We start from the raw sequence: 576716 nt of genomic DNA on the forward strand, positions 1-576716 counted from the left end.
TAGTAGCCGAAGCTTTTACAGAAAATGACAAATGTCAAGCATACTTACTTAGATGTTAGTGTATATCTTTTTTCGGTATAATGAGATGGTGGACTAGTACATACAATTATTTTCTTGTCCGGAAGCTGGTGTTGGCTTGTTTCCATTCTGATGGCAAAGTCAGTATTGAAGTCATCCTCAATAATAATTATGTCAATACGTCCTGATAATCACTTTCTCATCTAAACTGTGAATCTCCTCTTTCTATCACGCACATTAAAATATTAGAATATTAATAATGAACTCGCAACCAGCTAAAGTAATCGCCACGTAACGAAATACCCCAGAAAGTAAATATCGCCGCCCGATGTTCTTCTTTTCTCTTTTTTGTAATGGCTGATCACTGCTGCCAACCTGCCTGGTTACATATTAAAATCACCAGACATAACCATAACAAACTAACCTCAATGTGAACACCGATAATGAATGTTTCCCTACCCTAGTAAATGATAAAAGTTAAGATGAAATAAATCAAGATATTCATAATTAAGTCTGTTTCCACGCTCAATGAGAAATTAAGGAAATAAACACCCTTTCTCACTCAAATTAATGTTACATATATCTGTCTTTATTTTGATAAGGGACCGTGCGCGCACGAGATTTTTAGTAGCTAGCGCCCCTAACGGAAACAGTTGCAGTCGTTTGATGGGGCACTCACGAGACCTTTTACGGTGCAGTTCATTGCAACCAGCGCAGTAAGCTTTGACTTGTGATTGTAAAATAAAGAGGTAAAGCCAGACAATAATGGCTTCGACAGTAGCAGCGACCGCTATAATTTACGTAGGGTTTCAGACAGTGCAACACTCAGATTATTTCCGGGAATCCACGCTAAAGAAAGGTGAAGATTTAAATAGTAGTAACCATGTCTTTGACGTGAAGGAAAGGTTAAGGCAAGAAATATACGACAAGTGTCTAAGGGAAACGAGTATTAATCAGCCACCATACAACCCCTTTAGTTATAAATTATTGAATCATTGCGCAGGGCCATTGCATACACTGAGTCCTATAAGAGTTGTAGCCTTCCCTGAAACACAGTTCTTTCAACTGAAAATCGCACTTCAGTGACACTGCGGTTCAAACCACGGTCACTAAAGTCAGAGGCTAGCAGTTAAGCTAACACAGGGAAAGCAAGCCAGTTTTTCTCAGTTATTCTACTTGCCTCAAGTTCCGGCGACTGCGGTTCAAATCCCGGCAGATTTTCAGTTTATAAATAATGAGTGAGGAAGAGCAATCGACCCGCAATTCATGGCGACAACTTCTTAAGTTTACTTCCCATCCGCAGGCGGGATAAGCTGTGAATGATGATGAGATGGTTCAAAGATTATAACAAAAATATTTAATTCCAAAAGGTGAAGCGATAAATAATTCCACATTATAAGTATTTTTATTTATTTTCAGATTGACAGTAACAAGAACATTGTTGATGGTAATTGTGGATGCAAAGCAGGTCAGTCGAAATACTGTAAGCACATTGCTGCTTTGTGTTCCTTTATTAACTCCGAGAGGGACTCCTCCAAAACAACCAGAGTACAACAATGGGAAAAACCGAAGTGTGCTCGTAAGGATCTATATTCGAAAGGAGAGGAGATAGCAGAACTGTTAAAACCATACGTCCACGTTGCTGAACAAACAGAATCAACCACTTTCAATAAAACGTGTTTGTACCAACGAGTAAAACGTATTGAGTGTGCCTTCACTGACATGCTTAAAGCCGAGTATGAGAGTGAAAATTACGTGGTGGCAAGTTCCAGTCTACAAAACGTTATAGATGATGCCATAGAACGAAGCGAAATTGAGAATTTGATCAAATGTCTGAACGAAGTACAAAATCAGAATACCCGTGCAGTCCATAGGTGCTATTATGTTACGAAAATGTCCCCTGTTAGATTATCAATCAAACCCGTGAATTATCTCGAGTTCTTGTTTCAAGATGTGCAACTAATTTACACTGACTGACAGAGCAAATGCAACACCAAGAAGGAGTGGTTCGAAAGGGATGAAAGTTGGGGAAAAAACAGAGACGGCACGGACGAATAATTGATGTTTATTTCAAACCGATATGCAGGTTACACAATGCGCACGGCATCGACTCAGTAGGATGTAGGACCACCGCGAGCGGCGATGTACGCAGAAACACGTCGAGGTACAGAGTCAATAAGAGTGCGGATGGTGTCCTGAGGGATGGTTCTCCATTCTCTGTCAACCATTTGCCACAGTTGGTCGTCCGTACGAGGCTGGGGCAGAGTTTGCAAACGGTGTCCAATGAGATCCCACACGTGTTCGATTGGTGAGAGATCCGGAGAGTACGCTGGCCACGGAAGCATCTGTACACCTCGTAGAGCCTGTTGGGAGATGCGAGCAGTGTGTGGGCGGGCATTATCCTGCTGAAACAGAGCATTGGGCAGCCCCTGAAGGTACGGGAGTGCCACCGGCCGCAGCACATGCTGCACATGCTGCACGTAGCGGTGGGTATTTAACGTGCCTTGAATACGCACTAGAGGTGACGTGGAATCATACGCAATAGCGCCCCAAACCATGATGCCGCGTTGTCTAGCGGTAGGGCGCTCCACAGTTACTGCCGGATTTGACCTTTCTCCACGCCGACGCCACACTCGTCTGCGGTGACTATCACTGACAGAACAGAAGCGTGACTCATCGGAGAACACGACGTTCCGCCATTCCCTCATCCAAGTCGCTCTAGCCCGGCACCATGCCAGGCGTGCACGTCTATGCTGTGGAGTCAATGGTAGTCTTCTGAGCGGACGCCGGGAGCGCAGAGTGCAGGCCTCCTTCAACCAATCGACGGGAAATTGTTCTGGTCGATATTGGAACAGCCAGGGTGTCTTGCACATGCTGAAGAATGGCGGTTGACGTGCCGTGCGGGGCTGCCACCGCTTGGCGGCGGATGCGCCGATCCTCGCGTGCTGACGTCACTCGGGCTGCGCCTGGACCCCTCGCACGTGCCACATGTCCCTGCGCCAACCATCTTCGCCACAGGCGCTGCACCGTGGACACATCCCTATGGGTATCGGCTGCGATTTGACGAAGCGACCAACCTGCCCTTCTCAGCCCGATCACCATACCTCTCGTAAAGTCGTCTGTCTGCTGGAAATGCCTCCGTTGACGGCGGCCTGGCATTCTTAGCTATACACGTGTCCTGTGGCACACGACAACACGTTCTACAATGACTGTCGGCTGAGAAATCACGGTACGAAGTGGGCCATTCGCCAACGCCGTGTCCCATTTATCGTTCGCTACGTGCGCAGCACAGCGGCGCATTTCACATCATGAGCATACCTCAGTGACGTCAGTCTACCCTGCAATTGGCATAAAGTTCTGACCACTCCTTCTTGGTGTTGCATTTGCTCTGTCAGTCAGTGTATATCGCAAACGTTACAGTTACAACAGAACAGATGTACAAAATTGCATTTGACACAAGGTTTCAATATCGCTGTGCTGCATGGTTCAAACAAAGGAAATTATGTTTGTCTGTCAGCCAGCAAGCTCATCAGATTAAGACACTAAGAAGTGGTGATTATGACCAGCTTGTAAGGTCATTTCTAATTTCCACATCCCTTAACACATCTGCAGACGGTCAGTATAAAGGAAGTATCACTGAAAATTTTATGGGATGAGCAATTCCTATCTACTGTCATTCCCTTACTGGACAGGTTTTATTTTCAGTATTATCTGCCATTAATTCGGAATATGTAAAACTATTCTTAATCGAAGAATGGTCGTTACGGGTAGCGGCACACTGTGGGGCACGTGTATGCACGTGTATGCACATTTATCTTTTTATTTTGCTCACTGACGTACTTCAAAGTTTGCAATGCAGAGAACTAACAGTAACAAAGACACATTGCATTCGCTCCCAAACGCTTTCAGGGGTTGAAGAGACAATTCTTTCTCTTTTTGGCCAATTTTACCACGCTGTAAAATCCACCTTATGCCTCATAATAAAACAGGGTGAACACAACGAGGCTAGTTCATTTTAATTTGATGGAGAAGTCCCCTTCAATACATGTTAATGTCAGTTCCTTGCTGGGAGATGAGTGAAAGTTTTGTTTGCTTTTACTCGTTCGACTCTCCATTCTTTCAGTTAACACCGACATAAACTAACTCGAGCGCTGGTCTACAGCTTACCCCATCAAACGTTTTCTGAGGTAGTCGCAAGAGCACACCACTCGCCATTCGCACGGTCCCTTGCAATTTGTTTAATAAGTCTTTGCAGTGTGATTTTTGAAAGTTCCAGACATCCAATGACTTCCCTTTCTTTTGCGCGAACATTTCCTTCTCTCTTCAATACCGGTAACCAGTAAGGAGAGAGATTGGGCATATTTTCAGCCTGCAGGCTGGTTATATCTTCACGGTTATCAGGAAACATATAAGTTAGGAATACTAATGTGTCACTTTTAATATGTTATTTACGTTCATTCCAGTTCATGTATTTTGACAGGATACAATAATGAATTAGGACTACAATCTCAAATATTTTTATGAATTACAATTTTCACTATTAATTTTTATGAGGTACTTTAGAAACATTTCTAATATAATACGGAGTTACGGTGGATATGCTGTGGCTTGTGCTTGTTTGGGTTTAAATTATGTGATAAACTCACCAACAATCCAATCATACTTACTGAGAATAACATCAGTGAGGTTATTTATTTTAAGACAAACTATATTATCTATCTGGTAGATATATTTACATTGTTGTTGTACTTTAATCTTGGATAGTGAATATCTATATTCTCACTTGTGATAAACTCCCTTGAGCCATTTCGAGGCTAATGCCTGTTAAATTTTAAATACTCATTCACTCACTCCGTAGGCTTCTGAGGGACGACGTGAAGTTCCTGTGTCGATCTCACAATCCTCTTCCATCCCTTCCAATCCTGAACCCACTCTTCTCAGTTATCAATTTGGAGGATCCGGCATACCTTGTTGATCTCCTTCCATGTGCTTCAGGGTCTTCCTGAAGGTCTTTTCCCATTAAGAGATCCCTTGTATAGATCTACTAGTGCTCTGTTATGCTGCGTCCTCGGTACATGTCCAGCCCAGCGCAGTCTGTTGGATTCTTATCACACCCATTATAGTGTGCTGTTGAAAGAGGGTGTAAATCTCATAATTAGATCTTTTCTGCCAGCTTTGGAAGATAGGATCAAACCATGGGTCAAATGTTTTTCTATAAGTTTATTCTCAAAGACTTGCAACTGCTGCTGCTCTTTCTCGGTTATACTCCATTTCTCGGAACCATACAGAAGTGATGATTGTATTGTAGATAATCATTTTTGCATTCCTTGTTAAAAACTTGGAGCCTAAAGTAGGGCTCATAGAGTACAATGCCTTATTTGCATTCTTAATTCTAGCTTGGTGTTCCTGTTGCCTTCGGTTTTGCTCATCGATTAACACACCAAGGAATTTGAATTCCTCTACTCTTTTTAGTATATATTTCCCAAACTTCAAAGGCAATCTGTCAACCTAATCATGATTCGGGAATTTATGTAATCTTTCTCCATCATATTAAATAAGCTCAGCAGGAATGCTGTCACTACCTAAAGCTTTATTGTTTTTTTAAATGTATAATACTTTGTATTACCTCTTCATATGATGGCTCTTACATACTATTTTCAGAAATTCAGTGAACAGAGGAAGTCTCACAACACTACAACACTGTGCAAAATTAAGCAGTAAACTTGTTGAATTATGTAATTATATTACTTTTGCTTAATGAATAACAGGAATTTTACTTTTTCTTTTCAAAATGGAAATACTGTCATGTCTATCCAAGGAATTGTAAATTGTAGCTTGTACCTTTGTAGACCAACAAAAAATTATAACGTGCCAGTTTTCTTTGAATGAGTGAATAAATATAAGAAAATAAAACTGACTGTTTATATCGAGCACAGTATAAATCAATTCAGAATATCTTGAAAAGGTCAGGTTATTTTTTCAAATACTTTTTTTATTTTAAATACTGCACCCCGATCAGCCTTTCATTGAGTAGTGGAGGAGAGTTTCGTAATCACAAGTGAACGTCAATGCTCCCTCCCTTCGCTGCAAAGTGTGTTCGCTCTCTCGCTTCACTGTGACGTATGCTTGTTACGTAAACCCCCCGCATTTACATCACACCAGCCCCGCCGCACTGAGCTAGCCTCAACGGGTGCCCAGCTGAGCACCTCATTCAGAATGTATATAATATCATATTACACTATATGTATTTCCACTTGTATTTAAGGTTATGTTATATGGCTGATGATGACCCAACTGTCGAATTGAAAGTAGTCCAATGTGTACAAATATATCTATGTAATACAATAGTTAGTCAAATCCTCCCCTGCAAACCATGTGATCTTGCCATGGTGGGGAGGCATGCGTGTCCCAGTGAAGCAGATAGACAAGCTGTAGGTGCAACCACATCGGATGGGATGAACAAATGGTTCATCGAAAGCGGGGTAGCAGCCTTTCAGAAGTTGCAAGAATGATTGACTGATATGGCCTTGTAATAATACTCAACATGGCTTAGCTGTGTTGATACTGCTACACGGTTGGAAGCAACGGGAAACTACAGCCATAACTAACTCCTAAGAACGTGCAGCTTTCTCTGTATGAATAATGTACAGATGATTGCTTCTTCTTGGGTAAAATATTTGGGAGGTAAAATAGTCCCCCATTCTGATCTCCAGGTGGGGACTAAACAGGATGATGGATACCGATATTCTGCAAGTCAGAGTGTGGAATGTTAGAACTTTTAATCGTTGTGGTAGGTTAGAGAATCTGAAAAGGGAGATGGATAGACTAAAGTTAAATGCAGTTGGTACAAGTGAAGTATGTTGGCAGGGAGAGTAGGATTTTTGGTCAAGTGGCTACAGAATTATCAACACAAAATCAAACAGGGGAAATGCAGGAGTTGGTTTAATAATTAAAAAGAAAATAGGGCAGCAGGCAAGCTACTATGGTTGATCCAGTGACAAGTTCAATATCAAATCGACGAGAATTTTGAATCTTTATAGACTCTTATCCTTAAAGGATATAAAACCTTTTTACCAAATCTCATTACAAAGAAACTTTCAAATTTAGTTCTTAAGATTGAATTTCACCTATTTCAAAGATGTTAAACATGCTACTTGTTTTAAGTATTTTAGAATAACTCATTCTACCACAAGTTTAATGTATATCTCCTACTAAAAGGCATGATCAAGGTTTATGTATTTTATGATATTCTAATTTAAGTTTGTGAAAAAATGTTTCAATAGTTCTGGAGTCATTGTTTTTGAACATAACCATTCTTCAAGATTCAGATCTGTTACGAGCTCCCGATCTCAACATTTTTCTTACCTTAAGCATACTTCTCCGCTCCGTTCTGCTACACATTATACTGCTCTGCTTGCTTGCTAGTCTGCATCACTACTGCTTGCGCTGTCCCTTCTCCCCACGCCACCACCTGACGTCATCTGCCTCCAGCATTTTCTAGACTTGCCTTCCCTGGCGTATATATACTCGCCGCTTTCCTTCGATTGGCAATCAGGTGTGCTTTGTGATAGGCAGTGGGAGCTCCTGCATTCCGCACGGCTGGACCGTGTGCTGTTAATCTTCTTCTTCTTCTTCTTCAGACCGGGTGAGCAGACTAGTATTTTACATTATGTTTTCAATACTTGCCTTTTCCTTGCCTTGAGAGGCTTTACTACTATTTGATTCTGAACTCTAGTCCCTTCAGGACTGTACGTCAAATACAATTATGGTGCACAAATTTTCATCCTGAGACTTCTTCTCCGAGTGTGTAAGAAGGGAGTGGTGGACTGCCAACCTTATCAGCGACTTTGAACTTTGCGTGTGGTGTAATCAAAGTCATTATTTCCAACTGGGACTTGCAGCCTGATCCCTACTTCAATTTTCATCCTCCTTGTTTCGCTTCCTAACATTTTTCTCTTTCTCGTGTTTTCCTTTGTCATTTCCCCTTTTCTTTCTTTTTACCTTTTATTATCAAGATTTTAAAACTAATCACTGTGAAATTGTGGTCTGCGAATCGAATAGTGTATTTTCTCTGGTCTTTGAAATGTTCTGTCATCTTTCTTATTTGAAGCAAGCCTGGTTGACCTTGGGGGATTAGACATTGTTTTTACTTGCACTTATATTAATTTCCGGAATGTTCCATTCTATTTGTGAAAGATTGAGTATGCCTTTTCAAAGTTTTGGTACTTTAGTGTGAATGACCCCAATTTATGTAAAAACCTGTCCAAATCTAGTCCTTGGAAATTTAACTGGATAACCATTATTATAACTATTTTCAGTACCTGTGTAACCCAAAGATCTCTATTTTTACTCGTCGTTGTATAATGCTTCTTGTTTTCATTCTGTTGTCGTTACAATATATCTGTTATTGAAACCTGTTATTTTGGGAGTTCTCATTTTTTCATTCCCTCTCATTATACTATGTGTATGTGTACTATGGAAATTCTCTGGGAAAATAGGGCCCAAAAATTATTTGCACACTACTCAGCTGAGGTCTTGCTATCTTACCTTTACTGCTTATGATTGTTCGGTCTCGATAATTCGACGCCACAGATATCTTATACCACCTTTCCCTGCGCTCTGCTTGTTGTGGGGCACTATTAACACGCTTTAGTGTATGTCATCCTTCCCCTTTTTTCGTAGGAATAGCTATTTGTTTTCCGATTAATAAACACAAAGATCGCTACAGATCTGGCTGATGATGCTCTGTAAGGGAGCGAAACATGTCCCACAAATAATTTATCAATTAATGGAGATATTTTAAATGTGACTACATTATAATGTATTGAACAGGTGGATTAGAACAAAAACTTTGTTATTACAAGCTACTATGACCAGCATAGTGAAAGGATTATTGTTGTCAAGATACACACCAAACCAATGCCCACCACAAAAGTGCAGGTTTATATGCCTACTACTTCAGCAGATGATGAAGAAAGCGAAAGAATATCTGATGAGATAGAAGATTTAATAAAATATGTAAAAAGTGACAAAAATCTAATTGTGATGGGAGACTAGAATGAAGTGGTAGGCCAAGGAAGAGAAGGTAATACAGTAGTAGTATTTGGATTGGGACAAAGGAATGAAAGAGGAAGGCGACTGGTTGAATTCAGCACCGATCATAATTTAGTCTTTGTTATTACTTGGTTCAAACAACACGAACGAAGGCTGTATACGTGGACGAGATCTGGATACACTGGAAGGTATCAAATAGACATCATTATGATCAGGCAGAGATTCAAAAACCAGGTGTTGAATTGCAAAACTTTCCCAGGAGCAGAAGCGGACTGACCACAACTTGTTGATCATGAAATGCCACCTGAAGTTGAAGAAATTGAAGAAAGGAAGGAATATAAGGAGATGGGGTCTAGACAAGTTGAAGGAAAAGAGCATGAGGGACTGTCTCAAGGAATGTATTGCACAAGGACCAAATGAAAAGGCTGAAGGAAACAATAGAGAAAGAATGTACAGTTGTGAAGAATGAGGTCTCTAGTGCTGCTGAAGAAATGCTGAAACGAAAGATCAACTAAGAATCACAAACTCAGGAGATACTAGACAAAAGTACAAGAATGCAAAAAATGCATTCATTTTTTTTGCTAGTTGCTTTACATCGCACCGACACAGATAGGTCTTATGGCGACGATGGGATAGGAAAGGCCTAGGAGTTGGAAGGAAGCGACCGTGGCCTTAATTAAGGTACAGCCCCAGCATTTGCCTGGTGTGAAAATGGGAAACCACGGAAAACCATTTTCAGGGCTGCCGATAGTGGGATTCGAACCTACTATCTCCCGGATGCAAGCTCACAGCCGCGCGCCTCTACACGCACGGCCAACTCGCCCGGAATATATAGGAATTAGAAAGATATTTTTGAAGACTTTCGTTTTGAGCGTGGCATTGTATGGAAGCAAAACATGGACGATAACTAGCTCAGAAAGAAAGAGGATAGAAGCTTTAAAAAATGTAGTGTTACAGAAGAATGCTGAAGGTAAGATAGACAGATCGAATCACAAATGAAGAGATACTGAATGGAACTGGTGAGAGGAGATCGATTTGGCTAAATTTGACCGGAAGAAGAGATAGAATGATAGGACACATCTTAAGACACCCAGGACTTGTTCAGTTGGTTTTTGAGGGAAGTGCAGGCTGTAAGAACGGTAGGGGTGGACCAAGGTATGAATATGACAAGCAAATTAGAACAGATGTAGGATACAGCAGTTACGTGGAAATGAAAAGGTTAGCAAAGGATAGGGCGGTGTGGACAGCTACATCAAACCAGTCTATGGACTGATGACTAACAACAGTTAGTAAAATAAATTGGTATTGATTAGGTGGAACGAAAACCTTTGCTATAGTCGTCTATAATGAATACGGAATATGAAATTAATCTACTTTGACATAGGAAGAAAAAATTTCTGGCAAGTAAGCACCAACCACGTGTGTTTCTTCTCCCTACTCTTCAAACATTTTAACTTCATGATTCCATACCTCAAACTGAATGAAAATGGAGCTGTACCGTAAAAACACCTTCAAATGCAAGAAACAACCAGAGACAGATGTCCTGGCAATAAATGTATGAAATTATATACAACAAATTCTGTTGTTTCCGATGCAAGAGCGGAACTACGATGGTTTGGGCACGTCTTACGGTAGCGCCTTGAACAGTTGCCAGTACATCAGATCACCTTGCCGTCGACGACCAACGACCACACAGCAGACCCAAGCAATGATGGCACGACACTATCAACGAGGACCTGAGAATCTGTGGCATTCATCCAACTGGTGCCAAGAACTGAGCGAAGTGGCAATCAAAGATTCTGAAAGTAGACCCTGCTTCTGCAGAACAACTCTAAGAATAAGATGATTATGATGCTCCCATCAACTCAGGGTGATACAGGGACTTGTACAGAGTACAGCTATTTTTGAACCAAAACAATGGTCGGTACAGTTAGAAGATTAAAACAAATTGGGTATAACACACTCTTATGAATGCATCTCATTGTCTAGCAGAAAATGGCGACGATTAGAGCCTGGATTTTTATGCAGCAATATGTTTGAATGCAAACTGATTTGGTTATTAAGAGGTGTCGTCTAGGCCACTATTCTGTAATATAATTAATGGCATGTGGGCCCCGGTGAGGCCTGGTGCAGATCTTTTTAGATTTCACGCCCGTAGGCAACACATACACCCAGTCCCCTTGCCAGTGAAATGAACCAATTATGGTTAAAATTCCCGACCCTGCCGGGAATCAAACCCGGGACCCTGTGACCAAAGGCCAGCACGCTAACCATTTAGCCATGGAGCCAGACCATAATGTAGTGAGAGTAACATAAATAAGCCGAACCCCTAGCGTTTACACAAAACGCATCGCATAACCGTTGTGCAGATTAGAGTGTACTTGTTACTCTCTTCATTAAGATTCCATTCTAACCTATAACTGCATAAAAATCTGGGCTCTAGTCATGAAAATGAATGGCATCATTTAAGTTGTGTACTTTCTTTACAATGTACAGTTGCTCAAAAAGCAGAATGAGCACATGGTATTGGACGTTCCTTGCATTTAAGATTTCTAACAGACTTAGTTTGAATTACTTTCAAATTATTATTATTATTATTATTATTATTATTATTATTATTATTAATTATTATTATTATAATTTATTTTGCTATTTGGTTTACGTTGCACCGACACAGATAGGTCTTACAGCGACGATGGGATACGAAAGGCCTAGGAATGCGAAGGAACTGGCTGTGGCCTTAATTAAGGTACAGACCCAGTGTTTGCCTGGTTTGAAAATGGGAAACCACAGAAAACCATTTTCAGGGCTGCCGACAGTGGGGTTTGAACTCACTATCTTCCAGATGCGCTCCCAACTGCACGGCCAACTCGCCCAGTTTTTTTTTTCTTCCAAAATATAATTCACCTCTCATGTAGGTACAAACCCTGTAGATACCAACAACAAACATTTGTTTGTGAGAAAAATGTACCCGAGGAACTTGCACAATATCATACGTTCATTCTTTTTCTGACTATAATTTCGTGTGGCTATTTCTAGCCATATGCAGCCCTTGTAAGGCAGACCCTCCGAAGACTGTGGGCGGCATCTGCGATGTGTAGGCAACTGCGTGTTATTGTGGTGGAGGATAGTGTTTTGTGAGGTGTGCGAGCTGCAGGGATGTTGGGGCAGCACAAACACCCAGCACCCGAGTCATTGGAATTAACCAATGAAAGTTAAAATACCCAACCGGCCGGGAATCGAACCCAGGACCCTCTGAACAGATGGCCAATACGCTGACCATTTAGCCAATGAGTCAGACTTTTTCTGACTGACTATACAACTGTGAACATTAAACTTTGAAAGAATAGAGCTATGTGATGTCTTTCATTTTGTATACGAACCTGAAGGTTCATCACTAAACAACACTATATCCGGTGTACCTGTAGCCGCCTCTACGTAAAGTTTTGGTATCCATCCAACTCCATTAACTCAATAACTTAACAGAAAACTGCATACAAAGTTATAACAACACAAAGAAAGTAAGCTTGCCTTTGTAACAGTGAACAGTAACTAGCTGTGGTATAACTGATAACCGACATGGCTTAGCCCAGTACAGGAAGCACATAGCTGCAGACAGGCCACAGAGAACACACATTTCAGCAGGAAAACTAGATTTGATAATGAGAAGATTTTAGGAAGTATGATAGGTCCACTATCCTTGTTAATGACAAACAGGCCTTTATTTATAATCCTGACCATATTGGCCAGTGATGGGTCCATATTGACTTAATCACATTAACTAGTTATGTTGGTGCATCTGCCTAGTCAATACTGTAGATTTTATATGAACACGACAAGATTAGAAACATGATCGAAGACATTATGATCCAACTTTTAATTTGTGTTATTGTACATCTTTACAGTTTTTACTTTTAAGGGGGCCCCACTTTTTCTGATAAGGTATTTACGTAAATTTTAATTTGTATAGCTGAAGAAGAGAATCCATACATTCTCAAATCAAGTACTATCTAACTCTTGAGGGTAAAATGAATTAAATCTCGACAACCTCGACAAGACTACAACAGGTGGACCTCTAGGATCGTTCACTGGAGACCATGAGAACACAAGAGAGGCATTGGAAGACCCCAGAAGAGTTGGGTCGATGACAAAGCTGTTGGCTGGAACACGTTGGTTCCAAGTGACTCAAGACCGAAGACGATGGAAGGATATGGAAGAGGCCTATATCCAGCAGTGGATTGAAATAGGCTAGAAAAGAAGACGCAGTTGATTTGGTACAATACTTACTAGGCAGATGCACCAACATAACTAGTTAAACAGGCCTTTGGTAACAGCTACTAAACTCTGTGTATGGGACAAGGATGGGCTCTTAAAATGCAGCGAGGTGCTCAACATGACACAATTTACACAGATACAGACATATGCTACAGCAGCTCAGATAATGACCAAGACAAGTAAGAGTAGGATTCCAGCAAGTAAAGTCTTGTTCCAAAGAAGCATCACACAGGAAAAAAGCAGATAAGACAAGGTAAGCAACGAAGTGCCACGAGAGTTGATATTGTGAAATTGCAGGATAGGATGAATTAGGAGCTGAAGTGGTTTGAGCAGATACCAGACATATGAGGAAAGGATTACAGGGAAGGGAGCTAGAGGCCGACCCAGAGCTAGATGGAAGGGTACAATGAGGGAGTGTGTTGAGAAAGTCAGAGGAAACAAAATTGACAGAGTATTTGAAGAGGAATGTTGGAAGGCCAGAGTGAAGTAGAAGGCACTAGTTCACTACCCTACCCAGAGATAGTCTGGAACAGGAAATGGAAGAAGATAAAAAAAATAGAACATGAATGTATTATTTGGAATTCTAATAATGATAGAGATTGGTAGTCAATGAAGATGAAAGGACATTAGTAGATGAATAACCTTAAATCATGTTTTTAAAAGTAAGAAAGATCACACTATAAAGATCAAGTTGGAATTCAACAGGACAAATCTCGGAAAATATTTCTTTTTGAATGAAGGATGTAAGGTGTAATGGAAAAATTCTTAATGAAGTAGATGCTGGGAAAGAAAAAATAAAGGAAGAAATTTTGGAGAGGATAGGAAATTGGTCCAAACTTTTATTATTGCCTATCAGACATAATATATTAGAAATTGGAACTTATCTTACATAGCAAAAATCATGATATATATATATATATATATATATATATATATATATATATATATATATATATATATATATATCATATAAATCATATTTGCCAATATTGACCTATGAATCAGAATCTTGGACTTTGTCAAGAAAAGATCTGAGTAGATTACAAGCTACAGAGATGCGCTTTCTGCGAGGGATCTTGGGTAAAACGAGGAGGGACAAGATAAGAAATGAAACAATACGAAGCACACTAGAGATCAACCTCCTAAAAATACTATGGAGAGAAATAGGCTGAAACAGTTCGGCCATGTCAAATGAATGGTAAGAAAAATTACCAAGAAGACCTCTGGAATGGACAGAATTTGAAAGAAGACCAATTGGAAGCCCACAAACAAGATGGAAGGATCAGGTGGAGGACAACATAAATTGGAGAGAACTACAATGGGAGACAGTGATGAATGATAGGCTGTGAGGAAAGAAGAGAGCATTGGAAGAGTCTCTGTGAACGATCTGCATAAGCAGAAAATGTAAGAACAAGAAGATTTCTTTATAGGAATAGGAATTAGGGATTGGAATAATTTACAAAGGGATTTTATACATTCCCATCTTATTTAAAAACAAGAAAAGAATAGGTAAACACTTGATAGGGAATCTGCCACCTGGGCAACTGCAGATCTGCAGCAATTGTTGATGGGAGAGAACTAGCAGAGAGGAAAATTCAGATGAAGACTAGAGAGTGGGTATTTTCAACTTCTTAGTACACTGTTTAATTATATGTTATGTTCTTTCTATGTTTTAGATACAAGAGGACCTCTCAAAGAAAAAGGCAAGAAAAGAAAGGAAAAAGATAAATAAATCGAGCATGTTGCTCTGGGAAAATTAGAATGAGAAGTCAATTGTCTTTCATTTAAATTTCTGGCTAACAACTGTCTAATCACATGAGTAGATAAGAAAAAGTGGGAAGAATGTCTTCTTCTGAACTCTGTAGTGGACCTGAATCGCTTGATGTGCCACTCGTTAACAAGGATAGTGCGCGAGTAATATTGGTAATACGCAGCAGCAATTCAAGGAAGGGAGAGGATTTCTGAAATAAAATACAACACACTGACATTTATATTTCTATTTACCATTCTCATCTTACATGATACATAAATTGTAACATTGGTGCCATGCAGACAAGAGGTATCGAAAATATTCATTCTGCAAGCACATAGTGCAAATATAGTGGCATCTACATGATCACTCACATAGGAACACAAGCTAACATCACCATTGCTTCGTAGGGGGAGACCAGCGTTTCCCCCTGAGCAAATCTTATACAAGAAGAATGTAGCTTAGCCACAAGGCTCTCCCCCCCATCACCACCCACCACCGCAACCCGTCAAACCACTCCGCCTCTGAAAGCTTGTATCTTTGACCAATACACACCATACATAGAAAAAACAACACAAGCATAACAAGGCACCAAATATGCTTCAAGATACCAGCCTTCATTCTTAATATTATACAATGGTGGCAGAATGCTTTGATAGAGCCCACAGAAGTTACAACAGCACTCTTGTCTAGAACAAAGACCGCCTTGTTACAGAGAAAAGGTTTGGTAGGTGCAGTCTTCACAGTGAAACTCCATTACATAACTTTTCATTAGATTACTGAAAATTTACAAATGAGTATGAATGAAATAAACTGGGTTTAAAATATCTGATGTTCTGAGACATATACATGAATATTTTAAACTTTCCTTGACTGTATCCATGATTCTTGATAAACACTTGAGAAAATAAGCTGAAATCTAGATAAGAAATGAAATTTATTTTTTAAAATAATTCCTAATGTTGTGAACATGTTCCGACTGTGTAGCAAATATGTAAAATTTCAGAAAGAAGAAAAAAAAAAAAACAACAACAACCAAAAAAAAAACACCAGTTCAGCTAACACAAACTCTCCAAGCTGTAATGTGTTTTATTTTCAAAACTCCAAAAGACAGGTTTTAATAGCTTCTTTTATACAGTTTCAGAGCACCTCAAGACAAAAATTAACATCAGAAAACACAATTACTCTTTATGGTTTTATAAAATACCAAAATAAATAGTTCCAACAAAATAAAATACAAATATTCTCAAAGATCTTTTATTTTGAAAACTCTAAAAGACATGTTTAATAGCTTTTATTAAACAGTTTCAGAGCACCTTAAGACAAAAAATAATATCAGGAAGTACAATTAATCTTTATGGTTTTATAAAATGCCAAAATAAATAATTCAAACAAAATAAAATACAAATATTCTACAAGTCAAAAGAAGACGTTAACAGTTCCACTACACAAAGATAATAAATCGTTCTTTTTCTCAGCTGCTTTTATGCTATGTTCCTTGCTCCATTTGCATACATTACATACAGTCTGATTTATAACTAAAAAAACTCTGATACACTAACAATACTATACTTTAAGTGCAATTCTGTTCAGAAATGTAGCTAAGAATTAAGTAGTAGTATTCTATATGCTGGCTACACATTTACATTGTAGAAAAGTTAGGATCGGAGAAGATGATAAGGCACACAGTACTCTTTTTCATAACTTGGGACTGTTACATTCTGATTACACAGCATCCAGTACTCAATAGGAAGGAGTGCTCACCTAATGCACATTATAAAACAAAACTGTAGCAACAGTTAAAAATACTTTCCTTTTATTTGTGAATTTCACAAAATGTATTGTAATAGTTCTAGAGAAACGTATAATTACTGTTTACATCCAAGGATCCCATGTTATTTACACTAACAAGGGAAGGGGGCATACAGGGGAATCGCCGATCTCATGTAAATTTTGTAGACGCATTAAATGAGCCACGATTCAATTTCCGAAAGAAATTTTTTGGCTATTGTGTTATTGTTGGCACATTTAACATGTATGCAAAATTTACGTACGATCCGTGACATCCCGGTTCACACCCTTCTCTCGTAAGATTTGAAGATCCTAGATAAAACCAAAAACAGCTGACCCGAATGCAAAAATAAGAATAGATAGATAGAACTCAAAACATCAAATTGTGAAAATTTGTCTTTAATCATAGGATAAAATAGAGTCTTGATTACCACCGATTTTCAACAGCAACACAGAAGAGCATTCCTTCCAAATTTGAGTCCACCAACAGCTATCATGGAGTGTTTACAACATCAAGATGAGCAGGGAGAAATAAACAGAACGTATGGCTGAAAGGTTTTGAGATCGTACTGATAAATATAGGAGGAAAATACCACGCGACCTCACACTGGTGGCAAAGGAACCTGCTTCATATACCTGGGTTTATTTTCTCACATGCATATATACAATGTCCACAAATTAAGAATAGTTGACACCTACGACAGCACATTAACGTAAACACTTCACAAAATAAAAATTGGACATGTTACAAAGATAAAAACTAAACAAAGTCATTTCCTTCACAACTCTATGAACTGTAAAAATTAAAACTTACAAGAGTGCCCTAATAAAACTATGTACATTAAAACTTTTGGACACGGTCTTCAGAAACAATGAAAGAACAAATGATCCTTTTATTTTCTATCTTCATCCAGCTAAAAACAAAACTAAAGTGTGTGCTTATAACACAGAGGTCAACACAATACACCTGGAAATAAATGTACATAAGTTGAAACCAGGCGATATGGAACTGGAAGCAGACACAGAGGGTGACAGACGATAATCAGCTGCCTCCCCATTTCCTCACTAAATATATGTACACCTTCAATGTTATAAACTAACAACAATTTTCCTCCAATATTTATCAACATAATATGATGGGCTATTTTACATGTATACATGTGCACTGGTAAATAAATAAGCTACAATTGCCTCACAGCACTGGATATTTATTGTTTGGACAACATATTTTTGGACTGCCTATACAACTCAAACAATAAGCCGAGCTCTTGCGTTAAACACATGATGGCACAAAGTACGCAACTGTAAAGAATAAAAATAGTCTAAAAATTAAATGACTGTTCTGTAGTGTGATCTGCCATTCTTCTCACTTCTACTGAGAACTCTGAATTAGGCAGAGGAATACGAAAATGGCACTACACTCGCTGGTAGGAACAACTAGAAAGGGTCACCCGCAGTACACATGCCAGAAAGGCGTAAAAAATAAAACTGAATAAAACAAGAGTTATCTGTAGTCTTGCACAGCATGTGGTAACTTAAGCATATTCCTGTAGAACTTTACACGCTAGTTTTTAGTTTCACCTCATATGCAGTTGCACACATTCAGCTGTCTAAATGGAAGTCGATTAAGATATCACTTACACAATCAAGTCACATTTCCTCTCCTAAGCACCAATTAAAATGTTTCCGCTATATCTAGTATTTAGTCACTGTATCTTGTTGGAATGCCATTTTACTGCACGTACGACTACTCTTAAGAAACTCAGTCGACACGTAGCTGCCTTTTTGGTTTGTTATATAAACCTAGAAATCTTCTAAGGCTCACATGTAGCACAAACTGGCAAAAATTAATATTAATCAAGATCCTTTAAACAGTGAAGATCCTTCTTCATAAGGAAGCAGAAGGTTGGCTGCCGATCACCTCACTTAAGTACTTCAGTGCTTTCGTCACCTGGAAAAAAGGAGAAACCACTTACAAGCCGTGCCAGTACAACAGTATAGAGTAACTGAAAAAAAAAAAAAAAACAGAATAAGAGGTTATACTATACGTCAAAATGTCAAAGAATGAAGACAGGTGGGTCATGAAATCTTATGAACTGACATATGAAATGAGACAAGCTGAAGGAAAACAATGTTTTGCAAAAATAACTTGCTCCTATTCTTCACAAATAAAGATAATAACCCACTTTATAGTCAACTGCTATATTACCTGTAGATTTAATAACATTTTGCTCCTCACACACACACACACACACACACACACACACACACACACACACACACACACACACACACACACACACACACACACACACACACACACACACACACACACACACACACACACACACACACACACACACACACACACACACACACACACACACACACACACACACACACACACACACACACACACACACACACACACACACACACACACACACACACACACACACACACACACACACACACACACACACACACACACACACACACACACAATATGTCATATCCATTATTATCAGTTGTGCTATTTCGTTGTATATTTAACTGTAGTTTTACTCTTTAATAATCATTTATGTGTGTGTACTTCATCCCCTTATGTAAGAATATTCTCACCACTGTATTGAGAATTGCTGCTTGATTACATTATCTCTTGCCTTCACTCACATTCAGTAAGAACATCATTAACCATCAGTTTTACTACTTTCTAGTATAGACTGTAGGTAACTTAAGAACACTTAAAGAATATTGTATCGTATCATATATCGTATATCATATCTGTAAGTCCTTCCTTGTAACTAGGTATCTTTTGTTCTCAATGTTGTTAATATTAAAAGAAGCGTTCAGACAGCTAGTGCAAGAGGAAGGACCTACTGTAATGCTATTGCATGGCGTCGCCACAATCCTACATTCCTTTCACCTTTCCACTCTCATGTTCGTTTGTTCAGGTTACTGAATTCTGTTGTAGCAAGCCAAACTACTTGGAGAGACTAAGACGGACTATGTCTCACGTACGATTCTCTTTAACAGAGGTGGTATCTATAGAGCAGCACTTGCACTGAACTATTCGCGACAAGATCTAACTGACAAGTGAATGTTTTGGCAACTGCAAGCAATTGCAGATAGACAGCAGACATTTTTTCATGGCGACCGCCATGGGTCCACCCGCGTTTCCATGGCAAACGCACCCGTACTCCCTTCTGCCCACCCAAGCAGGCAGTAAATGGACTCTCCCTGTGCCAGCTGTCAGAATACTTCTTTTAATATTACAATTACAGAACAGAATTTCAGCTCTTGAGAACCAATTTATTAATACAGTACTTGTTCCCTTTAAATCACCAAAGTAGCCAGAATAGTTATGTTGTTCTGCAACAGATTCATTAACAAGAATATGGCCATGGCAGTAGTCATCACAGGTAATGCAGGCACAAGCCAACTCCATTTGAATATGCTGGAAGTTCCAGAGGAACTCAACAGTGAACCATGCTAATATAGCATGTTCATTGAGATTTTGTTTCCCGTATTACAAAGAACTTGTATCGGCCTCGCCTCAATTCACTTAAGTGTTTCCATGTTTGTATCAGAGAGGGCAGCTCCCTCAGTCGTGAGCACGGGAGATCATTCTTTCGGCGAGAGAGTAGTTTTATCTCTTTGGAGCCCTTCCTTGCATTGTTACGTGTGTGAAATGTAAACATGGACCCCATGCAAATTGGAGTGGCGTTTTTGTGCCACAAATGAATCTTTAACAGATTTAAAAACTTGATCCGTACTACCTTTCTTTTTGATGTCTTGAGTATTGTTATGGCAGATACGGTAAATCTTGTATTTATATTATTACTATGCATAAATTGTGCCCTTTGCCTTTACTAATGATGGCCAGTTGATATGCATCATCGTGCTCTACTGCATGAATGGGTCGTGTGTCTGTGGTTGATGTGATTGCAATGTATTAATAACTGGGCCTCTGATTGATTATTTTCGTGCACTTCATGGTATTGTGTCTAGCCGTCAATGAATGCACACCCTGCATGTCGACGCGGAGATCCATTTGAGTCGTACGCAGCGCGTGAGATGATGGTTTTATGTGCGACAACTGAGTCTATATTATCCTGCTGGTAATTGTGCGCGCTATGGACGCTGCTCTGTCATACGCGTGAACCTGGTTTGTGACTGTGTGAGTCATACTACTTGTGATTGAGTCTGACTTATTTATGAGAGCTAATGCTCAGATTGCTTGCTGTTCCGGGATTGTCTGAATGTTTGGGAGCGTGCTTGTGAGTGAATGGGGAGAAGGGATGACATATCGATCTGGTTATTTTATATTTTAACCTTGTTTCTGTGCCTTATGTCTGTTTCCGGCACGATAATATTTGTTTTGCCTTGGTTTTTATCGCAGCCGTTGTTTGCCTAGGAGCTGCCATTTTCTTTTCTTATTCAGGGCATGCGCTTGCTTGTGATGCTCCTTGAGTTTAAATTTTACTTCCGTGGTCCAGAGATGTTTCTCTATTGTTATGTCGTGATCTCTCGCATCTTTTTCCCTGTACTTTTGCCCTCCATGCTGCGTGGAAGCTTTGATCTGTGTTGCAATTGTTGTGGATGTGGAAGTTAAATAGGCGGGTTCATAATGAATTTTATCAATCTCGCGGAAAGAATGAGCGAAATAACCCGTACGTATTGTATTTGCATTACCAGATTATGCTGTGCGATTAAGAATATAACGGCGAGCCGGTGTTATGAATAATTTGAGGTTGGTATCTGATAAGTCTGTTCACGCATTAGCATCACGACTTCAATTGAATGGACTGTGTACATGTACGTATTATTTATTTACTTTATTTAATTGCTGGCTTCATTTCTTGTTTCCTCTTGATTTTATTATTATAATAAACCCTCATTTAAATTTTCTTGGCATTTTATTGCTAGTAGCTGTAGTGTTATTCCTGTTATGATTTTGATATAAGCACCATTTCCGGTTCAAGCCTGTGTTTGGCTTTTCCTAGTCGAGGTCCATGCCTCGAATCTCCGACGTGTGCGTTTTATGCGTAGGTGTGTTGTCTATAAGGGTGGGGGTGTGGCTCAAAATGGTCAAGCTAATTTGAACCTACCAACCTCCAGGTGATCATGTGATTCCCCCTCCTGCTCGACCATCAAGATCTCTGCCTAGCTGTTGAACTGAAAATCAGAAGCCGGTTTAGCTTGATGTATTCAACCCAGCACTTAAGTTTTAAAAATATATATTTTTGAACTGTTATTGAAATTCAGGGTTTTCATTTTAGACAACAACCATGGAAATTTCAGTGGTTATCACAATTTATATATTATACTTAATGACAATGACCAGAGGTATGCATTTGTACCCTGACAGCTCATCATCACGACACTCCAAGTACCATGTGCAATATTTTACAATGAGCTGGGCTAGCTCGTATTCATGGTATCACACCACTGCTGGATCGTGCAGTAACCATGCTGCCAATCCCAATCCAGTTCGCTAATGGCAAGACAACGGAAGTGTCCTTGAAACAGCCTAACTTTTTTTAACCCATATGAGTGCTTCTCCCCAAAGAAATTTCAGCACAGCAAGACCGAAAAAAGAAGTACAGTTAGCCCTACGACCTACTAAATTGTAGTGTACAACATTTATTTTATAAGGCTATTGCACTTACTTTTATACTCATTTGTGCTGTGAATAACTGGTGTGTCCATGTGTTCTTATAAAGCTTTATGCACTGATTAGTTTTAGAGTAAAGACTGATCTAATAGGTGGCTGCCAACCTGTAACTCACGAGTTTTGTTGTGTTATGCTATAATCAAAATCACATTTTTATGTGAAATGTATTTACAGTACTAGTCAAAAAATGTAAGCATTTAACAACTATCTATAATTTTGACCATAACGACCACCAATGGTCTGTATTGACTTAAATCACTGTTATTATTTAAAGATCTGCCTTGTCAATACAATTCAAAGCCTAGTACATTTGCTAATACACCAAATACATAAATATTTATGTTAACAGTGACTTTACAACTATTCAAAAAGAAATACTTTCTCCACATCAATATGTAACACACAGTTCTGCTATGCTAATTTGTGTCATTAACATGTATGGCAACACAAAGAGTTACCATTCTAGTCATTTAATATAAATATTTCAGACTTTAGGATGGAAGACTTCAGTGATAGGAATGTGGGTATACCAGCGAGTTCTAACAGTATCGTGGACCGAGCCCTGGACAAACGCCTTTATCCTAGAAGAGCTCAAGATAAAAGACAAGCTCACGAAGGTTAGCCAGGCTTATTTGAGATTCATTTGATTTTCCTTTTTGTTTTGCATCACTTGACTACCCAACAAATTTGTCATTTGGTGATTCGATTTTACTTTTTAAAATCGAATGCAGTGTAGAATATGGTACCTTTTCCCCCCTTCAAACATCATCTCCATCATCTGTTTTGATATTCTTTCATCCTCTATCCTCTTTACATGTCCAAACTATCTCAATCTGTCTTTTCTATCATACTTCTTAGGTATTTCATTTCGCTGGCTGGAATTTTACTCTCTTGTCTACTTTTTATTGTCTAGGTCCAGTCTCAGCTGCATTAAGTCAGTATGGGTGCACAAAGTATTTTGTACATTATCTCTTTTCACTTCCTTTTTCCAGACAAGGTTTTTTACACTCTGGTAGAATGTATTGCCCTGTTGCACCCTCTTGCTAATCTCCATATCTAGCCTTGTATTCTGCACTACTTCATTAATAATTTGTTTGAGATAGCATTGTGCATTAACGGTTTTGCCATGCCTCAAGAGTTCATAATACACAATACTGCTCTGGTCCCACCAGACACAAAGCATGGTCTTCTTGCCAAAGCAATTTGGCCATTGTGTTGAAGGACTGGCATCGCCAGGCGACAGCCACGATTTTCTCCGCTTCGGGTTTTCAAAATAAATCCACTTTTCATCACCCGTCACAATTCGGTACAGAAATGATTTTCTTTCGTGGCATTGAAGCAACATTTCACAAGTAACTTTGCAGTTTTCCATTTGCCGTTCATTCAAATAGTGTAGGACCCATTTACAGAGTTTACTGATCTTTCCCATTACTGGTAAACGTCTGCTGATTGTTTCTTGTGACATATTTAATGCTTGTGCCAACTGCTGTTGAGTTTCAGTTGGATCATCATCCATGTCTGCAATTGCTCGTCTTCACACTTTTGTGGTCTACCAGAGCACGCACTGTTTTATACATAGAAATCACAACGTTTAAATTGTCGAAACCATGTCTCACATGTTCTAATCGATGGAGCGCGTTCACCATATGTTTTTACCAGCAAACGATGACTTTCCACAGCCTTTTTCTTTAGATTAAATAAGAAAAGCAATACATGCCGCAAATGTTCTTTTTCAGGCACAAACATCGACATGATCACTGAACGATACAACACAGACGCTACTGTTTGGTGGACTCAACTTGGGTGTGTTGGTAGGTTAAAGTCAGACATATAAACTGACGTACATGTCAAATTCATATGCTACGTACTGTTCGCTGGCGCCATCTCTTAGTGAAACTGGAAAAGACTTATGCATACAGCTGGTAAACATACAACAAGAAATAGTGGTTAGTCACTTGAAGCAAAACTTTAATTTAGTGATTAAGGGGCTGGCGTTTCGTCAAAATTTATTCCCTGTTAAGCCATATTTAGAGCAAAATTTCAAAAAACTGTAACGTTAACACCTTCAGGTACCAGTTGGAGCAATAAACAATTTTTACGCTTGGTTAAGTGATACATAAAACCATCCAGTTATGTCTTGATACATGTTAGAGCTTTAATACAAAAGAGCCCATGTCACAAACCCAGTGCCTGAGGGGCACAAAGGTGAGATATATTTGAGATATGCTACATACCTGAGCAGAAGTTGCTTGAAGCTCGCACCAAATGTTGGTCAGACTGCACACCCCTTCTTGATGCCGTATAGAACCTTCAGTTCGGGGAAGATCACTTTCTTAATGAGGGCATTGGTTTTTCCTGCAAGCATAGCTCGTTGAGGATCTTTCTTCAATGTCTTGATGCCTGGCTTGTGAACTAGAAATGCATTGTCCAGGATCTGGAATTCGTAGTCGAGAACACACAACACGTAGCCCTGTGGAAGTACATAATATTATTATCTTCTGCTAGTAAACAAACAGGAAACATTTATATACATTTTACAAGGTATACATTTGACAGAGGAAAAAAAAAAAAGATAAAAGAACTATGGCAACAATAAAAACGCAAGAGGAAACAATAAAAAATGTATCCCAACATAACTAGGTCTATCTTCCGAAAATATAACTGGGAAATCAGTTTCTTTACCAGGCGAGTTGGCCATGCGGTTAGGGGCATGCAGCTGTGAGCTTGCATTCGGGAGATAGTGGGTTAGAACCCCACTGTTGGCAGACCTGAACATGGTTTCCTGTGGTTTCCCATTTTCACACCAGGCAAATGCTGGGGCTGTACCTTAATTAAGGCCATGGCCGCTTTCTTCCCACTCCTAGCCCTTTCCTATCCCATCGTCACCATAAGACCTATCTGTGTCGGTGTGACGTAAAGCCAATTGTAAATAAAAATCAGGGTTTTTTTTTTTTTACCACTTATGAATACTGAGCTGAAATATTACACACCTTCCCCACTTACTTCCCAGAATAAGAGGACGTATAGTAGTCTGTATACCATATTCCCTTATGGATAGACAATCACTTAGAAAATATCCTTACCGAATTGTGAAAAAAAATTTCCTTCAACGAAAAGCTTTAGACTGCTATGTCTTCGGCATTCTAATACTTGAAGTGAATCACAAATAAAAATGACTGTGTAAAATGAAACTAACAAGCGTGGGTATGTATGTTAGTACTCGGGCATTACAATAAGTACCCTCCCTGTCTCATTGCAAGCTCATCCAGATTAGAAGCAATGTTTCATCGCTCTCTAGGGATGTAAATTTCCAAAGAATACGGATAAGGGTTGTAAAAGGTAATTTTATTTCACAGTTTTCGAACTGAGTAATGAACCTTTTGATATTTGAGTGCTCTCGTTTTTTGATAGTTGCATCGATATTCCGATATGCTGATTACCCAATGTAAATGCATAAGGAAAATGTCTTAAAAACACAAAAATTAACGTAATGAATTGCTAAAAATTACAAAATGATGCAAAATTGAAAAAAAAACCACCTAAAAGGAGAAATGTTAAAAAATGAAGAAAAGGACTTAATAAATGTTCACTTCTGTAATGATGGGACCATGTTCAGGATTTATGTACATGGTGGGCAAGATAAAACTGTCTGGAAAATATTTGTAAGACTGATGCGGAACTGACACTAGTTAATGAAAAGAACAACTACGCATCACGGAAAATGCTAGAAACCGTGATTTTGATGCACCAATAGGTTGCTGTCACATATCTACGTGTGCGCATTTCCCCAGTACGTGGCTGTATCATTAAGTGTGAGTGAGTGAGAGAGAGGAGCAGACGTGTTTAGTGACCATTTGAATGCAGCACGATTCGTGGAAAACCTGCGCGGAACTGCTTGCGAACGAGTTTAAGACTGGAAGTGTTTTGATAGAACCTCCAGCAAAGTCTGCAATCCAAAACTTAGTGGCAAAATGACGTGAAACGGGCTCTGTAGCGGATAAAACCCGGAACTATCCGAAAAGAGTTTTAACACCAGAAAACGTTGCTCGAGTGAAGGAACGCCTGAAAGGAAGTCCGACGAAATCTCAAGTGCAAGTGGGAATTAAGAGGTCGTCGTGTCGAAACATTATCGAAAAGGACCTGCATCTGTATCCTTACAAATTTACTGTTGTGCATACTGTACGTTAAGGCGTTCAGACGCGTTGACTTCTGAGTGAAATGGAGTCAGGATTTTTGGATCCTCAGTTTTCATTTCTCCAGCATCTTCTGTGACGTTCATGAACAAGGGTCAATCCCGCGGCAGTCCTATTGTAAGTATTCTCCGGACCAGCTTTATTTTGCCCACCCGGTACCAGTCAACAATATGTATGATGAACCAGTAAAAATACGAGACGTCACTAAAATTCGGGTTTTGGCCATGAACCTGAATAAGAGTAAACTAGGTCATGCTTGTCGATGCTGCAGTGGAAGCGGTGTCACTCATTCATCGCGCTCAAACAACTTTCTCTGACATTAACAAGTTGGTGAAATCAAAGAAATATCAGGTGTAATTTTTGAATTCTATATCTTAAAATATAGCGTCCCTACACCTCACACCCCTCCCGTCGCTCTCCCAGCTTGTCAACCCGCGCTCTCCTTGAATGACCTGATGAACTGTATCCCCACAGTATGTTGTGAACACGGGACTAACAGGGACCTCCTACTGACATGATTGAGGTTCGAGCCCGACTGAGGTCGGTGGCATTTGAGGATACTATGACAGGTGACTACAAGCCCACCCAGAGAATCTCTGAACTCTGAAGACTTAATGGGCGTTGTTCCTACACTCAGTCGAGGATTAAAATCATTGGACTAACCAAAAAAGGATTCCGGGCTCCTAAGGCGAGTGACTGCGCGGTTTGGGTCACGTAGCTGTCAGATTGCATTCGGGAGATAGTGGGTTCGAAACCCACTGTCAGCAGCCCTGAAGTTGGTTTTCCGTGCTTGTCCACTTTCACAACAGGCAAATGGTGGAGCTCTACCTTAATCAAGGCAGGTAGATTCTTTCCCACTCCTAGCCCTTTCCTGATCCATCGTCACTATAAGACCTAGGGCCTATGTGTGTTGGTGAGACGTATACCAAATTGTAAAAATAGCCTCCATCATCACCGGGCATTAGACTGAACGAAATAGGTTCACGGTATGAGCTGTGTCACTATAAACTTACATTCGAGAGATGATAGGTTCAAATCCCACCATCGGCAGCCCTTTCCATTTTCACATCAGCCAAACGATGAGTCTACCTGTGCCTTATATAACGTCACGGCCGCTTCCTTCCCATCTCATCTTCGTCAAAAACCTGGATCGGTTAGTGCGACATTAAATCACTACAAAGTAAATCACTTATTTTCAATTCCGCCATTCACTAACTTTCTCACATCCTCTGCAATCGGCAAATCTTTAAAAGTTGTGATTTCTTCTTGAATAGAGATTCTCTGACGTACTGATCCAAATGATCGGGGAATAGAGAGAAAAATAAAGGACGTAGGTAATATGATGAATACATTCCTGCACACATCCATAGCAAGTAAAAATGTTCAGTTGACCAGGAAATGTATTACGAGAACCACAAGATGAGTAGCATGTTAACGATCTACTTTTGTATGACATTGTGTACAGAGATTATCTGACTAGTAAAATGCAGCTGACATTAAAAAGTTCACAAGAAATCGGGAATAACATTACTAATGCTAAGTCACTTCAAGCCATACCAGTTAAATAAGCTTGGTAAACTGTAGTAATAGCAGCACTGTGATTCACTTGAACGCATGAAGTGTTTAATTCCAAGGATAAAGCATCCCAGGCCTCGAGGCTACACAAGGATACTTCAATCAGCCGTAACGAGAATTTAAATGTGCCAGGAAGTGATAGTGAAAGACTGTAACAAAGAACCCTGTAGCTATCAACGTCATGTACAACATGTTAGCATCAAATGATTAAGTTATCCATTACTGTTTCCCTACCTTCTCTTCATTATTTTACCCCTTACCATTCAGAAATGGAACTTATTATTCAAACTACAAACTGTTAATTTTTTCCTTTTGCTACGAACCACGGAATAGAAACGATCAGCGAGTCGGCGAAGTGAGAATAATAATAATAATAATAATAATAATAATAATAATAATAATAATAATAATAATAATAATAATAATAATAATAATAATATTTAAATTGAGTATAATGAACGAGGAATATTTTGTCTTTACGAGGAATTTTTAGGTCTTTAAGGGGATTTTCCTTTCATGGAACCTAGCAGCACTGGATGAATCCGTTTCTGAGAGCAAGAAGATAAAATGAAGTCATAAAGTAATCAGATAACTTACCTGCGTCATCTTATCGCTCTTTCCTTCCCAACTGAGCCGTTCGTCGTACAGCGGATCATGATGGGTGCCTATGAAGATGGGCTCCCAGTGTATATGGTAGCCCATTCGCTTCCCAATGTGGAATATGTGCAGACCTTCCGTGACGTTAGCAGCCATCCACTCCTTGGATTTGGGCACATTGTGGCACCCTGGACACAGCTTCTTGTGGAAAGGGATAGCTGTGCCGTTCTTTAGCATGTTCACCTACAAGGAAAAAAAAAAAATACTCAGTGTATTTCAACAGAAGTGTGGTATTAAAAGTCGAATAGAATTCTGTACATTCACTATCGTAAAATAGGTATAAATTGCATCATGTTTATAGTTCATAAGAATATATATTTAGAGAAACTTAACGACTTTCCAGACATTCTGGACTGCCACTGAGAAAAAAATTACTACATAAAAAATAATAATAAAATTTGAACACTAACATCATCTGACAAATAACTCGAAAAAGTTCAAAGATTAATAACACAATACATAGTCTACAGCATTAAACACTTGGAAATTCAACAACAACAAATTGAAGAACAATACATTTGTTACTACGACATAAAGGTGAATATAAAGGGAACTACTATGAATACAGATGTGATTCTAAAACAGACAAAGAGCCTCGTAAAGTTATTGGAGGAATAGACCTCCCAAGGAGATTGGGTAAACGGTGAAGAATGAACACATGAAAACAGAGTAATCAGAGTGACGGGAATATGTATGAAAGTTGTTCAAGGCATGCTTCGAAGTTACATCTACTGGAGTATATGCAAAAACTAATTTACTTCAGTTAGCTTTCTGTCAAGCAGATGAGGCAAAGTATAGGCCTACCGCTGAAGATGTAAAGAATATCCGTTTTACGTTAGTTTAACATTCGTATTCCAGGTGTGACAAAAGTCAAAATTCAAATTTTGAGTCATGATAGAAGAGACCAAATAAATATGTTTTATTAAGTAACCATTGATAGGAAATTGATAATCGAGATACGTTTTGACGTGATTGAGATTGAAACTTGCTTTTCATTTAAATTGTAATATTTTACAAAACTATTCAAAAGCGAGACCTCCTGGCCGAATTCAGAGCAGTGCAACATAAAGGAACATCGAATCAATTTCACTAGCCAGGAAGTCACATCATGTAACCGCCTGACAATGCGTCCACTTGCCCACAAAAGGCCCTCACCGTTCTGGCTCGAAACTGAAAGGAAAGGCTAGACAAGAGTGGGCCCTCCTCAGCAGAACAAACCCCAGCGACTGGCTTTTGACTATGTGGAAGAGTTTGTGGTTCCTAGAGAGGACCTCACATACCAGAGACATGACTGATGGTACCCTAGGCCTCAAACGTATTTGCACCGTGATTGAAGTAACGAAAATTTTCGAACCTTAACCAGAGTTTATAATGTCCTCTAGGCTACATAATCAGTGTTGTGTAATTTGTGAAACGTTGAAATGTTTTAACCATGCGTAACTGTTAATACATTACATTCGCGAGCACAATTTAATGTGAAAGTGTGAGCGAAGAATCAATCAGCTAGTTACTTCTCTTCCGATAGCATAGGCATTTCCTATTTCTCATTTCCTGGTAAGTCGCCGAAGAATCACGAGAAGTAGTTTCTGATAAAGAATCCCCCCCCCCACTTTCCACACTCTTCGATACTTCTTTGAGTCATCAGTCCACATACTGGTTTGACGCAGCTCACCATGCCACCCGATCCTGTGCTAATTTTCTAATTTCTACGTAACTACATCATACATCTGTTCAAACCTGGCTGTCATATTCATACCTTGGTCTACCCCTACCGTTCTTACCGCCTACACTTCCCTCAAAAACCAACTGAACAAGTCCTGGGTGTCTTAAGATGTGTCCTATCATTCTATCTCTTCTTCTCATCAAATGTAACCAATTCGTTTCAGTACCACTTCATTCATGATTCGATCTACCCATATCATCTTCGGCATTCTGTAATACCACATTTCAAAAGCTCTTTGTTTCCAAGCTAATTACTGTCCATGTTTCACTTCCATACAATGCCACGCTCTATACGAAAGCCTTCACAAACATCTTTCTAATTCCGACAATGTTTGAAGTGAGCAAATTATTTTCCTATATACAGACCTTCCCTTCTTTTGCTAGTCTACATTTGATGTCGTCCTTACTTCTGTCATCGTTAAGTCATTTTACTGCCGAAGTAACAATATTTATCTACTTCCTTTAAGACTTCAATCTAATATTTGCTGCATCACTTGACTTCGTTCGACCGCACTCCATTACTTTTGTTTTGGACTTATCTTGTACTCCTTCTCTAAGACTCTGTCCATACATCAAAAGTAAACAGTGTTGTAGAATTCTGGTTTTCTGAAATGGGCTCAAAGAAACTGAATATCCATACTTAATCTAGTTTTATCCCGGTGATTAATAAGGGTTGTCTACCTGTTCTTGATGGCAGGAGAGCTGTTATTTTCGCCAACGTTTGAACTACTTGTTGCTCTCTAACGGTCATCTTCGTAAATAGCTCATAATTGTAACAGAGAAGAGGAGTATAATTTCAGTCTGTTAAAATAAACCAAGATTTATTCACCATTTTAAAAATCGTGTTTCGTGTGTCGATAGGTTAAAAAATTAAAAGTTACACAAACGAAGAATGTTGACGACCAAGTAGACCAGGACACTCCTGATAAGGCACCCTAAGCCGAGCTTGACTCTGGCCGGGTGGTGAATGCTAGTTTTCGTACTTTTACACACTCATTTCAAATACACTTCCAGGTGTCGAAAGTTCTTTGTTTTCGTGACTTACATGCTCAGATTGGACGTTTCCAGTCAGGTATGATATTTACGTATTGTAAACTGCTCCTTTCCCATTCATATCTGGGACTGCAACCATGCCATGGGGTCTGCGTAGTCTTGGAATATTGACTAATTAGGTGGACGCATGAGAATTACCTTTTATTGCAATTTGCTTTACGTCGCACTGACACAGATAACTCTGATGGCGACAATAGGATAGGAAAGGAAAGGGCTAGGAGTAGGAAGGAAGCGACCATGGTCTTAAGGTACAGCCCCAGCAATTACCTGGTGTGAAAATGGAAAACCTCGGAAAACCAGCTTCGGAGCTGCCACACTGGGGTTCGAACCCATTATTATCCCCTAATACAAGCTGACAGATGCGTGACGCAAACCGCGCAGTCACTTGCTCTGTGGGACATGAACAAAAAAGGGCCTTAAGATGAATAGAAATATTTAAGTATTACCACATGGTCCACATACGATAATCGTGGACATACTGTGTTTCTAATGAATAGGTTCATCCAAGGATTTTTTTTTTTTTTTTTTTTTGAAAGACGGTAGGCGTAGGCCATGCAGAAGACGCGGGCTGCTGATTAAAGAACATCCAACATGACATCAACAGATCTATTCAGAACGTATGGTGGGGCTTAGTGAGGGCTCTGCATTAGATGTTTCGTATTTTATTACTAGCTGACGTAGTTTCACATATTACTAAAGTGAGAGTGTAGCGCCGGTAAATTCGTTTTTCTGTGTCGCAATTTTGAGATGGTGGTGGTAATTATTGTTTCAAGAGGAAGTATAACTAGGTAACCATCCTCTATTAAACCTAATCAGACGAAAAATGGAAGTAGTCTGATCGAGCTCGACAGCTGCAGTCGCTTAAGTACGGCCAGTATCTGGTATTCGGGAGATAGTGGGTTCGAACCCCACTGTCGGCAGCCCTGAAGATGGTTTTCCGTGGTTTCCCATTTTCACACCAGGCAAATGCTGGGGCTGTACCTTATTTAGGCCACAGCCGCTTCCTTCCCGCTCCTAGCCCTTTCTTGTCCCAACGTCGCCATAAAACCTATCTGTATCGGCTCGACGTAAAGCAACTTGTAAAAAGAAAAGGAAGTAGGCTGATACCTCGAAGAATTAAGATAACGACAAACGAAATGGAAGGTCTGAGTAGCTCAGACGGTGGAGCGCTATTCTTCTGAGTCGCAAGTTGGCACGGTCGCTCTTGGCTCAGTCCGGTGGTATCTGAAGGTGCCCAAATACGCCAGGCTCGTGTCAGTAAAAGAACTACTGCGGTACAAACTTTCGGCACCTCGGCGTCTCCGGAAACAGTAAAAGTTGATAGTTGGACGAAAAACAAATAACATTATTATTAAGTAGTGTAAAGGATAACTTTAAATTAGCGTTCGGTTAGCATTTTGTTTGTGTGTTTTTATAACAGGTGTCTCTATGGAGTTTGCACTGTGCTTTTTTAAAATTGTTGATATCTGATATCAGCTTCGACTCAGTCAATTTGTGACTTAGGTTCTTCAGTCTGCCGAGATTAATTTTGAATAAAATTTACGAACTACCTGAAAAGATAACATGTAGTAACAGTATACCTGAAAAAGAAAAAATTAAAAAAATGATAAATTTCGTTATTGAAAGACCATCATCAGACTCTATCAAATCACGCTCAAAATATTTACGTCTTTATACATTTCTAAATATTAACTGACAATGGGCTTGCGAAGGAAGCTGCCTTGGGGAGACCACAATTACCTGTTGATGACTAAGTATTTAGGGTATGATTCGAATGTATGGGATCCTCACCAGGATTACTTGATTCGAGAATTGGAGAGTACCACGATTTGTTGTGGTCGATTTCTGACAAAGAGTAGAGTTACGAAAATGTTGCAAATTTTGGACTGGAAATACTTGGGAGTAAGGAGATGAGCTGTTTGACTAAGCGGTATGTTGCGAGCTGTTAGAGGAGAGATGGCATGAAATGGCTTTAGTAGTCTAACAGGCTTTCAAAGGCGGGAAAGGTCATAATATGAACATGAAGTTAGAATTCAAGAAGAAAAATTGGGCCAAATATTCATTTGTAAGAAGTTCAGACTCACTGGCTGAATGTCCAGCATTGAAGCCTTCGGTTCAGAGGGACCCGGGTTTGATTCCCGGCCGGGTCAGGGATTTTAATCGCGTCTGATTAATTCTTCTGACTCTTGGACTGGGCATTTGTGTTTGTTCCAACACTTTCCTCTTCATATTCAGACAACACACTACGCTACCAACCACCACAGAAACAAGCAATAGTGCTTACATCCCCCCATATAGAGTTGGCGTCAGTAAGGGCATCCGGTAGTAAAACATGGCCCATCCACATGTACGACATAGTTAGCCCCGCGACCCCACACATGTGGAAAAGCGGTAGAAAAGGAAGAAAGAAAATCTTCACCCTGTTTTCCAGTCATCTGACCGGGTCAGGGATGGAATGAATGAAGCTCTATCTTGCGGCGAGGATAGGAATTGTGCCGGCTGCCGAGGCCTGTCGCACCCCTCTGGGGAAATTATAAATGACTGACAGATGAAATGAACTGAAATTGGAGAGTTTTGCTGGAATGAAAGACGACAGGGTAAACCGGAGTACTCGGAGGAAAACCTCTGCGTTATCCAGCAAATCTCGCATGGAGTGACCGGGATATGAACCACGGAACCCAGCGGTGAGAGGCCGATGCGTTGCCGCCTGAGGCACGGAGCCTCTGGTAGAAAAAGAAGATTCGTTTAAAAGAAGAGGGATTACGGATGGGAATAATTTAAGGGAAATACTGATGCATTCCCGAGTTCTTTGAAATCACTTAAGAAAGGATTAGGTAAACAACTGATAGGGAATCTGACACCTGAGCAAATGCGGTATGATTGATTGGTTGATTGATTGGCTACTCATCTACAAAAGTATGCTCTAAGCTGGAGCAAGGTATACTAACCTTCAGCTGGAGCGTGGAATTGCCTACCGCCACTGAAGTACTTCGTGACTGCAGTGCCTTTTTACTTCTTCCTGGTACCATTCATTCAGTCGTTAAGTTTGTAAACTACTTCTGATATATGACACTCCCTTCAGCTCGGCTACTAGTCCAGGCCAGTTGGATGATTGCCACTGGATCAGAGCCAGGTAACAAGACGGAAGGCAGTGATTAACTCAGTCAGTTCCCACTTGACAATCCAAATTCAGATTGTAGCTGTGTATTTCGCTCTTTCGTCATGCAGGAGATGATACAACTGAGTCGAGGTGTCTTCACACATGTTAGGCATATAAACCGACAATACTGGGTTTGGTGAGCTTCAGTTTACTGTATGTGTAAGATCTACCCTCCTTCGGCATTTGGAGAAAAATCAAGTTTTTGTAGTATCGTTATGTGCATTAGAGATGTCAGCCCTCTTGAAGCAAGAGAGCCACACTTGCAGACAAATTTCATTGTTCGCCAATTCCTGTCCCCACATTACTCACGTCCTTACACTCGCGCCATGTTTTCACCGTTCGTCCCAGACTTCATTTGTCAACTCTTGTTCTGTTCCAAACATGACGTTAATATAAGGCGTGCCAAGTGAAACGGAGACTTGAGTACGAGCGTAGTTATTCGAAGAAAGAGAACAGAGCAATTATATTGATTGTACAAGCAGATATAGCTAGAGACATAAAATGTCGATTAAGATTAAGAAGGGGAAACGGGAGCGAAAGATTGAATTTAGCATACCAACACCAGATAAATGTAGGTCCAACCTTTATCCCGTTTCTCTACGGGGTCGGGTATGAAGGGAGATGAACCTTCGTAGCAGATTTTACGACAGGATGCCCTTTCTGAGGTCAACCTCGTGAGACGAGTTAATAAGATGAAATGAATGACGTGATAGTAAGAAGGGAGAGGGTGTAATCCTGCGCTGATATGTAGCCTGCTCCTGTCGATTAGCACCAAGGGGTCTGCTCAAGGCTTAACGTCCCCATCCGACGGACGAATCACTATCAACAGCGTCATATGCTCTCACTACAAATGAACACTGAGGAGAGGTTTGGAATTTAATCCAGGCTTTTGGTAATCTAGTCATAAGAAAAAAAACCCAACACCTCTCCTATTCTGCCGGCCTACATTCTGATACCGAAATTTGTTTCGACCAACGGGACTCGATCCGGCTAAGCACGGGGTCAGACCATAAAGATCTGACGCCTTAACGATCATGGCCACCAGGCTGATTATGTAGCATACCAACACCAGATAGAACATTTAAATGATGATTACTGGATAATGAATGTTAAAAGAATGCTCGCAAGATAGGAATGGGAAACTACTGGGATGAAGAGAATCAGAACACGAGCAAGAAAGTAACGATTAGAGTGAAAGATATTGTGAATCAGATGATATGTCAGAATGTAAGACCAAAAGAACATTATATCAGAATTCTGCGAAATTTTTCAAGAAAATTCAAGAAAGAGAGAAAGAAAGAAAGAAAGAAAGAAAGAAAGAAAGAAAGAAAGAAAGAAAGGCTTACAAATGAGAAGCAAGAGGTATAGTCTGATGGCTAGTGGGGATATATGAGAACAAGGGTCAAAGAGAAAAACATGACTAAAATCGTTGTTTATTCTGTGCAGAAACAATGGAAGAGTCGCATCTATTGAGAGCATGTAGGGAGACTGACGCACATAGGGTCAAATATCTGGGTAGTGAACATAAAACAAAAATAGAGAGAAAAAGTCCATACAATTTTTAAATCATTAAATAAAGAGTGTATTACACAGGGAAGAACATTTTTCTGTATTAAAAAAATATGAGGCAAAGGGAAATTAGGGAAAATAAAATAAACACTAACGAAAATAATGAAGAATACTATTAGAATTGGAAAGTAATAGAATAACTTGTAACTATTGCATTCTTAGTCATTTTTACTGTAATCGTTACTTTTTTGCAAAATGTGATTTTTTACGTTCTAGTAACTGATGTGCATCGCATGGAGGCAGAAATGTGAAAAAATATACTGTGATGAAGAAATTTTTCAGTTATACTACAGCAGAACCAGTAGCTTCACCAGTTCTGGATGAGGTACTTTCTCACCTCTCCCGTAGGCCTACTTTGAAACACATGCCAACGACGTTCTTAAAATTAAACACGGGTATTCCTTCAAGTGACCCTGTACGGCGTCTTTTCATTAAATGCAAAGATGTACTTTCCCCGTTAAGACGTCGAGGATTAGCGATGAGAATTTTAGGAAGAAATTAATTTATCTGCAAAGCAGAGGGAAAACAATTTCAAACCCTGAAAGTATAATTTCGTGTGGCTATTTCTAGCCGATTGCAACCCTTGTAAGGCAGACCCTCCGATGTGAGTTGCAGGGAAGTTGGGGACAGCACAAACAGCCAGCCCCCGAGCCACTGGAATTAACCAATGAAGGTTAAAATCCCCGACCCGGTCGGGAATCGAACCCGAGATCTTCTGAAGCGAAGGCCAGTACGCTGACCATTCAGCCAACGAGTCGGAAACCCTGAAAGTAATTAACCAAAATAAAAATGATGGGAAAAAAGATCATTTCAAAAATTCCAAGATATCATGTTTAGTCTCGCCTAGTGATGATAGCTATTCAATACCTCCATGCTAATAATAATAATAATAATAATAATAATAATAATAATAATAATAGTATGGCCTCAGCTACCGTGTGCAGACATTTCTATTTGACGCCATCTGGCTGTCTGCTCGTCAATTTCGACGTTCCGTTTTACTCTAGGTCCGTTAGATGGCAGACAGAGTAAACCGAAACTCTCTTGGGCGTCTATGGCTGAGATTTAATTAATTTTGTCGGGTAAATACCAAATGTATCACCAGAGATCTTTTACATGCCGACATCGTACGACATGGAGTGTCGAATGGACTTTTTTTCGCCCTTCAAAAATCCGACTACCTCTGCCGAGTTTGAACCCGCTATCTTGGGATCCGGAGGCCGACACTCTACCACGGATCCACAGAGGCAGCGTCCTCCACGCTACACACACACACACACACACACACACACACACACACACACACACACACACACACACACACACACACACACTGAAGTAATATTCCTTTTCCTTGCACACTTTTGTATTATTCCAGCCTCAAGCGTAACAAAAAAGAGGATTGTTTAAGACTAGCATTCTGCAAATTAATTGTAATTGTACTGATTGCTTTTGAAAAAGTAATTTGTAATCTTCTGAAATAACTTATCGAGTCCAATTACATTTTTTCTTGCACTCTTCAAGGTATAAAATGGCAGGAAGGGATTCAGTTAGGTGGAAATGTAAGCAGTCTGGCCTACGCTGACGACTTGGTCTTAATGGCAGATTGTGCCGAAAGCCTGCAGTCTCATATCTTGGAACTTGAAAACAGGTGCAATGAGTATGGCATGAAAATTAGCTTTTCGAAGACAAAATTGATGTCAGTAGGTAAGAAATCCAACAGAAATGAATATCAGATTGGCGATACAAAGCTGGAACAGATAGATAATTCCAAGTATTTAGGATGTGTGTTCTCCCAGGCAGTATAGTGAGATTGAATCAAGGTGCAGTAAAGCTAATGCAGTAAGCTCGCAGTTGCGATCAACACTATTCTGTAAGAAGGAAGTCAGCTCCCGGACGAAACTACGGTATCTTTACAGCGGTCTGTTTACAGACCAACTGTGCTTTACGGGAGTGAAAGCTGGGTGGGCCTCAGGATATATTATTCATACCTTAGAAGTAACATACATGAAAGTAGCGAGAATGATTGCTGGTACAAACAGGTGGGAACAATGGCAGGAGGGTACTCTGAATGAGGAGATAAAGGCTAAGTTAGGAATGAACTCGATGGATGAAGCTGTACGCATAAACCGGCTTCAGTGGTGGGGTCACGTGAGGCGAATGGAGCTGGATAGGTTACCTAGGAGAATAATGGACTCTTATGGAGGGTGAGAGAAGTAGAGGGAGATCAAGACGACGATTTAAAGATAAGAGGTATAGAACTAAATGAGGCCACAACACTAGTTGCAAATAGAGGATTGTGGCGTAGTGTAGTAAACTCACAGAGGCTTGCAGACTGAACGTTGAAAGGCATGACGGTCTATAACAGGGCCTCTCAGGGTGCATGCGCGTGGTGCATGCACTGTGCACGGTGCAAAAGACGACTTGGCTTGGTTGACCAGAGTGCAGACCCCCCCACTCCTCGATTTGGAGCAATAGCGCTTACTCTCTCTTTCCTCACGCCTGTCTCGCTCGCTCCGCCTGTCTCCCTCTGCCCCACTTGCGCCGTAGCGCGCCAAATCCGGGCTGAGTTTAGCCGAGTATAGCCGAGTAGAGCCGAGCTTAGCCGAGTAGCCCAGAGACGAAGCGATGATCCGAGTCACGCCGAGCAACACCGATGCACAGTGCACTGAGCTCTTGCGCCTCGCTCTGCACGCGTGAGATTTTGGGCGTTTGAGAGGCCCTGATCTATAATGATGCATGAATGTCTTCCCATCACTGGACAGGATACATGTCCTAGAATAGGTCACATAATAATACCATCTAGTGCAAAAGAAAAAATCTGATGATGTGTAGAATGGATATAAATATGTGTATTATTAGGTTCAAGTATAATATTTAATATAGTAATAGACAAACAGTTGTAAAAAGGATAATGTAATGCATATATCCAACGGATTGCAATAAATGAATGCTTTCTCCAGGCGATCAGGAACTAGGCGATGGGAGTATTCTATTCTATTCGTTTCGTGCAATTATTTTCCCAACTTCTTGCGGATCGCCACTAGAGGAGGATTAAGCCGGATGCCCAAGGTGAAGAAATGTACTCAATACCAACGACATGAAAGATATAGACTGCTAAACATACTCGTTACAGCGCCCCTGGTTGAAGCACAGCGAACTAACTTTTGCCTGTAAATGTCATGGCGGCTGCCACTTCTTGGTCTTGACAATTAGCTTTTATCAGTTCAATGAATTGATGGGATTGTATGTTTTTGCGAATTAAAGATTTATTTAAAAATAAACACGACATTTTCAAACATGCTTAATGTTGCATTGATGTTATAATGAAATAAGCGCAGTGAATATGGTGAGCATTTGCTTGGTCATTCTGGTATAATTTTTGAATTTTGCTTCTTGGTATGTTTTTTAAATGTTTTATGCTTTTTGCTACTTATGGCTAGTTTCTAAGAACTGCTGTGCAACATGCAGCACATACGTCCGTTGGTTGCGGTGTAGAATATCTCTACGGCATCCTCTGCCTGTCGTAAGTGGCCACTAAATGGGGTAACCCCAGATTCTAAAGTTGAGATCACCGGATCCCTGGTTAAGTGTAGCATTCCTTCCACATACAGTATCCTACCAGCTTTACCACTTTAATATTTCTACCGGACCTCTCTTGGTCAAGCCTCGCCTGACTTCATTCTACTGAATTCATAGCCTACATTTATTTATTTATTTATTTATTTATTTAAATATTTATTTATTTATTTACTTATTTTAACCTTGCACGCCTTCTCAAAGACCGCACTCCATCACACAACTTCTCCAGATCCTTTCTATGAGGCACATTCAGAGGAAATAAGCATATGTTTTGCCTTCAAGTGTCATGGCTGCCAGCGGTTCAAGTAGATTCAAAGATGGCCATCAGATTAGCAGTCTATATTGTTAATGTCGTTACTCACTACTGCGTGTTTCTGTGACGGTTCATGGTGTGATGCGTTGGATGCAATACTGAAGATCTGCATTAAGATGAACACGACCAATCATACTCCGAGCAAGAGGATGCCGCTAAAATCCCAAACTAGGCCGCACCGGGCCGGGAATCGAACACGGAGTCCTCCGAACCGAAGGCAACTACGCCGACCGTTCAGCTCTTTGGCCGAATGATGTTATATATAACATGGAAAAAATACCTATAAGTAGAGGCATGAATTTTTCGCTTTAACGATAAGCGCGACAAGAAATCTTTTGAAGCGATTTTGAGACAACGAATCATATGGATCTAGTTAAGAAATTAGTCATTTTGTTTTCGCGAAGTACAGCGACAAGGTCCATTTAAAGCGAAATTTACTTATTTTGCGATAAGTGCGAAAATTCAGCAAAATTCATGGAAAATAATGAAATTGAAATGAAATTGTACTCCAATATCACGCGTGTGAAGGGAAAAGAGACAGAATATGACTTATCATTTCGACAGAAGTATTTCTTCGTATTAATATTGTACGAAATCCCTTACAAGTATGGCCATATAGGGTGAAAGCTACGGCGATGTAGGGTGAAAGGGTAATTTGTTATGAAATCTTGATCACAGCTATATTTTAGTCTTATCAAGATGACATAAGGATTAATAAATGATTATCAATATTGTTTCTTTTTATTTATCTTTCACATGAATAATTCGCAAATCTCACGAATTAAACTTTTTATGAATTATTTTAGGAAATGATTAACGCGAAATTAAAGCGATGGGGTCAGCTCTATTTCGCGAAATAACGCGAATAATAGTTTCCTTTTCGCGAAATCCAACAAAAATTAATGCGAAAAAATCATGCCCCTACCTATAAGCCACTGGACCACCGCTGTTCTAAAACTACAGCTTCTCCAGCTATTCAATGTGAATAAAGAATTTCACTATCTATCGCTTGCAGTAAAACTGCACAATTAATCAAGTTATTTATTTATTTAAACAATTTGCTTCACGTCGCACCGACTCAGATCTTATGGCGACGATAATCAAGGGATTATAGTAACAGTTACGATGTGATTTACATGGAGGCCTCTTGGTCGAAGGCCAACTCAAGGAAAGTCAAGTCACATTCCTTCGCCCGCAGTGTTGCATGCAAGTACAGTATTTTCTTCCTCTTCCTTGTTTTCCTGGGTCGGCGCTTGGTATGGATTTAGCTAAGTTTTACGGCCGGCTACTTTTTCTCAAGCCAAATTAATGTTGGGGGGGGGGGGGGAGGAGGCATTCACTATTGCGTGTTTCTGTGGAGGTTTGTAGCGTGATGTGCTGTGCGCAGATGAAGATCTGTATTGAGACAAACACTAACATCCAGTCCTCGAATCTTAAAAACCTAAAATTAGTGGGTTACATCCAGTTACAACAAACGTCCCTCAATGTGTAATGCATCACGCATATAGAAGACATTTTATGATAAAGAAGAAATCCATATTTGAATGCACCAGTTTGAAAATCTTAATTTGGTTGCACAGCAGTTTTCTACTGTGCCAGCTATTCGTTAGAAAACAATCCAAGATGCTTCTTTTGATTTGATTTGCGATTACACTTTTCAGCGTCTTGAATTGGTGCATGTTGCAGTGCGGTGGTTTTGCAGCCACGTCTTCATATACTTCTCAGGCTTAAATCGGTCAACTGGTGAGGCATTTGCACGTATGAACATAAGACTGGGGATGTAAGCAATGAACAGTGATGACTAGAGCCCGGATTATATGTAATATAAAAATGAGAAATATGTAGCTAAAATTGACAAAATATATAGTTAAATATCTAATAAATAAAAATATGTAACTGGATATCTAAGATTTGTACAAAGAGAAGGAAAGAAAACCGAAAAAAGTTAAAAGTGCAGATGTTATTCAACCTGTAAATTTCATTTGGAGGCACGATTAATTTTTTTTTCAAATTTTCTGCGGTCATCGAATCCCTTCTTTCCGTTAGGATGTTCTTATATATAGAAAAAGACCTTTCAACTTCACATGAAGTCAGTGGCGCGTATTTCAAATTGCCCGGCAAAGAAATATTTAATTGTGGACTAGCTCAAGCAAGGAAGGTCCTTATAAAGAGAAGAAATTTGATGTCATCAAACACACATATGCTTATTATAAAAATGTTTCTGAAGACTTATGTGGAGTATAGCCCTTTATGTAAGTGAACCGAAGAAAGAAAGAAAGAAAGAAAGAAAGAAAGAAAGAAAGAAAGAAAGAAAGAAAGAAAGAAAGAAAGAAAGAGAAAAAAGCACTTTTGTAATTAAACCGATGACTGGCGAAGGGATCACAAAAGAAAACAATGTGACAAAAGTTTGTGCAAGGGAAGACTGATAAAACAGCTCAAGACACCCAAGAATTGCACCGTCAACATAGCTAAATGATGCGATTCTTTGACTGAATACCTCACTATAAATTATTAAATTATGTTTTGATGTTAGACGTATAGGCTTTTAAAACCATTTTAAAGTGTTTAATTAAAAACTTAAATCGCTGTAAAACTGGTGAAAAAAAGATTGTGTTTATTTTCAATTGTGCTATATCCTTCAAAATATTTAAAATATGTAATATTAATCAAAATATTTATTATGCATCGAAATATGTAAACATATGTAACTTGAAACTCCTGGAGTAATGGTCCTTTTAGTGTGATTCGCCGACATTTCGTTTTTCTTGCAGCTACCTACATACATGGGAACAGAACATGTAATTACATATAATCCGGGCTCTAGTGATGACTGATATTGTTACTCATCAAGCTGAACCTTCGATATTCACGATTACCAGCGTAGCTGAAGAGTTAGAACTCAGTGACAGAATGTGTTAGGGCATACGGCGTATACCGTCTACTACAGCCCTGGATCCAGCCCCAACAGAAACTGAAAGCTTGATATGTGGCCCTCAGGGCACAGTAATTTGGAGACCCTTGCTATAGACTACCCTTGTTAAAGAAAAATCAACGCTTGTGCAGTGCACAGTGCGTGTCAGTGTTTCCATCAATGCACTACTGAATTAACTGTGTGCTACTAGCGATGTGTATTAGTGTAGCAAATACTACAATTCTTAAGGAAGGGTGGACTTACCAGCTGTGTCTTGTTCTCTGGTAGAGGCATGCCCTTCTCTAGCTCGAAGATGGAGAGCGGGAAGACCTTTGGTCCCGGTCGCAGCAGGGGTGGGTCCTGTCTTCTCACCATCTCCAGGAAGGCCGGGATGACCCCTGGACTGGGATACAGCTCGATGTCGGACGGCAGGATGTAATATGTGACAGCCGACTCCCTGGCTATATTCCGTCCCACGTTCACCGGGTACAAGATCCTGTTCTTGGCCTTGTACAGCGAACTAGCAGAAACGTTGAACCAAGGCGCAGGCAGCGAACAGTTGGCACGTTCGAGTACGGCACGCTCCGACCGCGGCACTTCTCGAGGCACGTGACGTGTACCGAAGAACACGTGGAACGTCACAAACTCTTCGACAAGCGGCGACAAACAATCGCGCGCATATCTTATAGCAGCCAACGTAGGCTTGAAGTCCGTCCCCGGTGCGTGCATGGCTAGAGACACTGGGCCTTGCCATCGCTCTAGAAGAGGCTTCAGGTTGTCTAGAAAGGTATAGTCTGCGTGAGTTGTATACGTTATAGTTTCAAAACACCTATATTTTCTTTTTGCAGGCACATAATTATAGAGAACCCAAAAATCACTACGCTGCGCTGTTCGAGGTTCCACTGTTTTATCGTTACACTTTATCACTTCCTCGATGCTTCTCACCTCTTGGTTATTTTCGCTTGTGGAGGGAAAGCTAGCAACAGAGTTCTCGAGCAGTGATTGAGGCGTCGAGGTGGTAGTCACTTTGGGTTTCTTAGTCGACTGCTCTGCCACTACGTCTTCTGGCACGACCCTATTGCTAACCGTCTCCGGCTGTGTGTTGCGCTGACTACTAACACTAACACTACTAGATACAGCAGGACCCGAGACAGGGCCTGAAGCAGGTCCTTCCGTGTTCGCACTCATTAAACTTGCCGACTCCGGAGCTATTTGGGCAAGGTTCCGACCGGAAGCCTGCAGCTCCTCGATAAAGTCCACTCCATTCTTGGAGGCTATGTGAGGGCCTACGTACAGTAATAACACTACCACATTCAAGAAGATGCTGAAGCGCAGTAACCACGTCTTGCGTACAAACATGGTCGCTGGAGAGACGAGGGCACTGGTGCGGGATCGAGGGCGGCTTACGGCGGCGGCGGCGGTGATGACTGAGGGCCAGCGGTCGCCTCATCCCATCCTCAGCTCATCCTCGTCACTGGAACAGAACACACCTCCTTAAGTTTGAACCCTCAGATACATAGAAATAAATACATGGTTTCATGCAGTGATTCTCAACATTTTTCAGCTGGCGCCCGACTTTTATGGAATCCGTAAATCGTACAAACAAACAAACAAACAAACAAACAAAACTCTTATTGCAAATATTCTCAGAAACACTTGCACTTGAGAACAATGTAGAATAAGTTAAGTTAGTGGGCATAAAATTCACAACAGTCCTCTAACTACAGTAAGTGTTACAAAAACTAAGATGTGTGGTAGAAAAGAAAATTAAATTGAAATACCGTACGAAAAAATTACCATGTCAACAAAGTGGCCAGAGCAGAAGTTTAAATATGTTAATTTCACTCACATTAATGTACCGAAGAATAAATAATTTGCCTTCAAGAACTGAAATTCTGCTTCAGAAGGCAAACACTTAAAGATAAAACTGGCAGATAGAGAGAATGGACAAAGGGTGATACCGAAACAAATTCTACAATATGCAAGTAATGGGAAAAGATCCATTGACGTCCTCTAAAGCAAACTCAAAGCAATCGTTTCGTTACATAATAATAATAATAATAATAATTTCGTGTGGCTATTTCTAGCCGAGTGCAGCCCTTGTAAGGCAGACCCTCCGATGAGGGTGGGCGGCATCTGCCATGCGTAGATAACTGCGTGTTATTGTGGTGGAGGATAGTGTTATGTGTAGTGTGTAAGTTGCAGGGGATGTTGGGGACAGCACAAACACCCAATCCCCGGGCCATTGGAATTAACGAATGAAGGTTAAAATCCCCGACCCAGCCGGGAATCGAACCCGGGACACTCTGAACCGAAGGCCAGTACGCTGACCATTCAGCCAACGAGTCGGACATAACAACAACAACAAATCAGTCCTTTTTTCCTGGGAGAAAAGGTGGCGGTACTCACAATGTATGTGCCCATTAGAACAATTTCCACACTTCTAAAAGATGCGTCTACACTTGTATCAGATCAGCGTATCTGTATCAAGAATTGATACGCGATCATGATACAGCCGTCTTTTGACAAGGCTGCCCAATTTGTATCACGCATCTGTATCATGTATGCGATGTGTTGGTTTTCCACACATCGGTCTTGTATCATTAGTTGGCTCTCCAGCTGATGCCAGCTCTTCTAAAGGATCAGATACACTGTTTTTTCTGCACAGTTCGATAGGTCTCCCAATGTCTTTTCGCGATTCCCTCAAATGCGTCATTCTTTTTCAACTGATTACAATGGTGCGGATCCTTTGGGTTCCACAAAACGACCTTTTGTTGATAACTTATAAACTGTTGAACTTATTCCATGGACTACTCCGAATCAATTTTTATTCAAATCGGAAGATCCCCAAGCAAATGTTCGTGCAAAACTGAACGAAGTGTGAAGGACGGGGCGCAGCACACGAGGCGATGATACGGAGTATCGAATGGGGAAACGCTCCGTCCACACTGTCCGTTTCTGTATCTCGTATCATCCCTTTGATGCGATGGCGAAAGAGCGACTCTCGGTGCGAACATCCCCGATCCGATCATTGTATCATATTTGATACACGATCTTGATACAGAACTCTTATTTCCACCACAAGACCAATCATGATACAGTTACGGTGATCTGATACAAGTGTGGAAGCAACTTAACATTCCTATATACCCTCGTCGTCATCCATTCCTTTCTCTTGCAGAAGCTTTTTTCTTTTCTTTTTGATAGTGTTCGGCGATCTGGCCAGCCATTATCAGAGTATATATCCTTCTGACGCCGTGAATCTTCAGTCTTGGTTTTGCGACCCCTTTCACCAAGTGTACCTTCGGTACCGTGCTAGTTTTGTGTCTTTATAGCATGACAAGTAAACCTCACAATTTCTACTTCTTCAGTCTTCCTATTTAGCTCATTGACTAAAAGAAACTATTTGTTTTACTAATTTTTAACAGCGTTTTGCATTGATTTAACTTAAGAGTAAATTTATTCAAAATTTACGTGAACACCTCAATGTTTCATAGCAGATATAGAACTGTTAGTCTGACAAAGGAACCAATCGGAAGTGAACACAACTTCTTGTTTTCGGCTGCATCATCAACCTATGAAGCCTGTGAAACATGTAGCCTACGCATGGTGCCAACTTGTGAAAATCAAAACTGAAAATTCAATTCGTGAATATGTATAATAGCTGTTGTGTCAAAAAATCGCAGTTTAAAAAAATTCGGAAAAGGAGGTGCCCGTGTTGGGTAGCGGGAGAAAAAAATCACTGTAATAATAATAATAATAATAATAATAATAATAATAATAATAATAATAATAATATCGCATGGGGCTTTGTGGGGTCATAGATGTGCAATACCTAGCACGCAATAGGTAGGCCTACTGTGGAAATAAAATACGTAGCCAGTATGGGTTTGAAATTTTACTGTTGACACTTTATTTCTACACATCTTCAAGACCATGAGTTCCAAATTCTTTTCCATCACTGGAGCAGCAGGTATGCTCGGCTGGGGCTTCAGTAGGGCGGACTTCTCCTCATGGCGCTAGGGCACTGTAACTTCCAGACGGCCCTAATAAGCCCTTTGATGCTCAATACTTGTGGTTTCCGGAATTCTGAGAAGTCGTCTTTCTATTCTCTCGACCATTTTGAATCTATTTTTATATTGTCCATAAGTCACGGCATTTTACATGAAGAAAGCGTTCACACGTCTTCGCACTACAGTTTCCTCAAATGTTTACTATTCGAACTGCTTTCGGTGTATACTTTAATTCACTGAGAGGAACCAAACTACTATAGCAGGGCCCACGAGAATTAAAGTCTGCCATTTAGCGCCACCGGTGTGAAAAAGTTGACTAACGCTGCTCGAAAATGGCCTGTTGCTATGGCAACAATAACAGAGATGCCACGTGGGTTGGCTTGCTCTCAGTGGCTTTTGTGATATTATTCGGAGTAGTACTGTGTTAGCTGCGTTAGTTGTCGCTGGTTGTAAGTTAATCAGTGGCTTGTTGTACAGTTATATTCTCTATTTGATATGTACATTTGTTGAGGTTATTGTCAGCTTAGTGAATATGAAATCTCGTATTTATGGGCAATGACATGTTCCGTCATAAATGCCGGAATTATTAACACGAGCTTAGGAACGGGTCAAAGTTTATTGAATTGCATTAGGCCATCCTTCCTCTTTTAAATTAAGAAATTGAACACTTGTCGCATGAGCTATCTAGAGATAATTTTGATTCGAAAGCTTTCAAGAACGGTTTCGAAACTATAAACTTATTATACATTTTAAAAAAATCTCTCGGTCACAAGTTTTAATGCCGTATGTATATTATGTATTTATCGATTTATGAAGTCACATGTTTTAAGAACAAGTACAACTGGGCGAACATCCTCTATTAATTGAAAGGGTCCAGCACTTCGAAAAATGAAGATATCTGCCTAAAAATCAGAAGGGCCACGAACAGCGTGAAAATGAAAGACTCGCTAGACCTCACAAACCTAATACCGTCGGGGTCGGAAAAGAACATGAGTTGACCACGGAAGGTCGGATAGGAAAGGCCTAGCACAAGTAAGAGGAAGCAATGCCAGGACTCAGCCAAGGGCCCCGTGATTGGTGGTGGTGGTGGTGGTGGTGGTGATTACTTTTTAAGAGGAAGTACAACTGGGCAACCAACCTCTATATAACACTAATCAGAGAGGAAAAATGGAAGGGATCAGACACTTCGAAAAATGAAGGTATCGGCCAAAGGAAGACGAGGCCCACGAAGAGCGTGAAAGGCCCAATAATTCGTCTTGCACTAACAGCAAACCAAATACTAATCTTCGTATCATAAACATCATAAGGATTTTCTGCACACCAATAGCGAGAGTTATGACAGTCTACACGACAATTAAAATTGAGTGTGATTTATTCGGTGACCGTTCAAGATCCACACTCGTACTATACGTGCACATAGCTAACTCACGTGCATATCAATGCATAACTGTAGTTTTTATTATTATTATTATTATTATTATTATTATTATTATTATTATTATTATTATTATTTTGTGTAAAACAACAGATATACTGTATATTGATATTCAAATCGGTACAACAGTACAAAGAAATGAATATGTTAAAATTCCATTCGCCGGCGGTAGCCTTCATAATGCATTGTTGTTGACAGCCTACAATATTAACAGGAGCTTCACAATTTGTAAGTTTATTACAGTGGCGGTGGTATCCGGATCGGATATTGGAATCATACCAAAAAAGTATCCATCTGCCGCATAATGTGTTCTTAATTATATAGAAGAATTATAACCGTGGCAATCTGAAACTGATTAATGCCATCATTTTCTTCGTTCCTATGGTCTTGTCATAAGCCGGACCGAACCAGTCCAGACCAATATTTTGACGCTCTGCCCTATGTTTCAACCTTGTCATTCATCTTTCGTGTTAATGTATTCCGGTGCAATGTGAGCTTGTTGGAGCCGCCACCATGTTGGATCTATAACCTATCAATCAATCAATCAATCAATCAATCAATCAATCAATCAATCAATCAATCAATCAATCAATCAATCAATCAATCAATCAATCAATCAATCAATCAATCAATCAATCAATCAATCAATCAATCAATCAATCAATCAATCAATCAATCAATCAATCAATCAATCAATCAATCAATCAATCAATCAATCAATCAATCAATCACTACTGATCTGCATTTAGGGCAGGCGCCCAGGTGGCAGATTCCCTATCTGTTGTTTCCTAGCCTTTTCTTAAATGATCGCAAAGAAATTGGAAAATTACTGAACAATTCCCTTGGTTATTCCAATCCGTAAATCCCCTTCCTATAAACGAATATTGCCCCAATTTGTCCTCTTGAATTCCAACTTTATCTTCATATTCTGACCTTTCCTACTTTCAAAGACACCACTCAAACTTATTCGTCTACTGGTGTCCTCCCACGCCATCTCTCCTCTGACAGCTCGGAACATACCATTTAATCGAGCACCTCGTCTCCTTTCTCCCAAATCTTCCCAGCCCAAACTTGGCAACATTTTTGTAACGCTACTCTTTTGTCGGAAATCACCCAGAACAAATCGAGCTGCTTTTCTTTGGATTTTTTCCAGTTCTTGAATCACGTAATCCTGGTGAGGGTCCCATACACTGGAACCATACTCTAGTTGGGGTCTTACCAGAGACTTGTATGCCCTCTCCTTTACATCCTTACTACAACCCCTAAATACCCTCATAACCATGTGCAGAGATCTGTACCCTTTATTATCACTCATATTTATGTGATTACCCCAATGAAGGTATTCTTATATTAACACCTAGGTACTTACAATGATCCCCAAAAGGAACTTTCACCGCATCAACGCAGTAATTAAAACTGAGAGGACTTTTCCTATTTGTGAAAGTCACATCCTGACTTTTAACCCCGTTTATCATCATACCATTGTCCACCGTCCATCTCACAACACTATCGAGGTCACCCTGCAGCCGCTCACAATCTTGTAACTTATTTATTACTCTGTACAGAATAACATCATCTGCAAACAGCCTTATCTCTGATTCCACTTCTTTACACATATCATTGATATATATAATCGCTGTAAACACTAGAAACCATGCCAAAAGAGAGAAAAAAATACCCCTAAAAGCATTCTGCTTGAGCAGTGAATATATAAACTAGAGAATCAACATTACACATAGAAGGAAAAACAGCATTTTGCAGAGTTTGCAGTGGTGCATATTGCTATTTTCAGTGCATATGAATCCACCCTCACCTTGTAAGGCAGCAGATATCGAGCGATTTGGACGTGTGGTAAGGGTCGCGTAGCTGTAAGCTTGCGTCCGGGAGATGGTGGGTTCGATTCCCACCGTCGACAGCTCTGAAGATGGTTTTTCACGGTTTCCCATTTTCACACCAGGTAAATGTTCTGGGACTTTACCTTAATGCCACGGGCACTATCTTACCATTCCTAGCCCTTTCCCATCCTCGCGTCGCCGAACACCTTCGATGCATTTGTGCGACGTTAAACCACTAATACAGAGGTGGGGAGAAGGAATAAAGAAAGATACAAACACAAGAAGATAGAATACTGCGCCATAGCGAAAGCCCCCTTTTCCGGCGAAGCTGCCGTTACGTTAAAGACAATCGTAACCCTGGAAACAGGCCCGTACAAAGTGCTACTAGCCGGGCCTTAACGCCCAGCAGACATACGCCTTTAACTGTTGACTGGCCATTTTTTGTTAAAACATGCAAAACTCGTGTAAATAACAAACGTAATGATTAACACAATAAAGATGTATCCAAACAAGTTTGATGGACCTATTAAAGCCCAGAATAATACATTAAATGCAAAGTGACACGGAATTTAAATATGAACGTAATTGTCACATTCAATCGGGGCAGCTTCGAGATTTCCTTTTTTCTTTTTGAGAATTCTTCAATGTCCTGAGTCAGGCTCCATGCACTGGTTAGCCTGATACAGTCATACAGGGCGGTGTGGAGAATTGCCATGCTTTTGACAGAAGAGACAGAGTGTAAATTTATTATCCAAACAGAGGTATCCAAGATTTTTTTTTTGTTTGCTAGTGGCTTTACGTCGCACCGACACAGACAGGTCTTATGGCGACGATGGGATAGGAAAGGGTTAGGAATTGGAAGGAAGTGGCCGTTGCCTTAATTAACGTACAGCCCCAGCATTTGCCTGGTGTGAAAATGGGAAACCACGGAAAACCATCTTCAGAGCTGCCGACAGTGGGATTCGAACCCACTATCTCCCGGATGCAAGCTCACAACTGCGCGCCCCTTACCGCACGGCTAATTAGCCCGGTCCAAGGGGTTTAAACACTTTGTGCGACCCGTATTTATATATATAAAGATTGACAGTTCGAAAGGTTTGCAGTAAGTTACTAGAGATCTAGCATTCCTCAGAAGATGGTAATATTTAGGTAGATGGAGACAGCCCATTCTCTTTGTCTGGAACTAGAGGACAGTTATTCCTTAAAAGTGAATGTGAGCGCCGAAAAATTAGTGAAAGCTGCTGAAATGGCGACAAGACGCGAAGCTAAGTGTTACGTAACTAGGTCACGTAACTATTACGAGTGTGACATTCAATAATGAGCTAGCTAGCTAGCTAGCTACCTAGCTAATGTCCTGTCATGTCCTAAGTGCGCTGATATTTCATTTCGGGCTTAGAATAATTAACCGTCTCAATCTTACGCAAAACACGCTGGAGGATCTTCAATGTAACATCGTGATAAAGGCTCCTCTCAGGGTTCGTCCGCACAGAAGATAATATATGGAACTTAATCTCGTACTGTTTGACGTTGCACCGACGCAGATAGGTCTTATGGCAACGATGGGGTATGGCATAATTAGAACTGGGAAGGAAGCAACCGAGGCCTTACCTAAACTTAGCATTTCCTAGTGAGAAAATGGGAAACCACACAATACTATCTGCAGAGCTGCCGAGAGAGAGGTTCAGACCGACTACTCCCGAATGCAAGCTCACAACTACGAGACACAAACCGCCTAGCCAACTCGGTCTGTTAGGAACTGCGAACTGGCCGCGCGGTTAGAGTTGCGTAGCTGTGTGTTTGCTTTCGGGAGACGGCGGATTCGAACCCCACCTTTTCTCATCCTTGTGTCCCGGAAAACTTCAGATATGTTAGTCCGACGTTAAAACTACCAGCAATAAAAATAAAATGTGTTTCCAACCCTTGTCCCAGGACTCAATTGAACACCAAATATGGGACAATAAACCATGTGTGTAAGTATAACTTGGTGAGTGGATCCAATCAAACGGATCAGATACAGAGGCTTCCATATCAATCAAATGAAATCAAATCAATCACTTCTGATCTGCATTTAGGGCAGTCACCCAGGAGGCAGATCCCCTATCTGTTGTTTTCCTAGTATTTTCTTAAACGATTGGAAAGAAATTGGAAATTTATTGAACATCTCCCTTGGTTTATTCCAATCCTTAAATCCCCTTCGTATAAATGAATATTTGCCCCAATTTGTCCTCTTGAATTCAAACTTTATTTTCATATTGTGATCTTTCCCACTTTTATAGACACCACTCAAACTTATTCGTCTACTAATGTCATTCCACGCCATCTCTCCAATGACAGCTAGGAACATACCACATAGTCGAGCAGCTCGCCTCCTTTCTCCCAAGTCTCCCAGCCCAAATTTTGCAAGTTTTTCAACGCTACTCTTTTGTCGGAAATCACCCAGAACAAATCGAGCTGCTTTTGGATTTTTTTTTCTAGTTTTTGAATCAAGTAATCCTGGCGAGGGTACTATATACTGAAACTACACTCTAGTTGGGGTCTTACCGGAGACTTAAATGCCATCTCCTTTACATCCTTATTACAACCCCTAAATACCCTCACGACCAAGTGCAGAGATTTGTACCCTTTATTTACAATCATATTTATGTGATTACCCCAATGAAGATATCTCCTTATATGAACATCTAGGTACTTACGATGATCCCCAAAAGAAACTTTCACCCCATCAACGCAGTAAATAAAACTGAGAGGACTTTCCCAATTTGTGAAACTCACAACCTGACTTAATCCCGTTTATCATCATACCATTGCCTACTGTGTATCTCACAACATTATCGAGGTCATTTTGCAGTTGCTCACATTCTTGGAACTTATTTATTACTCTGTACAGAATAACATCATCCTCATAAAGCCTTATCTCTGATTCCATTTCTTTACGCATATCATTCATATCAGTCTTCCATGATTATATATATATGAAAACAAAGGTCCAATAATACTGCCTTGAGTTGTTGTTTTTTCTTTTTTGCTAGCTGCTTTACGTCGCACCGACACAGATAGGTTTTATGGCGACGATGGGATAGGAACGGCCTAGGAGTTGGAAGGAAGCGGCCGTTGCCTTAACTAAGGTACAGCCCCAGCATTTGCCTGGTGTGAAAATGGGAAACCACGGAAAACCATCTTCAGGGCTGCCGACAGTGGGATTCGAATCCACGATCTCCCGGATGCAAGCTCACAGCCGCGCGCTCCTAACCGCACGGCCAACTCGCGGTTCTCTGAGTTCTATTTTCTGGAAATATGGCCACCCATTCAGTACTTCTGTCCAATTGCACTCATTTTTGCCAGTAGTCTCCCATGCCTTAGATAGGTCAATCGCAACGCAGTCCATTTAACATCCTTAGCGGCCAGAGCAAAAGAAAAGAAATTGAGGTAGCTTTCCAAACCACCCAGAACAAATACAACAAAGGGTGCTTTTCTCCAAATACCAAAATTCTTCATTATAACACTGTCTCCAAGCAGGTATCTCTGTGTATCACAATGCATTATCCTCTCCCAGAATTGTGCGCTCGCTAAGTTAGAGCAAAAAGAGAGAAATATGAGTGGCGACTGGTGCAGAAAATCAGTCTTTTGCTTTCCACTTAGTTTTCCACACTGAAAAAACACGCAAACAACCTCAACACAGCACATTCCTTATTAAAAAACTATAAAACTATATAATTAAGCATACAATAACACCTGCAATGGCAAAATATTCACGAACTCATAAACACTTGGTGTGAGCGAGCAAAAACAGAACTTCCCAATGTTACCAACATCATTGAAATAAAACCAGCAACGTCGTAATTCAAAATCGCATGTTATGTTCCTATAGTGATATTTATAAACTTGACATTTTTAATTACAGAAAATCACAATATTATGTCATTTTGACAACATGAAAAGTACAAATTGGTAGTATTCTATCCTCTTTGGTATGAAAAGACCTGGCGTGAACAGCTCTACAGTATTTCGTTTTCCCGTTTGCTTTGAGCGACCTCCTCTTAAATACTACCACTGAGTCAAGAGGGTGCCACCTTGCCATGTTCTCATATCGGTCGTAATGCAAGTGTGACAAGTGCTGCCTCTCTGTGGTCGAACGAAGAATCGCTGAGAAGTGATGCCTTGGCGGTCTTGGCTGTTGTTTCCACAGCCTATCGGAAAAATTGGGCACGCATGCGCAAAGGGCAGATTTTCTGGTTTCTGGCTAAAAGCTTAGAAATTCTCGCTGAGCTGTGATCGCACAGCCTAGCACAGCCACTCGGCGTGGAGCGCGCGAGTAACCTGGTTGCGAGGGGAGTTGAATAATTTCCTATTCCTTGGCTGACGTCTATTTCAATGCACCGTATTTGATTGTAGATAATATTTTAAAGTCATTTAGTTTTCAAATAGGCTGCTGCACTTCAGCACGTAAGGTACGGCCGCCCCTGAGAAAGATTCTTCACAATATTATTGGCCTAAACTACAAAAACGGGATGTACATAAGAAAATCCAGACAAGAAATCTACTCTCAGATATAAAAGATCACGGGCACAATGCTCAAAGTAAGGTTTACTTGTACGGTCACCTACGACGGATGGACGACTCTCAATGGAAAAAAAAAACCCGCCATTTTTAACAATTTTGACTCAAAACCAAAAACTGCAATTCCCTAGTACGTTAACGTGAAGAAAGACCTCGGGAAAAAAATGGACCTGCAAAGAGGCCTTTTCAGAACAAGCAAAGTGACTTTTGGGGACTTTCTGGGATGTGAAGTGGACCACTGATGCAAAGTGGTCGGATGAACGCCGTGCTGGTTCAATCATGAACTAAATAAACGCCAGAGTGTATAAATAAACTTATCTTGGTACCTAGTTGGCCGATTAGTAATAAATAAACAAATAAACAAGTAAACAAACAAATAAATAAATGTAAAAATTACCATTTTTTCTGTGCGCTTCAAGGTTTCACCTCGTAATTTTTCTTTAAAGTCTTTGATTAGATGTCGAAAGTAGTTTCAATTCATGTCTATGTTACATTACGGCAAAACAAGCTCGACAGAATTTCTCGCAACACTGTATTTAAATTCCGGGATGGCAAGGATGTGTACTAGACTATTTTAATCCATTGGTATACAGTGGCATAGCAATATTAAGGAGCCCAAAACAAAGAAGGGCAAATTTCTCCGTTAATATTATCACTAGAGCGAGTAAAAATATGAAGACATTTTTACCAAAATAAAAAATAAAATGTATTAAAAATATAAAGTTTAAAATGACGAAATATGAAATTATGTGAAGTCGTTCGTGCTAGTATTAATTTGGATACTTGAAAGTTAATTGGTAGAAATTCATTACAAATTCAATATAATAAAAGTATTAGATTGAATTTTTACTTTAAAATTATTAAATAATAAGTTTCTTTTAAGACTGTTTATTTAAAACTCCCAGTAATTTACAAAAGTAATGAAGTAAATTATAATTAATAATTATTTGCAATCAATATGTAATTTTGCTTTTCAATACGACAAAACATATAAAGCTGCTTTCACTTGTACACGAAATCATGTTATTTTCAAGTTATTACGAAATCCAGGAAAACAATGATATTGCATGAATTTTAATATGTTTGTTTCAAAAATCGGGATTAAAGCGTATTACTTTTCCAATATGCTTTAATACGCTTTCAGCTGCTGGGAACTGTATTTAAACAGTGTACGCTATTTTTAAGTATACTATGTCATAAGATTTTATATAACATGAATATTTAATTGTGATGTAAGTTTTAATATGGCATGGCATATAAAGTTTTATTGACATAAGTACGAAATTATGTTATCCGGGTTAACAGATAATAAGAATTCTTTCAATTATACATTTCGTAAATAATTAATGTCATTCGATTTAATACTGAATTTATACAAATTAACTTCGTTTTGCAATTTAGTATCTCTTTTATTGCTTATAAAACCACGAATGAAAAGGCACGCCTTTTCTGTTTCTAATTTATTTGAATAACTACTTAATGTATATTTATACAGAACTGCATAAATGCCAGAATATGAATAAATATGAAAATCTTCGTAAAATACGAAGATTTTATCAAAATATTATGAAATATGGAATGTTTTATTGGTGGACTTTTATTGCTGACTACATGAAAAAAAATTAGCGTGGAGTGTTGGTAAGGTACCTTCAGATTGGACAAAAGCAGTAATTGCACCTATCTATAAGCAAGGGAACAGGAAGGATTGCAACAACTATCGAGGTATCTCATTGATTAGTATACCATGCAAAGTATTGTGATAGTACATATATCACACCCCCGAATTATATGTAGAAGTTAGAGATATTAGTGTCAGTATTCGATTTATTATTATTATCATTATTATTATTATTATTATTATTATCAGTATTTCATTTGTATATTTTACCATAAAATATTGGTAAGCTGGAAGATATCCACATATGTAGGTATGAGTAATTTGTTTTGCACGAGTGGGAAAACATTGCTTTAATAACTCTGGTAATTTGGTTGAGTCATGTGGCTACCCCAGTGTTTGTTGTGATGTACTTGTGTCGGGATATTCAATGAGTCATGTATATATCCCAGCCTGACGAGATGAGCTTGTTGTTGTATTAGGAAAGTTTGGTGACTCATGGAATATACCCCAGAGTTTGTTTATCTCTTGGGAGAAAGGAGAAGTTCAGGGCATGTCTTGACAAGAGGTTCACTCATGATTGGCTGGCAAGCACCAATCCAGACGTATCATCTGAGAGGAAGGGGATGTTGATGTCTATAAAGGTTGATCATACGGCGGCAACCGAGGTGATTGTACGGGAACGAGAAGGAAGATCACTACAACCAGTGACACTGTATAAGAGAACTACAACTGACGCACTGTACGAGAAGGAAGTAGTGCTGATACACGGTACTGGAGTGACACGGCTGCAATGGACTGGACTTCAAACGTTCGTGGAGCGTAGTCTTGTTATGTTCGTGGAAAGTGGCTGATTGTGGAGAGTGCTTGCGCATTCAGTATTGTAGCACTTCTGGCGGCCTAGCATTATATGTTGGTGAAAGCTATCTCAGACTTTCCATAATTTATGTTGAGGATCGACAGACGTGTGTATATATCTTTACAACAAGTGTTAAAATATGTGAACACAGTAGTACAAGGTACAGTATCTGTGTGATGTGATGATAACTGCCGATTATGAGAATCGGTAAGTCGAATTGATATAGAGACAGTGAAGGGTATTTATCTTCATACATGTATGTTGTTCATCGGACTATCTACAAATGGTAGCTTAGTTCTCGCTTTCGTTTTCCCACGATTTTAATTATTGTTGTTGTTGTAAACAACATGTGTATTATATGTATAATGTTGTATGTTGATGAGGTGCTCATGCACGGAATTTGTTAAGAATATAGTTAGCTATTTTAGAATCAGTGTTATTGATGAACCTAGGTGCAGTTCCTACCTAATTAGTCGTTTTCAGGAGGTTAGGTAAGGCCTGCAGCAGATGTACCAGTACGCAGCATTATGTACACGCCTTGGGATATACAGTTTATCATGCTCTGATCTAAATTCGAGGGATCCATTCTGGTGAACTCTGGCGCCCATACTACGGACATTTCGGTTAATTATGCTTATTAATTTTATTAAGTTTTTGAGTAATTTTATTTATATATTTTTATTCATGATTATATTTATTATAATCATCAACAAGTTACAGTATTCACTGGCTTTTTGGAAGTGAGGGTGCGATCAGTCGTTGAAAGGAAGTTTGATGAAAACCAGTGTGGTTTCAGACCACAGAGAGGCTGTCACAGAGGCTGTCAGGATCAGATTTTCAGTATGCGCCAGGTAATTGAAAAATGCTACGAGAGGAATAGGCAACTGTGTTTATGTTTCGTAGATCTAGAGAAAGCATATGGCAGGGTACCGAGGGAAAAGATGTTCACTATACTGGGGGACTATGGAATTAAAGGCAGATTATTAAAATCAATCAAAGGTATTTATGTTGACAATTGGGCTTCAGTGAGAATTGATGGTAGAATGAGTTCTTGGTTCATGGTACTTACAGGGGTTAGACAAGGCTGTAATCTCTCACCTTTGCTGTTCGTAGTTTACATGGATCATCTGCTGAAAGGAATACAATGGCAGGGAGGGATTTACTTAGGTGGAAATGTAGTAAGCAGTTTGGCCTATGCTGACGACTTGGTCTTAATGGCAGACTGTGCCGAAAGCCTGCAGTCTAATATCTTGGAACTTGAAAATAGGTGCAATGAGTATGGTATGAAAATACGCTTTCGAAGACTAAATTGATGTCTGTAGGTAAGAAATTCAACAGAACTGAATGTCAGATTGGTGATACAGAGCTAGAACAGGTCAATAATTTCAAGTATTTAGGTTGTGTGTTCTCCCAGGATGGTAATATAGTAAGTGAGATTGAATCAAGGTGTAGTAAAGCTAATGCAGTGAGCTCGCAGTTGCGATCAGCAGTATTCTGTAAGAAGGAAGTCAGCTCCCGGACGAAACTACAGTATCTTTACATCGGTATGTTTTCAGACCAACTTTGCTTTACGGGAGCGAAAGCTGGGTGGACTTAGGATATCTTATTCATAGGTTAGAAGTAACAGACGTGAAAGTAGCAAGAATGATTGCTGGTACAAACAGGTGGGAACAATGGCAGGAAATAAGGAGATAAAGGCTAATTTAGGAATGAACTCTATGGATGAAGCTATACGCATAAACCGGCTTCGGTGGTGGGGTCATGTGAGGCGAATGGAGGAGGATAGGTTACCTAGGAGAATAATGGACTCCGCTATGGAGGGTAAGAGAAGTAGAGGGAGACCAAGACGACGATGGTTGGACTCTGTTTCTAACGATTTAAAGATAAAAGGTATAGAACTAAATGAGGCCAGAACACTACTTGCAAATCGAGGATTGTGGCGACGTTTAGTAAATTCGCAGAGGCTTGCAGACTGAACGCTGAAAGGCATAACAGTTTATAACGATTATGTATGTAATGTACATGAAACGTAAAAATATATCTGGTTCCACTTGAATATTCCTTATAGTTTAGAATATGACATTTCATATATTTATTCGCTCTAATTATCACAATGTAATAAAGTTGAGTCGCTTAGCTGTCGGCTAGCACTCGGGAGATAGTGGGGGTTCAAACCTAAATATGATTTTCCGTGGTGTCCCATTTTCACACTAGACAAATGCTGGGGCTGTACCTTAGTCAAGGCCACAGTCTATTCCTCCCCACTCCTAGCCCTTTCCTGTCCCGTCGTTGCCATAAAACCTATCTGTACCGGTGCGATGGAAAGCAAGTTCTAAGGATAAGATAATAATAATAATAATAATAATAATAATAATAATAATAATAACGTTATTTGCTTTACGTCCCACTAACTACTTTTACGGTTTTCGGTGACGCCGAGGTGCCGTAATTTAGTCCCGCAGGAGTTCTTTTACGTGCCAGTAAAATATACCAACACGAGGCTAACATATTTGAGCACCTTCAAATACCATCGGACTGAGCCAGGATCGAACCTGCCACGTTGGGGTCAGAAGGCTAGCGCCTCAACCGTCTTGAGCCACTCAGCCCGGCTTAAGGAGAAGAAATAAAGTTATACAAAATGTAACTCAATGTTTTTATGTTTGCGCCAAGACACAGATGAAATGATACTGAATCAGTCCAAAAGTAGCCACTGGCGATATTTTTTTATATCAGGTGAAAATGATGATGTGTTCCCTCAAAGGAAGGAATTAATTTGGCTTTCTTCTAATAAGATTGTGCTATGAAGTGTTTAATAGGAACTGGGTCTTTCGAACTGTACTTCATACACAGTTATATGCATTGGATGTTTAAGTTGAGAAATCTGAAGCAGAGTCACCACTTTAGGTTCGGCCCAGGAAGGTTACTGAATACAAAGAGAGCTTGTGTTCTCACAAGGCTCTTTCACCCCGAGAGATCAGGCGACATATCTGTTATGCCAAGCGACTTCCGACATAATGGAGTCGAGTCAAGTCGAAGGCTGAAGTTCAGTTACAGGACTGGTCAAAAGTTTACGAACAATTCAGTGATTTTTTTCTCTCTAAAATCTCCTGGATTTAAATGTATATACGCTGTCCAAAAGAATTAGCGGAACATGTTTCTGAACGTCTGGTATGTTACAGTACTTTTGACGCAATTTGTGCAAGTGGTCTTACTGTGTGTTCACAGCAGGAAACATCCCAGTCATATTGCCCCTTTAATCCTAGCCCTGCAGTGTAGAGCCAGGGGACCCGCCAAAACAACGTGAATTGACGGGCTACACTAGTGTCCAAAAGTTAAGCATAATTATTAACAAGGCCATACCGACTGATAGGAATGTCAGAAGGATTGCTGAACAAACAGAAGCTGAATCACACACCATATGTCACACAACTTGTCCAAAAAAAAAACTGTCAGAAAGGTTCTGATAGCTAAGGTCCACCTTTGACAACAACTAACAAAACTTGGCAATGTCTTCCATAACAAAGTATGCTGTTAATAGGGTGTATGGTTACCCCTAACGACCACACATGCTTCGCAGCGACGGTGCATGCTCTCTATCCGATCGTCTAAGGGCTCTTGTGGCAGTCGATCCAATTCCTCCGAAATGGCAATGCGAAGGTCTTGGAGGGTCCTTGGTGGAGGCTGACGGTATGCAATTCGCCTCCCCAATGCATCCTAGGCATGTTCTATAGGATTCAGATCCGCAAACCTCGCTGGCCAGTCCATGCGATGAATGCCTTCCCCAGCCAGAAATTCAACCACCAGAGCAGCGCGGTGCGGTCGGGCATTATCGTCCATTACGAGGAAGTCTGGACCAACCACACCTCTGAAGAGTCAAACATGTGGTCTCAGTACCTCATCGCTGTATCTCCGAGCGTTGACAGTGTTTCTCGGACCACCCATGAAAATGTGCAGGTCCGTACGGCCATTCAACATGATGCCGCCCCACACCATGACGCCACCACCACCATACTGGTCCCGTTCCACGATGTTCCTGTGGTTGTATCGGCTACCCAGTTCTCTCCAGATTAATGTGCGACGGGAATCATTCCGCAAACTGAAGCGGGATTCATCTGTGAAGAGCGAATGCCTCCAATCATTCATGGTCCAGTTTCGATGTTGACGGCTCCACAGTAAACGGGCCCATCTCTGCTGGAGTGAGCGGGACGCACACTGCTGGACGTCGGGCAAACAGCCCTGCTATTCTGAGCCTCCGGTACACAGTCTGCCGGGAAACGGCAACTCCTGAGACGGCTGCAAGCTCCGCCGACAATTGTCTTGCAGGTGCACTCCGATTTCGTCGGGCGGTTAAGGCCAGATGTCGGTCCTGCTGTGGGGTGGTTACCCTTGGTCGACCTGGTAGACTACTGGCCTACGCCTAACATCTCCTGTGTCTCGAAATCGTCTCCAAAGCCTGGAAATGAAGCTTTGTGGCACATTCAAGGATACGGCGACTTCGGTCTGTGTCTGGCCTGCTTTCAGGCGGCCGAGTATTCTACCCTCTAAAACGGGGTCCAAAAGGCGTCGTTGTGCCATTATGTTGTCACGTTCACCACGAGACTACCCTCCGCACACTATAACAGGGCAAACACGACTGAGGGAATACGGAGCGCAGGCACTGGCTGTGTTTACCTTGCGGTTACGCCGCTAGTCAAAGCAGGGAACACTCCTTTCCTATACAGAGCGAACACGTAAGGTTGGTAGGTGCATATGTCGTGCGATTTCCGGTCTATTTCCTGTTGCGCTGCTTACTCGTAACTTATGTTTAACTTTTGGACACTAGTGTACTAATGCCAGTCCACGCCACGTCACCTCTCCACTGACAGTTCGAAACATAGTAAGAAAATGAACTGCTCGACCAAGCTCTAACAAGTCTTCCCAGCCCAATGTGTTCAACATTCGTTTGTCCAAAATCACCCAGAACAAATCGTGCTTTCCTCTGGTTCTTTTCCAGTTCTCGAATCAATTAGACCGGGTGGCCTGCATTCAAACTGATTCCGTAACGTTCGAATTGATTTCTGGGTTCTAACGGAGGGTATGTCTGAACTGATTCCCAGGTTTTAAAGGGGCGGTGCCACTACATCTTACTTCCCATTTTCCGCAGACTTAGGACTGTGCGCATGTTGTAGAATGGTTAAAATGTGTTACTTTCCAGTTATCATCACTATTAATATGTAATTTTACAGCTGCCAGATAAAATAAATATAATCTTTCCCTTATTCAGGTGACAGAAAATCGTAGCAGTTCTTTCGTAAAAATTCAGTGTGTAATAGTGTAATTCGTCAGATTTTCCATTTCTTATTTCCTAAGTTCTTTTTATCACGTATATTTTTCGAAGTTCTTTCCCTTGCCAACTTGCAGCTTAACATAACTTTCACTCTGTATCGCTTTCAAAGTTTCTATCAAGTGTTTGGTTGGAGGGGGGGGGGGGCGTAAAATGGGCGTTAAATCTAATGACGGAACGTGAGGATTACGTAATAAGTTCGTATAAAAGCGACCGGCAATACGAGGTCGGAATTATGTGAAATGAGGTTTTAGACGTACGTTAATGTAGGTTGTAATATTGGCATGTTCTTAAATAACTAAGAGGTTGTTTTTTTTTTTTTTTTGCAATTTGTTTAACGTCGCACTAACACACCGAAGGTTTTCGGCGACGGAAGGGTGGGAGAATGGGAAGGTAGCAGCTGTGGCCTTCATTAAGGTACAGCCCCAGCATTTGCCTGGTGTGAAAACGGGAAACCACGGAAAACCGTCCTCAGGGCTGCTGACAGTGGGGTTCGAACCCACTATCTCCCGAATGTAAGCTCACAGCTGCGCGACCCTAACAGCACGGCCACTTGCTCGGTACTAGAGTTTTTAAATAATTGCTTGCTTCAATGCAAATCTATATATATAAAATAAGAGTTTTGTCTGTACATTGCTCAGAATTTGAAAATAATGGTATTTCTGTATCGGTCATGTCCATAGTAATAAGAAAATGCACTTTTTACTTTTCCGTAATTTCTGTCTGTCTGTCTGTCTGTCTGTCTGTCTGTCTGTCTGTCTGTCTGTCTGTCTGTCTGTACACGCACCACGAGAAAACGGTTGAGGAGAATTTAATGAAAATCGGTATGTGAAGTCGGGGGATGAGCCTCTACAATCTAGGCTATAAATCATTTTACTCACGCTGAGTGAAATGGTAGTTTAGGGGAAGGCCTAAAATTGAATTCACAACTATTTATGTTATTAGTGGTCTAATGAAAATCGGTATGTGAAGTCGGGGGATGAGCCGCTACAATCTAGGCTATAAATCATTTTACCCACGCTGAGTGAAATGGTAGTTCAGGGGAAGGCCTAAAATTGAATTCTCAACTATTTATGTTATTAGTGGTCGTATTTTAAAGAAAATGGGTATGCAAAGTTGGGGAATAAATTGCTACAATCTAGGCTGTCAATAATTGTATTCACGCTGAGAAAAATGGTAGTTTAGGGGAAGGCCTAAAATTTAATTCTCAAATATTGTTGTTATTAGTAGTCCTATCTTGATAAAAATCGGTATGCAAAGTCAGGAAATAAGTCGCTATAGTCTAGGCTGTAAATTATTTTATTCACGCTGAGTTAAATGGTAGTTTAAGGGAAGGCCTAAAATGTAATTCTCAAATATTTCTTATTAGAAGTGTAGTCGATGAATGCTAGATAACTAAGGTTATATAGTATTAAATTTCCTATTATTCATGTCTTATACATTGTTACCGTACTGGCTATGATCACAAAGATATTCATGAATTTGAATTTTTGTTACTAAGTCCATATCAGCGGCGAGTAACGAGAAAATCGGTAAACAGTATTTAATGAAAATCGGTATGTAAAGTCGGAGAATAAGAAACTACAGTTTACGGTATAAAATCTATATATATAAAATAAGAGTTTTGTCTGTACATTGCTCAGAATTTGAAAATAATGGTATTTCTGTATCGGTCATGTCCATAGTAACAAGGAAATGCACTTTTTACTTTTCCGTAATTTCTGTCTGTCTGTCTGTCTGTCTGTACACGCATCACGAGAAAACGGTTGAAGAGAATTTAATGAAAATCGGTATGTGAAGTCGGGGGATGAGCCTCTACAATCTAGGCTATAAATCATTTTACCCACGCTGAGTGAAATGGTAGTTCAGGGGAAGGCCTAAAATTGAATTCTCAACTATTTATGTTATTAGTGGTCGTATTTTAAAGAAAATGGGTATGCAAAGTTGGGGAATAAATTGCTACAATCTAGGCTGTCAATAATTGTATTCACGCTGAGAAAAATGGTAGTTTAGGGGAAGGCCTAAAATTTAATTCTCAAATATTGTTGTTATTAGTAGTCCTATCTTGATGAAAATCGGTATGCAAAGTCAGGAAATAAGTCGCTATAGTATAAGCTGTAAATTATTTTACTCACGCTGAGTGAAATGGTAGTTTAGGGGAAGGCCTAAAATGTAATTCTCAAATATTTCTTATTAGAGGTGTAATCGATGAATGCTACATAACTAATGTTATATAGTATTAAATTTCCTATTATTCATGTCTTATACATTGTTACCGTACTGGCTATGATCACAAAGATATTCATGAATTTGGATTTTTGTTACCAAGTCCATATCAGCGCCGAGTAACGAGAAAATGGGTAAACAGTATTTAATGAAAATCGGTACGTAAAGTCGGAGAATAAGAAACTACAGTTTACAGTATAAAATATTTTACAAATCACAGAGTCGAAAGAAAACTAAATCTGTAGGCCTACAATATAGAAAGCTCATAACATTGATCAACAATAACATTACATTGACCATTGTTTGTAGTGATGTGCTTTGTGTCTTCTGTTGCCCCTCATCTCCGGTAGATAGGATTACTGCTGCGTAGAGTATTTTCTTATTTGATTTACGTCACACCGACATAGATAGGTTTTATGGCGACGATGGGATAAGAAAGGGCTAGGAGTGCCTTAGGCCTTAATTAAGGTACAGGCCCAGTATTTGACTGGTGTGAAAGGGGGAAACCACGGAATACCATCTTCAGCGCTGCCGACAATGGGGTTCAAATCCACTATCTCTCGGATGCAAGTTTACAGCTACGCACCGCTAACCACACGGTCAACTCGCCCAGTCGTACAGAGTGTAACAGCCTGCCTGAATATTGATGGGAAGTAGCTGGGGAGTTAGATAACTTTCTTATTTAGCATGCCATTCCCCTGGTTTATAAATATTCTGATACTACTGGTACGTAACACACTGGATCATCATAGCATTCGGGCTATTCAATCCCTACTCTGAGGCACTGATTGGAATGAACAGTGTGCATATTTAGCGGAATAATGGCAGATGAGTGTTCATGGCAATCTGCGGCCTGGTCATCCCAGCTCTGGAACTTTGGACTATGAGATTGGCACCGCAATCTAACCGCAGCACTGTTCGTTAAGTGATAAAACGTGCGGCTTTCTATTTGATCGAGTATTTTATATGATAGCATTGCTTTCAATCGCTACATTCATACTTACGTTTTTGTAATGACCTATGTTGATCTCAGTTAGGAAAACCACAAAGTCAGTCTTTCTGAGAATCCCGTAGCGAAGCACGGGTACATCAGCTAGTTAGTAAGAAATTATTAAACAGATAATTCGAAACCAAGGTTTCTTAGTCGGTTTTTGTATATTGATTTACGGCTGATACTGTTGATTCCGATGGTTATACGACATCCAGCTAGAGATCGGCAAGGCGGGAATCAATCCAAACCAAAGCTTAAAGACAGTGCGGGTATCAACTGGGATACCAATTGATCTGCAGGGGACGCAATACAGAAATACCGTCCTGGGGAGGGTGTCTTACACTAGAACCATAACTTTAAACTGGGGTCTCACCAGCGGCTTACAAGCCTTCCCCTTTGGATCCTTACTACAACCGCTAAATACCCTCATAACGACACGATGAGACCTCGTTATTGTAATTAGCCCAAATGAAGTTCTTTGCTTATACTGTATTAAAGCTAGTTAATTAAAGTGATCCCAATGAAGTACTTTCACCTCATCAACACCGTAATTAAAACCGAGAAGACATTTCCTCTTGGTGAAACTACTTGTGATATGAACAATTGTTTCCATTATCTCGTCCATCTATCCTAACTAGTGTGATGGACGTCTGGGTGTTCGGGTCGATATTCCTCCCTCCGGTAACCTTCTACCGGATGGTTCGTCGTACTGCTGGTAGGGTGTTAGCTTTATGTACGTTAAGGTCGTCGGTGGAGTAATTTCAAATATAGAATACCTGACAATATTTCTTAAAATTAAGCAAAGATGTAGTGTGCTTGTTACGATGGCCACCATGAGATGATTAGACTGTCGAGACATGGCAGGATTATGAAGATTTCTTTTTAAAAACATCCTGGAGGTGGGAAGGGAAGGGATCAACATAAAAATATTTAAAATACGATGTGCAAATAATAAGGAACAACTACTTTCGGGCAATTTGTTTTTCTATGTAATTATTACATTATTTTCCCAACGTCGTTTCCGAATTTCTACCTTTGAATACTGTTTGGAAATTAGGATAATTATTCTCTGTTGGGAAATACTTATGAACAAGTATAAATAATGAGAATAGCTTTTCACGGTGCTGGCAATGAATTCAGTTCGGTGTATTTCCTTTCTAGGGACTGATTAGCTGAGGCAGTAAAGGGTCGCTCGTTTCACATGGAAGGATACAAGTTCGATTCCCTGACATGAAGCCGACAAATTTAGAAACGAGATTTCCAATTCTAGAGAGGCGCATGGCACTGAAATTTACTCTGCCTACACCAAAACTGAGGTTAAAAGTGGCAGGGCATAGAGCTAACTACTTGGTGTCCAGGACCCTTGCTTCCAGGGACCTTCGTGGCCATTGCGTACTACGTATATAGCTTTGCTTTGTCCTCTTTCCTGGTGTTCTGGAAATTGCTACCTTAATCCTAGAATCAAGCTCAAGGACGAAGCTGTTGCTGTTCCTTGCAACACTTGAAAAGTGACCACACAACCTTCCCGCTCGGCGACACACAGTGGTCAGACAGATCCTTTCAGGCAACCATGCGCTACGGATTCCTATCACTTAAGAAATCGTTGACAGAACCTTCTGTTTCGTATGTATTTGAGTACATTAAGTCATTCGTATGGTTATTCTTAATCTGTGGGTTGAAGGTGTGGCTTGTAGTGAAAGTAATGAAGGAAGGACAGTTTTATTTTACAATATATGATTCAGTGGTTTTTACTGGTTTTTAATTTGAACAGAAGTTCAGTCAAGACGTGGAGGAGTCAAAGTACCTCACGGGGATCACTCAGTATCTAGGTGCTAATAAAAGAAAAGATCTTCACCGAGATAATCACATTAACGAGGTTGAAAATGTTACAGATCTCTCCGTATGGGTACGAGGGCATTTAGGTGTTGTAGTAAGGACGTAAAGCCGGCCCCGTGGTGTAGGGGTAGCGTGCCTGCCTCTTACCCGGAGGCCGCGGGTTCGATTCCCGCCCAGGTCAGGGATTTTTACCTGGACATGAGGGCTGGTTCGAGGTCCACTCAGCCTAAGTGATTAGAACTGAGCAGCTATCTGACGGTGAGACAGCGCCCCGGTCTAGAAAGCCAAGAATAACGGCCGAGAGGATTCGTCGTGCTGACCACACGACACCTCGCAATCTGCAGGCCTTCGGGTTAAGAATCGCTTGGTAGGCCAAGGTCTTTAAAGGGCTGTAGTGCCATGGGGTTAGTTAGTTTAGTTAAAAAGGATGCAACGGAGAGCGCGTTTAAATTTCCGGTAAGATCCCAATTACAGTATGGTTCCGCTGTAAGGGACCTTTACCAGGATTACTTGATAATTGAACTGCAAAATATATAAATGAAAGCAGTACTACTTGTTATGTGTTATTTACGAAAATGTTTCAAACTTTGGGTTGGGAAGACTTGGAAATAAGGAGACGAGCTGCTCGACTAAGAGCCATTTTCTCCAAATCGAGTTAAGCCGGTATAAATTAAACCCGTTTAACTTTTAAACATGCGTCCATTTTCTCCACCAATTTCTGACACTCGTTTAGTTTAAACGACAGTTCGCCCGTTTAAACGAATGATAAGTCTGCGCTAGCGTTGGCCGCACTGAAAGAATAGTCGAAGGCACGGTCGATTGGAATTGGCCAATCAGAGCCAAGTAATTCAATAATGAATGTTATTTGTTTTACGTCCCACTAACTACTCTTACGGTTTTCGGAGACGCCGAGGTGCCGGAATTTAGTCCCGCAGGAGTTCTTTTACGTGCCAATAAATCTACCGACACGAGGCTGACGTATTTGAGCACCTTCAAATACCACCGACTGAGCCAGGATCGAACCTGCCAAGTTGGGGTCAGAAGGTTAGCGCCTTAACCGTCTGAGCCACTCAGTACGTCGTCCCGTTCATACTATCATATATACTGTACTTCAATTAATATTTACGGGATCAGAAAAATAATAGTGTTTCCTGCTTGCTAGTAAACTAGTAATAAAGTAAATTATATTTAAGAATGTTTCATTCTAATGCCAGCATACCAGCAATAGAAATAATTTAATTTTAGAGACAGAAGTTACTTACAGTTGTTTCCTTGAAGAGAGAAGGAAGCGGCCGTGACCTTAAGTTAGGTACCATTTGCCTGGAGAAGTGGGAAACCACGGAAAACCACTTCCAGGATGGCTGAAGTGGGAATCGAACCCACCTCTACTCAGTTGACCTCCCGAGGCTGAGTGGACCCCGTTCCAGCCCTCATACCACTTTTCAAATTTCGTCTCAGAGCCGGGAATCGAACCCGGTCCTCCAGGGGTGGCAGCTAATCACGCTAACCACTACACCACAGAGGCGGACGATTGGAATAATTTACCAAGGAAAATGGTCGGTAAATTTCCAAATTCTTTGAAATAATTAAAGAAAAGCCTAGGCAAACGATTGATAGGGAATCTGCAATCTGGGAGACATCCGTAAATGCAGATCACTGGTGATTGATCTCTTGATTGATAGATTAATTGATCGTTTAAAAGACCAAGGAAACCGCAGGCTAAGTGAATGTTTCAAGATCAGGAAGAGTTATCATTCACAACTCATACTTAATGTGTTCAATTCTTACAATACATGATGACCTGGACATTTCTATACATTTTCCCACCAATTTTGAACTACAGGCCTACTGGTAAAATTACAAGTAATTAACTTCATTCCGCTTCCGTATTGAGTTCATATATATAAGATGAAATTCTAAAAGAATTGTATAAAGTCCATCTTTTCAATTCACATTTGCACCACTGTGCGACGTTTAGTAAATTGCCATACGGTACCTTTCGCCTTAATTCTTAGCTAACTCCGATTACAGAGCAATAAAACCCAACGTGACTTATGTAAAATGTAGTGTAACACGCCGGACCGTGCTAATTCTTTTACGGGAATTATAAAAACTTATTAACGTGCAACTACAATGCTAATTGAATACAAACAAAACAAGCACAATACAGCTTCCAGTGACCTTGCAGTGAAACGAGGTTAAGTGGGAATAATAAAACATTTATAACTGGACTGCGGAGCTCGAAGTATCGGGTGACACGGGGAGATTACGGCTCATTAGAAGCATTCAAGAACAGAGACTGTAATCTCTATTGTGGTGGAAGCAAATACAGTAGAGACTCTGCTGTATTTGATGGAAGCTAATTTTCATGGCAATAAAATGAGGAGAATCTGATGCGTTCACTTTAACAAGACCCAGACAAGGAGCGCGGAGGTGAATTGATTTTTCTCCAGCTTCGTTAATGAAAAAAAACTCTCCTCGTATAAAAAAATTCACAGATCATCTAAAACTGGGGGTCGGTGGATGCAGAGTGGGTTTCGGCCCTTGGGTTTCGTTCCTTAAGAGACCACGGCTTGTCCGTGGTCCAACAGCTCTGTACTCTGACCGGCCAACCGAGCAGAGGAGCAGAGGCTCTAGCGTGGCTCTACGCCTCTGCATTCAGGAGATGGGCCTCGGGCACAGTGCTGGACTTCACGCTAGGCCCCACCCGTCGGCTGTCCTGAGAATGGTTTTCCGTGGTTTTCCATTCTCTTGCACTAAGGGGAATGCCGGGACAGTTCGTAGTGTAGGCCACGACCGCCCACCCCCACACCTTCTCCGCCCATCTCCTTCACCGTAACAAATCTCCCGGCCTGAGAGACGGCGTAACCGTCTAAGAGGCCCGCCTCCCCCTTCAGGGGAGGAATGAAAACGTTTAGTAGTAGTAGTAGTAGTAGTAGTAGTAGTAGTAGTAGTAGTCAAAACTGGGCTTGGAGATGTAGCTATACAAGTGGTTGGTAATTAGCGCAACTAATTTAATTTTAGAAACAGAAGTTACTTACAGTTGTTTCCTTGAAGATTATGGGTATTTAGGATTTTATGTGGAAGGTTACTAACCTTCTGAAACTTGGGGACTGAAAACTAATGATAAGAGCCACATCAAAGCATCTGAAATGAGATTTCTACGAGGAGTTAAGAAATGCTGGCATCTAAACAGGATTCAGAACGTGGAATCCGCCTAGAAATGCAAGATTAGGTGCGTATGCCGATTACATCAGAATTCATCATAGGTAGGATTTCATCCGCACAAATACGCAGGACGCCTGTCGGCGTCAATTTGAAAGATATGCAGCAGAGTACACTACTACTTCTTATTATTATTTGTTCAATGGGTACAAGTTGCCGAGATAACTAAATGACAGAAGACAAGTGAACAGAGAATTTTCACATTTTACGAGGGTTCCCGCTGTGTCTGAAGGGCTGGAATCGAAGAACTTGCCGAAGCATACAGAACCGTGTAATATGAAGACAACCCGAGGGAAGACATGGTTGACGTGCCAGGGATTTCTGGAAAAGCTGCTAAATTGGATTTAACACTGTAGGTTGTAAGTTATTTGTTTGCAAGTCCTCGATGAATGACACTCCAGGCGTATGAACCGGCGTCGACAGTGGAGTCATGTGATGCGATTGGAGGACGACAGGCTACCTAGGAAAATTATTGTATTCGGCCATGGACGGTAAGAGAAGCAGAGGCAGACCAAGGCGAATGATGGTTAGACGGAATGTTTAATCACCTTATTATACTTTCACGCTTAACCCATCGCGAACCGTCAGTTAAAAAATATTTCTGAAGCTGGCCTATCACTAAACAGGCATAACAGGGAGGGAGGGTATCATAAAAAGCGGCATATGAAGAAGAAAAGGTCAAGTTTTCTACTTAACAGGAGGCGAATGGTCATAAATATTGTATCCTCCCTGTGGGTGAGAGCGGTAAAATGACATCCACGGTGTCTCCCGCCTGTCGTAAGAGACGACTGGCCTCAGAGGCTCTTAAGTAAGGAGCGTCGGCAGGCGACTACGAGGTCCTTAACTGAGTCCTGACGTTGCTTCCACTTACTTGTGCCAGGCTCTTCACTTTCCATCTATCCTATCCCACCTCTCTTGGTCAACTCACGTACTTTTACGATCTCGACGGTATTCGGTTTGCGAAAACTACGGAGTCTTTCATTTTCACGCCCTTCATGATCCTCGTCTTTCTTCAGCCGATACCTTCATTTTGAAGTGTCGGACCACTTCCACTTCTCCCCCACCCCAACTCCTCAGTGTTAATAGGATTGTTGCCTTGTTGTACTTTCTCTAAAAACAATCACCTCCACCGCCAAATAAATATTGTACACAAAATCATTATTATTATTATTATTATTATTATTATTATTATTATTATTATTGTCCGGCTCCATGGCTAAATGGTTACCGTGCTGGCCTTTGGTCAGAAGGGTCCCGAGTTCGATTCCCGGCAGGGTCGGGAAATTTAACCACTATTGGTTAATTTCTCTGGCATGGGGGCTGGGTGTATGTGTCGTCTTCATCATCATTTCATCCTCATCATGAATCTCGCCTACGGGGGTCAAATCGAAAGAACTGCACCTGGCGAGCCAAACATGTCCTCGTGCACTCCCGGCAATAAAAGCCATACGCCATTTCATTTCATATTATTATTATTATTATTATTTATTCGTAGCGCGACCCGTGGCCGCGCAGCGTGCTGCCACTATAGAGCCAAGCTCTACATTCGGGAAACGAGTGGGTTCGAACTCCACCGTTGGCTGTCCTGAGAATCTTTTTCCGCGATTTCCCATTTTCAGTTCCAGTCAAATGCAGGGACGGTTCCTATTCACAGGCCACAGCCGACTCCTTTCACCTCCTTTACCAAATCCCCCTGTGGGTGGAGGCGGTAGAATGACACCCACGGTATCCCCTGCCTGTCGTCGAGGCATGTTTGACGGGGAACACTTCACTGCACAGACTGCAAGTCAACTACGCTACACCAGAGTCCGTATACTGGAGTTACCAATCACGTGGGGAGACCTGTAGCAACTATCCAATGAGTCTGAAACTTTGATCGTTTACATACCTACATGGCATCGTTCCATATCTTGAAAATCAACACAAACGACCAATGCCTTCATGGTGTTACAATTTCCATTTTCTTAAGTGTAGTAGCACTTCCTAAGTCTTTTTCAGGCCGAAGCTTTTACAGAAAATGACAAATATCAAGGATACTTACTTAGATGTTAGTTTACATCTTTTTTTTTTTTTCGGTATAATGAGATGGTGGACTAGTACATACAATTATTTTCTTGTATGTCCGGAAGCTGGTGTTGGCTTGTTTCCATTCTGATGGCAAAGTCAGTATTGAAGTAATCCTCAATAGTAATTATGTCAATACGTCCTGATAATCACTTTCTCGTCTAAACTGTGAATCTCCTCTTTCTATCACACACATTAAAATATCAGAATATTAATAACGAAATAGCAACCAGCTAAGTACAGAATGTATTGCGGGTTAGGCTAATCCTTCGCCTGCAATTATCGGAGTGATCATTTTATGATCACTCAAGGTTAGCTCGAATTTAGAGATCTATCAATGTCTCATGATTCACCGGCAGGTAATTCCGCAGAGAATAAAACAAAAAGTGAAGCAAATCGGTCCAGTAGAACGGATGGACGAATTTGCCAAAGCTGCTTTTAGTAAACTCGTAATATATAGATGGCGTTTGGCCTCCGATGAGGGCTGGTCCAGGTCTTTCCGCGACCTGTACGTCTGCGAGGAGGGGGCCCTATCTACGATTAATTCCAATGTTGAAGACGGCACAAACACCGCGACCCGGCCGCGAATCGAACCTGGGATCCCTTAGCGAACACGCTAACCATTCAGCCATGGAGCCGGACTGCGCGTACATGAAGACATTGCATAGTTTAATTTCCCCCCCCCCCCGAGAGTTTCATACTATGTATCGATGGGTGTAAAGTGCAATACATTGCTGACTTTTGAAGGTATTGCCGGCACGATTCAAAAGAGTCATTAAATTGCCGCTAATTAAGTCATTTCTTACACATAAGAGGCAGAAGGAAGTTGTTTGAAAAATCAAAGAGTAGAATTACTTACCCAAGAGTCCAAGGGCCAGTCGTTGGGACATTATAGTGCTTTTTCTAGCATTCATTGTTGATCTTGAAGTGTTCTTGCAAGGAAAATAAATACTTCATTCTGATGACATTACTGATAACAGCCGATAAGAGTATTGCAAGCAAGTACAAAACAAAAGCAAGGAAATGTTTGAGAAGTCTCTGGTGTGATTATATACGGGTAACAGAGAACAAATATATTTTCATCGAAACAATTCAGCATTGGAGGACAACAGCAACACTTCTGAGAAAGTTTCAGGAATTCATTCGGATTCTAAACTGGTGAAGGAGACGGTCGAAAAAGAGGAGAGGTTTGGCATCCATGGCCTATCCTAGGAACTGTTCCGGCATTTTCCTTTGTGCAGGAGAATTTTTTTTCAATTGGCTTCACGTCGCACCGACACGGATAGATCTTATGGCGACGATGGTATAGGAAAGGTGTAGAAGTTGGAAGGAAGCGGCCGTTGCCTTAAGGTACAGCCCCAGCATTTGCCTGGTGTGAAAACGGGAAACCACGAAAAACCATCTTCAGGGCTAAAAGGGGCCCAGGGGGCTCTGAATTTTGGAGCGTGGGTTGGTGACCACGGGGCCCTTAGCTGAGTCCTGGCATTGCTTCCACTTACTTGTGCCAGGCTCCTCACTTTCATCTATGCTATTCGACCTCTCTTGGTCAACTCGTTGTTCTTTTCCGACCCCGACGCTATTAGGTTTGCGAGGGCTAGGGAGTCTTTCATTTTCACGCCCTTCGTGGCCCTTGTCTCTCTTTGACCGATATCTTCATTTTTCGAAATGTCGGATTCCTTCCACTTTTTCCTCTGATTAGTGTTATATAGAGGATGGTTGCTTAGTTGTACTTCCTCTTAAAACAACAATCACCACCACCACCACCACCACCTGCCCTAGGAGCTCTGAACTTTGGAGCGTGGGTTGGCAACTACGAAGCCGTTAGCTGAGTTCTGGCATAGTTTCCACTTACTTGTGCCAGGCTCCTCACTTTCATCTATGCTATTCGACCTCTCTTGGTCAACTCGTTGTTCTTTTCCGACCCCGACGCTATTAGGTTTGCGAGGCCTAGGGAGTCTCATTTTCACGCCCTTCGTGGCCCTCGTCTTTCTTTGGTCGATGTCTTCAATTTTTGAAGTGTCGGATCACTTCAATTTTTTTCTCTCTGATTAATGTTACATAGAAGATGGTTGCCTAGTTGTACTTTCTCTTAAAACAATAATCACCACCACCACCACTCTTCCGAGTAGAGAGGCGTACGGCGAAGCCACCCCTTCTCTACTCTGTCGGTTGGTCGGAGTACAGAGCTGTCGGCCACTCTGCAATCACCGACCGAGAAAAAAAAGAACTACGTGGCTTTAGTCTTTAGGCTTTACGTATAACAGAAAATGGATGATAATTACATACATACATTTTCAAGCGCGGTCGATGGCCTTTGGTACCATCCTTCGAGATAATGACGGCTTAACGGTCGCTCCTCTTCCGGCAACAATTTCCGTAGATTCACCAAATTCCTGAAGAACTTATCTCTCTTACAACAGTTTCGAATTAACGTAACTGTAGTATTTGGTGGCTTCTCGGAATGTACTCTTGCGGACAGTATCCTTCACAAGTAACTACGCAACTACATCGAGCTGTGAAGTACCTTAACTAAAAATCTAGTCATGAAAGTTTGTAAAATGCGCTGATCAGACGTAATGGGGAATAAATACATCAATGCCTTCTTGACCCATCCTCCCTTCCACCGATCAAAGAGAAATATGAGCCCCTTTTCATATTTCCTAACATATAATAATAATAATAATAATAATAATAATAATAATAATAATAATAATAATAATAACAAAAACTGAGTGGAAATAGATTGCTTAGCATTCGCTGATGGTATAGCCCTGATGACAGAAAATTTAGAAAGTGCAACAGAACAGATCAATGTGTTGAAGGAAGTAGCAGAACAAACAGGTTTACAAATTTCCTTTCAAAAGACAGAAGTAATGTCGAATATCAAAGGTGATACGGCACAACTAAACACCAAATATGGAACGATAAACCGTGTTAGTAAATTTAAATACCTTGGGGAATGGATTCAGCAAAATGGACTTGACAAAGAGGCCATAGCAGCAAGAATCAAGAAAATGGAAGTCACTCTCCAAACCACCCGCAACATATACAACAAAAAGTGCTTTTCTCTGAACACAAAAATTCGTCACTACATCACTGTCATCAAACCAGTATCGCTGTATGCGTATGAATCCCTTATCCTGTCCGAGAAATGTTTGCTTGCGGATTTAGAGAGGAAAGAAAGAAATATACTACACACCATACTTGGCCCAAACTACAAAAATGGCATCTACATTAGAAAATCCAGGCAAGAAGTATACTCTAAGATAGAGAAGATCACGGACACAATGCGTAAAGGCAAAGTTCGCTTCTACGGTCATATACGACGGATGATCGACTTTCCATGGACGAAACGTATCTTCAGTATATTTGACTCAAAACCAAAAACGGTAATGCCATGGTACGTTAATTTCAAGAAAGATCTTACAAAGAACTGGGTATACAAGCAGAAAATGCACAAGACCGAAATCTTTTCAGAGCAGCCATCAAGACTTTTAGGACTTCTCGGGACTAAAAACGGGCAACTGGTGCTAAATGGACAGAAGAATGTCGTGCTAAACACAGTGAGCTAATGAAGACGATGTGGATCTAGCGAAAAATTAAGAAATGCCAGAATGTAAAGCGAGGCTTATCGTGGTCCGTAGTTGGCCGATTAGCGAAGCTATGGACCTCTGTGTACTACGTACCCTTTACCACGTCGAGTATCGGCCAAGGAAGACCGGATGTGATGGTGTCTGGTGTTGCGTAGGCATTCGCCGAATGGGCAAGATCCTAAGACGTGCGCCAATGTATCAATCTCACCGCGTCGTCTGCAGTGGTTGCCTGGTATGGCGCCCACAGGAGCTACATTCGCTGTCGTTTTGAGAGCATCTTTCCATTCGGTGCTTGCGAGTCCTTTCTGTTTTCTTATAATAGTTTTTCTTTAACAGGAGTTAGCTATGATAATTGACAGATTAAATTAAGATTTTCAGCATCATTCGACACATATACTACTGGTTTCCAGCTACATCAGAGATATCTTTTCTAAATAACTGTGGCTCATCGGGCCGGATTATTTACAGTAGCGGTGGAGATGACCACGTCACACCGTCGTACACGCGGCTCGGGTGGCTTCTTATTCCTTGCTTTTTACATAAAACTTCCCAACCCGCCTATCTCCGTGATCGCATCAAACTCCTCTTCACAGACCATAACAAAAATACCCGATCCTGCAGCACCATGTGTTTATCCCTTCCTGTACAAAGAACAACAATCTACACGAAATCATTCACCGTTACCGTAGCCTGACAATGGAATATCTGATCAGTGAACGTCAGAAGCACCTTGTAAACATGCCTGTGTCGAAATATGAAGTAAACGTGCATGAATCATATAGTTTTGACCTGGAAACACCTTCTCCTACTTCCTCATTATTATTATTATTATTATTATTATTATTATTATTATTATTATTATTATTTCCTTCTTTCATTCGCAGATCACTAATTCTTCACTTTCAACTGAAGGCGATATCTCTGCTGAAGAGTTCCTAACTCGTTAACTTACTTGAAAACATACTAATCTCAATTTAAAATTATGCATTTAAAATGGAAAATATGAAAATTAATATTCATTAAATAAAATACACAATCGTCGAACCTTGTACTCACACTTACTTTTTACCTGCTTATTTACACATACGTTATTTGAAGGGCGCCAGCTACCACTCAGTGCAGCAATAATAGTCAAGATTCTCATTCTATCTCTAGGGTGTGGGGTAATAAGCTTACTTTTGACAACATACCATATAAGTTCTGGGAAAAGGAGATTGGCGTTCGGTCTGCCCATTTAATTTGAGGTTAGTTAATTCTGTCATTGAAATAATACTATGAATTCATTTGATAGAACGAAATATATTCTTTAAATTGCATATAAAAAATAGTAAGTCTTGCTGCGATAAAGCAATTATGACATTGCAACTGAAAGAAACTAGGCATGAATTTGAATTCTTGACCGAACTTTTAACAATTTATACGAAATATATCCCTCACTGGTTCACATGACTGTACCTTCAAAACTTTGAGTGTAGTTACGACGTATTCCTTAGATCTGGTGTTTAATGTAGATGTGTCACGCCTAATTTGGTGATGTATCTATGTGACTGCTTATTCTCCACATCATATGACTACTTGGTAAGTCTATCCTTCTTTGACTTCGTGGTAAGCCTTCCCGTCCGTATCTTCAACTAAGGCCCGGTTTCACAGTATACGCTTAAGCCTTGGATCGGGCTTAAGCGGGAGCTTAAACTCTGGACGAGTTTCACAGTGGGTAGTGCAAGTGGTAAGCCGAGCTTATCTGTGACTGGCTTAAGCTGTATGAAACTGAGGTTTAAGCTAAGGATTCAGTTCAGATGGTAGAGCGCTGGCCTTCTTATAGCCCAACTTGGCAGGTTCGATCCTGTCTCAGTCCTGTGGTGAAGGTGCTCAAATTCATAGTTAGTGGGACGTAAAACCAATAACATTAACATTAAATAACTTATATTTCTGAATATATTTCGAGGCTCGTGAAATAATACAGTTTCCGTGTTCCGATATACAGTAAAAGAAACGAAAATGTCGGTCGGTCACTTGCTTTCTTGGCTTACGCTGCGTGAACCATCAACGATAGACCCCAAGTGTAAGTGTACGAATTGTAGAGCATAGAAACCTCTACAAAAAAAGTCCGCGATGGTATATACCTGTTTCCAACCGTTTGCCCTCTAGAAGCGGGTTTATGCTATACTCAGCGGTAAAAATATAACTCCTTAACATTAAATAACTATTTCGATATTATCCTCGAATTCCTCATCGAAATAAATTGTTTGACCTCCTCCAGTATTTTATAAGGATTACAATAACCTTGTCAGGACATTATTTGCATGAATGGTTCAGAAGTTATGGCCATTTTAGACTGTAGTGGTAATACGTGTCAGCAGGACGGGCGAGTGACCTTTTTTAAACTTAATTTTTGTTACTATTATTGGAATCACATTTTCCGTTCATTTTTCTAAATTATCTTGGCTGATAAACGATGTATAACCTACAAGTCAATCAATCATAGGCTACGGATGTAAACAAAGATGAGAATTGAATCATTGCGCATGCGCAAGCATTACCAACTTCGGAGATGTTCAGCTTAGTAAAGCTGCACATGGTCCCCCTACTGTGAAACTCGTAGTGTTTAAGCCAAAGAGTAAGCCTTGCTTAAGCGGTGTGCGTGGCTTACTAAAGCTTCGGCTTAAACTCAAACTGTGAAACCGGGCCTAAGAGACTGACCAACTGTAGCCTCATTCTCTCACTGAGTCCTCTCTTTCCCGTAGACTCCCGTTGACTTAATGACCGACTGAGGCCTCTGCATCTCGTTCACACTCCGGCCAACTGTCGCCTCTCCTTCCAATTGAATAATGACTGACGCTACAAGATGCAGCCACCTTTTATAGACGTTAGGTTGACGCACCTACGTAATCTCCAGAAATAACTATTATCGACTCCCACCTCGCGACAGATATTACATACAATGGTGAAATCCCCCGGGGCTTCCTAGGTATCTCAAAGACCGTGAGCGCATTGCTAAATGCTCACGATGACGTAGCAATGACGTGACAGAAACGCCAGGAGTACTGCACAATGTAGCAATGTCACATCCAACGTCTGATATACTATATAACAATTCTCACTATACATGTCTTTAGTGTTAATCTACACACACGTACATTTACCTACAATCACGCAAGCGACAAGCATTGCAGAATTGAATTGAATAAGAATGATAATATAATAATAGTAATGTCACAGATAAAATAATAATAATAATAATAATAATAATAATACGGACATTATAATATCACAGATAAAATAATAATAAAAATACAGATATCACCTTGTAACGGGATTTGAACCGTTACACTGCATGTTCTTGTAATGTATAATTATATTTTTGAAACATTCCTTTACATAGTAGGCCTATATCTAGTACTTATTAATAATATACTCTACGTACGAAGTGTATTATATAGATTATATGATTTGTTTTTTTATGCACGACACGATTGTTCCTTAATATCACCGCGTTTGATTATTTTATTAACACTATTACTGTTATTGTTAATATCGTTTTCATATTATTGTCATCAGTTGTTATTAACAGTATTCTAGGTTAAGATTGGTAAAGTGTAAGAAAGGGAGCACATCCCTAACTTTGTCAGAAAAGTTTATTATTATTATTATTATTATTATTATTATTATTATTATTATTATTATTATTATTATTATTATTATTATTATTATTATTATTATTATTATTATTATGAGGGCCATCCGGAAGGTAGTACCCGTTAGCGCCACATGAAGCGCTGACGACTCGGGTAGACGCTGGGCAAGGTCAGACCGCGTCAGTGGCTTGTCTGCCTGCTCTGTGCGAGGTTGCGTGACGCTAGCATTGCCTGTGTTGTGTCTGTGGTCGTTTAAAATGTTTAAACAAATTGAGAACCCGGCCAGTTGTGAAGTGAGGGCCGTGGTTAAATTTCTTAATGCACGAAACGTTCGACCTTGTGATATTCATCGCCAATTAACGGAGGTGTATGGAGACAATGTGATGGACGAGTCGTCTGTTCGGCGCTGGTGTCGCAACTTCAACCTGGGGAGCGGGAATACAGACGACGAGGAGCGTTCAGGAAGACCACATGTCATTACAGACCAACTGCTAAGCGCAGTAGACGAATGCGTGAGGAACGATCGGCGCATCACAACTTATAACCTCTGTGAACATTTTCCTAATATGTCTCGAACAATTGTTCATGAAATTGTCGAAGACCATCTGCATTATTCAAAACTCTGTGCAAGGAGCACAAAACCAAGCGTATGGCTGCAGCACTGACGTTTCTGGGACGTTATTCCGATGAAGGAGACTCTTTCCTGACTCGCAGCATTTAATGGGGACGAAACATGGGTTTGTTATAAATCACCTGAGAGTAAACGACAGTCAATGGAGCGGCATCATGCTCATTCACCAACCAAGTCAAAAAATTCAAGACAGTTCTGTCCACCAGGAAACTCATGACAACCGTTTTCTGGGATCGCCGAGGTGTACTGCCCATTGATTTTATGGCCCGTGGAGACAATTATGCTAATGCGCATTGTGAAACATTAAAGAAATGACGGCGGGCAATACAAAAATCGACGGCGAGGTCTATTGTCTACAGGCGTCGTTCTCCTTCACGACAATGCCGGGCCTCATGCAGCTGCGATAACACAATAACTTTTGCAGCAATTCAAGTGGGAAACCTTCGACTATCCCCCGTATAGCCCGGACTTGGCCCCTTCGGATTTTCATCTATTTACGAAGCTTAAAGACTTTCTGGCGGGAAAAAGATTTGACAGCGATGAAGAACTTAAACGAGCCGTGACGACGTATCTCAATACGCTGGCGGCGGAGGACTGTGACGCTGGAATACAAAAACCCGTCCCACGTTATGACAAATGCCTAAATTTGCTTGGAGATTATGTGGAGAAGTAGTGTAAAGTATGCTCATTCCAATAAAAATGTGTGTATCTGTTGTGTCTTTATTGCGCAAACGGGTACCACTTTCCGGATGGCCTTCGAATTATTATTATTATTATTATTATTATTATTATTATTATCATCATTATCATTATTATTATTAACAACAGTTTAACGTCGTACAAACTCTCAGGTGTTCGGCGACGTCGACGTTGGGATAGGAAAGAGCTAACTAGGACTGGGGTGGAAGTCGCTGTGGCTTTAATTAAGGTGTGAGGATGGGAAACCCATGGAAAACCATCTCCAGGACTGCTGAATTTGGGAGGTCTATCGAATCCAAACTTTATGCAGCTCGTACCGCGCAGCCAACTCGCTCATTCACAAGGATTACCCTCTCAGAGATAGAAAGCTGCCCCCTCTCTCTCCAAACTTTGGAGGTCCCGCAAAAGAGTGTTTTGATATCAGTAAGACGTAGGATTTCTTCTTAGTGGCTCCAGTCATCGCACACGACTGCCGATAGACATGCATTATTTTATTTTTCCTGATCCATTGCGTTGAGTGTAGGTAGAAGCATGATACTTCGCATTAATTTATGTGCGATTTCGCGAAAAGAAATACATTTCTCGCGTTATTTCGCGAAAAAGGTCTTCCCCATCGCTTGAATTACGCTCTATCTTTTCCCAAAATTATTCACAAAAAATTCGTGTGATTTGTGAATTAATTATGTGGAAGACATATATAAACAGATAATGTTTTATTCATGCCACTAACTCCTTTTCGCCGGTTTTCGGAGACGCAGAGTTACCGTAATTTTGTCCCGCAGGAGTTCTTTTACATTCCTGTAAATATACCGACGCAAGGCTGGCGATTCTGAGCACCTTCAAGTACCACCGGTCTGAGCCAGAATCGAACCTACCAACTTGGGGTCAGAAGGCCAGCGCCTCAACTTTCTGAGCCACTCAGCCCAGCTACATAAATATAAACGATATTGATAATCATTCATTATTCCTTATGAAATCTTGATTAGAACTATAATACAGCCCTAATCATGATTACATAATACATTACCCTTTAACCACATGTGGCAATACTATTAAGGGATTTCCTAAAAATTATAATGAACTGGTGTTTCTGTCGAGCTGAGAAACCCTTATTCTATCTTCCGTTTCTTTTCACACACGTATTATTAGAATACAATTTCAACGTCGTTATTTTTTATGAATTTCGCTGCAGTTTCGCGCAAATCGCAAAATAATTAAATTTCGCTTTGGACTGGTCTTATCGCTTTAATTCGCTGTAATTCGCAAAAACGAAGTCACAGGAAGGTAAATTTTGCTTTGAACTGGTATTATCGCTTTAATTCGCTGTAATTCGCAAAAACGAAATCACTGTTTTCTTAACCAAAATCATACGATTCGTAAATATATCTCAAAATCGCTTCGTAATATTATTTTGTCGCGCTTATCGTTAATGCGAAAAAGTCATGCCTGTCCGTATGGTTTATACTGAATAGTTTACAGATAAAGTGGAAGAAACGAGAAATGGCATGGAGAAAGTTTGAATCAATCAGAAGAAGATCTGCTATAGTGAGGGTTTTTTTTTGCTAACTGCTTTTCGTCGCACCGACCCAGAGAGGTCTTATGGCTACGATGGGACAGGAAAGGCCTAGGAATGGGAAGGAAGCGGCCGTGGCCTTAAGGTACAGCCTCAGCATTTGCCTGGTGTGAAAATGAGAAACCACGGAAAACAATCTTAAGGGCTGCGGACAGTGGGATTCGAACCCACTATCTCCCGGATGCGAGCTCACAGCTGCGCGCCTCTAACCGCACGGCTGACTCGCCCGGTGTGAGGTATTTCGAATGAAGGCTAACGAAATCAAAGGGTTCCAGGAAACACAAGATACAATAACAAAGAGCATATGGAAAGAAGAAAAGAGGAGGAACGGCGACAAAAGAAGAAAGAAATCCAGGGCTGAGAAGAAAACACTTAACCTGTAAACCAGTTGTTTCTCGTGGTTCACAGCAGGATAAATAAATAAAGTGGAAATATTATCAGCTACGATCATCACGTTAAGCCATGGCGACTTTCGGGATTCTTTGCTTCAGTCTGGCATTGAACAAGGAAGCAGTCAGTGGTTGCCTTTTCATCGCCACCATCGCATGCCAATTAGTATAAGACTACAATTTGCCTTCAGTCAGAATGATTGATAGAAATCATCAATCACAAGTTACTTCAGAACCGGTGCCTGCACAACGGAAGAAAAAAAAAAGAAAAAAAAAGCAAGGAAAGGCCACACCTAAACCGGGATCCAAACGAAGGACACGCGCGCTAACGGTTTCCAAGCGTGTAATTCACGGTTATCTGAAGCGGCCACCAGAACTAGGTCTGGTCACCCTGAATCTTGAAGGACGAGACAAATGACATGTTTTATAGGACACATTAACCAATGGCGAATAGAGCATAAAATATCTGCTCCGTTTAGTTTTCAAGTTCAAGGCTGCTTCAAAAACTCTTACCGCAAGACTCCAAGGAGTGTAATCAATCGTAACAAGATTGTGGTCAGATGCTAGGGGGGGGGGGGACTTGAATCGAAGTACAAAAACCGAAGACTGAAGAAAGAGGTGGCAAGGTCGACGTCCTCCAATATCGTTCACCCGTGTCCATATCACCAGCGACGGGTTGGATTCGGCCTGACAGAAGGAAAGAGTTCTTCCCACGATGTGTGAGATGGGAGTACTTTGTCCGACTCCTTCGGATGTTGTCTGTCTACTCAATGTTTGCGTAGTAGTCTCCTGCCTACTGATGTACAGTCTGGGTACTATTGCTTCAACTAGAAATCAAAACAAATTAGTGTTATTGTTCTTCCTGGCGATTTAATATCGCACTAACGGTGGAATGAGAAAGCGAAAAGATGGGAAAGGTAGCGGCCGTGCCCTTAATTAAGATACAGCCCCGCATTTGGCTGGAGTGAAAACGCTAAATCACGGAAAACCCATCCTCGGAACAGTCGCCAGTCGGACTCAAACCTACCATTTCCCGAATGCAAACTTTAACATTGTAAAACTCTAAATGTTTGAAAAAAATCGTTACCATGAGTCCGAATTATAGAAACCAACACAGATAATCCTAAAGCCCATTCACAAACAGAAAATGTTAAGAAAACTATACTAAAATACAATTCATAATTAAAAAAAATTAGATATAAATATAGCAAGCCAATTTAGTTCGGTGGTCTAGTATGCTTAGATGATGAAGATGATGATAATCATTTTTATTTATTTTTCGTATAGCTTATCGTGCCAGGAGTGTCCGGGGACATATGCAGGACATGGGCGACCTGCACGCCTGGGTGTGGAGTGATAATGAGGTTGGGAGAGGGTGAACAACTGTGTCGGCACATAACCTACTCCCGTAGAACACCACCAAGGGCGTCTACCCAAAGCTTTACGCTCCCATTCGACGGACTAATTGAATTCAGGCTTTAGATACGCGATCTAGTGACTAGACATTGTAATCGAGGAAGTGGCTATGAGGTCCGACTCGTTGGCTGAATGGTCAGCGTACTGTCCTTCCGTTCAGAGGGTCCCGGGTTCGATTCCCGGCTGGGTCGGGGATTTTAATCGCTTCTGATTAATTCGTCTGGCTCGGGGACTGAGTATTTGTGTCCGTCCTCTTCATATTCAGAGAACATACCATACTACCAACCACCACAGAAACACGCAATAGTGATTTCATCCCTCCATACAGAGTTGGCGCCAGGAAGGGCATCCGGCCGTAAAACAGGGCCGAATACACATTTGCGACGCAGTTCGCACTCGCGACCCCACAGGTGTGGGAAAAAGCTGTCGGCTGATTTTCCATGGTTTGCCATTTTCACACCAGGCAAATGGTGGGGTTGTAGTTATGTTATAAGTTTACGTTATTATTACTTATAGTGTTAAGCTAGTGGTAAGCTCAACCTGTAGTATTGTAGGCCGTAGTGATAATTACTGGAAATATTTAAGTTTTGTGTGAATTTGTATATGATGATGCTGGATTTAGAAAGTTAAACTAGTAGTAGACTATTTCTTGTAATATTTTCTTTCCACGGAATTGCTTGTTGCATTCTTGTTGTTTGTTTGCTTGTTTGTTTGATTGTTTGTTTGTTTGTTTGTTTGAATCTTGAAGGACGAGACAAATGACATGTTTTATAGGACACATTAACCAATGGCGAATAGAGCATAAAATATCTGCTCCGTTTAGTTTTCAAGTTCAAGTGACCACTGCCACCGGGATATTTCACATTTGTGATATATTTGTTAATAATAATAATAATAATAATAATAATAATAATAATAATAATAATAATAATAATAATAATAATAATAATAATAATAATAATAATGCCTCTGAGAACAACAAACTGCGAAGCGGATACAACTCTTATCGCCCGCTATTATGAGATCCTTTGCTTCTTTTCTTTTTCTTTTTGTTTGCTACTTGCTTTACGTCGCACCGACACAGATAGGTCTTATGGCGACGATGGGACAGGAAAGGGCTAGGAATGGGAAGGAAGCGGCCGTGGCCTTAATTAAGGTACAACACCAGCATTTGCCTGGTGTGAAGATGGGAAACCACGGAAAACCATTTTCAGGGCTGCCGACAGTGGGGTTCGAACCTGCTATCTCCCGAATACTGGATACTGATCGCACTTAAGCGACTGCAGCTACAGAGCTCGGTAGATCCTTTGCTGGTTAAAGATTTAGGAAATGAGATATTTACACATACAGTACAGTCATGGGAAAAAGTATAGACTACGTACACACCTTAAACATTAAGCAATGCTGTGGTTTGCACTTGACGCATTGTCCATAGACTGCTAGAAATTTCACTGCTTTTCTATATTTCGGTATTTCGCGAAACATGAATATGAATACGTACCGGAAATAACAAGAGTACTTCAGAAATGTTTGTTTTAACAAACGTATCATCCAATAAGTTCGAAATATAGATGCATAAAAAGTATTCGTACAGGTGGTTTATCTTCACATCGAAGTCATTGATGATATCCCTTGCAACGCAGGTAAGCAGTAACGATCACGTCTTGTACCAAGTCGGTTGTTCTTCAGTCGTTCTAAACAAGTAATACAGTCACTCAGTAAGATGGGCCGCAAAATGAAAGAAAAAACAGAAGAGAAGAATTATAATCCGGGCTCATAATTCCTGTAAATAGCTCTCGGAAATATCGAAACTTGTGAAGAGACCAAGATCTGAGAAAATCTTTCAAAAATGCACGTAGATGTGGACGTCCATGCAAACTAGACGATCGAACTAAAACACTAATCCTCAGGAAAGTTAAGAAAAATCTTAGAATCAGTGCTGCAAAACTGAGGTCTGAACTAGGAAATGAGTTCAATCGTAATAACTGTGCTAGAATTCAAAAGCTGTTATATACGAATGGGTTTGGGGATGAATGACTTTAGCTGGAGTAGATTCCTTAGAATTCACAGATGGAAAGATGGACCGTAAATACAATACTGAAATTTTCAAGAAACATCTAGCATCTAGTGTCGAAAAAAAGGGACTTCATGCAAGATCATGATTCAAAGCATATTGCCCTCGATACACGATTGATCTGGCGTGTTGGCCGTGCAGTTAGGGGCGCGCAGCTGTGAGCTTGAATCCGGGAGATAGTGGGTTCGAATCCCACTGTCGGCAGCCCTGAAGATGGTTTTCCGTGGTTTCCCATTTTCGCACCGGGCAAATGCTGGGGCTGTACCTTAATTAAGACCACGGCCACTTCCAACTCCTAGCCCATTCGTATCCCATCGTCGCCAGAAGATCTATCTGTGTCGGTACGACGTAAAGCCACTAGCAAAAAAAAAAAAACAAAAAAAAACACGATTGTGGATTTCATACAACACACCCAAATATATGGTAACACCCCTCCCCCCATCATACCCGAATCAGAATCCGATTGAACATGTGTGGGTTTATCTTAAAGAGAAATATTTCATCAAAGCCAGCTTTGAAAATGTCTCTTTTGGAAGAATGGGGCAAGATTGAGCCCACCTTCACCTCCAAGCTAGTTCATTCAATGTATAGGCGACTTGAGGCCATTGTAAAATCAAAGGGATAGCTAAAAAATACTAAGTGTGCACTAAAATCAGTGGGGAATGAAGGTAAAACCGGACTGTACGAATACTTTTTTCAGTATGAAATAATGGTATTTTCATTTATTTATGTATTAATGACAGAAATGTCTATCAATTTTGAGTTTTATGATTTCTCTATCTTTAGGCCTACATAGTGTATAGAAAGCTAACCTACTGATGTTATACAACTTACATGACGACAAGTGTACTAAATAAAGGACTTTTTTTTTTCGGTATTAAGTGTACGAATACTTCTTGCTATGATTGTAGGTACAATCATTTTCCAACTTTTGATGAAGTTGACACCAAAGAGTCGTTTTTTGATCTTAGCTCTCCCTCCTGCACGCGTCAGCAATTCACTCCATTCAACTTCTCCCTTACTGTGCGCATAAATCGTGCATCACCGTGTCTGGTGCTACGCTATGGAATAATGGCATCCAAATGAAAGAAACTGCGCATTAGCCTCTTTTAAACGAGCTTACCAGGATGCCCAATACGTAGCCAGCTTGCGTAAATGAATTAATGTGAGAATGAATTACGCAGCACTTAATTATTTCCACTAAATTCATACTTGTACACGACGCACTGTCACGTACATCATGAGTTTCCAAAATAATAATAATAATAATAATAATAATAATAAGTCTACGCGTCACACTATCTATATTTACGGTTTTTGGACACGCCGAGGAAACGGGAATGTTGCTTGACAAGGTACTGTACTATTTCAATCCAATATTTTTATAAATGCCCCCCCCCCCAAACGTTTCCTTAATTTAGCTAGGTTCAGACCTCTATCCCTACAGTCTACCACCATTTCTCTCAGCTTGAATAAGATTATTTATGGCCTAGATTGTAGCGACTTACGAATTAAGAATCTCTCTCTCTCTCTCTCTCTCTCTCTCTCTCTCTCTCTCTCTCCAGCTCTCGAGATAGAGGAATTGACTGAAAGCAGCTTCAACCCCCCGACCTAGCCGGGAATTGAACCAGCTACCTCTGAATCGAAGGCCACTAAGCTGACCATCCCGCTCAGGAACCGGACACAATTGCGGAAAATAATTCACCTATGCTTCTTTCTGCACACGAACTGGGAATTTTCTTCCTGCTCTTACATGAACGAGACACGGAGATAAGAAATAACTGTGCCACTCGAGGTGAAAGTGGAGATGGATGAGCTATGGTCGGATATTAAAACAATTACAAAAGAGGTTGCATAAACTTTCTTGTAAGGTATTACAAGAACAAGAGCAATCCTGTGGAGGTCTTACGAGCAGCTTGTAGGTTATCAGGTCGCTTGCACTTATAACGAGTAACATGGTTTAGATAATAATTAATGTCCTATAAGTAAAAGTGTTTTTCTAAGCAACAGCTCGAAAGGCTTACAAAGGCTTGTACTTTTTTTTTATTGCGGTATTTTAGTCATATTTTAACGTTGTGGTTGTTGTTTGTTATATCATCTTTGAAGATACAACCAGCGTCTGTGCTGATAAACTACTCATTTTGGCACCGCCATAGGTTTGTCCTGTTTTCCAGTCACTGGGGGTGCAAAAATGAGGCTTTCTTTAATTAATAAAAACAACTGCCTCTTTCAAGAACCCATATAATTCCAATATTTAAAAAAAATACTATTTCCACTGTCTGCACACGCCCTGGTTGGTGACAACATCCATTGTTCTAATATGTCAGGAGTGTAGCTATAGCACGAAGCCTCTCGAAGGGGTATTTCGTGTCAGAATAAGTATGTAAATACAGGAAATATATATTGAATAAAAAGTGTTCTCCAGATACCTTGCTTTCTCTTCTACATTACTTTACTGTTACAGCGAAGTTGACTTTCGGTACAATTCAATAATGTTTTGGGGTGGATGTTTGGTGGACCTTCCTGAATTTCTCTAACCATTGCGTGCAACTCGATCAGCACGTGGGCGGTAAGGACTGAATCGCTGTTACTACTATCTTGAGTTTCACTTTCATAACACATTACGTGGGACAATAATAATAATAATAATAATAATAATAATAATAATAATAATAATAATAATAATAATAATAATAATAATAATAATAATAACAACAACCGGGAGGTGCACCCCAACGCCGCGCATTCAAATTCCGCGCCTAAATGAACTCCTCTATTGGTAAAACAATGAAAATGAAACAACACCAACTTAGAAATTTACTCAGAAGATATCACCACAGAAATAAGATGTAATTTTGTTATTGTGAAGTTTCCTGAACTGACTGAATTTCTACTAGTTTTGTTCGCTATCCATCAAGAAGTTTGGGAATTTTTCCCACAGATGACACTACTAAAACTATGAACATGCACCCTGGTGCGAGGTGTAAGAACTTATGAATACAAAACGTTTTTTGAATTATAAGTTTTTTCTGATTGATGTTCATTTCTTTTTGGGTTGGCAATATTTCCTTTTTATTTCCTCCAGTTTTGAATCTAGCTAATCCCTAATTTCTGCAATTAATTTTCCACCTATCACCGGCTTCTTCTTCGATTCTGTGTGTAACTTTGAAATTAACCAATAAACTTGAGAGGGTGTGGCTAGTTTAATCTTGAATGGTCTCGAACCTTCCATGAGGGTTTATAAACTGCGGATTTTCACGTTTCTTGGCCAATTTATCGAGACCTATCTGAGTGTCTGTGTGTTAAGCAGGAGGCGGGCGGCCTTTTCGTCGGCAGCTTGAACTGCTACCAGGTATGGCCACATAATTCCATCTTTCTTGTTGTCGCTACCGCCGCAGCTAATTCCAAGGGGAAGGTCCGAATCTTTAACCATGTAACCTACGTTTATAAAATGTAACTTCTGCCGGCTAATGTAAAAAGTTTCATGAAATCTTTGACTGTAAATCGGGGATAGAGAGTGATGTACCCTCTCGAGCTCCCCTTCATCTTGGTTTGAGGTGACTACGTTTTGTAACTGTTTTTCTTCCTGTCCGTAATGCACTGATTTACCCTTATACGAGTCACCTCAGTAGTTTGGGAATGGCCTCTGTTTCATCGGCCGAGTGCCCTTTAGGTTTTAAGTGTTCAAATCTAGAAGTGCAAGTATACGCCTCCATTCATTTTGTGTTCGGGACATTAATTTAATCTGTTATTCTTATCCCACGAAGGCCCAGTAGGTTGGGTATTTAATACACCTGTAAAAATAAGTTACATTTGAAAATAGTGCCTTGAGAGGCCTGTAATTGTAAATTGAGGTTGCCTCGAGTAGGCGTGGAAAACAGAGCCGGTTCGCTCTTTTTCAAAAGTTTTGTAAGGTTTATGAATGCCTCTTGAAGGCTAGATGTTGTAATTTTGGGAGCAAGTGCTCTTTGAATTAGGGGATTTCTGCCCTTCTACAAATTTGTGCTCTTTTGTAAATTTGAGCTAGGAGCTCAGGAAAAGTAAAGCGAGGGCTTGAAGCCCAAGATCTGTTAAAACCACTAATCCTGTCTTTTCCTAGACTTGTTTTATGATTATCACTGTACCTGATGTTTCATTATTATGATGAAAATTTGTTAAGTTTGAAATTCTGATAATATATCCTTCAGTTTAAGTTTTAAATTAATTTTGATTTGGCAGTTGGACCCATTCCAGCCCGCACCTTCTTTAACCTCTTTCTGCTCCACGGGTAACCCCGTAATAATAATAATAATAATAATAATAATTCCTTTATCCGTTTACCCTGCAGGGCTGGTTTATCCCTCTGACTCAGCATGTGATCCCACCTATACCGCCTCAAGGGCAGTGTCCTGGAGGCGCGAGACTTTGGGTCGACGGGATCCACCTGGGAATAAGGACCAGTACCTCGCCCAGGCGGCCTCACCTACTATGCTGAACACGGGTCTTGTGGGGAATGGGACGATTGGAAGGGACAGGTAATGAAGAAGGGGGACGGAACTGTGGCCTCAAGTTAGGAACTAGCCCAGTATTTGCCCGGAGGAGAAGTATGAAAGCACAAAAAACCACTTCGAGGATGGCTGAGTTGGGAATCACACCCCGCTTCTCAGTTGACCTCTCGAGGATGAGTGGACCCCGTTCCAGCCCTCGTCCCACTTTTCAAATTTCGTATGAGAGCCGGGAATCAAACCCGTGCCTCCGGAAGTGGCAGCCAATCACACTAACCACTCACCACAGAGGCAGAAATAATAATAATTTATTACTATCAATTATAATTTTTATTTATTTCCGTTACGGAATATTATGGACCACGTTAAACATCATTCATTTCTGGTTCTTCTTTCGATCAGCCGGGTATTTTTTCATCCTTTCGGAATGGGCTTCTTTACGTTCTTGCAACCAGATGTTACCCGTCCGTTTTACCTATCAGTGTGATCTTTCTTGATCTCCAGATCCCGTCTATTATATACTGCATCCTAAGGCATGTTCTTTTCCTCCATGTCCTTCAATTAAGCCAATTAATTTGTCTCTTCCCGTTCTCTACGTATTCCAAAATTACCTTAGTTGCTTTCTCTGGTGGCATTATTTCGATGTGTTAGTAGAAACAGTCTTCCCTTTTTTAAATGATGTGATTTTCTCTGTCTTTCTGTACTTCCGCATATGATCGCAATCTAAATTCTTGTCCCACTTATCTAGGTCTTAGTATTTTCCTCAAGATTTTCCTCTTTTATTATTATTATTATTATTATTATTATTATTATTATTATTATTATTATTCCGGGGTTTATCGCGTATCGCAGAGGTGAAAGAAGGTGCCGGGATGAATGGGTCTAACTACAATGTCAAGAATAGAATTCAAAACAAACTGAAGGTTACATTTTTAGACACCAAAATTGACAATTTGTACAAGAAGCAAACGTTAAACAACATTGGTAAAATAACCGATATTCAGAACCTTAATACCTTGGTCTTAAAGCCCCTAACTTTACATTTCCTGAGCTACCAGCTCAAATTTACAAAAGCACAAATTTTCTTAAGGGCAGAAATTCCATAATTCAAAGAGCACTTGCTCCCAACATTACAACATCCTGCCTTCACCAGGCATTCATAATTCTTACAAAACATTGAACAAGAGCGAACAGGCTCTCAGTTTTTCCAAGCCTACTCAAGGCAACATTACATGAAAATCTAATAATCTCAGGCCGTACAAGGCGCTATTTACAAATAGAAATCTTTTTACACAGAGGTATCTCGTACCCAACCTACAGGGCCTTAGTGAAAAAAGAACAGGTTAAATAAACGGCCCGAGTACAATTTGAATGGAGTCGAAGACCGAGGTCCAAAAAAAGAAATGAGAACCTATAGGGCACTTGGCCGACGAAACAGGGGCTATTCCCAAACTACTGAGGTAGCACGCATGGACATAACTAACACATTGCAGAAACAAAAGCGTTGCACCTCAAATCAAGATGAAGGGGAGCTCGAGAGGGTACATCACTCTCTATCCCCGATTTACCGTTAAAGGTTTATGAAATTTTTACATTGGCCGAAAGAAGATTTACATTTTAGAGAAGTTGATTACATAGTTCAAGATTCGGACCTTTCCTTCGAGTTAAACTGCGGAGCTAGCAAGAAATAAGGATGTTAAGTGGCCATTACCTTATAGAAGTTCTAGCAGCTGACGAAGAGGCCTCCCGTCTCCTGCTTGACACACATACTCAGTAAGATGACGATCAATTGGCCAAGAGGCGTGAAAATCCGCAGTTTATAAACCCTCGAAGAAAGTTCAACGAGACCGTTCAAGATTAACTAGCCACACCCACTCAATTTTATTGGTTCATTTAAAAGTTACACTCAAAATCAAAGAAGAAGAAGACGAAGAATGATTCGTAGAAAATTAATTACAGAAATTAGGGATTGGCTGGATTCAAAACTGGCGGAAAGAAAAGATAAATATTGCCAACCCAAAAATAAATGAACTTCGATTAGTAAAAAACTTATGAATACAAAACTTCTTTAAATCAAAAGTTCTTTCACTTCACGCCAGGGTGCATGATCATAGCTTTTAGCAGTGATATCTATGGAAGAATATCCAAACTACTTGATGAATGACAAACAAAATAAGTAGAAATACAGTCAGTTCAGGAAACTTCACAATACAAAATTATATCATATTTTAGTGGTGACATCTTCTGAGTAAATTTATAAGTTGGTCTAGTTTCAATTGCACTGTTTCACCAGTAGAGTTCTTATAGGCGCTAGATTTAAATGCGCTGCGTTGGGGTATACCTCCCGGTACAATTATTATTATTATTATTATTATTATTATTATTATTATTATTATTATTATTGTACCGGGCGGTACACCTCTACGACGCAAGTTCAAATCTTGCGCCAATTGAAACTCCTATACAGGAGAAGCTCTGAACTTTAAAAAAGGAATCAACTCTACTGGTTATCAGAAGATGTCACTGTGTTTTTGATTTGATTTTGTTTTTCATTGATCAAGAAGTGTGGACATTCTGTAACAGATGTCTCTACCAAAAACTATGATAACGCACTCTGGTGTAAAGGAATGAACCTTCTTGGAGAAATGTTGTATTCATATGTTTTGCCTTTACTAAATTTTGTTCTGTGGTTTGTGGGTTGGCAATATTAATCCTTTCCTTCCGCCTGTTTTGAATTTAGCCAATCAGTAATTTCTGTAATTAATTTTCCTCCAATCATAGCTTTCTTCTTCGAATTTCCATGTGTAACTCTTAGTCAACCAATAAAATTGAGTGGGTGTGTCTATTCATTCCTGAAAGGTCTCGAATTTTCCACGAGGGTCTAAAACTGCTGATTTTCTTGTCTCCGGGCCACTCGTGTAACATCTAATTCAGTGTGTGAATATGTAGCAGGGGGCGGGAAGCGCCTCTTATTTCAGGCAGCAGCTCTTCAACAAGGTAATGGCCTTTTAACATCTTTATTTCTTGCTAGCTCACCAGTTTAACTCTCGGGGAAGGTTCGAAACCTTTAATATGTAAACTATTAAACATGTAAACCCTTTTCCTGGCAAACTTCAGTTTTCTTGAACTTTAATTCGGGGATAGAGAGTGCTTTACCCTCTCGAGCTCCCCTTCATTTGAAATTGAGGTGACTACGTTTTCGTGACCGTGTCTTCTCTTCCTTAATGTATTAAAGTTTCTCATACGATTCACCTCCCTAGCTTGGGATTAGCCCCTGTATATCGGCCTAGCGCACTTAGGTTTTAAAAATGTGTATTTAGGAGTGCAGGTTCACGCCTCCAGTCCTTTCTGTACTTTGGGCCAGTAATTTAACTGGATGTTTTTTTTTCTTCATGCGAAGGCCCTGTAGGTTGGGTACAAATACCCCTGTTTCTTTGTAAGTGTGCCTTGAGGGCAGTTAGAAGTAAAGTTTGTTGTGGCCTTTGATAGGCTTGTAAAATTGAGAGCAGGTCAGCTCTTTCTGGTATTTTGGAAGGTGCTTCTAGGAGGCTTGACTTTACTAAGCGGGAGCAAGAGCTCCATGTAATTAAGGGTTTTCTGCCCTTTGGTATTTTGTGGTTGTGAGCTGAGAGCTCAAGGATTGATGAATGTGGGCCCGTAGCCCAGAATTTGTAAAGACCCGTTAACTGGTGCTTTCTTTGTAAAGTTGCATTGTACCTGATTTTCTTTGTTTCACCTAGTGGAAATTGTTAATTGTTAAAATTTGTTATCAGTTGAAAATATAACCTTTATTTAAATTTTAAAATTCATCTTTCGGTCTTGTAGTTAGACCCATTCCAGCCCGCACCTTCTTTCACCTCTGCTGTTCCACAGATACCTCGGAACAATTTTTATTATTATTATTATTATTATTATTATTATTATTATTATTATTATTATTATTATTATTATTATTATCTAGATCCATTAGAGACCACGCCAAGTAACTACAATATAAGGCATTTCTAAGAGTGTTATTTTTTCAGCCCGAAAACGTTGGATTCTTCTGTCCAGCCAATGTTCTGCTTTTGATGATCGTGGAAGCCCTTAAAGTTGTTGATCACTGACTTGTATTTTGATCAGTTAGAGATTTCCTCCTGATTCAGTCCCATGCTCTTGAGGTCCTTCCTTACCTCCTTGAACCATTTATCTGAGACGTTAGGTTCGTTGTCCAATACATTGCAAATCTGCTTCCTTATTCGGGTTGCATCCATCCTGAACAGATGTCCGTAGAACTTCAGTCGTCGTTTCCTTATAGACTCCATCAGCAGTTCATTATCTCTGTATGGCTGTTTTCTTTCTCAGAGTCTATACTGTCCATCTGTTATCTTAGAACGCATTATTTTGTGAAGGACCTCGCGCTCAGATTTCTCTGCTTGTCTCAGTCCAGCCTTTCCTGTCATTCTGAGACACACACTTGCGTACAGACACTCGAGTGTGATCACAATGTTATAGTGCCTGAGTTTAGCTTTTCTTGAGATTGCCTTTTTTTTCTTGTATGGGGCATGCGTCCCACGAAAAGCTGCGGCCATCTTCTCTCGCCAGCTGTTGTTAGCTTCTTTCTCACTAGTTTTCATCTGCCCTATCTCACCAAGATATCTGAAACTATTTTTCTATTTTACCGTACTCTGTTATTAGGTTTTGAGGTGCTATTCAGATATTCCTTACGTACTTCGTCTTCTTGAAAGAATTATTATTATTATTATTATTATTATTATTATTATTATTATTATTATTATTATTATTATTATTATTATTATTATTATTATACTAAACGCAGAAAACGTAATAGAAGCCTCATGTTCGTCTTTCCGCTGGAGATCCAGGGAGCTATTGATTTGACCCAACGTGTAAACGACTAAAATGTACAGCAAGAAAACTGAAATACGGTTCGTGGATAATGATGAAGTTGGAGCAGTAACCGCACTTTGAATGCAGACGTTACGGTTGACTGCATTCCCAAGCCCTGTCTGCAGCACGTATTCTCACAATTGTAAGATACGACAGGTGCAAAGGTACTCGTACGTGACTTAAAGGAGTTCCTCGTCAACCACGTGGTTTTCCCAGATTTGGTGCCATAAACCAAAAATACCTTGGGAAGATGAACAACCGCAACCTTAATAAAAGAAGTCAAAAGATTCGAGTGTACTCTGGAGTTCAGTCAATTGCAGGAAACTTCAAAAAGAAATAGAACGGCAGTTTAAGATTCTTTTACTGATAAAAAGTATCTGGTACATGCTCGTCTAAGTTTCGTTGCTGAAATCAATGATGAAGCCCATCGTCTGTCCGCCACATGTTACAGACGGTACACTGTTAGCAAGTTTATTAAGACACACAACAATATCACATACATATAAAATAGCATGTACTGACCGATTCATCATCACCGAACCAAAACCAATGGACATAAAATAATGAAATTTTGGGAATACATTTATAGTGCAGTGTAGGTGCTAAGGAAGGATTTTTGGATATTCCGTCGCTAAGGGGGTGAAAAGGGGGGTGGGGTGCATTTTTTTGAACGAGTGTACCTGTATCACAAAAACGTAACAGTTTAAAGGCGTGAACATTGGCATTTGGAATCTCCTTTAAAAATAAATAAATAAATAAATAAATAAATAAATAAACACGCATATTTTTGATTTCGGAAAATCCACTTAAGTGGGGGGGGGGGGGGGAGGAATCGAAAAGTTGTTTAATCCTTTTAATGAGGATACTTATGTCTCTAAAACAGAAAATGTTAACAGATATGAAAATTAGTATTTGGGATTGGGGAGGGGGAGGGGAGGGGGAGGGGAGGGGGAGGGCAGTTAAACAGAAGTGAAGAAGCTGAATTCTTTATATGAGAATACTTGTCTCACACAGATGGCAGAGCGTCTGCCTCTTAGCGCTGGGTTCCGTGGTTCAAATCACGATCACTCCATGTGAGATTTGTGCTGGTCAAAGCGGAGGCGGGACAGTTTTTTCTACAGGTACTTCGGTGTTCCCCTGTCATCTTTCATTCCAGCAACACTCTCCAATACCATTTCATTTCATCTGTCAGTCATGAATTATCGCCCCAGAGGAGTGGGACAGGCTTCGGCAGCCCGCACAATTCCTATCTTCCCGCTAGATTTATTTATTTATTTATTTATTTATTTATTGACTTTAACAGTAGTAATAATAATATTGGCTTTAAGTCCCACTAACTACTTTTACGATTTTCGAAGACGCCGAGGTGCCGGAATGTAGTCCCTCAGGAGTTATTTTACGTGCCAGTATATCTACCCACCCGAGGTTGACGCATTTGATCACCTTCGAATACCACCGGATTGAGCCAGGATTGAACCTGCCGTGTGGGGGTCAGAAGGCAGCGCCTCAACCATCTTGAGCCACTCAGCCTGGCTCAAAAGCAGTTAGTAGGACATAAAACCAGTAATAACAATAATAATAATAATAATAATAATAATAATAATAATAATAATAATAATAAAAACCTGAGACATTGTGCCAACTGGAAGTTCAAATTCCGAACAAGAAAGACATGTTCCGTAAAACGGAACAACAAATGGGCCAACAAGCCAAGTTATTAAACATCGCAGTCCAATATCCTAAAAACCTAGTAAATAGGATCATTTTTGTATTTGTTCGCTTTTCTCACTCATTCAGCATTAGTTCACTTATTAAGAGATCAACCAACTACGAAATTCGTCCTCAACTACTTGTTTTTTTGTTTTGTTTTTACAATTTGTTTTACGTCACACCGACAGAGGTAGGTCTTATGTTGACGATGGGATGGGAAAGACCTAGGAGTGTGAAGGAAGCGGCCGTGGCCTTAATTAAGGCGTAGCCCCAGCATTTGCCTGGTGTGAAACCACGGAAAACCATCTTCAGGGCTGCCGACAGTGGGGTTGGAACTCACTATCTCCCGGATGCAAGCTCACAGCTGCGCGCACCTAAGCGCACGGCCAACTCGCCCTGTCAACTACTTGTAAACGTCGCTTAAATGAAAATGAATGTCTGACGAATTAATCTACAAAAACAAGAAATACAGAAGCAATCAATTTTGCGTAACTCCGAAAACCGTAAAAATAATGGGACTTAAAATCAATAACAATAACTGTGCGTAATCGAGCGAAGTATGTCACTCTCTGTTTTATATTTTCCATTTATAGCTTCATGAAATTAGTTACTGCCTAATTTATTTTATGAGTTTCATGTTTTGTAACTATGATGTAATATTATACAAAGTGTTCCACAAGTTAGACCGGACAGATTCCAATGAAACTTGGGGGAACGATTAAGTAACGTACCCGAAATTTAATGGTAATCACTTTGTCGTAAAACAACATCAGTGCTGTAATGAATTGCTGAAAAATAGCTGGATGGTTCGGAGAAGTTAAGCGATAATGACTTACAATTACCTTGCGAAAGCATTATACAAATATACCGATAATTTTATTTTTACAGTTACATAAAACACTGGTTTTGATACTTCTATGTCGTCTTTAATACACGCTAAAATATTATGTAGTATGAAATATTGGTCCTCTATAAATAAACGAGCATTTATTTATACAGGGTGTGGTTTTTTTTTTCTTGCAACTTGCTTTAGGTCACACCGACACAGATAGGACTTGCGGCGACAATGGAATAGGAAAGACCTAGGAGTGAGAAGGATGTGGCCGTAGCCTTAAGGTCTGGTGTGAAAATGGGAAACAACGAAAAACCATCTTCAGGCCGGCCGACAGTGGTATTGGAACCCACGATCATGCGAATGCAAGCTCACAGCTGCGCGCCGCTAATCGCACGGCCAACTCTCCCGGTAATAGGACACAATATTCTTCACACGTAGAAGAAAATATACGAAAATGGGGTCCGGAAACGCTTTATTTCCATGTTCGAACTAATTTTCTAAAACTCTACATAGTTCATTAATCATGGGAAACAGACAGGAACAGAACATACTAGCATACGACAAGAAACTCTTCCTTACACGAAATGTTGTAAATGCCCTCCGTTAACATTGATACATGCCATAGATGTGTTACATCCCTTATCCTCTCAACGAATAATAAGTTCATTGTTTATATTTTAATGGAAGTTATTTATATAAAAATTCAAACGCACAGTTATCGATACTCAGATGGATCGAACGAGCGTCGTTGGCTAGTGACCGTTACTAATTTCCAAACTACTCCAGAGATGGCAGCACAAGCATTGGATCTCGTTAAGTCTCTGGTAAGACCCCAACTAGAGTATGGTTGCAGTGTATATGATCCTCACCAGGATTACTTGATTCAAGAACTGAAAAAAAAATCCAAAGAAAAGCAGCTCCATTTGCTCTGGATGATTTCCGACAAAAAAGAGTAGCGTTACAAAAATGCTGCAAAGTTTGGGCTGGGAAGACTTGGGAGAAAGGAGACGAGCTCGACTAAGTCGTATGTTCCGAGATGTACTGGAGAGATGGCGTGGAATGACATTGGTAGTGGAATAAGTTTGAGTGGTGTTTTTATAAGTAGGAAAGATCAAAATATGAAGATAAAACTGGAATTCAAGAGGGCAAATTGGGGTAAGTATTCGTTTATAGGAAGGGGAGTTAGGGATTGGAATAACTTACCAACGGAGATGTTCAATACATTTCCAATTTCTTTGTAAACATTTAAGAAAAGTCTAGGAATACAACAGATAGGGAATCTGCCACCTAGGCGATTGCCTTAATCTCTTTCGTGGGGTTGGAATGCGGAACGAACACTCACATCCGTCAAAAGGGCGGTGCAAGGTGGAATCCTTTAAGGTATCATGTGTGGCCGGGATTCATTTGCTATTTCGTTCTTGCTTGTCAGTGGTTCTTTTATTTTGCTATACATGATATACCGGTATGACAAACGTGTGTTGTTATATAAATGATTCAGTTTCGTGTCCTTGTAGTGTAAATAACAAAGAAAATGCGGGAATGATGCGATTTTGAAATTACATCACACCGATCAGAGAGTAGTTCAGAAGGAATGGATGTAGGAGCGCCAGGGTCACGCGTCTCACCGCGCAATCAGAATTTCATTCTAACTATGTAATTGAACGATTATTAAGAGAACCATTTAATACAATTTTACGGAGAAAAGCAGAATTATAAATGAAGGAAGACCGCATCCAACTTAAGTCGTGTGTTCGCCATTTCAACTCTAATATTTATGAAACAGACCAATGGATTAGACTAAATAAACTTTTCTGTTGGTCTTGTTCGTTGTTTTCTTATGAAAAATGTAGATGGAATGACTGACTGTTTGCGTTGATGTTTGCAATGCTTTTCGGTTACATCTCCTAAACCAGAAGTCAGGAGTCGCCATTGATACATGCATCGCCCCGACGTCGCAGTGAATCCCGGATGCGCTGATATATCATGCCAACCTTCAGACTGGTTGTCCGTAGTTGCAGTGTTAGTTGCAGATTATAAGGGACGGTTATATTCGACCAAAAAAAAACGTAATAAATGATATTTAGACCGTGTAATACTTTTTATAGCGTCTTGTATTGCCCTTCAATGCATCCATACACCCATGATTTTATAGATTTCCTCCGTGTTTAACTGAAAAATCATACACGTGATTGACAAAAGAAATGCCTCGGTAAAATTTTAATGGCCCTAGGCATTAAAACCTTCCCGTGTACTACTTTCGGAAATACAGATTCGTTGCAGATCGTTTTTGTCCAGTTACTTGGCTCTTCATTGTTTTTACTTTTGCACATCTAGCTATTTTATTTAATGTTGCTCTTTACTTCACTGGAATAAATGTTTCCACAATACGGGATAAATTTGCAACAAAATCAGGGCAACCGAAGACATGACAGTAGCGAGGATAATTGTTGGTACATACAGGTGGGAACAATGATAGGAGGGCACTCGAAATTAGGAGATAAAGGCTAAGTTAGGAATGAACTCTATGAATGAAGCTGTACGCATACACCGGCTTCGGTGATGGGGACATGTGAGGCGAATGGAGGGGGGGTAAGTTACCTAGAAGAATGATCGACTCTGTTACGGAGGGGGGAAGTAAGTAGAAGGGGACCAAGGCGACGATGGTTGACTACGTTTCTAACGATTTAAAGATAAGAGGTATAAAACTAAACGTGACACAACTAGTTAGAAGTTTGTGGCGGCGTTCAAAGATTCAAAGACGCTTGCAGACTGAACGTTGAAAGGCGTAACAATCTATAATGAAGATGTATGTATGTAGAATATTTTCCTCTTCTAGTGCTCCGTTAATGCATTGTCCTACATAGGAGACTTACAGTACTGTCTCAACGGCGCACTAACCGTCAACGTCTTGAAAATATGTAGCAATCCAACTGATGAGCCCATTGCTACACTGGGGCAAAACGCTGGTAATTTCTCTGCTGAAAAGTCCTATAGAGCTTGAAGACTAAAAGATTCTCAATCGACGAAATTAAATTATGATTTCCTTTCGGGGAATTTAATTTTTATCCCTGTATCTGTTATGAGTTAGAATGGGCATTAAACAAACAATATTGCATTTCCAAACCGATAAATTCTTGAACACTTCAGTTTTAAAATGCTAAAATTATCAAGAAAGTTTGCCAAACTGATTAAAGAAAAAATGAAGGGCACATCTATGAATGAACATTTTGTCTTTAACGAATAAAATTTGCTTCACTCGCACAGTTTCGGATAATAAAACTTGGTATGTTAAAGAAGTGCACCTTCGGATAAGCCGAATAGTTACCTTGCCCTCTGATACTCATGATTGTCCCACTTGTGCTTTATCTGGCACGCCCTAGAAGAACACGGCCGATAAGGTGAATCAATGCTGAAACATTAACGACATTGTAAATATTTATTACTACTCGACAATGACAGTCATATTTTAAAAGTTACTCCTTTCCTATATTTATTACTCATTTTAAAATTACAAAACCTCTGCTAATGTATGTTACCATTATCAAGTTAGTTTGTTATCAGCTGATGATTGCTTCAGACATACTCCTCGACTGCTAAACACCTTCGGAGAAGCTTATTATCTGCGCACTTTTTATCGATAGATTTCCGTCCGGGGTGAGGAGCAAGGAGGGAGCTCTCGCGGTACCGGTAGTACTGCCAACTGAATGAAAATGAAATCGGAAGTGAATTGATATGATTGATCGATATGTATTTGCTACAACTTTATTCAGTTGAATTCTCAGATACATCACTCTCACAATCGTCACTGTTCTCTGCCGTACTATTAATTATAACATCGTCCAGGGCTATTTCCATGACACCGTCGTGCCTCCAGTAATCTTCTTCCCGTTCGTGCACCTGTCTGCAGTACCCTTTCCAATCTTCGGCAGATACTGAGTTGAATGCCTAGATGGTCAGTCGTCGTAGGTTTCCTGCTGACATGTCTCCCGTTATATTGTGTCCTCTGAACTCGCGTTTTATTTTTGCCCATACCGGGCGAGTTGGCCGTGCGCGTAGAGGCGCGCGGCTGTGAGCTTGCATCCGGGAGATAGTAGGTTCGAATCCCACTATCGGCAGCCCTGAACATGGTTTTCCGTGGTTTCCCATTTTCACACCAGGCAAATGCTGGGGCTGTACCTTAATTAAGGCCACGGCCGCTTCCTTCCAACTCCTAGGCCTTTCCTATTCCATCGTCGCCATAAGACCTATCTGTGTCGGTGCGACGTAAAGCCCCTAGCAAAAAAAAAAATTGCCCATGCCAATTCCATGGCGTTCAGATCACAGTTGTATGGGGGAAGACGAAGGACGACGTGACCGTGTTCAGCAGCCATGACGTCAACAGCATAACTTGTTTCAGGAGGCCTGTTTTCCTGAACTAATCTATACAGGGCCTCTTTCCTTTGATTTGTGTCGCAGACAATGCTTTTCCCCTGTAGCCACTGGACCATTGTCACTCGTGTATCATACCTCGATGGTAATTTATCCACCTGTCGAGAATGATATGGTGCATTATCCATCACTATCACAGATGCAGGAGGCAAATTAGGGAGCACGGATGTTCTGAACCATTTCTCAAAATTATGGGCATTCATTTGGCCACGGTAATCGCGTTGGGTACTTCTGGCTTCAAATATTAATTGTGCTTAGCTAATGAACCCTTTCTCAGATCCAACACTTGCAATGATTAGCCGTTTCGAAGAGGATCCCTATGCTGTAACATCCACAACATCTTGTCCTCTCTGCCAGAATTTTCCAGTTGTTATATTATTGACAATCCAGGGCTCGTCCAAGTAAAACACTTCCTTACCTTCTTCCCTAGCATGTTTAATTTGGACGAGGAATCGTGCTCGCCAATCAACGACGTCTGCCCGCTCCAGCAATAACACACGTTTGTTTTGGACCTTCTTCCACACAAAATCCATACCTTTCAACACTTTTCGGAGAGATGTTGGGCTCCACTTCCACTTAATTTCGTTCTGCAGCACAGGTGTCAGTTTCTTCAAAGTAGGCACCACTTTTTGGACGGTATAGAAGTGTTCGATGGTGTCCCTTATCACTCGTTTTTCGCGATCGTCCAGTTCTATCTTCCCGTGCGTTCTCTTCCTACGAGAAAGAGGAGAACATCATATAACACTTGCACATGACAACCGACTAGTATCCATAATGATATTAGTTTGAACAGATTAGGTAGACTGGTTAGACAGACCTACCTCTTTTTACCAGGTGTGCGTGGTGAATCGCCGGGGTGAGAGGCAGTAAATGCCATAATCCTATGAATAGTGGCCACGGATTTTCCCGTATACGCGGCAGCACGTTGGATAGACTTGTTTAGGGGTACGAGCAGCTGTTTTTTTTTTTTTTTTGGACTGAGTGGCTCAGACGGTTAAGGCGCTGGCCTTCTAACCCCAACTTGGCAGGTTCGATCCTGGCTCAGTCCGGTGGTATTTGAAGGTGCTCAAATACCACAGCCCCGTGTCGGTAGATTTACTGGCACGTAAAAGAACTCCTGAGGGACTAAATTCCGGCACCTCGGCGTCTCCTAAGACCTTAAAAAGTAGTTAGTGGGACGTAAAGCAAATAACATTTTTTTTTCCATCGCACAGCACTTTGTGACGTGTGCTATTATTTTACGTCCCTCGCTGTGTATAAGTCTTGATGGTCATTTCTGTTTAGGAGTACCTGGTGGTTCCTGTGATGTACTAGGATTATTTTCCGCACTCATGTTACCTTCTAACCTGTATGGTGGCTCTGTTATGTAAACAACACCAGTACGTAAAGTGTACGCCAGATGTCGCACGGCGATGCATACTCGATTCATAGTTTGTGTTCAAAGGTTGCCAATACGAATCTCGAAGATTGCCGAGGTCGACCTATTCAGGACTAGGGTGTAAATCTATCCAGAAAAGGTGTGCAGATAATAGGTATCCGTTCTTCCCAAGGGTTGTGGAAAGGGATGAACAACAATCTCCTATTTCTTATCTTTGCATACTTATAAACTAGAAACTGACTAAAAATATGCCTGAAGTACTGCAAAAAGCACTGTTTCGCCCTTCCTCAACAATATATTATTGTTTTTTGGGTTATCAGGTCAGACTGGTTTGCTGCAGCTCACCATGGCATTTAACTGGTGCTAACCTTTTCATTTTTACGTAACTACTATATACGTCTGTTCTAATGTGCTTGTCATATTCATACCTTAATTTACCCCTACCGTTTTTCCTACACTTCCCTCAAAACAGACTGAAAAAGTCCTGGGCGTCTTAAGATGTGTCTTCTTCAGGTTAAATTTAGCCAAATCGATCTCCTCCTCGATTCGGTATCTTTTCATTCGTCATTCAATCTATCCATCTCACCTTAAAGCATCCTTCTGTAACACCACATTTCAAAACCTTCTATTCTCTTTCTTTCTGAGCTAGTTATTTGTCCTTGTTTCACTTCCATACAATGCCACGCTTCAGATGAAAGTCTTTCTAACTCCTATATCAATGCTCGAAGTGAGAACATTTATTTTCTTAAGAAAGGCTTTCCTTGCTTGTGCTAGTCTTCATTTTATTTCCTCCTTACATCCCCCGTTGTTAGTTACACCACTACCCAATATCCATCTACTTCCTTTAAGTGTTCATTTCCTCATTTAATATTTCCTGCATCGCCTGACTTCGTTCGACTGCACTCCATTACTTCTGTTTTGGACTGATGTATTTTTATCTTGTACTCCTTCTCCAAGACTGACCATACCTTCTGCAGACTCAGATAAAACAATATCCTCTGTAAATCTCAGGGTTTTGATTTCCTCTCCTTAGACTGTAATTCCTCTTTGGTTTTCCTTACCGCCTATCCTACAGTATATAGACACTGAGAAAATGGAAAGAGGACAAACTGCACCCTATATGAATAACATCCAAGAGCAGTAGTTCTTTTATATATATAAATTTTTCTTCCATTTGTGTGATTTACGTGAAATATAGGAAAATTGTAGCTATCCTTTCCACCGCAGAACATGAGGATACTTAATACGCCGAAGACTATTCTAAGCGCAACATTACGCAACAGTCGCGTTTTTTTCCATTTTTGTTCAGGAGTGGGGGGAAGTTTTCAGTATTGTTTCTGATTCACTGTAGAATACCTCAGGCAGTTTCCCTAGAGAAGGCCATTAGAAAATTAATGTCCTGAAAGTTTTATGCATTGTCTTCTCAAGGTCAGGAACGTCATTTTGCTCATTTTCCCCTCAATAAAGGAACACTTACAAGAGCTCATTTGCTACGTAATACAACCTCGCTGGGGCACTGCCATATATTCAGGCTATATTCTGGTTAAGATAGAGTATACTGTTCCGGGGTCATGCCGAATCGGATTTCTACAAGTCTTTTCACACCCATGGATTGCTAATATAGAAGGATATGGAATCCCTGTTTTTGTCATAAGGAAACGCTTGTTGGACTCCACCACACTTTGCGGATGTCGGTGAATTACGAAACAGCGATATGGACTGCTCACTGGCCATCCTTTGGCCTCGTTTATCTGCAAATAAATAGTAATAAAAAGCAATGTTTTCTATTTTAGGCCTATACATTGTGCTCTGATGTTGAGAGATAAATTGATTGATTGATTGATTGATTGATTGATTGATTGATTGATTGATTGAGAGAGGGGGAGGGAGGTAGTTGGAAGAAAAGCCACTACTCACGATAATCGCTGTTGGCGCCGAGATTTTAACATGGAATCTCACACTGGTGTAGCTTTCCAAGTCTGTCGTCAAGTCGACAAAACAACTCTGCAATAAAAGGTGCGCTGGAAGCTTGTACTGAGGATGCCTATGACCCGGAATCGAACCATTCCACTTAGGCATCGCCGACCTTTCATGTGATCTATTTCACGAGACCATAAAATTCCTCTTACAGCATAGGGAGTCTATCCTCTGAGGTCTTCGTGGCTATGACCTAGTTCCTGAAGAGCAATAGAGTTGAGTGCCCTCGTCAAGCCACGTGTGGCCACTGTGAGGTACTCCTCCCTAATGTTGTGTTTTACGTGTATGTTCAGTCCTTGACCGTCATGTCATGAAGACGACCCAGCCAGACTCACCGAGCTAAGAAATAGGCCTACATGTAGTGGGCTGGCAAGTTTGTTTCCCCTCCTTACCAGGCCACACTACCAACCAGGGCCTAATGCTTACAGCATATTATTCTTCGATTTTGTCAAGCTTCTACGTGGGTACAAATCAAAACTTACTTATAAATTATTTATAATTTCATTTTATTTTAGAGATTTCAGCGTTTCAATTTTTAAAATTTCAGTGTCTAAGGGGTGGTAAAAATGAAATGGCGTATGGCATTTAGTGCCGAGAGTGTCCGAGGACAAGTTCGACTCGCCAGGTGCAGGTCGTTTTGATTTAACGCCCGTAGCCGACCCGCGCGACGTGATGAGGCTGGAATGATGATGAAGACACATACACCCAGTCCCAACGATGGTTAAAATTCTCGATCCTGCCGAGAATCGAACCCAGGACCCCTGTGACCAGTACGCTGACCATTTACCCATGAAACCGGACTAAGGGGCGGTGTCTAAGGCAGACACACATAGAAGTGAAGTCCGATTAGCATGTTGCATCTACCCTTCGTTAACGTGTTATCGGGCTTAACTCGTTTTTGCTCATTTTATGACGGAGATCCTTTTAGCATGAGCCGATTCAATTCATGTATGTTCCAGTGCTTCAGATACTCAAAACCTCGTATAACTAGATGATGACGTAACTTTTCTTCCCTCTTCCAAAGGATGGATACAACTACAGTAGCTCTTAGTCTACGATATAAATAAAACGATTTAAGAAGTGATGTACGTTAGTTCGGGTCTTCCATTAATTTTAGTATATTTTTAAGTTTATATTTTCACGGCTTAAAATAACGATGTTTAGCCTTCAGAGAGGAATGAGAAATAAAGTCTTCATGTGATGTTCGAACAGTTTGTTTTAAGCTGTAGGGAGGAGGTGTAATGGCTGGAGAGTTTATTGTAAGCTAGTCAAGACACTGAACATCCGCTCAGAACCTTGATCTCAATTTTACGTAGCCTGTGTTCAAACTGACTACAGCCAATTTGTCTTGCACTCAAGGACAAGAAACAGTCTACTACCTAGAAGAACAATACACAGGCAAAAGTTTGCCCAAGTTCGTAATCATACCACCACCACCACCACCACCACCACCACCATATGACTAAACAATTACGATGTAAAATGCTTATAAAAATAAACAACTACGTTAAAATAATTACATTTGTAAAACTAATCTTTTAACACTTCGTATCTCCGGGTATAAAGTCTCGAAATCAAACGAAGTAGACCCCGGACGTTTAGGCAGAGTTTCAGGTTATCGAAAATTAATAGGTTAGACTCTATACTAGAGTCAGTAAGAAGTACAATCTGCCGGGAATCGAAACCAGGACACCTGTGACCAAAGGCCGGTACGCTAACCATTTAGCCATGGAGCCGAACTAAGGGGCGGTGTCTAAGGCACACACGCATAATAGTTCTGCTGTGAGATTTGCACAAACATTAGGGGTACGACTTATCAGAACCCCTAGAAGTTATGTTACTCTCGCTACATTACGGAAGAACGGGATAGCCGATACTTATTATTATTATTATTATTATTATTTGATTATTATTTGATTCGTTATGCCCAACATAGGAGCGCGTGTGAACTTGTTTAGCACAACGTTTCTTCTTGTCTTCCCAAAATTTCTTCATCCTGTAGCTTGTCTTTTAGGTTGATCAGCAAATTTGTGTTTATGAGATTTCTGACCTTTTTTTCTGCCTTGCAAGATATCTTTATTTATGCCAATTTCCTGAAGATTTTTTTTATTATTTCTGTAAGCCAGCTGTTGTGATTTTTTAGAGATATTGCGAAAGTAATTATTTTCTTTGTTAGCCTACTTTTATCCATCCTGATCCGGAGACCATAGAATTTTAATCTTTCTCTAATAGTGTCTGATTTTTTTCTGTTACTTGATGGATTTCCTGTGGTTTCTTCTCATACAAATATCATTAAAGCCGTAAAATAACAACCAGGAAACATCTTGAAGCAACCTCTAAGGCTCAATACCTTAGTTTTATTCCTGAGGCCGACTTTGATCGATCTCCCCACTATCTTCAACTTGTTAGCATGGTGGAAATGTCTGTTGACAAAACAATTATTATTATTATTATTATTATTATTATTATTATTATTATTATTATTATTATTATTACCCCTTAGAGGAGTGGAAGGGCCGGGCTGAGTGGCTCAGACGGTTGATGCGCTGGCTTTCTGATCCCAACTTGGCAGGTTCGATCCTGGCTCAGTCCAGTGGTATTTGAAGGTGTTCAAATACGTCAGCCTCGTGTAGGTAGATTTACTGGCACGTTATAGAATTCCTGCTGTACAGAATTCCGGCACCTCGGTGTCTCCAAAAACCGTGGTTAATGGGACATAAAAAGACAATAACATTATTAGGAGTGAAGGTGGAATACTTCTACAATCCGTAAACACGGCACTAAGTGTGATGCATTGGAAGACCGCCTTCGCCTGCAGGAAATTAACCTGGTTCTAACTTTTGGTATAAACTGAGTTAAGCTCTGGGCTATGTGCCTTCCAGCAGTGGAATTCTCCATCCTAAATTTTTGGACTTTCTAACGGGGAATCAAACTCCCGTCCTTCCAGGTAAACCACCACGACTAGAAAAGACATCACAAGCACTATGTGTATGTACGAGTATACCAAGCACTATGTGTATGTATAGTGACGTTCTCATAAGGCCTTTTTGAGTATATTTTTCCAAGACTGCACTGACAGAGTCAGAGTAGCGGGAGAAGGAACGTCTAAATTCACTAGCAAATCGTCCAGGAAGGTATTAACAAACACGAACGGTAATCAGCAGCGAAAGTTCTGTTCTATTCATAACCCACAATGAAACTATATTAAAAGATTCGTACCGAGCTCGATAGCTGCAGTCGCTTAAGTGCGGCCAGTATCCAGTATTCGGGAGATAGTAGGTTCGAACCCCACTGTCGGCAGCCCTGAAGATGGTTTTCCGTGGTTTCCCATTTTCACACCAGGCAAATTAAGGCCACGGGCGCTTCCTTCCCCCTCCTAGCTCTTTCCTGTCCCATCGTCGCCGTAAGACCTGTCTGTGTCGGTGCGACGTAAAACAACTAGAAAAAAGAAAAGATTCGTACAATCACAACTTCGAATGAGCGGATCCCCAGAAGACTAATACTGCTACTTGACTCACCACCAAGCCGGCCAAGGAAGCAGCACGTCATCGGCGCCAGAATTAGCTCTCTCACCTGAAATAAAGGTAAATATTGTTAAATACACACAATTGAGCAAACGTTTTTAGATATTCTTAAAGATAAAACTGCTTTAGCTCAGAAACAGATGACAGGTATACAAAATTTCTCTTATCCCAGGGGATAACAAGATTAGTAAAAAACATGGAAGTTCTCAGGGGAAGAATTTTTTGCTTATAAAGAACACGAAATCCTTGATTCGCCAAATGTTGTCAGACCATTCTGCATTATATAAACCAGCTTTTTTAAATAATGGTTTCGTTGGAATTTGTTTAATTCCAAAATAAATGAAGTATCTGGTTTGAATCGTGCATGAAACTGGCTTGTCCTATATTGATCAAGCATTATTTTCTTATGTGGACCAGTAAAAACTAAACCGTGCAAGGACACATTTTTATATTGTTAGCTATTAAGATGCAATAGTTCTCTTTAACAGAAACAGCTGTGTAAATTCACGGCCGATAATTAATTTACTAGATAATATTGTCCACACTAACTACAGAAAATATACTACACATAAGAATCTGAATTATCTGGTTGATGCCACATTTTTTTAACAATATTCAAAATATTGACAAGATAACTCAACTTGCCTGGTTCTAAATAGTGTTTTGTATTCTTGAATAATCTATAAATAAAATCTGGCTATTTCTTCAATATTATGACGGAATGACTTATCTTGTGTCAAACCTTAGTAGGTTACTGTAAAAGAAAAAAAAAGACTGGTCTGGTTTTCCCCCGGGATGAGTTGACAACCATGTGCAGAGATCTGTATCCTTAATTTACAATCCCATTTATGTGATTACCCCAATGAAGAGCTTTCCTTATATTAACACTTACGTAGTTACAATGATCCCCATAAGGAACTTTCACCCCATGAATGCAGTAATTAAAACTGGGAAGACTTTTCCTATTTGTGAAACTCACAACCTGACTTAACCCCGTTTATCATCATACCATTGCCTATTGTTCGTCTCACAACATTATCGAGGTCATTTTGCAGTTGCTCACAATATTGTAACTTATTTATTACTCTATAGAGAATAACATCTGATATTCTTAAACACAAATTAATTTTTATTTCTGAAACAAAGCCTAGTAATTTCACTGATCTTTAGGAATGTTTACAAACACCACCCACCCTCGTCGGAGAGCTTGTTTTTTTCTTAAATGCTATTTGTTAGGGGCGTAGACCTATAGAGATCTTTTGCCCCTACTTGCAACATGTGATATGAACCTGCGTGTAACTGGAATGGAGGAAGTGTATAGTGTTGAATGTGAGGAAAGGAACGTGAAGGACGACACAAACACCCAGTCCCCAGGCCAGGGATATTAATCATTTACAATTAAAACCCCTGACCTACCCGGGAATCGAACCCGGGGCCGCCGCGTGACAGGCGGACGCGTTGTCCCCTACACCGCGGGGCTGGTCCCAAGAGAGCTTGCTTTGTACTGGCTGTGGCAATTAATAATTGCCTTCTCTCTAACTTTCAATTGAATCAACATTTTCTAAATCAACTGCAGTACGAAAATTAACACTTTTCCTCTCCGTCAGCATGACGATGTCGCCTGTATGTGCTAATTAGACTTCGGAATTGTTTGCAAATGCATATTTTGTTTGCCGATATGTAGGCTTACAAAACCGACGAGGAAGTGCATTTGAAAATTAAACTAGATGAACTATCAAGTTTAGCAGTGTATTTATATATTTCCATATACAGTAATTGAGATTAGTGCATACGTTTCGAATTTCGGATTAATTGTGCGCATTTTGAACTTTTATTACGCATATTTTAAAATGCTTTACAAGCAGTCTTCAAGAAAATGTAAAGTAATTAATGCCGTGAACTCTTTCGGCAATGAAACGGTCCAAAGAGAAGTGGCGCTTATCAAGACAATTCCAAATCATACCAGAGTCAATCAAGAAGTTAGATAAATGCGGGTTGCGTCTTTGTGATTCGTTTGACATAAGCGTGAACTGATGATGATGATGATGAAGATGATGTTTGTTGTTTAAAGGGGCCTAACATGTAGGTCATAAGCCCCTAATGGTACGAAATGAGACTAAATGCAATGACAAATTCACGGTGTTCCGAACATTATGGTGCTACTCACAAATATTGTACGTCGTAGAGGTAACGCAGACCTATGGTGTTTCTCACATAATGGCGCCACTCGTAGGGAAGCAAACCCATGGTGCATCTCACATAGGTGTACTAATCACAGGGACTCTTACTATCCAGTAGTGTTCCTCACATAGTGGGTAAAAATCACAGACAACGCAGACCCGTGGTGTGTCTCACTTAATGGTACAAATCACAGGCAACGTAAGCCTGTGACGTTCCGCATATAGCGGTACTAATCACAGGTACTGGAAACCCACAGTGAACCGCTCTCTGCTGCTACTAATCACAAACCTATTGTGTGTACCTAACATAGTGGTACATGCGAGCACAGAAATGGTGTCCCGATATAAACAAAGCATGGTATCCCCCCACCCCCTCGCTTAACGTATTGCTGCAGGTAGACAGCCCGTTACAGGACTGTTGTGATTGAAGTGGGCACAGTGATGGATGTATAGCAATACACACTGTGCCTTCAGCACTCTTCGTTCACTCTCTTTCCCCTCCTTTTCGGTAATTCATGTTAGTTTTAATACTTGACACTAAGTGTTCAGCGCCACACGCTAGAGGCTGCAAGAAAAATATCAACATGTTAACAGTATAGCCACTTGCACATCGTCTTGCTAATAAAAATAGACCCAGTTTATGAAATAAATTGCAATATAGAAGAATATATTTTATTTTCGAATTTCGGAATGTATAAAGTTTTTCGAGCAGTTCATTGATGGCACGTGTAGAATGTTTTCCGATAGCAACAGAAAAAAAATTAGGTTGCCTAGTATGAACACAGAGTTAAGCGCGAAGTAAAATGATTATTTATTTGGTTGTCTGCGATGGTGGTATATCCTGACTTTTGGTAATGTTCCTCTTGGATTATAGGTGTAGGTTTCGCGAGTTCTCTGGCATTCTTCATTAATATAAGGTGTGTTATACCTTGTGACGAATATTTTCTCTCGTTTGTCGTTGATGTACATACACTCAGTAATAGAGTGAAACTATAAAACTTCATCGACGGTAAAATACCAGTTAAATTTTGCTGATTTAAGTTTAGGTTAGGCTTTTAAAGTTAAAAACAAATGGTTCCAGTGTATTTTTGTGAAAACCATGACTGTACTATCACGAAAATTCACCGGGTGAAACTGTAAATACATTGTTTAAGCTATGATGGTGTCGTCACTGCCGTGAATATCAGTATCTTTCTCAGGTAGACCTTACCACGAAAAATGCAGCCTTATATATAACTGTAATGTTTACTTTACAGAGTGTAGTGGAGGCTACGATTGCTTACATTTGAAAAAACATTTTTTCAGCTGCGGTAATGAATGCGTTCACCGCACGCCACTGGTTGCTGGATTGTTTGTACTATTGGAACAGCCGCAGCTGTATTAGTGTGATTGTTTTGTTTTTTATTCAGTTGCTTATTCGTGATAATGATTTTATATATTGATGTCTTGTGAATCGCGTGAATCTAGTTTTCATTTCATACGAGTATTTAATAGCATTAAAGTAAGTGCATATTTCACCGCTTTCTGCAGCATAACTGCACGCTTATATTGGCGATTTATAGAAGAATACCCACAACCTATTTTCCAGTCACTGACCGGGTCAGGGATGGAATGAATGAAGGCCACATCTTGCGGCGAGGATAGGAATTGTGACGGGTGCCGAAGTCTGGCGCACTCCTCTGGGGCAATTATTAATGACGGACAGATGAAATGAAATGATATGATATTGGAGAGTGTTGCTGGAATGAAATATGGCAGGGAAAACCGGAGTACCCGGAGGAAAACCTGCCCTACCTCCGCTTCGTCCAGCACAAATCTCACATTGAGTGACCGTGATTTGAACCACGGAACCCAGCGGTGAGAGGCCGACCCACTGCCGTCTGAGCCACGGAGGCTTCCTTCGGCGATTTATACATAATATAAATCCGATCTCCAGTGTTGCCAACTTGTATTTTCAAGATCCGCTAAAATTCCGCCAAGAAATCGGATCTCAATGAGCAAAAAATGAGCAATAATAATAATAATAATAATAATAATAATAAAAGTAAATGTCTGCACTCACCTGATCTGTGAGTTTCACTGGGATTAACCCCCTGTACGGAAGCCGGCGAGCTAAAACGTGTAGGCGTTCTAGTGTCGGGTGCAAACTAGGTGAATCGCCTACCTCAAGGGCCACTCACAAAACAGGCCAGTTAAACGGTCTTCCTTCATAGCATAAATAGAAATGCTACTTCCTCACAGTTTCATTGTCGCCATTCGTCAACTAAGAGATAAGTACCCTTTCCCCACTCATTACAATTTTATGATACCGTGATCTCATAACATCAAATCCAAACAACACGTTTTCCTCATGTGATTACTAGCTCCTGATAAGAAATACGGAATAGCTCGGAGACAGGCTGGAGTACAATTTTTTTTAAACGTAAAATTGTTAAACACTAAATTCCGCTATAATAAATCTAGAATTGCGCCAAAAAATCCTCTGTCCGCTAAATGATATTTTTCTCCGCCAACAATCTTCTAATTCCTCCAAATTTAGCGGAAAATCCGCTAAGTTGGCAACACTGCCGATCTCTAATGATAAGTTATCACCTGGTGTTAAAGGAGATAACAGTGACGCGGTCGATGCGTAACTCTGTCAGGTTTATCTGGTCTCCGAATGGGGTCGATAAGTTAGAACACAGCTGCAACTCTTCTGTTTCATATTCCAAGTTTGAACTCATTGACCAACTCCTAATCTTTTGCGTTATACGAGGTTCGCATGTCCAGGGAGTTATTCATACCACAGTCCAATATATATTTAGATAATCGAATTAAAAAATCGAATAAAATACTCAAATAACTTTCAGATATTACGTTGTATCGCATAGAATATTCGGATGAGTCAAGAATCAATTTTTCGGTTTAAGTGTGTCGGATGGATAACTGATTGAAATAACCGAATAGATGAACTCTTATGAAAATTATATGTTGAAACTAAATAAGTGAACTGACTGTCTTAACATTAATTTTCATTCGATGATTTCGAAAGCATTCACTATTCAGTTGCCTCATTCATTCGAATGAATAATCGAAAAGTAATCGAATGGGAAATATAATCAAATAATCGATTATGATGATGCTTATTGTTTAAAAGGGCCTAACATCGAGGTCATCGGCCCCTAGTGGTACGAAATGAAATAACAAAAAAATTCAAATTCATCCATGACCAAAATAAAATAAAAAATGTCATGAAGAATGAATGGATTGACAGGAACCCTACAAAAAACAAAAACAAACAAAAACAGTGGATCGGACTCGAAAAGAAGGTAGTTAATTATAGTATTACTGACCAAGGGACCATTTATAAAGCACAATGATGCTTGATGTCTGAAGGGGTGCTAAATTCACGTCTAAGGTCCCACAGAATGGTACATGTCGCGAGTAAAGTAGAACCATGGTATTTGTCATTTTGCGGTACTGATCAAAAGTAGCGAAGACTCACGGTGGTCCACACAAGATGGTACTACTCACAAGTATTGCAATTCGTACAGGGAACGCAGACCTATGGTGTTTCTCACACAATGGCGCCACTCATAGCCAACGCAAACCGGTAAGGTTCCTCACCTAGGTGTACTAGTCACGGGCGCTGGTATTCCCGTGGTGTTCCTCACATAGTGGGTACCAACCACAGGCAACGCTGACCCACGGTGCCGCTCATATAGCGGTACAACTCACAGCCTACGCCCAGAGCCGCGGTGTTGCCCACATGGATACAACGCACGGGTACTGGAATCCACCAGGCCAGGCGTTTTATTGCAACTAATCACAAACCTATTTCGTACCAATTTAGTGATACTACTCGCAAGTACATGCAACCCATAGTGTTCCCCGCATGATGGTACGAATCAAGAGTAGTTTCATGGTTCTAATTCAATCATCCCTTGATCGCCCCTTGTAGTCACCTCTTACGACAGGCAGGGGATACCGCGGGTGTATTCTACATGTGCGTCCCCCACCCGCCGGGGGTAGTGTGTTCGGTCCGCGAGAGGTATTTTATTTCCTTCAAGTCCGCCGGCAAGCCGGTTAGGACCCCCCTATCCGCCACCTGGGACGCGCCACGTTGGAGTATCACCTCTCCCCCTGCTACGCCTGCGTAGCAGGTTCGTGGAGAATCTATTATTTTGTATTCGATTATCCCATCACTAGTACTGACAGAGCTTGGTTCCAACGGAGTTCACTTAACGGTAGACATCTAGGGGCACAACCATGAGAATATCGCTAAATAAATAACGTTCTCCGCGATTAACAAACATATAGTTTAATACGTCAATTAAAATATAAATGAGACACTTTATTCTTTAGTAACATAAATACACGGCGCTGCCGAGGATGATGAGAGCAGCGCGGTTTTATTACTTGGTAGCAATGCTATTAGGGTTTAATAACGAGCGCCTATAATGGCCACGTGTTTCTTTACTGTGAGTCATCAACAATTATTATTTTATGTAAACCATAAAAATAGTTTGATTCGCCGTCGTCGTGGTATGATTTGAAACGTGCTTTCTTGCTACGTATAGTAGGAGTAACCAGTGAAAGTCTGACTTCAAAACTTAGCTTAGACGCACTTGTCGCAGTTCTGATCTCTAGAATGAAAGTGTTGGACTCGCCAGCTCTGTGTTCATAGCTCCCCATGTGACGTAGATTTACACCACATAATTTTAGAATGTTGAAAATACGGTTGAGCACAAGACATATTACATGCCAACAACCGAGCGAGTGGTTGCGTGGTTTGGTCACGTAGCTGTCAACTTGCATTCGGGAGACAGTGGGTTCGAATTCCAACTGTCGGCTGCTCTGAATATGATTTTCCGTAGTTTCCCATTTTCACAGCAGAAAAATGCCAGGGCCGTGCCTTAATTAAAGCCACGTAAGATCGAAATAATAAACTTTTACGTCACACTAACTACTTTCGACGGGTTTTGGAGACGCTGAGGCGCCGGCATTTTGTCCTGCAGGAGTTCTTTTACGTCCCAGTAAATCTACAGTTACGGGTCTGACGTATTTCAGCACCTTCTAATTCCACCGGACTGAGCTAGGATCGAACCTGCAATTTGGAATCAGAAGGCCAGCGCTTCGACCGTCTGAGCCACTCAGCCTGGCGCCATAAGACATAACTGTGCAGGTGCAACGTAAAAAAAAATGCGCAACTCATTCAGTTATGAACGAGATTACCAACAAGTTTGTACATGCTACTAACGCCTATCAACCAAAAATTTACTTAATAGTTAAACAGTTTCTACAGGCCTCAGACATAAAAATATATAAGTTCCCAGAGATCAGATCCTATACAAAACAATACAAAATAATATACATATAGTATGAGACAGGCCCAGCTTCCTTACAAACAGCTTGCTTGCTCATTTAGACTACTGGTGTATATATCTACAGTAGTTACATTTCCCTGTACGAAGATTAATCAGTGCCATACTGGTTAATGTTGTACAGTGTGTTATGAGCTGGCTGTGTGGTCGACTGGGCAAAAGCCAAACGTGATTTTTTAAAAGTCCGCACTCAAGACGTGGAGAATAGGTTTCACATAAACCTTAAGTAAACATGCCAAACGAATTTCCCTCACATGCCCTAGGCCTCCTCTTCTACGAAGCACAGCCCGTACTATCAAACCAAGCAAATCTAGTCTTTTGCATCAGTGTGGCCACAATGGCACAGTGACCTAAGCTCAATGTGTTGTCCCAGTTGAATTTAAAAATGTAGGCCTACACCTCACCATCATCTGACGAAGAATTTACATTAGTAAAAAGATTAAATTCTGAATTCATCCACTGAACCAAAAACGGAAAAGACATTAGCGCAGCCCTTTCCAAACAGCGCTCCGGTCACGCTCATACCTTGCGCACAGAGCGCAGTGTTTGCGTGACAGGAGGAGGATGAGGGATACGTTAGCAGAGTAATCGCGCGACAGCAGCACAGTCGTCTGGCCAGCCAGTAGAGAATTTTGTAAGTATAATGATGTATGACTACATACAGATTCTTCTGATTGCATGAGAATGAAAACTGATATATTTGATTGCATCTTAGACAAAATTTATTAATTATTATTGAACACTTGAAAAAGTGTTTTGCCAAGCTCTCAAAAGCACCTGCCAAAAAAGCCAATTTCGTAACATTTTACAGATAACTCTACGCTCATTAAAATACGAACATTATTTCATAATAATAATAATAATAATAATAATAATAATAATAATAACAATAATAATTATTAGAGTATTCAGCCCGAAGGTTGGTTTGATTCTTAACAGCTCCACCAAAACCTGTCATAGATGGCCAAAGCGTCACTGAAATGAGGAGTGGGATAGTTCCAAGTTGCTTTCCTCACCAAGCCAGAAGTTGCTATTGCATATCAGTCTGGCAAGCATACTGGAATAAACACACCAATCGACCCTATGAGGGACATTTTCATACCACTCATAACAGGGATAGGGATGGATAAGGAATGGCGTTACTAGAATTTTCATACTGTCTAAGCCAAGGATGTGACAGACAGATCTATGGAGAGTAACATTTGATCCAGCCCACACCAGAACAGTGCACTGTAAACACATCTCGCCAGTAAATATACAGTCTAAAAATATTTTAATTTGCTTTACGTCGCACCGACGGGTCTTATGGCGATGACGGAATAGGAAAGGGCTAGGAGTGGAAAGGCCAGCATCGTGTGAAAATGGGATACCACGGAAAATGCTCATCAGGGCTACCGACAGTGAGATTCGAACCCACTATCTCCCAAATTCAAGCTGGTAGCTACGTCACCCAAAAAGTGCAGCCGCTTGCTCGGTCTCTCTCCCCCCAAAAATCAGTCTACCTCTGTCAGGTGTGAAACAGCGACCTCAGAGTCCGAAGGCAATTAAACCACTGATCCACAGCTAGAGCAACATTATTTCACGAAGATAACGAAGTACATTCTGTTGTATGAGTAGCGTACCTTCATCTTGCTCGGAGGATAAGGGTGCGATTCCCGGCCAGGTCAGGAACTTTTACCTGGGCATGAAGGCTGTTTCGAAGTCCACTCAGCCTACGTGATTACAATTGAGGAGCTCTCTGATAGTGAAGTAGCGGACCCGGTCTAGATATTCAAGAAACGCGGTCGAGATGTTTCGTCTTGCAAACCACACGACACCTCGTAATGTGTAGGTCTTCGAGCTGAGCTGTGGTCACTTGGTAGTCTGTTGCACCATGGGGTTTCGTTTGATTCGATTTGATTGTTTTAATCTCTCGGCAACAAACATTTGTGTATCATTTATTTGACCCTCCAAGAAATTCATCCTATTCTTATAATTTCCGCCTGCCTTCAGTTATTTAAACATGAAATGACAAATTTCAACAGTCCTTTCTATGCAACACGCTTGCCTCATGTCGTCATCTGCTAACGCAAAAATTATGAGCAACTAGAAGAAAACGTGGGTGCACCAAGAAATTAGAAAGTTCGTTTCCCAAATCGACAATATCCGCTCATTATGTCAACTGAAGCGGCGTGCTTCAAGTAAATGCCAAATGATTCAGTAGTTGCACACAGGTAAATACCATATACAAAATTGTACCTTGGCCCATGCCTTGCGTTACACCTCCCTAAATGTCAACACATGCAATCACCTACTCGAAGCGGCTCCCAGCAGTGCAATTCTTGGGTAGAGTTATTACAGCTTCGAGTAAGGGGCTTGGGAGACCAGTTAGTAGCCCCGCGTACCGTGAGGATTGGAAATTAATCAGAGATTGGGTTAAGGACGGTCGTATGAGGTGGCATTTGGTATGCAATCGGAGTCAAAGTGCTTCTGTTATAGATTTCTTCAGTCCGATTATGCACATCCCTACATCCTTCTTGTTCTCGACCCTGGAAGCACAGCGATATATTATTATTATTATTATTATTATTATTATTATTATTATTATTATTATTGTGTCTTAACATGGCAAATTACCGAGCGTGTTGATAGTGCTGTTAGGGGCCACGCAACTGAGAGTAGCATTCGGGAGATTGTGGGTTCGAACCCCACCGTCAGCAGCCGTGAAGATTGTTTTTCGTGGTTTTCCATTTTCATAGCAAGCGAATGCTGGAGTTGTACCTCAATTAAGGCCACGGCCACTTCCTTCCAACTTCTAGCCCATCCTATCCCGTCGTCGCCATAAGACCTATCTGTGTCGGTGCGACGGAAAGCAGACAGTAAACAAAAAATATTGAAATTAGTGCGAAGGAGGCGAACAGAAGGGCTCGCACCCCCAGTCCTACCATTACACATTTCAGAGCTCTGATTATACGGAACAAACCCTGCGAAGTAGCATTCTCCTTTACTCCCAGAAGGTCGAGGGAGCTAACCCCGTCCGTGGTACCAGCAAGCTATTCTGAGCCTGTAAACTTGAACTAGTTCGCAGAGTCCAATTTTAGCTGCTCATTTCGTTCTCGGTACAGCTGCACTGCGACACAAGTTGGGCTTCCTGCTGCTTTGCTTGGTAATGACCTCGGAATAAATGCTAAATGCATTATTATTAGGTAGCCATAGGATATAGCAGAAGTAAAATGCAGAAAGTAATTTCTTGTAACTACCTCTTGATCTATAACTAAATGCAATCCAGCTAAGAAGTGTCGAGGCTCAGATATCATATCTTGCTATTTTACTCCATTTTAAGCCATAGAAGTAAATATTACTGAACAAGTTGATGTTTCTGAAATATTAAGTTTTACTAAATTTATTACCATTGTGAAAATATTCCATGTGTATTCTAATTATTATTTAAATTATCTTACATGGGTTATTCAGCTAATTCCACAGAAACTGAAGTTGAACTTCACTGCGCTTTATCCCTGCGAGAGGAGAATGTCTGATCAATTAATTACGTCCTCTCAACATCTTGTAAGCTGATAAGGGTTGTAAATTGTGCAGTGGGTTTCTTTGGTGGAAACATCACGAAATTTCAATACTTATCATGCTGACTGTGTCTGGAAGACGTGAGTACTTCTATAATATTTATTACTACCTTCAAGCAGTAATATTTTCACTGTTATTGGCAATGAATTCCCCAAGTACTGTGGAAACAGCCTATTACACTTACAATGAAGTGAATTAACTGCAAAAGTGAATTATAATAACCGTTTAACATGTACTTTCTTAGGCTTATTCCACCTGGTGGCCATTATCGACAAGGTGTTAAGTGTATATAGCCCGACACCATGGTTAGCCGGTTCGAGACCCGTTCGTCGAAAAATGTTCACCATTGGAATGTTGGCCGTCAGTGTATGAGAGGTAGTGGTATACAATTTCTAATCACTACAGTGGGTTCCAAAAGCCTAGATTCAATTCCAAACCTCTCTGCGGTGTTCACATGGAGTGAGGGCATATGAAGCCATTGATGGCGATTCGTCCGGCGGATGGAGATGTTATGCCCGTAGAAGACCCCTTGGTACTATTCGTCAGGAGTAGGCTATGTGCCGGCACCGAGTTTCATCCTCTGTCTTCGTGATATACTATATCACATCATTCATTTAATCTTATTAACTCCTCTGATGAGGTTAACGTCACGAAAGGCATCCAATCTTAAAAGAACGAATATTCGTCTCACTTCATACACGAAACGGTAGAGAAACGGGTAACGGTTGTACATACATACATACATACATACATACATACATACATACATACATACATACATACATACATACATAAGCTTATATACGTTGATACTGGGGTCGCTGGAGTCACCCACGCTTATTTTGGTTTTGGGCGGGGGTTTAAGGCCGGACGCCATGGAATTTTTGAGATCAAAATCTCAACCCAGGATGGATAGAAATTCGATTCGGGGCTGGATGTCTGTGCTGTCTCCAGCATTCATGCAACTCATACGGTACGCAATAGTCCCCTCCGCAATAACAACTCGCAGTTTTTCATACATGGCAGATGCTAGCCACCCTCATCGGAGAGTCTGCCTTACAAGAACTGCCAGCAGGCTAGAAATCGTCACACGAAAATAAAAAGAAATAAGCACACTGACAGATCATGAGCTAGAACGGAGAAGATCCCCGAGAAGAGGGTTTGTATCTCGTCATTCATTCTCCCGAGCCAAGTTCCGAGATGCCTTGAAGCATTTCTGTTCCACATATCACCAAGGAACTCCACAAAGGTAACTTCACTCACCCTCCTGCGCGAGAAACAATATCTAAGTTACGGTGAACGCCGTATGAGTACAGGTTGTTTTTCCTCAAGTCGGTCACAACCGGTGAAATTTAAAGAGTATAACCATAAGGAGTTAGAATGAGTCTCATACTTTCCTCACTCCAGTATTCCCGCCCACTTCACTGCGTCTGTTCTCGTTCTCGACATCGAAACTGTTAAAATACGGCAAGTGGTTTTCATAACCGGTCCTTTAAAACTAAGAATTCAATGAATCAAAAGTAATTTCTCATGCTAAACTTGTTGACCTTTTAAATGAATTAGAAAAACTTTTAATTCGAATTTCTTCCAAGACAGCTCTTACTGTGACTTCCTTATCGCAATGAGGTCGGCGCTATCGCGTTTTATGTCCGGATGCCTGTCCTTACGTCAATGCTATGTGAAGGCATGTATTCATAATAATGTTATTGTTTTCACGTCCCACTAACTACTTTTGATGGTTTTTGTAGACGCCGGGGCGCCAGAATATACCGACACCTTCAAATACCACCGGACTGAGCCAGAATCCTACCTGCTAAGTTGGGGTCAGAAGGCCAGCGCCTCAACCGTCTGAGGAACTCAGCCCCGCGGCATGTATTCACTACTGCGTGTTTCGGTAGAGTGATGTGTTCTATTTAAGTGAAGTGAATGAAGACTTTCACAATTACACAGTCCCCACTCTAGAGCAACTAACAACATACGGACAAAACCCCGACCCATCCGGAAAGCGAACCCGGTGCCGTCTGAACCGAACGCCATTCCGTTGAGCATTCAGTCAAGCAGCCGGACAAACACAATCAGTTTTAATTTGCCTTCGTGACACAAAGTCCAATGCTAATACCAGTTATTCTGTAACTCTCAATTATCCCCTTCAACCTCTTCTACCTATATTGTTACCTAGTGATGCCACAGGCCTTGTTCTAGCCCCCATCGGTATTTCCTCGAATGGATGAATGAGTCAGGCTGGGGGCCTCCTTGCCAGCTTGAGGGCATATTTTCGTCTGGTGTCTGTGGATTTTCTGAAATTTGAAACTAGAACGCTCCTATTCTGGCCACAACCCGAAGATACCAGAACTTCATCACCGGGTATATAAAAACAGGCTCTCCACGAACAGGCGGACGTAGTTGAGTTGGTGCTTTTGTTGTGGTGAGAGTTGACTAGTGAGTTACAAGTCGTGAGCCGAGAGTTCAGTGTGTGGATCGGTCATGAGAGTTGCGTGCGGAAATTATCGGTCTTGTCTGAAGTCGAGCCACGAGTACAACAGCCATGCTTTGTTACAGCCAACGGGCGTGGGTTCAAACCTCATGGGACTGTGTGCGAAGTGGATGGACCGAAGCCAAGTGAAAGATGATATCTGCCAGGCAAGATTAGGAAGGATTGCCGTTCCAGGTAAGGACTGCCAGCCGAAGACCCACTGTGAGGACAAGAGAATTTTGTAAATAGCCAGTAATTAGTGTTGATCGTCGAATGTAATTGTATGTGTGTGCTAACTGGGTCATCCTCTAATAAATTACTTCAATAACACAGCCAATGCTTTATTCATAATACTGTTGTAACCAAGGTTGAAGTTTACAGAACACAACTTTTATTTGCTTCACTTTATGATATTTACACAAATAACTGAAATTTATTTTGAAGCAAAAAGGAATATTGAATCTTGAGAAAAGTCTGTCTTTATACAATATGTACAGGTTTACAGTCTTTATATACACTTCTATCTTGAAAAGATAGTCTTTGTGAATTGACACGTTGATAGTCGAAAACTATCTGGCACACTAACATAAATGTCTTTGAGAGTCCTTGTTGGTTGAAGTGCCTGAATTCCTAAAAAGCAAGTTCAATTGATTGAAGAAATTCCACCTAGCGAAACTAAGGGAGCTTGCGTAAATTAGGGAATGAAAATGGCTTGTAAAAGAATTACGGAACATAGGCAGCGGAAACAGGTAAGGGAGCGGTGACCAGAGGTGAAACCTCGTACTGCCAGAAATTCAGTCCACCTGGTCGAAGCACATTTTCAAGAGGAGTAGCCTCCGTGCTCGACGTAGGGTGTATTCTGGAGCTGGACACCAGGGCAAGTGGGCAATTGAGCAGGCAGGGAGCTCCTATTTATAGTACACTCGATGGTCAGGCACGCGCACTGAGGGCTGCGCGTCGAAGCAAGCAGAATGATACACAGGCGCGCGTGCAGCTGGCTGACGGAGCGAGAAAGGGAGCGCCGGACATACAACAAATACCTTTCACAAATCTCACCCCTAGTCTGGGTACGTATCACAGCCACAACATTCCCAGTTCTAGCACTTTTGTATTCCATCGTTCCTGAATACCTATCGTATCTGAGTTGGGGTGACGTTAAGCCATATCCTCTCACACTAGCAGCATTTCCTGTTTATGGAAGGGTGTATATTACTTTTGAAAATATAAAATAAGGGTGGACGGTGTGTCGATGTCCATGGACTTATCACTGGAACTTACATCGATGTCTTCACTCAATGGCGAATCACTGTGTGCAATGCTTGCACTGGTACGAGGCCGGGCGGCGTCTTGGTTTTTGCGTTTCGGCATTGGCAAGTGGCACCCTTTTGCTTTGTATTCTGTCAATATCCGGAATTCCGCTAGTAAAAATTCGCTATATGGCTCGAAATTGTCAAATATGTGCATACTTTTCGTAGTTTTGTGTCAGTTAATACACTGTACCAGAGTTATAACTCTAAACGTGTTTTATGTAGCTCACTATATTCTGAACAATATCATGTAACACTTTACTAACGAGAGGTGCATCCTTTAGTAATGAGAAAAACATGTAATATGTGAAACGATGAATAGTAGAACGGAGTGATCCTTCCTACATGCTTGCCAGGATGCATCGACCCGTCCCTAGAAGCATTCTAACTTATACAGGTCAATTAAAACAGTAACTATGTAAATTAGCGAAATACAGCCATTTTTCTGTGATTATACCAGCTATATTGGCAAGCACGTTGGTTAGCCTGTGAGCAGTTCCCTATTGTCACCAATATAGCTCAGATCATGCCTGATCAGAGGGCTGTCGCATTCTGTGAAAATAACATATTTTATATGTTTGTATGTTTTACTGAAAATATGTTTAAATTATTCTTAATTTAGTCATGACAATATTGGTTTTTTTAAATGTTATATATTCTTTTGTACATATAGGTACCATTTATATATTGAATGTATTTTGTACTATGCATTGTAATTGGGGATATACCCTGTTATGGATGTATTAATAAATAATGAAAACGCGAAGTTTGAAAGTCTCATGGCATGTGCCGGATGCGAGTGCAGTATTCCCGACGTACTCAAGTTTTGTCTACTGTCGAACGTAGAATGCGCTGATATCCCAGGTGAAACTTAATTAATTCAAGTTTTGTCCACTGTCGAGCGTAGAATGCGCTGCTGTCGCACAGAATTGCGTTTGTGATTGTGGGATCGCACCACAAAGCCCGCGGCTTGAAGATGGTAGGCAATCCCTAAAAATGTGATTTCACAATCTCCGGAACTTTCCTCTTGGTTGAGGAAGACATTTTAGTGACTAGTAAATTATAGTAGTAGGTAATTGATAGGTCTGCACTTTCTGTTTGGCTAATCAAAATGAACTCGCGTCTTCTTAGAATTTAGTTTCAATCCGAAATCTGCACTTGCAGTGCTCACTCCGTCCACCAATAATATTAATGTAAAAATAAAGACTAATATTTCAAAACATCACACAATCGCAGTCCGCATCTAGTACAAATACAACTGTTCGTTCTGATTTAGAGCGTTATGAAAGATTGGCTGATACTATCAGTGTGTCAAGACAGTGATACATTTCCTACAGAAGATGAAAGTTACGATCACTGAGTCAGCGGACCAGGTCTGTCACAAAGGTCTTGATAGCAAGGACAAGTCACGAACTTGGAATGGCACAATCAGCTGACGTGACACCCACACAGATACGGACCACTTTTAGCTTCACAGTAGATCGTGCATACAGAATTTCTCTCGTCATTAACTAGCTTTAAGCAATCTTGCCGTCTCTCAGAGTCAAGTGGGAAACACCAGATGACCTTAAACACGAATAATACCTCTAATAATAATAATAATAATAATAATAATAATAATAATAATAATAATAATAATAATAATAATAATCATAATCATAATAATAATAATTAGTCCCGACTCATCGGATGAATGGTCAGCGTTGAGGCCTTCGGTTCAAAGGGTCCCGGGTTCGATTCCCGGCCGGGTTGGGGATTTTATTCGCCTCTGATTAATTATTCTGGCCTGGGGACTGGGTGTTTGTGTTTGTCCCAACACTTTCCTCTTCATATTCACACAACATACTACGCTACCAACCACCACAGGAACACGCAATAGTGATTACATCCCTCCATATAGGGTTCGCGTCAGGAAGGGCATCCGGCCGCAAAACATGGCCAAATCCGCATGTGCAGCACAGTTCGCACCCGCAACTCTACAGGTATGGGAAAAGTATAATAATAATAATAATAATATCAGATAAGGAAGATCATGTGTAGAACCATCTTACAAATATGTACAACCAGACAAACTGTAACGGTATTTGTAGATTTCAAAAAAGCGTACGATTACTTAGACAAATACGATGTGCTGGAAGAATTCAGAATAGATTAAAAAAAAACAATAAATTTGATCAGACGCTGACTGATACTATCCGGAACAGGGGTTTCCAATTTGTAAGGGCTCGAGGGCCCCTTCAAAAAAACTTAGGCATGATCGCGGGGCACACAAGTAACCAAGTTTCGTAAAATTCTGTCAGAACAGAGGTACCATTATGAGATAATATAAAAGCAAAGTCATCTCCGTACAGGCCATGAAGGCCCTTGGAGGGGTGGAAGGTAAAGGCTTCCACTATCCGTAACCACGGCAAGTGATGGGGTAGAGTGGTTAGCTCTACGCCCGGCCGCCTTTTTGCCCCCCTGGTACTCATTTTTGGTGTAGGCTCAGCGAACCTCAGGGCCATGTGCACCTCCGGAAATGGAAATCTCGTTTCTTAAAATTTACCACATCCTGACGGGGATTCGAACCCACGTCCTTCCGAGCGAACCGAGCATGCCTTTACCGCCTTGGCCAGGCAGCCCCTATGAAATAATATGTATAGTTCAATTGAAAAGAAGGTTTAATAATTTTGACTGCTTAAAACACTATTATACTCAGGACAATTGAAAGAAGAGCACCCAACAATGTCGGTTTATTTGAAGTAATATTTGGCAAATGACAAAAAGGGCAACAACAAAAAAATCCTGAAGACAAACTGAAGTTAATAATGTAGTTAAAACAAAACTCAAAAGGACAATTTAATGGGTGTAGTGTGAAAAGAACAATGATATAGAGGTTTTCTTTTTGTTTTACGTCGCACCGACACAGGTAGGTCTTATGGCGACGATGGGATAGGAAAAGCCTAGGAATGGGAAGAAAGCGTCCGTGGCCTTAATCAAGGTACAGCCGCAGAATTTGCCTGCTGTGAAAATGAGAAACGACGGAAACCCATCTTGAGGACTGCTGAGAGTGGGGGTTCGAACCCACTATCTCCCGGATGCAAGCTCACAGCTGCGCGCCCCTAACCGCACGGCCAACTCGCCCGGTAATACACAGTTGTAAGAGCCTAAAATCCCTGAAAATCTCTTAAGAGTGTGAAACACAGTGTTCCAGCTAGTACTGCCAATGAGAGAGGAACGATGAACTGAAACCGCTTCTTACACCGATGGCAATTAAAGCATTTCTTGGTATTCATTGCACGCTACGTTGAATGAAATGTCCACAGTGAGGTTGGCTTGGATCCCATAGCCATTTTTTTTAATAATGGTTAAGACCTAGCACTGACATTAGTTCGGGCTCATTATCCGCCGAAGTTCGGGTTAAAAAAAATCAAATATACATTCAGACCAAGTGAATACTTAAAAACCGGAAATAATATTAAAGAATAAATTAGTTCTGACTAGGGTCCATAACGGGTATAAAATTCAATACATTTCTGAACGAGATATGCATTTTCGTGCGTGTACATTTTCTTCACATTTTGTAAAATATTTTGTTTAAAAGCCGCAAACTGTGACTTCGCGGGCCGGCATTTGAAATCCCCTGACCTAGAAAGTTAAGTTCTTAGGTGAAATTTATGAACCTTTTGATTTTAAGACAGGGGTCAGAAAAGGAGATGGCTTATGTCCGTTATTGTTCAATCTTCTGCTAGAGAAAGTAGTCCGGACGTGGAAAAGGAAACAAAAGGAATTAATATCGGCAAGTTAGTTAATGATAAAATTCATATCGACTGTTTGAATTTCGCATAATAAGATTTGGTAATTCTATCCGGCAAAAGACAAGAAGCAATTCGGTCCCTGGAAAAACTTCATGAAATTTCATCTAAAACTGAGTTCCAAATCGCTAATGAGAAAACCCGATACGTGGAAGGATCTCCTCGATACTTAAACAACCTCTGCTAACTCAGGTTGGCAAAATCCTTCAGGTAAATGATTTCAAATTCTCAGGGGAAATCATACAACCATCCAGATTAAATCGTGAAGCAAACAAAAAGAGAATTTCTAAATTGTAAAAAGCCTACAGAACCGGGCGAGTTGACCGTGCGGTTAGGGGCGCGCAGCTGTGAGTTTGCATCCGGGAGATATTGGGTTCGAACCCCCACTCTCAGCAGTCCTCAAGGTGGTTTTCTGTGGTTTCCCATTTCCACACCTGGAAAATGCTGGGGCTGACCTCTATTATGGCTATGGCCACTTCCTTCCCACTCCTATTCCATCGTCGCCATGTCGGTCGACATAAAGCAAATTGTAAAAAATTAAAGTATAGTCCATCAATCACTACTGATTTGATGTCTCACAAATATACTGTGTGACTCTGGGCTGGAGCAAAGCTTTTGACCAGGTGTCACATCGAAGACTTCTGTTAAAACTTAGCAACTACGGCATTCAGGGTAAACTGCTGTCATGGTTGAGGTCATTTTTGGTGGGTCGAACGCAATGTGTTGTGTACGGAGGAGCCAAATCAGACCAAACCACAATTACTTCTGGAGTAATTCAGGGCAGTGTGATAGGGCCCCTCCTGAACACGATTTATCCTCTCGACTTACCGGATTGTGTAAATTCGACCATGGCGCAGTATGCCAATGACACAGTCATTTACAGACCCATGAAAAACAGTGATGTATTGTAAAATTCCAGACGGATCTCGATAGTATAGCTCTGTGGTGTGAGGTAAATAGAATGTATATAAATATTAAGAAGTGTAAATATATAAGACTAAGCAGAGCTAAACAACCACTCCAGAACCAACCTACTCTATGTGGAATCCAACTGCCGACTTGTAACTCCATCAGACTGCTTGGTATTCACATTACGGACAATCTGAAATGGAATAAACACGTGGAGGAAGTGAGGTTTCGTCCGTAGACGTGTCTCGGGAGGAAGAAGTAAAGCCCTACGAACGGCTTATATTTCCCTAGTGCGGCCCATACTATTATATGGCCTTCCTTCCTGGCATCCAACTACAACGGAAAATATGAGGAAACTAGAGGGTATCCAGCGACGAGCAGAACAACCCCTTAAACACAGCCAGGCCATTGCCAAGAGTGAACTCGTTATGCACACAAATAGATGTAGCCTTCCTTAGGAAATCCCTGACATAACACACACCTCTCCCCTTTCCACCGCCTGCAGCTCAATTACCGCTCTGTTAAAAGTGGCCAAGGAGTTACTCTTGCCCCTCCCTTCGCTAGAACAACCTCATATTTAAATGGGTTTTAAGCAAGGGCTGCTCGTACCTGGAACCTTCTGCCATCAGAGGTAAAGATGCTTCCTCCTCCTCACTTCCTCTGCGAAGTAAAGAAAATGTATATATAAATAGAAACCCATATGCGATGTATATAACTTGTATAAATTAGAATTGCAAGAAGGATGGGTGCAAGTACAGGTGTATGTGGACGAATGTGTGTGCGTACGCGTGTGGGAGTGGTTGTGAATGAGTGTGTATACAGGGGTCTGAGTGAGAGTATAAATGGCTGGGTGTTCTTACTCTAATATTTTCAGAATAAATCAAGACAATTATCATTCTAAGGGTACGGTGTTTGTAGTGTAAGTATGTAAATTTAGAATTGTCTACATAAGTTTATATGTAAATATTCAGTAGAGTTTATGTACACATGTGGAGATGGAGGCACTTCCGTGTATGTGAGGCTTGCCCTTTCTCCATCTACCACCCATAAACTGTACATGTACAATTTAAGGAAAATAAATAATAATAATAATAATAATAATAATAATAATAATAATAATAATAATTCTGCATAAGAATTCGCCTAGTTGTTGTGTCGTACAAGATACATCTGACTACAGAAATTATGCGAGTTAACCCGTTACTATTTAATTTATTTAAGAAGATTTGAGTACAGTAATATGCGTAACTTTCAAACTCATTTGTACAAGTTATTTTATTCTCACAGGCTCATTAAGCTGGCCGTCTTCATAAATAGAACACAATTTGCCAAAACGTATGTTGTTCAAAACAGGCTATGCGATGTTAAATGCATGATTTGAAGCCTAAATTATAGAACTGCTAAAACAGTCAAATGATCAAGAAATATAATAATTCTTGCTACTGAAGTTGCTATTATCTGGATCGTAAGCGCATAGAGTGGTTTGATGCACCTTCTATATGATTCAACACTGCCCTGATCTTTTCATTTCTACGGAACTACTATACCCTAGATTTACTTTAATCCGTTAGCACATTCATGTCTTGGTCTAACCCCGCTGTTGTCATCGCATATACTGCCCTGAAAGAATTATTTGAACAAGTCCTCAGTGTCTTACGACAAGTCTTATCAATCTCTCTCTTCTGGTCAAATTTCGCGAAATCGTTCTCTTCTCACCAAGTCGATTCAGTCTCTCTCCATTTGTGATCCGATCTACCAATTTGAATTTTAGAATTCTTCTATAACACCACATTTCAACAGCTCCTATTCTTCTTTCTGCACTAGCTAATGTCCATGTTTCACATCCATAAAATGCCATTCCACACCAAAGTCTTCACAAGCCTTTCAAATATCCATATCTTATGTTTGATGTGAGCAAACTGATTTATTCTTTATTTCTTTAAGAAAGGCCTTCCTTTCTTGTGCTTATTCTATATGCCCTATTTAATTTTGCTGTAGTTAGTAAATCTACTACCGAAGTAACAATATTCATTCACTTCATTCCTTAGCCAATGTTTCCTTCATCATCTGACTTTATTGGGCCGCATTCCATTGGACTTATTTTCATCTTGTATTGTTCCTCCAAAGTTGTGTACGTACCATTCAGAAGTTTCTTCAGATCTTCTGGAGACTCGAGTAAAATGATAATTTCATCAGCAAAACTCGGGGTTACGTATATCTGTCCTTGAACTGTAAATCCCTTCCAAAATTCCTCTTAGATTTCTTTGCTTACCTTTACCGCATGTCCTACAAAAACAATGAGAAAACCGGAGGCAAAATTGCAACAATATTATCACTGTTTTTTGAATAGCTGCTTCCCTTTCATTAGCTCTATTCTTATTACTGCAGGGCAAAAAACAAACATTAACACAAAGAGGATAATCCAAAGCTTAGTGTTACCAGTCATTTCGTTGAGAAACAGAAAGAGTGGACGCATTAATATAACAACTGGAACATGGCCTTAATGAAAGGGAGATCTACGTAAGGTGATGTAAGCGAAGTTATAGAACTACGATGCTGTTAGGGTTTAGTCCTAAACCGAATAAATTACTCTGACAAAGTTAGTCGTCTCATTCCGACAGCAAGGAAGTAAAAGCTTTGTTAACTCCTATATTAGTATGAAACCACGCCTACGCCGCGGTTCTGCGGTTTGCATAAAAGCCCCCAAATATGAAAGGTGCTCGGGCAGACGAGACCAAGGCTTGAGTTGGAGAACTCTCGCCTTTATATTGAGGCATGAAGCCAACTGAACTTGTTCTCGATTTATCTACATTCCACGAAAGGAAATAACATATAGCTCAAGCGGCAGCAAACTACACCTATCTCATCTGTTATTTACGTAGTGTACTAAACAGGAACACTGCAGGAGAGGTAACTTTACGAAGAATATTATTAGACCTACACCTACTCTCCCTGTCCTCAGCAACATCATCCCACCTGACCTACGCAAGAAATTTTCCCTGATCCGCGAATATAAAAAATTCTTGAGAAATCTGGATCTTCCTATTCATTGCGACAGCCTTGATTTAAATAGGAACCAGCTGATATATAGACATCCACCAATAAAATGTGCTGGACTCGCATGGAAACCATTGAGAATAAATATCAACCTTCAAGTTTAGAGTGACTGTATAGAGCCCTGCACCCGGTTTTGATCTGCCAAGAACATGCGCTGCCCTCAGTAGGATTCAGACTAACCACGGGATTTGTGCTGAATCACTATTTTCTATTTTGAGGTTTTTGTCCTAGATCTGGCAAGATATTTAAAAAACATTTGTAGCTGATCATTATACGGATTCATAGTTTCTAACAATGCGTTTTGAAAATAAAGTCTATTTGAGCCAAAAATAATTTTATCTCCTTTTATATAGCTATTCTAACTATATGAACACGATTCAGAGCAAGTTGGTTTTGTATAATCGATATATTTGATGTCACGGGATAGTTGATTCAATGTTTGCGCTGACATTTCGTACCTACAGAGGGCATAATATACAATCCATAGATGTGGATGTTTGAGGAACAGCATACTGCAGAGCTAGAGTCTATAGCATTCCAAAGATGATTGTGGTGAACGGAGATTAATCGTCCTATATCCAGAACATTATGATCGAAAGGGTTACATGGGGTAAAATTCCTTATCCGCTGTCTGAAGTGCTCTCTCACAGTCAGTTCACTACATTGCATTTGAATGTGATAGAAGTGCATATGACCGAGCAATTTGGCCGTGCAGTTAGGGGCACGCAGCTGTGAGCTTGCATTCGGGAGACAGAGGGTTCAAACCTCACTGTCGGCAGCTCTGAAGATGGTTTTCCGTGGTTTCCCCACTTTCGCACTAGAAAACTGCTGGGGTTGTACCTTAATATAAAGCCATGGCCTCTTCCTTCCCACTCCTAGCCTTTTCCTACCCGATCGTCACCTTCGGTGCGACGTAAAGCACGTTGTAAAAAGGAAGAGCATATCAGGGAAATCGGTTCGATATCCTATTGACAATACCTACAGAAATAGAATGGATAGGAAATTTAGACTTAAAGATATAAGCCCGCCTTGTCATGTGCCCTTGTAAATCTGTAAATAGTAATATAAAATTATATTATTATTATTATTATTATTATTATTTTAAAAGCAATGGCTGCCACCACATCTATCAACTACCGAGCTCGATAGCTGCAGACGGTTAAGTGCGGCCAGTATCCAGTAATCGGGAGATAGTGGGTTCGAGCCCCACTGTCGGCAGCCCTGAAGATGGTTTTCCGTGGTTTCCCATTTTCATACCACGAAAATGCCGGGGCTATACCTTAAGGCCACGACCGCTTCCTTCCAATTCCTAGGCCTTTCCTATCCCATCGTCGCCGTAAGACATATGTGTGTCGGTGCGACGTAAAGCAAATAGCATCTATCAACTGCCATGTCAGAAAGATTGGGATAAGGCTCGTGACAACAACAAAGGATAAAGGTTCACCTCTCGCTAACTGATGGTTTGTCACAAAGTATTTAACTGTTCGCTGTAACAACCCCAGCTGCTGCTGGCGGTACACTCGTGATCGGCTCCATCGACGACGTTTTGCAGCAGGTGACTGAAGCATAAACTGGTGATATGGTACAAAGAGCGCGCCACACTAACACTCGTTCGTGTGTACACTAGATGAATAACAGAACTGTGTAGAACTTTTCTTTTGAAATGAGAACTATTTTTCAGTTAAGATCTACGAAATCTTCTCTCTTTTTTACAATTGGCTTTACGTCGCAGCGGCACAGACAGTTCTTACGGTAACGATGGTCTAGGAGTGGGAAGGAAGCGGCCGTGGCCTGCATTAGCGCACAGTCCCAACATTTGCCTGGTGTGAAAATGGGAAACCACGAAAACCTATCTTCAGGGCTGCCGACAGTGGAGTTCGAACCCACTATCTCCCGAATGCAAGATCACAGTTGCGCACCCATGACCGCACTCTTAACTCGCTCGGTGAAGGATTTTAAAATAATAAATAAAGTTTTAAAATCGACTGTGATAGGTAAAGAAGTATTGATATTCGGGAAGTATAATTATAGAAAACAACAGATTGATGATGCAACTGAAGAGAAGAACAGCCCTTGCAAATCAGGGTGATAAAGAAAAATATGTTTAGCATTAAGCATATTAATACAGAGGATATCTTCCACAAAATCATTTGTATGGAGTACACTGCTTTATGGAAGTGAAAGCTGGACATTAGAAAAACAGAAGAGCTGCTTTGAAGCAGCAGAAGTGTGGCTATGGCGCAAGATAAATAGAACGAGCTGAAATGTTAGAAAAACAAATCGAGAAGAACTAACAGAAGTAGAGGACAGAATATTGTTGAAATAATGGAAAGAAGGAAAATTAAATTTACTAAACATATCATTAGGTCTTTTTCGCAACAGCCCAGGTGATTAGGCATTAATAGGCTAGACTGCAAACTTACTATAGCGAGTGACAAGTATTCCCTAGCCTGCACAACAGTTCGGCAGTGGGATTTGAATAAACATTATGGTCCCGGCCCTTTGAGAATGTTACTCTCTCTACTTTACGGAAGAGCGGGCTAGACGACGGTTCCTACTGCTATGAGATTTGAATGTACATTAGGAGCACGGCCTATTAGAACCCCTACAAATTATGCTACTCTCTACATTACGGAAGAACGGGTTAGACGACGGTTCCTACTGCTATGAGGTTTGAACGTATATTAGCGGCACGGCCTATTACAACCCCTTGAAATTATGCTACTCTCTCTACACTTCCTACTGAACAAATAATTTTGCATTCTAACTTACTACAGCCTAATCATCTCGGCTCTATATATCACTAATATTTTAGGCAAGAAGGGACAGGTCGAACAAGAAGGTATCTGGTGGATCTCAGAATGGAAATAGTCGCAGCGAAAGACGAAGTGCTGATGTGCGAACAAGGCGTAGCCTTTTGAAAATGGATGAAGGCTATTAATACCAAATGAAACTAAACAAATATGTATTTAAAAATTATGAACATAAGTAATATTTCATTCTCAGGAGGAAAGTTCGCGATGTGTCTGACAAACCGGTAATACTGAAGACGACCGACCAAGTGGCTTAATGGTAGCCCAAATTGATGGGTTCGATCCCTGCTCAGTCCAGTGATATTTCAAGGTGGTCAAATAAGCTAGATTAATCGGCACGTAAACAATCCCTGCAGGAAAAACATTCCGGAATCTTCCAGTTACACGTATAATGTGGAGCACACTCCGACCCTGCAAAACGTAATTTCTTCATAAACGAAGTAATTATTATCTTCCTGTCGCCAAAACAAGAGTGAATCTCATATGAAAACACAAATTATTTACATTGTTCGCATACACTGTGCAGTCATGTTGCTTTTAACCCTGAAAGTACAACACAAATCAAGCCAAAGAACCGCACTAAATATTTCACAGTTCATAAGTGGATACAACAAGCAATGAATTAACAAACAAGTCTTTGAGATATTATGTTAACATTCATTTTCCTGCCAGAGCTGCATTTATCTTACCAAACATTAAATAATAAACATGAACTGGCAAGCTTTCCAACAGTCTCTGTAGATATATTGTTGCTCTTAATTTTATAGCTGCACTTTGGTAAGACCATCGTCCCGTTACCAACTTTTCAAACGCCTGGTAAGTTAAAAGCGTAAGGAAGCCGACTAGAAGTGGTTCGATTTGCAGTCGGGCATCTGTAGGTGAACTTCAAAAGGCCATTGACAGGCCGTCTGGCGAGCCTCAATATGAACACAGCCAGTAAAAGAACTATAAACTAGCTTCTTTTTTAAAAATAACATATATATTATATTCTTCTCTCCTTACCAAAAGGTATTGAGAGATCTTGAAATGAAACTCGTAAGACTGTTTATGTTGTTAAAGTAGTATCCAATAAAAAGTTTTATACTGGCCAATAACCAGAACGTGCATTATAACTTCTTTCAATAAAAAGTTTCCACAAACTTATCTTTTATTGTACACAAGTCTCTGGGAGTCTCCAGTCAATAAAGATAGAGATTAACTCATGAACCGGTGACAAAACACATAAAAATAATAAGCAATGCTGTATTAAGTCCGGATGAATGAACTTCGTGAGATTTCGTGCTTAATAGCAAATTATCTGAACCCGACTGGAGATTGTCTTCTTGTTATTGTTTATGTTGATGAAAACCCTTTCGACTAATTATGGCATGCTCATTATATTTATGTTTCGACATCAATTCAGTGTGGTGAGTAGGTAAATTAACATAGGATGTATAGGCAACAAATAGGCAATTGCAGTGGGAACCATGAACACACTGTGTAATAAAGACTCTAGGTGAAATAATTGAAATAATCCATACGACGTGTTTCCAGAACATAACTTACCATCTATCTCACCAATATCCTTATATACCACCCCATTTCAAAGTATTCTATTGTCTTTCTTTCTGCATCAATTATTGCTCATGCTTTTGTTCCTTACCATACCACTCTCCACGCACGAAGTCTGAGAGATTTTTTCATGCTGAATATGGTAAAATACTGTGACAGGGCCCGTCATGTTGTACGGAAGGTTTTGGGAAGGGACAAACTAGGTTGCTTCAATCGCGAGCGACAACACCGAGTTTCGGCCTCGCTTCTCGTTACTACAGGCACCAATAAGAGTCACGCGCGCATTGGCCAGCCCTGCTGCCACTAATGCCTTTGGCTGTTACGTCACCTAGAGGCTTCCTGGCAGTGTACAAACAACAAGGATTCGGCTTCCAAAACGTTCCCAAGGGCTTCCACTCTCGTCAAGCAACTAGAAGGGCCGGGCTTCCATATAAAAGACAGGCTGGACTAGCACAAGACTGTTCAGTTTGGGCTCACAGAGAGATTAGTTCTGTTCTGTGAGCAACAGCGCTGTGGAGTGAGTGTTTCGGAGCACTGTAATACTGTCGTCAATGAACTCAATACGAATAGTGCAGCTGAGAGACGTGGGACATTGGTAGAAGACTGTGCGAGTGTGAACCTGATACCAAGTACAGACTTGTGACACTGTTTGCGCGCGCATGATCTGTGAAGTGTGCGGCCGCGAACATTGTACAGTGAACTAATAGCAAACTGCCTAGGGCACAAGTGAGTTACAGGACAGTGTGTAGTGTAATTGTTTTGGCTCATATAAGATTTAGATCGAATAGCTAGTGTGACTGAACAGTGAGAACAGAGAGAGCGCGCTAGCTGGAGTGACAGTGTGATTGTAAAGCTATTAGTGATAACTAATAAATCTTAAATGCACGACTGATAGCGTTTACTCTTCTACGTGCTACCCACATACACGTTACAAAACTCTAAGATTCATCACGTCAGGTTTTCTTGCAAAGTTGTGTTTTATGTGTACTGAATTTATAATGGAACAAAAATATTCTACGAGCTATACCCGATTTTAAATTTTTATTGAAATTGATTTCTAAAACGAAAATGAGTACAAAAAGAGGGAAGGTGAACAAGTCGGGCGACTACTGCAGGATGCTGATGCTGGAAAATGGAAATATCGGAAAACACCTCCCCAGGATAAGTTTTTTTTTTTTTTTTTTTTTTTACAATTTGGTTTACGTCACACCGACACAGATAGGTCTTATGGCGACGATGGGACAGGAAAGGGATAGAACTGAGCAGGAAGCGGGCGTGACCTTATTTACGTACAGCCCCAGCATTTGCCTGGTGTGAAAATGGGAAACCATCTTCAGGGCTGCCGACAGTGGGGTTCGAACCCACGATCTCCTGAATACCGGATACTTTCCGCACTTAAGCGACTGCAGCTACCGAGCTCAGAAAAAGAGATTAGAAGCTGTTGAAATGTGGTGTTATAGAAGAATGCTTAAGGTGTGTGGGTGAATCGAATCACGGATGAAGAGGTACTGAATCAAATTGGTGAGAGGAGAACTATTAGGGGATAATTTGACGAGAATCGGAGATAGATTTATAGGACTCATCATAAGACATCCAAGAATTGTTCCGTTGGTTTTCGAGGGAAGTGTAGGAGGTCAAAACGGCAGGGGTAGACCAAGGTAAGAATACGACAAGCAGATTAGAGCAGATGTAGGATGCAGTCGTTACGTAGAAATGAAAAGGTCAAGTTCAGCACAGGATAGGGTGGCACGTAGGGTTGCATCAAACCAGTATATGGACTGATGACCCAAACAATATTATATATCTTCACGCGTGTTGCCATTTTTTGATGAATGCAGTACTTTTGTATCTGTCTCTTGGCACAGGCCGGAACTAAGTGTAGCATCCACCAAAATCTCAGTCTCATTCATGGCTGTGACCATATGGAAGCTGCTGGGTAATGACATTCGGAGCACGACTAGTGCGTCTTGGGTGTTATGAAAAGCTCAAAGGGCTGGTCGTGCTACAATAGGACTTTTTGGCCTAGTGAGGAAAGCAATGGGAAACCACCTCAATCCTTATCCTGCTTAGTATGCCTCATTTTCGTGCCGCCATCGGTTATTGTGGTTTCTTTATAGCCACATAATCATGGGTGGTTCTATTTGAGGATCCAACCAGCCTTCGGGCTGATGACGTAACAGATTTATTTTTTATTTACTTATTTTCGTCTTTTACCTTTTCTCCGAGACTCTCCATACCATTTCTCCAAATTATCTGCTGTCTCACATGATGATTATAATCGTATGGTAGTCAGCTACCGTGTGCAAGCATTTTACTTTTACACTTTCTGGCTGCCTGCTCGTCAATTTAGACGTTCCGCTTTACTCTCAGCCTACTAGAAGACAGAGTAAACTGGTAAGACAATTCCATAGACTAATTCTAAAGGGTTTGCATTTCCTCTCTTCTCACTTCTCCCGTCTCGTACATCGCACAAGAAGAGTTCTGTCATGTCAGCAATGTATAGCCAACTCCCTGTATGACTTATGCTCATTTGGTGCAGACTTTTAAAAGTTTTTACTTCCTAATGAGTTTGCTACGTTTATTCCGTTTGCAATGTTCACGATTTATGTTCTCAGTGATTTTTTCCTGCTTTGTTTCCATTTCTCGCCAATTTCTAGTGATTCAGGAGAACCCAAAACTTCCCACATTTCAAGGATGACAAACTGACAGCTTGCTTCTGAGTTACAGAGCTAAAAGAACGTTTTTTTTCTATCCAAGTAATCTCCTTTACCTATTACACCACCGAGGTAGCAAGTAGCGGAAGAGAGCACAGGACTTAAGTCACCTGAACTAATCACAGTGCAGGGAAAAAAAAAACTTTCACCAGGGGCAAGATTATCACATGGCACAGAACGGCTGACTGCATCCAAATAACAGTTGTAACATTCTTGACCCAATTTGTATCCTCGCAGCAGTCACGAAGCGCGAGAGCGAAATTTCTGCAAACGGTTGCTTCAAGAAAGAAGTTTTTCTAGCACGCCAAGGGGAATGTTTAAAAGTAATAATGGGAGGAGATCCGATCTGCGCTGACCAGTTCTTAATTGCATTCCTTGCGAAGTGGACTAATCTCTCATATATGTTGATGGTGATTGTGCCGATAATGCCGATGATGATTACCCTCAGGAGCCCGACTGCAAGATTAGCGATAGTTTCATGTAACCATTTTCCTTCAAGTTAATTGTTTACATTACTTCATCCGGCTCCATGCCTAATTGGTTACTGTGCCGGCCTTTGGTCACAGGGGTACCGGGTTCGTTTCCCGGCAGGTTCGGGAATTGTAACCATTTTTGGTTAATTTCGCTGGCACGGGGGCTGGGTGTATGTGTTGTCTTCATCATCATCATCATCATCTCATCCTAACTGTGACGCACGGGTCGCCTACAGGCGTCAAATCAAAACTGCACCTGGCGAGCCGAACATGTCCTCGGACACTCGCGGCACTAAAAGCCATACGCCATTTCAGTTCATATCATCACTTCAATAGCCAACTCGGTGATCAGCAAACATGGCGACATTATTATTATTATTATTATTATTATTATTATTATTATTACGGGGTTACCCGTGGAGCAGAAAGAGGTGAAAGAAGGTGCTGGGGTGAATGGGTCTATCTACAATATCAAAGTTAATTTAAAACTTTATCAAAAGTTATATTTCTTTAGAATTTCAAAAATCAACAAATAACAACGTAACAGGTACAATTAGCAATTTAGAAACAAGTCAATGAAAATACAATAGAGTGGATTCGACAAGTCCTGGGCTTCAAGCCCCTCGCTTTACGATTTTTGAGCTCTCAGCTCAAATTTACAAAGAGCACAAATTCACACAAGGGCAGAAATCCCCTAATTTAAAGAGCACTTGCTCCCAAAATTACAACATCTAGCCTTCAAGAAGCATTCATTAATCCTACAAAACTTTCAAAAAGAGCTAACAGACTCTCAGTTTTCAAAGCCTAGTCAAGGCAACATCAACTTACAATTTCTGGCCCCTCAACGCCCAACTTACATTTGGAAAATGATTATACAGGGATATTTAATACCCAACCTGCTGGGCCTTCATGGAAAAGGAATAACGGTTAAATAAATGGCCCGAACACAAAATGAATGGAGGCGAATACTTGCACTCCTAGATATGAACACTTAAAACATAAAGGGCACTAGGCCGATGAAACAGGGGCTATTCCCAGACTATTGAGGTGACTCGTATAAGGGTAAATTAATGCATTACGGAAAGGAAGAAATACAGTTACAAAACGTAGTCACCTCAAACAAAGATGAAGGGGAGCTCGAGAGGGTACATCACTCTCTATCCCCGATTTACAATAAAATATTTTATGAAGTTTTTACATTAGCCGGCAGAAAGTTACATTTTTAGAAAAGTAGTTAACGATTCGGACCTTTCCCTCGGGTTAAACTGCGGAGTTAGCAAGAAAGAAAGATGTGTGGCCATTACCTTGTAAAAGTACTGCTGACCGATGAAAGAGGCCGCCCGCCTCCTGCTTTGACACACACACTTAGTAAGATGACGATCAATTGACCAAGAAAGGTGAAAATCCGCAGTTTATAAACCCTCAGGGAAGATTCGAGATCATTCAAGAATAAACCAACCACACCCTCTCAATTTAATTGGTCAAATTCAAAGTTACACTTCAGGATCGAACAAGAAGACTGTGATAGGTTAAAAATTAAATACAGAAATTAGGGATTGGCTAGATTCAAAACTGGCGGAAAGGAAAAGAAAATATTGCCAACCCAAAAATAAATGAACATCAATCAGTAAAAAAACTTATGAACATCAAACTTCTTCAAATCATAAGTTCTTTCACTTCGCACCAGGGTGCAAGATCATAGTTTTTAGTAGTGTCATCTGTGGAAAGATGTCCAAACTTCTTGATGGATGGCAAGCAAAACAAGGAGAAATTCACTCAGGTTAGGCAACTACATAATAACAAAATTACATAATATTTTAGTGGTGACATCTTCTGATTAAATTTCTAAGTTGGTGTGGTTTCAGTTTCACTGTTTTACCAATAGAGGAGTTCATTTAGGCAGAGAATTTGAATGCGCGACGTTGGGGTGTACCTCCCGGTACAATTATTATTATTATTAACAACAACAACACCGGGATGGGCCGGAGGTCGAAGCCTCCAACTTAGTGTGACCAACTCATGACTCTGGCTAAAGAAGTTCAATTTCGAATTAATAAAATCTTGGCACTCCATGCCATTGCAGATAACATACTAAAGACTTCTAGTGGCATCACGCGTCGAAATTATCTGCTATCGAAGTCGAGAAAGGACAATGTTGAAATGAAATTGCGTATGGCTTTCAGTACCGGGAGTGTCCGAGGACAAGTTCAGGACAATGTTGTTGATATCGCACGCAATGTCTGATACGAATGCGGAATATCGGCTTCTAATGGAAAACTCTGTCCATAGTGAACCTTTAGGTGGGTTAGTGAACATCTGCCCAGGAACACGACGATCTTCTTCCTCCATACTTTGTAGTCGCCGGTTCGAACAGTGCCGCAAATGGTGTATTTTTATAACACGTTTTAAAGAGGCCTTTCCCTCCTTTTGCCGATGACTACATCCTTTGAAGGGTCGAATCTTTCTTTCTTTCTTTTCCACTCTGATTGGTGTCAACTGGGGATGGTCATCACACCATGACTCTCTGTTAAGTGATCTGTGCAGAGGCTGGTTGGATCCTCAAATAACACTGCCAAAGGTTATGGAATTGTAGAGAAACGACAAAGGTGAGGAGTACCAGGGAAGTTGAGGAGTGAGGTAAGGTAGCCACTCCCTTCCTCAATACGCCAGAAAGTGTTGATCGTTTTATTTTAATTTCTTTACTAGTTGCTTTACCGACACAGATGGGTCTTATGGTGACGATGGGATAGGAAAGGCCTAGGAATTGGAAGGAAGCGGCCGTGGTCTTAATTACGGTACAGACCCAGCTTTTGCCTGGTGTGAAAATGGGACACCACGGAAAACCATCTTCACAGCTGCCGACAGTGGGGATGCAAGCTCACAGCTGCGCGCCCCTAACCGCACGGCCAACTCGCTCGGTAACATTATCTTAATGAAGTCCTATCTTGTTCCCAGATTTCAAGTTCCTAAGTATTTAAACAGACATAAACGTACATTTTTATACATTCTTATATATCCGACTGTGATTTGACAGAATCTGATTATGTTATTTCAGGAACGAAAAATGTCATTCTAATTTATTTGTCCCTTTTTCAAGTATAATACTGTTACCATATATTTTCTTTTTCAGTTAGTTTATAAATTTATTACTCAAAAGTAGTTGCAGACTGAAGAACCTAACATTTATAAATTAACTGAGTCGAAAATGAAGAGAGACTGCTTCAGGTATTACAAAAAAAAAAGTCTCAATGAGGTACAACATGATAATTCCATCTTCAGTTTCATGTTTGTCTGTTTGGGGAAGTACGATTATCGCATCATTTGAACAAGAGTAATTGGTATGAAAGTATTTGAGAGGAAAGAAAACTAGACTGCAAGCCAGAGAGTAGGCGTAACCTACTAGGTGGCCCGCCCCTCAGTTTCAGGGAGTGGAATGAAAGCTTGTAATGTAGACTGCAGATTATTAAAATACTTTTAATCCGAGGGGATGGAGCGTTTAGGAGGAGGATCTACTGTGTTTTTATTCATGTATTTCAACAACGGTTAATATGTCAAAAACAAGTGCTTTTAATAAAAGGAGGTACCAATTCTGATGTTTATGACACTGAAAAATGTAAATAAATAAATAAATAAATAAATAAATAAATAAATAAATAAATAAATAAATAAATCTTCTACTCTCTTCAGTTCTCGATAATACAAGATGCATGTTGGATACTCAGCCCGAAGGCTGGTTTGATCCTCCACAGCTCCGCCAACAGCTAACATAGATAGCCAAGTTATGACTGAAGAGGCATACTAGAGAAATGAGGGGTGAGATGGTTTCCTGTTGCTTTCCTCACTGAGCTAGAAGTTGCTATTACATATCAGTCTGCCAATCCCACTAAAATGCATGCACCAACCGACCCCATGAGCGATATTTTCACACCATTCATAACGGGGACTAGCTGCACAAGGAATAGTATTTCATGTTCAGGGGCACCCGACCAAATCCTAGCGCTAACAATTACATAACAATTGGTTATCAGACAGGTTTTGACACAGATGGAGGGGAGGGGGTGAGGGAGGTGTGTGATTGACTAGAATGTCCTATACTCCTAAAACTAATCAACAGTTATTAAATGAGCTGCGCTATGTCTCTTCTGATAGCATTACACTTCAACTTTACATAAACTTGATTACAAGCCAAGAAAAACTTTATTACAGGCAGGTTGTTAGAGACAGTTCCCCGACAAATCTTATACAGACATTTAATGTTGCCAATAGTTCGTGAACAATGGGCAACGGCTGAGTGGCCTAGTAAGTGGTCCTAAGAGTCGGGATACCAGTTGCCATGGAACAGGAGTGAGTATCTCGGACATATTCTGATCAATGGTCCTATGTGAGGTCAGACGGCTAGAACTAAACAATCCATCGGTGATCCCTGTTCCGTTATAGAAGAGATCCTCACTGGGGCTATGTGTAGGTAGATTACAATCCTACTTCACAGAATTTACCGAGCTCAGAACATTTTATGCAAGCCTCGGCCCTATGGGAGTAACTGAGCTCCACTTCCATTTGGAGATGTGTTCCCTGGAAAACACATGTTAATATTATGTTGTCTCTCCCGCGCTAAACATTTTTCCCGCAGCAGAGAATGTAGAGAGAGAAATGCGATCAGCATTTCTACTCTTAACGGTCCCAAATCGACGTAAGCACGAGGAAGAAGTAGTAGTAATGAGATTTAAGGTTCATGGAGCTGTGCCTTGAAGTCAAGGTTCCAGGTGTCACTGTTCAGAATTAATCTTCATCACAACGCTATTGGTGGTCTGGCATGCTGCTACAGCCAGGTGACCTCGCGAGAGAGAGAACTGTACACATACATTGCATATCATATCTCACGCACCATCAGTGGGCTAGAAAACGACTCCAAGCAAGATCTCGTCCTGAGGCTGTCATGATTATTATTTAAATAGCCGAGCGGGTTTGCTTGGCAGTTTGGGGCGAGTAGGTGTTACATAGGAGAAGGAGATTTGGAATACCACCATCAGCAGCCCCGAAGTTTGTTTTCCATGATCTCATTTGTCTACACCAGGCAAATGCGGATCTTGATTAACTTTATAAATACTATGGTCGATCCCGTATGTTCGCTACCACATGGCTTAACAGAATGGAAGATGCACGATCCCTTCTGGTGACATCTGTCCTTCAACTTCTGAATTATGCCCCGAATTGGTGTTATTCCATACAGACAATATTTTGTATCACTAAGGCTGTGCCTGTGACTAATCTTAAGTATCGTGTTTTGTTAACAATAATGGCGGGGTAAAGTCGTTCCCTGAATAATGAAGAAATATTAGGAGTTATTAGTGTCAGTCAGATATGGATGAAGATGACAGAAGCATATTAGAGAATGTCTTTGTCAGCAAACAGTAGTGGAAAATCAAATTTGTCTCTTTTGCAGAATACAGATATTGAGGTCAAATAAACTGCAAGATGCTTGGCATACAGAAATGAGTTTCACAAAAGGCGAAAAAGATGTCAAGGGAGAGGCCAATTCCTGATGTTCCAAAAGTAATTCTTAAATGGTTCAGACCATCGTCGCTTCCTTCTCCGTCCGAGCCCTTTCCTATTCCACTGTTGCAAAAAAAAAAAAAAAAAAAAAAAAAAAAACTGTCTCAGTGGTGTGACGTTAAGATACCAACAAAAAAATGAAGTCAAAAAAGGTATTAGTTTTTCGTACGCAGTGAATGGCTGCTGCCATTTAATTGTAAGTGTAATGTACACATACGTAACGTACCATAATTCGCGCACCATCACTTAGCTACGAAATCGCTCAAGCCGAGCTCTCGTCATGGGGCTGTTATTGCTGGAGGCCAATATTAACTTCTAGATCGAAGTAAACTGCATCACAACGGAGCGAGATAGGTACCCGGTTCGAGTCACGTAGCTGTGAACTGCATTCGGGAAATGATTGGTTCGAATCCGACCGTCCGTTTCCCATGGTTTCTAATTTCCTCTCAAGGTAAATACTAGGAGTGTGTCTGAAGTAAGGCCACGGCCGCTACCTTCCGAATCCTAGACCGTTTCCATCCTAACGTTGCCGAAAACCTATGTGTTAAAGCGACGTTAAACCACTAGCAAAAAGACTCGCCACCAAAATAATGGTATTTCGCAAGCTGCCAATGAATTGTATGTTAAGTTTTCCTGTATGAAGACATAAGCGCTTTATACACGTAACTTATGTATCATAACTCACGCACCATCAAGTGGGCTAGAAAACCGTTCAAATGGGCTGGAGTCCAGTAATGACTTTCACATGGGAGTAAATTACACGGCCATTTTTTTCACAAGCTCTGACTGGCTGCGCCAGTTAACTGTTGTAAATAAAGTGTTTCTTTATGAAAACAGAAACTGCCACGTCGAATACATAACCTTGCACTCGGGAGGACACAAACAGGTCAGTAATTTAGTGGCCAGCAACGTTCTGACAGGCTGTCTATCGACTGGGTTACACTTCATTTGCGTGCAATAGTTGCAACAGTCTGTCAACTGCACAAAGCAGTGACTGACACGGTTAGAAATGGCCATCTATTGTACGCTACGAGAGCTGGCTGACGCCCAAACAGTCTTCTTTATTCTCGAATGAGCAGAAGATGACAGAGTAACGAACACTCCTTAATCTTCTGGGGAGACAAAACTCCTTGTTATGCACACTTATTTCGGAGATGATCTCATTTTGTTTCTACAGCTCATACACTCGCACTGAAGTTGTAGGAACCACATTCAGTAAATAGGAATAGACTTATTTTGTGGACTACCGCTCATGAATCAGACACCAATACGGTAGGGGAATATCATGCATTTTAACCAATCACACATCTCTATCGTCACAATTTTATGGTTTTTCGTTTCATCATTTCCTTGTTATCGTACTTGCGTGCACGAGTGTTTATGAAAAACATGAATCGGAACAGCGCACTGAACATCTTTATAGCGTACATCTGACCACAGAACGTAAACCGAGCAAGTGGTCGCGCGGTTTGGGTCACATACCTATCAGTTTGTATTCGGGAAATAGTAGGTACTAGTGCACACAGTCAGAGAACAAAACCTTCTTAAATCTATTTTCCCCTATGAAATCTTTCGGCAGGAAACTGCTAATATGTCGGCTGTTGGCTTATCTGAATAACATGGTTACGTCCTTTTTTTAAATAATAATGTAATGTTATTGGCTTTACGTCCCACTAACTACATTTTTTTCGGTTTTCGGAGACGTCGAGATGCCGGAAGTTTGTCTCGCAGGAGTTCTTTTATGTGCCAGTAAACCGACCGACACGAGGCTGACGTATTTGAGCATCTTCAAATACCACCGGAATGAGCCAAGATCGAACCTGCCAAGCTGGAGTCAGAAGGCCAGCGCCTCAACCGTCTGAGTCACTCAGCCCGGCCCATTTTTGTAAGTCGCACAGACACAGATAGGTCTTATGGCGACGATAGGATAGGAAAGGACCAGCACTTCAAAGGAAGCGACCGTGGTCTTAAGGTACAACACCAGCATTTGTCTGGTGTGAAAATGGGAAACCGCGGAAAACAATCTTCAGAGCTGTCGACAGTGGGGTTCGAACCCACTATCTCCCAAGCGCAAACTCACAGCTGTTGTGGGTATTCACAGGGTTTGTATCTATTGTATTTCTTGTAATATTTCATTTCCATGGAATTGCTTGTTGTACTGTTGTTGTTGCTGTTGTTGTTGTATAATTATGTTTTAACTTTACTTTATCATCACACTACTGAAAGTGATCATTGTCATCGAGATATTTCCCAATTGCGATGTATTTGTTAATAATAATAATAATAATAATAATAATAATAATAATAATAATAATAATAATAATAACAAAATGCATGGGGAGGGAATTATATTTTGATAAATGAAATGAATTAAGAAAATGATGCTAGAAATTAGCGCAATATCATGTTCAAAAATATTTTCGAATTGCAATTCAACACGCTTTATTGGCCCGATACGTGACTTTGAAAAACAATTGTGTCATAAGCGCCAGTTATTACGCATAAATTGTATGAGAGAGAGAGAGAGAGAGAGAGAGAGATTCTTCCCATTACGACCGTTAATTCGAACCCTGGTCTGTGCAATATGCCGTCCCACTAGAGGTACAGTTGCTGCTCCGGTACAAATTAGCGAGCAGTAGACAAGGTGTGGTCTGTCCTTGGTACAACTTGTTTTTATGATCACAATTTACGAGGACGGTAATTCTGTACGGCACAGTTCTTGGAATAACGACCTCTCAAGCCATTGTAAAGAGTCGTCGGTTCAAGCACAAGCCAGAGCGCAGAGTTTTTCAAATTTCTTCGAACGGTTGTCTCATCAACGAACTGTAACAATGGAGATCACACGAACTGAAAGACTTGTACGTGACCAATAGCGCTTCTTGTTCATAAAACTCACTGAACTGATCCTACTCAGGAGTCTCAGCAAAGTGCATCTGTATAGCAACTGGCTGTCGATTGAGTCTTTATTATGTGATAATGGGAGATAGCGGGTTCGAATCCCACTGTCGGTAGCCCTGAAGATGGTTTTCCGTGGTTTCCTTTCTCACAAACATCCAGTCCCCGAGCCAGAGGAACTTGCGATCTAGCGCTAGACCGCAATTCGGTTTTGGGACCACTGTTTTTAGCTAAAAGCATTTGGTAATCATGTTAAGCTGCCATATTTAGCTGCCAGTCGAGGTTTAATTAGATTTTAAATAAATATAACGGCTGAAGTTTGAAAGAAATGTTTTTAACAATTCAGTCAGGTAAAAGAATCTGAAACTTCAGGGGACTGATCGCCCAATCCCAGACAGAAATATCATTACGCCACTGAACACACTATCTTTCTCGCTCTTTTAGGTATCAGTCGAGTAATCGACTTGTTTACGTGTTTATTTCGGAGAGCACCTTTGAAACGGGCAGGGAATTGAGGGGCGGGTGGGAAGAAAGGAGCTTGTACAAGCTAAATTTCGAGCGAGACATAATTGGTTTAAGAAGATCAACAGACGCCATAAGTGAACAAGAGTTCTCCAACAGATTAAGGATGTTATGTATAGAAAGGAAGAGGCATACAAGAGGGAAAACTTAAAGACTGTCGCAACCTTCACGCTGTCACTCTCTGAAGACAACACGTGTTCAGCAAGAAATATAGCTTAATATAAAAATAAGGTAGAAGTCTTCATTTGTAAGGGGATAAGCTAAGTTTACACCGTCGAATTATTTTTGTATTTCTAACAAGACACGAACCCAAAGATACAGGAACAAATTATCTTTATTTACAAATATTCTACGTAAAGCAAAACACTCGCAGGATTTTATTACCACGAATTTTACATACACCAAGGTAGAGGAGAAACATATTCTGCAGCCAACATTTAATTTAAAAATCGGTTCAAGTCTCATCAACTGTCCCGGTCAACGCAGTGCTATATGGCCAACTCGGTTGCTGCATCCGGAAGAAGCTGGAGCAGATCTGACCTTTAAAAGTGGAGAAAGTGCATCGTGCCCAACAGTTCACTGCTTCGTCACCTCGCGATGAGAAGAAAGCTACTAAGAGTTGCTTCAGAACAGCGGAACTCATGAGAAGGTGGTCGTTTCTCATTACGAAGGTGTCTGGCCTTTGGGAGAAAAAAAGATACCATCTTTCATACTCAGGAATGAACCCTCAAGTGGTGAAGCTCATGCCATGTTTAGTTACTACCAAGTTACACATCCCCAGATACTAGCAGTTTCCAAGGTCCTATCAGAATACTGTTTGTAATTACTACGTAATCTAATGAGCGAGTTGGCCGTGCGGTTAGCTCGCGTAGCTGTGAGCTTGTATTCGGAAGATGGTGTGTTCGAATCCCACTGTTGGCAGCCCTGAAACGATTGTTTTCCGTTGTTTCCCATTTTGACACCAGGCAAAAGCTGGGACTGTAAATTGCGGTCACGGCCCCTTGCTTCCCGGTCCTAGCTTTTTCTTATCCCATCGTCGCCATAAGACCTATCTGTGTGTGTGCGACGTAAAGCAACTTGTCAAAAATAAAAAAAAAATTAGAAAAAAAAAAAAAGCTTTCTGGCCCATTGAGGAAGGGAGTGGCTTACTACCTCACTCCCCATCTTGCCTAGTACGCCTCACTTTGGCGCCACCTTCGGTTTATTGCAGCTTCCCCATAACTATACAATCTTTAGTGGTGCTATTTGAGGATTCAATCAGCCTGTGGACTGGTAACAGTCATGGTGTGATGATCATCCTCAGTTAACTCCAGAGTAAAAAAAGAAAGATAAAGAAAGGAAGGAAGAAAGAAAGAAAGATCCGACCCTTCAAAGAATGTAACAATGAATTACACCGGAAGACCTTGCAACCTATTACGGCCGGGATCTGGTTATAAAAATAATTGATCACAAGAGGTCGAATGGGAAATATGGTTCAAGCAAGCAATGGTAGATTCAGCCAGGGGCCGCTTCCTTCCCAATCCTAACCTTTTCCCATTCTTGCGTCTTTCAATAAAATGTGTTACGCGATGTTACCTAGCAACCGTGCAGGTTGTGATGTGAAGTATTGATGGATGGCTATGACATACACATCCACGACCTGTGCAGCTCTCAGGGTACTGTTGCTAGGTAACATTAAGTCACACATTTTGTCACATGACCCTATTTCGTTACACAAAAAATGTTAATTAATAGAGACTTTTATAGTGAGACTATCAAATGTAACCGTGCTTCGCTACGGTATTCTACATTGTATACGGATCTTCTTCTTCTTCTTCTTCTTCTTCTTCTTAATCCGTTTACCCTACAGGGTCGGTTTTTCCCTCGGACTCAGCGAGGGATCCACCTCTACCGCCTCAAGGGCAGTGTCCTCGAGCTTCAAACTCTGGGTCGGGGGATACAACTGGGGAGGGTGACCAGTACCTAGTCGCGACGGCCTCACCTGCTATGCTGAACAGGGGCCTTGCGGGGGGAATGGGAAGATTGGAAGGGATAGACAAGGAAGAGGGAAAGAAGCGGTCGTGGCCTGAAGTTAGGTACCATCCCGGCATTTGCCTGGAGGAGAAGAGGGAAACCACGGGAAACCACTTCCAGGATGGCTGAGGTGGGAATCGAACCCACCTCTACTCAGTTGACCTCCCGAGGCTGAGTGGACCCCGTTCCAGCCCTCGTACCACTTTTCAAATGTCGTGGCAGAGGCGGGAATCGAACCCGGGCCTCCGGGGGTGGCAGCTAATCACACTAACCACTACACCACAGAGGCGGACTGTATACGGATATCGAAGTAAATTACTGTACATAGTGAATAAGAATTGTCAAATTATTGTATGTCTCTTGGCGTTATCCGAGAAAAAACATAGGGAGGTCCGCAGACGTTGTTTCCAATGTAAAGTGCGAGTTGCGGAGTTGTGATGATAACGACATGTCCACTTGTCTACCGCAATTCACTATGCGTAACGTCAGTCACATTTTGATGGGTAAATTTGTTTATAATCGGGGGTACCCTTGCAAGGGGGCACCTATACCTAATGATAAAGAGAATCGGGTAAAAGTGTTTTGAAAAAAAGTGCACGCTCCCTTGTCTTCTGCTAGTCAACTCGAGAAGGAAATTATTCATTACAATGGTACACATGCGTTGGTGAATGGAGAAAGGGCTTAGCCACACATGCACGAAAGTGCCTCCATTCCCACTTAAGTTAAAGTATTTAAAGAATTACAATTGTGGACTACAGGTGTACTTATATACCAATTACCGTATTTACAGAGGTGTATTATTTATTTCATGTCTTTTACAGCCGGATGCCAACCTCAGGTGAGGAGCTAATTAAGATGAAATGAACTGGGTAAGGAGGCGGAAGTAATCTGCTGTGGCCTATGAATTGGAATTGTCTTAGCAATTGCCTGGAAGTGAGAAACCATTCTCAGGGCAGCTGACGTTGGGGTTTGAACCCATGCGGCTCTCGAATGCAGAGCTTTGCTCTCCGCTCGATTTCTATCTTTAGGAGTTTATTAATATTTTTGTAAATCGATCACTTGCGGAAAAATACATCATATTCATCATTTCATATAATGAAGACTGTTGAAGAAAGAAAGAAAGAAAGAAAGAAGGAAAGAAAGAAAGAAAGAAAAGGAAGCAAGCTGATACTGTGCTAAAAAGGATATTTCCAACCACTGTCTTTTTTAAAAGAAATTACTTCAAAAATGTTTTTAAAATAGGCTGCTCACTTCACATGGAATGAATGACCCATGCAGGAAACGATCAGTAACGAGGAAGACTGTCACTAGATCATCCAATGCGGCATTCAATGCAGTTATATCGAAAGGATGACCAAATGCTATGATGGTTGAGAGAGTAAGTCAGTCCGGCTGACAAAAGAGGCGCAGACTCATCACCTTCCGGTCGATACTAGGCCATGCTATCGGCCAGCTTCCTTTCTCTATCGCAGCTCGACAAGCCTCAGACTGTCGCATGCTCGCACCATTAAATCCAGTCCAGATCCATTTCTGGTAAGACCCCAGTGTTGACTGTGCACTGTATCTTCTGGTAGAGCTAGAACTAATATGTTACTTTCAGTGAGCTGTCTCTGTTTCATCCTTAGATTTGGCAACATGAAATTGAATTAATAACAATGGCAATGATATATCTTATGCTGCCAGTCGCTGTGATGGATGGTGTGAAAATATAGCTCACAGGGTCGGTTGGTGTATGCATTTCAGTAAGCTTGGCATAGTGATATGTAATAGCGCCCTTTTACTCGGAGAGGAAAGCAACGTGAAACTATCTTACTCAGCATTCCCCTAATACTGACGCCTAGGATTTTTTCGACAGGTGGTTGTAGAGCTGTTGGGGATCCAATGAGAACGAATGTACTACTTTCAGTGACCTGTCTCTGCCGCATCCTTAGCTTTGGCAACAAGTAATTGAATGAATAATACTGTTAATGATATATCTTATGCTGTCAGTTGCTGTGATGGATGCTGTGAAAATGTCACTTATACGGTCGGTTAGTGTAGGTCTATGAATTTCAGTAGGCTTGGAATATTTATTTGTTATTGCGCATTTTACTCGATGAGGAAAGCAACGGGAACTATATCATTCATCATTCCCCTAATATTGACGCCTTGGCGTTTTACGACAAGTGATGGTAGAGTTGTTGAGGATCCAACAACTCTTCGGGCTGCGGACTCTGCCATGTATACAGCATACAAATTAAACATATAGTTTTATGTTACTTGATATAGCCACATGATCTCCAGTTTTACGCGAAATCCGAACCACAAGGGCGTGCCCTTTCGTTTCAAAAATCAAATATATACAGGCCGGGATTCGAACCGCGGTCGCCTTGATAAGCATCAAGTGATATTACCACTATCCCCTCAATTTATCGCTAAAGCAACTTCACCTAAAAGTCTCAAAATTCTAAGACGCACTTTTGTCTTTACCCAGAAAACTTAGCCTAAAATTTCCCTGCATCATATTGTCTGAAGGACCATAGGTATTTTTCTCTGTCTACAATGCACTTTTTATAAAACCATGGCATTGGACAAGCTGTCTAACGGTAAATAGTGGTAGGAGTAGTGACCAGCAAGAAGCTTTGAAGAGAAAGGAATGTTTTTTATTATTATATGAGCTATATAGCTGGGTCGCAGAGGCGAATTGTCTTAAGTGACACAATGCCATCTGTTGAGGATACGTTCGTATACAGTAGTGTAGCATTTAAATGAGAAACTGAAGAATACGCAAAAGGACATTACAATAAGAAATAACGACAAACTGGATCACCGCCTACGAGAAAATAATTCAAAAAATGCCGTATCGGCAACGCACTTTATAATAACGAAGACTGATTTTTGAAGAACCGGAAACTGATAACGGACGTGAAAATTCGGAAAACAGCATTAAACAACACATTTAATTTCTACAACTTTTATTATGTAACATTTATCGAGAAGACCAATATTAGTAGAGTTATTTGAGAAATAATTTTTAAGCTTTCCCTAAACTACAATTTCACCAAGCATGAATAAAAATACGTATAACCTAAACAGTAGTGCCTTCTCTCCTGGTCTATACCGATTTCACTCAGTTCTGTTAAGCAGTTTTCTCGTGGTGCGCGTACATACGTAACGTACGTAACTTGCGTACATGACGGAAATTTAAAACTTACACATAATGTTCAGTTCAGGCCCATAATTCAAATAGTCGAAGTAATCCATGCAGGAATCTATATTGTTACCGTGTTTTTGTGGTAGTTATGCGTGAAAGAAGGTGCGGGATGGTGAACGGGTCTCAAGCTACTAAAGTAAAATTAATTAAAATTTAACCAGGTTATATTTTCTTTTCAAAAACAAAGAAATAACAAGCATGGCAGGTACAAAGTAGCAAGTCAAAGGGTAGTTACAATATTTACAGGATTTGGGCTTCGAGCCCTGAAAACACAATGCTTGGGCAATCAGCGCAGTTTTACCTCCAAACACAAGTTTCAACAGAGGGGCAGAAAACCCCATTCATGCCTAGGAGCCCTAGCTCCAAATTACACTGAAAAGCCTCCACGAGGCATACAACACTCAATTTTCAAAAGAGCCACTCGCTCTCAAATTTAAGCCTCTCCCAGGCCACACCAACCTCCACCTTCAAGTGGTCCTCAACGGACATAAACACAGGGGTAAAATACCCAATCTACTGAGGTCTATTAAATGCAAAGGAGGTTAATTAAATGACCTCTAAAATAACAATTTGAGAGGAGGCGAACTTGCACTCCTAATACACTTTGATTAAGACCTACTTGGCACTAGGCCGTTAATACAAGGGCTAATCCCATACTAAAGAGGTGACTTAAGAAGAGAACAATTTGTTTTACGTTAACGAAGAATAGGTTGAGAAAAATAAGTTCACCTCAAAGCAATATGAGTGGGAGCTCGAGAGGGTTAGCACTCTCTATCCCAGTATGTAGCTTTAAAAGAGAATATATGAAAAGAGTAGTTACATTTAGGAAAAGGTTACATGGTGGAACGCTTCGAACCCGCCCCGAGAGTTAAACTGCTGAGCTAGCAAAGAAGGAAGTTATTAATCGGCCATTACCTTGTTGTTGACCGCTGCCGAGGAAAGAGGCGCTTCCCGCCTCCTGCTATGTACTTAATACACTGAAAGATGGAACAGAAGTGGCCCGGAGACCCTAAAATCAGCAGTTTATATCCTCTCGCGGAAGGTTCTAGGCGTTAGGGGAATGAGAACACCCTCCCACAAACTTTTTATTGGGTAGGATACAGCAACATATTCAAGTTGGGGGAAGATACCCATGATTGGTCAGAAATTAATAACAGAAATTCGGGATTGGTTAAATGCAAAACAAGGGGAAAGAGAGGGGTATACAGCCAACATAAACAATAACTGAAAAAAAATTTAGCAAAGACAAACATTTGAAATAAAAATTTCTCCAACAAAATAGTTCTTTGACTCCGCACTAGGGTGCACTATTGTTGATCTTCAGTAGTGTCCTCTAGAAGAGAAAGTTCACACTTCTTACTTCAAGCAAAACAAAAACACATCAAAATGACACAGTTCAAAAACTCAAAATTTTCCACGTGGTGACATCTTCTGAGAAGGTAGCGAATTAATAGCGTATATAAAGTTCAGACTTCCTCCAGCAGAGGAGTTTCAACTGGCGCAAATTTTAAATTAGCGGCGTGGAGGTGTACCGCCCGGTACATATATAATTGAAGAATCAGTCGACAGATATATTGACCCGCCCATATAACGCTGTGTAGCCATCTGGTAAGTGGGCCTATCTCCGTAACCCTCTTGCATGGAGTGAAAAAGGTTTATGCTGGTAGAAGACTGGTGCTGTAGAGCTCCACTTTCAAAGTTCTTTTCAAAGATATAAGCATATGATATTAGACATGGCATGAAATAAAATAACACGAGGTCTTCTTCTTCTTCTTCCCACACACTGGAGGGGTGGCGAGTGGGAACTGCGTCACAGATGTGTACCTGCCGCTGTTTTACGGCCGTATACCCTTCCTGAGGCCAACCCCATGTGGAGGGAACTAGGAATTACAACAGATACAAAGCAGAAGCATCAATGAACTACAGTCCCTCCCCCCCTAGTATTGTGTAGAATCCTTTCGCAGCGATGTGGAAGCCGCAGTTTCCTAGTAGCAGAGCTTGTTCTCTGGATGATAAGAATGGGGCGGTCTATCGCTTTGAGAACTTCGAGAACAACGAATCGAAATTACAGGGGCTTAAGTCCAGCGAGTATGGAGGATGACAGAGCACCAACGAGCGTATAAATCAGCCACCGAAAGTACGTACATGTCTTCTTGCACAACGCTAGTCGCAGGTGATATTCCAAAAATGAACAGCAATACTGGGCATTCATGGTCCGTCCTTGGGGTACGGTATGCGCTAAGATAACGCCATAACAGTCATTAACCAGACCTGCCATTATCACATTCTGACGCATTTTTTACTTCCTTTGGGACCGACCCTTCGACCGGTCTCTTACAGACGACGTTATTCTTCGCTGCATAGCGTATGCTTGGAGCGTTGGATGGATGAGTCCATGTATCGTTCTCTCAATTTCCTTGTGAACGATCGGCGACTCGAACGTTAAGCAGTTACCCGCCCTCCAGAGAGCAACAAGATTTATGACTTTCTACAGTCGCCTCTGCTGTGACCAACAGCATGCTTTCTTTGTCAGTAACAGTCCAAAAGTGTGCCGGACTTGAAACCGGCTCGCTTGTCAGGTCTCCAGTGTCGCACAGCTGCACCGAGTTCTGTCTAATCTCGTTGCCCGCTCTCAGTGACTATATAATTAAAGCGGAGAGTTAACAACGCTGTGTTGGGGGAAATCCTGATACTCCGCTGACAGGGAATGTAAACACAGCCAACCAGCTGGGCTTCAAAAGCGTGCCGGTCGTTAACGAGGAAATTGCAAGAACTATACTACAGCATGAGGTAAGTTGGGTACCATCCTAACGTGTGTATACGCGATAAATGCTGCTTCTGTTTCCTGGTGTAGATACAACTGTACTGCCACTAATAAAGAAGCAACCCTCGTGTATAAAGTGCGAAAATCTTCAAAAGGTATAAACAAGAACAAAAGATCACATCTTGATGAGTTTATTACAACAAATCTATCTCTCTTTTTCTCTCTCAAGTAACTCATCTTCATCCATTATAACAATAGTTCTTTACTGCAAATATGTTAACTCATTTCAATCTCAGTCATTCTTGTAATATTTTCAATCTATCACCTAAAAGCTATTTTTTAGAATTTTATGTACCTTAACTCAGCTAAAAACTTAAGGGTATAAGTTTGTTTTAATATTTCTAAGTTGATTAAATATAACGGTCGAAAGGATTCAATGCACTCACCACGTGTCATCCTGTAATCTGCAGGCTTTCGGGCTGAGCAGCGATCGCTTGGTAGACCAAGCATAATATGTTGTTTTATTAAGTTACTACATATTTAACTCTTAACTTTGTTCTGAAATAACTGTACAATGTATTTGATATAGACGCTACATAACGGGATTCGTTAGTCTCAGTGGCATTTTTTTCCAATTAATTAAACGTTAAATCTGCCATCCATCATGGAAGAATTTTAAGAGCATGGTCTTAAGTAGAGCTTGTTCCAGGGGCTCATAATTGGGAGCGTGGGTTGGCGACCACGGGACCATTAGCTGAGTCCTGTCATTGATTCCACTTGTTCCAGGCTCCTCACTTCCATATATCCTAGCCAACAACCTCTCTTGGTCAACTCTTATTCTTTTCTGACTCCGACTTTACCAGGTGTCGAGGCCTACGGAGTCTTTCATATTCACGCCCATCGTGGCCCTTCCCTTTCTCTGGCTGACACCTCCATATTTCGAAGAGTCTGACCCCTTCCACATTCTTCCTCTGAGTAGTGTTAATAGAAGATAGTTGTCTAGTTGTTCTTCCTCTTAAAAGAATGATCACCACCACCACCACCACCACCACCACTAAGCAGAGCTTCGCCTGATTATTCGTTGTTATGACCACAATTTGTTGGCGGTAATATTCAGAAAATATCAGCATAATGAAGAAATATAGACAGTGGAATGTTCAATTAAAAGTACTTATTTTACATTAAAGGGTTAAGTATCAGTACCTTGTAGCAGTAACTAGCAGTTCTGTTACCACTGACGAAAGACGTCCAAGAATTATTTACCTGAAAGCAACAAAAACAATCATGTTAAAACAAATTACTGGCAAACCCACCCAAAAAACATTACAATAAATAGCCTTGTAAATCCCGTAAGAGCTATGGCCTCCTGCAATGTATTATCCGCACACTTTATCTTGGTGCATTTACACCCTAGTGCTGAATCGGTCGACCTCGGCGATCTTCGAGATTCGTACTGGCAACCTTTGAAACACAAACTATGAATCGCTTAAGCATCGTTGTGCGACATCTGGCGTACACTTTACGTACTAGTACTGTTGTTGTTTACACAACAAAGCCAAAGTATAGAATTCATGCTAGGAACAAGATTCGCATCGAGAAATGTTTTATAATGTTATATAATGTGTATGTGACACAGTTGTTGGCTTAAGATGATAACGGTTTAGAAATTTCATATCGATCGATCATATTCTCGATTCAATTCAGATTTCATTTTCATTCAGTTGGCAGTACCAGGCAGCACTATCGATACCGGCACAGCTCCCTCCTTACTCCTCACCCCCGTACGCAAATGCACCAAGATAAAGTGTGCGGATAATAGGTACAATGTTCAGTTTAACTCATCAAGTGAGCAGGTCCTGAGGAACATTATTAGACAGGTTATTTCCTAGTTTGTTTCGTGAGAACGTGTTACTTCACGTTGTACACTCGTGTAGTCTAACCTCCGAGTGGATGCGATTGCGTCTTTCGAAATCAACAACGCGAAAACGTATTATTATATTATTGGCACTTTTACAGTTTTCCCCAGGGACGATTTTTTTTCCTAGTTTCTTTACGTCGCACCGACACAGATAGCTCTTATGCGACGATGGGATAGGAAAGGGCTAGGAGTGGGAAGGAAGAGGCCGTGGCGTTAAGGTACAACCCCAGCATTTGCCTGGTGTGAAAATGGGAAACGACGGAAAACCGTCTTCAGGGCTGCCGACGGTGGGATTCGAACCCACTATCTCCCGGATGCAAGCTCACAGCTGCACGCTCCTAAGCACACGGTCAATACGCCCGGTTCAGGGAGGATTGACATTCCTTCTTTGTGAAAGCTTATCCCTGCACATTTGGTTCTTGCATAGCTTCTCTTCAGAATGTTTGTAGAGGTGTCTTAAGTTCTTGAGCTCCTCTCCAATTACATACGATACACTTGCATGTCTACGTTTCACTATCTGATCCGTAATGACTTATACGGAACACTTCATGCGAACGTCATAAATGTCTTGACACCAGTCTTGCTACTTCCCTGAGTGATCAGAAGAAGATGATCATCATGATTCCCTCTTCGTGGAGACGTACTGCTAACCTGAGGATGTACTGTAACATACTTTATACTTGCGCGGCTTCTTTCCGCAGTGTGCGCGATGACGATTTTTATTACATGTAATATAATAAATATCATTTTTGGTCCGTATTGATGATGTAGATTGAAATAATAACATTAAGTTATTTATTAGACCACCTAATCAATACAAAATCGTCTTGGATGATTTACATAAATTTGTTAGCTAACAAATTTATGTAAATCATCCAAGACGATTTTGTATTGATTAGGTGGTCTAATAAATAACTTAATGTTATTATTTCAAAGACGATTTTTATGTTCAGCACTTCATTAGAACCTCTTGTATTCTTGGCACTTTTTCTGTTTTTACCCCGGAGTGATCAGGAAGGCAACTTTCAGGTTTCCCTCTTTGTGGAAGCCCTGTAGTATATTTCACCCGTGCATTATAATCGACCTAGCGAAGTAAGGTTTACAATTCTCCAAGCAACCACGATTTGTTAGAAGTAGTCTTCATATTGTTAATAACTTACTCGTTCATATTTGGCCTGTGAGTAATGATTCAATCAAGGCTTGCCTCCAAGACAAAGAACAATATACAAGACATATTCTATAAGTTCCTCGTAGATACACTTCTTAGAAACAACTGAACCCATAGATAGCACCTTTGTTACCCGGTTCCGTTTGCCGAAAAAATTTCACTGTCAGATTGTTGGCCGTCAGGGTAGGAGAGGTGGTGGTATTCAATTTCTAATCACCAGATTGAGTGCCAAAAGACTGGATTTAATTCCAAATCTCTCCGCATTGTTCATATGGAGCGAGGGCATGTAACGATTTTGATGGTGATTCATCCGCCGGGTGGCGACTAAGGCTTGGGCACACTCTTTGGTGCTATTCGACATGAGTAGGCTATATGCCGGCACGGAGTTTCACCCTCCTTCTTCCTTCCTTCCTTCTTTCCTATCATACGACACGTCAATCACTTAATCTCATTACCTCCTCTGATAAGGTCGACGACAGGAAGGGCAACTGGTCGTAAAAACTCCACGAAGCTTCATTTCACTTCATACCCGACCCCGTAGTGAAACGGGACACGGGTTGGGCATACAACAAAATAACCCACAGATATGCTCGTTGCGGGTATCCATAGTCTTTGTAGAATACCTACATTAAATCTACATTATTGACTATTTTTCTGAGTGACTATACATATACCGTTTAACTTGAGTCTGGCACATATGAAGTTCCCATAGGCAATTTGTTCACAGGTGCCTGTTTCGTACGTTTGTCTACATTGTCATTTTACATATCCTTTATTTTATTGGGGTTGAAACTATCTGAATAATGACAACTGTTTAGGCAGTAATAAGTTATAGTGCCAAATACACAATTCAAAAAAATTAGGGGAACATGTTTTTGGACGTATGTCATGCTCCACAAAACAATACCTCACACCCAGGTATATTACCGACTAAACCTTTATTCTTTACCGTTGAAGTATACAAAAGAACATTGATGGATTCGCGTTCATATTCATAACACAAACGGAAATGTCCAAATAGGGGCGAAAACAAAGTGATTACAGACCTCCACGGTGGATTTTTATCACAGTTGTATGTCCTCCACGAGCATTTATCACAGCTTGGCATCTACGTGGCATGCTCCGTATAAGTCGACGGAGGCCACGTTGCGGTATCGGGTCCCATTCTTCAATGAGAGCCTGTTCGATGTCTTGGAGATTCTGTGGTGGAATAGGACGCTCACGAACACTTCTGTCAAGCCTATCCCACACATGCTCCATGGGATTAAGGTTGGGACCCACTGCTGGCCATTCCATCTCTTGAATGTCCAGTTCTCGCAAGACAGCTCAAGTGATGCGCGCTACATGAGCACTGGCATTGTCGTGCATGAGTACGAATTCAGAGCCAACGCCGCATGCAGTAACCAACGAATGCTGTAGCAGTATCTGCTCGATGCACCCCTCAGCGTTAAGATTACCACGGACGACGACAAGATTTGTACGACCATCAATACTGATGCCACTCCACATCATCACAGAACCTTGTCCGAATCGGTCGCCTTCCTGGACAACATTTGGCATGTACTGCTCACCACGGCGCTGCGTCTCCATACTAGTGATGGGACATTCGATTCATGTTACTGAATCGATTCATTTGATTCCGTTCACGTTACTGAATCGATCCAGTGATCCGATTCACGGCTCATTGGTCACCGCTCCTACTGCATCTGTGAAGTATGTGCTGGTAAGACAGCAGCAACAGCATTCAGTGCTCGCAGCTGCCATCTGGTCTTCATACTATGAACTCCTTTCTTAGAAAAAGTGCTAGTTACTCTAATACATCGAAGGTTTCCGGCGACGCAGGGTGGGAAAGGTTAGGATTAGGAAGGTAGCAGCCATGGCCTGAATTAAGGTACAGTCCCAGCATTTCCTGGTGTGAAAATGGGGAAACTACGGAAAACCATCTTAACGGCTGCCGACGGTGGGATTCGAACCCACCATCCCCCGAATGCAAGCGCATAGCCACACTATATTAACCGCACGACAACTCGCTCAGTCGTTTTTGAAAATATGCATTTTTCTATCAGCTGAGGATTTTTTTAAATCGTCATATTTTGTCTAGGTTACCCGAAATGTACAGTAGCCCGCTGGTTTTCTGATTCAACATACTGTTATTGCGTCTGTCCACATATGATTGAAGTCTTGTGCAACGATGTGACATATGAACTGAGAAAATACTGAGCCGTTCTTCCCAATATAAAACAGGTACTTTTGAGTGGTCATGAGCATGACTCATAGTCATAGGGCAGGCTAGAGTCGAGTTTAATTGTCAAATGTCAACTAAGTTATAATACTAAGATTCATTAAACTAATAAATAGTATAACCTAATAGCCTACCTACTTACTAGCTACTTCAGAATTATGTTGTGACTACCTTTTTAACACTGCAAATAAATCCATCTATTATTTAAACCTCCCTGTAAGAAGAGGACAGTGAATGCAAATGGGTATTATTTTCAAATGAGCTGAACTCGAGAGTCCATTATAGCATACGATTCTTTCAGTGTAGCATGGCTCACTGTATGTCTCGCTGCAGTGAGCCGATAAGGAGCCGTGCGTATCTTATGTCTCACTGAGCCGGCTCGTTCTCGATTCTTTCGGTGTGCTATGGCTCACTGTATGTCTCGTTGCAGCGGAAGCTCGGCTCTCCGCGTGTCCAGTGAGCCGATAAGGAGCCGTGTGTATCATGTGTATCACTGAGCCGCGCTCGTTCACGATTCTTTCGATGTGCCATGATTCACTGTCTCGCTGCAGCGGAAGCTCGGCTCTCCGCGTGTCCAGTGAGCCGATAAGGAACCGTGTGTATCATGTGTCTCACTGAGCCGCGCTCGTTCACGATTCTTTCGATGTGCCATGATTCACTGTCTCGCTGCAGCGGAAGCTCGGCTCCCCGTCAACGTCCAGTGAGTGCGCCACTCAGCACTGTCCGCTGGGAGTAAGCTGAATTGTGTGCCGTGAGCTCGCCGTTCCTGTGAATCGATTCACTCGGACACTTGAGTGAATCGATACACTGCTCCGAATCATGCATTCTGTAGCCAACACTACTCCATACACGTTGACGTCCATCACGCTGTGTCAGTGGAAATCTGGACTCGTCTGTGAACAACACAGGTCTCCATTGGGGAAGTTGCCAAAAGGCGAGCTGCGCGATCTTGCGTTAAAAGGGGCATTCGAACAGGACGTCTGGGTCGTAAGGACAATTCTCTTAACCTGTTTCTTACTGTCTGGTCAGACACCGTGACTCCAGTGACGATCCTGAGGTATTGTTGTGGTTCTCTGGCAGTTGTTGAACGACACGACGCCGCAACGCATAGATGGTCAGATATCGGTCATCCTGTGGGCTTGTCATGCGTCCACGACCTTGTTCAACCCTCCTTGTGAACTGGCCTGTCTCATTGTAGCGATTGCACAAGCGTTGAATAACTGGCGGAGAGACATTGAGATCCCCAGCAACACGACGAAAAGTCCATCCTACCAGGATGAAAGTGACGGACCTTACGACTTGAGCCTCATTAAGGTGTCTCATGGGATATGCTGGTTGACGTACAACGTGCTCAAATGACCGCAATAGTCTGTGTACCTCACAATCACACACGGACGCACCGCTATTCACTTTGTTTTGAGGGGTCACCTGACAGTTTAATGCATGGCTACGCCTACGGACGGAGTATAACTTCGATTTGTCATACCCTGAGTAGCTAAGGTCTCAAGGTATGCTGTACGACCATTGGAACCCCATCTACCAAATTAACGTTCACATACCAGACGTTACAAAATCCCCTATTTTTTAACTGTGTACTTTATTCAAAAGAAGTGTCGGCTAGACAGCTCTTCCGTAATGTAGCGAGAGTAACAATTTCCAGGGGCTATATTATGCCGTGCCCCTAATATTTATGCAAATCTCACAGCAGAACTGTGCAATGCTGCAGTATACTTGTTACTTGCTTTAGTAAGTTTGCAGTCTAACCTATTAATGCCTAAACATCCGGTCTCCAGTGATGATTTTTGTTTTGAACGGAGATGGGGACACTTCTATGTATGTGGGGCTTGCTCTTACTCCAGCTGCCGATCACAAATTGCAGCAACAATTTTTTGGAAAACAAACAAACAAACAAACAAACAAACAAACAAACAAACAAACAAACAAACAAACAAACAAACAAACAAATAATTAAATAAATAATTAAATAAATAAATAAATAAACAAATAAATAAATAAATAAATAAATGTGTGTGTCCAACCCTTGTCCCGTTTCCCTATGGGGTCGGGTATAGGGTGAGATGAATCTGTCGTGTCGGGTTTTTATGACCGGATGCCCTTCCTGACGTCAACCTCAGAGGAGTTAATGAGATGAAATGAATGATGTGATATATGATAGTAGGGAGAGGGTGAAACCTGGTTCCGGCACGTAGCCTACTCCTGTCGAATAGCACCAAGGGGTCTGCTCAAGGCTTAACGTCCCTATCCGGAGAGGTTTTGAATTTAATCCAAGCTTTTGGCACGCAATCTAGTTATTAGAAATTGTATACCACCACCTCTCCTATCCTGCCGGCCAACATTCTGATGGTGAAATTTTTTTCGACCAACGGGACTCGAACCGGTTAACCTCGGTGTCAGCCCGTTTAGACTTCAGCGCCACCCCAGGCGGGCTAATATATAAATAATGTATTTAGTGTCACGTTAACTGACAAAGGTTTTCGGAGACTAGTCAAGGGATATAGGCTTGAGAGAGAGAGAGAGAGAGCGCTATACTAAACTACACTAACCTAAGCAATGTCAAGCTAAATGTTACAGATCGCCACGGAGGCGATTTTCATAGCTTTAGCTGGCTTCGCGCATGCGCACAATCACTTTTTTGACCGGCGTCTAGCAAACAGTCGTTTTATGTGTGTGGCTTTCGTGAATTACCTCAATACAGCAGTTGTTATATTGCTCAATTGTTTGTTAATTATCATGGAAGGCAGGTGAAAGGAAGAAAGAATGAATGACTTATTGAAGAGACAAAAAAATATACTTTTCTGTCAAAATATTAAAGATATAGCCTACAATCATGAAAAAAAACCTGTTCCCAACAAATAAATGAAAGTCGGTACGTATCTTTACATACATTATTACCCTACATCTATTATTTGAGAACTTCATATTTTTTAAAATATCATCCTCAGGAAGGCCGACAGTGGGGTAGACGAGGAGTGGAAAGGAATGGTGTCGGGACATTTCGTACCACGAACATTGCATACCACTTTATGTCAGATGAGAATTCCAGTTCTACGTTCCTACGCTCATTACCACATTAACAACAGTAGTGATAACTTTGCGCGGCTTTTAACATTTTGACATTGTAACAGAGTTGTGTACTACCACTTAAGGGCGGTCTGTGTACGCTCTTCGAGGGATACGCATATAACGTCAGGCGAAGGACGATACTGTTACTTGGTATTTGTGCACAGCAACAATCGGACAAGTGTTGTGTATTTATAAAATCAAGAGGAGATTTGCCAGTCAAAAGCCTCGATTAAGTGTGATATCTGATGTTATTGTCGCCGTATGTATTACCAGTATTAATTGGTATGTTAATTAAAATTGAAGTCGCCGGTTTCATCCATGACCATGATTGAGATAGCTAAATAAAATTCAGGAGACTCAATCGTCAAAAGGTACCAGTGTTTCGCCCCAGTGCGGCATGGACTCTTTCACATGTATAGGTTGCAGTGGTGTCGCTACGGGCGTGCTAGCCGGCCAGTGTTTTGGGAAGGTGCGGTATCCAACTGAAGAGCCCATGTCGCACTGGGGCGAAACACTGGTATTTTGACGGTTTCGTCCATGTTGAGCTCCTCATAACCAGCTATTTTTATGTTTCTTAGTGCGACGTCCAGAGGTTTTGTCATCATTTCTCAGGAGAACAATTCAAAAACGTAATCGATGTGGACCTTGCCATGCAAAATTGAACATCAGTGTCATCAGCAAGTTTCGCGAGAAAATATTTTTAGACTATGGGTGACACCAAAAGATTACAACAAACTACAAAAGTAATAGCGTTGCAGTATTTCTGTTCGTCCCCGGGAACTCGCCAGTTTTAAATTGTAGGCCCTAACCGCACTCACTACACCACTGTGGTTTACAGAACATCTTCTCGTATAAATTACTAACTTAAAATACTGTAAGCGCCTATTGAAGTAAATACGGATGTAATGCACCCGGAATAATTCCCACTCTTAAAAGGCCCGGTTTCACAGTATACGCTTAAGCCTTGGATCTGACTTAAGCGGGAGCTTAAACTCTGGACGAGTTTCACAGTGGGGAGTGCATGTGGTAAGCCGAGCTTATCTGTGACTGGCTTAAGCTGTATGAAACTGAGGTTTAAGCTAAGGATTCAGTTCAGATGGTAGAGCGCTGGCCTTCTTATAGCCCAACTTGGCAGGTTCGATCCTGTCTCAGTCCTGTGGTGAAGGTGCTCAAATTCATAGTTAGTGGGACGTAAAACCAATAATATTAACATTAAATAACTTATATTTCTGCATATATTTCGAGGCTCCTGAAATAATACAGTTTCCGTGTTCCGATATACAGTAAGAGAGACAAAAATGTCGGTCGGTCACTTGCTTTCTTGGCTTACGCTGCGTGAACCATCAACGATAGACCCCAAGTGTAAGCGTACGAATTGTAGAGCATAGAAACCTCTACAAAAAAGTCCGCGGTGGTATATACCTTTTTCCAACCGTTTGCCCTCTACAAGCGATTTTATGCTATACTCAGCGGTTAAAAAAATATAACTCCTTAACATTAAATAAATATTTCGATATTATTCTCGAATTCCTCATCGAAATAAATTGTTTGACCTCCTCCAGTATTTTATAAGGATTACAATAACCTTGTCAGGACATTATTTGCATGAATGGTTCAGAAGTTATGGCCATTTTAGACTGTAGTGGTAATACGTGTCAGCAGGACGGACGAGTGACCTTTTCTAAACTTTGTTACTATTATTGGAATCACATTTTCCGTTCATTTTTCTAAATTATCTTGGCTGATAAACGATGTATAACCTACAAGTCAATGAATCATAGGCTACGGATGTAAACAAAGATGAGAATTGAATCATTGCGCATGCGAAAGCATTACCAACTTCGGAGATGTTCAGCTTAGTAAAGCTGCACGTGGTCCCCCTACTGTGAAACTCTTAGTGTTTAAGCCAAAGAGTACGCCTTGCTTAAGCGGCGTGCGTGGCTTACTAAAGCTTCGGCTTAAACTCAAACTGTGAAACCGGACCTAAGTGATACGGAATGTCTTCTAAATATTCTGATGTTGAAAAGATTTCTTAGCAGTCACAGTAGGGGTCCCCATACTATGGAAAACGTAAAATTAAGCATTTTCCTCAATTGTGCCAAACGTTGAAGGGCTAAATAGCCCAGAAAGATTTCAAATTGTGAGCCTGGGATAGCTCTATCAAACTTAAAAAAAAAAATCGAAGTTCGAAAATCACTTCCGGCTTAAATAAAATCAGCCTAAAATCACTCGTTTCTTTACGAGTTTTCTTTGTGATTAAAATCCCAGCAAAATTAACTTATTTACATAATTATTTCAAGGGCTGCCTGGCCGAGGCGGTAAAGGCGTACTCGGTTCGCCCGGTAGGACGTAGGTTCGAATCCCCGTCAGGAAGTAGTAAAATTTAAGAAATGAGATTTGACACTTCCAGGGGTGCATATGGCCCTGAAGTTCACTCAGCCTACACCAAAAATGAGTACCAGGTTAATTCCAGGGGGCAAAGGCGGCCGAGCGTAGAGCTAACCACTCTACCCCATCAAGTGTCGAGGCTTTATCTTCCACTCCTCCCAGGGCCTTCATGGCCTGTACGGAGATGACTTTGCTTTGACTTTGCTTACATAATTATTTCTGGTAATGTGTTCATTAGATCAATACCCTCAGGCATTTTTTGATATTTTGAAAAATGTTCACATCGAATTTAGTTATGACTTGAGTGAAACTCGGGACTGACATTATCGCTCGTACTGGTAGAAAAAGGCAAACTGCTAATCTAATCGACCGGATAACGACGATTAAATTGTAATGTAATTGTAATTGTAATTTTTGGGAAGAAATAAAGAATGTATCCTCATCATCATCATCATCATCATCATCATCATCATCATCATCATCATCTGTTTACCCTCCAGGGTCGGCTTTTCCCTCGGACACAGCGAGGGATCCCACCTCTACCGCCTCAAGGGCAGTGTCCTGGAGCTTCAGACTCTTGGTTGGGGGATACAACTGGGGAGTATGACCAGTGCCTCGCCCAGGCGGCCTCACCTGCTATGCTGAACAGGGGCCTTGTGGAGGGATGGGAAGATTGGAAGGGATAGGCAAGGAAGAGGGAAGGAAGCGGCCGTGGCCATAAGTTAGGTACCATCCCGGCATTCGCCTGGAGGGGAAGTGGGAAACCACGGAAAACCACTTCCAGGATGGCTGAGGTGGGAATCGAACCCACCTCTACTCAGTTGACCTCCCGAGGCTGAGTGGACCCCGTTCCAGCCCTCGTACCACTTTTCAAATTTCGTGGCAGAGCCGGGAATCGAACCCGGGCCTCCGGGGGTGGCAGCTAATCACGCTAACCACTACACCACAGAGGCGGACATGTATCCTCATACTATACTATATTTTATTTCCCTAAAGTGTGTAGCTCATATCCCTAGGAATTTTCAACAATGAGTTGCTTGCCTGAAGGGCTAGTCCTGTGGAATTTTGACGAACACTTCGCCGATTATCAGCCGGTCAAGTGGTACGAAATGTCCGGGATACGAACGGAATTAATGACGCAAATTCTGGTTCAGATATCAGACAAGACTGACGGATTACCAACCAGTGTGCTAACGATCAGCAGGAAGTGATACTGATAAGGCACGATCTTGATTCTCGAGTAATCTGTCTCATTCACAAGATCAAAAGACGATAGGTGCTATGAAAACTATTCGAAGAAATTCCTTAGATAAACAGGCTGTTAAGAGCGCAATACGTGTTGCCTAACTTACGTCATCACTCCCATGACGACACCATTGTATCAGCGTATTGTACATGACGACGATACGTGGCCAAAAAGAACAGAGATGTCAGACACATCCGTTCAGCCCTCGCTCCTGCAAACTGTGTAGTCACCTACATAAAATGTGTCGAATCGAAACGAAGTACTCAAGTGAGTTAGGTAGTTGCGTGTTACGGGCCACGCTACTGTAAGCTTGCAACTGGGAGATTGCTGGTTTGAACCCCATCACCGGCAACCCTGAATATGACTTCCCGTGGATTCTCATTTTTACACCAGACAAATGCTGGAGCTGGACCTTAGTTCTTCCGAGTTTTAGCCCTTTCCTGTCCCATCGTCACCGAAAACCTGAATATGTACGATGTTAAAAATCACTGGCAAATCGAGCGCTACTATTCGTACATAACTTTTTATTCTTCGGAGCCGATTAACATACAGTAGATGCTGGGTTTTTTTTTTTTACGTCGCACCGACACAGGTAGGTCTTATGGCGACGATGGGACAGGAAAGGGCTAGGACTGGGAAGGAAGCGGCCGTGGCCTTAATTAAGGTACAGCCCCAGCATTTGCCTGGTGTGAAAATGGGAAACCACGGAAAACCATCTTCAGGGCTGCCGACAGTGGGAAGATGCTGGTTTTTAAACAAGGCTGGCACGGTTCAAACCCCAGCGAATATATGCGAGATTTGTTTAAACTTTGAACTGGCGGACATTTAATCCGTAGTAGCATGGATATGTTAGGCCTACAGATATTGCTGACTCTACGTATAAACTCAATCAAAAAGCATTAACATATCACATATGTCTACATATAAATACATCATTTTATTCACAAATTACAAAACATTTACGGAAAAAACTACCGTACTGAATTCTTTGAGATAATTATTTTTGTATAAACCTTTACTCTATGCTTATAAATATGCAGAGGGTATATTTAGGTAGAATAAAAGTCAGACGAAAAGAGCACGAGCACGAGCACCCACACACACCAACTTTGACTCGGCAAAACAGAGTTCATGCAACCTCTGTGTACCACATTTTCTACACTTTACTCAGAATCCGCTGGGTCACTCTTCCATTTTTGGCAGGCCCCCATATGTGTTCTAGTTTACGGTGGTTAATATCACTGGTACACCGCAAAAGGTCTCTCCTTCCTAATGAACATCCTCCAATTGAGGGGAGGTTGCACAAAACCTAACATCTACAAAATTATCAATTTTGAGATATTGGTGTATCCTTATGCTTTAGCACCAGCTGAATACCTTGGCGTAGTCGAAATTTAGCTAAACGTAACATCTGATGACGTAGAAGGTGGATGAAGTTACGGGGTTTTCACGAAACTTAACGTCTACTTGCAACGGGTGTTTACAAAAGTGAACATTTCGCTGCAGTTACTGAAACTTGATTATCTATATACTTAATTTAAAACGCAAGGCGCTTTTCCATGTAAGTTGCAAGCAATCTCCCACAGGACGGATTTTTTATGAAATGTTTTGTAGATAAAAGGCAATGAAAATGCGTCAGAACTATGTTTTTGTTTATTTCAACCATTATTAGTATCGTTTTTCGCGAAATTATTTCATTATTCAGAAGAAAAAACGTGCAAAGTGCCTAATTCTAGGTAGAGACTGGCAAATATTTTATTTTAAATCCAAGTTCAGGAAACTTTGAAGAAGCAGCTTCCATTAAAAATGGCTGGCGACCGTGTGTTGCAAAATAAGAAGAGACAGGTTTCCGTAAAAAGAACATACGCAGGGTCCAGAATTGAAGTTGAGGTTCTTAAGCCGAGAATAAGTAATGTAAAGGCCATTGATACAGCTGTGAAACTTCAATTCATAAATCACGTTAGTAAAAAAAAGAAGAGTGCTAACAGAGAAGTTACTGAATTACTTCGATGCGTCTTCACCAGAAGCGTTAATATTTTAAGAAGACGTGTGCCGGGTGTCAGAAGAATGGTGAGGATAAAGCACCGTCTGTGTATTTTTATGAATATTAGTGGATAGTGTTGTGTTTATCAGTGAAGTGCCCTTGTTATTTTTAGGACTTTATTATTGACAATATTTTCGGACAATTCATCTGAACAAAGGCATTTATTATTTATTCTTCTTCCTTTCACTGCAGAATACGCTTTAAATGTCTAAGGACAGTAGGTTTTTACTTGAAAATCTAGATGTTGACTTTTGTAAATAAAATAAAAAATAAAAAAAATGTTACAGGGAGAGTTGGCCGTGCGGTTAATGGCGCGCTAGTGTGAGCTTGCATCCGGGAGATAGTGGTTTCGAACCCCACTGTCGGCAGCCCTGAAGATGGTTTTCCGTGGTTCCCCATTTTCACACCAGGCAAATAATAATTTCGTGTGGCGATTTCTAGCCGAGTGCAGCCCTTGTAAGGCAGACCCTCCGACGAGGGTGGGCGGCATCTGCTATGTGTAGGTAACTGCGTGTTATTGTAGTGGAGGATAGTGTTATGTGTGGTGTGTGAGTTGCAGGGATGTTTGGGACAGCACAAACACCCAGCCCCCGGGCCAATGGAATTAACCAATGAAGGTTAAAACCCCCAACCCGGCCGGGAATCGAACCCGGGACCCTCTGAGCCGAAGGCCAGTACGCTGACCATCAGCCAACAAGTCGGACATCAGGCAAATTATAGGGATGTACCTTAATTAAGGCCACAGCCGCTTCCTTCCCATCCCTAGGCCATTCCTACCCTGTCGTCGCCATAACACCTATCTGTGTCGGTGCGACACGAGGAAGTACAACTAGGCAACCATCCTCTATATAACACTTAATCAGAGAGAGAAAAAAAATGGCAGGGATCCGACACTTCAAAAATCAGCCAAAGAGAGACAAGGGCCACAAATGGTGTGGAAATCAATGACTCCCTAGCCCTCGGAACCCAATAGCGTCAGGTTCGGAAAAGAACAAATGTTGACCAAGGACGATCGGATAGGATAGATGGAAGTGAGGAGCCTGGCACAAGTAACTGGAAGTAATGCTTGGACTCAGCTAAATCACCCCGTGGCCACCAACCCACAGTCCCACAGCCACAGGGGATGCTAAGTGATATTATTTCCTTATACAAATGTTCGGATTACACCAAGATATAAGGCACATTTATGTCAGACACCAGCATCAGGCGTTAGTCAGCTCGAGGGTTAAAGGAAGTCATAACCTAACAGTTCTCGAATCTAGGTTAAACTTGGGGTCCCGTGACCATGATCAAGATACTGACAGCCACGTTACCTTTTTTCCCCCTTTATATTTCACTGGAAACACAACCTTGGGTAATTTAAGCCTGTTACAAGAATTAAGTGGAGTACGCTCGAGAATCATTTTCAGTGGTTTCCAAGAAAGGAAGTCGCTGCGCACACGAAACACGGTTGAAAGATTCGCTGGCTCATATGATCCCACTTCATGGCGTCATTCGCTCACAGCCCTTGTAGCAGCGATGCCCGATAATAATAAAAACAGCTCAGAAAATAATCTAAAATAATTCACTGACAAGTAGCTACATTAACTCACCAATGTCGAGCGTGATAATATCACCGTCCTACACAGACCCCTCGTGCCAACACACTGCCTGTGAAGTTCTATTCAACCGCTTTTTATCGTCCGAGATAAGAGCTGTTTATACCGAGCGACTATGCAGTTACACCTATAATTCAACAGTCATTCATTGATAGCTCATTTATCAAGTTCACAGTCCGGCCAGAAATGTCCATACCGGGCGAGTTGGCCGTGCGCGTAGAGGCGCGCGGCTGTGAGCTTGCATCCGGGAGATAGTAGGTTCGAATCCCACTATCGGCAGCCCTGAAAATGGTTTTCCATGGTTTCCCATTTTCACACCAGGCAAATGCTGGGGCTGTACCTTAATTAAGGCCACGGCCGCTTCCTTCCAACTCCTAGGCCTTTCCTATCCCATCGTCGCCATAAGACCTATCTGTGTCGGTGCGACGTAAAGCAACTAGAAAAAAAAAAGTCCATACGTGTCTCATATTTTAAGAAATAACTGCGGGACCCGGAAATTTACTTACGAATATTTTATCGGAATTTATTTATTTATTTATTTATTTAGCGTACGATGTTAACACAAGGAAGAACAACAACTATACAGACATACATTACATACACACTACTATAAATAAAAATATTAACTAGTAATAGTAATAGTAATAATAATAATAATAATAATAATAATAATAATAATAATAATAATAACAATGCATATTATCATAATTACCACATCTCCTACCAGGCTAAACTGAAACACTACTGCGTAGTACTCAGACGGGCAAGCTTTTACGCTGCAGAAACACTAGCAAAAATGGAAGACATATCAATTGAGAAAAAGGAAATAAAATTCCTCACAAAGATTTTGGATCCTAAGAAAGTGTCCGATGGTTTTTATCTTCCACCTGCGATCAAACAAGGAACTGTATACGAGAGTCGAAAAGATCACCGTTATGGTCACCTGAAGAGGTTGAGCCCGGAGAGATTGGCGTACAAATTGCTCACTTCACAGGAAATATAGAAATATCATTCCCGCTGGCTGAAGGAGGTTTATGAAGACGTGCGGGTAAATGATGTAAGACCAGATAACATACTGGAGCGGACAAAATCTTTATGAAAAAAGTTGCGGAGTTGAAAGATGATCCAGAGAAAGAACTTGCTAAACCACGGAGCATCTTGGCGGAAGAACCTCTGAAAAGGAGCGTGAGGTTCAGTGGCGGGGGGGGGGGGGGACATGACTGTTTCTTAATTCAGTAGCTGAACAGTGAGTTTATATATTGATAAAGCTACAGCACACAACAAAGGATTATTTGTTTTACAGAGGGTTATTTCAGACTTAGGCCGTCGTAGTACAGAACTTCTTTCATCAATAGGAGTACGGTAGTTACTTCTGAAAGGATGTGGGTTTCCCAACTTGTTCGAATAACAACCATCCCTTGCTGCCATTCACAACAATCAACAAGGCTTTTGAAGTAAATAGCCAGCTCTGAGAACCCAGGAATCTGCGAAGATGCGATAACTAAGACATCCTTATCTAAACTCTAAATTCCGAAGTTTCGAGCCTGTTTATAACTCGGCTGTCAGTGTAGGTAAGTAGGCTTACGATGGATGGTTGAGTTGTAAATTAATCGGTCCTTGAAAGGAGATTATTTCTTAATATTGTGACGGTCAGCGAGTTTTAGTTACTATAATTGGAATATACATTTCTTGTGTGTGTGTGCGCGTGTTTTATATTTATTCCTGCGGAGTTAAAAACTAAATTGTGTAACATTATTATTATTATTATTATTATTATTATTATTATTATTATTATTATCATCTGTTTACCCTCCAGGTTCGGCTTTTCCCTCGGACTCAGCGAGGGATCCCACCTCTACCGCCTCAAGGGCAGTGTCCTGGAGCTTCAGACTCTTGGTCGGGGGATACAACTGGGGAGCATGACCAGTACCTCGCTCAGGCGGCCTCACCTGCTATGCTGAACAGGGGCCTTGTAGGGGGATGGGAAGATTGGAAGGGATAGGCAAGGATGAGGGAAGGAAGCGGCCGTGGCCTTAAGTTAGGTACCATCCCGGCATTCGCCTGGAGGTGAAGTGGGAAACTACGGAAAACCACTTCGAGGATGGCTGAGGTGGGAATCGAACCCACCTCTACTCAGTTGACCTCCCGAGTCTGAGTGGACCCCGTTCCAGCCCTCGTACCACTTTTTTTTCAAATTTCGTGGCAGAGCCGGAATCGAACCCGGACCTCCGGGGGTGGCAGCTAATCACGCTAACCACTACACCACAGAGGCGGCCTTATTATTATTATTATTATTATTATTATTATTATTATTATTATTATTATTATTATTATTATCGTCGTTGCTGTTCATTGTAATTATATACAACCTTGTACTACGTAATTAACTTTTAACTTTCCTTATCAGGAAACGAGGGGTCCATTTTCAATTATTGCGGGGGGGGGGGCGAGCTTCTTAGCGCGCTACTGCTTTGGTTATTATGTAAACAAAAAAGTGTAAGCCTAACAAAAAGATGCAAGTAGTTTGTGTAACCGTAGTCCACAGTTGGCCGTATCGATGTAAATAATTATACATATTAATGGAATGACAGAAGACAAAACATGGTTAGAGCCTAAAGTCTACTCAAGGATCTATGGTATAAGCACTGAAAAAGGCTCTCAAATTGCACTCGATGATGAGATGGATGGTTTGCTAAAGACATTATCAATGGGACTGATCCATCAATTATTTATTAAACATGAACTTGCAGCATATTTTGATAAACTGTGTAATATCAACTACCATGTGTACTATCATTTAATGTCTATACTGCGCATTTGTAAGATCTACTCGTACAGTTTGATTTCATGTAGGCCCTATGATAATTATTCTCTATAAACAAGCATGACATTCTAGGTTCTATCTGAGGCAAAGCGACTTATCACATGAAAAGCCGTATCTCTCCTTATAGAACAATAATGGGATATTAGATGAGCCCCACAGACATTACGTGATGAGCTTTCCGCAATTCAGTATCATCTTGCAGTTATAAGAAAGATTAAATTGGTCTGAAAGCCTCACTTCAGTGTCTATCGTGATCTGCAATTCAAAGCTGATCTGAGAACAGGAGCCGTCTAAATTAAACTAACAAGAAAAAATATCTCGATCGATCAGAAGGCAAAGTGTCTAATTCATTCTGGTTCGTTCCCGGCCGAAGTAGATGACAGGCCCTAACTGATGACGTGTGTGTCATCACTCATCACCCAGCCCATACCGTACCATAGTTACGATATAGAGCCCGGATATTTTAGGCAATGAAATGAAATGGCGCATGGCTTCTATTGCCGGAAGTGTCCGAGGACTAGTTCGGCTCGCCAGGTGCAGGTCTTTCGAATTGACTCCCGTAGGCGACCTGCACGTCGTGATGAGGATGATGAAGACGACATATACAGCCAGTCCCCGTGCAAGCGAAATTAACCATATTATGGTTAAACTTACCTACCCTGCCGGGAATCGAACCCGGGGCCCCTGTGACCAAAGGCCAGCACGCTAACCATTTAGCCCATTTAGCCATGGAGCCGGACTTTTAGGCAGTTATAGGTTAGAATGCAAACTTACTGAAGCGAGTACAAATATAGTCTATCCTCACAACGGCTATGCTACGAGTTTTGCATAAACATTAGGAGTTAGGCCACGGCCAACTCTATAGATAGTTCCGGCCTGCTACACTTAACAGTTACAAGGAATGACGTCACACTTTTAGTTTTTGGATATGGAGGTATGAGTCTTGTTTGCATGGTGATTTGGTAGCACACTGTTGTTATTTCAACATTATTAGAGGTGTTCGTTCACGTTTACAAGTGATAACTGTACGAAAAGTTATCAGTAAAAGATGTACTTTCAGCAATAGTGGACCCACGAGTTAACCACCGGTATTATAGCATTGTAATCTGAGCAGTCTGATGTTAGGAAATATTGCTAGGTTATGTGATTACGTGAACCTATTGAACTATTATGAACTGTCTAATGTAGTTTAACGTGTATTATTCAATAGTGTACCTGGTTGTACGTCTAATTACCGACAAGTAAGGGAGAGGCTATCTCAACATTTGCGTTTTCTAGAGGTAAGGAGAAGCGAGACATTTTGGGAAATTATTTTTTTTACCTGTTATTCATAAATAATTAACACTATGTACTCAAATGTAAAATAATTACATTTTAGAGACAACAGTTCACCTGGTGACCATCATACTATTTTTCAAATTGTTGTGGAGAGCTACAGATTAACTCAGACCTTTATATCTGATTGAAAGATGTATTTTTAAACAGTGGAAATCGTATGGGTGTTTCTTTTAATGTAATGAAAATGAATATATAAGAATTCGTAATTTCTGTGACAAGTGCGAGTGTGTGGTATAGAGTTAATGAGGGTTGTGTTCAAGATCTGTCATATTTCGGAAAACGCATTATTTAACAATTATTCATAAATAATTAACAACAACATCATATGCTCAAACAAGCATAAAACAATGGCATTATTTCTGATAAACTACAATTCGCCTAGTGACCATCATCGCACAATCGAGGTGAGAAACCTTCAGTCGAGCTTTTAAAATGTGATATACCTTGAGAGGATATATTTGTATATTTGTATGTAATTTCTTCTGATAGTGTTCCTTCGATGTTATGTGTGTGTAGGCTTATTATTGCATTTCTTTTGTCACAGTATGATATAAAGTATCGTATCAATAATATAGCAATTACACACCACAACGTAGACTTAGCACTAAACGTGTGATATCAAGATGGCTGTGGTTAGGCCCATCAGAACCCCTAGAATTTATGTTACTCTCACTAAATTACGGGAGAGCTAACTAGACGACACCTTAATAACCAAATCAGTTTGCATCCTAACCTATTACTGCATAAAAATCCGGTCTAGGTTACGAACTACGACCCCATTACTCACTCCCTGTAAATAAGCTGAAGAAAAAGTCTTTTTTACGATCTTCTCGTATCCGCAGTGGAAAAGAGATATGCCAACTGTGACGCTACCCTTATGAGGAAGCGTTTCTCATTGGCTAATATGATTAAAGTGAAGGCTGCAAAATGTAGGGGATTTGCAGAGTCTACCGCAATTTGTATTTCCTGTCTCTATGATCCCTTTTACCGGTCACATAGATTGGATAACAGTACAGGAAGATCTGCAAGGAAATGGATACAATGCAATGCTCTGTCGGATCAATTATTTATCACTGAAATGCGTGCACCAACCGACCCTATGAGCGACAATTTCACACCATCCATAGCAGAGACTGGCCGCATAAAGAATGGCATTACTAGCATCACTTATACCTCAGCCACTTTCATATTGTCAAAGCCAAGGGTAAGACAGGCAAGGTCAATGAAAGTAACAAATTTAGTCTAGCCCATACCAGAAGACACAGTGCACTGTAAACACTACATCTTGCCAGCAAAGGCCTACTCCAGTGCCTACTGTCTTATTTAAAATGGTACTGTATTCCTGAAAAGAGCCTCCATGGCTCAGGCGGCAGCACGCCGGTCACTCATCGCTGGGTTCCGTGGTTCAAATCCCGATCACTCCATGTGAGATTTGTGTTGGACAAAGTGGAGACGGGGCAGGTTTTTCTCCGGGTACTCCGGTTTTCCTTGTCATATTTTATTCCAGCAACACACTCCGATTTCATTTCATCTGTCAATCATTAATAACTGCCCCAGAGGAGTGCGACAGGCTTCGGCAGCCGGCACAATTCATATCCTCGCCGCTAGATAGGAGCTTCATTGAATCCATTCCCGACCCGGTTGAATGACTGGAAACAGGCTGTGGATTTTCATTTTCACTGTATTCCCGAAAGCTTTCATTTTAAACTGTGTACTTACTGGGCACATGCCACAGATTCATTGCTCTTCCTTTCAATAAAATGGATTAATAATGCGCAGAATGTGATTTTTAGTCAATATTTAATACATTGTGTACAATGTCACGTTAGAACACGTTTCAATAACAGCAATTCTATGCTTCATTTTTTACACAATAGACCAAACCAAACCAAACCAAACCAAACCACATGGCGCAACAGCCCCGAAGGGCCTTGGCCTTCCAACGTACCGCTGCTCAGCCCATAGGTCTGCAGACTACGAGGTGACGTATGTTCGGCAGGACGAATCCTTTCGGCCGTTATTCTTGGCGTTCTAGACCGGGGCCGCCATCTCGCCGTCAGATAGTTCCTCAATAGTAATCACGTAGGCTGAGTGGATCTCGAACTAGCCCTCCGGCCAGGTTAACATCCCTGACCTGGCCGGGAATCGAACGCAGGCCTCCGAATAACAGGCAGACACGCTACCCATATATCGCGGGGCCGACATTACACGATAGAGTCTTGTCCAAACACCACTTTCCTGAGTTTTGTGGCATATACCTTTTTTCCACTCTGCTCCTTACTTGTTGAAATACTGAATACCTTCGATGGGGGAAGGGGAGGTTGGGGCGGAAGGACAAAATTAACGCAACCTAACAAATCTTACAGTATAATTTCGCTACTAGATGGCAGGAAGAGCAAATCGAATTGTTATTCTTTTTTATCTGTTGTCTGTTTGTTTTCCCCACACCCTGGCGAGATCACGGATGAGAACAGTGTCGCACGTGCGGACCTGTTATTCGGCCAGATGCCCTTGCTGACGCAAACCTTCCTGAAAGGAATTTATTCAATACAACTGCGTGTTTCTGTCGTGATTTAGTTTATAGTATTGCGTGTATACTGTGTGGGGACGATTGTATTGAGACAAACATGAACAGCCAGTTCCCTAACCAAATGCGGGTAAAAATCCTCGTTCCGGCCGGGAATCGAACCTGAAACCATCTGGTCCGAAGGCCAGGAGTGAAGGTCAGCGCTCTATTATTATTATTATTATTATTATTATTATTATTATTATTATTATTATTGAAGTAGTAGTTTTACGTCCCAGCAACTACTTTTAAGATTTCCCGAGACCATGAGGTGCCGGAAACCAAAATGAGGCTGACGTACTTTGGTTCCTTCAAATACTACCCGTCTGAACCAGGATCGAACCTGCCAACCTGGGCTCAGAAAAGCAGCACTCTACTGCCTGAGCTACTCAGACCGGCAGTAAGCCCTTTATTAGAGTCATATATTCACGGTCAAAAGTGGAGACATTTGGCAGGCTGCATTTAAACAAGCCTGTCATTCTTAGAGATTACAGTGGATGTTTCTCGGTACAGACTGTCGAGGGAATATCATTTTCCACAAATATATATTTGTGTTAAAAGTGGAAGTACAAGAAAGGAAGGTGGCATGTCATGGTGTGACGCTGCCTGTCGAAGGAGGCAATGGCCCGTGTCATGGTGTACCCAGTGGTCACGTCTCGCCTCAGGCTAGAACATTCCTTGGGCTTTCTGTTCGGAAATTGGCCGTGAAGAATGGCCGAGCACTGACCTCAGTAGCGTCTTTCAGCGTCCTTTTACCTCACTTCAGAGTCAAGGCCGTGTTGTCCACATGTGTGCCTTCGTAATGTCTCATGTACACCAAAGTTTAAATTCAATAGTTCACAAGAAAAATTGTCAAATGTTGTCAAAGAGTGTTCAGCATTGCTGAACGTTGGACAAGATTTAAAAGTATTTGGCAACTGATAGCATTTCGCTTTCAAATAAGGGGAAAGGCAAGCAGCAGTTTTGGATTTTGGACTAGCAGTGGGATGTATTCTTAAAAAAGAATATAAAAGCGCAATAAATAGAGGCACCTCTAACTCGTGAAAATTTTTGCCTAATTTCGTCATTTTTAACAAGTTATTTCTGTATATTATTCACTATTATTTATTCAATTTAGTCAATCATTTGCTTCTACTTTTCAACAATGAAGCAAAATCAAAAGGTAGTTGGCAGCATATGTGTAGTAAAATTATTTTATTTCTACATATTTACAAGAAACATGACAGATACTGAAAATACATATATCGAAATAAAGATGTTTAGAGAAAAATAACCTGTTACTTTAAGAAGTAGGTCCTAGCCTACGTACATCATTTGCATACCAGTCTGAAAGAGACAGATACCGTGAGTTTCATATTACTGGAAGTCACAGCTGTTCTCTTGTCAGACATATTACAGTACGTTGAAAATGACCTCTCATTACCAACTTTACTGACCTGGTTCCAAAAAGCCTTCACTGCAGTTTCCACAAAATGCCCATATTCTGATTTCAGGGAAATACGAGTGACAATCACAACAGTATATTTACCTGCCCTACATGAACTAGCAATTAGATCCCTAAACACTGTGTATGGTTCCAGATATTCTCATGTTGAAACTTCTCGTACGATGGGAATTAGCTTTATTAGATGAGACTTCATCATTTTCTAAATCACATTTCGTTATGCTTCTTAGATCAAATAGCGATTCTAGTACATAATTTCGTTAATTATTTGGCTATTTTTCTTAAAGGTAAATAGTTTCGTGTTTTGAGCCAAGTTTGTAAAATTTCGCGATTTTGCACTTTACGAAAAACAGGTGCCTCTAGCAATAAAGCATAATCTGCATAGGGAAAAGATTAATGTGGTTGCCTTCAACATAATTTTTGCAATGTATTTACTGCCATAACGCCATTTGAATGTTTTATTACATTTACTCATACGATGGTTAGACTCGGTTTCTAACGATTTAAAGATAAGAGGTATAGAACTAAATGAGGCCACAACACTAGTTGCAAATCGAGGATTGTGGCGACGTTTAGTAAATTCTCAGGGACTTGCAGACTGAACGCTGAAAGGCATAACAGTCTATAACGATAATGTATGTATGTATGTATGTATGTATGTATGTACTCATACGGACTTAATAAAAAGTATAGCATTACCACGAAAATTCGTATCTTATTATATGAAAACATATTAAGAATACCGTATTATTATTATTAGAAGAAGAAGAAGATGATGCGAAGATCGTCATAATTCGAACATTGGTTATAGTGTTTACATATAGGTTACCGAACGGTAATACTAATTAACATAAAAGGTGCCCTCTTCCTAGAAATATTTCTCTTGCAATCTACTCGTACGCTGCCTTTTTCTTTGATTTTTTGGTGGCACTTTACGGAGCCCATTGAATATAGGCAGGGATATGCCTCCTACGTTGCTTAGCAGTAAAAAAAACACACACACACACCAATATCTCTCGAACATAAAGACAAAGTCATTGTTATTTTTATTCGCAGCATGCTTAGTGGCCTAGCGCGAACCGTTAATCCTCGAATTCCATTCATCAATTCTGTCAAAAACTTGGCAATTCTTTGATCGATTAGAACATGTTCCAATTCACTTTCAAGACTTTTGAGACTTCTCAAAACTTCTCAAGTATTGAAAATGCTTGGGAAGTCTTTAATTTCATAAAAATTACCAGTAGGAGAAACTAAGACATAATTTAATAAGCTTCTATCCCAGTCGACTACAAGGGAACCAGGGAGTGTTAAAAGGATTAAAAATAAGTTTGTTATTGCCAAAAATTTCGATTTTTTAATAAAATTGTATATATATTTTTATTATTGCAAAATATTTCTAAGCTTTTAACAAAATTATTTAAAAGGATGGGGTGTATCTAAATCGATGTTTTATCTGGACTAATGTAATTTTTATCCACAGATTTTATCTAGAGAGCATCTCGAGATGGAGTTGTATTTATTTGGCGAATAAATACAGAATTAAATAAGTTGTGATAACAAGTGTATAAATGTGAAAGAAATAAAATGCACAGATATGCATAACCAATGCAGTGAACAAAACTTTCACATCGAAATGTATATGGTTTACTCTTTGGACTGCAGTCTCCCAATATGTAGGTTGTCTATTTCATCAGAAAAAATACAGAGATACGTCCTTCTGATTGTACGCTATGTGGGCAAATGTACTATTGAAGATGTTTCAGTGCACTATTCGCACTATTATGATTAATTTATACAAATAACGGCAAGTAGTTGCGATAAAATGAAACCGATAACACGAAATCTATATAATATTGGCGATAGAAAGCTGTAAATTGGTTTAATTTCCTGATAATCATATGCAGGATTAGTCACTGGATCCATGAGCTGAGTAGTCTTTAAATCACTTATTACTCGATACTATGTTTTCGTAAATGTAGGGGGATTATTTTAGAAACTCGCGGACACAGCAACCTGAAATTTGGGCTATATATTTTAGATGTACTAATATGTGCCGATTAGTAAAATTATGTATTTAGGTGGAATAGATTCTAAGATATTAATTTTTGTTTTGAAGAAATAGGCAGGGACTTTGTAGCACATGATATTTAAATCTATTCCAGTAGGAAAGTTAAATTTTCTAGCAGACTCAAGCAAATGGTGGGAAAAGTTCACAAAATCTCAAGTCTACATTTTTAACACCTTCTCTTAAAAGACCTTTTGAATTGTTAACAGGTCATCTTAATGACAAGTGACGAGCTTTACAAGTTTCCATTATAAAAACCCGTCTGTCTGTCTGTCTGTCTGTTAGGTCATCAGCCCAGAGGCTGGTTGGATCCTCAAATAGCATCACCAAAGGCTATGCAGTTATAGGGAAACCACAAAAACCATTGCCAGTACCAAGATGAGGCGTACTAGGCAAGATGAGGAGTGAGGTAGTTTGCCATTGCTTTCCTCACTGGGCCAGACAGTGCTATTGTAGCACAACTGACCCTATGAGCGACATCTTTCGTGACATTCAGACACACTGGTTGTGCTCTGAATGTCATTAGTCAGCACCACCCATACCCCAGCAGCTTCCATATTGTCACAGCCATGGATGAGACTGGGACTTCAGTGGAAGCTACACTTTGCTCTGGCCTGTGCCAAGAGATGGATGCAAAAGTACTGTATCCATCAAGAAATGACAGCAGGCAGATAAAAACCCGTACTGACTTGAAAAATTAAGTAGCGAAATCTTTAAGTACGTAAATACTCTTATTATATTTAGCAGCCCACCTATTCAGTACATGTTATATACACTTATCTATTTTTTTCTTCCCCTAGGGGCAGATATAAAAATTACATTTTAAAATTGTAAGACACAAATTTAAATTCACTATGTTACAACAAAACATTTATAAGATGCTGCAGATCTGAGAACACTACAGGGTGTTCTAAGACCTCTTGCGGCCAAATTATGTTGAGAATACATTAAAATGGATGTCTCATTCAAGGAAACTTTTAAACAACAATGCCAATTTTTTTTGGCTATTTGTTTTACATCGCACCGACACAGATAGGTCTTATGGCGACGATGGGACAGGAAAGGGCTAGGACTGGGAAGGAAGCGGCCGTGGCCTTAATTAAGGTACAGCCCCAGCATTTGCCTTCAGGGCTGCCGACAGTGGGGTTCGAACCAACTATCTCCCGAATACTGGATACTGGCCGCACTTAAGCGACTGCAGCTATCGAGCTCGGTAATAATTTTGTTAGGTGAACACCAACTGTGTCAGCAGAGATAAGACATCGTACGATATGGAGTGTGGGAGGGCTTCGTTTTCTTTCCTGCTCTTCTAAATCTCTACTGACTGAATAATTTGAACCCGCGATCCTCAGATCCGGAGGACGGCACTATACTGCCTACCCACAGAGAGAAATACTCATAAAATGTAGACAGAACAATTTGGTAGAAATTTATGTTAATTTCTTTCAGAACGCTTAGGACTCATTTAATATGGACCAAGAAACTGAGCCGCCCTCCGATCAGGTCTTCTGAAGCTCTCGGCAGGAACCGGTCTTGGTACACGACAAGAACACCTTGCTGGATGTAGGCCAACAGAAGCATGTTTCAGAAGTAGTCACAATATTTAAAGTTGATAATTAGTGGTACACACTTCAAGGAAGTCGTCATATCAACAGCTACACATCCGGTCGAAACGATAATATTTCCTGATTTCCATTCACTGGAGATCATCGCGTTGGCTCCGTGTGTTAACATGACTTTAGAGATGGGCGTTCTGCCGTTCATTTTACTGTCAGCATACGGTATGTTTGTCCAGTTTCCTGATAGTGGGTCGGGGATGAGGAGAGAGGAAATTATACGGGATGGTGTGAACCGGGCATATCAATGTTAGGGGGCTGGTCATACTGATAAATAAAGGCACCTGTTTTTCGTACAGTGCGAAAACGCGAAATTTTTGCTAAATTTTACAAACTTGGCTCATATTATATTCACTTCCCCGATATTTTATTCTCAATCCTTCGGTTGCCCTACAAATTCTTAACAGATGCGCTTCCTCCACTTCTCCACAGAGTAGACATAGATTTTCGTTATTTCTCTCTTTCTCTGACCCTTATTTTTATAAATTCCCATAAACCACCACGCAAAATCGCGAAATAATTCACGAAATTATGTGGAATAACTCTTTGATCAAATAAGCATAACGAAATGTGATTTACAAAATGATGAAGTCTCATCTAATAAAGCGAATTCCCATCGTACGAGAAGTTTCAACATGAGGATATCTGGAACCATACACAGTGTTTAGGGATCTACTTGGTAGTTCATGTAGAGCAGGTAAAGATACTTTTGTGATTGTCATTCATATTTCCCTGAAATCAGAATATGGGCATTTTGTGGAAACTGTAGTGAAGGCTTTTTGGAACCCAGTCAATGATGTTGGTAATGAGGTCATTTTCAACGTACTGTAATATGTCGGACAAGAGAACAGCTGTGACTTCCAGTAATATGGAACGCACGGTATCTGTCTCTTTCAGACTGGTATGCAAATGATGTACGTAGGCTAGGACCTACTTGTTAAAGTAGCAGCTTATTTTTCCTCCAAACATCTATGCTTGGATATATGTATTTTCAGTAGCTCTCATGTTTCTTGTAAATATGTAGAAATAAAATAATTTTACTACACATATGCTGTCAAACTACCTTTTGGTTTCGCTTCATTGCTGAAAATCAGAAGCAAATTATTAACGAGACTGAATTTAAAAAAAGTGAATAATATACTGAAATAACTTGTTAAAACTGAGGAAATTTTCACGAGGAAGAGATGCCTCTACTGATAAATAATTTGAAAAAATAACTGGATATGTCGCACCACTGTCGTTTCATCAGGTGCTGATGATATCCAAGGAGACCGTTTCGCGGGCGAATTCAAATGGGCTTGGCGCGGCAGTGTTGCTAAATCAGCATTAAAACACAAACATACCGTTGGTTTCAAGCTTGTGTCACCGTAGCGGACTTCATATAGTGCGATCCTGTCAACTCTGAGGTCCGTGTTCAAACCCCTTTCCCAGGCGAAGTTTTATTCTTCGTCTGGTGCTCTCATGCCGGTCTTTTAAGTCCTGTGCAGATTTAACACCACCACCTCGCAAAATCCATCTGAATTCCCCAAGGAAATAATCTGAGTGACAAACTTCAGCAGCTGATAAAATGACCAAACCCTCTACCGACAATACAATACAATATAATATATCGCCTGAAACTAGGGAGAGAGCACAATTTTTATTGCAATTCATTGAAGTTTGATACATTTTCCTCTTATAATTATTTGATTAGCATTACACTAAATATAATTGTTGTCCTAGACGTTAATGTTATATTGTCTAGGACAACTGTATCATTCCTTAGCTTATTTAGTGCTTACTCTTGTGTTACAAGTCTTTTCGGATATCCTATCATTAACAACATGCCTTACTTAACGGCTGAATTATGAATAGAAGGTAATGACACGACCATACGTTACTACAAACAAAGTCAAAGTCACCTCCGTACAGGCCATAAAGGCTTCCACCATTGTTAACCGCGGCACGTGATGGGGTAGAGTGGTTAGCTCTACGCCCGGCCGCCTTTGCCCCCACGAATTAACCTGGTACTCATTTTTGGTGTAGGCTGAGTGAACCTCAGGGCCATATGCACCTTCGGAAGTGGAAATCTCGTTTCTTAAATTTTTACGACTTCCTGACTGGGATTCGAACCCACGTCCTTCCGGGCGAACCGAGCACACCTTTACCACCTCGCCCAGGCAGCTCCTATATATTACTACATTCAGCATTAATTTTAACCTACTAGTAATTATATTAATTATTCTAGGATATGCAAGCTTCTTATCCCTCTTATCCTTCATTAATCCCGGTTGTATGTCTTTTGGTGTTTTTAATTTCCTTTTTTCCACATACTTTTTAAAATATAAAAAATTGCTATTCTTCCCGGTGCATACCTGCCAACTTTCAAAAAGAGAAATTCGGAAGATCCTAAAGCGGAAATTTTGTAACAACATGCGCATGCGTCGCAAAGTCTTAAGACATAATGAAAAAGGACGGCAAGAGGGTAAATTATAAACAATACTAACACAAGTCAAATGTATGTTATGATCACCCCTGAAATTAAATACTTACGCAAAGTTACGTCTTGATGAGTGCTCATGTGTTTCCACTTAACACTGGGAACACTTTCCTCGATCGTATAAAAAAAGGAAATTAAGCAGAATATGTCTTCCTAAAAGACGGATAATATCGTTTCTTAGCTGAACTCATTACGAACACCACTAAAGATACTAAATCGCTAATAAATTCGTCACGCAATTCCACGAGTTTCAGAACTACCGCCAATGTTACTCACACCCACACATAAACGAAGGCTTTCACAGCTGCTACAAAGCACGACGCACTTACTAAAGTTGTTATATATAAATTCACAGCCTGCTAATTTTTACGGATTTCTTTTCTTAAAAAATCACAGCCTGCTACTTGTTTGGGAACATCTCAGTGAATGAAGTAGCAGTCGAGGTCGAAGAGGTGACAAAAGCACGGCGATAATCGATAAAATGTGATTATCGATACATTTACGGGTCGAACACTGCATCATGTATTACCAGCTACTATCGAAAGTCAAACAAATCCGATTTGACCACAGAAAGCAAAAACCAAGTGCGGATATTCAAAATCCGTACAAGAAAGTTGTTCATCCGTACAACTGTAAAACACGCTCAAAATCCTACATTTTACGGAAAATCGGAAACCTTGGCAGGTATGCCTGTGTAATCCAATCTAGCAATTGGACAACATTAATCGGAAAGGAACCAAACATCATGGAATAAATTCTGTGAATATTAAAATATTAAATACTGAAATTAAAGTTAAATCACCGACTCCTTTCTACTGAAATTAAATGGATAAAAATAGTTCGTATAAATGAATATAGGTGTGCCTATACAGAATGTAAAAGGATACACCGACAGGCTTAGATATATTATACGAAAACTCAACTTTTTCTCATGTTTCTTTAAAGATACAGATAAAAACTTCGTTCATGTTCAACAATCCTTGATTTTGTGATGTGAGCTTTTGTGTGCAGGGCAATGAGGGAATTTTTGAAGCTCTTTTGTAAAGTGCACTGAAGTAAGTTAACTTTTGTGGCACTGTATTTCAGAGGAAAAGCTAAATGTGTGATATGCATGATATGTTCAGTAAGCAACTCTCGTAGGGCAAAAGAGTGTTAGAAGGTTGGTTGTAGTGAAACATGATTTTTTTTTAAAGTACGGCCTACAGTATCATTTTATCACCTGCTGGAGTTAGCCAATCAGATCGTTTTACGGGCGAATTCGAATGGGCTTTGCGAGGCTGTGATGCTAAATCAAGAGAGAGAAAAACTTTGCCAAGCGAGGGATTTGAACACGGACCTCCAAGTTGATAGGATCGTGCTGTAACAAGTGCGCTACGGTGACCTCGGCTGAAACCCACGGTGTGTGTGTTTGATATCGACATGGCTCCCAAGCGCTGAAAGGTGCTATAAGTTAAAATTTTACGCTGAAGGTTGTATTCATATCTTTTACCATGGCTTTCGCGGTGGTGTGACAGGAAGTAAAACCCGTGCGACAAATGGACAACTCCTGTACTCATTTAAAAAAAACATTATTATTATTATTATTATTATTATTATTATTATTATTATTATTATTATTATTATTATTAATGTCCGACTCGTTGGCTGAATGGTCAGCGTACTCGCCTTCGGTTGAGAGGGTCCCGGGTTCGATTCCCGGCCGGGTCAGGGATTTTAACCTTCATTGGTTAATTCCAATGGCTCGGGGGCTGGGTGTTTGTGCTGTCCCCAACATCCCTGCAACTCACACACCACACATAAAACACTATCCTCCACCACAATAACACGCAGTTTCTTACACATGGCAGATGCCGCCCACCCTCATCGGAGGGTGTGCCTTAGAAGGGCTGCACTCTGCTAGAAATAGCCACACGAAATTATTATTATCATCATCATTATTATTATTGTCCGCCTCTGTGGTGTAGTGGTTAGCGTGATTAGCTGCCACCCCCGGAGGCCCGGGTTCGATTCCCGGCTCTGCCACGAAATTTGAAAAGTGGTATGAGGGCTGGAACGGGGTCCACTCAGCCTCGGGAGGTCAACTGAGTAGAGGTGGGTTCGATTCCTACCTCAGCCATCCTGGAAGTGGTTTTCCGTGGTTTCCCACTTCTCCTCCAGGCGAATGCCGGGATGGTACCTAACATAAGGCCACGGCCGCTTCCTTCCCTCTTCCTTGCCTATCCCTTCCAATCTTCCCATCCCTCCACAAGGCCCCTGTTCAGCATAGCAGGTGAGGCCGCCTGGGCGAGGTACTGGTCATTCTCCCCAGTTGTATCCCCGACCAAGAGTCTGAAGCTCCAGGACACTGCCCTTGAGGCGGTAGAGGTGGGATTAGCTTTGCTACCTCACTCCTGGTTTAGCGTTAAGCGACACCAGAGTATTTCAGAGAGTATATCGCTTCACAGATAGGTCTCAAATATATCCTTGAGGGAATATATCTGAAGAAGAGTATTGTAAATGTGATTAAATGTAAGAGAAAGCCATGCGCCCTAACTTCGCCACTTTAAATAAATAAATAAATTAATTAATAAATAAATTAATTAATTAAGAAAATAGAAAAGGAGCAATGTGTGCTCTACAGGGACTCTGAAAAGATCACGGACATAATGCGGATAAAGAGACTGAAATTTTACGGACACCTAGTAAGAATGGTGGCCGTAAGGTTAGGGGCGCGCAGCTATGAGTTTGCATCCGGGAGACAGTGAGTTCGAACCCCACTGTCGGCAGCCCTGAAGATGGTTTTCCGTGGTTTCCCATTTTCACACCAGGAAAATGCTGGGGCTGTACCTTAATTAAGGCCACGGCCGCTTCTTTCCAGCTCATAGGCCTTTCCTATCCCATCGTCGCCATAAGACATCTGTGTCGGTGGGACGTAAAGCAAATAGTAAAAAAGGTAAGAATGGATGACAAGAGACTGACCAATACGACCTTCAAATACACCTCCCAGTGAGTAGAATAGGTCAAGAGGGATGCCGAAGAAGTTGGAATTACACTAAAGATGATCCACAATGCAAGATTTCAGAGGAAGAATAGACAGTCTAAAGAAATTTCAAGAGAAACTACTAAACCCAAGGCCCGAACGGATCATTTCCAAAGAGGAGAGAACGACGAGAAGCGAAAGAATGAAAATGTTTTGAGAAGAGAAAAGAAAAGAAAAGAAAAGAAAAGAAAGGCCAAGAAGTCTTAAGTTCTGTGCAGTCCGTAGTTGGCTAAATTCGGAAAAGAATAATCACAAGGTCGAAGATATCAGCACCATCGCGCTTTATAGGATGAACAGAAAAGGTCCGACGTTATCTTTTTTTTTCAATGGGGTTCGAACCCACTATCTCCCGGATGCAATCTCACAGCTGCATTATAAACATAGATGGTACAACATAACTTACAAAGCTTACCTTCTTCGCCTTGCTTTACCTTGCACTTGTCGAGATTTGAAGAGGAACAGATCAAGCGGTGAAAGAACGTTCGAACACGCAGAGATCACAATAAAAACTTATGAAACTTGTCTTGGATTTTATAGTGTTTAGGGAAACCCGTACAAACAATACAGCAGCTTAACATTTATGTTCCCCACTTTCGCCGGCTACTCATCCATATTCAGTGTTATAAGCAAGTATCGCGAGGGAGAGAGTCACAATAACCCCGTCATAAAGCGACATTACATTAACATCGTGACGACCCAAACAGCATAACCAGTTCCAGAATTTACAAGTAGTTTATGAACTGAACAGAAACTCCAGCTGGATTAGCTAACATGGAGCTGGGGAAGTTTCTTTCTTTTGTTTATATAAGTTGCTTTACGTCGCACCGACACAGAGAGGTCTTACGGCGACGATGGGACTGGAATGGGCTAGGAGTGGGAAGCGGCCTTAATTAATGGCTGGTGTGAAAATGGGAAACAAAGGAAAAGCATTTTCAGGGCTGCCGACTGTGGGGTTCGAACCCACTATCTCCCGGATGCAAACTCTCAGCTGCACGTCCCCAAAGACACGACGAACTCTCCCGGTAGCTGGGGTAGTTAACTGGAAGGCTGTTCGGATCCTCAAACATGTCTACAGAAAGCACGTTTTATCTATGAAAATGAAAATCTACAGCCTATTTCCAGTCATTCGACCGGTTCAGGAATGGAATGAATGAAATCCCTATGTAGCGGCGTGGATAGGAATTGTATCGGCTGCCGAAGCCTGTCGCACTCCTGAGGCAATTATTAATGAATGGCAGATGAAGTGAAATGATAGTAGAGTAACCGGAGAAAAAACCTGTCCCGCCTCCGCTTTGTCCAGCACAAATCTCACATGGAGTGACCGGGACCTAAACCACGGAACCCAGCGGTGAGAGCCTGGCGCGCTGCCACCTGAGCCACGGAGGCTCTACATTTTATCTATACATTAATGAAAATCATCTTATTCCATTAACCGAGCGCAATTGCCTCGCGTTTTAATGCTCTACGGCTATGGAGCCAAGTTTTGCATTCGGGAGACGTGTAGGTTCGAATCCCACCGTCGGCTGTCCTGAGAGCCATTTTTCTATGGTTTCTAATTTTTACTTCCAGACATTTTCCTGGACAGCTCTTATTCTTAAGGCACAACAAATTCCGTCCATATCCTTATCCAACGTCATTAGCTCTACAAGTGAGGCCGGGCCGAGTATCTCAGATGTTAAAGCGCTCGCGTTCCTCGCTTACTTCCCAATTCTTGCCGAAGGCAGATTCTTGCCTGAAGCGGCTATTCACTGATGTCCAGTGTGCCAAAACTGTCCACCTATTTGCCACGAGTGTCCAGAGAACAGACTGTAAAGTAGTCTGTTTTCATCACTTGAGGAATCGAAGATAAGTCGAAAAAATGTTTCTTATTTCTGTATTTTTAGACTCTGATATGGTGTGACATTGATTTCTCAGTATAAAGTTTGGAATAACCTGTCTCTTTAAAGACTGAAATGTGTTAACATATTCACGTGGGCTATGCAATAAAGAGTTGGGAAGTAATTTAGTAAAAGTAATCTAATTACTTCCTACGATTACAATATTAGTAATTTAATTTGTAATCGTTACATTTAATAACTGATGTGGAGAAATTATGATGCAGATAACGTTTTCAGTTTTACTACAGCAGAACCATTACCTTCACCAGTGCTGGATGAGGTACTTTCTTACCTCCCCAGTACTTCCAAAGACATTCCAACAATGTTCTTAAAATTGATGATGATGATGCTTGTTTAAAGGGGCCTAACATCGAGGTCATCGGCCCCTAATTGTACGAAATGAACCGACAAAGTTAAAGTTCAAAATCATCCACTGACCAAAATAAAAATGTCCTGAAGAATGAATGAATAAACATGAATTTAAAACAATCAGTGGATCCGACTCAAAAAACTATCATAGTTAATAGTATTACTGACCAAGGGACCACTTCCAAAGCACAATCCTGAATCGAGGATGCTTGGTGTCTAAATGGGTCCAAAATACAGGTCAAAGGCCTCTCAGAATGATACTTATCGCTAGTAATGTAGAACCATGGTATCTGTCCTGTTGCGGTCCTAATCAAACGTAGCAGAGACTTGCGGTATTCCACACATTATTGTACTACTCAGAGGTTATGAAATTCGACGTATAATACAGATCTATGTTTTTCTCACTTTGCGGCGCCATTTACAGGCAACGCAAACCTATGGTGTTCATCACATAAGATTACTAACCACAGGGACCTTCCCCTATCCCGTGGTGTTCCTCATATAGTGGGTACTAATCACAGGCAAGGCAGAACCATAGTAGCTATCATCCCATGGTCCTGCTCATATGGTGGTACTAATCACAGGTACTGCAAAAGCCGACCGCACGGTGCTCCTGTGTGCTACTAATCATAAACCTATTTCGTACCTAATATAGTGGTACTACGCAGAAGTAATAGCGACCCTTCGTGTTCTCCGCGTAGGGTACTAATCACATGTAGTTTCATGGTTCGAATGCAATCATCCCTTGGTCGCCCCTTTTAGTCGCCTCTCACGACAGGCAGGGGATACCGTGGGTGTATTACTCGTCTGCCTCCCCCATCCACAGGGGGTAGTGTGTTTGGTCCCTCAAGTCCGCCGGCAAGCCGGTTAGGACTCCCCTATCCGCCACCTGGGACGAGCCACGTGGGAGTATCACCTTTCCCCCTGCTACGACAGCGTAGTAGGTTCGTGGTTCTTAAAATTAAGCACGGGTATTTCTTCAAGTGTCCCTTAAGACGTAGAGTATTAGCGAAGAGGAATTTAAGAATCAAATTATGTATTCACAAATTAGCCAACGGCCATACCATGTTGAATACACCGGTTCTCGTCCGATCACCGCAGTTAAGCAACATTGGGTGTGGCCAGTACTTGGATGGGTGACCGCTTGGGAACACCACGTGCCGTTGGCTCGATTCCCTTTGTAGCCTCCGTGGCTCAGGTGGCAGCGCACCGGCCTCTCACCACTGGGCTCCGTGGTTCAAATCCCGGTCACTCCATGTGAGATTTGTGCTAGACAAAGCGGAGGCGGAACAGGTTTTTGTCCGGGTACTCCACTATCATTTCATTTCATGTCATTCATTAATAATTGCCTCAGGAGTGCGACAGGCTTCGGCAGCTGGCACACTTCCTACCGTCGCCGCTAGATGGCGCTTCATTCATTCCATTCCTGACCCGGTCGGAAGCCTGGAAACAGGCTGTGGATTTCCATTTTTTTTCACAAAGTACATGAAAAACATTTCAAAATCATTAACTGAAATAAAAATTATGGAAAAATATCATTTTGAAAATTCTAAAGTATCATGTTTACTGATGATAGCCGGTTAATGTCTTTATGCTTATGGATACACAAAATGAAGTAATGCATTCCTTACGAACTTTTTGTGTTATTTCAGCTCCAAGCGAACAAGATCAATGATTTCCTTAAGACTAACATTGTGTAAAATAATCGGAAGTCATTTGTAACCGAGTAAAATATGTCTCAAGTAACTGTAATCGAGCGCAATTACTTTTTTATTGTACTCTTCCCAACACTGATAATAGTTTTTAAGAGTGTTTCTGAATATTTCTTTGGTCTTTTTACATACATTTAGAATATATTGGTGCTTCTTTTGACCTCACCCCACCATTTACGTAGGTACATTTCACCTCGTCATTTGAGGGTTAAAACGCACGTAAATTTTTCATTCGTCTCACGGTTGGAATTGAAGTGTAAAAATAAGATTGTTCTAAAAAAGGCAGTTTGTTTCTTCGTATCTACTACGGTTTACCGTCTTACAAATCTATTGCACATTAAAATGTGTTTCAGTGACGCCTCTCACTTCAACTTCAAACTTGCAAAATAGAATTAAACCAACCGTGCGCATATATTCTTCTCCAAATTCCTTAACACTAAGTAGAAGGCATAATGGAATGTGTACTATGGTGCGATTCACTGTATATGTGAATGTTCTGACTTGTCAACAAGCAGAAGTGAGCAATTGTCGAAAGTAATCCGCCCACTTCTGGGAAGGGTTTTCCAGCCTTATTTCTGTCTCTACCTGGGCGACTAGCTTGGTGAGTACAGCGGTTTGGGTGAGGGATGCGTTAAGGGTTTTGAATGCTCTCTATCCCATACTCCTTTGTATTCCACTTGCATTAACTGTATATGTGATTTTTAAGTGCATTTTCTGTGAACACTAGTTCACGTCCGGCAAGTTTAAGATGACTGCACAGATACAGCTGTCGTCAAACCGCCGAAATATGAACAACATATGATTTTTTTAACAAAAAATCCTAAAAATGTGATCTATTGTCAAGAAATGAAAATATTCATTTATATGATGAATAAATCGTGCATCACCTCATTTGCATTAAAATCCACACAGGCATGAAAATACACTAGATACAAAGAACAAAATAGGACTTTTTATAAACATCCGATTTTTTGGACAACGTTGTGCCCAACTAAGGCGCGCGATTGAACTTATTTAGCAGATGAATTTGTTTTCTTCTCTCGCTGTGTTTTTCTTCCGGTCTTTCGTCCATGCGGTGGTGGTCCTCATCTTGGGATTTTTCAGCAAAATGCTGTTTGTTCACCAACGTTCTAAAGCTAGGGCTGTCCCATATAATTTTACCTGTTATGCCGATTTCTTGAAAGTCTTTCTCTATTTCGATTATCCAATTATTCTCGACTTTTAGTGAGGAGGCGTAATTAAATATATTTTATTAAGTTTTTAATTGTCCATTCTCCATCTGGAGTAGCTGTTGGGTGGATTAGTAGCTCAACTGCTCTGGCCGGTTCCAAGCCCGGATAAAGGAGAGTAAAAGAGAAGCCAGAACATATCTTGTTGCACTACTACTGAGATATATTAAAATCGACCTCTCCCTTATCTTCAACTTACTAGCATGATGGCATCATTATCATTTGTTCGTATCGGCCTATTAAGGACCACGTTATTTCAGCTGTCTTTTCTGGGCTTTGACCTTTGCCCACTGTTCCTTCTTTCGTTGCCTGTGTAGCTGCTTTCCTTCCTCCGTCGACATCTTTTCCTCTTCAACTCTGGCCTTTCTTGAATACTGTGTTGGCCATTCAGTTCCCTCCTTTATGGGTTGCGTTCTCGTATATTTTCTTAAGTGATCCCTATCTCCTCTAGGTCCCTTTTCACCGCCTTGAACCAAGTTGGCTGGGTCTTCTTATTTTTAAAATAGATAAAGACCTGGTTCGATAACCGGTTTGTTTCATTCTTAGCAAGTAGTCATAAAATGCAATCCCCCTTCTCCGCATGGCATCAGAGATCTTCTGGTTATGCCGACGTCTATATTTATCTTTGTTTTTAATTGGGCCAAGAATTTTCCTTAAGACCTTTGTTTCTTTAATTTCCAATTTTTTATCAGGCCTTTCGTGTTTATAGCAAGACATTCCGCTGCATACAAAGCCTCTGGTCTTATGACAGTGCAATTATTCCTGAATTTTGAGTTTAAGGGTATGGACTTATTGTTCTAAATGTTTTTGGTCAGTTGAATAAGCCATTTCCATTTTATTTAACGTCAAAAACTTTATAACTGGTCCGTATTGAAAAATATTTACATTCAAAAATAAAGGGTAGGATTCTCCACCTGTTCAATACAACTTAAAATGTGATATAAATTGTCACATTTTATTATTTAATTTATATCAATTTTATACCATTTATTTCTGAACGTATTTCCATTTTATTCATGCGCGAAGTGAAAACTTCTTTTTCAGAGATGTTTAGTTCTACCCACTTACAAGATATTTAAACTTATCTGCCCGTTTGAATATTATTAATATGTTTTGAGTGCGGCCACATTATCAAATGAAGCAAAATAATCCGCATGTATCTCTTGTGAGATAAAACATCTTGTCTATGTGTAGAAGCACACATGGACCTGGCGGGCTGCCTAGTTCAGTCTCGCACGGCTGTGCAGGCAAAGCGCCAGGAGGATGTTCACCGCTACAGAGCCACAGGAGTTGTTCAAAGAGTGTCCTCGACTTCCGGGTTAAAGGTCGATGAAAATGACTAGCTCAATCAATCAATCAATCAATCAATCAATCAATCAATCAACACTGATCTGCACATGGATCTGTCGCCCAGTGGTAGATTCCCTATCAGTTGTTCTTCGTAGCCTTTTCTTAAACGATTTCGAAGTAATTGGAAATTTATTAAATTTCTCCCCTGATAAATTATTCCAATCCCTACTTCCTCTTTCTATAAACTAGTATTTGCCCCAATTTTTCCTCTTGAATTCCAACTTTAGCTTATATTTTATGATCTTTCCTACTGTTAAGAACTCCGCTGAAGCTTATTCGTGGACTGATGTCATTCCAAGATCTCTCTCTAATGACAGCTCGGAACATTTCTCTGAGAGTATACTAACTAATTACAAATAATGAATCTCTCCGTGTTAGAGTGCCCTCACGGGGAAATATGACAAACCTCCACCTTGTGACTAACAGTGGAGTCACCAACTGGATTTACAACACTGATTTTATCGTAGACATAAGGTGTCATGGTAGGCTATATTATACGGTATGTAAATAATGTAATATTGTGCACATCAACTCCAATCACCAATTTTTCATTTTTCTTACGTCCCACTAACTACGTTTACGGTTTTCGGAGACGCCGAGCAGCCAGGTTTTAGTCCTGCAGTTCTCTTACGTGCCAGTAAATCTACCGACACGAGACTGACGTATTTAAGCAACTTTAAATACCACCGGGCTAAGCCAGGATCGAACCTGCCAAGTTGGGGTGAGAAGGACAGCGCCTCAACCGTTTGAGCCACTCAGCCCGGCACTCCAATCATACGCTTAATAAATAATACTACTACTGGTATGTATTTAAAACAAAAGAGTATAAAAACAGCTGTAGACTACAAAACAAGTGCCGCCGTCGTAGTCAAAAGCAGTGCTCCATACTTATTTTTTGAGGCACTCGCCTTCTCCATAAATAAAACGTATGTCATACAAATATTTTTAAGAACAAATAAAATAAACTTTCCATGTCATTTAAAATGCTTAGAGAATACTGATTCAATGTCTGTCTGCCAAGAAAACAAGTTTGTAATTTTACGCGATGTTTGAAAGAACAATCATACTCACGCAACCTCCACTTTTATGTAGTGCGAACCACATGGATGCGACTTACGATTTCAACCGCGGCCGCCTTGGAGGAAAACGCCGCTAGTGTTCGTCTGCTTATCACAGGAAAACGACAGGACATACTTTCATGAAACTCTGCATAGTATTTTACATTACGTTAACTTACATGTTGAGCTAAATGACACTGCTATTTTGAAAAGATGAAGAGGGCTGAAAAAACAAGGAGTCTAAACAGTTTTTTCTTATTTTCTTGCTTTCTTTTCAGCCATCTATGAACCAAATTTGACAATGCATTATTTTTAGCCGTCTTTGCCTTCACTCTCTCACATTATCTTTTCATCATTTCTCGTACTTTCTTCTAATGTTCTTCTGTCTCTTCTCACCGGTGTCTCCCCAGCCTCATGGAAAGCGCGGGACTTTTTCACGAGTTGTCTAAACCAATTTCTGCCCGTTATATCAACCACCTTCCGCAACCTCCGTCTTAGTCAAGCCCAACCTCGCTTCTCGAAGCAATTTCAGCTCTGTCTTACTTTTCCTGAAGAATTCAAAGATTCTCTTCGTCATTCTTTTATCGTCCATCCTCAAGAAGTTCATAGAAGAGTACCCTTCTCTTCCTCATAGATTCGATCATTCTTCCTGTTATTTGATTCAATTCATGGTTAAATTTGAGTTTCCTCTCCCCTCTCTTACACTTGGGCCTAGAATTTTTCTGAGTATTTTTCTTTCCCTCTTCCGGATTTTTTGAAATCCACTTTCCCCGATCATATCCAATATTTCTGCTGCTTACAAGCACTCAGATTTTTTAGAGCCATGTAAAAAATACGAGGTAAATACCCAGAGGATGTTTTGTTACAAGTTGTTTTACGTCGCACCGACACTGACAGGTCTTATGGCGCCTCAGGGACAGGAACGAGCTAGGAGTGGGAAGGAAGTGGCCGTGGACTTAATTAAGGTACAGCCCCAGCATTTGCCTGGTGTGAAAATGGGAAACCACGGAAAACCATCTTCAGGGCTGCCGACAGTGGGGTTCGAACCCACTACCTCCCGAATACTGGATACTGGCCGCACTTAAGCGACTGCAGCTATCGAGCTCGGTCCCAGACTATGGTCGTCCTAGTCGTATAGGGCTAGTTTCGAACTCTAGAACACTGGTTCCAATATACCCACGATCATGCAACATCTGTTCTCTCCGTACTGCTGTAACCAAGGACAGGCATTAACGCCACAGTAATGTTCTATTATACTTCTCAAGGTGCGAGGTAAGAGTTCACTAGGGGCAAGAATATACCCTGGTGTTTCAAGGCCAAAGAGAAAGGGTGCTCAGTGACAACAATAGCCTGGTACTAATGGTCCAGGTCACCTTGCCGGTTTACGATCGATGTTCTACAGTACAACTGAATTAATGACAGCAGGCAGTGCACAACCGAAAGTGCACATCATGATACTTTGACAGGCGTAGCTACAGTACTGATAACAGTTATGAGGATTATTACTACTAAGTGCGTTTGCTGCGCGGCTTGAGTCACGTGGCTGTGAGCTATCTGGGAGATAAGGTCGAACCCCACTGCCAGCCCTAGCCTTGTCCCATCCCACCAACCTGTATACTTTTGATAGGTAAGATTATTAGTAAAATAAAAATCTAGAACCTTGGCTGAATTGTTAGGGCACGTCGTTCGGACCAGAGTTCGATTCCTGGCTGGACATGGGATTCAAACCGGGCATGGTTAATTTCTCTAGCTCGGGGACTGGGTTTAGTATTTGTTCCAATACACTACTCCTCAGAAGATACGACAAACCAAACTACCAATCTACCACAGAAATATGCGACAATGAGCACATCCCTCCATGAAGATTTGAATTCAGAAAGGTCATCTGGTAGTAAAACTGCCTAACCGACATACTCAGCCGACCTCAAAGAATTAGGGAGTGTCTTGCTCGAAGATACATACACAACGAGGTTTTACAATATTCTTTCTCAGGTATTATTATTATTATTATTCGTTTATTAAGAATTTAGATATAATCTTATAAGTTAAGGGCTGTCTGGCCGAGGCAGTACAGGAGTGCTTGGTTCACCCGGAAAGACGTGGGTTCGATTCCCCGTCAGGAAGTCGAAAAATTTCCACTTCCGAAGGTGCACATGGCCCTGAGGTGCACTCAGTCTTAAAAAACTACCGAAGGAATTAAATACAGATTACAGGGACGGTATACTCTAGCTAAGAACATAGAAAATAATAATACCGAACAAGGTGGTCATGCGGTTAAGGTCGCGTAGCCGTGAGCTTGCATTCGGGAGATGGTGGGTTTGAATCCTACCGACAGCACCCCTGAAGATGGTTTTCCGTGGTTTCCCATTTTCACACCAGGTAAATGCTGGAGCTGTATCGTAAGGCCACGGCCACTTCCTTTCCAATCCTAATATTTTCCCATCCTTCCTTCGCCAAAAACCTTCGATGTGTTAGTGCGACGTAAACGAATAATAATAATAATAATAATAATAATAATAATAATAATAATAATCTAGCGAGTAGGCCATACGGTTAGGGTAGCGCAGCTGTGAGCTTGCATTCGGAAGATAGCGGGTTCGAACCCCACTGAAGACCGTTTTCCATTTTCACACCAGACAAATGCTCGGGCTATATCTAATTAAAGCCACAGCCGCTTCTTTCCTACTCCTAGCCCTTTCCTATCCCACTGTGGCGATCAAAACCGATCTGTTGTGGTGCGACCTAAAATAAATAAGTAAAAATAATTCGTATGGTCTTACCGTGTACAGGCATTTTCATGTGATGCTACTTCAACTGCCTGCACGCCAGGTTCGACGTTCCGTTTTAATCTACCAGATGGCACAGTAAATCGTATCTCTCTTGGGCGATATACGGCTGAATTTTTATCAATTTTGTCTTTTACATGCCGCCGGAGTGCCCTATGGACTCATTTCCGCCATTCAGAAAGTTATCTCTTCTGGGTTTGAACCGGCGATCTCCAGGAATAAGGGACTGGTGTTAATTCCAAAGAGGAGAACACAATAATCCTACACGCCCTTGTTACCCTTCAAAAGGCGCACTACCGAGCGAGTTGACCTTGCAGTTAGGGTTGCGCAGCTGTGAACTTGCATTCGGGAGATAGCGGGTTCGAGCCCCATTGTCGGCAGCCCTGAAGATGGTTTTCAGTGGTTTCCCATTTTCGCACTAAGCAAATGTTGGGGTTGTCCATTAATTAAGGACACTGCTGCTACCTTCCCAATCCTAACACTTTCCCATCCTTCCGTCGCCGAAAATATTCAATGTGGTATTGCGACGTCCAACAAGTAGAAAAAAAAACTGCACTTTCCACAGAAAACCTAAGTAGTTATAAGTAACCTTACCGTCAAGAAAGCAGTCGACACTGGGCAGTTATGAAGGTATCTTACCTGTAACAAAAAAGAAAATTTACTATTAGCAACAAGATAGACAGTATTGTAATCTTTAACATGCTATTAGCGGAACTAGGCCTAAAGATATAATTGACTGGTACAGAAAATACAGAAATAAGCTTCATGAAAGTTGGAGTTTAAAATTAGAGGTCAAGAGTGGTAGGCTCACATTATTCTGGGAAGGTCAATTCTAGCGAACACGGCAAATACAGGATGGTTTAGTGGAGGCCGCCATAATGCCAGGACTGCGAGCTGGAAGTAGTAGTGGATCACGAGAGACTACCGACATCCCTTGGAATACTATTGGAGAAAAAAGGTAGTGTTGAGTGGATATTCAAACACAGAATTACATCTAGTCTGTTTTCAAGTGTTGGTTGTTGCAAAAATGAAATATGTTGGTGTAATTCCCTGTAACTGTAAAATTATTTTTGCCTGTGTCAGGTGAGAAATACAGATTATTCAAATTTGAAGTTTGCACAAAATTTCTATGGACATCTGCTAAATTTCCTTAATTGCTCTAAGCGACGTTTATTTACTTGCATGTATTTCATATTTCTGACTGTCCAAATATTTTTCCTCAAAAAGCCTTCGAATCCTGTGCATTTATACTGTATATTTACTGAGCGAGTTGGCCGCGCGGTTGGTATCGCGCAGCTGTGAGATTGCATTCGGGAGACAGTGGGTTCGAACTCCCACTGTCGACAGCCCTGAAGATGCCTTCCGTGGTTTCCTATGGTCACATCGGGCAAATACTGGGGCTGTACCTTAATTAAGGCATCGGCCGCTTCCTTCCTCCTTCCTCCTAGCCCTTTCCTATCACATCGTTGCCGTAACACCTACCTGTGTCTATGGAACGTGCAGCAAATTGTATACTTTAGGCTATATGTTCATTTTTCTAAATTCTTACATGCTAATGTATTCCCATGTATCTACGTCCATGTCAAATATCTGTATATGTCTTCGTTGCCTGTTACATAGCCGAGAAGCCTCATTTCAACCCCTTCCATCTTCACTAACCCACACCTCCATTTTATCCATCTCCTGAATTATTGCTCCTTCCCAACAATCTCAATCTCTCGGCCATAGAGGGGGTGTTCCCTTTGAGGTGGCCCGCCCTACCCCTTCAGGTTGAAAATGAAAATTATTAGTCAGTCCCTTGGAAGGAACATGCATTTACGAAATATTGAAAATAAATCATGTAGAAGTCGTCCCGCCCAAGTAGACTGGCTAGTATTCAGACCGGACGGCATAAATAATGGATGGTAGCCTCGCAACGTATGGATTTTGAGGACTGCCTTCAAGAAAAATCCCTTGAATAGGGAACATGAGATCTGCAAAGCTCGATAATTTATTATCCTAGAGAATTCCTCCTCTCCCCGTCCCCAATATCTAGGATCAAAGGTTCAAATGTTGAAGTGAGGGACAGTCTCACATATACAGAGCGGTTGGAAACAACGTGAACAGGGTATATGAGCGTAAGATACCGATAAATGACTTAGGAAAGAAAAACTGATACCACGCGCCGTTGTAATTTTATCAGCTGCAGAATTTAGCCAATGAGATCGTTTTGCGAGGCGGTGTTGCTAAATTTACACGAGGCTTAAGACCGACTTCAGAGCTACGTTGAGAAATCAGCATCAAACACAAAAGGATCGTGTGTTTCAGCCGGTGTCATCTCTTGCTATGGCGCGATCCTCTCAGTTTGGAGGTCTGTGTTCAAATCCCTCCACTAGCGAAGTTTCTTTTCTTCGATTAGTTCTCTCAAGTCTGTCTTAAGCTGCGTCTAGATTTAGCAACCAGGTCTCGCAAAACCTATTTCAATTCACTCGCGAAGCGATCTAAGCGGTTAATTTCAGTAGCTCATAAATGACAACGGCGCCGGATATTTTTCAGATTTATCAGAAAGACCAACGCCTTCACGCTCGTTTTACTTACTTTATGGACTTATTTTATATGGCGTGGCTCGGGCTATGAAGCCTGTTATGCCAAACCATCTTATATCGCTACATTTAAACTACAGAGTCTTAAGGTTCCTAATTACATACAATTAATTATGAAACAGAACTTAAAGAATATAAACGAAAGGTAAATTTGAGAGTTGCTATAAAGAAACATTAGAAATTATTTTCTATGTTTATGTCTATGTACCGTTTACAACATCCTATTTTCAAATACGTATCTCCCCTGTTACTATAGTCTCGAATTATAGCCCGAAAGGAATTCCAGGAGCGTATGGTTGCAGGTATGAATGAGTTGCCGTAACTTATGCGGTAAACTGGGAAGCTCAGTAGGGAAGAGGTTTCTGCAATGACGTATTCTGCGATCAAGACGTGGGCTTTTTATACCACAAGATTTACATTACTCCTTTTCGATACGGTACTTGGTTTAGTGAACGTCAAGCCTTAAGGCGGCAAATTTTTAACAACAATTGTAGCATATTTAACAATCGAATGAATATTAACTTGTTTTTCCTTTGTTAACCCTAGAATGGTAACAATACGCCTCATACACGTACACGCAAATGTAAATGCCCGCCAAAGCGAGTGATCTCGACAGGGCATCCCTAACCCTCCAGCTATGCTTCAAGCAGCCCCCCTACTTGTGTCAGTCACGTCCCAGCCGTGTTCCTGACCACGTTCAGTGAGTAATAATCCCTCTTACGTAATGTAGTGCGCCTGAGAGACGCATAGTTACCATTAATTGGTGTGATTCTTTCTACTTTATTTCATATGAATTTTTATCAAATTTGTTGTAAGTTATTTTTCTTTTACTTGAGTTACTTCTGGGGCGAGAATTTACTTTCAACAAGCTAGTAAGACTGTCTTGAGAGTCTAGTTCTTTACTAGTGTTTACTTTTTATGTACAACTTGTGCATTGTATATCGTGTGTTGGAAACAGAATAATTAATTCAAGTTTCAGAAAGAAAATGTAACTGAATTCACCTCTGTGTAGTTAATATGAAGAACGTTGGAGGAATGAAACATAGGATACAGTACAGACGTCGTTTTGCGCCGTGTACGCCTTGGAAGCGTATAGTTACCAATAAGCGTTAATTTCCTTGTTACCATTCTAGGGTTAAGCTGGGTCTCCCCCCTTAAGCGTTTTGAGCCACCGGAGTAGCCTGTTGAGTTGTCGATGCTGTTTCATAACTTACAGCGCTGGCCTTTGTCACTGCCAATTCTCAACACCTGATCAGTGGAAATGGTAGCCTCAGGTTTAGCAAATTGAAATCCGGCTTTATGGCTAAATTGGTAGAATGTTTGCCTTCGGTCCGATGGCCCCGACTCATTTCTCCGAATCAACTCCCCGTACTCTTAATTCCCCTCGCTTGGGAACTGGGTGTTTATGACGTCCTCACCTCATTAGGTCACCATCAAGTCTTTCCGGACGCTATGCACCAGTTGTATTATCATCAAATTAACATGTAGAATTTTACAGCGTTACAAGCGGTCGTACGCGTCGTTCACTGGTGTATTAGCTTCCTTGATAGATCAGTGGTGGAGTTCGACCCATGACCACGGGATCGATTCCGAACAACAAAAGGGAAACCTTAACCTGAAAGATTGCATTTCATTTTATCAGCTCTACGTTTAAAAAATGCATATTACTCTTATATCAGCAGACATTGCAGTGTCTTCCTACAAGGATGTAGAAGTAGACGGGAGTGAAATATCAGCACTCTTAACTCCATAATTAAGTCAGACGTATAAGGAGAGGAAGTATATGTGATTGTGATGTGGAATGCATGGTTGCTCTAATAATAATAATAATAATAATAATAATAATAATAATAATAATAATAATAATAATAATAATGTTAATTGTTTTACGTCCCACTAACTACTCTTTTACGGTTTTCGGAGACGCCGAGGTGCCGGAATTTAGTCCCGCAGGATTTCTTTTTACATGCCAGTAAATCTACCGACACGAGGCTGACGTATATGAGCACCTTCAAATACCACCGGACTGAGCCAGGATCGAACCTGCCAAGTTGGGGTCAGAAGGCCAGCGCCTTAACCGTCTGAGCCACTCAGCCCGGTATGGTTGTTCTCTCCCCCTGGTTAGGAGTGGCGAACTGACGGAGCGAAGCCGCGCACACCTTCTCCACTTTCGGGTATCTAGCAGCAAGCAGAGCGAGGTGAGTCGAGGGGAGAGGGACGTACCGCTTGGGCTGCAATGTCGGTGTCCGATGTCTTGCACTCAGAAATACGAGCGACGGTTTTTCTCATTGCTTTCAAGGTTCGTATATGGAACAATCTGTCAGATGCTTACATTACAATGTGCTTTAAAATTTCTATCGTTCTCGTTTGAGGTTTGGGCTTCACCGATAGCCTCGGTAGCCCTCAGTATACGCAACTGTTTTTATTTTTTGCTAGTGACTTTACGTCGCACCGACACATAGGTCTTATGGCGACAATGGGATAGGCCTAGGAGTTGGAAGGAAGCGGCCGTGACCTTATTTAAGGCACAGCCCCAGCATTTGCCTAGTGTGAAAATGGGAAAACACGGAAAACCACCTTTAGGGATGCCGACAGTGGGATTCGAGCCCACTATCTCCCGGATGCAAGCTCCTACCCGCTCGCCCCCAACCGAACGGCCAACTCTCACGGTCACTGGGTTTCTGCCCTTGTAGGTATACTGTTTGAGGATGACAAGTATTTAAGATCCGTTCTCAGATAACAGAGTGTGTCTGTACGGAGGATGTTGTGGACAAGCAAGACCGAGCGATAGTTTCTCTCAGCTGTTCAAGACAAGGTGATATACCCGGTTCATGTTTCCGACCACACTGTATAGTCTAAATTACATGTGAGGTGCGTCAATGTATAACACAGACTGCGAGCACAACAGGTGTCTGGTCGATAACACAGCTCATACAGAATAACAATAGAACATTTAACAGAGGAAAATGGTTTGTTGTTATCAAATCAATAATTATTTTGGGGGGGTGTGTAGGCCTACACAAGGTTGGACAGTAGGAGGTCATCTTCGCGTTCTTGGCAGAACTATGCATTATGCATAATTTGTCTTTTGGTTCACTTTTTTCTGTAGAGTTCGTCTTTGATGCACGCACTAAGAAAACATCTAATGGAGTAATGTTTCCGCATCATTACAGGTGTGCCAAGTTTCAGAAGTCCAAAATCAGGAGATTGTTTTACAATATATCGCGACGTACTAAGATGACATAACTTCGATCAATTTAAGAATATTTTCCACTGTATTACATCACTGTTTTCGTGATCTTTTTATATAACTACACTGTGTGATTGGTGGTGATGGAATAGCTGACATGGCCATGTTAATGTATGACTACCCCACACTCCCGTTTTCCTGATACGAGGTAGGGTATGAAGTGAGATGAAATTATATGGCACGTTTGTACGGTCGGATGTTCTTCGCGACCTCAGCCTCAGTTGAGAAGTTAATGAAGACTGACTGACTGATTTACTGTGAATAAAACTGGGAAAGGAGAAGGAAGGAATCAGCTTTAGCCTATGCATAGAAACAGTCCCGCCATTTGCCTAGAAGCGAAGATGGGAAACCATACACAACCACTCCCAGGAGAGCCAACGGTGGGATTCGAACCATCTCTCTTCCCGAATGAGGAGCTTTTGACCCTATTAAAGAACTCTTAACTAAACGTTTGCTCAAAACACTTGCTTTGCTGAACACATTTTGAGGTTAAAGTTTTTCTGCGTTTCTATCTTTGTAACTGTGCTAAACATTACAAACCGTGTCTCAATCAGCTATTTCTGCAGTGGTAACAACATGGGGCTGTAGTGTTACAACTCACTGCAGTCCAGTCAATGGTCTGGTTGTTTCAGCAGCTGAATGCTATGCTCCTGTGTGGGACACACGAAGGGCTGATGTCCGAATTAAGAGTTTTCTTCTGCTGATCTCTGGAACCCGTAAGACCACACCAAGTGAGTGGTTTTCTGTTTGAAGTTATATCCCGCCAGCACACCTTCCCAGGTACAATGCTCTGATTGAAGAGTACTGTAAGCTGCGTCTAAATCTAGCCATCCGTATTGGAGATAGTCTCTCTACTGTGTGCAGGTGGAGGATAAGTGCTGAGAACGTTGGCATAGTCCAACAATGGGCTCATGACTGGGAACTGTTTGCTCTCCCAGTATTTCGTGACATGCAATCAATCATGACAACGGTTCCAAGATTCGACCTGTCCCATTGAATAAGGTCAAGATTAAACCGTATTACGTTCAACTCTGGAATATGTGCAGACTCTTTGTGCAAGTAGAACACGTATTCTCCACAGTGCGACTGTTACGTAAACAGACAAACGGTGAACATAACCCAGGAATGTGTCAGCAGAGCCTACCGAAATGACAAGTCGAATTCCATCTTTACAACTCCTGCATTCTGTCTGTCTGCTAGATCATCAGCCCAGAGGCTGGTTGGATCCTCAAATAGCATCATCAAAGGTTATGCGGTTATAATGAAACCGCAAAGAGCAATAGCAGCACCAAAATGAGGCGTACTAGGCAAGACGAGGAGTGAGGTAGTTTGCCAATGCTTTCCTCACTGGATCAGAAAATGCTATTGCAGCACGACTGACCCTATGAGCAACAACACCTTTCATAACACTCAGATGCACTAGTCGTGCTCTGAATGTCATTACTCAGCACCACCCATACCCCAGCAGCTTCCATATTGTCACAGCCATGGATGAAACTGGGACTTCGGTGGAAGCTACACTTTACTCTGGCCTGTGCCAAGAGATGGATACAAAAGTACTGTATCCATCATGAAATGGCAGCAGGCGAAATTCCTGCATTACTTAACTTACACATTAAATATATTTTTGAACGTGTTTTTGTACCATACGCTTATAATAATAATAATAATAATAATAATAATAATAATAATAATAATAATAGTACCGGGAGGTACACCTCTACGCCGCGCGTTCAAAATGAGCGCCTAAAAGAACTCCTCGATTTACCAAATGTGAAACAACAAGTTAGAACTTTACTCTGAAGATGGGACCACTAAAATCTGATATAATTTTGTGATTGTGAAGTTTCCTGTACTGTGTGAATTTCTACTTGTTTTGTTTGCCCTTCATCAAGAAGTTTGGACATTCTTCCATAGATGTCACTGCTGATAAACTATGATCATGCACCCAGGTGCGAAGTGAATGAACTTTAGATTTAAAGAAGTTTTGTATCCATAAGTTTCTTTTTTACTAATTGATGCTCATTTATTTTTGGGTTTTCCACCAGTTTTGAATCTAGCCAATCCCAAATTTCTGTAATTAATTTTCAACCTATCACAGCCTTCTTCTTCGATTTTGAGTGTAACCTTTAAATCAACCAATAAAATGAAAGGGTGTGGCTAGTTTAATCTTGAATGGTCTCGAACTTTCCCCGAGGGTTTATAAACTGCGGATTTTCTCGTCTCTTGGCCAATTCATCGTCATCTTAGTGAGTGTGTGTCAAGCAGGAGGCGGGAGGCCTCTTCGTCAGCTGCTAGAATTTCTACCAGGTAATGGCCACTTAACATCTTTATTTCTTGCTAGCTCCGCAGTTTAACCCGAGGGAAAAGTCCGAAACTTTAACTATGTAACCAACTTCTCTAAAATGTAAATCTCCTTTCGGCTAATGTAAAAATTTAATAAAACTTTAATGGTAAATCGGAGATAGAGAGCGATATGCCCTCTCGAGTTCCCCTTCATCTTGGTTCGAGTTGCCACATTTGTTTCTGCAATGTATTAAAGTTATCTCCATCCGCGCTACCTCAGTAGTTTGGGATTAGCCCCTGTTTCGTCGGCCAACTGCCTTATAGGTCTTAAATTTTTTTGGAGCTCAATCTTCGACTCCTTTCAAGTTGTACTCGGGCCGTTTATTTAACCTGTTCTTTTCACTAAGGCCCTGTAAGTTGGGTACTAGATACCTCTCTGTAATAAGATTTCTATTTGTGAATAGTACCTTGTAAGGCCGGTAATTATTAGATTTTCATGTTGTGTTGCCTTGAGTAGGCTTGGAATACTGAGAGCACCTTAGCTCTTTTTTCAAGTGTTGTAACAGTGCCTCTGGGAAGCCTGATATTTTAGTTTAAGGAGCTAGTGCTCTCTGTATCAGGGGATTTCTGCTCTTGTGTAAATTTGTGAGCTTTGTAAATTTGAGCTAGGAGCTCAAGAACTGTAAAGCGAGAGGCGTGAAGACAAGTTTTTAAACTGTCAGTAAATTTTGAATTTTCTTGTCTTATCTAAAATTTGTCATTGTACCCGACGTTCACTTTTATGAACATTTGCTAAGGTTGGATTTGAGATAATATAACCTTCAGTTTAAGTTTTTAAATTCTATTCTTGACATAGTAGTTAGACCCATTCAATCCCGGCACCTTCTTTCACCTCTTCTGCTCCACGGGTAACTCCGTAATAATAATAATAATAATAATAATAATAATAATTGTTGTATGTCCGGCGCTCCCTTTCTCGCTCCACCAGCCAGCTGCACGCGCGCCTGTGTATCATTCTGCTAGCTTCGACGCGCAGCCCTCAGTGCGCGTGCCTGACCATCGAGTGTACTATAAATAGGAGCTCCCTGCCTGCTCACTCGCCCACTTGCCCGGTGTCCAGCTCCAGAATACACCCTACGTCGAGCACGGAGGCTACTCCTCTTGAAAATGTGCTTCGACCAGGTGGACTGAATTTCTGGCAGTACGAGGTTTCACCTCTGGTCACCGCTCCCTTTCCTGTTTCCGCTGCCTATGTTCCGTAATTCTTTTACAAGCCATTTTCATTCCCTAATTTATGCAAGCTCCCTTAGTTTCGCTAGGTGGAATTTCTTCAATCAATTGAACTTGCTTTTTAGGAATTCAGGCACTTCCACAAACAAGGACTCTCAAAGACATTTATGTTAGTGTGCCAGATAGTTCTCGACTATCAACGTGTCAATTCACAAAGACTATCTTTTCAAGATAGAAGTGTATATAAAGACTGTAAACCTGTACATATTGTATAAAGACAGACTTTTCTCAAGATTCAATATTCCTTTTTGCTTCAAAATAAATTTCAGTTATTTGTGTAAATATCATAAAGTGAAGCAATAAAAGTTGTGTTCTGTAAATTGCAACTTTGGTTACAACAATAATAATAATAATAATAATAATGCAGTGGTGGTGATGAGCGCTCTGATACCATAAGGTTTAATAAACATTGAGACAATTTTTGGCAAATATGTCAAATCCTCAAAATTACTTTTATGTCCGGAGGACCAGGTAACCTGTCTTGCCTGTTATATCACAAGCCCAAAGGCTGGTTGGATTCTCAAATGTATATATATAATGGAAAGCCACAGCCTGTTTCCAGTCACTCGATCGGGTCAAGAATGGAATGAAGCCCTTATCTAGCGGCGAGGATAGGAATCGTGCCGGCTGACGAAGCCTGTCGCAGTCCTCTGGGGCAGTGATTAATAACTGACAGGTGAAGTGAAATTACATTGGAGTGTGTTGCTGGAATGAAAGATGGCAGGGAAAACCGGATTAACCGGAGGAAAACCTGCCCCGACTCCGCTTTGTGTAGCACAAGTCTCACATTGACTGACCGGGATTTGAACCACGGAACCCAGCGGTGAGACGCCTGTGCGCTGCCGCCTGAGCCACAGAGGTTCCTCTTACATAATACACGTATTTTGCAGCTTCCATACTGTCATAGCCATGGGTGAGACAGACTTCTGTGGAAGCTGCATTTTACTCTGGCCTATGCTAAGATACAGGCGCAAAAATACTACACTCATCACGAAATTCATGAAGATATCATGAAGAAATTCCAAGCATTTAGTTAGCAGTAATTTCAGTGAAAGCTATTCAGAAATATGAAAGCTTCTAATCTCAGCCCCCACGCCCCCTGACAATTTTGCTGATGCGAGCAGTAGCGCACGGTATGGAAGGAAAGAAATGTTTATTGCTATCAACATTCACGTAACTTATTCGGGAAGTAAAAGAGCAGCGCGCTCCGCACAGCTGACCAGCAGAGCCAGGTAAGAGCTGGCGGATAAGATCGATAACAGCGCAGTAAAGTCGTGTCTTCCCTCCTACACTGTCTTCGCATGGGAGGTTACATGCAACCTCCTCACTGTAAGACATTCTATACAGATGTATTGCGAAAATCCACCATAAGAAATAAACATCAACGTCATTCAGTTAAGGAAAAATAATTCCTGGCTTCCTCGATTTTTCTGTTATTCGCGTAATGGCCGGCATCTGGGCTGAATGATTAGCGTAACAACTTGCGGTTCAGAGCACTTCAGGTTCTATTGCCGGCAGGGCGGAGATTAAAGCCGCGTCTGGCTCTTTCTTCTATCTCGAGAACTGGGCCTTGTGTTCGTCCTAACACATATGTTTATTTGTATTTAACATATCACAATGCCAAAAGTAACAGAAACACCTCTCTAAATTCATCCCTACAAATAAGTTTGGCGTCAGGAAGGACATACGGCCGTGAAACTAGGCCTAACCCCACGCGTCCCGATCCAGGATAACTGGGAAAATGCCAGGAAAATGATGAATGTCTGCTGCACTCTAAGAATAGTTGTTTGAGTCATCAGTCCATAGACTGGTTTGATGCAGCTGTCCATGCCACCCTAGCATGTGCTAACCTCTTCATTTCTACGTAACTATTGCACCCTACATCTGCTCTAATCTGCTTGTCATATTCATACCTTGGTCTACCCCTACCGTTCTTACCACCTACACTTCCTTCAGAAACCAACTGAACAAGTCCATGGTGTCTTAAGATGTGTCCTATCATTCTATCTCTTCTTCTCGTCAAATTTAGCCAAATCGATCTCTTCTCACCAATTCGATTCAGTATCTCTTCATTCGTGATTTGATCTATCCATCTCACCTTCAGCATTCTTCTGTAACACCACATTTCAAAAGCTTCTATTCTCTTTCTTTCTGAGCTAGTTATCGCCCATGTTTCACTTCCATACAATGCCAAGCTCCACACGAAAGTCTTCAAGAACATTTTTCTAATTCCGATATCAATGTTTGAAGTGAGCAAATTTCTTTTCTTAAGAAAGCTCTTCCTTGCTTGTGCTAGTCTGCATTTTATGTCCTCCTTACTTCTGCCATCGTTAGTTATTTTACTACCTAAGTAACAATATTCATCTACTTCCTTTAAGACTTCATTTCCTAAAAAATTATTATAGAGCATAGTGATGGTGCTTGTGTATGTGTTGTGCGCCGCGCATGCATGGGTGCCATTGTAAGGGCCACGGGTACAAGTGAATTATCTCGATATTCAGATTGTAGTACCGGTACACTACAAAATCGTACATTAAAATACAGACCAATAACAGTCGGTCTGCGTGGCTCAGACGGTTGAGACGCTGGCCTTCTGACCCCAACTTGGCAGGTTCGTTCCTGGCTTATCCCGATGGTATCATTTTGAGGATGCTCCAATACGTCTGTCTCGTGTCGGTAGATTTGCTGGCACATAGAAAAACTCCTGCGGGACTACGTTCCAGCAAATCGGAGTCTCCTAAAACCGTAAAAGTAGTTAGTGGGACGTAAACCAAATAACCTTAATTATTATCAGAACAAGAACTATATGACCAAGGTCAACAGTTTACAGCGAACGGTATGTTGAAATTACAATCTAATATCCAATTTTCGAGGCTTCTTATAGAATAGATGCAGGAGATCTGTTGTTTTACAATTATGTATCTGTGAATGTTAATAAAGAGCCAAGCAATTGAGTCGACTTTTTACGCGCAGGTCGCCTACGGGAGTCAAATGAAGAGACCTGCATCTGTCAAGCCGAACTTGTCCTCGGACCTCCCTGCACCAAAAGCCAAACGCCATTTACTTTCATTTCATTTCACTTTTTTATTTTCAGTTTTTCTTTTTTTAGTAAAATTGCCATGGAGGGGGGGGGGGTTCTAACACTCAGTAACACTCCGCCTACGCCCCTCCCTCCTACACTTCGTCTCCGCGTAGGTCACACCCACTTACCCACTGTGGTGATTGTAGTTTTAAGGGAAGTACAGCTAAATAACCACCCCTTCTTAATTTTAAATGAAAGAAGAACGAGGCGCTAAAAACTTTTATTATTGTTGTTGTTACTGTATTCTACTGTACATCAAAATTGCTATTAATTTGCATCTGTTATCATAGAAGACGTCGTGTTTCAGAATCCTTTGCACTTGCAATGAAACATGCGAAACTGTTAAACTACCTTTCTTTCTCCTCGCGTCGTCAACAGCAACCAAAATATGACTAAAACGGACTTGCTTCTCTGAATTTTTTTTTTTTGCTAGGGGCTTTACGTCGCACCGACACAGATAGGTCTTATGGCGACGATTCTCTGAAAATAATGAAAAAGTTATTTGTTCCTCGGCTGCACGGAAAAATATCGAATCATGGATATATTTTTAAGCTTTGAACAGGAAATAATTTTCTTTTCCTTCCGTAGTATTCAGAATTTTATGAATGTTTTCCCGTTAAAATTACTCGCCATTGGTTTGTTTATAGTTTCTCTTTATAGGTTTAATACGCCAAACACCACAATCTTTCAAAAACATGTCTTTCCGTCCACCAATATGGCGTCGTTCTTCCATCCATATGACGTACACTGGTTGCATGGTTACGGTGTCTGCTTTTGTCCACACTAATTTAACATACACGCCCATCCCAAAAACATTTCATTAACACACATACATTCAAACCTCGATATATCGAACCTCCATTACTCGAATTTTCAGTATCTCGAAGTAACTTAAATTTCCCGGCAGTTTGTCCTATTCTTCACGTTTATTTATTTCTATTACTCGAAATTCGGTTACACGAATTTCTCGAAGCAATCGTTTCCTCCCTTGAAGCAAAAGCTACTCTAACTCGAATTTTGTGCAACATTAACTGTGAAGAAGAGTTAACAAGTAAAGAAAGGTTTACAGTAATGCTGCGAGCTAACATGACGGGAACCGAAAAACTAAAACTTCTAATGATGAAAATCGGCGAAACCTCGCTGTTTCTCGGGTGCGAATTAATTACCCGTCACGTAGAAAAGCAACCCCCGAAGTCGCGGATGACAAGCTCCATTTATGAATTACGGCTGAGTGGTACTGACGAGAAGTTTCAACGTGAAGGGAGGAAAGGTTAACAGTAACAGACAGAAGGGTCTTAACGGAGGTGTGTTTCTTGTTTCACTGCTGTATGTACTGTATCCTGTCTTCTAAAAAGTTACTATAATACGGGTTATAATTAAAGTAATGCCGTAAAATAAGAGTTTGTTTGTATATTTTAAAATACTGTATAAGCCCGTAGATACACATGATTCAATTATGTGGTATACATGCTTAAAAACAGTATTCTCGATAACTCGAAGTAAAGTTTAGCTCCCGAGGTGAATCGAGATATCGAGGTTCCACTGTCTGTCTGTCTGTTAGGTCATCAGCCCAGAGGCTGGTTGGATCCTCAAATAGCATCACCAAAGGCTATGCAGTTATAGGGAAACCACAAAAACCAATGGCAATACCAACATGAGGCGTACTAGGCAAGATGAGGAGTGAGGTAGTTTGCCATTGCTTTCCTTACTGGGCCAGACAGTGCTATTGTAACACAACTGACCCTATGAGCAACACCTTTCATGACATTCAGACACACTGGTTGTGCTCTGAATGTCATTAATCAGCACCACCCATACCCCAGCAGCTTCCATATTGTCACAGCCATGGATGAGACTGGGACTTCAGTGGAAGCTATACTTTGCTCTGGCCTGTGCCAAGAGATGGATGCAAAAGTACTGTAACCATCAAGAAATGACAGCAGGCAGGGTTCCACTGCATAACATTTTATTTACTGAAGTGGAAGTGGAAGAAATACATTTGATTTTATTGATATAAGTATGTCTTAAGGATGTGGGTCATCTGAAATTAGGGATTCAAACCGTGAGATGCGACGTTACCTTGCAACCGTACAGGCTATGATGTGAGTTGTTGATGGATAGCCATGACTGAGAGACGTACAAAATGTATTTATGATAATTCGATTTTCCCAAACGGATATCTGACTTACTGAACTATCGAGGATAAAACAGACTTAGTCAGCCTGGGCTGACATCGACGCTTCCTTCTCTACCTACTTGCTCAATCTCATTGATTAAACTGCTGCACGATGAATAATTCTCTGGATATACAATTATCTCTGCATTAGACTTTACCTAACACAGCGTGCTTGTCGGACGGAGATTATATAGAACTGTTGTAGCAATCAAGAGAAGTATGCCAAAATCAATATTCTTCATCCTTTCTTCAACCAACGACCACGTCCTGGGAACACGCGTAGAGTCACAAGAATACAAATATGAGAAAAACAGTTATTTCAGAGGGGAGTGTACAATGTGAATTTTTAGCCTGGCAGGATTGAGATTTACAGTTCAGACCCTCAGACGTCTCTCAAACACGAGACAGGATTTCGGCGATGCTGGGATAGAAGCTTACAGCTAATGAATATGAGGCAGAAAATAATGAACCGACTGATATTATGTATATCTTTAGAAACTAGGAAATCATCTATCGTAAACTTGGAACGTTGGTGCAAATATTTGCAAAGAATTACACAAACAACGAAAAAATACTAGGCCTATCCGATTAAAATACGTTACGAAATGAATTCGACAAATATGCTGAACACGCATTAGTAATAAATTCGTGTATCAGGAAGGAAAATTACTTATCATATCACAGAGGAAAGTATACCCGGCGTGATCTGTTCACTAGGTTCCTTCAAATACCGTGTTGTGAGCCGACTCTGCCACATTGGAAATCGCGACATTTGTTTAGTACTCAACCATCAGAGCGATCTCTTAGAATTTGGACGCAGAACTTTTTAAGCATTTCGATAGTCCTTTTCGACACAGAGAGGTCTTATAACGACGATCGAATAAGACTATGGAGGAAGAGACTGGCTTTAATTATGGTACAATCCCAGCTTTTGCCTGGTGTGAAAACTGGAAACCACGGAAAAGAAACAGTGGGATTCGAACTCACTATCTCTCGAATTCAAACTACCAACTACATGTCTCAAACCGCGTAGCCAACTGGTTCTTTTTTCGATGGGAGTGGATATTCGTGCAACAAACTTACGTGTATTGAGAAGTAAGAAAGGAAATAATTTATTCTGAATTACAGTTTTTGTTCATGTTTCTACTATTGCAGCTTCGCTCACTCAAGTAAGACAGTTTTGTATACGTGCTGTTCCTCAAAACGTACACAAATTAATAACACTTTCATTGTCTTTTATGATTGGACAAATATCTAGACCCGTTTCTCAACTTTATTACTTTCTTCCTGGGTTGCTGTTGTCAGCCTTCGCTACATGCGCTTTACTGGATTGGACGAGTGTTTGACACACACCTATCACTTTCGTAGTTTTCTGACAAAGTCTCCGAAATAAGAAGAAATCTGAGGTCACGAATCACCCAGCTCAATTTACTTCCATAAAATGTCGATAAAAGCACTCTTAGATTTTCCGTTAAAAATAACAAGTCACATTTGTTTTAACTTTATTTGTTCATAAGCTGATATTAAGTAGAATGTTTGTATGAATTTTTCCTGCTAACAGTTTAACGTCTCTCAAACACGAGACAGGATTTCGGCGATGCTGGGATAGAAGCTTACAGCTAATGAATATGAGGCAGAAAATAATGAACCGACTGATATTATGTATATCATTAGAAACTAAGAAACCATCTATCGTAAAATATGATCTTAAATAAAATTTTGTTAAATGTAGAAAGGATAATGTAAGGTAAATTTAACTTATAATATTTGATACTGTTAAGTTTAAAACATCGTTTGATATATTTAACTACAGTAATTTAATTGAGGAAGGTGCAATCTGTAGGCCTACACTATACAAAGGTATATTAGAAAATGAATGACAACACTTCACTAATTGCTGCTATTTTTAAAAGTTTCTTGTCCTCACAGTGGGTCTCAAGCTGACAGTCTTTACCTGGAACGGGCAATCTTTAGTAATCTTGACTGACAGGTCTCATATTTCACTTCGCTGCATACGCAGCACAGTAACTTCACACAGGAGTTACACGCAGTCAGGCTCGAGAGCACGTCCGACTGCTATTACAACGCACGGCTGCTACACACTTGGCTCGACTCCAGACAAAACCGATAACTCGAACCCACGTGACCGCTCCATACACTTAAATCTCGGTTCACGACTCGTAACTGACTACTCAACACTTTCTTCGAGGCAAGCCTGCTTTCATAAACATGGTGAAGAAGTTCTGGTATCTTCGGGCTGCGGATAGGAGTGTTCTATGTTTGTCTTCCAGAAAATCTACGGAAACGCGACACTAAAGGGACATTTGAAGCAGTAGCTGCCACGTGCCCGCAGGCTGGCTGGCCGGTAGATCTCCAGTCGAACTTACCCCTTGTAGGAACTACTGAAGAAGGTTTCAATAAAGTTGACACAAGTGTTAAATTTTGATGATTTCCCTAACTCTATTTTCCTGGAATGTTGTTTTTGTCTCTTTACTGTATGTCGTTCATCTATACTGTATGGTACGAAATTATTTTAAAACTGCATGCATCAAAAGAAAAGATTACAATAAACAAAACTTTCCGTAATCCGTGGTTTCCGAAAGTATATATTACAATTTGCTTTACGTCGTACCGACAAAGATACTGTTGTCTTATAACGACGATGGGATAGTTCCGGGCTAGGAGTGGTCTTAAGGTACAGCCCCAGCATTGTGACTGGTGTGAAAATGGGAAACTACGGGAAACTATTTTCATGGCTGCTGACAGTGGGGTTGGAACCCACTATCTCCCGAATGCAAGCTCACAGCTGCACGACGCTAACAGCAAGGCCAACTCGCTCGGTAAAATTATCTCCTTTAACAGAAAAGAAAAAAAAGAGAGCCGACAGTCTCATTACCACATAATATCATTCACACGGCAATCATACCTTCATAAAATCCAGTCAACTGTGTGTAACCTGGAAGAATTGTATGATGTACAAATGGAAAGTTCACGCAGCCATTGCCAGACAAGGAAAAGGAACCTACTACCTGTCCAGTTTTACAGAATTAAAAGCACAGAGTCGAAGAAAAGGATGTTCGTGATATAGCGCTTCGTACTTCGGATTTCTTAAACACAAATGTATGCATTATGCATAGAAAAGAAGACTGGCTGAATATATTACCGAGTAACTACCTGAAGTTATGTACTCAATGAGAGCTATAAGATACGATGTCAAAACACATTTCCATCTGGTTAACACGATAAGACTCCTTTTACTTGCAGATCTTTTGAGAGAGCTTCAAGATTAATGCACATTTGAAGAGTTCCAGCCGAGGAAGTCTGTCGCATCTAACGTACAAGAAAATCTCCATTTAATAAACTATTAGGGGCTCGAGGTTGTCGAAAAATCGATGTCACTTAAATAGTGAATCTTAGAAATTGTATTGACAATAACACTTTCAGTTGTATTCATATACTTGAATGGGAACAAATTTTATATATTTGTTTTTGTTTGTTTTTTTTTTCCTTTTTTACAAATTGCCTTTCGTCGCACCGACACAGATAGGTCTTACGGCGACGATAGGATAGGGAAGGGCTAGGAGCGGGAAGGAAGCGACCATGACTTAGCATTTGCCTGGTGGGAAAATGGGAAACCACGGAAACCATCTTCAGGGCTGCCAAGAGTGGGGTTCGAACCCAATATCTCTTGAATGCAAGCCGACAGCTACATGACTCAAAGCACGCAACCAATCGGTAGGTACATACCACTTAACGGTATACAGTAATTCCCCAGATATTCGACGTAAACGGGTGGGCAGGACGTCGTTTAATTAGGAAATATACAGTGTATCTTAATAACGATATCGTTGATATTTATATTCACTGTACAATTAAAGGTTTGAGCATAAAAATATGTTGATAAGTTTGTTTTAAAATGTTTGTAATAGACTTTTTGATTGCCTGTCGACTGACTTTCTTGCTGCCATCACACGCATCCTCTGTAGAGGTACACGCATGCAAAGAAATGGTACCCCGACACAGCCCCGCCCCTGTACTGAAAAGGAGGGGATGAAGTGAAGGGGCAGTCCTAAAGACACAGCATGTGTATTGCTATAGATCCACCATTATGCCCATTTCAATCACAACAGTCTTGTAGCAGACTGTCTCGTTATGTAGCAAAGGTACGAAATTCTAAGGGTTCTGCTGTGTCGTGCCCCTAATGTTCATGCAATGCTCGTAGCATCACCGTTGTGCAAGCTATTAGCGCCTAAAAATCCGGTCTCTATATGTCGGTGTTGAAGGTTCCTTCTTGTTGCTTCACGTATTTCAATGATGCTTCAAGGGCTTTGCACATCTGCACATCCAGGAATTTGTTTTTCGAGGTCATTACTTTTCTCGGACCCGTCACTTAACGAAACTTCGGCACTTTCCCGGTGAGAAAATGGGAAACAACGGAAAACGATCTTCAGTTTAAGCGGTTCATTTTATGAACGTGGGGGATAAAACTGAACGTCGGATAAGCGAATTTCTTACGCGGGACCAGACTGTATTCGACTTGTGAAGAAACATCGTAGCTTTCCATTTCCATACCGTTTCTTGATCATTATTGATAAAAATTTCCGAAAATGTTCGTAATCGACAGTCACTTTTGGGGTTGATGAGGCATCTGTGACGAGATAACTTCGTCCATGTATCATGGGTTTCTGACACCATAGAACATCTTCAGCAGTATCGTGCTGAAAGTTTTAACAGGTCAATAATAATAATAATAATAATAATAATAATAATAATAATAATAATAATAATTATTATTATTATTATTATTATTATTATTATGTTACTTGACCGATAAAATTTGTGCGGGAGTGTGCAATGTTGGCTTACATAATTGCTTCGTGCACGTTAAGCATTCTTCCGCAGTCTATTTTAATAGTTTAAGTTTCGAAATATGAATTTACGTAAACCAGTATATTTCCCTTCTCACGCCGATGGCATCATTATGCAGCAATCTGCATACTCGAGTTTAAAAAGTCGATAAAAAACGAAGAAGTGGATCCTTCTCAAGCCCTTTCACTTCAAATTACAGTTGAATTCTCTCTGCGTTTAAGAGCGGTTAACACTTATTTTTTACATGTTCATTGCTTTAGTTATTATAATAGGAACGGGAAAAGTGCCAGTTTTCGGTCTTCAGCGGATTTCACAACTCCGTGAAGTACAAATGAGCCATCAGAACATAATAAACTCAATATCACAATCCGAAGCACCGAGCGGAGTGTTCGCGTGTACCAAGCTCTGTATTCGGGAAACGCGTAGGTTCGAACCCCACCGTCGGTTGTTCTGAGAATGGTTTTATGTAGTTTCCCATTTTCACTTCCAGGGAAATGTCGAGACAGTTCCTAATCAATGACTATAGCCGATTCATTCGATGTCCTTACTCAATTTCATTCACCATCATTTACTTCATCTTCATTAACCCCTCAACTGAGATTTAGGTCAGGAAGGGCATCCGGCCGTAAAACATACAAAACAAATTATTTTCACCTCATCTTTGACCCTGTATAAAGAAACGGGACACACATTACAAAGACCTGTTCTTAACAAGTTCTCAAAATTACTCAAAATTGCTTAAAATGTTAATTTTATGTGGAATGAGTTTCTCAGTACTGCGAAGTCAGACGAAGCTGTGCTTAATATCCTTACATCCGTAATCACATTTCTCATATTCACAGAAAAAGATTTACAGGACAAATTGGTGTCACTACCTCAACAGAGACTATCTACAGTTAGCCCAAAGTCTTCAATGACATCCTTCTTTGGAGTCCGTTACAGAGCCTCAGGAAATAACGTATAGTAATTCCTAGACCTCGGATATTTAGATGATAATATTTTTATTTTAGGTCCCTAAACTAGATTTTCAAATGTGAAAAAATAGGTTATAAAATATATTTTGGAACAGCTTTAATTTTAATAGACTTATACTTTATCAATTAATATACCATTTGTATTTCGCTAAATACTAACTCTTTAGGGAGAAAAATGAAACAAATTTCACTCACCTCTTTGCTACGAACGTCGGAGAACATAATTTTACCATCCGATGTGGGGTGGGGAATCTCCTGTAACCTTTTAATTAAAGACGACTTGGAAACTGACAATTTGTTTTCAGCAGGTCAATGGACACTCCTGCACGGACTACGGGCGATAGTTAAGGACTTCAACGGAGTGTGGTTTACAGCCTCCTGATTTTAAGATTTTGTTTGAAAAGTATTTCAAGAACATAGGCCTACTGTTCAAGATACTTAAAACGATTCGGAAAATATTTTAGCTTCTGGAATAAATTAAAAGCATTTCAATCGATTTAGGGATAAAAATAGGAATATAGGTAAATATAGGTTCTAATGTCAATTTAGGCATGTTTAGGCACTGTAGGACCACCGTTTTTAACCTTATAAATACATAAAATGTTTAAATACAACTTCAATTTAAGTTATCTCTTCAGGAACAAAATAGATTTTTGCCTAAAATATGAGGTCTAGTAATACTTGTCCTAAATTCGCAGGATGCTGGAATGAGAAGACGAAGTGAAATCACTGTTTTCTGTACATATTTCGGCGTCTGTTTCGCTTGATCAGGCCAGTACTCCACTATTTTGCTACCAGCATACTACTTCTTCCTCCAGGACAGACTTCAATTGAGACATTCTACAGTTAGGCCAAAGTATTCAATGACATCCTTGTTTGGAGTCCGTTACAGAGCCTCGGGAAGTGGACTAGCAACCTTGCCATATTGGCCTCATTCTAGAAGCGCCCTCGTGTGTGCCCGGCTGCTATTTTCTGACTCACAAGCAGAACGGACTTCACGTAAGCATACATACAGACACACCAATTACCACCACATTATTATAGCATTCTGGGACAAACAACGGACGCGTTTTCACTTTCGAAATAAAGTGACGCAACCATATTCTTTATGCAATTCGTCGTACCTTCCCTAACTGTCCACAGAACTTGAATAATAATAATAATAATAATAATAATAATAATAATAATAATAATAATAATAATGGCGTATGGCTTTTAGTGCCGGGAGTGTCCGAGGACAAGTTCAGCTCGCCAGATGCAGGTCTTTTGTTCTGACTCCCGTAGGCGACTTGCGCGTCGTGATGAGGATGAAATGATGATGAAGACGATACATACACCCAGCCCCCGTGCCTGCAAAATTAACCAATTAAGGTTACAATTCCCGACCCTGCCAGGAATCGAACCCGGGATCGCTGTGACCAAAGGCCAGCACGCTAACCATTTAGCCATAGAGCCGGAAATAATAGATTATTATTATTATTATTATTACAAAAATTAAGTCTAACAGAACATTAAATACCAGGAACACCAAATAACATGAACTCATTCTTTTATGAGCAAGTATACATAATGCACGGAACACAAAATTATTCACATTATGAACAATATTCATTTTTCTGAAGTCTCTCGGAACGTTTATATTGGTTTTTATAAAATCGTAAGTCCTTTTAGTCTAATTTGGATTTCAATGAATGAACCATCTGTTCCTGCTTCCTAACTATTTGTGATTCATCACAGAGAAAAGCAACTCAGCCAACAAACGAATTTTTGAATTTCCGCTTTCTTGTCGAATCGACGTTCAACTATCGATTAGCATACGAACGATCGATTACTCATACCAAGCCCAGAAAGTTATGAATTGAATCGGTTATCCCTACGACGTAGCCATAATTATGGTGTGCCAAATTTAAACTGCTGAACGTTAATTTTGATTTAGTTTGTCATCATAAAGGGGGAAAATTCATGAGATTTTTGTCTTTAGAGGGGTAACAGGAAACGGTGCCCTGATCATCTAAATTTCGGGAAATCTCGCCAAAATCAGGAAATCTGACTGACAACCCTATTCAGGTCATGTATGGTTGTTTGTAAGATGCACTCTTCCCCTACAGACAAACCACTCGACTAAGTTAAGAACACCACAACGCTGAGTCTCGAAGGACAGAAGGTGTAGCTTACACAACTTCATCTCTACCATTATTAATCACAATTTAGCACTTGCCTTAGGGCTGGCGTTAATGAAGCCAAGGTAGCGCCCACAGCCATCTTGCGGTATGTTCTTACAGCACTATCAGCTATCGTAATATTGCAGCTGTGCTGATTGTGCCATTATCGTACGACGCATATTGAAAGTCGACTGCAAAGGGTGCAAATGAAATGATGATGACTGTTCAAGGGGCCTAACAGCGAATGTATCCACTGGATAGAATCGAAAACGAATGCAAAACAATCAGTGGATCCAATTCACAATGCCTTATTTTCTGAAATGATGCTTATTGTCCAAAGGGGGTCCAAAATTCAAGTCAGCGGCCCCTCATAATGGTAATAATCACTGGTAAAGTAGACCCATGGTGTTCCTCACATAGTGGTACTAATCACCGTGTTTCCCATATAATGGTACTACTCACAGGTAACACAGACCCACGGTGTTCCTCACTTAGTGGCACTTATCACAGGCAACGCACAAATCCGTGGTATTCCTCACACAGTGGTACTAATCACAGGTAATGTAAAGGCATGGTGCTCCTCCCTGAATGATACTAATCACATACCGTTGGTGTACCTCACATAGTGGTACTAATCGCAGGTAACGTCGACCCACAGTATTCCTCACGTGATTGTTGACATCACCGGCAATCTCATGGTTCCAAATCCATCACCCCTTGGTCACCGCTTCTACTCGCCTCTTACGACAGACAGGGGATACCGTGGGTGTATTCGTCTACGTCCCCACCGACAGGGGATGTGCACCTGATGATGCTTGTTTAAAGGGTCCTAACATCTAGGTCATCGGCGCCTAATGGTACGAAATGAGACGAAATGTGATGACAATTTAAACGTTCAAAATCATCCACTAACCAGACCAACACGTAATGATGAAGAATGTATGGATAAATATGGATCTGACCCACAATGCCCCCACATACCCAGAAACTAGCGTAAAACAATATTATTACTGACCAAGGGACTGCTTCTTAAGCACAATCCTGAATCGATGTTGCTTGTCTAAGGAGGTCCAAAATCCAGGCGATAGGCCCCTCATAATGGTACTTATCGCTAGAAAAGTAGAACCATGGTATTTGTCATGTTGCGGTACTAATCAAAAGTAGCGTAGACTCGCGGTATTCCACACATTATGGTACTACTCAAGGGTAATACAATACGCACATACAACGCAGACGTATGGTGGTTCTCACATACGTGTACTAATCACAGGGACTCGTACTACCCCGTGGTGTTCCTCACATAGTGGGCACTAATCATAGGCAACGCACACCCACGGTGTCATTCATATAGTGGTACCAATCACAGGCAATGCTCAGACCCGTGGTGTTTCTCACATAATGGTACTAATTACAGGCAACGTAAGCCCGTGGTGTTCCGCATGTAGTGGTACTAATCTCGGGTACTGTAAAACCCACCCTGATTCACACACTGTTGCTACTAATCACAAACCTATTGTGTACCTAACATAGTGATCCTGCTCGCAAGTAAAGGCGACCCATGGTGTTCCCCGCGTTATGGTACTAATCACAAGTAGTCCTATGGCTCTAATTCGATCATACCTTGGTCGCCCGTTTTAATAGCCTCTTACGACAGGCAGGGAGTACCCGTGGGTCTGCGTCCTCCATCCACAGGGGTTGTGTGTTTGGTCCGCGAGAGCCATTTTATTTTGCTCAAGTCCACCGGCAAGCCGGTTAGGATCCCCCTACGCGCCACCTGGGACGCGCCACGTGGGAGTAACCTCTCTCCCCTTTCTACGCCAGCATAGTAAGTTTGTGGTGTGTGTGGACCTGAAATGGTCTGCAAAGAACAGAAATATAATTAGAACTAATGCACTATAGACATAAGGCTTTTGGGCTTATGCCGTGTCAAGGAAATAAGGTGAAATTATTTACGTTTCCCAGAGAACTGTGCTCTGCGTCATCAGAAGAAAATCTCGACTCTCCACGAGAAAGGCTTCTTAAACATGATTTGTTCGTAAGGGAGGATTCCACATTCATATTCATGAAACAAACAAAACCAAATTCTCGGCCGAAAGAGTACAAATCTGTCACAAGCTTTTTTAACACCTGAGTGAGTCACCGTAGCCTTTGTTGTCAAAAGCCCACGAGGGCAGCGATAATTATGCTACAGCTCATCTCCTCAGTCTCTTGATAATCAGCTTATCGTGGACCGGTTCCCTTGTGTTCCATCAAGTACAGACGTAAAGGGGAAACCTATTATCCTGTCTTTGAGAAGCTCGGTGCCGGCAGGTGGCCCACCTCACAGGAATACTAAGTAGCATTCCAAATTGAGATTGAGGTCGTCATGACAGGCCTCCATTCTCTATGCCCTCAATAACGCTAAGAGTGAAGCGTAATGTATTCACGCTTCTTATCTTTGTCTAACAGCCACAGGACAAATAATATCGTCAAAACTGTCAAAAAATAATGTTGCACATAATTGTGAACGAAAATAAATAACAGATACAGTTAACCATAAATCGAAAGGACAACAACAGAGAATAATGAATGAAAGACAGTAGAAAATGATCTTATTTCTCGGAGAAAAACAATTGGTCTTATCAATACTACACACTCAGACCAATTTCTGGTGGTATGCTGTGATAGTACACAATAACCCCGTTTATCCGGCCGTCATTAATGCGGATCTCTGGTTTATCCGGATCGAAAAACAAATTACTCGTAGGCATACAGTACTACTTTTACGGCGTCGGCTCTTCTTGAATGTCTTTTCCGCCAAGGACAGTTGGAATTGGAAGTAATTCCGCCACGGTCTATCACAGGTATCGTTCCGGCGTTTGCCTGGAAATGAGAATGGGAAACCATGAAAAACTATTCCCATGACGGCCGAGGAGGGATTCAAACTCACGCTCTTCTGAATGCAACGCACTATTCATTCACTAGTGGTTAATTCTTTTTTTCTTTTTTTTTTTTCTTTTTTTTTTGCTATTTGCTTTACGTCGCACTGACACAGATAGGTCTTATGGCGACGATGGGATAGGAAAGGCCTAGAAATGGAAGGAAGCGGCCGTGGCCTTAATTAAGGTACAGCCTCAGCATTTGCCTGGTGTGAAAATGGGAAACCACGGAAAACCATCTTCAGGGCTGCCGACAGTGGGATTCGAATCCACTATCTCCCGATTACTGGATACTGGCCGCACTTAAGCGACTGCAGCTATCGAGCTCGGTAGTGGTGAATTCGAAAACGAAACCGGTGTTCCATCAGAAGAAACAATGACTCATGGAATGGCAACAATGCAGATGGACAAACTGATGGCCTATTTAGAATCCATGACAAACCACACCGGCAGAACTGATTTTAGTAAAACGTCTTCGTGATCGTGCTGCGCGCGAACGCTATACAAATGTAAAACAGAAAAAACTCATTTAGTGCATAAAGCAGAGTCGTAAATGTACGAAACGTGTTCTTATATGTTTTTGTACAACTGAAGAAAGGTATTACTCTACAACTTATGTTAATAGATTATATAACCTGTACTGTATTTGGTTTTTAGTTTTTCCGAATTATACGGATTTTCGATAATCCGGATCAGTTCCGGTCCCACTTAAACCGGATAAACGAGGTTCTGTGTACATACATTACACGCCCACATTATATTTATTATTATTATGTCTACTATACATTGAATTATTCATTTCATGTGTTAAATGTAGAATTTGTATGTGTGCAGTATTTGAGAAATTCCGAACTATGTACAGAAGACAAACATAACATTGGAAATTTGTTGAGTCACGCCTGTAAGTAGGACTCAACCAGGAAGGTGGCATCAGGATGGCCCATAGTACCAATTCATTTATTTTTGACTTTAGCAGTGGGGAAGTTAGGGCTCGTGGCCCTCTCTTACACTTAACCACGGAAATTACAGGATAATACACACATTTTAAAAGAAAGTCCGCCTGGTGACCATGACAGTTGAAGTATAAACGGTTTGACACTGGTTAGCCGGTTCGAGTCCCACCGGTCGAAAAAAAAAATTACCATCAGAATGTTGGCCGGCAGTGTAGGGCAGGTGGTAGTATACAGTTTCTAATCATCACATTGCGTGCCGAAAACCTGGATTAAATTCAAAACCTCTCCGCAGTGTTCATATGGAGCGAGAGCATATGACGCTGTTGATGGTGATTCGTCCGTCGGATGGAGACGTTAGGCACTGAGCAGACCTCTTGGTGCTATTCGACAGGAGTAGGCTATGTGCCGGCACCGTTCACCCTCTCCCTTCCTACTTTCACACATCACATCATTCATTTCAACTAACTCCTCTGATGAGGTTGACGTCAGGAATGGCATCCTGTCATTAAAAAACCCGCCATGACAGATTCATATCACCTCATACCCGATCCCGTGGAGCAAGGGGACAAGTGTTGGACAAACACACATATTTTAAAATAAATGCACTATTATATTAAAAAATCGAAGCTAACCAAGCTAACTAACAGATTTTGAGAACAAATAATGAAGATAGAGAGCAAAGTTCAAGAAATAAAATAAAAGAAATCCGGACCATAAAAGTAAAAAGAAAGGACATCATAATGAAAAACAAGTATAAACTGCAAAATATAACAATACATAATAAAGTAACTGAAAAAAGAATGGTACTAAACAGTGATCTATGTACACGAGCTAAAAGCTAAATATCATGTACATTTACACCATAACAATAAAAATAATAATAACCACCTAATGTTAAGAGACAACAGTGCTCTTCAACTGAACAGGAAAATGGCAATGCTAGCGGCATACACACCACAATCACACGTATGTCATGGAGGGACGACTTCGCTGGTGGATTTAGCCGTCCCTGGAAAAGAAAAGCTTTATCCACGCGGTGTACGTCATAAGTTGGAGGTCCTTGCAGGGCTGGGTTTGAGGCAGTCCAGTATCTTATTCGTTTTCTGCTGTACAGTTTCAAGGGCTGTGTATGCTACAGTATCTACTGGCCACTGTCTACGTCCTAGATTCAATGCGCAGACGAGTCGTGTGACAAAAGAGAAGGTATGTGTTTTTGAAAAGTGAATAGCATGATTTATCTCCTGAGGTCGCAGAGCAAAGCCTTCACGAACAGTAAAGGATTGCAACATTTTCCCCCTCTTTGACACAACAAAAATCTAAAAGATTATCACGAGCCGTGAAAACATCATAACCTAATAATGCACAGCTCACTTCTCCCCCCCCCCCCACCTTTTTTGTTTATAAGTTGTTTTACGTCGCACCGACACACATAGGTAGTATGGCAACGATGGGACAGGAAAGGGCTAGGAGTGGGAAGGAAGCGTACGTGGCCTTAATCAAGGTGCCGATCCGGCATTTGCACGGTGAGAAAATGGGAAACCACGGAAAACCATCTTCAGGGCTGCCGACAGTGGGATTCGAATCAACTATCTCCCGAATACTGGATACTGGCAGCACTTAAGCGACTGAAGCTATCGAACTTGGTAGATGCAAAACTCAAATAACAGGTTAGTAATAATTAGTTTTCAGAAAACAGAGTAAATAATAATAATAATAATAATAATAATAATAATAATAGTAATAGTAATTGCTTTACGTCCCACTAACTACTTCAACGGGTTTTGGAGACTGCGAGGTGCCGGAATTCAGTCCCACAGGGGTTCTTTTACATGCCAGTAAATCTACCGACACGAGGCCGACGTATTTGAGCACCTTCAAATACTACCGGACTGAGCCAAGATCAAACCTGCCAAGTTGGCGTCAGAAGGCCAGCACCTCAACCGCCTGAACCGCTCAGTTCAGCGTGTGTGGAATTTCTGCTCAAGACGTTATTCATGATAATGTGTATGAAGTTGCTACAAAACTACGAGTTCACATGATGGAAAATAACAGGAATATTGAAGCTCGCCGGGCCTCTAAGGGCCGTGTTGTGCTTTAGGGGTTAATCTATTGGATTCCTCGTCTCCATCATCGTTCCAGAACGGACGATAATCAACGCGAAAGGAACCACAAAATCGGACGAGGCCGAACTACAAACCGCACAGACCCATAAAAGTTACACAAGAGGAACTAAAAGGCACCACAAGTCCAAACAAAACTCATCAGAAGCAATTACAGACCAAACAAAGCACCATAATGTTTGACCCAGATCTTTCCTTGTGGCGGCTTCTTTAGCATGCCAGCAGTCGTTAATCATAGAGGTCTAGACAGCAGCAATTACAGCGCCTAATGATATGCAGTGAGAGCGTTATTTTTATTTTACCTGTTCCATGAAATGACAGGCGCAAGAATGCAATACACAACTGCAGTAGTTGCCTTTAGTTCATCAGAGGTCGCACTCGTCTTTAGAGCGTGGTCACTTTGATCTGCCTTTATGTTGGACTTATAACAACATTTCCACTTACTTTTGAGTCACTTTATTTATGTTTGCAATTGTTCGTTGTCCTGGGCAAGAAATTTGGCCACATTTATGAACCGTACAACAACGCAGCATGAAAAATGTTTAGTCGTTTTCTTTCTTTCTTTCTTTCTTTCTTTCTTTAAACGCACAATGATACACTACGAACATTCTAATTTCACATTTGTCATCGACTTCAGAAAATATTATCTTCTATTAAACTAAATTACAATTATTGTGAACATTACAAACATTGCAAGTTCTCGGCTGTTTTCTCTACGGTTGACAGTACTTGTGACTACGATCCTTTACAGTATACATGCGACTTGCAGTGTCTAGTATGTACCTATCTGTTCTTGCCGAGAATATATTATTATGTTCCACTTCTACAAGAAATTTCGAATACATCTTGGGATACAGATTGTAACAAATACAACTACATCAAATCAAACACAAAGTAGGGATGTAACAACCGCTCATCTCCGCTCGATGATATTACTGTTTTAATTCTTCTGAAACAAAACCGTGAATGGCGGGTACAACAGGTTCACTACGGCCTGCAAGAGTTGGAGTCTGATGCTGAGTGCCAGCAGCTAGAAAAAATTGACTAACGCTGCTCGAAAATGGTCTGTGGCCATGGCGAGGATTCCAGCGATGCCACATTTTTAGGGATGCTATCGCCGAGTGGCTAGGCTTGCTCTGCGTTACTTTGATGGTAACATTACAAGTGGCACTGTGTTAGCTGTGTTATTGATCTACATGTCTGTGTTACGAATATTATATTTGTTATTAACGGCCGAGAGGATTCGTCGTACTGACCACATGACACCTCATAATGTGCAGGCCTTCGGGTTGAGCAGCTGTCGTTTGGTAGGCCATGGCCCTTTGGGGCTGTTGCGTCATGGGGTTTGGTTTTATATTTGCTATTAGAAGTTTCGGATGTTTAGGACCTAAACATAGCTCATATGTGCACTTAAAGATAGCTGGATATGACCCAAAAAGTGGAAAATATGGCCAAACATATGAACGTCCTACAAATGATCATTGGCACTATTTCTTTTATATCGAAGATTTAATCATACAATCTTAATGCACTACTTCAATGAATGTCCTTACCGAGCGAGTTGGCCGTGCGGTTAGGGGCGCGCAGCTGTGAGCTTCCATTCGGGAGATAGTGGGTTCGAACCCCACTGTCGGCAGCTCTGGAGATGACTTTCCGTGTTTCCCATTTTCACAGCAGGCAAATGACGGGGCTGTACCATAATTAAGACCACGGCCGCTTTCTTCCCACTCCTAGCCCTTTCCTATCCCATCGTCGCCATAAGACCTATCAACTTGATTCCACAAGACTATCATAAATGAATTATCAATCATTAAACTGTGGCACAGTACCATAAATATTTTTAATTAGTATCGCAGTCTTGCCCAATAGGGACAGATACCTCATAGCTGCTCCTGCAAACCAATTAAAATCGTATTAATTATCGACAGACAGACAGACAGACAGACACCGAGGCAAAAAATATTTAATTAAAGTAACATATGGAAGAGAATGCATACCTCTTACCCCCTCCCCCCCTCCCCCACATTTATCTCGGCATTTTTTTGTGTTCACCAGTTTCGCTGTGGCACTGGATATTAAAACGCATTATAACAATATTTAACTTCGCACACTTTGCAGGACAGGATTTTTTGTTCGGTAGAAAAGCATTCGTCTCCGCACACTTAAATTCAGTTTCTTGAATGAACACTTTCTATAGGTATCCATATGCCAGCTCTAACTGTACACGTAATATTGACAGATGTGTTTTGAAAGAGAGGGCTGGAGGGTGAAACATTGCACGTGTCTCGTTTCCTTCGCTCCCAGCTCACTTGTTCGTTCAGACCGCTGTGTTCTGTTGTACGTTAACTCAAAAGTAAGACGTTTAGCAGCTCCAAGCAACACGAGCCGGCGAACAGACTTATCTCTATGGCAACCATACCCCTCTACTCCCTTCTCCCCACTCGGGCAGACAATAGATGGACCTCCCTCCAAGAACTGCTAGAACGCATCTTTCAATATTACGACTATACTAATGTATGAAGCCTTGAAAATTGTCTCAGTTGCAATTTTGAACAAAAGTGAGCGGAGAAAGGTAATTTAGACGCTGCCTGAAGTGGTCACGGAGCCACAAGTGCTAAGACAGATAGGATGAAGAGTCCTCGTGGTATTTCGTTGTCTCCTAACAATGGTGACACTCCAATGAACGTAAATAACTGCACGGTAAGTCGTACTGTAAAGGAAGGTATTCTAAAAACTAGTGATATAAACTCAGACGAGATACAATAAGCGTCAACTATTCACCTTTGAGGCCCAAACTACAAGTTTCGTCACAATGCTGCAAACACATTCACACACGCAATATCGGATATCGCATTCAAAGTACAGTACATTATTCGTTCAAAACATGACCTTGCCAACAAATAAAATGAAATATGACCAAAATACAAAATAGTAAAATATGCATTTATATGCCCTATAAAATAAGTCTAAATGTGCTCGGAAAGGTCCACATCGTGCTTAACTCAAATAACCAAAACGGAAGACGGGGGAAAAATACGAAATTTCCTAAACTTTTGAACCTTACTTATTAGTTTATCTTTGTTGAAATTTTTTAGTTTTAATAACAATAATATTTCTACGTCCTACTAACCAATTCTGGAGGTTTTTTGGAGACTTCAAGGTGCCGGAAGTTTGTCCCGCATGAGTTCCTTTACGTGCCAGTAAATCTACTGACCAACTACCATCGGACTGAGCCTGGATCAAACCTGCTAAGCTGGGGTCTGAATGCCAACACGTCAACCATCTGAGCCACTCAGTCCGGCCTTCTTATGTTAGATTTATTCTTGAAGTGCACCGTTACAATCTGCGTTAAAGAATACAAATATCAATGCTAGTAGTGTTCTGTTCTGTATTATAACATTTTAATGACTGACAGACAAGTTATCGCCTGTCTGCAATTCTTTAGATGTTTTGCATTCTTTGGTGGTATCAGTAGATTTTGTTATCGATTGTAAGATCTCATATTTATCGGCAATGACGTATTGTGCCTTAAATGTTGAAATTATTATAATCCATTCCTAAGCTTGTGCTTACTTGTGCCAGGCTCATCACTTTCATCCATCCTATCCGACCTCCCTTCGTCGACATTTTCTTCTCCAACCCCGACCGTATTAGAGCACCCGAGGCCTAGGGAGTCATTTTCATCCCCGTCGTGGCCCTTGTATTTCTTTGGCCGATAACATTTTTCGAAGTGTCGGATCCCTTCCATTTACTTCCCTTTGATTAGTGTTAATTGAGGATGGTTGTCCAGTTGTACTTCCCCTTAAAACAATCACCACCACCTCCTAGGAACGGACCTTTTTTTCTTTCTTTGGAATTTGCTTTACAGCGCACCAGCAGATAGATCCTATGCGACGATGGGGTAGGAAAGGGCTATGAGTGGGAAGTAAGCGGCCGTGGCCTTAAGGTACACTCCTAGCATTTGCCTGGTGTGAAAATGGGAAACTACGGAAAACCATCTTCAGGGCTGCCGATAGTGGGATTCGAACCTGCTATCTCCCGAATGCAGGCTCACAGCTGAGGAACAGATCAAAGTTTACTGAATTGCATTTCGCGAACATGATTTATTAAACACCCTGCCTGCATTAAAGGACGGCAACGCAGCAGCGGACATCGTATTTACTGCTTTCACCGCTAAAATGTCAGACTCCAGCTCACATCGGCTCAAGTTAAAGATTTAAAGTTAATGTCAATGCTTGTTAAATGAAGAAAAAGACATCATCCTCATTTCTTTCGGCAACCTCACACTCTCAGCGTTGGTAAAGCCTCTGGAAATACTGCCTGCGATGCTCCTTTCACAACACTTGCCGATGCAAAAAGTCGTCCTTGCCAGAGAGAGAAAGAACTGGTTATTGCGACTTGCGGTAAAAGATTATCGTAAAACAACCGTAAAACTACATGGCAATTAAAACCCTATACTTACTTGCTAGCTAAGAAATTTAACAACTGATTTTTATCGCAAAGCAACACTTAAGTCCACTTATTTCCAATCTAGGACAATATGACCCGGAATAAAAAGATGATTTTCACCGGAGACATAAACACATACTATTTATAAAATATTTATTCCAACACGCTGATTATTAGTTTACTTCATCTCATTAGTTTATTAAATACAATCAATGTGCATTCCTGATTATTAATATATAAAAATATTTACATTACTATTAAGCCCAATGAAAGTAGTTTTTTAAGATGGGTTTTGTAGATTTCTTTTTTAATACAAAATTTTTATAACCAATCTTGACGTCTAAAATCTATTTTAAATAAATTGAAGACCAGCTCGGAATAAGGATGTAACTAAGAAATCTTTGAAAAGTGAGACTTCAGTGGATTTATTATTCATCGTATTGCTACAGACAATTAGGCGAATAACATTAACAATACTTTCTTTATATTAGAAATACTATACTATGATATCTAAATTGGTGGCATATGACATCAGCTGCCATCAGGAAGTCTGAAATTCCCATTATAGGACCTGGTCTTGCAGTCCTGTATAATGTGTATCAGCTCCACAGTCACATTTTGGAGATTGCAATTTATCCCACTTAAGGAGAGCATCTGCGCACCTGCCGTGCTAGGTCCGTATTCTATTTAAGGCAGACCAAATTCTACGGGCTGTTTCCTCGTGATGCAGCTTGGAGGGCAGTTTTCTTGCCAGATTTGCTTCCAGGAACTAACAAGTTTGAAGTTTGTCATAGTTGATTCCCTAGCAGTGATCACTGGTGGAAATAGGGTGCATTATCACGCCTCTATGCTGTGGTGCCACATGTAGGCTCTTTCTTCTTTCTGCCTATGTGGTTTTTCCCTGACCCTTCAATACCATACATCAACACCACCTTACCTAACACAAACTCTTGCCGTGGTAGCGAGTCTGACTCGGAAACCGGCAGATACTCCTTGTATCACTTCCCACTTCTCCCTGCTATCTCTTTCTTCTTAGAAATAATAGCATGTCGGAGGCCATGTAGATTGAGTCGATGGTCACGCGGTGGGAGTGGGCTTCGCCCCCCCCCCCGCACACACCGATAAAAAAAATTGTCCTCCGTGGTGTAAGGACGGAACATCAGTCAAGATGGCGGACAGTGCTTGCGTTGGTTCATCATTAGGTGTAACAGATCATTTTTCCTCATTTACTTATATCGCATATTTGTCACACGTGTCTTCCAGTCTTTTATCCTATTGTACTTTTCTTTATGGCAACAATTTCCTTTGTGTCCACACGTGTTCTGTAACCAAGAATCTCTTATCAATAGAACATTTCGAGTGAAGTATTCATATTCCAGTTTTCATAGATTTGAAGAAGCTTAATGACTTATGTTGAATCTGTCTTCTAATGCTACATGACGCTACAACTTCTTGAACGTGAAGAGTATGATGTATGAGTATGTAGCATTATGTTCAATATGCAATTTAAATAGCACCTTTTCCGAGCACTTACAATAATTCGAGCGGGAAGCGGCTAAAATGCATCTCTAAGCCTTCTCAAGAAATTCGAAAGTTGGAAAATGGACAATTTTCTGAATTATAAACCGTATTTTTTAAAATGAAGGTCAATGTTTTTGTGTTATGTATTGTTGCTATATGATTTTTCACGAGAGTTTAATCCTGATGTAAACAAATAGGCGGAGCACCTTGGCTTTGCACGTGTACACAGACGTAGTTGATTGGAGAATCAACCGTCGCACTCACTCGAGCTCGAAGAAAATTAGTACGTGGCATTAATTTAATTTTATCTTAGTTTATTACATTTAGATAGTCTGAAAGAGTACGTAATCAAATTAAAATATGGTTGTCATATATACCGGTGTGTATCTATATTTTTTTTTAAATAAAACAGTGATTAAATAACGAGATATGAAGGCAGAAGGCGTGGTGTAATGCAGGAAGTCTTCTCATAGCGAGGGAAAGTCCCAAGCTGTACAGTGTGGAGATAAGGTGTTGCATCTTGCAGCAGCTGTCAGTGTCAGTATTCACAGTGAGAGAAGTGGAGCAAGAGGTGCTCTAGCCTACGATAGCTTTCTTTAATATTCAGAAATGAATAAATAAATAACGTAGGCCCTAATCTTCAGCAGTAGATCTCCCTTTAGACCCTTCTGTTTAGTTTCGCACAGCTCAAAAACTGTTCCTCGTCTATTTTAGGTAATATGCGCAGCACTGTATGTCCGAACACGAGACACTGACGGGGCGGAGGTCGATACTACACGCTCAGCGAATCACAACTCTTTCTTTGGCTGAGGCGTGGACATGCCTTGTTTACATCAGGATTAAACTCTCGTGAAAAATCATATAATTGCACTTTTTTAACTAGCTACGTTATTAAGGAAAACACGAGACTGGTAATTCACGTACGATTTCAATTATTTATTTATCGTATGGCTTTTAGCCAACAGCCGTAGCCGTGTTGAAACACCGAATCCCGTGAGATCTCCGAAGTTAAGCAAAATCGGGCGTGGTCATGATTTGGATGGGTTGTCACGCGCTGTTGGAGGGGTAAGGGAATGGAGGAGGGGTAAGGAACTGGCCACTCTACCGTACGTAAACTCAGGCTCAGGCACACCTCTACGGGCAGAATACACCCTTCCCTTCCCTTCCCTTCCCTTCCCTTCCCTTCCCTTATGGCTTTTAGTCCGAGGACGTTGTTCGGCTCGCTCGGTAGAGCCCTCTTTAGGCAGATCTTCCAACAAGGGTGGGCGGCACCAGCCGTGTAAGGGAACTGCGTGTTCTTGTAGTAAAGGGTAGTGTTGTGTGTGGTGTGTTAGTTGCAGGAATGTGGAGGGCAATGAAAAATAACCAGTTAACCGGGAATAGAACCTGTGAACCGAAGGCAACTACGCTGACCGTTCAGCCAAGGAGCCGAACACAATTTCAATGACATGTTTATGTTCATGAGAGGATTTTATCACTTTCTAAATATAATATATAATGGCGTGTGGCCTCAGAAGAGGCCTCGTACAGGTCTTTCGAGTTGACGCCTCTATGAGGATGGCGCCCTAACTATGATGAATTTTAATGATGAATACGACACACACACAGCCCCCGAGACAACGGAATTAACTAATGAAGGTTAAAATCCCCGGCCCGACTGGGAATCGAACCCGGGACCCTCTGGGCCAAGGGTCAGCACGCTAATCATTTAGCCATGGAGTCGGGTACTTTTCTAAATGAGATCGAGATTCTTTGCTTAGGTAGTGACTCCTAAACATTACTATGATTAAAAAAAATGAAAATCGATGTACGCCCTTTAGGCTTAGGACGGTAGAACAACGAACTTCAAAATGTTTGGAGAGGCAACCGACAGGTCTTCCCAGCGTGGTCATGTTCCCAGGCGTCCGGCTCCATGGCTAAATGCTTAGCGTACTGACCTTTGGTCACAGGGGTTCCGGGTTCGATTCCTGGCAGGGTCGGGAATTTTAACCTTAATTGGTTAATTTCGCTGGCACGGGGGCTGGGTGTATGTGTCATCTTCATCGTCATTTCATCCTCATCACGACGCGCAGGTCGCCTACGGATGTCAAATCAAATGACCTGCATCTGGCGAGCCGAACTTGTCCTCAGAGACTCCCGGCACTGAAAGCCTTACGCCATTTCATTTCATGTTCCCAGGGTATTCGCAAGGAAATGAGTGGAGCTCTGTATTCACAACACAGGATGAATTATTATCCACACCGACCAGTTGGAATGCATTAAACAGAGTTTAAACTGTTAGCAGGAAATACGTGGCAAAAACTGAACGAGCGGAAGGCAAATAAACACATGTGCGCTGCAAATGTGTGTCATATGAGCCTCTTCTCTGCCGTCAGTGGCTACATGATCCTCGTTCATATCCTTGAGCAAGTGGGGCCATTTAATAGTTAGCGATGGACTATGGTGGTTGTTGTTATTATTATTATTATTATTATTATTATTATTATTATTATTATTATTATTATTATTATTATTGCTGTTTGAGTCACGAGTCCATAGACTGGTTTGATGCAGCTCTCCATAACATCCTATCCTGTGCTAACCTTTTCATTTCTACATTACTACTACATTCTACATCTACTCTAATTTGCTTGTCATATTCGTACTTTTGAGTAACGACGCTGGATGTTTTAAAAATGTGCTCCTCATAAAGCCAGTTCTGTTGTAACAATAGCTTCTGGCCCAGTGAGGAAAACAATGGCAAACTATGTCACTACTCTACATACATTATACGTCTTTCTCTATAACCGCATTACCTTCAGTAGGGCTGTATGAGAATCAAACCAGTGTGTGGGCTGATGACTTGACAGACAGGCAGTGTGTGTGTGTGTGTGTGTGTGTGTGTGTGTGTGTGTCAACTGTGCATGGTCCTGCCAAGCAACATTCCCCAAGTTTCTGTCAGTGAACGTAAAATAAGAATTTTCCAAGAAGGACATGTAAACTCCGACACTTTTTAAACATAAAAATCAACGTGAAGTTGACATTTAGAACTCCCTCATGGAAAATAAAAAATAAGCTGTACTTCCTAGCTTTTCAAAGGGCCAGAGATAAAGTGAAGTAAATAACTCCAAGGAAACTTTACCTCGCTGACGTCAACTTCGTCTTTTTTCGTCCACGAAATTGCTGATTTTCATAAACAGAGACGTTAACATGCCGACATCTTTCTAAAAGGCTATTCTTAGTCTGTAACAGCGCCGGCCCTCAGACAGATGAGGACATTCAAATATCACCAGACAGATACAGTATCGAACCCGGCAACTTTGTCTCCAACGTCCCACACACTTGGGCGTCGATTTCGACGTTCCATTTTACTCTACCAGTTGGCAGAGTAAGCCTCTTGGAGGTTTGTGGCTAATTGTTAATTTTGTCTATTCAACACCAAATGCATCACCAGAGATATTTTCCTTGCCAACATCATACGACATGCAGTGCGAATGGAATTTCTTCTGCCCTTGAAGAATCAAACTATCTCTGCCAGGTTTTGAACCCGCGATATTGAGAACACGAGGCAGAGATATCACTGATCCACAGAAAGACGTAGGACACTTTTTAAAAAATTTGCTTTACGTCAAACCGACGTCTCCCTTCCGTTTACTTCCCTCTGATTAGCGTTGATAGAGGCTGGTTGCCGAGTTGTACTTCCTCTTAATACAATAATCACCACCATCTCCTCCTACGAACGGACCTTTTTTTCTTTCTTTGCAATTTGCTTTACGGCGCACCAGCATATAGGTCTTCCTTGCCTAGGAGGAATGGGAAGGAAGCGGCCGTGGCCTTAAGGTGCATTTGTCTGGTATGAAAATCGGAAACCACGGAAAACCATGTTCAGGGATGCCGACAGCGGGATTCGAACCTACTATATCCCGGATAGAAGCTCACAGCTGCGTGCCCCTAACCGCACGGCCAACTCGTCCGGTGTCAGTAGTTGAGGTCATAGTTTATCATCATTATTTTTTATTTCAGTCCGCAGGTGACCGTGATCGTTACAGCGTTAAGATTATACGATCGACACCGTAGTTAGCCAGTTCGAGTCCCGTTGGTCGAAACATCAGAATGTTGGCCGGAGAGGTTGTGGTATACAATTTCTAATCACTAGATTATTTGCCAGAAGCCTGGATTCAGTTCCACACTTCTTCGTAGTGTTCATGTGGAGTGAGAGCATATGCCGACGTTGATAGTAATTCGTCCGTCGGATGGAGACGTTAAGCCTTGAGCAGATAAGTTTGTGTTATTCGACAGGAGTAGGCTATGCATCTCTCACGTCATTCATTTTACCCCTTTAGCTTCTCTGACGAAGTTTTCGTCAGGAAGCGTAGAGAAACGGGGCAAGGGTTGGACGTACATTATCATTACTTTGGAATGCCCGGCTCCATGGATAAATGGTTGGCGTGCTGGCCTTTATTCGCAGGGGTCCCGGATTCGATTCCCGCCAGAGTCGGGAATTTTAACCATCATTGGTTAATATCTCTGGCACGGAGGCTGGGTGTGTTTGTCGTCATCATCATCATCATCACCACCACCACCACCACCACCACCACCACCACCACCACCACCCCCCCCCCTTCATCCCCTTTACGACGCGCAGGTCGCCTACGGGGTCAAATCAAGACCTGCATCTGGCGAACCGGGCGCCAAATCAAAACCTGTACTTGGCGAGCCGAACATGTCTTCGGACACTCCCGGTACTAAAAGCCATACGCCATTTCACTTTTACTTTGGAATGAGCAGATGAAACTTAAGTTGGGAATGACCCCGTTAAATGAAGCTGAACGCATTAACCGGCTTCGGTGGTGGGGTCGTGTGGAAAGGGTAGGTTATATGGAAGAATAATGGACTAAACGAGACCACGCAGCTAGCTGCAAACTTCGTAACTTCTACTGTACCGGTTGCTAGGAAACTATGTGGGACACCGAGCCTGTCATCTGGTGTTACTGCCCGTCGTACTGCACTGCCACTCATTCAGATATGGGACACTGCCAAGTGAAGAAGGTGTAAATATGAACATTTCACTGTTCACACGGTTTGTGGCAATCCTGCACAATACTCCACAGTCAATGTTTCCTCTGCACAACACTGCGATGCACGCCCTGGATAATCTCATATTGGGATTTTAAAATTACTTTAATCTTATTCCGCCTTTCACTTCTAGTAAAGGGAGGGGTTTCAACTCTGTTCGCAACTCGGAAGAGGGGAGGACTGATCGTCGTCGTTAACGAAGTGATGGAAATCAATTCGACCCAGAAAGGGAAACCGTGTGCTCTTTCTGTTGGAGAAGTGTATCGTAAATTTCATCAGCGAAATGGATGGACCAGTGAGCGGCAGTAAACTGTACTGAAATATGGGAAACTACTCTGGAAAACACAAGCGAAAAATAACTCACCATGTACATTGCAATGGAAAGCGAAAACCCCGAGATGTAAATTGCGGCGGGGAAACAAGTTGATAAATTTTCCACCGATTGTTTTTATACTATTTGCTATCTGTTTTACGTCGCACCGACAAAGAGAGGTCTTACGGTGACGATGGTATACAAAAGAGCTTGGAATGGGGAAGAGGAGACCGTGTTTTTAATTACGATACAGCCGCAGAATTTGGCTGGTGTGGAAATCGAAGACACCGGAAAACCGTCTGTAGGGCAGTTGACAGCGGGTTAGAACCCAGTCTCCCGAACGCAAGCTCACAGCTACTTTGCCTAAAAGCACGTAGCTAACTCCCTCGGACTGTACTTTTACGTCGCGCGTTCAAAATATAATATCTTATTCCTCATCATTGTCTTTAAAATCGTCCATAATTAATACCTGACAAATTGCTCATCAATGAAAGTCACGCTGGATTTTCTTCCTTCAACAAGCCTTCGCAGTTCGTCCAGTATCCTCTGTATTGTCTGCCCACATACATACTGGGAGGAAAGAGGACACTTTCATCAATATAATTTTCATCCAAGTAAGAAGAAAATCCTACGTAGTGTTCTCGCTTTCAGATTGCATACGCATCAAATTATGAACAAAGCTGACTTATACGCGGTAAAATGAGAATAAAAGTATTCACATAACGCTTGGAAATAATAAACAATGCAGTTTACATCCAGTAGTGTTAGTGATGCAGTTTACATTGTCGATTACGTACCACAGTGGAATTTATAACCGCCCGGAGATGTGACTTGATATTGTAAGGAGTAGTAGTGTCGTATCTCAATGTTAAAGCTGCTACCGAGCTCGAAAGCTGCAGTCGCTTAAGTGCCACCAATATCAAATATTCGGGAGATAGTCTGTTCGAACCCCACAGTCGGTAGCCCTGAAGATGGTTTCCCGTGCTGTCCCATTTTCACACCAGCAAGGCTGTACCTTAAGGTCACGGCCACTTCCTTTCCACTCCTAGCCCTTCCCTGTCTCAACGTCGCCGTACGACCTATCTGTGTTGGTGCGACGTAAAGCAACTTGTAAATAATAATAATAATAATAATAATAATAATAATAATAATAAATGTTAAAACTGTCAAATTTATGTTCCTGTTACCAATGACAACAAAAGTACCCTGGAGGTGAAGGAAAAATACCTACGGCTACGTAAACCTCCCAGAGTAAAATAATCGATCGAGGTAATGTCGGGTCCACAGTCGGACGTTTTAACATACAGTATGTACCGCATAATACGAATACAAAGTCCAGTCATTATGGGTTTGAAATGTTGCTGTTGGCATTATATCTTAAATCTAAAAAATGTATACGAAGTGCTTAGTGTTACGAGAAGTAGCCTATGTTTAGGTAGTAAAAAGTAGAGAAAATATTTTTAGGCTCTAATTGGTTAGAATGCAGACTTTTTTTGAACAAGGCGAAAGTATCATCTAGCCGCGTACAGTAATGTAGGCGAGTTGCATAAATTTTAGGGGTTCTGATAGTTCAGATCGCTAATATTTATGTAAATCTCACTGCAGAACCGTTGTCCGGGTAGAAGACACTTGCGCCTTTGTTTAAATGTGTTTACATTCTAAACTATTAGTGCGTAAATATCATTTCCATATTAATAAGTTAGAATGCAAACTACTTTGTTCGGTAGGATGTGTTGGCTAGCCCGCTCTTCCGTAACGTAGCGAGAATAACAACTTCCAGGGCTTCTTATAGGCCATACCCCCTAATGTTTATGCAAATATCACAGCAGAACTGTTATGCAGGGTAGAATATACGAGTTACTTGTTTTAGTAAGTTTGCCAAAACATCCGGGCTTTAGTTATATTTATGTTTCGTGGAACTAGAGAAGCCATGTGCCAGTGTGCCGAGCAAAAAAGATGTTAGTCGTATTGAGGAATTAAGCGTAGATTGTTAAGATTCCCACTAACTACTTATACGGTTTTCTGAGATACCGAGGTGCCGGAATTTAGTCCCGCAGGTCTTTTACGTACTAGTAAATCTACCGAGACGAGGCTGACGTATTTGAGCACCTTCAAATACCATCGGACTGAGCCAGGATCGAACCTGCTAAGTTGGGGGTCAGAAGGCCAGCGCCTCAACCGTCCTAATAACTCAGCTCGTCAAGAGTGGTAGTATAGTACTATCTGCGCACTTTTTAGCGATAGATTTACACCTAGTGCTGAAGCGGTTGACTTCGGCAATCTTCGAGATTCGTACTGGCAATCTTTGAAACACAAACTATGAATCACTTATTCATCGCTGTGCGACGTCTAGCGTACACTTTACGTACTAGTACTGTTGTTATTTACACAGCAAAGCCAAACTATAGAACTCGCTCTAGGAATAAGATTCGCATCCAGAAATGTTATATAATGTGTGTGTGACACAGTTGTTGGCTTAAAATAACAAAGGTTTAGAATATTCATATCGATCGATCATATTATCGATTCAATTCAGATTTCATTTCCATTCAGTTGGCAGTACTAACGGAACCGAAAGTGCTCCCTCTTTACTCCTCAAACCCGTACACAAATCTATCGTTAAAAAGTGCGCAGATAGTGAGACTGAATCGAGGTGCAGTAAAGCTAACGCAGTGAGCTCGCATTTGTGATCAACAGTATTCTGTAAGAAGGAAGTCAGCTCCCGGACAAAACTATCATTACACACGCTTGTTTTCTGACCAACTTTGTTCTACGGGAGTGAATGCTAGGTGGACTTAGAATATGTTATTCAAAAGTTGAAAGTAACAGGCATGAAAGTAGCGAGAATGATCACCGGTACAAACTGGTGGGAACAATGACAGGAGGGTACCCTGAATTAGGAGATAAAGGCTATGTTAGGAAAGAACTCTGTCGATGAAGCGGTACGCACAAACCGGCTTCGGTGGTGGGGTCGAGTGAGGCGAATGGAGGAATATAGATTACCTAGGAGAATAACTAACTCTTGTGGAGAGTAAGAGAAGCAGAGCGAGACCAAGACGACGGGGGTTAGACTCAGTTCCCAATTATTTAAAGATAAGCGAAATGCAACTTTACAAGGCCACATACCTAGTTATAAGTGGAGGATTATACAGATGATTAGTAACTTCACAGAGGCTTGCTAAAAGCATAACAGTTTATAAAGAAGATTTATGTATGTCGATGTACAATGGGTCTGTGATGTGAAGTCCTGAAATGCAGCGTAGCGTACAAGATGTTTCATTGTCATTAACAGAGTATTGTTGCATATCGATGGTTTATTATGATGGGCAAGGCAACGCTGGTGAACCTCCAAAGACGACCTCTGATCAACCCGGAAGCTCGAGGAATGAAGGGACCAAATCAACGGCGAATATCGCACCGTGACATTAGAGAAAGTAAGACTCGAACCGGAAACTCAAGGCAAGCCAGTCCCGCACATCTAATGTGATCCACCATCTTGTGCTTTCTAGTGCTGACCTCTAGCATTACTTGACATTTAATAGCTCGAGACAACATCAATATCTTGTTAGAGTTTCTCCTTCAATACTTGTCTACTTGGCTTCAATCCTGCCTGAGTATTACTAGACTAACCGAATCCTACCTAAGATTTATCTTAAAAATAAGACTTCATTTATTGTTTTTGCTAGTGGCTGTACGTCGCACCGACACAGATAGGTCTTATAGCGACGATGGGATAGGAAAAGCCTAGGAGTTGGAAGGAATCGGCCGTGGCTTTAATTAAGTTACAGCATTGTGTGAAAATGGGAAACCACGGAAAACCATCCTCAGGGCTGCCGACAGTGGGATTGGAACCCACTGTCTCCCGGATGCAAGCTCACAGCCGCTAATAAGACTCCTTAAAATACGTCATCTCTACCGAAAGTTACGGGATCGAACCTCGGGTACAGTAGGCAATAACCGAGTCCTTAAATGTAAGACATTAATATTGGCAGAACTACTACTTATAGCGCCTAATGTGACAGTAAAATTCCAGCACTGCAGCTCTTAACAATTAACAGTAAAGTTACGTAGTATTCTTCACCACCACCACCTTTCGGTTGTTGAGCCCATCGTTGACGGGTTAGTTCTTGTACAGTTGCAGCGGTAATACGGAAACACCGGCTTTGTTTCTGACCCAACAACAGGAAACACCGGCTTTGTTTCTGATCCAACAATAGGGTTTGAAGGTACCAGTTCACAGCCCACGGAAGACGATTGTGAAAAGAAGGGACAATACGAACCCTGTTTCAAATACGTTGAAGGAAAGTAACATATACCCGCCGTTGTTCGGATAGGGTTCCTCTTCGGGATGTGTCACAAAATGTCGTTATTTTTTTTCCTGCGTTTTGGTATTCTTGTTTCGTTTTTGAAATATTATGCAATACACTGTCAATTGTCTATCCCCACTTATACGGCACCTGCAAAAAAAAAAGTATTCCTCGTTTGAGATAGGTGTACAACAGGGGAATTTCAGAACTGAAAATACCTACAGAGAAGTATTCCAATCCCCGGCAGAATAACCCGGACTCGTATGGGAAAGTTATTTCTTCCTATAAAAAAAAGGCGCGGATACTTGTTAACGGACACCAACTACAAAAAAACAAACTAAAATGGTGCAAACAGTGTTTTCAATGTGCAAAACAAGCAGCTTCTGAAGAATTAAGGTGTGACAGACTGATTACGAATTTCAAATGGCCTTGAACTGCACAAGGAGAAAGTAACTGCCAGTGTCCAGCAGACCAAAACTTAACAATTCTTAGCGTTTTATGGACATTATTTACTGAACTGTACATATTATTTGAACTGACGCAGAACGCCTAGTGTTATAGTGAAACTTCGCTGTTTTTGTATGTTATGAACATTTACAATAAATTAGTGTAAATACAGTTAGTGGCTGTCAGCTTGCTCTCCCATTCCTGGTGGGTCGGTGGATGCAGAGCGGGTCTCGGTCCACAAGTGGCCACGGCTGGTCCGTGGCCCAACAGCTCTGCTCTGCTCTGCTCTTCGACCGGCCAACCGAGCAGAGGCTCTACTGTGGCTCTACGTCTCAGCATTCGGGAGACGGGACAGGGCTGGTCCTCACAGCTGGCCCCAACCCTCGGCTGTCTTGAGAATGGTTTTCCGTGGTTTTCCATTCTTCTGCACTAAGGCGAATGTCAGGATAGTTCCTAGCATAGGTCACGACGGCCAACCTTCTCCGAGCATCTCCTTGACCGTAACATATCTCCCGGCCTGAGAGACTGCGTTTCCGTCTAAGAGGCTCGCCTCGCCCTTCAGAGCAGGAATGAAAACATTGTAGTAGTAGTAGTAGTAGTAGTAGTCCCCTAGTGCACCGTCAGTGCATTGTCCTATATGGGAGGCTTGTACTGGTGTTTCAACGACGCACTAGCCGCCAGCGTCTGGGAAGGTGCGGCAATTCGACTGATGATGCCACTGCTACACTGGGACGAAACGCTGGGAATTTCACTATTGAAATTAAATTGTGGTTACCTTCTGACATTCCTTCATTGACATTAAACTATTTTGGAGCAATGTTTTGTAAGCCTAAGCCCATAATAACAGGATAACTTATATTAGTTCAGACTTGATTACATTAGGCTGAGTAATAGTAAGTAATTGTTTGTAATATTACTTTGTACCACAAATAATGCTGCTGTAATCGGGATTAAAATCCTGCAGCAAGCAATTTTTATTTTTATTTTACTGGTGGTTTAAAAGCGCACTAACGCATCGAGAGTTTTCGGCGACACAAGGATATGAAAGGACTAGGATTGGGAAGGAAGCGGCCGTGGCCTTAACGAAGGTACAGCTCCAGAATTTGCCTGATGCTCACAGCTCCGCGACCCTTACCGTACCGACCAACAAATAAGTCTGACAAAAGGCGAAATCACCGACAGAAATATTACATCTATTCTGGCAAACCATACACCAACGATTCACAAACTTATTACTCTCGTAAGACTAAAACGTTGTGGATACTGAAAGTGGCAATGAAGAAGTTGTTGACCGCGCAAGTGGCTGTGCGATTTGGGTCACGGAAGCAATATCTTGCACTCGGGAGATAGTGGGTTCGAACCCCACTATCGGCAGTCCCGAAGATGGTTCTTCGTGGTTTTCCATTTTCACACCAATCAAATGCTGGGGATGTACCTTAATTAAGGCCACGGTAACTTCCTTTTTAATTCTTTCTTTCTTTCTTTCTTTCTTTATTGGGAAGATAACAGGTCACGAGTCCCAATTACAATATTCAAGACAACAGTTACTCAGACGTTAAAAAGACATAAAATAAAAACAATGATTAGTCAGAATAAAAATAATTCCAGTAACACACAAGTCACATTAATAGAAAAAACCATTAAGGACAATGTGACTAATATTCCAGTACAGTACCTAACAATTATAATTCAGATTTGGTATAATACTTAAGACGATTATTATAACAGGATTTTCACTTAGAATCCAATGATTTGGTTTACAACATTTATACTAGTTTTCTTTTTTAAATTTCTTCATAATCTCCTTAATTATATTCAGAAGTGTTACATTACGAAGTGAATGTAGCTTCTGTCATGTGAGAAATATCAGCGTAGCGATGAATTATTGTAGTCTCATTGCTCTGTTAATTGGAGTTCTTATGGATTGCAGTCTTAGCCTTTGATAGAAAGAATATATTTCTTCAGTTTTCTTTCCACTTTCTTAAGATTCAAATTCCGTCACACGCAGCACCACCGTTGCCCTACTTCCAGTTACTATAAAATATCTTGTAATTACAGGGAAGAAGTTTCCAGCGCTAGCCCATAAATGATAGGTTTTCAAAGTGTGAAATAATTATGATGCAATACGACTTACTAGTACAATAAACTACGACCTCTGTTCGCGGATAAAGTGTGTTACTTATAAACAAGCAGGGATGTATGTCAGTGAGTTAAAGTTGTCCTCCTTCAGTCATCACGACCGGAAGTGGCTACACGAGACCCTGAATGCAGCAAGGTCTGTCATGTCGTGACCTTGCCCGGCTTGGTATAGTAGCTGCGCGGGTCGTTTCCTTCCGCACAACTGGACTGTGACTCATCAACTCCCTGACCGCGTGGGATTCACTGCCGGCAGTCACACGGCGACCTGACACACAGCAGGTTCGCAAGCGTGTTTTCTACTGCAAATTGTTAGCAAATAACATGCACTACTAACCTGGAGGGGCCCAGAACGAGTTTGTTCGCGACAGCTCAAGCTGGTACATTCCTCACTTGCGTAACGGGGACGCGCTACGAGCGGCGCCGACTCCGGGGGTGCTACAGTACTCGAGCAACGCCCCAGATTTTTGTGGGGATGCCCAGCATCTCCACAAAGAGGGAGAAAAAAATAAAAAAGAGATAACAGAAGAAAAGAAATAAAAAGGGGGGATTTTTTTGTCGTAGTACAACCCTAGCAGTCCTAAGGTAGTCTTGTCCCTACATTACTAACGGGGGTGAAGGTTGGGGGCGGAGGTGAGGAACCCTCTAAGAAACTTTCGCTTACTTTATTCTCTACTGAGTTATATGGATATTTTATTAATTTTATCTGATCATCCAAAACTTCAGAAAGGGTAACAGATTCCGGAGGTAGTTAAGTTTGCTTAAAATCGCTTTAACTGTACTCGTTTTATATATACAGTACATCAGAACGTTCTTCTTTCTACCTTGAGAGGATTTAAAATTAACCTGAGCAGTACAATGTCGTAGCCTCCGTGGCTCAGACGGCAGAGCGTCGGCCTCTCACCGCTGGATACCGTGGTTCAAATCCCGGTCACTCCATGTGGGATTTGTGCTGGACAAAGCGGAGGCGGGACAGGTTTTTCTCCGGGTACTCCGGTTTTCCCTGTCATCTTTCATTCCAGCAACACTCTCCATTCTCATTTCATAGCATCTAACAGTCATTAATAAAATCACTTTGGGAGTGGCGACCTCATCGTCCTAATAGCCTATATATGATTCATTCATTTCATTCCTGACCCGGTCAATGACTGGAAAACAGGTTGTAGGTTTTCATTCAGAACAATGCCGTAAGGAAAATTGAATGAGAATGCATCATGCATGTCGATAATTTAAAAAAAAAAGTATATTGAACCTCGAAACTGTGGCGAACATTTTTATCAAACGATCAGACTGTTTGTAGGAAGACTGGGTGAGAATTACCCGAATATTTTAATATTTTGTACTAAATACTTCAGTTTGTCTTTTATTGTTATACTGATAACTGCTAAATTTGAGGCAATTTTTCTTGTTTAAACTCAATTTAGTGACATTCTGCGAGAAAACTCTACTACCGTATTATGCTTTTTTTTACCTTGAGATTTTAGAGACATAACTTGTTTTTATATAGCTTCCATCCTTCCAATACACATATATTTAAAATGTAAAGTCTCTTACTTTTTCATGATTTAAACACACCTTTACCTTTTATTTGGATATTATGCCGATTTTATGTTTCTACTTTTGTTTCTACTCATTTATTATTGTTGAAAAAGCGCCTAATGAACAATAGTTCATGGTTTCCATGAAGTACTGCCCATTCAAAAAAAAAAAAAAAAAAAAAAAAAAAATCCTAAAACTGCATTTCGTAAGGGTTAAATTTAGACATTTTCAGGGTCCTTCCCCCTTACTGGACCAAGGTTTTACACTTTTCTTTAACTCGCACCGACGCAGATAGGTCTTATTGCGATGAAATAGAAAAGGTCTAGGAGTGGGTGGGAAAGAAGCCGTCGTGGCATTAAGGTACAACCTGGTGTGAAAATGGTAAAGAATGGAAAACCATATTCAGGGTTGCCGACAGTGGAGTTAGAACTCACTGTCTCGCGAATGCAAGCTCACAGCTACGTGACCGAAACCACGCAGCCACTTTCTCGGTTGGTCTCCGAGTTAGAGCACCCCCACCAATTTTCTACACCCGGCGCCCCTACCTCCTACTACTGAAATTTAAAGGAAGCCAGCAAGTGGGATTGTAGCCCACTATCCTGCCTAACTATGTTACCCGAGGTCGACGACATTATGTACACTGACTGACAGAGCAAATGCAACACCAAGAAGGAGTGGTTCGAAAGGGATGAAAGTTGGGGAAAAAACAGAGACGGCACGGACGAATAATTGATGTTTATTTCAAACCGATATGCAGGTTACACAATGCGCACGGCATCGACTCAGTAGGATGTAGGACCACCGCGAGCGGCGACGCACGCAGAAACACGTCGAGGTACAGAGTCAATAAGAGTGCGGATGGCGTCCTGAGGGATGGTTCTCCATTCTCTGTCAACCATTTGCCACAGTTGGTCGTCCGTACGAGACTGGGGCAGAGTTTGCAAACGGCGTCCAATGAGATCCCACACGTGTTCGATAGGTGAGAGATCCGGAGAGTACGCTGGCCACGGAAGCATCTGTACACCTCGTAGAGCCTGTTGGGAGATGCGAGCAGTGTGTGGGCGGGCATTATCCTGCTGAAACAGAGCATTGGGCAGCCCCTGAAGGTACGGGAGTGCCACCGGCCGCAGCACATGCTGCACGTAGCGGTGGGCATTTAACGTGCCTTGAATACGCACTAGAGGTGACGTGGAATCATACGCAATAGCGCCCCAAACCATGATGACGCGTTGTCTAGCGGTAGGGCGCTCCACAGTTACTGCCGGATTTGACCTTTCTCCACGCCGACGCCACACTCGTCTGCGGTGACTATCACTGACAGAACAGAAGCGTGACTCATCGGAGAACACGACGTTCCGCCATTCCCTCATCCAAGTCGCTCTAGCCCGGCACCACGCCAGGCGTGCACGTCTATGCTGTGGAGTCAATGGTAGTCTTCTGAGCGGACGCCGGGAGTGCAGGCCTCCTTCAACCAATCGACGGGAAATTGTTCTGGTCGATATTGGAACAGCCAAGGTGTCTTGCACATGCTGAAGAATGGCGGTTGACGTGGCGTGCGGGGCTGCCACCGCTTGGCGGCGGATGCGCCGATCCTCGCGCGCTGACGTCACTCGGGCTACGCCTGGACCCCTCGCACGTGCCACATGTCCCTGCGCCAACCATCTTCGCCACAGGCGCTGCACCGTGGACACATCCCTATGGGTATCGGCTGCGATTTGACGAAGCGACCAACCTGCCCTTCTCAACCCGATCACCATACCCCTCGTAAAGTCGTCTGTCTGCTGGAAATGCCTCCGTTGACGGCGGCCTGGCATTCTTAGCTATACACGTGTCCTGTGGCACACGACAACACGTTCTACAATGACTGTCGGCTGAGAAATCACGGTACGAAGTGGGCCATTCGCCAACGCCGTGTCCCATTTATCGTTCGCTACGTGCGCAGCACAGCGGCGCATTTCACATCATGAGCATACCTCAGTGACGTCAGTCTACCCTGCAATTGGCATAAAGTTCAGACCACTCCTTCTTGGTGTTGCATTTGCTCTGTCAGTCAGTGTATCAGTCGTCACATACTCAGAATCGAACGGATACCAAAGGGGCAGCAAGTATGAAAGTAACCACTACATGTGTACTGCCCGACGAGCAGGTTATGTAATTAACGGAGCATTATATCGATCCTTCGCTCTCGAAGAATATCGCGCATGACTGAGCACCGTGACTCACACATGAGCTACTTCAGTTCGTAATGGACATGTTCCCCAGGTTCTCGACCTCACGTCTCTCGTATGAAGTGATCTCTCTCTTTCGGACGTTCTTCTTCGAGACGTATTTCCCTTCCCAATATTTACCTATTTGAAGCGAGACATTAGACCTGAATATTATTTAAGAAGTCTACTGTGGTCAACACATTAGCGGGAATCCACTTCCAATAAATAATAATAATAATAATAATAATAATAATAATAATTTTACGCCCCAATAACTACTTTAACGGTTTTCGGAGACACGCAGGTGCCTGAAATCAGTCCCGCAGGAGTTCTTTTACGTGCCAGTAAATCTACCGACACGAGACTGACGTATTTGAGCACCTTCAAATAACACCGAACTGAGCCAAGCGCCTCAACCGCCGGAGCCACTTAACACGACGGGAATTCTTTAGTAAAAGGCGAAATATGTACGCGATTTCAAGGGAAACCAGAGCTGGGTGAATGGCCCAGTTTTGCAGTAAGTTGACCGTATTGCTACAGTGGATAGGATGGAAAGTGTTCTCCTGACTCCCTTCTGAAAACGCGAGCGCCACGAAGTGGAAAACGTGCGCTCTAATTGAATCAGTAACCTCTTAATTAACTACTTATTATTTAAGACAACCGAGGCATGAGAGACATTCAATGGAACGCAAACACAAATGTGTGAAGCGTCACTTGAACGACGCTCTATAACAATTAATGGTGTGGAAAACAGCTGCAATTTGATAAGCTAATAACCTGCATGAATACAACGTCAAATAACTTTGATGCTCCCAAGATATGGAAGGGCCAAAGGAAAATTGGACAGAGACTTTCGCCTGCAGAACATCTTTGCTGGAATTGAACTGTTTGTAAACTCGTACCCTCATGCCGAGGTGGAGCACCTCTTTTCAGGCACACCCCCTATGGAGGTGAGCTGCATGTATCAATTGAACCGCATACCAGCCCTCCTGCCATTCTTGAATTTCTGGCAGTACCAGAAATCGAACCCAAGCTCCCGAGGACGGTAGCTAATACCAAGAGCTCTGATGTTCAGGCCTTTATTTTGTTTAAAATAGGTAGGCAAAAAACACTTAAAATTTAGGAAATGTGCAGTAAAATCATTAAAATAAGCATTTATATTGAAAAACTGGGCTCTAAAATAACGAAGATGGTTTAATGTAAGTCACTTAATGCACATCTGCATCACATTTTACTACTTAATCTTACACCATCCTGTGGGTGGGAGTTATAGAATAACATCAACGGTATCTTCTACCAGTCGTAAGAGGGGACTGAAAAGGGGGACCAGGGCCTCCCTCAACTTTGGAACGTGGGTTGGCGACCGCGGTTCCCGTAGCCGAGTCTGGCGTTGTCTCTATTTTTGTACGACCCCGACCGTATTAGGTTTTCGGACCTTAGGGAGTTTATTATCACCACGCCGTTCGTGGCCCTGTCCTTTCCTTTGCCGATAACTTCATTTTTCGACGTGTCAGACCTCTTCCATTTTCCTTCTAAAGAAAAAAAGAAGCAAAGCCATCTCCGTGCAGGCCCCATAAAGGCCCCTGGAGGTGTGGAAGGTAAAGGCTTCCACTATCCGTAACTTAGGCACTTGATGGGGTGGAGTGGTTAGCTCTACGCCCGGCTGCCTCTGCCGCCAGGAATTAACCTGGTACTCACTATTGGTGTAGGCTGAGTGAACTTCAGGGCCATGTGCGCCTCCGGAAGTGGAAATCTCGTTTCTTAAACTTTACACTTCCTGACGGGGAATTGAACCCACGTCCTTCCGGGCGAACCGAGCACCCTTTACCGCCTTGGCCAGGCAGCCCCTTCCTTTTCCTTCAGATTAGTGTTAATAGAAGATGGTTAACAAGTTGTTCTTTCTCTTAAAACAGTAGTCACCACTTAATCATACATAGCAGGAACGGGACCTGGCAAACCTCTCGACCAGTTGGCTTGTGGATTGAGTTTTGAGGAGGGATTTGTGGAGTATCGAGTCCAGCAACAAGCTGCGGAGGATTTTGAGGAAGAGATTCGAGAAGGAGCGCATTTATCAATCATCTTCTTCTTCAGACTACAGGGAGAACAGTTAAGTTCCATGTACGAGACGTAGCTTTAGGTTGTCTTCTACAAGAAGACTCCTCTGCCATACGTGGTCGAGAGGACTGACAGAGGTGTTAGGGCACGAAAGAGATGGGAAAACGGGGATTGTCCTTCTCCTTACCCCGGACGACCATCACATAACACTCCCACCATCCCTCTTGCACCTGACGTTTGACTAGGGTGGGGAGGATGTGGAAGACTGAAGTGTATATGAATGTCTTTGAACTTGCATACATGTAAATATGCTTGCCTTTTGTATTGCAGACGTGTTATACCGGGTGGACAGTATAAAACTAGCCTGAAAAATATTTACAATAGGATTGATGCTGGATTGTCCCTTGTTAATGAGCATCGCAGAAGATGCTGGAAATGGCCTCATCTGATGAAATGAAAAACGGACTATCCAAAAGGCCTGACTCCACTCAGAAACCACCGGTAGAACTAAACATGCAAAGGTTCGTCTGGACTCGTTAACGCATGCATAACAGTAAATTTTAACCCTGGAACCGGCAAACAGTTTACCTTCAAGCGGCAATCATTTAGGAGAGTTTTGCAAGCAACTTTTAAAAAAATTCATAAAAATGTTGTTCTTCAATTTATTTTTACGTATAACAAGTCATTTTATTCAGAAAAGGACGAAAAATACTATAGTAGGAAATTAAACTTACCAATTTAGTATCCTGAAGCAGTATGGACGAAGTATCCAACACACGCTAATAATCCGAAAGTTCTGGGCAACGTGTACGTAAAAAGTAATATTATATGACAATTTTACTATATACAAAATTTGCACAATTGTATGCCGATTAAAAATATGTGCAAAAGGTTTCACTACATTGAAGTATTGTAAAGTAAAATAGAACTGAAGTAACACAGGCACATGCACCAAGATGTGAGTCTACTTAGTCAGATTCATCGTCGCTACCTTCGAAGTGGCTCATCTTTCTTCCTGCTTTCATAGGCCTCCAAAAATGTTCTAATTTATGGTAGTACTGTTGATGGACATTACAATTACATCCTGGGCACAAGAAGTAGGTGCGTGACTTCTTTTGTGCAGTCGAACAGACAGGACACAACCGCAGTTTCTTTCCTGGGAGGCGTACCAGCTGACGTCCCTTTTCTCCTGAAGGACCAGGTGGAATGTTTTGAAGAGTTTCTTCATCTACAAGACCTTCGACAATACTAACCATAAATTTCTCCTGTTCAAGGGGTTTGTCGGTGTTCAAACTATAGAGTATGTAGGCATCAGAAATTACCATTACCAACAGGTTATAGAATATTTCTTTCCAGTGGAAACGTTTGAGTGACATGACTTTAGAAAAAATGGAAATTAGTTATTTGCGATTTTGAAGTGTACCACTATTTTTCAATGTTGTTATTAGGGTTCAGACCCATATTTATAACTAGAGAAATGATTTTTTTTTCATTTCTTATACTGTAACGTCAACCCGTCTTTGCAGACGTGAATACGGACCCATATTTCCGGACAATTTCCTGTGCGTATGTATTTATTAGTTTAAGTCACTAAGAGATTCCAGATAGCATTGGAGAAAAAAAAAATAGAAATGTGTTAGAGGAGGACTGCTCCTCGGAGGGCAATTTCATATACCTGCGTTTCGAAACTTGAACTTCTCTTCCACTTTTATTTCTGACTCTGGAGGATAAACTCTTGTCCACTTCGGTTCTGTTTTGTCAACTGCATTGCCGTCATTATCATTATTATCATCAGTGGCTGGTTCATTGTGTTCCACATCATCGTCAATAACAGTGTTGAAATCACTTAGCCTAGGCTCATATAACTTGCCACTATCTGACGAATTATTGTCAACATCATCGTCAATTCCTTCTAAAAGTACGTCACTATCACCTTCGCCGTCCAGATTAAACAAACAATTACGAATTTCACTACTTCCCTGACAATTCACTCATTTTGCGCCACAAAAGCTAATGCACATCGGACAACCACAGCAAGCACAACAGAATGACCGTCTCCAATGCGTTCTCGTTTTTCCACGTGTAGGCCCTATACCGCACACTCTGTCACACTGAACTACTTCAGAATTGTGGAGTAGAGTTTCCTCTTCAATATGATGCAAGATATGTCAAAGATGTTGAGTGTCAAGGCGCTATCTCGAAATTAGTCAGTGCTGGCGTAATGCATGTCGATAGCGACTCTGCCGGTTGAGTAACAGGGAAATGAGTCGCGATCGCGACCACTGCCGGTTCCAAGGTTAAAGGATGCAGATGCAGGCGCAGGTGCTTATTGATCATGCAAACATACATTGCTACAGTATGGTGCGGTAAGGTTTCATCATCGATAGATTATCGGCAACGCATGGGCGAGAAAGTGCTAGGATTGGGAAGGAAGTTGTCGTGGCATTAAGGTACAGCCCCAGCATTTACCTGCTGTGAAAATAAGAAACCACGAAAACATTATAAAAAGGACCTGTATCTGCATCCTTAAAAATTTTTACTGTTTTGCATGCGTTAAAACGACGATCTCTTAAGTCCCACTTGCACAGATAAACGGCGGTGAGATTTCGTCGGACTTCGTTCCAGACTTTCCTTCACTCGAGCAATGTTTTGTGGTGTTCGAACTCTCTTCTGATAGTTATGGTTTTTATTCTCTCAGAGCCCGTTTCACATCATTTTACCACTAAGACTTTGCTGGAGGTTTTGCCAAAACACTTTCAGTTTTAAACTCTTGCGCAAACAGTTCCGGACAGGTTTACCACGAACCCTGTTTCGCGTAACACTCGACAATGAACACGCGCTGTTTTATCGTGAGCATCATTTTGTGTTGCATTCAACTGGTCATTAAACACGTCTGCTCCTCTCACTCATTCACACGTAATGACACAGCGGCGTATTCGTAAAACATGCACAAGCAGACATATGGCAGCAACCGATTGATGCATCGAAATCACGTTTTCCAGCATTTCCTGTGATGAGCGTCAGTCTTATAAATATTTTCCCCGTCACTTTTATTTTGTTCACCCTATACGTTTTGTATGTGTTGTATAAAAGTACGAAATAATTCAACCTGTGACAAAGTACGGTGAATGAAGTCAGAACGGTCGATCCGGCAGCACTGGCGAAACGCAACGCTGTACCTGCGTAGCAGCAGGTTTTGACCACCTGCTTCCAACGTTGTTCAGTTCAGCATCGTGTGTGTGCCGTGTAAGATCTGTTTGACACAGTGCGTGTTTAGTGCGTCGGTTCTGAACTGCGAACAGGAACATGAACGACCAAAAGGTCAATGTACACGTACAGTCTTGCTTTAAGCTTAGCAAGACACCGAAAGAAACGCATGCGATGCTGGTATGTGTCCTTGCAGTGTGTGTACGAGTGGTTCGCCCGTTTTCGAGGAGGCCGGGAAAGTGTTTCTGACAACCCACGTAGCGTAAAACCGGCCACCGCAGTCAGTGAGGCCCCCCATACTCGCCAGATCTCAATCCTCCAGACTTCTTCCTATTCCCATGACTGAAACTCGCTTTGAAAGGAAACAGATTTGACGATATTCCGGACATCCAACGAAACGTGACGAGGCTTTTGAACACCATCCCAAAAGGAAGCCTTCTTGCCAAGTTTCCAGGACATGTATTCGCCGATCTCAGCAGTGGGAGGGACTATTTGGAAGGACAGTAAGGTCACTGTCGTGCATTGTTCATCTATGTTGATAGTACAGGACTATTCGGCGAACTTTACTGTCACAGGTTGTATTATGGATATTCCCTGTTACTTGTACCCTTCTCCACGGCCACATCGTAACAAGTAAGCCAGGATCGATTTCTAAGTTCCAACTGAATCCTCCAATGGAAGAGGCTATTTTATTCAATGGCGACTACACTTGGAGAGACTCGAAACACAGGAGATACATTCACACTTCATCCTTAGGATCTCAGCCTTAAACCAAAAATTTCGTGCTTTAATTGCGATGCCCCTATTCAAATGGATGTGATTTCGATGGAAAGACAAATAAAACATAACAGAAAACAGCTTGTGGAAAGAAAAAATTAACACGAGAGAATAATCTGCAGAAACCTGGCCACTCGCTATACGAGAAACAGAATGGAGGTTAGTTGAACTGGAATTTGCTTTACCTACGCATGCACATTAACGGTGTTCAGAACAACTCTCCAGGCACTATCTTAATTAGTGCGGCAGTGTTTATATTCACAGCGATCAACTGCAATATTTCAGAGTGAGAGTGAAAAAAAAACCAGGTTTGCCAACCTTGTAATCGTGCAAGTCAAATGCATTTATTTCCTCGCAGCAATCACGTCCTCACTCAATCTGAATAAACCATTCATTGATTTGACACTGATTTGCCTGTCATTGCAGATGTTGGAACAGTGTCACACTTTGTGAACCTTGCCCTTGTAATAATAATAATAATAATAATAATAATAATAATAATAATAATAATAATAATAATAATAATAATAATAATAATAATAATAATAGTATAGTCTCAGTAAGCATTTTAATTTGGCCCCACCTGGTTGCTCGCTCGCCAGTTTCGATGTTCCGTTTTACTCTAGGCCTACTAGATGTCAGAGTAAACGGAATTTCTTTTGGGCGTCTATGGCTGAGTTTTCATTAATTTTGTCGAGTGAAAACCAAAATTTGTCACCAAGATCTGTTAAATGCTGATATCGTACGACATGGAGTGTCGAGTGGACTTCCTTCCACCCTAAAAATATCAGGTTTCTTTCTGTCTTAAAGCAGAAACATTCAAGGACTGAACGACGGGAATACAAAGTGGGAACATGCGAATCATTTCATGTACAGTATATTATCTAAGGATGGTAGCACCTATAGTAGCCTACGTGAACGGAATCGGGGTGCATCAAAGCTAATGCAGCGAGCTCGCAATTGCGATCAACAGTATTCTGCCAGAAGTCAGCTCTCGGACGAAACGATCTTTACATCGATCTGCTTTCAGGTCGACTTTCCTGTACGGGAGTGAAAGACGGGTACATTCAGGATATCTTATTCATATTTAGAAGTAACAGACATAAAAGCAGCGAAAAATATTGCGTCGACAAGCAGTAAGAACAGGGTCAGGAGGGTACTCGGAATGAGGAGATGAAGGCAAAATTCGGAAAAGGAAGAAGCTGTACTGCTAAATTGTTTTCACTCCTCCCCTGAATGGGGAGGCGGGCCTCCTACACGGTGACGCCATCTCTCAGGCGAGATTTGTTACGGTGAAGGAGATGCTAGGAGAAAGTGAGGGGTTTGGAGGTCGTGGCCTATACTAGGAACTGTTCCGGCATTCGGCTTAGTGCGGAGAATGGAAAAGCACGGAAAACCATTCTCAGAGACTGCCGACGGTGGGGACCAGACTTACTCCGTCTCCCTAATACAGAGGCATAGAACCACACTACAGGCATGGCCACCCCTCTATTCGGTCGGTCGGTCGGTCGGTCGGTCGGTCGGTCGGTCGAAGGTCAGACCATTTGTAAACAGACGCTTGCCCTGGATCCGCTGACCAGCTGTACGTATAAACCAGCTTCAGCGGTGAGGTCATGAGAGGTGAGTGGAGGAGGGTATATGAGAATAATGTACTGTCATGAAGACTACGAGAAGCGGACGAAGATTGTTAAATAATGATAATTAAGAATAATAAAATTAATAATAATAAATTTAATAATAATTTCTGCCTTGCCAGACAGCTTGAAGATATTGAAATGACGTGGTCAACGTAAAGGTACACTCAGACAAATTGCTCGGCTTTCGCTGCCTCTCATATCAGACAGGTATCTAGGTTTTAAAGACGTTGTTGATGTGTGTCCCAGCCAAATCTCTGAAGCGTATTGCTCACAAAGTTGGCAGTGTGGGGGCAGGCGTTGTCATGGAGAAAGAAAATGCCGTTGGACAGCCTGTCCGGATATTTTGACTTTATGGCGCGCGTCAGTTTCTGCTGAGTGTTTTCACAGCACTGTGCACAGATTGTAGCTCCATGCTCAAGACGAAGAAAGACATTCATGGACATCGGTTTGCTGCGGTCGACGTTTAGAAGAATGGGATTGGACATCTAGTCATCCAGTGGGATGAATGCCTTGCTAGTTCTGGCGATTAGTTTTGAGGTACGAAATTCTCTCCTATACTTTTTGGCAGATGACTTTTTAATTTTACTGGCATGCCTATATTACGCATGTACAATTCGGCTGTTATCAATCAATCAATCATCAAAGATCTGCATTTAGGGCTCTCGCCCATGTGGCAGATTACCTATCATTTGTTTACCTAGATTGTTCTTGAATATTTTCAACGAACTTGGAAATTTATCGATTTCCCTTTATAATTTATTCTAATCCCGTACTCTGTGTCCTATAAATGTATATTTGCCCCAATCTGTCCTCTTGGATTCCAACTTTATCTTCATATTATGATCTTTCCTACCTTTAAAAGCTCCACTCCAGCTTATTCTTCTACTTATATCATTCCACGCCAAGTCACCACTGACAGCTCGAAACATACCACATAGTCGAGCATCTCGCCTCCTTACTTGCACAAGTCTTCCCACCCGCAAAGTTTTCAACATTTTTGTAACACTACTCTTTTGTCGTGAATAACCCAGAACAAATCTTGCTACTTTATTTGAATTTTTTCCAGTTCACGTATCCTATAATCCCGGTGTGGGTACATTGCACTAGAGTCATACACTATCTAAATCGTTTTGCAAGTAGCAGCGTACCTTGAGATTGGCCGAGACTCTTTGATAAACCAGAACAAAGGTGTCCTGCCCTGTTTGCACACAAGAGAGTGGTTGGAACACAGTATTGCCACAGAAGTACGCTAATTGTAGCTGTTTAGAAGTCTGTCAGACAGTCAATTAGAATGAACCAATAGAGCTCGCACGCGGTTCACGCCACGAGTCGAGCATTGTGTAAAGCAACAGCACTGCCTCAGTGAAAGCATGTAAAGAGCCTCACCTTGTTGAGCTGGAAATACCATTAGCAACTGTCTGCAGCGGACGTAAGAAGAAATTATTTATTCCGCACTGGAAAATATAACTTTTACCTGATGATATGTAAAGCCCGTTTCACTGTTAAAGAAGTTGGGAGGCGGAACTAAGGATATGTACTGAAAGAAGTCTATGAGCTTTGGAACAAAACTACGGCAGCATTGCACGGTGATCGAGCCGGAACCAGTGAAAGGCGCTTGAACATTCGATCTAACAAATAGAGGTCTGCTAGAACTAGAGCAGAAGGAAGGAAAGATCCTGAAGATCCCAGGACCTAGGTAAGTTGATTGGCATCAGAGACAGAGACCAAACAGATGATTATACAATTTGTTTTACGTCACATCGACACGGATAGGTCATATGGCGACGATGGTACCGGAATGGGTTAGGAGTTGGGAGGAAGCGGCCGTGGCCTTAATTAAGACAACCCTAGCATTTGCTTGGTGTGAAAATGGGAAACCACGGAAAACCATGTTCAGGGCTGCCGACAGTGGGGTTAGAACCCACTATCTCCCGAATGCAAGCACACAGATGCGCGCCCCTAACCGCACAACCAACTAGCTCGGTTCAGATGATGATATAAAGAAACTGAAGAAATTGTGGAATAGGTAAGGTAGAGAAGAGACATATTTTATACAAAACTCTTTAGGATGAACAACGAAATATTCTGAGCCACAGGAAAGGAAAAGAAGTTGCCGCCAAGAGGCTCACCATATACAGTAGATATGGAGAAAATGGTTATCAGAGGGAAATTATATCTGCTTTCAGGTGCTTCCAAGAAAAAATATAGAAGAAACCCTCCAAAGGTGGGATCTTTTCGGCAGAACAAAGAAAGGAAATAAGTGATCCAATGAAGCAGTACTAAAAAGCAAAGTCATCTCCGTACAGGCGATGAAGACCCTTGGAGAGGTGGAAGGTAAAGGCTTCCACTATTCGTAACCTCGGCACTTGATAGGGTAGAGTGGTTAGTTCTACGCCCGGCCGCCTTTTCCCCCAGAAATTAACCTGGTACTAATTTTTGGTGTAGGTTGAGTGAACCTCAGGGCCATACGCACCTCCGGAAGTGGAAATCTAGTTTCTTAAATTTTACGACTTCCTGACGGGAATTCGAACCCACGTCCTTCCTGCCTCTGCTAGGCAGCCCTTGAAGCAGTACTAGCAGAACATTAATGGTAATGGATGGAGATTAATATCTGTGCGCTGGAGTAAAGGGCACACTCACTTACCTAGAATCTGGATTTTTAGGCAGTAACAGGTTAGAATGGAAACTTACGGAAGCGAGTAACAAGTGTATGCCAGCCTGCAGGACAGTTATGCTATGAGATTTGCATGAACATTAGGAGTACAGGCTATCAGAACCCCTAGAATTTATGGATGAAACTTCTTACTAACCAAATAAGTTCGCATTCTAACCTATTAATGCCAAAAAAAATACGGACTCTTACAACACATATGCAATCAATCAATCAATCAATCAATCAATCAATCAATCAATCAATCAATCAATCAATCAATCAATCAATCACTACTGATCTGTATTTATGGCAGTCGTCCAGGTGGCAGATTCCCTATCTGTTGTTTCCTAGCCTTTTCTTAAATTTTACAGGAGAGCTAAAAGAATGCTTTTTCGTGTTTGTTTCACCCGACAACCTTGTAATGAAAGCGGGGAAGTCTTTTACATTGTAGAAGCCTACAAGTATTTTTCCACTTCTTAACAATCACTTCTCAAATTTTGATTATTTCTTTAATTTGTTTTTGAAGTATATTGGGCCTCTTGCCTTTTATCTCAAATTGGTTAGCTCAGTTATTATTGCGTGTAAAGCGTAGTATTTGCAGCCTGGAAATGACAGCAGATAGTACACTAATCATCATCATCATCATCATCATCATCATCATCATCATCATCATCATCATCGATAGCTCTGCCTTTCGGTAGGTTCAATCATGGCTGTGACGTTCTGTACTGTGCCCTTTTCCTTACTTCTGCATATCATTCATTCCTTTCCTTTTCCAGCGTTGTCTAATATCTGGTATCTCCTCCTTTCCTTTTCTACTTTGCCTTTTACCATCCCTTTCATCGCCACTTATAATAAGGAATCTTGTCGTAGATCAGATGGTATCCGAATTTGCTTTACTTAAACTAAGCATAGCCTGTGATAAACCCTGAATTTCGTAAAAAAGTGGACATAGTACCATTTAAGTCCGGTGCACAGATGTGACTGTGACTCCAGTGTATCAGGTTGTCACTGTGGTTCACAGAGGTAATAATAATAATAATAATAATAAATTCCGCCTTTGTGGTGTAGTGGGATTAGCTGCCACCCCCGCAGGCCCGGGTTCGATTCCCGGCTCTGCCACGAAACTTGAAAAGTGATGCGAGGGCTGGAAGGGAGTCCACTCAGCCTCGCGAGGTCAACTGAGTAGAGTGGGGTTCAATTCACACCCCAACCATCCTCGAAGTGGATTTCCGTGGTTTCACACTCCTCCTCCTAGCATATGCCAGGATGGTACCTAACTTCAGGCCACGGCCGCTTCCTTCCTTCTTCCTTGTATATCCCTTCCAATCTTCCAATCCCCCCCAAAAGCCCCTGTTCAGCGTAGAAAGTGAGGTCGCCTGGGTGAGATACCAGTCCTTCTCCCCAGTTGTATACCCAGATCCAAAATCTCACGCTCCAGGACACCGCCTCTAAGGTGGCAGCGGTGGGATCTCTCACTGAGTTCGAGAGGAAAACAATCCTCGACGGTAAATAGATAAAGAAAGAAGAATAATGTTATTCCATAAAGTAGTTCAGTCAAAAAGCTAGGAATGATACAGGATAGCACAGTATTTTGGACAGAACACAAAGACTACTGTCAAGAAAGCAGTCTCCAAACCAGGGGTTTTCAAATGGCGGCCCGCGAGAGCACTGTGAGAAATAATGTGAAGTAAAAATCACAAGAATATTTATTAGCTCATGCAAGAAAGTATTCATTTTTATACACCTTATAGACCCAATTCAGAACTAATTATTCTTTAATACTAGTTCCTCTTTTCAAGTATTCACTTGTTCTCAACATATTGTTTTAATTTAAAGCATTTAAAATAAAAATTTCTAGTAATATTATTATTTTTTGTCCCACTGACTACCTTGGATGGTTTTCGGAGACGCCGAGGTGTCGAAATTTTGTCCCCCAGGAATTCTTTTACGTGACAGTAAATCTACAGACACGTATTTGAGCACCTCCAAATACCACCGGACTGAGCCAGAATCGAACCTGCAAAACTGATATCAGAAGGCCAGCACCTCAACAGTCTGAGCCACTCAGCCCTGCTCCAAATTTCACTCTTTTATGCAATTTTAAAATAATGTTTTAAGCAATTAAAATGATCAAACCCTCATTTCAATTGAACTATGCATATTATTTCATAATGGTGCTTATGTACCGTTTGCAGAATTTTAGAAAAATTGGCCTATGCAAGTGCGGCCCGCGAACATAGCTAAGGTATCCAAAATGGTCCTCGAGCCCTTACCAATTGGAAACCCCTGCTCTAAACTGTTCGTTTTATTAGAGTTTCCTCTTGTCCTTACCGTGTGCCTTGTATTAAATCAGTGTTCTTGTTTGTTAAGCACTATGTGAGATTTTACAATACACTAGTTCAGTCTATCTCAAGCCCCCTTCATGATTGATTGTTATGAGCACACCACGTAGTCTATTAGCACTTTTTGTTTTGCATCCGGGACAAAGTCCACTCAGCCCGTGAATTATGTAAGTAAGGGATTTATTTATTGTATTTATTGTTGGGATGCAGGAGAAATGGGTTCCAGTAGTACACGTGGGCAGGCCATGGAACAGGAGGTAGTAGTGGTATAGAATAAGATCGATCCTAGGTGGAGGTTTTAAATCCGTAATCCAATATTTAAAAAAATGGGTGTATCATAACTATAGAAAGAAAATTAGGGATGCTCTTCGCGTTATGTTAAGAATGATGGTGTAATTGGATTGGCGGAGAAATTTTCTCGAAAAGAACAATTGAGATTACTTTGTGTCTCGCCGTATTTGCTATACCAGAGCACAAGGAACTGGTGTGCTTCAGGAAGAGAAGGGAAGGGAGGAAGTGTTAGATGGAGACATACGAGTAGATAAAGATCCACGCGAATGCATAAGTTTCCTCGTTCGAATCGCATAGGATTCTCCTCGTCTTTTACACGCTAAATCCCCAGTTCGTTTATTAAACAGCCGTAAATGCACACACAGTACAAGAGTACGCTATAATTAACACACACTTGTCAGTCAAGGAATGCATCAGATCGGTTTTGCTATCGTCTGTTGGTTGCAGTAACGTTATTTATTATCCTTTTTTTGTTAGTGGCTTTACGTCGCACCGACAAAGATAGGTCTTATGGCAACGATGGCATAGGAAAGGCGTAGGAGTAAGAAGGAAGCGGCTGTAGCCTTAATTAAGATACAGCCCCAGCATTTGGCTGGTGGGAAAATGGGAAACCACGGAAAACCATATTCAGGGCTGCCGATAGTGAGATTCGAACCCACTATCTGCCGGATCCAAGCTCACAACCATGTGTCCCTAACCGCACAGCCAACTCGCCCGGTAATTTATTATCTAACCTGTTTTAAAGATGCAACACTGCCGCCCACAATTATATATTCCTTCACTCACAACATCGTAAATGGAATGAAATACCGAACGCATGAAATAATTTGAATACAGTACATGTTCATTATGCCTCCTTTCCTACTTCGATGCACAGTTCACAACGGTGTAGTAATGACCTCTATGACTGTTCAGGATGTGCGATGTCGGCATGTGATGTGTCGTGCATTGCCTCTGTCTCCCACTTCCCACTTCCTCTCCCTTCCCTTCCCTCCTCTGACGCACAGCGGCAAGTTCTTCAATTTGAATTGCGCGCCCGGAAGTAACAATGCAACCTGATTTTCTCTAAAAGAAATATTGTCTCTGCCAATCCGATTGCACTATTCTTGTTTTTTGGTCGGTATAGTTACGATATACACTTTATAAATCAAGGTAGGCAGACTGGTCACTTTTGTGTAGAACTGACGTAAGAACAGGTGGTAACTGGTATCCCAACGACACTAATGTTTGTAGTAGACAAGTAGTGCGAGCAATGTGGCGTGGGCATTCAAGGAATGTGTGATCAAGGTCTGTATCGTACTTCCTTTTTCTTTTATTCCATTCCAGGTTGTTTTTTTCTTTGCACCTTCCATATATTATTTGAGAGTAGATTATATACACAAAAAACGGGACTACTATGTTATTCTAAAATACTGCAATCAATAATTTAAGCCAAACTTTGTTCCACGATTAGATTCGGGCATGGAAATGAACAAACATATTTTTTAACTTTACATCGCACCAACACATATGCGTCTTACGAAGACAATGGAATTGGAAAGGGCTAGGAGTGGGAAGGAAACGACCATGGTCTTACGGTCTTACTAATAAACGGTGTATAACTTTTATACAAGGTTTATACACCGTTTATGTGCAATTTGTTACTAATAAACCGCGTATAAGCCTCCTGTGTATACATCTGTTATAGTTATTCACCGAATTACTTATAGAGACCAGGACCCTTGTATAAGCGTTATAGAGCAACGGGTGACAAAAAAGAAACAAGAGTGATCAATTTATATTAGTGGTATTTACTGCATGCAGTAACATAATAGTGTTAAAATATTCGACTTGTCCATTAAATACACATTGAAGGAATGGAACATATGTTCACGATCTCCACGATATTTGTAACATAGAAGGCGTAGAAGAACATTTACAGGTTATGGAGGCTGGACATCTTCGTAAAATAAAACACTAAGAGACGGAGCGACCCATTTCTCCCAGATGACAAAGGTTTAAAAATGATATATATATTTACGAAAGAGTATGCTCGAATTGTCATTACCACAGACAGATAGAAATGAATGAATGATCTAAGAGTTGGGTCTATATCGTGCGAACTTCATGTTCTCACAGCACTACTAGGTGAGAATAATATACCGCTTAAATATGTATATTAATGTTGTGTTCTTGCTTATTTGAGCATTTTATTCGTGCTTCCACGCGGCTTCTTGAAAGGTTCTGCGCCTAGATAACTAGCAAAAGAGATCGTAAAAGCGGTGAACGTGAAAAAATATACCAGTGAACTGAAGGAAAGAGATTACTACGGCTTGGAACGAGTATATGCGTGCAGTATAGCAGTACAATGCGTATACCACGTTTATTAGTAAAAAAAAAAATGCAACGCTTATACGAGGTTTATTCCATGTATAACTATACAGCTGTTAAACAAATATATAATAATTTTTTATTAGTAAGAGGCTAATGTACAGCCCCAGCATTTGCCTGGTGTGAAAATGGGAAACCACGGAAAACCCTCTTCAGGGCTGTCGACAGTGGGATTCGAACCCACTGTCTCCCGAATACAAGCTGACAGCTACGTGTGCCAAAGCAAGCGATCACTCGCTCGGTGAGCGTTTTCTATCTACGCTAAGCGCCGGTCATTTCTTTCCGCGGACGAATTGGGGTGGGCGGAGTCCAAATCCGACAAACCAGCTCAAAAATGGCTGACGCAGGTAGAACTGTCTGATCTAATTTATTAACTTTTGTCGTAGTGGTTAGCGTCTTACAAAGCCGTTGCGCTGAATTAGCAGACCGTTTCTGTGGTAATTATCCACCAGTGTTATCTCCTTATCTCCCAGCTGATTGGGTGCCCGCACTGGTTTAAAACCATAAGCGGCTCAGAGAAAACGCGCCCCTTGATCGCCTCTACCCGCAGCCAAATTGATTAGCCTACGTTTGTGGACGCAGCAAAGCCCACTTCATTCGCAAAGCGTTTTTACAGTGAGCGCTCCTCCTGGTCTTCAAGCCACAAGGGGACTCTGCAGTTTTGTAAGCCAATTTCAATTTTTCTGCGAAACGTAAGATAATGAAAAAATACAGCTGCCACGAAGAGGAAAGGTCTCATCCGCAACGAAGCAACACACAACACCCTTCCCCTTGCCATCGATCGAAGCACTAGTCCTTGGCGCCAATGTGGCCACAATGAAGCTATGACCTACTTCCGCATGTGTTTCCTCAGATGAATTTCGGTAGCCAAGGTGTGCACTTCATCGTCGACTGACGAATATTTCATATTACTTAATTTCAGTTTGAGTACAACGTAATTTGCTGGTAAAAATAATACATCTGGCCCCACGGTTTACAAGTAACTAGCCTTCTTACAAGGAGGCTCCAGGTTCGATTCCCAATCAGGTCATGGCTTTTTACCTGGATCTGAGGGCTGGTTCGTGCCCACTCAGCCTACGTGATTACAAATGAGGAGCTATCTGACAGGGAGGTAGCGGGCCCGGTCTAGAAAGCCAAGAATAAAGACCGAGAGGATTCACCGCGCTGACCACGCGATTCTGCAGGTCTTCGGGCAGAGCAGTCGTCGCTTGGAACGCAAAGACCCACCATGCTGTCTGATTTGGTTTTGAAGATACATTTTAATCCAAAACCTATTGCGACAATTTTATCAAATTATTTATGATTTTAGAGAACATCCAGACATATTTATCTTTGGCTGAATGACAACGATATTACGTAACTACATCACCAGAGGCGAGACGTCTACGTTGTCAGTGTTGCCGCTGGCATTGGGGCTACACAGTTTGTATATTTACAATATAAATCCATCAGATTCCCGTTTCAGAAAAGATATGAGCGTCACCTAGCGCTTAAGAACTGAACTGATACATACACAAAAAGTATTCAGTGTTCCCGATTTACGGCACATGTTGCTTGCAGCATTTCAACGGCAAACTCGCCCAGGCTGGGGTGCCAGTAACCTTCAGTGCCATGGCGAGTGTGTGTCGCACTTTGTATCCTGCATTATTTGACAGTTATACACAAAATTCTGGGGATGGACGATGCTTTCTCAGTCTTCGGCAAGTACATTAAGATGGGACGAAGAAGACTGATGTTAACTACCGGAGCTTCGCTGCAGTGAATAGCTCATTGTCAGACACTTTCCATTCCATTATTACAGCTGCCAAGCTTTCTCCATTCTCAAATAGTTGGAGTATTTGGGACAGATTTCATAGGCAGCTGGCAAATTACAATGTTAGCATTGTTCTTGTGTACAAGGACATAAATTACTACTATAAGGAGCTGTTTGAATTTGTCCCTATATTAACAACATTTCCACACTCAATTTGAACATACAGAACTGGCTGTAACTTGTTATGTAAACGAATACACGTATTAGCGGCCTTCACCGTGGCCCACCGCACAGTAGAGAAACTCGCCATGGGGCGCGAAGTGTTAGAATCCCACCTTCGCCTTAATGTTTCCAGTGAGCTGCCTGATTGGTCCTTCGGACTGAATGCCACCTGGAAGAATATAAAATACAAATAAAAAAGGAAACTGGCAACGTAATGTCCTTACTAAACTGATGGAACTGCGAAATCACGTTAATAGATAGTTAAAAAGTGCATGTGCAGAATTTTATTCAGTGTAATATAATCGAGTATTCTCCCAAACACCGTAAAAGTAGTTAGTGGGATGTAAAACAATAACATTTTTAATCGAGTATTTTATTAATTGTTTATTTACATGAAAATTACACCATGAAACACCCGTAAAATATCAGAACAATACAAAGGATGGTGCAGGTGAATCTGCCACAGAGACAGTGGCCCCCAGGGCTCCGGTCGGAGAGGCAACTTTCTCTCTAATGTCATTAATTCTAGTTTTGTCTCCTCTCGAACACAGAATGCGCTGCTGTCGCTTAATGGGCATGCCTTGTATAGTGTCCTACGAAGTCGTCCAAACCGTGCCATGTTGGATTTCATAGTTTAACGAATATTACAGCATATTAGAGCAATTTCACATATCACAAAATTAAAAAAAAAAGACTCCGTGGCTCAGGCGGCTGCGCGCCTGCCTCTCACCGCTGGGTTCCGTAGTTCATGTCCCGGTCACTACATGTGAGATTTGTGCCGGACAAAGCGGAGTTGGGACAGGTTTTTCTCCAGGTACTCCGGTTTTCCCCTGTCATCTTTCATTCCAGCAACACACTCCAATATCATTTCACTTTACTTGTCAGTCATTAATCATTGAACCAGAGGAGTGCGAGAGGATTCGGCAGCCGGCACAATTCCTATCCCCGCCACTAGATGGGGGCTTCATTCATTCCATTCCTGATCCGGTCGAATGACTGGAAACAGGCTATAGATTTTGATGTTCACAAAATTTTAACTTTGAACACCGTTATGTCCTAGTTTCTTTGTACTAATTTCTCAGCCCACCTGTTGGCTATGCTCGATGAATCATCAAGTCTATATGGTCCGACAATCCGGTTAGCCAGTTGAAATCCGGTTGGTAGAAAAATTACCATCGAAATACTAGGCGGCGAGATAGATGTGGTGGTATAAAATTCCTAATCACTAGACTACGTGCCAGCAACCTTCATTCAATTCCAAATATCTCCGCAGTGTTCACACGATTCGTCCGTCGGATGGAGATGTTAAGCCTTTAAAAGGTTCCTCGTGTTATTCGACAGTAGTGTGCTACGTGCCGTCACCGGGTTTCTCCAAATAAATAAATAAATAAATAAATAAATAAATAAATAAATAAATAAATAAATAAATAAATAAATAAATAAATAAATAAATAAATAAATAAATAAATAAATAAATAAATAAATAAATAAATAAATAAATAAATAAATAAATAAATAAATAAATAAATAAATAAATAAATAAATAAATAAATAAATAAATAAATAAATAAATAAATAAATAAATAAATAAATAAATAAATAAATAAATAAATAAATAAATAAATAAATAAATAAATAAATAAATAAATAAATAAATAAATAAATAAATAAATAAATAAATAAATAAATAAATAAATAAATAAATAAATAAATAAATAAATAAATAAATAAATAAATAAATAAATAAATAAATAAATAAATAAATAAATAAATAAATAAATAAATAAATAAATAAATAAATAAATAAATAAATAAATAAATAAATAAATAAATAAATAAATAAATAAATAAATAAATAAATAAATAAATAAATAAATAAATAAATAAATAAATAAATAAATAAATAAATAAATAAATAAATAAATAAATAAATAAATAAATAAATAAATAAATAAATAAATAAATAAATAAATAAATAAATAAATAAATAAATAAATAAATAAATAAATAAATAAATAAATAAATAAATAAATAAATAAATAAATAAATAAATAAATAAATAAATAAATAAATAAATAAATAAATAAATAAATAAATAAATAAATAAATAAATAAATAAATAAATAAATAAATAAATAAATAAATAAATAAATAAATAAATAAATAAATAAATAAATAAATAAATAAATAAATAAATAAATAAATAAATAAATAAATAAATAAATAAATAAATAAATAAATAAATAAATAAATAAATAAATAAATAAATAAATAAATAAATAAATAAATAAATAAATAAATAAATAAATAAATAAATAACTAAATAACTAAATAACTAAATAAATAAATAAATAAATAAATAAATAAATAAATAAATAAATAAATAATCTGGCTTCCTCCTTTCATTAATTTGTTCTCTTTTCCTGCAGCCTCTGTTTTGGTTCCGCCCATAAATGCTCTGTGGTACAGGCGTCAAAGCCTGCCCGCCGTAAGCACAGTGCTCGTGCTAGAAATGCTTCTGTACTTAGGAACAAAACATGACGCCCTCGCCTCACACCACTACTCTCCAGTGACAGCCCGGTGTCTATTAGCGGCTTATAGGATTTACTACGTATACTGTAGCCGGTGTTACCAAATTGTCTGCTGCACTCAATATGAAGAAAGGGTAAAGACTGAAGAGAGAGTGGAAGAAAGTGGTTTGGCAACCTCTCCACACCAAACAAGGATCACTTGGAAGTCTTTAACTCAGCAGGGTGCAGGGTGTGATTGACACCTGGCTTCCAGTTCGCTTCCAGGAACTGAGGCCATGTTTTGTCCCCAAGTATACCGGGCAAGTTGGCCGTGCAGTGAAGGGCGCGCAGCTGTGAGCTTTCTTCTGGGAGATAGTGGGTTCGAACACCACTGTAGGCAGCCCAAAAGATGGTTTTCCGTTGTTTCCCATTTTCACACCAGGCAAATGCTGGGGCTGTACTTTAATTAAGGCCACGGCCTCTTCCTTCCCACTGCTAGCCCTTTCCTGTCCCATCGTCGCCATAAAACCTATCTGTGTCACTGCGACGTAACGCAAAATGAAACAAAAAGCGTGCACGAGGGCACAAGTCTCTTCCTCTCATTCTGCTTGTACTTCTCCACGTTGCTAACTCAGGGCTGTGCACGCCCCCGGTATTAGATTCCAGTACCTGTTTTGGTCTACAAGTAATGGTGGAAACATGTAATGGCATAACGATTAACACAGCAATTTGTTAGTGCACTTCTGTATCAACATGGTTGCTTGAAGTGATGCTACGTTTATCACAGCCTATTTTATTTTGTTTAAGTTTATAAACAGCATGACGTTTTGTTACAGAAGCGATATGATACCGGCATAGTATTCGGTATTATTCTGCTTCATAAATGTTCATAGGAGAGTTGAGCATGTTAAGCTCTTTCTTATTATGTACTTTATTGCTTATGTACTTTATTGCTTATGTACTTTATTGCTTATGGCAACCCTTAAAGTGATTATTCATTTTTCTGCAATACGATGATGAAGCATGTTGTTCGGCACATTTTATACACACGCCGTGCTGAACACATTTAATTATGCACGTCCTCATATGAAAGAATATTAAGTTACATATATTGTACGAAGTTCCGTAGTTAAGAAAGTGTAATTTACACCCCTCTAGGCTTGCGTTATGTGATAAGGTCCTGGGCTGGCGCTCGTGACAGCTGTTTCTCGTGCATGCATCAGTCAGCTAGTTATTGTTGGGAGATCACAAGAATGCACATGCCCGGTGAGGCACGGGGCGAAGGGGTTTTCACCAGCAGAGTCAGTGACGCAATGGTTACCATAGCAACTCCGCTACTACGCAGGCGACTTTGTATTATCTTCTACTGGCAGCTCCTCGCTCTTGTCAGTTGTGATCCAGCGAACTGCAAAGTGTGAGTCAATATTTTCGTGTAGCAGATAAGAGTCGATCTGTCTGGGCAGAACAGGAGTTCGTGCTTGCAGGCTATATTCCTCATTCTTTCATTCTTCTTATCTCTACACAGTACCTTGACATGCCTACTCTCTGGGGTTTAAATCTGGTGACTGACGTGGTGTTTGCAGCACATAATGCATATCGACCCAGGCGGTAGGTTTCGGGTCATCGTCTTGCGGGATGTATTGGTCACCAGCAGTACCTATTTTTTCGACACTGGAATTCAGATATCCAATACACCACCCTATTCATTATTGAAGGTATTATGCACAGTAGAAGTTGCCTACATCAACCTTTAACATACACTCCTAGGTCATGTTGGATCCAACCCCCACGTTTAATTGCAGGCTGAAGGTTTTTGCTGTGGATTTCCTCGTTCTTCTTTCTACACACACGACGCATTGCGAACGTATAAAACAAGCTGAACTGACATTCATCCGTAAATAATACGTTTCCAGGGTGTGCGTGGCTTCCAACATTGTTTTGCAAACTCCAATACGTTCCGTCTGTTTACCTTATTTATCCAGGGTTTCTTTTTTGCTTATATGGCCTTTCGTACCAGCTGTGTAATACTTGTCTTAAAGTATCGGTGCTTAATTTTCTTCCCACTTCACGATTCTATGTCTGCTCACAGCAGAGTACCAGAAACATGCGGACTTCGAGGCACAGTGCGTTTGATGCGTGTCTCTTCACGTCGTGTGAGCTTCCTAGGACGTCCTATTTTTAAATTATCACAATGGAAGTGGTTTTGAACCTGTAAATAATACCTTCTATTGGTGATCGTGGTAACGTTTTGCTGTCTTCAACAATTTTTCGTTGCGAATGTCTTATAGAGTTCAATTCACTCCCGTTCAACGAGTGTTTACCCTCATCTTACCCATTCTAGCTCTGAACGTGACTTCTGCGTATTGCACCTTCAGCACGTACTGCTCACAAAAGCCCTGACTCATGTATTTCCCCATGTTATGATTTTAGACATCACAGGGAATATAGGAGCGGACGAAAACTCTTGCGTTACCGTTTATTACTCTACGTTCGTACATCAATGGATTGGTAACAGAAACGGAGGTAGGCCTATAAATAATATTAATATACACTGACTGACAGAGCAAATGCAACACCAAGAACGAGTGGTCAGAACTTTATGCCAATTGCGGGGTAGACTGACGTCACTGAGGTATGCTCATGATGTGAAATGCGCCGCTGTGCTGCGCACGTAGCGAACGATAAATGGGACACGGCGTTGGCGAATGGCCCACTTCGTACCGTGATTTCTCAGCCGACAGTCATTGTAGAACGTGTTGTCGTGTGCCACAGGACACGTGTATAGCTAAGAATGCCAGGCCGCCGTCAACGGACGCATTTCCAGCAGACAGACGACTTTACGAGGGGTATGGTGATCGGGCTGAGAAGGGCAGGTTGGTCGCTTCGTCAAATCGCAGCCGATACCCATAGGGATGTGTCCACGGTGCAGCGCCTGTGGCGAAGATGGTTGGCGCAGGGACATGTGGCACGTGCGAGGGGTCCAGGCGCAGCCCGAGTGACGTCAGCACGCGAGGATCGGCGCATCCGCCGCCAAGCGGTGGCAGCCCCGCACGCCACGTCAACCGCCATTCTTCAGCATGTGCAAGACACCCTGGCTCTTCCAATATCGACCAGAACAATTTCCCGTCGATTGGTTGAAGGAGGCCTGCACTCTCGGCGTCCGCTCAGAAGACTACCATTGACTCCACAGCATAGACGTGCACGCCTGGCATGGTGCCGGGCTAGAGCGACTTGCATGAGGGAATGGCGGAACGTCGTGTTCTCCGATGAGTCACGCTTCTGTTCTGTCAGTGATAGTCACCGCAGACGAGTGTGGCGTCGGCGTGGAGAAAGGTCAAATCCGGCAGTAACTGTGGAGCGCCCTACCGCTAGACAACGCGGCATCATGGTTTGGGGCGCTATTGCGTATGATTCCACGTCAGCTCTAGTGCGTATTCAAGGCACGTTAAATGCCCACCGCTACGTGCAGCATGTGCTGCGGCCGGTGGCACTCCCGTACCTTCAGGGGCTACCCAATGCTCTGTTTCAGCAGGATAATGCCCGCCCACACACTGCTCGCATCTCCCAACAGGCTCTACGAGGTGTACAGATGCTTCCGTGGCCAGCGTACTCTCCGGATCTCTCACCAATCGAACACGTGTGGGATCTCATTGGATGCCGTTTGCAAACTCTGCCCCAGCCTCGTACGGACGACGAACTGTGGCAAATGGTTGACAGAGAATGGAGAACCATCCCTCAGGACACCATTCGCACTCTTATTGACTCTGTACCTCGACGTGTTTCTGCGTGCATCGCCGCTCGCGGTGGTCCTACATCCTACTGAGTCGATGCCGTGCGCATTGTGTAACCTGGATATCGGTTTGAAATAAACATCAATTATTCGTCCGTGCCGTCTCTGTTTTTTCCCCAACTTTCATGCCTTTCGAACCACTCCTTCTTGGTGTTGCATTTGCTCTGTCAGTCAGTGTATTATATAATTACATTCCACATTAATGTTACTTTGCTAGGGCTTCAGGGCTTCGTAAAGGCACTTGGATATCATTTAGTTCTTCTTCCGGGTTGAACCGTGTTGAGATATGTACATTCCGTACAGTTTGCAGACGTTTCTAATACAATGCAGCATTCTTTGTCAAGGTGACTGAAATACTTCTACTCGATCCGAGGCAATCACTCTCCCAGGCAGCAATCACACTAAGGGCATTTGGATACCCTTTTATCAAAGGGTTTATCACACCAGCTGGTGGATGGATACTTTTGTGACTATCTGTATTTGTATACAATGTACACGGTATCGAGGGAGGACGGTCAACTACATCGCAGGAGGTGGATATTAACTCTGGTACTAGTACTTGCGTGTGAACAGTTCAGAGCCTCTACCGTCTACTCGCCATAAGCCTCTTCGTCTGTTTTCAGACAAAATCACTAACGTGATGGAGTGGAAGGAGGTTCAAATGCTAACTCCAATTTCAGGTTCAACACGTCCATGTCGAAAGGTATTTTGGTCTCGAGAGGCTACATAGTAGCAGCTTTGTTGGACCAGTGTACGTAGTCGCGTTATCCCATCTTCTTAAAGCACTGAATTTACCGCACGACATTGTCCGCGGAATATCACTTGCGCCAGACTAAAATAGTTTTACATAAAAACGATTGCAATGGAAATAGCTTTCCATTTGAGACGGATTATCGACTTTTACTAATTATGCCATTGTTCAACACATTACCTCGAGATAACACTTGCCTCCAAACGAAATCCAAGTGAGCAAACGCCACTAATGTCGTGTCTACGAGTGTTTATAAGAATGGATGGACTAATGTTACTTCTCTCATAACCTTAAGACACTGCACGTGAAAACCAGGACTCGAGTTCTCGTTTGAATCCATTGCCACTATGGAAAGTTACAAATTGTTGAGAAACAATATTAAACACTTCTCGTATTTTGAGAGCGAGCTGACACTTGTTAATTATTCCATTCAGCTTTCGCCGAAGAGGAAAAATGGAGAAGCCAAAGAAAGAACAAATCATTTCTGCTAATTAATTCATACAACTGAGATGGGATGCTTTGTTTCTCCCGACAACATCAGCCGATTGATTTGACACAGCCAACAGAACTTGATGTCATACAACTCATTGCGAAATGTAATTAGCTGTTTTCCAATAAATAGTACACGGTTCATGTTACCTGGTAAACGGAGGGATATTTATACACGCAATGACTGACTAGTAGCCTGAGGTGAGGAAGTTATTCACTCCACAAAGCCGAGAAAAACGTAATTAATGAAAGCAACAAATCAAAGTTCTGATAGGCTCCACGAAGCATACTACAAAGTCATGTCAAATTTTTAGAAGTCTAGGACGAAGGTAGGTAAGTCGGACAGACACGCCAGCGGGATTCTGCCGTTCGGAATGTAATGAAAAGGTTCTGGAGCTATCGAAATGGCATCGCGTTTTTCTGTAACTACTACTACTACTACAATATGGGTTAGAGCCTCAGACATTTAAGCCTCTTAAATTCATTGCTGCCTAGCGCTAAAATATAATAGAAATTAGACGTCACTAAATAAAAACAACAAACTGAAGGATATTTGTTCCTTGAATCTGCCCAAATATCGGAGGGTGAGAAAATTTGGTGTGCGCGGATGAAGACTGGAGTACGGAACATCTGGGGACCACCAACTGCAGATCTCAGGGGATAAAACTGTTTTGGCCGCACCAGCAGGTAGGGTGACTGGTCGTGAGAGTAAATGATAAATCAACCCCAGATTTCTATGCAGTAGCCTAATATGTTGGAATGCAAACTAATTTGGTTACTAGGAGGCGTCGACTAGGCCGCTCTTCTGTAATGTAGTGACAGTAACAAATTCTATGAGTTCTGATGGGCCAAGCTCCTATGGTTTATGCAAAGCGCATTGCATAACCATTGTGCATATGCATTATATACTCGCTTCATTAAGAGTGCACTGTAACCTATTACTGCATAAAAATTCCGGCTCGAAGAATACGGAAAGAGAGAGAATAGCAGCATCCTGGCTATTCACCTGACTTAGCCCCCACTGTGATTTTTATCTCTTTCTAAACACGAAAAGACAGTGAAGAGACTTTTTACATAATCAGGAAATGTCATAAAAGCAGCATCGCAGGAGGCATCACGCCAAGGTGGTTGCGGTGTTTTGAAGTAGGTTATTTACGGTACGAAACTTTTGGATTTTACCCCGCGTAACTAATTAAATTTATTTTAGATGCAATTATGTATTAATACACTCCGTAACCTATGCAACGGTACCCGAACGACGAAGGATGAATATCGCTGCTCTATACTGATCGCAATGGCCTGCCTCTTTCTGGGAGACCCCGAGTTCAATTCGCGGCAATGTGGGGCATTTTTTACTGGATTTGAGGTCTGGTTCTAGGTCTTCTGAGAACAACGGAGGTGCTATACGAGGGTGAGATAGTGGCCCCATTTAGAAAGCCAAAAATAACAGTCAAGAGCTTTCGTTACTATGACCACGCGTGACGTCATTAATTGGCATATATTCGGGCTGAGCAGTGATCGCTTACAAGCCCAAGGGCCATCAGGATTGAAGAACATTAGGGTTTGGTTTATACTGATCCCATAGAGTGGTCTTAGCCCTACGAAAGTCAATTCAGATGCCAATTAGAGCTATTTAAATATGTGACCCGTTGCGCGGAAAGGGAGCAAAAGTCGGAAATGGAAATTTTACACCAGAGCTGAACTAAAGTGTCTGGGGTGTAAAGATCGTATTTCTAAGTTTTGACTTCATGCGCTACCTATGGGTCATCTTAACAAACTAAGCTTCGCAGCAGTTCGAATATTCGACATTTGATGTCATCAAAACTGTGCAATTTGTAAGAATAATAAATTAATGTTATTGTTTTTACGTCTCACTAACTAATTTTATGGGTTTCGGAGACTCCGAGGTGTCAGAATGTAGTCCCTCAGAAGTTTTTACGTGCCAGTAAATCTACCAACACGAGACAGACTTATTTGAGCACCTTCAAATAGCACGGACTGAGCCAAGATCGAACCTGCCAATTTGGGGTCAGAAGGCCAGCACGTGAGTCACTCAGTCCGGCCAACTGGTAAGAAAATTAGTGAAGGCTGTAACGGAGTTTTTCTCACAATGCCGTTTTCATAATAGCAGCTGTCAATAAATAATTAATATCTTCTGAAATATTGCACCTAGAAGCTTTAACTCTTTAAAAATGCCCAGTAACTTACGAAAATTTTAGAACCGCAAAAACATCAGAAATGAATAATTTGACTTTATATATTTTCTGCTCACCGTTTCACATATAATAAAGGCGTGAAAACTCCTGTGAGGTCTGAAGATTTACCAAAGCTGGCAAAAATGTATACTACTGTAGGAGATAACTCTAAAGGTGGTAGAGACGTTTTAAAATGACGTTTTTATTTAGTGTCTTTTAATTCGTGTTCAATCTAATTACGATTGTAATATGTTGCTAAGCAGAAGCGCCAACCGGAGACCAACTATTTCACTTAATTCTTTTTAATACTTCCCGACAAATCAAACTTTAAATCGAAATACAGACCACATATTATGGAAATAAACTGTTCAAACAGCAGAGCAATGAATGTGGAAAAATTCCCGAGAAGAAACAGTTACTGAGACTTGAGTGTAGGAATATTAGTATCATTCAAACCAGATTTCACCTGCGGGCGGTCCCGTTCAGTAAACTTGCGTAACGCTTTCCGTTAGTGTGTGGGCCCACATTCCAGTCCGCCCAAAGCGTCCCAAAACACAAGAATGTTCTTTTACAAGAGCTGTTTGACAATGAAATAGTGTGCCGGAAAGTTAACCGTTTATCAAGTCCTCGTAAGGTCAATAGAGTTAAGAAAGGACAGAAATGGGGACGGCTTACTGTATACCTGTGTCTTCGGTAAGGAAATGCGAATGACCATTATATGGAGACTATAGGTACACCATCATCTTCATCTTCTTCCGAATGAAATATTTTCATAACAATATCTTTTATTGGAAATCATCCTAAAGAAATCGTGCTGCTGTCCTTTGGATTTTTTCCAGTTCCTGGCAAGGGTCCCATACTCTTGTCACATAGCACTCCACTCTATCTTTCTCTAGGTTGTTGTTGTTGTTGTTATTGCTGCTGCTGTTACAACCGGCTTTACGTCACACCGGCTCAGATAGGTCTTATGGAGACGATGGGATAGGAAAAGGATTAAGGTACAAACCCACATTTACCTGGAGTGAAAATGGGGAAACTACGGAAAACCACCTTCTGGGCTACCGACAATGGGGTTTGAACCCACTATCTCCCGGAAGCGAAGCTCACAGTTTAGTGCCCCTAACCACACGTCCAACTCGTTGGGTTTTTCCTAGTTCATTTAGCGGCATTCTTATTCTGTGTTGAATATCTGACTCAACACTTTTAAATATGGGCCTATCATGTTCAAGAATGCCTTCACGGGATAACTTATAGTAGGTAGGTAAGGGTTATTCTGCCCGAAGGCAGGTCCGAACCTCCGCAGAGGTGTTCCTGAGCCGGAGTTTACGTGCGGTAGGGTGGCCAGTTTCTTTCCGCTCCTCCATTCCCTTACCCCCCACCAACAGCGCGTGGCAACCCATCCAACTCCTGACCACGCCCAATGTTGCTTAACTTCGGAGATCTCACGGGATCCGGTGTTTCAACACGGCTACGGCCGTTGGCTAACTCATAGTAAGAGACTTTAAATATTCGTCAAAAAGTTCTCAGACAAAAAAATTATAATGTTGGGTAACTGGATTTCTGATGATTTTGTGAGCACTACTACTAGTCTTATTAAGGTTACCGACATTGGCATAGTTGTCTATTTTAGTTATAGCGATTAGTTATGCGCCGACGATTGATTTATTATTTATTTATTATTTATTGTTAGTAGTTTAATGCCGCACTAACACATCGAAAGTTTTCGGCGACGCATGGATGGGAAAATCTAAGAATGGGAAGGTAGCGTCCGAGGTCTTAAAGGTACAGCCCCAGCATTTGCCTGGTATGAAAATGGAAAACCACGGAAAACCATATTCAGGGCTGCGGACGATGGGATTCTAGCCCACTATCTCCCGAATTCAAGCTCACAGCTTCGCGCCCCTAACCGCACAGTCAACTCGTTTTCCATCTTCACTTCTATGGATTTATCGGGACAGTGTCCGACTCGTTGGCTGAACGGTCATCGTACTGGCCTTCGGTTCAGAGGGTCCTGGGTTCGATTCCCGGCCGGGTCGGGGATTTTAAACTTAATTGGTTAATTCCTACGGCACGGGGGCTGGGTATATGTGTTGTCTTCATCATCATTTCATTCTCATCAGGACGTGCAGGTCGCCTACGGGAGTCAATTAGAAAGACCTGCACCTGGCGAGCCGAACCCGTCCTGGGATATCCCGGCACTAAAAGCCATACGACATTTCATTTCATCGGCACAGTACCTTTTCATAGGCCAGATCTCATTCCTTCTACCTCCTTACTAAAATTCATTCACGACCGTTCATTTCTTCTTCTTTAGCTCTTCAACTGAAGTTGGTGTTAGGAATGGCATCCAGCCGTAGAAACATCCCATAAAATTCCTCCCACCTTATGCCCGACCCCGTACCAAGAAACGGGACAGGGGGTAGAAAAACATTCCTTATAAATACTGTAACTGAATCCGTTGTCAGTCACATTTTTTTATTGAATCTTCTTCACAACGCCTTTCAGAGTCTATGCGCTACCGTGAAATGACGAAATGATGACATTCAATTGTTGCTTTATCCGATTCACAACTAAACAAAAAAGGGTTATGTTTAACATATCATCATCATCATCATCATCATCATCATCATCATCATCATCATCTCTGCCAGTAAAATAACGTTCCTCCGTGCGAGATCTTGCTACATTATACTTTGAAGCGCCTTTGTACAATTTGTATATTGTAGATTTACAAGACGATTGAAATGTCAAAATTTCGTCCCCCTTAGAAATATTTTCACAAGTCAGAGTGCAGCGACAAGGTGTTACCATATTTAAATCCCCCACCCGACCCCCCTCTAATATGACAGATCGGGAACAGGAGGACACCGCTATACATTACAGAAACATTTACTGTACATTTCAAAAAGAAAGGTAATTATTCACATATGGTACCTTACAACGAACTTCCCATAAATATTGAAATATAAAGGTTGGAACTGAAGAAAAAAAAAAAGGATGCCGAAGTTAGGCCTACTGTACAAAACTGTAAATTTCATAACTGCCAACCCTGACTTTTTTGCCTCTTGAGCTTTCACTTGCCGCGCTTTAACGCAAGGACAAATGTAATATTTCGGAATAGAAAGTCAGAACAACCGCTCACAAAAATTCCCCATTCTTTAGGCCATGTAATGTCTACAACAATCCAGTTCAGAAGAATAATTCTTTAGACTTCTTTGTACCCCTAGACCTGTTTTTAGAACAATTCACCATCTCGGCGAAAACTCCCTAAATAATTTGTCTCTTATCAGACACACGTAGCCTACGCCCTGAATTACTTCCCCAGATGTTTCGTTTGTATTCTTATTGTGATTCGATCTGCCCATCAAACTTTTAGCATTCTATTGTAAGATGTGTTTACTTCGAATTTGTAAAAAAAAGTATTAATGTACTGTAAATTCCGACTGCTACTTCCTTCTTAATAAAGTGGTGTTATTTTTATTTTTAGACATTTAGATTTTAGATATTTAGGTTATTTCTAATATGTGCTACTTTTAATAATTAATGTTTACTGACTAAGCCACATCTCTGTTGGCGGAATGAAATAAATGAAATCAATATCCTGACATGTAATCCAGACAAGTCTTGACACAGAGTACATCTTAGCATGGACGTTATTTTGGCTGATGAGGTCAACGTACAGGAAGTCATATTCGTCACCGAATGCGAAAACAGTAGTTTTTTTCTGGAAGCTTTAGCTGCATTAGTAGTGTAAACTGATATCAAATAAAAAGCCCCATGTTGTATCTACGAGAGCACTGTAAAAAACGGAGATACGCTATGTGCACTAGGTAAATATGTTGCGATAAATATTATCAACCGCGAACATTTAGAATGGTAATTCTGTGGCATGCGCTGAAGATAAACCTGTTACAAGTGACGCACCATAAATCCTGAAAAAGCAACAGAATTAACATACATTGTGACACTCATTCCACGTAAAGTTGAGAAAAGTACAGTCATACATTCATGTTATTTGAAAATAAGTATGTGGTTCTATTACAAAGCAAGGTAGAGACAGCGTATATTCGTGATCAAAACTTCGATATTTTTATTTTTAAATATTTCACAACCGCCACTGTGGTGTATTGGTTAGTGTGATTTACTGCCATCCCTGGAATCCCGGGTCCGATTTCCGGCTCTGCCACGAAATTTGAAATGTGGTACGAGGGCTGGAAAGGGGTCCACTCAGCCTCGGGAGGTCAACTGAGTAGAGGGGCGGGGGGGGGGAGGGTCAATTCCCACTTCAGCCATCCTCGAAGTGGTTTTCCGTGGTTTCCCCACTTCTTCTCCAGGCAAATGCCGGATGGTACTTAAGGCCACGGACAATTCCTGTTCTCTTCCTTGACTATCTTCCAATCCCTCCCGCAAGGCCCCTATCCAGCATAACAGGCGAGGCCGCCAGGGCGAGGCACTAGTCATCCGCCCCAGTTGTATCCTCACCGACCCAAGACTTACGCTCCAGGACACTGCACTTGAGGTGGTAGAGGTGGGATCCCTCACTGAGTCCTAGGGAAAAAGAAACCCTGGATGTTAAACGGATTAAGAAAATAAAAGAAATTAAAAGAAAAGAAAAAAGAAAAGAAAACAAATTTCACTTATGGCTCCCAGTCATGACCACCCATCAACGACTGCCATAAGACATAGCCTGCACGGCTGCTAAGTAACATTGTCTTGACCATCCATCCATACCTTACATCACTGCCTGCACGGTTGCTATGGTTACACTTCCGTCACACACTTTGTTGCGTTACGTTACACAAATTTTCGGATCGGATGAGCCCCAGCCATAGGACATATTTACGTATAAAAACAGCTTGCACTCAGACTGATGTTCTGCAACTCATTCTGCCTAAGTCTTGGACATGAAAGTAGTGTTTGTTAGAAATAATTGTCATTTTATGAACTAGCGGAACATTAAGAAATCTGAAAACGTACACTTATTACCTACGCAAAAGGAAAAATATATTTTGTTTCGCGCTGTTAACAATTGACCAGGTGTACTTAACCTAAGTGGTGGTTCTACTCACCGGTAACGCAAGCACATATTTCGTAAGCTCGTATATAATATTCCATTAAAGAGGCTGATTAACTGATAAGAAGCTCTGTATTGTGTCGAAATGATAACGAAATAAGTTCGCCTGCATTTCTAGTTACCTTCCAATACTTGGAGTTGCACTATACGACCTTGTATCTACATTGAAGGAACTAAACCTCACCAGCTCACGACCCAAAACCGTACTTGCTACAATGTTTAATATGCAGCGGTTTGAGGTATAGCGTGACAATTCTTACTATTTTGCAGATGTAAGAGTAAATTATTATTCGGCTAACAGAGCCATAAGGAAAGGAGATCACACACAGATGAATAACAATCACAACTGTGTGCTTAACAATCCAAACGGAGCCCACAAAGATATTTGAAAATGTACAAAGTTGTAACGTTCCAGACGTTACAGTGTAATTATGTTAATTTTATTATGTGTAATTAATTCAGGAATTTAACGTCATGATATTTATCTTGGTATGTAATTGTATTATAATTCATGTTTAATCATTTGCTCACTATCATTTCATTACTTTGTAACTACGACTTGTAAACGAGGGCTGAATATCCTAATATTCACTTAGATTCTTGCGACATTAGTTTAAAATTAACATGCAGTAGATTTCCTCTATCTTGCCACATCACCGAGGAAGAAGGAAGGACAAATTTAGACATCAAGTTCTGGGAAAAGCGAGCACGTGTTCACGCGTCCTAACGTAAGCTACCGTATTTCGACCAGAATTATTCAAACTGCTGACCGCCTATATTTTCAAAGGAGCGTCATGTTACCATGGATACTGAGTGAAAGGACTAATAGAAGAACAGTTGATATCAGGGTTAAGACCCGTCAACTCTAATATCTGGAGTGGGGAGAGACGTGTCATCTGATTGGACCACGTGTTGCGACCTGTAATTAGTGCAAGAGAAGGTTATAAAAGGGCGTGTTGGAGCTCTTGGCTGGATCTCTTCTACTTGATTCTTCGGATTCTTCGTTTGATTCTGCATTGGTATTCTACAGTAATTACTTCATTTACCACGACGTGGTACTTAGAAATTCTGGATGAGGGGTGTCTAGCCACTCTCATCAGGAAGTACGTACAGCTCAGCTACGAGACAGGTTTGAACCAGTCTAAGTCAATAGGTAGTATTAATCTAGATAGAAATGAAACTTCAGAGAACATTTTCAGTAAAGTTGGAAGGATTCTTAATTGAGTATCCTCTCCATATAACCCAAGGTGGTTCTTCTAACTATGACTTAGGGCTTATCTCCAATATATGGGATAGAGCATAATAGGGAGTGTTAGTTTTGAAGCCATCTTCCAATTAGTGGGAGGTGCAATTTGCAAGGCAGGAATGGTACTTAGCTGCAGATGAAGAGATCTCAAAGACGACCGATGATGTTCCCGCTACAAGGATGGAAGCTTTCCAAGGACCAGCAGAACAAGACTACATGGTGAGCAAGCGAGTTAAAGATATTGCAAGTTTTCGCGAAGTAGAGTCATTCAATTTTTTTGTTAAATTCATTTTCTATTTTAAATTCAGTTCTCGTTAAACCGTCGTCATTTATATTAAATATAATAAATAGTATTTTTCTAGTTCACTTTAATCAATCTGCCTTAATTAGCCTTTTGATTTCTAATTCTCCTGCTTAATGATTAGTGCACTATCACCCCACCCCTGTGATAAGAGTCCGTCCAAGCTTGATTATAAATTTTTATCTTTAAGTCCTCAACTTAAAGATTGGCGCCCTTAGCTTGAATGGTTGCATTTCTCGTTCGATGATTGTTCTCCGAGAGGGGAAGTCACAAAGTTTCCCGAGCGTAAGTATATTTACTAATATACAGCATATTCCATAAATAATTCTTTGGCGTGTCTTTAATTAATGATTAGATAAATATTAGATAAACTTCAGATACTTTTTAGACTGTAAGTAGGTCATACTATAGCATACCTCCGCATGCATCTTCTGTTTCCATCTTCTTTACATTTCTTTTCCCACATTCCTCATTTCTTTTTTAGAATTTCTTTACGTCCTACCGACATAGATAGGTCTTATGGTGAGGATGAGATAGGAAAGGGGTACGATGAAAAATAGGAAACTACGGATAACCATATTCAGGGCTGCCAATAGCAGCCTATGGTTTCGAAACTACTATCACCCAAATGCAAGCTGCCAGCTACGTGACACAAACTGGGCAGCCACTCGCTCGTTGGCTGTCCTTTTGATACAGCGTTACATTCTACCTGTGCACCAGACTATCTTTACACAGGGTGGTCGGAAACAAAGGGAACCGGGTATGAATTTTAGAGGGGTGGTCACACTGAAAATTTTTAAAATAATTCGATATCTCGTGCTGTTGTCATTTTATTAGCTGCTCAAGTTAACCATTGAGATCGCTACGTGGGCGAATTTAAATCTGCACGTAGCTTAACACCGGTTTGAAAACACCAATCGGACAAAAACTACGTTGCCACGGACCTCCGAGTTCAAACGATCGCAACATAGCAAGTGGGCTACAATGACACCGGCTGAAGCCTACACTTGATGCCAGCTACGTGACACAAACTGGGCTCATTTGATGCTCATTTCTTAATTCGCTACAGATTTAGCAGCACCGCTTCGCAAAGACCATTCGAATTCACCCGCGATGCGATCTGATCGACTAACTTCAGCAGCTGATAAAATTATAACTGGGAGAGATATGAATTATTTTTTCAAATTATTTATCAGTGTGACCAAACCTTTAACGTTCATATGCCCGATTCACGTTGTTTGCGACCACCCTGTATATCCTAGAACTTCCCTGAAACGGGTAAGATAGCTCTAGAATTCACTAGAAATAAAACAGCTAAATCCTTTGTTTATTAATTTGTTCATAGAACGTGTTCTTATTGTGCGCGGCTCTGAGGGTGAGTTTCAGGGCATAAGAAGAGGCCCAGCTCTGCAATTCTATGCCTTAGTAACATGTCTGATCTCTTCTTAACAGCAACGCTTACTTAGAGAAGTTTCACCGCGGAACGATCAATACAACACGAAAGTTTTACTTGTGATCGCGAGAGCTCTAAATTAACGTTCTCTGCGGAGTACAGTTAACAATCACCCTTCTTTGAACCTGTGGCCGCTGCATTTTGGGAATTGCGATATAAATTATTACAATTCTTGAACCAACCATGTTGTGCCTTTCGACATCAACACCGCAACATTTAAATCCGGAAGTACGCGAGAAAACATTATTATTATTATTATTATTATTATTATTATTATTATTATTATTAAGAACTGTGCGCGTAAATGCAGTGTAAGTTTTTAGCATCTCTAGGGTAATCAGAGCCTTGCATGACCGAGTATCATCATCATCATCATCATCATCATCATCATCATCATCATCATCATCAACCACTTCCCCTGGGGTCGCAGGTGCGATAAGTCGCACGTTTGGATTTGGTCCTGTTTTACAACCGGATGCCCTGCCTGACGACAAACCTATGTGGAGGGATGTAATCATTAGTGTGTGTTTCTGTGGTGGATGGTAGTGTGGTGTGTTGTCTTGAGTATGAAGAGGAGAGTGTTGGGACAAACAGTAACATCCAGTCCCCAAGTAAATAGAATTAATCAAACGAGATTAAAATCACAGACCCTTCCAGGAATCGAACCCGGGGAACCTCTTAACCGAAGGACTCAACGCTGACCATTCAGCCAATGGTCCTGCATGACCAAATATATGAATACCACATTATAAATGAAGTGGCGTGACCCCCGACTGGACAGGCAAACCGCCAAGCGCTCCCGTGAAGCAGTATTGTATACCCTGATGAGCAATACTGAAGTCGAGATAACTTGGCTAATAGCGTATAGCGCCCCCTTTCGCCCAGACTATCCAAGGACGTGGCGTGACATGGACTCCAAAAAGGTAAAATATCCAGAAAGGGAATATACAGAAAAACTAGAATGAGAGAAAGAATTCTACACAATTGTAAATTATTGAATAAAGAATGGATTGCACCAGGGAGAACAGGAAAAACAGTTTGTATTTTTAAAAGCATAAAATGTTTTGAGCTCTGTAAATTCATGAAGCAGGATGCTAACCTACTTACACATAGTCCAAGTGAGGATCTCTCCTCTAACGGGATAGGGTCCACCGGTAGATTGTATAGCCCTAGCCGCCTGAGCACAAGGAAGACCATGACTCAGAATATGTCCGAGATGCCTACTCCCATTCCGTAGAAACTGGTATCCCGACTCTCAGAATCACTTACTAGGCCACTCTACCGTTGCCTATGGTTCAGGGCCGATGACCTTCGATGTTATGCCCCTTAAAACAACAAGCAAGCAAGCAAACCTATGGTTCACTAACTAGGACGTGACTACAGTAACCCACTCCATGAACCATTAAGCTGTAAGCATAAACCTGGGAGGGGAATGAAAACCTTTCCTAGTAGCGACTTAGCTGCTCGCCTGCCACCTCTGTGACCGTGGTTTGATTCCTGGTGCTACTGGGATGGGATTTTCAGTGTCAGGAAGGGCATGCGACCTTAAATCCCGAACCACAACTCTTCCATGCCTCAATGCGTGTAGGAACCCTTAGCAAGCGGGATAAGCTGCGATGATGGTGATGATGATTACAGTTAGTATTATTTGGCATCCAGCAACAATCATTCGTTATTTCTCCTATAATCGCAATATATTCTTACTTCGGGGGTACAAAGGTTAGAAAAATTCATTTTGGGGGAACGCCAACCACAAAGTTTGAATATCACTGTCCTAGACTGTATAACACTGTTACCGTACAGGACAAAAATATTTTTTTAAACTACAATTTAGAAATTGGGTGGATTTAGTCTATTCTATTCACTGACACACTACCACAGATTCATACAGGGAGATGAGCTGCGGAGATGTTCCGAAGCTGATTCTCAGCTGAAGTCGAGCACTACGTATGAGTAGGCTATGTCTGTTATTATGAGTTACGTTTCCAAATACAAACTATCTCTGTCTTCATGTTTCATCACCACTTGGTTGATCAACCACTGCTTAGTACAATATCACTGCCACGCCTCGTTGTGGATATTGAACAACTGTTAGTTACACAACCAGACCCTCCTATTGGAACACAGTCATTACACGGTCATAAACTGCAATATGAGCTAGCGATCTTAGGGTACACTGTACCGCCGTGATTGGGAGATTCCATCCGCCAGTATCATCAGGACATTCAACCAACTGGAAGAGCTCTCCAGCAGGAAGAACCGAATAGTCGTGACGAAAGTCAACATCGATTAAAAACTATTATAGCAAAGTAGATATTCCTGGAGGTTAGCTCCTAACCAAGGAAAGGGAAGACCAGGAAGTATACGCCCCTTCCAGGAGATGCAGATTATTATTATTATTATTATTATTATTATTATTATATTATTATTATTATTATTATTATTATTACTATTATTATTATTTAACCCGTTTACAGCCCAGCGTAGGTTTTTCCGCGGACTCAGCGAAGGTCCCTACCTCCACCGTCTCAAAGGCAGTGTCCTGGAGCGTGAAAGATTTGGCCGGGGATACAACTGGGGTGGAGGACCAGTGCCTCGCCCAGGCGGCCTCATCTGCCATGCTGAACAGGGGCCTTGTTGGGGATGGCAACGTTGGAAGGGATAGGCAAGGACGAGGGAAGGAAACGGTCATGGACTCAAGTTAGGTACCATTCTGGCATTTTCCTGGTTAAGAAGCGGGGAAACCACGAAAACTTCGAGGATGGCTGAGATGGGAATTGAACCCCTTCTACTCAGTTGACCTCCCGGGGCTGATAGGACCTTGTTCCAGTCCTCGTACCACTTTTCAATTTTGTGGCTGAGCCGGGAATCTAACTCGGGCCTCCGGGGGGGGGGGCAGCTGATCACAGTAACCACTACCCCAAGAGAGGCGGATGATCTTCTTCTTCCCCCCTCATCTGTTGGGTCGTGGGATCGAAATGTGTTGAACATGTGGATCTGACCCTGTTTTATGGCCGGATGTCCTGCCCTTTTTTGTACTGTAGTGTAGTGTGTCAAATGTCATAATTCCACTAAGGAAACAAATCCTTGCTATTCATTCTCTAAAATTTAAAACATAAATCAAAAATTTTATTACTTCTTTGTTCATCGAGTTCCTGAAATTAAAATTTAAAAATTATCTTCAAAGAGCATTTTTTGTTTTGCAGTGGCGTTCTACATTACAATTTTTCAACATAACACACTTCCCACATAGTAAGCATTTTACACAATCCCCTATTCACACACACACACACACACACACACACACACACACACACACACACACACACACACACAAGGCGTCTGATTTGCAGACCTTGACGATCAGTGATGTCACAATAACGTCACTGTGACTGAGGCGCACACACAGATCACCCACCCGTCCGCAACATGGGAGGGTGCTGCTAACTTTGATCCAATGGCCGTAGCAACTATATTATGAGACACATGGCTATTAAATGCTGACGGATAATGTCAGTGTTCGTATCCCTAACCTTACACATAACCGTCACAACAGGCCATCCATATATCAAAATTTTGTGCCGTTTTCATTATTTGCGAACTACAAAAAACACGACCCCCTGTTCGACACCACCGTGCAATATTGAGCGGTACAGATCGTGTTTGTTGTGAGTCATGGAACAAGCAGGCGGGTGATTAATATGGAGGATCAGTGGAATGGGGGAGGTGGTTTGAAATGAAATATACAGAAAGAGTCCCGATGACGTCACAGAGAATGAATTAACATTGTTCTGCTTCGCTAACCACAAATTACACTGATTCTTGTTTCAGAGGAAGTCGCTTTCAATTTTGTTGTAAGACTGCTTTTAGAGCGATTATTTAACTTTACCAACACTGGGCTGTGTGACTCAGTGCTTGCCTTCCGAGTCAGACGGTGCACGTTCAATCCCGGCCAAGTTCGGTGGTTTTTAAATGTGTTCAAATACGCCAGACTCTTGTCCGTAGATTTAATGGCACGAAAAATAACTCTTAGTTGACAACATTTTGGGCTTTTGGAGTCTCGGAAAAACGTCTAAGTTAACGTAAATGATAATTATGTAATTGTTTAATTAATTCTTTAATTATTATTTTATTATTATTATTATTATTATTATTATTATTATTATTATTATTATTATTTACCTATTAATAATGAACTAAAACCACTATTCATACGTATCATTAGTACATAGAGTACAAATGACTCAACAGCTAGCTCTGGGAACAGGTTTGTGATTTAGATCAAATTCTCGTTTATGTTGCGAAGTGGTTCAGCTGTAATATCTTTCGAGTGGACATGCAGAGTGCATTTCAATGAAAACGGAACCTTTAAGCATTCTACAGTAAGTGGCAGTTAGAGCCCTGAAGCGGACATATTAACATGACTGTTGAGGCAGAAATTATGCCTACAATATATACAGCCCAATATACAGAGACAAGTATGGTATACAGACTGCTGACGGGCCAGAGGACGGATAACTACCACCATACGGATGAGAATATTGTAATCGTGGATCATTTTGGCACATCATAACAAGATAGGTGTCACCGCTAAATCAAATTGTCAGTGTGGTTTTTCAAGCTTTGTAAGTTTCTTCATCAGCCTGTTATGTTCTGTATAAGTGTCCGTACAATTTTAATAAACGCCTTTTCGAACTGTATCTTGGTTTTTCATGTGGCTTCTCGTTCATCCAAATTCCATTTTCATATTTTGATCGATGGAATTTTCTGTTTTTCGATGTACTTTATTTATGATCTGGTGCCAGTTATGATTTCGGATGAATGATATTTTTATATATTTTTTCCTCCTTCATTTCGGCCGTTTATGAACCACGTTTGACAATCTTCGCCTTAATTTTAGTCTTGCCTGCCTTCACTTTCTACCACTATCTTTGCACTCTTTCTCCTGCTTCTTTCATTTCTTCTGTATAACATCTCCCTTGTCTCACTAGCGTTTCCCCCATCTCCTGGAAACAACGGACTTTTTGTCCAAATCGATTTCTGTCCATGATGTAATCTTCCGTATACCCAACCTTAGTCATGTCCATTGTCCAACCTCGCTTCTCGAAACAATTTCAGCGCTGTGTTCCTCTTCCGCCAACGACCGTAGCCGTGTTGAAACACCGGATCCCGTGAGATCTCTGAAGTTAAGCCACACTGGGCGTGGTCAAGATTTGGATGGGTTGCCGCGCGCTGTTGGTGGGGGTAAGGGAATGGAGGAGCGGAAAGGAACTGGCCACCCTACCGTACGTAAACTCCGGCTCAGGCATACCTCTGCGGAAGTTCGGACCTGCCTTCGGGCAGAATACACCCTTACCTTACCTTCCTCTTCCTGAAGAATTTAAGGATTCTCTTCATTAGTCTGTTACTGTCCATCCGCAAACAAGTGTCCAAAGAACTGTACTCATCTCTTCGTCATCAATTCAACCACTCCTCCTGTTCTTTGATGCAATTCTTTGTTAGATTTGAATCTCCTCTTTCCATCCTTAGCTTTTTCTGTTTCCTTTCCGGATATCTTCAAGCTCATCTTTTCCAATCATATCGCCGGGATGAGTGGCTCAGACGGTTGAGGCGCTGGCCTTCTGACCCCAACTTGGCAGGTTCGATCCTGGCTCAGTCCGGTGATATCTGAAGGTGCTCGAACACGTCGACCTCGTGTCGGTAGATTTACTGGCACGTAAAGAATTCCTACGGAACTAAATTCCGGCAACTCGGCGTCTCCGAAAACCGTATAAAAAGTAGTTAGTGGGACGTACAGCAAGTAACATAATTATTTATTCCAATCGTATCCAATGTTTGCGCTGCATAGGGGCACTCTGGTTTAATAACTGTCTACATGCCTCAATTTAGCCGCATAAGAGAGAACCTTTTTTTGTTGTAGGTTTTCCTCCGCGAATTGAAATGTCATTTCCATCTACATTTTAAAATCAAGACGACACAATTATGTGGATTTTAAGATTTTAATTTTGAGTTGAAGTAGTTTAATGTGTGCTGATCAAGACTGTTTTTGATTTTAAGAAATGTATTTTCATTTTTCTCGCCCGTTCCTTAATGACATTCTTTTCCGACCCATTTTCTTGTAATGTTTCTCCCAAATATTATTTTTATTATTTCTTTTTCTTTGCGTTTAGACCATCTGCGGACCACTGTGCTTGTGTTCTAGCTGTGTTTTTGTCGTCGTATGCCCCTTTTGGCGTACTGGATTGTGTTCTTAGCGGCCTCTTGAGCCTTCCTGTTGGCCCAGTATTCCTTCATTTTCTCGCTAAATTCTTTCCTGCGCTCCTCTGACCAATTCCCGGCTCCTTTGTGGCTATCCGATGTAAGGGATATTATTATTATTATTATTATTATTATTATTATTATTTGCACTGAACATCGCCAACAAATAAGCTCCATCTCGGAAGCACAGTGATCTAGAAATAGTTCACGTGGAGAAAGGAGAATGTGAGCTCTGACGTATGTTCTTTCACCACTAAGCAAGTGTTAATTAACTCATTCCTTTAGCGTCAGCCCAGATGTGACTTAAATAACCTCACTCGCTGGCCTCGGTCTATGTACCTGTCGAACTCTTTCGCAACCAAACAACAAAATGCTTCCACAGCAACTCAATTGACCATACACAGATGTGTATGAGAATCTTTGTATACTTCACTGAGGAATGTATCAGAAACGCAGGACTTGGCACTCTGTTCTCAATCAGAAAGTGTCACGAAATAAGCGGTCACTGGAGGCTACTCTGGTAATTGTTTCATGCGCACTTGAAAATAGCGATTACTGAAGGCTGCTTTGTAAAGGGCTGTTTTAACCCTCATTCCTTCAAGATTTAGCTGCGTCCTCGTGTACATTCCTTCAACTAAAAGAAATGACTGCATATCCTGGCTCTCAGGCCCCACGCGATTTCGTGTCTTTCGTACATAGTGTCGAACTTCGATATCTCTTAGTGCCTGCGGAGGCTGAAACTACTTCCAGTTATATAAAATTCAAGGTATAAAAAACATTCTACTACGGCTCCACAAAAAAAAAAAAAAAAATCAGATGTACTCTTATTTACTTCCAAATTTGACACCGTTAATCTTTTTCAACATAAAAATCTTTAAATATCTGTCAATTTTACCTTTAAGAAATCTACAAAATTTCGCTTCGCACATAATTAACAGGCAATAAAGTACCCAAAAGTAAACAATACAGGGGCTGCCTGGCCGAGGCGGTAAAGGCGTGCTCGGTTCGCCCGGAAGGACGTGGGTTCGAATCCCCGTCAGGAAGTCGTAAAATGTAAGAAACGAGATTTCCATTTCCGGAGGTGCATATGGCCCTGAGGTTCACTCAGCCTACACCAAAATGAGTACCAGGTTAATTTCTGGGGGCAAAGGCGGCCGGGCGTAGAGCTAACCACTCTACCCCATCACGTAACGAGGTTAACAATGATGGAAGCCTTTACCTTCCACTCCTCCAAGGGCCTTCATGGCCTGTACGGAGGTGACTTTGCTTTTTATTAGGAATCCATCAGCTATCACCACAATATTATCATTTTCGTATTATCACGTTCACCTATGTGCACTTTTTCGTTCATAAATTCATTAGATTAACACACTCAAATATCTTTATAGCTTCTTTCCTCTAATATCATGCTTCAGTTCTCTCCAGTACCCAATACATTTAGGTAACAGTGCTATTCTGATGAAGCCGACGGCCGATATATTTGTAGCCTGCGGTACAAAGAGTTTAAATGCAAAGATAAAACTATGTACTTCCGCGTTGAAAGTTGATTTTCTGCACAGGCTATGAACAGCTATGTACTGTATATGATTTACTTGAACTATTTACATTTTTTGAAATCCAGCCAGAAGAAACGGTTGTTCATCAATGCAGAAAATATCAACGGTTAAATTTGTTCCTGAAGTTGAAGCCAGGAAATGAATCGGTGGTGGTTGAGCATTAATAAGTTCAATGATGAGTTTTAGGACGCTGCAACACACACACACAAAACGGCAGGGGTAGACTAAGGTATAAATATGACAGTTTAGAGTAGATATAAGATGTAGTAGTTACGTAGAAATGAAAAGGTTAGCACAGGATAGGGTGGCATGGAGAGCTGCATCAAACCAGTCTATGGACTGATGGCCAAACAAAATTTACTTTTTCCTGTACATTTATTACTACAAGCCGGATAATTACGGAGTAATAAGGTGGAATGCAAACTGCTGTACTTTGTTCAGTAGGGAGCATATTATGTCAGCCCGCTCTTCCATTACGTATCGGGAGTAACATAACTTTTAGGGGTTCTAACATGCCGTACTCCTAACAGTTATGAAACTCGAATAGCAGACCTGTTGTGCAGGCTAGTGCATACTTGCTAATCGCTTTAGTAAGTTTGCAGACTAACCTATTAGCACCTAAGCATCGGCTCTATGTGCATATTATTTAATTTATTAGTTATTCGCTAAATATACTATAAACTCCAGAAGCTCAGTGGCTGAGACTTAAGGCGTAGCTTTCTGAGCCCAAGTTGGTAGGTTCGATCCTGCCTCAGTCCGGTGGTATTTGACTATGCTCAGATAAGTCATCACGCTGCCAGCAGATTTATCTACACGTAAAAGATGTTCCGCGGGACAATATTCCGACACCTCAGCGTCTCCTAAAACCGTAAATGTAGTTAGTGGGAAGTAAAACCAATAATATTTTACATTCAATTCTGGAGCTCTTGTTATCTTACAACGGATAATATTCTTCCTTTCGGTCGTGCTTGCGCTCTGACTTAAAAAATCCAAGCAACTCATGTTGAAAACATCCTAGGGATAAGAGATTCGAATGTTAGGTAAATATAATAAAGTACGAGAATGTATTCTTTATGTACTGTATTCCTAAAATTTACAATCCTTTTCTTAATCATAGTCACCCGGTTAGTAGTTTGCCTTTTTCTACGACTACGAGCGCAAATGTGAGGTAATGCAGAGTTTCATCTAAGCCTTTATAACTACATTCGGTGTGGACATATTTTAAAACTAACAAAAATGCTCGAGGGTACTGAACAAAGGGATTCATTATAGAAATAATTATGTAATAAGTTAATTTGGCTAAAAATTTGAATAAAAAAGAAAACTAGTAAAGAATCAAGCGATTTTATACTGAAAATGAAATTAAATGTCGTATGGCTTTTAGTGCCGGGATATCCCAGGACGGGTTCGGCTCGCCAGGTGCATGTCTTTCTATTTGACTCCCGTAGGCGACCTGCGCGTCGTGATGAGGATGAAATGATGAAGACAACACATACACCGTGCCATTGGAATTAACCAATTAAGGTTAAAATCCCCGACCCGGCCGTGAATCGAACCCGGGACCCTCTGAACCGAAGGCCAGTACGCTGACCGTTCAGCCAACGAGTCTGACGATTTTATACTATTTTTCCGGAACTGCATTTAGGCCAAAAGTGATTTCCGATTTTTTATATTTTTTATTTTTTTCGAAGTTTGATAGAGCTATCAGACTCGTAATTTGAAACCTTTGCGGGATCTTTAGCCCTTCAACTTTCGTCAAAATTTAGGAAATTGCTTAATTTTACGATTTTCGTATAAACTTATTGGGGAGCCCTACTTTGCCTGCTAAGAATTTTTTTCAAAATTAACATTTCAGCAGATTGCTCACTACGTCAGGAAGTGTATTTTTAATTTTAACTTAAGTTGACGCCATATACAATAATAATAATGTTATTAGCCTTACGTCCCACTAACTACTTTTAAGGTTTTCGGAGACGCTGAGGTGCCGGAATTTTGTCCCGAAGGAGTTCTTTTACGTGCCAGTAAATCTGCCGACATGAGGCTGGCGTGTTTGAGCACCTTCAAATACCACCGGACTGAGCCAGGATCGAAGCTGCTAATTTGGGGTCAGAAGGCCAGCGCCTCAACCGTCTTAACCACTCAGCCTGGCAACCCCATATACACTTCGATATCAATTTCGTTTTACCAATTTTGCGGCTGAGAATTACAGACATACCTTCGTTCGGGGACAGGTACGTAGTGGTACTCAATCCCCCATTCCACCACACGAGGAACAGGAGCAGTGTGAGATGTGCTGTACTGTTGCTAATTAACCTGTCTCACCATTGCTGATGTCCTTGTAATTTTATTATCGAGGTTGGAGCGATGAGCAGAACACAGTGGTCCCGCCAATCATTCTTGCGCTCGACAAACTAGTTTAGGTCAGAAATGAAAGTAGGTCCTGGCCAGACCAGTGGTCACTTAGCCTCCTTCCACGTGTCTGAGAACTTGCTTTAAGTAACACTACAGTCAAGTATATCTCTTTCCGGTTCTAGCTCCTGCACGTCCGTGATGCAATGAAGTGTGCAGCAGAACATTGCAAGATCAACTACAAACTTATCTCCTACCAACCGTACATACCACCTTTAATTTGAATACCAATTGTAATTAGAGCATGGGAGTTAGGCAAGTGTCCTTTTTACTAGGGTGAATATATCAAAGTGTCAAAAAGAGATAAACATGTTTCGGTACATTATTTGGGAACGGTAGGAACAGTTACTATTTTGCCTTTCGCCTAATTTAGCTTCCGTTGCTCATTTGAATGTATAATGCCTTTTTTTCCCCGCCTTTGATTTCTTATGGATATTTTCTGCTATTACTGACATATTAAAATAAATACCTGAAAATAGAATAGAATCCCGATATACTGTATGAATAATAAAACGATTTAATTTAATAGATGAAAAAACATTTGCACAAATGATAATTTAATTTTCCACCAATCTCTGCAGAAGATCACACTCCAAAAACCAAATGGTCGAGAGGGTTGCCGGATCTCAAATCTGCTAAGCAAGATCAAGTATACAATGTGATGCGCAAATATGTAATGTAGGTTACGTTCAACTACTACTCCTTCACGTTGTGGTCTGTTAGAGGAACTGAAATTGCCACGTGGTCCCTGTTCTGATGTTTCCACTTCCCTTCTTACCAATACGCCCCCCCCCCCCCCCACCCTTTCGCTGTGTTTGTTTACTAACTTTCTTTTGCCTTGGAATTCTTCCATATTTAACCCCTTGTCTTTAAAAGTGCCTCTATCTTTAATTTCTTTTTCTCTTACCGCCCCAAATCTTTGACATCTTGAATCCAGGTTGTTGCTGACCGTTTTTCTCCCAAAGGTATTTGACTTTTTTTAAAATCGTATTTTCATCCATCCTAAAGATAGGCACAAAAACAGTCTCCTATTTCTTTTTGCTTCCGCTGCGTTTTCTATATTCTGATAAATTTCCTTATTACTTCTTGATTTCCACAATGATGCATTTTCATTGACCCAGGATTCTTCTTTCTAAAATTTCAAGCTCACTTACTGGGCATTCAATCGCGTATAGACATTTCAGTCTCACCACTGCATTACAGTGTCTTATTTTAAGACTTTTCGATTAGCACATTTTAATGGAAAAAAATCAGTGTAAAAATCATAATGTAAAAATCATAGTAATACCATATGGGCATCCTTTCTTCTGTAGCAGACGTTTCTATAACATTTTATTGAATTATCCCCCCCCCCCCAGATATTTGAATTTCTTCACTTTCTCTCTTATATCAAAATCTGTCATTAAAAATTTAGAAGCAGTTTTTGCATTCCGCAATGAATTTTGTTTTCTGACTACTTTCATAATCTTACGGCCTATTTCCTAAATTTTACGTGCTTATTTGCCTGCCCATTTTAGCTATATTAAATGCCTGAATTTCCGAGCTCTATTACATTCATTTATTCACGTAGTGGCTCTTTAGCAGGACGGTTAAGTTCTAAATTTGTGTATTTTATAAACTAAGAATATTTTACAATACTGTTGAAACAATGCTACGATACCACTGCCCTTCTGAAAAACTAAATGGAAACGTTAAAACCGTTTTGGAATTCTACCATAAAGTTAAGTGACCCTTCTTAAACATTTTAAGGTCCGTGGAAGAAATTTTTACTGATCTCTACTAACAAACACGATGACAAAGAACTCACTTTGACGTGACTGAGTGAGTTGGCCGTACGGTTAGGGGTGCGGAGCTGTGAGCTTTCTTTCGGAAGACAGTGGGTTCGAACCCCACTGTCGGCAGCCCTGAAGATGATGCTTCTTAGTTTTCCACTTCCACACCAGACAAATGCCTCAAATAAGGTACAGCCCCAGCAATAGCCGCTTCCCTCTCACTCCTATCCCTTTCCTATCCCATCGTCGCCACAAGAACCTTCGAACTGACGTCGATCTTACCCTACCTCAATTATTCCATTCCCATAACATTTTGTTCTATGGCCTACTCACATGTACCAATAAGTCATAAAGGGTCTTATGAAAAAATGAAAATGAATTAAATCACATAATTCACTAGCTGGTTGGCCTTTTTCCAGATGAAAAAGAAACGTTCCTTCACGTGGCCGTCATTTCCATTTATCTATGTCAGTAGTTCTTAATCTGAGGTGGATGAACCCCTTAAGGGTCCATGGATGGGCTTCATGGTGTCCATGAGAGTCAAATAAAAATTTAAGCTTTATGAAAATGAAAATCCGCAGCCCGTTTCCGGTCATTCGACCGGGTCAGGGATGGAATGAATTAAGCCCCCAACAAGCGACGAGGACAAGAATTATGCCGGCTGCCGAAGCCTGTCTCACTCCTCTGGGGCAATGATTAATGACTGACACATAAGATGAAATGACACTGGAGAGTGTTGATGGAATGAACGATGACAGAGAAAGACGGAATACGCGGAGAAAAACCTGTCCCACCTCCACTTTGTCCAGCACAAATCTCGCATGGAGTGACCGGGATTTGAACCGCGGAACTCTGCAGTGAGAGGCCGGCGTGCCACCGCCTGAGCAACGGAAGCTCTTAAAACTTATATTCGCTATAATTTTAAGGTGAACAGCAGAAGGATATCAGGGAAATGTTATTTTCAGCTATTTCAGTTTTATTTTGCATGTGACCTTCAGTGCCAGGAGACTCCGAGGACTTGCTCGCCTCGCCTGGTGCAAGCCTTTCTAACTGACGCCCACGGGTGAAATGTGCGCCTGAGTGCGAGTTGATTACAATGACAAACGGAGGGGTGAAATCCGGTGTCTATACAAAGGGATCTGCTTAACGTCACCATCCGACGGACGAATCGCCATCAAAAGCGTCATATGCCCTCACTCCATATGGACACTGCGGAGAGGTTTCTAACTGAATCCATGATAATCCGGTCATAAGAGAGTCTATATCACCACCTCTCCTACGCTGCCGGCCAATGTTCTGACTGATTTTTTCCATTAACGGGACTCGAAACGGCTAACACGATGTCGATCATATAGACCTAAACATAACGGCTTAACAACCATGGTCACCAGTGCACAGTAATAATAATGACAGATCACAGATCAATAGTTAGCATTCGTGTCTGGTTTTATTGCGATCGAGTTTTAAATACTCGAATTCGTAACCTGCTGACCGCTGTTTACAAATGCGTGATCTGTGAATTCGACAAACTAGGAACGCGTGCTGCAATGAAGGGCGAAATCAATTGGATGCCAAAGGTTACATTCGTGTTGCTTTCTCAAGAGTTTCAGTGAAAATAACTTTAATGTTTAGTTAAAGATTTTTTTGTTTAATTTCCACTTTACAATTGCATTTAATTCTTGTATTTTGTGGCCATTAATTCTTCCAAGAAAAAGACTGAAAAACGTAATTTTTTGTTAAGATAGTTTATTTCATTAATTATTTGCGAATTTCATTCACTGCATGAGGCATGCCATTTGCCAAAAAAATATATAGCCTATATGCAAAGTTGTAGAATAGAATAATCCCATCCCCTAGTTTCGAATCGCCAGGAACTGGGGTGAGAGTAATCATTTATTACTATCGAAATTATTTTTTATGCATTGATGGTTTTGTTACAGTTAATATCTCTATTACTAAAATGTTACAGTTACGTCTACTCACTATTTGCAACCGATCTCTAAATTGTAGTTTCTACGATTTTTTTAAAATTTATTGTCCTAGACGTTAACACTGTTATGTACAGGATCTCTTATAAACCCAGACCGTCCAGCGGCGTTTCTACTCTCCGAGACTTAAGCAGCTGTACCGGAGACGCGCGCACAGTTCTTGGTCTTGTAAGGAGCGTGAACGTGTTCGATCTACAGCTCATTCCACGTTAAAAAACAGTATTGCTCTTATGGACCTACAAGGAGTGAACACACGCCCTCTTAGACATTCATACTTCTCGTGATTAAGGATTATTATAGTGTACTTTATGTTGTATTATGAAAGAAAGGAAATGTATAGGGCACGTTTTTGCCCATGAGTTATTAATATAACTACTGAAGCTTTTCTATTTCATAAATACATTCGCAGGGAGGAATTACAATGGCGGGAACAGCCATCGCTTTGTTGCCTTTCTTCATTTTCTTTGAGTTATTCTGGTACATGTAACGCGTAATCCGTTACGCTGTGAATCACCGGGAGGTTATCACTGCTGAAGAGGAGTCATCTATTTGTGTGTGTGTGTTCTAATATTTTTTTACTGTACAACAGTTGTTACTGAAGATTTTGATGCTGTGGTGTGCACCGATACATCACGGCATCACTTGTACCGATACAGAAATTTGCTATGATTTTTGTCTGTGCTTGGTTTTGTTATTTAGCTTTTGTTTCTTAAGCGTATTTTATTTTTGCCACATTTTTACCACTTTTCACAATTGTTACCATTATTTTCATGGGGCGATATGACGGCAGTAGTACCCCGAGTTGCCTGGACAAATTTATTAAATGCAGTGAACTGCATCCCCCACCACGAGCCTAAAAAAATCGGTTGCATATTTTCTCCCAGTTTGCCTTGAACCTCAATACTAACGTTTTGTAATCTGCGGAAATTTACCCATCTTAGTTTTCTTGCGATGCTGTTGAGCAAAGCCGTTCGATATGGCAACCCTGTTGTCGTATGAGGAATACTGTTTTCTTAACATGGAATGAACTATAGCATCAGTAGCCAGTCTGAATCTCATCTGTTAACATGGCGAGACAGTTATCATTGCAATACAGCATCTTCGTATGTGAAAGTTAGTTTAAGTACGAGTCGGCTCGACAACGGGTACGCGATGCATTTGTTCAGCAATTTCCTGGTAAAGTGCCACCTTGATGAGCACAGATTCACGTAGTTGTAAATAAATTCGAAATTACCGAGTCAGTACTGAATAAAAAGCATGCGCGCACACGAACAGTTTCAACAGAGGAAAAGCTGGATACCATTGGTGCGAATCTTGAACGGTCACCGAATAAATGACTCACTAAATTAACACAAGTATGGTTTTCGGTTTCTTCTCCACACAGAGCTAAACAAAACTGTTACACATCAAACCGCACTGGTTTACACTGGCCCATTGTTTAAAATCCGCTGATCCAGCCACAAGAGTGAGATATTGTGAGTGGTATCTTGCATCACTGAATGATCGTTTACTCGACCCACAGCTTGTGTTCTTTGCGGATGACGCCTGGTTTCATCTTAATGGTCGTGTGAACTGTCGCTATTGGTGTGCAGAAAATCCGCGTGGTATTTATTTGTGTGACGAGTGTGAACAGTGTTATCCTTAGCTTATAATAGACATTATGGACCGATTAACTTACTTACTTACTTGCCTTATTGCATTCATGCATGAATGGATGAACACTCCTTTCTCCCAATCACGGATAACCACCAACCGGGGTGAGCTACAAATTTGTACTTGTTAATTTTCACAACGGGAGTCCATAGGTGTCCCGAGACTTTAAAAACGGTTCAAAGCAAAGATGTCTTCTACTAGTCAGAAGATATTTTTCAGTGAAAAACGTAGGTGGGTCACCTTGTGTAACACACAGAAACATGCTAGAACAAAACGTTATTACATCCCATTCGGAAATGTCGTGTACTTACCTGGACACGCAGTACAAGGTAAATACCGCAGAGATACATTGAAAGACAAGTTTTATTAACATGAATTAAACAATCTGCGTATTTTCATGATCATCATCTTAAGGGACTGTTTATGGATTCAGACAAAGGACTATAAAATTATCTTAATGAAAACGAACGTATTCCGAAAATCGTAAAATTAGTTAGTGGGACGTAAAACAAATAATGGCAAAACGACTGTATCCTTCTTACAGCAGTAGAATATAATCTTTACTAACAATACATAAGTCAAGTTTTACTGGTAATAATCTCTGATTTTCTCTCTCTCTCTCTCTCTCTCTCTCTCTCTCTCTCTCTCTCTCTCTCTCTCTCTCTGCCCACCCCACTTCCCGCTAGTGAATGTCTGCTATATGAACTAAAAGAACAAAAACACCGAGGCTTTTCGAAAGTTTCTCCTGTGGAAAGATTTATACAGTATTTTTATCTGTCTACAACTTTGATTTTTAGTACGGCACCTCACTTTATCACAGATTAGGCAAGATCAAGTACTAATTAGCTTCAGTAATATTTTATGTTACGTGATTACACGAGAACAGGCTGAACAACACTTCCCAAATCTTAATATTTGCGTTGAAGGGAAAAAACATTGGGACCTTCCGTTTAAATTATAGCTAGTTGGAATGATGGTTTAGAGAAGGATCTCAAAATGAATTCTCAAATATTACATCCATATTTTCCGTGTTGTGTATTCAATTCGAAGGCTGATTTGATACTCAATAGCTCCATTTGTGCGTCACCGACTAGGAAAATGCGGAGTTATGTAGTTTCCCCGTTGCTTTCCGCGTCGAGTCGGAAGTTGCTACCCTACCAAGCCCACTGAAATGCACGCAACAACCGACCCCAAGAAAGACATTTTCACAGCACTCATACCAGGGACTGGCTGCATAAGGAAACATTACTAGAATCACTTACACCTCAGCCACTTTCATAGCGTCAAAGGTAAGGACGAGAGACACAGGTCAATGAAAATAAAACATATGTTCTAACCCAGTGATATTCAAAGGGGGGTACGCGAGTTCGTCTCAAGGCATACGCAGATTTATCGTAGCTCCTAACTCATTTTCAATACAATCTGTTTCTACTGTTATTTTTGTCTACCACTACACCGAGTCCCCTTTCTGAACTTATTAATTGACTCATTCAAAAACATATCTTATAAAATAATATGCAAATCGCACTGAAAAAGCTTAAGTTGAAGAACGGAAACTGAGTGTGCTTTCTCTGTAGATTCACTTTTATTTTTTTCAACCTTTCTTGAAGAGAGGCATTTCACTCTCAAGGAGTATTCTGCACGGTAATTACTAAAGATTAATTGCAGTGCAATTCTATTACTCAATCAGCTCAGTAATCCAGCTGTGAGCCATGAACCAGTTCTGGTCAATAAAGTAAAAAAATACAGTGTGTTTCGCTTCGAGGATGGAGAAATAAGTGATAGTTCAAAGTGTTTAACATATTTTATTTATATAACTTGATGTAGGAACTTGTCAAATTGAGGAGAATGGATTTGGTGTAGGGCGTGTACCTTGAAGCCTCCGAGGCTCAGGCAGCAGCGCGCGGGCCTCTCACCGCTGGGTTCCGTGGTTCAAATCCCGGTCACTCCATGTGAGATTTGTGCTGGACATTGCGCAGGCGGGACAGTTTTTTCTCCGGGTACTCCGGTTTTCCTTGTCATCTTTCATTCCAGCAACACACTCCAATATCATGTCATTTCATCTGCCATTCATTGATCTTTGCCCCAGAGGAGTGCGACAAAATTCCCATCCTCGCTGCTAGAAGGAGGCTTCATTCATTCCATTCCTGACCCGGTTGAATGAAAACAGGCTGTGGACTTTCATATGTGCCTCTAGTTGTCTTGCAGATATCTAAACAGTATTAGACCTCCAATCACGTGTTCTGTAGCGTTTGTGGAGTGACTAGCGCAGCTGCCGTAGGTCTAAGTGAAGAATCTCTCTTGGTACACAACTCCTTTCATGGCGGTTCAGGTGGGGTGATCTGGGTGGCCAGCGATCACCCATCCATCTATCGAGAAAGGATTCGTTCAATACGTACTCCATAGTAATTAAATGGAGCCTCATCTCGCTGAAAAACGAAACCTGAATGGACTTGGCCAGCAATATCTGAAACATGTCCAGACACATACTGCCAGGCTGTTCCCACATTAAATGTTACTGCACATGCGAAAAAGCACCACTGTTGTATACGCGATGATAGTTTCTACTTCTTACAAGACAATTCATAATATCCTCTCTTGTATTTAAATGGTGAGCATTTATTTCTTGATCCCTCTAGGCGGAACACTGTATTCTTGTCTACCTTTCACAACTAGATTACTGAATTGGCTTGAGTAATTGTACATACACTTTATCATCTTTCTTCTCAAGAAAAGGGTGACACTAAAGTTTTGAATTCTTGATAAGAAGTGCTGACAATTGTTTGAAATTGAAGCAATTGACTGACAGGAACGAATCCCGATCTCGCCAACGTTAACTCGTTAGCCACGGTTACGGCAACTTGTTTACTTTAAATACAAGCATGGTTTTGTCATCATTATCGAAAGCTTTCACTTCAGTGTCTCACAGCTTTTCTGCTTTGTCATATGCTATTTCTTTCTTCTAATTGCCAATAGCTTTGCCTCTCATTCTGTTTGAAACCTCTAACACCACCACCACCACCACCACCACCACCACCACTTTCCCAACTCCAAACAGATGATGGTGCTGAAGGCACTTATCTACTTTCCTCTTCCCCCACTGTATCCCAATCTAGGTTCCTTCCTATTAACCAACTACCTTAGTCTAGGTCTACCTCTTGTTCACCTACCGTCAATTTTAGCCTTCTCCATCATCCACTTCGTTATCTTTCGCTCTTCCATCGTCTTACCATGCCATGTCGTACGATGTCGGCATGTAAAAGATCTCTGGTGACACATTTGGTGTTTACCCGACAAAATTAATTAAATCTCAGCCATAGACGCCCAAGAGAGTTTCGGTTTACTCGGTCTGCCATGTAGTGGGGGCCTAGAGTAAAACGGAACGTCGAAATTGACGAGCAGACAGCCAGATGGCGTCAAATTGAAATGTCTGCACACGGTAGCTGAGGCCATACGATTATTATTATTATTATTATTATTATTATTATTATTATTACCATGCCTAAACGATCTCAGTTTATTTCTCCCCGCTCATTCTGTCTGAAAGTTTTTCCTAAAAAATTTCTTCACATGCTCATTTCTTATCCTATCCTCTCTTATTTTTCCTATCACATTATTTTTTTAAAATTATTTCACTGGCCTTAATTTTACTCTCATGTCCACATCTCTCAGTATGGGGCTATAACATCTTATGAATCATCTCTCTACACTTTCTTAGCACTCCCTTCTTCCAGATAAGAGTTCCCCATACTGTGATAAAACGCATTCCTCTGTTGTATCCTTTAATTGATCTCCATAATCCTGCTTCCTAGAAAGTCAAATAAGTGAACGAGTACTCCGTCAATTGTGTGTCAATCAATCACCGTTCATCTGCATTTAGAGCCAATGCCCATATGGCAGTTTCACTATCATTATCACCATCACTGGTCTTTTATGATTTGAAAGAAGATGGAAATGTATTGATCATTTCTCTTTTTTAATTTACTGTATTCCAATGCCCAAATCCTTCCTATAAACGAATATTTGCCTAAATTTATCCTCCTGAATTTCAACTTGTATCTTCCTATTGTGATCTTCCCTATTTTAAGAACTCCATTCAAGTTCATTCGTCTACTAATGTCATTCCATGCTGACAGATCGGAACATATTGTTAAGTCTAGCATCTCGTCTCCTTACTCCTAAGTCTTACCTGCCCAAAGATGGCAATATTTCCGTAACACTACTCTTTTGTCGGCCAGAACAAATTGTGCTGCTTTACTTCGGATCTTTTCCAGTTCTCGAATCAGTCGCTAGAAGCCTTTCAAAGCCGATAATTATTGGAATTTCGAAAACGTTAGCAGCAATGAGAGCGGAGAATGAGTAAGACATTGATTAATCCACAAGCTAACGCACCCACGCGAAGAGAGTTCCGCTTTCTTCCTTCCCCCATGCAGAAGTTTCATTACTTCAGCACGCAATGTTTGTTTAATGGTCTTGTACCACTCTGCAAACGAGGGATATTTCAAGACGTAAAATAAAGTTGTATTAGTTTGAAGGAGTTCTGAAAAGACTGACGGCCAGGTAAGAAATACGAGGTTGGCACAGGTAAAAAGGGATTATTTATCTACCTTTCTGCATCATTTGAACAAACATTTTTTCTTCTCCTTTCTGGGCTTTTCCCAAATACATGGGATCAGCACTTTGTACGGTAACAACAGACCCCATGTTCGCGACAACAATGCTCTCACGGGACCATTCAAGACAGAGGCTAGCGTCAGACAAGGGTGCATCCTCTCGCCTCTGCTCTACATCTACTCGGAGCACGTTATGAGGGTGGTGTTAGAAGACTGAGAAGGAGGCATTCGAGTAGAAGGAAAGACGATCAGGAACTTGAAGTATGAAGACTATATCCTCATCATAGCGTCGAGCGCCAGGAAGATGAAGATTATCATGGACCGGCTCACAAGAGGGGTGTGTGGAATGGAGATCAACGTTGGCAAGATTGCGAATTGGAAAAATAACTTGCCACACCTGAGAAATAGGAGGGTTTGATGTGGTGAGCAGATTCGTTTATCTCGGTACCCTGATAACGAGCAATGGGGGCTGCTCCAAGAAGATCAGGAGGCGCCTAGCAATAGAACGCCATGTGACGGCGAAGATAACGAAGATCTGGAAAGACAGAGCCAACACTATAAACACCAACTCAGCCTGGTAAATGCTGAGGTTTTTCCCCCCATCGCCACATAAGCAGCTGAAATCCTTCAGGAAAGCAACTCAATGTTGAAAACATCCTAAGGATATGACCTACGAATATTAGGTAAATAAAATATAATAAGATATAAGAATATATTCAAGGTCCCGAAAAGTTACAATCCTTAATCATCGTTATCCGGTCAATTAGATTAACAGTTTGCCTCTTTCTACCACTACAAAGCGCTAATGCGAGTCAATGCACAGTTTCACTTGAGCCCTTATAACTACATTAGGTGTGCACATTTTTCAAAAATCAAGAAACGCCTGAGGGTATTGAACCAAGGAATACATTATAGAAAAAATATGTAAATAAGTTAATTTGGAATAATAATAATAATCGTATGGCCTCAGCTACCGTGTGCAGACATTTCAATTTGACGCCATCTGGCTGTCTGCTCGTCAATTTCGACGTTCCGTTTTACTCTAGGCCCCCACTAGATGGCAGACCGAGTAAACCGAAACTCTCTTGGGCGTCTATGGCTGAGATTTAATTAATTTTGTCGGGTAAACACCAAATGTGTCACCAGAGATCTTTTACATGCCGACATCGTACGGCATGGAGTGTCGAATGGACTTTTTTCCGCCCTTCAAAAATCCGACTACCTCTGCCGGGTTTGAACCCGCTATCTTGGGATCCGGAGGCCGATAGGATTTGAATACAACAAGAAAACGAGCAAAGAAACTAACGATTATAGGATGTTTCTTGTGGAACTGCATTTAGGTCGGATGAGATTTTTGCTAAGAAATGATTTCAAAGCCGACAGGAGGAAGATTGAAGCAGTGGAAATGTGGGTGTACCAGCGAGTTTTGAGAGTATCCTGGACCGAGCACCGTCCGAAAAGCACAAGACTGAATGGAGTGGAGCCAACTGTTAGAAGCTGCAGGGAAGACCTCAGGTCAATGGGACGCGATGTTACCTAGCAACAGTACCTTGAGAGTTGGACAGACCATGGATCTGCATATCATGGTCATGCATCAATTCACATCATGGCCTGCACGACAACATCGCATCACACATTTTACTGAAAGACACACATTCGGTGTTTACCCGACAAAATTCATTAAAAAACTCAGCCATAGACGCCGCCGAAGACAGATTCGGTTTACTCTGTTATCTAGCAGGCCTATAAGTAAAACGGACCGTCGAAACTGACGAGCGAGCCGCCAGATAGCGTCGAGTTAATGCTTGTACACGATAGCCGAGATCATATTATTATTATTATTATTATTGATCAATTAGGTCCTCCAAAAATACATTCGACGTTAATCATTTTTACGACAGAGAATAACAAAGAGATGAGTAGATTCTGAATAAATACACAGTATTAGCTTTCTCGGCAAATTCCAGTTTATGAAGACATAATAATTAACTAGTTCTCATGTTTGAACACCTGCTCCTTGGTTGGTTAGTTACTGGTAACCGAGGAGAAACCCATTCTGAGGGAAATCGAGAGAGAAAGTCAGGAGGTAAAAGAAAAGTTTAATGCAAGTAAGTATTCTACAGAAATGCAAGTACTGACAAGTCATTGTCTGTACTTAGCTCACAGACACACCGGGTGGATTCCAGAACGAATCTCAAATCTCACTGTTTCGTGTAGCAGATCATCTGGTGAGAATGCAGACAATTCGATGTACTATTTTTTTGGAGAAGCATTAAGTAAAATTAGTTTAATATGTGTGGATGAAATTACAACGTAAGAGCTGATGGAAGAATGTTTGTCCTGAAAAGTACAATTATTTATTCAGTTCTATCACTGTTTTCATTTTAGGCATTACACTCTCGTAAGATTTTTCATTACTGCAATCGAAGCAGCAATGGGCAAAGTAAAACTAACCCGGAAAATATTTCTAATACTGGCAGCTTTCCACGAATCGTGCTGCGCATGACACTCGGCAATGAACACTCGCTTTTTATCGTGAACATCATTTTGTGTTGCATTCAACTGGTCACTACCCACGACTGCTCTCACTCATTCACATGTACTGACACAGCGACGTATTCGGGACGCACGCGCAGACATGTCACAGCAACCGATTGGTGCATCGAAATCAGGGTTTCCAGCATTTTCTCTGATGGATAGTTCTCCTGTTTACTAACAACGGTCATATCCGAGTCAGTCTCAAATATTTCCTGAGCCAGCTTTATTTTCCCCACCCAGTATAAGGAAAAATACACTATTAACGAGGAAACAAAATCGACTTTTGAGATTTAAATGGAATAAGAAGCACGGAGTATTTTATATACAATAAATATGAATTAAAGATTGGTTCCTTGGCTGAATGGTCGGCGTGATGGCCTTGCGGTTAGAAGACCTAGGGTTCAGTTCCTGACAGCGCTAGGGAATTTTCAGGTCCATGAAGTTCGTTTCTCTGGCCCGGGAACTGAGAGTTCATGTTTGTCTTTATATACATCTCATCTGCAAATAACACACCACTAAACCAATAAGCACGCCGTAGTGAATACATCCCTCCACATTGCGTTGGCATCAGGAAGGTCATCCAACCATAAAACTGGGCTATATTGACATAAACCCCAACAAAAGCAGAAGAATAAATACGAATAAGACTGAACGATATCTTTCTTACCACTAATAAAATAATACGTAGCTCAATTGAAAACTGGCTATGCGACCGCAGTCGGCAAAATACTACTGTCTTAAACAATGCACAAGTTTAATTTTCTTTTCAATACACCGAACTGAAAATAAATGTACCATGCAAACAACGACAAGACTGAACAATTGAAGAGAGTGTGGCGAGTACGCTAGAAGAGAGCTATATCTGCCGGGATTTTGATTTTCAGAATACCAGAGGCCATGGTAGGACAGGAACCGAAGTGCTACGTTCTTAGATTAATCTAGCACGGCTGAGTGGCTCAGACGCTTGAGACGCTAGCTTTCTTACTTCAACTTGGCAGGTTCGAACCTGACTCAGTCCGGTGGTATCTGGGATGCTCAAATACGTCTGCCTCGTGTCCGTAGATTTACTATCATGTAAAAGAACTCCTGAGAGACTAAATTCCGGCACCTTAGCGTCTCCGAAAACCGCACAAGTAGTTAGTGGGATGTAAAGCCAATATTATTATTATTATTATTATTATTATTATTATTATTATTAACTGACAAACTCTATCGTCTTGCAGGGATAGCACCACCCGGTGTGCGAAGAGAAGTAGCTGCAAATAAGGAAAGGACAAGGGTTAAGCACGAAAGTACTCATCTACTGCATGGACATAAAGCTTCCAGTACAGAGACTGAAATCTAGGAAGAGCTTCCTACGAACATCTCAGGAACTTATAGTACCAGCTGAGAAGGCAAGGATACAGCTACAGAAGACGAAGATCCCCCAAGGCTCTGAGCAGATGTCGGTTGAGGAACGTTTGCCACCCGGTTGCAATGAGAGCTGGACAATCTGGAAATCTCTCAATAGGTTGAGATCAGGAGTGGGAAGGTCCAAAGTTAATTTGGCAAGATGGGGCTTCATCAATGGCGACAACACCAAGTGTGACTGCGGAGAAGATTAAACCATCCAGCATATGCTTCAGTGTCCGCTGTGTCCATCTTTGTGCACGCAAGATGACCTGCATCGAGCTACGAAGAGAGGACTCGAAGTAGCGTTGTATTGGTCCAAGATTATTTAAATGTTACTTGAAATTATTGTAACTGTTTTCTTTTTTTTGATGTATCTGATACGAGAATAATAATAATTAGATTAATCGAACCGCGCATGATCTGTTGGCAAAGAGAGACTATTGTAGACAATCAGAGGGAAGAAATATTGTATATTGCACTGATTTTCACGTTTCTTTTATAATGAAATACGTACGCGTTACTTTGCTTACAGGCGGTGCAGTAGGTAAGGACGAAGCAAAACTAACAAAGTAAAATATAATCTCTATTTAATCCCACTAGATCGTAAGTGGGCAATGAGAGAGAGCCCCACTCCTACAGCTTACGGCATGAGCGCGATAAGATCCGGGAACAGCTGACTTCTAATAGTTCGTAATGTAAAGACTAGATGGCGATATGCGCAGTCAAGGCGTAAGCAAAGCCACAGCAATGTACCTAGTTGAGTATATTATGTTTACGCAGTTCGCTTGTCGTTCATTGTTCATGTTGTATTCCTAAACAAGCTTTTATGTTGGCCTACAGGTTATCACATGTCAAAATAATGGAGCCTCCGTAGCTCAGGTGGCAGCGCGCCGGCCTCTCACTGCTGGGTTCCGTGGCTCAAATCCCGGTCACTCCATGTGAGATTTGTGCTGGACAAAGCGGAGGCAGCACAGGTTTTTCTCCAGATACTCCGGTTTCCCTGTCATCTTTCATTCCAGCAACACTCTCCAATATCATTTCATTTCATTAATCATTGCCCTAGAGGAGTGCGACAGGCCTCGGCAGCCGGCACAATTCCCATCCTCGCCGCTAGAGGGGGCTTCATTCATTCCATTCCTGACCCGGTCAAATGACTGGAAACAGGCTGTGGATTTTCATTTCATGTTAAAATAATGAATTTTGTTTCCTACGCATAACTGAATGAAATGAATAAAAACAAACGTATTTGCTTAGCACAAGGTGTTCGTTCCTCACCAATATCTAATGCACCGAATAGAACGAGAGATTACGTGCAATAAAACTGTTAAAAGTTTTAAGCTCAGATACGCGCCCCTTCTCTAGTTGTAACTGAGAGCCGTGCAAGCAGCTGCTAGGCTGTACTTTCCATCAGAGCGCATACTCCGCTCCTTTATCTGCTTGAGCTGAAGCGGTGCTCGTTGAGCCGAATTGTGCCCGCATCAAACATTATCAGAATACAAATGTATTACTTTTCCTTACAGTACAGTTCTGTGCTTGACATTCTCCAACAGTCAGAGTTTTCTGAATTCCGACCAAAACTTTAAACCGTAAAAATACATCAAACATATTCGGATAATCCGGTCATAGGGGAAATTCCTGTAGCTTCTATCAATCGTTTCTTCCTCGAACACAATGTGGTCATTTTTCTCCTACTCCCCCCCCCCCACGTGAGAACTACCGTACCTCAGGTGGGGAATTCCAAAGATGAAGAGTACAGCACTGTGGTTTAGTTGGACAAACCGGCCCCGATGTTATAGTTAGATCCCAGCCGGGTCGGGGATTTTAACCTTAATTGGTCAAATCGTCTGGATTCCGGATTTCTTCAATACTTCTTAGGTAGGGCCTCGCATTCCCCGTGATGTAGGGGTAGTGTTCTTGCCTCTTACCCGGAGGCCCCGGGTTCGATTCCCGGCCAGGTCAGGGATTTTTACCTGGACCTGAGGGCTGTTTCGAGGTCCACTCAGCCTACGTGATTAGAACTAAGGAGCTATCTGACGGTGAGATAGCGGCCCCGGTCTAGAAAGCCAAGAATAACGACACCTCGTAATCTGCAGGCCTTCGGGCTGAGCAGCGGTCGCTTGGTAGGCCAAGGCCCTTCAAGGGCTGTAGTGGGGTTTGTGTTGTTTGGTTAGGGCCTCGCCTTACAGACATACAGGTTACCTAATAGGACGTTTCCTAGTAGACGTGAACTAGGCCTCTCCGGAGGCCATACGCCTTTAGTATTTTTATTTTTATTATTATTATTTTTATTTTTATTATATTATTATTATTATTATTATTATTATTATTATCATCATCATCATCTGGAGGAAAGAAATACCGAGTAGTTAATCCCCAAAGCAAAGGGGCTGGGAAAGAGAGAATGCATTGTACCTGTCCTTACAACACAGACTATGTACAATATATAGAATGGCAAAAATATTAGTTAAGGAATTACTTTAAAGGATTGGAAATTTTCCGTTTAAGGCCATTTTTTTTCGTTTCCGCATTTGACAGTTTCCGCTTATGACAGAGTGGCTTACATTACATTTTACGCGCAAGTCAAGGGATGGAATATTTGTACGTTAAAAACAAGGTTTCGCTTAATGGAGGGTTTGTTTAAGGCAGGTTTTACTGCACTGTAAGGAATAAGTTCCCATCTACGGTATATCGAGAGTTGAAATGCTTCAATTAGAAGACCACGCACCAGACAGGGACACGGGGAAGGAAACCCGAGCCTTGAGCTTGGTACAGGACGTCAAAGGTTATCCACTCGGGCGTTAAGTACGAGCACTGAAGCGCGAACACAATGTATTTATTGGACCTTTTAAACGAAAGAAGAAAACAGCGTGACCTTCCTCTCTATCTACTGTGTAAGGATAAGTACACCAAGCCGGGAAACTAATCAATATGGTGTCTAAACTGACGAGGACATCTGTAAATAACAGCAGCTGGAACTAGAGGAAATGCCCAAGCCTCACTGGAAGATGCTAGAGGTTTCTTTAAATGAAGAAACAATGGGGCGTTAGGAATGAGTGTTGGTCACCTCAGTTTCCTGATTGTGCAGGAAAGCGCACAGGTGAAAGTGTGCAGCCGAGCACATTGACTTCAAGATTAATAGACATTAAATTTAGTCAGCTTATCCCAGCTATTTCCGGGGTTGCTGGTACCACCTTAATTTTGGATTTTTTTTTTAATGCTGGAACATCTCCTAGAAGACAAAATATGGGTGGCCCATGCTAAGAAAAACGTAAATTTAGACAATTTCCTCAATTGTGCTGTAAGTTGAACGGCTAAAGGACTCGGAAATATTTCAAATTGTATTAGATGGCTCTATCAAAGTAAAGGAACAAATTTCGAAAAATCACTCCCGGCCTAAATGCAGTTCCGGAGAGCCAGGCTAAAATAGCTTGTTTCTTTACTGGTTTTCCTTTTTCTTCAAATCCTATACTGCTAATAATAAGAGTTGGTGTCTGACATTTCTTAGAGGGAGGTCCGTTTACTGCCTGCCGAGGCGGGATAAAGGGAGTGGCTGTGTGGTTGCCAAGGAAACGAGGGCGGGGCGACTGCGGTTGACATGGAGATAAAACTTCAGGGCAGCTCGTCTTGCTGGGAGTTGTCAAACCTGTCACTGTCACTGATAAGAACCTGATTGTTTGTATAAGAGTGATCGCAAATGGGACGACGACACCGCCTGGCCAGGTAGTCTACAACAGATCACAGCGGTCAGAATGAAGGAGGGAACAAGTGAGCCGGAAGCGAGGGGTGAGAGTACGTAGAAAGGAATGCTGGAATGTGGCAACATCATGAAATAGCACGTGCAGTGCTCCTCCCTCTAACCTTACCTGTCAGATGCCAACTTTAGTTAAGTCTAGTATAGTCAAATTAACGAATATACATAATTATTTCTGTACTGTGTTCCTTTGATCAATAGCCTCCCCCCCCCCCCCTGCTCCTCAGGCATTTTGTGATTTTTTTTAAATGTCCACAGTGAATGTAGTTATAAGGGCTTAAGTGAAACAATGCATTAACTCACATTAGCGCTTTTAGTGGCAGAAAAGGCAACCTGCTAATCTAATCGGCCTGATAACGATGATTAAGAAGGATTGAAATTTTTAGGAATAAAGAATATATTCTCGTACTTTGTTATATGTTATTTACCTAAGATTCCCTAGGATGTTTTCAACATTGAGTTGTTTGCCTGAAGGGTTAGGACTGTGGATGATTTTACAATTGGCTTTACGTACCACAGACACAGGTAGGTCTTATGGCGACGATGAGACAGGAAAGGACTAGGATAATGATGATGATGCTTGTTGTTTAAAGCGGCTTAACACCTAGGTCATCAGCCCCTAATGATATGAAATGTTATGACAATTTTAAAATCCATAATCCTCCATTGACCAGAATTCGAAAAGGTGAGGACGAAGAATCAATGGATGGATATGTTAAAACAATCAGTGGATCTGACCCGCAATGCCCGACATTCCCAGAACTAGCGTTAAACAATAGTATTACTGATCAAGGGACTGCTTATAAAGCACAATACTGACTCGATGATGCTTGCAGTCGAAACGGGTCCAAAATCCGGGTCATCAGCCCCTCATAAACTTATCGCTAGGAAAATAGAACCATGCTATTTTTCATGCTGCGGTACTAATCAAAAGTAGCGCAGACTCGCGGTACTCCGCACGTTATGGTACTACTCACACGTAATAAAATTGGCACATGAAACACAGACCTATGGTGTTTCGCACACTGCGACGCAATTTACAGGCAACGCAAACCTATAGCGTTCCTCACATGAGTGGACTAACCACAGGGACTCTCACTATCCCGTGGTGTTTCACACATAGTGGGTACTAAGTATAGGCTAGGCAGAACCACGGTGTCGTTCATCTCATGGTGTTGCTCATAAAGGGATACGAATCACAGGTACTGTAAAATTCATCTTGAGCTACACAATGTCGCTACTAATCACAAACCTATTTTGTACCTAACTTAGTGTTACTACGCGCAAGTAAAACGACCCATGTTGTTCCCTGCGTGATGGTACTAATTACAAGTAATCTGATGGTTTTAATTTGATCATCCTTTGGTCACCACTTTTTAGTCGCCTCTTACGACAGGCAGGGGATAAAGTGGGTGTACTCTTCGGCTGCGTCTCCCACCCACAGGGGGTAGACTAGGCATGGGAAGGAAGCGGCCGTGGCGTTAAGGCACAGCTTTGTGTGAAAATGGGAAACCACGGAAAACCATCTTCAGGGCTGCCGATAGTGGGGCTCGAACCCCCTATCTCCCGAATGCAAGCTCACAACTGCGCGCCTCTAACCGCACGGCCAACCCGCTCTGTAATTTTGGGCTTTGATCTGAGATTTACGGCCGGATGCCCTTTCCGATACCCACGTGATTTTTCAGGTGAAAATTCCAACTCGGGATCGACGAAGTATCGAACCTCTGATGTCCGCGGGGAAAGTCAGCAGCTAAGCCACTACAAAAATTGCTCCTTCCAAAGATTTACGTTCCGATATTAAGAATGCAGAATCCCCAAGGTTCATATTTTGTGCTCCATAGAGCAGAGAAGGAACAAGTTCCCTTTCTTTCCCTTCTCACACACTACCGTAATTGTGACTGAAGACTATCTCCATTATCAGGTTAATAGATTATAGGCTATTAGTAGAGTTGTTGTAATAAAATTAAGTGCTCTTTTATTTTGTGGACAGTGAATGTACTTTCATTTCTATAAAATGAAACGCTGTTATGCAATGTGTCAACACTGTACTTGTCACTTCCTGCATTTACAAAACGAGTGAGTGACAACAGAATGCGATACACAATGTTGATTCATATCACAAATCGGCTTTTTCACAAAAATTCGATCATCTTCATCTGCCAAATTTCCCAAACCTGTGAGGTTGCGGGTGTGAACTGTGTCGCACATGTGATATACCTGGCCCTGTTTTACAACCGGATAACCCTGCCTGATGTCAATCCTATGTGGAGGAATGTACATATGTAATCACTATTGTGCGTTTGTGTGTTGGCTGGTAGTGTGGAATATTCACTGTATACGAAGAGGTGAGTGTTGGGAAAAGCGCAAACACCCAGTCCCTGAGCCAGAAGAACTAATAAGACGCGATTAAAATCCCCGATTCAGCCGGGAATCGAACCCGGGATCTTCAGAACCAAAAGCCTCAACGCTGACCACTCACCCAAGGAGTCGGACCAGCTTCAAACAAGTTGACCAGTCAATCCTCTTTCCTGTATTACGTTATGGACTAACCAGTCCTCATCAAATTCCTTTGCTCTATCATTTTAGGGGCCTGGTTTATTGTAGTAGTCACAATGTTTTTGTACATTCCACTATACCTTGATGGTCTTCGGCTGCAGCAGACAATAGGGGAAATTCGTGAGATTTTTCTTTCTTTGAAAAACCATAGAATGGAAGTAGAGCGTAGGATTGAACACTAATCAGTGAATACAAAGTAGGCCAAGTTGTTATCAAAAAGGTATTTCTCGTATTTCAAGACATACTTTGAGCACTTTTCGGAACATCGTAGCATTTGAAGAACGCATTTTATTGCAGTTTTTAGTGCAAAAAATCCTAGTATTAGTGGTAATTAGGGGCCGGATGTTTTTGATATGTCGTCTTTTTATTGAGTGGTCAGGTGCAATATATAAAAAATTATCTTCATGGCACCTCGATTACAAATAGGCCTATATCCTTTATATGAAAATAAAGTTGGAATTCAACAGAAGAAATTGGGAAAATATTCGTTTATAGGTAGGGGAGTTACAGATTGGAATAACTTACCAAGGGAGATGTTCACTAAGTTTCCAAATTCTTTACAATAATAGAAGAAAAGGCTGGTAAAAACAAATAGGGAATCTGCCACCTGGGCGACTGCCCAAAATGCAGATAAATGTTGACTGTCATTATTTGCATTTTTAAGAGCATGTTCTTTGATTTTGGAGATGCTTGTGTCTTTGGGTCATTTAGTTCCTTTTGTCATGTTACCATATTGTTTTATGAAAGTGCATATGAAAGTCTTAACTAGTAGTTATACAAATATTGACATAAAACTTTTCAGTGCCGGGCTGAGTGGCTCAGACGGTTGAGGCGCCGGTTTTCAGACCTCAACTTGGCAAGTTCGACCCTGGCTCAGTCTGGTGGTATTTGAAGGTGTTCATATACGTCAGCCTGGTGTCGGTAATTTACTGGTACGTAAACGAACTCCTGCGAGACGAAATTCCGGCAATTCGGCGTCTTCGAAAACCTTGAAAGTAGTTAGCGGGACGTAAAGCAAATAATATGATTATTAAAACATTTCAGTATAATATTAAGTTGTCGAGTTCGTTCGAGTCTTTCTCAATCATGTTTATAAATTAATTTCTCAAGGTGTTTCTTATAATTTTTTTTAAAAATATGGTTTTGTAGACTTTAGTTTCACAAATCATCTTTTATTATTTCGAGTTCTTTACTTTTTCTTTTTTCAAGGAATCTTCGTTGTATTGTGTATTCTTTGTGTTCGAGAAGCGTGTGCATTTTTAATACTGACAATTCATGAAGGCCTAGCTTACATATTATAGTTTTATTTACATCGCACCGACATAGGTAGGTCTTATGGCCAGAGGAAAGAAATAGGACTAACAAGGAAGCGACCATGTCCTTAATTAGGTATAGGCCCAGCATTTGCCTGGTGTGAGAATGGGAAACCACGGAAAACCATAGTGTGTGTTGACAGTGCGTGTTGGAACCTACTATCTCCCGAATACAAGCTGATAGCTACGTGACACAAAACACACAGCCACTCGTTCAGTGAAGACCTAGTTCCTTTGCTGAATGGTTAGTTTTTTTTTTTTTTTTTTTTTTTTAGCTATTTGCTTTACGTCGCACCGACACAGGTATGTCTTATGGCGACGATGGGATAGGAAAGGCCTAGGAATTGGAAGGAAGCGGCCGTGGCCTTAATTAAGGTACAGCCCCAGCATTTGCCTGATGTGAAAATGGGAAACCACGGAAAACCATCTTCAGGGCTGCCGACAGTGGGGCTCGAACCCACTATCTCCCGATTACTGGATACTGTCCGCACTTATATCCACAAGTCTATCGCTCAATGTGCCGGGCTGAGTGGCTCAGACGGTTGAGGCGCTGGCCTTCTGACCCCAAGTTGGCAGGTTCGATCCTGGCTGAGTCCGGTCTTTTTTGAAGGTCAGCCTCGTGTCGGTAGATTTACAGGAACGTAAGAGAACTCCTGCGAGACGAAATTCCGGCACTTCGGCGTCTTCAAAAACCGTGAAAGATAGTAGGACGCAAAGCAAACATTATTATTATTATTATTATTATTATTATTATTATTATTATTATTATTATCATCATCATCATCATCATCATCGCTCAATATTAATTGCGGAAGGATGAAATATCTTCCTGTTTCTTTTTATCATGAACGACATCCGGCCGGAAAACTGGGCTGAATCAAAAACTGAAGTGACTGTCCCAGGTAATTGAGAAAGAAAAGCCGGAATGAAGATGGAGAAGCGATTTACGAATATCCTTGTTTTCCTGCGTGTGACAGTACGTCTATATTTGTTTTGCGGCGGTTTAGTCTCTTATTTCAGCAGTGCAGCGTAAAGAGCCAACCAATTTCATGGGAGTAATTTAAATACTGTACGTTGTTCAAGAGCAATAAAGATCATGGAGGTGAACTTTCCAGAATGGCCCACTAACAATACAATTGGCAGTCGCCGTAAAAGGTCATAAAGTCGCTAGCTCAGTGTTTTGTTAAGGCCTGCACTTGTACAGTAATACCACTTTATAAACTTTTAACGATGAAACTGAAGGTTGCAAGGTAATGGTCTGTGAGAAAAGGCTATTACCTGCACCCCGTGGCTGACGTCTGTAGATGGCCCAACTCCAGGCAAACAGAGCACGCTCAGTAAAGACAGGTAAAGAATAAGGCTTAACTAACTCTATCGCAGGGCCCGGATGTTTATGCAGTAATAGGTCAGAATGCAAACTTACTGAAGCGAGTAATAAGTAGAGTCTACCCGCACGACGGCAATGCTATGAGGTTTGCATAAACATTAGGGGTTCGGCCTATTAGAACCCCTAGAATTTATGTTACTCCCACTGCATTACGTTAGAGCGGGCTAGTCGACTATTCCTACTAACAAAATTATTCAGTAACAAAACTACTTTGTAGGAAATGTCGACTAGCCCACACTGGCGTGGTGTAGTGGGAGTAACAAATTCAAGGGGTTCTAATAGGCTGAACCCCTAATGTTTATGCAAACCTCATAGCATTACCGTCGTGCGGTTAGACTACTTATTACTCGCTTCAGTAAGTTTGCATTGTAACCTATTACTGCATAAACATCCGCGCCCTATCAGTAATCGTATCAGTAAAGGCCTAGAAGCTGGAAAACGAGCTACAAGTCTTTGGGGATTACAAGTAACGTGTCCATCTGACGATAGCAACTTCCCGGGTTCAATCCCATCTTCTGCAATTTTGAAGGCCGTGTAAATGTTTCTGGCTGTATCTGCCATTGTTGTTAGAATTATCAAGAAATCTGTCGCAAGACAAAATTAACTCCTCAGTTTTAGACACCCTGCAGAATGTATAATAATAATAATAATAATAATAATAATAATAATAATAATAATAATAATAATAATAATAATAATAATAATAATAATAATAATAATTTACCGAGCGGAGTGGCCACGCTGTGGCTATGGAGCTAAGCTGTGCGTTCGGGAGATGCACGGTTTCGAACCCCACTGGCGGCTGTACTGAGATTGGTTTTCTATGGTTTCCCATTTTCTCTTCTAGGCAGTTCTAATTCATAGGCTACAGCTGATTCCTTCAACCTCCTTGCCCAATTTTATTCGCCATGAATCATTTCATCTTCGTTAGCTCTTCAACTGAGGATGGCGTCAGGAAGGGCATCCGGCAGTAAAACCCTGAAATGTGACTACGGAGTAGACATACATACAGTAAGAAACCTGAGCTGAGTTGGACTTTCGGTTAGGGTCGCGCAGGTGTGAGCTTGCCTTCGGAAGATCATAGGTTCGAACTCCACTGTTCGCAGCCCCAAAAATAGTTTTCTACTGTTTTCATTTTTACACCAGGCAAATGCTTCCTTCCCACTCCTAGCCCTTTCCTAACTCCATCGTCGTCATAAGACCTTTCTGTGTCGGTCAACGTAAAACACATTGAAAAAAACAAGAGTTGATGTTTAACACTTGCCGTATGTGGAACAGGGGTACTGTGTTGTTTCCCTGATCTCAAAACCGAAGGTTCAATTTGGACAGAAATCGTTTATTCTGAGAGGTGTGATTAATAATTTTTGCACTGTATCATTCATCTCTTAATATGGCTGAGGAACTGGACCGTCAATCTAGACACGTTTGGGACATGGTGTTACCACGTGAAGAAGGGTAGCGTTTCCTCCAGCGGAGGTTATTGTTACAGGAGTTGAAGGACTTTTATTGCCAATGATGACTACATCACTCTGTACTTCCAGTACAGGACAGCTAAGAAAGCATTGAGCCATAACCTCTCCGTCGTCCTTTTCGGCTGTCAGGCAATAAGGAACTCTTTACAACAGACAATGAGTGGCAGTCGAGGAATATTCAGTATGCCAGGTGAGGTGCAGCAGACAATAGATAGTAATGAAGTTATTCAGTCAATACAGACGGTCTGGAGAGAAAGGCAGGACATCTGGAGACACAATCTGCCTTTTCTGATGAGCAATCTCAACGGAGAAAGACGTCGCATCACGAGGTAACAAAGTACCGTAAATTGTTCTGGGAGAAAAATTATTTGAAGAGTGGAGACAATTTTTTTCAGAAAAGTAATTTCGGTTTAAGTACAGGGTGAGAAATTTGACTGTGATAAACAGAAGAAGATATAACTAACTAAACTAACCCCATGGCACTACAGCCCTGAAGGGCCTTGGCCTACCCAGCAACCGCTGCTCAGCCCGCAGCCCTGCAGATTGCGAGGTGTCGTCTGGTCAGCACGACGAATCCTCTCGTCCGTTATTCTTGGCTTTCTAGACCGGGGCCGCTATCTGATAGTCAGTTAGCTCCTCAATTCTAATTACGTAGGCTGAAAGGACCTCGAGCCAGCCCTCAGATCCGGGTAAAAATCCCTGACCTGGCCGGGAATCGAACAAGATATAACACTACAAATAATCAATACATCGCTGGTATATCCAAAGGCTGTGTATGAAGTCGTTAGAAGTCCCTTATAATTTGTCTTTAAAAACCACTGTATCGGGAAACCATGCGAAGTCTTAACCATGCAAAATTCAGGAAAGCAGATTATTTCAGTCACATTCTCCAAAATGACGAATACAGACTTGACGCGGAACCTCCGACAGTGGTTCGATATTCACGATGCAAGAAACACAAAATTTAAAAAAAAAACAATCTTCACCGAACTTCTGCAAAATTTAATAGGTATTATTATTATTATTATTATTATTATTATTATTATTATTATTATTATTATTATTATTATTATTATTATTATTATTATACAATGTAAGAACACGGGTTATCACAGTTTTTAAGGTAATATGCATGAGTTTTATAAAGCGGTAGAAAGTAGCAGTGATCCTTAGGTATTTTATGAGCTGAACCTGAAGGCACAACTTGATGGTCCAGAAGCTGTGCGGGGAATATAGAAGAGCTCTGAGTTGATGTTCAATTTGCCGACCGGACATTCCTGACCTTGCTCTGCTTTCGCTCGCCAAGTAGTCCGGTCCACTTACCTCCAGCCCGTCGTGGAACAGTACGAGGCTTATCTCTAATACCGCAATCAAGTACTGCACTTACGAGCGAAGTATTTGTGTTCGAGCGCTCTGAACAAAGTAATAACAAAGTTACATTATTTTTTTTGTTGCTATTTGCTTTACGTCGCCCCGACACAGATATATCTTATGGCGACGATGGGAGAGGAAAGGCCTAGGTATGGGAAGGAAGCGACAGTGACCTTAAGGTACAGCCCCCAGCATTTGCCTGGTGTAAAAATGGGAAACCACGGAAAACCATCTTCAGGGCTACCGACAGTGGTGTTCGAACCCACTATCTCCTGATTACTGGATACTGGCCGCACTTAAGCGACTGCAGCTATCGAGCTCGGTAACAAAGTTACAGGATTGTGAGACACTGCAAAAAGACCTCTCCAATGGTACGACTGTAAACGGGGCGAAGTCAGATTGTAAGTTTTACCAGGTCCTCTTAGTTTTAATTACTGTGTTGATGGAGTGAAAATCCCTCACAAGAATCACTGTTAGTACCGTGCTTAGGAGTTAATATAAGGAAATATCTTCATTGCAGAAATCACAAACGATGCAGTAGTAAGGATGTCAATGAGAGGGCGTTAAGTCTCCAGTAAGACCCCCGTTAGATTATAGTTCTAGCGTATAGGACCCTCACTAGGATTACAGTGCATGAAAACTGTAAAAGATCCCAAAGAAAGCAGCACGTTTTGTTGCGGGCAATTTCCGACAAAAGAGTAGTGTTACGAAAATGTTGCAACGTTTGGACTGGGAAGACTTGGGAGTAAGGAGATGAGCTGCTCGACTGAGCGGTACGTTCCGAGCTGTCAGTGAAGAGATGGCGTGGTATGACATTAGTAGACGAAAAAGATTGAGTGAAGCTTTCAAAGGTGGAGATGAAACTGTATTACAAGAGAAAAAAGGAGCAAATATTTATTTACAGATAGAGCCTCGGTGGTTCTGGCAGCAGCGCACCGCCCTCTCACCGCCGGGTTCCACGGTCAAATCCCAGTAACTCCATGTGAGATTTGTGCTGGACAAAGCGGAGGCGGGATAGGTATTATTGTCGGTACTCCGGTTTTCCCTGTCATCTAATACGAACAACACTCTCCAATATAATTTCATTTCATCTATCAGTCATTAACCATTGTCCCAGGGGAGTGAGACAGGCTTCGACAGCCCGCAAAATTCCTATCCTCGCCGCTGGATGGGGCTTAATTCATTCCATTCCTGACCCGGTCAAGTGACTGGAAACAGGAAGTGGATTTTCATTTTCATTTATTTAGAAGACGAGGAATTATGGTTTGGAATCATTTACCAAGGAAATGTTCGATAAATGTATTTCTTTGAAATCATTTAAGAAAGGACTAGGTTAACAATTGACAGGGAATCTGCAATCTGGGCGACAACACTAAATGCAAATCAATGGTGACTGATTGATAATTTGTAGGAAAGTTCAAAATGATCGCTGGAAACGACTACAGGGCTCTTCCGGGTAAAAGTAAGGATTTTATAAAAAACTTGAACAAATGACCGGAACATACCTTTATAGAAATGAATTATACTATCAATATTAGGTGGCCAACGGCCGTAGCCGCGTTGAAACAGCGGATCCCGTGAGATCTCCGAAGTTAAGCAACATTGGGCGTGGTCAAGATTTGGATGGGGTAAGGGGTAAGGGAATGGAGGAGCGGAAAGGAACTGGCCACCCTACCGTACGTAAACTCCGGCTCAGGAACACCTCTGCGGAGGTTCCGACCTGCCTTCGGACAGAATACACCCTTACCTTATATTAGGTCAATATACAAAAGACTAGTCCGCCTCTGTGGTGTAGTGGTTATTGTGATTAACTGCCACTTCGGAGGCCCGGGTTCGATTCCCGGCTCTGCCACGAAATTAAAAAGGTGGTACGAGGGCTGGAGCGGGGTCCACTCAGCCTCGGGAAGTCAACTGAGTAGAGGTGGGTTCGATTCCCACCTCAACTATCCTGGAAGTGGTTTTCCGTGGTTTCCCCACTTCTCCTCCAGGCAAATGCCGGGATGGTACCTAACTTAAGGCCACGGCCGCTTCCTTCCCTCTTCCTTGTCTATCCCTTCCAATATCTCCCCCCCCCCAGAAGGCCCCTGTTCAGCATAGCAGGTGAGGCCGCCTGGGCGAGGTACTGGTCATCCTCCCCAGTTTTATCCCCCGACCCAATCTCTGAAGCTCTAGGCGGTGGAGGTGGAATCCCTCGCTGAGTCCGAGGGAAAAACCAACCCTGGAGAGTAAGCAGATTAAGAAAGAAAGAAAGACATAAAAGACTTACTTACGTAGTGTATACTCAAGTGTTGATATGGACGAGAAGTGTCTCCATACACATTCAATCAATTTTGTTACAGATTCGATTGAACGCTCTAGACGAAAGCCACTTCTCAACAATTTTCCATAGATAAAGCCAGGAAAATCACGGGAAACAGCATTCAAAAATGCCTCCGTTTACCTGCACACAAAGGGGACGTAAGGGCTGTAATGGTGGTGTGCGAACTTTTGTTGTGTTTTGTAAGACTCGCAGGTTAATGGTAATGTACTAACGGCATGTGTTACATGGTTGGTAATGATGTGTTCCATTAGGATCGGGTGGCCTCTCCAAACAAATCCTCGCACGTACATAATGACATTTTTAAACATTTTTGTTTGGGTTTCCTTGCATCCTCCCAGCCTTTGCCGGTATACATTTTATTCACTTTGTATAGCTAATTTAGAATTTATTAGCATCATAATCTACGAACAACTATTTAAGGAGCTGTCATCAAATTTAGTATTTCGGTGTCTAAATTAATCTAAATTATTGATGTGCTAAGCTTGTAATTTTTAATGGTAAATGCTATGTTTCGTTTTAGCTTTCGAAATATAATTTCGCATCTCAGACTAATTTTACTGCAAGCTTTGTCAATCTACAAAACTTTCAATTATGGCGAAAACTGAGCAAGTTTATTCAAAACAATACTCGTATGTTCATCAGAGTTGTAATTTCGGCATCGAGTTATGTCCTGTCTTAAAGGAGAACAATTTGTATTCAAAATAATAATCGTTGGTTCCTTACCTTTGTAACTTCGGCACTGTGTTGCGCACTGCCTTCTAACTGGTGGTTTCAGTCACCCTGTTTTGAATTATGTAAATTTCTCTGCTACACGGCAACGCATAGAATCATGGATATGATTTTGGGCTTAGTAGACGAGAGAGTGAATACAGATTCTTCCGTTGCTCCCCTCTTAGTAGCCTCTTGCGACAAGCAGGGGTACATATAATTCATCCCTTGACTCTACCCACAGGGGAGAGATAGAGTTCCGATAAATCGAAAGAAATATGTAGCATCAATCAAAGAAGCAGCAATCCAGAAAGGAGTGAGGCAAGGCTGCAGTTTGTACCCCTTCTTTTCAGTGTTTACATAGAACAGGCAGTAAAGGAAATCAAACAGTAATCTGGAAAGGGAATCACAATCCAAGGAGAGGAAATCAAAACCTTGAGATTTGCCGATGATATTGTTATTTTATCTGAGACTGCAGAAGATCTCGAGAAGCTGCTGAAAGGTATGGACGAAGTCTTGGGTAAGGAGTACAAGATGAAAATAAATAAGTCCAAAACAAAAGTAATGGAGTGCAGTCGGACGAAGGAAGGTTATGCAGGAAATATTAAATTAGGAAATGAAGTCTTAAATGAAGTAGATGAATATTGTTACTTGGGTAGTAAAATCACTAACGATGGCAGAAGTAAGGACATAAAATGCAGACTAGCACAAGCAAGGAAGAGCTTTCTTAAGAAAAGAAATTTGCTCACTTCAAACATTGATATCGAAATCAGAAAGATGTTTTTGAAGATTTTCGTGTGGAGCGTGGCATTGTATGGAAGTGAAACATGGACGATAACTAGCTCAGAAAGAAAGAGAATAGAAGCTTTTGAAATGTCGTGTTACAGAAGAATGTTGAAGGTGAGACAGATAGATCGAATCACGTATCAAGAGATACTGAATCGAAATGGTGAGGAGATCGATTTGGCTAAATTTGACGAGAAGAGATAGAATGATAGAACACATCTTAAGACACCCAGGACTTCTTCAGTTGGATTTTGAAGGAAGTGTAGGTGGTAAGAATGGTAGGTGTAGACCAAGGTATGAATATTACAAGCAGATTAGAGCAGATGTAGGATGCAATAGTTACGTAGAAATGAAAAGGTTAGCACAGGGTAGGGTGGCAAGGAGAGCTGCATCAAACCAGTCTATGGACTGATGACTCAAACAACAACATGTAGCATCAAGATCTACGTCCAACAATATGGCAGCTGATCCAATGCCATGTTACAAAATAGCCCCACCTATCAAGGTTTACGTCCAACAAAATGGTGGCTGATTTAGCACACAATTGAATGGCTATTAATATTCGCAAGATACGTATTATGAGAAAAATTCTGCTGGCTTCGTTGTAGTTGCCGTGTGTGTGACCTTGATCAAACGCCACTCAAAGACAGTAGAAAAGCGTTTAAAACATGGCGCCATTATAGCCTACATATTGTACATGGCAGGCAGAGTTATGGCGCACGGTAATAACCTGAGGAAGAAGATGACAGATGACGAACAATGGTTGCCTGGTTACCACAGTATCAGTTTACTGTCTATACATAATTGTCTACGCTAAATTGATGACTAATTCAAGGTAGACTCTCACCATCAGTCCAAAAACATCCATGTGGCATGCCGAGTTCATGGTAAAGCTTCATGTGACTGACAACACGGAGATAATTTTTCACATTGTAAGCACTGAAACATCTTCAGATTTCTTAAATATTAAAAGAGGAAAGGCGTCACATCGCGTGCTGAAGCTGGTGTGAAGCGTAACATATCGGAGGCAGCCGCCTGTATCACGACCATGAAACCTGTATTACTGCAGATGGACACACAATAGTGCGCGTTTACACTGCGTGATACATGCGATGTTAAACACGTGCGAACGAGCGATTTCACGACTTTCCAATTTGATACTTACAAATCTCTTCCTAACGTTGGTGTTTTCAGTATCAGAAATATCGTACCCCCCCCCCCCTTCTCTTAGAAGAAATGTCCTCAATATTAATCTTCGCATCGTCGTCATCATCACCATCATCATGGCTATTCTCAAATAGAAAAACTAAGAACGTTTCATTGCAAGGCTGTTTAACCCTCTCGAGCACGCATTTTATTTCGAAGCGAAAAATAAACTTTTTTCAATATATTTTATCTAGTGAAAGGTTACAAGATTAAATAACACTTAAAATTAAATTGCAAGTCCATTTTCTTTCACAATTGTAAGAGCTTCATTGTACGCGCAATAAACATAGTACTTATTTATTTATTTATTTATTTATTTATTTATTTATTTATTTATTTATTTATTTATCTATTTATTTAGCGTATTGAAATGTGGTGTAAGAGAAGAATGTTGAAGGCGAGATTGAAAGATCGAAGCACAAATGTACAAGTACTTAAATCGAGTTTGTGATGGAAGAGTAATAATTATTAATCAACTGTGCGAAGGACTACTCGCTTGGATTGGAGAGCCACGCTAAGACATGGAGACCTGTTACGGTACATAATGGAAGGCAAGCACTGGGGAAGGAAACGAGATAGGCCTACACCACGTCTGACTTTTATAAGTCAAAAAGTCATCTCCGTACAGGCCATGAAGGAGGGGTGGAATGTAAACACCTACACTATCCGTAACATGGGCACTTGGTGGGGTAGAGTGGTCAGCTCTAAATCCGGCCGCCTTTGGCCCCAGGAATTGACCAGGTACTCCTTGTTGGGGGTAGTGTTGGCTACTGAATGCATGATTCGAAGCAGTGTATCAATTCATTCAAGTGTCCGAGTGAATCGATTCACAGGAACGGCGAGCTCACGGCACACGATACAGCTTACTCCCAGCGGACAGTGCTGAGTGGCGCACTCGCTGGACGTTGACGGGGAGCCGAGCTTCCGCTGCAGCGAGACAGTGAATCATGGCACATCGAAAGAATCGTGAACGAGCGCGGCTCAGTGATACACACGGCTCCTTATCGGCTCACTGGACACGCGGAGAGCCGAGCTTCCGCTGCAGCGAGACAGTGAATCATGGCACACGGAAGGAATCGTGAACGAGCCGGCTCAGTGAAACACAAGATACGCACGGCCATGCTACACTGAAAGAATCGTATGCTATAATGGACTCTCGAGCTCAGCTCATTTGAAAATAATACCCATTTGCATTGGTGTCCGGACATTTGCGGTCACGGACAATTGCGGTCATCACAAAATCACGGACATTTGGGGTCACTGAGGTAAACTTGTGCCAACTCACAGAAATTCCCCAATTGTTACAGGACATTTGCGGTCACTGCAGCAGGGGATGCGCCTCATTAGCTTAATCTCCGGGTATCCCCGCTAACCTGCCTGAGCTATGTACTGCTCCCTCCTTGCAAATCAACATTATTTTTTCTCTCGCCGGCATTGTTTAGAGAATGATACCTTCAGACACAAACACAATTCTATATCAAAATTTCCTGGTGTAGGTATTTACTGCTGTGTGCTGTAAAGGATTTGACATTCACCTGGGTGTGTCTGAAGGAGAAGAACAAGTCATGTCATCCTGTTGGTAACATAAATTCTGTAGATGATAAATAAATATATTCTATTTCATATCCGGCCTCTCTTGATCAACTCTTGTTCTCTTCCGACCCCCACGGTACGATGTTTGCCAAGCCCAGGGAGTCTTAAAATTTCACGTCCTTCGTGGCCTTTCCCTTCCTTTTTTCCCTAAAAGGGAGTCGGACCTATTCGAATTTTTTCTGTTTATTTTTAAAGGAGGATGGTGGGACCGTTCTAATTTCTCACAAAAACGGTAATCACCACAATCCAAAACCAAACCAAAAACCAAACCCCAAACCCCATGGCACTACAGCCCTTGAAGGGCCTTGGCCTATCAAGCGACCGCTGCTCAGCCCAAGGCCTGCAGATTACGAGGTGTCGTGTGGTCAGCACGACGAATCCTCTCGACCGTTATTCTTGGCTTTCTATACCGGGGCCGCTATCTCACCGTCAGATAGCTCCTCAATTCTAATCACGTAGGCTGAGTGGACCTCGAACCAGCCCTCAGGTCCAGGTAAAAATCCCTGACCTGGCCGGGAATCGAACCCGGGGCCTCCGGGTGAGAGACAGACACGCTAACCCTACACCACTGGGCCGGCTAATCACCACCATCACGAAAATGAAATCATCATTCAATCAATCAATCAATCACTACTGATCTGCATTTAGGGCAGTCGCCCAGGTGGCAGATTCCCTATCTGTTGTTTTCCTATCGCCGGCGGTGTGAATGGTGTTGTACACATGTTGACTTGGCCCTGTTTTTTGCCCGGATACCCTTCCTAATTTCAACCCTGTGTGGAGACCCTGAGTTCAACCCTGTGTGGAGGGATGCTTTCACTATGGCGATTTTCTGCGGTATTTGTTAGTGTAGTGCGTTAACCAGATGCGATTAAAATCCCCGACCCGTCCTGGAATCGAACCCAGAACCTCTGATTCGAATACCTTGACGCCAATCATTTATCTAATATAAAAACGAAATATGAGTCAAACATTTGAAGTACACACAGAAAATACTAATTTTATTTGTAGGCCTAAAGATTTTGTTCCAAGGCTTTGTAATTTTTCACAAGCTTGTATATTTGATATTTAAACTCTAATACTCCACAAAGTGAATTTTTATATACAAACATCACAGGCTAATTCATAAAATAAGATTCCTGTTTATTTATCGTGGAATAATTAAAGGTAGGCCAAGGTAAAAAAACACTGTTTTATTCCGCACCAGTCCTTCATTTTTAGAAAAACAAAAGTTAATTCATCGTTAATTAAATTTATTTATTTATTTATTTACTTACTGGCCTCCGTGGCTAGGTGGCAGCGCACCGGACTCTCACCGCTGGGTTCCGTGGTTCAAATCCCGGTCACTCCATGTGAGATATGTGCTGGACGAAGTGGAGGCGGGACAGGTTTTCCTCCGGGCACTCCGGATTTCCCTGTCATGTTTCATTCCAGCAACACTCTCCAATATAATTTAATTTCATCTGTCAGTCATTAATCATTACCCCAGAGGAGTGCGACAGGCTTCGGCAGCCGGCACAATTCCTATCCTCGCCGCTAGATGGGAGCTTCATTCATTCCATCCCTGACCCGGTCAAATGACCGGAATCAGGCTGTGGATTTTCATTTATTTATTTACTGATTTATGTATTTATTTATTTCTGGTAGTCTAGCGTCACGCTAACATATTTTTCGGAGAAAATGCGATGGGAAAGAATTCGACTCAGTGACACACGGTTGAGGCGCTGGTCTTCTGGCCACAACTGGCAGGTTCGATCCTGCCATCCCACGCTCCCAAGTTGTGAGCGCCCTGGGCCCCATTTAGTCGCCTCTTACGATAGGCAGGGGATACCGTGGATGTATTCTTCGTCTGCGTCCCCGACCCACAGGGGGGCACAACCTCCAAATTCGAGTACCGGTACTTACAATAATTTGTTCGACAGTAAATTACATGTTTTAAAATGCTGATTCCCATCACACTTTATCCAGGCTTTAGACTGGCATAGTTATTGTACTGAAATAATTTTGGCGTGTTTAAAATCAGCTGAACTAAAGCTTCGTCAATTATTTTTGTCGCTTTTAGGTAAGCGTCGTTATAATTTAGTTCCTTTGTACAAGATAATCATACTTAAGTCGCTTTTCAGGCTTAATGAGAAATTTAGGAAATACACAAACACACTCTCACTCAATTAAAAATGTTGATCTGCAAGGAGCGAGCAGCTGTTCAGGCAGGTTAGCGGGGATACTCCGAGATTAAGCTAATGAGAGCCATCCCCTGCTTCAGTGACCGCAAATGTCCGGCGACCGCAAATATCCGTGACCGCAATTGTCCGGCAACCTTTGCATTCACTGTCCTCTTCTTACAGGGAGGTTTAAATAATAGATGGATTTATTTGCAGTGTTAAAAAGGTAGTCGCAACATAATTCTGAAGTAGCTAGTAAGTAGGTAGGCTATTAGGTTATACTATTTATTAGTTTAATGAATCTTAGTATTATAACTTAGTTGACATTTGACAATTAAACTCGACTCTAGCCTGCCCTAAAACTATGAGTCATGCTCATGACCACTCAAAAGTACCTGTTTTATATTGGGAAGAACGGCTCAGTATTCTCTCAGTTCATATGTCACATCGTTGCACAAGACTTCAATCATATGTGGACAGACGCAATAACTTAACCAACAGTATGTTGAATCAAAAAACCAGCGGGTTATTGTACATCTCGGGTAGCCTATACAAAATATGACGATTTAAAAAATCCTCAGCTGATAGAAAAATACATATTTTCAAAAATGACTGAGCGAGTTGTCGTGCGGTTAGTATCACGTAGCTATGCGCTTGCATTCGGGGGATGGTGGGTTCGAATCCCACCGTCGGCAGCCGTTAAGATGGTTTTCCGTTGTTTCCCCATTTTCACACCAGGAAATGCTGGGACTGTACCTTAATTCAGGCCATGGCTGCTACCTTCCTAATCCTAACCTTTCCCACCCTGCGTCGCCGGAAACCTTCGATGTACTAGAGTAACTAGCATTTTTTCTAAGAAAGGAGTTCATAGTATGAAGACCAGATGGCAGATGCGAGCACTGAATGCTGTTGCTGCTGTCTTACCAGCACATACTACACAGATCCAGTAGGAGCGGTGACCAATGAGCCGTGAATCGGATCACTGTATCGATTCAGTAACGTGAACGGAATCAAATGAATCGATTCAGTAAAATGAATCGAATGTCCCATCACTAGTTGGGGGAGCCTCCGTGGCTCAGACGACAGCGCGTCGGCCTCTCACTGCTGGATACCGTGGTTCAAATCCCGGTCACTCCATGTGAGATTTGTGCTGGACAAAGCGGAGGCGGGACAGGTTTTTCTCCGGGTACTCCGGTTTTCCCTGTCATCTTTCATTCCAGCAACACTCTCCATTCTCATTTCATAGCATCAATCATTCATTAATAAATCACTTTGGGAGTGGCGACCCCATCGTACTAATAGCCTATATCCGCTTCATTCATTACATCCCTGACCCGGTCAATGACTGGAAAACAGGTCGTAGGTTTTCATTTTCACTCCTTGTTGGAGTAGGCGGAGTAAACCTCAGGGCCATGTGCACCTCTGGAAGTGGAAATCTTGTTGTTTTTTTTTTGCCATTTGTTTTACGTCGCATCGACAGAGATAAGTCTTACGGTGATGATGGGACAGGAAAAGGCTAGGACTGGAAGCAGTTGTAGCCTTAAGATACAGTCCTTGTTGATGTGAATTTAGGAAAACTAGCAAAAATTAATTAATTCGTTCATTTAAAGGGTGGTTAGCAAGTAGGCGTACTTCATTTTATTTCGCTATAATTTGAGTTTGAGTGTCTGTGACTGTTAGTTGCGCGAGGGAGTTAACAGACTGGGCTGATCCGAGTCCATTAAGCAGAGATTAATGATGGCGGTTTGGCTGCATAAAAGACGACGTGCCGGCGACAATGCGAGTGCTGTGAATATAAAATTTTGAGACCGCTTTGGCAAGGAAACGCCAAAGAAGGTAACAATATTGGGGAGGGAAAAAAAGGTTCCTGCTGCCTTTCGAGGCAAGTAGACAAACTGGAAAACAACGAACAAGCCAAGGTAGTTGTACCTGTGGCACGAAGGAGATAAGTGACTATTTAGCGGGAGGAATAAAACCTTACGTTGCACAATTGTGCGACCTAGTTTTGAAAGGTCTATATCGTTCAAGTGCTCACCTACAGCGTGCCAGGGAAAGAATGGTGGCAGAAAACTGTACCATATACCACGTCGTCATTCTAATCTTCTCTCCCACGGTGACGATGGCGGATATCAAACAGTTTTTCTCACCGATCGCTCAGTATCTGGTAACGGAAGGTGAGGTCATCCTCCGTTATTTCGTCGACAGATTCCTGAGTCGGCGCCAAGATCTTAGCGAGAGGAACATACTAAACCAGAGAACTTACCGCCCCAATCAGAGTTGCATGCAACAGAGATGACGTCATCTCAGTGATAAACGGACATGTGGTGTGTCCTCATACCGAATACTTTCTCTTTGGACATAGCTACTCGGAATAGATACCCTCCATACATTTAAATGGGCGCTTAAATTCACATTTTCAGGTCGTCAATCAATAGCTGGCAGCAGGCCCATTTCACAAAGTGTTTCTTCTACAAACTTGTCTCTTAAAAGGTTGAATATAAAATATATACTTCAACCGAGCGAGTTGGCTTGTATTCGGGAGATTGTAGGTTAGAATCCCACTGTCAGCAGCCCTGGTTTCCGTGGTTTCACATTTTCACAGCAGCAAAATGCTGAGACTAACTTATAAGCGATTTCCACTGCTTGGAAGATTTGTTTTCAGACGAGGCGCTCTTGCGTTAAGACGCTATATATACAGCTTTCTGGTAATTATGCACAGTGTGTTTGTTTGTTGTTAGGACAGGCGATTATTTTCTTTCATCTCACGCTACCGATAAGGATGGATATTGTGTTTACGAGCTCTAATAAGCAGGCCAGTTGAACAGCAACTACTACTACTTTCCAAACAATCAATTTAGTTAAATAGCAATAATAAGTCTAGAGCCCGGAAGTTCAGGCATTTATTTTTGCTAAAATAGGCAGGCAAATAAGCACTTAACATTTAGGAAACAGGCAGTAAAATAATTAAAATAGGCATTTATAATGACAAAAATGGGCACCAACATAATAAAGATGCTTTAATGTAAGCTACGTAAGACACATCTGCATCACATTTTAGTACTTAATCTCACATCCCCTTGGATGGGGATGATAGAATAACGTCAATGGTATCCCCTCTGTCATAAGAGGAGGCGACTAGAAGGGGGACCAGGGTGTCTCAACTTGGGAGTGTGGGTTGGCGACCACGGTTTCCCCAGCTGAGTCTGACGTTGCTTCCACTTACTTGTTGCAGGTTCCCTGCTCTTACCTTTCCTGTCTGACCTCGCTTGGTCAACTCTTGTTCTTTTCCGACCCAGGCGGTGTTAGATTTTTCACGCTCTTCGTGGTCCTTCCCTTTCTTTAGCCGATACCTTCATTTTTCGAAGTGTCGGACCTCTTCCATTTTCCTTCTGATTACTGTTAATATAGGATGGTTACCAAGTTGTTTATCCTCTTGAAACAATCTCCACCAGCACTTAATTTTACGTAGCAAGGACGGGACCTGGCAACCCTCTCGACCATTTGGCTTGTGGAGTTTTCAGTAGAGATTTGTGTCATACGAAAATATCGTTTATTAAATGTTATTTTTTGTCTATTAAGTTAGAATGAAATTGTCTTTATTATTAATACAGTACATTGGACTTATATATTTTTTCTTTCCATTGATTAATTTCAATACACAAATAACAGAATAAAAATCCACAATAACTTAAAAAAGACAAAAAAGGCATTGTACTATCAAACAGGTTACGGAAGCTAAAATAGGCACAAAAAAGGCAAAATAATAACTGGTCTCAGACATTACCAGTCATTTATCCGTTCAGAAGCCTTATCTTTGAACCTGATAACAGTAGGATTGGTAAAGAAGTTAGAACTGGTGGAGCGAAAAATTCTAAGGAAGATACTGGGAACCCAAATTACAGAGGATGGATCATACAGAAAGAAAGCAAACCAAGAACTGTATCGCAAGATAGACAAGATCTCAGACACCATGCGGAAGAGGAGATCCATATTCTTTGGACATATCTACAGAATGGACCCGGGAAGACTGACCAACCAGACAGTAAGGCTTTTTGAGACCAGGAAAACTGTGTTACGCTGGCCTCAGGAAGTGAAGAAGGACCTGACAGAAATGGGAATACAAGGATCGGAAGTAAGCAGCAGGGAAACTTATAAGTCGAGAATAAAGAACGCAAAAAGAGTTTCCAAGAAAAAAGTTAGTTTGTGGACCCAAACACCAAGGACGGAAGAGAGAAGAAGGTTCCGGAGTGAAATAATGAAGGATTACTGGACGCAGATCAAAGCCCAGAAGCAGCTGAAATCGAATTAACGTTGTCCACAGTTGGCTCAAACGAAAGAAAGAAGAACTGGTCTTACCGTTCCCAAACGTACGGAAACATGTTTGTCTCTATTTGACACTTCGATATATACACCCATATAGAAAGGCGTTTTGCCTAACTTACGGGCTCTAACAAAAACATAACACAGCAGTTAAAACAGAAGCAATTAATGCCTCTAAAACTATTATAATTGGTGGCAAATCTCGAATAAAGATGATCGAAAAACAAGAAAGGAAAATCCTCAGAAAAAATATTAGGGCCATAATGCGAAAGTGGAAAGAATATCTCATTAAATCTATCAAGTTACAGAAGAAAAAACTCACGGATATCATCAGAAAACTGTGATTACAATTTTATGGCTACTTATTTAGAATGGATAATAACAGGCTCACAAATCAAATTTTAAACTTAGCTTTATACATGAAAAATCACAATAAAAATGGCTAAAAGAAATCAGTGAAGACCTAAATGAAATTGGCATTACTGAAGAAATAAAATTCAGGATCATGATTCACAAACAATTTTTCTGAAAAGCCCACCCGACTAATTACAGGATGGACTGAACAACGAGGGGATGAGGAGAGATTGGGAAGAGAAGAAGAAAACAGAAAAGTGCCAGACGCGCTCTTTAGTTGGGCATAACGAATTAAAAACAAGCAACATTGATTTTACGTGCTGCTAACTAGTTGTGGTCTTCAGAGATGCCATCATTATTCACAAATGCTTGCAGACTAATCGTGGAAAGATAGATGTATGTATGTATGTATGTATGTATGTATGTATGTATGTATATAAGAGTGGATACAATTTATAAAATGGCATCAGAGATTGGAAACTTCGCTTTTAATCGTTCTGGAAATTTCACCAACTTCGATTGGTAAACGAAACTAATCGGCCACCGATAACAAGAAAGTTAACTTAAATGCTTAATTTACTACCAACCTCGTACAAATAAAATTGAACAGTAGAAGCCTCGGCTTGTCTAGCATCGTGGGTAGGAAACTACACCCATACTACAGCATGATGATCTACCCGAAGTCGTCTGCAAGACCACTCAAAGGCCAGTTAATAATGTAAAATAGACACATTGTATTGGCGTTAATAGCATTCTCACAAGGCACGAGAAGATCAAACAGTTTTTCTAATAATAATGTTACTGGGTTTACGACCCACTAACTACTTTTTCGGTTTTTGGAGACGCTAACGTGCCGAAACTTACTCCCGCAGGAGTTCTCTTACGTACCAGTGAATCTACTGATATGAGGCTGACGTATTTGAGCACCTTCAACACCACCGGACTGAGCAAGGATCGAACCTGCCATCAGAAGACCAGCGCCTCAATCCACTGAGCCACTCGGCTCGGCAAACAGTTGTACTAAAACAGAACAAAATTAGCAGTCAAAATACCTCATACAGCCATTATTGTAAGTGAAGAACTTGAAGTACAGCGAAATGAAACTATTAGTTTCTCGTTTGTTGACGTAAGCCACCGAGTGCTGAAGTTTGCTACTTATTTAGTGAGACAGCCCTTGGAGATTTATGTCAGTTCTAACCAGCCCACGTTCGTGTTTCTCACCTGACAAGGCACCGGTCGGATTGAGGTTAAGTGACTTGACTATCTTCCAGCATGAAGTTTTCCCTCAAACACTTGTTGCAGCGAGAAGCGCGCCGTCACCAGGTAACATGTGCTAAACGAGGGCTAACCCATCATTACTGTACACATTGTTCTCGCTACTTTTCCATTATCTGTCTACTAACGAAGCCCAGACATAACATGGAAAGAAAACAACTGCAGCCTTGAGGAGCAGCACCAGTCAACAGCGACAGAATCGGAAACAGCGGCTTTTCTTCCATAATCACCAGGGCCCAGTTTTGACGACCTAGTAAATGCCGAAAATGACCTATACAAGAAACACGACTTTAGAAAAAGGGGGTAAATTATAAAAAATATGAATGAAAATATATATATTTACCCAAAACAGTAAGTATGTGCATTATCCACAATACCCTTACCCTGTAATGAAGTAAATACAATTAATAAGCGTCACCAATAATAATAATAATAATAATAATAATAATAATAATAATAATAATAATAATAATAATAATAATAATTACTTGGAACACATGTAACAAAAATCATCATCTCGGAAAACTAACTCATTATACACATCTGAAACCTTAATCATTGGCGGTAGATCACTCACGAAAGATATAAAAAAGCAAGCAAGAAAGAAAAAAATTACGGAGAATTTTAGGTCTAGTCTGCACAGAGAGAGTATGGATGAAAAGGAAATCTCAAAATTTATTGCCATACTGAAAAAAATCACAGACACCATCAGGAAAAGGAGGCTGAAATTCTATGGTCACATTATCAGAATGAGGAATGATAAGACTGACCTAAAGAATTCTAAAACTTGTCCTCACACTTGAAGTCAAGAACAACGGGCTAAATGAAATAGAATCAAATCTTCAGGAAATCAACATCAACCAGGAAACTGCAGAATCTATCTGCTTTCAGGACACTGATAAATAACCATTGTTTCGCGGAGCCAAAAGCTAGAACTAATAAAACCTGGACAGAAGAACGTAGGAAGAATTTCAGTGAGAGGATGAAGAGATTTTGGGAAGAGAAGAAAGCAAAATCATCTGCTAAATAAGTTCAAGCGTGCTCCTCAGTTGAGCATAACGTTGTGAATAATACCACCAACACCACCAAAACGCCGAGAATAATATTTGAGTCCTTTTTAAAAAATGCAATTCTTACAAACAAAACAACTGAGAATCTACTTGTCATCCACTGATATTCTGGATACCACGTGTTTGTCGCGACCCACACACCTGTCAGTCAGTCACCACTAATCTGCATTTAGGGCCGTCGCCGAAGTGGCAGATTCCCTATCTGCTGTTTACTTAGTCTTTTCTTAAAAAGTTGCAAAGAATCTGGAAATTTATTGACCATCTCCATCGGTCAATTATTCCAATACCTAACTCCTCTTCATATAAAGGAACATTTACCCCAATCTGTCCTCTTGAATTCCAAATTTATCTACATGTTACGATATTTCCTACTTTTAAAAGCTCTGCTCAAGCTTATTCACCTACTAATGTCATGCCACACCAACTCTCTGCTTACAGCTCGAAACAAACCACATATTCTACCATCTCGTCTCCTTACTCCCAAGTCTTCCCTGCTCAAAGTTTGCAACATTTTCCGTAACACTACTCCTTGTCGGAAACCACCCAGAACATGTCGTGCTGTTTTCCTCTGAATCTTTTTCCAGCTCTCCTAAGAAGTAATCCTGGTGTGAGTCCCATACACTGGAACCATACTCTAATTTGAGTCTTACCAAAGATTTATACGCCCTCTCTTTTACATCCTTACTAGAAACCCTAAATAATCGCATAACCAAGTGAAGAGATCTGTATCCTTTCTTAACAACCTCGTTAACGTGATTACCCCAATGAAGACCATTCCTTATATTGACACCTAGATACTTTTAGTGTTCCCCATGAGATACTATCATCCTATCGACAGAGTAATTAAAACTGAGTGGACTTTCCTCTTGGTGAAACTTTACTTTTCATCCCATTAACCAATAATACCATTATTCGATATCCATCTCACAAAATTTATTTCGTTCGTCCGTCCGTCCACTGAAAATTTAGATGAGAAAATATTCTCTCTACAGCTGCGTTATGTGCAGGTATGAATAGTAGTACTGTACTACTCTTAACAATTCAATAAAATCAACAAACACTTCACATCACTGCCTGCAAGATCACACCGAACATCTGTAGCTTAGCGCCGCTCTTTGATATCTTCAGCCATGCCCATCGATCATTACTTCACATCACAGCCTGCATGGTTACAAGGTAACATCGCGTCACACATTTGTTTATCGCTAATTTCGTGACGCAAATGGTAAGATGACACCAAGCCATAAGGCATATTTATGGCAAAATATTTAATTTCGATTCAAACAACAGTGCTGCCAACTTTAAACTGAGTTCAGCAAAGACTCGCTAGAGGGCAGTCATTACAGCAAAACATACTCAAATATATAAAAATAAATAATAGAATGTGTGAGAAGAATCAGGTAGGAGGGTAGCTGAAGAATCTTTAAAATTGACATTCATTAGGTTAGATAAGTGTGAGCAAACCTGCCCGACACCATCTTTTTGGGGGTTGCATACTCGAAGGGGTTACCTCTAACCTGAATACGAACAACCCAATGCCTCTACCTTTACCCTCGTGAGTCACTGTCTTAAATCGTCCAAACCACGTATTTCCCATGATAATGACTATTTCATGCAAGTGGCAGTAAATTTAATTTCCGTGCAAGTGTCACACACCCATCCAAGCTGGAAGAGCTTGATGTGCCAATAGGATCAGTTACAACAGCGAGGTACGGGCCTTGTGCAATGACGCGCAAGTAGCAAGGACGAGTCTTGTCACACTTTCAACAATGATCTAATGATGATGTATGGACATCACGTCCTGTCCATGTGGGCTACCGGACCGAGAGCTTGAACTTGGCCTCCTCTGCTCCCCAGGAATCCCTCATCGCTCTAAATAAGCTTTCCCTGTAAGCAACCGGAAATTCCCGCCCATATACCCTGCGGAACTATTTCTTAAATATATAAATAAGCAAATATTTCCTTTTAACATGGATATGTTATTGGCAGAGCCCTGCACGGATGCGGACTAAATAATGACATTTATTGGGTTTCACTTAGGTATACTCGTTTTTGCTTGTGGTCAGGCGACCCTTGACATTGGTATGGGAGAATAGTGATATATAAAGAGCCTTGAAACCATAAAGCCGTTAATCTGACCTAAACCGAGCTCGATAGCTGCAGTCGCTTAAGTGCGGCCAGTAGTATTCGGGAGATAGTAGGTTCGAACCCCACTGTCGGCAGCCCTGAAAATGGTTTTCCGTGTTTTCCCATTTTCACACCAGGCAAATGCTGGGGCTGTACCTTAATTAAGGCCACGGCCGCTTCCTTCCCACTCCTTGACCTTTCCTGTCCCATCGTCGCCATAAGACCTATCTGTGTCGGTGCGACGTAAAGCAACTAGGAAAAAAGAAATCTGACCTAAGCCTATCTGGCTCCTGCCCGCAAATAATGGAAGAAAGAAACAAAGGTCAATACGTCGGTAGTTGTCGCGAGAGAAAAATCCCACATAAACCTGCGACTGTAGGGGTTCTGGTGTCCGGTGTCAGGCCTATTTTATTATGTTAACAGCTCTATCCCTTTGCCGGCAAGATGTAGTGTTTACAGTGCACTATGTCTTCTGGTGTGGGCTAGAATAAATTTGTTACTTTCATTGACCTGTCTCAGTCTTATCCTTGGCTTTGACAATATGAAAGTGGTTGAGGTATGAGTGATGCTAGTAATGCCATTCCTTACACAGCCAGTCCCTGCTATAAATGGCGTGAAAATGTCGCTCATAGGGTCGGATGATGCACGCATTTCAGTGGGCTTGGCAGACTGATATGCAATAGTATCTTGTGGCTCAGTGAGGAAAGCAACGGGAAACTACCTCACTCCTCATTTCCCTAGTACGCCTCCTCAGTGACACCTAGGCCACCTATGACAGCTAATGGTGGACCTGTTGAGGATCCAACCAGCCTTCAGGCTGAATACCCAACATACAACACACAACAGATCTATCTGTTTCAATACCTTGGGTCTAATATACTGTAGTTAAGTATTTAAATTATCCGCCGATAACCATTGTGCGGATGCGGATACTATTTTGTATATCCGCGCAGGGCTCTAGTTATTGAACTGGGGAATTACTTAGACTTAGCGTGAACAATTTTGCGTCCACAAAAGACCGATACCGTAACCAGGCAACCAGTGTAGGTTGTAAAAAAAGCAATGGCGAATAATTTTAACTGGAAAATAATTAAAATCCTAAAAATAAACTCTTGTCCTCGTTCGGAGGTGGTGCAGCTCGTTTCAGGCACACTCCCAATGAGGGTGAACTGCATGCACCATTTTAATCACTTACCAGCCTTCCTGGCATTTTTAAATTTCTGGCAGTATCGGGAATCGAACCCGGGCCCCCGAGGACGGCAGCTAATAGTGCTAACCGTTACGCTACGGAGGCGAACTTTAAAATTATAAACACCGCGGAAGGAAGAGAAAAGTATGTATTTATTTATGTCGAATTATTGGAACTTTTTATCTCCTCTGTGGGTGGAACGAAAGGACGCATTTACAGTATTATCTCTATCCCCTTCATGCCGCGAGAAGCTACAACCAATGTATGTGTACACGTATCTCCCTCTCTCTCTCTCTCTCTCTCTCTCTCTCTCTCTCTAGGCCCCAAAACATATCCATGATTCTATGTTTTATTTCGTGTAGCGGTAGAATTTACATTTAACTTTTTAGTTTTAGTTATTTTTTTCTTTGTCAGCTGCTTTTCCCACACTTTGCTGGAATCACGGGAGCGATGTGGACTTAGCCCACTTTTAACACAGGATGCACTACCTGATGCCAACTCCGTGAGAAGGGACGTATTCCTGCAATAGTTTTTAGTGTGGTGCTTTGTGTGTAACAGAAGAAGCGTATTTTACGACGAGCGTTAACAACCAGTCCTCGTGCCTAAGGAATGGAACAGCTGCGACCAACATCCCCGGCGCGGTTGGTAATCGAGCCCAGGACTCATGAACCGAAGTTCGGCTCCATGGCTAAATAGTTAGTATACTGTAAAATATAAAATATAATACATGAGCAATAGATTAGAAGCTCAATACACTCGTCCGGAGAACAGGGGATTGTAGGTTAGAGTACCCAGAGCGGTCATTGGAGCAGGGAGTGCCAGGTACGATTCCCGACCGGGTCAGGGATTTTAACTTTCATTGCACAATTCCTCTGACTCGGGGGCTGGATGTTTGTGCCGTCTTCAACATTAGAATTATCGAATGTAGAGCCCCATCCTTAGAGATGCGCACACAGTAGGGCGTCAACTCAAAAGAACTGCACAAGAATAATTAAAAGGTGCCTTCGAAAATTCCGTAGACAGTTTCCCGGTTCTATAGTACCATCAAAACTTTGCATGCAACAACTCGTTCACAAGTGGCGTAGTACTGGTTCCGCACCTAATAAGAAAAATAAAGCAAAGGGGAGGTTAGCCTCTTGTAAAAGCGAAGGAGTCCAACTGATGAGCCCAAATGGCACGTTTTGGGCGAAATGCTGCACACCCACACGGCCTAACAACCCAAAACCTGGACTTGTTACTGTGATTTCTTATATTATTTCCATTTCTGGTTAGTATAAAAATATTTTAGCCTAATGCATAAATAGCGTTTCACGTACACTTTTCCATAAAAATAAATACTAGTAGAATTATTTAAACATCCAAAGTTATTCAACTGTAACGTGTGAATCCACCTATCCATGTAACATTAGAAGGATAAGAAGTAGCTATATAGACTAATGCTAATGTACGGTACGTACAATGATGTCCATACACAATGTAGATAGAACAGCTCACCATATTCTGCTATAGACTAAAGCCTGGGGAGTATGGGGATAGGAGTTATCCTATCAGTCGGCACTCACCTGAAACAAGACATAACAGGAGTTAAAACACAGGCACAGTGTAGGAAGAAAGTGTAGAACTATATTCAATAATATATAAAATATAATACATGAACAACAGATTAGCAGCTCAGTAGGCCTACGCTCGTCCGGAGAGCAGGGGTTTTTAGGTTAGAATACCCAGAATGGTCATTATCAGCTCTTCCTTCTTAGAATATTATTTGTTTTCAAGTTTGAACATAGTAACTTACAACGACGGTAGCCAATAGGACCGCGCCGACACAGATAGGTCTTATGGCGACGATGGGACAGGAAAGGCCTAGGAATGGGAAGGAAGCGGCCGTGGCCTTAAGGTACAGCCCCAGCATCTGCCTGGTGTGAAAAGCGGAAACCACAGAAAACCATCTTCAGGGCTGCCGACAGTGAGGTTCGAACCCACTATCTCCAGGATGCGAGCTACCAGCTGCGCGCCTCTAACCGCACGGCCAACTCGCCCGGTGAATGAAAATAAAGCAGTATTCTTATCATCGACTACATAAAATAACTCCTCTTCCAGCATTTATCTATTAGCCTTTGTCGTAAATAGCTGTTGAGACTACTTGTGTTTACAGTGCAATAATTCCTGTTATATTTCGACGGTTCATACGTCACATTCCTAGCGGTATTTTAAACAGATCTCTTCCGGGACTCGAGCCTCGTCCTTGAACATCCGGTATCATTATTATTCGCTTATGTATGCTGCAAATAGATCGTGACTAAATTAAATGCAAATGAAGTATAATAGATGAATCCCAGCCTTCTTAATCGTTAACACAGAATCTCAATGATTTCCGCAAGCATTGTAAGTGATTTTGAATACTCATTGCCCTCGTATATCTATTACACCTTCATGCATATCGACGGGAGACGTCTTAACAGAGAACAAGCTCCATTTGAAAGTCTACAGAAGGGAGGGGGAGAGAGTAATATTCAGTAGTTTTAGCCTCATTTAACCCAGCAAATTAACCTTTTTAATTCGCATACGCAGTTTTAAGTACTTATTCTTCTGTTGTAAAATTATCTATGCTCCACATCAATTTAAATAGACAACTGTATTCTTCTCCCACAAGTGAAAGAAGGGCCAAAAGAGAAAAGAATTTTACAAGGAATGTTCCTCGGCCAAAAAGTTCACATCATTTTGTCAGAGCAGTATTATAAACAATGTCAGAGATTCATCAAAGACACTCACAAGGGTGGGCGGACGAAGAGAAACCCTGATGGATGTTTCTTCAACTAAGGAAACGCAGATGGTGGTTACACTTCACACGGGGAAGTAAAACTGGGTAACCATCCCCTCATAACACTATTCAAATGGATTCGAACCATACTGCCGACAGCCCTGAAGATTATTTTCCGTAGTTTTCCATTTTAACATCAGGAAAATGCTGCGGATGAGCCTTAATTAAGGCTACAGTCGCTTCCTTCCCAGCCCTAGCCATCACCTAGTCATAAAAACCTACGAGTCGATGCGGCCAACCCAAATGGGGCAGGGAGGTCTCATAGCAGGTGTTTACAGTTCTACAACATCGAGGACGCACACTGGCGTTGCCTTACCAAAATTTGCATTTAGGAAACGTCAGTCGATGTATTTAGTTTCTCTGTTACCCAGACTCGAGCCGTCCTAGCCTGGTTAGCAGCTGCCTCTGACTTTTGAGACTATTACAGAGTTTCGAGTTTAGGTTGAACATTCATCTGACTGTTCAATGAGACTGTTCAATGACGAATGAGACTGGTTCGAGTCTGGGTTTGGTGTAGCAGCAGGGGTCGGCAGATGTGGAGTGCGTCTCGGCCCACACGTGGCCACGGCTGGTCCGTGGTCCGACAGCTCTGCACACCGACCGGCCAACCGAGCAGAGGAAGAGTGACCTCTATATTCGGGAGACGAAGAGGGACTGCTCCCCACCGTCGGCTGTCCTGAGAATATTTTTCGGTGGTTTTGCATTCTCCTGCACTGAGGCGAATGCTGCGACAGTTCCTAGCATGCTGTAAGCTTGCATCCGGGAGATAGTAGGTTCGAATCCCACTATCGGCAGCCCTGAAGATGGTTTTCCGTGGTTTCCCATTTTCACACCAGGCAAATGCTGGGGCTGTACCTTAATTAAGGCCACGGCCGCTTCCTTCCAACTCCTAGGCCTTTCCTATCCCATCGTCGCCATAAGACCTATCTGTGTCGGTGCGACGTAAAGCCCCTAGCAAAAAAAAAAAAAGTTCCTAGCATAGGTCACGGCCGCCAACCCTTTCGCCTTCACAGATACAAATCTCCTGGCCTGAGAGACTACGTATACCCGAAGATTTACTGGCATGTAATTAGAACTCCCGCGGGACAAGATTAACGGCACCACGGCGTATCAGAAAAAAATGCGAGTAGTTCGAGGGATATGAAACCAAATCATTATTATTCTTCTTTCTCTTCTTCCTTCGTTATGCCCATTCATAGAGCGCGTTTGAACTTGATAGTTGGTTTGATGATTTGTGCCTTCTTATCCTCCCAAAATCTCTTCATGAATGCACCGTGTTGCATCTTGCGTTCTGTCGACCACTTCCTACCAGTTGTCTTTTTTGGTTTCTCCCTAAATTTATGATTAGCTACTTTGGTTCTAAAAGCTCCACGATTTTCCATGATGTCGTCTGTAATATTTATTTCTTGGAGGTCCGCCTTAGTTTCTTCTAGCCATTTTATTTTGACCTTCTTTGAGTTGATTACTTTGAATAATCTTTTAGTTAGTCTGTCGCTGTTCATTCTGTAGATATGGCCATAGAAATTAAGGCGCCTTTTCCATACAGCATCAGTAAACCTGTCGGTGAAGGAGTAGAGGTCCGCTGTTTTCCTCTTAATCCACATTCCATTTTCTCTCGTAGGACCATAAATTTTCCTGAGAATTTTCCGCTCCTGCTTTTCAATTTCTGTAATTTTAGAGTTTAGTTTGGGCCAAGTATGGTGTGTAGGATCTTTCTTTCCTCTCTAAATCCGCAAGCAAACATTTCTCAGACAGGATAAGGCATTCAGATGCAGCATACAGCGATGCGGTTTGGTGACAGTGTTGTAGTGACGAATATTTGTGTTCAGAGAAAAGCGCTTTTTGCTTTATAATTATGTTGCGGGTGGTAGGGGAGGTGAATTCCATTTTCTTGATTCTTGCTGCTATGGCCTCTTTGCCAAGTTTATTTTGCTGGATCCATTATTATTATTATTATTATTATTATTATTATTATTCAACTTAGCTAATCTGCCAACTAGGGACCACGATAAGCCTCGCTTTACATTCTGGTATTTGTTCATTTTTCGCTTGATCCACATCGTCTTCATTACCTCACTGTGTGTTTAGCACGATGTTCTGTCCATTTCGCACCAGTTGCCTATTTTTCATCTCGGAAAGTCCAAAAAGTCTTGATAGCTGCTCTGAAAAGATTTCGGTCTTGTGCATCTTCTGCTTGTATGCCCAGTTCTTTAAGATCTTTCTTGACATTAACGTACCATGACATTGCCGTTTTGGTTTTGAGTCAAATATACTGAATATATGTTTCGTCAATCGAGAATCGATCATCCGTCGTATATGACCGTAGAAGCGAACTCTGCCTTTTCGCATTGTGTCCGTGATCTTCTCTATCTTAAGAGTATATACTTCTTGCCTGGATTTTCTAATGAAGATGCCATTTTTGTAGTTTGGGCCAAGTATGGTGTGTAGGATCTTTCTTTCTTTCCTCTCTAAATCCGCAAGCAAACATTTCTCAGACAGGATAAGGCATTCAGATGCAGCATACAGCGATACGGTTTGATGACAGTGTTGTAGTGACGAATTTTTGTGTTCAAAGAAAAGCGCTTTTTGCTTTATAATTATGTTGCGGGTGGTTGGGGAAGTGAATTCCATTTTCTTGATTCTTGCTGCTATGGCCTCTTTGCCAAAGTCTATTTTGCTGGATCCATTCCCCAAGGTATTTAAATTTATTAACACGGTTTTGTCGTTGCATATTTGGTGTTTGTGTGTGCCATATCATCGCAGATGTTCGACATTACTTCTGTCTGTTGAAATGAAATTTGTAAACCTGTTTGTTCTGCTACTTCCTTCAACACATTACCTGTTCTGTTGCACTTTCGACATTTTCTGTCATCAGGCTATATCATCAGCGAACGCTAAGCAATCTATTTCCACTCCGTTCTTCTTTGTCCCAATCATTACGAGTTTGTAAAGTTTTATTTCTTTTAACATCTTTCGCCACACCTGTATTATTACCTTCTCAAGTACTGTTGGGAGATCAGAAGAATGCACATGCCCGGTGAGGCACGGGACGAAGGGGTTTTCACCAGCAGAGCCAGTGACGCAATGGTTACCATAGCAACTCCACTACCATCGAGGCAACTTTATATTATCTTCTACTGGCAGCTCTTCGCTCTTGTTAGTTGTAGTCCAGCAAACTGCAAAGTGTGAGTCAATGTTTTCGTGTAGCAGATACAAGAAGATAAGAGCCGATCTGTCTGGGAAGAACAAGAAGTTCGTGCTTGCAGGCCACATTCCTCATTCTTGCATTCTTCTCATCTCTACACAGTACGCAGTTGAACAAAAGGTGACGGCCCATCTCCCTGTAGAACGCCTGTGTTGATCTCAAAGGGTTCAGAGAGACATCCTTGGAGTTTTATTTTTGATTTGGTATTAGTTAGCGTTGCCCTTATTATCGCCACCAGTTTCTCATCGACTCCCATTTCTGCAAGTATGTTAAGCAACACATCACGGTCGATGAAGTCGTGTGCTTTCCTGTAGTCTACAAATGCTTATACATAGGTTCGACCTCACAGCATATGGTATCTTATTGTGGTTTTTAGGTTAAGTATTTGTTGTACACTTGATCGGCCTTTCCTAAAATCTGCTTGGTATTCTCCGAGTTTGCGTTCAACTTGTTCTCGTCTTTCAAGAACTGATAGTGACGGCATCCTGAAGGCTACTGACACAAGAGAAATTCTTATTTTGCTACCGATTTTTTCCACAGCTGTGAGATCGCGGGTGCGAACTGCGTCGAACATGTGGATTTGACCCTGTTTTACGGCCGGATGCCCTTCCTGCCGCCAACTCTATATGGAGGGATGTAATCACTATTGCGTGTTTCTGCGGTGGTTAGTAGTGAGGTGGTCTGAATATGATGATGATGATGATGAGAGTTTTGGGACGGACATATACACCCAGTCCCCGAGCCAGAAGAATTAATCAAAAGTGATTAAAATCCATGACCCAGCCGGGAATCGAGCACGGGTCCCTCTGAACCGAAGGCCAGTACGCTGACCATTCAGCCAACGACTAACAGAAGAGAAATACCACGGTTATTATTATTATTATTATTATTATTATTATTATTATTATTATTATTATTATTATTATTACCAGGCGGTTATAGGCACGCAGTTGTGAGCTTGTATCCAGAAGATAGTGGGTTCGAAACCCACTGTCGGCAGCCTGAAGATGGTTTTCCGTTGTTTCCCCATTTTCACACCAGGCAGATGCTGGGGCTGTACCTTAATTAAGGCCACGGCCGCTTCCTTCGCATTCCTAGCCCTTTCCTATCCCATCGTCGTCATAAGACCCATGTGTGTCGGTGAAAAGTAAAGCAAATCATTAAAAAATAAATTATTATTATTATTATTATTATTATTATTATTATTATTATTATTATTATTATTATTATTATTATTATTATTATTATTGGATGCACAGAGAAGAGGAAGGAAAATTCAACATTACCTATCCGTCACGGACTCCAAAGGTTTCTGGCCGCGATAACGGGCCTCTTCCCACACCCAATGAATTCCGAATAGGGTTCATAATGCACCTCGTTATCCTGACCATGAGCGACACATCCACAACACACATAATCGTAAAACTTTACGGCGCAGAACAAGGGCGGTATGCTCATCAGAATTAATTCTGTCACGTTTCAGGGGTGGAGTGTCAAGTCAGCTGCCTATCTCTCACCTTGTCTATAGAACACTTCGACTTTAGCGGAATCTACGAGTCAAGTCTGCTTTACATTTACAACTGATGTGCATTTAGGGCAATCGTTCAGGTGGCAAATTTCCCCTTTATTTGTTTCCCTAGTCGTTTCTTAATTTCAAAGACGTTGGAAATCCGGCGAACCTTGGTAAATAATACCAATCCCCAATTCCTCTTCCTATGAACGAATACTTGCCAAAATTTCCCCTCTTGAATTCCAATTTTACCTTCATATTACAATATTTCCTACTTCTAAAAAGCTCCGTACCGAGCTCGATTGCTGCAGTCGCTTAAGTGGGGCCACCCACTGTCGGCAGCCCTGAAAATGGTTTTCCGTGGTTTCCCATTTTCACACCAGGCAAATGCTAGCTGGGACTGTACCTTAATTAAGGCCACGACCGCTTCCTTCCCACTCCTAGCCCTTTCCTGTCCCATCGTCGCCATAAGACCTACGACGTACAGCAACTAGCGAAAAAAGAAAAGCTCCGTTCAAGCTTATTCATCTACTAATGTCACTGCGCACCAACTTTCCAGCGACAGCTCGGATAAAGGATAAATGATGTTGGAATTCATGAAGACAAATAGGGGAAACATATTCGTTTATAGGACGAGGAGTACGGGATTGGTATAATTTATCAAGGAAAACGTTCGATGAATTACAAAGTTATTTAAAAACTAGGTAGACAACTGTTGATGATGATGGTGCTTGTTGCTTAAAGGGCCCAGCATCTAGGTCATCGGCCCCTAATGGCACGAAAGACGAAATATAAGGACAATTAAAAATTCATAATCCTCCACTGACCAGAATTCAAAACGTGAGGACGAAGAATGAATGGATGGATATGAAGTTAAAACAATCTTTGGATCCGACTCGCAGTGCCCCACATTCCCAGAAACTAGCGTTAAACAATAGTATTACTGACCAAGGGACTGCTTCTGAAGTACAATACTGAATCGATGATTCTTGTAGTCTAAAAGGGTCCAAAATCCAGGTCATCGGCCCCTCATAATGGTACGTAGAGCTACTAAAATAGAACCATGGTATTTGTCAAGTTGCGGTACTAAATCATAAGTAGCGTAGACTCGCGGTATTCCACACATTATGGTACTACTCACAGGTAACGTAATGCGCACATGTAACACAGACCTATAGTGGTTTGCACATTGTGTCACTATTTATAGGCAACGCAAACTTCTGGTGTTCTTCACAGATGTGGACTAACCACACGGACTCTCACTATCCCGTGGTGTTCCTCACATAGTGGGTACTAATCGTATGCAAGGCAGAGCCATGGTGTCGATCATATAGTGGTAGGAATCACAGGTACTGTAAAATGCACCCTGAGCACACACTGTCTCTACTAATCACAAACCTATTGTGTAGCTGACATAGTGGAACTACGCACAAGTAAAAGCGACCCATGGTGTTCCATACGTGATGACACTAATGACAAGTAGTATCATGGTTCTAATTTGATCATCCCTTGGTCGCCCCTTTTAGTCGCCTCTTACGAGAGGCAGGGGATACCGTGGGTGTATTCTTCGTCTGCGTCCCCCACCCACAGGAGGTTGGGTGTTTGGACCGCGAGAGGTAATTTATTTCCCTCAAGTCCGCCGACAAGCCGGTTAGGATCCCCTAACCACCAAGTGGACACGCCACGTGGGAGTATCACCTCTCCCCTGCTACGCCAGCGTAGTAGGTTCGTGGAGGTAGACAACTGATAGAAAATCTGCCACCTGGGCGACAGCCCTAAATACAGATCACCGATTGATTTGACTGATGCTGGATGTACTTTCTGCAGTTAAGTAGTATGTGATTTATGTGTGCTACTTCACCAGCGCCAGCCGTACAGTGTGGTGATACAAGAGCACCACTCCTGGTAAGGGCCGTATTGCTGTAGCATAATGGTTGCCTTTATGAATGAATATTTCGACTCCAGGCAACAAAAGACTTTTTGACCGCCTTTTCTGACAAGAAGGTCCGTTAGTGAAGAGGTCAAGAGAGACTTATAATTCTGGTAAGCTCTTCTCTTCATTACGCTCACTCAACACTGGAATTTGAACGTCCCACATGGTAAGAATGGGTCAAGTGACATCACCGTGGGCCAACAGACGTGCCAAGCTCAAATATCATCGTCTGCCAGCTTCCGCGAGTCTGGCAGTTATGGGTGAACCGCTAGCAAGACTGACGTATGCAGCTTCCTACTGCAACACACCCGGAGATTCTAGCAACGTGTCAGTAGCGTAGATCCTACTGCAACACACCCGGAGATTCTAGCAACGTGTCAGTAGCGTAGAGACACTCGTTGAATGTCCTCAGCTAACTGTGTCCAAAGACCCGGGTTAGAAACTTGTGAGTGTGGAGTGGCGACCACGGGAGCAAAGCTGAATCTGGCATAACTCACACATGCTTGTGGTGGACTTATTTTTCATCCTTACTATCGGACCTCTCTTTTTCACTCTTGCTGTCATCCTGCTTGAATAGAAGGCTACGGAGAGAGTTGGCCGTGCGGTTAGGTGCGCGCAGCTTTGAGCTTGGATTCAAGAGATAGTGGGTTCGAACCCCCACTGTTGGCAGCCATGTAGAGGGTCTTCCGTCGTTTCCCACTTTCATACCGAACAAATGCTGGGGTAGTACCTTAATCAAGGCCACGGCCGCTTCCTACTCACTCTTAGCCCTTGCCTATCCCATTGTCGCCGTTAGACCTATCTGTGTCGGCCCGCAGTAAAGCAAATGGTAACAAAAAATTACCCTGATCTGGCCGAGAATCGAAGCCGGGGCCTCCGGGTAAGAGATAAGCACGCTATCGCAACACTACGGGGATCTTTTATGACACTGGTCAGAAAAGTTCTGAGTCATGGAAAAATGAAGGTATCGGCAAAATAAAGGCTAGGGCCACGAAGGGCGTGATGATAAAATAAAACACCCTAGGCCTCGCTTACCGTCGAGGTCGGGGGAAAGGAACAAGAGATGACCAACGAGGATCCGATAGGAAATATGTGCGTGAGGAGGCTGGCAGTAGTGGAGGCAATGCCAGACTCATCTAGGGCAACTGTGGTCGCTCCTGGTTCTCCCTTTAGAGACTCCTACGACACGCAGAGGATACCGAGAAAGTGTTCTACAACCCCAAACCATACGGGGTGAATATAAATGCTTCCGTATTCTGATGGAACTCTCCATTGCTCTGAGGACAACGGCAAGGATGATTCCGGGCCTGCTGCAGAAGAAAAGGCGTAATCGTGCCCCTGACTCAGACCATAAAGCCCCACAACTTCAAGGTCCTTGAGATGATATTTATTAAGATAGTATAGAATACTCTGTGTCTGTCTGTCTGTCTGCTTGTTTGTGTTAAGTCATCATCCCAAAGGCTGGTTGGATCCTCAAATAGCACGACCAAAGGCTTTGCGGCTGGGGGAAAGCCACAACAACTGACGGCGGCGCGAAAATGAGACCTACTAGACAAGATGAGTGAGGTAGTTTGCCATTGTTTTCCTCACTGGGACAGAAAGTGCTGCTGCAGCACGACTGTCTCTATGAGCGGCACTTTTCATAACAGACAGACGCACTCGTCGTGCTCGTATTCTTATTACCCAGCACCACCCATACCCCAGCAACTTGCAGATTGGCACAGCCATGGATGGGGCTGGGACTTCGGTGGAACCTACATTTTACTGTGTTCTCTGCCAAGAGACGGACGCAAAAGTACGGCATCCATCAATACATGGCAGTAGGGTTGTATACCCCTATCTATAAAATATGAATTCAGGGAAAGAAAAACCATCAATTCCAACTATCTCCAATTTGTTACAATGGAACGAACAATATTCATATCTGCACGACGTACATTACCACTAGCATACAACAAGGCTTGGTCGCTATTTACTTCTGTTATCAGGTTAGAGAAATTCGTTCGAAGAATAGGTGAGGGAGAATCTTCAAGGCTGTCCACTATTGTAGACGTAACAACCAAAATGCATCTGAAGTAACGTATCATGCCTTCTTGGAAACCGCTAAGAGCCTTGGTCCACTCATTAAACGGAAAGGTTTGTTTTAACTAGGGGAGAACAATGTGGAGATGATAAATATCTTTGGCAGGAACACCGGGATCTATCGACACGTATATATCTGGCAAGCGAACGTGGAACACCACCTGGTCACAAACGCACTTTCCCTTAGCTAACGTGACACGCCGAAAATTAAACACCTCTGTTACCTCAGAGTAACAGTACCACTAGCAACCGTACTCTCCATCTTCATCACTACTAAATAGTGTTCATTTGACACCGAGCATTCTAAACCAAAGTACAGTTCAAGACAAGCCCCTGTCGTTTGCGCAAACCTTCTTACGCGCGTGTAGTGTGGATAATCTCTATAATGTTATCGGCTAAATGCAGCAGTAAGTCTAAAATGACTGTAAAGGCTTCTTGTCGAAACGACTGTAAATATCAAGAGCAATTACAAGAACATGCATTAACAAATCAAATTTGTTTTATATTCATATGATAGTTTAGATATTTATTTTACACTTTTTTTTTTTTTTTTGCAAGTTGCTTTACGTCGCACCGACACAGATAGGTCTTATGGCTACGATAGCTTAGAATTTTTCAGTTCGACATCTTATGTTTTGGTATTTTCAATGGGTTTGTATTCAGGCTGTGTCAGTTTTTTATTATATATTTACTTGCAATTCGTGAATCCTGGCATGTATTCCTTGAAATATTTTACTTTAAAAATGACATTTGTATTGCCACTAATGTACGCGAGACTGCTTTTTTTAAAAGCTCGAAGAAAACACAATGTAGGCTTTATCGGAGAGACAGTCGCAGGTTTTATGCGTTAATAGACCTCTCTTTAACGTGCTACAACTTCGGAAAAGTAGCTAAACATACTATAGTTGCAGTGTTTAAATTTCTTCTTCTTCTTCTTCTTCTTCTTCTTCTTCTTCTCCTCTCTCTCTCTCTCTCTCTCTCTCTCTGTGTGTGTGTGTGTGTGTGTGTGTTTTTGTTCTGTAAGGAATCCAGACTATTAAAAATACAATTCTAGTACGATGATATGGAAGTTTCATACGTATGTATGTATTCGAAGTGTATATTTACTGTTTATATTTTGCATTCCAATGTATTTGTAGCTGGCTGCTTGGTCTAGTATCTAAAGCCAATAATTTAAAAAATTACAACAGGTTTCTCGCCGTTGGTTTGTTACGTTCTCACGCGACTGCCAGCCTTTGGAAGCCTTACTGCGGTATTTCTTGAAAGACGTGAGTGGGTCAGGCCGGAGAGTTCTCGGCCGGCCTCAGGGCATGTGCTTTTCGTCTGATGTCTTTGTATATTTTCTGGAGGGTGGTTTATCTGGAATTAGCGTAGTCAATTTAGCGTAGACAGTTTTCCATGGACAAAAAGAGACACCGTGGTAACCAGGCAACCAGTGTTCGTCATTTGTCTGTACTAAGTCTTCGTCATCTTCTTCCTCGCGTTATTACGGTGTGCCAGAACTCTGCCTTCTGTATGCAGTAGATACAAATGGGTCCGTACTTTAAACGAGTTACCACTGTCTTTGACAAGCGTTTCATCTGGGACACAGCAAGGCCCCATATACACGGCAACGTCGCCAATGGCAGAATAATTTTTCTCATAATACGTATTTATATAAAATTGTGTGCTAAATCAGCGGCCATTTATTTGGACGTAGATCATAATAAGCGGGTATATCTTGCGATGTGGCATGGGAATAGACTACTCCAGATCATGATGCTACACGTTTCTTCCTATTTATCGGAACTCTATCTCCCGTACTGGCAGAGTGAAACGATACATTACCTGCACCCCAGCCAAAGAATCCATACCGGGCGAGTTGGCTGTGCGGGGTTACGGGCGCGCGGCTGTGAGCTCGCAACCGGGAGATAGTGGGTTCGAATCCCACTGTCGGCAGCCCTGAAGATAGTTTTCCGTGGTTTCCCATTTTCATACCAGGCAAATGCTTCGGCTGTACCTTAATTAAGGTCACGGCCGCTTCCTCCCAACTCCTAGGCCTCTCCTATACCATCGTCGCCATAAGACCTGTCTGTCTGTGCGACGTTAAGCCACTAGCAAAAAAATCCGTCTCTCTCTCTCTCTCTCTCTCTCTCTCTCTCTCGTCTTCTAACCCCGAATACATATCCATGATTCTATGTTTTTTCCGTGAAACGGAGAAATTTATATATTTTTTGTTCAGCCTCTCTAAGAAGACTACCTCTTTCCCCGACCAACGATCAGAAATGTTACTCATAAATCAGACGACCAAAAGAACTGGGAAAAAAAAAGTATTTGGAGTGTAGTAGTTTACATCCCTACACACATTGTTCTTGGAATGTCTCATTCTCACAGTTACTAGATAGCAGCCAGTGCATCGTCATGGACAGTACGCATAAGAGAAGAATAATATCCTTTCACTGGAAGAAGGCGTTTCTATAATAAAGGAGAGTGAAAAAGGGAGGTCTGAACGTGATATAGGAAACTAGTTTGAAATTCGAAAAAAGTCGAATTCAGACCTGTACTGCAAATCATGACCGTTATTACTTCAACAATGGGAAGAAAATGTGAATGCAGACATTAGGAAAATAACGTGGCAGCCATACGAAGAAGCGAACAATGCGGTTTCCGAGCCAGTGCTAAAACATTTCCTGCACGTGGTCCAATGTCTTTTGCTTCTGATCTGGATGTTGTTAATTTCCCCACAAGTAACGGACAGTTAGGGATATCATCTGGGGAATAATGCTTTTATTTTATTTTATATATATTTCCTTAAAGATGACTACTCATCTAAACGGTCCATTATTTGTAATCATCTGGTTGTTTTACAGGGATTTATTGTACATATCCTTTTTTTTCCTCGAATTAAAGTAACTTTTCTGCGCATATCAGGAATGTTTTTCTTCACTCAGTTATGACTTAAATGCGCACGGAATTGAAGGACAAGACGTCGAACACCAGCGTTGAGAATTGGTCCTGTTTGAATAGAAAGCTGTATATCTGGTTTTAATCTACGGAGGAACCTTAAACGGCATTTAATGTGATACGGACCAATCATGAAATCCGCGCTGAAGCTCTTAACCCTCCAGTACTCGTGCGGAGTTTTGTCACGCCAGTGCTCGCGTGGGGTAAAATATTACTCCATTCTTTCATGTATATTTACTGTAACTTAAAAAATGAAATTATGCTCTTTTCATGACCCACCTGACTAAGGGAATAAACCACAATGAATAAACCACAATTAAAATAACTCCTATTATTGCCATTAATATATACACCATTCAGAAAATACATATCTTGCATAACTTGCAAGCAGAAAATCCCGTTCATAACAACACTCGAGTTCATGTAGTCTTAAAAACTAGGAATATGAAAATCAATCACACTTCATTACTATTTCAACACTGCCGTTTAGTCTCTTAGTTACTATCGATTTTCTTGTTGAGGCATTCTTCACACACGGTACTGAAATGGTCTTGGCACACATACTTTTCACACATCACACAAGAGTTTCAGCTTTTCCTGTCCCGACTTCTAGGACATACAGCACATCGTCCGGATGATCCTGGTCTCTTTCTCTTCAAGGGTGGAGTCAGAGAGGTCTGAGAAATTTCTTCCCTACCATTTGCACTAATTTGCAACGGTTTCACTCTGATATTGCGAGGAAAACTTGTTTGGTCCGCTCTAACGGCCATCCTAAATTTCACCAGTTCCCTTGCAATTGAGCTTTCATCAATAAAAAATTAAACAGTGTCATTGGATCCGTAACGCCAGGTGTTTTCAGCCTAGACCCAGGCAAGTACTATGAACGTTGTGAGCAAGAGGACGAATGTTTTACGAGGCACTACGGTGCTCCATTTAGTCACACCATCACGTCCATATAATATGTAGTTTTGGCGGAGCCTGTTTGAAGCGTCGTCATTTTCACTCCTTGATGCATTGGCACAGTCCTCTTCAGGTGAGTCACTGACATCCTGTTCTGAGAGTGGATCATGCTCTGATGTTTCTATGTTGTCCTCTTCACCGTCGTCTTCTGAATCCACTAATTCTTCCTCAGATAATTCAGAAAGGAGTTGACGATTGTTTTTTGCTTGTTGTTTAAAGGGGCCTAACATCGAGGTCATCGGCCCCTAATGGTACGAAATGAAATAACAAAAAATTCCAATTCATCCACTGACCAAAATAAAAAATGTCATGAAGAATGAATGGATGGACATGAACCCTACTAAAAAAACAAAAACAAACAAAAACAGTGGATCAGACTCAAAAAGAAGGTAGTTAGAGTATTACTGACCAAGGGACCATTTATAAAGCACAGTGATGCTTGATGTCTGAAGGGGTGCTAAATTCACGTCTAAGGCCCCACAGAATGGTACATGTCGCGAGTAAAGTAGAACCACGGTATTTGTCATTTTGGAGTAGGCCCTATTGATCAAAAGTAGCGAAGACTCACGGTGGTTCACACAAGATGGTACTTCTCACAAGTATTGCAATTCGTACAGGGAACGCAGACCTATGGTGTTTCTCACACAATGGCGCCACTCATAGCCAACGCAAACCGTTCACGGGCGCCGGTATTCCCGTGGTGTTCCTCACATAGTGGGTACCAATCACAGGCAACGCTGACCCACGGTGCCGCTCATATAGCGGTACAAGTCACAGGCTACGCCCAGACCCGCGGTATTGCCCACATGGGTACAACGCACGGGTACTGGAATCCACCAGGCCAGGCTTTTTACTGCAACTAATCACAAACCTATTTCGTACCAATTTAGTGACACTACTCACAAGTACATGCAACCCATGGTGTTCCCCGCATTATGGTACGAATCAAGAGTAGTTTCATGGTTCTAATTCAATCATCCCTTGGTCGCCCCTTGTAGTCGCCTCTTACGACAGGCAGGGGATACGGCGGGTGTATTCTACATGTGCGTCCCCCACCCACAGAGGGTGAGTTGACGAATTCGTTTCTGGTCCTTGCTAATGATCCCGGCTCTATCACGACTCATGTTTACCGTGTTAACTAAAGTAACTAGTCGTTCTCACAATAAACACACGCGCAAGAATGAAAATTAACAAAACAAGAGTGCCATCTTACTTCCGCCAGTGCTCGCATGGGGCAATATGTTACCCCAGTGAACTTTTGTGTCACTGCTGGAAACGTACTGATGCACGAAGATTTATGGCAGACAGCTCAGGAGGCGCCACACAGTGTCCAGTACGTGACAGAAAAGAATCGGCGGCCGTTTTTCAAAGGTTGGGGTAATTTATTACCTCACGTGAGTACTGGAGGGTTAAATGGGGTCAAATGCCATCTCGTTAGTGTGGCTGTGGTGCTCGGATACAGCCAATTAAGCATATTATGTCCGAATGGAAGATGAAGACATTTCAAGGAGACTTATCCTTAATTCTCTAAGTCATCCTCGCCGTGTGACAATCTAAAGAGCTGTATTTGTACATAACTTTACCATACGAAAAATAAGTAAATATCGTCGCTGCCGGGACAAAACCTCCTATATGAAGTATTTTAACTTAGAACTTTGGCCGGTAAGATGCTGTCATCTAAGGCGCACTATTGTGTGAATATTGTTTATTCTCGCTCTTCATAATGTATGCCCTGCGGGTCAGTAGCCTGTATCTCCGAAAATATTATCACATAGGAGGTTTTGTCCCGGCAACGATATATTGTTTAAGGAAAATGCACTTAATAGCATTTTCACCGAGTTGTTTTGTTGTTGATGTTGTTGTTGTTAGTCCATAGACTGGTTTGATGCAGCTCTCCATGCCACCGATCCTGTGATATTTCATTCCTACGGAACTGCTACATCCAACATCTGCCGTAATGTGCTTGTGATATTCATGCCCTGATCTGGCCCTACCGTTTTTACTACCTAAACTTCCCTCAAAAACCTACTGAACAAGTCCTAAGTGTCTTAAGATGTGTGCTATCATTATTTCTCTTTTCGTAAAATTTAGCCAAATCGATCTCCTCTCACTAATTCGTTTCAGTATCTCTTCATCCGTGATTAGATCTACCCATCTCACCGTCAGCATTCTTCTGTAACTCGACATTTTAAAAACTTCTACTCTCTCTTTCTGAACTGGTTGTTATCATGTTTTATTTCCATACAATGTCACTCTCCAGACGAGTCTTCAATTTTTTTTTCTAATTCCTATATCAATGTTCTAAGCGAGCGAATTTCTTTTCTATAGAAAGCTCTTCCTTGCTTGTGCATTTTATGTCCTGACTTCTGCCACCGTCAGCTATTTTACTACTCACGTAGCAATATTCCTTTACTTCCTTCGAGACCGATCCCTAATATAATATTTCCTGTTATCACCTGACTTTGTACGACTGCACTCCATTACTTTTGTTTTGGACTTATTTTCATCTTCTACTCCTTCCCCACGACACTGTCCATACCATTCAGCAATTTCTACAGAGCTTCTGCAGACTCAGATAAAATAACAATACCATTGGCAAACCACCCAGATCTATTGATAATATTGAAGTGACACGTTACCAATGTTATTTCTATACTCATACATAAATACAGCCAAGATGTTTTCCCAATTAATGATGAAGTGGTGGTATGTGTCTTTTTTTTTTTTTTTTTTTGCTAGGGGCTTTACGTCGCACCGACACAGATAGGTCTTATGCCGACGATGGGATAGGAAAGGCCTAGGAGTTGGAAGGAAGCGGCCGTGGCCTTAATTAAGGTACAGCCCCAGCATTTGCCTGGTGTGAAAATGGGAAACCACGGAAAACCATCTTCAGGGCTGCCGATAGTGGGATTCGAACCTACTATCTCCCGGATGCAAGCTCACAGCCGCGCGCCTCTTCGCGCACGGCCAACTCGCCCGGTGGTATGTGTCTAAGACATGTTTGGATCTGATAAGGAATATCCCTGAAGAGATGACAGTCAGTGACTACGTCAACATACAGAAACACACAAGTTGATGACAATGTTATTGGCCTCACCATAATCAACGGTGCACATTTCTAATAAGATTTGTTTCACGAATATACCCCGCGTACACGTAGTATGCAAGTACATTCTGACGCAGACAAACAGCAGAGGAATGACAACGCCAGTAAATCATGGTAGATACAAGCGATCTCCTCGTTGAATTATGGAGATCCATGCGTTGCTGGGCGCATCTTGCATTCACGTCGTATCAAAATGATTGCGAGATAATGTAATGTATCTCACACCAGACAAAGAGCAACTCGACAACGCCTGTCTTGATGGATACAGCTGCATCTGCTCTAAGTCAGAGAGCAACACAACTGATAAACCAGAGTTCATGGCCCAAGCTGTGTGGCAAGAAAAATGAAATGGCGTATGGCTTTTAGTGCCGAGAGTGTCCGAGGACAAGTCCGGCTCGCAAGATGCAGGTCTTTTGATTCGACTCCTGTAGGCGACCTACGCGTCGTGATGAGGATGAAATTATGATGAAGACGACACATACACCCAGCCCCCGTGTCAGCGAAATTAACCATTTAAGGTTAAAATTCCCGACCCCGCCGGGAATCGAACCCGGGACTCCTGTGGCCAAAGGCCAGCACGCTATCCATTTAGCCATAGAGCCGGACTGTGTGGCAAGAATTATACAGCACAGGAAACTGCTCTGCAGTGGACGTAGGCAAGCAGATGCTTTGAATTATCCTTCCGCGTAGTTACATCTTATTTGGTGAAATGGTTACTTGTCTTGAGGTGACCCCACACAAGAAGAGGACGCAGTGGATGAGCTTTCTCTTACAGGGGATTAAGAATGATAATTGTACGCAAAAAATGCGGAGGCAGACAGAAAAGGGGCGGAGAATAGAGTCCACTGAAGAAGGATGTGATCCCAGCTCAGGAAACTCCGGAATCGACACTTCCCGACCTCTCACAATCCGTAGGGCCAAGCCAATGAAGGCCTCAAACTGTTACCCAGAGTGCAGAGGATACCGAGAACAAACTATGTCCAATACTTCAACAACAATAATAATAATAACAACAATAATAATAATAATAATAATAATAATAATAATAATAATAATAATAATAATAATAATAATAATAATAACCCCCAGGGTTGGCTTTTTCCTCGGATTCACCTCTACCACCTTGAGGGCAGTGTTCTGGTGCGTGAGACACTGGGTCGGGGTATACAACTGAGAGAGAGGGTCAGTACCTTGTCCAGGCGACCTCACCTGCTATCGAATCAGGGTTGTCCGGGTAAGAGGCAGGCACACTACCCCTACACCGCGGGGCCGACTAAACCATGAACAACAAAGGTGAAATATTACAGCCTTGTCTAACCCCTGTAACTACGTGGAACGAAGCTTCAATTCTCGCTTCGGCCCAATTGTCGAATATTGATGGTGATGGTAATTCCAAATATCCACCGTAACATCCTGCGGCCACCCTAGGGATCTACCCTCAGTTTAAGAAACACTATTTTAACGTACTGAACTATCCCGTTCGAACCCATTTCTACTTTCTAGTGTACTTGATTAATAGCCAAAAGGTCCACCAACACAGTGGGTGATCGTTGGTAGGAATGTCTTCAGGGGATGAGACGCGGAGACTCCAGTACGTTTTGCTGTAAGACTTGAGTATACAGCAGCTTGTGGTGAATGAATGTAGACACACGCGCGTCCTCTACAGCACACAAGAGCATGAATAGGAGAAGAAAACGTTATGTCGAGCCAACACAAGAAGTAGTCGGTGCAATGTCAACCATAAAAAACGTTGAAGAATAGGACAAAAGAAAGTCTGAAAGCGCAAGTACATTTGAGGAAGCAGAGCCTATTAACATGACAAAACAGAGAAGTTGAAAGAACCAGGAAGGCTGGGAAAAGGCAGAGAGGATTGGCAGCAAACAGAATGAGTTATTAGCAAGCAACTACCACTCCGTCAAGGAAATTAACGAGTTTCAAATTAAAAGTTACTCCCTGGAGTCCTAAGTCGCAGTGAATGATGCGTGGAAACTGCGTAGCGTAGTTGAGCTTTTACTTCAGCCTTACTTTATATTATTCACATAGGTTTATCCAGTGTAGCAGAACCTCGTATCTCCGGAGACACTGAATTTTATAGATCATATTCCATTTCACATAAAATATATAATTTTCCTGCGTTATGAATAGAGGCCGGATGTTTAGGATTAATAGGTTAGACTGCAAACTTACTATAGCATGTAACACATATTCTCTAGCCTGCACACCAGTTGTGCTTTGAGATCTGCATAAACAGTAGGGGTACGGCATAGTAGAACCACAAGGAATGACGTTACTCTCGCCACATTGCGGAAGAGCGGGCTAGTCGACAGTTCTTACTGAACAAAGTAGTTTGCATTCCAATTTATTACTGCCTAAACACGCGGACTGGAATTATTATGTCCGCCTCCGTAGCGTAACTGTAGCTTATCGGTCGCCCGGGTTCAAATCCCGATACTGCTAGAGATTTAAGAATGGCACGGGCGCTAGAGTGCAGTTACATTGGTACATATAACTCGTCTCAAATGGAGGTGTGCCTGCACCACCTCAGGACAAGGATGATGAAGAATCAGCACTGCAAACTGAGGTATAATTATTTTCGAAAATCCCGTATTATCCTACTTGGAAGTCTTCAAACGTGCTTCAGTTCAGGGGATGGTGGATTGGAATCCCGCCGCGAGGAGCCCTGAAGATTGTTTTCCGCAGTTTCCCATTTTCACGCCAGGCAAATGCTGGGACTATACCTAAATTAATGGCACGGCCGCTACCTTCCTAATATTATCCCTTTCCCATCCTTACATCGCCTAAAACCTTCAATGTGTTAGTACGACGTTGAACAACTAGCAAATAAAAGTAGGCTACAGTACATTGTCCGCCAGTCAGGATGACTATAGCAATGAATCGCTCACGAGACATGTGCTTCGAACGGACATCGTTCATTATCTTCTAGCAGGTACCATTGTACCCGCAATGGAGATTACGCATACTGGAAGGAATTACGTACCACTCCGGCAAGGCCCTTCATAACGGTAAAGTCACAGTAAGACTGAAGAACGATATATATTTTTAACAAAATTAAGTTTTTATTTTGTAATGTTATAAATTATATCTCCTATTAGCTTTACTCTCTCATGTACTACTGTTTTTGTGTAAGACTTATTTCTTGTACATCAAACTGAAGATGACCTCAACACAGGTAGAAACATGCCCTTTAGATATAATGTTTAAACAGGCCTTTTAATTTAAATGGTAACATTTTAATGTATTAAACAGGTGAACACGTAAACTCGTATAAAAATGTTGATTTCAAATTGTGAGTCTTGCATAGCTGTATCAAACTAAAAAAAAAATTCGAAAATCACTACCGGTCTAAATGCAATTCCGGAAAAGCAGCCTAAAACCGCTTGTTTCTTTACTCGTTTTCTTTCTGATTCAAATCCTAGCAAAAGTAACTTATATATATAATTATTTCTATTGGTTAAATACCCTCAAGCGTTTTTGCTTATTTAAAAAAAATGCCCACACCGAATGTACAGTAGTTATAAGGGCTTACATGAAACTCTGCACTGGCTCACATTAGCGCTCGTAGTGGTAGAAAAGACAAACCGCTAATCGATCGGATAACCATGATTAAGAAAAGGATTACATATTTCAGGAGTAAATAAAGAATATATTCTCATGCTTTATTATATTTTATTTATCTACAATTCGTAGCTCATATCTCTAGGATGTTTTCAACATTGAGTTGCTTGACTGAAGGGCTAGAACTGTGGATTTGTATATATTTGTAAGTCAATGCAGTAATCAAGATCAAATTTACTTTGTACGTTAAGTAAATAAAACGATAGAGAGTGGAACGGTTCCATCGGAATAAGGAAATAAAAATATCCACAAATTCCACTGAACTGAGGGGAAAAAGGGACTTGCGTGGTGATGAAACCGAAGGCGGAGCAGGCTGAGAGATTTAACCAAGGACAAAGAAGAAGCTATTAATGAACAGCACATTGAAATCAAAGTTAACGCACAATGTAATTCCTAACTCATAACATTATTATCTTCCATGACAAACGTCGTTCCTAAATATATTAAGCACAGTGTTGCAGGAGGTATTTCAAGTACAGATTGGAAGCGGGTATGCAAAACGAACGAGAAACGTGTGCGTTCGCATCGAGAATTGCCTCTGTCTCCCACTTCCCCTCCCTTCCCTTCCCTCCTCTGATGCACACCAGCAGGCAGTGGCTGACTCTCTGACATAGCTAATACGGCAAGTTCGTCAATTTGAATAGCGCGTTCGGAAGTAATTAAGTAACCTCATTTTTTCGACAAGAACAATTTTTTCCGCCAATTCGATTGCACCAGCGTACTTAACACGAAGAGCATCGCTGACTTTTTTGTCGTTATAGCTCTGATACACCATGTAGAACGCAATTAAAATATTCTTCTGTTTTAGATATAATCGATGACCGACAAATGACTATACCATCGAAGAACATATTGTCACAAGCTAATGGACTTGTTTAAACACCTTTTGGAAAATTTTCTAGTTATTATTATTTATTATTATTATTTGCTTTACGTCGTACCGACCATGGGATTGAAAAGTGCTAGGAGTAGGAAGGAAGCGGCCGTAGTCTTAAGGTACAGCCACAGCATCTGGCTTGCGTGAAAATGGGAAACCACGGAAAACCATCTTCAGGGCTGCCAACAGTGGGGTTCGACTCGACTATCTCCCGAACGTAATTTCACAGCTGCGCGGCCCTAATTGCACGGCCACTTGCTCGGTTTTTTGCTACTCTCATCAGGATGGAGCGCCTCCTCAATTTGCCCTTTCGGTTCGACAATGTCTCAATTAGGCGTATTCAGAACGTTGGATTAGCCGTGGGTCGCCTTCATTGCTAGCTCCACTTGACTGGCACGACATGTGACAATAGGCACCATTAAGAATATTGCTACAGAGCAACGATATATTACAACTGATGAACTGAAGGAGGCTGTGAGAGTTACTATCAGGCAGCTTACAAAAGAAATGCTGAGAAAAATGTGCCACAGCACCTGTGTTCTGAATACGACAGTTCGCATCCGCAACCCCACAGGTCTGGGGGAATAAGCGGAATAAGAATGCAGATATTTCAATATTTGTTAAGGTAATTGAATGTCTATTTAGACATTTACACATCAAGGCTTACATCAGTAGAAATCCAAAATGACATCGAAAGTTACATCTATACTTTTAGTAACACATACACTCCTACGTAGAAACTCGCCTCAATAAATTTCACTTTCCCTCCGGCATTTCATAACTGTAATACCCGCGCTGGATCTACCCTTTTAATACCTCTTCACCATTCATCTACGTATAACAATTCTTATACTGAGACCGGTTCCAGACTTTGGAATTCCTTATTAGTCAGTGCTGGCTACGATCATGTCAGGTGGATTACTCCTCACTCAGCGTTCATAGCAGTGCTCTTCACTCATCAGTCTCATCACCTCATCACTCAAAGGCGCACGTACCGGGTGGGGGGGCACCCTCGCTCTTTCTCCATTAACGAGGAAAAGTTTTCCATCCTGTTATGATCGTGCACCATTCACGAGAAGATCGCATTGTGTTCTTTAAATTCAATTTAATGATGATGATGGTGACTGTTGTTTAAAGGGGCCTAACATATGTGTCATCGTCCGGCTCCATGGCTAAATGGTTAGCGTGCTGGCCTTTGGTCACAGGGGTCCCGGGTTCGATTCCCGGCAGGGTCGGGAATTTTAACCATCAATGGTTAATTTCGCTGACACGGGGGCTGGGTGTATGTGTCGTCTTCATCACCATTTCATCCCCATCACGACGCGCAGGTCACCCACGGGTGTCAAATCAGAAGATCTGCACCTGGCGAGCCGAACATGTCCTCGGACACTCCCGGCACTAAAAGCCATACGCCATTTCATTTCATCTGTGTCATCGGCCACTAAATTTTGTCTTTATGCAAATGTTCGTAGTTATCTGTGCACATAATGTTTAAGTACAGGACCAATAGTGATGATTATTGTTACGGAGATTTCCGTGGTAGTTGGAGGTGAAAGAAGGTGCGGGGTGGTGAACAGGTCTCAAGCTACGAAAGTAAAATTAATTTAAAAATTTAACAAGGTTATATTTTCTTTTCAAAATTAAGAAATAACAAGTACAGCAGGTACAGAGTAGCAAGTCAACAAAATGTAGTTACAATATTTACTGGATTTGGGCTTCGCGCCCCGACTTCACACTTCTAGGGCAATTAGCCCAACTTTACTCCAAAATAAGTTTTACCAGAGGGGCAGAAAACCCCATTCATGTTCAAGAGCACTTGCCCCAAATTACACAGAAAGGCCTCCTCGAGGCATACAACACTTAATTTTCAAGAAAGAGCCACACGCTCTCAAACTTTAAGCCTCTCAAAGGCCACACCAAACTCCACCTTCAAGTTGTCCTCTCAGGACATAGACACAGGGGTAACATACCCAACCTACTGAAGTCTATTAAATGAAAAGGGGTAATTACATGACCTCTAAAATAACAATTTGAGAGGAGGCGATCTGCACTCCTAATACACTGTTTAAAACCTACTTGGCACTAGGCCGTTAATACAAGGGCTAATCCCATACTAAAGAGGTGACTTAAGAAAAGAACAATTTGCTTTACCTTAACGAAGAATAGGTTGAGACAAATAAGTTCACCTCAAAACAAAATGATTGGGAGCTCGAGAGGGTTAAGCACTCTCTATCCCGATATGCAGTTTAAAAGATGGAATAGATACAAGTTTCTTTACATTTTAAGGAAGGTTACATAATGGAAAAACTTCGGACCCGCCCCGAGAGTTAAACTGCTGAGCAAGCAAGAAAAGAAGTAATTAATCGGTCATTACCTGGTTGTTGACTGCCGCCGAAGAAAGAGGCGCTTCCCGCCCCCTGCTATGTACTTTACACACGACAAGATGGAACAGAAGTGGCCCGGAGACCCTAAAATCAGCAGTTTATATACTCTCGCGGAAAGTTCGAGGCGTTTGGGGAATGAGAACACCCTCCCACAAAAACTTTATTGGCTAACCAAGAAAACCCCTACACAATATGAAGAAGAAACACATAATTGGTGGAAAATTAATTCAAGAAATTCGGGATTGGCTAAATTCAAAAGAAGGGGAAAGAAAGGGTTAATATTGCCAACTTAAACAATGACTGAAGGAAATTTAGCAAAGAACAAACTTTTGAAATTAAATTTTCTCCAAAAAAACAGTTCTTTCACTTCACACTAGGGTGCACCATTGTTGATCTTCAGTAGTGTCCTCTAGAAGAGAAAGTTCACACTTTTTATTACAAGCAAAACAAAAATACGTCGAAAATGACACAGTTCAAAAACTCCAAAATTTCCAGGTAGTGATATCTCCTGAGAAGGTAGAAAATTAATACCGTAGATAAAGTTCAGACTTCCTCCAGCAGAGGAGTTTCAACTGGCGCAAATTTTAAATAAGCGGCATGTAGGTGTACCGCCCGGTACAATTATGAACTTAGTTAGGGTAGCAAGCAAACTGTATTTTATTTGAAGTGTTGACAGAAGGTACAAGTCACATCCAATTAATAAGATAAGGCAAAAATTCGTTGAATTCCACCATTTATACCAGGAAGTGAAGAAAGACCCACAGAAATTTCATGATTATTTAAGAGTGCCAATGCAGACATTTCAATGACTGAGTCCCTGGCCGGTCAGCATTGAGGCCTTCGCTTCAGTGGATTCCGAGTTCGATTCCCGGCCGTGTTGGGGTTTCAATCACGTCTGATTAATTCTTCTGGCTCAGGGACAGGTTGTTAGTGTTTATCTCAACACTCTCCTCTTCATGTTCAGACAACACTCTACCAACAACCACAGAAACAAGCAACAGTAGTTATATCCCTCCGCATGGGGTCAGGCGTCAGGAGAGACATCCACCCGTAAAACAGGGTCAAATCCACATGTGCGACACAGTTCGCAACCGCGACCCTACAGATCTGGGGAAATAAGCGGAATAACAAGAATGCAGACATTTCAATATTTGCTGAGGCAATTGAAGACAATATGAAACCACGGAAATAATAATAATAATAATAATAATAATAATAATAATAATAATAATAATAATAATAATTCTGAAACTCAGCACCGGCATAAATTCAGTTTTCGAAAATAGTGTTGGCAATTTTTGAAAGTTAGTGGGCAGCTCAGACGGTAGAGCGCTGGCCTTATGAGGTCAAGTTGCCGGTTCTATCCCGGCTCAGATTGGTGTTATTTGAAGGTTTTCGAATACGTCAGTCTCGTGTCGGTATATTCACTGGCACGTTAAAGAACTCCTGCGGGACAAAATTCCGGTACGTACGAGTCTCTAAAAACCGTAAAAGTAGCTTAGGAGAGGTAAAACCACCACCATCAACATCGCCCCCTCTGTGAATCAGTGATAGAGTGTCGCCTCCGGATCCCAAGGTAGCGGGTTCAAACCCAGTAGAGGTAGTTGGATTTTTAAAGGGTGGAAAGAAGTCCATTCAACACTATGTCGTAAGATGTTGGCATTGGAATCTCAGGTATAAACGCGCAAGAGAGATTTGCTTTACTCTGCCATCTAGTAGGCCTAGAGTAAAACGACACGTCGAAACTGACGAGCTAGCAGCCAGATGGCGTCAAATTAAAATGTTCGCACACGGTAGTAATAATAATAACGCGGAAAGTCAACAAAAATATTTGTTTAAGTAACTGCTAACTGATACTTCGCTGACAGAATGTCATTCCACACGGGTTATTTAAGGCGCCTTCAAATGCTGTCGGGCCTGACGCGGGATCGAATCGCTCTCCATAGAAGACAAGACACCAGTGACTTAACAACTGTATCACCAAGGTATAAAGCAAAGCAAAGCAAAGTCACCTCCGTACAGGCCATGAAGGCCCTTGGAGGAATGGAAGGTAAAGGCTTCCACCATTGTTAACCTCGGCACGTGATGGGGTAGAGTGGTTAGCTCTACGCCCGGCCGCCTTTGCCCCCAGGAATTAACCTGGTAATCATTTTTGGTGTAGGCTGAGTGAACTTCAGGGCCATATGCACCTCCGGAAGAGAAAATGTCGTTTCTTAAATTGTACGACTTCCTGAAGGGGATTCGAACCCACGTCCTTCCGGGCGAACCGAGCACGCCTTTACCGCCTCGGCCAGGCAGCCCCTATCACCACTGTATACCAAGTAAAAATAAAACAATTAAAAATAAATCATCACCACCATCATCATCAACCACTGATCTGCATTTAAGGCTTTCACCCAAGTGGCAGATCCACCATCAGTTGTTTACCTAGTCTTTTCTCAAATGATTTTTTTGAACTGTAGTTGGCATGACATAAAACGACAATAATTAATTCGCTTTCCAAACTCATACGCCAGAGAACAAATAATGACAGAGGCTGAATTTCAAGGATTCGTAACTTGAAAAGACCATGGCATCACTCCCGCATTTCGCGGCCCTGGATCGGCAGCACTAGAAAGGGAAGAGCACAACGCCGAACATTATCCAGATGAATTGTGTGAGCAGTAAACACATTCGGAGGCCCAATGACTCCACAGGTCACGGCTAAGAGAAATACATCACGTGTTTACGGTGACATCAAATCAAGGGCGAACAGCAATCTTCTTCATAAAACAAATAACAGGAACAGGCGAGATATTCAAGGGCATTCGGGTATAGATAATTTTTCATAATCGTCGTCAACTGACTTTACATTTGTTTTACAGGTGGCTTCAGAAACTCACCGTACCCTTTCCCATATACACAATCAACATAATGAGGACAGACAATTGAGTCCTCTGTAACTGCAGCTCTTTCCAGGAAATGAGTACTTTATTCCAGAATTGAATAACCAAATGAAAATTACTTATTCCGCTTTTCCTACATACGTGGAGTGTCGGGTGCGAACTGTGTCGCACACGTTTTACGGACGGATGACCTTCCTGACGCTAACCCTATGTGGAGGGATGTAAACATTATTGCGTGTTGCTGTGGTGGTTCGTAGTGTGGTATGTTGTCTAAAAATAAGAGGAAAGTGTTCAGACAAGCACAAACACGCAGTACTCGAGCCAGAAGAATTCATCAGACGAGATTAAAATCCCTACACGGGACCTTCTGAACCGAAGGCCTCAACGCTGACCATTCAGCCAATGAGTCTGACAAAAGATAGACAACAACAACAACAACAATAATAATAATAATAATAATAACAAAAGTATTATTCCTGAAAATAGGGCTCATACCTCCCCATGTCTATAAAAACGAAACTATCATTTGTAACCTACGTTGGTAGAATTCAAAAGGGGTACTGGAAGGATTGCCTCTCACCCGGAGACCCCAGGTTCGATTCCCGGCCAAGTCAGGGATTTTTACCTGCATCTGAGGGCTGGTTCGAGGTCCACTCAGCCTACGTGATTACAATTGAGGAGCTATCTGACGATGACATGGCGGCCCCGGTCTAGAAAGCTAAGAATAACGGCCAAGAGGATCCGTCGTGCTGACCACACGACACCTCGTAATCTGCATGCCTTTGGGTCTGTTGCACCATGGGGTTTGGGTGTGGAAGGATTTCCTTTAGAAGGGGCTGTACACGAAACGATGGCTGCTGTCATCGCAGGCATTCTTCAAATACAGAATTCGAATAGATAGACATTACATCCCTCTGTACATTTCTAGGCGAGCTAATTGAACTGTCCTCCCGATATCTTACGGCTCATTACACACCGGGCATCCCTATCCAGTCCTTTCGCAGGAATAATAGCATACGTTTCAGGATACTGCTGCCGTTCTGCTAAGTTTTGGAATAACTTTCCAGCTGAAATGAATGAACTGTTGTTACCTGAGTTATCTCCAAAGTGAAGATTACGGCATGGCAAAGCTGTAGTGTACCAGAGTAGGTTTTATGTTTGACGAGAGAAAATACACGAGCGAGTTAAGTTTTGTATATACTTTAAATAATACAGTTAATAATGCAAATAGTGCATGTACTACCTAAGTAAATCACCCATTTGTTTTATAAATAGACCTACACAATCTGCTTTACACCGTAATGACACAGTACCTATCTATGACAACGATGGGAACAAAGAGCTAGAATTGGGACGGAAGCGACCGTGGCGTTAAGTAACGTATAGCCCCATTCCCCTGGTGTGAAAATGTGAAACCAAGGAAAACCATCTTCGGGACTGCCGACAGTGGGGTTAGAACCCACTATCTCAGCCATTTGCTCGGTCATTCTTAGCATATCGTTTATTCATGGACATTGAGCCACAAATGTGTAAGTGGGGTTCACTCTTTCTTCATTTCCATCCTCAAATTGTATCATAACATTTTTAGTAAATAAATATATGAAAACGAAAACCTGCTACCTGTTTTCCAGTCATTGACCGGGTCAGGGATGTGATGAATGAAAAATATATAGGCTGTTATTACAATGGGGTCGCCACTCCCAAGGTGATTTATTAATGAGTGATAAATGCTATGAAATGATAATGGAGAGTGTTACTGGAATGAAAGATGACAGGGAAAACCGGAGTACCCGGAGAAAAACCTGTCCTGCCTCCGCTTTGTCCAGCACGGTATCCAGCGGTGAGAGGCCGACGCGCTGCCGTCTGAGCCACGGAGGCTCAAATAAATACATATACTGTATACATAAATAATTCGAGGAAATTTGCTGTTATTGCTGAGAAAAGTGCCTACAACAGCCATGACAGCAATACATTTTTTCCCGGAAGAATTTGTGACAAACGAACACCATAGCATACAACAATGAACGTGGTCTTATGTTCCTGCGTCAAACTGATCAGAAATCTACCTGACCTGTTCGCACATCAAAGAGTAACAAGTGGATACTCCGCTACCGGTTGTTACACCGTGCATAGACCGCCCGTTATGAGCCTGTCATAACCAGAGCCGGGGATCGAAATTAGGCCAGCGGATGTGAAAGCACACGACATAAGAGTCCATTTTATTACCCATTTGTATGTGGATAAGTGAAGCATCAAACATCAAACGTCACCTAACATCATCAGGAATCACAATTTTATTTTCTATTTCTTTGAATACACTTATATAACATGTGTATATGACTTTACAGTAAAAGTGGCTATTTTAATATACTGGCACGACATTTTTACACTTACAACTGATATAGGCCTATGCATTTAGAGTTATCGCCCACGTGGCAGGTACTACTACTAGTTTTCATTCCGACCATGGAGGGGACGGCGGGAATCAAAGACGGTAACGCCGTCTCTGAAGCCAGGGAGATTTGATACGGTGAAAGAGATACTCCGTGGAGGTGACGAGGCTGACGGCCGTGGGATATACGCCTACTAGGAAATGCCCCGGCATTCACCTTAGTACAGGAGAATGTAAAACCATGGAAAACCAATGACAGGACAACCGACGGTGGCGACGAGCGCCTCTCCGCCTCCCGAATGCACACGATGTAGAACCACGATCCAGATGTGGCCACCGTCAGAGCTAAAGCAGACTCTGCAACCGCCGACTTTTGCGGATTCCCATTAATTGTTTACCTAGTATTCTCTTTTAAAAAGTTGGAAATCCATCCAACAACGCCCTTGACAAATTATTCGAATCCCTAATTAAACTTCCTATGAAATACAGTAATATTTGCCCAATCTGTCCTCTTGAATTCAAACTTTGAGAACTCCATTCAAATGTATTCGCCTCCTAATATCATTTCACCTCATCTCTCCCCTGACCAGCTTGAAACATACCCACCGCTAAATCGAGTAACTCTTGTCTCCTTACTCCCAGATCTTTCCAGCCCAACGATAGTAAAATTTTCATAACACTATTTCATTGTCTAAAACTGCTGTCATTCCCTCTCAGCCGTCATAAAACAGCATTTCCGAAGGTGACATTTTTTAATATTTAGGCATACTTTTATCAGGAACCATTAGAGCTACAGCAATCACACTCAGTGCATTTATTCAACAGTCTAAAAACTACAAGTCAGGCATTCAAAAAGGTTTTTAATAATACAAGCTCCTCTAAATTTTGAATGAGAAAATTTTGTTAAGAGCCCATTTTAATAGGGTAAAATTCTACTAAGGTGCAGACGACCGTCTCTCATTTTAATTACGAGTGTTACTAATTTTTACAAAAGAAATTATTTCGCCAAAATTTAACCCAAACTTGTGGCAGAAATTGGAATTTTTTCTTTAAAATGTGCTTTACGTCTCATCGACAGAGACAGGTCGTATGGCTAGGAGTGGGAAGGAAGGAACCATGGCCTTAAACAAAAAATGTGACAATTGGAAACTGCGGAAAACTATCTTCAGGACTCCCGCATGCAAACTGATAGTTAAGTGATCCAAACCGTGCAGCCACTCTCTCGATAAATTTGAATTTTTAAATATGAGTTGTTCCTGTTTACCTCGCTGTAGATGAATACGGGAGGTAGACTCTCGATATTATGCACCGGTTTTGTCCTCTCTGATGTCAAAAAGGCCTGCGAGTAGCGAACCTGCCTCTTATACGGATGCCCTGGGTTCGATTCCCGACCAAGCTAGGTATTTTTACCCAGGTCTGAGGACTTATTCGAGGTCTACTCACCTATTCTGAGAACAAATGAGAAGCTATTTGATAAGATAGTGACTCCGGCATTAAAACCCAGGAAAATTGCCAAAAGGAGTCGTAGCACTGGTCGTACTGAGCTGCGGTCACCTGACAGGCCAGTGCCCATTAGGGCTGTAGCATCGAGGGATTGCTTTGTTTAGCTTCTTGTTAAAAGATGAGATAGATTGCTAATTTTGGTACAAATAGTTTCTCACGCCTGCTTTCATCTTGGTTTAAAGGTAAGAAAGCCGAGATAACAGGTACATTTGTACTCAACAACATTATCTCGGTTTAAAATTTGACCAGAGAAAGGTTGGTCGGTAAAACAGGAAATCTAAAATTACAGCCTTTCAAGATGGCAGCTCGTAGACGGCTGGAATATTTAACTGAAAGAGAAAAATCACGACGAGATATATAACCAAGATTATCCAATAAAACGTCCTAGCTGGATTAAAAAAACGCGCTACATACTTTGAGGACTACGATTAACACTGATTTTGAAACACATTTTAGTTTATCTAAAGCTTCGACACCGTCCGTGTCATGCATGACCGAACACAACCTAGAATTCCCATCACATAGGTAGGTCTAAGATGAATTCTCGATTATAGCTTATATCCTTTTTTTTTCTATTTGCTTTTACGTCGCACCGACACAGATAAGTCTTATGGCGACGATGGGACAGGAAGGGCCTAGGAATGGGAAGGTAGCGACCGTGGCCTTAAGGTACAGCCCTAGCATTTGCCTGGTGTGAAAATGGGAAACCACGGAAAACCAATTTCAGGGCTGGCGACAATGGGGTTCGAACCCACTTCCTCCTAGATGCGATCTCACAGCTGCGCGCTCCTAACCGATAGCTTGTATCATGTACGGTACAAGACTGGACGATTTTTTCATGAAGACTTAAGCAATACCGCCTCATTTCTTGAGTGAAATATACAATGTGTAAGCTATAATTTGTTTTACTTTTTATGATATGAATGCTTTCTGGGACCAAATTCAATAAGGATTCACTCTTTTGGAGTGTCATTTTAGGCTTGTTTCTTAGTTTCTGCTCAATAGCGGACATAATTTATGACAATTTTTTTTCTAGTTGCTTTACGTCGCACCGACACAGATAGGTCTTATGGCGACGATGGGACAGGGAAGGGCTAGGAGTGGGAAGGAAGTGGCCGTGGACTTAAGGTACAGCCCCAGCATTTACCTGGTGTGAAAATGGGAAACCACGGAAAACCATCTTCAGGGGTGCCGACAGTGGGGTTCGAACCTACTATCTCCCGAATACTGGATACTGGCCGCAGTTAAGCGACTGCAGCTATCGAGCTCGGTGACAAATTATTTGTAAACTCCGAACAGAATCAAAAACTTGTTTACATTTCCATAGTGGCGCCAGGTAGTCATTTGTTTCCCGTATGAAAAATTTCATGTTCAAATTCAGATTGAAACGAAAACTTAGTTTTGGTAAACCGAGATGATAAATTCTGTGGTGAATACAGAAGTGAGCGTTATCCGAGATGATGACATCCGAGTTTTGGAAATCTAAGATAACAGCAAAGGAAACTGATGTTTCTGAATATGGGCCTTAGATACAAACCAAAAATTTGGGACTTACACGTACAGCTTTTAAATCCAAGTGTCCGTGAGATCCAGAAAATTCAAGACGGCTGATTCGTTTTCAGCCGAAATATATTACGTTACATTATATAAAATACTAAGTGCTGAGAAATGCAGTCTCTTACTTTACCAATTTTGTGCAAATGAAAGAGAGGTCAGCAGCCATCCAAGTCTGTCCCGCTCCACACACAAACCGGTACCACAGCCTCCGTAAGGCACTCCCAAACCACTTCATTATGACAATGTTCCAAAGGAACAGTTATGAAATTGCTTAGCTAAGATATGCCTCCACAAACATATCATAAAAAGTTATTGGCTTTCAAACCACGTCCAGCGTTATTCACAGGTTATTTTGCGAGTAGGCCTATATCATAATTTCACATACAAGCTGGTTTGATTCAACCCTCCACGCCACCCTATACTGTGATAACCTTTAAATTTCTATAGAACTACAAGATCCTCCACCTACTGCAATATGCGTCATATATGCTGAGTTCTTGAACTCCTAAATGCCCTTCAAAAATTCAATGAAGTTCTGAATGGCTCGAGATTTGTCTTATCAATTTATCTCTCCTTATAGTCAAATTTCACAAATCGTTCTCCACTTACAAACTGGATTCGGTGTCTATATTAATAATAATAATAATAATAATAATAATAATAATAATAATAATTGGTGTTAAGTCCCATTAGCTTTTAAGGTTTTCAGAGGAGCTGAGCTCGTCCCAAAGGTGTTATTTTACGTTTCATTTAATCTACTAACAAGAGGCTGGCGTATTTCAGCATCGTCAAATACCACTGGACTGAGCCGGTATCGAAGGCCAGCTTCTTCATTTGTGTGATCAGGTTTTCTCATCTCTCCTTTGGCATTCTTCTGTAACACCACATTTCGCAATCTTCTATTCTCTTTCTCACTGCGCTAGTAATCGTTCCTAGTGTTGCCAACTTAGCGGATTTTCCGCTAAATTTAGCGGAATTAGAAGACTGTCGGCGGAGAAATATATCATTTAGCGGACAGCGGATTTTTGGCTGATTTCTAGATTTATTATAGTGTTTTATCCATTTTACGTTTTCTAAAAATTTGTACTCCAATCTGTCTCGGAGCTAATCCGTATTTCTTGTCAGGAGCTAGCAGTTACATGAGGAAAACATGTTATTTGGATTTGATGTTATGAGATTATGGTATCATAAAATTGTAATGCGTGGGGAAATGAACTTATCTTTTAGTTGACGAATGACGACAGGTAATGAAACAGAGAGTAGCATTTATATTTTTGTTATGAAGGAAGAACTGGCATGTTCTGTGCGTGGCCCTTGAGGTAGGGGATTCACCTAGTTTGTACCCGGCACTAAAACGCCAACAGGTTTTAGCTCGCCGGTTCGCAGGCAGGGGGTTAATCCCAGTGAAACTCGCATATCAGGTGAGTGCAGATGTTTACATTTATTATTATTATTATTATTATTATTATTATTGCTCGTTTTTATTGCTCATTATTTGAGATCGGATTTCTTGTCGGAATTTTAGCGGATTCTTAGTAGAATTTAGCGTATCTTGGAAATATAAGTTGGCAACACTGATCGTCCCCGTTTCCCTTTCATATAATACCACGCTCCATACAAAGGACTCCAGAAAACTTCCTAAAATATGTACAACCATGTTTAAAGTGAGCAAATGTCCTTTCTTGAAAAAGGTTGTCCTTGCATTCACCTACTTCCTTTAAGACTTCACTTTCTAAAAACTAATATTTTCTACACATGACTTCGTTTGGCTGTATTTCATTACTAAAGCCCGGATGTTCAGGCAGTAATAAGTTAGAAAGCAAACTACGTTGTTCAGTAGGAAGCAAAGGCCAGCCCACTCTTCCGTTGCATAGGGGAAGTAACGTAAGTTCTAGGGGTTCTAATATGCCGTACTCCTAAGTTTATGCAAATCTCGCAGCAGAACTGTTGTGCAGTCAAGTGTATACACGCTACCCGCTTTAGTAAGTCTGCACACTAACCTATTAATACCTCAACATCCGGGCTCTATTCATTTATGCTACATAATTTCTTACTATTGACTGTGATGCCGTTCGACGCCTTCACAATCCTCTATTGTAACTAGCTTAGTGGCCTTGTTAAGTTCCACACTTCTTATCTTTAACCCTTTCACTGGTGAGTTAAAAATCCGCCCAGTTGTCCCTAGAGAGGGACTTTTTAAGATAAATATTTTGATGGATATATAAAATGTCTTGTCACTGAATTGTTACAGAAACTCACTAGGGAGATCTAAGGGTCTTCATTACTTCCCTTGTGTGTGGTCGATTCCACAGCAATCCCTAACATTCAGTAGAACTCTCCCAGAATCTAGAATTCGCATCTTTTCACGGCTTTACTCGGCTTGAAAAATTCTCAATTGGAGGGAAGTGTGTTGGGAAGTCTCTGGCTGTGAGACAAATGTGTGGTTCACTGAAAAATGGACACACTCTTCAGGATGCAGTCTTTTCCACGGCGAATTTAAACGTAAGGTTGACGTTTAGGGCTCAACTACGGTCCCCCGAGAAAATTCGAGCCGATGTACAATGCCGTACTTGCGCGCCCTCCAGAAGAGAGTAATATTTATGTTTATTTTATTTTGCTGGTGGTTTAACGATACAGTAATACGAGAGAGTGGTGCTAGTGCTGTTTGTGAACGGATGGCGAATGCGGAGAGTGCAACTGAGGGACGAGGGACCACGGTTTAGTAGAGTGCAGCTGAGGAGAGTTGACCGACTGCTGTTGTACTTTGGGACAGAACATGACGACCTCGCGTCACACCACTACTCTACAGCGGCAGCTCGGTGTCTATTAGCGGCTCATAGGACTTCCTATGTCTAGTGTACCCGGAGTTCCCAAATCGTCTACTGCACAACGCGATGAAAGGGTAAAGACTGAAGAAAGTGCGGGTGTGATTGACATATGACTTCCAGAAACTGAGGCTGTCATGCTTTGTCACCAAGTATAATGCAGCGTGTGAACTGTCGGAACAGTCCAGCTGAGGGACGAGGGACAGCGGAAGAAGACTGCCTTCTGTGTGCGAACCTTGTACCGCGTACAGACTTGTGGGACTGGTTGCGCGGGTGTAAACTGTGACGTGTGCGTCCGCGAACAGTGTACAGTGAGTTAATAGTGAACTGCCCTGGGGTCCAAGCGACACTTGCAGGAGTGTAACTGTTTTAGATCATAAGTGTTATACTGAATAAGTAGTGTGACTGAACAAAGAGACCGGGCGAGTTAGCCGTGCGGTTAGGAGCGCACAGCTGTGAGCTCGCATCCGAGAGATAGTGGGTTCGAACCCCACTGTCAGCAGCCCTGAAGATGGTTTTCCGTGGTTTCCCATTTTCACACCAGGCAAACGCTGGGGCTGTACCTTAATTAAGGCCACGGCCGCTTCCTTCCCATTCCTAGACCTTTTCTGTCCCATCGTCGCCATAAGACCTGTCTGTGTCGGTGCGATGTAAAGTAAAATACCAAGAATAAGAAGAACAACAACAAAGAGAACACAGACAGTGAGTGTTAACTGAAGTGACTGTGTGCCTGTGTAGTTTGTATAGCCATTAGAGTTAGTTAAACCTTAAGAGTAAACGCTACCAGTCGTGCATTTATTTATCTGCTACTCGCCCTCGCGGTACACTACATTTCACTGATACGAACTATCGTAGTATTTTACCCAGCAATTCAGATAGTGGCAAATCATCATCACTGTCATCAACCTCAACTTCACAGTGTTCACAGAATGGTTACCACGGCAGCGAGTCCCCACCCCCTAATTTCTATTTTTCTTTGCACTCCGTTCGTCCGTGCCCACTGATTTCTCTGCTCCATTGTAATCTTGACGAAGGTGAGCTGAATAACACCAATAGTGCTCCACTGACGTACGCTGAGCACAGCTGCAGTACCGAGTGTGATGGTGTGGTCACCGACCCTTGTAAGCATTTATGAATCCAGGATTTTGTTCGCTGCGTTTTTGTTAATAACTTCTAGAGCAGGGGTTTCCAATTTGTAAGGGCTCGAGGGCCATATTGGAAACCGTAGTCATGTTCGCGGGCCGCACTTAAATAATAGGCCAATTTTCGTAAAATTCTGCATATAGTAGGCCTACAAAAGTACCATTATGAAAAAATAATATGCATAATTCAATTGAAATAAGGGTTTGATAATTTTAATTACTTAGGTAAAACATTATTTTACAATTGCATGTCTGTCTGTTAGGTCATCTGCCCAGAGGCTGGTTAAAAGAGTGAAATTTGGAGCCGGGCTGAGCGGCTCAGATGGTTGAGGCGCTGGCCTTCTGAAGTTGGTAGGTTCGATGTTAGATCATTCTGAAGGTGCTCAAATACGTCAGCCTCGTGTCGATTGATTTACTGGCACGAAAAAGAACTCCTGCGCGACAACATTCCGGCACCTCGGAGTCTCCGAGAAACATCAAGAGTAGTTAGTGGGACGTAAAAATCAATCATTAGTATCTAAAATTTGGATTTTAATTTTTGAAAAATGAAAAATAATCCACTCAAATCAAGTGATTTTTTTAAAAAGAGGAAATAATATTAAAGAATGAACTAGTTCGGACTTGGGTCTATAACGAATATAAAAATGTATACATGTTTGAACGACTTATAAAAAATATTTTGTAACTATTCTTCACAATATTTATTAAAATGCTCTCGCGGGCCGCATTTTATGGCATTGCGGGCCACATGCGGCCCGCGGGCGCCATTTGGAAACCCCTGCTCTAGAGCAATGGTATTTGGAGCGAGCGATAAGAACATTGCTGATGTGATTCGCAACATCCTAGATTAAGGGAGTGATGATGAAAAGAACAGAAGACAACGTTGAGATTGACTTCGATTATCCGTCTGAAGTCAGTGCATAAAAGGACTCCTATCACTACGCTAACCCTCCTCCTGGAGCCACCATTAAGGGACATTTCGTCTTCTGTTCCACCTATTGAAACCCGAATTCCTACTATAAATATTGTTTGTGTAACTCACCTGCAGTGTAACAAAGGTATTAACCGTAACATTTCCCTGACTACGATTTAAGACTTTAGTTATTCAAATGCATTTCCATCTAATTCCTTCACAAATATCTGTATTAATATCATTATTTATATGTATGAAATTTATATTTCGGGAAATTCTCAAAGTAGGAATATAAAAATCTTTGTGCAGCGATATTTTTATATTGTTCGCCTCTGTAGCGTAGTGGTTAATGTGAGTAGCTGCCATCCCCAGAGGCCCGGGTTCGGTTCCCAGCTCTGCCACGAAATTTGAAAAGTGGTACGAGGGCTGGAACGGGGTCTACTGAGGTTCGGGTGGTCAACTGAGTAGCGGTAGGCTCGATTCCCATCTCAGCCATGCTCGGAAGTGATTTTCCGCGGGTTCCCCAATTTTTCTCCTGGCAAATGCCGGCACGGTGCCTAACTTACGGCCACGGCCACTTCGTTCTCTCTTCCTTGTCGATCCTTTCCGATCTCCCTCCCCCTTTCCACACGGCATAGCATAGCAAGGGAGGCCGCCTGGGCGAGGGGTACTGGTCCTCCTCCCAGTTGTATCTCCGATAAAATGTCACGTTCCAAGGACAATTTCCTTGAGACGGTAGACGTGAGATTCCTCGCTCCGTCCAAGGGAAAACCTACCCTGGAGAGTAAACGGGTTAAGAAAGGAAGATACTTTGATATTTCAATATAAATAAATAAATAAATCATTTATTTTATTGCCTAAAATACGTTTCTACTTTTGTTCTAGCTTCATAAGGTGCACAACACTTGTACATTATTTCCATTTAAATGATATGTATCAGCAAAACTTAATTCCAACCAAGATATTTGGGGCGACACCACCCTGGAAAGCTTTTGTGGATAGGGAAAAACTGTGTCGTATTAAGGAAGGCTGAAAAAACACTTTCCTTATGAGGAATATGTTGGAAGCATAGAAAAACTGACGTTATAGGCGAGGTATCCGTGAAACGATGACTATGCAGTACTGTACATTGAAATTAAACTAATTGGTATATTTTGTGACTAACATGTACGTACCTGTATCTATCTGTCTTCCCAAGTTTCTTTTTTTTTTTTTTTTTCACTTCAAAATGTCTAACAAAGATATTAACCACACCATTTTACTGACTACGATTTAAGACTAATTATTTCACATGTAATTGAGATTTATGAATCGTATAGGCGTTTCGTGGCACTTTCAACCATATCAACAGTAAGAAACTGCTATTTGCGAGAGCAAAACGTAAGTCTGTGTATTCTCACCGTCTCCTTGGAGAGGACAACGGTACAAGATCAATACTGCTAGGCGAGTCATCGGAATTTCCACTCAGGTAGTCCGTTCACTGCCATATATTGCAGTCGAGATCACAGCTTTGTTCCAGGCAATAAACCTCTCCAAGGTCGCGAGTTGGCGCTCAGAATTTCCGGCCAAAACCATCTCTCTGGCTGTGACGTCGAGTCTACAGAACAAGACTAAAACGTGGATGATTATTGATGAAAATAAGGGCTAGAAAAATTACTTTACTGAATGGGTGGCTAAACTTAGAGAAAATAAAACTCTGAGAATAAGTGTAGGTAAACTAATATCTCATCCGGTAATGGTTAAGAGTCCCGCAAAGCAGTATTTTTTTTTTGCTAGGGGCTTTACGTCGCTCCGACACAGATAGGTCTTATGGCGACGATGGGATAGGAAAGGCTTAGGAGTTGGAAGGAAGCGGCCGTGGCCTTAATTAAGGTACAGCCCCAGCATTTGCCTGGTGTGAAAATGGGAAACCACGGAAAACCATCTTCAGGGCTGCCGATAGTGGGATTCGAACCTACTATCTCCCGGATGCAAGCTCACAGCCGCGCGCCTCAACAAAGCAGTATTATTCGATCTGCGTTTTCTTCTACTGTACAGTATATATAAATGAAATGTCGTATGGCTTTTAGTGCCGGGATATCCCAGAACGGGTTCGGCTCGCCAGGTGCAGGTCTTTCTATTTGACGCCCGTAGACCACCTGCGCGTCAAGATGAGGATGAAATGATGATGAAGACAACACATACACCCAGCCCCGTGCCATTGGAATTAACCAATTAAGGTTAAAATTCCCGACCCGGCCGGGAATCGAACCCGGGACCATCTAAACCGAAGGCCAGTACGCTGACCGTTCAGCCAACGAGCCGAACTATATATAAATGATAGGATTAAAGAACTAGATTCACAAATATTGATTTTTTAGGGTGATGTTATACTGTATGCAGTAACAAACAAGGTAATCTTGTGAACGACTGAAAAAAAAACCCTTTACCATTGTCTGGTGTCCATTTGAAAACTTGTGGAACTGTTTGAAAAGTTAGACCTTAAGTTTCACCAAGAGAAAAAGTCCTTTCAGTTTTAATTAATGTGTTGATGGAGTGAAAGTACCTCATGGGGATAATTGGTGGATTCGGAAACTGATTGGTTCCACTTATATTTGGAGCCCCTGATATAGCTTTTCCTCGAATAAATAGTATAAGTTTCTGATTATTACCTCCTTCACTAACACTGTTACTCAGAAGTAGTTTAGTGGAAAGCGGAGGGGATCACTAAGTACTTAAAGTAGGCGTTGATCGAAATTCAAACACAACCAATCCCCACAGATCTACATTTAGGGAGATCGCCCAGGTGGTAGATTCCCGATGAGTTGTTTAGCTAGACTTCCCTTAAATAATTTTAAAGTTGGAAATTTATTGATTTAAAGTAATTATTACAATCCCTAACTCGTCGTCCTATAAATGTATATTTGCCCCAGTCTGTCCTCTTGAATTCCAACTGGGAATATAATAATCGAACCAAAGGAAATAATCACAGACTAATAACCGGGACTATATACTACATTTAAGAACAGGGGAATAATAGACAGGTGTTAATTCGAAACAGGGTAGTGCAGTACCCTGTAAGGGCTCCAGAGTATCAACAGCAATGGTGACAGGTTCTTGTTACACTAAAAAAGTGCAGGTCCTACAGAAAAACGTAAGCCGTTATAATCTTACCGTGAAGGAAGCAGTCAAATACTCCGAGGAGGCAGTTATCACGGTATCTTACCTGTAACAAAAGAACATGTTAACATTAACGACAAGGTAAGAGACTAGTGTTAAATTTAACATGTTATTAGAGGTGTTAGAGACCTAGGTTACAAGTAAGATATGAATGAAAAAGACTCAGCTGGATTTATTTATTTATTTATTAACGTATGACTGCACATGCTGTATATATACCTATAACATTACTGGGTCTGTTTACTTAAGACACGAGTAACAGACGGGTGCACACGAACTGAACGAATTCCACCCGCCTCATCTAAACTAAAACACAACCTGAACGACTTGCTTCCCGGTTAACATAACTTAACCTTACTTAACCTCAACCCATCCAACGTAACCAAATTTCGCTCCGTTCCAGTGTAAGATGGGGAAGATCAGTTGCTCAATTCAAGTGTTTGGTTTTAGCTGGGGCAGGTATAATCGTATAATCCCCTCAGTTCGTGTGCGCCGTAGTAGACTGGTGTCAACTCCGAAGAGGATACAGTAAATCTATCGGCTAGGCTACAACACATTCGACGCCATGTTGACAGGTAGTTTTAATGTACACTTCGAAATAATAATAATAATAATAATAATAATAATAATAATAATAATAATAATAATAACAACAACAATAATAATAATAATAATAATAATAATAATAATGCAGTCGTAAAGCTGGCTTTATATAAAAATTATAAAAAAAATGAACTGGCGAATTGGCAAACCATCAGAGCTTAACTTACTATTTATTTTAATTAGCACTATTCACAATACAATAGTTCTGGCAACATTTCAGTGAATTCCACGTAAGCAAGCTTGTCTGTGGGCTTGTACACATTACTTACATACATTTCATCATAAAACTCATTTCAATGAAATGAAATGGCGTATGGCTTTTAGTGCCGGGAGTGTCCGAGGACAAGTTCGGCCCGCCAGATGCAGGTCTTTCGATTTGACACCCGTAGGTGACCTGCGCGTCGTGATGAGGATGAAATGATGATGAAGACGACACATACACCCAGCCCCCGTGCCAGCGAAATTAACCAATTAAGGTTAAAATTCCCGACCCTGCCGGGAATCGAACCCGGGACCCCTTGTGACCAAAGGCCAGCACGCTAACCATTTAGCCATGGAGCCGGACACTCATTTCAATGACAAGTGGCAAAAAAGTGGGTTAATGGGAGGTAAGAATATGGGACCCGTCCAGTGTTGGTTTATTTATCTATTTTTTCCTTCATCATTTTAATAGTTATTGGAAAAACAAAGATATGTATTTAGTCACGTTTACATTGTTCTTCCTTTCTTTAAATTCCTATATTTACAAGGTAAAATACCATAACAAGAGAGGTAGTGCTTGTTGTACAGAGGAACGTAATTTGTCTCACTTAGCATGACATAAGTACTGAAGTTATTACAGTAGTAATTCATTACTGTTCGTGCAGTTATACAAACAGTAATTCTAGTACATTTAGTAATCTGTAGTGTTTTGAAAGGAGTTATCGCAGGTCAAAATTTATTATTTGATTCATATCTGAAGAAGACAGTAATATTTCTTAAAGCTCCTTATTCCACTTCTGGAACCTTATGTTTTAGATAGCAATAAAACAAAAGTTTAATCCCACATCTGTACAGGCGGGTGTTTTTATTAATTTCCCTGTAAAATACGCTGGACCTATGCACAACGAATCCTAAGCCTGATAAAGTGGAAAGTGTAATTAACAGGTTTCATTAATTTTTGCTGTGACGAAGTTCCGCAGAACAGGTCTGTACATGTTGTAGTTTTTGTTTTCAATTGATACAAGTAATGTCTTAAAAGCATTAAAGACTGTCGAACATTAAACACATAACACACCTGTAAAGAAAATGCACTATTAAACAAAGAATGACATGTTTTCGTTCTTGAAAGATCAGATTCTATCAAAATCATATTATTATTATTATTATTATTATTATTATTATTATTATTATTATTATTAAAATGACACTTTCATTCTTGAAAGATCAAATTCTATCAAAATCATATTATTATTATTATTATTATTATTATTATTTATTACACTATTATACAACTGGCTTTACGTCGCTCCGACACAGATAGATCTTATGGGGACGAAGAGATAGAAAAGTAGGAGTGGGAAGGAAGCGACCGTGGCCTTAATTGAGGTACAGCATTTGGTTGGTGTGAAAATGGGAAACCACAAGGAAAAAAAAAAACATCTTCAGAACTGCCGGCAGTGGGGGCTCGAACCTACTATGTCCCGAATGCAAGATGCATAGTATAATTTAAACCAATTGCCTCCACAAGAATATAAACTTTATCCACAACTTTACAAGTAGGGAACGGATGACAACTCCTCAGCTATTGATAATTCACGACTTCCTGGTACACGCTGTTCTGAGCAATGAACCTACAGCTACCTTGTCTGTGAGAAGTGATACGGCTCGTTACGTCTAAGTTGCATTTATCAAATGCCTTCCAAGGCCACCTCGCATTCTAGTGCAGACATACGCAACGGAGCAGAACATTTCGGGTGGATGAGCAGTGTTCTGAGAAATGGAAATCTGTTACATTACAAACAGTTTTTTTAAGCAACAACATGGACGAAAGAAGATTCAGTTCAGAGAATATTAATACAACAGAATAAAAGTTATTCCGCATCAAACATGTTATACAGGCTGTAACAATAAGTTGAAAACAAACTTCCATGACACATTCCTCAGATGAAAAAGAAGAAAAATGAAATGGGGTATGGCTTTTAGTGCCATACGCCATTTAATTTCATTTCATTAATAATAATAATAATAATAATAATAATAATAATAATAATAATAATAATAATGGCGTGTTGTCTCCGGAGAGGCCTGCTGAGAGTCTTTCGAGTTGACGCCCTATAGGCGACGTGCGCGTCTGTGGGAATGATGTCCTACGTAAGATGAATTCTAGTGATGAAGACAGAATCAACACCCAGCTCCCGAGCCAGATGAATTAACCAATGAAAGTTAAAATCCGCGACATGGCCGCGAATCAAAGCCGGGACTCCTTGGACCAAACGCCAGTACGCTGTCTACTCAGCCAAAGCGCCGGACTGCTACTAATAATTTATCATCAACTGGCCTACACCAAAGGTTTTCTTTAAAAAAAAGTATTTTACAATTTGTTGTACGTCACACAGATAGGTCTTATGGCGACGATGGGATAGGAAAGGCCTTGGAATGGGAAGGAAGCGTCCGTCGCCTTATGGAAGGTACAGCCCCAGAATTTGCCAGGTGTGAAAATGGGAAACCACGGAAAACTATCTTCAGGGCTGCCGACAGTGGGGCTTGAAGCCACTGAAAGAAGTCTTACAATTCACTTCATATTATTATTATTATTATTATTATTATTATTATTATTATTATTATTATTATTACTATTATTATTATTATTATTATTATTATTATTATTATTATTATTATTATTATTATTCATTTCTTTTCAGCCTGTTTCAAGTCATTCGACAGGGTCACGAATGGAATAATTAAGTCCCATCTAGCGGCAAGGATAGGAATTGTGCCGGCTGCCGAAGCCTGTCGCACTCCTCTGGAGCAATGATTAATAACTGACGGATGAAATGAAATTATATTTGAGTGTGTTGCTGAAATGAAAGATAATAGGGAAAAGCGGAGTTCCCGAAGAAATACCTGTCTCGCCTCCCATCTGTCCAGCACAAATCTCACATGAAGTGACTGGGATTTGAACCACGCCGGCGCGCTGCCGCCTGAGCCATAGAGGCTCCTTCATTTCATAATATAACTTTACAAAATAATGACGCTTTTGTAGGTAAATAATCAATTGTCTTTAATCCTTAAGTAACCAGTTTTACTACAACCCTGTAAGCTTCTAGTGTAGAAGGGGGCGGGCAAATATACAGTGCTTAAAACACGAAGCACCCTCAATGCAGACCTAGGACAGGCCAGTGGATTTACAGTAGTTGCGAAATAAGTGACCTCCGCGTTCTATGAACCATCCTGTGCATCTCTTTGGTGATGGCATGCGGGGAGCTTTACAGTCCGTAATCGAGTTTTTTTGCGTAAAATGTAACAATTCGAAACGGAATATTATGATGCTGTGTTTGTAATATAAACGTGGAGATATCACTTGTAATCGCGCCATGCCATATTAAATGTTTTCCACAAACAAAGAAATGCTGATTATAAAAGCAGTGGTGTTGTAACTGAGCAATCCCAGCGATTTTTATGGTCTGCTGAGGCCCAAATAAAACAGTAATGCTGTGTGTCGTGGTTCTTTTAAATAGAGAACTACGTACAGTCAATATGCTGGACCTCACAGTGCTACCAACTTTGATATTTACTCTGCCGACTCCAGGAAATGCTTCTTACAATGAAGAGTTTTTATCTTTTCCTACTAACAATTTGGACGTTTTCAGGAGTTATCAAGGTGCCCAAATTTTGCCCGGCAGGTGTTCTGTTACGTACCTTTTAACACCTTCAAATAACACCGAACTCAGCCTGGATTGAGCTCGTCAATTGGGCTCAGAAATCCACTCAGACAGGTAGGAAAGATTCTCACGATAAATCACTGTGTTACTGGAGTCATCAGTCCGCACAGTGGTTTGAACGAGGCTGCTCTCCATGCCAGCCTATCCTATGTTAATCTTGTTATTTATACGTAATTACTACATCCTACACTTACCCCAAATTGTTCCACATATTCAAGCCTTGGTTTACTTCTACTGTTCTTACTGCCTACAAAATGAGGCTATGTGGCTAAATGATTAGCGAGCTGGTCTTTGATCCAGGGGGGTCCCGGGTTCGATTCCCAGTCGGGTCGGGGATTTTAACCTTCATTGATTAATTCCAATAGCTTGAGGGCTGGGTAGGGACCCATCCTCACGGTCGGGCAGGTCGCGTAGACTGCGTCAGCTTCGAAGACCTGCACAAAGCCACATGCCATTATGAACTGTACGACTCGTTGGCTGAATGGTAAGCGTACTGGCCTTCGTTGGTTAATTCCAATGGCCCGAGGGCTGGGTGTTTGTGCTGTCCCCAACATCCCTGTAACTCACACACCACACATAACACTATCCTCCACCGCAATAGCACACTTACCTACACATAGCAGATGCCACCCACAGTCATCGGAGGGTCTGCCTTACAAGGGCTGCACTCGGCTAGAAATAGCCACAAGTAATTATATATTATGAACTGCTAATAATTTGCACCCAAAAAAAATTAAGAAGCTTGGCAAGTGCTAGGTGTTCAAGACGTGCCCTTCATTAGCATACAACACATGCACACAACCACCACACAAACTCACAATAGTGAATTCATCCCTACACATAGGCTTGGCATCAGGAACTATATCTGCATAAAAAGGCCTGAACCGCAATAAGTGCCAATTCAAAGGAAGTTCGAGACGGTCGTGAAGAAGGAGGAGGAGGAAGAGGAGGAGGAAGAGGAGGAGAAGGAGAATCGCTGCAAGCAAGTGATACCCCCGGACTTACAAACATATTTGAAGGCCGAGATTGGTCAAGGTTTTGTCTGAAGAACAATTCTCACTTGAGGTAGGAGATGATAATGATTTACTGACCAGCGATGTTGTGCATTTCAAGTATGCCCCGTTTCAGTTGAGCTAGAAAGAATATTTTCTATGCATACGGCTCTGTTAGCTGACAACCGAGGGTTACAATGTTGAGAACTATGATACTGCAACTCTCTCATTTTCATTTACTAACGGTTATCCCTGTTGCTGCAATAAACTACCTGTGTCATTGACAGAATCTTCATCTTCATCCACGTGTATTTACAATTTCTCCTTACCATGAAACCTGCTAATTTCCAGTCTGACAGTGGATATAAAATGGCGTAGCATAACAATGGGCAGCTTGTTTAGTAACCTTATTACCAACAGAACTTCACCAAGTAGCACGCGAATGAACGAATTTGTGGCACACACACATCCAGCTACTGTTAGCGCAATTCATCTACTTCCTCTTTCCGGGTCACAATCATCCAATCACCGCGACCAATTTCCCGGATGTTGCACTCCTTGGCGAAGTAGCTCGGCTCACACTACGTTCAGATGAGTATGTGTTTCCCGGCAACACAGTTACCCTCCGCATAGGCCTAGTTTTTATTTTGATTTGCTTAAGACCATTCATACCAATACCATCAGTTCTGAGACAGACGAAGATTTATGATTTTGGCAATAATGGCCACAATTCGGTATTGACTTTAATCGATGTTGTGTATTACGGATCCGCCTTGTCAATACAAGACAATACCTAGTTTATTATCCAACACATACTGATATAGAAGTACACGTCTGGAGAATATAAGAGCATTCTCTTCTTCAGTTTCTGGTTGAAAATCACTTAACCACATTGGACCTGTGGTTAAGTGGTGAGACCACAATGGTTCCAATGTATGGGACCACACCAGGATTACTTTATAAGAGAATATCGAAGGGAAAGCAGTACAATTTGATTACGAAAAGTAGAAGCATTTACCTTCCACTCCTCCATGGGCCATTAAGGTTTGGGTTTTCTTTAGCGGCCGTGGCCTTAATTAAGGTACAGCCCCAGCATTTGCGTGGTGTGAAAATGGGAAACGACGGAAAACCATCTTCAGGGCTGCCGACAGTGGGGTTCGAACCCACCATCTCCCGGATGCAAGCTCACAGCGGGCGCGTCCCTAACCGCACGACCAACTCTCCCGGTCATTAAAGCCTGTGCAGAGATGGTTTCGCTTCGCTTCTTATATAAACTATTTATCTGTAAAACATCTGGTCGATGTCCGATCAACTCGTGCGAAACCGGCGGAAAAGTATTAGAAGCCACTGGCGATCCGTCCAAATGGAGCACGGAGAACTCATGGCAGGTGTTTACAATACTACAGCACGAATGGTACACATTCGCGTTCTTTTATTAATACGATGTCCGGCTCCATGGCTAAATGGTTAGAGTGCTGGCCTTAGGTCACAGGGTCCCCGGGTTCGATTCCCGGCAAGGTCGGGAATTTTAACCATAATTGGTTAATTTCGCTGGCACGGGGACTGTGTGTATGTGTCGACTTCATCATTATCTCATCCTCATTACGACACGCAGGTAGCCTACGGGCGTCAAATCTGGCCAGCCCAACCTGTCCTCGGCACTAAAAGCCATATGCCATTTCATTTCATTCGAACTCCAGGGGGAATCAGAAGAAAAAAAATAGAATTAACGAAGAATGACTATTTTAACGAAAATATAGTACAGTGGTGAATAAATACATAAACTAAATTCACTGTAATGAATATTTGTTACAGTAGTATGCATGCTACCGTAATGTAACAGCTGTAGTGTGGTCCTGTGCTGAAGATCAAAGGAAATCAACAGGATTTAGACACAATTTAGCACATGTGACAGTACACTATACCCGTACTATTAAAAGGAGCATTTTGACTGATAGGTCTGAAGGGAGGAGCATTGCACGGTGTTGCCGCATTTCTGCAATCCTTTCTCCTTCCCCTCGCTTGTTCGTTTGTGCAGCGCTGTGTTCTGTTTTATATAACTTAGAAGTGAGAAGTTTGGCAACTCCAAGCAACACGAGGCTTACATCCATAGAAATCGCAGTGGGTCCGTTTCCATGGCACGCATACTCCCAACTCCCCAGCCAGGCAGACAGGAAACTGACCTCCCTCTAAGAACTGTCAGAACGCATCTTTATATATTACGACTATAATTCCATTGTCCAGTGAGAAAAGTTAGCGATTTATGTTTGTTTGTACTGTACGCACAACATTGACATTTTTAACACACAGAAGAAAGGTTCAGGGATGATTTTCGGTCGCTAACTGTGGCGGATGCCCGTAGACAAGCAATAATCAAGGCCATGCCGATTCTACACTCATTGACAATGGCAGCAGAGACTACCTGACCATAACTACGAAGCTACAATAAAAGAGATGTCTTTGGAATTAACTCGCAATAACATCCTGACCTCGAATTATACAAATTTAAGCTTCGAAACTTCGAATTAAACACATTTTTTTGACACTGATTAGAATAGGAGATTCAAGGGGAATAAACTTTACTCGAATTATTCAATTTTCGAATTAGCCCATCTCGAATTAACCACAGTCTACTGTATATGCCTTTAGGAAATGCCAGTCTACATTTAGTGCCAACATAATTGTCAGTTATACCTTCCTGTCTGACGCCAGCAGCCGCCATTGATAAAAGCTCTGGCCACGGAAGGTTTCAGACCTCTTTGCTTGTACAGTCTTCTCAGTCCGAATAGCAATTAGCTGAAGCCATACCAGTACTTTATTGTTCCCCTCTAATGTTTCTACGAACAGATTCTCTCACCTTGTTAATATTAGTTTTGTGTCCTGCGGCCTTTCATTCGACAAAGGACAAGACTATTAGAGCCACTCAAAGGCACGTGCTAAAAATCGCGAACGTCAGCAACGAAGGGGCAATGAAAGGCGGGGAAGTGAAGTATACGGTAGACTTAGAACTTAAATTTCAATAGTAGTCTAGGGTTTTAAAAATGGGAAAAGATCAGTCAGAACGTTCACTTACGGGCGTAACGCTAGTGGGAGTATACTGTTAGGAGTGACCCTCTATTCCCTCCCACGTTAAATTGTTATTTCGTATTCCCTCCGGAAGAAGTCCTGAGAATGATTTTCTGTGGTTTCCCTATTTTCATTTCCAGGGAAATGCTGGGACAGTTCTTATTCATAGGACACAATTCGATTCCGTCCACTTCCTTACTCAACTTATCATCATTCCTTTCATCTTCATTAGCTCAACTGGGGTTGGCTTCAGGAAGTGCATCCGGCCGTAAAGACATGCCATTTACATTAAGGAGCTCGGGAGAAAATAATGATATGGGACACAGCATGATTAATATCAACCACAAATTTGTCAACGCTGTGATTCACTCGTGGTTGCTATTATTTACCATTATTTACTCCCGAGCCCCTCAATTCACCTCACCTCCTCCCCGAACCTGTATCAAAAAACAGGATTAAGGGATACACGGGCATTTCTCCAGAGAAAAATAAGTAATTATCCCAATTCCCTCTTCACCAGGAAGGAACGGCAAGATTTCAACACGCCTATTTCCTCTCATAAAACGTCTTTCTGTTACAATTCTATAACATACTGACTGGCAACAGAAATCGACAAGAAAGATACGAATCACTTCAGTCGCATAGATTTCTTTCGCTAGTGGTTTAACGTCGCGCTAACACATCAAATGTTTTCGGTGATGCAAGGATAGGAGAGGGCTAGGATTCGAGAGGTAGTAACCGCGGCCGCAATGTCGTGTGAAAATGGAAAACCACGGAAAACCATCTTCAGGGCTGCTGACGGTGGAGTTCGAACCCGCCATCTTCCTAATGCAAGCTCACAGTTACGCGACCTGAACGAACACCAGTGTGTTTTAAGACCAACTTTGCTAAACAGGAATGACAGCTATCTCATTCGTAAGATAGAAGTAACAGACATGCAAGTAGCGAGAATGATCGTTGGTACAAACTCGTGGGAACAATAGCACGAGGGTACTCTGAATGCAGAGATAAATTCTAAGTTCCGAAAAAAACTCGATGGATGAAGGAAATAGACTTCGGTGGTGGGGTCATGCGAGGAGAATTTGTTACATAGGAGAATAATGGAGGATTCAATCATGGAGGGTAAGAGAATTAGAGGGGAACAAGATTCAGTTTCTAGTGATTTAATAATAAAAGGTATGGAACAAAACGATGCCACAGAGCTAGTTACAAATAGAGGACTGTGGAGGCGTTTAGCAATTTCACAGAGGCTTGCAGACTGAACGCTGGAAGGCATGACAATCTATAATGATGTATGTATGTATGTATGTATGTATGTATGTATGTATGTATGTATGTATATTACTTTAAACTCTTAACAGCCAGAAATCTGTAAAATTTGATGGAAAATTGTGTGCTTGGTGAAGGAATACTTATTGTACGCTTTCCGTACAGGGAATTCTAATAGGATTTTTGGAATGAACTGGTGTTACCCGTCGTCCTTCTGGCCAACAAAAAAAAAAACATCTCTAACTGAAAAAAACCCGCAGAAATAGAATAAGGGAATTAAGTGGGAATAATACAAGACTGCTCTGTTCCCACCCATATACCACGGTAAGAAATGTGTTAAATATAGCTTCACGTATCTAAAATAAGTGCAATATCGAATATGAAATATCATATAGAGGATTTTAATATACCAGGGACTAGTCAAAGGATGGCTCGTGCGAGAAGGAAGCCCTTTGATCTGTCAGGTAGTGCATATTCAAATGACGCTACCTGAACGGATGAATATTCAATGTACTGGGAAAATCTCTTTTAAGTCCTGCATTCAGGTGTAGAATGTCCCCGTCGCTTCTTCAAGCTTAGTTCTGATTCACATTTAAAAAGTCATGGAGGCACTTCGCTGGTATACACTCCACATATACAATACTGTGGGGCGGGTTTTGATTCCTCGATACAATGGAGGAGCTTAATTATTGTTGGAGATTGGGAACGAGGTGAACTTAGCCTCGAGAGAAGTGGGTTTGAAACCCCACTGGACATGTGGTTGTGGTATACAGTTTGCAGGTTTTTTTTTAACAATTGGCTGTACGTCGCGACACAGATAGGTCTCACGGCGACAATGAAAAAGGAAAGGGGTAGAAGTGGGAAGGAAGCAACCGTGACCTTAACTAAAGTACAGCCCCCTAACATTTGCCTGGTATGAAAGTGGGAAACCATGGAAAACCATCTTCAGGGCTGCAGACAATGGGATTCGAACCCACTATCTCCCAAATGCAAGCCCACAGCTGCGCGTCCTTAACTGCACGGTCAACTTGATAAACAGGTAAACAGATAAATGATATAAACTTTAATGCATTATACCCCAAAATCAAATTATTTCATCTTCCTTTATCAATTGCCTTCGGTTGTTATACCCCAGGAGCCTTGCGCACAGTGTTGGGAAACACACAGGAAAGCACTAGATGAATTCTGAGTAGTAGTAGTAGTAATAATAGTAGTAATAATAATAATAATAATAATAACAATAATAATAATAATAATAATAATAATAATAATAATAATAATAATAATAATAATAATAGTAGTAGTATTAGTAGTAGTAGTAGTAGTAATTTTCATTTTAAGAATAGCGTAACAGACAATTTTCCGAAGAATGCAATGAGCGTTTCCTGGTTGTAGTATTGTGGATATGAGGGAAATATTTAACTACTCTGACTATCAGTCAAAGTTTGTTCATCTTGTGACTGTACTCGTTTCAACGTTACAATACGATGTGACGTTTATGTTCCTTGCCTTGTGCCGCACCAATGATAGCTTTAATATTTTGTTGTTGTTGAGGGCAAGTAAATGAGAGTGCCAGGGCGTATGTTGAGTTGGAAAAATCTCTGTTTACTGCACTGGCCGCGGGGGGTCCAACTCCACCAATCCCCCCCAAACACGCAAAATCTCCTGGCCAGAGGGAAGGCGTTACCTTCTAGGTGGCCCACCCCTTCCCTCAAGGGAAGGGAAATGAAACCATCCCCCTAGGTCCTAGGGAAAATTGTGTTCGGCTTCTTGGTCCTTACGACCAGTTCTAATAGTAGGATGCCAGGGTCGGTTGAGTCGCCAAGGAGGATTCTACATTTGGTTATCTTTACTATTTTGTTGATCTCAGATCTAATAAGGGGAAAAAGAAGTTAGCTTCGTATATTTTTATTAGATTTCTCTCTGACGGCTTTAGTCATCATTCTTAGCGTCTTCTTTTGAAAACCTTGTAATTTTGAAAGTGGCGTTTTAGGCATATAGCCCCACGCTTCACAGTCATACGGCACGATGGGTCTGACACATGCTAGGTATATGCTCTTAATTTTTGAAAATATATACTGTACGTGTTCCCCAGCAGAGGTCTCACAACAGCCACCCGCGCCGTAGCTCGTTATTAGGCCTGTTCTGTCTCAAAGACAAACCACCGGTCCATAATTTGTCGACTAGGGGGAAACATCGTTTGACTGAAGCCGTAACAGTGAGAGCCCAGCAGTATCCAACGAAAACCTGAAATGCTGAATGACAGTTTCTTGTCAACTCCGCATGGACTGACACGCTGGGTTGCCATATCTTTTCGTATCGTTATTACATATTTCACATGTTCGATATAAATGATTAGGGTATCAAGGAGCCACAACTGAATTGATCAAACCATTAAACCAGCAAACTTGAAACAAATAAACACTGGACTGCTAAAACAAATCTGACAACTCCGCTTCGTTTTCTCCCCATCCCACTAAGTTCTAGGCACAGCCCCTTGAGGTACCGGTTGTTAACATAATTAGTAACAGCTACGCAGATTGATGCACTCCATTTTCATGAACACAACAAACGTCCTCATATAGTCAGAAAAGAATTGTTTGAGTTCTGTAAGAACGTTTATGAGTCGAACAACAACTGTTCTATCTCTTCATGGACGTTATTTATATTCCTTTGCGGTGACAGCGGACTGAACATGAAGAGGGTATTCTACATAGCACTTTAAAATGCCTACACGGTGACGCTGAACCGTTTCAAACAAGACTACAATCATAACGACTAGTTAAATTGAAGTTGTAATATTAAGGCCCATAAATCGTTACGACTCATGTTAAGGTTAATGTCCTTACACACTACCTGCTGCGGGTTCTGGATTTAAATATCCAGTATCCTCCGACGGTAATAAAGTGGTTAAACCATCGCACTGCAAATCTCTAATGCACAAGCACTGTTCCCGTAAATTTATAAATATGTTTCATTCTGCCCCCGTTGCTATTTTTTTTTTAATGGATCTTGCATCTGTGTCTTGGCAAAGCCCCAGGGGCTGTTAACTTGGGAGCATGTATTGGCAACCACGAGGCCCTTAGCTGAATCCTGGCATTGTTTACACTTACTTGTGCCAGGCTGGTGGTTGGTAATTGTTTTAGGAGGAAGTACAACTGGGCAACAATCCTTTATTAACACTAATCACAGGGAAAACATAGAAGGGGCCTGACACTTCGAAAAGTTAAGGTATCGGCCAAAGAAAAACGAGGGCCATGAAGGGCGTGAAAATAAAAAGACATCCTAGGCCTCGGGGTCGAAAAGGAACACGAGTTGATCAAGGGAGGTGGGAGAGGAGAGATGAAGATTTTGTTATGTTTGTTAAATAGTCTTGACAGTGCAAGTGAAATTTGCTCAGTGTAGCTGTATCTTGTGCTTCGTGAATAAATAATTAAAGAAATAAATTAAATAAGTAAAAAACTGCCTGGCACAATTAAGTGGAAGCAACGCCAGGAATCTCTTAAGGGCCCCGCGGTCACCAACTCATGCTCCCAAGTTAAGAGCCGCTGGGAACCTTGTTAGTCGCCTCTTACGACATGCAGGGGATACCGTGTGTGAATTCTACCGCCTCCACCCGAAGGTGGAAATTGTGCCTGGCTTCTCACTTTCATCTTTCCTGTTGGCCGGCAGGATAATAGTAGTGGTGGTATGCAATTTCCAGGTTGCGTGCAATAAGCCTGGATTCAATTCCAATCCTTTCCGTAATATTCATATGGAGTAAAGGTATATGACGCTGTAGACTGTGATTCGTCCGTCGGAAGGAGACGTTAAGTATTGAGCAGACCAGTCGGTGTTTTCCGACAGGAATAAGCTCCGTGCCGACACCGGCTTTTACCCTCTCCCTACATCATCATATAGCCAGACGCTCACGTCATATAGATAGACCTGCACGAGGCGAGGCAGATGCTAACACACGCTAACTAAATATAGTGATTTTGATGTATTTATATTTCTTCATGTAAAAGTTTATTGAATTTTTTATGTGTTGTATGTTTTAATTTAAATTCGTTGATATAATTGTGTAAGCAGGTGTCCGCCTCCCTGGCTGAATGATCAGAGTCGAGGCCTTCGGCTCGATTGGGTTCGATTTCCGGCCGGTCAAGAATTTTAATCACGTCTGATGCGTACGCTGGATGTTTGTGTGTCCCAATACACTCTTCTTCATATTACAGTGAAACTTTCGTTAACGGACAATTTTGAATAGCGGACAGTATTCCAATCCCCAGCACAATAACCTGGAGCTTTATACCGGACATTCCTGAAAATGGACGCGCACACTTGTTAACGGACATTAACTACGGAAATAACAGCCGTAAAAGAGCGCGAACAGTGCTTTCAAAATGCAAAACAAGCTGCTGAAGAATAAGAGAGATGAAGATCTAATTCTTGATGACCGAAGGTAACTTACATTGATTACAAATTTGAAACGACCTTATAATGCACACGGAGGAAGTAATGAGCATTGACCAAATTCCTTAGACAGACTCTATTTCTTTTATGTATATTATTTACTGTACCGTACATACTGGAACTGACGCAGATGGCTTAGAATTATAGCGAAACTTCCCTCTTCTTGTATGTTGTGATTTGAAATGAGCATTTAAAATAAATGAGTGTAAATGCGGAAACTTGTTGTCAGCTTGCCCTCCCATTCCTGATTTGATAACATAAAAGAAACCCACGCGAGTAGAAGTAAGAGTATTGTGACAGCTGATGCGTTCTGTCCAACAAGGTTTTCTAACTATAGGTAGGTCGCATCCGTGAACGATTATCCTCGGATATTGTAAATACAGTATTTAACTGCAATATGTTACACCCAAGGTATTGAAACGGATAGACCTGTTAACATAATACAATAGGCCTGATACCTGGCCCTGACCCCCCCCCCCCAATCACAGGTTTAGGAGGGATTTTCTCTTGCGACAACTACGGACATATTGACCTTCGTTCCTCCCTTCCATTATTTTTGGGCAGGAGCCAGTTAGGCTACGTTCAGAATTACAGCCTTATGGACTCAAGGTTCTCTGTACATCACCATTCTTCCATACCACTGTCAAGGGTCGCCTAACAACAAGCAAAAATAGCAGTATACCTCAGTCAATATTAATAAACTTAATTATTTAGAAATTATCAGCAAAATTATCCGCACTGCCATTCAGTTTGTATCCGCCAAGACCCTAACTTCGCGGGTATCAGCATCCGTGCAGGACTCTAACTATAGGGCATTTTCTTTTGGGGGGCGGGAGGTGCTTTCAAAAATTCGAGTTCTTCATAACCGGCAGTTCTAGGAAAAAAAAAACATTTTTCGACTCCGTAGATGTTCGGCATTGGGAAGTTTTATTGTATGCACAACACACTACCCTACACTACACTACCAACAAACACACACAACAGTGAAAACATCACTCCAGATATGGTTTGCGCCAGCAAGGGCATCCGGGCGCAAAAATGGACCAAGTCCACATGTACAACCGTTCACACTCGCGACCTCATCAGGACTAGAAGTGGGATGGAAGCGGCCGTGACCTTAATTAAGCCATACCTCCAGCATTTGTCTGGTGGGAAAATGGGAAACCACGGACAACCATCTTCAGGGCTTCCGACAGTGAGGTTCGAACCCACATCTCCCGAATGCAAGCCGACAGCTACGTGACCCAACCCCCATAGCCACTTGATCGGTCAAATTTAACTGCAATGTATTTTTTGTTAATAATAACAATTCGAAGAAAAGAAGTGGAAAAGTAATGAGATGAAGGAGAAAAAAGAAAATATCTTGAATATTAAAATGAATATCGGCCAGAAAAAAAAAATGTTTCTTCCGTCGGACACACTATTTCCAATGTCGCAGCCCATTTCCGTCGTTGGACTTGTAATTCGGACCTGGTTCAGACTAAATGTATTCTTATCCATCAGAAAGGTTACTGGGTTAGTCACGTTGCTCAAATGCAGGTTAGCGTGTCCTATGAACATGTGCAACTTTTTGCCTGCCAGCTGTTATTCGTGACGCGCTAATACCGATAGCGTGTTCGTCTTCATCGTCACTGAGTAATCCGTCAATGAGCGCGCTCCTTTCTAGGATCTTCAAGGTCGTTCGCAAGTACTCTCTCATCATTACACAGCCCGTGTTTACTCCAAGCCACAGCGTAGGCGTGGGTAGAAACAATTTCGAAATTTAGAAGTCAGTCAATTGTGAGACCGAACGTTAACACAATTTTAATAATATGAAATGATTAGGAAACAACAGAATTCCAAAATTGTTTTGATCCCGTTTTGTGCCCAGTAGTCCGCCTCTGTGGTGTAGTGGTTAGCGTGATTAGCTGCCACCCCCGGAGGCCCGGGTTCGATTCCCGGCTCTGCCACGAAATTTGAAAAGTGGTATGAGGGCTGGAACGGGGTCCACTCAGCCTCGGGAGGTCAACTGAGTAGAGGTGGTTTCGATTCCCACCTTAGCCATCCTGGAAGTGGTTTTCCGTGGTTTCCCCACTTCTCCTCCAGGCGAATGCCGGGATGGTACCTAACATAAGGCCAGGGCCGCTTCCTTCCCTCTTCCTTCTCTATCCCTTCCAATCTTCCCATCCCTCCACAAGGCCCCTGTTCAGCATAGCAGGTGAGGCCGCCTGGGTGAGGTATTGGTCATTCTCCCCAGTTGTATCCCCGACTAAGAGTCTGAAGCTCCAGGACACTGCCCTTGAGGCGGTAGAGGTGGGATCCGTCGCTGTGTCCGAGGGAAAAGCCGACCCTGGAGGGTAAACAGATGGTGATGATGATGATGATGATGATGATGATGATGATGATTGTGCCCAGTGATAGCCATGAACATGGTTGTCACCTTTGTACTAGATTAATAGCTTGTAACATGGCCATGTGAAAGTACTGGGTGTCACCGTTACGACCCAGTTTTTACTTATAAAGCTGAACTGTTCGATACACATTTCCTCCTAGCAGACCGTAACTACAGGTCGATGGAGTCTGCAGTGCAGTGACACTGCCATCACCCAGATGTGCTCGCGTTACGTTCAAGAAGAGAACGCCACTACAGTCGAAACAGTTTATTACGATAACGCTTTCAACGACGTATGGGATATAACGGCGAAATCTAAGGTCCCGTTTGAATCCTATAATATAAACACTGCATTTTTTTTTCTATTTGCTTTACGTCGCACCGACACAGATAGGTCTTAAGGCGACGATGGGACAGGGAGAGGCTAGAAGTGGGAAGGAAGCAGCCGTGGCCTTAATTAAGGTACAGCCCAAGCATTTTTCTGGTTTGAAAATGGGAAACGACGGAAAACCATCTTCAGGACTGCCGACAGTGGGGTTCGAACCTACTATCTCCCGAATACTGGACACTGGCCGCAATTAAGCGACTGCAGCCATCGAGCTCGGTAAACACTGCATCTAAACAATCGCTTAGTACATCGCTTATTACGACATATCACGTGCTCGGAGAAATGTATCGACTATAACGTGCAAAGTGGATTTTTGTTTGTTACACATCTGCTGATTGCTGACAGCAAGAGATAATCCATCTGATAGCCGTCCCTAATAGGGAATCAAAAAACTGGCCTCCTAATCAGTTCATAAGAATATTTATTTTATATGTTTGGATTAAGCAGGGCTTGAGTCATAAACTCAAGATTACTATTGCCACCATCAGACAGACTGTCTCTTTCAGATTTTATTTTATTTTTAAACTCTTGATTTCAGTAGATTTCAAATAAATCTGTGTGTTAAATTGTCAAGAAAAGCATCGCTACGAAGTTATCGTAAAAGAAACGGAAAGTATTTAATACTGAAATAGTATGGCGATTACAAATTGGGGAAACAAACATTAGCGCCGCGAAGAAATTGGGAGTATCACAATCAATAATTATGGTACTACGAAATGAAATGTCGTATGGCTTTTAGTGCCGGGATACCCCAGGACAGGTTCGGCTCGCCAGGTGCAGGTCTTTCTATTTGATGCCCGTAGGCGATCTGCGCGTCGTGATGAGGATGAAATGATGATGAAGACAACACATACACCCAGCCCCCGTGCCGTAGGAATTAACCAATTAAGGTTAAAATCCCCGACCCGGCCGGGAATCGAACCCGGGACCCTCTGAACCGAAGGCCAGTACGCTGACCGTTCAGCCAATGCGTCGGACTATGGTACTACAATTTGGCAGGACAGAGAGAACATCAGCCAAGACTATGCACAACATTACTGATCAGTTTACAATGTTGCTACTCCCTCACTTATTTTATGTTTTGCTGCCATGTTATTGCTGTATGTACTGTGTAAACATTAGAAGAAAAGTCTCTCTCAGTTCCACTCCCAAATACTATATTGCAAGTACAGTATTTATTTCACTTATGCTTTTTTGTTTGTTTTTGTTTTAAGCCAACGGCCGTAGCCGTGTTGAAACACCGGATCCCGTGAGATCTCCGAAGTTAAGCAACATTGGGCGTGGTCAGGAGTTGGATGGGTTTCCACGCGCTGTTGGTGGGGGGTAAGGGAATGGAGGAGCGGAAAGGAACTGGCCACCCTACCGCACGTAAACTCCGGCTCGGGAACACCTGTGCGGAGGTTCGGACCTGCCTTCGGGCAGAATAACCCTTACCCTTTAGTTTTAACTTTATTCCATTAATTAGCCTCTAAGTGTGCAGCCTTCAACTTAGATATGACTTTTTAACAGCAAAAAAAAAAAAAAAAAAAAAAAAAAAAAATCACCCGCTATGTGCGATCATCGCCTATAGCGAAAGTTAATTTGCAGTCCCTTCGGAGACGTTATAACCGGTTTCGACTATACTTCTGTTTAATATAAGCCACTATGCACTACGGAGTTAATTTCAGCACAATGAATTTGAATTCATCTTCTTCCTTCATCGACGTTGATTTTCTGCCAGTATTCCTTCAATTAAACCACATATCTTTTTTCTTCTGAAAAAGACCATATTGATACAGATGTCTTATAGCTGGGGGTCATCCGAAAGTTTGTGTAACAAAACAGTGTCATGTAACAAAATGTGCGACAAGATGTTACCTAGCAACAGCAACTTGAGGGCTGCACAGGCCATGGATCTGTATGCCATGGCCAACAATCAATACACATCATCACAGCCTGCACGGTTGCAAGGGTAACATCGCCAACGTAAATTTTAATGAACGACATTTATGATCACTTGATTTTCCCAAAGGGAATTATTTTTTAACGTACACTTGCGTTCCTCGATAACGGGTACATGAAAAGAAAGTTTAGTGTTTGGGCAGAACGCGTATATCACTCAGAGTATTTAACGATTATGTTCAAAGTCTCAATTGACAGATGAAAGAGGAGACTACTTGCTGAAAAAAAAAGACTGAAAATCTGAAACGTAGTTTTCCTGAAATAGCGCTTCAAAATAAGGGAAAATTTGTCCCAAATATGTGACGTCACACGCACACACTTATAAGATTGGGCTGTGTTGACTCGCGCGGTCAGTTGGAGGTTAGGTGTCGTTGAGAATACATCGCGGTCCGTTGTATGAAACAAGTCAGGGAGTAAAAAACTACCACTAACCAGCTGAACAAAAGAGCCATTTCTTTCTGATAAGTATCGACTTATTTGAAACTGATAAGGATAATCTGTTTACTAGTAATTCTTTCAACGTGTATGCTAAGATAATAACAGAGTCAGAAGACAGGCGAGTCCTGCAGCAGCTGTAGAAACGGGTAAGGCACTCAGATAAGCTATGACGGAAGCAATTGGGCAGTCACAGCAAAATCTGAAGGGATAGCAATAATCTTTCATCTCAGAGAAAGTAGAGAGAATCCATTTTCTCTTCGCCAGTTGGAAGCGCTTTCTTCCGGATGACAATCCTAGACACTTAGTCAAGTCAGCTTTATGTAAGAAGGAACAGGTTGTCCACATAACCCAGCGCGTATAATATCCTAAAACCGAAGCTCACTGGCTTGAATCCTAGATAGGACAACCTTCGGTAGCGAAGCTAAATGTGATACCTGTTGTTATACGCTCCTTCAGACGTTTACTTTCGATTACTGGATACGGTAGTTACAATACATATTGATAGGTGGAGCGAGGCCCCACCCTCCTACACAACTGGCTTCAAATCTCACTCTTGTTCCTGCTTACTTTTCCCCCTTCAATTTCAAGGGGCGTCTAGACGCTTTTTACTCAATCCTCAGTTAGTTGTGCTAGAGGAATTGAGATTCATTAGGTAACTGACATATTGTTAACCCTAATAATACTCAGAGTTTAGAAGTCTTTAGATTTGTGTGTGCGTGTGGTTTGTAGCCATATACATCAATATAGGAATTTGAACACAGTTACAATAAATGGAGCAACACAACGTAATAATTATTGAATATAACGGTTACTAATAATTTATACTCATTTGTTATTCGTGGGGCTCAGACACCCCCGTTGGTATTGCTAAGGAACGTTTCGGAAGCGTGTAAAAGTAGTTCATAACTAGTGAGAAGGCTTTGTACTCCAAATTTATGTGTTTTTCCTTTGTCTGTCTTTCTTTTTAAGTTGTTTCTTGTTATTTCTTCTGTTGTCCTTCAAAGGCAAATATGCTCAAGCGTAAGAGCTCCCTTCAAACAGTGATTGCAGAAGATCTGAAAGAAGAAGAAAGTGCAATAAAATATATTGAAATCCAGAGACATTTAAGTAGTTCCTCTTCAGCCTCATACTGTACACAAATATCAGGTAACTTGCAGGCTGTAAATAAAGCTGGTTGGTTACAAGGACTCTTGAACAATACGCTCTCCATTTCCGTGGAATTATTAATTGCGGAGGTAAACACACTAACGCAGTTATTTTAAATGGAACTGTACAGATTTCATCCAACGTACAGGACGATTCCCTTGGGTCTTAATGATACTCATTCAAAACCGGCGCGTATGTAGGATGTTCTTCTGAGTCACTGAGGGACAAAGCCCCATGTTCGTATCCACCTGATAACCATAGCAGCCATATTTCGGGAGATAGGAGGCCATGGATCGTATGTGAAGTACCATCCGGTATTCTGCGGCAATTAACCAACGAAAACGTCCTCAAAGACTGCGGAAGAATAACTTACGGCTAGATTATTGCACTCTATTCAGGTAAGACGAACTACACCAGGAAATTAACAGTAATTTTTTGCGTAACTGTTAAGATGTCTCCCAGTTCTCAGTGAGGCCTAGCTCTAAACGTAGCTAATTCGCGTCACGCGTGAGACAACATCTGGGGACAATGGTACGTTGTTCAGTCTTCCACGTGTATTCGACAAGCAGCTTGACCGGTAAATGACCCTCAATTCCATTATTCTCGCGAGTACGAGCGCAAAGCGAAGTAGAAAAAACCCATTTTTCGTCTTTCGCGGCCGTCATTGCAGTCTGGCTGCATTCTTCGTCCAACAGCCCCCACCAGAAACAAAGCGACATACTCTAATTGCAAAAAATGATACCTCCAGTCCTGTAGATTTATGTTATGATCTGTTTGAATTATTAACAGAGTTTGTCAAACACAACCGCACAGGACATTTCCGTGATTATAGGGTAAATGTCAGTGACTTTCTGACGGAAGTCCTAGAACTTGCACAATCAAATCCTTTTTACACACTTAGGGGAAGTCCGTATAATCTGGACCGGCAATATTTGTGGTATTTACAAATTTGGTCACCCCCTGACTGAGGCAAGATCAGCAAGACAACCGAGGGTAGCTTTCTTAAGGGAAGATTCTTTTTGCTCACATACATTCCTCGTAAGCTCATACGATGGCAATACTGAGTACTTTTGCAAGTACTGACGTTATATCTAGGTAAGTTTGAACATAATTTCATTCATAAATTTTAAATATTTTGCACATTATTTAGATTTTGATTAAAGCTTTGTATATCGCGTAATTTGGATTACCCGAGAGTGTGTAATATGGACCGCTGAAACAATTGTAACAATTAAGTTTCATCGTTGCTGTACTGGTGTTTCTAAAATAATTTACTTTATAATTCCAGACCGACTGCGGGGTGTAGAGGAAGCGTGTCTGCCTCTTAATTGGAGGGCCCAGGTTCGATTTCCGACCAGGTCAGGCATTTTTAAGTGGTTCTGACGTCCACTCAGTCTACGTGATAACAACTGAGGAGCTATCTGACGGCACAGTATGTGACACGTATTGTGATGACGATTGGATTCAGTGCAATAGTTGCAGAAAGTGGGCTTATGAAAACCGCGCCAAAATTATATTGTTAAATCAATGTCCTACGTGCCAAAAGTGATGATCACAATTCATAGTGTCGTATTCTATTGTTTAGTATTTCATAATTAAAAACTCATTAATTAACTTATAAGTGTTTATATTTACAAGTCCAAATTACACGATCACCTGGTCCAAGAAATTTTAGAATAAATATTACTTTTGAACAAATCCTAAAAATAATATTAACATTTATTTTCACCAAATCATTTGTTACATTCTAATAACTATGGTGTATAAAATGTGAGGAATGTTCACTAAGGTCAATAGAGTTATGGACGTTTAAAATTAAGTGTTCCAAATTACACTGACTTCCCCTACATATACTTTCATTATAAACTGGTTTCATAGTACATTCCGAATCCATTATCATTCTCCGTCATTCGCCTCACACGACCCCAACAACGAATCTTGTTTGCTTCGAGTTAATTTATTACCACCTCATTCCGAGTACCATTCTGCCACTATTTCCACCTGTTTGTTAAAACAACTATTATAATAATACGCTGTCAGGGGAACGTTACGTGTACGTTATTTTTGCAGATAATCTATCCAGATGTGTCAACTATTAACAGAAAAAAAAAAAAATCAGGAAATTTTTACGACATACATCAACGTAATACGATGCAGATCTCTGCACATGGTTATGAGGGTGTTTAGGGGTTGTAGTACGGATGTAAAGGAGAGGGCATATAAGTCTCTGGTAAGACCCCAACTAGAGTATTGGTTCCAGTGTATGGGACCCTCACCAGTATTACCTGATTCAAGAACTGGAAAAAATCCAAAGAAAAGCAGCTCGATTTGTTCTGGGTGATTTCCGACAAAAGAGTAGCGTTACAAAAATGTTGCAAAGTTTGGGTTGGGAAGAACTGAGAGAAAGAAGAAGAGCTGCTCGACTAAGTGGGATGTTCCGAGCTGTCAGCGGAGAGATGGCGTGGAATGACATTAGTACACGAATAAGTTTGAGTGGCGTCTATAAAAGTAGGAAAGATCACAATATGAAGATAAAGTTGGAATTCAAGAGGACAAACTGGGGAAAATATTCATTTATAGGAAGGGGAGTTAGGGATTGTAATAACTTACGAAGGGAGACGTTCAATAAATTTCCAATTTCTTTGAAATCATTTAGGAAAAGGCTAGGAAAACAACAGATAGGAAATCTGCCACCTGGGCGACTGCCCTAAATGCAGATCAGTATTGATTGATTGATAGTTACATAACACGTATCAGTTTAAGAATAGTTAACAACACACTATAACAATTTGTTCCGCTATTTATTAATCTATTTATTTAGAAATACTAAAATATTCCACGCATGTGAACTTTAGAACATGTGTCTCCTCATTGTAACTGCCTTAACCCCCAGCGGAAGGCTGCTTCTTCCTGAACACATTTTGAGATGAAAAGTTTTTCCGTACATGTTTCATAAAGCAATGACCGGAACTGTGTTTGTGTGTTTGTAGATGTGTTAACCATCGTTTCACGCTCAGCATTCTGGTGTGGAAGTGATAAAATGGCAAGCAAGCACCGTCTTAGAAGGTGTGAAGTATTTAAGAGCCCCACCAGATATATCATTTGGCCGATGAACATCAGCTTTCTCGAACTATTAAGAGAACGAGGAAAGGCTCGGGATTTTTATACAGTGCAGGAATACTAATAAACTTGCTCTCAAAATCGTGAAATAGGTCTCAGCGATCAGGAAAGAGAGAGAAGAAGGATGAAAAATTGGGAGTCTCCCGTGGATAGGAGGATTTGGCATGTCTGTATGCCCATAGCTAGGGGCTAAACCACCACCACCACCACCACCACCACCACCACCATCATCATGGAAAGGATTTTATTGAAAACATGTCTTAGAAGACAAAGTAGAGGGTTCCCATACTACGAAAAACGTAAAATTAAGCAATTTCCTCAATCGTGCCAAACACTGAAGGGATAAACGGTCCGGAAATATTCCAAATTGTGAGTCTTGGATAGCTCTATCAAACTAAAAAATCCAAAGTCACTTCCAGTCTAAATGCAGCTCCGGATAAACAGCAGCCTAAAATCGCTCGTTTCTTCGTTCGTTTTCTTTTTTATTCAAATTCTAGCCAAGTTTACTTAATAATAATAATAATAATAATAATAATAATAATAATAATGTTATTTGTTTTACGTCCCACTAACTACTCTTTTACGGTTTTCAGAGACGCCGAGGTGCCGGAATTTAGTCCCGCAGGAGTTCTTTTACGTGCCAGAAAATCTATCAAGTTAACTTATTTACATAATTCTTTCTGTAATGTGCTCCTTGGTTGAATACACACATGCGTTTGATTTTTTTAAAAATCCGCACCTAATGCAGTTATAAGGGCTTAAGTGAAACAAAGAGGTAAATGAAATGGCGTATGGCTTTTATTCCCGGGAGTGTCCGAGGACATGTTCGGCACGCCAGGTGCAGGTCTTTCCATTTGACGCTCGCAGACGACCTACGCGTCGTGATGAGGATAAAATGATGAAGACGACACATACACCCAGCCCCTGTGCCAGAGAAATTAACCAATGAGGGTTAAAACTCCCGACACTGCCGGGAATTGAACCCGAGACGCGTGTGACCAAAGGCCAGCACGCTAATCATTTAGCCATGGAGCCGGACAGCGTAGAGGTGCTTAAGTGAAACAATTAGCGCTCGTAGTGGTAGAAAAAAGGCAAACTGCTAATCTAATTGACCGGAAAAAGATGATTACGAAAAAGATCGTAATTTTTAGGAGAAAATTAAGAATATGTTCTCATACTTTATAATATTTTATTTACCTCTAATTCGCAGCTCATTCCCTAGGATGTTTTCAACATTGAGTAGCTTGCCTGCAGGGCTAGAACTGTGGGTTTGTAGGCATAAAAGGTAGAATGCAAACATTTTTAACCAAGGCGCAACTGTCTTCAACCCGCACAACGGTTCTGCAATGAGATTTGCATAAAGATTAACAATCTTAACTATCACAACCCCTAAAATTTATGCTACTCAGCTACAAAACTGTAGAGCGGCTACTTTCACTTTGTTCAAATACGTTGACATTCGAACCTATTTATTTTCCAAAAACAAACTTAACAATATGTTTCACTGAGTGAACATGACAATATATCAGGTACAAAGCAATCTTGAAACAAGACTAGGAAAATCCAAGATTCAAAACTTTAACAATTTTGGGCTTCAAGTCCCTATTTTACAATGTCAAAGATACCGGATTCAGTTTACAGAACTTCAATTAAAATAAAAAATCCTTTAGTTAAGGGCAGAAATCCCCTTATTCAAGAGCACTTGCTCCCTCAATTACAAATGTCAAGCCTTCCAGATGCACCCTTCACAATTACAAACTTTGAAAAGAGCAAACAGGCTCTCCATTTCTTACAGCCCGTTCAAGGCAATATTACCTCAAAAGTTACACTCTCAGAATTACAAATAACAAGGTTTAATACAGAGGTATCTAGTACCCAACCTACAGGACCTTTACGAAAAAGAACAGGTTAAAAAAACGGCCCGAACACAAAATGAATGGAGGCGTACACTTGCACTCCTAGATAATTAAGAATAAAATTCTAACGGGGCTCTTGGCCCGGAGATACAGGGGCTAATCCCGAGCTACTGAGGTGACACGAATAAAGGTTCAATTAATGCATTACGGAAAGGAAGAAAAACCGTTACAAAACGTAGTCACCTCAAACCAAAATGAAGAGGAGCTCGAGAGGGTACATCACTCTCTATCCCCGGTTTACAGTTAAAGATTTTATGAAATTTTTACATTAGCCGGAAGAAAGTTACATTTTAGAAAACTAGGTTACATAACTAAAGATTCGGACCTTTCCCCTCGGATTAAGCTGCGGAGGTAGGTACAACAAGAAAGATTTAAGTTATGTGGCCATTACCTTATAGATGTTCTGCTGGCGGTGAAAGAGGCCGCCCGCCTCCTGCTTAAACATACACATTCAGATAGACGACGATCAATTGGCCAAGAAACGTGAAAAGCCGCAGTTTATAAACCCTCAGGGAAGATTAGAGATCATTCAAGATTACACCAGCCACACCCTCTCAATTTAATTGGTTAATCTCAAAGTTATACTTAGAATCGAACAAGAAGCCTGTGATAGGTTGAAAATTAATTACAGAAATTTTTGATTGGCCAGATTCAAAACTGGCGGAAAGAAAAAAGGAGGGTTGCCAACCCAAAAATAAATGAACATAGATTAGTTACGGAAAACCTAGGAATACAAAACTTCTTTAAGTTGTAAGTCCTAACGCCTTGCACCAGGGTGCATGATCATAGTTTTTTTGGTAGTGTCATCTGAGGAAAAATGTCCAAACTTCTTGATGTATATCGAAACAAACAAGGAGAAATTCAGTCAGTTTAGGAAACTGCACAATAACAAGATTACTTAACATTTCAGTGGAGACATCTTCTGATTAAAGTTCTAACTTGTTGTGATATTAGTTTCACTTTTGATTGATATAGTCGTTCCTTTGGGCGCTAATTTTGAATGCGTGGCGTTGAGGTGTACCTCCCGGTATAATAATAATAATAATAATGATAATCCTAAAGATCTAATATCTGAATTACCGTATTATGCCCTTATCAAACGATTACAGGTGTATGGGTGTGCGAGTTTTATTTTTATCCTCGCTCAAATAAGGGGAGCCCAGGTCACCAGCGCCAGGATCTCCCCAGTCGAAGAGACAGCCATGGAAGCATGAAGACGGCAAGGTCACGAAAGAAACTAGCCAAGTCGCGCTGTTGGAATGCAGCAGTAACTGTTGCCGCCCACGACAGAGAACGTTGCGCATCCCGCCTTACTGCCTGCCAATTGACACGGTGTAGAACACTTTCACCGCTTCTAAGACGGCATTCGTATTGTTAGCTAACATCCAGTCTACGAGAAAGAGAGATTGCCACAAGAATTCTGGCGTAACTCAGTAGTCCGGGACGGCACGACGCTAATTTCACCCCTGTTAACATTTCAGCAAACCCGCAATATCAGGATCGGTGTCAAGAGTAAGTCTCCGCAACACATTACGTGAGCCACGAATTTATTAAATGATCAGAATGAATAATGGCTAGTCCACACCAAAGTTAATAAACAATCTATATATTACAAGGATTTTCAAGTCCCTTTGGGACAAATAGGCAACGACTAGCTGGATTCAAGAAATAAAGATTTAGAAAGGAATGATATCAAAGAAGAAACTATGGACAGGGAGATTTTTAGAAAGAGGGTAGTAAGTATGGAAGGATTCCAAGGAAGATTGAACAAGAAACCTCGTGCGAAGTGGTCCGAGGACAGAAAGAAACAGCATAGTGAAACTATGAAAGAATACTGGAAGGAACGGAAGAGAAAACAACAAAGTATGAAGACCTGAACTGAAATTGGCATGTGGTCTTTAGCAGGCCTCATCGGAAAGAAGACAAGAGAGTTTACTAAAAACTGCTTTGGCAAATCCGACCGTCCGTTCTACTGGACCGATTTGCTTCATCAATCAGTCGCTACTGATCTGCATTTATGCAGTCGCCCAGGTGGCAGATTCCGTATCTGTTGTTTTCATAGCCTTTTCTTAAATGGTTGCGAAGAAATTTGAAATTTATTGAAAATCTCCCTTGGTAAGTTATTCCAATCCCTAACTCTCCTTCCTAAAAATGAATATTTGCCCCAATTTGTCCTTCTGAATTCCAACTTTATCTTCATATTGTGATCTTTCCTACTTTTAAAGACACCACTCAAACTTATTTGTCTACTGTTGTCCTCCCACGCCATCTCTCCAATGACAGCTCGGAACATACCACTTAGACGAGCAGCTCGTCTCCTTTCTCCCAAGTCTTCCCAGCCCAAACTTCGGAACATTTTGGTAACGCTACTCTTGTCAGAAATCACCGAAAACAAATCGAGCTGCTTTTCTTTGGATTTTTCCAGTTCTTGAATCAAGTAATCCTGGTGAGGGTCCCATACACTGGAAGCATACTCTAGTTCGGGTCTTACCAGAGACTCTCCTCTCCTTTACATCCTTACAACCCCCAAATACCCTCATAACCATGTACAGAGATCTGTACCGTTTATTTACAATCATTTTTATGTAATTATTCTAATGAAGATCTTTCCTTATATTAATACCTAGATATTTACAATGATCCCCAAAGGGAACTTTCACCCCATCAACGCAGTAATTTTTTTTTTTTTTTTTGCTAGGGGCTTTACGTCGCACCGACACAGATAGGTCTTATGGCGACGATGGGATAGGAAAGGCCTAAGAGTTGGAAGGAAGCGGCCGTGGCCTTAATTAAGGTGCAGTCCCAGCATTTGCCTGGTGTGAAAATGGGAAACCACGGAAAACCATCTTCAGGGCTGCCGATAGTGGGATTCGAACCTACTATCTCCCGGATGCAAGCTCACAGCCGCGCGCCTCTACGCGCACGGCCAACTCGCCCGGTACGCAGTAATTAAAACTGAGGACTTTTCCTATTTTGTGAAACTCACAACCTGACTTTTAACCCCGTTTATCATACCATTGCCTACTGTCCATCTCACAACATTATCGAGGTCATTTTGCTGTTGCTCACAATCTTGTAACTTATTTATTACTCTGTACAGAATAACATCATCTGAAAAAAGCCTTATCTCTGATTCCACTTCTTTACACATATAAGTAATATATATAAGAGAAAAAAGGTAAAAAATACTGCCTTGAGGAATTGTTTTGATTTTCTGCGGAATTACCAGCCGGTGAGTCAGGAGACATTGATATGTCTCTAAGTTCAGCCAACTTTGAGTAATCATAAAATCAAATAGTTAAATGATCACTCCAATAATTGCAAAAGAAGGCTTATCCTAACCCGCAATATATTTTGTACTTAGCAATTGCTAAGCGACTAACACTTTCATGAATAATCTGATAGCCTATATGTGATTTTCATACTTAGTTAATGTCATTGCATGCAGCCATGTTTTATTAACACCCGTCAAGCCAGAGAGTATACACTTCCTCTTAGCACAGAAAAAAAATGCTATTCCGTGCTACATACTCTTTGATTCTCTAACTTTTCCCAACTTCCAAATATATTCAACAGATGGCAGAGTTCCTAATAAATTATATGATGCTAAGATAAAGAAAGTCTACGTACAGACGCCATCATGACATACGGTTTAAACATTATCTTGGAACACCTATCGAAGGTTAGCCTAGCTACACTAGAAAGAGTGAAGGCCATGTATCTTAAAAATGTTCTCTGCCTGGCAAAAAATACTCCCTTAAGACTAACCTTTGAGTTCACAAGACAACCGTTCTATATAGAAGAACTGTGATTAAAAATACCACTGCCTTCTGCGACACAATTCCAAGCTTTACATGAAGAAGTGAAGGATTTAAAAAAAGCGAATATACGGATAGATTTTTACCAAACAGACAGCATGTGACATTCTGACTGCGAACTGCGGCGTACGATAACGCGCTTCTTATGTTCACAAAACCATTGAAAAGGGCAGGCAAAACAAAAATACTACCTTATAGACACGAAGTTTGGCAAAGAAAAATATTGGAACGGTGTTTAGAATTAAGTTTGGAGAAAACATTTATGTCAGAACTTTTAATTCGTCATGCAGCAGGCTTTCAAAATTTTCTTTAGAATGCCCCAACATGACTTAGTTCTTGTTGACAGTACTTGGATCTAAAATTGCAAGAAATGATACAGATTATCCAAAAGCTGGCTCCAGGCTTTTACAAGACATCTTGAGGTTTTCCCTATAATTTCCAGTGCCACTGCTCAAACTAACGATTAAGTGACCTCCAAGTAGCCCAGCTCAGCTGATGATCACATGAGGGACCATGGGCGCCCGCAGGATCTTTTCCAAGGGGGGGGGGGGGGGCACATCAACAATTTTCTTGAATATAAATACCAATATAACGTCAGCAACATTGAATTTTTTACAGAAATTTGCGAATATAACAGATGCTAGATGACTGTGAGTAAGTTCAGTTTATGAAATAATCTGGTATGATATTAAACAATTGAACATCAACTTTTTTTTAGAATTCCAGGGGGGGGGGGGGGGCAAGCGCCCATGTGAGGGACCATCCATTCCGAAAGGTGTTTTATTCTGCTTCGCCACAGGTCTCGGCGCGCTGTTGATGGTGATTTGTTTAAAGTGGTAGAGACGTTGAAGAATCTCTTTCTTGATTTTAATCTTTTAGGAGGCGGTCGAAGTCGAAATAGAGAGCGAGTCCTGTTGTTCTCCGCCTTTGTCTTCTCATATCTTGCCGCCACTTCCCTCCGAATATAAGGGGAAACGATACCAGCCAGGCAGTAAAGTTTCTGAGTAGGGGAATTGCTTTCAGGCATGCTGTAATTAATCTGCAGGTTTCATTCAAACTTTCATCCACCCGCTTTGCATAAGCCGAGCCGAACTGAACCATAAAGGACTTGCGTATTCTGCCGCAGAGAAACAGGGCCAAAGCAGATGCCCTAGTGCCGTTGGATGTGCGCCCCACTTGGTATAGCATAGTTTACGAAGGATATTGTTCCGGACGGAGGCCTCTTGTTCAGTAATCAATGCAGTGTGTCCTACACGTTAAGGTCCGGTCCAGGGTGACTTCAAGGTACTTTGGTAAATGAAATGTGGAAACTTCCTGTTTAATTCCAATAGTATATTGCTTAATGCGAAGAAAAGTACCTTATTAGAACTCGCTTATGTTAAAAAAAATGGTGTTAAAGGAATGATGGAACACTACGAGTGTGGAAGAGAAAAATATTACATAATTTTTAAGGTGCCTGAAACGGAACTGTAGTTGCTTATAAAAAGTGTATTAATTCACCTTTAGCCTAATGAATAACCATGTAGCCAGCTATATTACATACAAAATAAACAAATTGCACAGTGTATACACTAGATATCCTTCTACAAAGCGTGTTAGTTTTCAAGTCTTTTCCAGTTGGAAATTCTGCCCACTGTCATGTACTTCGTCCTGAATAAAATATGTCGTTGATACCATATTTTACTGTCTCGGTATTGAAGGAACTGTAGTAAGATGGTGAAGATGCGCATGTTGTCGCAATAAAGGATCAATAGTAAACCTGTTGATAGAGGTATTCCTAACTTCAGCATCTCAGAGTACATCACTTCCTCGCTACGTAGTATTTTGTACATTCTAGGATTAGATGATTCAGGCCTGCAACGCATGCAGAGTCGTATTTTAACACTGGTGAGACCAACACTTCAATGCAGTTGAGGTGACCGGTGTAACATTCATACCATAGTCTCATTCGTATTATGTTTCTAACATCATGTCTGTCAATCTCACTGAGCCTTGGTTTAATGGGAATGCTGGGTTGAAGTGCGGCATATAGCGTCCTTCATGTACAGTAGTAGACCATTCCATTACCCATTCGTCCTAAGCTCCTGTCGGATGGTGGTCTGTGAAAGGAAGACAGATGGCGTTGTAGACTAAATGCTGAAAGGCATTTCTTGTAAGGTGTTTCTTGTAAGCTCCGGAAAAGCATTCTTTCCAATTATATTAGACACATTTGTGAAACATTCGACTGTTCGGGTTTAGCAAATGTGGTTTCAGTGAGGCTCAACTTGTAAGATATCACCAAGACAAAGCAGATTTAGATTTAGGAAGTCAATTAACTGAAAGGTATTTTGATAGGGCAGATCATGGGAGCCGGTCTAGAAAGCCAAGAATAACGGAGGAGGAGATTCATCGTGCTGACCACACGACAAATCGTAATCTGCAGGCCTTCGGGGCTGAGCAGCGGTCACTTAGTAGGCCAATGCCCTTCAGGGCTGTAGTGCCATGGGGTTAGACCATTGGAGACTACTGATAAAAATAAGGGTAACTGGACTGGACAAAGGAGTGGTTGAATGAATAGAAGTCGAAGAATTAGAGTAGGTGACGCATTATCTGATTCTGCAATCATAAAGATGGGGGTCCCGCAAGGCAGTGTTATTGGACTTTTATCTTTTCGTATATACAGGATGAACTGAAATTCGCGCACTCGGGCGACGCAGTGCAACTCCTCACATGCCAGCAATAAAAAAAATCTCACACAAAAGTTCGTCCTGCAAGTATATCCTGCAGAAAAAGGACGTTGAAGAGTGACAACCTGGCAACACTGTAGCCACATGTAGGGTAACTACCTCGGTCAGCACAAATTAGTCGTGCTGTACAGTTGGTGCAGTGGATAGAGTTTTGGGTTAGCATGCAGAAGGTCGAGGGGTCGATCCTGGGTTGAGGCGTATGTTTTTTATTTCGTAAATGTAGTCCAGGTAGTATGGTATCTGGCATCTTAATCGTCAATAGCGAATAAATTCACGCCCACGACGTGGACAGGGCGTCTTTCAAAGCTGACCAATGAAAACTATTCTTCGTCTATTTCTAGAACCGTAGTGTGTAAGTCCAAATGGCTTCTAGAGGACCCGTTGCAATCGCTGTTGAAGACATCTGCCGTGTGCAGGAAACTGCGTGCTACTGTGGTGGAGGATAGAGCTGTGTGTGGTGTGCGAGTTGCTGTTTCACTAATCACACCAAACTGGTACACCAGTACGCATAATACAGCCCCTTAATTTAGCATTAAAATACCGGTAAATAGGGTCTAACAATCTTCCTGTATTAACTCTTAAAACAGAGGAAGAGAGTAATACCTTCCCTCCCCGGGCCATTTACCGTGATCGCTTATGTCGCCGATATATTACGTGATTTAATCACGACGCCTGCTTAACTATTCCATTAACACAGGGAGGAGGAGCACGAAGGTAGCACCAAAATGCAATTAACTCTGAACATTAATATTCTATGAGGAAAATAAAACTAACTCAACAGACAGGCTCGTGAGATAAACAAGTTGAACGGGAACTTCCCAAATGACCAGTTTGAGATGCAGCTATTTTCCAGCAAGATTAGGATCTTAATGTGCAACAGATACACCCAGCAGAAACTAGCTTAAAAATGAGCTAATATTAAATGACTCTTGATATAGTGATCATTAAGAAATCTCAAAATTTTCGCGGAAAATGAACCACCGGAATGATTATTTCAAAAATCCCATACACAGTAGCCGGGATTTTTACTGCTGCACTTTGGGTGACAAGACAAAGATCTATTAAACTCCTGTTTATTCTTATAGGCAACATGGTACCGTACGAATAGCGTGTGTGCCCCTCTTTTTTCTCTTTCTTTTACATGATGTTTACCCCGCACAGACAGACACGTCTTAAGGCGACGATGGGATAGGAAAGGACCAGGAGTGGGAAGGAAGCGGCCGTGGCCTTAAGGTACAAACCCAGCATGTCCCTGGTGTTTGCGCCTCTTAAGGACAGGCCTGGTTGGTGGCGGTAGTGATGTTCCTTTTTCTTATTTATTATTATTAATAATCATAATAATATTATTAAATACTTCTGTATATAGTTAGTGGGCCCGGAATAAAATAAAGAAAACTGTCGACTAACACGTAGCAGTACGGCCTGTCTGTAATAGAACGATGCGTCAGGTGCCCGTTCCAACCTGGCTAAGAGCAGGGGTTCTACAGTAGTCAAACAATGTTTAAGATCAATATCGTGCTCAAAAGTTAGAGATAATAGGAATTAACCTGAGATTTTGACAGAAATATTCGAAAATTGATGTAACGAAAAAGTGTCATATAACAACATGTGTGATGCGATGTTACTTAGCAACAGTACCTTGAAAGCTGTGCAGGCCACGAGGTTGTATAAAGCGAGCTGTACAGGACGTAGATCTGTACGACATGGCCAGAACTGGGAAGCAACAGAGTAAAAGTAACTTGTAACTTATTTGTAACGATTGCATTCTTATTAATTTTTCCTTGTAATCGTTACTTTTTACTTGTAATTTACTTTTTTAAATACAAATATTATCGTTGCATTCTAGTAATTGGTACACATCGCTCGGAAGCAGGAACTGAAAGGAAAAAATTAAAAGATTAAGATAACTTTTCAGTTCTACTCTAGCAGAATCAATAGATTCACCAGTTATGGATGAGTTACTTTCGTATCTCTCCAGTACTTGGAAATACAGGGTGACCCAAAAGTTCGTAAACATCTGACGAGGCAATACTTCACGAAATATTGTAGGTAGAGAAGTAATAATTGACATACGGTACATGATTGACATGACATGGAGATTTATGACACAAAAGTAAAGTAAATGAAACTTCATTAACAGTGCCTTTTCTGGTAACGTTAGCATACCGCGATTCCAGGCGCAACTGCCGGTAGCCCCAATTCACATTGGTGCCGGAAAGTCCCGGTATCGATGAGGAATATTAGACCATCGACCCAATTTGGGCCTTGAATGCTATTTGTTAATGTAATTCTATCTAAAGACTGCATTTGTGTTTATAGTTTTCTCACGACAGCTCATTTTATACCGTACACCGGTCTCACCTGTCATCACTGACGTGTTGCTATCCAGCGCTATCTGTTGGTCATTTCGTGTACTTTATTTTGGTGTCAATAAAAACCCATGCCATGCTGATCATGTGTGCAAGTTATTACCTCTCTACCTCCAATATTCTGTGAAGTTTTGCCTAGTCAAATGTTAACGGAATTTTGGGACACCCTGCTCAACGATGTTCTCAAAATTAAACACTGATGTTCCTTCAAGTGCCCCTGTAGGAAATCTTTCCAGTAAATACAAAGGTGTACTTTCTCCCTCTTAGCGGTGATAATTTTTCGAGCCAATTATTTTTACTTGTAAAGCTATCATTTAAACTCACGTAGTGAAGACAGCCACTTATTGTCTCGATGTTAAAAAACGCACAGTTGTTGAAAAAGTAATTTGTAATTGTGTTTGAGTAAAATACTTATCAGGTAACTGCAATCCACTCAATTACTTTTTTCTTTTCATTTTCGCATCACTGGTCAGGGCCATCCATCAATACTTTGCATTACAGCCTGGACGGTTAAGTAATACCGTGTCACACATTTTACTGAAAGACATATTTATGATCACTTGATTTTTCCTGAAGGGAACTGCAATATTCTTTTAAAATCTAAATCTGGCTGCATGATCAAATGAAACAGAAAGGCGAAAATATTTTTTTAAAGATAGCAATTAAGACTTTTCGTATGTTGGAGGAGCAGTCTTCCTACGTGCCAACGCCAGAAATTTTCCCTGAAAAATGTGTGTAATGTGCCAGTGAGCGCCAATGCCCTACATAACCTAGTGTATTTTGAAGAATCTAAGTGCTGTAGATGGAGACTCATTAGGAACGTAGGCCTACGTCCGGAAATGCCAATTTCCTCAAGTGATCACTGAAGTCTGCCTGTGTGTGGTGTAGTGGTAAGTTTGATTAACTGCCATCCGTGGAGGCCCGGGTTTGATTCCCGACTCTACCACGAAATTTGAAAAGTGATTGGAGGGATGGAACGGGGTCCACTCAGCCTCGGGAGGTCAGCCGAGTAGAGGGTGGGTGGGTTCGATTCCCACCTCAGTCATCCTCCAAGCGGTTTTCCGTGATTTTCCACTTCTTCAGGCAAATGCCGGGATTATACCTAACTTAAGGCGACGGCTGCATTCTTCCCTCTTCCTTGTCTATCCGTTCCTATCTTTCCACCCCCCCCCCCCTCCCACAAGGCCCCTGTTCAGCATAGCAGGTGAGGCCGCCTTGGCGAGGTACTGGTCTTTCTCCTTCGTTGTATCCCCAACCCAAAGTCTCACGCTCCAGGACACTGCCCTTGAGGCGTTAGAGGTGGGACCCCTCGCCTAGTCCGACGGAAAGCCAATCCTGGAGGGTAAACCGATTGAGAAAGAAAGAAAGAAAGAAGACCAATGAGACCAAAGTATCATCCGTTAGCTCGGGTTACTTGATCAACGACAAGAATTGGAATAAAAACAGTGTTTCCATGTTGACCTCCACGGCATACAAGCGGAGAAAAGTGGTACGATTACATGCAGTTTATGTCTCTACACAAACGGGATGTGTTAGTACGACAAACATGCCTTCCTGAGATTGCACTTCCTTTATAGAACGGAAGTGTGAAAATCCCCACCGCGGGTTCTAATCAGACTAGTCGAACCACAACTCTCAGGACTCAATTTTAATTAGTCCGCCTCCTCTTTCTACTCTTACATTGGTTTAGATAATTTAAAGTTGAGGTATGAAATTACCCTTCTTTTAATTTAGGACCGCAGTGGTCTCTCATTCTGAGCTTGCACGAACTCTTACAACTTTTACCTGTTCAGGTAAAATCAAGCCCACGTAATGCTTGGAAATTACCTCATCGAAACTGACTACAGCTGACTTTTTTTTTCATATAAATTGCTCCAATTATATTTTTAAAAGTCAGCAGTATGATTTGTTGTCATTATTAGGTAACCTCGCCCTTTTCTGAGTCTCGACTCAGTTAAATGTGACTTAAAAGCTTGAAAAAACAATTTAAATATTACATGCCTGTAAAAACACATTATTAAACAAGGAACAAATATATACACTATTAAACAAAATAGAACGGTTTTCCGAATCCCTCGCATTGTATTCTGGAGTGGAGACAAAGCACGGCTTCATTAAAGTAAGTTCCAAATTCATACGTGTTTTGGACAGATATAAACATTTGAATGTGACTTAGTAGAATCTGACGATGTTCTTTTGTTTAATACTGTATATTTTAATTCCTTGTTTAATAATTGAAGGCCTGAGAACCATAGTGGGCCAAATCCACCAACTGTCGAAATTGAGTTAATGCCATCTAGCGGTTCATTTCTGGCTTAGGTATTATCTCTCCAACTGGGCTATCTCTACGTCTTCCCATTTATGCGCTACAGGGTCAAAAAATATCAACCAAATTGAACTAGCCGCTGGAGGTAGTGCCACAGTGGGCTAAATCCGCATGACCAATCCCTCGCTTGTTCTGAGTCACGTGATATGCGTAGTATCATGGAGGACATCGGCCACGAGGAAAATAGAAGCAGTGATTTGACATGCAGCAGACCCTCCTCCTTCCTTAATAACAAGTAGCGTTTATTTTTACAAGATAAAGTTATGGGTATATAATGTAAGAATACATAACTGTGAGAATCAGAAAGGGTACATGTACTTGTAGGATGAAGATACAGCACAAAGGGATCCAACAGAAGTAGGTTCACGTATTCTGTATTACCTGAGGAACGTCAGCACAACAGCAAATCATTTAATAGCCTATTCAGACACTTGTGGTTGTCAGAATAGGAATCAGTATATTGCAACTTTGTAGGCCACATTAGTTCATTATTCCCAATTTAAAACTATTAATCATAAGTTCCTAGAACCTGGCCATTCATATTTGCCTAATGACAGATTTTAGTACCATCGAAACTTCAAAATGTAAGGCAAAATCACTGTTTTCGGTAGAAGATTATGTGACCTTAGTTACAGAATATAAGAGAAATAAACCCTTTAGTGTGAATAAAATGGAACAGAAAGAAATTGTGAACATTAAGGAGCTCTCAAAAAACTTTGTGATTCGTAAGGAAACAGTAGATGGGGAGAAGGTTGAGTGGCTCAAAATTAGGTGGTTTCGTTTCCAGTCGAATGAACCTCTTAATCTTAAGTTCAGGTATACCCTCAACGAAATGGAAGAATGGAAAATCCTTGATATTTCACCTTCTCGCAAGGGCAGGCCATCTGTAAAGGCAACAACTTCAGTACCTTCACCATGGGAAGTGAGTCCTGCTTACGCAGCACCCATTAAGCTGACAAAAGCTAAATTTGATGATTTAATTGCCGTGTTTCCATTCACTCCACCAGTTAAACATAAGTTTTTTAAGAATTTGGAATATTTTGATGTAACTACGGCAAAATGAAGTACCTTATGGTGCCATGTGGAGTTGGCCCACTGGCATATTGTTAAAATTCATCCTTTCTGTTTAGAGCCAAAGTGGGCCAAATCCACTCCAGTGGAAAATGATGGTATTCATTTACTTTTTATTTGTATTAAAAAGCCAGATTATCTTTGTATTTTGCTTTGTAGTGATTAGTGGATCTATTAACTATAATATGCAAATGTTGTAGTCTCTGTAATCTGTGTCTGTGAATTGTAGCAGTGACTAAAACTTTAACCTTAATTTTCTCCATTTTTAAAAAATGGCATTTGGCCCACTATGGTTCTCAGCCCTTCAATTCTTCTTTCGTTTCACCCTTTTTTTGGGACACGTTAAATCAATCATTTTTCTGTGTGTTCTTTTCTTAGTGCCCAGCATTTCTTCATTCTGATCTTCGTTTAGCTTTTAATGTAGATTTGTCTTGGAACCTTATATTCTCTTCTTTAGTTATTACTTTAGCTTGTAACCGTACAACAGGGTTACAGACTCCATTCTGTATTTATTATTATTATTATTATTATTATTATTATTATTATTATGATTATGATTATTATTATTATTATTATTATTATTATTATTATTATTAACCCGATTCATTAGATTTTATATATTCTGTTTCTCATCATTTAGACTGTAATAATTAGGTATCGCGTATATTATTGTATTTAATCATAGGTTAAGTGAATATGTTTGTAATTATTCAGTATTGTAGTAAGTGAGATTTGTTGGTTTCATATTGTCATGCTGTGGCTTGTAACTTTGGCTAGATGAGCTGGCATAGTATTTTGCAATCGAGGCTATGTTTAACTGGGAATGTTGTGTACAAGGAGATTTCCCGGTGACGCATTCGGTATAGTCATTCTTGGTCCGCTTGGGTACGCTTAGACAGCGCGTGACTGATGACATCAGTGCGTGGACACGTGATTGCGACCAAGTGTCAGTATTCGCCAGCTACTGTATGTGGAAGTGGAAGGGATGAACAGTGAGTGGGGAGATGAGTCGTCATCGCGAGGTGATATAAAGTCAAGGCGACGGTGGGGAGAGGTATTCTGTTCTTACTCAGTTCATAAGCAGTTCATATCGTGCAGATCATATGTAACAGTCAGATGTATCAAATGGAAGAAGTGGTCTTAGTGTGATGGTCAGAGCTAAGAGTTGTGTTTGAAGAGGTAATCATCGAGGAAGTCTACAAGTGGTGGTTGTATCCGAGCAGAGACGGGTATTATGCTGATAAAGAAACATCATCTTCTTTTGAGGATGGACTTCACAAGATGTTTCAATAATATTTTCCAATTATTTAAAATATATTGAGTGGACGTAATTACATTGGAGCTCCCTACACGCGTACATGGAATGTAGGCCAACTCCTTGTTATATAAGAAGACTACAACAGACGGCTCCCGACTTCAGCTCACAGGTTTTCCCAAGAATTTCAAGTTCAACAGCGGTGTATGCAGACAACAAGTAATTAAAGCATCAGACATGTTATGCATTCATAACATGAAGAAGAGTGTAATCAGCGGCGATATCACATCTCACTTCAAGTTCATGCCAATAGCTTTTTTGTTTAGATTAAATTTTCCTTTTCTTTGTACCGCAAATCTCACGATATATTTCTTTTGTTAAATTAAAAGACGTAAATGATTGTTCATTGTGACGTAAATTATAGTCATAAACTCAGTTTTATTTTAATTATAATAAGTGATTCCAGTTCCATGTACAATCCTCAATTGTGGAAATGCAACCGTAATTTAATATTGTCCTGATCCATATCCCTGTATATTGCCAGATATGTGAGTTTATCACCTCACGCCTTGAGATAATTGATATAAGAGGTATGCTCTACCGAATTTTGTTGTTTTTCTTAAAAAAGCAACTGGCGCTCAAACAAATGTTAGGTATATTGTGTGAAGGAGATATGAAAGTATAAGAGTAGTGGTCAGCGTAGCCACAAGCTGTTCCATCGAATAGTGAATTTTCGGTGATTTTTAATTCTACTAGGTCTTTTTCAGTTTCCCTGAACCAGTTGGGTTTTGTTTTGCGGTTAGAGAAGAAATCAAAGATTTGTTTGGTTATTCTATTACAGTTCATTCCGAAAAGATGACCGTAAACATTTATCCTCCTTTTTCGCATAGTATCTGAGTTTTTTAAATTTTCTTGTACAGTGTTTCATTCTAGATATATATTATCTTACTATCCTCGTGGTTTTTTTTTTAACACGTATGTTATAGTTTAATATTTGTATTGTGTTCGACAGACTGCAAAACGTTTAAGTAACATTTACTACCCCCGCGCAAGAACTGGTTATGAACAGTTTGAAATATTTTACTTTTACATGATCGTACAGGTACTTTTCCAAAAGACATACTAAAGAATAATGTTTTTCTCCTTTTCAGATATTTCATTCATCCCCAAAAAATGTGTTTCTGAAGATAATATTTTCAAGTGACAAAGGGACAACAGGACCACCTAGGACTTGTGGTGAGGGAAGAGTACAGACAGAAGAGGTTGTGTCACAAAGACAAACGAGGTGGAAGTTCGGTGATCCGAGCCATCGGCATTTCAACAACCCCTCTGCTCTAAATTACCAGCCATTTGTATCCCGCATTCACCGGCCGGGCTGGAAATGGCCTTGCAATCAATCTACCAAACTTCGGAAATCTCCGACCGTAACTCCCGATAAATGCACAATTGGAAACGTTTTAACGACCCGGTGAAGTCGTGACAAAGCTGACACCGTCAAAGAAACGGAAAACCTGAAACCCTGTAGCTTTGTTTCCTCAACACACTGTAATTTAATGTATGGTAGGCGAAAAATGCTTGCTAAAATGGAAGGTAAATAGAAATAGAAATAAATAAATAAATAATTTTTCTAGTAATCAAAAAAGTCCCGGTCTGTCAAGAACTCGGAATGACTTTAAAACTCTGGACAGATATGCAGCTGTCAAAAGTAACTTAAAATTCTTTTAGTTTGTCGAACACACTAGCTCAAAACTAGATATGTAACACTTAATATACATGTAAAACAACACTATTAAGCAAAGAATGACAAGAACATCCCCAGATTCTATCAAATTTTGTCCCGCACGGGTTGTTGTACTTGCCAGAATATCCACCGACACAAGGCTGGTGTATCTGAGCACCTTCAAATACCACCGAACGGAGCCAGGACCGAACCTGCCAAACTGGGCTCAGAAGGCCAGCTCTACTGTCTTCAAATACTCCCGGATATGGGTCAGATTTTCTGCATGCAAGTGTACCTTAACTGCCTGCCCCGCGGTGTAGCGTGCATCCCTCTTACTCCGAAGCCCCGAGTTCGAATCCAAGCCAGTCTGAGATTTTTATCTGGATCTGAGTGCTGATTTAAGGTCCACCCAGCCTACGTGGAAGCCTCCGTGGGTCAGGCGGCAGCGCGCCGGCCTCTCACCGCTGGATGCCGTGGTTCAAATCCCGGTCACTCCATGTGAGATTTGTGCTGGACAAAGCGGAGGCAGGACAGGTTTTCTCCGGTTATTCCGGTATCCCCTGTCATCTTTCATTCCAGCAACACTTTCCAATATCATTTCACTTCATTAATCAAACGTTAATCGTTGCCCCAGAGGAGTGCTATAGGCTTCGGCAGCCGGTACATTTCCTATCCTCGCCGCTAGATGGGAACATTCATTCCATTCCTGACTCTGTCGAATGACTGGAAACAGGCTGTGGATTATCATTTTCACAGCCTACGTGGTAAAACCTGAGAATGTATCTGACTGTGACATACTGGCCCCGGTATACAAAGTCAAAAATAACGGCAGAGAGAATTTGTCGTGCCGACTATACACCACCTCGTAATATGCAGGCCTTAATAATAATAATAATAATAATAATAATAATAATAATAATAATAATAATAATAATAATAATAATAATAATAATAATAATAATAATAATTTTACCGGGCGGTACACCTCCACGCCGCTGATTCAAATATTGCGCCAGTTGAATCCTCTCTACAGGAGAAACTCTGAACTTTAAAATCTGTATTAAATCAACGGTTTCTCGGAATATGTCACTACTGTAAATTTGGTAATCTTGAAGTGTTCTGAACTGTGTCTATTTTGTTTTGTGTTTGTTTGCTCCGTATCAAGAAGTTTGAACATTCTCTAACAGATGTCGCTACCCAAAACTATGGTAACACACTCTCGTGAAATGGAATGAACTTTCCTGAAGAAATATTGTATTCCTAAGTTTTATTTTTACTAAATTTTGTTCTGTGGTTTGTGGGTTGGCAATATTATCCTTCCTTCCGCCAGTTTTGAAATTAGCCAATCATAAATTTCTGTAATTAATTTTCCACCAATAAGGTGTTTCTTCATCGTCTTGTGTATCAGTTTTTGCTGTCGGCCAATAAAAGTTTGTGGGCGGGTTGTTATCATTCATGAAAGGTCTCGAATGTTCCACGAGGGTATATAATCTGCTGATTTTCTTGTCTCGGGGCCACTTCAGTAACATCTTTCGCAGTGTATGAACATATATAACAGGGGGCGGGAAGCGCCTCTTTCTCAAAGCAGCAGTTCATCTACAAGGTAATGGCCTATTAACATCTTTTCTTGCTAACTCAGCAGTTTTAACCCGCGGGGGAAGGTTCGAATCCTTTTTAATGTAAACCTTACTGTATTCATGTAAAGTAGCTGCAATTTGGGATAGAGAGTGCCTAACCCTCTCGAACTCCTTCATTTTGAATTTGAGGTGACTATGTTTTCGTAACCGTTTTTCTCTTCCTTCTTAAAGTCGGAAACTTATTTGCCAACTAGTCACCTCCCTAGTATGGGATTAGCCCCTGTGTAACTGGCCGAGTGCCACCTAGGTTTTAAGAAGTTTCATGTAGGAGTACAAGCTACGCCTCCAGTCAATTCGGTTTTTTGGGCCATTTAATTAACCAAGAGTTTGCTTTCTTCATGTGAAGGCCCGGCAGGTTGGGTACAAGATACCCCTGTTTCTCTGTATGTGTGCCTTAAGGGCAGTTAGGAAAGAAGTTTCGTTGTAGCCTGTGACAGGCTTGTAAAATTGAGAGTGGATCTGCTCTTTCCCTCTTAATATTGTAATTAGGAGCAAGTGCTCCTTGTACTTAGGGGTTTTCTGCCCTGTAACTATTGTGGTGGTGAGCTGAGAGCTCATAAGTTAATCTTGGGGCTCTGTAAATTCCTAAATTGTTAACCTGCTACTTGGTACCTGTTACATCTTTGTTATTTGTTGTCATTTGTTGATTTTGAAAAGAAAATATAACCTTTGTTAAAGTTTTAAATTAACTTTAATTTCGTAAGTTGAGACCTATTCCCGCCCGCACCTTCTTTCACCTCTAACTATCACGGATAACTCCGTAACAACAACAACAACAACAACAACAACAATAATAATAATAATAATAATAATAATAGTAATAATAATAATAGTAATAATATCAGAAAAGTCATGTCAACGTACCAGTTTAGTAGGACCTACATTAGGCTGATTGAACAGAAGAGTCGCGGCATTCAGGTCTTACCTTTTCTCGACACGATGACAAATGGAATTCTTCATCCTATCGTCGGCTTTCTCAGAACTCCCCGCAACGTGCCACAGACTAAATGCGGAGCATTAACTGGCGAGACGTCGGTATCACGAGGTCCTTCTCTGGCTCCCTCTCAACTGTTTACAATCTTAACGAGGTCATCACGGGACGAATTTTAAGAGAGTAACCATCACCTCGACCTTACTCGTAGGATCAAGTGAGTGATTTTGGACCTCACGACAATTTCTAGAAATACCAGAGCCCTTCGAAGTCTCCATGGCTCAGACGGCAGCGCGTTGGCCTCTCACCGCTGAGTTCCGTGGTTCAAATCCCGGTCACTCCATGTGAGATTTCTACTGGACAAAGCGGAGGCGGGACAGGATTTTCTCCGGGTACTCCGGTTTTGCCTGTCATCTTTCATTCCAGCAACACTATCCAATATCATTTCATTTCATCTATCAGTCATTAATCATTGCTCAAGGAGTGCGACATGCCTCGGCAGCTGGCACAATTCCTATCCTCGCCACACGATGGGTCTTCATTCACTGCATCCCTGACCCGGTCAATGACTGGAAAACAGGTTGTAGATTTTAATTCACCAGAGCCCTTCATTCTTCCCTGTCCGACATCTTCGGACTGTCTCTGCACCGACTTTAGTTTTACGTGAAATCCGAACCACATAGACATGACTTGCCCATGCCACATTTACTCCCAAGGATTTGAACCGTGACAAGCTTAGTTAGCAGCTACCCTCCACCCACTATTCACTGCACAATAACAGGCAGACTAGCCCCATTAGACATCACGGTAAAACAGGATATCACACAGGTATCACTCATACAAGTCCATGGCTCGCTTAACAAAGATAATCGCCCGAATATCATAACTAGAGTCCGGATGTTTAGACAGTAATAGGTTAGAATGCAAACTAGTATGTAGCTAACAGGAGGTGTCTACCAGCCCGCTCTTCCCTGTTATAGTGATAGTAACATAAATTCTAGGGGTTCTGATTGACGAGCCCCGAATATTTATGCAAATCTCGTAGCATGACCGTTCCGGAGGCTGAAGTTCACTTTCTACTCGCTCCAGTAAGTTTGCATTCTAACCTATTACTGCCTAGATATCCGGACTCTAAAAATAAAACAAGTGATTTGGGTCGCACAGCTGTTAGCTTGCATTCGGGAGTTGGTGGTTTGTAATCCTAAAGTCGGCAGTCCTGAAGATGGTTTTCTTTTGTTTTTCGCGTTCACAAAAGCAAATAATTAAGACCACGATCGCTTCCTTCCAAATATTAGCCCGGCGCACAAGACATGTCTGAGCTGGCGCATTGCAAAGCAAAATGCGAAACAATAAAAAGACGTGTGGCACATGCAACTATTAGGAACTTGGAATATTCAATACAACGGAAGGAGGAAGATTCGCTTTCCAAGTTTCTTCCACATGTGATCCCATTGTTGTAGGACTGTAGCTACGACCTAGGTCTGGTAAACCCACATTAACGGCGGCAGGATGAGTCAGACCACACTCCAACAAACAAGCCGACAAAAATGGCCAGCATAAACCAAACCGTGTCACCGCCAAGCCACACAGGGGTCATATATGGCGATAATTCGGCAAACTATATTTACAAACAGACTGGTAGCTAGGGTCGGACGCTATACAACCTTACTTGAATGAGCCGGGCTGATAATGGCCTCAGGAAAGCTCTGGTGCAGGTTTTTTCGAACTGATGCCTAGAGGGAACATGCGCATCTGCGAGGATGATACCCTACCTATGATTATTTCTAATGTTCAGAACAGTACACACACCCAGTCCCCGAGCCACAGGAATTAACCAATTAGGTTAAAATTCCAGAACCAGACCGGAATCGAACCCGCTACACCTTGGTTAGCGTGCTGGCCTTTGGTCCACTTATCTATGAGCCACACTGAATGCTTCAGACTATAAAGCACTGCCCCTCTGAGCTCAAGCTGACGGGTTCAATCCAAAACGAGTGGTATCTGAATGTGCTCACATACCTCAGACATGCGTCACTAGATGTCTATAATGAAACTTAGAACAACTCCTGCGGGACATAATTCTGGCACCTCGGCGTCTCCGAAAGTTTTAAAAGTGGTTAGTGGGATGCAAACCCAATACCATTTCTACTACAAAAACTACGATCTTTACTACTCGCTTCGAAATAAAAAAGTAATTACAAGAGATTAGCAACGAATCGCTATGGTATGTTCTATTCGAGTTTCGATTGGTGTTAAAAAATTAATAAAAAAAGACTTTAGAAAAACAGAAATATCGATTCAGTCTGTCATTTAAAGAATAAGGAAGAAAACGCTTTTCACATGCCCTACATCGTTAGATATATTGTGTTTGGTCGTTATGAAAATTAGAAACCGCGGAAAAATCATCCTAAGGATTGCAGAACCGAAATGTAAATGACAGGACCTTACCCAGTTTTCATGGCCATCCTGGGTTCTTGTAATGATTCATACTGGCTTTGAACTAGTTTTCAGGATGATCATCGCGGGTATGAACCGGATTTCGGCTGATAACAGTCACTGATAGTGCCTGGAGGATACCAATAAGCAGTTCTTAGTTCCAGCCTAGTGTTTATAGCTCACTGTCAGATCAGGAAACTCGTGCAGTCGCTACTTGTAGAACACAATAGCTATATGCCCCTGCGGGTGTACATTCATCGTCATATAATATAGCTGTCGGAAGTCCACCTTCGTAGGGTAATTGTTAGCTATTAGCTGCCATTCTCGGAGGGCCGGTTCGATTTCCGGTATTGCCAGAAATTGAAGATTACCAGGAGGGCGGATATGTGGTTAAAAAGATCCGAGCACCTCACATCTCTTGGGAGTGTGCCGGATTAAAAGCTCCACCATCTCAAGGAAGACTAGTTTACTTTTTATATCTGTCGGATAAAAAGTCTTCGCCTCACAGCAAAATTATCAAACCACAATTACCTACGATAGAGCCTCCGTGGTTCAAATCCCGGTCACCCAATGTGAGATTCGTGTTAGAAAGAAAGGGGAGGCGGGGTTTTCCCGGTCATACTTCATTCCAGCGACACTCTCCAATATAATTTCATTTCATCTGTCAGTCATTAATCATTACCCCAGAGAAGTGCGCCAGGCTTCGGAAGCCGACCCAATTCCCATTCTCGCCGCTAGATGGCGGGCTTCATTCATTCATTTATTCATTCATTCATTCCTGACTTCGTCAAACAACTGGATTTTACTTTTCAATTGCCTATGATACCACGTTACGGCCGAGAGGTTACACAGGGTGGCGGAAGTACTCTCCTCAGCGCTTGCAGTGGCGGTAGAATCAGCCAAATTCGTAAAGTACGACTTAAAACACTGCCGATGATGGCGTTCTAAGCCACAGATTCCCTCATTCAAGCTTACAGCTACATGACTTACTGCGCTGCCAAGTCACGCTGTTTGTACGGAAGATCCAGCGTCGAACTTCGTATACTTTGTCGCAAGCTATGATCTTTATTTTACAGCGCTCGGAGAGGTCGAGGTGCCACAATTTTGTCCCGGAAGAGGTTTTCAACGTGCTGGTAACTTCTGACGTACATAAGGAAGTTATTTCTAGTTTTACAATTAGAAAGATCTATCCAATACCTCTTCTTGTAGATGTGTTCAGTTAGTGAAGTGACGATCAGCGATTAGGGCAATTTAAACGAATATTACCATTTAAGGACGGAGAGTAGCACTAAGTGCTCACTCACTGATTTTTCTTCCGATAGCCTAGAAAAAAAATACTTAAAAAGTAGGTTTTTCTACTTCAAATATCACTAGTCTTTTGATGCATGAATGATTCAATTACCGACTTTTGCTTAATTTGCTACGAGGCACTATTTTCGGACAGGCATAAAGTACTTTTGGTCCAATGTAATACCAAACTTTCGTTCAACTACGTCGAAATTGCATTCGCTGGTGTTGGTATTCTTTATTTAACAGTGCAACTATCTATACATTTCAATTTTGCTACAGTTTTAGTGATTGTCTGCTCTGGGTGAGTGTTTGTTTTCCATGTAAGGATAAAAGCGAGCAGTAGAAGAGCGAATACCTCCCAAAGACGTCACTGTCCGACGACAAAGTGGAATTTTATCCCTACATGGGTATCATACCCTTACGAACAATTACAGTAGTGCCTACATGACATTTCCAATGCTAATAAAAATGTTATTGGTTTTTAAGCCCCACTACTTACTTTTATGGTTTTCCGAGACGCCGATGTGCTGGAATTTAGTACCATAGGAGTTCTTTTATGTGCCAGTAAATCTACCCAAACGAGGCTGACGTATTTGAAAACCTTGAAATACCACCAGAATAAGGTTGATTGACCGTTACAGTTCTATTCAAATAACCCACGTGTTCTGACAGCTCGCAATGTGCTAGTTCCATATGGCAGTTACTATGGCAACCAGTGCATGCCTCCTGTTTAAGTCAATCCCAGATAGTCATGAGCTTTCCCTTTCCCTACCTTGTCTTAAGGCTATCCTGAAATAGCCGGTCCAAGTTGAGGTGAGATCTCACTCTTCTGCTGCCACTCATCTCTGCTGGATGGCATTATCGCAGCAATTGTACAACAATTAAGCCGTCAACGACAGGCATATAGTACTCGTCACGTAAGGCTATACACTAAAAGGCAAACATCGCCGCCCTATTCCCTTTTTTTTTAATGGCTCATCACTGCTGCCAACTTGACTAGTTACAAACTGAAATCACGAGAGAGAGCCATCCAGAAATTAACTTCAATGTAAGTACCAATAATGGAGGTTCACTTCCTTCGTTCGTAATCTGTTTACTCTCCAGGTTCGGTTTTTCCCTCGGACTCAGCGAGGGATCCCACCTCTACCGCCGCAAGGGCAGTGTTCTGGAGCTTCAGACTCTGGGCCGGTGGAAACAACTGGGGAGTATGATCAGTACCTCGCCCAGGCGGCCTCACCTGCTATGCTGAACAGGGGACTTGCGGGACATGGGAAGATTGGAAGGGATAGACAGGGAATCGAACCCACCTCTACTCAGTTGACCTCCCGAGGCTGAGTGGACCCCGTTCCAGCCCTCGTACCACTTTTCAAATTTTGTGGCAGAGCCGGGAATCGAACCCGGGCCTCCGGGGGTGGCAGCTAATCACATAAACCACTACACCACAGAGAAGTTCACTTACCCAATTAAATGATGATAAATGATCAATCAAGATATTCGTAATTAATTCGGTTTTCAAGCTTAATGAAGAACCGAGGAAATACCCACACTCTCTCTCACCCTTAATGTTACATATTTCTTCCTTTATTTTGATATACGTATTACTATAACCGTATTCTTCAGCGTTTGTCTTGTGTAAATAATTCAGATCCCTCTTTGAATTTGCTATTATTTGTCGGACTGAACAGAAACCACGTTGTAATAATACACACAAACTAATATATTACATGTTGATATGCCGTAAGTCAATAAGAATACACAAAGGCCAAGTCAGCGAACAGTACAAAAGTCAAAAGTCTTGACAAAACAAGACAGTTAGGTTGATAACGATATTCCCTTCCATTTGAACTGAACTGATCTTTAAAGAGGACATAATGTTGCTTCCCCTTTTCGGAGGTTTTCTTGCAGATTTTGCTTGCTTCTTAGACATTGTTTTTTTTTTTTTTTTGCTTTACGTCGCACCGACACAGATAGGTCTTATGGCGACGATGGGATAGGGAAGGTCTAGGACTGGGAAGGAAGCGGCCGTGCCCTTAATGAGGGTACAGTCCCAGCATTTGATGGTGAAAAAATGGGAAACCACGGAAAACCAACTTCAGGGCTGCCGATAGTGGGGCCACGGAAAACCAACTTCAGGGCTGCCGACAGTGGGGTTCGAACCCACTATCTCCCGGATGCAAGCTCATAGCTGCGCGCCCCTAACCGCACGGCCAACGGACATCGTAATAGAATTCTGTAGGTATTGGACGAAATAAGAAAGTAATTAATAAAATTCTGCGTTCGACATTTCACACCAACTACGTTATTGAATGCATTATTCGAACTTGCCACAAATATTCTACCTACCTGGTATTACCCAAACAAATTTACAATACCACAGAGAAAGAAAGGTAAGGTAAGGTAAGGTAAGGTAAGGTAAGGTAAGGGTGTATTCTGCTCGAAGGTAGGTCCGAACCTCCGCAGAGGTGTGCCTGAGCTGGAGTTTACGTACGGTAGAGTGGCCAGTTCCTTTCCGCTCCTCCATTCCCTAACCCCCGAGCAACAGCGCGTGGCAACCCATCCAACTCTCGACCACGCCCAATGTTGCTTAACTTCGGAGATCTCACGGGATCCAGCGTTTCAACACGGCCATGGCCGTTGGCAATACGGGAGTGGCAATACGTAATTCTCGCAAATCATAAAATAAACCATGACTGTATAGTGCCAACGTGCCAGATTAATAGTAAACGTGAGACTGTTGTATCGGCAAGTAGAGTCCCTAAACTGCACTGTTAGCGACACTGAATCGAACCCAACAGTTGGAAAATAACTAAAAATCGCTACCTAAAGTATAAACAGGGGGAGAAAGAGTAAGGTTGTACCCTTACGTTCCAGGGAGTATAACAACAACTACTGCCTTGGCAACACTTCCACCACCGATTATATCCGTGCCAGCAAGAACTGGATGTTTTCAGGAGAGGAATACACAAGCTTGAGCATGCGTGGAGGACTGTTTTGTTCGAGGAAAACTTAACCTAGGGGCTTTATGTTTTCCCTTAGGGTCAATCACCTTCACAACGTACATATCAAAGCATTAGCTTTAACAATTAAGGGGAAAGATTATGTTGCTGGTTTCATAGAAAAGCTGTCAACGACTTCACACTTGCGACAATAAATTTTAAAAGGCGGTGACAGATACGTCTATGTTATCAGCAGACCACGACCGCGATAGCGCAGCCTATTAAGTAACAAGACAATACAGTACATGCAGAAGCACGTGACACCTCGCATACAACAAGTATGTAATTACAATGGCAATTGTCCTCGTTTAATGCTGTACAAGTCGCGGGGCGCTCGCTCTGTAAGGCTCACTTCTGCTTGTGAAGGTCTCAACCCTGCGGCTCCTATTCACACACACACACACACACACACACACACACACACACACACACACACAGTTGAAATCGTAGAACATATTCACTTTGTTGCCTGCCTGTAGTAAGGCTGGTATTACACTATCAAAGTTGTTTTGACACAAATATTTTATAAAAAAATATGGCAGCGTAATGGAGAAATATCATATACAATGTCATTTTATAAAATTTCTTTGATAGAAGTCATGAGCATCGTGCTATCTTTTGTAAAATATTATACTTGTTACATCCAAAATGGCGGATCGTTAAGTTCAGTTGGAATGTTGCTGAAACAAAACTGGTTATTTCAGAGTATGAAATGTTGTACAATACAAGGCACTAGAAATATAAAAATAGAAAGTTAAGATACCAGGTGTATTTAAATAGAGCGGAAGCGATAAATACTGTAAGCTACAGGAAGGATGCACAATTTTAAACATGAAAAAGGAATTGCATCGATTACATAGCCAGTACATGGTGGAAAAGGAGAAATTGAATATGATATTTACATGATAAATTATATAGCTTCAATTAATTAAATTTGGTTATTGTAAGTAAATTCGTTTTTTTTTCATTTTTTCATGCTGAAAAAATTTCTTAACAGGTGAATTAGAGGTCCCCATACTACGAAAAACGTAAAACTAAGCAATTTTCTCAGTAATTGTGCCGAAAATGGAAGGGCTAAGGGGCCCGAAGTGGTTTCAAATTGTGAGTCTTGGATATCTCTATCAAAATAATAATAATAAAATAATAATAAAAATAATAATAAAATAATAAAACAAATTTCGAAAATCGCTTCCGGCCTAAATGCAGTTCCGAAAAAACAGCCTAAAATCACTTGTTTCTTTACTAGTTTTCTTCCCGATTCAAATCCTATCCAAATTAATTTATTTACATAATTATTTCTGTTGGTTCGATACCCTCATGCGTTTTCTTATTTTTTTTTTTGAAAAATGTCCACACCGAATGTAGTTATAAGGGCTTAAGTGAAACTCTGCAATCTCTGCATTGACTTACATTAGCGCTAGTACTGGCGCTTAAGTGAAACAATGCACTGACTCACATTAGCGTTCATAGCAGTAGAAAAAGACAAAATGCTAATCTAACAGACTGGATAACGATGATGAAGAAAAGGATTGTAATTTTTAGGAATAAATAAAGAATATATTCTTATACTTTATTATATTTTATTTACCCAAAATTCGTAGCTGATATCCGTAAGGTGATTTCAGGATTGAGTTTCCTGTCTGAAGAGCTACAAATGCGGATATTTTTTCCTGATAACTCACGTGAGATAACCTAAAACACCACGTGGGTTGTAAACTTTTAGTATGACCAAACAGACAGATTAGAACTTGTGATTTACTCTCCAGCGATGTTTTCGTTTAAAAAATACTAGTACACTGTATAGCCTAATTGATGTCATTAATAGTGAAAGTAAAATCTAACAGCAGCCAAACATACGCACAACTGTGCATCTGTTTTTGCTGAAATATGATAAAATATTTTATGAAATGTAATGGTGCAATGGCATTATTTACAATCTTTCATGAAAGTTAACTTTTACGAAACATTGTATAACAGATCGTCTTAGAGGCAACTAACTCAATCCTGAAATCACCTTACGGATATCAGCTACGAATCTCCGCAGGAGTCTTAACCTGAGAGTGAGTACAATGGTACTGATAGATCCCTAGTCGAGTCTATCATTGCTACCACTTATGCCAGCCTCGACACTTTCATCTTTCCAATAAGACTTGTGCATGCACCGGTATATTGCGTAGCGCGAGGTGCAAAATACGACTTTTCTAGGTTGACCGGAGTGCAGACCTCCACTCCACTATCTCGTTCTCTTTCCCTACGCCTGTCTCTCTCGCTCCGCCGTCTCCCCCTTCCTCACTTGCTCAGAAACGCTCCACTATCAGAGCCGAACTGAGTCGAGCTTAGCCGAGCGTAGCCGAGACAAAACGCTGGTACAAACCGAGCCGAGTCGGACCGATGCACGGTGCTCAGAACCACTGCGCCTCGGTTTGCACGCGCGAGATTTTGGACGTTTGAGAGGCTCTGCTTCAAGAAGTGCCGGCTTGGTGGTCACGACCGTTAAGGCGTCAAGTCTTTACGGTCTGACACTGTTAGCTGGTCCGAGTCCCGTTGGTGGAAAAAAAAAAAAAAAAAAAAGCCATCTGAATGTTGGGCAGCAGAGTACGAGAGATGGTCGCACACAATTTCTGATCAATAGATCGCGTGCTAAAAGCCTGGGTTCAAATCCAAACCTCTCCGCAGTGTTCAGGTGCAGGGAATCATATGATGCCGCTGATAGCGATTCGTGTGTCGGACGGTGACGTTAAGCCTTGAACACACCTTTCCGTGTTATTTGACAAGCCTGACTGACTAGCTCGTACGGTAAGGCGCTGGCTTTCCGGGATCAAGTTAGCAGGTTCGATGATGGTTCAGTCCGGTGGTATTTGAAGGTGCTCAAATACGTCAGCCACATGCCGGTAAATTTACCGACACGTAAAAGAACATCCGCGGGACAAAATTGCGGCAGATAGGAGTTTTCGAAAACCGTAAAAGGGGTTAGTGTGACGAAAACCATTATTATTATTATTATTATTATTATTATTATTATTATTATTATTATTATTACCAAAAATTAATGAATCAAACTTCCTAGTGTAACTCGGAGTTGAACTGGTACTCTTTCCTAGTTTATAGCGAAGGTCGAAGAATTATGCGAAGAGCATTTAGAGGCTTATATGAGCTTCAACTGTTATCTTGATTGTTACTTGTACGAGGTCTTTCATTTGTCCTTGACTAATATTACACCTTCTCACAGCGGAGCAACGCAGCAAGTTGTACAAGTCAGCATAAAGGGGGAACCCGGTTTATTTTCACTCCATACAACGTCAAACTTCCTAACCACCTGTGTGTACTGAACACAGGCCTGCTTTTGGCATGTAATTAAGAGAAAGAAATTGATTTTTGCTCGTTTCTGTTAGCTACACTTTCCCTTCAGGCAAGTGTAAAATGTTACAACTCCCGATTACTAACACTGACATCATATTCAGAAGCCGAGGGATGTCTGGTTTAAAACCAGGATATCTACGTGTCAGTCCAGATTCTGTTCACCACGCGAGTTGGCCGTGAGGTATTTGGGAATAGTGGGTTCGAATCTCACTGTCGGCAGTCCTGCAGATAGTTTTCCGTAGTTTACCATTTTCACAACAGGTAAATGTTGGGGCTGTATCATAAGGCCACGCGCGCCCTTTCCCAATCCCTCCGTCAACGAAAACCTTGGATGTGTTAGTGCGAAGTTATACAAGTAGAAAACAAAAATGCCCCATTCTCTTTCAGATGGCAAGCAGCCAAACGCCATAGCCTACACGGTTGCTAGGTAACACTGACTATCCATCCATTCCTTACAACACTCCCTGCAAGACTCTTATTGTTACACTTCTGACACATTGTCGCGTTACGTTAAACAAATTTTCGGATGACCCCAGCCATAAGGCATGTCAAAATTCTATTCTTTTGATTTGACTCCCGTAGGCGACCTGCGCGTCATGAGGATGACATGATGAAAACGACACATACACCCAGCCCCCTGCCAGCGAAATTAACCAATGATGCTTAAAATTCCCGATCCTGCCGGTAATCGAACCCGGGACCCCTGTGCCCAAAGACCAGCACGCTAACCATTTAGCCATGGAGCCGGACTTCAGGGTAATAAGAACAAAAGCCACGGCAAATAGACCCCATAGATTATGTTACGCATCCATGCCACAGCGCCGTGCGGAGTAGTTCAGTGAATAACGTGCTGGACCTCCGAGCACAAGCTGGCGGGTTCGATCCGGTTGAGTCCGGTGCAGTGGCGACTCGTGGAGCTGTAGGCTATATTAGAGGGTCATATCAATGTTGAAATACAGAAGTGGATAATACGCCAAAACCACGCACGTATTTACAGGTAAAGAAAAACTGCGAAAAAAAAAAAAATGTCGGAACACACCTAGGCTTACCATATAATTAATGGTTATGACAGATCCACTCTTCTTTCTTTACAATTCCGTAGACCACCCTTATGGAGAGCATAGTCAGTGCATTTACGCTCTCAGTTTGACTGCTTTTCTCGGGGATGCTTTCATTTTACTTCATGCGGAGAAACTCCCCACTCTTCACACAGTGGTCATTCATATTATTTCAACAATGGCACACTCTGAAATACAAGTCAATGAAATGTGTAGCTTTTCTCTTTTTTCAGAGAGCTACCTACCATCCTCGTTGGTCACAGTTTGCTTGTGACCGAGGCTCTCTTCATTACAGCAGACCTCTTTTCCAAGAAACTTAGACAAGGGCAACGCTTGGAGACCATGTACTCAAAGTATATTCTCTGGTCACAGGAGGATTGTGACCGGGAGCTGATAAAATATCTATCCCGAAGCTAGATTTCCCAGTTTGCAGGCACTAGTATGAATTTAAACCTGCATATAATGTAAGTTATCAAGAAGTAAACATTAAAATAGTTACTAGGAGGACACGCGAACCTGTGACCTTCTGGGCAGGCCGCCACTGTTTCAGTTGTATTTGAAGGTACTCAAAGTAAATCCATCCCGTGTCAGTCGATTTACCTGCATGTAAAAGAACTCTTCTGGGACAAAATTCCGGTACCTCAGTCTTCGAAAACAGTAAGTTTAGTTGGTGGGACGTAAACTCAATAATAATAATAATAATAATAATAATAATAATAATAATAATAATAATAATAATAATATGAAGAAAAAGCCATAACCACAATGCTGGCCGAAGAAATTGTGAACAGGAATGAAAGGTTGGAAAACTTGACGGCCTATCCTGGCGAAAAGCTGATACCGTCGGGGTAAGAAAACAGGAACATACCACCAATTGGGCGGCCATAACCTAAAGACAAGAGCTTTACACTACGTAGATGCAATATTGCTGCGGTCGCGACGCCACGCTTCGCGTTGCGGAATCCCCTGGAGGAGCCACGCCTTCCACACTGTCACACCCCTTTCACATTCACGTGCATGGAAATGATACCGAGTGCCCGTGTTGTGAATGTGGTTGTTTAGCGACACCATGTGAGATCATGGGGGGATGCAATTTATTAAAGAACATATCTGTTAATTAAAAAAGAATATTAATGAGCGGTTGGTGTCACTAGCAGGAGCTCCCCCGTGGATGTTACCAGTAAGGGGCAGCAGGGAATGACGTGGACGAACACTCTTAGTCTTCCAAATTAACTAACCAATAAACTATCGTAGGTTGAGCTCAGTTTGGAGGCAAGTTTTACAATAGGGATACGAAAGCGCCAAGAAGTAAACACATGGCTTCATTTAGCTACAAGATTCCAGGAAGAGGAAGATGAGAGAAGGACAGTGTCATAAGTATAAGTGGCTTTATTAGTACAGTGGGTTCGATTCCGGCTCAGTTCGGTAGTATTCAAGGGTGTTCAAATATATCAGAATCGTGGCGGTACATTTACTGGTTCCTGCGGGACAAAATTTCGGCACCTCAGCGCAAGGTGCTTCGTTGTGAACTCTCCTGTGTCCTGCTGGCGACCGCGACGTTTTGATATTTTATCGGGCTGGACTGTACTTCTGTGTTGACTGGTGTGGTGGTAGTGTCGACTGCTTTATATCTCAGGTTCAAACCCGGCAGAGATGGTTTGAATTACTAAGGGCTGGAAAAATGTCCATTCGGGACTTCATGTTGTACGATGTCCGTACGTCAAAGATCAGTGGTCACACATTCCGTGTTTAACCGATAAAATTAGGCCAAATCAACACCCTGAAACAGATCGCCCAAAATAGTAAAACTTCGAAATTGACATGCAGACAATGAGAACCCAAGACACCTACATTTAATAGGCTATGTACATTTTTTGGAAGTTGATTTACGTCGCAACCACACAGATAGGTCTATATGGCGACAATGGTGTAGGAAAGGCCTAGGAGTAGGAAGGAAGCGAGCGACCATGGCCGTAATTAAGGTACAGCCCCAGCATTTGCCTGGTGTGACAATGCGAAACCACGGAAAACCACCTTCAGGGCTGTCAACGGTGGGGTACAAACCAATCATCTCCTGAATGCAAGTGGCTGTCAACCAAACATCTCCTGAATACAAGTTCACAGCTATGTGATATGAACCGCTTGGTTGGTCCATGAACTAATTGGAACACGAACAGAACGGCAGTTGGAGGAAGAGGCCTATCGTCACACATGCATTCTGCTAATTTACCCTCAATTGTTATAGCATGGGTTACGAAAGGGCCATTAAGTTGCACCTGACGAGTTGTCCCCGTACTTCCTTGAAGTATGACTGCACACTCATGAAATGTTAAAAAATGCAGAGTACGTAACCCGTGCATCAGGTGGAAGTCACGTTTCAACAACGCTCGAAAGGTTATGTACTCTCTCTCTCTCTCTCTCTCTCTCTCTCTCTCTCTCTCTCTCTCTCTCTCTATCTGACCACGTGAATGAGTAATCCAAAGCAAGTATCGACATTACAAGGCTACGCATCGCTCTACAGGAGGCCTGACCTTTATGAAAATCCACAGCCTGTTTCCAGTCAGTCGGCAGAATCAGGAATAGAATGAATGAAGCTCCCATCTAGCTGCGGGGATAGGAGCTGCGGCGGCTGCCGAAGCCTGTCGCACTCTTCTGGGGCAATGATTAATGACAAAGCCGGGCTGAGTGGCTCAGACGGTCGAGGCGCTGGCCTTCTGACCCCAACTTGGCAGGTTCGATCCTGGCTCAGTCCGGCGGTATTTGAAGGTGCTCAAATAAGACAGCCTCATGTCAGTAGATTTACTAGCACATAAAAGAACTCATGCGGGACTAAATTCCGACACCTCCGCGTCTCCGAAAACCGTAAAAGTAGTTAGTGGGACGTAAATCAATTATTATTATTATTATTATTATTATTATTATTATTATTATTATTATTATTATTATTATTATTAATGACAAAGGCCCGTGTTCACTAACGACAGTTACTTTTACTGGATTTTAGATTTCCAAAACTCGGATGTCATTATCTCGGATGGCACTCACTTCTGTATTCACCACAGCATTTATTATCTCGGTTTACCAACACTAAGTTTTCGCTTCAATCAGAATTTGAAACTTAATTTTTCATACAGACGCACGGAGAACAAATGACTACGTGCTGCTGCCGCCTTTTTTTCGAATTGTAAACAAGTTTTAATTACGTTCGGTGTTTGCAAATAATTCATGATAAATTATGGCTAGAAACGAGGAAAGAAGTCTAATATGACGTTCCAAAGAGAAGGAGTTACTGGACTTTGTGATATGAACCGCTTGGTTGGTCCATGAACTAATCATAGAGAATAAGGGCGGCGCATTGCCCCCTGAGCCACGGAGGCTTGTAGGCCTGACTTTTATATGCCGTCCAATTCACACACGCTGGTGAATTTTTAATCATTTACTAAAGAAACCGTTCCCAGGGGAAGCAGGTGGTGAGCAACACTGACTGTGGGGTGGGGTGTGGTACAATATATCCACGGTACCTGTTGCTCGTCGTGGAAGGCCTAAAAGAATATAAGGGGAACCTGGGGCTTCCGTAGGCGACCACGGGCTCCCTAGCCGAGTCTGATATTGCATCCACTTTGTCTCAGGCTTCTCGCCTTCATAATTCCTAACGAACATCCTTTGGTCAACTTTTCCGACCCCGATCGTATTAGGCTTGCGAGGCCTAGGGAGTCGCTCATTTTCCTGCTCTTCGTGGATTTTCCCTTTCTTTTGCTGATTCCTTCATTCTTCGAAGCGCCAGACCTCATCCATTTACCGAGCTAGTTGGCCGTGCGGTTAGAGTAGCGCAGCTGTGAGCTTGCATTCAGGAGATAATGGGTTCGAATCCCACTCTCGGCAGCCCTGAAGATGGTTTTCCATGGTTTCTCATGTTCACACCAGGCCAATGCTGGGCCTGCACTTTAAGGCCACGGCGGCTACGTTCCCAACATATAATTAACAAACACAGCCAGGTCACTGCCACCAGTGAACTCGTTTTATAAACAAATAGACGTAGAGTTATGAAGTCCCTGACAGACAACATACACCTCTCCCCTTTCCACAGCCAGCAGCTTAGTTACCGCTCTGTTAAGAGAGGACAAGGAGTTACTCTTGTTGATTTTACGCACGGTCTGCTCGCCTCTGGAATATTCTATGCTGAAGTAAAACTGCTTCCTCTCCCTCACTTCCTCCACGCAGTAAAGAAAATATATATGTAAATGAAAACTCATATGTGATGTATGTAACTTTTATAAATTAGAATTTCGAGAATTATGTGTGCACGTACAATTGAATTTGGGTAAATATGTATGCGTGCGGGTGTGGGAGTGTTTGTGAATGAGTGTGTACACAGGGGTATAAATGACTGGGTATTCTTACTCTGATATGTATAGCATAAATATAAGATAAATAGTATTCTAAGAGTACAGTGTTTGGAGTGTAAATATAACAATTTGAAATAGTACTTACATAATGTACGTAAATATTCAGTAGAATTTATGCAAACATACATGTGGAGATGGAGAAACTTCCGTGAATGTGGGGCTTTTCCTTTTTCTCCATCTACCACCTCTAGATTAAACATGTACAATTTAAGGAGAATAAATAAATAAATAAACGACCCTAGCCCTTTCCCAGCCTTCCGTCACCGAAAACCTTCGATGTGTTAGCAAAAAAGAAACCCCACTTCTATTTTCCCTTCTGATTAGTGTTAATAGAGTGGATGCCGAGTAGTACTTCCTCTTAAAACAATCACCACCACTAGTTCTTTTAAACGTAGACTTTAATCGAGATTTCAGTAGGTTCCGTCAATATATCCTTTCTATATCTGGAATATACTTACTGGCCAATTGCTTGAGGTTGGCACACCTGCCGATTAAGCCCAATTTTACGGCCGGATGTGTTCAGTATTGCGTGTTTCTGTGGAGGTTGGCAGCGAGTTGTGCCGTATGAAAAGGAAGAGGCGTAATTAATGACCAACATAAAAACCAGAGAAATAAATCATTTGCGACTTGAAACCCTGGCCCAGTCGGGAATCGAAGCCGGGGTCTCTGATGAAGGGCACACTGATTTGCATACTCCGCACTATGACTACTAGTAGCATATAATTCATTCAAAATCTTGTCGTTTCCTTAGGTTTTTTTGCTAGTGGCTTTACGTCGCACCGACACAGATAGGTCTTATGGCGAAGGTGGGATAGGAAAGGCCTAGGAGATGGAAGGAAGCGGCCGTGGCCTCAAGGTACAGCCCCAGCATTTTCCGGGTGTGAACATGGGAAACCACAGAAAACCATCTTCAGGGCTGCCGACAGTGGGGTTCGAACTCTCTATTTCCCGGACGTAAGCTCACAGCCGCGCGCCCAACTCACCCGGTATTTCCTTAGTCAAACTAGGAACTTGCCAATTTCTCGGGCAGAACGATCTCTGACCTACCAAATTCAAGTTTTACTCAACATCTGGAAGAGGAAAGTTGTGACCTTGAAACCCAGCTTTCACCCGTTAGACTGGCAGATGAGACACGGGCTGAATGGAACACGTGCGTCTCCACTCTAGACCAGCTTCCAGTCACGCCGAGGGAAGTTAGAGGTTATGTCGAGACGCAATCCCCCACCCTAGTACATCACCCAGCTGGGTGAGAGGTAAAATATTAACAGTCTTGAAAACATCTGAGATAATCCATCAAAATACGTTCGCAAAAATATCATAAAACAACCTTCATAGTAACAAGTTGTAACAATTCTTAATACTCTCCTAAACTGAATGTCCAAAATACAGTAAATTGCCCCCCACCGAGCGAGTTAGCGTGCTGGCCTTTGGTCCAGAGTCCGGTTTCACGGCTAAATGGTTAGCGTGCTGGCCTTTGGTCACAGGAGTCCAGGGTTCGATTCCCGACAGGGTCGGGAATTTTAACCACAATTGTTTAATTTCACTGGCACGGGGGCTGGGTGTATGTGTCGTCTTTATCATCATTTCATCCTCATCAAGACGCGCAGGTCGCCTACGGGAGTCAAATCAAAAGACCTGCTTCTGGCGAGCCGAACTTGTCCTTAGACACTCCCGACACTAAACGCCATATGCAATTTCTTAGTCCAGAGGGTCCCGGGTTCGATTTCTGGCCGGGTCGGGGATTTTAACCTTAATTGGTTAATTCCAATGGCTCGGGGGCTGGGTGTGTGTGGCGTATTCAGCATTAGAAATCATCCTAGGTAGGGCCCTCATCTCCACAGACATTCAGGTCGCCTAATAGGTTGTCTACGAGAAAAAGATTCGCACCAGGCCTCTCCGGAGGTCATGGGCCATTATATTATTAGTATACCGAACGAGTTGGCTGTGCAGTTAGAGGCGCCCAACTGCGAGCTTGCAATCGGGAGCCCTGTCGGCAGCCCTGAAGGTAGTTTCCCGTGGTTTCCCCCTGTCTAGAGGAACGTAAAAATCAATAAATATGACGGATGTAATGCCAACTCCACAACAAAAACTACTGAGAGAATTCTAGGCACATAAACTGAATAGTGGTTACGATATGCGTTCGAAAAGCTTATCGGACTATGAGGTTATGAAGTTAATTGTAACCGTGAGGTTTTATACAGGCATTAGAGGCAATGCATAATGAAAAATGGTACTAATTTCCTAGTGAAGTTAATTATGAGGATAAATATACATCCATTTTATTCTTCATAATTTATTACTATTAGAATTTGCATTTGGCTGACTTCTCGTAACTGATCATACTGTAATGTTTTCCAAGAAAGAGGAACGTGAACAAGTAAAGAAAAATCTAGGCAGATTTGTTTATGTTCAGCCGGAATAAAGTCCGCCTCCGTAGCGTAACGGTTGGTGTTATTAGCTGCCGTCCTCGGGGGCCCGGGTTCGATTCCCGGTACTGTCAGAAATTTAAGATTGGCAGGAGGGCTGGTATGCGGTTGAAAATGGTACATGCAGCTCACCTCCAATGGGGGTGTGACTGATAAGAGCTGCACCACCTCGGGATGAGGACACGAGTTTACTTTAGCCGGAATAAAAACGCTCGTTAAGAAGAAACCCATACTTTCCATTCTCGACTCAGCTAAATGTAACTTAAAAGCTTTTCAGCCTGTCGAACACACAAGTTCAATATAAACATTACACTATAAGATACCTGTGACAAAAACACACTATTAAACAAAGAATGGCATTTTACGTTCGTGTAAGAACATCAGATTCTATCAAGTCACACTCAAATACGTAGAGGAATTTGAAATCTGTATCTTAATGATGTCCTCATTTGTCTCTAGCTTATATCATAGAATCTAATGATGTTCTTTCACGAAAGAAACCATTCTTTGTCTAATGTGTGGTATTTTTTTTTACAGGCATGTTATTAGTATTATACTTAATTTGTGTGTTGATAGACTGGAAAACTTTTAGGTTTATATTTAGAATAAAACGTAGCCCTGCTAATAAGGAACATTTCAGGTTTTGCAAATCTGGTAATAACGAAAATACTGACGAATGTACGTATTTATACGGACTCCCCCCCACCAACCCAATTTATCGTACACTTTTGTCACATGCTTGTAAAACACCCCTCACCGTTAGAGCGAACGTATTATATGAATGAAATGAAATGCTAGGAGTGTTCGAGGACAAATAAGGCTCGCCAGATGAAAGTCTTGACTTGACGCCCGTAGGCGACCAGCGCGTCGTCATGAGGATGAAATGATGAAGGCGACACATTCACGCAGCCTCCGTGCCAGCGAAATTAACCAATTATGGTTAAAATTCCCGAGCCTGCCGGTAATCGAACCCGGGACCTCTGTGACTAAAGGCCAGCACGCTGACCATTTAGCCATGGAGCGGAACTATTTTGTTATGAATGGTCCCTTTGAACAAATGTAAGATATAATATACATTTAAGACGCTATCCTTGTTCTGCTCTAGGTGTAAGGATAATTTGAAATACGAACTACATCTTCCAGCTAAGAACTCTCATTATTGGTTTCACACCACATTGATACACATACTCCACTATCACCGCTGCGAGGAAACTTCACACTCAAACTGCAGTACGTAAAATGGTACACCAACTTAAAGCGCTCAAAGACGTCTAAGAAACCAACATTTTTCTTCCAACGCTTTCCCCCCTTCTCGGTAGCGTCGCGGGAGTGAACTCTGTCGCACCTGCTGACTCGGCCCCGTTTTACGTTCCGATGCCCTTCCTGACGCCAGCCTCTTGTGGCGGGATGGATTCCCTATTGCGTGTTTCTGTAGTGGTAGGTAATTTGGAGTGCTGTGTGTATTACAAGAGGAATGTGTTAGAACACAATTTGTCCCCGAGTCAAAAATATTAACCTACTTGAGCATGGGGATAAACGTTTGGCATCAACACATTTATTTCCATTTTTTCCGGTTTCACTACGAGAGCTTCTTAATAAGTTACAAACAAGATTTTGTGTTGGGTTTTGTTCAAAGCTAGTGCTATACGGTATTTGATTTACGTCGCACCGTTACTGAAAGGTGTTATGGTTGCTATAGGGAAGGACAAGAACTACGAAGGATGAAACCGTGACTTTAAGCCTCAATAAGGTAAAGCCCCAACATTTGCCTGGTGTGCAAATGGGAAACCACTTTCAGGGCAGCCACCAGTGCGGTTCAAATTCACTATAACCCGAATGCAAGGCAACAACTACGTGACTGAAACCACGTATCCAACTCATTCAAAACTAGTCTACATACATAATCATTATATACCGTTATGCCTTTCAGCGTTCAAAACTAGTCTAATTATGCCATTTTAAGTGAAATCACAATGTTGTGTTTTGTGTAACTAATCTTGTTACTAAGATTAACAAAGTCGGAACAATATAGCAAAACAGCCAAAAGTTTCTGGAATGAATAACCACTCGAAAAACATAATAAAAGTCAAAGTCACCTCCGTACAGGCCATGAAGGCCCTTGGAGGAGTGGAAGGTAAAGGCTTCCACCATTGTTAACCTCGGCATGTGATGGGGGTAGAGTGGTTAGGTCTACGCCCGGCCGCCTTTGCCCCCAGGAATTAACCTGGTACTCATTTTTGGTGTAGGCTGAGTGAACCTCAGGGCCATATGCACCTCCGGAAGTGGAAATCTCGTTTCTTAAATTTTACGACTTCCTGACGGGGATTCGAACCCACGTCCTTCCGGGCGGACCGAGCACGCCTTTACCGCCTCGGCCAGGCAGTCCTTTTGAAGAAATAATAATAATAATACTAAATAACGTGTTCTGCCCTTAGGCAGGTCTTCACACAGCCGCTCTCCACGCAGTCCCGTCTGCAGCCATCCTCTTCGTAATTTCCTGCTATTTTGACATTGTCCATCATTTGGTACCTTCTCCGTCTTCTTTCATTTACTGATCCTTCTAGAGTTTCCATCAGCAAACGCTATCTTCGTAGCCAGTGCTCACACCAGTACCTCTTCCTTGTATGGATGGTTTGTAATAACTTCCTCTTTTCCTCCACCTGTCTCCAATAGCTTGGCGATTCGTACCCTTTCCGCCCACTATATCCTTTTCATCCTTCTCCATAACCACATCCCAAATACTTCTTTTCATCAACCTTTCTTAGCGTCCAGGTCTCTGCTCCATATAGCGCTACACTCCAAACAAAGCATTTCGCCAGCCTCAAGTCCAAGCGTCTACACAGGAGTCTCCACTTTCTGTTCAAGGCCTATTTAGTGGTGGCAATGAGAGTTCTTACGTCCCTACTGCTTGTCATATCAAATGCTTCCTAGATATTTGAATGCTCTACTTAGTGGTGGCAATGAGAGTTCTTACGTCCTTACTGCTTGTCATATCAAATGCTTCCTAGAAATTTGAAAGCTTAACTTACTGGTGGCAATGAGAGTTCTTACGTCCCTACTGCTTGTCATATCAAATGCTTCCTAGATATTTGAATGCTCTACTTAGTGGTGGCAATGAGAGTTCTTACGTCCTTACTGCTTGTCATATCAAATGCTTCCTAGAAATTTGAAAGCTTAACTTACTGGTGGCAATGAGAGTTCTTACGTCCCTACTGCTTGTCATATCAAATGCTTCCTAGATATTTGAAAGCTCGACACTTGTTCAATATCCTGGTTTATCTTGTTCCCTCGTGCACTTATCCCCATACTCGCTCTCTTGTCCTTAATAATTGTCATTCCATATCGCTCATAGGTTGCATTTGGGTCCTCTTGTATTCCATTTAGAACCCTTACGTTCTCTGCTAACAACACCATGTCATCCGCAAATCGAATACACCCTAGTCAACTGCCACCAATACGTAGTCTTCTTCCAGGCATTTTCCAATAATATATTCCTTTGTCATATCATTCACACGAACATTTTTGTGTATGTTTATTATAATGGTTGTTCTTTATTATTTTTATTTTTGTTTCACGCTTATTACTATACAAGCTCATTTATTGGATACATTTAAACTGCACAAAATAAATGTAAATGTAATGTCAAGTATAGTTATTACTATATTGCAAGGTTCAATATCATTAATGCGAAACCACTTATACCGGAATCAGTGTGTCATTACCACGATAATTAACGCTGAAATATATAGTTTCAATTTATGTAATTTATTATACTTTGTCAACTAGCAACCTCTAGTGAGAGGAAATGGAATTTTTTTTTTGCTACTTGCTTTACGTTGCACCGACACGGATAGGTCTTATGGCGACGATGGGATAGGAAAGGCCTAGGAGTTGGAAGGAAGCGGCCATGGCCTTAATTAAGATACAGCCCCTTGGTGTGAAAATGGGAAACAACGGAAAACCACCATCTTCAGGGCTGCCGGCAGTGGGATTCGAACCCAATATCTCCCGGATGCAAGTTCAGAACCACGTGCCCCTGAACGCACGGCTAACTCGCCCGGTAATAATTTTTCTTTACAACTTTTTTGTAGCAAAAGCCAGTTTTATTATTGCCAATAAATGTACAGTAACAAATGCAGTATTATAATAGTAATAATAATAATAATAATAATAATAATAATAATAATAAAGGCGTATGGACTCCGGAGAGGCCTGGTGCAGGGTTTTTCATAGACGACCTGCATATCTCTGAGGAAGGGCCCTGCCTAAGATAACTTCTAATGATGAAGGCAATACAAACACCCAGTCCCCCAGCCAGAGGAATTTAAAGGTTAAAATCTCCGACCCGGCTGGAAATCGAACCCGGGACCCCTGAACCAAAGACCTAAACGCTACTATTTACGCCATGGAAGCGGGCGGCAAATGCGGTAGCTATAAGATAAAAACTAGACCTATACAGATCCGTGTCTTGTGCTTTTATTCTTGAAAAGTGTTTGAAAGTACGCATTTCACGCGTGTTATCGGCAAAACTACCTTCGTTGTTGTTGTGGCCCTGGTTGTTTAACATCATGATTATGAAGTAATTTCGCGAACTGCTATCAATTTCGCAGTAATTCGTTGATATAGATTGCGCAAATTACGAATATACATTATGTGAACTTATTCTGCATAAATTTTTTTTTTACAAGTTTACACTTGTTATACAGGATGGGCAAATTACAACTGGCCCGGAAAATATAAAGACGATGCGGAATTGATCATTAACAGGAGAACTGCCCATCACACGGAATGCCGGAAAGCGTGGTTTCGATGCACCAAAGAGTTCCTGTCACATGTCTGCGCGTGCGCATGTCCCACCTACGTCCTTGTGCCATTACGAGTGAGTGTGGCAGGGCGTGTTCATTGCGGAGGGTTACGCGAAGCACGATTTGCGGAAAACCTGTGCGGAACTGTTTGCGCAAGAGTTTAAAACACATTGCGGACGGGACACGAGTTAACTCGTCTTCATGAGACTCGTATGTTCGGTGATATCTGTCGAAACTTCTAAAACTAGCTGGCGGTTAAGGTTACTAGAATCTCGGCGTTGAAGCTTTTGTGTTATTCCATGATAGCTTTGCGTTATGTTCTTCTGTTTCATGATTCATTTGCTAAGTTTTCCGACCTCATGTTTACATCGTTCAAGGAGCCATGTGGTGGGTAAGATGGCGCTTCCCAGACTGAAAACGGAGCTTAGATGCAGACGAGATAAATAACCGGACTGCCCCAGTGATGTTGACGACCGCGAGTCCGATGTTTGAAAGCTATTCTAACAAAAGTGTTTCGGTTGATAATAATGGTGTACGCCCTCCAAAACAACGTGACAGAGGTGGTCTAGAACGAAGCTGAAAGTGACATTGTGAGTGTAAATTGAAGTATATGTGTATTTATTCTGATGAATTGGTAGAAAATAATAGTTCACCGAGTTTAGAGGATTTCTCAGGAGTTCCTGGCAAAACGGTAAGACTTGATAAACCTGAAAATATCGCGTAGTAGGGCTTATTTTTGTGATGATTCCTTTGAACTTGTTACCGAACATACGAAACTGTATCACGAGCAAACTGCTTCATCACACAAAATATCTCCCAAGAGCTTGAAGTGGCATGATGTAACGATATGACACGATGATTTTTTGCTTTGTTTATGCTGATGGGACAGGTAAAAATGTCGTAGTGAAAAGACTACTGGTCAACTGATCCCCTCATTTAAACCACCATATACGGTGAGTAGAAATAGATTTGAGCAGATACCACATGAGGAAACGTTATTAGCACTCTTACCAAAGGTCTCTGTAAATTTCACCATAATCAGTACAAGGTTAGTGAAGCTCAACTCATTTGTTTATGTGCATGCGCTGTAGCAATACGTTACACAGAAAATGGCCGGGCACAGAGGTTGAGTAGTGTGATGATTACCCGGTCCCCAATGCGTTTTAAGACTGGAAGTGTTTGCCAAAACTTCCAGCAAAGCGTGCAATGCAAAACTTAGTGGCAAAATGGCGTGAAACGAGCTCTGCAGCGGATAAAAACCGTAACTATCCGAAAAGAGTTCGAACACAAAAGAAAAACATCGCTCGAGTGAGGGAAAGCCTGGAACGAAGTCCAACGAAATCTCAAAACCGTTCCATATGTGCAAGTGGGAATTAAGGGACCGTCGTGTCGAAACAGTATCAAGAAGAACCTGCATCTGTATCCTTACAAATTTACTGTTGTGCTTGCGTTAAAGCGTCCAGACGACCTTCGCGTGTTGAGTTTTTGCCAGTGGTTTCTGAGTGAAGTGGAGTCAGGACTTTCGGATCCCAGTTTTCACTCCATTTCCAGCATCTTCTGTGATGTTCATTTAACAAGGTTTAATCCCGTCCGTGCCAGTCCTACTATAAAGATTTTCCGCGCCAATTTTATTTTGCCAACGCGGTAATGCATGATTTGCTATTTCTGTAAGTTTTCCCGCCAGTATTAAAATATTTTGATGAAATTCACAAAAGGGTGATTTTGTTTGACGCAACCACTGTGCGATGTCTGCCGACCCACTGCCACAGTTGTCTGCTGCTCGGCCACCCTCGTCTGATGATTTGACTCTTGCTTCCATATATCCCCTCCCGTCTCAGCTGAGACACTCCGAGCTCAAAGATAGCATCTCTTCGCTCGAGGGAATTATGTGTAAATAAAAATGGAGCACTTGTAGTCATCTAGATTGTAAGGTATTTCCCGCACTCCATGCATGTATTACCAAACAGTTCCACTACTTTGGACGAAAACAACAATGGTTAAGCATTTCCAGTAGGTTTTTCATTTTTTTTACACCCATAAATTCTCTGAAGCACTGTACAGTAAGACTGACTTAATTTTTTTTAAAATTTTACATACATCTTCACACACTGTCACAACTTTCAGCCTTCAGTTTGCAAGATACTGTGAATAACCAGACGCCTCCAAAATCCTCTATTTGGAACTAGCTCTAGCAGTTTCACACCTCTTATCTTTAATGGCAAACAACACCTTTAACAACTAAAAAAGCACACCTAATGACATTTTCTTTTTCAGCAGCAGAAAGGGTAACTATAATTAAATTCGACAAAGAAAATATAAAATTCTTTCCCAACAAGATCATGTATGAAAATGTCACGTAGTGTAGGTCATTACAGAAAATCCGGTATTCAAAATGGCGGCTGTATAATGTAAACACATTTGCCACTTTCCTTATAACATTTATAATAATAAAACACATTTTTCCAATTATTTTTAAAACATCGTACTTATCATTGTTGTAACTACAATCCCTAGTAGAGCAAGTGTATTTTTTGAAGTATTAATATTTTTATCGAGTTGTTTTTAAGCACAACATTTTGTTCAAATTTCCACCAAAAATATAGAGCTTTAAAAGACAGAGCTCCAGTTCTACTTCGGGCTGCTCTTCTCTACACACTGCAGAAGATCACCAAATTTTAACCTAGTATCTTGAAAACTCCGAGAGTTATCAGGGAAAGAGATTTGAAAAACGCGTTTTACAGAAAACGAGATACAAACTCGCGCAATTTTTGGTAAGCTCCTAGAATTTAAAAGGCTAATGTGAGTGAGGACCCTTCACTCTTCCACGTGAAAAGTGGAATAGAGCAAACACCTGAAAAGCCTTGCATCTGATATGTTTTTCACATGCTCTATTGTGTGAAAAGTATCTAATTCCCTCCATGGGAATTTAGAATTTTCCATTCGGAATTGCCAGGCGGGTAATAATTCCATTTTGGAGATTTATCTCCCGTATGCAGTTATCAGACTGTGCCTCATAAATAGGCTTCTGATAAGCTCACCTGCATACACCCAGCGTCAGTGGGTAGGGTCTGACACATCCCACTCTGACGAGTCTAGTGTCAGACCTAAGACGAAACGCTGGTTAATAGAGCAAACGCCTGAAAAGCCTTACATCTGATACGTGAAAAGTAGTTTAGATTCTGATGAATTTTCAAAACAGACTCCAAAAGGTTATTTCATAGCACATGAGAAACAAAATATTGAAAAATGAATTTTTGTACCCTCAGATGTTGATCCCGCCGAAAACTATTAAAAACAGAATCCAAACATTGTCGACTTCGTGTCCCTCTACTCCTCTTACCCTCTGCCCGACTCCATGGCTAAATGGTTAGCGTGCTAGACTTTGGTCACAGGGGTCCTGGGTTCGATTCCCGGCAGGGTCGGGAATTTTAACCATCATTGGTTAATTTCGCTGGCACGGGGGTTGGGTGTATGTGTCGTCTTCATCACGACGCGTAGGTCGCCTAAGGGCGTCAAATCAAAAGACCTGCACCTGGTGAGCCGAACATGTCCTCGGACACTAAAAGCCATACGCCATTTCATTTTTCTTACCCTCGATGATCGATTCCATTATTCTCTTCGTTAACTTATCCTCCATTCGCCTCGCATGACTCTACCAACGAAGCTGGTTTATGTGTACTACTATATCCATATAGTTAATTCCTAACAGCCTATATCTCCTCATTATGCGTAATATGCTGTCACTGTTCTATCAACCGTCATTTACGCTACCTTTTTGTCGACTGCTTCCAACGAATGAGCAAGAAATCAAGCCCATTCAGCCTCACTCCTTTACAGCCAAGGCTGTCTGAAAACAGATCGATGTAAAGACAGTTTCGTCGGAAAGCTTTTTTTCTTTCTTAATTTCAGAAAGATAACTGCCTTAAAACTAATGTATCCACTACAGCTCGTTTAAGTGGAACAACGATAACAAACGGACTCCCCTCGCTTACATACAAATATATTGCAGGCATGTAAAGAAAAAGAGCCAATAACAGAAGTTCTCTCAGCATGAATGAAACCAAGGATCTGTATTAACGTTCGCCTGTCGTAGTTGAAGTGGGCTTCGTTTATTCTGATCACGTAAATGACGAATTAATTTGGTCCTTTACAGATATGGCACCTTGCCCATTGTGATAAGCTTGTGTCAGTCAATGTTTTCTGAATGATCCTTTCATTCGAGTAATGACGTCATGCACGCACAGTTGTGCTCGGCGATGACATGCGTGCCTTAGTAAAATTAGGGATCGCTTTATTATGCTGTTATGAGCTACTACATTTTAAACTTGTTTAGCGATCACAAAGTTCCGTCCTGCCCGTTCCACAACCACGTAGGGAGAATTGCATAAATAGTACGGGGTTCTAAAAAGCATCCATTCCTCCAGGGTTTTCCACACAACGTTACAGACTGCTTGGATTGCTTTGATTTCATTTCTGTAACTGAGGACTGAAGTCTACAATCGACCCAAGTATGATCAGATGCTCCACTATGGAAGTAATAAAACACTGTCTCGCCCATTAAAAAGTATATTTAAAAGATCACAAACGAACAGAAAGTTTAAAACATAGTCTATCATGAGATTCCCCACATGCAAATTAGTTTCTACTTCTTCTTTATCTGTTTACCGTCCAGGGTCGGTTTTTCCTTCGGACTCGGCGAGGGATTCCACATCTACCGCCTCAAGGGTGGTGTCCTGGAGCTTCAGACTCTGGGTCGGGGTATACAACTGGAGAGGATGACCAGTACTTCGCCCAGACGGTCTCACCTGCTATGCGGAATAGGGGCCTTGCGTGAGGATAGGGAGATTGGAATGGACAGGCAGAGAAGAGGGAAGGAAGTGGCCGCGTCCTTTAAGTACCATCCCGGCATTTTGCTGGAGAAGTGGGAAACCACGGAAAACCACTTCGAAGATGGCTGAGGTGGAAATCGGACCCACCTCTACTCAATCGACATCCAGAGGCTGAGTGGACCCCGTTCCAGGCCTCGTACCACTTTTCAAATTTCGTGGCAGAGCCGGGAATCGAACCCGGGCCTCCGTGGGTGGCAGCTGATCACCACAGAAGCGGAGAAAATTAGTTTCTTAAATATCAATAATATTTTACATCCCACTTCTTTTACGGTTTCGGAGAGGGCGGGGTGCCAGAATCTTGTCCCGCAGGAGTTTTGTTTACATGCCGGTGAAGTTACCGACACCATGGAGGCGAATCTGAAGACCGTCGAAGACCATCCGACTAAACCGGGATAGAATCCGCCAATCTGGGCCAAGAAGGTCAGCGACCTACCGTCAGCCTGTCAGCCCGGCCACTATGAAATAAACTGAGGAATTCTGGGGAAGAAGGGCTTAAGGCTTACAGTTGATTGAGAAAACAAGGTGAACGCTTTGTCATGTGTGAATTTAAACAACTTCTGTTTAACTGAATGGTTATCTACGATGCTAATTATTCATTTAATTCACTATAACAGTGCAACGAGTTCCTCAGATTGGTTTTAAAGACGAACTTTAACTACAAGCATTATGGGCCCTTTATGTACAGAAATATCTGTATGCTGAGAACAAAAACCATCAGGTCATCAGCTAAAGCGACCAGTTATACTTGAGTGATTATAGAAACACTAGAATAAAATGAAAGCAATAACCATTAGCATGCTTGTTACGAAGTAGCTTTACCTCAGATGCCTTGAGAAAATATCTTTGAAATACTTCTCTGTCAGAGAGGACTTCAAACTAATAGCCGTGGGCACAGTTTCGCGCATTTTCATTAACAGGCACAAATATCTGATCAAGAAAAAATAAAAGAAAAAACAACTACGCTTCAGAGGCAATCTACTGAGCCAAAATTTAGCGAACATATGAAGGAAGGCAAACAGACACAAAAATATTATGCGAAAAATAAGCCCATATTCCGCAGAATTGATGAGGGGCTGCCTGGCCGAGACGGTAGACGTGCTCGGTTCGCCCGGAAGGACGTGGGTTCGAATCTCAGGAAGTCGTAAAATTTAAGAAACGAGATTTCCACTTCCGGAGGTGCATATGGCCTTGAAGTTCACTCACTCTACCCCATCACGTGCCGAGGTTAACAATGGTGGAAGCCTTTACCTTCCACTCCTCCAAGGGCCTTCATGGCCTGTACGGAGGTGACTTAACGAACTGATACAGACTGCCTTCTACAGCGGGCTGGCAGACAACACTACGTGGTCCTTTGCAATGCAGAAAGAAAGAAATGTCAAGGCCTGCAATTATCGAACCATCTACAAGATTTTTTGTTGTTGTTGGAAAGAAAATTTACCTCTAGTGCAGTATGTAGTAATTGATTTAATTAACAGTTCAAGACTTTGTAGGTTAATCAGTTGCATGATATATCTTGGGGGTGTTTTCTATCGCTGGGTACGGAGTCTGCTATGGAACATAGCTAAAGTCTACAGAAATAATGTTGTAGGCTTATTATTTGGACATATAACTAGGTATGACATAAGCAGCTCAACATATAACAATGGCAAAGGACGAAAACAAAACATTGGTAATAGATATCAAACGACTGAGAATTACTGGATGTTACAGAAGACAAGGAAAACACGAAGGAGGAATGAAGACATTCAGGAAATATTAAGTGATGAGCAGGAGGAAACATAGAATGGTTTGAGGCAGTGAATGGAGAACCAACCGTTTTAGCCCTAGGAAATGTGGGCGTAGAATAAATCCACGAAAGCAAGAGGTGACTAAAACGAGAAGCCACAAGGGGCTTTTCACTGGTAGAGTTTGTTGGCAACTACAGTGTCTCTACCCAGAGTCTGATATTGCTCCCACCGGGCGAGATGGCCGGGCGGTTAGGGGCGCGCGACTGTGAGCTTGCATCCGGGAGATAGTGAATTCGATTCCCACTGTCGGCAGCCCTGAAGATAGTTTTCCGTGGTTTCCCATTTTCACACCAGGCTGTATCTTAAGGCCACGGTAGCTTCCTTCCAAATGCTAGGCCTTTCCTATCCCATCGTCGGTGTGACGTAAAGCCTCTAGCAAAAAAAGAAGAATATGCTCCCACTGGTTTGTGCCAGCCTCCCCAGCTCCATCTTTCCTCTCCGACTTTCCTTGGAGAACTCATGATCTTTTCGGACCCTGACGGTATTAGATCTGCCAATCCTAGAGAGTCTTTCATTTTCACACCCTTCGTGGTCTTTCCCTTTCTTTTTCTGATACTCTCGTTCTTCGACGAGTACGAACTTTTACCACTGATGAAGAGGGGATGGTTCTCCTCTGTATTCCAGAAATGCCGAGACATAATGAAGTGAAAAAGAGGGCTGGTTGCCTCAAATACTCATCACCTCAAAAGTACAAATTAGTTTCCTTAGAATATGTAAAAATAATGAGCTCAAAAATATTTTATTAACGATGATCATGCTATAATGTTTACAAATTCGTGCCCATGAAGAAAATCATTGCCGTAACTTTTAAATCTGTCGAAGCACAATATACAAAATTTATAACACTAAACCATCTGTTCAAGAACGCATTAAGAACAGAATGATACATTTCGTTCTACAAGAACATCGTCAGATATACTACAAAATCACTTTTAAACATGCGTATATATGTTGTATGTTCTTTTTCAGGAATGTTGTAGCGTTATAAATCTTAAACATTATTCCGTACTTTTTTTTTGCTAGTTGCTTTACGTCGCACCGACACAGATAGGTCTTATGGCGAAGATGGGACAGGAAAGGGCTAGGAGTGGGAAGGAAGCGGCCGTGGCATTAAGGTACAGCCCCAGCATTTGCCTGGTCTGAAAATGGGAAACCACGGAAAACCATTTTCAGGGCTGCCGACAGTGGGGTTCGAACCTACTATCTCTCGAATACTGGATACTGGCCGCACTTAAGCGACTGCAGCTATCGAGCTCGGTATTCCGTACTTCAACAGACTTAAAAACTTCAAGGTGATCTTAAGTCGACACTGAAAAGAATGTCTTCTTCTTAATATAGAAATTATCATCGTTACTTAATGGAGCGGTACGTAATCCTTATTCCGGTCCTCAATTTGTAATATGTAAGGTTTTCCTCCCACAGTTGTAACGTGGTTGCCAAAAATTTTCTAAATGTGAGAACATTAAATACATTTCAAATAACAGTACAGTTATCTAGATCATTATCATCGTCATCATCATGTCCGACTCGTTGGCTGAACGGTCAGCGTACTGGCCTTCGGTTCAGAGGGTCCCGGGTTCGATTCCCGGCCGGGTCGGGGATTTTAACCTTAATTGGTTAATTCCAATGGCACGGGGGCTGGGTGTATGTGTTGTCTTCATCATCATTTCATCCTCATGACGCGCAGGTCGCCTACGGGAGTCAAACAGAAAGACCTGCACCTCGCGAGCCGAACCCGTCCTGGGATATCCCGGCACTAAAAGCCATACGACTTTTCATTTCATCGTCATCATCATCACCACCACCACCACCATCATCCTTCCTAATGGCCATGATCGTTTAGGCGTGAATTCTATAATGGTCTGACACCGTGGTCAGTCGGTTCGAGTCCCGTAATTCGAAAACATGCTCAACAGAATGTTGGCCGGTGGGATAGGGGAGGTGGTGGTATACAATTTCTAATTATTAGATTACGAGCCAAAAACCTGGATTCAATTCCAAATCTCTCCGCAGTGCTTATACGGAGTGAGGGCATATGCAGCTGTTGATGGTGACTAATTTGTCGGATGATGACGTAAAACCTTGAGCTGACCCCTCAGTGTTATTCGAATGGATTAGGGTAATTGCCGACATCGGTTTGCATCCTCCCCTTACAATCTACATCATCCCCGCGCAGGTCGCCCATGGGTGTCAAATAGAAAGAAAGAAAGAAAGAAAGAAAGAAAGAAAGAAAGAAAGAAAGAAAGAAAGAATACCCCTGGACACTCCCGGCATTAAAAGTCATGTGATAAGTAAGTAAGTAAGTAAGTAAGTAAGTAAGTAAGTAAGTAAGTAAGTAAGAAGGATACTGTGGAACTGATCACTGGTGGCTGAAAGATGTAACTTTTTTAACATGGAGGAGATGAAAGGACATTCAAAGCACTGTACCACAGACCTCTATTGTGTTGGTTGTTTGCTGGCTGTTTCATTAGCAAGCGGTAGCTAATTGGCCTTGTACAATAGAAAGTAGCCTAATTCCTAATTGAATACACGAGCTGGTGAGATTCCACTGCCAGATGTCAGAATTAAATTAGCCAGCCACCTTCCTGTGGAGACTACAATAAGCGGTTCTCGGGAGTCTAGGTCCATCCCACGTCACTAAGAACCTATAAAATAGAGCCATATTCTGTCCTCTGACACCTAGCATACCATTTCAGGTATAAGGAGCAAAGAAAGGGCCGTTTCCAATATAAAAATCTCCGAAATTCAAAAATGCAGGGTAGCCCAAAAGACCGTTAACATTTGGCGAGCCAATACTTCATGGAATATTGGAGGTAGAAAGGTAATAGTTGACACACATGATTGACATGACGAAGTTTTATCGACATAACGAGTGCACAATCAGGCCAACAGATGGCGCTGAACAGCAACACGTCAGTGATGCCACATGAGACCCGTGTACGGTATAAAAGGAGCTATTCGTGAGAGAGGGCGTCGGTGACACCGCTATTTAATACCCACCACCACATCTGGCCTGGTAACATGCCAAGCATGGGGATTGGCAGATACTCCTGTAGTATCACAATCCCACTCCTCCCTGCTACCTTTCTCTTCTTAGAACTAATAGCATGTAGCAGGCCATGTAGTTTGAGTCGATGGTCACGCGGGGGGAGCGGGCTACGGGGGCCCCCCGAAAAAAGAGGGCGTCAAATCACATCGCAAACAAACACCTCCGCCAACCACAACCAACCAACAAATTCCGTCCTTACTTAACCTCAACTCTCCCCCCCCCCCCCCCACACTGCCACGCATTAATTGGGCCGCACATCACAAACCATCCCCACCACAGAACTTGTGAAACATCTCTTCCTACTAACTAGCACTACATAATCAACACATCCCAACCTAAGACCTTTCCCACCCAGAAACACTGCATGCCCCACCAACCGGCAACGCATCCCTAACGAGCCCAACCGATGACAGCACCTTCGAAAGTGTAAATAAGTCACCTATTCACACGTCCCAAACAATGGCAAGCAAATTTCGCTATTTGCTTTACGTGTCACCGACACAGATAGGTCTCATGTCAACGATGGGATAGGAAAGGCCTAGGAAGTGGAAGGAAGCGGCCGTGGCCTTAATTAAGGTACAGCCCCGGCATTTGCCTGGTGTGAAAATGGGAAACCCCGGAAAACCATCTTCAGGACTGCCGATAGTGGGGCTCGAACCCACTATCTCCCGAATACTGGATACTGGCCGCTAAGCGACTGCAGCTATCGAGCTCGGTCAAGCAAATTTCACCACCACATTTCAATACCTCAACCATCGCCATTCCACTATTTCCCTGAAATACTGGAAAAACTAGCAAACAAACCCACCAGTTAATGCTCTTAAGATCCACACGGCAAAATGGGATTAAGGACCCAATCGGTCAGGAATCCCAAAATTTCCACGCTACGCGAGGCTCAGGCTCAGAGGGCGTCCAATACGCCTGTAATTGCGGCATGCAGACGTTACCAGAAAAGGCACTATCAGTGAAGCTTTATTTACTTTATTTTGATGTCAATAAAACACCATGTCATGCCAATCAACTCTGTCAATTATTACCTTTCAACCTCCAAGATTCCGTGAAGTATTGCCTCGTCAAGTGTTACCGGACTTTTGGATCACCCTGTACCTCAGCGACCAAAAAGTAACAGTTTTTAAGAAAATATCGTGTATAGAATAACTTTTTTAATAAGAATAGAATAAGTTAAAAGTTAATTTCTTACCTATACACTAAAGCTTCATTATCCGACTTCACTCACTGCTATTTAGAGAAACTTTCACCTATCACAAGTATGAAGTAGGGATGCCTGTCTGAGACGGTAAAGGGGTGCGGGCGTTCGATTCCCACTCAGGAAGTCGAAAAATTTAAGAACCGGAAAGTACACATTAAAGATGGGACAAAAAAAAGCAGAGCTGCTACTTTCAAGCAGCTTCTAGCTTTAAGCTGCTTAAAAAAACAGCTTCATAAAATACCCTGTTTTAACCGCTTCAGACGTAGCCGCTTCGTTCTATGGAGCACAAACAAGCTTATGAAGCATAAAGCTGCTTCTACTGAATCTGCTCCGAACTGCTAATGCTTCGCTGCTTTACCGCTGTGAAACTTCTCACTGCAATGCACACCCAAAAGTATGGTAAGCCTTGGTATGGTCGTGATCTCCGCAACATCTATACGAATCTTCAAGAGTCAATTTAGAGGGTGTGAAATTTGATTGTACGAATGAGATCACTTCTTTGAATTTGGAAAATAACTGACTGGCAATTGAACATGCCTGTACTTCAATAGTTTCCAGATTCTACAAGTTTTAATACCGCAGATGGATCTTACATGGATATTTTATCCCCATTAACATCATTAGGAATTATGTATATAGTCTACCTAATCTCAATTTTCATAATAAATAAATGTGTTCAGCAAGTAGCCTATATAATCAGTAATATCGATTAAGTTGAGTGTACAAGCTGGATAAACTATCTGGCAATAAGGTGAAGAAGAAAATAACTGATAGGAAAATCAATGTCACCGTTACTTATAGATTATATTGATAGTTTTCTCACAGTTGAACTTGAACTGGATAATATAAAACATATGGCACTTTTTGTACAATCTGCCTGAGGATACTGTAAGTTTCTATCACGAGCTTATTTCTTTGTATGGACTGATATTACTAGTCCACTTTTACAATCCTAATTTTATATCACTACGTACGTCTACGGTATTTTTATGGGGAAGATAAATTTTTCTGTCCATAAGTTCTATTTGTAGCAACATCGGTTATGTAGACCAAAGGTATCCACAAAATGTCATTGTAATATTTTTCCCAAATGGAACATAATTGCTTTTACACCAATCAAGTGAAAAATCCGCGGTAAGTTAAATACCGTCGTTACTAAAGAAATATCGAGAGAAATATGTACACGTACGTACGGGCTGTAGACAGGACTCCCTGCCGTTGCTTTGCGCTGTTCGCGCCGTCTTTTGTTTCCTTCTTGAGGTCCAGGACTTGCACCAACGAATGGGAGTGATGTCATTATCTTTGTCCATATGACTAGCGCGGGCAGTTCAAACAGCAAAATAGCATGATCCCTGGTCCAATAAATATATCATTTAATGAATGAATTGTGGCACAAAACGAATGAGCAACATGAAGAAAACGATACCTCATTAATTCAAACAACTTCAGTGAGCAAAGACATCACACTCGAAAGTGTTAGACAAACAAAAAGCATACGGAAGCGCTGCAACGTAGTGGGAAAAATAGCTGTAAGGTGTGAAGTATGTATCCATATTATTCCCTGCAAGTAAAATATTTCGTACTATTTCTTAATTTACCGCAGATTTTACACTTTATTTGAGTAAAATGAATTATTATATTCCATTTTGGGACAAATATTACAGTGACATTTCGTGGATACTTTTCGTTTTCATCTACAGAACCAAAACCACTGATTTTTCTGTGTACTGGGGGAAAACTAAACATGTACATTCACTCCTAACCTAATTTGTTTTAAACTTTCCTACAAGTAGCTCTCTTCATAAGCAATATAATTCAGTGTTCATTCGCAGGGATCACCCAGTTTATCCAATAATCCCAATTTTGTCACAAAAAGTACACGCTGTAAGTGTTAATGCTGAAAAAAGTTCTCAGCAGATAAAGTACGAAAAATGTGAAATTAAGTCTGGGACAGCTCTGTCACACTTTAAAAAAAATCAAATTTTGAAAATAACTTCCGGCCTAAATACATTTGCGGAAAAACAGCCTAAAATCGTTTGTTTCTCGTTTCTTTTTCATTCAAATCCTAGCCAAATTAAGTTATTTACATAATTATTTTTGTAATGTGTTCCTTGGTTCAATACCCTCACGCGTTTTTTTTAATTTTTTTTAAATCTCCACACGGACTGGAGTTATAAGGGCTTAAGTGAAACTCTGCATTGACTCACATTAACGTTCGTAGTAGCTGCCTCTGTGGATCAGTGGTAGAGTGTCGGCCTCCGGATCCCAAGGTAGCGGGTTCAAACCGGGCAGAGGTAGTCGGATTTTTGAAGGGCGGAAAAAAGTCCATTCAACACTTCATGTCGTACGATGTCGGCATGTAAAAGATCTCTGGTGACACATTTAGTGTTTACCCGACAAAATTCAATAAAATCTCAGCCACAGACGCCCAAGAGAGATCCCGCTTACTCTGCCATCTAGTGGGCCTAGAGTAAAACGGAACGTCGAAATTGACGAGCAGACAGCCAGATGGCGTCAAATTGAAATGTCTGCTCACGGTAGCTGAGGTCATACGATTATTAGTAACGTTCGTAGTAGTAGAAAAGGGCGCTAATGTAATCGACCGAATACCGATGTTTATAAAAAGGACTAACTTTTAGGAATAAATAAAGAATATATTCTCATACTTCATTATTATATTTTATTTACCAAAAATTCGTACCTCATATCCCTAGGAGGTTTTCAACATAGAGTTGCTTCCCTGAAGGGAAGAAATTTTTGTTTAGTACAAATCAAATCAGTCCGCCTCTGTGGTGTAGTGATTAGCTGTCACCCCCGGAGGCCCGGGTTCGATTCCCGGCTCTGCCACGAAATTCGAAAAGTGGTACGAGGGCTGGAACGGGGTCCACTCAGCCACTCCCAAAGACTTGACTCCTGCACGAAGATGGTTTACGGTAACTATCACCATCTGACGGGAGGTGAATACCGCCTCTCAGCCACATCGTTTTTCTCCCGCTAGTGGAAAAACAGACTTTTCGGACTTAACGACATTTCTTGCTAACAGACTAAGTACAGGCATGCACTATAGCTATTTATAACTCTGTCCGGGCATAACTTCTGACCAAGTAAGTGCTCACGGAAAGCTATTCTACGTACAAGTCTTTATATTCCGCAGCAAAATTTGGCACTTACAAGACCTCTACTGGCTCAGTGTGGGTACACCCGAAAACAAATTTTACGAGCAATTCAAAAGTGTTCCCCTTTGCTACCAAATGGCAGAATGACCGGGAACTCAATCAGCAAATGGACCGTCTAAGGGTCCGTGCTACTATCTACTGGTGAAAGAGCAAGAACCTGCCATATAGAATGTTATTCTGTTCGACGACTTCCAGGTAATGCTAACGGCAGGATAAATTTCAGTAACCTGAAGGATAAATTACCGGGCAGTTCCAAGGTGGTTTTTTTTTTTTTTTAAGGCAAAAATATTATCTACCAGGTATTTTCTGACAGTTGAAATTTAGTCGCCGTATTTTCAGTCGCACACAACCTGTCAGCTCACTGAGGGGATAAAAATACAACACTATTTCTGCAGATAAGGAGACCGAAGTCAGAATGTTGTAGGTCAATTTACATTGTAACATTTCACTGAACAGACTCATGGTCAGCTGTACTGTAACCGAATATGGGCCAACGTTGCACTGTTATGGGAAATGTTTATGTGGCGCAGACAAAGTCTTGAACACGAATTTCAAGGTAACGCTCTTAGAAATCCAATATGTGTGAACATGCACACGTTGTTAGCAAGTCATTCGTAATGCCTTTCACTCACGCGGTTAGGATTCATTCTCCGAAAGTGCAACATGCCAACGAGTTTTCTCAGAATGACTCACAGCTCCATACAGCAAATGCCTGGCACTATAGCCACTGGTGCGTACTGGACAGAGGAAAACCTCACCAGTCAGAGATTATTTCCCGTTTTCTATGCTGCGAGCAGTGTTGCCACTTCAGGCATTTTGTAGCTAGTTCTAGTTATTTTGAAAACTCGTTTGCTACAAAATGTTGAGTTTAGCCATTAGCTACATTTTTAGCTATAAATTTCGGTTAGGTGAGCACTTTTTATTTCCCTCATTTAACGCTTTTTATATTCACATTTATAAATGGATTTTAATATATTCACTGCGAAAGACTCGAGACGTACTGTACCTGTAAGTTTTAACTTATAGGCAGCCTTCGAAAAACTGGTAGCCTACCGTACATCGGTTACTGAGGGTGGTTCGCAAGAAATTATACAATTTTTCTGGGCGTAATCATCATCGTGGATCTAGATAAGGCATTTGATTATGTTGAATGGGCCAAGCTATGAGATTCTGAAGGTGATGGAGATCAGATAACTAGAAAGGAGAATTACCTACAATCTTGACACTAATCAATCTGTAGTGATAAAAATCGAGAGCTTTGAAAAAGTGGCAGCAATCCATAAATGAGTGAGGCAAGGTTGCAGTTTGTCCCCTCTTCTTTTCAATCTTTACACAAAATAGGCGATAAAGGAAATCGAAGAGGAATTTGGAAATCACAATCCAAGGAGAGGAAATCAAAACCCTGAGATCTGCCGATAATATTGTCATTTTATCTGACTCAGCAGAAGACTTGGAGAAATTGATGTATGGTATGGACAGAGTCTTGCGGAAGGAGAACAAGATGAAAATAAATAAATCCAAAACAAAAGTAATGGAGTGTAGTTGATCAAAATGCAGAAAATCTTACATTAGGAAATGAAGTCTTGTTACGACGGTAGAAGTAAGGAGGACATAACATGCAGACTAGCACAAGAAAGGCTCACCTCAAATATTTATATAGGAATTAGAAATATGTTTCTGAAGACTTTCGTCTGGAGCGTGGCATTGTGCGGAAGTGAAACATGGACGATAACTAGTTCAGAAACAAAGAGAAGCATTTGAAATGTGGTGTTACAGAAGAATGCTGAAGGTGAGATGGAATGAATCTGAGAACGATTTGACGAAATCTGACGAGAAGGGATCGAATGACAGGACATATCGTAAGGCACCCAGGGCTTGTACAGTTGGTTTTTAAGGGTAGTGTTGACGGTAAGAACGGACAATAGCAGATCTAGGATGTAGTAACGTGGAAACGAAAAGTTTAGCACAGGATAGGGTGGCATGGAAGGCTGCATCAAACCAGTCTACGGACTAATGACGTGTACAACAATCATCAGGGTCCACTTTTAGAATCTCCGATCGCCACTTCGCTCGGTTCTGTTGGTTGTATGCCACAGATTCTCAGGTCCTCACTGACAGTGTCCTGTCTTCATTGCTTGCGTCTGCCGCGTGTTCGTTGGCCGTCGACGGCAAGGTGCTGCCCGTAAGACGTAGCCAGACCATCGTAGTCGCCCTTTTCGCGTTTCATCTTGAATGTGGGCGAAGCCCGAGTGTTGTTTCTGATGTGATCCTGGAGGGAGACACCCATTGTCCAGCGAACCATGCATTTCCACTGCATGAAATCTGGGCGTAATGTGGAGGTAAGTAAAGTAAACTCGTGTCCTTATCCCGAGGTAGTGCAGTTCTTTCTCAGGCACACCCCCAATGGAGGTGAGCTGCATATACCATTTCAACCACATACCCTTTTCGAACCCGGACCCTCGAGGATGGTAGTTAACACTAACCGGTACGCTACGGAGGCAGATAATGTATAGAGAAAATTAAGATACAGGGATTAATGAAACTTTTTCGGAAGGTGATTTCAGAGTTACGATTTATAGTGTGTCTTGCTATGCATTAAGAACATGGGTCAATACAACCCCCGAAGGAGTCATGTTCGTCTACTGTACAAAGCAATTCAAAATTGCCAGAATTAAGAGAAAACTCAATCTTCGCGTGGCCTGAGAAAGAATTTATGCACGGTCAGAATGCTTGTGAAAAACTGTAGCAACTTGTTGAGTTGTTACCTCTTTATTATGTATATGTCTAGCTCCATGGCTAAATGGTTAGCGTGCTGGCCTCTGGTCCAAGGGGCCCCGAGTTCGATTGCCAGCTGAGATGGGTTTTTTTCAACCTTCCTTGGTTAATTCCGATGGTTCGGGGGCTGAGTGAGTGTCTTCAGCATTAGAATTCATCATAGGCAGGGCCCAATTTTCACAAAAGCGCAGGTCGCCAATCAGGCCTCTCCGGAGGACACGCGCCATTATTATTATTATTATTATTAATTTTTTTTTTGTCGTTTGGGCCTACTATGGGCCACAGGAATAGCATCTTCTCGTTACTTGAACCTTCTGTTTTCTCCTCCTCCAGTACTCCATTTTCTGGCTGTGAGCCAACTTTCTTCCCTTCGTCCACGTCCCTGTGGTTCTTACTGGTAAGTGACGTTGGAAAATTTCCTTCTGGATGACTTGCCGAAACTGTGGGTGCCCATGTATGACAGGATGGGAAATCAGAAAGATATGTTGGGGATAGAGGGGGGGGGGGGGGAGAAGGAACATACGGTTTAACTACTAGTGTTTATTTCCGGCAGTACTCGGCGGGGGAAGGGGTATATTATTCCCCTATAAGTAAATTAGCCCCTCCCCCAGAAAAAAATGAAATCATTTTGTTTGAATTATGCTACAAAATGAGAAATATTGTCAAGTTATTCCCGGAGATGCCATCGCTACGTTGCTTTATTGTTCCAGGTCTGGCAGTCATTCTATTATTTCTATATTATTGCTGATGTTTTTATGAAAATATGCACACTAAAAACACATTAATTTCAGTAGTGTGTGTTCTACATTTTCCTCATTTTATAAAGAAAAATTCTCCCCTCCCCCTCCCCCTACGCGGGCATATTAGTGGGGAGGAACCTTTGAGATAAAATTGTCGGTGGGGCGAGGAAACCCTCCCTTCCCCCGCGGAATTACGCACCCTGAGGTATGGACTCGGGAAGGATCCCCAGTTGTTCAAGATCCGACTTGACTGAATAGTTGTAGATTCTCTTGTTCCTGGATGCTCTCCCTCTAACTGACACAGCGATTATCCTGTTGGTACGCCTGCAGGGATTATTGTTGTTATTATTATTATTATTTCGAGCAGTACTAATAATTAATGTTATTTGTTTTACGTCCCACTAACTACTTTTTAAGGTCTTCGGAGACGCCGAGGTGCCGGAATTTAGTCCCGCAGGAGTTCTTTTACGTGCCAGTAAATCTACCGACACGGGGCTGTCGTATTTGAGCACCTTCAAATACCACCAGACTGAGCCAGGATCGAACCTGCCAAGTTGGGGTTAGAAGGCCAGCGCCTTAACCGTCTGAGCCACTCAGCCCGGCACGAGCAGTACTAGGACGAGCATTTTCATGGACGTCACTTCGAACATGCTTTGGGTTAAACTGAATATACTACATTGCACGTGCCGGCCCCGTGGTGTAGGGGTAGCGTGCCTGCCTCTTATCCGGAGGCCCCCGGGTTCGATTCCGGCCAAGTCAGGGATTTTTACCTGGACCTGAGGGCTGGTTCGAGGTCCACTCAGCCTACGTGATTAGAATTGAGGAGCTATCTGACGGTGAGATAGCGGCCTCGGTTTAGAAAGCCAAGTATAACGGCCGAGAGGATTCGCCGTGCTGACCACACGACACCTCGTAATCTGCAAGCCGGGATGAGCAGCGGTCGCTTGGTAGGCCAAGGCCCTTCAAGGGCTGCAGTGCTATGGGGTAAAAAAAATACTACATTGCACTACATGAAGTTTGATTTTGTGATCCCTTTGTTTAGTCGAACTCTCGGAAGAATTACATTTGTTCAGTTTGTGTTGCGTTGGGTGGAATTCCCCAGTGGAAATAATACACAACTGTAAGTTTACTCTACGTAGACTACCTTAGTTGAATTTGTGTTCCTTAAATTAATAAACTCTGGGAGGAATATATTTTGTTTGTTTTGCATAACTCAAGTTGAAACAATAGCTTTCAAATCAGTGCAGCTGCTTTATTCCAGCGCCGTCTTTCTAACTGTATGTTCATGAATAGGGTATGCATAAATTACACATTTAAAACATCACAAAGTTAGCGGTAACTACCGCGTGTGTCCACTGAAATACTTACTGGACGTGCTCATTAACGCGAACAGGTCTGCTGATATAATTATCGGGACAACATGTCGCGCGCACATAATGACAGTTTTAAACAAATGTCACATTATTGTCACTCATGCCAAGTCCTACGGAATTCCAAATTGGGCAGGCGTTTGAAACAATCTTTGAATAAAAAATAAACCGTTTGTACTAGAACTGGCGAGAAAAAAAAAATGATGTTTGAATATCTGACTGATTGTTTTCGCATAGACTATAGAAGTCAAATTATGTTTTCAAATGACACGGCCGAATAGGATGAGAAATGTTCCTAGTTATTCAAAGTACAGTTGGCACATTAACACTGATGGGAATACTGCTTCCTATTAACAATAAACACACCGGGTCTCGCAGTCTAGGGGTAGCGAGCCTGCCTGTCACCATGCAGCCGGGTTCGAATCTCGGCTAGGTCAGGGATTTTCACCTGATTTTGAGGGCTGGTTCAAGGTCCACTCAGAATGCGTAACAATTAAGGATTTTTTGACAGTGAGATACGTGGCCCTGTATAGAAAGCCAAGATTAACGGCCGAGAGGATTCGTAGTGCTGACCACCTTGTAATCTATATCCTCAGGCTGAGCAGCGGTCGCTTGGTAGGCCAATGCCCATAAGGGCTCTAGCATAATGGAGTATGTTCGTATACATTTTAATTAACTAATTACAAAAAATTACATTTCTGTCGGTACATTTAGACCCTTCAATTAACACACTCTTCCCGTCGGAAACAAGAGATCGCTACAAGAACCCCTTAACAGTGATTGAGGTTTTTTCACATTTTCTTCCACACTGACTTCTTTCTTCTACCCCTTTTTCCCCCACTACTGTGGGTGCGAACGGTATAGTGGATGTGGATTTGGCCATGTTTTACGACCGGATGTACTTCTTTGCGAATATCGCATTATACAGAGAATGAATCTAAGAGCCTTCCATAAGGGAGAGAACTGAGTCACAGACCGAGCAAAATAGACAGCGGTTGGACCAGGGCAGGATTAGTACTTACTAAATAAAACAGAGCTCCAAGAGTAGAACACAAACTCAGACATGCAAATTAAGATGTGATAAACAGAGCAATTGATACTATCAATTTATATTAACTGGACGACCTTTAACATTCAGTCATAGAGGAACGAGGACACAGTTCGAACAAGAGAAACACATTGCAATTGTGAAGCAGTGAATGAAAATATTAGCTCTCAAATAAGAAAACTGGACTCCATGAGCGCTCATAACGACCTTCAAAATATGTTGTTAATAATTTTAAATGTTGTCCAATATCCGTTCTGACTACTTAAGATTGAGAAGACGCCAGAGTGGCGGAGCTGGGATCCACAGAACCACATTCACATGACAGCAGTCAGCGATAACAGTCCAAAACTCAACAGTAGTTGAATCCACTATTCAGGGAACAAACGGCAAGCAAACTTCCAGATTTGGGTGGCGGTTGACATCGTGTTTGTATTCCTCTTTATAGTCGTAATACTGAAAGATGCGTTCTGACTAACAATGGGCAAACGATACCCGTGTTCGAGACGACCCGATACGCGCCGAGGTTCAAACCTGTTCGAAGCAGGGTCGAGTAGTCACGTGACCGACTCGCGACACGGGCTACAGCGCGAACGCACAATCAAACACCATATGAAGTGAAGCACCGTTCACGCAGGTATGTATATGATATTGATAACGAAGGTGCGTGCTGTCGTATATTACTACAGTCATTGACGGATATCTTGTGGGGAATAAAGACTGCCCATAAAATTAGAAGGCTTAGACTATGATAATAGACTATGAAAATGACAAAGCACGTATCCGTAACATTCCCCGCGTATTAACGGAAGTATTTCCTCCCAAAGCAGTACTTGTGTATCTTGTAACAACATTTCACAGGCATATTGGGCATGCGTAAACAGAATGTCAAAAGCAAATTATAAGCAACTATTCTTTTAAAATATTAATTCTGAAAAGAGGACTCCTCTCCCCACCCCCCGAATGTTCTTTAACACTATTACCAACGTTTAACGAGTATGAAACAAGAAGATATTTTAAGGAAGACATCGGGTTTTACATAACTTTTTTGAGCACCCATGTTTTGATCAATCATCATTCTGTATCTTTTTTTTTTTTTTTTTCTATTTGTGGACATTTTAAGATGTTTTCAACTGAAGATGGCCAATAAGGGTTGAAACATGTTCTGAATAGATTTCCATATGACTGAATCCAACACTGAATTGTAGTGTTTAGACTAAGTTGTATTGAAACGGTGGACCCGTAAATACAATTTTTTTTAGAACTCGCTTTACGTCACACTTACGGCGACGATGAGACAGGAGAGGCCCAAGAGTGGGAAGGAAGCGGCCGTGGCCTTAACGCTACAGTGGTAACGTTGGGTCAACCAGACCCAGATCAAAATATAATCTGTACATACCTATACTTGGCAACACTGCACACGTCTCAGCTCCCCTCTATACCTTTCAAATTAACGTTCCCCTTTGTTATCAAGCTTCATCCTGCAGTTCATCATTGTTGAGTGAGGAGGACGTTTCCTAGTCTTGGGTCCGTCAGACCCAACATTACCAGCGACGATGTTATTTAAACATCATCTCCCTGGTAAGTTAGTGTTAGATTTTCACAGCTTCTGGTAACGTTTTACTTCTGTTTTCGTATGTTTATTCAAACTGCGCTTTCTTTCAGACAGACAACTATGGCTGAAAGTTTCGAAGCAAGGAATGACCGAATACCGATGATGCTAGAACAGGACCTAGATGTCTCGTGCGAAGAGGAAGAAGATAGAGATCCTGATTGCTGTATATACAGTGATCATAATACTGAAAGCGAAGCGGAAACAGGGGAAGAAAATGTAGTGAACAGTGATACAGATAGCAATACATACTTTGTGGGAAAGGACAATAAAACGAGGTGGAAGAAAGAGATGAAAACTGAATTTTCGTACTCGACAGTGCAACATACAGTAGTTACTTCAAGGCTACCAGCTGTCAAACAATCTGCGAAGGATGCGCAGACAGTCTTAGAATCATGGTCTTTGTTTATAGATGATGACATGCTGAATTTGGTTGTAAACAGTACAAACAAGTACATGGAGAAACTGACCCGAACAAAGATTTACACACTATCAGTATGATTGAAATAAGAGCACTAATTGGTTTGATGAATATGGCTGGTATTTTGCATGCAGGAAGGCTGAATGTGGAGGAGTTGTAGGAACGAGATGGTACGGGTGTGGACATTTTCTGGGCAACAATGTCGTTACAACGGTTTCGATTTCTGAGTCGTTTTTTACGATTTCATGATTTTGAGTCACGACCGGAAAGAAAAGCCTTCGGCCGCTTAGCCCCGATTCGTGACTTTTTTCAGGATTTTGTGAATCATTGTAAGAACAACTTTTCAAATGGAATGTTTACTACTATAGATGAGACACTTGTAGCATTCCGGGGAAGATGTAAATTCCGCATGTTTATGCCAATGAAGCCCGCCAAGTACGTGATAAAAGTGATCAGCCTTGTTGATTCAAGATTATTTTATATCGCAAACATGGAGGTGTACGTCGGCCAACAACCAGAAGGGCCGTTTACGACAAATAATAAACCTGAAGCTGTTGTCAAGAGGATGTTCCAACCAATTTACGGATCGTCTCGCAATGTGATATTAGACAATTGGTTCACCAGCTATGATTTAGTCAAAACGATGGTAAATGACCACAAAATCACAATTGCATGTACAATCCGCAAAAACAAGAAATAACTCCCCTCCGTGTTTGTAAACGCTAAGAACAGAAGAATTCAGCAGTCTTTTTGGGTTTCAAAATGATTGTACTATTGTGTCCTACGTACCGAAGAAAAACCGATGTGTTGTGTTGATATCCAGCATGCACCATAATAATAAAATTGATAGCACTACTGGAAACAAGGAAAAATCTGAGGTGGTAATGTTTTATAATGACACAAAATGATGAGTGGATTTAGATGACCAGATGTGTCAGGAATATAATACTGGTAGAAATACAAGACGATGGCCCATGACATTATTTCACCATATATTGAATGTGGCTGCAATAAATGCTGGAGTTATCCATTCAGTAAACACTAGTACTAAACTGCAAAGGCGAAAGTATCTAAAAGAATTGGCCAAGTCCTTCGTACAAGATCAGCAACGCGAAAGAGCACAAAATAAACACAATCCTGTGGATCTAAGAAAGGCAGCTGCTAGACTGGGTGGAATGGCCCTGGAAAATTATGCTCTACCAGTCCCCCAGCAGGGAAAGGATGGAAAAAGAGGACGCTGCTATCTGTGCAAAGACAACAAAACACGTTATTGTTGTCAAAAGTGCGATAAATGGCCCTGCTTGGGTCATGCTCATACACTGTGTGCTGGTTGTCTCGAAAAAGACGACCGAACTTATGCCAAGTTTTCTATTGTACTGCTGTGATGTGATATCAGGCTAACAGTTCCATAAATGTTTATTTGATGTGTGATAAACACTTAACAGCTATTCAAATGAGTGCATTGTTTTTTAAAATAGACAATAAAAAACTGAAATCAATTAATCAATCAATACTGATCTGCATTTAGGGCAGTCGCCCAGGTGGCAGATTCCCTATCTGTTGTTTTCCTAGCCTTTTCCTAAATGATTTCAAAGAAATTGGAAATTTATTGAACATCTCCCTTGGTAAGTTATTCCAATCCCTAACTTCCCTTTCTATAAATGAATATTTGCCCCAGTTTGTCCTCTTGAATTCCAACTTTATCTTCATATTGTGATCTTTCCTACTTTAATAAACGCCACTCAACCTTATTCGTCTACTAATGTCATTCCACGTCATCTCTCCGCTGATAGCTGGGAACATACCACTTAGTCGAGTAGCCCTCCTTTCTCTCAATTCTACCCAGCCCGAACTTTGCAACATTTTTGTAATGCAACTCTTTTGTCGGAAATCACCCAGAACAAACCGAGCTGCTTTTCTTTGGATTTTTTCCAGTTCTTGAATCATGTAATACTGGCGAGGGTCCCATACACTGGAACCATACTCTAGTTGGGGTCTTATCAGAGACTAATATACCCTCTCCTTTACATCCTTACTACAACCCCTAAACACCCTCATAACCATGTGCAGAGATCTGTACCCTTTATTTACGTTCCCATTTATGTGATTACCCCAATGAAGATCTTTCCTTATATTAACACCTAAATACTTACAATGATCCCCAAAAGGAACTTTCACCCCTTCAACGCAGTAACTAAAACTGAGAGGACTTTTCCTATTTGTGAAACACACAACCTGACTTTTAACCCCGTTTATCAACATACCATTGCCTGCTGTCCATCTCTGTCAATCTGTTATTAAATATGATGAATATTTTTTCTTAGGTTTCTCAAAGAAGATCCCCTTTATCATCATTAAAAGTTTTATGTCATATTTTTGGGTTGTAAATATAGCTTTTCCAATCATTTGTGCTTAATATAGATATGATTTAAAACCGTTTATATTTGTCTCACTTCACATTAAATCAGAAAATCAAAATGGGTCTCACAGACCCAACGATGCCATTGATGAACGTTTTATTAGCATTACCATTGTAGGGTTAATTAAGGTACAGCCCCGACATTTGCCTGGTGTAAAATGGGAAACTATTTTAAGAAGAATTTGAGAATGGTAAGTCAGTACGGAACCGTCCTGAAACTTACCGTTTGCCATTCTCCTTTCATTTACAGACTTAACAACGGATATTAACTCCCACGAGCGACATGGTTAAAAACATGCGTGTAATTCAGTGGAAAAAAATCCACAGCCTGTTTCCAGTCATTCGATCGGATCAACAATGGAGCGAATGAAGCCGCCTGTCGCACTCCTCTGCGCCAATGATTAATCACTGACAGATTAAAGGAAATATTTCAGTGTTGCTGCAATGAAATATGACGGAGAAAACCGGAGTACCCGGAGAAAAACCTATTCCACCTCCGCTTTGTCCAGCAGAAATCTCACATGGAGTGAGCGGGATTTGAATCAGAAACCCAGCGGTGAGAGGCCGGCGAGCTGCCGCCTGAGCCACGGAAGCTCTCTGTAATACAGTGAAAATGAAAACCTACAACCTGTTTTCCAGTCTTTGACCGGGTCAGGGATGTAATGAATAAATCATACATTGGCTATTATTACGATGGGATCGCCACTCCCAAGGTGATGTATTAATGACGGATAAATGTTATGAAATAATGGAGAGTGTTGTTGGAATGAAAGATGGCAGGGAAAACCGGAGTACCCAGAGAAAAACCTGTCCCGCCTCCGCTTCGTCCAGCACAAATCTCACATGGAGCAACCGCGATTTGAGCCACGGTATCCAGCGGTGAACGACCGACGCGCTGCTGTCTGAGCCACGGAGGCTCCCTGTAATACAGTATTCTGTTGAAGTATATCTACAACCCATGGGAACTTTATTTTTTATAATGATTACTGTACACCTGGCTTATATAGTAAGGTGTTTAAATGAAGTAAACTTCATAAACTGAAATGTAGTAATATTTGTAGCCACCAACAACGAACAATGTATGCCCTTTTTCACCAATCATGAACTCCATGCTTATCCATCACACTCATACACTACGAACCCAGGTGGAAACTCTAGCTAACCACTCTCTCTTAGTGAAAGATTACAACACTGATATTATTTCCAGCATGTTCGAGAGACCCTGCAAGTGGAGCCTGATTTCAGTCAGTTAAGCAATTGAAAGGCCGAGTGACATTCCCGAGTTGATGCGCCGTGGGCGTAGGACTGCGCGTAAATTCCAACCGCATGAACTTTCCCAGAGAGTGGTTCATTCATGGCGATCGCATCGTGACCTTACGTTAACCTGGGGCTTCAGGTGCTAACGATGACGCATCAATAGTTTCAGTCTCTGAAAGAACAAAATAGACGTCATCCTACTATTCGAAGGACGATAAGCAAACCAAACCCCATGGCGCAATAGCCCCGAAGGGCTGTGGACTACCAAGCGACCGCTACTCAGACCGAAGGCCTGCAGATTATGAGGTGTCGTGTGGTCAGCACGACGAATCCTCTCAGTTTTCTAGACCGGGGCCGCCATGTCGCCTTCAGTTAGCTCCACAATTGTAATCACGTAGGCGGGGTGGACCTCGAACCAGCCCTCAGATCTAGGTAAAAATCCCTGACATGGCCGGGAATCAAAGCCGGGGCCTTCGGGTAAGAGGCAAGCAAGCTACCCCTACACCGCGGGGCCGACTAAGAACGATAACAGATATAGGAATTATTACTAAAATCTTCAGACAAATTCTTTTTAAACAAGGAATTTGCAGTCATTCGTCTAACAAACAATAAAACCCATGAAAATACTACTACTGCTCAGTCAGTAGCGCCCATTGGGAATTAAAAAGGGGGGGGGGAATCAAGGTACCCGGGTTTGTAGGATATAGCGGGAAGGGGAGGGGGGAATATATACAAACTTGAAAAAAAAAAAAAAAAAAAAAAAACACTACAAAATGGTAAGATGTTTTATGCTCTCAGCGAATTTCAACAGAGACGTAAAGATTGACAGTTTACCAACTTAAGTGCTGTTTGATTCAATACTATAAAATAAAACTTTCAAAGGAACAATATTACACATGTATTACAATTAAATTAGCGTGATTAGCTGCCACCCCCGGAGGCCCGGGTTCGATTCCCGGCTCTGCCACGAAATTTGAAAAGTGGTACGAGGGCTGGAACGGGGTCCACTCAGCCTCGGGAAGTCAACTGAGTAGAGGTGGGTTCGATTCCCACCTCAGCCATCCTCTAAGTGGTTTTCCGTGGTTTTCCACTTCACCTCCAGGCGAATGCCGGGATGGTACCTAACTTAAGGCCACGGCCGCTTCCTTCCCTCTTCCTTGTCTATCCCTTCCAATCTTCCCATCCCCCTACAAGGCCCCTGTTCCGCGTAGCAGGAGAGGCCGCCTGGGCGAGGTACTGGTCATACTCCCCAGTTGTATCCCCCGACCAAGAGTCTGAAGCTCCTGGACACTGCCCTTGAAGCAGTAGAGGTGGGATCCCTCGCTGAGTCCGAGGGAAAAGCCGAACCTGGAGGGTAAACAGATGATGATGATGATGATGATGATGATGATGATTACAATTAAATACAAGTACGACTAGATTATACAATTAAAATCGCTTAGGATTTGCTACACAATATGAAACTACCAGACACTAAAGAGACTACTAGACTGATGAATGCGCGCTGCAAGCGGGTGAATCATACCTCATACCGCTGCTAACCTTCTTCACATGTAAAGTGTCTACCAGTTGCTGTGGCGCTATATAAATCAGTTAGCCACGACGAACGATATTTTGTGCGCATTCTAGTAATAATTTTGTTCATGACTGAAGAAAATAATTAGCTGATAAGACAACAAGGCTTGTACAAATTGCTGGTTTTAACAATTCTTTGTTTAGCCGGATAACGTGGAATAAAAATGTAATGTTTTCTCCAGAAAGTGGGTGGGGACAACTGCCCTAATCGCTGCTACTGTGCTCAGCCAAATGACCTCCAGACACTGCAGTTCACGTGGTTAGCGTGCCTATATCGCCAGTCGTATTGTTCGAGTTCCGACAACGGGTACGCTGCCTCTCGAGTCAACCATCGCTTCAGCAGGTACAGAATTAAAATCCGTGGGCTCGCCGGGAATCGAACCTGGAATCTCCAGCAGGAGTAAGGCACGCCCCCACGCCACGGGGTTGACGAGATATACAGGCTGTACATTGTTTTATACACAGTTTATTTGCCTTAGTTTAGCTAAGAAATAAGTACTAGATTTCTAACGGTTAATTAAAAACAATATGTTCTCGTACTGAGTTATCACCGTAAGCCTTCATACGTAAGATTTCAGTTTTTATCTTTAAATTTAATTTGAAATAGTTATGTTATTCAATATTCATCTTACGACATGTTTTGGCTCAATAGCGTAGCTAGGATCGTCATGTGGAGCAGTGAGGGGGGGGGGGGGGGGGTGTATACTCGTAGTTACAAAATGATGGAACATAATAAAGGTGCTTGCGCGTGTCATAATTTACTTCTATCAGTCTCCTTATGTTGATACTCAGATTTAGTACACTACAACATCTCACATTAAAATACAGAACAAGAACGATGTGATAAACCAACCAAATCCCATGGCACAACAGCCCCGAAGGTACCATGGCCAATCAAGCGACCTCTGCTCAGCCCGAAGGTCTGCAGATAAGGTGTGGTGTGATTAGCACGACGAATCCTCTGGTCCGTTATTCTTTGTTTTATAGACCGGGTCCGCTATCTCACCGTCAGATAGCTCCTCAATTGTAATCACGTAGGCTGAGTGAACCTCGAACCAGTCCTCAGATCCAGGTAAAAAATTCCCTGTCCTGGCCGGGAACAGAACGCGGGGTTTCTGGGTTACAGACAGGCATGCTACTCCTACATCGCGCGGCCGGCAACAATATAAGAAATTGAAATGGCGTATGGCTTTTAGTGCCGGGAGTATCCGAGGACAAGTTCGGCTCGCCAGATGCAGGTCATTTTTGATTTGACTACCGTAGGCAAATGCGCGTCGTAATGAGGATGATATGATGTTGAAGGTTACACATACACCCAGCCCCTTGCATGGGAAATTAACCAATTGAGGTTAAAAATCCCGACCTTGCCGGGAGTCGAACCCGGGACCCCTGTGACCAAAGGCCAGCAGGCTAACCATTTAGCCATGGAGCCAGACGGCAACAATATGATCAACATGAACGTTTTACAGCGAATGGTACGTTCAGATTACAATCTAAAATCCAACTTTCTGGACTTTTTGGAAAATATATTGAAGAGATGTGTTGGTTTTACAATTACTGTATATCTCTGTGAATGTCCAAAAGAGCCAAGCCATTGAGTCAACTTTCACTTGTTTGTCATTTCCTGCTTATTTTCTTTTGTAAAATTCCTTGAGGGGGGTCCCTAATTTCCATCGAAACCTTTTTTTCATCCATTTTCATTAGAAGAAAATTGTTTCCAGAAAGTATCCAACAGACGAATTGGGAAGCTTTCCTCTGCACCGTATCCGAACATCTATTTTGAATGTCCAGCTGCCTACCATAGTATTCAGCTTCTTAATTATCAAGATCATAATCCGTCGACAATTATTCCGAAGGTGTGTCAGTTCACCTCTAAAGGACCTCGATTAAACCTTATCATAGATTATCCGAATTGGGATGTCATGAATTATGAAACACGTGTCTCAATCAAGATACCACTGGGGACCAAGGCAGACACCACCATCGCTGGAATTCAAGAAAGCATTTGGCACACACGTTCTTTCAGCAGGAAGCAATAAATCTCTCCTTCAGTCCTATCAAAGGCGATCAGTTAACAGAGTACGCATTTGGAGACGACTGACAGGCTTCCTCCAGGTTTGTACCAGTATAAAACCAGTTCTATCAATGAATAAAAGTTCTCTGCGTAGGGCGGCAAAGTCTTTTTCAAGTAGCATTTAAGTATGTCAGTGCCAAGGCAGTAATGTCCGACTCGTTGGCTGAATGGTCAGCGTACTGGCCTTCGGTTCCGAGGGTCCCGGGTTCGATTCCCGGCCGGGTCGGGGATTTTAATCGCTTCTGATTAATTCTTCTGGCTCGGGGACTGGGTGTATATGTCCGTCCCAACACTCTCCTCATCATATTCAGACAACATACTACACTACCAACCACCACAGAAACACGCAATAGTGCTTACATCCCTCCATAGAGGGTTGGCGTCAGGAAGGGCATCCGGTCGTAAAACAGGGCCAAATCCACATGTGCGACACAGTTCGCACCCGCGACCCCACAGGTGTGGGAAAAGCGGCAGGAAAAGAAGAAGTGCCAAGGCAGTAATCGGGACAATATTATAAATAGCATAGTGGCTCTGGACACATGTAAAGTAAACACAGAACAATTAGATTTATTGCCTCGTATGGAACCCAATAAAAAGAAATATAGTGATTAATCTAATAGGTAATGTGCGTCGTGTTCGGGTAATTATTGTGGGGGTGGAGGGGGAGCATGTGAAATGAGGAACAACTATTAATGCAAACATCCCTACATAATAACGGATAGCTCAGTGGGTAGAGCATTAGGCTTTTAACCTAAGGGTCCAGGGTTCAAATCCCTTTTAGGGGCTGCCTGGCCGAGGCGGTAAAGGCGTGCTCGGTTCGCCCGGAAGTACGTGGGTTCGAATCCCCGTCAGGAAGTCGTAAAATTTAAGAAACGAGATTTCCACTTCCGGAGGTTCACTCAGCCTACACCAAAAATGAGTACCAGGTTAATTCCTGGGGGCAAAGGCGGCCGGGCGTAGAGCCAACTACTCTACCCCATCACGTGCCGAGGTTAATAATGGTGGAAGCCTTTACCTTCCACTCCTCCAAGGGCCTTCATGGCCTGTACGGGGGTGACTTTGCTTTGCTACATAATAACAATATTCACAAAGAAAAAAAAGCAGAACAATAATGGAGCTTGTTTCTCAAATACATTTTTGAACGAGTCTTTTGTACGGAGTTTTCAATAATATTCACAAGTAAACAGAAAAATAAAATTCATTCATAAATAAACATTTTGAAAGAATGTCTTATGTACGAAGCTATCAAAATAATCACAAGTAAAAAGTAGAAATTGCTTCATAATACATTTTCTGAATAAATGTACTATTACTGTATAGCGTTAATTTCATGATACGAAATGTGAAAATCTCTACCACCAGAACAGTCTAGATTGGCAAAAGTTGTCTGAAGGAATGCCCGTTTTTTGATCTTATTTCTTATCTACCACATCCAGATTCAACGCCTTAGCAGCCTCCAAAGACTACCAAACTCCACGTTGTAAAGGGGCTTAACATCCAGGAGGAGAATTTTTGGAGGAGCAAAATGGCACTCTGCCCTCTAAGATCTTCCCGGTGGCAGGGGGTCGTGTCAACAGAAGCGGTGAACACTAAAAATATTTAATAGAATCACGTATTTATAGAGGCATGATTTTTTCACATTCTGATTTCGCGACAAGGAAACATTTTACCACATTATTTTGCGAAATAGGGCTTCCCATCGCTTTCATAATTTCGTAAAATATTTATCCATAAAAGTTTCATTCATTTGATTTGTGAGGAAAGATTAGATATATATATGTAAATAATACTGATAATCATTCATTATGTAATCACGATTAAGAACATAATTAAGTTCTTGTCGAGATTACGCAATGAATGAATGAATTTCCTACAACATTACAACGAACAGGTATTTCTGCCGAATTGAGAAATTCTTATTCTATCTTCCGTTTACTTCATACACGTAATATTGGAACACAATTTCAAGCTCGTTATTTTCCACGAATTGCACCTATCGCAGAACAATTAAATTTCGCTTAAACTCTCGTTACTGCTTTAATTCGCAAAAACAAAATCATTTTCTTAACCAGAATATGATTCGTTAAGATATCTAAAAATCGCTTGAAAATGTCTTTTTTTAAATCGCGTTTATCGTTAACGCATTTACGTACAACTTCGGTTTTGGGCATATAAAATCAACTTCAATCGCTACCATCACTATAGAGTCACGTAGAAATTCAAGTATACTTCCACATACCAAATGCGTTAATTACTGTTTCAAGCGGATATATATAACTGGGCAGCCTCCTCTCACTATAATACTCGTGGCACATTATCAACAATCACGAAGAACTACAGACTTGCTTTTACATACAATTCACCGAGCTAGATGGCGGCGCGGTTCGGACCACATAGCTGTAAGCTTGCTTTCGGGAGAAGTGGGTTCGAACCCCGCTGACAGCAATCTCCAAGATTATTTTCCGTTAATTCCCATTCTCACACAAGACAACTGCTGGGGGATGTACCTCAATTAAGACCACGGTCGCTCATTTCCAAATCCTTGCCCTTTCTTATAAATTTCCATATAGCGCCAAGTTAAACGCCTACGGATTAAAAGACAACCAACTAAGATTCAGTTACTACCCATAAAAAGACAACAAACAAACGTCTAATTAGTCCTTCCGTTTGACGGCCAGGACTCAATTAACGTGTGTCAAGTGGATGTACTCCAATTTTAAACAGCTAAGACAGGGATTAAAAGTTGCACACACCGATGAAATAATATTTTAATAATTTGCACCAAGCATTTTTTCGGAAAATTCTCGACCGTTCGCGAGAGTAATTCGTAAGTACAATAATAAGAGCCACTATTAGAGCAAGAAAAATAAAACATTAATCCGTCAAATATCGGAAATAAATGACAGCTATTACAGCGTACGGTTCTCACTATTTCTTTCTAAAAAAAATACCAACCTTGAAATTAAAAGCAAGAATAATGAGGTAAAATTTTAAGCCAGATTCCCATTGCTGACTCAGCCCCTTACAACGGCTGAAAACGTAAAACGCACTGAATCAGCATTCTGGGGGATGAATGAACCTAATATCGACCCGGATGGCTATGAGATAGAGATGTCCAAGATTACATAGGTTTTCTTGACATTCAGATACGATGAGGCCGATATACATTCGATTAGGGATACGAAATATCACAACGATCGTTCTTTGACCTATTCGTCATTACATCAATAGTTTGCAGTCGATAAGCGGCTGCTGTATTTAAAGGAGAACAGCCTGGGCGCAGTAATCTAGTTGTAGCGCACCACACAGCTGTCTGGGTCTGCGGGAGTGATAGGGGCTGGCGGGAATCATGCAACATGGCGACTGATATTGTACAGTACCTGGCAGGTCGCAGGATGTCCGGGCAGCTGCAAGGGACAGCTTCGGCACCATCATAGCCGTTAACTTGCAACAAGCACACTTCACTATCAGTAGAACAACAAACAACTCACTAGCACAACACGCACGCTCGCCTCATGGCCTGCTGTACACTCACTGACTAGCTGCAGCAGCGAACAAAGTGTCAGCACTGTGCCTGGTCTAACAGAGCGCGCTCTCAAACCGGTCAGGCCGGTCGATACAGCGCATGCGCAGTGATGAGACACGCTAATTAGCAGCAAATGCAACGCTCCTCTCTGTCACTGCATCTAACGTGAAGGGGAGAAACAGGAAGACACTGGTTTCCTTAACAGGACTTCAAATATCCACAGGAATAGCTGCTGTCGCATAGGACAATGAGATTATACATTACAGGACCACTATTTGAGAGTTCCCCCTTCTCTGGAGCCGATAAGTCACACCTAGGATCAGTTGCGCAGATACGACTTTTCCACCGGGGATAAAAATAAGGAAGATTACTTTTTATGGACACATTGCCCGAATGAAATCAACGCGATTAACCAACCGCATTTTCACTTTCATCTAAGAGAAAAAGGCAAAGGGGGCATGATCAGTGTGGTACAGAAATATCTGCAGAAATATCTAGGAGCGTGACCCACTTAAATAAAAACTCCAAGAACATCAGATTCCAACCAAAGCCGAAGCTGAAAACTGGAAAGGCATGAACGAAAGAGCGAAAGGAGCAACACCATCGACGAATTAAGGAATACTGGACCAACATAGCTCAAAGGAAATAGTTGAAATGACGTGGTCCTTAGTTGGCCGAAACGAAACAACAACAATAATAATAATAATAATAATAATAATAATAATAATAATAACACATTTTAAATGCGCAGTCGTCTATTTAAATGCAATTCAGGGGGGAGGGTCAGGATGAAATTAAAAATCCACAGCCATTTTAACCGGCTTAGGAATGGAATGAATTCAGACCCCATCTAGCGGCGATGGTAGGTATTGCGCCGGCTGCCGAAGATAAAATAATAATGGAGAGTGTTTCTGGAATGAAGGATGACAGGAAAGCCGGGCTGAGTGGCTCAGACGGTTAAGGCGCTGGCTTTCTGACCCCAACTTGGCAGGTTCGATCCTGGCTCAGTCCGGTGGTATTTGAAGGTGCTCAAATACGACAGCCTCATGTCGGTAGATTTACTGGCACGTAAAAGAACTCCTGCGGGACTAAATTCCGGCACCTCGGCGTCTCCGAAAACCGTAAAAGAGTAGTTAGTGGGACGTAAAACAAATAACATTATTATTATTATTATGAAGGATGACAGGGAAAATCGGAGTACCCAGATAAAAAAAACCTGTCTCACCTCCAGCACATGGAGTGACCGGGATTTGAATCAAGGTACCCAACGGTGAGAGGCCGGCGCGCTGCCACCTGATCCAGGGAGGCTCTACGGGGACATGGGGGACATGAATAGTAATCCTAATAACAACACAAATAATTTAAAAAAAACATTTTAAACGGATGTTTTTTTGCAGATGGATGTTTTCATTACGCTTTAGTAGGCCTATATATTTTAATAAGGAGTACAAGCGCATTTACGTTCTTGCTTTCCCCCACTCCAACCCCCACCTATCTCATTTATGTCCTCACCCCCTCTTATTTACGTCACTGCCTAGGACTGCGAACTTGTATTAGAGGCTGAACCCTACATGTTCAGTAAATTACTACTACCCTATTGTGCTTCTTGTTTCCTTATCCCCAATCATAGAGCGCGTTGGAACTAGTTCATTGGCTTGATGACTGTCGCCTTCCTATTCTTCCAAAATCTCTTCATGAACTTACTATGTTGCCTCTTCCGTTCTTCTGACCACTTTATACCAGTCCTGATACTAGCGATTACCATAAATGTGTGTTTATTTACTGAGGACCCGAAGACTTCGCGATTTCTCACGATGTCTTCCCCGGTCCCCTCTTGTTTCCTACAGCCAATTTATTCTCCAGTTTTGGGAATGTATTACATTGAATAATCTTCTTGTCAGTCTATTATCCTTTCTTTCTTTCTTAATCTGCTTACGCTCCAGAGTTGGTTTTTTCCTCGGACTCAGCGATGGATCCCACCTCTACCGCCGCAAGGGCAGTGTCCTGGAACGTGAGACTTTGGGTCGGGGGATACAACTGGGGAGAATGATCAGTACCTAGCCTAGGTGGCCTCACCTGCTATGCTGAACAGGGGCATTGTCGGGGAATGGGAAGACTGGATGGGATAGACGAGGAGGAGGTAAGGAAGCGGCCGTGGGCGTAAGTTAGGTACCATCCCGGCATTTGCCTGGAGGAGAAGTGGGAATCGAACCCACCTCTACTCAGTTGACCTCCCGAGGCTGAGTGGACCACGTTCCAGCCCTCGTACCATTTTTCAAATTTCGTGGCAGAGCCAGGAATCGAATCCAGGTCTGCGGGGGTGGCAGCTAATCACACTAACCACTACACCACAGAGGCGGACGAGTCTATTATTCTCCACCCTTAAAATGTGTCCAAAAATGTCAAACACCTTCTCTGTACAGTATTGATGAAACTGTGTGCCTATAGAGATCTGCAGTTCGCCTTTTGATCCCAATTCATTTTCGAAAGAATTTTACGTTCTTGTTTTTCACTGTCTGCAATTTTAGAACGACCTCCTAATGTTTCTCATGCATATAGAGCTTCCGGTAAAATAACTGTTTTGTAATGTTTCAATTTAGCATTACGTGACGTTACTCGTTCATTGTAGTGATCTCTTGTTAGTCTAAATGCTTTCTGGAGACTTCAGGCTGTTTCTGTACTGGCCAAACTGACCTATTATTATTATTATTATTATTATTATTATTATTATTATTATTATTATTATTAGACGAGCTAATGCCATCGCGGTTCTTTTTGTAAATGCCTTAAAACTATCCCGCCACGTTATACTCTTATAGTGGCACCATCCCGGTTTGTTTTTCAAAATTATTTTCATTTCCAAAATATTTATTGTTTATTTACTGACGCAGTCCACCTCTGTGGTGTAGTGGTTAGTCATCCTCCCCAATTGTATCCCCCGACCTAGAGTCAGAAGCTCCAGGACTCTGCCCTTGAGGCGGTGAAGGTGGGATCCCTCGCTGAGTCCGAGGGAAGAACGAACCCTGGAGGGTAAGCAGATTAAGAAAGAGAATTTACTGACGCAAAATAATAATGTGTCCGCCTCTGTGGTGTAGTGGTTAGCGTGATTAGCTGCCACCCCCGGAGGCCCGGGTTCGATTCCCGACTCTGCCACGAAATTTGAAAAGTGGTACGAGGGCTGGAACGGGGTCCACTCAGCCTCGGGGGGTCAACTGAGTAGAGGTGGGTTCGATTCCCACCTCAGCCATCCTGGAAGCGGTTTTCCGTGGTTTTCCACTTCTCCTCCAGGAGAATGCCGGGATGGTACCTAACTTAAGGCCACGGCCGCTTCCTTCCCTCTTCCTTGCCTATCCCTTCCAATCGTCCCATCCCTCCACAAGGCCCCTGTTCAACATAGGAGGTGAGGCCGCCTGGGCGAGGTACTGGTCATACTCCCCAGTTGTATCCCCCGACCAAGAGTCTGAAGTTCCAGGACACTGCCCTTGAGGCGGTAGAGGTGGGATCCCTCGCTCAGTCCGAGGGAAAAACCGAACCTGGAGGGTAAACAGATGATGATGATGATGATAATGAAAATAATAATGTGGTGGTTTATTATTGAAAGCGCGGATTCCCATTCGGCAAAGTACAAATTCAGGGTAGCTTATAGACTTGTTCTGTCAGTGTCACGCACAGTTTGAAACATACATTGTAGTGTTGTAAATGGTTGTTGCCATCCTACCCCATCCCCGAGCGGCGGTCGGTTTTATGACATGGGTTAAGTCAGATGTTTACAAACCAAGAAGTCGTCACGCTCTTACGTTGTAAACACGATGTCGGGAACCCATATGACAAACTACAAAATATGGCCGGAAATTAACTCCTTTTGCTCATCAGCCAACGAAAACACCGTTGTTTTGATGAATGGCTCAGCCAATGGAATACGATTTTAGTAAACATATTTGTTTTTAGTTACCTACCTAGTGTGTGTCGTTGTGTTAAGGAGTGGTTGAAAGAAGGTCGTCGTCATGCTAATTACCGGTCTTGCGTAGCTCCAGCGGATAGATCACTTCTATGCCTAGACCCTATATAAAATTTATGTATCGGTCGTGTCCACAATAACAAGGAAATGCACTTTTTAAATTTACATCATCTCTGTCTGTCTGTCTATCTTTTTTTGCTATTTGCTTTACGTCGCACCGACACAGAGAGGTCTTATGGCGACAATGGGATAGGAAAGGTCTAGGAATGGGAAGGAAGCAGCCTTGGCCTTAATTAAGGTACAGCCCCAGCATTTGCCTGGTGTGAAAATGGGAAACCACGAAAAACCATCTTCAGGGCTGCCAACAGTGGGGTTCGAACCCACTATCTCCCGATTACTGGATACTGTCTACCTGTCTGTATTTCCGGCCATCACGAGAAAATGGCGGAAGATAACTTAATGAAAATCAGTAAGTGAATTTCGGGAGTGAGACGCTACAATCTAGGCTGTAAATAATTGTATTCACGCTGAGTGAAATGGTAGTTTAGGGGAAGGCCTAAAATTTAATTCTCAAATATCTATGTTATTAGTGGTACTATCGATAAATACTACACAACTGAAAGCTACCTCTGTGGACCAGTGGTAGAGTCTCGGCCTCCGAATCCTAAAGTAGCGGGTTCAAACCCAGCAGAGGAAGTCGGATTTTTGAAGGACGTGAAAAAGTCCATTCGATACTCCATGTCGTACGATGTCGGCATGTAAAAGATCTCTCGTGTCACATTTGGTGTTTACCCGACAAAATTCATTAAAGTCTCAGCCATAGACGCCCAAGAATGTTTCGGTGTACTCGGTCTGCCATCTTGTGGGCCTGGAGTAAAATGGAACGTCGAAATTGACGAACAGACAGCCAAATGGCGGCAAATTAAAATGTTTGAACACGGTAGCTGAGGCCATACGATTATTAGACTTATTACAAAACTAAAGTTATACAAAGTAAAATTTTTGATCATTTATGTTTTATACATGTTTACCGATAAAAGAGATATTCATGAATTTCGATTTTTATTGCTAAGTCTATATCAGACCGAACTACGAGAAAATGGGTGAACAGAATTTAATGAAAATCGGTACGTAAAGTTAGGGAATAAGGAACTACACTATAGACTATAAATACCTTCATTCACGCTGGATGAAATGGTAGTTTAGGGGAAGGTGCCTATTTAAAAAATCTATCAGTCACTACTGATCTGCATTTAAGGCAGTCGCCCAGGTGGTAGTGTGACCGTATCGGCACAATTAATATTTATTTCAAGTGATGTGATTGGTAAGGAAGCAGGCAGCAAGCTTTCTTTGTGTGGATGTTGGGAGTAGCATCAGGTCGTGCAACAGGACGCCCGCCAGAGAGGCGCCTCACCCTCCCACTGGGTGGCTTAAAGAATCCCCGAACTAGGCACACGTCATAGAAGAAGCAGCAGAAGAACACTATTTAGCGACTCCATATTGGAGAACAAATGCCAGCGTACAGCGATGCCAAAGCGATCGGGCTAAAATTAATGTATTTTCGGCGTAAATAAGGCTTGATTAACAAAACTGCACCCGTCAGAGCAGTGTGCTGAATTTTGGTGGAATTATAAAGTCAGGAGTTCGGATAGAAAATACTCTCCAAACGAAAGGCGTTGGTAAACAACTTATATAACTGCGTTAGCGTAAGGACGCTTAGTGAAAAGCCAGATGCCTTCGGGGACTCCCTACTTCCCCTCCAAGCTGATTAATTAATTACTGCGGATCCGCCGAACATATTCAACTCCGCATGGCACAGCGCACTTGTGCATAACCAAGCCACACAGTCTAGCGTATTACAAATTTCGACGGGCTGGTTTATCCAGGAGCAGTCGAAATAAGAGAGGGGGATGAACTCGCTAGCCGCCCCTACTGCCGGGTTCAGTATAAGTTTTTGCACTTCCTAAGGAGCTGCAGCATTCGGTGAGGAGCTTTCGACGGGAAACGACGGCCGGTTCGCTATCGAATTACCGCTCCTTTGTATACTATGTGAACAAAGCGGGAGTGAAATTTTTCAGTTTTTTCGCTTATAATTTGTGATAGGCGACAGAAGATTATGGTAATGAGATGTACTTAAGATATCGGTTGCAAAGTAGACTAAGACTTCGTGAAATATGAAGTAGGATTTTGTATAGCAACGAGTCCATGATAGTACGCAGATCTTCGGTGGGAGAACGCTCTCGTAGATTAACAATCAATAGCCGTAAGAATGAACTAGTGAGAGGGACAGAATCACAGTATTCAAAGACCTTTTTGAAATAGGTAGGGTAGAGACAAAGAACTGTATAAATCTACGCTGTTTTCTGAACAAAGCGCAGGTCAGATTATTAACTGATTAACAGGCAGTGAGAAGTGTTCCTGAACTATTAAAATATACAGAAGATAGGGATAGAAAATTCTGCATCATGCGGATGCTGGGAATGCCCGGTTTAACAGTGCAATTGGGGTAGACTAGCTGAAAGTAGCCGATATAATCATCTCCATGTAACTGGCAGTGGGTAGACAAAGAAGTAGTAGGAGTGAATGGTGACACGTGAGCAAGAAATCGATAAATTGTGTAAATTACAATCTAATTTCAGTGATCCGTGTGCTACTAAAATGGATTACGCGAGACAAGATATGGAACTTCTGAACTCCAGGACTCCAGGATCCGGCGCCATGGAGTAATCCAACATGGGTAGGCCTCCGGAACCTTCGGAGGAGGCCGAAGACATCAACCGTTGAGTACAAAGTTATGTTTCTATTCCAATGCTAGTATTTCCCTTTGTAAATAACGGTAATGAAGGATAGGGTTATATATAACATGATTAAATAGGCTAAATCCGCATAGAATGGTCGGGAATACTTTTATTCATTTTGGTTTTAATTAATTAGCTATGGGAAGGGAGTGATCCTATGTTAGTGTATAGAATGTGGGACCCCTTTTAGTGGCTATATTTGCATGTTATCATAATTTGTTTATTTAGTGCTGAGAAGGAATTGAGGGGGGAAAAGGAGTAGAATGCTATGTAGATTAATGATGTAGATCTCATCTGAGCAATTACCTAAGTTACGCAGGGATTAGCGAGGTGACAGAGTCATCAACAAGTGCCCGTATAAAAGGAACGGCTTGGGCTAGAATCAGCACTATGTTCGTAAAGATATGAAATAGTAGTTTGTTGCATGGTAATATACGTTTTGGCTGTAACTGAAGATGTTCAAGGAATGAAGTGCCGAGGTTTGAACCCCTGTCCTCCACTACACTAGTGCGGTTACACGTAGAAGGTCTGTTAGTGGTTTGGCAGGATTTAATAACTTAAATTTATTATTATTATTATTATTATTATTATTATTATTATTATTATTATTATTATTATTATTTTCTTAATGTAACTTGATCAGTGTTTTGATACCGATACATTTCAAGCAACAGGTTAGAGGATTATTATTATTATTATTATTATTATTATTATTATTATTATTATTATTATTATTATATTACTGAAAGTATTTTGATTGATGATTTATACCGATAGATTTCGAGCAATAGGGTAGTATCTGATAGGTACACACTCTCGCCTCAGAGGCGGAGAAAGAGGAATATTGCTGTGGTCAGTGGCTGACGGATGGTGGACTTTTGGAAGGAGAGAAGATACAAGTCGAACCCCAGACCTCCAGAGATATGAGAGAATGAGATGTGAATTAACGGTCGAATTTGAGAAATGATTCTCGTGTACTGAATGTATGTGGGCTGGCCCGAGCATTGAATAAAATGTGCCAGTTTCTAATGAATTAATTTGATAAACACAAAAAAATCCTAGCGGGAAGCAGGTTGAATAGTGTCTTTAGTCTCCGGACAGTGGGACGAGTGTCAGCCGTGAGTTATGGCTGAGAGGGGGAGAGTCTGGAACAGGGAGGAATAGATACAAGCAGAAAGGTTGGTCGGACCAACAGTCTGTTTTCTTTTGAGGATAAAGACAGCAAGTTCTTTAATTGCCACGCCGTAGACCATGACCCACAGAGCAATATAAACGTTTATTTTTGTTATGACTGTTCGATACATGATTAGACTAATTAGGGATTGATTACAGTATCCTGGATGGAGACGACCAGAGTCTCAGGTTCAAACCTCGTGTGAGCACAGCAGGGATCAACAGCTCGCTAAGATAGCGGGTTACAACGGATCAACTACAGCCATTGTATTTATTGATACATGTGTTTGATATATTTCTTTTCCAGGATGTGTTTTTGTTTACTTGTAATCGATGTCGATTTGAATCTAGACTTCGTAAAAGTCCACTGGTAGTGATTGCAAGTGATAGTTCGTAGTTCAAGTCTGTGTTTAATTTTATGGAAGACTTGAGTCCATTTATTTTTCTTTTCCGTGAATTAGTGATGGATTTCTCATATGTTCGGATTAATCCGGTTTTAATATTTACTTTATTGATACCTTAAGTTAGCCGACCATTCAAAAAGCGGACATTTTTCTTTTGTGTAAATATATTTTAACGTGTAATACGGGATTCAGTCCCATGGAATACTCGCATTGGGGGAAACATGGCTTGTTTTGTTTTTTTGGATATGGTAGGGTCATTTTATTGTGTATGTCGTACTCAGTGGTTTATGGTAAACCGGGTGATAGCACGCACAAAACAATCGCGATAATACACAAAATAAGCTGTGCAGCATACATCCAAACCAATGTAGTCTTTATGTAAGCAATGTAGGGCACAGGCAATTCAAAGTGATAGTATGTGAAAAGGTGAGATCATATTAACAACCTCTCGGTTATTCTCTGTTTTGGTAGAGAGGGATATGGATATTAACGTCTGTGTCAAAAAGGAAAATTTATTGGATTAGAGATAGTACCAGCTAACGTTGCCGTCCACATAGATTTTGTCTGTGGAATGTGGAGGTAACAGCTAATGTCAATGGCAGCACGGATTTTTCCGCTGCTGAAATAAGTGATTGCTTATATCAATTGTGTAATAAGTATCAAGAGTGTATGTAAATTTTGTATATTTCACCGAGTGAATAGAAAATTGTTCTAAACTATTTCGTGCCTATCTATACCGAAAAGCATGCATCCAGAATCCTCTTCCGTCCATTGTAGGCCTTTAAGATAGTTTATGTATGATAGCCTTTACATGCCGCGAACGGTCTTCGGCCCTGAGGAGTCCGTGTTCAGACCTCAGGAACGAAGAGTAGCTTTGACCTAGCTGAGCCGCATGGCCGGTAACTTCTCATGTGAGTGGATTAAATATACAATCCCAATGAGGGGGAAATCGGCACAGGCCGAAAAGGTCCCTTGACTATCGACTTCCGTGGAGCATGGTCCCATGTGTTCGTGACCCGAAAGGGTTGGTTGGTTGTCACATGGTCCCATGAGTCATGGGGGACGGTGGGAAAGGTTCCAGTAGATTCCCCATATGTTGTTTTCCTAGCCTTTTCTTAAATGATCGCAAAGAAATTGGTAATTTATTGAACATCTCCTTTGGTAAGTTATTCCAATTCTTAACTCCCTTGCCTATAAACGAATATTTGCCCCAATTTGTCCTCTTGAATTCCAGGTTTATTTTCATAATGTGATGTCTCCTCCTTTTAAAGACATCACTCAAACATATTCGTCTACTGATGTCATTCCACCCAGTGACAGCTCGGAACATACCACTTAGTCGAGCAGCTCGTCTTCTTTCTCCCAAGTCTTCCCAGCCGAAACTTTGCAACATTTTTGTTGTAACGCTACTCTTTTGTCGGAAATCACCCAGAACAAATCGAGCTGCTTTTCTTTGGATTCTTTCCAGTACTTGAATCAAGTAGTCCTGGTGAGGGTCTCATATATCCTCATAACCATGTGCAGAGGTCTGTACCCTTTATTAACGATCATATTTATATGAATACCCCAACGAAGATCTTTCCTGATATTGAGACCTAGGTATTTACAATGATCATAAAGGGAACTTTCACCCCATCAACGCAGTAATTAAAACTGAGAGGACGTTTCCTATTTGTGAAACTCACGACCTGACTTTTAACCCTATTTATCATCATACCATTGCCTACTGTCTACCTCACGACATTATCGAGGCCATTTTGCAGTTGATCATTTTCATTTTTATTATTTGTAGGATTATGTTGTAATTCCGTAGAATTTGCTTATTGTTTTTCTAATTTTATATATTTTTAATATATAATCTATCGTGCTATGTTTAATTTAGGCGGCCACTCTAAGACTAATCTCAGAGTAAATCAATGTTTTGAATATGTAAATTGGGAGTCAATCCCGGGGAATATTTCGCATTTGCAAGGTCGTAGCTTATCACTGTGAATAGACAAGGGTTTTATTATGATATTGTTTTTCGTATTCAACAGCTGAAATAAAACATCGGGCCGATTAACAACAAAACCAGTTATACAAAGTGTAACTTTAGAAAGGTAATTCAACCTACTCCGATTTGTTTGGATGGAAATGAAGTAACACTCAAGTGCTTAATTTATAAATGTGTGATTTGTTCTCTCATTAAATTCAATGCCGTAATTTCAGTAGTTCACATAGAGACACTTGTGAAGATGTGGATCGAAAAGTTTACTTGAGTGACAACACGGACCTGATTTCCCGTTGCTTTGTTGAGTGTCAAATGTATTTATTTAAAACTTAATCATCAAGGTTGTAGAGTGAAAAGTATGTTTCAACGAGAGCTAATTAAATCTTTAGGAAAATTTATTTGTGCCTATCTTTGCCGATATTAGCATCCTGACCTCTTCCTTTCATTTTATGCCTATAAGTTTGATATAAGTTGGTTCTAGTTCGTATCCGCGGACGCACCATGCCCTTGAGAGGCTTGTGCTCATATCTTGGAACGGAAGGATAGCGGTAGACCTCGCTATGCTGTAATGGGCATTTGTAATCTCATGTGTTCGGATTAGTCATTAAAATCCAACTGAGGCGGCATTTGTCACTAGGCAGAAAAGGTCCCTTGACTGTTGTTTTCTGTAGCGCATGGTTCCATGTGTTAAGACCCGGTCGGGGTAAATATGTGTTGTCGCATGGTCCCATGAGTTATGGGATATAATGGAACGGAAGGTGATAATATATAACAAGACATAAAGATCCAATAATATTGCTTTGAATAATTCCTCTCTTAATTATTACAGGGACAGATAAAGCTTCACCTACTCTAATTCTCTGAGTTCTGTTTTCTAGAAACAGAGCCACCCATTCAGTCACTCTTTTGTCAAGTCCAATTGCACTCATTTTCGCCAGTAGTCTCCCATTTTCCACCCTATCAAATGCCTTAGGCAGGTCAATCGCGATACAGTCCAATTGGCCTCCTGAATCCAGGATATCTGCTATATCTTGCTGGAATCCTACAAGTTGGGCTTCAGTGGAATAACCTTTCCTAAAACCAAACTCTCATCTGTCAAACCAGTTATTAATTTCGCAAACATGTCTAATGTAATCAGAAAGTATGCTTTCACAAAACTTACAAAAAACTTACCGATATTATTGGTCCTATAGAAAAGTATTACATAACAAAAGTCATTACCGAGCTCAATAGCTGCAGTCGCTTAAGTGCGGTCAGTATCCAGTATTCGGGAGATAGTGGATTCGAACCCCACTGTCGGCAGTCCTGAAGATGGTTTTCCGTGGTTTCCCATTTTCACATCAGGCAAATGCTGGGGCTGTACCTTAATTAAGGCCACGGCCGCTTCCTTCCAAATCCCATTGTCGCCATAAGACCTATCTGTGTCGATGCGACTATAGCCAATAGCAAGAAACAAAAGGTATACAGAATAAACTTTTATATCTTATACAGTTTTAGCTTAATTCGTATCAACGCCGAGCATCGCTAAGGTGGAAATATTGTTTAGTCGTGTTGACTGGCGATGGATTTTGTTATGATTGTCTTATGGTGTAAAACCGCGCGGTCATCGGTCCATATGACTAGGAAAATTGTGAAGATCATTATAATAATGAGAAAGAATCGTGAAGGAACGATCGCTTGAAGAATAAGACAAGAGAGGGTCATGAAAGAAGGAAGCACTGCCTTTAGAGATGCTCTAATATCCAAGAGTCGGATGGAAACTAAATGTGAAGGCCTACAGTATCGAAAGCTTATAAAACTGGTCAACAATAACAATACATTAACCATCGTTGTGATGTGATTGTCCCTTCTGCTGCCACTCATCTCCGATAGATGCGTCCCGATAAAATAGCATACCGGAATAATGGCTAGGAAGTTCGGTAACATTGCACATGCTACGTGATAGTCCCCTTCGGGCTGAGCAGCAGTCGCTTGGTAGGCCAAGGCCCTTCAAGGGCTGTAGTGCCACGGGGGGAGTTATGTAATTAGTATTGTCCGTAGACTGGTTTGATGCAGCTCTGCATACCACCCTATCCTGTGTTAACCTTTTGCTTACTACGCAACTACTACATCCTACACCTGCTCTAATCTGCTTGTCGTAGTCATGCTTTGGTCTACCTCTACCGTTCTGACTAGACTTGCCCCATAAACCAACAGAACACGTCCTGGGTATCTTAAAATGTGTCCTATGTTTCTATCTCTTCTTCTAGTCAAATTTAGCCAAATCGATCTCTCTTACCAATTCGAATCAGAATCTCTTCATTTGTGATTCTATCTACTCATTTCAATTTCAGCAATCTTCTGTAACACCACATTTCAAAAGCTCCTATTCCCTTTCTTTCTGAGCTAGTTATCGACATATTTCTAATTCATATATCAACGATCGAAGTGAACAAATTCCTTGCTGATTATAGTCTGCATTTTATGTCCACCTTACTTCTGCCACCGTTAATTATTCTACTACCTGATCAATCAATACTGATCTGCATTTAGGGCAGTCGCCCAGGTGGCAGATTCCCTATCTGTTGCTTTCCTAGCCTTTTCCGAAATGATTTCAAAGAAATTGGAAATGTATTGAACATCTCCCTTGGTAAGTTATTCCAATCCCTAACTCCCCTTCCTATAAATGAATATTTGCCCCAGTTTGTCCTCTTGAATTCCAACTTTATCTTCATATTGTGATCTTTCCTACTTTTATAAACGCCATTCAGACTTATTCGTCTACTAATGTCATTCCACGCCATCTCTCCGCTGACAGCTCGGAACATACCACTTAGTCGAGCAGCTCTTCTTCTTTCTCTCAATTCTTCCCAACCCAAACATTGCAACATTTTTGTAACGCTACTCTTTTGTCGGAAATCACCCAGAACAAATAGAGCTGCTTTTCTTTGGATTTTTTCCAGTTCTTGAATCAGGTAATCCTGGTGAGGGTCCCATACACTGGAACCATACTCTAGTTGGGGTCTTACCAGAGACTTATATGCACTCTCCTTTATATCCTTACTACAACCCGTAAACACCCTCATAACCATGTGCAGAGATCGGTACCCTTTATCTACAATCCCATTTATGTGATTACCCCAATGAAGATCTTTCCTTATATTAACACCTAGATACTTACAATGATCCCCAAAAGGAACTTTCACCCCATCAACGCAGTAATTAAAACTGAGAGGACTTTTCCAATTTGTGAAACTCACAACCTGACTTTTAACCCCGTTTATCAACATACCATTGCCTGCTGTCCATCTCACAACATTTTCGAGGTCACGTTGCAGTTGCTCCCAATCTTGTAACTTATTTATCACTCTATAGAGAATAACATCATCCGCAAAAAGCCTTACCTCCGATTCCACTCCTTTACTCATATCATTTATATGTATATAAGAAAACATAAAGGTCCGATACCACTGCCCTGAGGAACTCCCCTCTCAACTATTACAGGGTCAGACAAAGCTTCACCTACTCTAACTCTCTGAGATCTATTTTCTAGAAATATAGCAACCCATTCAGTCACTCTTTTGTCTAGTCCAATTGCACTCATTTTTGCCAGTAGTTTCCCATGATCTTCCCTATCAAATGCTTTAGACAGGTAAATCGCGATACAGTCCATTTGACCTCCAGAATCCAAGATATCTGCTATATCTTGCTGGAATCCTACAAGTTGAGCTTCAGTGGAATAACCTTTCCTAAAACCGAATTGCTTTCTATCGAACCAGTTATTAATTTCACAAACATGTCTAATATAATCAGAAAGAATGCCTTCCCAAAGCTTACATACAATGCATGTCAAACTTACTGGCCTGTAATTTTCAGCTTTATGTTTATCACCCTTTCCTTTATATATAGGGGCTACTATAGCAACTCTCCATTCATCTGGTATAGCTCCTCCGACCAAACAATAATCAAATAAGTACTTCAGATATGGTACTATATCCCAACCCATTGTCTTTAGTATATCCCCAGAAATCTGATCAATTCCAGCCGCTTTTCTAGTTTTCAAATTTGTATCTTATTGTAAATGTCATTGTTATCATATGTAAATTTTATTACTTCTTTGGCCTTAGTCTCCTCCTCTATCTCGACATTATCCTTGTAACCAACAATCTTTACATACTGCTGACTGAATACTTCTGCCTTTTGAAGATCCTCACATACCTATATAACAATATTCATCTACTTCCTTTAAGACTTCATTTTCTAATCTAATTGTTCCTACATCACCTGACTTCGTTCCACTGCACTCCATTACCTTTGTTTTGGACTTATATAGTTTCATCTTGTACTCCTTCACCTAGATTGTGTGCAGACCGTTCAACAATTTCTCCAGATCTTCTGCAGACTCAGATAAAATAACAAAATCATCGGCAAAATCTCAGAATTTTGATTTCCTCTCCTTATAAATAAGGAGCGATCCACTGCCCAATTTGCAACCTTTACCATCCGAGTACAAAATGTTTAGAGGACGTAATAAGCCGATCAGATCTCCTCCTCACGCTGGGATAAAGCCACAATGAAGTAATATCACAGTCTAATATATACAGTCGCGAAGCTCTAATAAGAGGAAGGTTCATCCACTTGACAGCTGCAAGGTCTGTCTAGGGAGGTCAAGTCACGAATGCTACTTATGGAGCCGCCATATTGGGTCTTTAAGCGAGCGTAACCAAAGGCAAATGTATTCGAATTTAGAGGATTTCGGTACCGTACATTGAAATAAAAACAAAATACCAAGTATTTTTCATAAAGAATTTAATTGGGCATCTACTGGTCATGTATATATAACTGTATTGTACCGTACCCAGGGGTAAATACCCTCTAGGACGATGCCTCCATTCCTGTATGAACATCCGACTAACTCAGGGTTGGGCAGAGTGTGGGTAGGTTGTCGGTTGGGTCAGGATAAAAAGTCGAAGTTCTACTCTAAAATGTCAATCAATGACAGGAAATGGAGGTATAACACGAATGAGAAACAATCATAGGGGGTAAGATGGATTTATTGATAAATATCCCCGATCATATTACGAGAAAACAATTAAATCAAGAAAAATAATATGTCAAAATGAACTCAAAAATGTAGAAAATAAATGGAAATCAAAACGTTACTTGAATGGAAAGACAAAATTTGAAATCAAAAATCAAGTTCATCAAAGAACATTATATACATCAAGACTGAGCTGCTTCTTATAGTCCAATGTTTATATTGTCTGGCAACAAGTGTACGCAAACACTGACATAGGGTATTTCCGTATGGAGTTACACACTATCGCATCACAACGATACGGTTTCCAAATTTAAATTAAATCCGAGAGTCGTCGAAATACAAAGGTTAAAAAGAAATTACATAATAAAGAAATGTTACTACGAAAAGGAAAATAATTAAGACGCAATGGACGCTATGTAAGTTATGCAAAATACTAGGGGCATATCCTATGCTATATTTACAACAATTCAAATAATCAAACTAAACACATCTATATACATCGGATATCGATTAAAGTCTTAAATGCTACACAGATTCTAATGTGAAACCCGGTTCACTGCAAAAAATCTAGACAGAACTAGATAAACCATCAATACTTCAGCACTCGGGCTATTCCCTTTTAAAACAACAAGACAAGGTATACAATCACAAATAACAATTTAACACATCAACCTGTAAGGGAAAGACATATAAATAACCCTTGATATCACGAAGAAAGCAATGGGCAACATTGCCTCCTTCTGCTGCATTTGAGCGCTCAACAGCGCGGTCATCCGTCATGTACTTCCGGGTAGATTACGAGCTGAAAAGAAATGTTGAACTCAACACTATGCTAAAGTTTGGATTCTGTCACCCGAGGCTGTCACTAGGAAGTTTCGTCTCCTTCACACCTACAGATAAACACAGGCCAGAAATCAGCTTGCCATGAGATAACGCCTTTCGCCGGATACACGGAAACTCACGTATATTCATACCTTCTTAGCATGCTTTTACCATTGAATATCATCAGACTCAATAAATAGTCTGGAATTAATACTGTCCATTCTGATCACAATAACATTCAGAAGACACTTAGCAGGCACACACATCTGCACAATATTCTTTCTCTTTACAAGGCATACAATCAGCCTGCATTAATACATTATAATTCGGCATGCAATCTTTATCTCATTATCTATACAAATAAAATTGTTCGTGTCTGTTTGTTTGTCTGTTTGTCTGTTCCACCATCACGTCGAAACGGCTGGATAGATCTCAACCAAACTTCATATTTAGAGTATACTCATCCCGGGGAAGGTTTCGATATGCATATCATTTTAAAAATCTTTGAATACATGGGGGTTTATAGGAAAACCAGAATGGTTTTTCCACCATCACGTCGAAACGGCTGGATAGATCTCAACCAAACTTCATATTTAGAGTATACTCCTCCCGGGGAAGGTTTCGATATGCATATCATTTTAAAATCTTTGAATACACGGGGGGTTTATAGGAAAACCAGAATGGTTTTTCCACCATCACGTCGAAACGGCTGGATAGATCTCAACCAAACTTCATATTTAGAGTATACTCCTCCCGGGGAAGGTTTCGATATGCATATCATTTTAAAATCTTTGAATACACGGGGGATTTATAGGAAAACCCGAATGGTTTTTCCACCATCACGTCAAAACGGCTGGATAGATCTCAACCAAATTTCATATTTAGATTATACTCATCCCGGGGAAGGTTTCGATATGCATATCATATTAAAATCTTTGAATAGATGGGGTTTATAGGAAAACCCGAATGGTTTTTCCACCATCACGTCGAAACGGCTCGATAGATCTCAACTAAACTTCATATTTAGAGTATCCTCCTCCCGGGGAAGGTTTCGATACGCATATCATTTTAAAATCTTTGAATACACGGGGGTTTATAGGAAAACCAGAATGTTTTTTCCACCATCACGTCGAAACGGCTGGATAGATCTCAACCAAACTTCATATTTAGAGTATATTCCTCCCGGGGAAGGTTTCGATATGCATATCATTTTAAAATCTTTGAATACACGGGGGGTTTATAGGAAAACCAGAATGGTTTTTCCACCATCACGTCGAAACGGCTGGATAGATCTCAACCAAATTTCATATTTAGAGTATACTCATCCCGGGGAAGGTTTCGATATGCATATCATTTTAACATCTTTGAATACACGGGGTTTATAGGAAAACCAGAATGGTTTTTCCACCATCACGTCGAAACGGCTGGATAGATCTCAACTAAACTTCATATTTAGAGTATACTCATCCCGGGGAAGGTTTCAATATGCATATCATTTTAAAATCTTTGAATAGACGGGGGGTTTATAGGAAAACCAGAATGGTTTTCCTCCATTTTCTCTTATACTATTGATTTTCTGTAAATTTCGTTTACCGTACGTGAAACGTCTCTTCATTATAAACAACTTTCGTTATGTTCATAATTTACCTTACTCTTTACATGACGGAGAAATATACAATTTTCTGCTGGTACCATGCTCTGCATTGAGTGACCGACAGACCGACAACGAACCTACAGGTTACCATGGCAACGTCTCTGACTGCATGCCAGCAGGGAAGTAACGTATTGCCATTTTCCTCATCATGCTTTAAAATTCGTGGTTGTTCCTTGGGTAGAAGGCAAGAGAGGCGTCAATCGGCCTATCTGCGGGATATTGGCGGAATATCGTTGGATGTTATAACCGCCTTCGAATAGATTAAGTAATAACACCATTAGTCATCTTCTTATTATTTGTTTACCTAGGAATCAATGGACCTAAATTTCTCCTCTGTTACCGCTTTATTATATCCATAACTCACACTAGCATAATTTCTTGAGGGGCATTTGATTTTCCAATACATTAATTTGGCATTTACATATTTGTCGTTATCAGGCTGTCCTCAGTTATAATCCATTTTCTATTATTTTCAACTTTCTTAACTGTATTATTTTCTTCCTTAATTACGCCGTATGTACGCGAGTGCTACAAACTACTGGATGTATTTCCACCAATACTCATATTTAGAATACACCTGTCCTTGATAGGTTTTAGGGCAAATATTGTTTCTAAATCCCTGAACTGACTGGGGGTTTATACGAAACCGAAACAGTGATTTTGCACTTCCACAAAACATACACAACCAACGTTAATTTAAATCTACCTGCCTTGGCAGAAATTAATTTCTAAACCTTTTTTCTCATGTGCATCATTTCGATACGAGGATTAATAAGGGAGATATCATTAACGGACCGTTTTTTTGTACAAGTCCCATCGGACTTAACTCACGAGCGGGTGCGTGTAAAGCGTATTCCTTACAACTTGAAAACTACTGAAGACATTCGAACCAAAATTCATATTTAGCATCCACCTGTCCAAAGGTAGGTTTTAAACGTAAATAACATTTCATGTTCCGGAATGGACTGGCGGTTTATAGGGAACCGAAATGGTGATTTTACTCTTCCATAATATATACAGAACAAGACCAACCTGACTGGAAATCGACCAAACGTGATGGAATTCCACCTCTAAACCTTTTTTGCATGTGCATTTTTTCGTCAGGAGGATTAATAAGGGAGATATCATGAATGGTCAGTTTTGCAGGTTAAGTCCAGCGGACATAGCCAAAAAGGTGTTTTACATGGAGCAGATTCCTTATCTATATAAATCAAATCGTAACGACTGTGTGCCTCTACACTGACTATTTTGGCGAAATTTTCGTACAGCTTTCCATTTAAGGGGTAATAATGACCATCTGCATAATTTTTGGTTTAGTTTCCTGAAAGTCCTAATTTTTACCCGCCTCGCCCAAAATCCAGATTGCGGCATAATCTGCCAGAAGAAAAAGAAGATAATTGAAATTTGACAAAATTATACGTTTTAGCCTGTAACGAACGGAAAACATCCAAGATCATTAAATTTTTCACTTTTTATCCCCGAAGAATATCGAAATATGCAGGAAATTTTAATGATGGTGCAGACCTTCGGAAATTCCTATCACATAACAGATTGCACAATGTCCGTTCAATTTGGAATGATCTACAACCTTGGTCTTATGACTTTTTGCCGTATCTGTATCCCTTTTACGTTTGATTTTTCTCTATTAATGGATGTTAAGTCAATTTTGAATTTTCACATGCATAATTCATACATTCGATTACTTATATGAAATACAGAATCATCAAACTCTTCACGAAAATTGGCCCACCCAGTAGCCATATATGAGCCAAATGCTACGTATGTAGCTGTCATATAATTATCCGAAAAGTAATGTAATGCGAGATTATCTTACAAGAACGTTACTCTGTTCCACGTTTCTAACTCAATCTGACCCAAGAATAGATGACATATCATAGGACCAGCCATTTAGGCCACTAAATCCGGCGTGTCTTATGGTATAATCCTTTGTCGATATGACGTACGTTTAGTAGCAGTTAATCTGTAAATGAAGGTCTTCAATATTGTAAACACGCATATACTTTCGTATGTCGATCTATATATATTCACTGATGTCGATTTGTAGCGATCGAGAAAGGGTGGGTCTGCTATTGTAATCAGTACTCCCCACACCGACTTTGACTGGCAGTATGAAAGGGTTCCTTCTCCAACTCCTGTGTAACTGTCATTAGTAAGGAAGGTCTACAATTGTAATGAATAGTTCACTTCTCGATTTGACTTGCAGAAGGCAAGTGAGCATGCAGTTTTGTTTAAAACTCCCCTACCCGATTGTGTTTGGCAGTAGGCAAGGGTGCCCGCCATTATAAAGAAATGTCCTCATCTAAAATGTGACTGGCATTAGGCATACTGGCCTGCTATTTTGATGGAAACTCACCAACTTGGTGTGACTGGCAGTAAGCTGGCTGTAAGTAGGAAAATGTGCCTGGCATTATAATGATAACTGCACAACTCAATTTCGAGTGGTAGTAGGGTAATTGCCTGCCATTATAATAAAAACTGTAATCTGTCTGGAAGTAGGAAAGGGGGGCTGCCATTTTAACGAAAACTCCCCAAATCGATTCTGTCCGTATAGTAGGCAATGGGGCCTGCAGTTATAATATTATAAACTTCCCAACTCGATTGTGAATGGCAGTAGGCAAGTGAGCCTGCCGTTATATCACAAATCCATAACAAACACTTTACATTGGAAACAACGTACGGGGATCTCCCCATGCTCTTTCTCGGATAACGCTAAGAGACATGCAATTTTAAAACAATCTTATTTACTGCATGCACACTATTTACTTCGATATTCGAATACAATGTAGAATACCGTAGCGAAGCACGGGTACATTCGCTAGTTTCTCATAATTCCCATTGGCCTTCCACAGTATGAGACTCAGTTTGTGTCCTTTACAAACCATCAGGTAAAACAGAATCCAACTTAACTCAAAGATCTTATTTTAACAACGACGTTCTGCAGCTCCTTCAGTCAACTTCCGTAAAATCATGCGTCATGCAGAATATCTATACCTGTCTCTCTGAATAACCGAAATGAAATGAACTAATACGTATGGAACGTTGTATAATGATGAACCTGTCAATCTAGCCCTTCTAGCATATAAATAAGGAAAACTCGGAATATCCTATACTAAGTAACATACGTAAATAAACAACAACTAATCCTATCAATCCCTCATTTTCCCAATCATCTAATCATAAAGCAAAATGAAAATAAAATATACATGCATTATTCTCGTATCCGAATCTATCATATTAACAAAATCAAACAAACACATGCCGTCAGGCTTACTTTACATGAAAATTAAACATTCTATCTACACTGCCCTAGTACCTTAACATAATTTACATATCATGCCATAAATAACACATGCGTCTTAACTGAATTCCATCCGACGACTCTCGAGATACCAGGATAGCAGCTTACATCCCCGCTGGTTTTGGGATTTACTCCATGTTAATCACAACATTAACATGTGTTAATGCACTTCCTTCTCCTGGATGGATGGCCATCATCTTGCTTGAAAATAATCCACTGGAACACAGAAGACTTTGGTTGACAATATCTTCGCTGCTTAATGCTACGAGCCGAAATACCCTTTCTCTTAACAAGATCAGCTAAACACACTGATATAATTATAATACACTTCACTTAAAGGGTGAGAATACAGTTTGAAAAGCAGCACACGGTTCGTTACGGAAGTTCCTCGCGAAACGCGCCCGTCGCGAAGTAGTGAAACAATAGCACGTCTCCACTACACTTGCTACATCTCGGTCACTAAGCACCGTCTTTATATATTGAAAGTAAACTCTGCTAAAATATACTATTCCGTTTACTCAAGAACAGTAAAATCTTCCAACTGCACAATTTAAATATCATTTAAAACCAGATACTGTTACTGGAATCACGATCACCAATTCAGAGTTTGTGCTTCCGCACCATCCAAGCATTTAACACAGAGTGACGCTCTCCAGAGCTTGGGTTACTGAGGAGGCTTCGGTGACGCCATTAATACTGGGGTTCCCGGGTGTCTGAACCAACCACCAATCAGAAAATTCGTCGTATATGATGACACAATATTATTTGTGATATATTTACAAAACACAGCTCAAACACTAACAAATCGCTTCCACCAATTTTTATATTACTTTTCCAAATATATCTGACTTCTGAAACTGTGGAAAACCAATTACCTACAGAAACTGACTTTAGCAACTGAGCACGTTGGTCATTCTGGAATTAAGATTTGGCGCGGTGTGGCCTCCATGTTTCCCAAGTCCTTAATTTCCATTGGCTGAAATATATTGCTTGGTCAGCATCTAATACACGTGTCGATCCTTGCCAGCGCTTGGTTACTCCACCCTTTCTCACGGTCATACGGAAATATGAAGCAATATCCAGCGACTCACTGTCTTGCTCAACATTCGGTATCAACTATCTTGGGATACGATGCTTTAACATGTTAGACTGTAACTTTTATGAATACATTTTCCATATTGGGTCAAATAATACTCTAATTATTATTATGGGCCGGTAGGATAGGGCTCAGTATAACACTTAAATGATATGAATACATTCACAGCTATTTGAATAGGAAGATATTTAACAGAGCCTGAAATTCATTTTTCTTTCTTCTCTTTTGAGAAACAAGAATCAACAGAAAAACTCATGTTCATCTCTTTTAGTTCCTTTTACTGTGTTTCTTATTAATATCATCTGTCAAATACGTAATCTTATTGACAGAAGCATAGAAATCTGTACAGTACCTGTGTCATATTATGATTACCGGTACATGAAATACTGAACTTGAAGTACTGTATTTAAAGTACTAAACGACGGTTGTAATAAATTACCTTCAGCGTTTTCTTTATTAAGAAAGTAATTTCCGATACTGCGTTTCTAAAAGGTTACCCCAGTATGTGGACAAACACTGAATGCCTCTTGAGTTGAGTGCATTAAATTATGTGTGGTAACTGTTGTTATCCATTCATGTGGTATTTCTTTGGGTTATAAGGCAAAAATATTCTGCACGTATGCATCAAGAGTGATGTTCTTGGCAACTCTTAACTAGTTTATTGATAACCCATGCAGCTGTATAGTACAAAGTGGTGGTGGTGATTATTGTTTTAAGAGGAAGTGCAACTGGACAACCAACCTTTATAAAAAATAATGAGAAGAAAACAAATGGAAGGGGACCAACACTTCGAAAATGAAGGTATCGGCAAAAGAAAGATGAAGGCCACAAAGTGCGTGGAAATGAAAAACTACCTAGACCTCGAATGCACTAATGCCATCGCGGTCGGAAAAGAACAAGTGTTGACCAGGTGAGGTCGGATGGGCTAGCATACTGAAATCAATGGCAAGACCCAGCTAAGGGCCTCATAGTCACAACCCAAAATAGATTTCCCCCCGTGGGTGGGGGCAATAGAACAACACTCACGGTATCCCCTACCTGTCAAAAGAGGCGACTGAAAGGGGCGTCAGGCGCTCCTAACTAGGGAGCGTGGGTTGACGACCACGGGGCTCTTAGCTGAGTCCTAATATTCATGTAAATAATAATAATAATAATAATAATAATAATAATAATAATAATAATAATAATAATAATAATAATAATAATAATAATGGTTAAGAAAATTAAAGCCATTGGTAGACATGATTCCATAAGAAATAGAAATTCAGTCACTATTAAGTTGAGTTAAACTAGGTTAGGCTATTTTAGGGATTAAATTAGGATATTATGTTAGGCTGCGGTACATTAAATTACAGTAGTTGATTAGTGCGAGTGAAGCGAGTGTTGTGATCTTTAAGTATTTGTCCAGCCATATAATGTACTCGATAGAGCATTTAAGATGAATGAAATTTAGCTGTAAATAATAACTACAGTACAGTATAAGACTGCTATTATCAATAAAATTGTTGTAATGATGGCCAGCTGGACATAAATTGTTGGTTTGAAGAGATAGGCCTATTGTTTGTGATTACAATTGGTAAATGAACAGGAACAAGCATTTCAAATATCTGTGAAACATTTCTAAGTTACATGTAGGGTTAGAATGATATTGTCTGTAGTTTACATGAAAAGGAATGGAATGAAATGGCGTTTGGCTTTTAGTGCCAGGAGCGTCTGAGGACAAGTTCGGCTCGCCAGGTGCAGGTCTTTTGATCTGACTCCCGTAGGCGACCTGCGCGTCGTGATGAGGATGAAATGACGATGAAAACGACACATACAACCAGCCCCCGTGCCAGCAAAATTGACCAATTATGGTTAAAATTCTTGAACCTGCCGGGAATCGAACCTGCGACCCCTATAACCAAAGGCCAGCACACTAACCATTTAGCCATGGAGCCGGACACATGAATAGGAAATTTTCATAAACATCAATACCACTATTACACATTTCCTGTTACTTTTCTTGCTTGTTTTGAAAGCCAATTCTCTTTCTTTGGGAGTTTTCCTATTATATGTCAAAGACTTAGGTGGATTAGGGACGTTGAAATTTTTTTCTTTTGCTAGGGGCTTTACGTCGCACCGACACAGATAGGTCTTATGGCGACGATGGGATAGGAAAGGCTTAGGAGTTGGAACGAAGCGGCCGTGGCCTTAATTAAGGTACAGCCCCAGCATTTGCCTGGTGTGAAAATGGGAAACTACGGTAAACCATTTTCAGGGCTGCCGATAGTGGGATTCGAAACTACTAACTCCCGGATGCAAGCACACAGCCGCGCGCCTCTACGCGCACGGCCAACTCGCCCGGTACGTTGAAAATTGTTGGGATGGAATTCCAATTGAGTAGTTTCCGTCCATCTGCCCTCTTTGGTTCAAATTGCGATTCTTCAAAATGATGCTAGAAGAAAATACATAATAAGACCTATAAATATAAAACATCGTTCATATAAACATGCTATTATTCAGGAATAATACGAATGCATAACTTCACTAACCTCGCACAAGAAGCAATTATCTGTAGGTTACCATTTGTCACGCCTACAGTTTTGAACCCACTGAGCTCTCCTTTGCTTATCTCTCGGGAAGTGAAACACTAATTCCGTCAGTTGTCTTATTTTGACAATTTGGTGCGGCGCAGTATCCCCTTTCCCTTCAAAATACAAGTAATAACTCACATCATTACATCGGGCACGCCCACATAACAACGATATTTGAGACCCAATATGGCCGCCACCGCAAAGGATTGTGGTAGCGTGACCAGACCTCCCTAGACGGACCTTGGACAGCTGGAGCGACACTAGCACCTCTAGCGGCGAGGTAGAGGCAACTTGTTAGCAGACAACAGGGAACGAATTACCACTACAGTCTAAAATGGTCATAACTTCTGAACCCTCATGAAAATAATGCCCTGACAAGGTTATTTTAATCCTTATGAAATAATGTAGGAGGCCAAACAATAAATTTCGATGAGGAGTTCGAGGATAATATCGACATATTTATTTAATCTCAAGGAGTTATTTTTTACCGCGGACTATAACATAAAATCGCTTCTAGAGGGCAAGCGGTTCGAAATAGGTATATACCATCCCAGACTTTTTGGAAGAGGTTGTTATGCTCTACAATTCGTACGCTTACACTTGGGGTCTACCGTTGACGGTTCAGGCAGCGTAAGCCAAGAAAGCTAGTGACCGACCATGGTAGAGCGCTGGCCTTCTTAGCCCAACTTCGCAGGTTCTATGTCGGTCGGTCGCTTGCTTTCTTGGCTTACGCTGCGTGAACCGTCAACGATAGACACCAAGTGTAAGCGTACGAACTGTAGAGTATAGAAACCTCTACAAAAAAAGTCCGAGATGGTATATACCTATTTCGAACCGCTTGCCCCCTAGGAGCGATTTTATGTTATAGTCCGCGGTAAAGAAAAATAATTCCTTCAGATTAAATAAATATTTCGATATTATCCTCGAACTCCTCATCGAAATAAATTGTTTGACCTCCTCCACTATTTCATAAGGATTACAATAACCTTGTCAGGACATTATTTGCATGAATGGTTCAGAAGTGATGACCATTTTAGACTGTAGTGGTAATTCGTTCCCTGTTGTCTGCTAGCAAGTTGCCTCTACCTCGCCGCTTGGAGCGCTGTAGTCGCCTCGGATGTAAAATATCATATTAGACTGTGGTAATATTTCATTTAGCGTGGAATTAGCCACACTGTGGATTTAGCTCAGCCTTACTTATCTAATCTTGTTACTCGTTTGATAAATTCTGTTATCATAGTTTACGTTCCCTCATTTTTCTGTTGGCAGTGCGCGTTAGAAGTGTTCAATGTACAGTGGAACCTCGATATTTCGAATCACCTCGGGAGCTAAATTTTATTTCGAGTTATCGAAATTTTGAGATATTTTGAGCATGTATAGCACATAATTGAACCATATGTATCTTCGGGCGTATGCCGAATACATTATTTTTAACAGTATTTAAAAGTATACAAACAAATTCTATTTTACGGCATCACTTTAATTATAACCCTTATTATAGTAACTTTAAAAAAATGCAAGTTGCTTTGCGTCGCACCGACACAGATAGGTCTTACGGCGACGATGGGACAGGAAATGGCTAGGAGTGGGAAGGAAGCGTCCGTGGACTTAATTAAGGTACATCCCCAGCATTTGCTTGGTGTGAAAATGGGAAACCACGGAAAACCATCTTCAGGGCTGCCGACAGTGGAGTTCGAACCCACTATCTCCCGAATAATGGATACTGGCCGTACGTAAGCGACTGCAGCTATCGAGCTCTGTATAGTAACTGTTTGGAAGACAGAATACAGTAGTTGAAACAAGAAACATACCTCGGTTAACACCTTTGGGGAAAACATCCTTTAGCATCTTCTGTTTGTTACTGTTAACCTTTCCTCCCTTCACGCTGAGACTTCTTGTCAATACCACGCAGTCGAGATTCGTAAATGGAGCTTATCATTCGCGACTTTAGGGGTTGCTTTTGTACGTGACCGGTAATTAATTCGCATCCGAGAAACAGCGAGGCTCCGCCGATTTTCCGATCACTAGGTTTAGTTTTTCGGTTCCCGTCATATCTCCCAACATCACCGAAATCCTTTCTTTACTTCTTAACGGTGTCACTCAAAGCCTATTATTTAAAGTTACATTAAAGTTACCAGACGGAGTGAACAAGGAATAGAGGTGGTGGAGGGGATAACTCTCCCCTCCTTATGAGCACTAGATGGCATTCATCCGCACAACACGTCAGAAAATCGTATGGTGTAATTGTCAGGGTTAAATGAGAAAAAAATATAAATCTAGCCGTGAAAGTTCAGGCAAGAATGCTAAAGCTAAAAAAAAGTAATGCATAAATGAAAGATTAAGCCCTTCCACAGCAGTCCATTTCACATCTTGATTATATGTCTAATTTCAGCCTTTAACCCTCGAAGTCTCACTATGAGACGATTCGGATCCCAGCTGAAGTGCTATCGTCTCGCAGTGAGACTATTCGTAAGAATTTAATTTCGCAGCGAGAATATTCCTAAAATTGATTGTTATACCGATTTTAGGAGTTATATCGATTTTACTGCGAGATGATAGCACTTCAGCTGGGATCCGAATCGTCTCGTAGTGAGACGATAGCACTTCGAGGGTTAAATAATAACCTGTTAAATAATTCTTCATTCATTTATCGAGAATTGCTTTAGCAACTTTGAAGTTAATATCTTAATAACACTTTCTTTCTAGACGTAATTTATTTATCCATTTCCGTATATGCATTTCCATTGATATTTGAATTTAGCGCGAATTTCCAGGTCACGCCACTAGGAGTGTCTCTTGCGAATAGTCTCCCATTTTAACAAGGCTAAATCCGGAAGTGGCGCGTGTTGTCTCTACTGTATTTGCTTAACTGCCTTCTCAAGTGCTGTACTTCGTTTTTAAAAAGCTTGCCTTATTTATGTCTCTCATTTCAATCGAGATTGAATTCCGGGAACTCACGGTCGTTGCAAATGGTTTATTATAAGTGTTTCAGAGACAAATTTGTTCTATCTACAGGGATCTTGTTACTGACCTTGACGGACGCTCCTGAAGGATAATTATTTAAATAAACTGGTTTGCAGGTCATTGCGGGGAAGGAAACATCATGATACTCTCTTCATCTTCGCCGCGATCGCTAATGTATGACTAGTGATTAAACTGTTCTTCTCGGGTAAGTTGTTTTGCCGCTAACCTTAGTCCCTCTTTCATTCTTTTTACTTTCTTACTTACTCCGTTTATCGTCCAGGATTGGTTTTCCCCTCGGATTCAGCGAGGAATCCCACCTCTATCGCCTCAAGGGCAGTGTCCTGGAGTGTGAGACTATTGGGTCGGTATGGTGCCTAACTTAAGGCCACGGCCGCTTTCATCCCTCTTCATTTCCTATCCCTTCCAATCTTGCTATCCCTCACAAGGCTCCTGTTCAGCATAACAGGTGAGGCCACCTGGGCGAGGCACTGGTCTTCCTCCCCAGTTTTTAAATTTAAAAAATCGTGCACCGGTTTTGTGAGTCCAGCTACCTTACTTCACATCTTTCCCTATCCAAATTCTTCTTAGAGATTTATGCTTTCACGGCCCGTGATTGTAGACATGATAATAAACTTCTGGACTTCTGCCGTGTTAAACAAAACAAGATGAAACTCTTTACATTTCGCAGAGAAATTAACTCCGCATCTTCAAAAGAAAACATCGACTGTTCAAGAAGGAAGCCTTCTCCAATAAAGTTTTGAATATAAGAATTGAAGAAGACTTCCTAGGAAACAGTCGATATTTTCTTCTGAAAACCCAAGCTAAGTTCTCTGTGAAACGTAAAGAATTTCACCTTGTTTTCTTGACAAGGCATAAGCCGAAAAACCCATATCATGTCTAGAAATTCTTCTTTATCTAAATAAACACACCACACGTCTACAACTAGTGATATCGAGCTCGATAGCTCCAGTCGCTTAAGTGCGGCCAGTAACCAGTATTCGGGAGATAGAAAGTTCGAACCCCACTGTCGGCAGCCCTGAAGATGGTTTTCCGTGGTTTTCCATTTTCACACCAGACAAATGCTCGGGCTGTACCTTAATCAAGGCCACGGCCACTTCCTTCCCACTCCTAGCCCTTCTCTGTTCCATCGTCGCCATAAGACCTATCTGTGTCGGTGCGACGTAAAGCAACTAGCAAAAAAAAAAAAAAAAAAAAAAAAAAAGTGATATAAAATGTTCTTCTTGGGCAAGTTGTTTTGCCTCAAACGTTAGTCCCTCTTTCATTCTTATTTCTTACTCCATTTATCGTCTAGGGTTGGTTTCCCTCTCGGATTCAGCGACGAATCCCACCTCTATCGCCTCAAGGGCAGTGTCATGGAGCGTGAGACATTGGGTCGGGTACACAATTGGGGAGGAAGACCAGTACCTCGCCCAGGTGGCCTGACCTGTTTTGCTGAACAGAGGCCTTATGAGGGATGGCAAGATTTTTTTTGCTAGGGGCTTTACGTCGCACCGACACAGATAGGTCTTATGGCGACGATGGGATAGGAAAGGCCTAGGAGTTGGAAGGAAGCGGCCGTGGCCTTAATAAAGGTACAGCCCCAGCATTTGCCTGGTGTGAAAATGGGAAACCACGGAAAACCATCTTCAGGGCTGCCGATAGTGGGATTTGAACCTACTATCTCCCGGATGGCAAGATTGAAAGGGATAGAAAAGGAAGAGGGATGGAAGCGGCCGTGGCCTTAAGTTAGGCACCATCCCGGCATTTGACTGGAGAAGAAGTGGGAAACCGCGGAGAACCACTTCCAGGATGGCTCAGTTGACCTCTTGAGGCTGAGTGGACCCCGTTCCGGTCATCGTACCACTTTTCAAAAATTTCGTTACAGTGCTGGGTTTTCGAACTCGGACCTCCGGTGGTGGCAAGTGATCAGACTAACCACTACATCACAGAGGCGCACTAGTCCCTCGTTAAACTTCAAAATGTTTACTGACTCTGAGAAGTAGCTAACATTTCACCAGTTTAATACAATATAACTTACTTGTCGAGATTAAGATGAGTCTAATGCTCTTTGAATCCATTTCGTATTTTTAGCCGCTTATTTCTCTTTTTCTGTTACATGTACAACTAAAACATAACTCGACTAGCTATATTACCGGGCGCTGCCCGGGCATTTTATTTTTTCCTCTAGGTATTTAATTAGCTGTTAATTATGTGTGAAGATGATTTTTGTAGATTTCGTTATTATGACGTTGACTGATTAAGAACTATTTTGTAGTTTAGAAGTTATTGTTGTGTTTAATTTCAAGTCTTATAGTTTATTTTCTTTCTCGTTAATCAAACTGATCTCGGTAAGTTTGGAAATATTCTTCATCACCACTTTTCGCCATGCTTACGCAGCTGAACTGGTACTTAAACGGCATCGAGAGTGCCCCAAAGTGACTCAGTGACCACGGAAACTACGGATTCGAAGCTAATATTGGTCGTTTTCGATTATTCTTGTTTTTTCGTGGTTTCCCATTTTCACACCAGGCAAATGCCGGGGCTGTACCTTAATTAAGGCCACGGCCATTTCCTACCACTTCCTAGGCCTTTCCTATCCCATTGTCGCCAAAGACCTATCTGTATCGGTGCGACGTAAAACAAATAGCACACACGATTATTCTTGTACGTCATTCCCTCCCTTAGGTTTGCTGGAAGGTGTTTTAATCCTCCAGTATCTTTTCGAGATAGTAATTCGTATTTGTACATACATCTACAATAATTTAATAATTTTCCCTTGCACACCTTTTACTGTTAGGATTTGTATTACTTATTTTAAGTGTTCATATAATTGTGATGTTGAATGCTTGTTTATGAACTCTTTTATAAATTTTTAAATTGAAATATTATTATGTGTATAATTGTACGTTCTAGCTTAAGATTATTTGGTTTCGCCTTAAAGTATTTCCTTCTGGCAGCCCAGATAATCTGGAAAGTAGTTGATCCTTTCAAACAAATAATAAAAATAAGTTATAAGGTAATGTATTTACGCGTCGCATTATAGATATGATGTACATGATTCCGAGTGAAAAACTAACCCTGGACGATAAATGGAGCAAGGAAGAAAGAAAAAAGAATGAAAGAGGGACTAACGTTAGAGGTAAAACAACTTACCCCAGAAGAAAGTTTTACATCGCTAGTTGTAGATGTGTGGTGTGTTTATGTAGTTTAAAGAAGAATTTCTAGACATGATATAATCTTTAGGGCTTTTGCTATGTAAAGAAAACGAGGTGAAATTCTTTACGTTTCGCAGAGATCTTTGCACCGATCACTGGGACTGTCACCAATCAGCTGATCGACACCGAAAACTGTGTAAAAAAAACTTTAATCTCGGTGAATTTGGACATTTTCTTTATCACACTTTCTAAATCACCAATGCCGATGGGTGCTGAACTTGGACTTAAACGACATCCAGAGTGCCACTATTCATCTCAGTGACCCCAGAAACTATGGACTTGACACTAATATCGGCTGTTTTCGATTATTTTACATGTCACCCCCCTCCCCCAGCGGTGTCGTACCCCTACGATATCTTTTCGAGACAGTAACTCATATCCGTACCCAGTTTGGTTGAGAGTTGTGATGGGGTTTGACCTTCAACTTAAAGGAATCCGGAGTGTCAGTATTTATCTAAGCGATTCAGAAAACTATGGATTCGGCAGTAATATTCGTCCTTCTCGATTAATTTTTAGTATCATCCACTCCGCCAGGTGTGGTAGGGGTGTCTCACCCTACGTGGAATCAGAGGTAAGGCTTTTTGCGGATGATGTTATTCTCTATAGAGTAATAAATAAGTTACAAGATTGTGAGCAACTGCAACGTGACCTCGAAAATGTTGTGAGATGGACAGCAGGCAATGGTATGCTGATAAATGGGGTTAAAAGTCAGGTTGTGAGTGTAACAAATAGGAAAAGTCCTCTTAGTTTTAATTACTGCGTTGATGGGGTGAAAGTTCCTGTTGGGGATCATTGTAAGTATCTAGGTGTTAATATAAGGAAAGATCTTCATTGGGGTAATCACATAAATGGGATTGTAAATAAAAGGTACTGATTTCTGCACATGGTTATGAGGGTGTTTAGGGGTTGTAGTAAGGATGTAAAGGAGAGGGCATGTAAGTCTCTGGTAAGACCCCAACTAGAGTATGGTTCCAGTGTATGGGACCCTCACCAGGATTACCTGATTCAAGAACTGGAAAAAATCCAAAGAAAAGCAGCTCGATTTGTTCTGGGTGATTTCCGACAAAAGAGTAGCGTTACAAAAACGTTGCAAAGTTTGGGCTGGGTAGAATTGAGAGAAAGAAAGAGAGCTGCTCGACTAAGTGGTATGTTCGGACCTGTCAGCGGAGAGATGGCGTGGAATGACATTAGTAGACGAATACGTTTGAGTGGCGTTTATAAAAGTAGGAAAGATCACAGTATGAAGATAAAGTTGTAATTCAAGAGGACAAACTGAGGCAAATTTTCATTTATAGGAAGGGGAGATAGGGATTGGAATAACTTACCAAGGGAGATGTTCAATAAATTTCCAATTTCTTTGAAATCATTTAGGAGAAGGCTAGGAAAACAACAGATAGGGAATCTGCCACCTGGGCGACTGCCCTAAATGCAGATCAGTATTGATTGATTTTCCAGATAGTATAGTAAGTCATGTGTGCACCAGCTTTAGTTGAGAGCTATGCTGTAATATAACACATACATCTATAATCTCGGTCATTTTGGACATTCTTTCTTTACCCCTTCTCTACCTCCGTTCCGACTGGGCCTGAGGTATGAATTAAACGGCATCCAAAGAGTCACGGAGGTAGAGGAGTCCTTCCCCCACAGTCATTTTTTGTTTGTTTGTTTGTTTGTTTGTTTGTTTGAATGCTATGCTGGAACATATATTCATCCATAATCTCGGTTATTTTGGATATTTTCTTTTTCACCCCTTCTCATCTCCGTGCCAATGCGGGTGAACTTGGTCCTAAACGGCATCTGGAGTGTCAATATTCATCTCAGCGATGCCAAAAAACTATGGATTTTACTTTAATATTGGTCATTTCCTATTACTTTTATACTTCATAGCTTTTCCACTCCCGCCGTGAGGGGTGCACACACATAAATCTATAAACTGGGCCATTTTGGACTTTTGTCAGCCCTTCTCACCCCCATGCCGATGGGAACTGAATTTGGACTTAAACGACATGCGGAGTGTCACTCTTCACCTCAGCGACCCCGAAACCTATGGTTTCGACACTATTTTCGATTATTTTAATATTTTCCGCCCCCTCCCGACCAAAACCCGTAGGGGTGGCTTACCGCCACAGTGCTTCTCTCGAAACAGTCATATGTGTAGCAGAATCTCTCCTTGGCCTAGCCTACTTTTACGCACGTGCTTACTTCGAACACCAGGCCTGTATTCTACTGCAGAATCCTTGAGCTGACGTTGCCATGGTTACTGCTGGTCATTTCTTCATCCAGTTCCTAGAGCGGGGTAGTGTGATGCCAACATCTCCAAAACGGCTTGTTTTAGGCCCTTAAAACATGGCTTTCGGGGCCCGTAGGGCCTAACCGAGTTTTGTTCTACGCGCCGTGAGGCTTAAAATGAGCTTTGTCTTGTCCTTGTACGACAAATCAAATATTTCGCCTATATTAGCCTATGTTAATGTGCCAAAGGGCCTAAATCTAGAGAATGGAGAGGGATGTTAACATTTCTTATAGATGGGGTTATCCTCAGGGTCCTAAAAGGTAAGTATACAAAATTTGGTTCAGATTGGTGGAACGGTATGGATTTGTATAAGGTACAGACAGACATTCTGCCTTATATACTGTATATATAGACAGATTACTTCGGCGTCAATTCGAATGTAGGCTATATTAAATAAAACATTGTCAGCCAGCTGAGTAGCTCGTATGGTAAAGCGCTGGCCTTCAACATGTACTTCAAATTGTTCATAACGGATATCCAAAAGCAAAGCAAAGTCATCTCCATACAGGCCATGAAGGTCCTTGGAGGGGTGGAAGGTAAAGGCTTCCACTATCCGTAACCTCGGCACTTGATGGGGTAGAGTGGTTAGCTATTAGCCCGGCCATCCTTGCCCCAATGAATTAACCAGGTACTCAATTTCGGTGTAGGCTGAGTTAACTTCAGAGCCATTTGCAGCTCCTGAAGTGGAAATTTCTTTTCTTAATTTTTCAAGTTCCTGAAGGGGAATCGAACCCACGTCCTTCCGCGTGAACCGCGCACGCGTTTACCACCTCGGCCAGGTAGTCTCTATAACGGCTATCCATTAATATTAATTCAATCACGTCCGGCTCCATAGTTAAATGGTTAGCGTGCTGGCCTTTGGTCACGGGGGTCCCGGGTTCGATTCCCGGCAGGGTCTGGAATTTTAACCATCATTGATTAATTTCGCTGGCACGGGGACTGGGTGTATGCGTCGTCATCATCATTTCATTCTCGTCACGACGCGCAGGTCGCCTATGGGAGTCAAATCAAAAGACCTGCACCTGGCGAGCCGAACATGTCCTCGGACACTCCCGGCAATAAAAGCCAATATACGTACTCCATTTCATTTTCAATTCAATCACGTTTAAAAAAAATGACTCATGTGGATCGTTTTCCCGTACTGGCACCATACTGTATGAACCTGCGTGTAATTGGAATGGCGGAAGTGTGGAATGTTGTGTGTGAGGAAAGGAAGATTAAGGACGTCACAAACACCCAATTCCCAGGCCAGGGATATTAATCATTACTATTAAAAACCCCTGACACTGACGTGAATCGAACCCGGTGTCGCCGGATGACAGCCGGACACGTTATCCCCTACACCGCGGGGCCGAACATTCAGTTACGTTAAGGAAGATTCTATTATGATAATAAGTTTCATAACGTTTTCATGGACAGTAAACATATCTTAATTATTCTCTTCAGCATTTACACTTCATATTACTCGATCCTTACGCGATTTATGATTTGAAGACTCATTAATAACTTAATATCCAACTAACCATTATTTATCTCGTAGACTCTCTTTTAAATCCTATTATTCAACTATACACATACATTTCATAATTCCCATCATTTCACGTTCTCATATAAGTTACTTGTCCGCCTCTGTGGTGTAGTGGTTAGCGTGATTAGCTGCCACCCCCGGAGGTCCGGGTTCGATTCCCGGCTCTGCCACGAAATTTGAAAAGTGGTACGAGGGCTGGAACGGGGTCCACTCAGCCTCGGGAGGTCAACTGAGTAGAGGTGGGTTCGATTCCCACCTCAGCCATCCTGGAAGTGGTTTTCCGTGGTTTCCCACTTCTCCTCCAGGCGAATGCCGGGATGGTACCTAACTTAAGGCCACGGCCGCTTCCTTCCCTCTTCCTTGCCTATCCTTTCCAATCTTCCCATCCCTCCACAAGGCCCCTGTTCAGCATAGCAGGTGAGGCCGCCTGGGCGAGGTACTGGTCATACTCCCCAGTTGTATCCCCTGACCAAGTGTCTGAAGCTCCAGGACACTGCCCTCGAGGCGGTAGAGGTGGGATCCCTGGCTAAGTCCGAGGGAAAAACCGAACCTGGAGGGTAAACAGATGATGATGATGATGATATAAGTTACTTATTAAATATTCCCGAAGAAATACAATAACCTAACTTCGAATGACTTTATTATTTAATAAAATGGAATTAAATTACTTCTACCGGCAGGGCAAAATAAAACTGACCCTGAAAATATTTACAACAGGACTGACACCACTGATCATCACAGAATATGCTGGAAATGGCTTCATCTGAGTAAATGAATGGCTGAGGATCCAAAAGACTCCACTTCACTCAGAAATCACCGACAGAACTCAAGACGCGAAGGTTCGTCCGAACGCTCCGTTATGCACAACAATAAATTCCTAAGGATGCAGATGAAGGTGTTTTTTGACAATGTTTCGACGCGACGATGTCTTAATTCTCACTTGCACAGATAAACAGCGTTGAGATTTCGTCGGACTTCGTTCCAGGTTTTCCTTCACTCGAGCAATATTTTCTGGTGTTCGAAATCTTTTCGGATAGTTAACCATGTGATCTTGCCGCGGTGGGGAGGCTTGCGTGTCCCAATGAAGCAGATTAGCCGAGCCGCAGGTGCAACCATATCGGACGGGTATCTGCCGAGAGACCAGACTAACGAATAGTTTATCGAAAGGAGGATAGCAGCCTTTCGGAAGTTACACGGGCGACAGTCTAGACGATTGACTGATATGGCCTTGCAATAATACTCAACATGGCTCAGCTGTCTTGATAATGCTACACGACTGAAAGCAACGGGAAACCACAGCCGTAACTAACTCCCGTGGACATGCAGGTCTCCCTGTATGAATGATGTACAGATGATGGCTTCCTCCCGGGTAAAATATACATACATACATACATACATACATACATACATACATACATACATACATACATACATACATACATACATACATACACAGTATCATTATAGACTGTTATGCCTTCCAGCGTTCAGTCTCCAAGCCTCTGTGAATTTACTAAACGTCGCCACAATCCTCTATTTGCAACTAGTGCTGTGGCCTCATTTAGTTCTATACCTCTTACCTTTAAATCGTTAGAAACAGAGTCTAACCATCGTCGTCTTGGTCTCCCTCTACTTCTTTTACCCTCCATAACAGAGTCCATTATTCTCCTAGGTAACCTATCCTCCTCCATTTGCCTCACATGACCCCACCACTGATGCCGGTTTGTACGTACAACTTCATCCATCAAGTTCATTCCTAAATTAGCCTTTATCTCCCCATTCCGAGTACCCTCCTGCAATTGTTCCCACCTGTTTGTACCAGCAATCATTCTCGCTACTTTCATGTTTGTTACTTTTAACTTATGAATAAGATATCCTGAGTCCACCCAGCTTTCGCTCCCGCAAAGCAAAGTTGGTCTGAAAACAGACCGATGTAAAGACAGTTTCGTCTGGGAGATGACTTCCTTCTTACAGAATACTGTTGATCGCAACTGCGAGCTCACTGCATTAGCTTTACTACACCTTGATACAATCTCACTTACTATATTAGCATCCTGAGAGAACACACAACCTAAATACTTGAAATTATCGACTTGTTCTGATTTATATCACCAATCTGACATTCAATTCTGTTGAATTTCATACCTACTGAAATCAATTTAGTCTTCGAAAGGCTAATTTTGGCAAGAACATATCCAACAATGTGATGTTTGGGACATCGCGGCATGCATTAAATTATTGAACTATATAAATAATTGATAAGATGTACATATTTAATCACTGGTAGGTCATTTTTAAATTTATATATATATATATAGGGTTTTAATCATCCATTTCACGTCATCATTTCATTTCTTTGTATCGCTGCTATAACATATTCTGAACGAACAACTTATTGTGTAAAGTATTTCAACATCATTTGTATTAATAGCTTGCAGTAAATTTTCTAATAGCCGTAGTGAGGTGACCAGAGTCAGCAGGCTAATTTCAGCCCAATACCAGGAAATGTACGTCATCAAGCTCCACCTTCTGAAGAGACAGTTGAAACCGTATGAACGCCTACTTTTCGAAGTTCGCTACCTGACGCTTCATTTCCGCGGGAAAGTTCAGCCTATGTGAATGGACGTAATGAAGCAAGATGATGGATTCACAGCAATACATAGGAGAAGGGATGAGACCTCGAATCTTACTGGACCATGTGATATGGTTGATGGATGGAGATTTTGACGGCTATATACTCGGCGACAAGAGTTGGGGAGGACATTCTTACTCGTATTCACATTCAGATTCACTCGTACTCGTACTGTTGGAAGACACTCTTACGACGATTCTACGTCTGCACATCGGAGAAGATTTTAACTTAGTTCACTTCACTACTCAAAAGTTACTCTCATTGGGACCTGTTATCTCAATGACGAGAGGTAAAGTCAACGGGAGACCGGTTTTGACTAGTTTAGGGCAGGAGAGCTTTTGTTATGAATTTAGTTAAGCTACTGTTCCGTAATACGGAAGAATACAAGTGTATTCTCTCCATGAACATAACTCATGGTGGTTTTGCTTTTGAAATTAGGACTCATTACGACTTTATGTAAGGATTACAGTAGGAAGTGTTAAAGGCAGGAAAGTCATAGTACTATTAGTGTACCATGCACAAAGCAGAAGTAGGACTGGAATCCACAAAAGATGGCGCCGCCTGTACGAGAGATCCATCAATCATCAGCTTCTACATAACAGAGTCTACAAATGGTGAGCTAATGGCATAAATTACTGCAAGTCTTCGCGCAACAGTTCATTTTCTTAGAGTTAATTTCATTCAATTTTTATTTTGCTTCCGTAAGTTCAGTTTTCGTTAATACGCCGTAACGTCTCGTTTTTCATCTTAATAAATAGCTGTTTTAATTTGTATTTTATGAAATTATTGTTAATGATCCTTAACTTCCAAGTTAGTGTACTTAATGGTTTGTGTCTCATTACGTATTATTATTATTATTATTATTATTATTATTATTATTATTATTATTATGAATTATCAACTATCGTTTTCAAGCCATAAGCTTGAAGGCTGGCGCCCATGGGATATTGTTTATGGGGAAAAAATACCATATTATTTATTTATATTAACATTAAGGTAACCCGACACGTCACAATTTTGTTACACATCTGTGGAAAGAGTGGGTACGTCACAACAGGTGTATCAAGGTAAAGACGTAGCTGATTTGGTTCTGGAACAAGAAGAGACTGTTGCTGCTGATGGAAGACCCAATTAAGAGGTCAGAGTTTGACAGAGCTGTGAGTGAGTTAAATAGGCACAAGGCACCTGGAATTGATGACATTCCCTCTGAATTACTGACTGCCTTAGGAGAAACCATCTTGGTGAGGTTATTCCATCTAGTGTGTGACATGCATGAGGCAGGAGGAGTGCCATTCGATATTTGGCGGAATCTTTTTACGCCTGTTCCCAAGAAAGTGTGAAAAATACCCTATCATTAGTTTAGTATCTCATGCCTGCGAAATTTTTACACGTATTATTTACTGAAGGATGGAAAGAGAAGTTGAAGCTGAGTTGGGAGAAGATCAATTCGGCTTCAGAAGAAATGTCGGAACACGTGGAGCAATCCTAACTTTACGCCTGATCTTAGAGGATCGAATTAAGAAGGACAAAGCCCACGTACATGGCGTTCGTAGATCTAGAAAATAAATTCGCTAATGTTAACTGGACCAAACTATTTGAGATTATGAAGGTGATTGGGATCAGATACCAAGAACAAAGATATATCTACAATCTGTATAAAAACTAGTCTGCAGTGATAAGAATCGAGGGCTTTGGAAAAGAAGCAGCAATCCAGAAAGGAATGAGGCAAGGCTGCAGCTTGTTCCCCCCCTTTTCAATGTGGATATAGAAGAGTAAAGGAAATCAAAGAGGAATTTGTAAAGGGAATCACAATCCAAGGAGAGGAAACAAAAACATTGTGATTTGCCGATTATATTGTTATTTTATCTGAGACTGCAGAAGGTGTCGAGAAGTTGCTGAATCGTATGGACGAAGTCTTGGGAAAGGAGTACAAGATGAAAATTAACTCCAAAACAAAAGCACTGGATTGCAGTCGAACGGAGGCAGGTGATGCAGGTAATATTAGATTAGGAAATGCAGTCTTAAAGGAAGTAGATTCATATTGTTACTTGGGTAGTAAAATAACTAACGATGGCAGAAGTAAGGAGGACATAAAATGCAGACTAGTACATGCAAGGAAGAGGTTTCTTTAAGAAAAGAAATTTGTTCTCCTCAAACATTGATATAGGAATTAGATGTTTCTGAAGTCTTTCACCTGGAGCATGGCATAGTGTACTTTTGTATGTTCAGTCTTCAACCCTAAGCCTGGTTGGATCCTCAACAGCTCTGCCATCAACTTTAACAGATGGCCTAAGCATCACTGAAGAGGCGTACTAGGGAAATGAGGAGTGAGGTAGTTTCCCGTTGCTTTCCTCACCGAGCCAGAAGTTGCTATTACATATCAGTCTGTGAAGTCCATTGAAATGCATGTACCAACCGACCCTATTAGCAACATTTTCACACCATTCATAGCAGGGACTGGCTGCGGAAGGAATGACATTACTAGCATCGCTCATACCTCAGTCACTTTTATATTGTCAAAGCCAAGGATAAGACAGAGACAGATCATTGAAAATAACAAAATTGTTCTAGCCTATACCAGAAGACATAGTGCACTGTAAACACTAGGTCCTGCCAGCAAAGGCATTGTACGGAAGTGAAATATGGACGATAACTAGCTCAGAAAGAAAGAGAATAGAAGCGTTTGAAATGTGGTGTTACAGAAGAATGGTGAAGGTGAGATGGATAGATCGAATCACGAATGAAAAAATACTGAATCGAATTGGTGAGAGGAGATCGATTTGGTAAAATTTGACGAGAAGAAGTGATAGAACAATAGGACGTATTTTAAGACACCCAGGACACGTTCAGTTGGTTTTTAAAAGATGTGTAGGCGGTAAGAACGGCAGAAGTCTTCGCATAACACTCGACAATGAACACGCGCTGTTCTATAGTGAGCACCATTTTGTGTTGTATCTCCAAGATATGAATATGACAAGGAGATTAGAGGAGATGCAGGATGCAATAGTTATGCAGAGTTAAAAAGGTAACCACAGGATAGGGTGGCGTGGGACGCTGCATCAAACCAGTCTATGGACAGATGACTCAAACAACAACAACGGCTTTTATTCGCTACATAGGCCGTTCCACGCCATTGCATTGGAGACTTTGCTGGATGTTTTGCCAAAACACTTCCAGTCTTAAATTCTAGCTCAAACATTTCCGCACATATATTATCAAAAAATCGTGCTTCGCATAACACTCGACAATGAACACGCGCTGTTCTATAGTGAGCACCATTTTGTGTTGTATCTCCAAATACGTCTGCTCCTCTCACTCACTCATACGTAATGACATAGCGACGTACTCGGGAGATACGCACGAGCAGATACTGTATGTAACAGCAACCGATTGGTGCATCGAATTCACGGTTTCCAGCATTTTCTGTGATGGACAGTTCTCCTGTTCATTAACAAGGGTCTATTTCATGCCAGTCTTGTAAATATTTTCCGGGTCAGTTTTATTTTGCCCACCTTGTATAATCATCACTGTGCTGAGTAGTAACATCCCACATTACCATGATACATAACAATTCTACTGTATATCGCTCTCTTTGATACTCCATGCGAAGTTATTACACGACTCTATATCCTTTTCTAAACTGCGTGACAAAATAAGTTAAGCACCCATGCATACCATTTATGTATGAGTAAATTATTAGAGTTACAAGGATCTGTAATGTGTAGGATGCCGATCAGAGTGCAAACGTTATGGTACCGTCGTGTTATTGATAAGTTGTTACCAGTGAGTCAGGGCAGTTAAGCACGACGTGCAGAGAGGACTACCTACCGTACGAAGCACCCGTGATGACTCACAGACGAGTTAGACAGTCTATCCACCAATTGACAGCATCGTGCAATTGCCAGGCACGTGGGCCATTCAGATGTCACAGTGGCACATGAGGGCACCCAATCACGCCGTGCCGATTCGGCTCGACTAAGAAGCACCACCCCGAGGGAGGACCGTCGTATGGTGCGCCAAGCATTGAGCGATCCCATAACTTCGGCACCCCGCCCCCCCCCCCCCATCCGCGAACATGTACTTGGGACTCTACAACATCCTGTGATTTTCCCCACAGTGTTTCGACAACTCGCGTCCACCGGATTGGGGTGCTACCGCCCCATGTGTCGGTTGCCATTGACACCAGAACACCAACGCCTGCGTTTGGAATGGTGCCTTACCCGGGAGGCATGGACAGAGGACGACTGGCATTGCATCATGTTCGGCGATGAGTCCCGCTTCTGCATAACCTCCGATGATCTTCGTGTGCGTGTTTCGTGGCGTCGAGGGCAGAGGAAGATCCTGTCCATATTGTGGAAAGTAATTCCAGGTGTTGGGAGCCATAGGATATGCATTCAGGTCACCTCTGATAGTGCTTCGGCAGACTTTGACGGCACAACGATACGTCACAGACTTTCTGCGTCCGCACGTCCTACCCCTTATGGCATAGCACCCTGGGACAGTGTTCAAACAAAATAATGCACGTCCACACACAGCACGTGTGTCTATGGACTGCCTAGAGCGTGGTGATTTCCTCCCGTGTCCAGCAAGATCCCCGGACCTCTCCATCATTGAACACGTGTGTGATGACATTGAAAGGGGACTCCGTCCCAGTACCAATTTGCGTGATCTGGAGAGACAGCTGCATTAACTGTGGACGAACTTGCCTCAGGAGAGTATCCCAAGGCTGTTTTACAACATTCTAAACCGCATAAGGGCATGCATTGCGGCCGGGTGGGGGTGAGGGGACACGCCACTGACCTGCTCTTTCATTCATTAAAGGCACATGGTCTTTCAGCATATGTAGTTTCATTCACTGTCAACCACTCCTTCTGGGTGCCTAACGTTTTTTTGTCAGGCAGTGTATTTCTTAGAATATCCCTTCCACAATTCTTATTCCTTGAACATGTTGTCTTATGCACTCTTGTCCATAAGTTCCGATTTTCGAGATCCACGGGAAATCATTGCACCGTGGCTGTGATGTGCGGTCTAAACTGGGCTGAACAACACGGAAATACGTGACAAACCTAGCAGCTCACTAAGAGATCGATTAGTGTGCCTGAAACGGTCCGTGTTGACAGAGGTCTTGGGTACAGTGGTTCTGAATGCGTGCTGTGTGCGTTAGACATACAGTATTCGAGTCGTAGGGAAGCATGATGGCACAGAGAATGCATCTGGATGACATTACACGTGGCCAGAATACGAGTATGGGCAGATTAAAGGGCGGCCACAGTGAGTGCCAGTTGGGCCAGGAGATGAATGTCGCCCTATAGTGTCATTTCACGGCTCTTGAGAAGATTTCAGGAGGGAGGAAACATTCAACGGCAGTACGGGCGAAGTCGACCATGTGCTACAACCCAGCGTCTTGCCTTAGGCTGCATTCAGACGTACCACTTTGCAACTGAAAAACGGCGGTTCATGAGTGGTTCAGATGCGGTTATAATTGACCACTTAACCACTATTACGTGGTTCTTTGTGGCTAGTTGAAGTTCGTATCAACCACAAACTTTCCATTCACTCTGCACCCGTAAGTATACAGTTACTGAAATGGAAATGCTGTGGTCTTTGTTACGTCGACGAAGACGGCGTCATTGAGATAGAGTTTACTGGATTCATTCTACATATTATAGAAAACAGGAGTCTTTGAATTTTTTTCATTCGGTTGCTATAAGGAGCCGTTGTATAATCCCAAATGTTAGGTAAGTTGGTTACTTCTTCAATAAACAATTCCGTACCGAAAATATCACTTTCTTTCCCTAGAGCGGAAACGAAGAGAACGACTGAAGTGAGCGGGTGTGCGGGAGGCTCGCAGCACTATCACTGCTGTGTGGTTGGTGTGTCGCCCGCGTTCGACCACTGCCAGCGACGTTGTCGTGGGTGATATTGCTCCCAGATTGCGACAGTGGTTGAACTTGACTGCAGAGTGTGGTACGTGTGAAAGCAATATTACATTTTCACAAGAGCTTGAAACCGCTGACAGCCTGCCACTGTTGTGTGGTTGTGGTGTGGTTGCAAAGTAGTACGTGTGAAGGCAGCCCTAAGTGCCTGAAGACGTTCAACTAGCACCTGCACTGGCTAGAGACCCCGCAGCGGCCTCTAGGTCACACATCTCTCGCCAGACTGTATTTGCTCTGTTTACTCGGCGACTCGCATTCCCCTCACACAAAGGCACCACGTAACTTGTCGAATGTGGTGTCTTGCTCATCATGATTGGACCCAGGAACAGTGGGGTAGTATCCTGTTCACGGATGAGCTGCGGTTTAGCCTGGAGAGCGACTCTCGCTGTCTGATCATCTGGCACACCCCTGGGGCACGTTGGAACCCTGCCAGTATTGTGGAAAGGAACCAATGTGGCTGTGCCAGCGTTGATGTCTGGGGCGGCATTACGTTAGGAGCACGTACCCCATGGCATTTGTTTCCTAGGGATACAGCGACGGGTGCTGTCTATAGTGATGGCATCCTGCTACAGTGTATGCGGCTTTTCTGTGGTGCATATGAAACCCATCTGATGGGTGATAACATCCACCCACACATGGCTGGCCTGATGGAAGGGTACCTGCATCATGAGGGCATCACAGTCTAGAATGACCAGCTCGGCCGAACTTAAATCCGATTGAACATGCAGGGACGCTGTTGGCCGAAGTATTGTAGTCTAACACCGCCACCACGGACCATTGTTGATCTCCAAAGGGCGCTCGTCCAGCAATGGGATGCGTTACCGCAAGTCATGCTGTACGGCCTGAGCCGGAGTATGGGGAGCCGTTGTGCATCCTGTATTACCATCCCAAGTCACCACACCCCGTACTGACGTTCTGTATGCCACCGGCGGAGGGACACTACACACTGTTGGTGCCACACACTGTCCATAGCTAGCTTTCCTGTATAGCTGGGATCACCTTTCAATGCACAAATTATCACCGTGCCCCATGTTTTGCCGTGGATCTCGAAGATCACTTAACTTGAGTTATGTTTGGCACAGTCCAACTAGTTTCCTCACCAAACAATAAGCACACGAAACAGAAAGGCGACTTCTTATCTTCACTCACAGTCAGCCACTTCTTCTTGTCAAACCAAGAAAATGTTCTTTTCTGATTCTTGCAACTCGGAAGCTTAACATCTCTAGGTTGGTGCACGCCAAGTCCTTTAACTAATTTTTATGCTAAATTTAATGATGAGAATGGAAATTTCGTAAGAATATCTGCCCTATTATTAATAATTGGCACTACGTACTATTCACTATTTTAAACAATCAATGTTGAACAAAAACTATCCAGAACTTACCTGTGCTCTCCATTCAGCAACAAAGCGACTCCGTTGACTTACGTATAATCAGTAACCTGTACTGGAATCAGTTTGCAAATGTCAAAACTGATCAAGGAACTTCAGAAACTGCTTCGATCAGCAAGGGCGTCCGTCAGGGTTGTATACTGTCACGTCTGTTGTATAACATTTATTCAGAGGCAATCTTTAAAGAAACATTGGCAGACTATGGTGGGATCAAAATTAACTGGAAAATCATCAACAACATCGGTTATGCAGGTGATACTGTTGTCATAGCTGATGACATGCCTGCCCTTCAGTGCATGATAAACTCCTTAGTTCAGCATAGTGAAGAGTTTAGATAATATGTTAACCCCCCAAAGACGAAACTGATGGTGTTCTCTAAGAAGTCAATTCGGACAAATCTCACAATAAAAGATAAAATAGTTGAGCAAGTGTCTTCTTTCAAATAATGTGGGTACCATATTGGATGACCAATGTAACTTCAAACGGGAGATAATATCTAGAATTGAGGAGGCCAGGAAACAATTCATTACCATGAAGAAATTCTTTGTGAGGTCAGATCTCAGTCTCCAACTACGAATTCGTATGATCCGCTGCTATATATTTTCTGTTCTCCTATATGGATGTGAAAGCTGGACCCTGAATCCAATCATAAAAAAACGTATTGATGCCTTCGAAATGTTCCTCTATCGCCGTCTCTTGCGGATATCCTGGGTAATGAAAATCCCAAATGCCGAGGTCCTTCATCGGATGAAAAAACAAAAAGAACTACTGCTCACCATAAAACAGAGGAAAACACAATAACCAGGACATATCATAAGAGGTGAGAGGTATCAGTTATTACAGCTTTTTATCGAAGGAAAGATACAGGGGAAGAGATCTGTTGGGAGAAGAAGAAATTTATGGCTGAAAGACCTTCGAAGATTGCACTGCTGTACTTCAGACGTGGCATTCCATTCTGCGCTGTCAAGTCAGAGCTATTTACGTGGATCTCCAACCTCCGCTGGGAGACGACGTCGTGAGAGAAGGAGAAGAAACTAAAATTCGAAACGTGTCGAAAGCTTCACTCGGTGAATGGTCACAGGACTATGTTTCATGAGGTTAGAAGAATATAAGTGTGTCTGCAACAACATCGCCATAAGCCGCCGCTGCAGCTTCGTCTATATTGTTCTTTTTTTACTGCGGACATTTCAAAGCTTGCCACTTTAAAATGCATTGAAACTTTCACTCCCTCGAAGGTTCACTAACCTTCAAAACAGTTATCAGCACTCTCTGTGAGGACTGAGAGTGAATTAGCCTCATTGTCAGGATAATCGTACGAAACCTCTAGTACAATCATACTTTCATTTTCTCATGTCATTAATTACTTCAGGACAGTGGTACTCAGATATACACTGACTGACAGAGAAAATGCAACACCAAGAAGGAGTGGTCAGAACTTTATGCCAATTGCAGTGTAGACTGACGTCACTGAGGTATGCTCATGATGTGAAATGCGCCGCTGTGCTGCGCACGTAGCGAACGATAAATGGGACACGGCGTTGGCGAATGGCCCACTTCGTACCGTGATTTCTCAGCCGACAGTCATTGTAGAACGTGTTGTCGTGTGCCACAGGACACGTGTATAGCTAAGAATGCCAGGCCGCCGTCAACGGAGGCATTTCCAGCAGACAGACGACTTTACGAGGGGTATGGTGATCGGGCTGAGAAGGGCAGGTTGGTCGCTTCGTCAAATCGCAGCCGATACCCATAGGGATGTGTCCACGGTGCAGCGCCTGTGGCGAAGATGGTTGGCGCAGGGACATGTGGCACGTGCGAGGGGTCCAGGCGCAGCCCGAGTGACGTCAGCACGCGAGGATCGGCGCATCCGCCGCCAAGCGGTGGCAGCCCCGCACGCCACGTCAACCGCCATTCTTCAGCATGTGCAAGACACCCTGGCTGTTCCAATATCGACCAGAACAATTTCCCGTCGATTGGTTGAAGGAGGCCTGCACTCTGCGCTCCCGGCGTCCGCTCAGAAGACTACCATTGACTCCACAGCATAGACGTGCACGCCTGGCATGGTGCCGGGCTAGAGCGACTTGGATGAGGGAATGGCGGAACGTCGTGTTCTCCGATGAGTCACGCTTCTGTTCTGTCAGTGATAGTCACCGCAGACGAGAGTGTGGCGTCGGCGTGGAGAAAGGTCAAATCCGGCAGTAACTGTGGAGCGCCCTACCGCTAGACAACGCGGCATCATGGTTTGGGGCGCTATTGCGTATGATTCCACGTCACCTCTAGTGCGTATTCAAGGCACGTTAAATGCCCACCGCTACGTGCAGCATGTGCTGCGGCCGGTGGCACTCCCGTACCTTCAGGGGCTGCCCAATGCTCTGTTTCAGCAGGATAATGCCCGCCCACACACTGCTCGCATCTCCCAACAGGCTCTACGAGGTGTACAGATGCTTCCGTGGCCAGCGTACTCTCCGGATCTCTCACCAATCGAACACGTGTGGGATCTCATTGGATGCCGTTTGCAAACTCTGCCCCAGCCTCGTACGGACGACCAACTGTGGCAAATGGTTGACAGAGAATGGAGAACCATCCCTCAGGACACCATCCGCACTCTTATTGACTCTGTACCTCGACGTGTTTCTGCGTGCATCGCCGCTCGCGGTGGTCCTACATCCTACTGAGTCGATGCCGTGCGCATTGTGTAACCTGCATATCGGTTTGAAGTAAACATCAATTATTCGTCCGTGCCGTCTCTGTTTTTTCCCCAACTTTCATCCCTTTCGAACCACTCCTCCTTGGTGTTGCATTGTCACTGTCAGTCAGTGTATATCTCTAGGTATTTATTAATTTGAGTTGGCCCAGTCAGTCTACCCTGCAATTGGCATAAAGTTCTGACCACTCCTTCTTGGTGTTGCATTTGCTCTGTCAGTCAGTGTATATATGCATAAATACTTTGCTACATCTGACTATGAATTCTAAGTTACCGCGCTTCAGTATGTCTTTTGTTCATGTAACACTTTTGTGTGTGAAGTCTTTGCTCACTTAACTTCTTTGAACATTTTTTCTTTGTTTTGCTTTGCTTTAATTGATGTTACTTGGTAGGGCAAGTTGTTGACTTGTGCCCATAACTCGTTTGTTAATATAATTATTAGTCCAGAGATCTTACTATTTTTATTTCATCAAACACAATTTTTTTCTTATTTACGATATACTTTTCACCTCCATTTTCCCCGTCCGAACTGCCCGCGCTTAGTCATGATGGACAAATAAATTGAGAATTCACAGATATAGCACTTCCATTCTTCGGTGCTAACTCATTAATTAATATAATTATTGGTCCAATCGGTGATAGCCCTGGACCTCAGGAATGAAACAAAGACGGCACGATGAAGCCGAATGCCACAGAAGAGAGTCCTGTCTACAACGAAATTGTCGCCGTAATGACGTACCATATTTCTCTAGTAATAATGGTATTTACTAATTTAACACTAATTTTACTGTTGATTTTGTGTGAAAGCAATTATTATCCTCCATTTAGGATATACGTAACCTGACTGAAGACTTAAATCCATGTACACTTCCCACCGCTATACAGTACACTGGCGCTACTGAAATTCTCACCCGAAGTCATCGACATTCAGATACGTCCACCGAGCGTGCTCGGTGGATACGTCACACTCGTAATGGAAGCCTAGTGACCTGATTCTTTTCCAGTCTTCACAACAACACCCACACGATGCCTCCAGCTCCTAACACTGGAGTCCATTCTTATTGGAAACTTTCCAGATTATGTGCGTCATGATTCACTTGAATGACCGCAGGAAGTTCAAGATATGCGCTCTCAGAGGATTGATTCTTAGTCCGGCTGACTCACTGGGGAAAAACTGACAATCCTATACTGTATATCTGTCTGCTTGCAACACTATAATCGCTGTATATTCCCTGACACACACACACACACACACACACACACACACACACACACACACACACACACACACACACACACACACACACACACACACACACACACACACACACACACACACACACACACACACACACACACGCACGCACACACACACACACACACTCAAAATTCCCCTACCGCTTTTCTCACATCTGTGCAGTTGCAGATGTGGGTTTGACCTTCTTTTACGGCCGGATGACCTTCCTGACACCAGCTCCATATGGAGGGATGTAATCACCATTGCGTGTTTCTGTAGTGGTTGGAAGTGTAGTGTCTGAATATGAAGAGGAAAGTGTTGTGACAAACACAAATACCTAGTTCCCGAGCCAGAATGATTCATTTTTTTTGCTATTGGCTCTACGTCGCACCGACACAGATAGGTCTTATGGTGACGATGCGATAGGAAAGGCCTACGAGTTGGAAGGAAGCGGCCGTGCCCTTAACTAAGGTACAGCCCCAGCATTTGCCTGGTGTGAAAATGGGAAACCACGGGAAACCATCCTCAGGGCTGCCGACAGTGGGATTCGAACTCAGCCCGCACCTCTAACCGCACGGATAAGAATTAATCACACGCGATTAAAATACCTGATTCGGCCGGGAATCGAACCCGAGACCCTCTGAACCGAAGGCATCAACGCTGAACATTCAGCCGAGGGGTAGGTCCTATACAAATACTGTACGTATGCATACAATATTTATATAAATATGCACTATTATATTTTGTTATGGAACTTAGTAAATTATTTAAAAATAGATGGATGCATACATACAAATCGACTTGACTACGCAGTGCTTAACTAGGAGATGGTGTACTGGAAACCGTCGTGTTTCCCATTTTCGCACCAGACAAATTCTGGGACTGTGCCTTAATTAAGGCCTTGGTCACTTCCTCCTCAATCCTAACCCTTTCCATCCCACCGCATTCCCTACCAGTTGTTTATCTATTAAAAAAATGATTTAAAATAATTTGGAAATTTATCGAAGATCTCCCTTGATAAATTATTCCAGTTCCTAATTCCTCTTCCTCTTAAATTTCAACTTTATCTTCACATCTTTCAAAAGTTCCATTCAGAATTTGTTTACTAATGTCATTCCATGCCATCCCTCCACTGACAGCTCGGAACATACCGGTTAGTCGAGCAACTGGTCTCCTTACTCCCAGCCCAAAGTGTGCAACATTTTAGTAACACTACTCTTTTGTCGGAAATCACCAGAACAAATCGTGCTTCTTTCATTTAGAACTTTTCCTGTCCTCGCAATCAAGAAATTCTGGTGGGGTCTGCATACACTGAATAGGGGTCCTACCAGGGACTTAGGCGCCCTCACCTTTAGATCCTAACTACTGTATATCCGCTAAATACTCTTTCTTCTTGTTTTCGAATTCGGTTGTCTATGCACCACATTGAACTTAAGGCTTTGTCTTCTTCTTCTTCTTCTCCTCCCAGAACCTCTTCATCCTCTTCACTTTTGATCCTCCTTTCTTTCTCAGATATGACCAGTTTGGGTCTGGAATGTTTTGATGTTGTCCACTCGGCTTCTAAATTCTTTTCTGTTGTGAACCATATCCACTGTAGTCCACTTTCTATTGCATCTCTTTTTACCTCTTCCACCCACTTCGTCGAATCTTTCAGTCCAGTGATGTACTTGAATACTAAATACTCTTTATTTAAAATACCTTTATTTAAAATCCTGTTTATGAGAGAGAAATTTATTCAAGAAATAAATCGTCCGTCGTCCAGTGAGGGTGACCATTCAGATCCGGAATAAAATCAGGTTACAATTTCAATGGAGTTTAAAAACATTAAAAAGTGGAATTGTTGATGCTGTTGTCATTTTTTTGTTCCCAGGTTTATTTACAAGTTGTTTTATGGCGACGAAGGGACAGGAATGTGCTCGGAGTGGGAAGGAAGCAGCAGCGGCCTTACTTGAGGTACAGCCTGGTGTGAAAATGGGAAACCACGGAAAACAATCTTCAGGGCTGGCGATAGTGGGGCTTGAATCCGCTATCTCCCGAATACTGGATACTGGTATTACTTAAGTGACTGCAGCTATCAAGCTCGGTGATTCCAGTGTTATTGAGAGAGGAATGCTAATCACGTTATCAGGCATAGATGGAAATGTACGATTTGTACACACTCCCTTAGTATCTGTATTACGAACTTTTCTATTTCGCAGAATGGAATTTTCAAATTTTGTAGTAAGGTCGATGTCTGACTAGGGAGGGTGCCTCTCGCTCCGATCAACAGACCTCTGACAATCCACTGATCGACTGGTATTTTATACTTCGCTTGCTTTTCTAGGTGTACATTCCGAGCCTGGTTTGAGTCTCTTTCAAAGCGAATGGTGGGATCTAAGACCATTGCTATACTCTCCTTTCTGTTCATGGCTATGATATCAGCCCTCTGATTAGAGTCATCGGTAGAGATGCACTGAACCTCCTCGTGCACCATCCACGCTGTCTCATGGACTGAGCAATCGACGTTCTTACACGGTGGTTGCGCATTAGCTCGGTGCTCAGAAGGAATCCCAGCATATGTCCAAGGGTTTCTGTTTCGTTGCAGCAATTTTGGCGGCAACGGGTTGTGCTGAATGACTTACCGGGAACCGATTTGACTGCGGCGAGGTTGCATGACACCTTCACTGCGTTTATGTATTCAGAAGAGGACAGAGGTGATTTGTAAGTCATCCAGGAGTTTGCTTTCGGGCAGACTGAAAATAACACTACTCCCTTTCCTATATGTGGTAAATGGCATCACGACTGAAAGGATCGATTTCTCATAATTTCACGTAGTTTTCTTCCGTCAATCTTTGGGGGAAGACTTTCTGTATGTCAAGTCTGTGGAGTGCCAGATCTTGTTCTTCAGGTAACTTTCTTACGTATCATATATGAAGTCCAGTGCAGATCTTGGATAATGATCTACATGAGGTACTTTCACTCCATCAATTAAAACAGACAGGACTTTTCCTCTCAAGTTAAAACTTCATGTCGTGCTCACCAACTGAAAGGATCTTCCTACTGAGTAAGACATAATCGCTCATGACGTAATTTATAACCAACACCTGTGCCTCGTTTAACAAACTCTCTTTGTGGTCGTGTTTTCAGGTTCAAGGTAGAACTGACGTGGATGAATAGGACCATACAGAGTTTAGCGAGCAAGATCGGACTCTTTGTAAACGAGTCGTATGCTGAGCAACTTCTGTAAGTCGGAGAGAAGCTGGTATTTAGATACAACTACAGACGCTGTCCCTGCGGGGCCGATCTTTCAAAAGAGTGTACGCGAGTTCAAATGCTTGGCAGCAAACATGATATGAAACAAAGATATAGGTGAGAATACAAGCCGGCAATAGCTGTTGCTTCAGCCTCAGTCAACTTCTCAATTTATGCGGACTGTCGAGACAGCTTCACACTCAAGCAATACAAGACTAATACTGCATGTTGTAATGATCTGGAGTGTCCGGAAACAGGTCTTCGGACCTACAAAGGACGCGACGACTCGGAGAGTGCCGGATATGGTACGATTGTGAGTCGTAACAAATGTATGAACGTTCAAACATTATAAGCCTCTCGAGCAGTAAAAACGTCTCGTGTAAGCAGGGCTTGTGTCACGAATGGCTACACATAAATGGCTTGTGAAGCTGACGGAAGAGACTGCTTGGCAGACCAAGGGAAAGGTGGAATGATGGACTACGTGAAGACCCGAGACAGTCTGGCATTGGGAAAGACTGTGGGAGGAGAGGAACAGACAGGACGACGAAGAGATGTCGTGTAGCTGCTCGCCGTCCGCTGAGCCTAATCGCTATTTGATGATGAAACTTTGTTAATAAACGGTGTAGTACGTATCTAAGAAGAATGTATTGAATTATGAATTTTACTCGTCGGAGAATAGTTTTCTTTGATTTATTGGAGATAAATCGTGCATGACACGACGAAGTCTTCACGGTTCAAAGCTGAATGGTGTCGTCATTTTCAATTTTGTACGAAATGCAGCTGTAAGACGTCACTTTACGGACTAGTCGTACGTGCGCTAATAAATAGTTGTGTGTGGAGTAAAGTATGAATCTTGTAATTGGTTAAATGCTGTGCGCGCAAATAAATAAATAAATAAATAAATAAATAAATAAATAAATAAATAAATAAATAAATAAATAAATAAATAAATAAATAAATAAATAAATAAATAAATAAATAGTCCACCTCCGTGGGTGGTGTGGTGGTTAGAGTGATTAGCTGCCACTCCCAGATGTCCGGGTTCGATTCCAGGTTCTGCCACGAAATTTGAAAAGTGGTACGAGGGCTGGAACGGGGTACACTCAGCCTCGGGAGGTCAACTGAGTAGAGGGGTGTTCGATTCCCTCCTCAGCCATCCTGGAAGTGGTTTTCCGAGGTTTCCCACTTCTCTTCCAGGCAAATGCCGGGATGGTACCTTAAGGGCACGGCCGCTTCTTTCCCTCTTCCTTGCCTATCCCTTCCAAACTTCCCATCCCCCACGAGGCCCTTGTTCAACATAGCAGGTGAGGTCGCCTGGGCCAGGTACTGGTCATCCTCCCCAGTTCTATCCCCCGACCCAAGAGTCTGAAGCTCCAGGACACTGCCCTTGAGGCGTTAGAGGTGGGATCCCTCGCTGAGTCCGAGGGAAAAACCGACCCTGGAGTGTAAACAGATTACGAACGAACGAATAAATAAATAAATAAATAAATAAATAAATAAATAAATAAGGATAAAATTATAAGAATTGGGAATTTCGCCTGTAACTTTGCGGAGGAAAAACAAAGGTGTTGAAATTAATTGCCTGGCATTTGCAGACGATTCTGATATAATTTCAGAGAGCCTGACGGATGCAACAACACCAATCAATTTCGTAGAATAAATAGCCGGCAAAGCAGGTTTGAGAATGTATACAAAGTAAATTTATTACAAACATAAAAAAAGACGTTCCAAAGTATTTCACTACAGATATTGGTCGAGTAACGAAAGTAAAGAAATGTCAATACCTGGGAGAAATAATTCAAAGAAGTGGTTTAGAAAAATCCCGGTCTCGAAAGCCAAGAATAAGGGCCGAGAGGATTCGTCGTGCTGACTACACGACACCTCGTAATCTGCAGGCCTTCGGGCTGAGCAGCGGTCGCTTGTAGGCCAAGGCTCTTCAAGGGCTGTAGTGCCTTGGGGTTTGGTTTGGTTTGGTTTGGTTTAGAAAAATATGCTGTAGGAGAAAGATTACACAAACTGGTGAGAGCGTATAGCATCACTAAAAATGTTTACACCAAGAAATGCTTAGCTAAATACCTTAAAATAATGCACCACAATACAGTGGTCCAATGAAAAACAACAGAACAAAGGAAATAAGCAGTAATGAAGAAACATATCAGAACGTAGAAAATATAACAGATACAATAAAAAAGAGACACTTATTTTTGGGACACGTCAATAGAATGGATGATAACAGACTGACAAAATAGATATTCAGAAAAAGTCAACAACAATCTGGATACAAGAGGTCAAGAAAGATTTGGAAAGTAATAAAATAAGGGAAGAGAAAACTTGGAGAGAGAGATTTTTAAAAAACCGTTTCAAGAATGGAAGAATTCCAAAGAAGAATGCGAGGGAAACCCACTCCAAATTGGTCTGAGGAGAGAAGAAAGCATAGTGCAATGATGGAGGAATACTGGAAAGGAAACAACAAGGAAGGATGGACTGGAATTGATATGTGGTCCCTAGTAGACCTCATCGTAAGAAATAAATGGCCTAGAACAAGAAGCGACCGGCGTCCGGATATGGAAATTACAACAGGCGTACCAACTCACTAAAATACTCTATAATAAGGAAATGCTGATTATCGGAGCTAAACTAATACATTACAGCACGGTTGTTAGGCTAGAATTTTTGTATGCTTCGGAATGTACATGCATGAATCGAAATGGACAAGTCGATCATGTACTTAGAAGAGAACGCAGGCTACTATGAAATATCTTGGGCAAGAGATGGGTTGACGCGCAAGTACAATTAAGGTCTAACAAAGAAGTGCACAGCAAAATAGAACCAATAACAACAGCAATTTAAAAGACAAGGCTGTTGGTCTATGGTGCATCTTCCGTATGAATGACGAGCGGCTTACGGAGAAAATCTCGAATTTTCTGAATCCAAGTCATGATGGTTCGAAGAGTGTGAGAAAGACCTGCGAGAGATAGGCATTGCGGACGATAAATCAATGACCGGAATAGTTTTAGCAGGAATGTGAAAAGTTATCATGGCTTTATGATGGAGTCGGAACCCAGTAGAAGGAGAGGACCTTTACCAGAAAAGTGAAGGAAGTGCTGACTGATGGGCTGAAGAGGTAATGGCAAGACGTCAAAGCTGGCAGACGAACAAGATTTACTAGACACTGAAAATGAGATTGGTTGCTAACAGTCCATTATGGTAAGTACTACATTTTTGGCCCAGTTTTACGGATGGATGTCCTTCCTGTCACCAACCTTATATTCACTTTTGCATGTATCTATGGTAGCTGGTAGTGTGATGTGTTGTATGTAGATGAAGAATTCTCTGTTAAGACGAACATAAACACCCAGTAACTACACCTCTGAAGGGAAGTCAGTGTCTGCTAATGCCGGTCCCAAGCTTGGATAAAGGAGGAGGGTGACTGGCTGGTTTATCAGTCTGATGCCGAGTAAGTGCAAACATTAAAACTCAAGAAATCCTTAAACTGACTGCTCACCTGTCAGTGTAACCAGCAAATCCTAGCTCGCAACAGGCAGGATAAGGGCGACGACCCGGTACCTTAAAACAGGGCAGTCTCGACTAAGGTGTGGTAACCCTGACAGAAGAGTCCCTGACCGTCCAGGTTGGGCTTTGGGCATTGAATTGACAGTTACAGCCCGTAAAAGTTCTACCACTTAGAAGACCAATGGAAGAGAAACCGGACGGACTACTACCTACCAAATGGCAAACTGTCACACCAAAAAGAAATCCTAACAATTTACGGCCCTGTACTTGGAATATCGTAACCCTATTCAAGCTGTGATATCTAAACATGTTACTAGAGCAACTACAGAAATGTCAGGCAGACATTGCAGCTCTTCAGCAGAGAAAGATGGAATGAAGACATTAATTCCCCCTGTGAGTAGGGGTGGTAGAATACATCCACGGCATCTCCTGCATGTAGTAAAAGGCGACTAAAAGAGGGACCAAGAGCTCTGAACTTGGGAGCGTTGGTTGGTGACCACGGTCCCCTAACGGAGTCTGTCCATGTTTCCATTTACCTGTGCCAGACTCCTAGCTTTCATCATTCCGATTCGACGTAGCTTCATCATTTCTTGTTCTCTTCCCTCCTCGAATGTATCCTTAGGTTTGAAAGGCCTAGTGAGTCTTTCATTTTCACGCCTTTCACGACCATTGCCTTTCTTTTGCCGATAGCTTCAGTTGAATCTCATCCATTTTGCCTCTTATTAGTGCTAAGAGAGGATAGTTGGCCAGTTGTTTTTCCTCTTAAACCAATAAATAATCAACACCACCGACACCTGAACATTTTAACATTCTTTTGAATCGAAATTTCAACGATAATGAATATTCCGAGACGTGTAGACTAACATGGAAAGTTTTCAGATGATTTGGAGAACCAAATCTGAAGGGTGATTAGAGAGCTAAACATAAAGAAGTCCCTAGGAATTGACAACATACAGACGGAACTTCTCACACATGGAGGACAAGTGCTATTGCACTCCTTGCAAAAGCTTTTCAGCTTAAACAGAAAATGCCTGATGAATAGAAAACTAGACTAATTAGCCACTTACAAAAAACGGAAGATCCAATGAAACGCAAAATTAACAGAGACATTAGATTATTTGCAGTATGTTGGCGGAGCTGCAGAGGATCAAACCAGCCTTCGGGCTGAATACCCAACATACATCATCATCATCATCATCTGTTTACCCTCCAGGTTCGGTTTTTCCCTCGGACTCTGCGAGGGATCCCACCTCTACCGCCTCAAGGGCAGTGTCCTGGAGCTTCAGACTCTCGGTCGGGGGATACAACTGGGGAGAATGGCCAGTACCTCGCCCAGGCGGCCTCACCTGCTATGCTGAACAGGGGCCTTGTAGAGGGATGGGAAGATTGGAAGGGATAGACAAGGAAGAGGGAAGGAAGCGGCCGTGGCCTTAAGTTAGGTACCATCCCGGCATTCGCCTGGAGGAGAAGTGGGAAACCACGGAAAACCACTTCGAGGATGGCTGAGGTGGGAATTGAACCCACCTCTACTCAGTTGACCTCCCGAGGCTGAGTGGACCCCGTTCCAGCCCTCGTACCACTTTTCAAATTTTCGTGGCAGAGCCGGGAATCGAACCCGGACCTCCGGGGGTGGCAGCTAATCACGCTAACCACTACACCACAGAAGTGGACCCCAACATACATACAATATAAAATCTTTCTTCCTTCTTTCTTAATCTGTTTACCCTGCAGGCTTGGGTTTTCCCTCGGACTCAGCGAGGGATCTCACCTCTGCCGCCTTAAGGGCAGTGTCTTGTAGCGTGATAATTTCGGTCAGTGGATACAACTGGGGAAGGGGACCAGTACCTCGCCCAGGCGGCCTCACCATCAATGATGAACACGGGCCTTATGGTGGGATGGGAAGATCGGAAGGGATAGACAAGGAAGAGGGCAGGAAGTGGCAGAGGCCTTAATTTAGGTACCATCTCGGCATTTGCCTGGAGGAGAAGTGGAAAACCTCGGAAATCCACTCCGAGGATGGCTGAGGTGGTAGTCACCCCCCCCCCTACTCATTTGGCCACCGAAGGGTGAGTGGATGCCACTCCAACCCTCGTACCACACTTCAAATTTCGTGGCAGAGCCGGGAATCGAACGCGGACCTCCGGGGTGGCAGCTAATCACACTGACCACTACACCACAGAGACGAACTTATTTGCTTACTCATTATATATTTAATAGCAACCACAAGTGAATCACAACGTTGACAAGTTTGTGGTTGCTATTAAACATATCATGTCCCCTACCATTATTTACTCCCGAGCCCCTGAATGGATCTCAAGTTTGAAAGATTCCCATGTTTTGTGTACTTAGGCTCTCTGGTAAGGTCTAGTTCTGTAGTGTCCCAGCAGATGGCAGCGCATGGTTGCACTAGCAACTGTAGTGACCTTCAACCTTGACAAGGCAGTTTGTCAAGAAACATCGCTGTGTTAACATAGGGAGTTGCTGTAGTGATGTTTTTGTGAACACACATGTGTGTGTGTGGTAGTCTGCTATTAGATCATGAACAGAGTGGTGGTACAACGAACCAATGTGAACGTTTGCGCTAAACTAGGCAAATGGGCCAGAGAGACATTGAAAATGCTTCGACTAGCGTACGGCGATGAGGCTATGAGTCGTACGCAATGTTTTGAGTTTTACATCCACTTCAGATGTGGAAGAACTTCCCTCGATGACGAGGAGGGATATGGAAGACTTTCCACAAGCATTGCCACCTAAAATTAGGAATGAATTGAGGAATTTCAGCGTGAGGATCGTCGGAGTACGATCAACGACATTGCAGTATGATTGGTGTGTCGTACAGGTCAGTGCAGACAGTCCTAATAGTCCAGTGATTTTAGGAAAATTACCTCAGAACTCTTAGAAGCATGGGACTTGGTATATACGTAGATTTAAGGTACTCGGAAAACATACTAAAAGTCCTCGAAAGGAAACTAGTGCAACGGCAACCATCTTGAAAAAATGGCGGCCAAACACAGATTTTTCAGCATTTTCGCAAAAAAAAGGTCCTACTTATAAAGAAATTCAAACAAAACTTGTTGCGTATAAACAAATACACACATTTTGTTATTAGCATTTTTTCCATATAACTGACAGTTAAGCCATTTTTTAAATATTTGTTCGTGGCCACTTTTACCACTACTTTCACCATATCAGAGGAACCTGCGTGTAAGTGTAATTGCGGAAGTGTAAAGTGTTGAATGTGAGTGAGGAAAAGAACGTTAAGGACGACGCAAATACCCAGTCCCAGGGGTATTAATAATTTACAATTAAAAACCCTTGACTCGGCCGGGAATCGAACCCGGGGCCACCGGATGACAGGCGGACGCGTTGCCCCCTACACCGCGGGGCCGTTAACTACCGTTAAGCCATTATTTTAAATATTTTAATTCAAGAAATTTGCTTGTTCAATATATGCAATATTAGCTTCAATTTTCAACAAACAATTATGGCGTTAATATTGCATCTGATACTGCAGAAGATCTGGAGAAATTGCTGAATGGTGTAGACAGAGTCTTAGGTAACGAGTGCAAGATGAAAATAAATAGGTCCAAAACAAAAGTAATGGAGTGCAGTCGAACGAAATCAGATGACGCAGGAAATATCAGATTAGAAAATTAAGTCTTAAAGGAAGTAGTAAAACAACTAACGATGGCAGAAGTAAGGAGGACATAAAATGCAGACTAGCACAAGCAAAGAAGGCTTTTCTTAAGAAAAGAAATTTGCTCACTTCGAACATTGATATAGAGATAAGAAATATGTTTTTAAAGACTTTCGTCTGTAGCGTGGCACTGTATGGATGTAAAACCTGGACGATAACTAGCTCAGAAAGAAAATAGAAGCTTTTGGAATGTGGTGTTAAGAGATACTAAATCGAATTGGTGAGAGGATATTGATTTGGCTAAATTTGACGAGACACCCAGGATTTGTGGAGTTGGTTGGTTTTTGAGCGAAGTGTAGGCGGTAAGAACGGTAGGGATAGGCCAAGGTATGAATATGGCAAGCAGATTAGAGCAGTTGTAAGAAGCAGCAGTTACGTACAAATGAAAAAGTTAGCACAAGATAGGGTGCCATGGAGAACTGCATTAAGGCAGTCTATGGACTGATGACTCAAACAACAACACATGGCTTAGCGGTGGAAAATGCTAATAAAAATTGTATATTTGTTTATACATAACATTTTTTGTCTGAAACATTTTTTAATGAGAAGAGCTGTTTTTGCCAAAATGCTGAAAAACTCTTTTTTGCCTCCATTTTTCAAGCACACGTTCCTTTTTTGAAGACTTTTAGTATGCCTTCTGGGCACCTAAAATCTACATATATACCAAGTCTCATGCTGCTAAGAGAATTTATTTAACGTAATGGATGCATTTTGACCTAAAATGAGTGGACTGTAACGTCGGAAATGAACATTCGACGTGTCGCTTCCAAGATTATCCCCTCTTGCTGACCCTGGAGAAAAAGAAACACCGTGTTATTGTGTACCAAGATCTCCGTGAGCGAGTCGCGGATGATCCATCCTCCACGTCCAGCAGTCACGAGTCTTGAGTCTACTGGTGCGATCCTGATACAAAGCTCAATGTAGAATGCTTGCTGTAGAATGTTCAGTGTCTTTCTCGCCGATTTACCCAGATTAACGCAAAATTTCACGCTGTCTCGTCATTCCAGGAGCCTCCACGGTTCAGGCGGCAGCGCGCTTTCCTCTCACAGCTGAGTTCCGTAGTTCAAATCCCGATCACTCCATGTGAGATTTGTGTTGGACAAAGTGGAGGCAGGACAGGTTTTTGTCCGGGTTCTCCGGTTTCCCCAGTCATCTTTCGTTCCAACAACACTCGCCAATATTTTTTAAAATTTCATTTGTCATTCATTAATCATTGCCCCAGAAGAGTGCGACAGGCTTCCGCAGCCGGCACAGTTCCTATCCTCGCCGCTAGATGGGGGTTTCATTCATTCCATTCCTGAGCCGATCGAAACCGTAAAAAAGGCTGTGGATTTTTTTTTCTCCGTCGTTCGCCGACTACCACATACACGTGTTCACAAAGACATAACTACAACAGCCCCGATATTAATACAACCATGTCTTCTGAGATCCTGTCTTTTCAAGTTCAAATGTCATTAAAACTGCTCACCGTGTGGGTGGGGGCGATATAATAACATACACGGTATCCCTTGCCTGTCGTAAAGGGCGACTAAAATGGGCTCCAGGGGCTGTTAACTTGGGGGCATGGGTTGACGACCACGGGGCCCTTAGCTGAGCTGGCATTGCACCCACTTATGTCAGGGTCGTTACTTTCATTAATTCTATCCGACCTCCCTTTGTCAACTCTCACGTTATTAAGTGTTGATACCTATGGAGTTTTCCATTTTCACGCCCTTCGTGACCCTTGTTTTTCTCTGGTCGATACCTTCATTTTTCGAAGTGTCAGACCTCTTCCATTTTCCCCTCTGATTAGTGTTAATAGCGAATGGTTGCCCAGTTATACTTCCTCTTAAAACAATGATCATCACCACCACTACTATCATTAAAGCTGTTAGCGAAACTTTGTACTGCAATCTGTTGGCTCAATATATACTGAAGCTAGACCGGGAACTTTTTAATTCGACCTTGTATGTTATTGATGATGATTATGATCCTTGATGTTTAAAGCTGCCTGCGTGTTATGTGCTGATGAAATATTTCAAATGATAGGTTAGATTATATGTATGCCTACCTCTTCGTTCCGTTCCCTTGATACGAGGTCGGGAATAAGGTGAGGTGAATTGTATGGCATGATTTTACGATCGGATGCCCTTCCTGACGCCAAGCTCAGTCGAGGAGCTAATGAAATGAATGATGGTGAACGGAAATGGGTAGGGAGGTGGAATTAATTGGATGTGGTCTATGAATAGGACTGTTTCGGGATTTACCTGGAGGCAAATAATAGGAAACCACAGAAAACCATTCTCAGGACAGCCAACGGGGCCGTTCGAACCAACTCGTCTCCCGAATGCAGAACCTCATGGTTATGTTCCCCAGTTCCATCGACATTTTTGGTGGTGATACTCGTTGAAGTTCTTCCACCTGTTAAGTTTCTGTACCTACACGAAATCACCATATGAAACTAGTTTTGATGTATGGATACGAGACTTGGGTGATGACACAACACGATGTGTCCCGGCTTGGATTATTTGAAAGATTAAATATTGAAACATATCTATGGCCCCATTAAGGAAGGAGAGAAATGAGGAGAAATATATAACAAATAGCTCTAAGTGTACAGCTCATCTGCCATTGTGACGTCAAATGAAAGAAGTAGACTAAGAATGGGAGGGCACGTGCAGAGAATGAAGGGCGAAATTCGAGCTATTGATGATGTCTTGCAGGATATGAAGAGCCATGGAGTTAAGAACTGATGGATAGTTGCAAAGAACAGGGCGCCCGGAGGGAGCGGGGGGTTAGCCGAGACCCACATTGAGCTGTAGAGCTACCGATGATGATGATATGATGATGATAATGGAAAACAACCAGTCTTCGAACAGGATGTATTAACCAGATGCGGCTAAAATCCCCAGCCTGACGGGAAATTAAAATTCAGGATCCTCTGAGGGTACCAGGTTCGATTCTTGGCCGGGCCGAGTTTTTATTCGCGCCTGATTAATTCTTCTGGCTTGGGGGACAGCTGTTCGTGTTTGTCCCAACACTCTCCTCTTGGTAATCAGACAACACACCACACTACCAACCATCAGAGAAACACGCAAGTGATTACATCCCTCCTACCGGGCGAGTTGGCCGTGCGCGTAGAGGCGCGCGGCTGTGAGCTTGCATCCGGGAGATAGTAGGTTCGAATCCCACTATCGGCAGCCCTGAAGATGGTTTTCCGTGGTTTCCCATTTTCACACCAGGCAAATGCTGGGGCTGTACCTTAATTAAGGCCACGGCCGCTTCCTTCCAACTCCTAGGTCTTTCCTATCCCATCGTCGCTATAAGACCTATCTGTGTCGGTGCGACGTAAAGCCCCTAGCAAAAAAAAAAAATCCCTCCACATAGGGTTGGCGGTCAGGAAAGGCATCCGACCATAAAACAGGCCCAAATCCACATGTATGGCACAGTTCGCACCCGCGATCCCACAGGTGTGGGAAAAGCGGTAGAAGCAGAAGCAGAAGATGAAGAAGAAGCTAACCTGTAAATTGTGCAGTAATTTATTTGGAACTGTTTAACTAGTGTTGCGTGGCCGAGGATGTGAAGATGTGTGCGATTACCCAGAAGAACTTGGTTTCGATTCCTCGTCAGGAAATCGTAAAATTTAAGAAACGAGATTTTCACTTCCGGAGATGCACATGGCCTTGAAGTTCACACAGCCTACACCAAAAATGAGTACCAGGTCAATTCCTGGGGGCAAAGGCGGCCGGGCATAGAATACAAAACATTACTTTACGAAGTGCCGAGGGTACCGTTAGTGGAAGCCTTTACCTTCCACCTCTCCAAGGGCCTTCATACCCTGTATAGAGATGGCTTTTCATTTGCTTTCTTTGTTAGTTGAACTGTTAATCTTTCATCGTACGGAAGCACATGAAATTAAATAATTAACTCCATGCTAGACTACCATAGACTAGAGACTGACATTGGAGGACCTTATATTGGTACTAGGAAACTTGCCGTTAAATCATAAACAATAAACTATGAAGAAAATGAACAGGAAGGTATAGCAGGGTGGTTAAAAAACATCTTTAAGAGTGGTTATTTTCATTTTTCATTTTTCAAATATAGGTAACATTCAAACAAGCCTGTTCTTCCTTGTCCATTGTATTTCTTAAATTGAAGGCACACTTGTGTACTTATCAATCAATCAATCAATCAATCAATCAATCAATCAATCAATCAATCAATCAATCAATCAATCAATCAATCAATCAATCAATCAATCAATCAATCAATCAATCAGTCAATCAATCAATCAATCTCTACCGATCTGCATTTAGGGAAGTCGCCCAGGTGGCAGATTCCCTATCTGTTGTTTTTCTAGCCTTTTCTTAAATGATTTCAATGACATTGGAAATTTACTGAACATTTCCCTTGGTAAGTTACTCCAGTCCATAACTCCCCTTCCTATAAACGAATATTTGCCCCAATTTGTTCTCTTGAATTCCAACTTTATATGCATAAAGTAATCTTTCCTACCTTTAAAGACGCCACTCAAAGTTATTCGTCTATTAATGTCATTCCACGCCATCTAAGAACTGACAGCTCGGAACATACCACTTAGTCGAGCAGCTCTTCTCTATCCCAAGTCTTTCCAGCCCAAACTTTGCAACATTATTGTAACGCTACTCTTTTGTCGGAAATCACCCAGAACAAATCGAGCTGCTTTCTTTTGGATTTTTTCCAGTTCTTGAATCAGGTAATCCTGGTGCACTTACGTGACAAAGGTGAAGCATGTTTGAACATTTCTATGTGTGTGTTTCGGGATGAAATTCCTAAAATTGACAATTTGTCCGATATTGATGATCAGATTATTGGTTCTAACTTGCTTACCGCTTATGCAACACAGGACGCAATGACTGCTGCTAATAAATTATGTTGGTGTTCGAAAAGGAAGGCTAAATTATGGAGGGGACACGTACTGGCTGTTGTAGGACACTGGAACCATACTCTAGTTGGGGGTCTTACCAGAGACTTATATGCCCTCTCCTTTAAATCCTTACTACAACCCCTAAATGCCCTCGTAAACATGTGCAGAGATCTGTACCCTTTATTAACAATCATATTTATGTGATTACCTCAATGAAGACCTTTCCTTATATTAACACCCCATTCACACAGTAATTAAGACTGAGGGGACTTTTCCTATTTGTGAAACTCACAACCCGACTTTTAACCACGTTTATCATCATACCATTGCCTACTGTTCGTCTCCCAACATTACCGAGGTCATGTTTCAGTTGCTCACAGTCCGACTCGTTGGCTAAATGGTCAGCGTACTGGCCTTCGGTTCAGAGAGTCCCGGGTTCGATTCCCGGCCGGGTGGGGGATTTTAACCTCCCTGCAATTCACACATAACGCTATCATCCACCACAATAACACGCAGTTACCTACACATTACTTATTTAGTACTCTAACATATTATTATTTTGTAAATCTCTGTCTATTATCTACAAAAATATTTCAAAACGAGGATTCTTCAAACATGCCAGATGCATTGGGCTTAATCCTGCTGGAGGTAAGGTAAATTTGCCTTCCAGAATTTATCTCTTTCGGTTAGAGTCGATAGATTATAATTTTATTACCTATAATGAAATTAAACAAGAATGAAGGTCGACGAGATAAGGATAAAGAGAATCCTTCTTTGATGTGTTGATAAACGAGCGAAGAGGTACATCTGTTAAAAGAGTCTGTAGAGAGACAGAAGCATTTAGATTCAAATTTCCTGACAGTGATACTAAAGTTTTTTTTACTTTGGTTTTCGGCCTTTTGACCATGCAGTAAACTACAATATTACGTATTTTTCTTCTTATTAAATACGAATTGACTTGATGAATTGATCTTCATTTAAAGCGCACACAAGCCCCAGTCCTCGAACCAAAGTTAAAAATCACCGACGCGGCCCGGAGTCGAATTCGGGGCCCCCAAACCGAAGGACTTTACTCGGATCATTCAGCCAAGGAGCCGGACAAAACTTAAAGTTAGAAAGAAAGATTTCCACACACTTGTCAAATTATTAACAGAATGGATCGCGCTGGGAGAGTAACAAATTGGTTTTGTATAGTAAAACATAACATTTCAAGTCCGCCTTTATGGTGTAGTGGTTGGTGTGATTACCTGCCACTCCCAGAGGCCCAGATATTAAAGGATGTAATCACAATTGCGTGTTTCTGTGGTGGTTGGTAGTGCAGTGTGTTGTCTGAATATGAAGAGGAAAGTGTTGGAACAAATACCCAGTCCCTGAGACAGAAGAATTAATCAAACACGATTAAAATCCACGACCCAGCCGGGAATCGATCCCGGGCCCCTATGAACTTTTTTTGCTAGTGGCTTTACGTCGCACCGACACAGATAGGTCTTATGGCGACGATGGGAGAGGAAAGGTCTAGGAGTTGGAAGGAAGCGGCCGTGGCCTTATTTAAGGTACAACCCCAGCATTTGCCTGGTGTGATAACGGGAAACCACGGAAAACCATCCCCAGAGCTTCCGACAATGGGATTCGAACCCACTATCTCCCGGATGCAAGCTCACAGCCGCGCGCCCCTAACCGCACGGCCAAATCGCCCGGTCCTCTGAACCTAAGGCCTCAACGCTGACCATTCAGCCAATGAGTCGGACATAAACGATTTTGACTGTATTTAGCGCTGATTAGAGTCATAACGTGTAACCCGCCTACTGCCATTTCTTAATGGATGCAGTACTTGGCACAGGCTAGAGTAAAATGTAGCTTCCACCGAAGTCCAAGTCCGATCCATGGCTGTGACAATATGGAAGCTGCTGGGGTATGAGTGGTGCTGAGTAATGACATTCAGATCATGAATAGTGCATCTGATTGTTATGAAAGGTGTTGCTCATAGGGTGGGTCATGCTGGAATAGCACTTTCTGGCTCAGTTAGGAAAGCAATGGCAAACTATCTTACTCCTCACCTTGCCTAGTACGCCTCATTTTGGTCTTGCCATCTGCTTCTGCCGTTTATCTATAACCGCATAACCTTTGGTAGCGTTATTTGAGGATCCAGCAAGCCTCTGGGATGATGACCTAACAAACTTATTCGTCTGCTGATGTCCTCCCACGCCATCTCTCCACTGACGCTCGGAACGACATAACGAGTAAAATAGAAATAAAGCTTTTTTGTGTCTACTTGTTTAAAGTCGCACTAATACATTGACGGACACTGAATTTGTGATTTTCTGCTGGATTTATGGCACGAACCTTGTTTATCCTAATCAGCGTTTAGGATTTTTCCTAAACCTTGTTTAACCGAAGTTGCGGAGCATCATTCCCGATTTTTATTTAAATCCCTGATTGTTGTCGGTTAAAGTTAAACAGTCAAGTTCGAGTGGTTACCAAACACAAACAGTGATTAGCAGTGAAGGTAAAATGGCTTCTAGATTTTGAGATGATTTTGAAGATGATATCTGGAATATTTGGAACAGAATGGAAATGGGCGGGAATATATAATAATGAAGAGAGATGATCCTTTTGAAGAACTTAGTAAATAATGTGGAGAGGTTTTGATTATCTAAAAACAAAACAAAAAAAAAAAAAAAAAAAAAAAAAACCCAGTTTCATCTCCTCCGGAAACAATGCAAAATTAGCTACAATTTCAAAACGCAGAGAAATCATTCTGCTTCTATCAACAGACTGCTCACTACAATGAAGTATTACGCCACTCGTTCCTTTAACAATTGTAGATGATAACTACTAATATACACAGAACAACAGCAGCTCGGATTATTCACGACGTGCTGCAATTATGCCACAATAACGGTTTCACCTGGCCAGAGAGAAGGCATCAACTTCTACGTGGCCCGCCCCTCTCCCTCAGGGAGGGGAATGGAATCTTTTCATGATGATAATGATTCAGAATCCGAAAAAACGGACGACCTATTTCTGTTTCGTTCTTCCGTGTTTCTAAGAAGTAGTCAGCAAAGAAGAAATAAATATTCCTCCTCCGAAGAAAAGAAACACGAAATCACCGAAGCGCGCTCACTATTTTTCACTAGCAAGTTAAACATCACGCTAGTGTTTAATTCCACCGCCAGATAAACATGCTTTAACTAAATATTAATTTAGAATGGTGCTTCATACTTCCTTCTAACCAGTCCTTAAATTTAAATCACGTGTACGTACACACTGGTTAGCCGAATCTTAAACAAGGTTGGTGCACTTGGGCATTAGAATGTAAAACTAGAAGTATTTCTTGTGCTATTTTCTTTCCCGGGAATTGTCCGACTCGTTGGCTGAACGGTCAGCGTACTGGCCTTCGGTTCAGAGGGTCCCGGGTTCGATTCCCGGCTGCGTCGGGAATTTTAACCTTAATTGGTTCATTCCAATCGCACGGGAGCTGGGTGTATGTGTTGTCTTCATCATAATTTCCTCCTCATGTCCGCCTCTGCGGTGTAGTGGTTAGCGTGATTAGCTGCCACCCCCGGGGGCCCCGGTTCGATTCCCGGCTCTGCCACGAAATTTGAAAAGTGGTATGAGGGCTGGAACGGGGTCCACTCAGCCTCGGGAGGTCAACTGAGTAGAGGTGGGTTCGATTCCCACCTCAGCCATCCTCGAAGTGGTTTTCCGTGGTTTCCCACTTCACCTCCAGGCGAATGCCGGGATGGTACCTAACTTAAGGCCACGGCCGCTTCCTTCCCTCTTCCTTGCCTATCCCTTCCAATATTCCCATCCCCCACCAAGGCCCCTGTTCAGCATAGCAGGTGAGGCCGCCTGGGCGAGGTATTGGTCATTCTCCCCACTTGTATCCCCGACCAAGAGTCTGAAGCTCCAGGACACTGCCCTTGAGGCGTTAGAGGTGGGATCCCTCGCTGTGTCCTAGGGAAAAGCCGACCCTGGAGGGTAAACAGATGATGATGATGATGATGATCACACTACCACCGGGATATTTCCCAATTGCGATGCATTTGTTGTTAATAATAATAATCATATTAATAATAATTTTTCGGCAACGGAAAGATGGGGAAGGCAAAGTAGTGACCGTGGCCTTAATTAACGTCCATCCCCAGCATTTGCCTGGTGTGAAATTGGGAAACCCGGGCTGCTGACGATGGGATTCGAATCACTATCTCCCGAATGCAAGCGCACAACTGCGCGACCCTAACTGCGTGGCCAACTCGCTCGGTCAATAAAGCTCTACTTGGATCTAATTATTATGTATAAGCTAGTACCCGACACAAATAATTGCGACAAGGATTATATATAATGCATGTATCAAAACAATTTAGGTTACAATAAACTCTCTATTCTCGGTTTCTGGTTATACGGAAGTAGGGGAAGGGAGTAATCTGTTTCTTGACTAATTGTCAATATGGGTACAGCAGATTGGAAAGATCGCGGAGGATGACGATGTTAGCGATGCGGCAAGCCGAGCAGGAAGGTGCCACTTTTCAGTTGATAGCCAACGGCCGTAGCCGTGTTGAAACACCGGATCCCGTGAGACCTTCGAAGTTAAGCAACATTGGGCGTGGTCAGGAGATGGATGGTTGCCACGCGCTGTTGGTAGGTGTAAGGGAATGGAGGAGCGGAAAGGAACTAGTCACCCTACCGCATGTAAACTCCGGCTCAGGAACACCTCTGCGGAGGTTCGGACCTGCCTTCGGGCAGAATAACCCTTACCTACCTAGCCGAGGATACTTCATACCATTTTCCTTTGGACAGAGGAACTGGCATGTATTAATTCTGTGTGTGTGAAGTGAATGGTGTTATATACGATAGTGAGAAGGGAGTGGGTGAAACCCGGTACCATCACATAGCCTACACCTTTCGAATAGCAACAAGGGGTCTGCTCAAGGCTTACAGTCTCCATCTGGCGGAGATATCACCATCAACAGTGTCATATGCCCTCACTCCATATAAACACTGTGAAGAGGTTTAGAATTGTATCCAGGTATATGGAAAGCAACAGGCATCTTAATTCTAAATGGTATATATAAATTTATTAGCTGTAGTACCGCATACTGCCTGCAGTTATAAATTCTATTACTGAAATTTAGTTTACGAGAAACTGTGGTGGAAGAGAGCTAAGCAACCTGGCAGGTGGTGACGCAAGTGAAATAGATTGATATAACTTGAAAACAATATTCTCTAACCCGAGGGTAAATAATTCCAATATCACGCTCGAATTATTATTATTATTATTATTATTATTATTATTATTATTATTATTATTATTATTAAGGTATGGCTGAGAAGCGTTTACATCCATTTAGTATTAATATTATTATTATTTACGTAGTTATGTCCGGACTTTAGTTGGTACAAATCACGATCATATTATTTGTGAGGTTGTCATAAAACATGTGCTGTATATATATATATTAATATGAGTTTATTTAATATAAGAACACATAATTAATAGTACATAATTCATTATTATCTGTATATATGATGTATAATCCAAAATAGCATTGTGCAACACACCATAATATCCAGAAAAAATGCTATGTACGACGAGATATATGTAGAACCTTCCTTACATTGTAACTGTGCACTCTAGAATTTAAGAGAAAATTGTTGGGTCATATTTTTCTAGAAGCCTGGCCAGGTAACATATAAATATATATAAAGAGTCAGTCTTGATGGTGGGGTGAAGTTATTGTTTAACAGGAGTTGTATTTGTGAGCTCGTGTTGTGATTCTGCCGACATGTTATTATAACAGTCAAATGTTTTAAGATGGCAGTCGTATTCTTCTCATTATTTCGGAGGTGTATTTTGTTATGATGGCAGTTTATTAGGTTATGTGCGTAGAATTTATGTAATAATTCGTAAATTAATAGTGTACGCAACTGACGGCCTTTTTTGTGTACGTCTTTGTGGATTCATCAATGCTTAATATATTCTTCTTCTTTCCTCGACTTTGGCCGTAATATAACACACTGCATTCATTTTCGTTTGTTTCCTGCTTCTTTTCTTGCTTTCCAATAGTTATTCATTATTTCACTGTGCTTTTTTTCTCCTCTCTTCTACCCAGTTGTTATTCCGTTCGTTCTCTTCTTTCTCCTGGAACCCCTGCAATTGTGTATCAGTCTCCTAAAAAGTTGTTCTGTTGTGTGTTATATCTATTGGCCAAAGAGCTGGTTAGAAATAGAGAATTGTGGCGAAGTTGAGTGTAATCACAGATGTCTACAAACTGAACGCTGAAGGGCATATACAGTGAAACTCTTCACTTTCGACATCCCTCTTTCCTGGACACACCTTTTAACTGGACATATACTGAGTGCACCTTATAATTCCCTATACATAGGGTCATAATTTTTTCGCATTAATTTATGTTCGATTTCGGGAAAAGAGAACAATTTTTCGCGTTATTTCGCGAAATACGGCTGATACTATCGCTTCAATTTCATTCCTAAAACAAGTTTAATTCATGAGATTTGTGAATTATTTATGTGAAAGAAAAAAAATGAAATGGCGTATTGCTTTTAATGCCGGGAGTGTCCAAGGACAAGTTCGGCTCACCAGGTGCAGGTCTTTCGACTTGACTCCCGTAGGCGACCTGCGCGTCGTGATGAGGATGAAATGATGATGAAGACAACACATACACCCAGCCCAAGTGCCAGTGAAATTAACCAATGATGGTTAAAAATCCCGACCCTGTCGGGAATCGAACCCGGGACCCCTGTGACCAAAGGCCAGCACGCTAACCATTTAGCTATGGAGCCGGACTATGTGAAACTTAAATAAAGAGAAACAATATTGATAATCATTCATAACTCGTTATGTAATCTTGATTAGAACTATGAAATGAAATATCGTATGGCTTTTAGTGCCGGGGTATCCCAGGACGGGTTCGGCTCGCCAGGTGCAGTCTTTCTATTTGACCCCGTAGGCGACCTGCGCGTCGTGATGAGGATGAAATGATGATGAAGACAACACGTACACCCAGCCCCCGAGCCATTGGAATTAACCAATTAAGGTTAAAATCCACGACCCGGGCGGGAATCGAACCCGGGACCCTCTGAACCGAAGACCAGTATGCTGACCGTTCAGCCAACGAGTCGGACATTAGGACTATAATATAGCCCTAATGAAGATTACAAAACAAATTACCCTTTCACCCTGCATGGCCATAGCTTTCACAATTATATGACATACTGTTAACGGATTTTATGGAACATTAATACGAAGAGATACTTCTGTCGAAATGAGAGATCCTTATTCTTTCTCTTTTCTGTTTCCCCTCACACACATGATATTGGAATACAATTTCATGCTCGTTATTTTCCATGAATTTCGCTGCATTTTCGCACTTATCCCAAATAGGTAAATTTCGCTTTAAACTGTCCTTTTCGCTTTCGTTGGCTGTAATTCGCGAAAACAAAATCACTAATTTCTTAACTATAATCATATAATTCGTTAAAACATCTCAAAATCGCTTCAAAATGTTTTTTGTCGCGCTTATCTTTAATGCTAAAAAATCATGCCTCTACCTATACTTTTACATGTTAAAAATACTCTGTACATTGGGCACCCTTCAACTCTGGACATTGGACAGCTATTTTTTTTGCTAGGGGCTTTACGTCGCACCGACACAGATAGGTCTTATGGTGACGATGGGATAGGAAAGGCCTAGGAGTTGGAAGGAAGCGGCCGTGGCCTTAATTAAGGTACAGCCCCAGCATTTGTCTGGTGTGAAAATGGGAAACCACGGAAAACCATCTTCAGGGCTGCCGATAGTGGGATTCGAACTTACCATCTCCCGGATGCAAGCTCACAGCCGCGCGCCTCTATGCGCACGGCCAACTCGCCCGGTGGACAGCTATTAAATGACAGTTTGGGCAGTTTCAAAACTATTTTATTTTGTGTTTTCTAATTGTATATTGCAAGTAAGTTTAACATTGTCACTGGAAATGCTGCCTGTCCAGGAGCATTTGGAAACATTAATGTTTTTTTTTTTTTTTTTTGCTAGCGGCTTTACGTCGCACCGACACAGAGAGGTCTTATGACGACGATGGGATAGGAAAGTCCTAGGAGTTGTAAGGAAGCGGCCGTGGCCTTAATTAAGGTACAGCCCCAGCATTTGCCTGGTGTGAAAATGGGAAACCACGGAAAACCATCTTCAGGGCTGCCGATAGTGGGATTCGAACCTACTATCTCACGGATGCAAGCTCACAGCCGCGCGCCTCTACGCGCACGGCCAACTCGCCCGGTAACATTAATGTTAAGACAGAGACTCTTTCTGTAATTTGGCTGATAAGTGTAACAATACTATCGAATTTACACGGAGTATGACGGTCTTCCACGCAATTTGCTGGATCCATGGTGCATAGATGGGTGTATCTAAAGAAGTAGTTGTGAAATGTTTTAACTGTGGAATTGAGATATCCTTCGCAGTGAATTGTGAGACGTTGGTGCTTTTTGTGATTTCGATAATGCGTTGGAAGTCCAACGATGATATTCATATAACATTTGATGGATTGTTACAAAAAAGGTTTTCTTCAGAAGAATGATTGTCTTCAGAATAAGAATAAGAAGTAGTAGTAGAAGAAGAAACTATTTCTGTCCCCAAGGAACGACCTACTCATCAAAAGGCTGTGCAGTGTATTAATGAGTTGGAACGTAATGTCTTTGTTTATAACCAACACGAAATGATTGAAACTCTATTTGAATTCATCATCATCATCTGTTTACCCTCCAGGTTCGGTTTTTCCCTCGGACTCAGCGAGGGATACCACCTCTACCGCCTCAAGGGCAGTGTCCTGGAGTTCAGACTCTTGGTCGGGGATACAACTGGGGAGAATGACCAGTACCTCGCCCAGGCGGCCTCACCTGCTATGCTGAACAGGGGCCTGGTGGAGGGATGGGAAGATTGGATGGGACAGGCAAGGAAGAGGAAAGGAAACGGCCGTGGCCTTATGTTATGTACCATCCCGGCATTTGCCTGGAGGAGAAGTGGGAAACCACGGAAAACCACTTCGAGGATGGCTGAGGTGGGAATCGAACCCACCTCTACTCAGTTGAACTCCCGAGGCTGAGTGGACCCCGTTCCAGCCCTCGTACCACTTTTCAAATTTCGTGGCAGAGCCGGGAATCGAACCCGGACCTCCGGGGGTGGCAGCTAATCACGCTAACCACTACACCACAGAGGCGGACGCTATTTGAATTACGCAGGAAAATTTAATCAGAATGAGCACGTACAAGAATCGTACAGTCTTGTGACTGATTTTGTTCGCTAAGCTGTAAAAGTAAACTCATATTCTCATCCCGAGGTGGTGCAGCTCTTTTCAGGCACACCCCAATGGAGGTGAGCTGCATGTACAATTTCAACCACATACCAGCCCTCCTGCCATTCTTAAATTACTGACAGTACTGGGAATCAAACCCGGGCCCCCATGGACGGCAGATACTAACGCTGACCGTTACGCTACGGAGGCGGACAAAGGGAATTGAGCCAATGGCACTTGGTGTTCCCAAGTGGTCACCCATCCAAGTACTGACCACGACCAGTGTTGCTTAACTGCGGTGATCGGACGAGAACCGGTGTATTCAACATAGTACGGCCGTTGGTAGCAGTAAAGGGTGAGCATTGAGCAGTACAATATTTCAAATAAAACATAAGACAATACTGTAGTGCTTTTTTTCAAAAACGTTTGAGTAGGCGTGAAATTCCGTGTTTGTACTGTATATAAATTCATAGAATTACTGTTTTTATTATGCATATGCAGTGCACTCTAGCTTAGAGTTTTTAATTCCAGCGCTGTCAGTGTACTTCTGAATACTGTACACTCACCCCGTAGAATGGACACCCCACTACGTGGACATATTTTTAGGGAGCCGTAGGTGTTCAACTTAGAGGGGCTTTCATTGCAGCAAAGGTGTATGTATCATCCCTATAAGTTTGAGTCCTAAATTTTGATATTATATTTTTTAAAAATAATGTTCTTCGGCTGCTGCACGTGACGAATTCCAGTCATATCAAAAACTTCATGACTTGCCTCCTATTTTTTTCCTCTACCTGAAGACAGCGGTCATTGATCCTTTTTTCGTAATGCAATGCCTGCCACCAACTCCCCCATGTCCCGTGCGCACATGCATGGCTCAGTAGGTGTCCTGTAGAGGACATACCCTCATACACACCATTGTTTTTATTTGCATTTCTTTGACAACAAAAACACGAAACCGCTACTCGCAATACGACACCTAACGATTTATTCTAGGAAACCAGGTGACTCGTTACGCTGCGTTTGGCGAAGTGGTTTTGGTGTTGGCAATTTACAGCACTTGGGTTTCACAACAAAGAGAGCTTCCTTGATTTCTTTTGGTTAGCTTGTAATGAAAAAAACGCGAGTATGTTGTAAATATCCGTCTAATGAGTGCGTTTTTGTTCGGTCTCCCAAGTGCTGGGCACTGGCCGAGGGAAGCTGAGTTGTATTGACTTAAGAATCATTATAATCTTTGAAGACGTGAGGGAATGCAGAATATTTTGTATTTAATAGGATCTATGTAACTCATACCGGTTTGTTAATACACCCTGTGATGGGAATAGCACTCAAGAAGATGGAGAATATTCGCCTGCGGGGAAATTAGCCGTGGCCGAGCTAAAAATATCTCTGAGGAATGTTATTGTATTGGACAGTGGATACCTGTAAAGTGAGGGCTGGGCAGACAACATTCTCACAGCAATACACAACATGAAGGAACTACAACACTCACAGCATGCTTCTTCTTCTTGCTCCTGGCATTAAGAAGTGGATGTCGGGTTACCAGGTTTCTAAATGAAAAACCTGTTTCTTTATACGTGTTTTACTGTAATTATATAATTAAAAACATTCATTTCAATAGCGTTTAATTTTTTGAGGAAATTTATTTCTTCCTTTACCACGCGAGTTGGCTAAGCGGTTAGGGTCGCTTAGTTGTCAGCTTGTATTCGGGAGATGATGTTTTAAATCCCAGCGTTTAATAGGATCTATGTAACTCATATCGGTTTGTTCATATACCCTGTGATGGGAATAGCACTCAAGAAGATGGAGAATATTCGCCTGCGGGGAAATTAGCCGTGGCCGAGCTAAAAATATCTCTGCGGAATGTAATTGTAGGACAGTTTTACATGGTTTCCCATTTTCACACCAGGGCAATGCTGGGACTGTCCCTTAATGAAGACAACGGCCACTACCTTCCCATTTGAGTCACGTAGATATCAGCTTGCATTCGGAAGATAGTGTCGGCAGCCCTGAATAAGATTTTCCGTGGTTTCCCATTTCAACACCTGGCAAACGCTGGGACTCAACCTTCATGAAGGCCACGGTCGCTTCCTTCCCACTCCTAGCCCTTTCCTGTCCCATCGTCGCCCTAAGACCTATCTGCGTCGCCGAAACGATTCGATGTGTTAGTACGACGTTAAACCACTAGCCCTGCATTCGGAATATAGTGGGTTCGAACCGCACTGAAGATAGTTTTCAGTGGTTTCCCATTTTCACACCAGGTAAATGTACGTTGTACGTTAATGAAGTCCACGGGCACTTCCTTATCAACTTATAGCCCTTTCCGATCCAATCGTTGGCATAAGACCATCTGTTTCGGTGCGGATAAATAAAATAAATAAAAAATAAAAAAATAAAAAATGTCCTTCTCTGTGGTGTAGTGATTAGTGTGATTAGCAGCTTCGTGATATCAACTGAGAAGAGAGAGGTTCGATTCCCAGCTCAGCCATCCTCGAAGTGGTTTTCCGTCGTTTCCCACTTCTCCGTCAGGCAATGTCGGGATGATAGCTAACTTAAGACGACGACCGCTTCCTTCCCTCTTCCTTGTCTAGCCCTTCTAATCTTTCCATTTCCCCACCCGGCTCTATGGCTATGTGGTTAACGTCCTGGTCTTTGGCCACAGGGCCCTCAGGTTCGATTGCCGGCAGGGTCGGGAATTTTAACCATCATTGGTTAATTTCGCTGACACGGGGGCTAGGTTTATGTGCGTCTTCATAATCATTTCATCTTCATCACGACGCGCAGGTCGCCTACGGGAGTCATATCGAAAGACCTGCACCTGGCGAGCCGAACAGGTCCTCGGACACTCCTGGCACTAAAAAAGCCATACGCCATTTCATTTCATTTTTCCCATTCCCCATTCAGCATAGCAGGTGAGGTCGCCTGGGCGAGGTAATGGTCCTTCTACCCTGTTGTATTCCTCCGTCGCGAAGTATCAGACTCCAGGACACTGCCCTTGAGGTGGTACAGGAGGGATCCTTGGCTGAGTCTGAGGGAAAAACGAACCCTGGAGGGTAACTAGGTTAAGAACGAGGAGGAATTAATAACAATAAAAATGATGCCTCTGAAAACGACTTGTGTGTACGACCAGAGTAAACCAAGGGCACGGGCTACCTTGGAACAGATAGTCTGAAACTAGTTGCTTTCGTATGTCTTTAAAGCGGCGCTTATTTCTTCACATATGCATGTGATTGATGATCAATGTGACTTTGGAGAATTAATAACAGCAGTTCTGCAGGATACGCCTTGAGGACGTGATGTACATTATTGGCAGGCCATGGAGGAGGTAGGGATAAATTCATGTCCCGGGAGAACTGTCACTACTGCCGACGTGCCCTTCAGACACCATCAATTTCCGATACGTCGTGGATCTGAGACAGACGGCGACAACGGTCAAGGACAGGAATTATTGACTCAGAGAGTCTCCTAGCAGCCAAGTGTTCCAAGGGAGGATCTATTGCAAAGATATTTGTAACATACGCTCATTCTATGAGGAGATGATCGCAGAATATTGTGAAAAATTGCAATATTTAAAACTGTTGTTATACGAAAAATCTACGCTTTGAGAAAATATTCCCAAAAATTTCATGACTCAAGTAAAATTATTTACCGAGCTCGATAGCTGCAGTCGCTTAAGTGCGCCCAGTATCCAGTATTCGGGAGATAGTAGGTTCGAATCTCACTGTCGGCAGCCCTGAAGATGGTTTTCCGTGGTTTCCCATTTTCACACCAGGCAAATGCTGGGGCTGTACCTTAATTAAGGCCACGGCCGCTTCCGTCCCACTCCTAGCCCTTTTCTGTCCCATCGTCGCCATAAGACATATCTGTGTGTCGGTGCGACGTAAAGCCAATAGCAAAAAAAAAAAAAAAAAAAAAATGGATTTATTAATCAGAGTCAATCAAAGACATTCATGTTAACGATCGGTCCACAGTCGCAATTGAGGAGTATCTATTCAAAAGGTGCAATTTCCACTTTACAAAGAACAAAAACAAAAAGTCACAGTTCCTTTCAACCAAGCAACTCAATGTTGAAAATATCTTAGGGATATGATCTACGAAGTTAGGTAAATAAAATATAATACAGTACGAGGATATATTATTTATTCGTAAAATTTACAATAATTTCCTTAATCATCGTTATCCGGTCTATTAGATTAGCAGTTTGAGTTTTTCTACCACTACGAGCGCTAATGAGAGTCAATGTATAGTTTCACTTAAGCCATTATAACTACATTCGGCGTGGACATTTTTCAAAAAATTAAAAAAAAAAGCCTGAGGGTATTGAACCAGGGAGCACATTACAGAAAGATTTATGTAAATAAATTAATTTTGATAGGATTTGAATAAAAATGAAAACGAGTAAACAAACAAGAGATTTTAGGCTGTTTTTAAGGAACTACATTTAGTCCAGAAGTGCTTTCCGATTTTTTAAAAGTTTAATAGAGATATCCAAGACACAAAATTTGAAACTTTTCCGCGACTTTTAGTCCTTCAACTTTCCGTACAATTGAGCAAATTGCTTAAATTTTTTTTTTCGTTGTGTGGGGACTCCTACTTTATCTGCTAAGGAATGTTTTCAACAAAAACAATTAGTATATCGTCCATATGCATTGCAGTCGTTGAATACTATCAAATATCATGAGCAATCCAGACCAGAAATATGTAATCTTTTAAAGGTAATATCAGACCCGATCATGGGTACGTTATTTTATACATCTCCTTGCGTTTATCCACAATTCCTCAATTGTTGTTTGAGTGAGTTCTGGGTTTCAAGTAGTTACATGGGTTAGACAAGGCTGTAATCTTTTTTTGTTGTTCATTGTTTTTTTAAATCGTTTGATTTTAAAAGGGGACTTTATGACAATTTCTACATTTTACAGGAGAAGGAAAAAGCTGTCTAAGTGACGGAAATTGTCGATCTATGTTTTACGCTTGATGCCCCTACTAGTGCACACTTCATTGTACGAAAATACAATGCAGTTCATAGATTATGAAGAAAATCTTTTGTTATTCATTGACAAAATATGTAGTTGAATATGTAATAGATTAAAAATATATAATTAATATTCAAGCTTTATCTGATGTATTCTTGTACACAGAAAAGGAAACAAAACCGAAAAAAGTTAAAAATGCAGATATTACTCAACCTCTAATTTTCATTTGGAGGTGCAATTAATAACTAAACAGTTTTTCAAATTTTCTGCTGTCATCGAATGCCTCTTGTCTGTCAGGATGTTCTTATATATATAGAAGCACTGCACTGGTTAAAACCTGTTAAGAGACGTGAATATCATATACTTGTTTTAATACACAAACTCCTGCATAGTAACTCCCCCCGGTATATTTCATCTAAACTTCACTTCCTCTCTTCCTTCCATAACCGTAACATTCGCTCGGGCTCCACTTTAGCTATTCCTCTTCACCACTCTTCTGTGTATAATAAATCTTTTATTGTAACCGGTTCCAGGCTTTTTTGGAATTCCCTGCCAGTAAGTGTCAGGGGCATTGACTCTTTCCTCAAATTTAAAATATCTTGCCGAGACTTCCTGTTGAGAGTTACCGATTGAAGTGTGTATTGTGTGCGTGTGATTGGTAATTGTAAAATTAAAAATTGTTTCTGTTAGTTTTATATAATGTAAACGTAAGGGTAGTTGATAAGTGTGTACATTGTAAGGGTGTGTGCAAGTGTCTGTGTGATATAGAAAAGAGGACTGAATAAATGGGCTGGTAAGCTGCATATTGTGTGGGTGTGTAACTTAAGCTTAATTTAGGAAATAGTGTAATTAGTAATAGGAAACCTTAATATTATTTGTTGTATTGTGTTTAAGTGTAAGAGAGGGCCGTGTGCCCTAACTTCGCCACATGAAAGAAGCCATAATAAATAAATAAATAAATAAATAAATAAATAAATAAATAAATAAATAAATAAATAAATAAATAAATAAATAAATAAATAAATAAATAAATAAATAAATAAATAAATAAATAAATAAAACGTCGGAAGCAGAAAAGCCGAAGTGCTATTATTAATATTTTATAGGCTTGTATATGATAACTTACAGATGCTTGCAGACTGAAAGTCAACCCCGCAGTGTAGAGGTACTGTGCCTGGTAGATTTGTACAAGGAAATACGACATTGGGCGAGTACGTTCGTTTGACAACAACGATGTGTTTTGCAGTGCACAATTGACGTATTTTATTACCGTGTGGTTATTAATTGTCAGGGGCCATTGCTAGTCGGTACTAAAATCGAATTGCTCATCAAAATTAATTACTTGGAGATAAAGTATGTTCAGAGGGATCCAATTTAAATACTACCGGTATTATATATTATGAGAAGAATGTTCAAAAAGAGCACCCACAGTTCAGGCGGCAGCACGCCGGCCTCTCACTGCAGGGTCCCACGGTTCAAATTCCGGTCACTCAGTGTGAGATTTGTGCTGGTCAAGGTGGGACAAGTTTTTCTCCGGGTATTCCGGTTTTCCCTCTCATATTCCATTCCAGAAACACTCTCCAATATCATTTCATTTCATCTGTCAGTCATTAATCATTGGCCCAGAAGAGTGTGACAGGCTTCGGCAGCCGGCACAATTCGTATCATCGCCGCTAGATGGGGGCTTCATTCATTCCATTTCTGACCCGGTCGAATGACTGGAAACAGACTGTGGATTTTTAAACACCAGAGATCTTTTACATACCGACATCGCACGACATATAGTGTCGAACGGACATTTTTTCTGCCCTTCAAAAATCCGACTACCCGTACCGGGTTCGAACCCCCTATTTTTAGATGCGAAGGCCAACACTCTACCACTAATCCACAGAGATGGCTAGCCATCTGGTAACGAGCGACAGTACCACTTACAATAAACCAACGGTAAAGATTCTCAAAATCAAAACGTCATTATTAAAGAAATCTTCCTCGTGGACTGACCAGGTTTTCTTCTGAAGACGCCGAGCAAATTCCCTACGAAACGTAAAGAATATCATCTTGTTTTCTTGACACTGCTGAATTCCAAAAGCTCTATTATCATGCCTATTAATACTGGCTGTGAAAGCGTCAGTCGAAACACAGAGGAATTTTTGGATTGCCTAGGGTATTTTTTCGAAAACAATACTTTATGTAAGCCTCTACGGTTAGTGGTTGTGTAATTAGCTGCTACCCCTAAAGTCCCGGGTTCGCCCCCCGGCTCTGCCATGAAATTTGAAAGTGGTATAAGTACTGGAACACGGTCCACTCAGCCTCGGGTAGTTAGATGAGTGGCGGGGGTTCGATTCCCACCTTAGCCATCCTCGAAGTTGTTTAAGTGGTTTCCTACTTCTCCTCCAGGCAAATGTCGGGATAGTACCTGGATGCTTCCCTTCTCTCTTCCTTGTCTATCCGATCTTTCCATCCCCACAAGGCACCTGTTCAACATAGCAGGTGAGGCCGGCTGGGTAGTCTACTGGTCCTCCTTCCCAGCTGTTTCCCCGACCCAAGGTCTCACGCTCCAGGACACTAACTTTGAGGTGGTATAGGTGAGAATCTTCACTGAGCTCGAGGGAGAAACCAAACGGTAAGGTAAGAGGTAAACGGATTTAATAATGAACCATATAGTTTCATGGTGATAGCTGTAACGGGAGTCGAAACTGGTAAGGCGAGAAATATAGCTAAGAGCTCGAAGTGGGGTAAGAAAAGCTAGACCGGATGTGACAAGATGTGTGAGAGAGCAAAGAAGCCAGGGAAAAGGATAAAAAGACTCTAATACTGTCTGGAGATTCACCGATACCGCACTTATAAGAACGCGGCATGTAGAAGGCCTGGCAAGGTGTGAAAATATGACGATAGTTACTCATGTGAATAAATTTCGACAAAGTTCAAATAACAGAAAAGTTTGTAGTAATTTACTGTGTGCTTCGAGTCGATCCGATGTGCTAGGTATAACTGCCTTTCTTAGTATGATTTGAGCGTGATGAGCATATGAACCATGCTTTCGTTTGCACAAAAGGAGAAGCGTATGTATCATAGGGTTTCCCCGTCTCTGTCAAGAACATATGTAAAGTAGCATTGAGAGGAGATGGCATTCTTTGGAAGACAGACGATGAGACGGGGTGCGTCGTGAGCTTGTAGCAATTACACAAAGCCAGGATTAGAATATATAGTGTCGGTCAGTTTTCATCATTCGTAGCCTGGAGAACAGCAATTATACGGAGCTAGGAAGTAATATTTTAATAAACTTTGATTCAGAAATCTGTGTGCATATGCCTGCTACAATTTTAACAAATACTTTCTACATATGATTAGGAGCTCTATGGGACGAACTATAAACCCGAATGGGAGACATGTTCTATAATTTCTTCAGTCCTAACCCATGATGTTCTGAACTAGGAGTCACGGGATTGCGCAAACAGGCATCTTAATTGTGTGCGTAAAATTGCAGTTATTGGCGGTAGGGGAATTTACGACAAGAGCTGATTAAGCACGAGACCTTCCTACAAACCAGCGCTCAAGCAGACGGCAGCAAGATGGACCATACAATGGAACTGAATCGAGGACCAACAGCCCAGGACGACGCTAGCGAAATGTTGGGCTAAATTCATAATACAGTCCAGCATGGAGGAGCCGTGATGTAGCAATGTAAGAGATAAGTTTGAACAGATTTTTCTTTTAGCATGAGAGAGGGACAGTTCAGCTTCGCATATTTCTCTTTGTAAATAAACGTTCATTATGCCTTAATGGAGATCATTTTTATATGCTTAGGAATGATGCACGCGTTCTCTGTGTTATTTACCTCTGAATCACTTGTGTACGGTTACGAGGGTGTTAGGATTAAATTAGGTTTGTTCTATACTCATGTAGTGTTATTCTTATTGGGCATTAATTTATGGAAGCTTGTGGAGCTAGGATCATTGTAAATTAAAGGACGGAGGTGCCTTATGGGTATCGAATGGGGAAACTCTTACTGGAGTGCTAGGCGACCTAAGGAATAGGAACTGCATGTTATGTTAATGTGCATGAGTTTTTCAGATGTGCAAAAGAAATACCAACGTTGCACTAGAAAGTGTCTTCGAAATAATTCTGGCAAGCTAACATATGGCTATGCACGTGGCATGAACCGAGGTCCGTTGCATGAATAAGAGAGATTTAGCGAGTATATTCCGGATATTATGGATGGCCTGAAGCAAGGTCAAGCATGTAGGCCCGTGATTTTACGAGTATGAGGAAAATGATTCTAGACCAGAGAGATATGTTATGATGTGTTATTGAGAGGACATTGAGAGCCCGCAGCCTGTCCCTAGTGAAGGAATGAGATTTAGTTCAGCTGAGAGCTGCCTTGGACTGTCAGGTAGGAGAGGGACCCATTGGCCTTGTGACGATAAGAAGATGTGAAAGAGGCTTCGCCGTGTAGCTATGTGTATCTGCAGACAGATATATGATATTGTTTGAAACAGCGAGGGGAGTCGGCCTTGATATTCTCTCAGTAAAGGTAAGGTCAAAGAACGTCGCTCCAGAAGGCGACCCAGAGATGATATTACTTGACCAATCCCACAAGACCAGTGTGTAATTTGTGTGTTTATTTCAGATCCAGTGGAATATTTGAGATTTGTTTATTGTTGTTTTGTTGTGTCTCAATATTCGTGTTTGTCATTTCATTGTACGTTGCTAGAGGAGAAGCATGTATGCACTTTATGGGTTGAGAGGATCAATCATTGTCTTTGATTATGAGATCGGGCTTATATTAGCGTCAGTGTATTTTGGGGGGTACCGGAAAGTTCTGATCTAGGCATTTTTGTGGATATGTATCCCAAATAATATCGGAGAAATTTTAATCTTAGTTTTCTTATATATGCGAAGTTTTCTGTTGCTTATCTCATGCACCAGGACGTTTAGGTACGACGCAGATAGTCGAGTCTGTTCAAAGTTATTTAAATATACTGTACCCTGGTGGGGTGTCAGCTGCGTCATGCACTTATAATTATTTATTAAGGAATACATTTCATATTCGCTGAGCAAGAATGTATTACATTTGTATATTGTGGGACTACCGGTCAGTTGGTAAGGTGTTGCGACACCCACACGGATTTCTGTCTCAAAGAGGATTACGGTCTCAGAAGGAAACACAATGGCCAGCAAAATTAGTATTACAAGAATTATTACAAAGTCGGAAAGAGAACGGAAGAACTATTTCCAAACACAACCGAGGAATACGTTGCCCAGGGCTAACCGATCTACTGAACGAAGGGAGCACGTCATGCGGGATTCTTGGAAATGACGTCATGGGATATCCAAGAATGGAGACGGGATTGAAGATTGTAGTTGGCAGATAAAGGAGAAACATGAGATTTCAAACTCCCGCTTACATATGGACCAATAGTAAAATTCGCTGGGGAGAAGCAGTCAAGCCAAAATTGCATTATAGGAAGAGGTATAAAAAGTAACTTCGCTGAATAAATTTATAAAGGAAAACTGAATACAGATTCGTAATCAGGAAAATGTTTGAAACACGACCAAATATTAAAAGTTATTAATTAATACAGATTTTCTGTCATAATTCTTAGAAATCAGTGACCCCTGATTAGTTGAAGGCAAGGGATGCGACAAATAGCGTCAAATTGCCGGCAAGTATACAGGAGCAAAAACTTAATTATTATAATTACCAGCGATCGAAATGAGTTGAGATTTTACATTGAGGCAAGAATCATATAACCACATTAGTTGACACCAAGTTCAAGCCACCGGTAGATCTGCATATAGTCAAATGGGGAAATTGGAACTGCTCAATCGAACGTGACCTCTTGTGAACTCGGAGAGGGGATGAGACTCACATAAATACCCGTTCAGTATTCGGGAGATAGTAGGTTCGAACCCCACTGTCGGCAGCCCTGAAAATGGTTTTCCGTGGTTTCCCATTTTCACACCAGGCAAATGCTGGGGCTGTACCTTAATTAAGGCCACGGCCGCTTCCTTCCCACTCCTAGCCCTTTCCTGTCCCATCGTCGCCGTAAGACCTATCTGTGTCGGTGCGACGTAAAACAGCTAGCAAAAAAAAAAAATACCCGTTCAGGCAACTGATAAGACATTTGGTAAAAGTTGTCGAAAAGTTACTACGTTCGAATACGTGTAACCATAACACTTACAAAAATTTGGTCGAGCTACCACAATCTCAGTGTGTGTAACAAATGCACTTGTAAGAGTTTGTTAGAGTGGTCACTACGGTCTCGGAGGGTAGTGATCCAGTACGTGTAAAGACATTTGATAAAAGTTCGTCGAGCTGTAACTACGTTGAAATACGTGAAAAACACTCTATGAAAGTAAAATTTATTGTGTTAAGAGCGAGGAAGGACCATTCTGGAACCATGAAGTTTCGCCTGTAGATTTTCAGATACGGGAGATAGCTGGTCGGTGTAGCAGACGTTGACATTACTAAAGTGCCGCGTTCGGACAAAACAGTGCGCAACGGGCCGACAAGGTAATCGCGATATACCACCGGTCAGCTGGAAGTCCAGAGGTGTAAATTGTTATGTAAAATAACTCTGAGTGTAAATGGTCAAAATGTTAAATGTTTATTAAGTGACAAAATGTGTAATTTTCAAAAAAAGTACTGGATTACTACTTCAAGCTAACATGAAAGCTACCAGGATACAGTGCTAAGCAGCGGGGCCATGAGGCTCTTCGTTGGGCATAGCAAACAACAGGAGAGATGAGTAGCAATCCCAATTTATTTATGTAGATTTGTTAGTGTTAGCGGGGGAAAATCATATGATTTAATATGGTAACTTGAGTGTCACGCAAACCACTTCGCAGCTCGTATAATTCAGATAGAAAGACAAAGTACAAATAGATACGTAAATAATTATATCAATCACTCATAATATTCTTGATTATTTTAGTAGAGTAAATTAGGATTGATTTTGTTCTGTTCAAGTGCTTGAAGTGTTCATGATTAATTGTATCGGAGTACGTATCTCTTAAAGATAAACTGAGATTCAGTCTCTCGAAAATTTTGTAGATATTAAGGCATGTTGTACGATTATCCAGAGGTAGAGGTTTGTCAGAGATTTTCAATATTGTGGGACAAGATTGATGTCCGATTGTTTTGAATGTAAATACACTGACTGACAGAGCAAATGCAACACCAAGAAGGAGTGGTCAGAACTTTATGCCAATTGCAGGGTAGACTGACGTCACTGAGGTATGCTCATGATGTGAAATGCGCCGCTGTGCTGCGCACGTAGCGAACGATAAATGGGACACGGCGTTGGCGAATGGCCCACTTCGTACCGTGATTTCTCAGCCGACAGTCATTGTAGAACGTGTTGTCGTGTGCCACAGGACACGTGTATAGCTAAGAATGCCAGGCCGCCGTCAACGGAGGCATTTCCAGCAGACAGACGACTTTACGAGGGGTATGGTGATCGGGCTGAGAAGGGCAGGTTGGTCGCTTCGTCAAATCGCAGGCGATACCCATAGGGATGTGTCCACGGTGCAGCGCCTGTGGCGAAGATGGTTGGCGCAGGGACATGTGGCACGTGCGAGGGGTCCAGGCGCAGCCCGAGTGACGTCAGCACGCGAGGATCGGCGCATCCGCCGCCAAGCGGTGGCAGCCCCGCACGCCACGCCAACCGCCATTCCTCAGCATGTGCAAGACACCCTGGCTGTTCCAATATCGACCAGAACAATTTCCCGTCGATTGGTTGAAGGAGGCCTGCACTCCCGGCGTCCGCTCAGAAGACTACCATTGACTCCACAGCATAGACGTGCACGCCTGGCATGGTGCTGGGCTAGAGCGACTTGGATGAGGGAATGGCGGAACGTCGTGTTCTCCGATGAGTCACGCTTCTGTTCTGTCAGTGATAGTCACCGCAGACGAGTGTGGCGTCGGCGTGGAGAAAGGTCAAATCCGGCAGTAACTGTGGAGCGCCCTACCGCTAGACAACGCGGCATCATGGTTTGGGGCGCTATTGCGTATGATTCCACGTCACCTCTAGTGCGTATTCAAGGCACGTTAAATGCCCACCGCTACGTGCAGCATGTGCTGCGGCCGATGGCACTCCCGTACCTTCAGGGGCTGCCCAATGCTCTGTTTCAGCAGGATAATGCCCGCCCACACACTGCTCGCATCTCCCAACAGGCTCTACGAGGTGTACAGATGCTTCCGTGGCCAGCGTACTCTCCGGATCTCTCACCAATCGAACACGTGTGGGATCTCATTGGACGCCGTTTGCAAACTCTGCCCCAGCCTCGTACGGACGACCAACTGTGGCAAATGGTTGACAGAGAATGGAGAACCATCCCTCAGGACACCATCCGCACTCTTATTGACTCTGTACCTCGACGTGTTTCTGCGTGCATCGCCGCTCGCGGTAGTCCTACATCCTACTGAGTCGATGCCGTGCGCATTGTGTAACCTGCATATCGGTTTGAAATAAACATCAATTATTCTTCCGTGCCGACTCTGTTTTTCCACCAACTTTCATCCCTTTCGAACCACTCCTCCTTGGTGTTGCATTTGCTCTGTTAGTCAGTGTAGCAATGATTATGTGTGCCGCGATGTTCCACCAGTGGACATCAATAATCATAATCATTAGAAGTATGGGAGTGATAAATGGACACGTGTTATGTCTAAATGAGTGTATATTAATATTAATATTAATATTAATAATAATAATAATAATAATAATAATAATAATAATAATAATAATGCATTGTGAATAAGACATGGCCTGAGTTTATAGAATGATTGCAAGTAAAAGTTCAATGTGGAGATAACATGTGGCACGTGGAAGCCTGTAATTCGAGTAGTAAATTTCATTTTTATATTCATTGTTGATTTAACGTTTTTTGACTCCATAATAATCATAATAACATGGTTTAGAAGAGATATATGCACTTCTATTTGATGGTCACGCTATGATGAAGGCCCAGAATGGGTTAAGCCCAGTTTTTATTTTGGAAGTTGAGCGAGACAAAAATCTGGCATGAGATAATATTGAGTCGTACTGATGTTGAATATAAAATAGATGAATCCCGAGGCCTACGTCGATGTTATATGCCGATTCCGGTGTTATGAGTGGCAGAAGTGTCCACGCAACCAGGATTAATAAAATAAATATTTTGAAGAGTTCCAGTGGAATAAATGGACTTCAAATGAGAAGGAAAATATAATTTAGCATTCGCGGGGAATGGATGGAGATTCCCAGCCGAGAGGTGCCATGGGATTTGAGATTTGTCTTAGGAGGACATGGTGTCCCCATAAATTAACGGCAGTACGATATGAAGTAAGGTTGAGATTCGAATACCGTTATTGTGTCCTGACCAATGTGGTTGGTTATTCATATGGGATTTAAGATGTGTGACTAAATTACAAAGATTGGAAATTTAAAAAAGTATAAAATACTAATAATAATAATAATAATAATAATAATAATAATAATAGTAATAATAATAATAATAATAATAATAATAATATTCCAAGTCAATCGTGAATTAACTGATCGCTTTGTGCCCAAACAGGATCGGAACCGTAAAGGTTACGGATTAATAATAATGGTTAACTGCTGTTAAACAACTGTTAATAATTTATAATAATAATAGTAGTAATTTGAAGAAGAGTAAGAAGAAGAAACAATATTATTTCTGAGTATAATAATAATAATAATGGTGAAGTACGAAATTAAAATATTAAATCGGTGATGATTAAGTGTTACGATAATGATGTATTTCCACTGATGATTATAATAATCATAAGAATAGTAATAAAAATAAAATAAATAATTTTTATTATGGACTAATTCGGATGATGATGTTGACAGGGAATAGGGTAGTTAGCTGTCGAAATGACGTAATTATGCCAAGATGTTGTAAATAGTAAGCTAATTTTATGATGATAAATGTGATGAGAAATCCCTACATCTGGACGTGTAGGTTAGAGTCCCTATGTCGTTTTCTTTCCGCTAACAGTAGCATACCTTGGGTAGGAACGCGGGATGATATTGTATAATCCTGGTTTGGTCTCATCTAGGGAAAGGTGAAGGCGACGATATATTAAGTGGTATTGTCACGTGGATCGTGGTTTCAATCCTCGGCAATCAACGGTTCAATCACGCAAGTGGATGGGTGGCCTACAGTGTCAAATTTATTGATGTAACATTTCTGGAATGATTTTCCAAAATAATAGGCAAATAATGATGTAAAGTGTCAAAGTTATTTGTTTAACATATCAGGAATGATTTGCCAAAATAATCGGTAAATATGGATTTACATTGTCAAAACTATTTATGTAAATTTTCAGGAATGATTTTCCAAATAGCGGACAAATAAGGATTAACAAATTTTGTGTATGTTCCAGTTATCTTTATAAAAATGCTCCTTAAGCATTTGCAAGGAAACAGTTCCAAGTTCTGGTTCTCGTAGAATAGTAAACCCTTGGTGACCGTTAAAAATATCCGTCCCCTTTCCTATGACGGAGTTTCCAATTTTTCCCTTTGATTTGCTTTTAATGTACGTTTGTTTGTTTGTTTTTATGATGGGCCTTAAAGTTAATAATTTTAGTGGCCCGTTCAACCCTGTAGTAGCCTATTAATTAGACGGCACCCATATATTTAATCGGAGATTCCGTAACTTCATCCTTTTTTGCCGTTGTTTATATTTGCGTTAGATTCGAACCGTAACACCCTTGAGATAAATGCTGGTTGGGACTCAGACTTTGAGCGGGTGCAATACAGTGCAGTGTTTATGTAACGCCCCACGGATTCCAAGATTAATGACTTTTGACTTGTTTACAGGCTAGGCCCTCGTGCTACTTGATGGTTAACAACGCCAGTTGTAATACAAATTGTATCGAGTTATCTAAGGGAATTTTTCTTATCCATCTTTTATGTTTTAGCATATTAACATATTTTCATGCACAGTTTAATCCTTATTGACACACACAAATTAAATTAATGTCCTACTTACATCTTTAAGACATCTTATTTGGTGGTTCTTAGAGACCAAATTACGGACGTTCCGCGGGCGATGCTCCTGAATTAGCCAGGTCAAAAGACGACAGGAAATATGGTAAACTGTGGCTTATTATGTGATGTCCCGCTTTGGTTTTAGTGATTTATTTGTTTGACAACCCAGTAAGGTACAATAATAATAATAATAATAATAATAATAATAATAATAATAATAATAATAATTACCGTGGTTTTGTGGATCGCAGAGAGGTGAAAGTAGGTGCGGGGTGAATGGATCTATCTACTATATCAAAGATAAACTTAAAACTTTAAATAAAGGTTATATTTCTTTTCAAATCACAAACTTAAGAAACTTTTCACTAGCTGAAATAACAAGGTTGCAGGTATAAATAGCAGATTGGAAATTACAAATTCTGAGCTTCCAGCTCCAAACTTACAAGTTTATAACATCGCAAATGTTGCGTATAGTTGGATGAGGGGAGAATCTCCCAATTCAAGAGCACTTTGCTCCAAAGTTTACAAAGGCACCGTTCAATATTACAGTAAAATTAACAATCTCAGAAAAGAGCTTACATGCTCTCCAACTTTAACCATGGAGACTGCGCTCCTAATTACACCAAAAAATCTTACAAACTTCCGGCCTCTCTAGGCCCAACGAATAATTTACAATGTTTACATATGGGCATCTATTACCCAAACTACTGGGCCTTCATGGAAAGAAGAACAGGTTAAATTACTAGCACAAAATGTACACTTGCGCTCCTAGAAAATTAAGTATAAAACCCTGATTGGGCTCGCGGCCCGATGATGCAGAGGCTAATCCCAAGCTCCTGGGGAGACTAGAATGAAGGTTAATTTAATGCATTACAGGAAAGAAACAGTTACAAAATCGTAGTCACCTCAAGATAAATTGAAGGGGAACTCGAGAGGGTAACGCACTCTCAATCCCCGATTTACAATTTAAGTGTTTATGAAATTTTACATTAGCCGAAAGGAGGATTGCGTTTTAGAAAACAGGTGGTTACATAGTTAGAAATTAGAATCTTCCCCTCGTGTAAGTCTGCGGAGATAGCTACAGAAATACAAAGCTGGTGGCCATACCTGGGCTGATGTAATGCCTGCCGAAGAACGAGGCTCCCCGCCTCCTGTCTTAACCCCACCCCCCCACACATAGAGAGAAATTCGGTGATTAAAGACAAGTTAGCTTGAGAAATCCGCAGCTTATATACCCGGGGGGATGATTCGAGAGGGTTCTGGACTAAATCCAGACTCACCCTCTAATTTTTATTGGCAAATTCAAAAGGTTCAAGAAGCCTATTATTGGCTGAAAAATAATTACAGAAAATTACTGATTGGCCAGATTCAAAAGCTGGCGGAATGAGAAAGGAGTGTTACAAACGTTGAAATTACAAAATAAATGAAAGTTAATTCGACAAAGATAAACTTCGGCAAAGGGTCGAGGAGTTCCAGGAGAAGGCTAGACCAAATGACTGTGACTTTAACAACGCCAAAAGTCTCCTTGTTGAGGCCGCCAAAGACGTTGCAGAAATCAAGAGAAGCCTGGTGGAATGGTACCTGCGAATCAGTCCTCCAAGAAAGACTCAATGCGTGGAAACAGTACTACTCTACGAAATCAGAAAATGATTGGGAAACCTACAAAACCCAACGTGCCCAAGCAGCTAGGGTGTTCAGAACTGAGAAACATAAATACGAAAAATCTCTCATTGAAAAGATAGAACAAAACTTTAGGAAGTATGAAAGCAGAGAGTACTACAGAGCCTTCAAACGCAAACTCACTGGCTATAAACCACCATCTGTATGCTTTGAGCGAAAGGACGGCACACTGGCGACGTCAAATGAAGAAAATTGCAGCATTCTGGCAGACTACTTCAAGAATTTACTTAATTGCTCTAAACCGCAAAGCGCCATTGAGACCAAGGAACCATTACTCAGGTACCCAGATTCCAGACCACCCGACAGAGATGAAATCAAGCGCCACATTGCCCGTCTCAAAATTAACAAAGCGCCGGGGGAAGACTTAGTAGTAGCAGAACTATGGAAATATGCCCCAGAGGAATCACTTGATATCTTGCAAAAGCAAATAGAAGAAATTTGGAACAAGGAGACCCTACCCGAAGATTGGAAAATAGCTTTGATCCATCCATTACACAAAAAAGGCAGCATGAAGAACGTCAACAACTACCCGTGACTTACAAAATTCTATCACTTTCCATCCTGGAGCGTTTGGAAGCACAAGTCGAACGTCAAATAGGTGAATACCAAGGAGGGTTCAGAAAAGGTCGCTCAACAGCCGAACAGATCCAAAATCTCAAAACGATCATCAGATATTGTACACTAAGGTCCAAGCAGTATGTGTCTCTCTTTGTGGACTTTAAGAAAGCGTACGACTCCATTGACCGGGAAGTCCTGCTAAACACCTTAAATGAATTCGGAGTTGATTTGAAACTGCTGGCATTAATTAGAGCCACCCTGACCGATACAAAATCCAAGGTGAAGTTCCAGGGATGTCTCTCGCATTCCTTTGACATCAAAACAGGAGTCCGACAAGGTGACGGGCTATCCCCGATACTCTTCAACTGTGTTCTTGAAAAGATCATCAGGACCTGGCGGATGAGAATACAGGAAACCAACTATAGTCCATTGAGAATAGGAACCAAATCCAAGGGGATCGCAACAGACTGCTTAGCATTTGCCGATGATATTGCTGTTCTCTCAAAAGACATAGAAACCGCTAGAGCTCAAGTTGAAATTTTAAAGGAAATTGCCGAACAAACTGGTTTGCATATATCGTTTGAGAAAACAGAAGTAATGACTAACATGAAAGAGGCTCCTCCAAAACTCCATACAAAATACGGGTCATCACTCGAGTAGACAAATTCAAATACCTGGGTGAGATCATCATGAAAAATGGACTGGACAAAGAAGCACTTCAGGAGAGAGTTCGCAAACCGGAAATAGCCTACCATACATCCCGCACAACCTACAACAAAAAAAAAAAAATGCCTTTCCCAAAACACCAAGATACGTCACTATGAAACAGTTCTGAAGCCAGTAGTTCTATATGCAGCCGAAACCCTGTCTCTAAATGCCAACAAAGGAGTCCTTGAAGAACTGGAGAAGAAAGAACGCAAAATTGTGAGAGGAATCTTGGGATCAAAGTACAGAAATCGAATCCATCAAAAGAGATCCAACGAGGAAGTCTACAGCAAAATGGAGAAAATTACCGACACAATCAGAAAAAAGACAGGCACGATTTTACGGTCATCTGAAAAGAATGGACGGAAGAAAGTTAACTAAAGAAATCTTTCACTTTTTTTATTCAAACCCCAAAACCACAATTCCCTGATTTAGAAATACCAAAGAAGACCTGCAAATGCTACATATCGCAGCTGAAGACGCCCTTAACAGAGATCTCTTCCGCAAGAAAATATTGACGAACGGGCTAAACCGAGACGAGCAGCCGAAGAGAAGACACGGTGCCCCTTGGACAGAGGAGCTTAAGCAGGCCCACTCACAAAGAATGAGGGAAATTTGGGCTCTAAAGAAGGCCAAGTTCAGTGTCAAATGCAACAAGACTTAACGTGGTCCGTGATGGCCCCAGCGAATTATATAATAATAATAATAATAATAATAATAATAATAATAATAATAATAATAATAATAATAATAATAATAATAATAATAATAATAATAATATTATTTTGTAATAAAATAAATTATTACAAAACGAGCAGAAAGTATTCGTTGTTAACGGACTGATAGTTGGCGTTGTCTCTGGCTTCTGTTTGCACCCAAGAGTGATCTGTACACTGTCATTTTCAAGTCCCGGATAGTGACATTTAGTTAAGAATCCTGAGCAAGTTTCCAAAGGATTGAATAGTTAGCTTCAAGGCACAGAAACTTCTGCACACCCTAGTGTCCAGTCTGTATGAGTAGGACCTATCAAGAACCTGGTGGACGCCCAGCCGAACAGCGCACAACTGGTGGGTGTTCTGGAACTAGCATGACATTTTCAAAAAGAAGGAAATGGAAATGAAAACCCTGAGCCTGTTTCCTGTCATTCGACCGGGTCAGAAATGAATTAAAGACGCCCCATCTTGTGGCGAGGATAGGAATTATGCCGGCTGCCGAAGCCTGTCGTAATCCTCCGGGGTAATGATTAATGATAAAATTATATTGGAGAGTGTTGCTGGAATGAAATACGACGGGAAAAACGGGAGTAACTGAAGGAAAACCTGTCCCACCTCCGCTTTGATCAGCACAAATCCCATATGAAGTGACCCGGATTTGAACCACGGAACCCAGAGGTGAGAGACGGCACGATGCTGCCTGAGCCACGGAGGATCATTCTGAACATTCTAGTAACAATAGATTATAGTATTTAAAGTGGATCTTTCTGAAGAGACCTTA

At 41.5% G+C, this 576716-nt stretch overlaps 1 protein-coding gene, 1 non-coding gene and 1 pseudogene across 6 annotated transcripts; 1 reads left to right on the forward strand and 2 right to left on the reverse strand.

Annotated features, from left to right (window-relative positions):
- Positions 1-15329: 15329 nt before the first annotated feature.
- Positions 15330-483003, reverse strand: LOC136865980 (beta-1,4-glucuronyltransferase 1). Of its 5 annotated transcripts, XM_067142566.2 has the most exons (7): positions 173333-173379; positions 158854-158913; positions 110510-110564; positions 43565-44774; positions 28931-29173; positions 24800-25035; positions 15330-18839 (listed from the first exon to the last, which is right to left on the reverse strand). In XM_067142566.2, exons 4-6 carry the CDS (start codon positions 44657-44659, stop codon positions 24838-24840), a joined length of 1536 nt encoding a protein of 511 aa, XP_066998667.1. In that variant the 5' UTR covers positions 44660-44774; positions 110510-110564; positions 158854-158913; positions 173333-173379; the 3' UTR covers positions 15330-18839; positions 24800-24837. The 5 variants fall into 5 exon arrangements, with proteins under 5 accessions (XP_066998667.1, XP_066998668.1, XP_066998670.1 ...); XM_067142567.2 differs by lacking the exons at positions 158854-158913; positions 173333-173379 and adding an exon at positions 482826-483003; XM_067142569.2 differs by lacking the exon at positions 110510-110564 and having other exon boundaries at positions 173333-173378.
- LOC136867554 (5S ribosomal RNA) lies at positions 193986-194104 on the forward strand. Its single transcript, XR_010859740.1, has one exon. It is a non-coding gene; the product is annotated as a 5S ribosomal RNA (ribosomal RNA).
- A 73528-nt stretch (positions 483004-556531) lies between the features above and the next one.
- On the reverse strand, positions 556532-556650 carry LOC136867553 (5S ribosomal RNA; annotated as a pseudogene).
- Between the last annotated feature and the right edge of the window lie 20066 nt (positions 556651-576716).

This window comes from Anabrus simplex, chromosome 3 (assembly GCF_040414725.1).
Source record: "Anabrus simplex isolate iqAnaSimp1 chromosome 3, ASM4041472v1, whole genome shotgun sequence".
Taxonomy (NCBI): domain Eukaryota; kingdom Metazoa; phylum Arthropoda; class Insecta; order Orthoptera; family Tettigoniidae; genus Anabrus; species Anabrus simplex.

What these genes read in the sequence shown, in the direction of transcription:
- LOC136865980 (XM_067142565.2), bottom strand. Translation starts at nt 44,659, where the DNA reads ATGTTTGTACGCAAGACGTGGTTACTGCGCTTCAGCATCTTCTTGAAT. An exon ending in CAGAGAACAAGACACAGCTG is followed by an intron (nt 29,174 to 43,564) that starts GTAAGTCCACCC and finishes TTTTCCTTGTAG; the next exon opens with GTGAACATGCTAAAGAACGG. An exon ending in AGAGCGATAAGATGACGCAG is followed by an intron (nt 25,036 to 28,930) that starts GTAAGTTATCTG and finishes GTACTTCCACAG; the next exon opens with GGCTACGTGTTGTGTGTTCT.